At 41.7% G+C, this 576,716-nt stretch overlaps 3 protein-coding genes across 13 annotated transcripts; 1 reads left to right on the top strand and 2 right to left on the bottom strand.

Moving 5' to 3' along the window:
- The first annotated feature begins 12,596 nt into the window (after positions 1-12,596).
- PDE1C (phosphodiesterase 1C) lies at positions 12,597-431,967 on the top strand. Of its 7 annotated transcripts, none has more exons than XM_073332967.2 (19): positions 12,597-12,759; positions 64,153-64,203; positions 73,037-73,208; positions 317,955-318,068; positions 318,756-318,938; positions 320,917-320,983; positions 327,660-327,776; positions 332,449-332,589; positions 343,259-343,359; positions 344,628-344,756; positions 354,959-355,060; positions 356,426-356,546; positions 360,114-360,195; positions 365,393-365,513; positions 367,564-367,739; positions 371,969-372,268; positions 386,543-386,620; positions 416,956-417,021; positions 431,638-431,967. In XM_073332967.2, the coding sequence occupies exons 1-19, from the start codon at positions 12,675-12,677 to the stop codon at positions 431,805-431,807; spliced, it is 2,376 nt and encodes a 791-aa protein (XP_073189068.1). In that variant the 5' UTR covers positions 12,597-12,674; the 3' UTR covers positions 431,808-431,967. The 7 variants fall into 7 exon arrangements, 5 of the variants coding, with proteins under 5 accessions (XP_073189068.1, XP_078707840.1, XP_073189075.1 ...); XR_013635379.1 differs by lacking the exons at positions 12,597-12,759; positions 64,153-64,203; positions 73,037-73,208; positions 431,638-431,967 and adding exons at positions 166,707-167,377; positions 198,747-198,773; positions 417,940-418,090; positions 418,296-418,379; XR_013635380.1 differs by lacking the exons at positions 12,597-12,759; positions 64,153-64,203; positions 73,037-73,208; positions 431,638-431,967 and adding exons at positions 166,708-167,377; positions 198,747-198,773; positions 418,296-418,379; positions 419,560-419,824.
- A 14,174-nt stretch (positions 431,968-446,141) lies between these two features.
- PPP1R17 (protein phosphatase 1 regulatory subunit 17) lies at positions 446,142-468,696 on the bottom strand. Of its 4 annotated transcripts, none has more exons than XM_073329498.2 (5): positions 468,560-468,696; positions 460,041-460,145; positions 458,084-458,236; positions 457,433-457,594; positions 446,142-447,209 (listed from the first exon to the last, which is right to left on the bottom strand). In XM_073329498.2, exons 2-5 carry the CDS (start codon positions 460,120-460,122, stop codon positions 447,130-447,132), a joined length of 477 nt encoding a protein of 158 aa, XP_073185599.1. In that variant the 5' UTR covers positions 460,123-460,145; positions 468,560-468,696; the 3' UTR covers positions 446,142-447,129. The 4 variants fall into 4 exon arrangements, with proteins under 4 accessions (XP_073185599.1, XP_073185598.1, XP_073185597.1 ...); XM_073329497.2 differs by having other exon boundaries at positions 458,084-458,263; XM_073329496.2 differs by lacking the exon at positions 446,142-447,209 and adding an exon at positions 453,927-454,093.
- An 18,205-nt stretch (positions 468,697-486,901) lies between these two features.
- ITPRID1 (ITPR interacting domain containing 1) lies at positions 486,902-572,376 on the bottom strand. 2 transcript variants are annotated; one of them, XM_073329499.2, is made up of 16 exons: positions 572,285-572,376; positions 558,682-558,856; positions 556,921-556,969; positions 555,370-555,413; positions 552,668-552,719; positions 551,680-551,766; positions 550,866-551,068; positions 541,363-541,952; positions 539,788-539,842; positions 522,485-522,567; positions 519,894-521,396; positions 514,496-514,623; positions 513,119-513,230; positions 507,542-507,880; positions 505,013-505,689; positions 486,902-486,985 (listed from the first exon to the last, which is right to left on the bottom strand). In XM_073329499.2, exons 1-15 carry the CDS (start codon positions 572,324-572,326, stop codon positions 505,660-505,662), a joined length of 3,492 nt encoding a protein of 1,163 aa, XP_073185600.2. In that variant the 5' UTR covers positions 572,327-572,376; the 3' UTR covers positions 486,902-486,985; positions 505,013-505,659. The 2 variants fall into 2 exon arrangements, with proteins under 2 accessions (XP_073185600.2, XP_073185602.2); XM_073329501.2 differs by lacking the exon at positions 572,285-572,376 and adding an exon at positions 565,579-565,671.
- Positions 572,377-576,716: the final 4,340 nt, after the last annotated feature.

The raw sequence follows: 576,716 nt of genomic DNA on the forward strand, positions 1-576,716 counted from the left end.
CAGGGAGAACGGATTCACCGCTTGCCTGCTGTGCGTTCTCCTCCTCCTCTTCCTCATCCACAAAATCCTCCACACTGTTGCGTGAGACTCCCCCCTTGGAGGTGTCCACGGACAGTGGTGGGGTAGTGGTAGGGTCCCCTTCTAGAATGCCATGTAGCTGATCATAGAAGTGGCATGTATGGGGCTGTGACCTGGAGCGACCATTTGCCTCCTTTGACTTTTGGTAGGCTTGCTTCAGCTCCTTAAGTTTCACGCGGCACTGCTGTGTGTCACTGGTGTAGCCTCTCTCCACCATGCCCTGTGCGATTTTGGCAAATATATTTGCATTTCTTCTTTTTGATCGGAGCTTGGCCTGCACAGATGCTTCTGCCCATACACCAATCAGATCCATGTCTCCCTTTCGATCCATGCTGGAGCTCGTTTTCGATTCTGGGGGGACTGCATGGTCACCTGTGCTGCTGAGCTCGCCACGCTGACCAAACAGGAAATGAAATTCAAAATTTCCCGGGGCTTTTCCTGTGTACCTGACTAGTGCATCAGAGTTGAAAGCGCTGTCCAGAGCGGTCACATTGGAGCACTCTGGGATAGCTCCTGGAGGCCAATACCGTCAAATTGCATCTGCACTACCCCAAATTTAACCCTCGCTGAGGAGGAGTACAGAAGTCGATTTTAAGAGCCCTTTAGGTTGACTGAACGAGGTTGGTTGTGTAGACGCAGTCATTTTAAAATTGACCTAACGTGGCTAAATTCAACCTAACCCTGTAATGTAGACCAGGGCTTAGTGATATATTTATCTGTCAGTGATCCCACTAGAAGCTGCCTAGAAGGCTAAGGCCCATTTCCCCCAGGATTTTTGGTTTGCTTAAGTTTTTTTTTCTTTCATATTCTTACCCCGTAACCTAGAGGACATGAAATGAGAATATTTTAGATTTAATCTCCTCACCCTCACATCTGCACATACACAAAATAGTGGGGGGAAATGTAATGTGTCTTATCCTCATAAGGTGGCCTCATTTGTTCAGAGTGGGGCTATGCAGACTCTAGAGGGCTTGTTCTGTTCATAAACCTCTTTGCCAAACCTTTTAGTGTGGTTTGGAAACAACGAACCCATGAACATTCACTTAAAGGTCTGAGTATGATGAGTGCATTAAAGAAAGCCCTTCAATCACCACCTCAAAAAGTCCAGTAGGGCTGTTTAATCCCTGGATTTCTATCGGGAGGGTGTATGCATGTGACCTGGCCTCCTAATTCCTTCCAAAATTACTATCGCTGGTCGCAACTTTTTTTTTTTCAATAAAAAAATCAATTTCATTTTGTATTAAATTCTTCACTTTTTCTTTTCAACAAATCATTTTTTTGTTTTATCACCTTTTCTCTCTTTTATTACTCCCTCTCCTTTTATTTCCCCCCAGTGGAAAAAGGGGGAGAAAACTGTCTTATTTTAAGTGGAGTAGTTTTGTTTTTCTCCACCATGTCAAATGATTTTTTTTCAAGTCAGATTTGTCACTTTTCAAAGAAATTAAAAAGAAAAAGGGACAAAAAATGATGCAATGAAATTTTTCCATGAAAAAAGGTTGTTGTTACCATTGAAACTCCAATTTCCAATGGAATTTTTTAGCCCACTTTATAGCTAAACCAAAGAGGCCATATTGGTGTTTCTAATTGAAAATGAATAAATATTATGAGAATCTTTTTGTAACTAATTATGAATTTGATAAAAGGGTGATCAAACTGATTTATCAAATCTGATGCTACACTGTGCTGAGTATAAGCCTAGTGGTGTTTTCTCCTTCCCTGGAGCAGCAGGGAGATCAAGAAGCAGATTGCGACTGAATGACAACCTGTTTCCTGGACTACTCCTGGGGTATCACAAGTGTACACTACCCCTTGCTCAGGGCATATCATAAAGTGATTGTGTCATAATTTTGTTTTTTTTGACATTCTAAGAAAAATGTTATGTTTGTATGGATGTATACTGAGGACTATGTTGGAATTGCAAGCTATCACTTAATGAGCAGGGCATTCCTGGTCCTGCTTGGTGGCTAGGGGGCTCTGTAGTGAAGTACGCGTCAGAGTAATTCAGGATGGAAGAAACCAGCCTAGAAAATGGTGGGATGAGTTGTCCCTTTCCGCCGTAGGGAGCAGCTTGCTTTGCATCTCTCTGTTTTTGAGTTCAAATGTGTTAGTTTTCTGAATTCTAAGAAATAAAGTACTGCTGTTTAGCAATCTTCTAGCAAGAATGTGTGCATATATAATTATCTAATTTACCTCTATTTGTCATGAAAATAAAAGTGTGTACATTCTCCAGCAACTTTTGCTAATTTCCACTCTTTAAATCTTGATCATATCAATAAGAAAAACAGCCAGTACTGCAAATAGATTATAGGCCACATTCAATTTAGCAACAAGGACATTTTGGCCTGGCCAAAACGCCTGGGTTCAGGAGTTGAATGTGGCCTGAGCTGTCTATTTTTGGACTCCTGATCATAAAAGTTGGAACTGGCTGTCTGTTTTACTTGCTCATGCTGGTATGATTTAAGGACTGGCAGCTGACTTGGAAAGGGAGTGATTTGAAATATCTGCAGGCTGATGAATGACCACATTACTTGGGTGGCTCTAACATTTTGAAGGCACTTTGCCTTGTTTGCTAATGTGATCTGGTAGGATATGTGCCTTTTTATTGTGTGGCTTTGTTATATGACGGATTTTTTCTTTGGCAAGTCAAGGAATACCGCTGTCATGAAGTCCTGTATGCTTGTGATCTGAGTAGGGATGTGGGGCACAAGATAGCCAGAAGTAAGGGGGGGTCTGGGAACACAGAGATAACAGCCATGCCTCAGCTGCTAGAGGAGGATGGTTAGCTTTGTGGTACTCCGCAGCAAAACTTAGCTAGTTAATCAAAAGGCCCAGTGGAGCCTGAATGCTGGGCTCCTCATCTGATGTGATGCGGATAGGGTTGTGTGGAGGTTAGTATTTACAGTACCATCTGCTGACAGTGGGGAACCATTTAAACAATGCCCCAAAGGCAGCTTCATTCCTACCTCCTGGCTGGAGAGGTAAGGCCAGGCTGATCTCATTTACTGCAGTGTAAATCCAGAGTAACTCGATTGAAGTCGAGCTCAGTCCAGCTGATTGGAGCTCAGGCAGTGGAGCTACATTGATTTACACCAGCTAAAGATCTTCCCCACTAGGAACATAACAGCATACACTCCACATATATTTGTCACAAATATTGAATACCTCTTCAGCATGCTCTTGAATTTCTTTAGCATAAAATATTTCAAAGCTATCATTCTAAATGGGAAGGGGAGAGGAGAGAAGATGAAAATCCAGCAAGAACTGCAAATGATGTGATGAGTGACTCAGAAAGCACATATTTCCTTTGTATGATTTGATGAGCTGCAGAATGACTTTAGAGAAAATTAGTGACGGCTGAGCAGCCAATCAGGATGCCATAATTTGTATACGTGACCTAACTGGTCATTGTTATTCTTGACCGCCACACTCTTAACTTATGAAGAGAGGTAACGGAAAAGAACTAGACTAAATTCAGCAGTGACATTAATTATGGTTTACAGGACTGACTGACTGTCTAAATTGTCTTTGGACTTGTTTACAGTGTGCCACGTTGTTGACCACGGGTATGTGACCTGCAGAAGGCATTAAAATGTTGCGCTCTAACTTCCCCTTAGTGGATGCTGCTTACACAACCTAAAAGGTACCTAGTTCATGTTAACCTCATCCGGAAGACTAGGTTTAAGTGAACTAGGTACCTGTTAGGTTGCACCAGCAGAGTGCACAAGGAGAGGTTAGAGCACAACACTTTGGTCCATTCTGCAGCTCACATCCCTGTAGTCCACACTGCAACATAGTGTAAACCTAGTCTTAGTTGCATGTTGGACAAAATTCTGCTGTCCATGACACCAATGTAAATTTGGAGTAGTCTACAGAAGTCAGTAGAGCTACTCTGGATTCACACTGGTGTCATGTGGGAGAATTTGGCCTATTAGGTGTAAGTAGCAAAATAATACTGTAATAAAATAATGTAATTTGCACTGATTTGCAATCAGATTTTCTACTGTGTTACACCATTTTTTTAAAGTGTGAAACCAGTGACTTCAGTTGAACTACACAGGTGGAACACTGGTAAAATGGAGAGGAAAATCATGGCCTAGGTGTTCAGTGCCAGTGCAAAATCAGCCTAACTTTCCTCCCATATCTACACTGGTTTAACTCCATTGACTTCACTGGACTTACCTGTGACTTTGTTTTACCATTGTAAGTGAGAGCAGAAGCTGGCCTAATGAGAGTAGCTTACACCAATTTGGTGTTCTGTGGTGACTTCATTCAGCTCTGGCATAAGCAGCAGAACTCCCATTTAAATAAATGGGAATTGCACTTGCTTATGCCAGAGCTGCTATTGGCCTCAGATATATTAGGCATGGTTCAGGTATAAGTTACTCTGTGTGTGTGTGTATACTCACACAGGGATGTGCTTCAGCTTACGCTGTCATGTTTGTATTTCCTACTGCAACCTCTTTTTCCACCATCTGATTTCTAGTGACACTAATTTTGCAACCCCCCTGAATGCTGACATCAGTGCAAGATATTTCTTTGTCACTTATGGCCACTTGGTGACAATTGATATTGGAAGTATATCTTACACCTCAGTTTGGTGAAGTTAGCGATGGAACTGCTTGCACCTGAGTGCATTTGGACCACGAGCTCACTATATGACTCTTTACACTCAACCTGGAGTCAATTTGTTTCTGATCCATAACAAGTCTCCATTTAGATATGGACCTGCATGAAATGGCTCAGATTAAATCCAGACCATTATTAATTTAATCAGTTTTTTCATGTGTCCAGAATTTGGCATGTACATTTGCATTTTTTCTGTGGTATGATGTCATTTTAAATTGCATAAAATGACTACACACAGTGGAAAATATAAAATAGCCTAAGCAAAGAACATTTCAGTGCTTTGGAGGATACGCCATTCGTTTTCATTTGGTAAAGGAGAAAATGGTGAGGTTTGTAACAAGTGAAAAGCAACAAAACAGCTGAGCATTAAACTCCTATGGCTTTCTGGCTGTCCTGACCAAAAATAATTAAAATCTAATGAATATTCTTGACAGTGACAATGTTCAGATAACATCCAGATGGGAGTACTTCTAGGAACAATAAAACCATAGAAGCTTTTAGTCAAGAATATCACCATTTCTGAATCAAATATAAGGCACGTGACCACATTTTACTTCTTGAAAATTAAACACATCCAACATTTACAGGGATTTCAAGTTCCAGTCTTTTAAATGAAACAGGATAACAACTTCCAGGGCTCAGTTCTGCAAAGTGCTGAACATTCTTTTGAGGTGCTGAATGTTTTCAATTGCCCTTTAGATCAGTGGGAGCTGAGAGGTTACAAGACTGGTACTGTACATGAAGAAACATATTTCCCAGCTGTTAATGATGGACTGAATTTAGCCATTCCTGACATTAAGATTTACATTTTTAAAAGTATCTGTAAATTTTGGGTGAGACTCAGTTTCGAGTCTCCAGTTATGGCTACTTTGAGCTGGATTTACAGCCCTGCTGAGCACCCAGAGGTATCACTGAAATCAAATGAGTTGTGGATTCTAGGTGCCGCTGAAAATCAGACTCCAGGTGTTGCAGGCACCCAAAAAGAATGGACACTGGTACAAATGGAGACATAAACTCATTGGGCTTGATTCTAACCTCATTGTACAATTGTACCTCCCATTGTAACCCCACTAACTTCCGTAGTGTTACTATAGATTTAACCTGCTATGTGGTAAGGACCACACGCATTATTGCTATTATAAGACATGAATATGGTAAGTATTGATACAATAGAGGTATATAAAATGTATTAATAGTATAGAGAAGAAAAAGTGGGAGGATGAATCTTGGCCCCATGAAGTTGGTGTGAGTTTTGCCATTGACTCCAGTGGTGCCAAGTTTTCACCTGAGTTCTGATTTTTCCATTTCCCACAATACAAGAAGCAGGGGACCTCCAATGAAAATTAGGCAACACAATTGAACTGTAAAAAGGAAATACCTTTATACACAACAAATTATGAGCTTATGGGACTCACTCACAAGATATTATTAAGGCAAAAAACTTAGCTGGATTCGGAAAAGGATTAGACCTTACTATTACTATGAACAAACGATCTGTTATTGTAGCTAGGACAAAAACATATAATGGATATAAAACCTCAGACTTTAGGACATAAACTAATTGCCTGGGGCTAAGACAAAAGTATTGCCTGATTGTCTGTTATGGGATTTTTACAACTTCCTCTGAAGCAGCTGGTACTGGCTACTGATGCAGGATGATATATTGAATGGATCAAAGGTTTGATGTGAGATTATTTTTAATTTTAATATACTTCATAAATATATATACAACCCCTTCCTCCCTCAAAAAAAAGTAAAGGGCGGGGTGGAGGTGTGTAAGTAATTGCTTTTTTTGTGTTCACAGGTTAAATGTTGCCCTGGATACAATGTGCTGTTTATAGCACTAATAATAAATATTTTACATACACACAATGCTTTTCATGCAAAGTGATTCACAAACTCTATACAGGGAGCATTTCACACAACACTGAATTGCAGCCACAGAAACTGTTTTAAGAGCATATATCAACACTACTCAACAGTTTAGAACAGGGGTTCTCAAACTGGGGGTCGGGACACCTCAGGGGGTCATGAGGTTATTACATGGGGGGTCGTGAGCTGTCAGCCTCCATTCCAAACCTGGCTTTGCCTCCAGCATTTATAATGATGTTAAATATATAAAAAAGTGTTTTTAATGTATAAGGGGGGGTCGCACTCAGTTTAGTATCTTCTGCAAACTTTGCCACCTCACTGTTTACCCCTTTCTCCAGATCATTTATGAATAGGTTGAATAGGATTGGTCCTAGGACTGACCCTTGGGGAACACCACTAGTTACCCTCTCCATTCTGAAAATTTACCATTTATTCCTAACCTTTGTTCCCTGTCTTTTAACCAGTTCTCAATCCATGAAAAGATCTTCCCTCTTATCCCATGACAACTTAATTTACGTTAAGAGCCTTTGGTGAGGGACCTTGTCAAAGGCTTTCTGGAAATCTAAGTACACTATGTCCACTGGATTCCGTTGTCCACATGTTTGTTGATCCCCATCAAAGAACTCAAATAGATTAGTAAGACATGATCTCCCTCTACAGAAGCCATGTTGACTTTTATGCAACAATTTATGTTCTTCTATGTGTCTGACAATTTTATTCTTTACTATTGTTTCAACTAATTTGCCCGGTACTGATGTTAGACTTACCAGTCTGTAATTGCCAGGATCACCTCTAGAGCCCTTCTTAAATATTGGCTTTACTTTAGCTATCTTCCAGTCCTTGGGTACAGTAGCTGATTTAAAGGACAGGTTACAACCCATAGTTCCGCAATTTCACTTTTGAGTTCTTTCAGAACTCTTGGGTGAATGCCATCTGGTCCCGGTGACTTGTTACTGTTAAGTTTCTCAATTAATTCCAAAACCTCCTCTAGTGACACTTCAATCTGTGACAATTTCCTCAGACAATTCCTACAAAAGATGGCTCAGGTTTGGTAATCTCCCTAACATCCTCAGTCGTGAAGACTGAAGCAAAGAATTCATTTAGTTTCTCCGCAATGACTTTATCCTCTTTAAGTGCTCCTTTTGTATCTTGATCGTCCAGGGGCCCCACTGGTTGTTTAGCAGGCTTCCTGCTTCTGAGGTACTTAAAAAACATTTTGTTATTACCTTTTGAGTTTTTGGCTAGCTGTTCTTCAAACTCCTTTTCGCTTTTCTTATTACATTTTTACATTTAATTTGGCAGTGTTTATGCTCCTTTCTATTTAGCTCACTAGGATTTGACTTCCACTTTTTAAAAGATGCCTTTTTATCTCTGTCAAGGTTCCTTCCCCACTCTGAACTCTAGGGTACAGATGTGGGGACCTGCATGAAAACCTCCTAAGCTTACTTTTACCAGCTTAGGTTAAAACTTCCAGAAGGTACAAACTATTTTACCTTTTGTCCTTGGTCTTTCGCTGCCACTACCACCAAACGTCTAACCGGGTTTATTATTGGGAAAGAGTCGTTTGGAAACGTCTTTCCCACCAAAATCCTCACCAAAACCTTGCACCCCGCTTCCTGGGGAAGGTTTGATAAAAATCCTCACCAATTTACAGAGGTGACCACAGATCCAAACCCTTTGATCTTAAGAACAATGAAAAAAGCATTCAGTTTCTTACAAGAAGAATTTAATAGAAGAAAAAGTAAAAATAATCACCTCTGTAAAATCAGGATGGTAAATACCTTACAGGGTAATTAGATTCAAAACATAGAGAATCCCTCTAGGCAAAACCTTAAGTTACAAAAAGACACAAAGACAGGAATATCCATTCCATTCAGCACAGCTTATTTTCTCAGCCATTTAAAGAAGTCGTAATCTAATGCATATCTAGTTAGATTACTTACTAAATTCTAAGACTCCATTCCTGTTCTGTCCCCGGCAAAAGCATCACACAGACAGACCAAGACCCTTTGTTTCTCCCCCCCTCCAGCTTTGAAAGTATCTTGTCTCCTCATTGGTCATTTTGGTCAGGTGCCAGCAAGGTTATCCTAGCTTCTTAACCCTTTACAGGTGAAAGGGCTTTTCCTCTGGCCAGGAGGGATTTTAAAGGTGTTTACCCTTCCCTTTATATTTATGACAATCTCTTACTGCTTCTTTTACATGGTTGTTAAGCTACGGTGGCTCTTTTTTAGTTCTTTTACTGTGTTTTATAATTTGGGGTATACATTTAAGTTGAGCCTCTATTATGGTGTCTTTGAAAAGTGTCCATGCAACTTGCAGGGATTTCACTCTAGTCACTGTACCTTTTAATTTCTGTTTAACTAACCTCCTCATTTTTGCATAGTTTCCCTTTCTGAAATTAAATGCTAGAGTGTTGAGGTGTTCTTCCCACCACAGGAATGTTAAATGTTGTTATATTATGGTCACTATTTCCAAACAGTCCTGTTATAGTTACCTTTTGGACCAGATCCTGCGCTCCATGCAGGACTAGATCGAGAGTTGCCTCTCCCCTTGTGGGTTCCTGTACCAGCTGCTCCAAGAAGCAGTCATTTAAAGTATTGAGAAATTTTGTCTCTGCATTTCATCCTGAGGTGACATGTACCCAGTCGGTATGGGGATAATTGAAATCCCCCACTATTATTGAGTTCTTTATTTTGATAGCCTCCGTAATCTCCCTTAGCATTTCATCATCACTATCACTGTCCTGGTCAGGTGGTCGATAAGAAATCCCTACTGTTATATTCTTATTAGAGCATGGAATTGCTATCCATAGAGATTCTATGGAACATGTGGATTCATTTAAGATTTTTATTTCTTTTGCTTCTACATTTTCTTTCACCTATAGTGCCCTCCCCCATGACCTGTTCTGTCCTTCTGATATATTTTGTACCCCGGAATGATTGTGTCCCACTGATCGTCCTCACTCCACCAGGTTTCTGTGATGCCTATTATATCAATATCCTCCTTTAACACGAGGCATGCTAGCTCACCCATCTTATTATTTAGAATTCTAGCATTTGTGTACAAGTACTTTAAAAACTTGTCACTGTTTATTTGTCTGCCCTTTTCTGATGTGTCAGATTCTTTGTGACTGTTTCTCGTCTGATCTGGCCCATACTTTATCCTCTTCCATCCTCTCCTCCTGCCTAAAACCTAGAGAATCTCTATCAATAGACTCTCCCCTAAGAGAAGTCTCTGTCCGATCCACGTGCGCCTCTGCAGCAATCGGCTTTCCCCCATCTCTTAGTTTAAAAACTGCTCTGCAACCTTTTTAATGTTAAGTGCCAGCAGTCTGGATCCACTTTGGTGAGGTGGAGCCCATCCTTCCTGTATAGGCTCCCCCTATACCAAAAGTTTCCCCAGTTCCTAATAAATCTAAACCCCTCCTCTCTACACCATTGTCTCATTCACGCATGGAGACTCTGAAGCTCTGCCTGCCTACCTGGCCCTGCGCGTGGAACTGGAAGCATTTCTGAGAATGCCACCCTAGAGGTCCTGGATTTCAGTCTCTTTCCTAGCAGCCAAAATTTGGCCTGCAGGATGTCTCTCCTACCCTTCCCTATGTCATTGGTACCTACATGTACCATGACCACCGGCTCCTCCCCAGCACTACACATAAGTCTATCTCAGTGGTTCCCAAACTTGTTCTGCCGCTTGTGCAGGGAAAGCCCCTGGCGGGCCGCACTGGTTTGTTTACCTGCCGTGGAGGCAGGTTCGGCAGATCGCGGCTCCCAGTGGCCGCGGTTCGCTGCTCCAGGCCAATGGGAGCTGCTGGAAGTGGCACGGGCTGAGGGACGTACTGGCTGCCACTTCCAGCAGCTCCCATTGGCCTGGAGCAGCTGGTCTATCTAGATGCCTTGAGAGAGATCTGCAACCTTCGCACCAGGCAGGCAAGTCACCATACAGTTCTCCTAGTCATCACAAACCCAGCTATCTATGTTTCTAATGATTGAATCTCCCATTACTAACACCTGCCTTTTCCTAATGACTCAGTGCGAGAGGATACCCCAACATCATCTGGAAGGAGGGTCCCAACTATGGGAAGGTTTCCCTTTGCTCCCATTGACTGCTTTCCTTCTCTGGGCCTTTCATCCTCCTTAACAGCGCAGGAGCTGTATGACCAGAGGTGGGACAAATCTACAGTGTCCTGGAAAGCCTCATCAACATACCTCTCTGCCTCCCTTAGCTACTCCAGTTTCGCGACCTTGGCCTCCAAAGCCCGTACATGGTCTCTGAGGCCAGGAGCACATATGCCACCCGCCCACAGGGCAGGTAATCCTACATACTACACCGAGTGCAATAAACACATATGCCACCGAATGCACACATATGCCACCCGCCCACAGGGCAGGTAATCCTACATACTACACCGAGTGCAATAAACAGGATAGTCCCCACTCTGCTGCTGGGCTTCTGCCTGCATTCTCTCCTACAGCTACCTAGGTAATGATAGGGTTTTTGTTTTAAATCAAGAAGTTTTGATTATAGTTTAGTTTAAAGGTTTTAAAGAATGGCAAGTGTACCTTGCCCCCTTTCCAACTCCCTCTCGAAACTCCCTGTTAGCGGTCCCTGGTCGCAAAGCTCTCTGGTTGGTTGCTCACTGCTTTATAAAGCCCTGGCCTTCTTGATAGCCCTGCCCCCTGACTAAGGATCAGCCTTCCTGATCTGCCACTAACCTGCTATGCAAACATCATAGGTTTCTTAACTGCTCTGCTCCAGTTTGTCCATTCATAAAAATGGACAAATGACAGTAATGCTTACTTATTTCACCAGTGTATTGCAAAGCTCGGTTAATATTGTCAAAGTGCTTAGAGATCCTTGGACAAAAGTGCTAAATGCAGTGTATTATTTTTGTGGTAGCAACTGCTGAGGAAAGGTAGAGCCTGCAGGCTTTTCAGTTTTTCAGAGGTTTTGCTGGATGCTTCAATGTCACTGATAATTTACTTTTAGTATTGTCTCATAGTTGTATCTGCTCTAATGGTTAAATTACTGCCAATATATGTGTTTTCGGAGATATACAACTATAAGAAACTGTTCATTGATGGTGCATTATAAGCATGTGTCTTCATGTTACCTTGAGTGGGATTAAAACACTAGTGTTGCCCACAAGCACTGGGCTGGAATTTGAGCACTATAATTTGCTGCACATCTGAAGCCTCCATAAACTAGGAGAGTTATAAAGGCAGGGGTTTAAAGCTAATGTTAGAAAATTATATAATACACAGGTTAAGAAAAGAGTGTCTGTAAATCTGGGTATAGTGCTTAAATTATCCACAAATACTTTGTGTTTGTTTTAAAAGTCATAAGATATATATAGTGCATAATCAGCAATAACCCAAATTTAGGTGGATAAATTTAACAATACAGTTTAGCATATTAGCAAAAACAGCGAGGAGTCCTTTTGGCACCTTAGAGACTAACAGATTAAGCTCCATGCATCCGAGGAAGTGGGTTCTAGCCCACGAAAGCTTATGCCCAAATAAATTTGTTAGTCTCTAAGGTGCCACAAGGACTTCTTGTTGTTTTTGCTGATACAGACTAACACGGCTACCACTCTGAAACCTGTCACCAGTTTAGATATTAGCATCCAGGTATTTGGGTACATACTTATTAAAAAATTGTACAGAGAGTTGGTTGTGGAAAGCAAAATATATCCAATACTACATGGAATACAAGGAGTGCCAGTGCTTAGATTCTAGCAAAATTCAACACTTCAGGTTATTTTAATTGTATACTGAACTCCTACCCAGAAATTTGACAATTGACTTGTTGACTCAGGAGTGTTACACTAATTGCCTGTTAAGTTTGGATCCCAGAGCCTCTAACCAGTTGTTAAACTCTGAGTAGGCATGTCGATAACACGCCAGCGGCAGTTTTAGGGGGTGGAGAATACTGCTGGGTTCATGTCTTTCGGATTCAGCTCTCTGCGTTAGGAGATGTGTGAAGTCGGGTGTGAGTGCTGCTACAGGCAGAGATACAAGGACAGCTAATTGCTAGCTCAGAAGCTCTGATTCCACGAGGGGAGAACTACTGCTGCTGGAGTACAAACTGACAGGATCATGACAGAGCCAAGCGGTAGAAAAGAAGGATTTAAAAAATGCCGGAGTGCCACTTTCAGCATTGATGGCTTTAGCTTTACAATTGGTGAGGCTTTTTGTTTTAATTCTTGGTTTTATTTCCCTCCCTCCCTTTTCTTCTAGCTTTCTTTGTATATTAGGCACAGTATGAGGAGACTGTTTATCCACCAACAATGCTTTTTGTAATGCATAGATGTCCTGTAACTTTTTCGCTTTGCTTTGTATCCAGCTGTTTCCTTTATTTTCCTCTGTCGAAGAAATTTGCCTTTGACTAGTAGCTGCTCTAAACCCTTTTATCTGTGTTTTTGGAATAGTTTAATTAAGAGATTTGCACAACTTTTTGTTTTGGAGCCTTATCTCAGGAAAGCCTGTGTTTTAGGATTACATGTTTCTAAGTTGCTTGATGCATTTTCTTCCGACAAGTCCAGTAACATAAGCACTGGGAGCTTGGGGGTTTGTTTTTTATTATTTCTCTGCTCATCTAGTAGGCTTTCAAAAACTTATGACCATGTACTATTTTCTAGTTAAAGTAGAAACATATAATCTCTTTTTTTATATATATATATATATATAAAAAGAAAAAAATTCTAGATTTGTGCTTCAGGAGAGGTTTTAATTTCTAGGGCCATGTTTGTTCCTGGTGCAGTTGTTTACATAAGGAATGGGTTTGCTGCTTGGTGTTCATTGTGCTGGCAGGGGAGAAAAAGTGAGCCTTCTCAAAGCTACAGGTGTCTGCAGATTTTTTTTTTCTTTGTGAGGCTTGCTGTGCAAAGGTTAGGCATGCTGCGTAATCTGAACAGGCTGTTCTTTCAAAATTTTACATCTCACTGGGCTGCATTATGCAAATCCCTGTATATCTCAAAAAGAAAACAAGCCACCATGCCGATTTTATTTTTCTTTGTAATCCAAGTGGGAATTTTGGATAATCTATGAGGAAGAAACCATCACTTTATGTATATCTTTTAGAAATTGACTCAAATTCTGCTCTCTTGCACTAGTGAAGTCAGTGGAGTTTTATTCTGGATTTACATTGGTGTAACTGAGTGCAGAATTTCATTCTCTAATGACGGATGCAAACTTTTTGTTGGATGTGAGAACTTCCTTCTCTCGTCTTCCAAGCCTCTGTCTTGAGTTGTAATGGCTTTTGAACTGTTAAAACCTAAACTTTCTGGGAGAGCTATTTAAAGTTAGAGTATGCACTGCAGGGAAGTATTTTCATATAGCAGTATGTTAATGTTCATACAGCACTTTGAAGAGGAAAACTACAACACAAATATTATGCACTATTTTTATTTTACTTTAACTGTGGAGAGGCAACCACCTCTCCATAATAAAATTTCATCAAGATTCCATTATAAAGCCCTATTTAACACCTTGTATCTTTATGAATAAATAGTTATTTGGCATCACTTTGCATCACTCTGTGGCAGTTTGGGGGACTAGCATTCCCATGGTGCTGTTCTCTTTTGGGCCTCGGAAGGACACATCACTAGCTTAGGCAACAAAGCATTTGTGTGTGTGGTTAATGTTATTAATACATACTTAGAACCAATAAGATTTCTGTTTTGGCTATTTGTCTGTTATTACGAGTTATGCTAGAGAAAACAGAACCAGATTTTGCGTCAAAGGACCTGGATTTACAATTCCTACTTCTTGGGGTTTAAGGTAGTAGTCATGTTATCTCACAGATGTTTTCCTCAAGATTTATGCACAAACGGGTACCCAAGGAAAACAACTAACCATTTTCATGTTATTGTACACTATAGTATGTAGAAATAATAAAATATGATAGGTATATTTCAAAAGGATCTGTGTGGCTTCACAAATGTGCACTGGTTTGACGTATGCATTTGTGATAACTTTGCAAACATGCTTCCTAAGATTACTAGTACACAAAGGATTCTTGAGTAATCAAATATGTGTAAGTTTCTGTACTGAAGAGTGTGAATATTTCTTAGCGATTGCCTGCCAACTAAAAACTATGAGGAATGGTCTTAACTTTAGTGTTTCTTCCTTTTAATTGGAAGAGAATTCTGCCTTGGTATTTAGAACCAGGTTTTCAAAGAGTCTCAGTGATTCCTTGGAAATATGGAGCTCCCACAACTTTTATTGGGGTTAATAGGAATTGTGGGAACTCAGTACTTTTGAGGATTAGGCACTAATACAGTAACCATATCAGGCTGAAAGCAGTCAGCTGAGGTGGAGCTCTGTGTAAAATGACATGCTATGTACATTTTAATCTGTCTATGCATCTAATTGCTGTCTTCCAGCTAGGAGATGACTTACTGTGTGGCTGTTTGCTTAATGATGGTTTACAATTAGACTTATTGTCGCTTTTCTTGGAGAAGGGTTTGAGCCTAATATTGAAGATAAGTTGTGTGGGATTGGGGAAATGCCCTTTTTCCACAACTCTGTTCTTTGGTTCCAGGCATTCATGCAACCCTCATAGCGTCATCATTCTGGTGCTGGTCAGTGTCCTGTTCATGCCATAGTGTTAATTAGAGCAAGTTCAAGGCTGCTGTAATTTTCAGCCCGGTATTGGTGGCCCAAAGAAACAGTTCCGGCAGCTGGGAATATCAGGAAAGCAGAGACTCTGGCTATGCTCCTTTCTCCCAGCGACAGCCGTTATAACTGGGGTTGTGAGGAGTCATGGTGTAGTGCTTTACACCAGGTGGAGACTTCCTGAGTAGCCACTTAAATTGGGTTTATGGTCCTTTTGCACTAGTGGAGTTATTCAAAGGGACCACAGTGGGCCTATGAATCAAGTCTTGTGATTTCTATGGGACCATTCAGGTTAATAAGTCTACCTAGTAGTAAGTGTTTGTTCTGAGATCTTTATTTGACTCCCCGTTCCATCTGGACATTGCACAGTCTGTGAACTTTTTGCCTGGAGTGGGGCTATTAGATTTGAATTCTTCCAGAAAGATAAATTATCTCTGTAGCCAATTTCCCCATTCAGAAATAAACAAATCAGAGTGCAATTGAAAGTTTAAAAGACTAACGATGAAAACACAGTGCCTGTTTCTTGCCTTGCCACCATGTCTTGTCACTCTGGTGCATAGTGAGTGTAGAACACTAGTGTATCAGAATGCCAGTGTTTTGTATCTACTGTTTCATATCTACCTGGTCTAATTGACTAAACTAAACATGCAAGGAAGTGAAGAATCAGACCCACTGTCATTCAGCTTGAGAAGATGGTAAACAAAAATGTCAACAAGATTATATTTCCTTCTTTGTTGTTCATTTTTTCTATGATTAAAAGCTAATTTTAACTCCGTGCTTTTCATATCCAGAAGTGTTTGAATAGCATTTTGTTTTAAGTATCCTAGTCACATGAGTCTAATGAATGTATTGTTATAGAATACAGTTATAACGATTAGAAGTAACTGAATTGATTGGGAATTCTACTGTAACTCAACATTGTTTAGGTACTGGGGGGGAACACTGACCTGAAATAAATGGTTTTATGGGTGTGATTCATAATAATGTTGTCCACCATTTATGAGATCTTGCAGCAAAGATTCTCTGAGCTCCACTGTCATTAAAAAGGACTCCGCCACCATTCTGCGTGCTGAGCTCCAGTTAAAATAAATGGGAGGTTTGTGTCCAGATCAATGGTAGTTCAATCTCTGGTCAATATTTGTTCATAAGCTCTGTTTCCTCTGTGTCTTCAAAGTCTGTGATTTTCTGATTCATTGATTGAACCCCATTTTGATGTTAAATTTCAAGTGGTGACCCAGGGAAGTGTATTTATGAAGTGCATACACACACACACACAATGTTCTTATTAGGTTACTGCAGAAATTTACCTTGGTCATCTATTTTGTGCATTGGTTATATAAATATTGTGACTTGTGAAGATATGTGCACTGTTTATTTAAATCTGTCATATGACTCCAGGCAGGAGTGGGGCTGGAGAACTTTTAAGGAAAGGTTCTACAGTGAAGCAGAGTGTGAGAGTGTAGCTTTATTAGAATAAGGCAAACTGCTTTACCCCTAAAGTTCCTTGTTAGAGGAAAATGATTCTGTGTTTCTCTGACATTTTCACTTGACAGGCTCTTAGCAGAAGTTCCAATATTCAAACTAGCTGACATGTATGGTTCAGATTTTTATTCAAAGAGGGTTGTGGACAATCAAGCATCAAACAAGTGAGAAAGATATGAAGTTTGCACTGTACTTATTTTTCTGTTCAATTGAAAGACTGTCTTTACATTAGCTAGATAATAGTTGCTATTTATGTGTACTGTAACTTTAAATTTTTAGGAGTTCTTCTGATGGCAGCTGCCATTTTGTAATCTGATCAGATCCTATCTGCTACACCCACACTGTACTCTTTTATGGAAGTTTTACTTTTGTTCTGTTTTTATTCTCTTAATGTAAAATAAATGTCAATCTGACTGACCATACATAGTTGTTTTTTATGTACCGGAAATGATAACAAGTATTGCCCACACATTCTTAGGAATAATTTTTTTTCAATCTTTGGGGGAAAAACAAGGGAATTGTAATATCACATTGACACCCCTAAGGGAGGGGGGTAGGGAGCCTAAATTTATCTTTCCTGTAATGAGATTGCATTTTTTTCATGGTCGTCACAATGGGATTCCCTTCAGCTTCTTCAGAAGTGCAGTGCTAACTCCTGGAGCTTGCTTGATCATCTGCAAAAGCTTTTAGAAGAGGTACTTTTGGTGGAAAACATCTTTGCAGTTGAGATGGTATGGGTGCCTCACCCCACATTTGTTCTGTGCTGCTCACATGTACTTCTCTTCTTTAAAGAGCCATGTTAGTGCATTAGGACGGCACCTGGAGTCAGCACTGCACTTCCCAAATACAAGCAGATTACAAACGTCCCACTAACTATGCTATGCGTTAACCTAATTTAGTGGCTTTTCAGATTTTTCCTTCTGTGGATTGCTGTGAAAGAAAATGATCACTCTTTGGTGGCCAAGGTAAAATGCATTTCGTGGGCTGAGTCCATTTTCTAGTGGCGATATGTCCAATGTCAGGAAAAACAACATAATTGGTACCACTGTTGGCAGAGACGTTGAGGAGCCTGAAGTACATTTCCACCTCTGGAACTGGGGCTTCCAAGTCAGGACTGAATTCTAGTTTGGGGGTAGTGTGAAGAGACCTCCACTTGCATATGAATGAGCTGTTTCTGTTCTGCAGATAGAAAACTTCAGTCACTAGAGATTTCAGTCAGCATATTTCACCAGTAGTAAGCTGTTCCATGAATTTTTAAAAAACCCTGTTCCAGTGATGCAACTAAAAGAGTTCTGCTTACCACTGTTTTTAGATAGAGAAGAACTGATATTAGTAATTTTGATGTTTAGGTCAAGTATCTTGCCACCTGAACCAGTAGAACTGGGAATTCTAAGCATGATACTGTGATACTAACCTAGCTATATGATAAAAATGTATGTCTTTATTTTAATTATTTTATTAAATAATTTGTCACAATACTCTGAAACCAATATAGATACAATATGATATAAAGAAAGGAAAAACAATTGTAGAGAAAAGAAAACTGACAACAAATATATTGTATGCAGTGTTGTTGTAGCCATGTTGGTCTCAAGGTATTAGAGACACAAGGTGGATGAGGTAATATCTTTTATTGGACTAACGTCTGTTGGTGAGAAAGACAAGCTTTCAAGCTTACACATAACTTCTCTACAGGTCTGGTTCAGGTTTTTACCAGACCTGAAGAAGAGCTCTGTGTAAGCTCTAAAGCTTGTCTCTCTCACCAACAGAAGTTGGTCCAATAAAAGATATTACCTCACTCACCTTGTCTCTCTAAGAAACTTTTTGTGGAACGAGAATCTACAAAGGTATAAGTTGCTATTAACTCCATTCCCAAATTACAAAGCTGGACTCAAACCTGTCTGATATGTCTGTTTGCTATGCATGAAATTCACTTCACTTCCATGGATGTTCAGATCAGAATTATGTGGGTGAGGTGTAGACTTGTGCTGGCCCTCTACACAGTGGTGAATTGCACCCTGATGCAATAATAAGCAACATGAATTCCTGTTATGATTCGCTCTTTTACGTCTTTGCAGTTGTGGTTCCTACATGGGGAATAAATATTTGATAGTGGGCTCTTCAATCTCACAGAGCACAGTGGAACACCATCCAATGGAGAGAAGGTGTAAATTTTTAAGAGTAGTTGCCTGTTGGAACAATTTTCCAAAGGTCATGGTGGATTCTCCATCATGGGCAATTTTTAAAATAAGATTGGATGTTTTTCTAAAATACAAGCTCTAGGAATTATTTTGGGGAAGCTCTATATACAGGAGGTCAGGCTAGATGATCACAATGGTCCCTTCTGGCCTGGGAATCTCTTAATCTATAAGGGAGAGAGGGATTTCAATGGGAGTAGGGGGCTCAACATTTCATAGGTGTGCTCAGCACTTTATAGGATGGAGCCTACATGAGCTTTTCTAGAAAGTTACTTTACTTCCACTGCAAAGGCCTGGCAATCCTTTAATAGAGTTATGATGATTTACACCAACTGAGGACCTATCTGCTTCTTGTACTAGACCACTTTGCCCCATGGTATATATCTTGGCACACAATTAAAAAGTCTGTGTCCTGGGTTAACCTCTTGTATGTCAAAATAATTCTGAGGTGAAAGATCATTGCTAGTTCTGAGGCCAAACTCAGTGGAGTTGAAACGGGATCAGATTCGTGCTGTGGCACCTTAGTATGGATCACTTCTAAAGTATTTTTTTCCCTGTCAATTTCATTTCTAAGGGAAGCTGTGAAATGTAAAACCTTTGCACTGTGTTTTGACATGTGAGAGCAGGCAGCATTATCCACCATGGTTGGGCCTTGCATGTAGGAAAATAAGCTCATAAGCTTTAGACAAGGAGGAAAGGTGATAGTGGATAAAATCATTATTGTCACTCCTAAGGAGAATTCCTCTGATTACCTTGTATAATTTTTTTGAATTTTGACTGTCTGAGGCAAATCCTGCCCTCAACTTTCTAGATATGTAACATCACCACTGTGATTCAACTGATTTATCTATCTTACAATAGTATCTGAGCATGAGATTGTGTGTACAACCGATACTGGCAGCAAAAGGGTTAATGAGAGCCTGAAGGCTCAATTAGACCACTTCTCTATACCTGGAAGGGGTGTAGACTCAATTTGTTATCAGACCCTGCTGAGGAAGAGCTGATTGTCATCAGAAGGAATTCAGAAGAACAGTGAGGAGAGAGACTCAGGAAGTTGGAGATCTAGGAGAGAAGGGGTCTAGGGCAGTGGCTCTCATCTTGTCCAGACTACTGTACCCATTCCAGGAATCTGATTTGTTTTGCATACCCCCAAGTTTCACCTCACTTAAAAACTATTTGCTTTCAAAATCAAACATAAAAATACAAAAGTCACAGCACACTATTACTGAAAAATGTCTGTCTTTCTAATTTTTACCATATAATTCTAAAATAAATCAATTGGAATATACATACTATACTTAAATTTCAGTGTATAGTGTATATAGAGCAGTATAAAGTAGTCATTTATGACATTTTAGTTTGTACTGACTTCACTAGTGTTTTTTTTGTAGCCTGTTGTAAAATTAGGCAAATATCTAGATATCAGTTGATGTACCCCCCTGGAAGATCTGTGTATACCCCCAAGCGTACATGTATCCCCAGTTGAGAGCCCGCTCCTGCCTTCTGTGGGGGGAAGTATGGGGAAGCTACAGGAAGGAGCTAACTCTGTGGTGGGCCCTAAAACAGGGGCAAGGTTCCAGGTATGTAGCCCTGTGGGTCAAAGAACCCAAGGGACTAAACTCAGGCCCAGGGTGGGTACCAGCAGCTAAAGTTCTTCATGGTTTTGTTCGGGGGTGTTTGAGTTCTGTTGGGGAGAAACCCAGGAACCTGCTACTCTGAAAGAAGAGTGGGATTGAAGAGGAGCCCGGGAGCAGAAGAGTGGGATTGAAGAGGAGCCTGGGAGCGGGGAGAGAGACTGTATGGATGACTACTAGTGTTGCTGGAAACTTTATTTGGGATATTGTTACCCTGGAAGGGTTGAGACTACATGACCTTGGTGGAAGGACAAGTTGCTAGAAGAACAGAATCACCACTGGCCCTGAATGGCTGTCAGAACAAGGCCACTGGGGGAAAGGTCCTGCTGTGCTTTGCCCTGCCATGAGGGAGTATGTCAGCTGGTGAGTCACTCTTCAATAGAGCACCTCACATTCTTTAATGTATTTATCCCCACAACACCCTTGTGAGGTAGGGAAGTGCTATTATCCCCATTTTACAGATGGCGAAATGAGGCACAGGCGAACTGACCAACTAAATGACTTGCCCAAGGTTACACAGGAAGTCTGCAGCAGAGTGAGGAATTGAGCCCATGTCTCCCGAGTCCTAGACTAGCATCCCAACCACTGGATCATGCTACTTCTTTAGGGAGAGGAAGCAGAGAGGGAGCACACGGCTCATAAGTGTATATGAACCACAGAGCAGTGTTCCAATATGGCTGTCTCTGGTAGCAGAGATGGGTTGTTCAGGGGCATAAACAATGGGGTTGTCTCTCTGTCTTTTATGTATGGTGTTGGATGGGGAGCACAGTGAGAGGCTGCACCGATGATTTCCAACCCTGGGGGAGGGAAGATTCCTTCTGCAAGCCCTGTTTACGTAAGCTTTATCCAGGGATCAATGAGACTTTTAGCTGAGTAACAGCTGCAAGTTTCAGCCTGCAGAAGGTGCTAAACTCAATACGAATCAAATAGTGTTTCATGTCTGCCTAACAAAATTATCTTGTTTTCCACTTCACAGTCAGTAGTCTCATTAAATCCATTGACCTGTAAAATAACTAATTAAGATCTGTAGCAGTAAGAGAATATTTGCAGATACTATAAAATTACAAATAAATACTATGTAAACCATTCAAACTGAGTTCCTTTTTTACTTGACAAGACTCAAGTTCAGGTGTTTGTATTTCCCTGATAACACCTAAAGTAGCGTAAGGAATGCAGGGAAATCAGCTCCTTGCATTTGGTGTCAGAGATGTCACATATTGTCGCAGGAGAATCATAGAAGCCTGAACTCCAATCTCACCAGTTTAGGAAAAGCATTTAAATTCACTGCTTAGAACATTTCTATTTAGCTGTCTTAGTCTGGGTTACCTTGTAGGACCACAGAAGTTAGAGGAAGGAAAGACTTTTAGGTAATCTAATCAATATCTCCTCCAGAGTTTGCTATGGCCACTGTAATTTTAAATAATTCACTTTGGATACACTGGTGGCCAAACAAACCTGGTATGAAACAAGCCTGAATTTAGGAAGTTTCCCTCTCTTTCCAAATCTAAATTATGAGAGAAATCAAAGATAGAAAGTGGTTGATTTTTTTTCTGTTAAAGTTTTGTATTTCTGACCAATACAAGAATTGGAGACTGGGAGAGAGAGCTTTCAAATCTAACTGTCTTTTGGGATTTGTTCTGCCACAGAACTATTTTTTAAAAAATTCTTATGCTCTGCTAATTAGCCTGTTTTTCGTATGCAGGGTAGATGCATGTTTATGGTTCTGTAGCTATGTGTAGACAAATAAAAGGCTGACTAACACTGTTCTCATTTACACCAATGTAAATCTGGAGTAACACCACTCAAGTCAAGGGGTATGAAACAGCATAGCTCCACTGAGGTTAAGTAAGCTACAATGATTTACACTAGCTGAGAATCTGGCCTCAAAGATTTACACTAGTGTGGAGCTGGAGTAATTTAGAAAATAATCTGACCTATAATTGAAGCAAATTAAATCACACAGGGTGAAGCCTACCAGCCATATGCATTTTCCATAGCGCATTTCCAAGAATTCATAAACAATTGTGTTGATTTTTCCTAGCTGCTCTCTCCAGTGACATAGATTGTACTTAATAGTTCCACTGAAACCTGACCCTGGATTTCTAATAGCTACCAACTTGAGATTTCCAGGACTCAGAATTTAACCCCTGGTATTACATCAGTATCTGGGGCCTATGATCTCTGGCTGTTTTCAAAGTTGAAAATGTGATGAGTGGAAAGTTGTAGTAATTACTGAACAGATGCACTTAATAAGGTCTCTACTGGATTTCCAGCTGGCAACTAGAGCGGTGTGCTGGGACAATGTGACTGCAGTCACTCGGATCATTATGTGACATCACATCCTCCCCCTTGTTGTCATAGCAGCTGTAATCATTCCACTGAAAACTTCCCCAAAGAAGACTGCAAACATCATCTTTCTCCGTTAAGTGGAAGTTCATGGTGTTTTGTTGTTTGCTGCTACTGTATGATGCCATTTCTTATTCCTATTCATTTAAGACCTTCTTCCCCTACAATTTACACTGATGTGTTAGGCAGTGTTACAGACCATCAAATGTTGTGCAGCTGGGGGATAAACAATTGCTCAGCCAATGCAACTTTAATTTTTACCTACAATTCCTTTACTTTTCCAGCATCAGAGTTCTCCCAAGCAGACCACATTAGCGAGAAGTAAATGTAAGTTGAACCAGCTTTAAGGAATGCTGGGCCTGATTCTTAACTTACATCAGTTTCAAGTCAGTGTAGCCTTTTCATTTTGTAGTCTTTCATTTCTGGTTCTGATTTGCTTGCACAATGCTAATATAACTGGGTTTCCAAAGATGTAGGGAAACGGTGACTGCAATACAACTTCCACTAGAATTTTCTTCCTCCCCTTTGGTATTCACTTTCCATGAAAATTGTTCAATTGAGTTTTTGCTGAGATAAAACAAATGCTAAGCCATCATGCTCCAGTATACATACACAGTGCATTTTTTGATATGCCACAGAGGCAGACATGAAGCAACAGCAGAGAAGTTCCAGTAGCAGAGTTTTAACGTTAGTTAAAATAATGCAAATAATGAGACCTACAGTATATTGAAAATATGAAAATATATATTGAAAATATACTGTAGGAAAAGGATTTATGGGCAAAATATTTCTCTAACCTATAGAGTAATACTAATACCAGTTCTTGGGTATACCACCCGTGTGGATCCTATAGTCAATAATCATAATTTTTTCACTATGGTATTCAGCTTTCTTAACATGTATAGATCACCAACAGGAGAATATTGTCCCCAGGCCATGATCCTGGGATTGAATGTGCACACATGAATCCCCATTGAAGTCAATGGAGCTTTACTTAGGTGCACTCATTCACAGTCCGCTGCAGGAGTGGGGCCTCCTTTAATTGCCTAGCAAAGGTACATTCCACAATCAGTGGAGAATAACTCACTTTTTCTTTAAAAAATGTACATTGAAATTTTAACTGAGCAGAATTGTGCTTTTGGGACACTGAATAGCTGGTGAAGAATAGGCTGTACCCTTGAGATTCATAGGTGGTGAAGCCTGTTGGCCTTATTGCAAGTTGCATTAAGGGCTAGCTCCATCTCCAGTTAAAGTCAATGGGACTCTTACCACTGATTTCCTAGATAAGGAAGCTTCCACTTGGACTCAGTATAACTTTGAATGTATTATTCTTTTCTTTATGCACACATGGTTCATGCCCAAATTAATAAAATTTTTTGAGGAAAATATTAACTAAGAACTACCTCTCCAATTTTTATAAGTGAGATAATGTATATAATGGGCTGTTAATTTTCACTGCTGAGAGTGCTGAATATGTAGAGAACAGATGAAAAATCTTCTCTCAATTTGCAATAGTTTGGGGTTATACTTCCTCCTCCACTCCCAGCAATGGACTTATTAAATATCCAGATGCACATGTACTATAAAGAATCAATGGAATTTGAACTGAAGACTGTCATCATTAAACTGTGGCTTGACTAATCCTTGAAGTGCAGTTCTACCCCCCCCCATGACTCTGTAAAAATATAATCTTTGAGGGTTCTAAGGTTTGTTTTTCTCTCAATGACTCCATATATTTGTGCAACCCTGAAAATTGAGGAGATAATTTGGCCTGCAGGATTGTTAATACTGGTGGTGATGTGCAAGAAGGAAAAAACACAGACTGTGTTTGCAGAGCTGGTGACTTGCGTGCAGGAGAGAAGAGACACCCTATAGCTTTACTTGTAAACTGAGCAAATTTAATATGGAGAGAGTAATTGAGAAATAATAGCATAAAATCCCACAATGCCACTTTTACAATACCTTTTCAGAATCGAAACGTGTTTTAAGTTATAGAACAATCTCATCTAATGGAGAGAACTCTACATAGCAGCAGTTCTGTCCTGCCCCAGTAGATGGCATTGGGACATATACTTTACTCATAAGCTCTCTTAAGACTTTGCAAACTCACTTGTATGAAGTGTTTTAGAGAGACAAGGTGGATAAGGTAATATCTTTCATTGGACCAAATTCTGTTGGTGAGAGAGAGAGAGAAGCTTTCAAGCATACATAGTGCTCTTCTTTAGAAGCGTGGCTTTCTGTGGGCTCTATTTGCTTACTCCTGGGGGCATTCTGTGCCAAAAAAATAAATTCTGCTCACAATATTTTAAAAATTCTGCACATTTTATTTGTCAAAATAACACTACATAGTCATGCCAGTTTTAATTATTTTGGTGATTTGTTTCAAAATACCTGTCAGCAAGTATGTTTGTAACAATACAGACACACACAAAATTTTCCCTAGGAGTAGAGAGTTAAAGAAACCCATATGACAACCCAGTTCCTGTTTTTCTTGCCCCCACTCCCCCGAGCTTAGCTGGGGGGGGCAGACATCCACAACCACCCCAGAGCCCACCTGCGCACCTCCCAGCCAATAAACCCAACCCCCCTCCTTCCCAGAGCCTAACCTTGGGATGTCCCAGCCCAGATACCCACACCCTATCCCTCCCAGAGCCCAGCCAGAAGGCCCCCTGGCCCAGATACCTGCATATATTCCCCAGAGCTCAGGAATCCAGAGGGAGAGACAGCCTGATGCTTGCTGCCAGGCTTGCACAGAGTTTCCTGTGCGTCGCTCTCTCCTTCCCTCAGTGTGTGCTGAGAACTGCAGCTGCCAGGAACCCTGTAGCTCAGTGGTTCTCAACCAGGGTTATGCAGTCTCCAGGGGGTCCGTGAGCCCTTTCAAGGGGTCTGCGGGGCCCTGCGGCTGAAGCCCCAATCCCTGGTGCCCCCCTGAAGGGTTGAAGCTGGGGAAGGCGCAGGGCTGAATACCTGAGACCTGGTGCTCTCTGTGGGGCAGAAGCCCTGACCCCATGGGCAGAGTTGGGGACGTGGAGGGCATTGTACCCCCCCACCCCAATGCAGCACAAGATCATGGCAGTCCTGGGGAGGGGCTTTGGGGGAAGGGACCTGCCCTGCACTCACTGGTGGCAGGAGGTGGAGTGATTTTAAAGTCTTTTTTTAACCTTAAAGTCTTAAATCAGAGTTTCAAAATGCATTTTTAGTTTCATTTAAAAAAATGAAATAGGGAATCAAAATCAGTTTTGGAATGAGACCATATGGAGAGCGTACAAATCTATGATAAACCATGCAACCCTGCTGAGCCAGGACTGGAACCTCAGTCCTGCCAAAAATGAGGTCTTTACCACTAGGTCTGTTAGCTGTCACCTGTAGAAGGGCCATTATGTTCTCTCTAGGTTGTAGCTGGTCAATAGTGGGCCACATGCATGTCATGCCAAATCCTGCTTCCACTGACATCAATGGCAAAAAATCCTCCCATTGACATTCCTCAGGGTAGAAATGGCCCATTACTCCTGTTGATTGCTAAGGGAACTGGATCAGACCCCAAATTATCTATGTCAAAATCATTAAGCTTTATTATAATGTCATCTTCAAACAACAGCCCGCAGATGAGTTTTCAGTTGTACTGAAAGTTTGAAGGGGTGAGAGACAAAGAAATATTAGTTTAAAAGTCAAAATTTTAAATCAATGTAATTTCTAATGACCTGTAACTCAGTTTGACCTATTTCCTTCAAACTTTGCTGTAAGAGTAAATCTGGGAATTGACTTTGGCAAGAAAAATTGGCTTGGCCAGACATAATAGTGCTAAAATAGGACTTTTCCACTAATTTCAGTTATTATCTTAATGATGGAACAATGACTGCCTCTTTATAGTAAGTGTACTGTAGAAAGGTGCAGTACTTGGGCCATGTCTACATTACACAAGTAAGTCGACGTACATTAGGTCGACTTAGAGTCACCTCACTAATTACTGTGGTTTTCACGTCCACACTACACTCCTGTTGGTGGTGTGTGTCCTCACCAGGAGCGCTTGCACTGACCTAAGAAGGGCAGCCTGGGCTCTCAGCTCCCCGTGGGAGGGAGCTCTGTGCAGAGCGGGGAGCTGAGAGACAGGGCAGCAAATGGGAGCTGCGGGGAGTCTACAGCCTGGGTTCTAAGTGCCAGGCAGCGAGTCTCCCACTGTCAGCACTGCTGGGGCTCACAGCTGGAACACTCCCCTCCCCCGCACTCAATTTCAAAACAGGGACCCTACCAGCAGTGAAATTTACATTCTTGTCAATTTCTTGGCTCTGGCTTCAGCCACTCTGACAGCCAACAGGTGATGCAAGTAACAGTGTCTGTACAGACACTGCATTGCCTGAACTATGTCGACCTAAGCCTTATGCCTCTCATCGAGGTGGATTTACTAGGTTGGCATAGCTGGTGAGTTACAGCGTTGGGAGGAACACTGTAGTGTATACGCTTACTTACTTAGGTCAACATAAGCTGCCTTACATCAACTTAACATTGCAATGTAGGCATGCCCCAAATCTAATACATTTATCATTGTCACAGAGAAAGAACAATGAAGAATTGTCTTACTAATAGATAGTGTCTTAGAAGGTGCAGGGAGTCCACTATAATCTACTGAGGAGAGTTGGTATTGCTGTAAAGTCATGTATAGAAAAGAGGTAATTTCTGCTGCTACTAGAAAACACGATAACTCTTAAAATCCATTTACGAAAGCTCATTTTAAGGCAGGTGAAGTAGTCAAGAGGAGAGGGATTTTCAAAAGCACTCAGGGTTGGCCAGCTTTGCTCCCACTGAAATCTATGACTGACTGTAAAGGAAGCAGAATTGGGCTAATACTGAGTGCTTTTGAAAATCCCATCCTAAATAAAGATCGCTAATTGGTATCCTTTGTTTAGAGCAATTTATTTAATAAAATAATTCCAATATAGCCAAGACACATTGGCTCCTGATAATCTTTATAGTTGATGGTTTGGTTTTTCATAAATAGTATAGGACAGGAGTGGGCAAACTACGGCCCATGGGCCAGATCCGGCCTGCCAGCCTTTTTAATCTAGCCCTCAAGCTCCCGCTGGGGAGTGGGATCTGAGGCTTGCCCTGCTCCAGCCAGAGTGCACGGTCGGGGGCTGCTCCATGGAGCTCCCAGAAGCAGCGGCATGGCCCCGCTCAAGCTGGGGAGCAGAGTTGGGGGCTGCTCCACGTGGCTCCTGGAAGCTGCAGCATGGCCCCACTCCGGCTCCTATGTGTGGGGCAGCCAGGGGGCTCTGCTCTGCATGCTGCCCCCTCCCCAAGCGCCACCTCCACTGCTCCCATTGGTGGGAACTGCAGCCAATGGGAGCTGCAGGGGCCGCACCTGCAGATGGGGCAGTGCACAGAGCCGCCTGGCTGCGGCTCCACATAGGAGCTGGGGTGGGGACATGGCCGCTGCTTCTGGGAGCTTCTTAAGGTAAGTGCCACCCGGAGTCTGCACCGCTGCGCCTCTTCCCGCACCCCAATCTCCTGCCCCAGCCCTCATCCCCCTCCCGCCCTCCAAACCCCTTGGTCCCAGCCCGGAGCACCTCCTGCACCCAAACCCCTCATCCCCAGCCCTACCCCAGAGCCTGCACCCCGAGCCAGAGCCTGCACCCCAACCCCCTGCCCCAGCCCTCATCCCCCTCCTTTCCTCCAAACCCCTTGGTCCCAGCCCAGAGCACCCTCCTATACCCCAAACTCCTCATCCCCAGCCCCACCACAGAGCCCACACCCCCAGCCAGAGCCTTCCCTTCTCCTCCCCGCCCCCTGCAACCCACTCTCCAGCCTGGAGCCCCCTCCCGCACCCTGAACTCCTCATTTCTGGCCCTACCCCTGAGCCCGCACCCCCAACCAGAGCCCTCACCCCCTCCCGCACCCCAACCCCAATTTTGTGAGCATTCATGGCCCACCATACAATTTCTATTCCCCGATGTGTCCCTCAGGCCAAAAAGTTTGCCCACTCCTGGTATAACATATTAGGGTGAAATGATACAAAGGGTCTCACTTAAACATGTTTAAACCTATGTTACTCCATTGACTTAAAAGGAGTTATTCTTGATTCTCACAAGTGTAAATGAGAGGAGAATTGGGCCCAAAATGTAGAATGCAATTCAGGCACATCCAGTTTTATTGTGTTTCATTATGGGGGAGGGCGGGATTAGGGGGGAGGGCAGGAGGATCCTAAGATGCATGTTTCACCATTTCCCCTCTTCAGTTTGCTCAGGAGTGATTGGGTCCAATAGCACTATCTAGCAGTGCAAAGACATGTACTCAGTGAGATCATTAGGCCCCAGCAGCTGTTAAGTGTTTTAAGTAGGCTTCACTGAAACTAGCCACAGCCGTAACTTGAATTTGAATCTGTGTCAGATGGTGTTATCCCGTAGCCACACAGACACCTCAACATCTCATTAAGCCTACTGTAGTAACATACTCCAGCTTGTTTCGATCACAGAAGTGCCAACAATTTATTGTCATTCTAGGTGCTTATTGGCATTGTCGTATCTCCATGGCTAAGGCATAGAGTTTAATTGTTCTTGAATCTGCGTGTGTGAGCACTGAGGATGCCAATCACAGCACCACAGAGAGCTAAGATTCACTTACTGCTGTCAGTTTGACAGAATCATCAGAGTAAATGGTCCTTAATGTGAGATTCTGTTTATTCTGTAGTGATGATTTTGCCTTTTGTTTCAGTCTAATGCTTTCTATTAATTAGAATTCATCATGCCATTTAACTGAAGTAGTTTCTTTTTACAGTGAAATTCTGAAAACTGACTTGTCATTTATGTACATGCTCTGTTTGCATGCTTGCCCTTTGAAGCGCAAGCGCTAATTTGAGCCCTTTGCTTTACCAGGCATCACTTTCTTACGCTAACATTTTGTATACATAATTATCTTTTTCCATCTCTGCACTGATGTTTAAATGAAACCTTAGGGATGTATTCCCATCTGATTGTGTGTGTTTACATGTTATGTTCAGTCACTTGTATTTGATGTCTGTCTTATATTATGTTTAATAAATAAGCTTTGTATCTTGACAAAGTTCTTAACTTTTATTATTTCAGTGACGTTAGGTGCCAAACCTGCATAGACCCTTTTGAAAATCCCATCTTTAGGCACCTAAATAAAGTGAGCTGTAGCTCACGAAAGCTCATGCTCAAATAAATTGGTTAGTCTCTAAGGTGCCACAAGTACTCCTTTTCTTTTTGCGAATACAGACTAACACGGCTGTTACTCTGAAACCTAAATACCTTTGAAACTCTGGCCTTTGGACACTTCTGAAACTTGCCCCTGCCCCTAGGTATGATAGATACAAGGGAGCTTTTGAACTAGGAAGATAGGTATTCTATAAATAACTAATTATGGGAGAACAGACCTATCAATCACTGTTTTCATTTTTTTAAAGAAACATAATGGCATCAGATGGATCCTGAAATCAGAAACAGGGATGACTGTTTGAAAATTCATGAAGAATGAGAGAGAGAGAGTGTGTGTCCAGAGACTCCTATTTTAATGAGCAGCTATTAGTCAACTCCAAAGAAGGAGCCAAACTCTGTGTAAACATAAACTGGTTTTGGGCTACGGAACTGTTGCTCAGTTAAATTAAAAATCTGCCTTTCTAATTTGAAGAGCAGCCAGCTGATGCATTTCATAGATTTGTCATCTTATCCCATTAATTGCTGGTAAAGGTGGTGCAGGTCAGATTTGTCTTATTCAGTACAAAATATTTCTGTGTTCATGACTACAGCATGTTGATTGTTAAAGACTTAAAGGCATATTCAAATGACTAGGCCACTGGTGAGGCCATATATTTAGCATCTTTTGGAGCTCAAGAAGAAAGAACTCTAAAAATGGGCAAATCTATGCAGATACAAGAAGAACTGAAATGAGTTTCTACCAGAACTTGAACAGAGGCGAACTCACATGGAATGTGTGCTGAGGTTCAAAAAAGCTGGATTGCTTCATACATCTTAGTTCTATCTAGTTGGGTTTTCCCACTCCTTCCCCACTTTTTTTCTTTTAAACCAGCAAAAGCATCCCTGTGGTGTGTGGTGGGAGAGGGGGTAGTGAGGGTAAGGAAACCCTGATAATTCAAAAATGACATGTCTTGTTTTGTTGAAAAACAAAAACGTGAACAATGTTGAAAGCAACACAACCTGTGTACTCTTTTTTGTAACTTTTCATGGAGGGAAGATAAAAACCTCAAAAATTTGGACCACTCTACTGGAAGGTATTTGAAATTTCAAAGACAAGCCCAATCTCTCTCTCTTTCCCCTGCCCCTCCCATCTTGATACCTTAACCCAAGAATCTCAAATAAGCCTTGGAGAAGTATTCAAAGTTTTGGATGATTAGTGTAAACTTCTGAAGCTTACTCAGCATTAATTTAGGTTTCAGAGTAACAGCCGTGTTAGTCTGTATTCGCAAAAAGAAAAGGAGTACTTGTGGCACCTTAGAGACTAACCAATTTATTAGAGCATAAGCTTTCGTGAGCTACAGCTCACTTCCTCAGATGCATATCGTGGAAACTGCAGCAGGCTTTATATATACACAGAGAATATGAAACAATACCTCCTCCCACCCCACTGTCCTGCTGGTAATAGCTTATCTAAAGTGATCATCAGGTGGGCCATTTCCAGCACAAATCCAGGTTTTCTCACCCTCCACCCCCCCACACAAATTCACTCTCCTGCTGGTGATAGTCCATCCAAAGTGACAACTCTTTACACAATGTGCATGACAATCAAGTTGGGCTATTTCCTGCACAAATCCAGGTTTTCTCACATCCCCCCCACCCCCATACACACACAAACTCACTCTCCTGCTGGTAATAGCTCATCCAAACTGACCACTCTTCAAGTTTAAATCCAAGTTAAACCAGAACATCTGGGGGGGGGGTAGGAAAAAACAAGAGGAAACAGGCTACCTTGCATAATGACTTAGCCACTCCCAGTCTCTATTTAAGCCTAAATTAATAGTATCCAATTTGCAAATGAATTCCAATTCAGCAGTTTCTCACTGGAGTCTGGATTTGAAGTTTTTTTGTTTTAAGATAGCGACCTTCATGTCTGTGATTGCGTGACCAGAGAGATCGAAGTGTTCTCCGACTGGTTTATGAATGTTATAATTCTTGACATCTGATTTGTGTCCATTTATTCTTTTACGTAGAGACTGTCCAGTTTGACCAATGTATATGGCAGAGGGGCATTGGTGGCACATGATGGCATATATCACATTGGTGGATGTGCAGGTGAACGAGCCTCTGATAGTGTGGCTGATGTTATTAGGCCCTGTGATGGTGTCCCCTGAATAGATATGTGGGCACAATTGGCAACGGGCTTTGTTGCAAGGATAAGTTCCTGGGTTAGTGGTTCTGTTGTGTGGTATGTGGTTGTTGGTGAGTATTTGCTTCAGGTTGCGGGGCTGTCTGTAGGCAAGGACTGGCCTGTCTCCCAAGATTTGTGAGAGTGTTGGGTCATCCTTTAGGATAGGTTGTAGATCCTTAATAATGCGTTGGAGGGGTTTTAGTTGGGGGCTGAAGGTGACGGCTAGTGGCGTTCTGTTCTTTTCTTCGTTAGGCCTGTCCTGTAGTAGGTAACTTCTGGGAACTCTTCTGGCTCTATCAATCTGTTTCTTTACTTCTGCAGGTGGGAATTGTAGTTGTAAGAAAGCTTGACAGAGATCTTGTAGGTGTTTGTCTCTGTCTGAGGGGTTGGAGCAAATGCGGTTGTATCGCAGAGCTTGGCTGTAGACGATGGATCGTGTGGTGTGGTCAGGGTGAAAGCTGGAGGCATGCAGGTAGGAATAGCGGTCAGTAGGTTTCCGGTATAGGGTGGTGTTTATGTGACCATTGTTTATTAGCACTGTAGTGTCCAGGAAGTGGATCTCTTGTGTGGACTGGACCAGGCTGAGGTTGGTGGTGGGATGGAAATTGTTGAAATCATGGTGGAATTCCTCAAGGGCTTCTTTTCCATGGGTCCAGATGATGAAGATGTCATCAATATAGCGCAAGTAGAGTAGGGGCTTTAGGGGACGAGAGCTGAGGAAGCGTTGTTCTAAATCAGCCATAAAAATGTTGGCATACTGTGGGGCCATGCGGGTACCCATAGCAGTGCCGCTGATCTGAAGGTATACATTGTCCCCAAATGTGAAGTAGTTATGGGTAAGGACAAAGTCACAAAGTTCAGCTACCAGGTTAGCCGTGACATTATCGGGGATAGTGTTCTTGACGGCTTGTAGTCCATCTTTGTGTGGAATGTTGGTGTAGAGGGCTTCTACATCCATAGTGGCCAGGATGGTGTTATCAGGAAGATCACCGATGGATTGAAGTTTCCTCAGAAAGTCAGTGGTGTCTCGAAGGTAGCTGGGAGTGCTGGTAGCGTAGGGCCTGAGGAGGGAGTCTACATAGCCAGACAATCCTGCTGTCAGGGTGCCAATACCTGAGATCATGGGGCGCCCAGGATTTCCAGGTTTATGGATCTTGGGTAGTAGATAGAATATCCCAGGTCGGGGTTCCAGGGGTGTGTCTGTGCGGATTTGATCTTGTGCTTTTTCAGGAAGTTTCTTGAGCAAATGCTGTAGTTGCTTTTGGTAACTCTCAGTGGGATCAGAGGGTAATGGCTTGTAGAAACTCGTGTTGGAGAGCTGCCGAGCAGCCTCTTGTTCATATTCCGACCTATTCATGATGACAACAGCACCTCCTTTATCAGCCTTTTTGATTATGATGTCAGAGTTGTTTCTGAGGCTGTGGATGGCATTGCGTTCCACGTGGCTGAGGTTATGAGGCAAGTGATGGTGCTTTTCCACAATTTCAGCCCGTGCACGTCGGCGGAAGCATTCTATGTAGAAGTCCAGTCTGCTGTTTCGACCTTCAGGAGGAGTCCACCTAGAATCCCTCTTTCTGTAGTGTTGGTAGGGAGAACTCTGTGGATTAGTATGCTGTTCAGAGGTATTTTGGAAATATTCCTTGAGTCGGAGACGTCGAAAATAGGATTCTAGGTCACCACAGAACTGTATCATGTTCGTGGGGGTGGAGGGGCAGAAGGAGAGGCCCCGAGATAGAACAGCTGCTTCTGCTGGGCTGAGAGTATAGTTGGATAGGTTAACAATATTGCTAGGTGGGTTGAGGGAACCATTGCTGTGGCCCCTTGTAGAATGTAGTAGTTTAGAAAGTTTAGTGTCCTTTTTCTTTTGTAGAGAAGCAAAGTGTGCGTTGTAAATGGCTTGTCTAGTTTTAATAAAATCCAGCCACGAGGAAGCTTGTGTGGAAGGTTGGTTTTTTATGAGAGTATCCATTTTTGAGAGCTCATTCTTAATCTTTCCCTGTTTGCTGTAGAGGATGTTGATCAGGTGATTCCGCAGTTTCTTTGAGAGCTTGTGGCACAAGCTGTCAGCATAGTCTGTGTGGTATGTAGATTGTAATGGATTTTTTACCTTCAGTCCTTTTGGTACAATGTCCATCTGTTTGCATTTGGAAAGGAAGATGATGTCTGTCTGTATCTGTACAAGTTTTTTCATGCAGTTGATAGATTTCCACTCCATACGGCTAAATGCAGTGCCTTGCATAATGACAGGTTTCAGAGTAACAGCCGTGTTAGTCTGTATTCGCAAAAAGAAAAGGAGTACTTGTGGCACCTTAGAGACTAACCAATTTATTTGAGCATGAGCTTTCGTGAGCTACAGCTCACTTCCTCAGATGCATATCGTGGAAACTGCAGCAGGCTTTATATATACACAGAGAATATGAAACAATACCTCCTCCCACCCCACTGTCCTGCTGGTAATAGCTTATCTAAAGTGATCATCAGGTGGGCCATTTCCAGCACAAATCCAGGTTTTCTCACCCTCCACCCCCCCACACAAATTCACTCTCCTGCTGGTGATAGCCCATCCAAAGTGACAACTCTTTACACAATGTGCATGACAATCAAGTTGGGCTATTTCCTGCACAAATCCAGGTTTTCTCACATCCACCCCACCCCCATACACACACAAACTCACTCTCCTGCTGGTAATAGCTCATCCAAACTGACCACTCTTCAAGTTTAAATCCAAGTTAAACCAGAACATCTGGGGCGGGGGGTAGGAAAAAACAAGAGGAAACAGGCTACCTTGCATAATGACTTAGCCACTCCCAGTCTCTATTTAAGCCTAAATTAATAGTATCCAATTTGCAAATGAATTCCAATTCAGCAGTTTCTCGCTGATAACACCATCCTGGCCACTATGGATGTAGAAGCCCTCTACACCAACATTCCACACAAAGATGGACTACAAGCCGTCAAGAACACTATCCCCGATAATGTCACGGCTAACCTGGTAGCTGAATTTTGTGACTTTGTCCTTACCCATAACTACTTCACATTTGGGGACAATGTATACCTTCAGATCAGCGGCACTGCTATGGGTACCCGCATGGCCCCACAGTATGCCAACATTTTTATGGCTGATTTAGAACAACGCTTCCTCAGCTCTCGTCCCCTAAAGCCCCTACTCTACTTGCGCTATATTGATGACATCTTCATCATCTGGACCCATGGAAAAGAAGCCCTTGAGGAATTCCACCATGATTTCAACAATTTCCATCCCACCACCAACCTCAGCCTGGTCCAGTCCACACAAGAGATCCACTTCCTGGACACTACAGTGCTAATAAACAATGGTCACATAAACACCACCCTATACCGGAAACCTACTGACCGCTATTCCTACCTGCATGCCTCCAGCTTTCACCCTGACCACACCACACGATCCATCGTCTACAGCCAAGCTCTGCGATACAACCGCATTTGCTCCAACCCCTCAGACAGAGACAAACACCTACAAGATCTCTGTCAAGCTTTCTTACAACTACAATACCCACCTGCAGAAGTAAAGAAACAGATTGATAGAGCCAGAAGAGTTCCCAGAAGTTACCTACTACAGGACAGGCCTAACAAAGAAAAGAACAGAACGCCACTAGCCGTCACCTTCAGCCCCCAACTAAAACCCCTCCAACGCATTATTAAGGATCTACAACCTATCCTAAAGGATGACCCAACACTCTCACAAATCTTGGGAGACAGGCCAGTCCTTGCCTACAGACAGCCCCGCAACCTGAAGCAAATACTCACCAACAACCACATACCACACAACAGAACCACTAACCCAGGAACTTATCCTTGCAACAAAGCCCGTTGCCAATTGTGCCCACATATCTATTCAGGGGACACCATCACAGGGCCTAATAACATCAGCCACGCTATCAGAGGCTCGTTCACCTGCACATCCACCAATGTGATATATGCCATCATGTGCCACCAATGCCCCTCTGCCATATACATTGGTCAAACTGGACAGTCTCTACGTAAAAGAATAAATGGACACAAATCAGATGTCAAGAATTATAACATTCATAAACCAGTCGGAGAACACTTCAATCTCTCTGGTCACGCAATCACAGACATGAAGGTTGCTATCTTAAAACAAAAAAACTTCAAATCCAGACTCCAGCAAGAAACTGCTGAATTGGAATTCATTTGCAAATTGGATACTATTAATTTAGGCTTAAATAGAGACTGGGAGTGGCTAAGTCATTATGCAAGGTAGCCTGTTTCCTCTTGTTTTTTCCTACCCCCGCCCCAGATGTTCTGGTTTAACTTGGATTTAAACTTGAAGAGTGGTCAGTTTGGATGAGCTATTACCAGCAGGAGAGTGAGTTTGTGTGTGTATGGGGGTGGGGGGGATGTGAGAAAACCTGGATTTGTGCAGGAAATAGCCCAACTTGATTGTCATGCACATTGTGTAAAGAGTTGTCACTTTGGATGGGCTATCACCAGCAGGAGAGTGAATTTGTGTGGGGGGGTGGAGGGTGAGAAAACCTGGATTTGTGCTGGAAATGGCCCACCTGATGATCACTTTAGATAAGCTATTACCAGCAGGACAGTGGGGTGGGAGGAGGTATTGTTTCATATTCTCTGTGTATATATAAAGCCTGCTGCAGTTTCCACGATATGCATCTGAGGAAGTGAGCTGTAGCTCACGAAAGCTTATGCTCTAATAAATTGGTTAGTCTCTAAGGTGCCACAAGTACTCCTTTTCTTTTAGCATTAATTTAGTTTCAGTATTTTAAAAAGTAGTGGCAGATTAATTTTCAAATAACAAATGGTAAAGGGGATACATAATTGCCAACATTTGGAAACACTTTCCAGAGACTGTCTCCCTCGGCTTGAAAGTCTGAGCTCCATCCCAAGCAGCAAGGTCTATACGACTTTTAGCACTGTAGCTGGAGCCCTGCTAGCATGAGTCTCTGGATTCAGGCTGGGAAGCTTGCTCCTAGATCCACTTAAGTTGGACTCAGGTTATGCCATCACAAGGCCTATGCCCTTTGCAGAGGTTCAAATTTCACCCAGTAGAGCATAATATAAAGAGGCAGCAGATCATTTCAGTTATCATATACTGGCTAGCATGTGTTCCACTACCCTTTACAAGATGGAATCTCAAGTACTTATCACCTGCTTTAGCTCCTGGCCCCCAAAGAAGACCTAAATCTTAATATTCCCACAGATAACCAAGATTCTCCTGATCTTGGAGCAGAAGGTCCCAATTATATCTCTGTTTCCAATCATGAAGTCACTGTGGCCACTAAGGATATGTCTGTGCAGAAATCTGGAGTGAGTGGAAGTGAGAGTTCCAGCCTGGGTCAACAGACCCCAGCTAGCTGGGCTCAGGCTAGTGCTCTAAAAATAGCTATATAGAGAGTGCTTTGAAGCTGTGGCTTGGGCTCTGAAGTCTAGGGAAGGGGGTCGGCATCAGAGCCCAAGATCCAGCCCAAGCTGGAACATCCACTGCTATTTTTAGTGTGCTACCATGAGCTCTGCTAGCCCATCTCTCTACTCGGGCTGAGAGGCTTGCTCTCTGCTGCAGTGTAGACATGTAGTTATGCAGCCACAGATTTATTTCAGAGTGTGGTCTGTTCACTCTTTGAGTGCTGGAACAGCACTATTGTTTAGAAAAGGCAAAGAGATGATTTCATACAAAATCAGCAATGTGCCCAGAAAAAAAGTTGTTTGGGTATGGGTATTGTTATGCTTATAAGAAGTACATGGAATCTTTTAAAGGGGATAAGGGAATATGCCCTGTTTATTGAGGGTACAATTTAGGCATTGAAATCAGCATGCTTACCACCCCCTCCCCCACCCACCCCCCAAAAAAGGGTCTGCAGCTGGATCTTATGGATCTTATAGTCCTTAGTGTTGCTCGGTCTATTCCGGTGGCCAGCTGAAACTGCACACGAAGGAGGTGAGCTGGGCCTCTGTCAAACACGTTCGAAGCTCTGATGTTGATGCAGCATGAACCCAAAGTCCCATGGCAATACACCCTTCTGTTTTAGTGATAAGTTCCCATACAAGTCTATGGACTTTGCTGTGACACGCCGCAGCTGTCAATCACGAGGTATTCAAGGTTGCTCTTAATTAGCATTATTTTGAGTTGTTACCGGGAGGATCTGCAGCTGTTTTTTATTTGTCCCTTTGGCTCAACTCCTTATCTCGTCCTTGGGGTGTATGCCTTGCTTTAGAGTCGTCAATCTGCCATCCGTGTGATTGATAATAAAGTTGGTGCCTCCTGACTCCTCCACTCCCTTCTTGACCATCCAGCCCAGTTGTCATTTCTCCGTTCATTACCATACATTCTTCACTCACACCAAACAGTAAATAAGGCATAATTACATAGTAATGGGTATAAATACATTGTTCAATCCATCCCTACTGTATCAATGTAGCTACTGTGTGGTACTGCTAATGAAAAGAGTAGTCACTTGCTTATTTCACAGTAGTTTCATTTAGTACCTTTCAGTAGAACAAAACTGACTGAGACATTTTTCTTTCTCCTAGAATAATGATTTCATTTCAGCAGCCACATGTATTTTTTAAGGTACGGATGATGTGACATATTATCCCGTGTAAGTGTTTGGCTGAGGGATTTCACCAAAGTTGTATAATCAGGCTCAGAGCTATTAAATATTCTCATGCAGTCCTTTTCTTTCCTGTTTCAGTTTGACTCTAGTTGGTTGTAAAGTGTGTCAGGCCTTTTAAAACATTAATTTTCAATATATACTAACACAAGGCATTTTTAATTAAGAAGACACTTTGGGGAAGGAGTGTATGTCATACTGGTTGTGTTTCTTTTACTGGTGAAGATAGTTTATATGAAGTAAAAATATCTTGCATTTTTGTAAAACCCTCAATCTGAAGATTTCAGAGCACTTTACGAGGTTAATCAATTTAGCCTTACAATTTCCCCCCAATGTAGGCAAATATTTTCACCATGTGATGGAGTGCATAGCCTATGCTGACAGAAAAAAAATTAACTGTGGCCAGACAGCAATTAGTGCACCCAATTGCACATGGAGGGTATGCCTGGCTGGAGAGGAGCTGGGTGGCTGAATTAAGGATGAGTCCCAGCTGAGGGGAGGAGGGTGATTAATAAAGAAAGGACTTCAGAATAGCAGAAGGACTTTGGAATAGCAGAAGGGAGGCAGGAGACCCAGGAGAGAATAGGCCTTGAGATCATCTCACAAGATAGGAGCTCTGGCAAAGGGCCAGGAAGGACACTGAGAAGTCACAGGGGTTGAGCAAGATTCTGTGGTGAGTTGACAAAAAGGCAAGACCCCAAGGAGGCAGCTTGCTGATCCTGTTTCCAGAGGAAAGAGACACAGAAAGGCAGACTGGGAGACAGCCCTGGGAGGTGTTCCTTAGTACCAGAGCTGGAAAGACCTCTGCAGAGCCTGGAAAAGGGTGAAGAGTCTGCAGGGGGAAAAAACCTGGAGACAGGCTATGTAGGAAGTAGTCCATGGAGGCGGCAAGCAGTATGAGGAAGCAGACCTTAAGAACTTGCTATAGGGTCTCCAGGCTGGAATTTAGGCTTGGTCTGTACTAGAAAACTAAGCTGCTTTAACTATTTTGGTCAGTGGTGTGAAAAATCCACACTCGTGAGTGGCATGGTTAAACTGACTTAAGTCCCAGTGTAGATAGTGCTAGGTGGATGGAAGAATTAACCCATTGACCTAGCTATCACTTCTCAGGGAGGTGGATTACCTATACTGATGGGAGAATCCTTCCTTTTGGCATAGGTAATGTCTACACTGAATTGCTACAGTGGCGCAGCTGCAGCATTTTAGGTGTAGACAAACCCTGAGAGTAGAGGGAGGGCCTGGGTTTCTTTACTGCCCCCTGAGGAAGGTGGCATGAAAGCCCCCTGATATAAAGTGTTTGAGGACCACTAAGCCCATGGTTGGGCCAAAGACCTGGTGTAAGGTCATTAGATTATTTGATGGGACTCTTATACCCTGGAAGGGATGGGTGGGCCTTTAAATTTGCCAGACTCCTGCTAGCCAGAGGAAGATATGAAGGATTCAAACTTTGCACAGAGTTCAGCACCCTCCCCTTCTCAGTAGCTGGGGGATTTGACTTCTCACCAGGAAACTGTCTATGGACCTTGTTAGCGGTCCATGTTTTGTGTCATGTTTTGGCCACTGGCTGGAGGGTGTCAGATAAAATCTTGAAGCTGAGTGACTGGCTCATTTGAGCTAAAGGGTTTGTTTTTCAGATACAAGCCTCCACTTAGCAATTACTCTTGGCACACTTTGAGGCAGCCACACCTGTGCAAAAAAGGTGTTTTTGCACCCTCTCCTCCCCCCCCCCCCCCAAAAAGTGTTGATAGCTGCAGATACAGGTGTTGGAATTTAAAAATGTACGTGCAGGTGTTTAATGAGAGTGAGGATGGAGAAAGTGAAGGCTGGGATATGAATATGGGACCTAAATCTCCTAAAAATGTATATCACTGAATTATAATAATGTCATAATATTACAATTTCCCCCTATCTTTAGCTCAGCTTAATTATGCTATAATGCTGTAATAGCATTTTAGAGGATTATTTTTTAAGAGATGGACTCTTGTGGTGTATAAAATCTGAAGGTAGATCACCTACTAGATTAGAATAGGTTTCTTCATGACAGATTGCTTGGCTGTTCTATAACTAGGGCTTCTGATTTTTGGTTTTAACCATTAAACACTGATTAAAAAAACCCCTTGACTTAATTCCCCCCCACCATGTTTATCCAATGAACACTGGAAAAACATTGGAGATGTTTACTTGTATCTAAGGGCTCGTCTATACTATGCAGTAATGCAGACTATGTGTGTGTGTGTGTGTGATTTCTAAAGCAGACTAATGTGTTGTGCATCAATTGTTCTGTGTAGACCCTGGTGTGTAATAAATGTAATGTGCTTTAATGTAGTGCTCTTTGAAACAGTACTATGTTAAAGCATACCAGGAAACATTACAAAGATACTCATAACACTGTATATACTGGTATAATGAGTAATATACATTACTTGTTAGAGTATATACAAAGAATCCTGAAAAACTGAGATCTTTCTGACACATACCTGAAACTCAAACCTGCCAGAAAACAGAATCCGTACTTGTAACATGCTAACCATAGCTACCAGGCATGTCAGTCTGCTCTTTTTCTCCTTCCTCCCCTCTCCCGACTCACTTTATTTCAATCGTCTGGGGGAGCCAGGAAGGCAAGCAAGTAGTAGAGGGAAGAGAGAGAGAGGGCGAGAGGGAGAACTTTCACTGCTCAGTAAGGAACTTCTCAACATGGGGAGGAGGAGCTACATCTGATGTTGCAAATTCACCCCTCAGCAAAGGGGAGCTTCACTTATTCATCTTATAAATAGTTCATGGGTTCAACCTAGTTCATCAGTGAGAACTGAGTTCCTAGCCGCATCTTTTATGTGGTTAGCAATGTTTAACGGGTTTGGATTTGGTCATCTTGACTTGAAGCTGAGGTGGAAAAAATGTTACTTTCATTTTAAAAGATCCAATACCTTTGTATTCGTGTCCTTCTGCATCACTGCTAATTGCTCCAAAGGTGAGTCTGAGGAGCATTGTCTGGAGCTGATTGCTGGCAGGCTGCCACCAACAGGAAAAAATGTGCCCCACCACTCTTCTCTATGCGCTAGAACAGGGGTAGGCAACCTATGGCACGCGTGCCAAAGGCGGCACGGGAGCTGATTTTCAGTGGCACTCACACTGCCCAGGTCCTGGCCACTTGTCCGGGGGGCTCTGGATTTTAATTTAATTTTAAATGAAGCTTCTTAAACATTTTAAAAACCTTATTTGCTTTACATGCAACAATAGTTTAGTTATATATTAAAGACTTATAGAAAGAGACCGTCTAAAGAACGTTAAAATGTATTACTGGCACGCAAAAACTTAAATTAGAGTGAATAAATGAAGACTCGGCACACCACTTCTGAAAGGTTGCCGACCCCTGCACTAGAATGATACACAATTCTTTCTTGATTGTCTGTCTGTAGCTCGGTTGCCTGATACTGTTCTCCAAAATTGGATCATATCCATTGTCATCAATCCTAAGCCCTGCACTCCTGTCTGCCAGGTTGCCACAAGTAGAAATAGATTTCTTAAATAGAAAAGGGACTGACATATGGTGACCCTAACATCTGTGGTAGTGGCTTATGAAGTGGTTTAGTGTGCTAGTCATTTATTCGTGGCTGGGTTGCTGAATGGCCTATTAATTAGATGTTTGTTTACCTTTCTTGGAGAACACCATGTGCAAACAGCTATTTGTGAGGAAACCCTTCCTGTGTATGCCACCTGCCAGATGGACTGAAGACATGTTAGCAAAATCTAATTCAAAATCACACTTGATTTCACAAGTTGTGGAAAATTCTCCCCCCACTTCTCATGTATTTATTTGGGAAGCCTCGCACAGTGCAGGAAGCTTAATCAATATAGGAAGGAGTTCTGAAACTTCCTCTAATGGCACAACCGGCCATTCAGAATGGTGCTCCTCAGATGTGTGCTAGAATCCTGTGTCAGATCTTCAAAAGGTAGCATATACTCTGGTGCTGAGGTTTCTGTGTGTGCTTCTGGCACTTCAACAACACCAGTTACAAGATCAGAGGTGAAGAATGCTAATAACTTGCAAATTCCCACCCTCAGACAACTGTTGATTACTTCAGGAGGCCTTATTCAGTGGATGACAACTGTTAAAGGGTGAATGTAAATAATAATAATCTGCAGACTAAAATGGGAGTAAAAAGCAAACAGTAAGTAATTTTCTTTTGTTCTATCTTTTTATGTCTATGTTTCATTAGGGCTTGTCTTTGTTCCCATTGAAGTAAATGGCAAAACTGCCATTGACGTCAATGGGAGGAAAGTCAGGATCTGTATGAACAGACTAACATGAACGTTGCATTAGCACCTTTAGTTTAAAGCTTCTCAAACTGAGATGTGTGACAACTTCCTAGTGGGTGGGCAGGATTTGCAAGGTACGTGAATTTTTTCCCTAGTTCAGGTGTAAAACAAATGACAAGAAGGCTGTGATTAACAGGAAAAGTTACAAAAGGAATCGTCAGAAAGCTTGGGGGAATCCACTGTTCCAGTTCAGCCTAGTGTTCCTAGAGGCATGTCTCCTTGGGGGGGCGGGAGGCACGACGAGGCAGCATCCTGGATGAATTGGGAGGGATTCTTTTGTTTAGAACAGACTTATTGTGAATATGTAGGGATATGTTATGGATAAATCTTCCCACCTAAGGGGTGTGTTGCTTCCTACATCACATCAAATGGGAATTCATTGCTTGTGCTGTAATATCCAGATATAGGGACTATAAGGGATATTGTGCTCTGACCCATATAGAGGATAAGATGCCTGTGTGACAGGTTCGGTCACAGAAACCCCCTTGGGACTGTCATCTGACGTGCTGAAGTTACCTCTGAGCCCGTTTTCCCTGCCAGCTTGGGATTCCAGAACCCTGTCTTGTTGAGCTAGACACGCTACTGTGCTGCAACACAGACCCAGGTCTGGTCCATGCCCCCAAAGCTGCAGACCTTAATCAAAACTGCTCAGTGGGTCACCTATCTCCAGCACCCAGACACCCAGTTCCCAATGGGATCCAAACCCCAAATAAATCTGTTTTACTCTATATAAAGCTTATACAGGGTAAACTCATAAATTGTCCGCCCTCTATAACTGATAGAAAGATATGCACAGCTGTTTGCTCCCCCAGGTATTAATCACTTACTCTGGGTTTACTAATAAACAAAAGTGATTTTACTAAGTATAAAAAGTAGGATTTAAGTGGTTTCAAGTAATAACAGACAGAGCAAAATAAGTCACCAAACAAAATAAAGCAAAAACAAGCAAGTCTAAGCCTAATACATTAAGAAATTGATTACAGGTAAAATCTCACCCTCAGAAATGTTCCAATAAGTTTATTTCACAGACTAGACTCCTTCCTAGTCTGGGCCCAATCCTTTCCCCTGGTACAGTCCTTGTTCGTTCCAGAAGCCATCTTAGGTGGAAAGCAGGGGTTTTCTCATGACTGGCAGCCCCCTTTGTTCTGTTCCACCCTCTTTTATAGCTTTGGCACAAGTCAGGAATCTTTTGTCTCTCTGGGTCCCCACTCCTCCTTCTAAATGGGAAAGCACCAGGTTTAAGATGGATTCCAGTATCAGGTGACATGTTCACATGTCCTGTGAGCTTCAGCCTCCATTCTTCCAGGGCTGGCCCACAGGCATCCAGGAAGGTTTGCAAGTAAACAGACCATTTACAACCAATTGTCCTAGTCAATGGGAGCCATCAAGCTTCCAAACCACAATTAATGGCCCACACTTTGCATAATTACAATAGGACCTCAGAGTAATACTTCATATTTCTAGCTTCAGATACAAGAATGATACATGCATACAAATAGGATGAACACACTCAGTAGATTATAAGCTTTGTAATGATACCTTACAAGAGACCTTTTGCATGAAGCATATTCCAGTTACATTATATTCACACTCATAAGCATATTTCCATAAAACATTATGGAGGGCAACATCACAGCCTGCCACTAATGTGAGCTAATGGAGTACTACTTTCAGCCTCCTGTATAGTGACTGTAGTGTTGGGGAGTTAAGGTTTGTAGGCCCGCTCTCCCGTGTGAGAGAGATGTATGGAATTGTGCACAGATTTTACAGAGACACAAACACAACACAAAATGCATGGCTGTACAGAATTGGGTGCTGAGGAGTTAGAAAAGGGGAAGTGGAAAAGGATAGCCTACCTCTTATGCTCTTCGGTTAGTTTTCTTGCTGCACTCACCTGTTTGATCCCTTACAACATACATTACATTGGCTTACACCCTTTAGACTTTATAGGGCAAATTCCTAACACCTAGAAAATTAGGTTAATATAACCGTCGCTCAGGGGTGTGAAAAACCCACACTCCGGAGTGATGCAGTTAAATTGACCTAACCCCCAGTGTAGACAGTGCTAGGTCGATGGCAGAATTCTCCCATTGACCTAGCTGCTGCCTCTCAGGGAGGTAGAATACCTGTGCCGAGGGAAGAAGCCCTCCTGTCAGTGTAGGTAATGTCTACACTGTAGTGCTATGGCAGCTCACCAGCAGTGTTTAAGTGTTGACCAGCCCTGAGTGATGTATAAGGGATGGGGGTGTGTGTGTGTGTGTGTGTGTGTGTGTGTGTAAATTACATATTAGCATGTGGGTTTAAGAGTTTGTCTACATGGCAAGGTAGTGGAGAACAAGCTAGGGTGTGAATGTAAAGTGCAGCACTAACTCCCCATGTGGACCGTCTTACTCCTCACTAAAAGCGGCTGTGTGCGGTTTAGCTTAGTCCACTTTTAGGCTTTCTGAGTCAAGGAAGCCATTTCATCTACAGAAACAGAAGACCAGCTGGACAGAGAGGAGGCAGGTGAGACTTTGTCTTCTCTAAAGGACTTGGACCAAATCCATGTCTTGCAAGGATAGTGAGATCAGACACGAGGTCTGCAGCTAGGGAGTGCTCCTGGGAGACCCAGAGCTAGGAACAGTGATCAGTCCAGAGGGCTTAGCAGCCCATGGGATTCAGTGGTTGGATCCAGTCACAACAGACATATTTGTTCAGAGGGCAGGACTGGACCATGTTGTGATATGAAGACCTTATCTTTCCAATGTTTCAAACCTCTAAAAACAAAATAGAACTTTTTTTGCAAAGAAATTTCAAGCCATCTTTATGAAGGAGACGAAAAAGGGGGAACTCTCATAAGTGAGTCGCAGTTCACCTTGTCTCAAAAACCAGGAACTTCTCGGGGAGGGGAGACTCACACCTAAAAGGAACACCCTCAGAAGTACTCTTTAAATCCTCAGTGCTAATTCCTTGTGGCCTTAGGGAATCCCAGACAGAAATAGAAGTGCAAAGGAAACAGTATATAGTTGGTTCTCATGAAAACAACTGGTGTAGTACTTAGTAAAACCTGGTTTCATGTCAGTGAAGCTTCAAGAGGTCTGTGCCCGTAAAATTGAACCCCCTGGGAGCTGATGGCCAAGCACAGAGCTGACAGCACAATAACCTCCTGAGAGCTTGGCTTGTTCATGCAACAAGACGACCTAGGAACAATGCAATAAACGTCACCATAGAGGTTACTGAAGACACCCGTTGTAATACATCCAGTTTAAAAATAAAGATAGGCTGCAGTAAATGCAAAAGAGCAAAGCCTGGGTGGAACCTGGAAGTTAGCAAGTGCAACCCTACTTAGAAAGACTCCCTAGAAACTTCCTTCGTCTCTCCTAGATTTTTCTTATTGGGCCTGATACAAAGTCTATTGAAGTGCATAGGAATTTTCCATTGATATCAATGGGCTTTGGATCAGGCCCGCTGAGAAAATTTAGGGTCAAAACTTGAGCGTGGCTAGACTTTTGTAACTCCCGCTGAAGCTTGTGGGAATTATAGCTGCTCAGAGTCCATACCTTCTATGTTCTGAAATACTTTGGAATGACTTGCAGTCAGCCATCACCTACTAACTATAGGTATCTTATAGTCTGGTCCGAGCTACCTGCTTTCAATAATAATTTAAAAAAAAAAAAAAAAAGCCTACCACTTAGCTCCCACTTTCATAGCTGCCCATGCTGATTTTAAAAAACTTCATCCCTGCTTTAGGATTATAAATTGTTAAAGAAAGAAGTAGTTCCTTCCAGCTAGGTAAACCTTTTGCCTCATGACAGGAGTCCTTTTTGCCATGAAATTTAGTAGACCGAAACACTCACCACTATGGACTTCCACAGAGATCAGTCCAATTTCATGCTAGTGTAATGACGTTAGTATTCTTAAATTAACCACAAGGTGATAATGAAGGATGCTGAGCATTCCATGGTATCAGAATTTTCTCCTCACCATTTCTAAAAGACACAATTTAGAATATGATCGTACATTCTGCATACAGAACTACCATTGAAGCTCATTGCACTTTTGAGTGCAGTTTGGTTGTAAAAGCCACATGAGAACACACAATATTTTCCCATGACACACATTGGGCAGTATCAGATGTTTATTGCATGGCAATAGAAAACAACCTATCGCTTCAGAAGCAGAGGAGAAAAGGCAACTGCAGGAAACAATGGCTTGGTTTGTTTCCTTTTGGATTTTCTGTTGTTGATCCTATCTCCCAATCATTGCAAATAGCTAGCGGGCTGAGATACCTGCATCATGGATATTGAAAGCTCTTGGTCTTTATCCTGCTAGAACTTTGTTTAGTGCTTTAATGATATTAGAGATTTTAGGTATGGAGTTGTTTATGGTCTCCATGCTATTGAAAGAGAACATCTTCTATTTTTATAGTGGGTAACCTTTTCAAAAGCACGTAAATGACTTAGGAGGAGCCTATGTTTCACTGACAGTCATTGGGACTTAGGCTCCTAAATCAATTAGATGCTTTTGAAAATTTACCCAGGTGTCCATGAAAGAACGCATTTTTAGCTTTGTATCATGGTGGTGGCTGTATCCATACAGTATTTCGTAGTGACCAGAACAATTGCTTCCAGAGTACCGATTGCACTGATTTTCTGTATTGCACTCAGTTTAATATATTCTACCGTGCGAGTGTAAAGTGATGTGGCACTATTGCATTCCAGAAACAACAGAGAATTGGATGGTCCCACAAAATTGAATGGTATGCAGTTTTACACCTGAGGCTTTTTTGGAGAGCTAATGACTGGTGCTTTGTATTGGCCATCGGTTCAGTTCCCACTTTTCATTCTCCAGTCTGGTTGGCTCAGGCTAGATATCCTATGGAGATGGCAGGCTCAATGCTTGGAGGGTGGAGGCAACAACCCCCAAGACCTATTGAGTGAGAGTTATTAATGGGCTCAGAAGGGAGTTGCACCTAGTGGTACTTCTGAGACAAATATAGAATCACAGGGTTAGAAGGAACCTCAGGGGTCACTTACTCTACCCCCTGCCAAGAAGCAGGATTTGTTGTGGCTAAACCATTCAAGACAGACTATCCAGCCTTCTTTTGAAAACCTCCAGTGAAGGAGCCTTCCACAATCTCCCTAGCCAGTCTGTTCCATTGTCCTACTGTTCTTATAGTTGGGAAGTATATATCACACTCCAGCCTGTGCTGGAGTCTGGTGGTGGCTGTGCTGGTGACAGGGTTGAAAGAAGGAAATTCTTGGGGTTGCAACAAGGAGACAGAGCACCCCTTTTTAAGGAGGGACAGTGATCCCCTTGTTTAATAAGGAATACTTACCTGGCATGAGTTGGGATACCCAATCAAGCAATCTAAGCCATTGGTGCCAGTATGCTGAGCATTTATTTTCTACAGTGCACAGGAAAAACAGAGGTAACCTATGTTAGTTGCTGAGTTGTGGGCTAGCATTTGTTGCATTTCCTTCAGCTCTTCATGGTCACACTAGTGGTTTTTCGTGAACATTTTGAAGGCTGTTGTGCTGCAGCCACACTTTGAACAACAGCATCATTTTTTTCTTTTAAATAATGCTCTGCAGGGGAATAAAGGTGCCCTCAAGAAATTCACATGGGACCTCATTTACTAGCATTGCGAAATTCAAATCCAGGGGGTCACATCCACAGGAGCTTATTGTCAGGCTGTGCTTTACCAACAGAAAAAAAGTTTCCATGGTAACTGTGTAATGAATCTGCTGGAAATTGTTTTCCAAAAGAACCCCCCCCCCCCCGGATTAAACATTTGTGAAGCTACGCAGCTTCGATGCTGTGGCTATAATACCTCATGGCAAAGCCTGAGATTTTTAACATGTCCCATTACTTTCAAAGATATGTACACAAAAGAATCCACACAACCAGGTTAATGGATCCAGTTTTAAAGGAAATAATATTTAATGCTAGAGCATGTGCTCTCCCTTGCACTTTTTCTTTCCTTTTGCCCAGAAACTCAGTGCTGCTGTTCTCTGGCACTTTATAAATTTGTGGTAGCACATTAGTACTGTAACAAATCCAAGTTGTTGATTTTAGCATCACTCAACATATTTGTTTCACTTTCCAATGTACTACAAATTCTAAGCTTTCATTTTCTTTCTGTTGCCAAGATACAAGCATCAAATAATTGTCCTCTATTGTTTCTTAATGGTGTGTGTGTAAAATGTGTGACAAGTTTTTTTTCCTGCTAGTTCTTTACATTAATAAGTCAGGTCTCCTTTTATTTCCTACTTCTCCAAAGATCCTTTGGGCAGCTATAGAGCTTGTATGATCATATTACAAATACCAAGGAAATTTAATTCTGAGGAATTTAGAGGGGAAAGAATTTTTAGACCTGCTGTTGAAAGCCTTTTTTTAGCTTTGCTTTTGTTAATAACTTTATTTAACTCAAATGCCTCACAAATAGTTGGGAAAAGAGATCCGTTGGTTAAACATTCAGCACACCTGTATCTTTAAGGGATGAGAGAGCTTCCTCTCACTTCTCTGGTCCACCAATGGCCAAAACAAGGAAGATACAACTACTTTATGCTGATGTACCTAAGGAAAAAACAGGTAGAAAACACATAGCTATGGATGCTGTCATTATGCATCTTGTATTTTCCACTGAATGCATCTGATGAAGTGAGCTGTAGCTCATGAAAGCTTATGCTCAAATAAATTTGTTAGTCTGTAATGTGCCACAAGTACTCCTTTTCTTTTTATGCATATTGTGTTTTTCTACATCGTCGTGACTTAATGCGGTGTGTCCCTTCTGCAGAATTTGCGGACTTCTCTATCATTGTCAGACACTTTACAGAACACTTGCTCTTGTTGACTAAATTACTAAATGTCAGTGATCAATAATGGGCATCTTTCAATACCTTTGCTAAGAGTGAGGGGTAGACTTAGTCTTCCTGCTCATAAAGCACCCGAAGGCAAATATTGTTGAACTGTTCTAAAATTAGTGCATTTTGCTCTGCATTTGTTTTCATTAGGACAGTGTCTGGAAACAGAGGACATTGTCATTCCATTATTTTCTTAATGCTTTTATACAGTGTGGTGGGGAGTCTGGACCTGCTTCCTGTGGAACTAATAAAAACAAACCAGCTCATTTGTGTGGATTCAATGCCTTTATTTTTCCATGCATCCCTATAAGAGATGCAGTTAGCATTTGGAGTCATCACAATGGCCACTTGCTATTTGCAGAGCAAGCTGTTTGTTAATGGATGCACTGAAAGGAAATTTAGCAATTAAGTGACACGTGTGGATGCTGCTGTTCTGCTTCTTAAAGAGAGCCACATTCTATAGATTTTTAGCCTTTTATTTGCAACTCTGGCTTATTTTTAATAAGGTCTTTTCAGTACTTTGCAGGAGTGTAAGTTGAATGGCATCCAATCATGATAATTTCCGCAGCTTTTTCCATAATTAGGTTCTATCATTTTAGCTGTGAAGATACTTTTATATACATTTTTTTTCAGAAGCAGGTAGGTAAATTTAGAAACATAGAAATGCAAACACCAATGTGATCTGAATCCTCCATTGCTTCCCCTTTTCTTATACCCGATTCAGCTGCCCAGTTTGGCCATAATGCAGAGTGGAGTTTTTTTTTTCTACCCTTTGAAAATACGACGGTGTTGCTCAGAAGTTGGTAACTCTTGCTTTTGGATTGTTGAGCCAAAATGTAGTGTGAATCAGTGTATAAATTTGATTCAAGGTGACATTTCTGAAATCAACCACACTTCCATTGTGCCCACCAACAACCTACGCTGAGCTTGAGTGCTCCAAAATCAGATGGAAAAACACAGACATTCTGTGTTTGTTTCCAATGCCGGGTTGAATAGGAAGCAGTTTCAAAATTGAGCCATTCATATTTGCATCTGGTTACAAAGCACAGCCCGAGATGATAGGCTTAGGAATAGCATGGAGCTTCGAATCATGGCCTCTCCAGTCTAATATAAGAAAGGTGACTCAAACTTCTAATATAACATGCACTCAAATGAACATGCTCAGTGAATCAATTTATTTTTTGACAGTTGGGTGGATGATTGAAACAAAGCAGAAGAACGTCCTTAAAGAAAAACGTACATTGATAGGCTCAAACCAAAATTTGGAGCCAAATCTTGAACTTTGAGAAAGTTCAGATTCTTTGTAACTGGGTTTCTCTCCAGTGGGATCTAAAATCTAGATCCAAGTATTTGAATCCCATAGATCTAGGGGGACGAAGAGTATCTGGGAAATATAGAGGACACAATACAATTCAGAGAGTTGGGCAGGACCATCTATAGATTTACCCCCAGCAGTATTAGAAGCCTCAGACTCTCTTTATACAGGACTGTCCATAGCCCTACTTCTGTCAGCAGAAGGTGGTAATTTCAATAGCGAATAGTTTCTCTTCTGAACCCCTTTATGTTTAGTGTAAACTTCATAATCTGGAACTTCCTCGGTTTTACAGGCTATAAGACTATCATTCTCTGGGATATTTTTCATGCCCCAGAATACAGACTGAGGTTCTAACACACCATATTATGCAAGTGCTTCTGAGAGAGACTGCAATCTGGAACAGGAGATTACCAGAACCTACAGCATCAGGTAGGAGAACCCAGCTGTTACATCCCAGATCTTCTGCGTGGGGGAAATGAAGTGCAAGTAGGGAACTGTTGAAGTTACCCAATTGCCCCCAAATATCAAAAGTTTGGGCTTGGATAGGGGCAGAGGATCCAAAGCTGTTAGTTTAACCTTAGCTTCAAAGACCTTTTTGATTCTTCACCCGTGAATTTGGAGCCACCAGTGGAATTGCAGTAAAAATGGGTTTGTGCAGTTGAATCATGCACCAAACCAAGCTATTGTCCTGCAAATAACCAGCAGGATCCTGGAGTACTGTCTAGCCTGGGATGAGAGCTTCAGCTGCACCAGATATAGGTGCAAGGTTTAGATCTGGAGGCTGGGCTTTTCCAAGGAGCCTCAAAGAGTTGGGCACCTAGCTGTCTCAGGCTTCTTTGACAATCCCACTTAGAAGTCTTAAGTGTTGCTGGTTTTATAAGTGCAGGGTTTTTATTTTATTAGAAATGGTTTACTTATTTTTAGTTCATTTTTGAGTTAAAAATGACAAAAGCACTCTGAGGACTTGTACTGCTGAGTTGTCAGCAATGTAACGCCAGCTTTGTTTTCCACTAACATGTGGGAAACAAAGCACCTGTGTGTATTCTATGCAGGCCAGCCTAATACCATGTTTGCAGCATGCTTCACAGAGGTTCATGATTTCTAATGACTTTGCTTATCCAAAGGTCACCATCTGGAACTAACTCATCTGACTTTTTATTCTGAAGGAACAGATTGAGTATATTTAGAAATGTTAGACTCTCCCTAGCATTCTTTGTGATGCTATGTTACAGCATCACACTGAATTTCAATAAGGCAAAATTCACTTGGATTAATCATAAAATGAGTAATAACCAGAAAATAATAATATGATAGTCTGCAATATCTTCTGACTTGTTAATGGGAAGTCAAGATAGGAAGAGTGACTCAATGTCAGTTATGTGGTTACTTTTCTTGAGTTATTCAGTTTTCTTTGCATCTACTGTAGCTGCTTAAAGTGTGTTTTCAAGAATTAAAATGGTGTAGTGTTAAAATTTTACATGTTATAAACTTTACAGGTGAGGTTTAAAGAACACTAAGTGAATGGCAATTCATATGTAAAAAACATAGTGGAGCAGACGAGTGTTCCATCTAATCCATTAGTCTCTCTGTTACTGTGACTGGTAACAGCTGCATCAGAGGAAAATACCAAAAACCCTTGTGGCCAATTATGGAATATCCTGCTCATTGGGACGTTTCTGTTTAAGCCCCTCAGAGACTTTTAGATTTTATTATTCCCTGCTGCTCAGCCTTGGACTTGACATCCTGGCCTGAGGCAAAGGATGTTGCTCACATCTCAAGCAGGAGTTGTCAGAGGAGAATCAAGGGACAATAAAGTAGAGTCCTATTTTATGGACCTGCCAGAGAGAGTGGTAATGGAGGGTAATTTTTTACCCTGGGGCTAACTCCTTTTAGTAAGAAGCCATCTTGAGGAAGAATGTGGTGGGCCCCCTGAATTCAGTGGTGATTGGAAAAGAGGAGCCTGTCAGTTTCTGAAGGGGGAGCTGGGAGGCTAGGCTAAGGCAGACGAAGGCTGTAGGCACAGGCCACAGTAGTTGCATTTTCACAACTGAGGGGAAGTCCCTGCCCTTTGTCTGATGGTCTATTGGCAAAAGCTGCCGCTGATCAGGGGAGGCACAAGGGGCAGGGACCTTAAAGCGCTGCCATGGTAGTGCTTTAATGTGGGCTGCGTACAGGCTGATACTGGCTCATTTCCACCCCTGCATCCATCTATCATGGTTTTCCATTTGTTTGGACACAGAACTAAAAGATTCTGTTATATATTTTGATAACCTTTGAGTTGTTCAATCAACGTGACCTCAGCAACACAAGGCTTGCCTTTGGGTCAGTACAGGCAAGAAAATGCAAAATTGTAAGCAGTGCAACACAAAGGCTAGTGTAAGATGGTAGAGTGATTTGTATTTGTGTATATGTGTGTGTGTGTGTGTTTATGTACTGTGTGTGCACACATTAATTTAACTTATTACACACACACAGCCATATTATATATTAATGTAAGGAGAAAGTAAACAGAAAAGCTCCCCAGCTTGGGGGTCTTTGACTGCTGGGTGCAGAACTTGATACTCCCCCTTCCCACCTCACAGGAAACTACTGTTTTAGCCCTTTTTCTGAGCTCTCATGCAAGGAGAGGGGAACACTGAAGTTTAACCCTTTATTCACTGAGAACTAGGTAGTGTCCCTCATCATCCTGTCCCAACTATGCATCTCTGCTTTTCATAAAATGTATTGCATGCCCAGCAGTTTTCATTGTTTCAGTGAGAGCTGCTGCATGTTCAACACTTCTGCTGATCAGGCCACTAATTTAGATGCCTAAATATAGACTTAAGCACCAAATTTTAGGCAAGAATTGAAAAATATCTTGGTGATACCTTTTATTTCTCCATTTAATTCTTATTTTGATCAGTTATAATAGGATTATCTCAGTGTTCAACATGGGGGGGGGGATGCTTTTCAGACTAGCACGAGGATATTTCTTTAAAATACCAAATCTGGAAAGAAATAGATATATTGTTTTTTATACTTTGAGTTTCCTGGATGCAGCAAAATTCCTCAGCTGATGACTGAAATCTCACTGTGAAACTGAAAGTTTCCTTTTGTCCACCTTTGTCAGTTGACATCTTCCTTGGGAATGTATTGTTTTCTCTGTTGTATACAGATCTCTGCTATTATCTTGAGAGCCTAAAGGATTAGTTGATGATGAAAACATGCAATTAATTCCTTACTCTCAGACTGCTGGGACCTCCAGCAAATGAAAATGTTTGTTCATTGACTTTAGTTAATGTAGTTCAGTTTTTCATCTCATGTGCAATTGGCTTTCAACCCACACTAGTGACCGCTTTCCTGTTTTTGTCATTGATGCAAATGGACTAAGCCATCTAATTTACAAAATAATCTGTTTTAGTACTAAATTACTCCAGTGTGTGCTAGATACATATTTGTGACACCCTGGGGAACAATTCAGACCAGTGGGGGGGGAGGGGGGGCTGTGTCATTCCTGCCCCGCTACTTGGGTGCCTTACAACAGCTTGCTGAAGTAGCTCCCACCTGGGCCGCTCACAAACAGCTTTTCAGCATTTGCTTATAGTGCAGGGTGACACCAACACACCCTCAGTCCTGGTTTTCCCCCCAGAAAATATGTTCTGTACTGCCCAGTCAGCTCCTCGACAGTACATATATTTTAAGTCCATTATTCCTTTAAGCTTATTATTTTAAATAGACTTACCCAGACAATTCAACTTAAAAACACTGGATTAAATAAAATAGTAGAACAAGTTTATTACAAAAAGAAATTGTAAGTGAGTACAAGTACTGAGGCATAAAAGTTAGAAAAGGTTACAAGAAAAATAAAGATAAAACTCTTACAAATGCCTAACTTAATAAACTATATTAGATTCAACCAAAATTTCTCAGCACATGCTTCCAGCAAGGTTACTGACCAAACTCTTCAGGTCGGGATCTTTTCTCCCAAAAGTTTCAATGGCTGTTTCCTTTTGTCTTCTCAGGCGTAGAGAATGCAATGGGCAGGGAGAGAGAGAGAGAGAGGAATGTCTTGGAGTGTTTGTCTCCCCCCTTTAAAAAACATTTCCAGCTGGAACTAGAGACAGTCAGCGTGGAAGGGTGTTCTCTGCTCTTTCTTTTTCACCTGTTTTGAGGTACCTTTGTTTTTCCTTGCTGCTTGATAACTCTGCTTACGGCTCAAATGCAAATCAAGGCATATATACACTTTTGTTCAAGACAGGCCTGTTAGACCAATTGGGTGCTACATGACTTTTGAACATCATACAGGGAAATCTTGTAACTTCACATACAATGTTGCCACACATTTTATCGGGACAGTACTGATCAGCAAATTGAGTTTTCAAATGATACCGTACAAGGATACCTTGAACAAAGATGAACACAATACTGTAGCGTGTGTAGGGGTGAATACTGGGGTGTATTCTGTCACAATATTGCTACCTGACTTTGCTCTGCTTTTGGGTCTTCCATTTAGTGCTGCAAGAGGTCAGGTCCATTGTCTTCTCTCTGAGTTCTAAAGAAGTCTTGCATTAGTGTATTGCTGCTGTTGGTTGTGGTCGTATTTGCAGTTGCACAAGTTTCCATGGTTTCTGTGCTTCTCCAAGCTTCCTTGTGAATGAGCATGCTCTTCTGCTATATTTTATGTCCATATTTGATGTAACTTCTTCCCCACATTGTCTGCACCGGGCATTGAGGCTTTCTGTTAGGCAGTTTGCTATCTCTGAGTCACCCAATGCTTCATACTGCTTCAGAGGTTTTGGACATTCTTCATCTAAGCAGGGTATATAAGTCTTTTGGATTTAGTGGCTGCTTTGTAGACTGCTTTGTAGATGCAAGTGTAGGCATTTTCTACAAGAGTATTATGTGGCAGGCACACTATATACTTCTCAGGCAGCTCTGAGTATTTTTTCCAGTCTGCTCTTCTGTATTTCCACCTCAGTCTAGGGACAGCGCTTGCTGTGGATCATCATTTCTATCCAAGTAAGAATAGGCAGGGGGTGGGGAGGGTGCTGACTGTGTGGGAGGTTTCGAAGAACTCTGCAGGAGGCTGATAACAGTTGGCTCCCTGCTGAAGTGACCCAACTGAGGTCAGGAGAGTAGCCCTGTTTCCACTGTTTGGAGAGAAAAAGGTGATTGACTGCCTAGAGGGAGGGAGGAGTGGGGGAGATAGATCATTTATAGACGTCTAGGAGAGCCAGTCCATTTTTATCATATTCTCTGTAGCCCAATGAAAAGTGGTGGCTGTTGAAGTCCACAACATGGAGGGATGTTGAAGTATTGGTAAAGGTAGGGCGTTCCAGGGTTCATCAGGAGGTTTTTAAACATTCACAACTTTAAATTGAGTGAGTCTTTTTTATAACGTCCCAGTGAGGCGAAGTACTTGGTAAGGTCTCCATATCATCAGTATCTGATTTCATATAAATGGATCTGTCATATTTCCATGAAGAATGTTGTAGCCTCTTATTGTCAACCAACTGGCAAGGAAAGAATCAATATGCGTTTCTTGGAGACAGATAATGTTGACTCTGTGACAAGCTGCAAAATCCTATATTACTGACTTTTATCAAGCGCTTTTCATCTGACAGCCCCTCAACACTGAGTTGAAAGATGGAAAGCGAAGAACCAGCAAGTACCACTTGAGTACTACTGTAACCAGGATCCAGATTGTCCAGATTTGATCTACTATTTGCTGAGCAAAGGGTACTCATACAATGAGGATGTAGCAGCATTGTGCTTGTATTTATTGAGCATATTTAATCACTTTAATTTTTCAGAGCAGAACTGTACTTTAAGGGCCTTTTTCTCCACTGCCTTGTGTCATCATTTGCACCTGTGAGGGTGTAAAATGCCACCAGCTCATACTATTTCCCCCTCGCTCTTGTGCTCGTGGTAGCATTTTATACTCATAGCACAGGTGTATACTCATAGCACTATGTTCAAGGCTGTAGAGATGCATGCTCTGAAAGTACAAGGTAGTATCCCTCTTTTAGCAAGGATTTTTCTCTCCAAGTGCCTGGAAGTGCTGCTGGCTGATAGAGTGCTGTGAAATTAACTCTACATATAGGCTGACCAGTGGTCAAAATTTTTCATTTTCAGTGTTCTGAGAAAAAAGTTAGAATTTTCCATAGAAAATTTTGACAAACCTTATTTTTTAAGTGGTCCACGGGGGGAAAAATATTCCATTTTCTGGCTAGCTCTACCCACAATGTCAGACTACAAATACACTTTAATTGGAGTCCTATTCCTAAAATTTCTTGCAATCCTTTTTGACAATGTTTTGTTTCATTTTTTGCCAACTGCAGGCATGACAGAGTGGAAAAATCTGCTTTTTTTCCTCTTGCTTTCATTCTTAAGTTAACAGCTGCATCTTGAACCACTTGAAATTCGTTGTCTCATGCAGTGATCATCCAGTGTATGAGGCTGTACAGTGGAAATGTTTCTTATTTACTGATGTCAGATTAGTGCATTCCCAAAGGCACACAAACAGCTGTTAGTGTGCTGTAACCTGATTGTGTTAAATAAATTTGAAGTAAACACCTGAAATTGTGAGGCTGAGCAATTATTTCAGAGCCCTACTCTCCTAGGGCCTGACTCAAATCTCCTGGAAGTGGAATGGAGTATTTCCATTGATTCTAATAAGAGTTGGACTAGGCACATTTACTATGGCAGTAATGCTAGAATGTTAGATAAAATCATCTCTCTTGCTTTCAGTCTCTGTGTGATTTGAGACCTCTTCCTGTTCATCACTACATTGTCCTGAAATGTCAGTAGATTTTTAGAATATTTACTAATAGACTGGTTTCAGAGTAACAGCCGTGTTAGTCTGTATTCGCAAAAAGAAAAGGAGTACTTGTGGCACCTTAGAGACTAACCAATTTATTTGAGCATGAGCTTGAAGTGAGCTGTAGCTCACGAAAGCTCATGCTCAAATAAATCGGTTAGTCTCTAAGGTGCCACAAGTACTCCTTTTCTTTTTACTAATAGACTGACTGTGTTTGGCTGTTATGCAGGTGTGAAGGGTGGGAGGGGGAAACTGTAAAGGACCCTCAACTCCCTGTGTAAAAAAGCCCGCCACACTTGCAGTCCCTATGCTCAGAGAAGCACACTCTGTTCTCTTTGTACTCTCCAAAGGGGCTTATGACACTGGGGATTAAAGAAGTGGAAGTAGTCCCCACCCTATAAAGGGCTGTACCAGTAGCATCTCCTTACGTATGCCTGGAGCTCTGGGAGGCTTTCTGCTCGTAGAATGTCTGTAATAGTCAGAATTGGTTAACACCTACCCCCTTTTTTTCAGGCAAGCCAGTAAATAAAATCTGACTCTGTCTGTGGGGAATGGATAAATTGGTACAAAATAAATTAATTGCTGTTATCCGGTTACACGTATCCTGGACTTGCTTCTCTGCTACTCTTCTATTGTGTGTTCCTAGTCTTTCAGTTCTGAAAACATTTTCATATTTGTCAGTGGAACACAGATGATGTGAAATCTTGTGCTTGTAGAGTCAGTGGATGTGCTTTCAAGGATGCACACTTAAGTTACCTGAGGGAGCAAGGCGTCTTCCACCGCAAATTAACTTTCTTTCAGGAATCTGACTGATCTACAGTTTAATTTCCTTTCATATGGAAACCATTGAATTTGTTAGCATATTTGACAGTTTTCTTCCAATGATTGAGCAGGTATAGCATGTGATGCGCATAAAGGCAGCTAAGCAGAGAGCCTGCACATATTTCCCCAGATACACTTAGAATTGGTTTTGAAAACATGAGACAGACTTTCACCATTTGTACATAGAGATAATAGTTGTCTGTTACAGGAGTATTTTGAAATGGAACCATGTCTACAAAGTGATTTGTGATCTTCAAAAGGAAAGCATTGAGGAAATGCAAAATATTATATAATGATTAAATCTATGAGAAATTAAATTAATGCTGTGCCTTTTCCATTTAAATACCTTAAGTTTTAATAAACTGAGCAGGCTTTTTAGTCCATAGAGGTGTGCATTATTCTGATATACATTTTTTTTAATCAGCAAAAATAACATGTGACATAGTTTCAACACTCACTTCTCCGTAAGTTAGTGGTGTCTCTGCTGACTCCTTTTCCTGTATTACACCACCCGCTTTAATGCTGGCTACAGTAGTGTCCATGCAGCTCATATATTGAATTGCTGAAATTATTGAATGGTACTGTACTCGAGCACAAAAGGAATCCTTGGAGAGCTAACAACGTTGGGTAGAGTTAGGTAGGGAACAAACTATTCTTTGATTCAGAGACCTGCGGGACCAGCTCACTTAGCTTTCCATGGATCATGTGCGTGGAATTTAAGTAGTGATGGGTGAACTTCAAAAGCTTTAGAGGTTCCGTTCAGATAAAGTTTCCATGGTTATCTGAAAGATATCAGCTGCTTTGGTCTCAATACTGGACTGAAAATTGCACAAGGAGCGATTTGTCTCATGAGATTTCATATGCTTCTGGTTGGATCAGAAATTCCACAAGAATAGCTTTTTTTAAAAAAATCATATTGTGGTTCTTCTGCTTATGGTCCTGGTTACTGAAAAATTGGCCAGTATGACCTAAAATAACTACTAATGATTATCTCTGTCTGCAGTATTGCCTTGTATTTTCCCCATACTTATTATTCTAGGAAATAACTTACTTAGTTCCAATACTAACTGTTAAAAGTTATGTAGTTATATCAAGCAGTTGGCAAGCTTTTAAGGAGAGGTGAATGAAAATGAGAAAAAGGGTGTTTTAACTTCAAAGAAAATTCTTTTCAAATTTTGCATGAATTGTGTCCTTATATGTGTATGTGTGAAGAGTTCTTGCTTTATTTAAAGCAGTGTGTCCATTTCTAATATTTTTGTGTTCTTGAAAAAGTGTTTTGTGGCTTTTGTTGGCATCTCATTTGTTAAATGGCAGTGTGGGGAAGATATGCAGTTGTCTTCATCTGTCAGTCTGAGTGAGTTATTACTACAAATTGGTATATTTTTTTTCTTTGAATTGTACTAGAGATTTTTGACAAAGAACTTTTGACAGCTTGATTGATGAGGAGGTATACTGCTGAAATTGCTACCTTTTTAAATAAAAAAAAGGAGATAATACGCTTGTCCAGTGAAGTTAAAAATTTGAGAACTGGCTTAATATTTAAACTGGCATACAATGCACATATATTTGAGTAGTCTATTTTAGTCTGAGAACAAACTATGGATATCATATATTTACTATTGCAATAATAACAAACTGAAAGGGTACAAAAAGAAAAGGAGTACTTGTGGCACCTTAGAGACCAACCAACTTAAATTTAAATAAATTGGTTAGTCTCTAAGGTGCCACAAGTACTCCTTTTCTTTTTGCGAATGCAGACTAACACGGCTGGTACTCTGAAACCTGAAAGGGTACAACTTCTGGACATTGTGATGAGTGGTTGCAAAACATAGTGCATTTGATATGAGGGACTCTGATTGGAACTGATATTTTGCTGCCCATTAAGACAGATGACCATAGATAGCAGGGGAATGTTAGCCCAATTTTCACTGTAATGAGAATAACTTATTGTACATTAACTGTCTATAGCAGCTCTTTGTGTCTTAAGGAAGAACCCAAATTGCTTTATAAACTACACAGGTAATACTAAAGCGAGCACTGATATTTAACCACCTCTGGGTAGAATGCAGACGTTAAGGAACAACTGCATATGTGCACAGCTTAGCACAAAAACTGTTTAGGATTGTAATTGAAGGCCTGCACAAGGGAAATTCTATGCGTGTTTGCACTAACAGTGTAAATACCATCTTGAAAGCCCTCTAATCACATGTCATCCATTAGAGACCAAAACAAGACCATGTGATCGAGGTATCCAGTCACATGGCACAAATACTACTGTGCAATATGAATAGCACTATAATGGAAGTGGTAGTCCCCGTGCCAACTTAATTGCGATCTATCCATAGGCAGTATTACACTGGTATAACCATTTGTTGAACAACAAATAGTTTTGTACAGTCTAAAGCCATGATCCTAAGCAGGTGTAAATTGATGTATTTGTCCTGTAGTCGGTAGGGCTACACTGACTTTCACCAGCTAAAGATCTGGTCCTAAAAGTCTGTTTGATAATTTGTGAATAGAAAAAGCGGCACTATGAATAGTTGGCCCTACACTAGTGTGGACCCATTTAGTGATATCCCCAAATCTTCTCCTCTTCTTCCTCACCTTGTGCAATGGTTCTGCCACTAAAAGACCTCTGCACCTGTTGGGGAGTGAGTAGAATGGATTTGAGATCAATAGAGGCTAAATTACTATAGGTGTATCTATGCTACTAATGTGGCCCTCCCTTACTGCTGTATTTGACATCTCACAATCTCAATGTAGTTATCCTCACAACAACGCTGTGAGGTAGGGAAGTGCTATTATCTCCATTATACAGATGTGGAACTGAGACAAAGAGAGGCTAAATGACTTTCCCAAGGTCATGTAGGAAACCCATGTCAGAACAGGGACTTGAAACCGAGTATCCCAAGTTCTCCGTTAGTGCCCTAACCACTGGACCAACTTTCCTTATAGAAGAAGATAGAAGTAGTAAAAAACAAAGTAGAATAAAAATCTGAGGGTGAAATCCTGGGAGTTTTGCCATTGACTTCAGGGCAAGGATTTCACACTCTAAATTGGAGTCCCTCAGCCATCATTCATAAATGTTACTTTTGTATAATGAAGTAAATATTACCTCATGATTTGCATATTAGGTTCTTGGAGGAGATTATCTGAAAACTACAAACCATTTGTGTGTGCATTACTCTTATTAATGTTAATGGAATAGATCCCAAAATGCCATATTTTCTTTTCTACATGAGCTGTAGCAATTTAGTAGTGTCATTCTGGGACTTTCCCCAGTTTGCTTGGAATTTATTGCTGTAGTGGTAGCATTAACTCTATTTTAAAAGGGTAGTTGGCTTTTTAATTGTAAATCCAGACATCATTCTTAGCTACAGTACGTTATGGTCCAATTTGCAAACATGGAAGCCTCAAATTAGGTGTCCAATTACTTGTTTCTGGTGTTCAAATGAGCATTCAGAATTTAGGGGCTAATTTTCAGAGTTATTGATCACACCATATGAAAATCGGACCCTCATTATGTTGAATTGCATCAGGCTTATGCTTGGTTTTAAAAATCAGCCGAGAGCACAACATAAAAAGGGGTAGGTTGTGGTTGAAGAAATAGACTTAAAGGTGACATGACCTTACATGTTACCACAGAAATACACGCAATCTCCTTGGGTGTGCATGGTGACTTACTTTCTTAGACCTTTAAAAGTCAACTTCTTTCCCACATTTGACTAACAAAGATGTACTTCCTCCTCAAGCATTTGTCAGGTTTTTGAGTTAGTGTTTAGGGCTTGTCTACACTGCCGCTTAGGTCAATGTAACTTACATTGCTCAGGGGTGTGAAAAAACCACCCCTCTGAGCAATGTAAATTACATCGACTTAAAGTGGTGTCTCCATTGCTATGTCAGCAGGAGATGGTCTCCCTCTGACACAGCTTCTGCCTCTCATTGAGGTGGAGTAATTACGTTGATGGGAGAGAGCTGTCCCATCGATGTAGCACGTCTGTTGAAGACGTACTACATCTGGGCTGCTGAATCGATGCACTGGCGCTGATGTCACATGGTAGTGAAGACAAGTCCTTAATAAAACAAACCCCAGAGCACTTCAAACACTCTGGAGAGGGAAATCCCTTCTTAGTTACAAAGGTTTCCTTTTCATAATGTTTCTAATGACACAAAGCTTCCAGTTCTTCAGTTCTCCAGAGTGTCTTTCAGGAAAAAATATGGGAAACAAGACTGGAATTTCCACTGTGAAAAACATGTGAGGGGGAAAACACCTCTGAGAATTTTATACACTATAAAAAACACAAAAAAAGGAGAGAACTCCTCTCCACTCCCTCTCTCCCATCCCTTTCCATTTTTCAGATGCAATCCTAACAAATCTGAGGTTGTTTCTACACACCCCCTCTTGGGCTGCTCTCATGAATGCTCATAAGGAGGAATAATTGATAGGCTTGCCGCAAAGTTCTCATTAAAAATCAGCATCAAGTTCCCCTGTGCTCATCACCTTGCTTTTATACATGTTCCTTTACTGAGAGAGATTGAAAATCAAATGGAAGGGATTATACAGTATAATTCATCATAATAGCACCATCTGCTGGCTAATTTGAGAATTATAGTTGCCCATAAACTCCATTGTAATCTTTCTGAGCATTTAGATAACAGGTGCTATCCCAGTTTTGATAAATGTAAAAAGACTTGAGAATAAGAGGGGAAACCTGAAATGAAACTGGATATTTTTTTGAAAAGATTTTGTTTCAACATACTGTGTCTTCATGGAAGTTTATGAAACCGCTTTCTTGTCACAATTAGTTTTTCTTGCATTTGATGCTGTAAGGGAAAGATTGTTCTCACTGGTATTTCCAGTCCGGCTTGGAAGCAGCATGGACCAGATATCCTCACAAAAGGACACCCTTCCTTGTATACCATCCTCACTTCTGCTCTGGCTCTGGAGGTGGAGTCTGATCTCCCCACTGAGAGCGGCCATTCAGGGGAAGGACATCTCCTGTCCCTCCCTAGCCTGGCCTGGATTAGCAGCTAGGAGCTCCTGGCTGAGGTGCGCTCAGCAGCATGGGGAGATTGGATTTCATGGGAGTCTTATTTCACAGTCAGCGACACGTTTTTCATGGCCGTGAAATTGGTACGGCCCTAGTTATAGGTTTTACATGTGGATATTGTCTAATGCTAATGAAAATACCAGTATGACCCACAAATTTTAATATAATATTTTTCTCTTTTCAGTTGCAAATGAGACAGGCAACAAAAATGCTCGACCACTTTCACGATTTGCTCGTAAGTAACCAATTTTTAACTCATTCACTTCTACACCTACTGTGTTGCATAGAAATGCATCTCTGGTAAATCTCATTAACTTCATATTGCCTGCCAGTCTTGGCACCCCAGCTTACATTACAACATAGAGTTCTGGAGCCTCAAAATTCCTGCAGACCTTGCAGGAAGTGTCTGTTACAAGAATGCAATGATATTGAATGGAATTCCTTCTTCAGAGCAGGGAGAATTTTAAAGCTCTAGGAATACCTTCCTGTTTCAAGTTGCTCTTTTGTTATAAAAACACAGATGTTCAATAATTGCCTGATCCAAAGTCCACTGAAGTCAATGGAAAGTCCTTTTGGCTTCAGCAGGCTTTGGATCAGGCCCTAAAATAGTATTGCAAGGATGCTTTTTAACCAAATCAGTAAATCTTTCAGCACCTCTTGCTATATATACACTCAGTTTGTGATACTAGAGGGAGTGTAAATTAAACAAAAGAAAACTTGAGTCAGATATGAATCCTAAACAGGGGCATCTCTTAGCTGTGGGAATAACTTCCTTGGGCTACGAGGAGAAGTCTAAACACATGGGTCTGACACTGACAGACAGCCAACCTGTGTATGATCCGTAACAATTTAACAAGAGGCACTAAAATGTAATCAAAATAACCTACTTGTATGTGAACTTCAAAGAGATATATTAGACCAGCAATCATTAACCCATTTATTTGTAGTAATAGAAATCAAGGGTGGAAGTCAAGTGTATTTGTCTGTGTTTACCTATATCTTGTTAGGAGTTTAACCATGTAACTGGATTAGCTTGTAGATGCTAATTCCCTTTCATATCTTAATTGCCTTATTATTCATGAGGATGGTTTAGTTAACCTTAAGATCAAAGATGTAAGATCCTGTAGGAAACTAATATTATCTGCATTGTCTTCAGCTTAACTTTCTGTGCTATAATAAAGTACTCTAATTGCCTTATGTGAATGAATGCACTAGTTTACCTGTGTATGTAGGAAATTGAAGATTAGCTTCAAAGCAGTGGTCCACCGTTGCCTGTTCTTCCTCAGGGGAAGGTCTTGCTGTGACAAGAGGCTTGTCAGGTTGCTACAGGGCTATAAAGGAAAGCCCCGGCCTGATCCTGCCATCTCAGTCTGCTTAAACTTTAACAGGGAAGGTTTAAGGCATAAGACTGAGGTCTCCAGGTTTACTCTGGATCACCTGGAATTCTCCTTGAAGAATCTGAACAGACTATATATACACACCTGGACTGTCTATTGGACTATAACCATTTAAATTGATTCCAGAAAGAGTTTTACAAATCAGCAGCCTCACCATCTGTACTATTAAACTGACCTAAGGACTTTACACATATTTGTATGTATATTGATCTTGTAACCAATTGCAACTTTCTTCTTTTTCCTTTTTATTATTAAACCTTTAGTTTTAGTTACTAAAGCATTGGCATCAGCGGGATTATTGTTTATGGTCTGAGACTCCTATTGATCTGGGGATAAGTGTCCAGTCCTTTAGGACTGGTGAACTTCCCGTATGGTGAATCAGGTTTTCAGGAATCCCTCACTATATTAGACTTGGCTGTCTAGATGGGAGTCAAGGGCTGGAATTCTTAAAGGAGACTGTATTTGATGTTTTTTTTTTTAACCCGTGCGGTATTACAGAAGCTGTTTTGTTACTGGCTAGATGAATCTAATTATAGAATAAACCACCAGTTTAGGGGATTGTCTCCCCCATCCCTTGCAGTCTGCTCTGCATATGGCATTCTCAGTGCGGTCCATCCAGGCACCCGGTCACAATGGGCCATTTAAAATTTGATGGGACAAAGCACTAGAAAGTAGGATGGAGATGATTAGATGGCCTAATAGGAATTTTCCATCTCCACTATGTATAATTTTATGATGCTGTGTGATTACTTGGCAGACGAAAGACTGCGGTCACTATTAAGAAGGTTCATTATTTGCCAACATTCAACACACGGTGGCGGGTACAATACTTAGCATAGGTAACACCTTCAGAAAACTGGTGTCTCACTGTGGGCAAAAATTTTTTCTTTTCAATATACAGCACACACACTGAATGTGTCAAACCTGCCTTTGCACCTGCAAATAGGCCCCAGAGAACACAAAGCTTAGGTGCCCATTTAAAAAATAAATACATCTTACTTTTAAGGTCATTCACATGTATGTTGGTTGAAAATTGATTTCCTCTTATTGAGCACATCAAAAGAAAATACATCTGTAGTGCAGTATTCCCACACAGTCACATGATGGCACTCTAAGCATATTGTACACTGTACAGATGAAACATGACTAAATCATATCAGATACAATGATTCAGAGAGACTGACTGCTATGTATGCAGAAAAGCGAACAGGCTAAACTGAAGTAAGAAAATAATAAATTGTACTGGCATGTCAGTTTGATTTAAGGTTTATTTTTCCCAAATTTGTAGGCAGCAGAGCCTTAAGTTAGGGGACTCCATCGATTAATCGTTGTTAGTCCATCGCTAAAATAGCAAATGGTGATGAAACTGCAAAGAAAAGCAGACGAAAAACATGAAAGTTTTTTGAATTTTTTCTCAAACTTCTTTTTTGTTCATTATAGTTGGTAAAAAGTGTGATCTGGGATTGTAGGTTACTATTCAAATATCACCGGAGGCTGAGTTTTTGGGTTGAGGGGATACCATTTACTTATGCTTCAATATTCTTTTATTAGTGGGGCCAGCATAAGTCATGACATGGGGCTGAGCTGGCATTTCAGTACAAAACTAGACCTTAATAATTACATAATTTACGAAGGCAAGGATGGTTGTCTATAAAGCATAGGCCTAAACCTCAGGAAATCTGGGTTCTGTTCCTGGTTCTGTCATAGTTTTGGATCCGTCAGGCCACATTTTTAGAGATGGTGTCCACTGAATTCAATACTGTTAGCCAACTCATGGCCTTCAGGTAAGTGCCATGCATAGGAGCCCCTGCTGCAATCAATGGTTTGCTGACCATGTGAAGTGAGTTAGTTCCCAAGGCCATTTGCTGGCTCGTGGAGAGTGATATTAATAAAACATAGACAGTAACTCAATTTAGTCCTTTTGGATGATAGTCATGGTGACATGAGATGGGGTTCACGTCGGTTAATTAAAGGGGTAAAGACCTTTTTTGGTAGGAGTTTGACCTTGTAACTTGGTAGCCAGGCTGCAGATATAATGACTCAATCAGTTTGGTGGTGATTACCCCTCATTAGGAGTAGTATAAGGCAGTAACTCCTATAAGGATGTGAAAAAAACCTAGAGCTAGAACTGTGTTGGCAAAAATAGAGAGATCCATCAGGCAGCAATTGTGTCAGTTGTTTGTCTGCTGCAGCCGCGGGGGACCCCAAATGTTTTAGGGAGGTAGCAATAACACTATAATTTACTCCACATTTCCTGACTGGTGCCATATTTTAAGTGAACACACACAGCAGTACAATACAAAAACAAATCTTATCTGAATGGTATAAAAAGCAAAGTGTTCAAGGACTGGTAATTGAGGAACACCTAAATGGTGTGGGATTGTTACAGATGGTCTCAAAGCAACAACTTTAGTTATATGTGGATTCAGGTTTTTATAGAGCTAGAGACCAGCTCTGAAGTGTGGACCTGTATCTGAAATTGCTAATATATTTGGGGGACCTAGGCTTTGAGTTCAGGACTGTTGCTATACATAATGGAGGAAAAACAAATAGGGCCATTGGCCACCTGCATCTGGCCAGAAAATTGTGCCCCATCCTGTTTAGACACAGGATCTGGCACTGATGATCTGCCTATTCATGGCCTTCAGAGCTGATTAGTTTGAAATAAAAGAGGAGTTAAATTGTATTTGTTCTACAGGCTCATGTTAGCCAATTTTATGTATTTTTAAATGCCAAGTTTCATTGTATAAAGAGATATTTAGCGATCAGCTACTATTGTGAAAGTTGCTACTACTCTTATCGCTGCAATAGCTGGCATCTCAGCATGCCATCTTTGTTATGAAGTAGTGTTGCACCATCAGGCTTTGAACAGTTGTGCTTGTGGCTATAGGGAGTTAAATCCATAAGGCTTACCGTTCAGTGTTTCAGACAGCTGAAAGATTCTGACAGATGTCTGACCATGAAGAGCCATAGGGGAAAACAATCCTTTGCTGTCTGCAGTTCACTTAAGCCTAATTGTTTATGTATAATGAATAGCCTGAACAGTCAATTAAGACGGGTGGACATGGCATTTCATCTCTCTAGTGAAGTGAATTAGATTTGTCTTAATGGTTGGCTTACTCCAACATGTAGATCTTGAAAGAAATTCATCAGACTTTTGAATTTCTAATCCTAGAGATAAACAGCAAGAGAGAGACTCCTACCATTGGGGGACAGGTTTGGAAATAAAGGAAACAATGTACAAAATGCAGTAAATAATTTTAGCACCTTTTCTTTCTCCTGTTTAAATGTTTCTGGTTTCAATAAGTTTTCTCCCTCATAATTCAGCTTTTCCTTCTTTTTGGAGCCATTGGTTAAACTGTTGTTTTCCATGTTCTACCAGATTACTATAAAAGTGATTTGTGATGAAATAAATCCAACGCTGAAATTTCTGCAGGCTGACGTAGGAGAGAAGGGACTGCAGGCCAAATAATAATATGATCCAAACTTTGTTCATGCAAACAGTTGGATTTTGAGACCTGCTAAACCCGGTACTAGAGATGGGTGATTTAGGGAGAGCACATAGTAGGCTAGGCAGGTTTGTGGGACAGTGTGATCTAGTGGATAGAGCACTGGACTGGGACTCGGGACACCTGGGTTTTATTCCAGGCTCTGCATCTGGCTTGAGGTGACTTTAGGCACAAATGGCAATTAGACACTTAATACCCTTTGAAAATTGAGGTAGTTAGAGGCCTAACCACCCAGGAACTCATTGTGCTAGGCGTTGTACAGGCACAGAACAAAAAGGCAGTCTCTGTCCAAAAGAGCTTATAATAGACGTAATTCTTTTTCCTCTTGAGAGGGTAGCATGGGATGGTCAGGATCTGAGACTTGGCTGAGGAAGAATATTCAGAGAGGAGAGGCCCCAAATTATTTTCTCAGCGGGTGTGTGCCACACATCCCTGATTCTGACTCTCCCTTCTCTCTTCCCTCCTCTCCCCACCCCCGAGCAGCCACGATTGCAGAAGCTGTTGCTCCAGCCTCAGCTAGATTATATTCTGGGAAGTTGTATGGGCTGCTGACTGAGAAACATGTGGGTCAGGGAGCTCTGCTGGGTAAACTGAAAAATCTGAGCCAAAGACTTAGGGGAGAGGGAGGAGGGAGGGTTGTTCTTCCTGTCAGGCTCGTATCTTCTGAATTAGTTGGCCACAGACAAAGCCTGTATATCACTTTTCCTGGGTGAAAACAGCATACATCTTTGATAAGACAAATAACGACAAAGCATAACTGTCAACCTCTGTATACAGGAACAGATGACATTAATATTAATGCTTGTCAAGGTTCCTTCCCCATTCTGAACTCTAGGGTACCAATGTGGGGACCTGCTTGAAAGACCCCCTAAGCTTATTCTTACCAGCTTAGCTTAAAAACTTCCTCAAAACTTTGGTACAAGGTGCAAACTTTGCCTTGTCCTTGAACCCTATGCTGCCACCACCAAGCATGTTAAACAAAGAACAGGGAAAGAGCCCACTTGGAGATGTCTTCCCCCCAAAATATCCCCCCAAGCCCTACACCTCCTTTCCTGGGGAAGGCTTGATAAAAATCCTCACCCATTTGCATAGGTGAACACAGACCCAAACCCTTGGATCTTAAGAACAATGAAAAAGCAATCAGGATCTTAAAAGAAGAATTTTAATTAAAGAAAAAGTAAAAGAATCACCTCTGTAAAATCAGGATGGTAAATACCTTACAGGGTAATCAGATTCAAAACATAGAGAATCCCTCTAGGCAAAACCTTAAGTTACAAAAAGACACAAAAACAGGAATATACATTCCATTCAGCACAGCTTATTTACCAGCCATTTAAACAAAAGGAAATTAATGCATTTCTAGCTAGGTTGCTTACTAACAAGTTCTAATACTCCATTCCTGTTCTGTTCCCGGCAAAAACCTCACAGTGACAGACAGACAGACCCTTTGTTCCCTCCCCCCCAGCTTTGAAAGTAACTTGTCTCCTCATTGGTCATTTTGGTCAGGTGCCAGCGAGGTTATCCTAGCTTCTTAACCCTTTACAGGTGAAAGGGTTTTGCCTCTGGCCAGGAGGGATTTTATAATTCTGTATACAGAAAGGAGATTACCCCTTCCCTTTATATTTATGGCAATGCTATATTTCCCTGTGACATTCTCTCAGGAGGTAGGGTGGCAAGATGTGCTTTATTCAATGTTTTACTGCCCACTTTATATATATTATAGTGACAGACAGTCAGGACTAAGAACTGTTAGTTCTGTCATGTGCTTTTTAGTCAGTGCTACTGGACAATTTGCTTCTGAATGACAGAGGAATGCTTGGAAACTTACAAAAGCATTATAAAAGCTGTATAAAAGTGAGTCGCTAATTTCAGTATGAACCCCATTTCTCCAATTTTAATTTTGCATGAAGTTACAAGCCTCTGGAGCAAGACCAGAAGCAGGCTTGATATTCTGAAGAGGGAGTTATCTTTTTATCCTATGAAATCCAGTAGGGCTAATGCTACATCATTATAGTGTGATGCCTGTTGGCACTACTATAGCTAATTTCAGTTATACACCACTGTTCTTGGGTTTGCTAACTAAACCATCAGCATCCTATGCTGTCTGAAACTTGGCATGTAGCAGGTTTTTGGCATGGTAGTAGAGATAAGATTTTCAAAAGTGCTGAAGTGAGTTAGAAGCACAAGTAATCTGGGCATTTTTGAAGATCTCATCCATAGTTTTGTCCAAGTTTTTTTTATTTTACTGTAATTTTTTTAAGTTGCAAGACCTGACATAGGGAAATGCTGTGCCTTGACGTCTAATTTTTAAAAAAAGAAAAAAAAAGTCTTCATGTGAATTTAATGTTGGTGAAAGACTGGCAAATCTGGAGATGGAAGAGATGATCAAATTATATTGTTTTAAAAAGCAGGTGCTATGTTTAACTAATAGTGCTCATAGAAATTTTTCGTATACAAATTTTTGTTGTTTAAAAAATGGCCTTTTTTTATAATAACTAACCTTTTTGCAAAACACTGTTGCCATTACAGATTTTATTTATTTTTTGTTGAGAGGCGGTGGAATGTCACAATATTTTCACTTTTTAAATTTTTTACCAAAAGGCCTAATTGTAGCATGTTGGGGATCTGAATTTAGGTGCTACGTTCCCTGATTTGGCATTCTGAGCACTGTGGAGAGGGTGTAGGAATGTTGCCATTGGCCATATGTCAATATAAGAGCTGAATGTAAAACTTACATCAAAAAGGAATTTTGACAAAAACGTTTCATGAAACTTTTGTGAAAAAATGTTTTCTGTCCAGCTCTAATCATAATGCATTTACGTGAGAACATTCCTCTAAACGTGTAGCTTAGATGCTTCAGTGTATGCCACATTTTTCTCTTGACATCTGGGGATTTTCACATGTACTTTGGTACTGAGAAGAACTGTAAGGGTGAAACCCTCTCCCATATGCACAGTGAGAGAAAAGTTGCATACCCCCCTAAGCCAAGCATATGGCTTTCTAGGGTTTTAGGTGGCAGTGAAGTAGGTGTATAGCTTACAAATGTGTGTTGAGAATTTTAGGTGATGCCTGTGTTCTCATCTCTGAGATATTCTGGTCACACAAAGATTGATTAGTGATGTATCTAGTAATGTTTTCTTTTTTCCTGAAGATAAACATACATATTAAAAATGCCCCTCAAAGGGCTGGTCAGAATGCTTTTTGACAGAAAATAGGATTTTCAACTTAGCAGATTTTTCGCAAAAAGTGTCTTTTCCTCTGTGGACAATTTCTATTTTTATTGAAAAAACGGAACACTTGGAAACCAAAATATTTTGGCTGAAAACTGTGAAATATTTTGATTTGGAAATACTGCTGCAATGCCTCATAGGAGTTGAAGTTCAGTGGCTACATATCTCCGTTCTCCTCTGTGGGCTGGATTCCCAGGCCAGATGGCATTTTCCATGATTCATCATGGTGAGGGACTGCCACGATGCATTGCTTTCCCCTGCCAAGGTGTGTGTGGGGGGGAGAGACCATAATGCATCATGTGAGATGTAGTCAAACCACAGATCCTTGCGATAGAGAAGTGTGGGATCATGAGGAACCAGACCTACAACTCCCATGAGGCATCACAGCAACTCTTCCAAATTGAATATTTTGATTTTTCACACACACTTTGGTATTTGAATTGCCACTGAAAAAAATCAAAATTTTTCCATTAAAAGAAATCCATTTTTCAACTAGCTCTAGTTCCTCAGACAGACAATTTTTGGTCTGTAATCTAATCTTAATAAATTAGAAACACGATAACTAATTGTACTGAAGATAATAATTAGATGCCAATGTCTTGTGTTGAGCTGACCCTTAACTTAATCATGTTCCATTACATGATCAGTTGTAGTTTGAGTATCTAGTGTGAAGAATAACAGAAGAATACTTTCTACTGACAATTATTTTTGTTTTGTAAATAAATCTTTAATCAAAGAGGACAGTGTAGGTTAGGATTTGAAAATGATATCCTGAATGTTAGTGTTTATTTCCACTTTGGACTTAAGCCTGTAGGTAGAGCTCCAAATTCTAGACACCCAATGGTAAAGACATAATTTGCTATGTTTCTTTCTCCAGACTGCTGAGAAAACAGGTTAGCACTCTGATTAATTAATTTTCTCTCTCTCTCAAGGGTCAAAGTCACAAAACTGCATATGGAACACCATTATTGGTGGGTTTACTGATAATCTCAAAGAAAGGCAGAAGCCAACCATCATTCATGATCCTAGGACTCCGGAGGAAATCTTAGCAGATGAGCTACCGCCTGTGGACAGTCCAGAAGCATTAGTGAAAACATCTTTCAGGTTTGATGGACATGAACACATTTTGCTTTTCCTTAATTAGCTTTCTTTAAAGTTAGGCAACTGTACTGTGGGTTTGATTAAAGAAGTCAATATAATGGAGCCTTCTGCTGTGGTGTGTCTCTGTACTGAGTAGGATTGAAGAAACAGGGTTATAAGTAATGCTGTTCGGATTGCTGACTTTCATTTCTCAGACCTCATTACAAGATTATAGGCTAGACAGATATAATGCAGTAGAGAGTCGGCATTCTGTTGAGAGTTTTACATGAAATCACCTTTGAAGGTTGGTATTGTTTCATGTGAATCTATTGTAACAATAAAGATAAAATCCTGTACTGATATAGGGGCAAACTGAGTCATTTGTCTGGTGATCTGAAGTCTTGAGAACTATATGGTGTTAATATATTTTTGTCAAGGAGGATGATTCCTGGACAGGGGATTGTGTGCAGGTGACTTATGCTGTCATAAATGTGAGATACGCACATTATTGTACTTCCTTCCAACTTGCTTATTCATGTGAGTGTTCATTTGGGAAGCGTTTCTTTGAAGCATCTTTTGTTGACTATAGTTTTCCCAAACAAATGAATTAAAATAGAAAAGCTGTACCTGTCAGGGTAGATATTTGATAGAAATTTCAAAACCTGAGTGCCAAGTGCACAGCAATACCTAGCAGTGTTTGTTTTTTCTTCTGGAGGCTTTGTTTTTAAACTATTCTCTCTTATTACTATTACATATTGCTCCACACCTAAAGCATTTCCTGTTTTTACAAATGTCTCTGTGTCAAAGCCTGTGGTTTTAATTATACTCTAGGGTACAAACTGATATCAATCTTCGTATAGTTACACTATTTTTAGTGTGCCTGTTAAAGCCCTTTGCCCAGGTACTGATCTCAGACACCTTGTGAGCATTGCCTGGTATCTCAAAAACTCTCTTGCTGTGCTTTCATTTCAGTTTTTCTGTGACTGAATTTTGTAGTGAGGCAGTGAGCAGTGCTGCGTGTTTCAGAATCTGGAGCTGCCTTTTATGATGAAGTTGTGATTAAAAAAAAAATTAAACAAAGTTTAGCCTACTTTTGTCTTTCTCTGATATTTAAAAATCAATTGTCAAATCAAGACCCCCAATACAAATCTTTCTCTCACTCAAAATCTTTTCTTAAGAAATCATGGTCACCAAAGCTGGCACCTGGAGCCGGCCCTGTGAAGGGAGCTCTTATGACGTTACTGAGTGTGTCCAGTGTGTCTGGTAGCTGATGGGTACCTGGCAAATATGAAACTCTCTATTCCTCTTGTCTTGTTGCCCACCACACACCAAGTGGAGACCCCTAGGGGAGAAGGCTTCATCCCACCTCTCTTGCCATTTGGGGGAGTAAATGTGCTACAACAGTTGTTCAGTCTAGCTGCACTTGACTAGAAGGTTGATGACGGTAACACAGGTATTTATGGAAGAGGATGTCAGGTTATTATAATATTATTATTATACTATTAACATTCCAATGCCCATTGGAGTCAAAGACAAGATTCCCATTGACTTTGATGAGAGCAGGAGCTGGCCTTTTATTATAAGGTCACTATTATAAACAATAAAATACATGAACTCTCTCACTATTTCTGACTCACCAATGTCAGTGAACTGAGAGCAATACGTGGCCATACCATCCATTTCTAGTGTAGTTAAAAGGAAGTGTCTCTCATGTGTCAGATGAGTCATATTTCCTTATGATTGCTGCTATCTTTCATGTAAATATATGATATTTACATAATATTCCAAGTACACCTCTGACATTTGATCTTGTGTTGTCTCCTGTGCAGTGCTCATTGTTATGTAGCATGGAAAATTAGCAAGTGCTGTAGCTTGATTTTGCTTCACAACTGGCTATGAATATGAAAGTACATGGCTATTTTGGATCTTAATTTTTATATAGTTTTGTACAGTTTGGGTCCAATGATCACCTTCTCCTTGAGTGTGTGTGTGTATAACAGTGTATGAAATGTATTGGACAGTGGTTGCAGCTTGATGCACAGGAACATTGGACAATGGTTATAAGGCTTTTTTCAGGGGCATAACAAGGCCTCAGAGGGCCCTGGTGCAACAATAGGTTAGGGGTCCTTCCCCCAGGGCTGGAGACCTGCTTCCCATCCATCCCTGCAACCCTTCCCCTGGAGCCGCTCAGCTCAACCACAAAGGGACCTGTGTCCTCTGCACCCCCTCCCATCCCAGCCTGTACTCTCTGGAGGAGTTCCTCCCTGTTGAAGCACAGCTGCAGTGAGAGTCCAGGGTCATGGCAGCTCGGGTAGGGCCTGCAAGAGCTGCAGCCCCAAAAGCGCTGGCAGTGCCACGAAGAGCTGTCCCAAGCCACTCAGTGCCTAAGCTTTGTGGCTGCACTCGTACCCACGCCAGGGATGGAGAGCGGCTGGGGATGAGGTGGGAGCGCTTTTCACTCTTCAGAGCTCCTGGAGAGGGGACACACACACTTCCCCTGCAGCCTGGCCAGCTGGGGGCTGCTTCCTGTTCCTCAGGTCCCTGGGGAAGGGGCAGGAGCACTTTGCTGGTAGGCTGGCTGGGGGCAATAGTCTTCCTATAGGTGGGGCAGCCTCTGCTGGGCCCATAATATTGTGGGTCCTGGCACACCTGTACCACTTGCACCATAGTAGCTTTTTTCCAGTGCTGCTGAGATCTTTCTCACTCAAGTACTCGTTGCCTATGTTGGTCATTTTGGTATCTCTAGAAACAGTCATTCCTGGGAGTGACTTGTGAAGCAGTTCTGGGCTGGTGGGAATTCCAGGTCTCACATTCACATCTGGGAATTATCTGCTGTTTTCATTGTGAGCAACCCAACAGTGAAAGAATTAACTATGTTAATGGTAATCATTAGCCATTTGCAATTCTTACTACTACTTCAAGTGCAGCAGGTAGTAACTTGTGATTCACAACATATTTTAGCATACTGTTGCAGGCATAGCTTAATTAAGGGATTACCAAAGCGATCATTTTAGTGATGCAGGACAGGTACTCCACTAGAGAGTGCAAAGAAACAATAGATAACAGCTCTGAATTTTCTTATGCAATATTGCATAAAAGTTGGGGGAATATTTTATGTACAAAGAATTTGCTGCCTCAGTTTCCAAAGTACAGTCTGTAGCAAACTAAGTCACCAAATTGCACTGTTGCTTCATAATGTCACGTAGGAAAACATGGAATGCCAAGCCAACCACTTGAGGATTTTTCTTAAATTAATTTGTTTTTGATGTACTGTAGGGGGTTGCTACCTGGATGAGTAATATTTTAAATTAGCTTAGTCATTGGTTTTTTAAAACATGAAAGCCAAGCATTTTCTCTTAATGTTTTTATATCCTTTTAAAGGAGACCCAGGTCTTACTAAATGTTCATTGAACCAGAATATCCTTAAAAATCATCATGATGGGCATCTCTCTCAACTCTGGCTCATTATGAGGTGTTTTATTTGCACTGCACCTACATTTATCTCTGTTCTACACAAACCCGCTGTTTATTCCTGTTAATTATTGATGTTCACTATGATGAACCAAGAAGGAAAATTTTGTATTCCTTGAGGAAAGACTCCCAAATCATTCTGGCTTCCTTACCTCCTATTTTAATTCTCTTCTGGGTGTGCGTTACACATTTTAAAAACTATGCACGTGCTCCACGGTAAATTGAAGTTTGATGACTCAAAGTGGGAGTGATGAGAGGAGAGGATTTTACAGCAATTACTGTTCAAAGATTGCACTCTAGTTCTTAGCACATGCCCCGAAGTCCATGAGGTGGGTGTTTTTTTTTTTCTTGTTGAAAAAGTGGCTCTCTTCTTTGATGTCATTGTATACTTGTTTTTATATGGTAGATGAATTACTGATAAGGAAATCCCAGTGTTATTGTCACTATATCATACACCTCAAAAGACCTATGTTGATAAATTCAGATGGAGTGGGGGTGTCTCAGACCAAGCTCTCCCTCCCTACTGTATTGAGTAGGCTCACTTCCAAAACAGAAACAAGAGTTTTACTGCTTCTTCCTCCTCCTTGTGGGAGATGAGCAAGGTCCAAACCTTCATAAAAAAAAAAAAAAGCCTCTTCCTGTTTCAGGAGCCAGCCAAAGCCTTTCTCCCAGACTTTCTTCTCTACCCTACTGCTGATCCTCTTCCTCCTTATCACCACAGTCAGCTAGCACCTGGACCAGGGGTGGGCAAACTTTTTGGCCTGAGGGCCACATCGGGGAATAGAAATTGTATGGCGGGCCATGAATGCTCACAAAATTGGGGTTGGACTGCAGAAGGGGGTGTGGGCTCTGTGATGGGGCTGGGGATGAGGAGTTTGGGGTGTAGGAAGGTGCTCTGGGCTGGGACCGAGGGGTTTGGAGGGTGGGAGGGGGATCAGGGCTGGGGCAGGGGGTTGGGGCATGGGGAGAGGCTCAGGGGATGCAGGCTCCAAGCAGCGCTTACCTCAAGCGGCTCCCGGAAGCAGTGGCATGTACCTTCTCTGGCTCCTATGCGGAGGCACGGCCAGGCTGCTCTGCATGCTGCCCCATCCGGAGGCACCACCCCTGCAGCTCCCATTGGAGTGCATAGGAGCTGGACCCTGCAACCTGGCTGGAGTGGGCTGAGCCGCGTGGTGCGGCTCGTAGGCCAGCTTAAAACTGGATCGCAGGCTGGATCCAGTCCACGGGCTGTAGTTTGCCCACCCCTGACCTGGAGGGTAACAAGGCTCAGGCACATTTGTTCCTCAGCCAATTAACCCCTCCTGTTCTGGTTTCATGTCTCTGCAGACTTGACACTTGAAAAGGGGTTTGTGGGCCTTAGTCCTACCTCCAGCCAGGCTGCCTGGATGGGTAGGATATCCTGTCACAGGAAGAAAATTTACCAATGTATCTGGTGGTCAATTGGCAAATGTTTGTCTTGCCCAGGGCTTAATTTGTAAGGAAGGCGGTTCCAGGGCTCAAACAATTGTTTACTTTCATAACTGATGTGGCAAGCCCAGAGGTGCTGGGACTCGGCCCTGGCAAGCCCCAGTGCAAATTAAGCACTGGTACAGGCACACCAAACAGCAGGAGGGCTACTATAACATTATACTTTTAAGTCTGGGCATAGGGTCTTGTACAAATATACAACAGCATTGATCTGCCAATCCCTGCACATCACTCAGCTATTATGCTCTGATGTGGGGCTTGGGAGAACTATATGTGGACACAAACTAGATTAATACCTAGGCACCTCCCCTGAACTCAGTAATATTTCTCAAGACCCTGCATACCCATTCCCTTACTTGCATGTGTAGAGTAAAAAAGTGTGTGTGTTTGTGTCTGTGTGAGTGTGAGGGAAAAACAAAAGAAAAGCTTAAGTGTGATCCTTACCCTTAAGTGTGAAGCTAATGCGGCATTTAGCTACGCACTCTTATTAGTCATCGTCCCTGCTACCAGGCAGTAATAGCTTGGCAGCTTTGTAGCAGCACTCTCACTAATGCAGAATTGGGTTGCCTCACAATCCCTGTTAGCCACATATTTTATGTTGAGCTCATACACACAGCACTCCACGTATACCTTGTTAAGAGGGGAGCCCAGTGTGAGTCACCCCAAACATCAGATTGCAAATAAGGTGTCTGAGGTTACTATGTACAACGGTAGGATACTTTCAATGGCTTGGTGGCTTTTCCGTTTCTGGGCTCATTGTAATATACAGCTACTGAGCCAAACCACTGTGCTCACAGCAAATACAGAAAACTGATATTTTTCTCCTGTGCCAATACAGTGGTATTTTCCTTTTAAGAGGAAGTGAGTTGCAGCGTGCCCAGTGAATAGTGCCCAGGACTGGAACTCAGGCGAGCTGAGTTCTATCCTCAGCTCTGCCACTGGCTGCAGGGTGATCTTGGGCAAGTCACTTCAGCTCCATGCCTCAGTTTCCCCACCTGTTTTTTAAAAGGGGGATAATGATACTGATCTCCCTTCAAAAGTGCTTTGAGATCTATTGATGTAAACAAAAAGCTAAGTATTATTAAAAAACTTATGGAGTTATTTTACTCTATTAAATATTAAGACCTTTGTAACCTTCACTTCACTTTTGAAGCAACTAGGATGTAGGTTTTCTTACACCTTGACAGTAACTAGAGTATCATAGATCAATATTGTAGATTTTTTTTTATTGCTTAGATTTGTGTAACAGAGGAACTCAAAGGAGGCCACAGAAAATGGAAGCCTGTATAAAACCTGTCCATACTCCATATACAGTATACTATTTTAAATGCTTTTAAATATCCAGAGAGTGGTAATGGAAAGTAGACCTCGCATATATATTTTATGCTGTGACTTTTCCCCCCCTAGGAGATGTAGAGAATAACCTAAAATCTAATTTAGTAAAGAATAGATTATGAAATTCCACGAGGCTCAGACAAGAACCAGAAACCTTTCTGTGCGAACAACAAAAATAAGCCCAAAACATTAGCTGAGGGCTGTGCCTATGCTAAACTTGTGCACCATCTCAATAATATTTGGAGTGCTAAAGCACTGAGAAATAGAAGCATTTAGCCTCAACTATTTTACTCTAATAAATTCTAGGGCCTATAGCAAGGCTTATGTAAGAATCATAGAATATCAGGGTTGGAAGGGACCTCAGGAGGTCATCTAGTCCAACCCCCTGCTCAAAGCAGGACCAATCCCCTAAGTAATGCTACTTTGAGTCACCAACACAATGGACCCACATAATTTGATAGTATCTGTACTGGAGCTGGAATGTTCATGTAAACTACCAGCTGGCAATTCCTAGAAACTGTTTTATGGACTACTCATTTAGAAAGCTATCATATTCTGAGAATACAACTCCCATGGATATCTAATATAGTACAGTAAACCACTTTAGTTTGCAGTTGTTCATAGAAACTTGTATTTAGATTTCATTTCCAAACTCTGCACATTCCTGGACTTTGGGTTTTGAATGAATTTAAATGCTCACAGTAAAACTGTTTTAATGGTCATGTTTCACTCTCTTTCCATCTAAAACCCATAAATTGACAGGGTATATCTAAAACCAGGGTCCGATGCCAAACTTCTCTTTTTCTGGAAAAAAAATCATATACTTCATACTTTTAGGTTTGAAGATGGACCTGAGAAGTGGTGGAGTTTAGGTCAGAATTTGGATCCAAATCCCAACTTTTCTAAGGTTATTTGTATCTCTTATAGAATGTAGTACATATATAACCCACACTAGGGAATGTGGGTCTTTATTTCCCCTCCTAGTAGCTGGTCCACATATGAGGAAAAGAGTCTACTTTAGCTGCCACCTAGAGCAGTCAATCCCTTCATTAAAACTATAAAGGATCATGCCTTTAGGTTCTGGGTTCAAACTCTGTCAACCAACTGGGGTTGTTATATGTTTGCTACTAAAGAAAGTCAATATTTTTATTTTAAAACAAAGTTTATTTTCCTCCCTGCTATATGAGTGGATCTCTGTAAGCAGCTGCGATTTCAAAGATAAAGATAACTGAACATTTTATGTTTCTCAAGCACTTTCAAACACAAGGGTAACTTTTTTCATATAGCTGCGTCACCAATAATAGCTGCAGTCTGAGTCTAAAAGATGGGTTTTTTTTATCCTATCCAACTTCTTGTACCAATTATAATTAACTCTGCTCTAATTTCTAATATGGTTGCTAGAGTAATGTTCAAACTCAATCTGAAGATGAAAAGTTGATAAAATTGGATTTTTATTACTGTACATCCCTTTTGAGGCTACTTCATTTCCTGGATTGTTTTAAATGCTGCTAATATGATTATCCAAAATGTCAGCAATACTTTAGTACAATGATTATAGAAAATGTTAATGTAAATACAGTGGCCAGAACCTCAGCTGATTATAAATCAGCTCCAGTGAAGTCTGTTGAGTTATTGCAGTGTTGATTTACCTCAGCTAGGGCTCTGGCCCAATGTTTCTAAGTATAGCTCCTAGACTGAAATGTTTATATTCTTTCTTTAATGTTCTTATTACAAATCTAATAAACCTGCATGAGTGTCTCGCTACATCATTAACGATGTTGGTGACTGTACTATTATTTCATATGTATTGGGTCTTATGCTGCAAGCATTCTAGCTGAGGAGTGCCCATTGACTTTTATGAAAAATCTGTGCTGAGGACTTGTGGAATTGAGTCTATAATTACCCTGTGCTTCAACTATGTGTGTGTTTTTTCACTAACATAATGTTGATCCAACTATAGCTGTAGAGTAGAACCAAAAAGTGCCGTTCTTTTTATAGGCTGGGGTTGGAAAGCAATGTATTGTAATGCAGACTTTGGCTCAGATCCTCAAAGATATTTAGGCTCCTAACTTTCATTGATTTCAGAGTCACTCAAGGTTTGTATAGTTTTGTAAAGTTCCTCCATACCACACAAAGGAGGGAGTTGTGCTTTTCATCATCCTTTCTTGTTTCATGTGGTATATCCTGAGTAGCTGTGTTATCATGACATAACAGGAGAAGGCCAGTGGATTACAGAACTGCTCTCAATGTCATGCGTGGAACTCTCATGGACTTCAGCGTACTAAATGGTCCTTAGTTTCACACCCAAGTGGGTAATGGCTGTACTAGGCATTTTTTTCTAACCTTTGTTTTACTCCCTTGAATTGTTGTAAAAGCCAGTTCAAATTTGTCACACCGTGTATTTAATTCAATTTGTAGCAGTAGCAAAACAAATTGCTAGGTGTTCCTAATAGCTTAAAATGATTGCATGTGATTCTCAAGGGTTCACTTTAAGAATGGTGTGCCATTCTTAACACAACTATCATTGACAGTTATGGGAGTTGTGTAGCTAAGTCGCCACCCTGAGAGCAAACTCCTGGTCTCTGACCTGCACTGCAGTTCTTTATTGCATTGCCTCACTCAAATGCTGTATGGAACTCCCACTGAGGTCAATATGCAGTAGAGGTCTGCAATGCAGATCCAAGAATGGGATTTTTCCCGAGAGAAATTACACATCTGTGTTTCAAAACAACCAGAGAAAAGTTAAATGTGTGATTCTAGGTAAATTGCATATTTTGTGAATTGAATCTTCCATAGAGAAGTCTATTAAAATGCAAGCTTCATCTCCCAGTCATCCAAGGAAAATGGCACTGAGTTCACAGCTCATATTAGGATTGAAAAGTAGAATCTAGTGGAAATAGTGCAATTTATTGAATCTAATTTAAATGTGTCTGAACAAACTATTTCTAGGATGCAAGGGTGAGGAGGGGAATAGCTGCGAACCAGTCCATAAAAAATCGGAAAGAACTTTTTATTGGGGCATGTCCTAAGGTAGATTGTTTGTGAAACTTAAACAAAACAAACAACTTGTGTGTTGGCCTTAGCAAAATCAGTGTAGCCTTACAATCTAGCAGTAATTCTGAGATCACTTCCTGTATCTGTCAGGCACTTTTATCTGCCTTCCAGTGGGGGACAGCAGGCTTCCTGGACAGGCTAGCATTCCTGTGGGGGAAGAGCCCAAGCTATGAGCAGTAAGTCAGACCTGTTCTGTGGTGGATGAAATAAATGTATTTGTACAGCTTAAAAAAATAAAAATAAAAATCAACTTGTTACCTTAGATGACTGCTTGTTGCTTCTGCACAAACCTATTTCCTGAAGACCCACTAAGCTTCATGTCATTTCAAAAAATATATTGTTTAACAAATATTTTCTCAGAAAAAGATTATGGGCCATGTTATGCTGGCAGTTTTTAAGCAAAACTCCCCATTTATGTTGATTTCTATGGAGAATTCTGTTTTTAAAATTATGTCCCACCGCATGGAAAATGATCAAATACACCTTTCTACTGTCGAGTGGTTAAAGTGATAGACAAGATAAGCACGCTTTCTTTTTTAACCTTTGGATGACTCTTTAGAATTTGTCATTTGACCTGATGTTCAAAATGTGATGACACTGTTTCTCACAAATACAATAATTTGATTAATGTGAACTCAGCTGGTGATCTTTTCTCTGGACAGTGTAGAGTCAAATTGCATGGCGCCTCTGTGTATTTGGTGGTTACATTGGTTCCAGGAATCTGTATATATGCCTAGATATAGCCTCATATATGGGGCCAAATTTGCTTTTAGTTTTAACAGTGCAAATTCAGAGTTAGTGGAATAAACTGTTATAAATCCAGAATCACTGAGAGTAATATTTGGCCAGTTATCCTCATAAAACATAACAATTAGAGCAGTGAGAAAAATGAGAATTTTTTTCACAAAATTATATACCATTTTTCTGTTCCATTTTGAGTGATTTCATGCCCTTAGTCTTTCTTTATTCTGAGATTTTTAAGGCAGTTGATCCTAGGATCACATACAATCATCTAAAAGTACAGAAAGCCAGTTTCACTTAATTTCAGATAGGCTAACTTTCAAGTAGAATCAGTAGTTTGACAGCAGCCATCTTCTTTAAAATAGACAATGAGAGAAATGGACAATACATTTATTAGTTTTATGTAAGCACCCTGGGTGAAATCCTGGCCCTATTGAAGTTTATGGCAAAAGTCACATTGACTTAAATGGGGCCAAGATTTCTCACACAATCTCTTTTGTGATGGAAGAGAGGAAACTGTGGATAAAGATAATGGTGGTGGTATTTTGGATGAGGGGTAAGGCTTATGATGGGGTGCTAACTACACTGTGTGAAGGAAGTTCTCTGTGTTCTTGGGCCAGGTAAGACACACATCAATATGGGTGTAGCTCAAGAGCATCAGCAAAGTCGTACACTTAGCCCTGTATCTTGGTTCCCAACACATTTATGGAAACGTGCCAGTGAACATGGGAGCAGGTTCATGCCTCTAGTACAGGGGCAGCGGCAGGAAAGCTAGACAGACCACCTGATGTATCCAACCAAGGTCTCCTGCTGCATTGAATGAGTAGCCAAAGCATTACAAAATGTGATTATTTTTTTTTGCAGACCTGTGCACTGTACACAGATCCAAAATTGAAAATTAGCCATGAAAATGTAATGAAATATTTGGCAGCAGCAGGGTGTCACAGATACCTCAGTGCCACACCATACATGTAATATGTACAGTTAAAATAATAGGAAGCAAAAGGAATAATAAGACATCTCCTAACCTCTCAGGCAAAGGTAAAGTAGCTGCTGAATAGAACTGTTTGTCAACTTCATAACCTCTAGAGTGGAGACAGTGAGGTGGTTTTTTGGTTTTGTATATCTAGCCTAAAAGAAAGTGGAGCATTTTACACTCTTGAAGTCAAGCACTCAGGTTTGTTAAGGAGAGATGGCTAAAACAACAAAACCACCCTCTTCTTTTAAAATAATTGCTGCTCTATATTTCTAGAACTGCAAAGATGATCTCAAATAAAATAACCATGCCAACCCAATCAGAGAGTTAAGAGCATGCATCAAATTTGACTCTTAAAAGAAAAACTAGGTATAAAAGTAGAGCTGGTTAAAGTTAAATAAATACAGTGTGGAAAACCCTGTTAAAAATTTGTAACTTCCATTTTGCAGGGTTTGAAAGACTCCATTTTAGAATTGTTTGTTTCCCCACATTTTTTAAGTAATTTTGAATTAAAACTGATTACGAGGGTTTTGATTTTTTTTTGTGTGTGTGTGAAAAATTTTATATTGGAAGTCCGCAGATATTTGTGAAACTTTTTTTTTCTTCTTCACGGAAAGGTCTTTTTTCAGCTAAAGCTTTTTGTTCAAAATTTGACAGTCTGTGCATACAAGCATGTAATAAACCACTTAGCAGCAATAGGTATAAAATCGACCAGGAAACCAGTCTCAACATTACAAAAAAAGTATAAAGATGCACACTATAAACCAGCCTCAGAATTATAAAAAATACATAGAAAAACAGTAATGCAGAAAGTTCAAAGGTATTAGTTTTTGTGAGAGTATCAAATGTTATCCTAATGTACGGAGGCCACAATCCTCCATTCCTCTTCCGTCTCACCCCCAATACCGCTCTATATTGCAGGCTCTGCAAGAGCCCCTCCTTTCAATAACCCCAATACTTACCTTATCCTTTTGTGGGGAGAGGCCCAGTGGTCCTTTTTGGCAGACTGCAGGCCACTTTTCTCTCTCTCTCTTGTATATTTTGGTTGTCTATCTCCTTGTTCTTTCCACATGGGCCTGAGGTGTTGAAATGGCTTTCACCGACCCTTTTGATTACACAGAAACAGCTGAGTCAATTGGGAATACTGAAAACAGATCATATGGGAAAAACCAAACAATCCAGCCTGAAAGTTGAAAATGCATGAAGGATTTTCATCAATATCTAGACAAGTCAGGAGATAAATGTATTATGCCCAACTTTGACAAAATTTTTGCTGATGCAAAAAAAAAAAAAAAAATCTTGTAGGAAGCACCATATTTCCACAGAAGCTCTGAGGTAGAAAGGAATCAAATTATTTCTAGGGTATTTTTTGTTTCAGTATGAGTATCTCTCCTAGCTCCAGTAAGAATACTTATATTACACTTGTGATTATGGTACCAATGTAGCTTCTGGAGCAAGAGGCAGTGTTTATACCTGCTTACAGGGTCCCTTTGTTAATTGAGCCAGTGGAGGTGCACTGAATTTCAGTGCATTCAGAGCATTTCAGTTTACTGAATGGAAGCCTGTGATTATGGCACTGAAGGTCATGCCCAAGAGCTATTCTCTGTGTCACAAGTTGGAGGCTAACTGATGAGTGACTGTGGTTGTGGTTTGTTTGCAGCTGGAGATAATTACAAACTGTTCTGCCATTGCACTAAAGAAGCTTCAGATAAGAGTACCCAATGATAGGGGAGTGATAGCTGTGATAAACTAGCAGTGTGCACATTTTCTAATTTTAGTAATTATGTGACTACTGAATAACTGGAAGTGTAGCCAAATATTAGATAAAACCTAAGAACCACACACTGTTCATTTTTTGTCATGAGCTGCTGATAGTCACAGGGCTGGGATCTATGAACCTCATTTTTCCTTTCATTTAGCACAAGAGTAAATCCACTGAAGTTACATCCATGTAAATGAGGAGAGAATAGGCCCTAAGGCTCTGACCTTGTCTATACACAGTAGTTGCAATGTTTTAAAAAGTGCATACCTTTTATGTGGACAAACTTAAATGATGTATCCCTGGCTTCAGAAGATTTAGCTTAATTTGGTAATTTTATCTGTGCCATCTCCCCTTATACCACCTTCACATGGCGAAGGTATAATTAAGCACTTACTCCTGTAAGCAGGATCTCAGTGAGCTCTACTCTGACATCTAGTGATGAGCTGTGGGAAGAGACTTCAGGAGCAGACGGTGTTTGCGTAGACACGCCTAGTCTACCTAGGTGAGCAGCATATGGAGCTGCTTTGCCAAAATAATTAATTATGGCTGGTTTGGGTTACTCATCACTCTGGTATTTGAATGCAGGGGTAACGAAATGTTTTAACCTTATTGTACAAGTAAATGGCAGCAGAATGGTGGGGTCATCCTAAGTTGAGCGAGGGGGTCACCCTAAGTTGCCAAGCATGGGGCAGGGATGTCAAATCCCAGTGAAGATGAGTGGTGGGGGGAGGGGCAAGGTAAAATGTTTGGGTTTCACTGAACTAGCACCTGTAAGGTAAGGCTGATAGGGCCACCTTTCAAGGCTTCTGTTTTCTGTTTAAAATCCTTAAGACCAACTACTCCTTATTGCACTGACATTTGCAACCATTAGGAACAATCCAGAGAACAGGGCTTGCCTTTCCCATTAGACTGAGAGTTGTACTTCTGTAACACTATATCCTCTTGCCACCTGAGACTCGAGCTTGGTCTACACTATATACTTTGATATAACTATGTCACTCAGGGGTGTGAAAAATCCACCCCCCTGAGCAGCGTAGTTATACTGACCTTAACCAACCCCCCCCACCCATGTAGACAGCGCTATTTGAGTGGGAGAGCTTCTCCTGCCGATATAGCTACTGCATCTCGTGGATGTGGAGTTAAGCCAACGGGAGAGCTCTCTCCTGTTGGCTTAGAGCATTTTCACCAGACATACTACACCAACATTCTCTAAATCACATAGGCCTCCCCACCCCGCCCTGTCAGATCACTGGGTTCCAGTATAGTTGTCTTACTGACCAATCCACCAGGTTAAGTTGCCTCAGTGTTTGATTAGGTGAAAATTACCACTCTTTCCATTTCTTCAGGCACAGCAAATAGTCAATGTGCTTAGGTAATCCTCTCCAAATCCTATACAGAATTTGTCACAAATATTATTCAATATAGCAAGAAAAAAAAAAGCATGAGCCAACAACACAGACAGAAGTAATTAAGTCGTCATCAGATCATATTTAATGGACTGTACTTTCATACAGAATTAAATTGTCATGCTCTAATTTCAGTTCTTGGAGTCATTCTGCCATTAGGAGCCAAAAACCCCATCTGGACTAGATCACTTTCTGGGTCTGCTCTTGGGGGGGCCACCCCCGGACCCCAACCCAGGGCAGGTGGAAGGTACTGGGCTCCACACAGCAGCCAGGGTACCCTTGGCGGCTCTTACCATGGTTTGGCTCCGACTTCCAACCTGACCAGAGGGCGGGGCCTCGGGAAGAGGAGGATTGAGGGTGGGGCCACAGCGGGGGGGGCTCCTGCATGTGTGCTGCTTTAGCCTTTTGAAAAGGTGGTCACTCTAGAGCCATCTTAGTACCCATGGCTGTTCCCATGATTTAGAAAATGTTGTTGAATGTAAAATTGTTATGGGTGAGAATGAAAAGGATGAGTCTAACGATGTGTTTGGTGTGGATATCTGAGGGTTGTCCATTGTCTTGTAAATATTTGAGGCAGGCAGCTATGCTGCATTGTGAGGTGTATAGGGAAGAGACATCCATGGTGGCAAAGATGGTGTTCTGAAAGAGGCTGTTAATATTGTGGAGTTTGTAGAGGAAGTTGGTTGTGTCTGGAGGAAGCTGGCCCTTTGTGTGGTCAGAGGTTTGAGGACGGTTTTTATGAGTTCTAATATTCCTTTGGTAAGAGTTCTGTGGCTCGATACCACAGGTCTTCCTGGGTTCCCTTGGTTGTGCGCCTTGGGCAGCATGTAGAAAGTCCCTATGGTGGGCTCATAGGGGGGAAGAGTTTGTATAGTTTGTCTAGGAGTTGTTTGGGGAAGGATTTGATATCTTTAAATTCCTGGGTAAATTGTGGCATAAATTCATCTTTGAGTTCTTGATAGTAGGTGGTGTGGGCAAGTTGTTGCTGAGCCTTGTAGTTATCGTGGCTGAGGAGTACGATGGCACCCACTTTGTCTGCTAATTTGATCACTGCCTGGTGGTTAGATTTCAGGGACTGTATATCTGTCCTCTCGGTGGTGGAGAGATTGTGGTGGATGTGATTGTTAAGGATTTCATGGTTAGTTTTTTCTTGAAGCAATTCATGTAATGATCAAGAGTGTGATTTTTGTCTACTCTGGGATGGTGTCCAGTCAAATGTTTCTTTTTTTTTTCTTATGGTTGTTGGTGGGGACCTGGTAATTTTGAGTAGTTTTGTCATTGTTGTGAAATAATTCTTTGAGGTGGAGTCGGCGAAAGAATTCTTTTAGTTCTCCACATATTAGTCTGGTATCAGATTCTGTGTTTGGGCAGAAGTTCAGTCCCTTAGAGCAGTGGTTCTTAACTAGGGGTACTCAGAGATCTTTTGGGGGTACATTAACTCACCTAGATATTTGCCTATTTTTACAACAAGCTACATAAACAGCACTAGCCAAGTCAGTACAAACTAAAATTTCATGCAGACAATGACTTGTTTATACTACTACTCTATATAGTATACACTGAAATGTAAGTACAATATTTTATATTCCAATTGATTTATTTAATTAAATGGTAAAAATGAGAATGTAAGCCATTTTTCAGTAATAGTGTGCTGTGACACTAGTATTTTTTTATGTCTGATTTTTGTAAGCAAGTAGTTTTAAAATGAGGTGAAACTTGGGAGTATGCAAGACAAATCAGACTCCTGAAAGGGGTACAGTAGTCTAGAAAGGTTGAGAGCCACTGCCTTAGAGAGCGTAGATAATTCCGCTCCAGTTAGGGGTGGTCTTGATAAATTGATGATTTCAGATGTTGTGTAGTGTCCATGTAGAGGGTACTGGTACCTTGGTTTCTCCTGGAGATAGTGTTCTATGAGTTGTGGAGTAGTTGTAGTTGGTTCCATTTTTGTGTTGGATGGTTGTCATCAAGTTTTTTGACAGCTGTTTTGGATTTCTTGCATGATTTCTAGATAACTTCCTTGATTTTTTTTTTCTTCCAGTATGTGTCAGCGTGCGATGATTTCTTGTTTGAGGTGGTCCCTTCTGGAGTATATGAGGTGTAGTAAGAGGTTCCTCAGTTTTTCTGAAGACTGTCTAAAGAGCTGTTCAGCATATTTGTAATTGTATGTAGGGTTCAGAGAGTTATAGATGGTGAGACCTCTGCGGGTGGAGATTTATTTCTTGCATGTGCTTAGGAAGTAGATGTTGCTGTGAAGTTTTGCTTCCTTTTTCTTCATGTTGTTGAGTTTCCATTTTAGGCAGAAAAATTTGATATCTTCCATTGCTTGTATATGTGGTGGTGTAGCCATGTTGGTCCCAGGATATTAGAGACACCAGGAGGGTGAAGTAATATCTTTTACAGAACCAACTTCTGTTGGGGTGAGAGAGAAGTTTACACAGAGCTCATGTTCAGGTCTGAGAAACTTACTCAGTGTGTCACAGTTAAATACAAAATGGAAAAGATTGAGCATAAATAGGTAACACATATTTCAAGGGACCACACAAGGTGAAGTAGTCTGACACATTCGGCTTCAACCTCACCCTTCTACTCTTCATGTATCAGAATCTTGGCTCTGCTCGGGAGAGGCAAGTGCAGGCATTCTTCTTTATAAAGAATAGTGTTTGTAATATATCTATAGCTATAAAATTGCCCTCCGCTAACAGTATGAGTTTGCTGCTGAGCTGATCCTCTGTTCTAGTATCTGAAATCAGATAGTTGGAAAAAGTCAACTATCAAACTTCTATGGAAAATATTCAACCAGCTCTGGTTTGGAGGTTCATTCAAAGCTAAAACTCAAAACCACCTGAATCTGTTTACCCTCACATTTGTCCAACGCCTCATCTGTGAACCAAAAATCATAGCTATTTGCAAAACTCTAGTTATACCTTATAACCAAACAGAAAAAAATGGTGACCTCCTTTTCAAGAGCCATAATCTGTTGTTAAGCTGAACATTCAAAACTAAGGCTTTAAAACTTCACAGCAGTAATAGCATAAAATATGATAGAAACCAGCCTTGGACTAATTCTGCACTCCCATTCTGTGAAGAATTCCACTGACTCCAGTGGACTTGCATGGGTGAGCACAAAACCTGGCGCATCTTCATGAAGGCAGCATGGGAAATTAAGCAATGTTGCAGATTATTAAAGCAAAGAGTCCACTGGGTGAGATATGAAGACAGAGTCATACTTTGCTTTCAAGCCAATGTAAATCAGGAGTAACTCCACTGAGACCCATGGATGTGCAACTGGTATAGGGGAGATCAAATCAGGCCCTGTGATGTGGCTGTTCATTATTTTGTAAAACCAGATGTATTTGAAACTCTCTAATTCAAAGCATTTTACTTGGTTTAGACATGGGAATTAAGTATAATCTTAACTTCTATTATTTTCTGGGAGCTGCTCCTGGCTGTGTTGCTTATTTGTCATAACAGGATAAGAAAATCTCTTCCCCTTCCCCCCCAAACAGAGTACCTGATGTTTGCCAAGAGTAGGACTGAGGGGTAAAAAAAATCTTTCTTGTAACATTTTCTGTACAATTTTCAGAGGTATTCTTCAGTGTTGTAGGACTCTGTTCTGGGGCATTTTGACAGTTTATATCCTTCGATAATTTGTCTTTTATTTTGGATGCTCCCCTGTCTTCAGTGCAGCTCCCCAAACCTCATTCCTTATAAGGGGAGCATTTGTTGGAAAAACTATGAAGTAAACATCAAGGAGTTTTCTCAACACTTGGTTCCTGTCCTGTGGATTTTACAATGGGGAGGGGACAATATGGACTAGAACCAGAGAATGTGCATAATTTTCACATAATTTGCATAAAGGTAAATATACATAAATCCTGATTTTCGGAACAGATTAGATGTGCCAAGGCAGATAAAATGCTAATAAACTGTCTCCCTAATTTGTCTTGTTTTTCAACATTAATAGCCCCATTGTTTGTAAAGTATGTACGTAGCTTATGTTGTAGAGTGATAAACCTTTATAGAGCTCTCAAGATGATTTCTTGGGATTGCCACACTTCCCAGTGGATATCCAGAAGTGTTGCAAGAAAAAGAAATAGTACTGAAAAAATAGTATTGAGAAAATGTAGGCCTCCACAAAATCTAGGCTGTAATTAATGCCCGGTGATGACCCCAAAATACAAAGAGCCATGGGAAATTTAAGTGGGTCCTATGTACAGTGGAACTAGTTGTTAAACAGAGGATATACCATTAGTGTTGTCTTTTGTGTTTATGGGGATTTTGGCTCTGATTTCTCTTTTGCTTGCGCTTGTCTTGCTCAGAATTAACTACACTGAAGTAAATGAGATTATACTAGTGTGAGCGCAGAATCAGGCTCATTGTTTCTTCATGCCTCAAAATAAGCTGTGGGATTGCATGACTAGAAAGTTTCTCTTACCAGTCTCATTGTCTTTGCTTATATCTAGGGCCCTACCAAATTCACGGCCATGAAAAACAGGTTACGGACCAGGGAATCTGGTCTCCCCCGTGAAATCTGGTCTTGTGTGCTTTTACCTTGTACTATACAGATTTCACGGGGGAGACCAGCGTTTCTCAAATTGGGGGTCCTGACCAAAAAGGGAGTTACAGAGGGGTCACAAGGTTGTTTTATGGGGGTCGTGGTATTACCACCCTTACTTTTGCACTGCCTTCAGAACGGGCAGCCGGAGAGTGGCAGCTGTTAGCCGGGTGCACAGCTCTGAAGGAAGCACCCTGCCAGCAGCAGCAGAGAAGTAAGGATGGCAATAGCATACCATGCCACCCTTACTTCTGCGCTGCTGTCTGCAGAGCTGGGCTCTCAATCAGCAGCCGCCACCCTCTGGCTGCCCAGCTCTGAAAGCAGCACCGCCGCCAGCAGCAGTGCAGAAGGAGTAAGGGTAGAGGTACCGCAACCCCACCTACAGTAACCTTGTAAGCCTCCCCCCCATAACTCCTTTTTGTGTCAAGACCCCCTACAATTACAACACCGTGACATTTCTGATTTAAATAGCTGAAATCATGACATTTATTTTAAAAATCCTATGTCCGTGAAATTGACCAAAATGGGGTGTGAATTTGGTAGGGCTCTACTTATATCTGTTTCTGTAATGTGAGGCTGATACTATATACTGTGTTGTCAATTACAACCACCAGCATCAGTGAAAGTTTTAAAAAGTGAAAGCGGAAAAAATGTTGATATAATAGCTGACTTTGTCATAGTTTTAGAGTAAAGAATTGTAATTGCAAAATCAAACACTTTAGAACAGATGGAGAAAATAGACTATATGTTTTGCATTCTCTCTAGGCATGTTTGGAGGCTGTGTATATGGCTTTGATTTCCATAAGTTTGCATTCTTTGGCTCATTTCCATTTAGTTGTGAAATCCCACTGAGGATGCACAAGTATAAATGGGAGTAGATTTTGTCTGCAATCTTGTTGTAGCCCTGTTGATCCCAAGATATGAGAGAGAGAAGGTGGGTGGAGTAATACCTGGCAGTGGACTATCTTCCGTTGGTGAAAGACAAACTTTTGAGCTCCACAGCTCCTCTTCAGGACCTGATTTTACCATCTTTAAAATATAAAGAATATTGATCATCTGAGTTACAGAAGCAATAAAAATGATGTTCTTTCAACCAAGTGAAGAATCTTGCCAATAATCTGGTTTATACACCCAAGAGAAGAATCTCACCAAGAATTTGCTTTGTTTAGTGAAAGAGATTCAGAGATAAAAATAAAGCAAGTTGCAGATTAACCTGTTAGCAGATAGTGGCTTGTGTGAAGTAGACAAATCACTGTGAACTACCAAATGTGATTCACATTTCTCAATTATACATAAATATAAATTTACAGTCCCTAGAATGAATAAAAAAGGTGATCAGCCTTTCAAATCATAATCTTTGTATTAATTACAGGGTGATAACTTGAAGTGACAACACTCCTGGAAATGAAAGTAACAATGAAATTTGTTTCTTTTGCCACATGTGTTTTTTCCAGAAACAAACTAAAAATGTAAGGTAGGTTGCAGTCAGACCTGGCTGAGTGAGTAGGTGTATAATTGTTGCTCATACTGAGATATGTTTCCTCATCTATCAAAATAAATAAGCAATAATTTGTGTGACAAAGTTCCTCCTCTGCCTTGGTGGGTCCTGTGCTTTTTGGCAGATTTGCTCACCTCAGAGGTTCATGGCAGCCCTCAGTTTGGCCTCTTCTGCTAGAGGCTCAAACCTGCTGTTCACTCAGCTAACCTCATCACTGGCCAGCATCGGGGAAATGGAGAACAATCTCCACAGTCTCCGTTGTCCCACCTAGTGGGTCGGAGACAGGCCAGATCCCTTTCCAAATTAGACCTTTCCTTCTGGTGTTGCTCACAGACCAGGTCAACTCCTCCTGTGTCTGATCAGGAGTTGGGGAGGATGGGGGGAACCCGGGCCTGCCCTCTACACCAGGTACCAGCCCAGGGCCCTGTGGATAGCAGCTGTCTACATCTACTGTATCAGCTGCGTGACAGCTACAGCTACAACTCTCTGGGCTACTTCCCCATGGCCTCCCAGCCCCTTCTTTATCCTCACCGCAGGATCTTTCTCCTGAAGCCTGATCACGCTTGTACTCAGTCCTGCAGCAGCATGCCTTCTCACTCCCTGCTCCTTGCACGCCCTCCACTAGCTGATGGGAGGTCCTTTTTAAACCAGGTGTCCTGATTAGTCTGCCTGTCATAATTGATTCTAGTATGTTCTTAATTGCTCGAGTACAGCCCCTGCTCTGGTCACTCAGGGGACAGAAAACTATTCATCCAGTGGCCAGTATATTTGCCTTCTACCAGACTCCTGTACTCCACTGGTCTGGGTCTGTCGTATTTGAAATGAATATATATATTTGACATTAATAATTACAGCATGATTACCATGATAGTGAATATCGGTCAAATGATGATATATGGCAGGTTGTTTCAATAACTCAGCTAACAAAATAGTACTAGGAGAATTCATTCCCACTTACCATAATAATATGAAATAAAGAATAAATATAAGTGAAGTGTGAAATATTTTCAGAGCTAAGGTATGTTCCTTTGTATTTCCAATGTTTTAATTATTTCTGAATTCATTTTGCATGAACAATCACTTTAATTTATAATCTAGTGATCCGAGGCCTCAGTTAAACAAGATACTGAAATTTGTGCCTAACTTTAAGAATGTGACTTCCCATTGAATGTGCACTGAGCTTTGTCTACATGCAGGTTGTTTTTGTTTTCCTATTTTGGTAAAGGGTGTGAATTTTCTGTCAAAGTAGTTAAATTGGTACAACCCTAGGGTGGACAAAGTTATAATGGAATAAAGGTTTCTTATAGAAATATAGCTTATTCCCTTTCCCTATAGGTGTATACCAGTATGAACTACTTTTAGTCCTATATAATTTCATCCATGGGGGGTGTGAGAGGGGGGAAAGGATGACTTGTACTACTTTAACTATATTGCTATAGTGAAAGTGGTACAACTTTTGTGTGTAGACAAGGCCATAAGCATGTGCTAATCTACCTTGCTGAACTGAGGCTTGAATGCCTAAAATGTTTAAGTACACTTTATTTGTTGAGTTCACTGGGACTATTCATGCATGTAAAGTTAGGTGTAGGCAAAAGTGTTTTCAGGATTGAGGCCCATTTTAGCAAAATCTTGCTAGAAAAAAATAGCATTGCGTTCTTTGTTTTCTATGGCAGATAACTTACGTTTCCTATTAGACACTCAGTCTAAGAAATCATCTCTTCTTTGTTCTTCCTAAATGTCGGGGAAATTAACACATTCATATGAATATGGTGGAGAAAAAATTGGCATTAATCACGTATGGAAACGTTGATTCTGCTCCCCTTTTCTTCCTCAAACTATCTCTGACTAACTGATAACTATCTTGCCATGGGAACAGTAAGCCATTACTTAGTGTCTCTGATGTCAGGTTTCAGAGTGGTAGCCGTGTTAGTCTGTATCAGCAAAAAGAATGAGGAGTGTTTATGGCACCCCTGGTCTACACTTGTGGGGGAGGGGCGGTGTCGATCTAATTTATGCAACTTCAGCTACGTGAATAACGTAGCTGAAGTTGACGTACTTAGATCTACTTACTGTGGTGTCTTCACCGCAATGAGTCGACTGCTGCCACTCCCTTGTTGACTCTACCTGCGCCTCTCGCTGCGGTGGAGTACAGGAGTCGACGGGACAGCGCTTGGGGATCGATTTATTGTGTCTAGACTAGACGCAATAAATCGATCCCCACTGGATCGATCGCTGCCTGCAGATCCGGTGGATAGTGTAGACATACCCTTAGAGACTAACACATTTATTTGGGCATAAGCTTTTGTGGGCTAAAACCCACTTCATCAGATGCATGCAGTGGAAAATACAGTAGGAAGATATATACAGAGAACATGAAAAAAATGGGGGTTGCCATACCAACTCTAACAAGACTAATCAATTAAGGTGGGCTATTATCAGCAGGAGAAAAAAAAACTTTTGTAGTGATAATCAGGATGGCCCATTTCAAACAGTTGACAAGAAGGTGTGAGTAACAGTAGGGGAAAAACTATTTCCCCATGCTAATTCTTGTCAACTGTTTGAAATGGGCCATGCTGATTATTACTACAAAAGGTTTTTTTTCTCCTGCTGATAATAGCCCACCTTAATTGATTAGTCTTGTTAGAGTTGGTATGGCAACCCCCATTTTTTCATGTTCTCTCTGTGTGTGTGTGTATGTGTATGTGTGTGTGTATATATATATATATTTTCTCCACTGCATGCATATGATGAAGTGGGTTTTAGCCCACGAAAGCTTATGCCCAAATAAATTTGTTAGTCTCTGAGGTGCCATAAGTACTCCTCGTTCTTTTTGTCTCTGACGTGAAGTTTTAATACTGGAATAGTGTAATTCTCAGAAAAGAAATCATAATCTGATGATTCCTCCAGCAGGGAAAGCACAAGGATCATCCATTTCACTTATATATTGCTTGGCCTGTATTAGAATTTTTGTTATCAGGTATCACCCAGGACCAGACTCTAGCTGGTTCTCGTGGATGTGTAAGGCAGGGAGAAGATACAGAAGAGGGAGCAAGGAGCCTTCAATCTCATGTATTCCCAACACAGGAATGCCCAGCCACAATTGCAGTTCCTGTGCTCTCCTGCATGTAGGGATTGCTGCTTGCTAGTGATACATGGGGCCCAACCCTACCCATAAAAGGGGGAAAGTCGATGGATCTGTGGCTCACCTAGTTTCTGCACTGATCAGCAGAGCTGGCAAGTAGGGTTGCCAACTTTCTATTCACACAAAACTGAACACCCTAGCTCTGCCCCTTCCCTGAGGCCCCACCCCCTGCTCACTATATTTCCCCTCCCTTGGTGACTCGCTCGCCCACTCCCTCACTTTCACTGTGCTGGGGGAGGGAGTTGGGGTGCAGGAGTGGGTGAGGGCTCTAACTGGGAGTGCAAGCTCTGGGGTGGGGCCAGAAATAAGAGGTTCAGGGTGTGGGAGGGGCCTCCAGGCTGGGGCAAGGAAGTTGGGGGGCAGGAGGGGGTGAGGGCTCCGGCTGGGGGTGCGGGCTCTGGGCTGGGGATGAGGGGTTTGGAGTGCAGAAGGGGGCTCCAGGCTGGGGGGTGGGGCCAAGGGATTTGGAATGTGGGAAGGGGCTGCAGGTTGAAGCAGGGGGTTGGGGTGTCAGAGAGGGTCTGAGCTCTGGGCTGGGGCTGCAGGCTCTGGTCTGGAGCCGGGGATGAGGGGTTTGGGATGCAGGAGTGGGCTTCAGGCTGTAGGGTGGGGCCAAGATATTCGGAGTGCTGGAGCGGGATGCAGGTTGAGGCAGAGCGTTGGGATGTGGGAGGGGGTGCCACTTCTGGGGTGGGGCCACGGATGAGGGGTTCATGGAGTGGGAGGGGGTTCTGTGTTTGGGCAGGGAGTTGGGGTATGGGCTCTGGGCTGGGGATGAGGGATTTGGGGTGCAGGAGGGGGCTCCAGGTTTGGGGCAGTTCAGGGCTAGGGCAGGGAGTTGGGGCTCGGGGTTGGGGCACAGGCTTACCTCTGGCAGCTCCCAGTCAGCGAGGCTAAGGCAGGGTAGTCCCAGGGGTGAAAGTAAGTCCGAAGACTTACTCGTACGGGGGATGGGGCTGGAGGTCAGTGTCCCCCAGCCAGCCCTTCCAGGCCACCTGGCCTGAGCCGCCCAGGGCTCCAGTAGTGATTTAAAGGGTCCGGGGCTCTGGCTGCCGCAGCAGCAGCAGCCAGAGCCCTTGGCTCTTTTAAATTGCCGGCCCCGGAGCAGCTGCTCCCTTTTTTCCCCCTGCATCAGCGGCCCGGGGGGGGGGACGGGACGACGACGACAAAAGGGACAGGAATGTTAAAGCAGTGCCACGGCAAAGGACTCTCCTTAAACATCCCTGCCCCTTTTGCCTCCCTTGGCGGCGGCCCCTCTGATAGGGTCCATACCGGCAGGGCTGCCGACGGGGAAGGGGCAGCGACGTCAAAGCGCTGCCGCGGCAGTGCTCAAGGATGGTCCTTTGCTGGGGCACTGCTTTAACATTCCTGCCCCTTCCCTGTCGGCGGCCCTGCTGGTACGGACCCTACCCGCAGGGCCACCGACAGGGGAGGCAAAAGGGGCAGGGACTTTGAGCACTTTAATGTGGGCTGCGTATGAGCCAGTACCAGCTTCTTACCAGTACACTGTACCGGCTCACTTTCACCCCCTGGTTAGTCTCTATCTGTCTTGGCACTGTGCTGGCCCCTGGAAGTGGCAAGCAGGTCCGGCTCCTATGTGGGGCGGGTGAGGGTGGGGGCAGGAGGCTCTGTGTGCTGCTCTTGCCTGCATGTACTGCTCCCCCACCTCCCATTGGCTGCAGTTCCTGGCCAATGGGAGTGTGGAGCTGGTGCTTGGGGCAGGGGCAGCGGGCAGAGCCCCATGCCTACTCCTCCCTCCCCCCCAGGAGCTGGACCTGCTGGACACTTCCGGAGCCCAGCATGATGCCAGGACAGGTAGGGACTAGCCTGTCTTAGACCCACAGCACCGTCGACCAAACATTTAATGGCCCAGTCGGCAATGTTGACCAGAGCTTCCAGGGTCCCTTTTCAACCGGCTATTCCAGTTGAAAACCAGACACCTGGCAACCCTACTGGCAAGCTGTGTAGGGAGGTGAAGAGATCATGAGCTCCTGTCGCCTCCCCCTTCCAATATGCTAGGGGTTTCCAAGAAGAATTGTCTGCCAGTGCTCTGGACAGGGTGGTGCATCTGCACAATGACCTCAAGGCAAGGCAAATATTAAATGCAATAGTCTGGCCCTGCTAAACCATCCATGTCTCAGGACCAAATTCTAGCATTTAGCCACCGCCTGAGCAGGAGGTAGTGCAGAATCAAGTGCTTCCGCAAGGATGTACAGAATCCCTTCCCTGGAGGTTTGCTGCACAGGGGGGATTGTGCAAGCTGCACGGCCCTGCCTGCTACCCAGCTGCTTTGAGGAGCAGTAAGGACATTCCCCCGAGTGTAAGGAGTAAAGTTGTGCAAGGCTCTTGGACACACACCTCTCAGTCCTCTTCCCTTCTCATGCCATGATCTGACCCTCTGTATGAGTCAAACACAATGAAGCGGAATTCCTCTTTGCATGTGAGTTTCTGGGCATTGCTCTGCTAGTATCACATACATCGATGATCAAAGTTAAGGAAAATGGAAATTTGCAGCTGAACAAAACTCTTTTCTTGTATGGATTACTAGTTATTGCTTTGCAGCTTGCTATGGTGGTTAAAAATGCTGCTTAGTGTAAAAGACACATTAATCTTGTAGTAGTATAAAGTCTTCTGTGTACCTACTATTTTGTATGCTAATTGTTTTCTTACTTGCTTTCAGAGCTGACTGGGACTGATGTAAACAAAAATTAGAGGTATTCTACATAGTTAGCCATAGTACGTGGCTTGGACTCTATATATTAGGCACAAAATCTATCTTAATGTTAAAGAGAGAGCAAAATTCACAAAAGCCAAAATATCTTGAGTAAAGCCATGACCTAATTCAGTCTTTGGCATGATGGTGCTGAGCTAGGTATGTATCATTGCAATGTATGTGATTTCCCCCATTGAGGAATTTAAAAATGCAGCGGAAAGCCCAAAGAAGTAAGAGTGTGTGTGTGTGTGTGCGCGTGTGTGAACTGAAATCTGAACCCTGACTAACTAGTAGCCAGTGGATTGCTGCTGAGTGGTAGCTATTTTAGCATGAAGGGATAGAGAATAGCAGATTTTCTGTATTTCCCCTCCCCCCTCCCCCCCTCTTCTCCCCTGCCTGAACTCTTGGGACAAGGATTCCTTCTGAGCCATACTCTGACTGATATACCCCAGCATTTCCCAACCCCCCTTATATGTACCTCCTTAGAGATCCACCACAGATCTTTATTTCGTAGCACAAGGCAAAGTGTAGAGTCCTTGCATTGGCCCCTTGTACAACATAAAATAGAGCATTTTTGTGTGTATTTTGGGCTGTGTGTTTCTAAGGAGGGAGAATCAGATAATTTGTTTTGTTCAGAAATGCATGATAATTTATTATGCAAAAGGGTCTGAAAATGAGAACCTTTAAGAATTCAAGAATAAAAGATGAGTCTGGGTACAAAATAAAAAAACAATTTATGGAAGGAAGAATTATCATCCAGATTTAGGAGGTTAGTCAGTCTCTTCTCTCCTCCCTCGCGCCCCCCTCCCCCCATTATCAGTTTACTCTCTATTCTCAGGTTTGCTCCTCTTCTTATTCCTGAGTCTCAGCTTCTGATACAGTGTGGCCAGATATGGGCAACATTCAAATCTGGTATGTCCCAATTAGATTAAGTGTTTTGACATTTTTGGCCTTCAACTATGCAGGAGGTCATCAATGTCAAATTATACATACAGATACTCAGAGCAGTCATTCAATAAAATGGATTAAAATATGCAGACAGTAATTGCAGTTGATATTGACAATAAGGTTTCCAAAGAAGGCTATAATAGAAATAGCCCGAACAAGATAAATCTCCTCCAAATTGACACACACATAGAAATGAACGAGTAATTCTTGATGAGTAATACAAATATGTGAAAGATTGTAACAGGCACATTTTTTTATATATAGAATGCATCACACATGAAAATTATGTACCTCAGGATGCTATATGCTTGATAACTTTACCAGAGTCTATTATTGTTAAACTAGATTGCGTTTTATCAGTCCTTCTAGAAAATTAAGATACGTTGCATGTTGATACAGTGGCCAAGTTTCTGATTAATTTTAGCAGTTATCTATAAATTGCATAGATGACCAAACAAAAGAGGACAAACTTAATCATATGAATATTTACCTTCAGTTACTTTCTACATCAGGTTTTATTGCATCCAATTTAATTATGCCACAGCTGTTAAACTGCATAGCATACTGACTTAAAACCAGTTTTACATCAGCAGGACAACTTTAGGAATACTGATTAAAATACACATTGCACTGTCAACAGTCTGTCACTAAACCATACAAGGAGAGCATACTTTTGAAATGTCACTCAGAAAGGAACAGATTTTGCTACACATGCTCATGCGGAGCCCTTGATTTCCATGGGCCTACTTACTTGCAGAATAAGATATTATTTAACATGAAGTAAATTTTAGCTCCTGGAGTACATTTAGTACCTTGACATAAGTCATAATTATAGGCAGAAGTAAATGTAAATTGTTTTCCCTGGAGGATCATATTTTTTTCAAGGTAGATTTGGCAATGAAATAGTGATGGTTTACAAGTTTTGATGAAGATGATTTGAACTTTAATCAAACCTCTTGAGCATAGGTGCTGGAATTAGGGATGCTTGGGGGTGCTGCCGCATCCCCTGGCTTGACGTGGTTTCTATTATATACAGGGTTTATAGTTTGGTTCAATGGCTCTTAGCACCTCCACTATACAAATTGTTCCACCCCTTCTGCTCTTGAGCCAAAATCATACCTCGTATAACCCCATTGACTATGTATTTGCATTTCTTTTGGTACCAGGAAATGCAGAGACGTGAACAACCGAAACATTCCACAATCAGACATTAATAAAATTATGTAACAAGTTGTTCAAGCCTGAATCTTCAAAATCATTCAGTTTGATTTGGGCAAAGGTTTGGGCCAGTTCTTACTTTTCAGAACTCGTTTGCCAGTCCTCATCTGAAGCGTATTCATCAGTGAATAGAATGTACTGGTATTCTAGTTGCACTTTTATGGTAAGTCGGTAACATTGCAATGGAAAATAAAATACATAATTTATTTATAAGCTTTAGACAAGCAGACATACTGAAGCATAAGAAGGCTGAAAATTAGATTGATGGACTGTGAAGCATTTTATTTATACATTAACTGAACAGCTGCCAAAGGAAAAGCCTTTCCTTAATTTAATCAGATAAAATGGACCAGAATCACCCCTAGTGTAACTTAACCATATTCAGTGGAGCTACACCAACAATAAATTTATTGCAATAACTTTAATTTAGAAGGCTATCTGTTTAGCAGAGCTATTATCACCTTCCTTTAAAAAGATGTTTTTCTATCACTCACAGCCAAGGGCAACATTTCAAGATTTGATAAGTAAGTGACTGTGGATGTGGATGAAAGTACAGTAGCTGTGGAAGTGTTGTGTATCCTATCCATTTCAGAGCTGCAGGCTTCATTTATGGAAGGAGAGTGCTTTTTTCAAATCTGCTTTGGGCCGAATCATACAGAAGTACCCAGATTCTATCCTAATTTTAATAATTTTCCAGAATTGGGCTGTGAAACTGCAGAAAAAATGGGTCCAAGGAGAAAAGTAACTGATAAGATTTGAGAACCCAGTTGGTGGCTTAAGAAATAGATTTTTATCAAGAAATAACCCCAGAGTCAAAATTGGTAACTTCAAACAGCCAAATTGTTTGGTTTTGGAATTTCCCTGTTTTTTTCTTTCTTTGATATCTTTCATTTTTCCTTGTTACATGATGAGCTGTATCCTGATAACCATTGGACATCACAGTTAGCAATAGTGAACATGGCAACCAGTAAGTACCAAATTCAAAGGCCTCTACCATGCAAACTAAAGGAAAACTTCTCTGTCAGTATGTAGAAGGATGAATAACTATAAGGGCCAGCCATGGTAGGGAGACCTGATTACACACTAGGGCAGTTTATCACATGTAGGCAGATTATTTAAAATTTGAAATGAATGTGGGGATCAGTAGGTTATTAAATTAAAGGAATCAACAGCAATGGCCAAGCTATTAATGGCAGGAGACCACGAGACCTGTTCCCTTGGAGTTTGTAATTGTTATAGAAAAGAATTGTCAATCAAAGTTTACCATTTACAAGCAACACAACACCCCAGTATGTTTGTAAAGTTCTGGAAAGTGCTGTATCGCTTCCTTGGAGATAATGAATCAGATTAGGAATCTGGGCATCAGTTTTGACCACACAGTTTTCAGAGGTAAGCATGTTTTGAACACAACTCAGTGCATTTCTTCACTTGTGTAATTTGTGCAAACTATCCCCTCCTTATTTATCATATGGTGACCTCAACAGTCATAACCACAAGGCTCATTTATTGCTTAGATGTTCAGTATGGCTTCTTCCTCACTTTTAGTATGTTGGGAACGCAGTAGCATACTTGTTCGCAGTTCGCACATTGCCAGACCTGCATTCCTGTATTGGCTACCTAAAAGTGTCAAACTGACTTTAAACTGGCATTGTGGAGAACCTTGGGGCATACCCCCTGGATGCACGACTCTCTAGACACTCCAGCCAACCCTCATGTGCCCTGTGAAATGAGGCGGCAACAGCCAGAGAAATTATAGTAGTTCTGTGGCTACAGTAGCAGTGATACACGGAGTATGGAAATACTATGAGTCGTTAGTGCACATGATTTTAATTTAATTTTAATTTGAGCTTTTTGGAGATGGGGGATAAACTCCAGAGGACATTCTGGATGTGATTTGGCAGTATACATTCCTAGCCTTCATAATGCAGTAGAATAAGTTTGCCTACAAAGCACAAGTGTCCCCTTTATTATTCAAGAGTTCCTTTCCCCCATTTAAGCTTCAAGGTCTCTTGGAGAAATTCAAAATCTCATAGTTCCAGGAAATTGTTTCATGGGATATTCATTTTGGGCCTGACTCTTCTACCATTGCTCAGCTTGATTAGGTGATTAGTACTTACATCATGAGTAGTCCCACTGAAGTCAATCGGCTTACTTGCAGAGGAAGATACTACTTCACCTTGGTAAAGAGGGAAGAATTCATCTCTTTGAAAATGAAGTGCATGCCCAACGGTCTCAAAGAAGCATAATCACATTTATTCTTGTTAGTTAATTTCTTCATGAGACTTATTTATTAAAAATTATCTGGAGGCTGCCTTGTAAAAAATAAATTAACATCCATGTGCAAACAAAGGCTCCTGAAATCTGATGGTTTACTGTGTGAATGTGATTGTGTGGTAGCTACTGAATTTTGGCTCAGAAGAACAGGCAAAGGGGAAAGTCATCACTAGATTTAAATAATGAGAGCCAATAAAACTTCAGTAACTTTCTAGCATTATATTTAGCTCCTTGCCATTCCTCAGAATTCATTTTGTATAGGACTGTAATTCATCACCTGTTCTAGCTGAAGAAATGGTCTCATTAAAATAATATGCAAAGAGGTGTAGTGTTTGTAAAATAAAAATTAGAATGTCATATATAAACATCTCTCATCTATAAAATATTAAACACTTTATATAGAGAGCATGTGTGTAGAATATAAAGTATGAACCATTCACCCATTCCTAAATGCAGCAAACTCGGGGGTTTTAAAGGCTCCATCCAAAGTCCACTGACTTCAACAGACATTTATTGGTCCCTAAATATGGCATTTTTATATAAGCACAGGGCAACAATAAGGGACAAAACTTAAAAAAAAACACCAACCCTTATCCAATCAAAATTACCTAATGAATTTTTAAGGTGGGCAGAATGTAGTTACCAAAATTGGAATTTAGCCTGGATGTCAGGGTTAGCATCCCTTCATTTCACTTCCGTGTCACCTGCTGCATTAACAGTAATGTCACTAATTTGTTTTAAAAAAGTAAAGAAGGAAATAAAGGTGGTTTTTGTCTTTGGGAAGTTTGGGTTTTGGAAGCATGGATGGACAAAGTTACAAGTATTAAGCTGTCTGGATCCATTTCTGCACTGACTTTACAAAAGTAGCTACCTCAACAACTCAGTCTTTCCCCATTTTCCAAGCTCTGTGTGTGTGTGTGTGTGTAGGACAGTATAGGCAAGCTTTCTCTGGTGTATTTTCCAGCCAACTGGCTCCCACTGACAGCAGCATATATGGAATGAAGCATCACATGCAGTTTTATTTGTGACTTCTCCAGTACTTACACTCAGTAAAACATGCAAAGGACAGGTTGATGCCCTTAGCTCTGAATGCTGTTGGCTTTGAGAGAGTTGTAATTAAGGCCTACTCAAATTGCAGGATAACTGTCAAATAATTGTGGCTGAGTTGCAGACAAGGCATGGAAAATAGTAGAAAAGTAATAATGGACTTTTATTAATTGAAGCAATTTGGAAAACCCAGAGAAGACATATTTGTTTTTTAAGAAAAATTTGCTGGAACAATATAAACATAGAAGAATTATGTTATGCCTGCACATTTTTTTGATAGCCAGACATTTTGCTGAAACTATATTGTAGTCATTAGTGCGCAGGGCTGACAGCACGAGCCCCAGCCGCCTGGGTCTCACAGCCTAAGCCCCAGCTGCTATCAGCTTGGAAAATGGGGTTCTACTGTACTAATGGGGAAAAAGTATTGCAAACCTCAAAATGTATGCAAAATTGTGCACTGTGCAAAGTAAGCTAATTAAAATCAAAATTGCTGTGGAAGACTAATATTGTGGGATCCGTAATATTGCAAATTAAGTAGGGCCTTAGTTATAATTTTAATATTAATACTAAAGGTTTTTTAATAGACTTCTGTGCCTGAAGGAAAGGTAGTACCACACAAAAATATAACTAAGACTATCTCTACACTGGAGCCAGAGGATATAATTTGCCATTTGGGAAGATATACCTGGGCTAGGTCTGATTGAGCTAGAGTGCTAAAAATAGAAGTATGGCTGGGGAAGGGGCTAGCCACCGAAATACATACCTAGGGTTTCAGATGGGATTGTACTTGGGACAGCTAACCTGTTGTGCCACTTGTGCTGCTATGACTATATGTCTATATTTAGGGAATTAGCTCTCTCACAGTTGGGGGATATGTTTACTTGAGCTGGAAATTGTCCCTTCGAACTCCATTACAGACATACCCTAATATAATAAGTGAGAGGTCTTGAAAGTCAATATATGCAGGTCATTCCTTGGGTTGTGTATATTTGTAGTTGGTTGTATCTTTGCCTGAAAGATCCATTCATGAACTTTTTCATTTCGTTGAACGTGGACTTCACCAAAGGCCTGTGCTTACGGGCACAGACATCTCTATCATTTTATTGTCTGGTTGGAGCACCATGCTTCACATGAATCCCCCTCTTCTTTCTAGAGGCCTGAGGTCACATGCTTTTTTGTCCCCTCACTGTCTGAGCAGAGCTCAATGGAGGATACCAGTGCTTCCCTGCTGACAATTTCTTGTATCACTATCCGCTTTAATTCTTTCTACCCTTGTGCATTACCTCAGTAACATGTCAGATGCCCACCAATTTATGGAGGGAATAGTCTGCAGGTGTTCCCAAACTTTGGAATTGGCACACTGTGTTTTACAGCCTTCTTGCCAAACTGGCTTTTCTTTCTTTAAATTGATTTTAATTGATCTATGGTAATTTACACTAGCTGTGGAGCTGAATATGAATAATCTTCATTCTAAGAATGGTGCTTTTTAAAAGGGCTGACTTGTTCTTCCATTAATTTTAATTGTTGGGGTGCAGCTGTACCAGAGACACAGGGCAAAATGCTTATCAGCTGTTGTCCCATGCCTCAGGTGCTGTCCATTTGAGGAGCTCAAATCAAAGCTGTAGCAGAATGGAGCTTTGGGAGAGTTAAATGGGGTTTTCCTAAATTAGATGTGTGTATGTGAAGCCAATGGGATCTCTGTCATGTCGGAGGCTATTGTAATCCTTGCCCATGTCCTGTGACTGGTGACATGAATTAAAGCTCAGTCTCTTACCAGCATTTCTGTGTATGTCACATCCTTATTTCAGGGTGGGTGCCAGTTTCTTCAGTTCTTTACATATCTTGGAGACTCTGGCCCATCACCCTCCAACCCTGTCCATCTCCCTGTTTTGTGGAACAAAAGCTTTATGGCTGCCTTTCCCAGCCCCAGAGTTTTGGCAGTTGAGGGAGCGCTGCAAAAAAACAACAAATAAAAAACCCAACCCACTCATAACACGGTAATGGACATGATGTAAACTCGTTTATTAGATAGGAATGCCACACATGACCACCTTATTAGCCTGAGCCAGCCCTAGGGATTGGCTATATGGAATCTCATCTGTGTCTGAGAGTGGGGAAAGGCTGAATGGCCGCAGATCCTGGGGAAGAGAAGTTGAGGACTGAAGAAGCTGGAGACTCCAACACCTTACATGGTGTTTGCCCTTCTTCTAACATCTGCTAGAGTGACATAGCATGAAACAGAAGCAGCTCCCCTAGTGTTGCATGGTCTGACCATGCTGCACCTGATTGCATTGTCTTTATTTCACAGTTATGTGTTGATCCAGGAGGTCAGATATTGATAAAATGCAGCTCTGTAATGGTCTTATTTTCAGTATTTTAAGCGCATTATTAAATCCTGTGGTCAGTGGAGGAAGGAAGCGATGTAGTACTTGTACCAAGGCCCCACTGGGAAACTGTCTGCTATCCCATCTATCTTCCCAAATGTTAAGCTCCAGATATGCCCTTATATTGCTGGGACATTATGCTTCATATATATATATTATGCTTCACAATCACAGGAACTCTTAATTAATTGTCTCATTCCTAGATAATGATCTGCTTGGTAATTGGCAGCACTGTGCCAGTTTATTTTGGACAGAATTTTAGGTGAACATTTTCAAAGTTGTGCAACTAAATCCCTATTTAGGCACTTAAATAAGCATTTTGATTTTCAGAGGTTCAGATCCTGTTGAAATTAATTGAACAACCAAAGTGAAAACTTTCGTCTAACTAGCTAAAGCCGAAAGGTTGGGCAGAACTGGAAATACAACCTAGATCTTCTAAGTCAGTCCAAAGCCTTATAACCACAAGACTATCCTTGCCCTTATAATGTAAGTTGTTAAGAAGTCAGGTTGTGTAACTGAAATGCCTGCACAGCTTCAATTATCAAACTTCATATGTGTCCCACGGTAGTAGTTAATGTGCTATTTCTAGAACTGCTTGAAAGATAGGGATTTCCCCCAGAAAATATTGATGAAAATTATTTTTTTCATTTCTGTCTACAGTTTCATCAGAAAATTTTGACCTTGTCCAAAAAAAAAAAATTATCTAAAAACTGCAAATTAAAAACCAAAATATTTTTCATCCAGAAATTGAAAACCTTTTGACCAAATCTCCCTCAAAATTTGGTTTCTGACAAATTAATAAATATTTTTAGGAAAACAGACCCTTTCTGTGAAGATTTTTGTTTCATCAAAAACCCAATTTTCCACTGAGGAAAAACTTTGGATGGAAAACTTTTAAGCAGCCCTAATTTATTTCCATATGAGTAACTTATTCCCCTTAATTCAAATACACAACGACCATATATATGTAAAGTAAAACCTCATTTAATCAGAGTGGCAGGTGCTGAACACTTCACAGGAACAGGTGCTTACTGAACATGAATATAAGATTTGTCCTACTGGATCAGATCATTTGTCTAATATGTATGGTATCCCTGCTTCTGACAGTAGCCAGTGCCTGATGCTTCAGAGGAAGGTGAAATGCCGACTCCATAATGCCCCTAGCCAATTTCACAGCACTTCATATTGGGGAAGAGGAATTCCTTGTTAACTTGTGTGGTGCATAATATGAAATGTGATTAAACTTTAGTATGCATAACTCTGTGTCATGAAATTAGACTGATCTCTTTAATATCCAGCCATTTGACTTGATTACCTGCTATGGTAATGATTTTTTTCATGGGTTATAATGAATAACATTTAGTATTTAGGTTTTTTTATGAAGACAAAATATTTAATTTTTTAACACAGGGCTGAAATCTGATTATTACTATTGATTGAATCTCTCTAATGTAATCTAATCTAATTTATATTGCACTCATCATCATGGTATCCGAGCACTTCATAAATGTAGAATTGTGCTATTATCTATGGTCAAAAGGTGCTTTTTTTCATTTCAGTACTGAAGCTTGTAACTTTTATGTTACTAATAATTTGTTAGAGGGTAGCTGAATAATGTCATGAGATGTTGTTTTTTGTTAAAATTCTACCAATGATAAATACATTTTCTGTTCTTCTTTCAGGAATTCAATACATCTTCTGCAAATTATGTAGCAATATAAAGCTAAGGTGAATTGCATTACTGTCTTGCAGCACTTGCCTGCTTAAAGTACAGATAAATGTATGAAAAGCATTAAGGCACAGTTATTATCATAGAGCAAGTTTTTACAGCCAGATTCTCCTCTGTTATGCTGGTGTAAAAATCTGGAATAAATCCATTTGAATTGGTACTTTAGCTTTGACTATCGATCATAATCTTGCAAAGGGATCCACATGGGTGGAAACTTATAACAAGATGGAGTCCCAATAGTGTCAGTGAATCAGAATCTATCCTATTATGATAACTTCATACTAAGCCTAGATATGCACCACAAATCTACATTTAGAACGTAACACTAACTTAGCACTCTTCATTTATGTCATAAATTAGTTTTTTATTGTAACATTTACTAGTTGCTTTCAGCTGGGTGGGTTATATTTATTTGTGGCATATTTATAATTTAAGAATTTGCAATTGTTTTTTATGGCTGAGGAGTTGGTAGCAGCCAAAGTGAAGCACAATTTCTCCTTTGGGTAAAAGGAGAAAAATCTCCACGAGGAAGATATGATTCTTGATTTCCCTGTGTTTCCTCAAATGTGTACCTACACATCCATGCTATTATACAGTGCAAGTTAGGCTGGTATACATGTGCGCATTATATCACAGTTTCTAATTGTTGCTGCTTAAGAGAGGGTAAACATTTGAAAAGGAGAAAGGGTATAGGAGGGAATGAAGAGGAAGGGAGATATTGGAAAGGAAACATGAACTTAAAAAAAAAAAATTCTATTTGAGAACTGCACTACTGTTAATGTGAATAAGCCTTGTGATGTACCCCAGCAGAGAAGTCAAGGAGTCTTACAGCGGTAACAAAGGTAGTGGTTGCGAGGAAAAAGACAGATCTAGAAATAGAGGCCTGAGACGTTATCATCAGTTCAGTGCATTCACATTCATCAAGCATTGTTGCTCACAAGTGAAGTGGTTTGAAGGACACCATGGTAATAAGACCATAAAGATACACAAATGGAGAGGGAAACAAACTTGACTTCTCTGCAAGAATAAGTGATCTCAAAGGCAGATGCACCATATTTCAAGCTTTTCATCTCCTGCATGTTCCTTCATGACATTTTCAAAGGTTATATGTTGTATATTTTTTATGGGTCATGATCAGCTTGTTTTTCTAGGCAACAACTCAGTCTACATAAAATTAAATGAAAGCTAAAATAGGGTAGTGTTGTATCCATGTGCAGCAAGAAATACATGTAATCTGCAGGAAAGTTAATCAGAGCTTTTGTACAACGTAAATTCCTGTATATTGCAGTAGTAATGTACCAAGTCCCTTTTTTCATTATGGCCTGAAAGACAACAATAGAGGGCTTTGAATTAGTAAATGTTACAGGTCCAAACCAGCTTTAACTGGCATATACTTACATAGTGCCTGAAACCCAGTTCTTGGCCTATTTCCATAATTTACTGTAGAGCCTTTGGAACTGCTTCTCCAACCATGAGCAAAAAGTGAACCTTGTGTTCTGCTGATCTGTGCTGGCCCTTGCTGGGGTCTGGCCATGCCTTTATGAAACGAAGCATTCCCTTGTAGCCCATGGTGCCTCTGAGTATTACATGGGCTATCGGTAACAGGGGTCAGAGTTGATGGGGGAAGAGGTGGCATTCCTTTTCTATTCCCTATTGTACCCAAGTCCCAGCCACAGTTCCTCGAACTGCCTCCAATCTTGGATTGGCTGGAATAATCAGTGATGCAATACTTAATAACATTGACATTTAAATTTCCGTCATTAGATCTGAATTGACATCCCATTGGGATGTCTGAGGACAGTGCACCCCTTTTTTAGACAGCTATCCTATCCAAAGACTCAGACAGCAGCACCTCTGGTCATATTTGGAAGGGTATCTCCACAAACGGAAGAGGTAGAAACTTAATTAAAAATAAAGAGGTTTCATTTTGTAGGTGTCAATAAAGTAGGCACAGGACTGCTGTTTAGAGTATTGGCCCAAACCAATTAATTCTACTCTCTGGTTACAACCCATGCTTGTGAAGCATGTCCAAAAGCACTCTATCGCCTACCACTGAATTGCGTGCAATGCCTTAAGTTCATTTTCGAGTCTTTAGTTTATTAAGAGAAGATGGGAGAAGCTATTTTCGTGCTTATATATAATATGCTTTCTGCCTGCTCCGATTTCCTCAGAGTTGCTAGTCAAAGTCTAGAATAGGGTTGTGTAAAAGGCACTGTCTGACCCTGTGTGGAAGACTATACTATGATACCAGGATGCAGGAGATGATCTAATAGTGCTTTTCTATTTGTTATATTACAGATGATATCAAAGCACATGTACTGAAGACTCCATTTCCAAAGTATCTCCTTGATGTTGATAAAGTAATGGCAGAACAGGGCCTTTTCCCTTTCTGACTTCTTTTCCCATGGTGGATTAGAACAAGTTTAGGACTGCTAAGTAACCAAAAACATTACATGGAGCTTTCAGTTGTGGGTACATCACACCTGTATCAAATCCAAAATCATTATTGCATATTGTATTTGTTGCAAGTGAACTACTTTCTTGCTCTTGCTTCTTTATGACAGAGTGAGAGAGAACAATGGGTCTTACAAGGGCTCTGTTTATTCCATCGCAGAGCTGCGAAGTATTACTAACTCATTTGACAAATAGGGAAACTCAGCAATTTCACAGAAGTCAATGAAATATGACTTGGTGATACCATTAGTCTACTCCTGTGGGAATTCTGTGCCCCTGCGGGGGTGCAGAATTTTACCTTCTGCAGATTTCTTGGGTTCCCCGTAGAAAAACGGGGGAGAAAAGAAATCTGCGAGGAACACACTCCCTTTTTGCGGCAGCCTGGGCGCGTCTTTGTGGAGCAGCGGCAGCAGAGACCAGATCACTGTCGGGGGGAGGGAGGCTGGGTGTGCATGTGTCTGTGGACAGATGTTAAGGGAGTGGGGCTGGGCGCGTGCGTGTGAACGAGTGAGAGACCGTAAGGCTGAATAAGCAAGAGGCAGATGAGGAGAAACATTTGAATTAAGGTGAAAGGCATCTGGTTCACAAAGCATGTCTGTGTTCTTATGCTTAGAAAATAAAAGAATGACATTCCTCTTGAGGTGAATATTTCATTGTTTTCCTTCCTTGCAACCCTCTTCTGCCAAAATGAATCATCTAGTAGCAGGGGAACTTTGAAGGGCAGGCTTTATTCAAAAATCCTTTGGGATTTTGGGGGAGATATTTTTATTCCCTCCCTCTCAAAGGTTTGGGTGACCTCCACTTCTGGCTGAAGATGATGGGCATGCTTTTCTGCCCCGTATATGTCAAAGATGCTTCAGGATGGAACAAAGGAGGTGCTTAAGAGGAAATGTGAGGCATGCATTCAGACCTTGTCTACACTACAGGTTACTTCAGTATAACTTACGTCACTCAGGAGCGTGAATAATCAACACCTCTGGGTGACATAAATTATACCAACCTAAGCGCCAGTTTAGACAGCGCTATGTCAGCAGGAGAGCTTCTCCGCCGACATAGCTACTGCCGCTCGCAGAGGAAGGAGCTATTAACCCCACGGGAGAGCTCTCTCCCATCGCCCTAGAGCGTCTCCACCACAAGTGGTACAGCACTGTAGTGTAGATATAGTCTCAGGGCTTGTCTGTGTAACCCACTGGATTGATTGCTGCCCTAGTCTAAACGCGATAAATCGACCGCTGAGCACTCTCCCGTAGACTCCTGTACGCCACCATGGCGAGAGGCGCAGGTGGAGTCGACGGGAGAGTGTCAGCCATCAATTTACCATAGTGAAGACACTGAAGTTGCGTAACTTAGATCAATTTCCTCCCCCCACCCCCTGTGTAGACCAGGCCTCAGTGACTGAACATGCTGACACTCACTATGTCCCTCTCGCTTGGTGTTGTTGTATCCCAGACTTGGAGGTGTAGGGCTGTGTGAAGCAGGCTCTGTCCCTGAGGCGGTGCAGAAATGTAACAACGAAGCATGCAGGCTGCTAATGTTCCCATTGTTAATTAATTGTTCCCATTCTTAGTCAATTAAGGCTCTTATACCTTGCCAGAGTGGTGCAAAGGAGCCTTATTGTAAATGACAGTTACAGAATCCTCACCTAGGAAGGTCTATGTGCTGTCTCACTTTTTTTCCTGTGCCAGAGAGGCACAATGGGGTTAGATTACAGCTCAAGATCTATTTTACTTATCTATTAAAAAAATGCAGGACAATGATTAGCAAAACTGTATGACTTTCATGTGGGAAAGTCTGAGCAATTTAAAGTGACATTCTACTTTACAGAACACCAAAATAAAGGTAATGTAATTTAAATGAAAATCCAGTATTATAATTGGAATGCAGGGTGTTGGTTACCAAGTATTTGTAAGTTAATTTTCATGTGTTTAGAGAATGATGAACAGTTGTGATTCTTTCCCCTGCCCTCTGCCCCCCCCCCCCGTATGATAGTTTAAATAAATTACCAAAATAAGTGAAACTGGTGTGATTATATTGCATTATTTTGGCAAATAAAATATGCAGAATTTTGGATTTTTTGGCACAGAATTCCACCCAGAATAATTAGTGAAATTATCCATCTGAGTTTTTTTCCCTTGAGGTCTCATGTGGTTTACAAAAGACCACATAGAGACTCAGTGACTGTCCTGAGATTAGATCTCAGGAGTTACTGTTAGAGTCCTGTTTCATTCACTAAACAACACTGCTTCATTATTTCAAAGTATTTTCTTGCTCTATAGCAGAAAGAACAACCCCCTTTTGAATTCTTTTCAAAAGAATGGGGCACTGTTCACTACTAGAAATGGCTGAAGTTTTTCTAGCAAATAAACTATTTGCTAATAAATGCTAATAAATTGGACTGTTGGATAGCTTTGGACAACTTTTTTTTCAGGCTAGATTCCGAAGGGGACATAGGTGCCATTCACAAAACAACTGGAGTTGATGCCCCGTGGTGAATAGCCCAGTGGGTGGGTCATTCACCTGGGATGTGGGAGACCCAGCTTTGAATTGTCATTCTGGAGCAGGGACTTTAATGCAGGTCTCCCCCATCCGAAATTAGAACTCTAACTATCAGACTCTGGGGTATGCTGAAGTGGGGCTCTCTCTCTCTCTCCTGTAGAAGCTATTCTACTCAGCATAACTAATTACATAATCATTGCGGCAGAGACATAAACTTGGGACTTTCACATCACAGGTGAGTGGCCTAACCACTGGGCTATAGAGTCATTCAGTTTCACTGTCTGGCCCAAACATTATTCAAGCATTTTATACAAAGTGAGAGATTAAGTAAAAGCTACTCCACAACACTTCATAGCCAGGGGGTTAGAGCACTCACCTGAGAGTAGGGAAACGTAGGTTCCTGCTGCAGAAAGGGGATTCAAACCTGACCACTGGGCTATTGAGCATGAGGACAATAGCACCTCCTTGTCTGGTTGTTTTGGTGAGTTGAGCCCTTCATTTCCTTTGCTTTTATTTCTTTTTCAATAAGGTTAAAATGCCTGGAAGCGAAATGTTTTTTGTTTTGAGTTGAATGTTCGCAAGAATTCTGGTTCAGTCTGAGCCAATCTGAATTTTTTTTTGGAACTGCCAGCAAACAGAAAAGACAGTGATTTGACCAGCTCTATTCACAACTTGTCTTTGACTAATTTTAATGCTGGTGAAGGTTTTCAGAGAGGAATGGATGCATCTGGATTTTGCAAGTAGCAACCTAATCTTCCAAAATAATGGTTAAAGTGAAGCTGAATAATTCAAACTCAAATACTCTTAGTTCTAGCTGAAACTGGGAGAAAAAATAACTATAATTGTATAGGTCCAAAGAACCTATATCTCTGCTTTAGTTTAAGGATAAAGGGATAACTTGCAGAAATATTAAATTGCTATAGGAAACACATGGATTCTTATTTTTAACATCAGGAGCTAGAGATGTATTGCAGCATCTGTCACCCAAGATTAGCGTACAGCATCAAACTGGACTTGAAATTAATTCAGAGGATGATATGATCATGGTGAGAGCCAAGCCTGGGGGAAGGACACCCAGGGTAGGAGAGCTAACTGGAACTACTACAGTATGCTATGATTTTTGTGATCTACAGAAATACAGATTTTACCAATGTGTTGCGATCAATTCAGATGAAGCTGTTTGACTGTTTTTCTAACTTTCATTGGTGTTAAAGTGGCCTTAAATTCTGTTTTGTTTGTTTGTTTGTTTTTAAAAATAAATGTTGGTGTAAACTGGTGGGTTAATTCATCAGCTTGTGTGTGCACTCCAGTCCCTTTTTCTTCACAAAACTCTTTTTAACACACAACCATTAATTGTCTTTCTCCCTGACTGAAGGTCTTGTGCAGCAGCCCACCCACTCCCTGCAGCTCTTACACATCTTCCTAGCCTGCTCCTTGTAGAATTACTTTCCACAGGCCTCAAATAAATTGGTTAGTCTCTAAGGTGCCACAAGTACTCCTTTTCTTTTTCCACAGACCATTTACCTGGGAGTTGCATGCACACTGGGTTCTTCCCTTGATCCAGGGACTTTTCTAGCTGTTATTAGCAACTGAGCTACTTTCTGGCTCAGATGAAGACCAGGTGATGATCAAGCTATCACCTGAGCCCTGGCCTCACAGTCTCAGGTAGGAGGCAGCTAATTAGTCACAACCTCCTTAAAGGCCTCCACACCCTGTTACGACTGGACTAAGATGTTTTCAAAACCAAACAATTCTGTTTCAAAGCCATGTAACTGTAGATGATGCCTGATGAAAGTTAAACGGAGCGGTGTGGCGGAAGGCAGAGCATAAGATCTTCCATTCATAGGCCTGTTGCAGATAAAACTTGCTGTACTGGAATATGCGTTTCCGTAATGAAATCTTGCCTCTGTTGGTCATCATTAGAAAGTCAACATTTACCCACCATTGCCATTCGCAATATTTAGAAATAACTGCAATGTTCCAGGTACCACTGTGCAGTAACTATGGTTAAACGTGGAGTTTTCATTGATTAACATTTGATGCACCGATCTCGAAACAGGGTGTAAGTGCTGGATGACAAGTCTCATGAATTTTGGGGTGAAATTACTTGCCATTTACAGTAAGAAAAAAAAATCTGTCAAGGTGCTAAAGGACTTTTGTTCTAACTTGGCTCTTGTAGAGATCCTTGGCAATGACTACACCCCATACTACTGGTATAGGAGAGAAAGCAAACTCACTTTTGATCAGTACAATGTGCAAGAGTTTGGGCATGGCCTCTCACATTAAATTAAAAGCATCAGTACCCAGTGATAGGACTGTATCCTATTTTAAATAAGCAGCCATACTGAAAGCGTGTCTTATGGAAATTAATAGTAGGTGTACTGTGGCCTTTGTGCATGTGTGACTTCTGCAGGTATATTTAGGACCCAATTCTGGTTGTATTAACTTCACTGGGACAGGATTTGACCCTTAAAGGCTCTCAGTGACTTGAATGAGAGATTGATTGGGCCTTTAAAATGAAACAATTGTTGTTAGTAATTGTCAAGGTTCCCTCCCCACTCTGAACTCTAGGGTACAGATGTGGGGACCTGCACGAAAATCTCCTAAGCTTACTTTTACCAGCTTAGGTTAAAACTTCCCCAAGGTACAAACTATTTTACCTTTTGCCCTTGGACTTTATCACTGCTACCACCAAACATCTAACAAGTATATAATTGGGAAAGAGCCCGTTTGGAAACGTCCTTCCCCCCAGAATCCTCCCAACCCTTACATCCCCTTTCCTGGGGAAGGCTTGATAAAAATCCTCACCAATTTGCATAGGTGAACACAGACCCAGACTCTTGGATCTTAAGAACAATGAAAAAGCAATCAGATTCTTAAAAGAAGAATTTTAATAGAAGAAAAAGTAAAAAGAATCACCTCTGTAAAATCAGGATGGTAAATACCTTACAGGGTAATTAGATTCAAAACATAGAGAATCCCTCTAGGCAAAACCTTAAGTTACAAAAAGACACAAAAACAGGAATCTACATTCCATTCAGCACAGCTTATTTTCTCAGCCATTTAAAGGAATCAGAATCTAACTCATATCTAGCTAGATTACTTACTAAGTTCTAAGACTCCATTTCTGTTCTGTCCCCGGCAAAAGCCTCACACAGGCAGAGAGAGAGAGGCTTTGTTTCTCCCTCCCCCCAGCTTTTGAAAGTATCTCGTCTCCTCATTGGTCATTTTGGTCAGGTGCCAGCGAAGTTATCCTAGCTTCTTAACCCTTTACAAGTGAAAGGATTTTTCCTTTGGCCAGGAGGGATTTTAAAGGTGTTTACCCTTTCCTTTATATTATGACATGCCCCCCCCCCCCCAAATCACAGATAGGGTGAAACGCTGGCTGGGATTTCTTCCTGGAGCTCTAGGAAAAAACAGAGTTAATAAGACACATGCACCTCTAAATATACTACAAAGTATATAAAGACTAACAATATTTTTCACATCTCAAGGACGATTTTAACCAGTTGATTCTAGGAAACTTTCGCAGGAGAGTGCATCAGCCACTTTGTTAGAAGCTCCTGAGATGTGTTGGATGTCAAAATCAAAATCTTGGAAAGCTAAACTCCACTGAATAAGTTTTTTGTTTTTTCCCGTGGTGGTATGAAGCCACTGTAGCGCAGCATGGTTGGTTTGCAGGTGGAAACGCCATCCCCAAACATATGGGCGTAGCTTTTCCAGAGCGTAGACAATGGCATAACATTCTTTTTCACTGACTGACCAGTTGCTTTCCCTTTCAGACAGCTTCTTGCTGAGAAACACTACAGGGTGGAATTCTTGATCCGGTCCTTTCTGCATTAAAACTGCTCCCACACCATGCTTGGACGCATCTGTGGTTACTAGGAACGGTTTGTCAAAGTCCGGGGCCCTTAGTACAGGGTCAGACATAAGTGTCGCTTTCAGCTGGTTAAAGGCCTTCTGACACTCTTCGGTCCACTGAACGGCATTTGGCTGTTTCTTTTTGGTTAGGTCTGTCAGTGGGGCAGCGATTTGGCTGTATTGCAGTACAAATCGTCTGTAATAACCGGCCAAGCTTAAGAAGGATTGAACCTGTTTCTTTGACTTTGGGACAGGCCACTTTTGGATAGCATACACTTTCGCCTGTAGGGGGTTGATAGTTCCTTGATCCACCTGGTGTCCAAGGTAAGTCGCTCTGTTTAGGCCTATTTGACACTTCTTAGCCTTAACAGTTAGTCCTGCCTCCCTTATGCGCTCGAAGACTTTTTGTAGATGTTCCAGGTGTTCTGCCCAGGAATCCGAAAATATGGCCACATTGTCAAGGTAGGCGACTGCATATTCTCCTAATCCCGCTACGAGACCATCTACAAGTCTTTGGAAGGTGGCGGGTGCATTCCACAGCCTGAAAGGGAGCACATTAAATTCATATAGCCCGACATGGGTGGTGAAGGCTGACCTTTCCTTGGCGGATTCATCTAGTGGTACCTGCCAGTACCCCTTGGTTAAGTCCATGGTAGAGATGAACTGGGCCCATCCCAGTTTCTCTAATAGTTCATCTGTGTGTGGCATTGTATAGTTGTCTGGGCGAGTTACAGCATTTAGCTTACGGTAGTCCACGCAAAAAACGTATCTCCCCATCTGGTTTGGGAACTAGAACCACTGGAGATGCCCATGCACTGCCAGAGGGGCGGATTACACCCATCTGTAACATATCCTGGATCTCCCGTTCTATAGCAGATCTAGCATGAGGCGACACCCGGTAAGGTTGGACTTTAATTGAGTGAGCATTACCTGTGTCAATGGAGTGGTATGCCCGTTCAGTCAGTCCTGGGGTGGCTGAGAATGTCCGCGCGTAGCTAGTGCACAGCTCCTGGATCTGCTGTCACTGCATACGCCCAAGGGTCATGGAGAGGTTCACCTCTTCCACGCCACCAGCACTTTTCCCTTTGTAGTAGACACTTTCAGGCCACTTAGCGTCATCTCCTCCCTGGGCTGTAAACTGACAAACCTTTAATTCTCTGGATTAAAAGGGCTTTAGAGAATTAATATGGTATACCTTAGGCTTTATGACAGTAATGTTTTATCCCCTTATGATGTCTGCTTTTTGGAAATTGTGGGGGGTGATAAAGCATGCACCGGATTTGCTGTTGAGATTAGCATTTGAGTCTCGGCAATCATCCACAGATGAAACATGGCTTCTTAACCTGGCAGGCATGGACAAAAATTAGAGTTAAATTGCCATGGAGACTGCCTTTGCACTGTATAACATGTTCTGCATAATTATAATTTCATATTGCTCATTTGTGCATCAAAATCCCTGCCATAGTTTTCTCCCTGAATATCTTTTTGGGACTCTTAGGCAGTATGTGGTTGATCTTTTATAAAAGTGCCAGTACAATTTGTACTGACACCATGGTTATCAATCTTAAGAACAGAATTAGCACTGAGGCGGAACTACCTTCTTGTCCCTGCCAACTTTCCTAGCACATGCAAAAATCCTTCCAGGGACCCTCAGATGGTGAATTGACATTATACCTCCTTTCACTTTGTCCAGCTCAATGTAACAAATTTTAGATATGGTGTAAGTAGTTATAACGCCAGTGAAATCAGGGAAATTGCAGATGGTTGCATCAGGTCTGAATTTAGCATGAAAGGTTCAACTCGTAAATGTATGATTTAACTTTCAGAATGATAACTTTGAATAGGATTCTTTAAAAGAAAAACTCTTTAAAAGTGACATTTTACTCTTATGTCAAATATTCTATATGCCGTGAAGTGCTGTAATGAACTTAATAACTGAAACTAGTATTATTTAACTGTCCCATATTTCATGGGATGGATGAATTTCATGAAACCAGTTTGGATAAGCATTCCAAAATTCAGATGATAGGCTGAACTAATCAGACTTCTTGGATCAACTGAACCGGACTGGAAATCCCATGAGAATGGGTTGGAGAGATGCAGAATAGCCCACTTCAGATGATCCAGTGTCAGGGTTTAGTGGAATTTGCCTCTTTGGTGTCCCTGACTCTTTGGTGTGCTCTCTGTTTTTGTGTACTTATGAAGTTAAGGGGTGCCTTGTGAGATTCCATGAAATTAACTGTTCATTGATATGTTGACTTACTCTAGGGGACTGGAGCAACAGTAAGCAAAGCCAATTTCCCACAATTAAATGAGACTACAAAGTTAACGTGAAACACACTTCTGTTGTCTTTTGAACTTTGTTGCTGTGGTTCACTGGATGGTATTCTGATCACTTGGGCATTGCATTGCATGCGTTCTCTCCTATACTTCAAATTTTGTCTATTGGCCACCAGTGAATAGCTAGCAAAAGGATGATTTACATACTTTTGAGTGAGGGAATGGTGCAATGTTGGCATTGGCCTACAGTAACAAAAAGGGTTAGTCCCTCATTCAGTGTAGTCATCCAACAAATTCCAACACCAAAGTCACTTTTCTGTTGGAGTGAGTTCAGTGTTGTACTGAGTACCAGCCAAAAGCCAATGAACCCCTTAAAAGTCCCACTTAAGCCCCATATTGAACCCTCTCTATGCGGGTGAATTTCACCTTTACTGATAGAACCTGGTGAATAACCTCCATTTGAAGGTTAGGACCATGTGAATATTTTGCATACTTTTCTTCCAAATTTTGGAAATATTGGGCTGTGGACTAGGCAAGAGTTTTGAAAGAACCTTTCTTTTGTTATGTCTGAGTATCAAATGTAGTTGAAAATATAACTGAAATGTTTTAATATTTGTATATAGTTACTGTAATTTCCCAATCTCAGTCTGAATTATTAAATTAATTGAGTTTTCTCTCTGAACAACGTGGTCTGTGTTTTTCTTAAATTACTTTTCTTGCTTGTGTATAAAAAAATACCCCCCCCCTTTTTTTTATTAATCTTCACTTCATTTTTCTTAACGGGTCAGACATGGGATAGCTAATGTGAGTCAGAGAGAGACTAGAAGCAGTGCTATTGAAACAGATGTGCTGCACGGACCCCCTTTGTGAGCATAACCTGAAAGCATTTGAAAGTGGTATTGAACTACTGAATAATTCACTGCAACTTTCAGACACGTGTGATGAGCCCACAGTGGAGGTGAAATCTTCACTTTTGACCCTTCTTTGCCATGAGTAAAGAAGAGGTATTGTACTTTATTGCATATTGTATAAGATGATTCTAGCAGACTCATAAAGGCTAAAAATAACCATGTTTAGAAATGTACAAAAGGGAAAATATGACTTTGAGCTCCAGTCTCAAAGAGAATCTTTCATATTTTTGTTCTGTGTCTCCAGTTTGAAATGTTTGCTAGTACAATATTTATCTGACTCTGATTTGCAGCAAGCTGCAATCCAGTTTTTTCAGGGGCATGCATTCTGTTTTATGGCTTCCCATAATTTTTTCGCTGGCTCTGTAATAAACTAGTGTCGTGTTCATTCCCTGAATGTTGGCAGGTCAGATGCTGCAGTCTAAACATTTTATAAATGGGGTGCCATATTATTCTAATTTTATTATTCATTCCAGTTTTTATGGTGTTTTTCTTTAAATTTTAGGTGCTCAATAAAAATAAAACTGTCTATGCCAATTTGAAAATGAGACAACTGCAAAACTCCTCAGAAAGTATCACTTAGCTATTTAACAGATTCATCACTAAACAAGCCCACCAGATCATGATGATGATAGTAGCAACCCCAAATCTAATCCACTCTTGCTCCACTTCTCTACAAATTCCAGGGAATCATAGGATGCTCTTGTAGTCAGATTGCCTTTCAGTTTTAAGTAGCTATGGATAAGGAAAGTAGCACTTGCACAGTATTATTACACCCCACTACAGCATGCATTACTATTAAATAATAGTTGGGCTGCTTAAGTTTGCAGCACGAGAATCTAACAGTTTATGATTACTGTGAGTCCCACAAGACCACCTCATCTGGTGTACCTGTATCTGGAGTCTTTCTACCTCTTGTTGCACATTCAAGGTATAATGAAAAAAGAAAGTTGAAATCTAGTTTTAAAAGTTGCATTTTTTTCGCTATGTTTGTTAAGTCCCTTTCAGCCCCTGCATTGCTTTGATTTTTCTCACTTGTGGATGTCAGTAGAGGGCCCATAAAGTCTCACATGTCTAAATATTCCTTGAGAGATCCCTTATTGTTCACAGTGTGTCACTCCTCTGCACCAGTCCCTGATTTGAGGGGAGAGAGCTATTCACAGGTGCATCTCTATGGCAAAAATCTGCCTCCTTTGTTTCATAAAATGGCCTGATTTTTTTTTTTAGTTCATTTGTTGTATGTTCATATGCCCTCCTCCTCTGTTCAAGGGAGTAATCCTTAGTCACACAAGTATCTCCAGTAAATTCCCTGGGGCTGCTCACATGCTTAAGGATTTGCCAGGGGCCTTTTTATTATAAGCTCCTTGAAGGCAGGGCTTACATTTGTTCTGTGTAGCATCAGGCAGACTCTCAGGGCTGAACAATCTCAGGAGGATATTGTTGGTCTTGAGATTAGGCCATCCTTGTCGTCTTTGTGAGCACATTGGTAAAGAAAAATAAAATAAATAGAGCTGTGCTATACAAACAAAATGAAAAGAGCAATTGCAGCCCCTTGTTTATGGACACTGAGGAAATCTTGTCTTCTCTTCTACTTTACCCATTCTAGAGCATAATCGCCAAAGCGGTTGGACTCTGGATTCCTCTTGTTGGTTGGTCTGGCTCTTAGTGATTTCATTCCATGAAGCACAGAGGAGTTTGTCAGTTATCACAAACATAACAGAGACAGCAATGCTGGAGAAGGAAAAATCTTTTAATTGCTATATTTGAGAAGACTTATGTAATGGGGAGAAAAAAGAAATTTTTATTTTACTCAATTTATTGTTTTGGATTTAGACCATGTTTGTATGTACGTTATTCTTGTTGATTGACACTGGAATTTCTTTTTGAAATGCATGTGGCATACAAATTTAGGTGAAACTGTGATCAGTGCTCATATCATGAATGTGAAACCAATTAATAAGAATACTAGTACTTAGCACTTCCCTGTGGATCTCAAAGCAATTTACAAAGCTGGGTAAAGCTTGCTGGGTTCATTTCACAGAGGGATGAAGTGCCTTGCTCAAGGTCATGCACAAGACAGAATAAGGCAAAATGATTTTGTAGCAACTAACAGGGATTGCCGTACATTTACAACTAAAAAGGGCTTCTAAGATAGGGAGGTGGGGTTAGGGGGGAACAGATTCCACTGCATAATGTATGTGAAATGATACAAATATGAATTGCTGTTTTCAGTTTAAAAAATAAAATCATACAAGAGTGTGGTTATCCATTACTTTACATAGACATTTGAAGTCAACCATGGTGCATGACTTAATCTGAGTCAGCACCACTGACAAATTTTCAAGTCGCGTGAAAGTTTCAGGTGGTTAAGCTGATGATAAAATAAGACATGGCATCAAGCTTGTTTTGCTGGAATAACTGGAAATGGGGAAAAGGGTGGGGTGCTGCCTGCAAGCAAACATCATTTGTTATATGCTATTAGCAAAGTACCTTGAGTGAACTATGTGGTATGTTCTCTTCCTGTGAACAAGATACACAAAGAAAGCTCTCCTGAACATTAAAGGGAGAGCAATTCCCTAATCTATAGAACCCTGTTGACCTAATCCCTGTAAACTCTTTAGAAAAGGTGTCAGCATGCCTCAGTGGGTCAAAGCTGAGAATACCCAATTCAGGACAAACTGCTGATAACTGGGGAAGACCCATCCCAAATAGGGTTGCTAACTTGGTAATATTTAAAAACTGGACACTCCAGCAGGAGTGCCGGAACCACCCCTGCCCCACCTCTTCCCTCTGAGGCCTTGCCTCCATGCACTCCTCTTTCCCCTTCTCCCCTGTCACTCTGCTTTTCCCCTCCCATCCCCTTGCCTAGGTCAGGAGGGACTCACCTGTGGAGCCAGGCCTGGGAGCTGCAGCTCCCCGACAGAGGTAGGAGGCGGCCCCAGCTGAATAGGGGCTGGCATGGGTGATGAGCCCACGCCTCCCCATCTGTCCTGCCCACAGTAACCGGACATTGGGTGTCCAGTCAGTAGATCTGACCAGACTTTCCAGTCAAAAACTGGGCACCTGGCCACCCTAACCCCAACTGGTGGTTATTCTTCCATAAGATATACCAAGCCAGTAATAAAAGTAAACTTCTGTCTCACCACACTGGCTAACAAGAAGTCAGAAATGCAGTCTTCTTAGGTCTCCCAGCCCTTGTTACACCACCCAGACACTAAACTTAATGATGAGTGGTTATTTAAAATCAATGTAATCAAATAAAGGGGGGTTCTGATCCTAAGAGATCAGCCACACACCCAGGCCAATACATAAGTCTATAGTCCTGAGATCAAAGCAGGAAAAAGGCAAAATGGAGATGCTTCCAGGTTTTTTTAATACCTTGTCCCATGTGGAGGGACTGCTCCCAGTCTTAGTTTGTGGAAAATTACAGGCACAAGATGGAGTCCAGGGTCATATGAGCAAGTCACATGCCCTTGCATGCTTTGAGTCATAGAAGCAGCCATAACCCATACTCTGGCTAAAAATGTCCCCAGGAAGGCTCATCGGGTAGGGAAAGACTTCTTCCATAGTCTATTGTGTGAGCAAAGTGTTCTTTAATGGGGCATCAACTTGATTAGTCCATTCACAATGTGCTGGCTAGACTGGATGTAAACTACGTGGTGGATGTTACCCCAGGAGCACACCATTTTGAAATACTGGTACATAGTCAATATTCATAACTTCATATACAAAAATGATACATGCGTATTAACAGGATAATAATATTTGATAGATTGTAACTTTTTCATTGATATACTTACTTCATATAAGGTTTGTTGCAATTATATAACAATGTTAGCAACAATGATGTACATGGTCATATTTTAATCACATTGCCTCACACTAGGGATAATTTTTTGTTCTGTATTTGTACAGCACCTAGCACAATGGGATCCTGGTCCATGACTGGGGCTCCTGGGTGCTAACACCATGCAAGTAAATAATAGTACATTCTATAGACATTTCCAAAAGGCTGAGTTTTTATTTTAAAACCCACAATCCACTGTTTTAAAGTACACCATCCTTTCGAACAATGAAAGCTGGTGGCTGCTAACGAAAGCCATTCCTGAAATCTAGAGACTACTAATGGCGAACATTGCATAATTTTATTGTTGTTTTTATTTTTATTGTATTTCAGTAGCACCTGCAGATCCCAACCAGAAAGGAAGCCCAGTTGTTATAAAGTGCATTGTATGTGTGGGGATTAGTCAGGTGATCTATGCCTACTTAAAATTATTAGAATTATGCAAAATTTAATTTTTTACTTCATTCTATGAGATTTTGCATGACTTTATTTTTTTATTTGCTGCATTGCACAATTTCACACACCCCCTCAGAATTCTTTTGTTTAGAGTTTTGACAAAATGGCTATTTTTTGCCTTGGGACAGAGGAAATTATACATTTTTAATGTGAAAGCCATTTTTGCTTGAATTTCTGCAATTGTTGCTAGAAAACTGCATGCACTGTAATGGAACTTTTTATGAAGATAGGCCAAATGGCATATTAATCTTCTCACATTCTGTTCATTTAACATTTATCGTTTATCCTCTGAAGTGAGTCCATACCCTAGACGTTCTGCTCCCCAGTCCTTTGCATCTTCAGATGCCTCTTTGCTCCTTTCCTTCTCCTCCTCACCACCAAAAGAATGTGAATGCCTGTTCAGAATTTTATAGGGTGGTAACTTAATGCAGGAAGCAGCAAATGCCCCAAGCAGCATCTCATTCTTTTACTGTAAAAGCATAATATCAAAGGAAAACAGAAATACCTAACTATTTATAAACATCAGGCTTCAGCCATGAACATCTTGGGACATCTTTGAAACAAGGCTCTGGCCTCCAGAAAGGTGAGAATTCACTCTCTTCCTAGGAATGCCTTTCTCTGTGTTTGCCTGGTCACTCATGAAACTCTTGCATGTTCATCACCTTACTGGAACATTTCCTAACAAATTATAGGTTTTTCTCCCCCAGCATACCTTTCTGGTAGTTGACACGTCAAATTTAGCAGATATGTGGTGTTGCTGAAGCATCCATTTTTCAATTTAATGAAATTCAAGGTATCTCCCTGTCTTCCAGTTGGGTAGGTATTCTTAGGTCTTACTTTGTTTCCCCCTAGCTTTCATTTTGCCTTCTTCCTGGGAAGATTTTAAATTCTCACATAAACAGTGCTTTTTAACATTGTTCCCATCATCTCGCCTCACCACAAAGAAAACTGTTCAGGACGGCCACTCTTTCTTTTCTGTGAAAAATTGTCGAGTCTGAAATGTCATGCAAAAGTTATTTCACGTTTTGGTTTGAATTGGCATGAAAAATATTAACAGCTTATTGGAAAAAAGGAAAAGGCAGGTTTAGGGAGGAAAGATGCATGCATGAAATCACTCCAAAAAGAGTGGAGAAAAAGCTTTACATGTAAACACTTGCCAAAGGGGGTCAGGAGAGCTCTTGTGCACCACTTTAGTCCTGCCCGTACAGCGAGGAAAGTGAAGCATCTTGTGCATCTTCCCAGCCTGATAAAAACACTTGGGAAATGATTTCACGTTATAGACCTAATGGTTCAAAGTGATCCCTGGTGTAACTCCATGGAAGCAAATGGTTTTATACCAGGGATGCTTTTGGAACTCGAGGGAAGGTAATGGAATTACACTTGGGTTGAATTTGGACCAGAGTCTTTAGCAAGCAGCCTATAATTGTGTTGGTAATGGAGATTTGTGAATCCACAATATTGTTTACTAATGTTGACCTCACCCATAAATTGCCAGTGGATAATAGTTACAATACCTGTAACTCTTCCCACTCCCTAAGCTGTACTGCAATAATAAAAGGCATGTTTTTGTTATAGGAAGCAAAGACTTGGTACATTGACAAATCTTCTCTGTCTAGAGGGAAATGGACTAGAATTATGAGGACCTGGCAATGTATGATGTATTGTGATATGAAATCTGTCTGACTGCGAGAGTCATGGTGACCCTCCAATACAATCAGAAGCGAAGAATTTACCAATATTTGTTTTCCAAGTTGTAGCTGATTTTTGTAGATTTATTATCAAATAAATGAAGGGATTATCTGCATAACAGGCAGGATATTTTATTGTATTTAAATAAAGACTGTGGACCAGCTGGTATAAATGCATGTAATTACACTGAAATCAATGGCCAGATCCTCAGCTGATGGCATAGCTCCATTTACATCAGCAAAAGATCTAGCACTGTGTGCCATTTTCAACATTTATTTTTATTTGAGGACAATCAGCCATTCAGCATCTTAAAAAAAAAAAAAGGGTGAGTCACATTTAAGGTGCAAGGGAGGTCTCATTTTTTTAAATAAACAAAAATATGTAAAATAATGAAGTTGTGTATCATTTAATTCAAAGGTGCTGCAACGGGGGAACTGATCTTTAATCATTGTCTTAAACAGACAACTTAATTCGATAGAATGTCACCTGCCAACTGGCAAATTGAGATGAGGATGAATTTGCAGAAATCTAAGGGTGCTTGTCCACTGACTTGCCAGTGACTCCAGAGAATTATAATATAAATTTATCTAGCAAACCAGAGCACTGATGCTTGATAAGGCTAGAAAGGCATAAGTGAACTGCAAGTTTTTAATTTAAGGTGTGCCCCTCTGTCTTCCTCCCTAGTTATTTGCTAGTCAAACCCAGCATTTTACAGTCCAGCTGCCAAATTTGGAAGTCTAGTCATGTCAAATACTGAAACGTTTTTGTGAACTGTTTTTATTAGTTGCACATTTAGTGTTATTAGTTCAAGGTAGTTTTGACACTGGGTTCTTATTTTTTCATTTATTTTTACAATCTGACTATAGCTGATGTTTTCTGAAAAATCTCAACGCTTTATATAGAGGAGAGAGAGAAATCTGTCAAAGATGAAATAGTGGTACATTATCACAGGTTTTTGTGTGGCACAGTATAGTACAATACAGATGTTGTGGACAAAGTAAGTGAAACAAGAACAATGAATCTGAGTCTACTTCAGTGAAGTAAACAGGGTTTTTTCCGCATTTAATTCAATAGAAACAGCATCATGCTTTATTTTTGTTTTGTGTCCCAGTGGTTTACAAAAGCTGAGTTTCCCTTTGATTTCGTGTTTTGTTGTTAAAATGACTTTCAGCTCTACAGAGCATTTAAATGCATTTTCTCCGTTCTAGGCATCCATTTTTAGTTGTGTATTGATTTTATAGAAATTACATGCAGAGCAGAGTTTGAATTGGGACTCAACCTTAGGAGACGCATAAGTGCATTTTATACTATTCCCTTGGTGAGAGCATAAATGAATAAAATGGATTCTAAGATACAAATTCTAGAGGTGGGGGGAGAGGGGTAGAGAGAGAGAGAGGGATGCCTGCCATGAAAAGGAACTTTTCCTGCCTAGAAAAATGGCTTGGAAGAACCTAGCAAGGGTTGAAAAATGTAAAAGTTAGCAGACACAAGACTACTACACAGGGGACCTTCTGAGAGCACGGTGGCTTTCGTGTAACTTTATGGAAGTACAGTATCACTGCTAAAAAAAAAAATTATCCACAAATTGTCACACAGTGCTGTTACCACAATATTTCTCATTGTAAGCATAAAGAAATATTTGCTAAATCAGATATCACAGCAGGTAAAAATTAACTTTATTGTTTTTAGTGATGGTAACTGTATTTCAATAAAAGGGATTTCTTCCATTCCACCAAGAAATGATCACTACTTTGCTATTTTATAACATCATCTGTAACCAGTTAGACATTTGGATGGCCAATGGGTAAAGCAGTCTTTAAAAGTCCTGATCTTCTGCAGTTAACAATGACCCCCTAGCAGTCTCTGAAGATAGATGGGGGAAAGTTTTGAAAGGCACAAATGCTAGTTAGAAATTCAACAGGAGTTGGGCACTCATGGCAATTGGGCACCTAATTGCCATTTGTGCCTTTGAAAATTATCTCCTTGGTGCCTAACGGTAGATTCCTAAATCCATATTTAGTATCTAAATAAGTGGCAGAGGAAAGAAGACACACGCACAAGCAACCATAGTATGGTTGAGATACCAAAGAGGATAAATCATTCCTTATCCCCTTCACTCCAGCATCCAGAGGGAGAGGAGATATTGTGTCAAAAGGAGTCTGAAAGCTCCATAGCACTCATGTGATTGCAGAGCTAAGTATCAGAGCCTCCCTCTCTATCCTGCTTCAGTGAAGTAGTTAGGTGAGGTCAACACTGTACCCTCACCTAGTTTACCTTGCAGTAAAACCTACAGTGCCTTATCTCTAATAGTATTTTACAGTGGGATCGTGTTATGTCCCACTGTAATCTCCCCTTCTTCTCCCCCACACACACCTTTTTTGAAGTGAAGTTAAAACCTCAGATATTTTGTCTTTTCTCCAGAGTCCTTCTGCGGAGTGAAGAGAAGGGAAAGAGCCAGCCGAATAGTTACAGTAAAACCACTGAACAAAAACAGGTCTTTGGATGCAATTGGTGGACCTGCTTGGGGATCACTCAGATGAGTGATGTCTTAGGGTCAGTGTTTGATTTGTGATGAATTGGGAACAATGTACTCTAGCATTTCTTTTGTTTTGCCAGAAGTCCCCTTGTTAATGATTACTGTCAATTTATTGCTGCAATAGTGAGAGGGAACAGTAATATCCGAAGGGCAAACATATTCTCCCTTCAATACACGCACAAACCTCATTCATTCTAAAAATAATAATTTAAAGAGTGAAAAAAGTTGTTCTTACTCTACGGGTTTTTGCAAGCATGATACACTCTATTACTTAATGCATATATTTTATTCTGGGCAATCACACTCCCTCCCCCCCGCCCCCCGCAAATTGCTCGTTAGGAAAATGGGGGACAGGCAGTGTAGAAGTGTAATGTTCAAGGGAAAATAATTTATTTTTTATTGTTGGAGGGTTTAATGGAATTCACAGGAACTTTTTTTAAAAATAATTTGATATGATTTCACCAATAACAGGAAGTGACAAACAAGGAATTTCCGGAGCCTTCCAATTCTGTTGGGTTTTGAGGGCAAGAACAAGCTGCGATTCTTGTAGGGTGACATACATCCCTTATTTTAAAGGAAGTCTCTTATGTGGTGCCTAATGCCCCATTTCCCATATCAAGACACTATTATGCTGCACTGTGTCCTGTATTCTGACATTCTTGTGCAGGATACTGTACACTGTACAATTAAAAACTGATGATTTTTGTATCACAGGAAAAGCTTTATGGAGTGTTGCCTTTTAAAGCAAGCTTTGTCCTTTAAAGTGAAGTTGTATGAAAAATATTTTCTTGAAATTTTGACCTTATCTGCCTGCTTATTATTCTTCGTTTGCTCCATGTGAGATGTGAATCTGTTAGATAAATCTTTGCGTTAATGGGGACTCCATTAGAACTGCCTGGAGACAGGCAATTGCCCTGAAATCTTCCCAATACAGTTCTGCCAATGCCCTTCTAGTCTGACCTTCCACCCCCTTGCTGTTGCAGTCCTGGGTGCCTCTTAAGTGAAGATTGGTAAACATGCCAAAGTGCACGGTAATTTCTATACGCTGTCCTGAGGCAGCCAAACTCCTATTCAATTGTCACCAAAGGCAGGTAGACAGCATTTAAACCCAGGTCTCTGGTGATAGATTGATGCATTAATTAACTTGCTATTTCACCCCTTTGCCTGAGTTAGTGTATTGCTTGCAAAACATGGGCTCAGCCGTTGATAACAGAATAGATGCATATGAAAATCTGAAATGGAAATTGTAACGTTATTGGAAGCCACAGGTAGCACAGGTAAGTGTTAGTGCTGAACGGTGTTATAAATTCTGTTTAAATGAATATAATAGGCAATTTGTCCTTGAAAGAAATGCTCATTTTCATCAGTGATGCATTTCTTTTTAGATGCTGCTGAGCATATCACCAGTGAACTCTGTGGTGCCTGAATATTCTCTGGTTAGGATTCATTTTTTTTCTATACATTATATCCTCCCAGGCAAACAAAACATTGCGTGGTGCCAAAATATTATAGAAATTAAAATTGAGTTATTGGCATCATTTTATTTAATGTAAATGGTATAAATAAAATGGAAATACATGTACCAGCAGATACTTTTTGAAATGAAGGGCATTTCCACTGTGTACACAGAAATGTCCAGATAACATTCTTATACATCACATCTTCTCTTGTCTTTATTATTCCATCTCCTTTCTCTCTAGTACTCCCATTACACAGCCCTTCAGACATGAGGACTAGCAGAATGCTTCTACCTGCCTTTTCATAACTGCAAAGAACCATGATTACATCACCCTCTTTTCAAATTATTCTATCTTCTGATTCATTCCAGTTTCCAGTATAAATTTTCCTTCCTGCTTTTAAAGCTCTCCAGGATCTTGCTGCATCCTGCCTCAGAGAAATAGACCTTGTCACCCATCCTTCATGCTTACCTAACACTAGCTTCCTCTCTCTTCTGCCACATAATTATTATCGTATCTCAGCCTGTTACGATGACCACTGACAGCTCCCCAGAATACAGGACTTACAGAATGGAGGATCCCTAGAGGACGCCATTTTGTAGAACACATCGCCCCTGCTGTGACCTTGCACGCTCGCTGCACAGGAGGTCATGTTGGAGGGGGCAGAGCAGTGCGCTACATCTGCATCTACGATGATACCAGACAAACTCACATCTGGTTATATATGAGTACTGGACAGGAACAAATATTAGAAAAATAGGACTGTCTGGCTTAAAACCAGACAAGTGGCCTGCCAAACTACAGCTGAATGCAGTGTTGTAACTGTGTCTATCCCAGGATATTAGAGAGACAAAGTGAGTGAGGTAATATCTTTTGTTGGACCAACATGTTGGTGAGAGAGACAAGCTTTTGAGCTTACAGAGAACTGAAGAAGAGCTCTGTGTAAGTTCAAAAGCTTTTCTCTCTTGCCAATGGAAACTGATCCAGTAAAAGATATTACCTCTCCCACCTGGTGTCTCTAACCACAGCAGAGCCATTAGTCTCCTATTGGTGAAAAAACCTCCTCCTCTTTAGCTCTTACCAACATCAACAGTTTTGTTACCTTTCTGTGCCTCTAGTCTACAACATTTATTTGCATCTATCTCCTTGGCTACACAAGTAACAGAGCTGGTCAGGAATTTTTCTTCTAAATATTTTTGATGGTAAATATTTCTGCAAAATAAAATTTTTCTATAAGGGAAAATGTAGAAAAATGTAGATTTTTGCCTAGATGTTTTGATTTTCCCAATGGAAATTCAAAACAAAGTATTTTTGTCTTGGATTGGGTTGACCTGAACTGAAACATTTGTCAGAGGGGTAGCTGTGTTAATCTGGATCTGTAAAAGTGGTAAAGAGTTCTGTGGCACCTTATAGACTAACAGACATATTGGAGCATAAGCTTTTGTGGGTGAATACCCACTTCGTCAGATGCATGTCAAACAAATGTGAAACAAATGTGAAGCATTTCTGTTTGTCACACCTAACTGAAATGTGTTTTTTTGGAGTCAGTTTGACATTAATCTGAATCCGCCTATACCGTCACAATGTCTTATAGTTTGGGTGCTTCATGACACCATTCTCCCCATGGGCCAGGCTCCCTGGCTGTTTTACATCTCCTGTGCACCCTGGTCTGTCCTCTGACTGCATTACTGCAGTGCATTATGGGAGTCCCATGATAGTCAATGCCCTGATTCTGCAAACCCTCTTGTATATATGGTTAATGTTGAGCATGTTAATAGTTCCTCTGTAATCAATGGGAGTTCTTGCATACTTAAAATAATGTAATCATATGTGTATGTGTTTGCAGGATCAAATATATATTCATATATTCAATAAATAAATATATTTGCAATAAATATATTCACAATGAATATTACCACCAGCTTTAATTTCTCATCTAATCTCGCTATATTTTTGGTATATACTCTCTCCAGCCACTAAATTAATGGCACTGATTCTCAGGACTGTATTGCTCCCCGCGTTTGAAGTTTATAAATTCTGCAACACTCTCTTGTGAAACAAAGATTAGAAAAATTTAGGGCAATTCTGGGTTTTAACTACACACGATTTTTCTCAAGTTTGCCTTAGATTTAAACCAATGGATGAAAATCTGTGGTCTAATCTCTGCATTTAGGAAGACTTTTTGATATTTATCCTTCCTGTGCCCACATACTAGATCATGTGATAACTGTGAAATCCAAAGAATAGAAGATAGTTTTAGTATTGCTACCTGTGTGAGTGTTAACCTTCAGCTTGTCTGGGACTGGAAACGGCTCTTTGTGATGGAAAATGTGTTTATTTTGACTTGATTTCTATAGCTGGCCTTTTGAGGGCACTGTTATATGTGGGTTAGAAGTTGATGACTGGTTTTTAAAACAAGGATAACATCTAGGGGGGATGCATCTCGATGTAACTTTGAAAATTGAAGACATGCTGATCATGTCCTTTCATATCCAATTGCTTTCAACAATTTGCTGCTTCAAGTGGCTGACTTTTGACCAGGGGTGCATAACAATATTCTCTTCTAAGGCACCAGGATTGTATTGAATGATACTGAAGATTTATGGTAATTTAAAAATCTGTTTAGTGCATGCTTTAAAATCAATTGTTTATATTTTTGTGTTGCTGCAAAGCAGTGAATGATGCTCAGCAATGGTTGCAATCATTTTTTTATTATAAGAGCAGGTGCTGTTTATGACACACATTTGGCATCTTGAAAAGTAAAATGAATTCCCCAATGCATGTTTTTCTTATTAAAGAAACCTCATTTGTTGTTACACAGTCCTATTCTTCAAAGACATCTAAATAATCAAACGTACAGAAAATTTGCTTCTTGGGTTGAGCTTTTAGTTGGATTTTTTTCCACTTCCTTCATTAATAACTTCTGTGTAGGTTCGCATGATGCATCAATCTCCTATTATGTTACTATTATTTCAATTTATCTTTAAAGTATGCAGAAATGTTCTAGGTGCTTCATAGAAATATATAAAAAGACAAATTCCTTGCTTCAAAGATCTAATAATGTGTTATGCATGTGAGTAACTTCACTCTCATGAACAGTCCTATTTAAGTCACAGAGAGTGCACGCTGCACTGAGGAGCATCTTTGATAAGTCTTTGCAGGATCGGGGCCTATTGCAGTGTATATGGAGAATTATAATCTTGGATCTGGAATTATAGTTACATACTGTAGTAGTTAGAACAGAAACAACTACAGTATGTGTCCTGAACGTTTAGAAGATTTGACAGCTCTGCAGTTTCTAGTCCATATAATTTTTTAAATGTTTTAAGGTTTTTTTAAAAAGTAGACCATTTTATTCCTTTCTGTACCAGAAGAGGGCAAAAAGACGCACTCAAGCAACTACACCTTTTAGGTATTTCAGCACTGTGATTTGGAGGTCTAGTCCTGTAAGGTCCTGAGTGTCTCCTAACGCCTGACGATTTCCAAGCATTTTGCAAGAGCTCCTCAGCACCTTCGAAGATGGAACACTAGGGGCTTGTTTTCACTCCAGGGTAAGTCGACCTAAAGTTATGTTACTCCAGCTACATTATTCACATAGCTGGAGTCAAAGTAGCTTAGGTCGACTTACCCCGGTGTCTTCACCGCGCTGCGTTGATGGGAGATGCTCTCTGGTCGACTTCCTTTACTGTTCTTGGAGAGATGGAGTACCGGGGTCGACTGTAGAGTGCTCTACCATCGATTTAGCGGATTTTCACTAGACCTGTTAAATCGACACCCCTGCATCGATTGCAGCAACATCGATTTCCCCCAGAGTGAAGACAAGCCCTGGGTCAGTGGGTAACGAAGCCTCTGCTTTGATGGCCTTGATAGGGTGTGGAATTCATTCCTCAAGATTAGCATGAAGGGCTAGGTTTCAGAGTAGCAGCCGCGTTAGTCTGTATTCGCAAAAAGAAAAGAAGTACTTGTGGCACCTTAGAGACTATCCAATTTATTTGAGCATAAGCTTTTGTGAGCTACAGCTCACTTCAAAGCTTATGCTCAAATAAATTGGTTAGTCTCTAAGGTGCCACAAGTACTCCTTTTCTTTTCATGAAGGGCTAGCAGCCCCAAGTAGATACCCAGCATTTCTGGTGAGTATTTTTAGCATGCTAGCTCAATCAAAGCTAGCACGAATATGTTTCCTGGGAATCAGACCTCTAGCTTGAAGCATAGACATACCTGAGTTCATTGGCTGAAGGGTACTGCAATATTTTGGAGTGAAAATTTACAATAATTTCTGAGACCGGTTGCTTTGGATCATGTATTGCTCTCAGCTGCATGCTTAGCTCTCACTGACATCACAAGGAATCTCTCAGCAGATTGAGAGTAGTCTAGAGTCCGTGGACTGTGTCCACTGCTGGAACCCAGAGAAATTTAGCACAAGAGTGCTAAAATGAGTGAGTGCCACAAAAGCAAGTGTTTTGCAAAGTTGATGGCTGGTATTATGTGTCATTCCTTGGAACAAGTAACTCATGGTTTCAATTCTGTTCTAGCAGGTACTGCCCATTTTATTCCATGCTCAGGCTTCCGCGGACTTGAAAATTATTTTTCCCAGGCCTTAAATATGTGTTTACGGATCCGTGTTTATAAATAAGGCTGCTTTTTCCGCTTCCGCGTAGTCATTATTTTTAGATTTTGTACTGTTTAATCATAGGCCCTATCATCCTGCTTAATTTTGATAAGACTTTCTGGGGTTTTATTCTTTCGTTCTATAAAAGAAGAGGAGAAGATTAGGAGAGTGGGAGGAGATTAAAGGCTGGAGAAATGGCATTTAGGGTTCATTGAAGGAGTCAAGTAGATATTGTGCTACATTTTCCCCTAACTTGTTTGGAAAGTGTACAGAACGTTGTGATGGGAAAACTCAGCCTGTTAAACAGGACCTTTGCAGAGAGAGATCAGGCAGGCTGCTTCTTTACAGGAGTCTTTGCTTGTGTTTTACCCAGAAATCTCAGCTAAATTAATATTTTGTCTTGAATGCTTTGTTGTTGACACCATTATTTGAACTCCAGATGTTCTTAGTCTGGCTACTGTAACTTAATTCTGACGCCTATGAAACCAACTCTTCTCATTTGAAATATTTTAGTTTATATATTTTTAAAACACTTCAAACTAAAATTAAAAACCTTCTAAGGCAGGGCTCGAGTAAGGCAACTGGTGTCTTGAGGACACTGTGACTTGGGGCCCATGTGGCTCCATCCTCACAGCCTCACTCCTACACCGTCCCCCACACCTCCTTCCCCTCCCAAAAAGGCATTTCATGAGGCCTGTACTTATCCCCGGGTGTGTTAACAGGGGCTCCATCTTCCCCCCACTCAGACAGGCAGGGATGGCAACATGGGCTCCACAGCAGCTGAATTTGTCTGCTTGAGTGAATGAGCTGGGTTTGCTGCACTCTTTTCCTCATGCCACACACGGTGTCTTCTGTTTTGATGGTCGGGGTCTCTAGAATGGTGGATCTTGGAGTGAACACATGACTCAGAGTTGGAGCTAAGCCTTAATCTAGCAGCTATGGCTTAGTAGGGTGCTGTTCCAAGGACCTGTATGGGATGAGAGATAACATGCCTTTCACATTCATTTTAAAATGTTGCTTACTTTGGTTAGTTTTCTAGAGTGTGAGAATACATGTTAAGGGCTGGGTCCCACCAAATGCTGACCACCTTCTATGAGGATTGAGCTGGCCATAAATTTAGTGATAAAACAAATATGTGAAGAAATGCGGAAGATAAACACCATTAAAGGTACCACACAGCTTGTAAGACTGGGTTCCTTGCTTTGATTTCAGACCTAATCCTGTAGTCAACTTTTGTATGCAGGGAAAAATAAGAGGCAAAACAAAAATCAAACACATTGCTATGAAAGTGCTAAATCAATTAATTGACCCAATTTTGTGAACAGTTACTGCCAGGTTTAATCCCAGTTGACTTCAATGAGACTATGTCCAGTATTCCGTGTTATACCTGGTATTCATTTTTCCAGGATCAGACACTATGGGGAATAAGTAGAATACAACATACATAGGAAACAAGCACAACAAATTCAGGAACTTAATCTTTTGGTAATAAATTATTTTTGTGCAAATACATTCATGAATGTTTGCATTCTGCCAAACAAACTGAAAGAGAACTCACTCTTCTCTTTTTGCAGAAATCGGAAGTGTGGCAGCTACTAAAATTTATGGTTTTAAGAAATCGCTCTGTATCTGTTCATGTTTACCTAGACACTAATCTCAACAGATTAAATCTGAGCATCACATATAATCAATTGCTTGTATTATTTGTATGCAATCAGTTTTCTTTTGGATTATGTAATCTCTTCTCTGTTGAAAATAGAAAATGTATTCCCTTCCTTTTTCTCCTCATAGCATACTCAGAAGATGAAATGTTGCTGTAAAGTGTTACTTCTCAGCTCCGATTAAAAGTATGAGTCGCAATTTTTCAGGTCGTGTGGGTTATTATTGCTCAGCCAAACCATTTCAGGGCAGATTGTACTGAACTGTGCAGATGCTAAAGTAAAGTCAGAGCTGATAAAAAGTGGGATTTGCCTCTTTTCTCCCCTTCCCTACATCCCTCCCCGCAAAATTAAAAAAATCTGCTTCAAGTTGCCTCTGGATATCTATAAATTGATGCCACAAAACAGTCATTAGAGAGGATATTGATTCAACATGATTGGTTAACCATATCTGACACAAACTGTATGTTTGAGCCACTTCATGTTTCCTGCAGTGTAGTAGTTATACTTCAAGCAGATTAGGGCAGTTTAAATTTGAATTAGGATTTTACATAGTGAGTATGATTGATTCAACTTTTATGCGTAGATGGTGATGTCATGCAGAATGAAATAATGAAGTGCTAAATTGCTACCAAGATACAGAATGCAGTGTTAGCAGCTTGGCTTTTTGTAGTAAGCTCTTATGCATTCCCAATTCTAAACACCTAGTTAATTGGCACACTGGGCCCAAATTATGCTTATGTTTAGAAGGCGTAAATTTTAAATTAAGAGTTCTCAAAGTTTCCTTGTGGCAGCATGTTTATTATTTAATGTATTATTAAAACTCATAATATAGTGGGGTTGATAAACTAGTCAGATTTGTGTAAGTCAATATTCAGCTAAGAGTAGGTTATTAATATATTTTAAAAAGTCAAAGGTGAAAACTTAATTACACGACAAGAATGTGATGCACTTTCATGCTGTTGAGTAAAATGTCTCCAACTGTAAAAAGAGTAGTCAAATGTTTCCTGCTGTATCTCTTTATCAATAACTGTAACTGAGTGGAATACTAAAACTGAGTGTCAGATGAAAAAGAAAAGTTCATCAGTAAGGATCTTTGAAAGTGTGTGTGTGTGTGTGTGTGTTAAAGTTGCCTAACCCTTTCCATTATAAGAAGATCCTATTTTCAATTGCTTATTACTTTGCAAACTTCAACAGTTGAAAAGTTAAACACGCAAATGTGAAGAATATCAGTATAAAGGTTGTCGTTATAACATTTTCCTTGTACTTCTTTCACTGTCAGTAGCCCCTTGTTGTACTTTTTATGCTTTCCAGGGCAAGGACCATCTTTTTGTTCTGTGTTTTTACAGCACTTAGCCCCAGTCCATGACTAGGGCTTCTAGGGGCTATGGTAATACAAGTAATAAATAATAATTATTAATATAGCCACCTTGTTGGGAGGCAGTGTGGCCTAGTAGATAGAGTGCTGGCCTGGGTCTCAGGAGAAGTGGGTTCTATTCCTTGATTTGCCACTGGCCTGCTGGGTGACCTTGGTCAAGTTACTTTACCACCTGTGTCTCAATTTCCTCATCTGTAAAACAGAGGTATACATACCTCTGTAAACCACTTAATCTATGGCTGAAAAGCACTGCAGTAGAACCCCTAGTCCAGAGGTTTTCACAACCAAATTCTTTGGTGGCCTCAGACTGCGGCCACCAACTCTTACTTTTTCCTAAAATAGTTAATTAAGTATCTACAGATACATATCCAAATCATTGCAATTTATACTTGTAGGGTTTTTGGCAGACTCAGTAATAAAAATAATGCTGCCTCCCCCTTCGGGAGTGGTATATTCGGTAATATTAGCGGGACCAGTTGTCCATTTTTTGACCGGAACACCCAGTCGAAAAGGGACCCTGGTGGCTCCGGTCGGCACCGCTGACTGGCCAGTAAAAAGTCCAGCTGGTGGTGCTGTGGAGCTAAAGCAGGCTAGTCCCTACCTGTCCTGGCTCCGCACTGCACCCCGGAAGCAGCCATCAGGTCTGGCTCCTAAGTGGGGAGGACCATGGTGCTCCGTGCTCTGCTCCCCCCTTCCCCGAGCACCGGCTCTGCGCTCCCATTATCAGGGAACTGCAGCCAATGGGAGCTGCGGGGGGCGGTACCTAAGGGCGAGAGCAGTGCACAGAGCTGCCTGCTGCGCCTTGGCCTAGGAGCCGGACCTGCTAGCCACTTCTGGGGCGCAGCGCGGAGTCAGGATAGGTAGGGACTAGCCTGCCTTAGCTCCCTGCTGTGCCATTGACTGGGAGCCGCCGGAGGTAAGCCTGAGCACCAACCCCTGGCAGAGCCCTGAGCCCTCCCCCCCCCAACCTAGAACCCCCTCCTGCACCGCAAACTCCATCCCCATCCCAGAGCCCACACCCCCAGACAGAGTCTTCACCCCCTCCTACACCCCTGCTCCAGCCCAGATCCCCCTCCCACATCCTGAACCCCTCTGCCCCAGCCTGGAGCCTCCTCCTGCACCCCAAACCCCTCATCCCTGGCCCCACCCCAGAGCATGCACCCCTGGTTAGAGCCCTCACCCCCTCCCACATCCCAATCGCCTGCCCCAGCCCAGTGAAAGTGAGTGAAGTTGGGGGAGAGCGAGCCACCGAGGGACAGGGAATGTAGTGAGTGGGGGGCAGGGCCTTGGAAAAGACGGCATGGCCTTGGGGAAGTAGTAGGACTAGGGTATTCGGTTTTGTGTGATTAGAAAGTTGGCAACCCTAGGTAATATCACAGCACACATAGTAGCTACCTGGGAGGCTATGAAAAATGATACGTTATATTAACAAACATACAAGTATCATTTTTCACAGATAGCTAGTAAGTCTGCTGTGAAAAGTGATACTTGCATGTTTAATATCATTTTTCTCAGCAAGCCCCAAGACCCATTAAGCTCTGGATGGTGGTGGTGGTGGGGTGAAAGGGTAGGCAGTGGGGCCTGGGGCAATGGTGCTGGGTGATGAGTCCCTTGGGGGCCTGGGGTGATGGGGCTGGTGTCTGCTGCCATGCGGACAGGGTTGGAGCTCAGTGCCCACAGTCAGAGCCCGGAGCTGGAGACAGGAACTACATGGCCGGAGCCAGGGATTGGAGCCCGCTGCCATGCAGCTGGAGCTGTGGGTCAGCACCCAGGGTAAGTGCCTGCTGCTGCATGGCCAGAGCCTGGAGGTGGGTGCTGGAGCCCGGGACTGAGTGCCTGGAGCCAGGAGTCAGCGTGCACCGCTGCATGGCTGGAGCCAGCGCTCACTGCTGCATGGCCAGGGATGGGGGTCGGCACCTGGGGCCAACACCGGCCACCATGTGACCGGAGCCCAGGAACAGAGCTGTGGGTTGGCACCTGCTGCCATGCAGCTGGGACAGGGTATCAGAGCTAGGGGTTGGGGCCATGCAGCTGGAACCTGGGGGGCCAGAGGCCAACTGAAGCTCCGTGGCCGGTGCAAGGAGTCAGCAGCTGCTGCCCCACGGCCAGAGCCAGGGGTTGGCGTCCAAAGCCCTACGGTTGAAAGCCTGATGCTGTGCAGCTGGGGCTGGGGGTCATCAGTGCCTGTGCCCAGCACCTGCCACTGTGTGGCTGGAGCCCGGGACTGGAGCCAGGAACCAGCATCTGCTGCCACGCAGCTGAAACCAGGCTGAAGCCCCTCAGCTGGAGGCCAAGACTGTGGGGCCAGAGCGGTGGGGTCATTACCTGCTGCCCCATGGTTGGAGCCTGGGGCTGCACAGCCTGTCTCCTGAAGTCCCACCTCTGGAGCCTGCCACCCAAACTCCCTCCCTTCAAGATGGGTCAAGAACTCACCTTGCTCCTGTAGCATTTTGCCCCACCTCTCTCCAGAGGCGGTGCAGGGCAACGCATCCAGGAGCAACGAGGGAGGGGAAAGGGCCGATGCTTCCCGCCCCCCACTGCCCAGGAGGCTGTTGTGGCAGCATTTGAGAAACGTTGCCCTGGTCATTAACTAATTGGGGATTAAAGAGTTCATACCATTGAACATCTCTGAATTCGGTAGGTGTGGTGCACTGCATTGCTTTCTTCTTGTTCTTTGAATCAGTTTAAAGCAATTTCCGATGCACTGAAGGCACTGGAATGTGAAGAGATGTGAACTTTGTTCTTCATTTTAAAAAAACAGAAAAAAGGGATGTCAATTTTTTTTCTGTCTGGGGAAAAATAATCTCTCTAACTGGTCATTTATAAGATTGATGCTTGTAAAATCATCGAGATTCTACACTATATGAGTTAAGTGTTTATTATTATGATGTGTATACATTATGATAGTATGTGATCATGTAATTAAAGACTGTCTTTTCCACTGGACCCTTGTCTCTTCCAGTGCACAGGATGGATGTTGCTCAGGGAATGAATGATGAGAATGTTTTTTGTTTTGTTTTTTTGTTGAGGCCATTGTCTGTAGGGACCGCTCCCTCATTTGTTGCAGATATTGGAAGATGGGAGGTGAATGAAGCAGGAGAGATTGCAGGAAGAGAATGGATGGTCTCCTGGCTACAGAAGCTGACTACCATCTTGGATTCTGTTCCTGTCCCTACCACAGACTTTCTGTGTGATAGGGGAAGTTACTTTAAACAAACTTTCTCAAGTGATCTTTGTGTTCTTTATTTTCTGGGTGCCTGATTTAAGACACGAGGGACCAAATTTTCAGAAGTACTGAGTGCTCACAGCTGCAAGTAAAATCTATTGGTGTTGTGCTTTGAACATAGAAAGTGTTACAGAAATGCTAAGAGCTCTGAAAAATCAGGGCATGGGTATCTCAAGTTTTAACTCCACAATTAACAGACAGTGTTGTCATTAATCTTACTGTGCCCTAGATTCTAATCTATAAAATAGGGATAAATAATTTCATCTTCTCACAGGTAGAGCTGCTTAAATTTTTTGTCTGAAACTTTTTTCTTATGAAAAATGGCCTTTTTGTCAAAATGTAAATTTCAGCAAGAAATAACTGTTTTCTATGATTTTTTTGTGTTTTTGTGTTGAAAAACTAAATTTTTCTGTTTTCAATCTTCAAAAAAACAACTTTCAGCCTAACCCACAAATTTTTCAGTTTGAGTGAATTATTTTTTACTAATTTTTTTTTAAAATTTTGACAGTTTTCATTTTTTGCTTAAAACTCAATTAAAAATATTCTGAAACTGTAAACGTTTTTCATGTTAATTTTTTTGGGAGAACAAAACAGATTTTCCCCAGCCATATCTACTCACGCATGTGTTGTGAATATGAATTCTTTACTATTGGTGAAGCATGCAGGTACTATAGTGATGAGCACCACTAAAGGGCCCATGAGAAAATTTAATAATTCTGCCTTCAGTGGAGGGAAAGGACAGTATGAAAATATTGAATGTGATCTTACAATTAAATCAAAATGCTGTTGCAAAAGAATATAAAGTTGCATGGACCACTTCTATTTCTAGCATTTCCTAATTTTGTAGTGCTTGACTTTTTAACCTTAACATTCTTTTAAAGTCATGGGATTTTTTTTGAGGGGGGGTATGTAATAATCTACATACAAATAGACAATATTAAAATTATATTTGTACAAACACTCATGTAACTTACTGCTCAATGTGTATTGGGTGTCCAGTTCTGTGCCAGATCCACAGAGAATGTGAGTCTCTTAAAGCTCTCAGGTTGACTCTTTAGTTCAACCTGTAGAGAGTTATAATTCTCTATATATTGTGATGGGGCAAGGCCAGATGGTTATAGAAGAATAGTGGGAGATAGATATCTTAGCTCCAGGCTAAACAAATCCCTGGTACCAGGATAAGTGAAATGGAAGCTGCTCCAGGTCAATTAAGACACCTGGGGCCAATTAAGAACTTTCCAGAAGGCAGGGAGAAGGCTAGATTGATTGGGACACCTGAAGCCAATCAGGGGCTGGCTGAAACTAGTTAAAAGCCTCCCAGTCAGTCAGGTGGGTGTGCATGTCAGGAGCTGTGGGAGGAAGTTGCGCTGTTGGAGAGGCTGTGTCGTACACACCACATCAGGCACAAGGAAGGAGGCCCCGAGGTAAGGGTGAAGTGGAGCTTGAGGAAGTGAGGGCTGCTGTGGGGGAAGTAGCCCAGGGAATTGTGCATGTCATGTTTCTAAAAGGTCAGCTACCACAGCTGATACTATTAGGGTCCCTAGGCTGGAGCCCGGAGTAGAGGGTGGGACCGGGCTCCCCCACACCTTTGCTCCCTGATTAATCACAGACTGGGAGACAACAGAGACTGTGCAAGGAAGGATAACTTCTCCTCACCTCCCTCGCTGGCTTATGATGAAAATGGCTCAGTAGACTGTGACCCTTGTCTCTAGAGAGAGAGGGGTTACGTGCAGGGTCACAGTGAGCGTCTGAGGCTAGTGAAATCCGCCAAGAAACACAAGACCAATGGAGGCAAGGACAGAGCTTTGTCACAATATTTATATATAATTTAAATAATTGCACAGATGGGTTCAACTGAAGTGTAGAAAAATGATCATTCCAGATTAGATCAACAGTTAAAGCCATGGTTATTCAAAAGCAATAATAATCCTCAGTACTGAAATATTATGGTGGCAGATGCTGGATAGACTTAAATCAAACATTTACCAAAGGGTCAGCTGATTGCTGCAGGTCATATATTTATAAAATGGAGGCAGTGGGGTGAAGAGAACACTGATTAGAGCACAAGGAGCCCGTGCAACTTTTTTGTTGTTGTTCATATGATCTTGTCAGGGGTGTATTTTTTATTATTACATTTTGCTAGTTGTCTGAGGAAAGGTCATAATCAAGGTCTCTATTAATTGCTGATTCTGTCCTAAAGGACAACAATATATTTGGAAAAGTGTTTTACTTTCCCAATTAGGGCTATTTTAAGAATATATTTTTTTAATTTTCTAGATTATTTTTTGTTGAGTTAAATAAAGTACATTGCCCACATACTTCTCAGGCATGATCTAGATATGTAATTCCATGTGGTACTCATGGAATGTATAGTAAATCATTTCATATCATCATGAAATAATTCTGCAGGAACACTAATGGATTTTTAAATGTGTTACCTCAGTTCTGTATTCCTTATACATCATCTCTCTCCCCTCCCTCCCTAGTCTGAGAATTCTTGTTTACATCAAAGATGGAGCTTTCTGTCAGTTTTTGCTAGGCTATTTATATTTACAGAGCTGACAAATGGTGAAGCCAAAACCAAGATGCTTTTAGGGCACTTGTGTCAAAGTTCACCATCCAATAGTGTATATGTTTGTAAGGGCATGTAGGTTAGTTGAGAAGCTACCACATATTTTCTGTTTGTTGCTTTGCCCCAAACCTGCAATTCACAAGTACATTTCTGTGACTGCATAGAACCCCACTGAAGTCAATGGGGCTATATGTAGGCACAGGAAAATTGCAGGATCAAAGCTATGATATTATTTCCCAGCAATAATAATATTCATCATAATGATGATAACATGGCTCTGTACCTAGGTATCTGTCAAGCACTGCAACATGCTATGAGGTGTAAAATAGCTACTTCTGAAATCCACCAGTTGCAAAATGAGGGACGGTGACATGGATAGGGGAAGACACAAGTGGTGAGACTGAATTGTAGTTGGAGTTGAGAGTTGGAGATGAAGGAGAACTGTACCTGCTGTGCAAGCAGTGATTATAATCCAAATGACAATTTGGGAGCAGCACCTTTTTTACTAGTGCTTGATTTGGTCTGAAGTGTTACTTTGCTGATTTTCAGCTGTTCACAATTTCCAGTCCTGCCAGTAAAATGCCACAAGGCGGTGGCAAACACTAAAGGCGGTATAGCAACTTGTAAATGGTTTGTAATTTTGGTGAAGTTTTGGTGAAATTTTGGAAGGGCAGTTTAGGATATCCTTTGGAAGGGAGAACATCCTGATTTTTAACTATAAAGTAAATACCTTAAAGTATAACACACATTAAATAGTAACACAAGGACGTTATCCTGAAGTCAGTGGGAATTTTACAAGCATGTGGACTGAGGTTTTAGAAGAATGGTAAATAAGAAAATAGGTGTTTGTGAAATCCCTTGTCGAAAGGCAACTTTTTTCTAAGAACTGTAATGTTCAGTTTTAGAGTTTCATTTACATTAATCATCAGTGTGTGATTTTTGATCATGGTTAGACAGGTATGTTTTTTGAACAGAATTCAAATGAAAGGAAAATAACCAGCTGTACACATCTGGGTAGTCTATCCAATTACATGTTCCAGTAAGTGGTGACCTTCCAGTCTAATTACACAAGTCTTCACAGAGAGAAATATTGCTGTAAAACATATTGGTCAATGGAACAGTATTCTCTAATTCTGTTTGTATACATGATTTAATTTCATTGCAGAAGGAGGGAGAGGGAGTTAGTTGCCAACAAAGTCTGTTCCATCAGCTGCTCCTGGTGCTGATACTTACAGTGCCCTAAAAGCTGCTGCTTTAACATTCTGTGGTATTGGTGCTCCCAGGCTGTCTTGAGAAATGGGTCGAATCCTTGGAGATCAAGAGGAGGAAAAGCTATTTCTATGGTGGATAGGTCAGAGCTGCTGAAGCTGGAGGTCACTAGACTGTACTTTTCACTTGACTTCTCAGGCCCATCCCTTCTCCCTATCCCTCTCATCCTTGTCAGATAGTCTCTCTCTCTCTCTTTCTCTCTCTCTGTGTTTGTTTGTTTGTTTATATAGCCCAGGTGTAAAAGATAGCTGCTGTGATATGTGGGGGTAATACTTCACTATGAAATAACCAGTTTTACCTGCATGCATTTTTATCTTGCTTTCAGAGTTAGCCAGTATTTGTCTTATTGCTGATAAGGGTTTCCTGACCTTTCCCCTACCACATATTCGCTTAGATTTTGGGGGATGTCCCTTGCCCCTGGTTTAGTAGGAAAAGCCTTCAGGGCTAGGGGAAGCATGGTCTTTGATGAACAGATTCTGGAGTCCTTATCCCCTCCACACTTGCAGCAGGAGCAGCTGTTATGGAGGAGGAAATAGCAGCTTATGCTGAAGAACTAGAGCTTTGTTGCCATCCTTCCCACACAAATATGGGCTCCCCAGTGGCAAAGATCCAAGTCAGTTGGCTCTGATCCCCTTTAGGTGTCAAGCTGAGTCCCCTTCAAAACAGATAGTAGACCAACTGCTTATTTTTTCCTTCAGGAGGAGTTAGGGGCAGTTCCAGGCTATGGGGGTGTGTTAGGGAAGGAGCCACAGCACTGGATCACTGAAGATTCTTGATGACAGCAGGAGGAAGCTGATGCTGCCTGCTTTGGACAGCAGTGATGATATTTGTTGTTGCCATACGGGTGCTATTACCCATTTGCAAGGGCACTAACTTACTTGGTGTTGGTTTTATGACTTTAGGTGTTCAGAAAAATGCCTTAAAATTGACTAATTTAAGGTCCAGTTCTGGTCCCATGAGCAAAGCTTTGAATCAAAGGGTTTTGTGTGAGAGAAATACTTTATATGAGGCTAACGGAGGGGATTGAATCCCAGCTTTTCCCACCCCTCCACAACTCAGTAATGGGAGATGGTGCATCAGTGCTGCCTGCATTTGGACACCCTACTGCTTCCTTATAGGCCAGGCCTTTCCATGCTGAGGGTCGAACGTACTATTTCAGTCAATAGGGGAGATCTTCTGTTAAGTTCAGCTCCCTTTGCATCATTCAGGCAGGGCACAGGGAGTAGAAACCACTTGCAAGTCCCTTGCACCAGTCTTGGGTAGAAGCTCAAGCTGGTTTAGTTAGCTGTGCTGGCTCCTATGCCTCCCTCCCTGCCACACTTAGTCCTGGGGCTGTGTCGTGGGCAGAGAGAGGGCTTGACACGAGTGTGCTGCTACCAGACCATTTCCTGAGGGCAAAAGATATGGCAGCCTCCTTGGCTGTGTTGGCTTCCCCCCCACCCCTCCTCTCCTGGGATTCCATGGGTGGTGGGCATGAGTCCGGGAAGCAAATGCTTGCAAAGTGCTCTCCTAGGTCATAGAAACAAAACTAGAGCCTACCCTGCTCTTCTTGGGGTTCACACAGCCTGGCAAAAATCACGCAATGGAGCAATCAGAGTTGTTTTCTGACCTCCTCTGCAAAGCAGCAGGTGGCTGGCAAAGAAGCTGCTGAGCAGCTGCCGAGAGTGCTCCTAGCTCCAGTTCTGGGTTTACAATGATACCAGTAGCGCTAGGGTGCCGGGCCCATGCTCAGAAGGGGCCCTGGCCCGCTCTACTTGCACTGTGCTCTGACTCCACTGTCCGTACCCGTAGGCAGGCCACGGGGGTATGCACCTGGCATGGTCCTCACTGCACATGTGCAGAGTGATTCAGGCCAATGAATCAGCAGCACGGGTGGGACATTTTAAAAAAAAAGGGCCTGGCTGGACTAGGGCTCCTCTCCGCCCCCTGGCTGGCCTCCAGTGCAGCTCTGGCTCCGAGCAGTCTCTGCTGCCCGCCAGTTGTGGGGCTTCACCTGCCTCCTCGGAGCCAAGCCACCTGGAACTGGAGTAGAATCCGGACCAGTCTCGGCCAGTTGTGGGAGGTGGGGGGACGACAGTGTGGTGGACTTGGTTGGGCCCCTCCATGCAAGTGGTTCCTGAGGGAGCCTGGCCCGGGCAGGCACTTTTCCTCCTCTGGCCTGGCTGACTGCACCACTCCCAAGGGGCCAGACCAGGGTGATTTCCCCACCCCGGAATCAGCACTGCTGGCTTAGCCCAACAGCCAGCGCTGCTGGCTCCCAGCAGGTCCGATGAGTGCAGCTGGCGGGGCAGGGCATAGGGGAGTGGGTCTCTTGGGTGCCTGCGGGAGAGCTGGGCTGTGAGGGGGTGCTGGGCAGTGGGGAAGGTTTGTGTTTGGGGATGCTAGGCGGAGGGCGAGCTGTGTTGGGGGTGGTGGTGGGGGTGGTGTGTGTTGGGGTGCTGGGCAGTGGCGGGGGGTCTGTGGGGTGCTGTGTAGTTGTGGTGGGGTTGTGGGAAAGGATGCTGGGCAGTGAGGGGTGGGGGAAGATCTGTGTGTTGGGGCGCTAGGGAGTGGGGGTTTTGGGTGGGTGCTGGGCAGTTGTGGTGGGGCTATGGGGAGTGCTGGGTAGTTGTGGTGAGAGTGTGGGCGGAGGGGTGCTGGGCAAGGGTGGTGGTATGCATGGTGCTGGGCATTTGTGGTGGGGTGCTCTCTGGGTGTGGGGGAAGCTGCGCATAGTGGGTCCGGGGAGCGCTGGGCACAGGGGCCTGAGAGAGGAGTCTCTGTGCAGGGGGGCACCGGGCATAGGGGTCTGTGGGGAGGTCTCTAGGCAGGGGACACTGGGCATAGGGAGTCGGCGGCTGTGTGCTGTGGCACAGGCCCGCCTCCAAGTGGAAGGGGCACACTGGCAGCATAGGGCCGGGCGGGTCAGTGTGCATCTGGAGGCTGCCAGTTTGTAAATAGTGCCCTCGCACTGCGCTGGACATAGTGGGGCTGCCCCCGCCATGGCATTCCTCATTGCCCCTGGCCGGCCCCTCGCTCCAGGTTCTGACCTTACCGTGCCATGCTCCATTGCCCCCATGGGGGCCCACAAATATGTTTGGCACTGGGCCCACAAAAGGTTAATCTGCCTCTGCCTAGCTCATATCAGGGCTACTGCAGGAGAAGCAGTGGAAAGCAGTTAGGGAAGTGGTCTGATGGGTCTGATTCAAACACTTCAGTTTAGAAAGCACAGGTGGTTTTTTAATTGATAATAAAATGCAAATTTTCTTCTTAACACGGTTGCCCTCAAAGGCCATAAATTCATCACCATGACTATAGTCTCTGCCAGTCCACAGTGTACTAGTCTTCTCTTCACATGGTTATAATCTGGTGTATCTGAGAGGTTCCTCCATTCATGTTGCCCTTGAGAGAGATTCAGTGCATCATCACTCCTTGGTTGCAGAGGGGTGCCGAGGTATCTCTACTTCCTGTCACCCTGTTCTGTGGCAACATGCCAGCCACTCTTCTTCGTGATGATCCCCATGTGTATTCTGCATGTGGGTATGCATCTGCACCGTGTGCCTGAGTCCAGAAATTTTTAGTAAGCGATGTCCCTTGCTCCACATGTTCAATTGTTCTTCTTATGCTCCAAATCAAGAATATAGAGGGCTGTGCGATTTGAGCTGGAATCCTCTGTCTGTTTTGATCTTCCTTTACTGTGTTCTTATGAATACAATTTGTAAATAGTTTTTAATAGGTTAGTATTTTAGTGTTTTTATAGGTAGCATAGTTGGTTTAGTTCTCCCTGCCCCAGGGAGCTTCTCTCTCCAAATAGGGACTATGCCAAGAGTTCTGGGGTTCAAGAACTATCTCCCCTGCCTCTGTTCCTTTTCCATCAGTGACAACCACCAGCACTCTTTTTTGCCTTGGGGAGTCTCATATCACCACCAAGTGCTGGTCCTTCCCTCCTCAAACTCATGAGGGATGAGCGCTCCATCTTCAGAAGCACCATGAAACTCCATTCAGATTCAGACTGAGGAGACCCCCCTGTACAATGGCCTCAGATGGTGAGTGATGGGGAGACCACCATCTGAGACCCCTCTATACAATGGCCTCAGATGGTGAGTGATGCCCTTCTGAGCATGAGCTATGCAGTGAAAGCAAAAGTTCTTAAGCCTAAGAAACCCTCTCATGAGAGTAGGGGACATGAACATAGGCATTAGGACAGGTCTCCATACAGATATGTCTCTAAAAGAGAGGATCCCCCTTATCTCGGTCAAAGTTGGGTGAGTCCTTGTGTGTGTGTGTCCCAAAGACTAAGCTCTGCATAAGCCTTCTGTCTCAGAAGGAAAGGCATGAAGAAAGAAGGTCCTGACAGAATCATTTTTGGGTCTTCCCAAGAAACCTAATGAGTAGTACCTAGCAGTTCTGTCTGAGAGTTCAGTGCTAGGATCCCATCTGATGGCTCCGACATTCTCCGTGCAGGAGAACACTAGACCTTCAGATGACCCGGATCCACCAGTATCTTCATCTGGAACTTGCCAGACACCAAGGAGGACTGAAGTCTTTACCTCATTGGAGGATATCTTCTCTCTGTCCAACCCACAATCTCCCTTGCTATCAGGTCCCGCTCTTCTTAGGGACATCTCTGCGTCTGGGGAAACCACCTGGCGGGGAAGAGTATCCTTCCCTATTATGTCCACAACCTGGAATATACTCCCACCAGTACCGTTGGCATTGCCAGGAGAACAAGTCTATCATATCATCAAGTGAATCTCATACCCCAGATGAGGCTTCCCCCCAGGAGAAACAAACCCAGTCATAGACCAAGAAAGGTACTGGAACCATCTGCCTCCTTCCAAGTATGGCTACCCAGGGAACTGCTGGTACCCAATACCTTGGGGCCCTCCTCCAGTGGATCCTTACTGGTCTTCCTGGGGTCTGTGGGATCCATACAGCAGGCACCACGGATACATGTGGGAATCACACAGACTCTCCTCTCCCTGCCAAAACCAACTGGCTCTGTCAGGATTTGTGGAGCAGGAGATTGAGCCAGATCCACCCGTTGTCCTGGGTATGTCATCCTCCTCACCGCATGAGGCAATTGCTCCATCATCCCTCTTCACACAATGACCACAAGCAGTTCTAGGAATTGTTGCAGTGGATGGCAACCAAGTTCCAGATACCTGTCAAAGAGCTCCACGACACACAACAGGACCTACTGGACATCTTCCAGCCCTATAGCTCTTTGAGGATAGGCATAACAGTCAACTAAGCCATTTTGGAACCTACCAGACCACTGCCTCTACTCTGAACAGAGCTGAGAAATTATATTTCATGACAGCTAAAGGGGCAGAGTTTTTATTCAATCATCTGGCACGAACTGCTTAGTGGTGCAAGCCGCTACAGAAAGGTCCACAGTGCAGAACTCCAAGACTGCCCCAACTGACAAAAGTGCTAAACACCTCAACCTTTTGGATAGCAAGGTATTCTCATCAGCCAGTCTCCAATTCAGAGTTGCTAACTGCCAGACATTGTTAGCAAAATAAGATTTCCTGAATTATGCCAAATTTGCAGACTTTAAAGACAGAATTCCCCAGGAAGACAAGGCCCAGTTCCAAGCCTTTATTGATGAAGGCAGGCTGGTGGCCAAGACATCACTTTAAGCAGCAGCGCAGACAGCCAAGACTGCCTCTAGAGCCAGAGTTGTAGTCATGAGACATGAGTCATGGCTGCCATCTTGAGGGTTTCCCAGGGAGAATAGCATCAAGGACCTTCCCTTTGATGAGTCTAACATCTTTAATGAGAAAACTGACTAGTCTTTATACAACGTTCACAGTTTAAAAGACTCTAAGACAACCCTCTGCTTCTTGGGGATTTACATCCATGTCCAAAGAGGAAACATCACGAGCAACCCTATAGGCCCAGACCTTCTCCTCAGACATTCTATCATCAATGCCTATATGAACCCCTATGTAAGAAGCAAAGGGTTCAAAGACCCAGATATATGACGACTTCTACCTCCACCCATCTTCTCCAACCATCCAAAGTGCGAGGACCATTTACCAATATTGATGCCATGCCTCATTCCCCGCCCCCCCCAAACCTTTGATGGCTGCCTTACCCACTTTGCTCTCAACTACAGACAAGTGGGTACTAGCCATCATCCCCCAAGGCTATGTAATAGAGTTTCTTACCTCCCCACCACAAACCCCCTTCCCAGCCCCTGCTCAGGGACCACATTCATGAGATTCTTTGTCAAGAGTATGACAGGATCAGGCCAGATGGCTACAGGAGAGTGATAGAAGGATACGTTAGCCCCAGATTAAGCAGGTCCCTTTCCCGTGGGTAAGATAATGGACTGTTCCAGAACAATTATGACATTACTAGAATCAATTAGGGAAGGCAGGCTAATCAGGGCACCTGGTTTAAAAAGGACCTCACTTCAGTTAGTGAGGTGCATGCAAGGAGCTGGGAGCAAGAGGTGCGCAAGGAGCTGAGAGTGAGAAGGCGTACTGCTGAAGGACTGAGGAGTACAAGCGTCATCAAGAGGAAGGTCCTGAGGTGAGGATAAAGAAGGTGTTGGAAGGAGGCATGGGGAAGTAGCCCAGGGAGTTGTAGCTGTCATGCAGCTGTTACAGGAAACACCGTAGTCAGCTGCGATCCACAGGGCCCTGGGCTAGAACCCGGAGTAGAGGGCAGGCCCGGGTTCCCCTCATCCCCCCAACTCCCTATATGATACAAGATGAGTTGAACTGGATTGTGGGTCCCAACAGAGAGGAAGATCCCTAGCCTTTCCCCCGACCCACTAGGTGGGTCAGCAGAGACTGCAGGGATTGTTCTCCTCCCTTTGCCCATACTGGCCAGTGATGAGGTTAGCTGAGTGAACAGCAAGTTTGAGCCACTAGCAAAAGTGGCCAAACTGATGGCTGCCATGAATCTCTGAGTCGAGCAAATCCACCAATAAGCGCAGGACCCACCAAGGCAGAGGAGGAACTTCGTCACAAGAGGTAAATTCTCTTCTCCAGAAAGGCACCATAGAACGAGTGCAGCCTCCAACATCAGAGGAAGGGGCTCTACACCCTATATTTCTTTGTCCCCAAGAAATCTGGTGGATGGAGAAAGACTCTTACCCCATGCTAACTGAAAGTATTCATTCAAAAATTAAAATTCATCACACTGGCATCAATAATTTCGTCTCTGGAAGAGGGCATTTGGTTCATGGTCATCAACATGAAAGATACTTACTTTCATATAGACATTCACCCGCCCAACAGGTTTTTCCTCAGATTCCTCACTGGACAGGACCACTTCCAATTCAGAGTTCTTCTATTCAGGGTATTTACAGCATCCAGGGACTTCACAAAAATCCTTTCAATAGTGGCATCTTGGAAAGACAAAATGGTTTCACCATCTGTCCATATCTTGAGAACCGGCTCTTGACTGACAGATCTAGCAGGGGAAATCCAGTTGGCGACAGCTTTCCTACTCCATCTTCTATCTTCCCTGGGATTCTGCATCAACTGTGAAAAGTCTACTTTGACGCCTACAAAGTCCATAGACTTCATATGAGCAACCCTGGACTCGACTATAGCAACAGACTATCTTTCCACTGAGAGATTCCACATCATGTATGATCTATTGAAACATAGTCACTCTCAGACCACAGTCAGGATTTACCTTATCCTTCTTGGCCACATTGCCTCATGTGCCCATATTACACCATTTACCAAGCTCCATCTCCACTGTCTATAAACCTGGCTTCAGAACATGTACTCACCAGAAAAAAGATAACGTTGGTATCAAAGTAACAATTGCAACCCAGGTTTTGGCCCCTCTCACCTAGTGGACAACTCTGTAGAAAGTTAGGGTGGGAATTCCTTTCTTCAGACTTACACCTGAGGCAACTATAGTCTCAGGCACCTCCTTATGGGGAACTCATGTGAACAATCACACTGCAGAAGGCACCTGGACTCCTTGGGAGGCCAGGATGCACACTCACTTACTGGAATTAAGGGTGGTCCCTCATGCCTGCAACGCATTCCTCCCACTCATCTGACCCCACCAGGTCCAAGTAATGTCGAAAAGTATGACGACTGTCTTCTATACAAACAAGCAGGGGTAGAACAGATCCCTCTCTCTATGTGTAAAGACAATTGACCTCTGGAACTGGTGTATATGATATCACATAACACTCTCAGCCATATACCTTCGAGGCGCATAAAACTCCCTAGCAGCCTGTCTCAGGAGACATTTTTCAACAGACCATGAATGGGAGATTCATGATTCTGTTCTCAATGAGATCTTCAACCAATGTGGAATACAATGTTGGGATCCCTTTGCCTCACAAGGGAACAGGAAAACTTCCCCTTTACTGCTCCAGAATGGCTCTGGGCTGAGGCTTGAAGGGTGATATCCTTTTGTTATCTTGGGCAGACTGCGTCAGATATGCCTTCCCTATCATCCTACTGATACCACAAGTCCTGCAAAAGATCTGCCATGACAAGGCTTGAGTCATCATCATGCACAACTGGTCCAGTCGGCTCTGGTTCTCAGAGCCCCTGAAGATTTAAATCTGTCCATCTCTTGACATCCTACCATTTCCAGATCTGCTGATGCCACATAATGGCATGATTAAGCATCCCAACTCAAGGCCTGGTGTTTGGATGGACATCAGAAGGAGAGTGCTCATGTTCAATCGTGAGTCACTCCATCCTCAACCAGACCAGGAAGGATTCTAGCAGGAAAAGTTTTTCAGCCAAATGGAAGTGTTTCTCCTGTTGATCACCACAGTACCTGTTATCTCCAGAGTCCTCTATTGTCCCTGTTATCCTAGATTGCCTACTTACCCTTAAGACATCTGGTGTCTCTATCAATTTCCTATGGGTCCATCTGGCAGCAAATTCTCCTATCAAGGACTGTACTATCTTCACTCATCCTGTGATTACTAGATTCCTGAAATGACTTATTAGATCTGTGGTGAAGCCAGAACCTCAATGTAACTCAACCTAATTCTTTTGGTTCTTATCAAGCCTCCCTTTGAACCATTAGCCACCTGTACTGTGTCCTGTCTTTTGGTGAAAGTTGCTTTTGTAGTCGCCATTACAGAGATAAGATGGGTGAGGTAATATCTTTCACTGGACTGACTTCTTTTAGTGAGAAACAAGCTTTTGAGCTTACACGGAGCTCTTCTTTTGGTCCTGAGAAGCTTGAAAGCTTGTCTCTCTCACCAACAGAAGTTGGTCCAGTAAAAGAGATTACTTCCCCCGTCTTGTGTCTCTCTAATATCCTGGGACCAACACGGCTATAACAAAATAGTCACCATTACATCAGCCAGGAGGGTGGGCGAGCTTGGAGCAGACCCACCATATGCCACTTTTCATAAAGAGAAGGTCTGTCTTCTCCTCTACCCAAAATCCATCCCTAAAGTAATTTTGGAGTTTCATATTAATCAAACCATCCACTTACCAGTATGTTTTCCAAAACTGCATGCCTCCGATGGGGAGAGAAGGCTCCATTCTCTAGAGATCTGATATGCCGTGGCCTTTTATGTGCCGTGAACAAAAGTAATTAGAAAAATACCTAGACTTTTTATTACCATAACAGAGAGATCGAGAGGTCAGGTTCTGTCCACCCAGAGACTCTCTAAATGTTTCTGAATCTGCATCATCCTTTGCTACCAATTAGCTCATATTTCTCTCCTGCCCCTTCTCCCACTGGAGGAGGTCAGAATCCATTCCACCAGACTACAAGTCACCTCTATGGCATATTTGTGAGATGTACCTTTACTAGAAATATGTAGGATGATCACCTGGAGTGCCTTACACACCTTTGCAAGACACCATGCTTTGCATAGCTGTGGGGACAGCAGTTTTACAGACAACCATGACATCTGCATTCTCGCACCAATCTACGGTGCGACTGCTGCTTACTAATCTCCCACATGTGGAGTATACACAGGGACCATTATTTGAAGAAGAAATGGAGATTACTTGCCTTTAACTGGAGGTTCTTTGCGTTATGTGATCCCTATCTGTATTCCATTACCCAATCTCTATCCCCAGCTGCCAGAGTAAGATAGTAAGATAAAGAACTGGAGAGGCGTCAGTCTGCACTGCCTTTTATACTCTCCGTTTGGAACATGAGGAGAATAACTACATATGTAGTCCAACGGACACTGCTTACTAAGAATTTCTGGACACTGGCTCCTCGTGCTCACATGTACCCATGTATGAATTACAGATGGAGACCACACATCTCAAGGAACCCCCAGTTAGAGACAAGTAACTTCCTTTTTCTGCTTCATTTTGGGCCTTCCACAGCTTCATGGTTAGCTTCTGGGTTTCTTCCTGTATAAAATAGAGCTACTTTATTATAATGAGAAAAAACAATAAAAAGCTATACTGGGAGAAAGTTTAAAGTTGCACAGTTAAAGTTAAAGTTGCACTGTGGTCAGGAAACGGCAGCATGGGATGTTCAGCCTTAATTTTGACTTTGCAAGTGTGTACAATCTTGAATTACGTGACCACATGAAATTTCTCGAGTAATACAAGAAAAAGTATCATATAATTTGGTTTTCCACAGCCTTACTCGATACATATTGTAAGGTGAGCTGGGAATGAGATAGGCCTATGTGGGATGCTGTCTGCTGAACAGGGAATGAGGCAAAGTGAAGATTGAGGTCTGGTTTAGAAATGATTTTCATACTCTCTCTTTTTCTAGCATATACTGATGACTGACAAGTGGTATGTATTAAAATGGATTAAAGCCGGTCAACTGAGAGCTCTCAAAATGTAATTGTAAATGTGAAATCATAATCAAAAAGGTGTGTTTCTTGTAGGGTCTTGCAAGGACTGGTTCTCATCTCTACACTATTTAACATTTTTATTAATGACCTGGAAGAAAACATAAAATCATCACTAAAAAAGTTTGAAGTGGACACAAAAATTGCGGGCATGGTAAATAATGAAGAGGTCAGGTCACTGATTCAGAATGATCAGGATTGCTTGGTAAAACTGGGTGCAAGCAAACAATATGTTTTTTAATGTGGCTGAGTGTAAATGTATACTTCTAGGAGCAAAGAACATAGGCCATACTTTCAGGATGGGGGACTCAATGCTGAGAAGCAGGGACTCAGAAAAAGATTTGGGGGTTATGATGGATAATCAGCTGAGCATGAGCTCCTAGTGTAGTGCTGTGGCCAAAAGAGCTAATGTGATCCTGGGATACATAAACTGGGGAATCTCAAGTACGAGTAAAGAGGTTATTTTAGCTCTGTATTTGGCACTGGTGTGACCACTGCTGGAATACTGTGTCCCATTCTGGTGTCTGCAATTCAAGAAGGATGTTGATAAACTGGAGAGGGGCCAGAGAAGAGCCACAAGGACGATGAAAGGGTCAGAAAACATGCCTCATAGTGATATACTCAAGGGGTCAATCTATTTAGTTTAACAAAGAGAAGGTTAAGTGGTAACTTGATTTCAATCTGTAAGTACCTATATGGGAAACAAATATTTGATAATGGGTTCTTCAATGTGGCAGAGAAAGGTATAACCCAATCCAAAGGCTGGAAGTTGAAGCTAGCTAAGTTCAGGCTCTGAAAATAAGGTGTAAATTTTTAATAGTGAGGGTAATTAACCACTGGAATAATTTACCAAGGTTTGTGGTGAATTCTCCATCAGTGGTAATTTTAAATCAAGATTGGATGCTTTTCTAAAACATTTGCTCTAGGAATTATTTTTGGGAAGTTCTCTGGCCTGTGTTGTATAAGAGGTCAGAATAGATGATAACTGTGGTCCCTTCTGGCCATGGAATCTATGCATCTATAAATCAATATATGTGTATAAATGTGTATGTCATGATATCTATGAATTTAATTTTTAACACCAGTGGAATAAGTAGATATCACCTACCCACTGCTGATATCAAGTATTGGTGTATTTTAATACACAATTTTAATTATTATTGTTTGTTATTTGTATAACAAACATAGGATCAAGCAGAGTACATTTCTGGTGTAGGAGGCAGCATCAGTCTGTGTAATGATGAGTGATTTGGATGTACTGGTAACATGCAAACAGGCAAGGACATCCCCACCCCCACCCTTGAACAGTCTGAGCTGGACTTCATTTTGGGTAAGTTCAGATATTTGTCCAACTCTTTTGTCTGAAAAGTCTGTGAGAACAGTCTGTTTCATGAGACAGAGGATTCCTAGCTCTTTTGCTTCCAGCTGGAAATATTGCAAGAAAGCTATCCAAATATTTCAGAGCCTCAGAAAATAGATTGACTGGAACTTCATAGAGTGTTTGCTTAGGGAAAAAAATAAGCTAAAGCTCAGGGAGTTTTTTATTTAACTCTCCTCTCTAATGACAAGTACGTTCATTTAATTAATTCCATTTGTTTACCCCTTTAAGTTCACCTACTTACTGTAATGATGCTTCATAGCACCGATTCCAACCATCCAGCTTCCCTCATTTTTCATTGTCTGAGGATTTTGTAAAGCTCCCTTTTCCCTAGCCATCAGCTCTCTATTATCTCTCCCTCCTTCCTTCTACTTCCATGAATAGTAAAATAATTTTTAAGCCTCCCTAAATAGGTTTTTCAAAGTGCTCTTCAGATTGTCAGAGCTTTTTGTAATGCATCAAAGTGCCATTGCTGTGAATGACTCTGAATCTTCATTTATGAAGATCCTCATGGAGTTGATGCAGTGATGTGAGCTTATAATAACAGTATAAGTGCCATCTTCTTGGGCATTTTTAGTTTGTGATGAGTATCACAGTAGTTATGGGGATGAAGAAGGAGCTGAACAGAGACTTCTTATGAATCTGGTTTCAATGGTGTTGAGCAGTTTAGACATCAAAGCAGACCAGCCTTGATGAAACTACTACTCAGTGGCATTTGACAGACAACCTGTTGCTAGGGCTGGTTGAAAATGGTCATCAAAACTGACTTTTGACCAAAAATTGAGTTTTTGATTAAACATGATTTTTCATAGGCATCTGCCTCTGCTGAAGATTTGGACTTTTCCTTAAAAAACAAACAAACAAAATCACCAGAACACCTTACAACTGAAAATTTTGATTCAGAAATATTGTAGTTCAGGTTGCTCACGCTCCCATTCCTGTATGCTAGCTTCCCCAGCTGGTTGGCATTTCCCATGGTGGGACTGCACTAGGAACTCTCATGATGCATCACAGTGCCTCAGATAGAGAGGAAACCATGGTGCATCATGGGAGATGTCTAGCCACGGAGCCTAGCTCAGAGAGGAGAATGGAGGCATGAGGCACTCAAACTACAATTCCCAGGAGGCACCAGCGTGGCATTTCTGAATCAACATTTTCAGTTTTAAACCAACAGTTTTTGGACAACATTTTTTTGGTCAAAAATTTTTGGCTTTTGATTTTTTTTGTTGGCTGAAAAGCTGACATTTTCTGCAGTGGGAGAATATGTTTTCAACTAGCTCTACCAGTTACATATTTGTTTTTTGCTTCACATCTTTATAAAGTCTCATGGGCTATGAAAGAGATGGTGGTACTTTAGCTTGAGTATTTTGCTGTCTCCTTACATGACAGAATGGAAATTGACCTTTTCTTAAAGCTCAGCTTTCACAGGGGTTATAATCCCATGGGTTCTGATGTTAGGGCAGGATAGTTAACAGGATAGCTTTTGCATTAGATGCAGGAATGGTTTTGGTAAATTCATCTAGTTTTAATAAACCCTTAGAATTTGGAATTACAATAGAGGTTTGAGACCATAGGCCTGCATTATACCTGTGTAAATCCACTGACGTCAGCTTCCATTCACATTGCTGTAACTGATAACTTTAATCAGGCCTCATTTCATGAGAGATGGTTCATCAGACATATGCTATCCATAATCTTCTTGCTTAAACTGTACCTGAGAGATCCGAACTATCATTTCAATTTTTTACTTTCAACAATGTTTACAATTTCTGTGAAGGTTTTTTTTCTTCTTTTTTTTATTTTTTTTTCTTCCCGTGTTAGAGGTTGAATTGGGTGCAAGTAATTCTGTTCACATGTCAGGTACCTTGTTTGGAGGCAGAAGCAAATGTACTGAATCACTCTGAGTCCTAATGCTGCATGTCACGCTCTCCTGAGTGACTGCATGTGTGTGCACGGGTACAGCGTAGTTGGTTGGAGCCTGTGCAGCACTGCAGCAACCATAGACATACCATGCACACATAACTGCTAGGACCCATAATATGCACCCTCCGAAGCCTTGCTGAAAATTTGGCATGTAGTGTACTTCAGAGTTCACATGAGGTTTTACTTGACTGAGCACTAATCCTTTCTGAAGGTGAATAAGAAACACCAGTAGGTTGATTTTTGCTGCATCTGCCAAATGGTGGTCAGACACTCCATATGAACTTAACCCGTTGGTGTAATTCTCCATCTTGTGGCTGAACTTCCTGTGTTTTTGCAACTTACATGCTGCCATGGACCCTAGCATGGAAATTGGACCCTCTTACGTCTCATGCACCATCTTGCCTCAGCGAGCTAAAGAAAGCTTCCCCTTTACTCAGCCCATAAGCATCATTCAGTTGGACATTACTCCTGCACACTGTAGATCAGTATGAAGATAAAGCAGGTTAGATGGTATGTTAATGTTGGATTTTTTTAGAAAAGGTTCATAATGTTTACATTCATAATCATTGTCTTGGAATTTCCTACAAAGCTAAGCATATGCTATTTATATAGTGCAATTTGACAGGGTAACAGCTTACTTGAGAAAGCGAGCAAGAAGAAACACCAAACTTAAGTGCAAATAGTTGTAATAATATCTTTCAGTTAAGTGCACTCTGAAGTTTCCCCAAGTGATTTATAAACAGACAGATATTTTATATAGTAATTATACGACCCACCACTGAAACGCAGCTTCCCATTTGACACAACAGCGATTTAATTGTGCATAGGAACTCTTTAAAACAGAAGTGAAGAAGATAATTATATCTAAGGGAAAGTGCACGAAGAGTTTAGATAGATTTTGCCCACGACCCCAGCATTGACACCTCTACTCTTGAGGAAAATTGCCATCAGATTTGAATAACCTCAAGAGGTTAATCCTCAGTTTTATGTCTCCTCTGAAAAACAGTGCCTCCAACAGCATATACGTATGTTGGCCAGTACATCTTAGAGAAAAGAGAGCCACCTGCGGAATTATTAACACTACTGCTACCCGCAACACCTACGTTTTCCTTAGGTGTTCCATCTTGATCCCACTTCCTTCTGCCTCCCTTGTGAGACCTCGTGGATCACGGACAGCTCGTTGTTAATATAAGATTGGGGCTTGGACATACACAGTTCAGACCTGAATGAATGCTGAAGTGCAGAAAGATTAGAACTGAAGGTTCCTAATGCTTCACAATCATGCTTGCACCCTGAGAACTGAAACTCTGTAAATAAATAAATATTTTCACATTCCATTTCACTGTTTTTTCTTCTCATGCTAAGAAGTCCAATATAAACCACCCTTTTCTTCTGTTAGCTCTTTAGAAGAGTTTCCTTGCACCCCTTCCTTGCACCAACTGCTGGCTGAGCCTACAGAAGCCTCACAGACGGAAGGTGCTCTTCCATGCACCACAATTACAAGATTACTATTAATAAACGTTCACGCTGCAGGGAAAAATTTTCATGTGGAAGCTGTCCCTCCCATTCACTGTGGCATAACATCCCTGTGGCAACTACAACAGTTGCTGAAGTAGTAATAGGAAAAAAACATTTAATGTATCTTTAGGTGTTGCTGATACAATTTAACATCAGGAAACATGAAGAGCCTGCATAATTTAACCAGCCAGCCTGTTCAGCTCACCAGCAATTGCTCCACAGACCACCAGTTATCTATGGATTGCAATTTGGGAACAACTGCTTTAGATTAATAGTAGAAAAGGTTCCAGCTCCCATCCCCTGGAGCATTTCTGTGGCTAGCAGGAGTTTGTTTTAATTATTTCCTCCTCTGTAAAAAAGATGCAATTATACTTTTTGTGGACAAATGTTTTATCTTGCACAAGCTTTGTATTTAATGGTTAACTCTTATTCATTCCATTATACAGATGTGCAAGCTGAGGCACACAGGTTAAGTGACTTGACCAAGGTTATAGAGGGTCCGATTATGTGAAGTGCTAATCACTTGCTGTGAGATATAAATACCTACATAGATAGAATGCACTGAAACCCTAATGGAATTAGAAGTTTTCCAGAGTAGCTAAGGATTCTGACTACTAGTCCCCTGCTCACTGCAATTCAGTATTGCACTGGATTAGTAACTTTATATTTTCATATTATGGGAGGGAAGAATAAGCTACCATATTATATTTAGGTGATTGTTTTGTTTTTTTAAGGTATGCCCAGAAAAAGTATTCTTTGTTTTATAATCATGTAGGGTCTATTTTTCCTAGGATTCTTCTGTACTTGAACTACTGTACAAAACACTAACCAAGGAGGGATAATACAAACTGATAATGCTAGATTCTCCTCCTAGTAGCTTTATTTACTTTGTTAACTGAGTTGTGCTGCTCTCTACAGTCACACCAGGGGCCTGCTCCCTGATCCCAAGTTACATGCTACTGCACTAAATCAAATGGGGCAGGAAGCCACCTTACCAGCTGCTGCATCTTCAGTGATGCTGCCCTGCTCACCACCTCTGTGTCAAGCAGATAAACTTGTGGCTTTGATCTCAACTTCCTTCAGCTACATGTCTCAAATGCAGAAGTGTTTCTTACTGGCAAGAGCAGCATCCTCGAACAGATTCCCAGCTCCTCTCTGTCTTTTGTCTCAGACCTTCCATTGCTCCCCACAGCTTGTAATGCTGGCATCACTTGTGACACTGTACTTTTCCTCCCCCACCTCCGGTATTTGCATATCACATCTCTGTACCATTGCCTTTAGGTACCTTTGCTTTAATTCTTCCTCTGCTGAAATTCTCATCTCTGCCTTCACTATTTCTTATCATGGTTCTTGCAGTTCCATATCAGTCTAATCCTCAATTCCCTTCATACTGAAAACCTCATTTGACTTCAGTGGGATTTTTGCCTTGGAAAGGATGTCTCATTTGGACCCTACAGCTGCTCCAACTCCTAGCTTTTGTACTCTTAATATTATTATTGCAATAGAACCCAAATGTGTTTGGTGTGATACAGCCATGTAGGAAGACACAGTTCCTACACTAAACAGTTTATAATCTTAAAGATCCCCAAAGATTAAAAATGTACGGAAATAATACCCCATTGGCCCCATTATCCAGCACTCTAGCCACTGAGGTGCAAGGCAGCCGAAAATTCAAAGCAACCCAATCTTACCATTCACAATAGGATCCAATTCAAAATTACCCTAGTTCTTAACCTGCGTGGACATGCCCCAGCCAGCTACATAGGCCTCATTTCTCTTTCTACTCTTCCCTGCTTTCTCTATTTGTCTCACAGGCTGTGGAGCGATTGGGGGCACCACCTGAGCAGTGGTGTGACACCTTGTGCCAGGTTGCAACACCACTCACTCAAATTTGGAGGGGGTGGGTGTAGGAGCTCACAGGCCAGGGGGGTCATTGTGCTGGTGGTGGGGAAGCATCTGAGAGGCAAGGAGGGTTGGCGGGGGGGAGGGGCAAATCTATGGGATCTCCAACTTTAAATGGTACTCTACAGCCTTTGATTTGTCTAGTATCTTCCTTCTGTATGTCTCTCCTCAAAATCATGGCCCTCATGCTTCTGTGCAGCTCTTGCCATCTGGAGCAACATTCCTATACCTCTCTGCTGTATCTCACTCCACATCATCTTAAATCTCAGCTGAGAACAATATTTTTTTGCTTTCTCCCCGACCTACCTCTTTCTCTGTTCCTCTGCTGTTGTTCATATCTCTACTATAATGTGATTTAGGATACCATTTATATGGGAAATAATTAAATGTCAAAGTAGATGCTCTGTAGGTTCCTTTAGAAATTTTTCTGACCTGTCTTGTACCTGAGGTAGATGTATAAGATCCCTTAGCCACACACCTTATCGTACCATGTTATTACTCTTATGATGTAAGTTTTGATGTATATATTATTCCTAAATTGAAGTTGATATTCCTGTTACTTAAAGAAAAATACTTCTCTGTAGGGTGGATGGTTGATGGCACCATGGTAATGCTTCACTGTTCCGGTGATGATACTTTGTAGTAAATGGAACTTAATAGAAAGGGTTCTTCTATAAAGATGAAGTGAGCAAATATAACCCTAAAGGTCTTTCAACAAAATGAAAAGTAATTTTAAAAAAGCTTAAAGTACAGAAAGCTGTGGGGACAGGGACTTTTGGTCTGCCAAGTGTCTTAGGAAACAATACTGTAGACTACATACCCCCACATACTTTTGTCTATGCGAGTTTAAGTCCCTATGCCGGCACTTGTCTTTGTGTCTGTAAAGCCTTAGGAGCCAGCACCTGGGAGACCTGTGCAAATAGGATTCTTATAGCAAAATGTGAATGTGTCTGCTATTTGAGCACCAAAATGTATAAATGGTTGCCTTAAATTATGCACTCTGCACTTTGAAATTAAATCTACAAGGGGCCCAATTTTCAAATGTATAGCACACACACTGGACAGGTGATGGGTAAAAGAAAGTAGTAAGAATATGTACTTCCACCTTTTCATGTTCTCTGTATGTATAAATATCTTCTTACTATATGTTCCATTCTATGCATCCGATGAAGTGGGCTGTAGCCCACGAAAGCTTACGCTCAGATAAATTTGTTAGTCTCTAAGGTGCCACAAGTACTCCTGTTCTTTTTAATGTGTAGCACTGTTTACCAGCAGATCTTAAATTTTACAAAGGAAGCTGGCATCATTAAGCCCATTTTACAGATGGGGAAACTGAAGCATAGGGCGGAGAAGTGACTTGCCCAAGATCACCCATTAGGTCAGAGGCAGAACAGGGAAAAGAACCAAAGTCTGAGTCCCAATCCTGTGCTCTGTCCACTAGATCATAGATTCATAGATATTTAGGTCAGAAGGGACCATTATGATCATCTAGTCTGACCTCCTGCACAATGCAGGCCACAGAATTTCACCCACCACTCCTAAAAAAGACCTCACACCTATATCTGTGCTATTGAAGTCCTCAAATTGTAGTTTGAAGATCTCAAGGAGCAGAGAATCCTCCAGCAAGTGACCCGTGCCCCATGCTACAGAGGAAGGCGAAAAACCTCCAGGGCCTTCCAATCTGCCCTGGAGGAAAATTCCTTCCCGACCCCAAATATGGCGATCAGCTAAACCCTGAGCATATGGGCAAGATTCATCAGCCAGATACTACAGAAAATTCTTTCCCGGGTAACTTGGATCTTACTTGGATCTTACCCCATCTAAAAACCCATCACAGGCCATTGGGCCTATTTACCATGAATATTTAATTACCAAAACCATGTTATCCAATCATACCATCTCCTCCATAAACTTATCGAGTTTAATCTTAAAGCAAGATAGATCTTTTGCCCCCACTACTTCCCTCGGAAGGCTATTCCAAAACTTCACTCCTCTCATGCTGAGTTCATGTAGTTCATGTAGTTAAAACTCAAATAAGACAAATAAGACAAAGGCTTGCAATTAATTTACTTGGATTTATTTCTAGAGAGCAGAGCTCAGTGTTTGGGGAGGAGAGGAAGAATCTCATTGTATTTTAAATTACACTATCATATTTTTGCTATTTTGGCAGAAAGCAAAACATTTTGTGGTTTCATCTCAAACCTTCTTATTTATTTATTTAAACTTGTGAAAAATGCCCTTTACCTGAGTGAATGTTCTACTTCAGTATTCCTAAATATGAAAAGTAGTCTTAAATATATGGATGTGGGGCATGCAATCTGCAAAATTAATAGCAAAACAAATCAAATTCATACCATGAATCATGCACCCTACAGACCCCTACAACTATGCTGAATTCCACTGACTCCACTGAGACTCCATATAAGTGTAAGAATCTGTCCTTTCATATCAGACAACAGGATATGGGCCCAGGAAGGAAAGCCAAATGTTACTCTGCTCAGATGGGGTTTGATGGAAGACAGTGGAACTAGTTGCATGACAAGGAAGGGCTACTCATGTGAATAAGAGTTTTTAGAATTGGGATCATTAGTGAATAGATAATGTTTCATGCCACAAATTACTTAGTGTAAACTGATAGATTTGTACAGCTGTAATAGAGAGGCGTAATGAGCAAACAGATTTTCAGAGGTTGCTTTTTCACCCACTGCAGGGTTTGTTTCTCAAAGGACACCAGATAGCGGCTGCAATATGTGACAGAACATGCTGAATCTGATGGTGCAGTTTTAAAAATAATTTTCACCCCATTCCAGTGTTTTCAGCTGCACATGTCAAATAATCAGAATGAAAAATGCAAACATAGATACATTGGTGGAGACTTCAGAACTGGCTAATATTGCTTCTCTTGGTGAAAGTTAGAATAGTTACTATTTGGATTATGATAAGGTGATTTTGGATCATCCTTGTTCTGAATAGAAACACATGGGGGGCAAACTGCAAAAAGAAATGGGCCAGTTCTGCAATTGAGCAGTGCCAGTGGACCCTTTACACCCACCTGGGGCCAGCCCCAATCTGATTGCGGAATTGGGGCCTTAATCTCTCAGAAATAATCCTCTTAAACTTGACCTGTAGGTTCTGTTCTAGTGCGTAAGTATTAAAAATATTGTTGTTTATGTACAAGTATTATTTATTGTTGCTTACAATACAGGAGGGGAGATGTATTATTTATTGTAGCTTACAATACTGGAGGGGAGATGTATGTTCATTATTAATGTTTGCACTGGACTTGATATATCTTCAGCAAAGGAATTACCTTTTCCTCTGGTTTTGGTGCTTGGTCACTAGCTTTATTTATTTATTTTTCAATTAATTTTTCCCAAGTTGAAGCCCTGCTGCGTATTCTCCCTATTGCTCACTCATGAAAGCCCGCTGGCTGCACTCAGAAGTGAGTTGTGCAATTTACTTCCTTTAATTTTCATTCCCTTTTCATTACAGCCAACCTTTCTCCAGCTGACTGTTCTCTCACTCTGGTGCCTGTATGTGTGTGTGACAGAGAGAGAGAAGCGAGAAACATTGCCTGGGCTATGCTGACAGACGACTTTTTCCTCAGTTGTCAGTTTTCTTGTCTGTCAGCAGAGCTGCTGGTAAGTGGAAGAAAACAAGGGAGGGGACAAGAATGAAATGAAAGAGAAGGAGAGGGAGGACCGGCACTGGAGGGAATGAGGGCTGCCTTTCACAGCACGATGGAGTGAGGACACACAGGGTCCAGCGAATAGGGAAGCAGAGAATCGGGAACTGTACAACTGCCAATACTCCCCAGTCTTTCATCAGACAGCTCAATTGTCAGCAAGGGTTCCTCCGCCCCTCCTTGATAAGATTGTTCAACTGGCATTACTGATTGTATCCTTGGCTTATTGTAAAAAATCTGTGATGGCTTTCAATCTGGAGATCAGCCTCTAATCCCCTCCATCAGACTCAGGACCATGGCATGTTGCCACAGCTACTCTCAGTGTACACCTGGAGTTCTTGCTGTCTACACACACTTCCTCTAATCGAAGGGAGAGGTGTATGTGTGTGGGGGGGGAAGTGTTTGTAAAAATGCTTGCTGCTCCTGGTCAGTGTTAAAGGTGGAGTGTGTGCATGTGTCAGGGGTGGTGTCCATACTCTCTGAGCTTTAACCAAAGTGATAACCTACAGCTATGGAGTCACCAACTAAGGAAATTGAAGAATTTGAGAGTAACTCTCTGAAATATCTACAGCCGGAACAAATCGAGAAAATCTGGCTTCGTCTGCGAGGATTGTAAGTAATACTCTTTCTTATCCCTCTTCCTTCTCTCTATTTCTTTCCATTGTTGTAAAATAATTATTGTAACACTTTATTGTTCGGTTTCAGAGTAGCAGCCGTGTTAGTCTGTATTTGCAAAAAGTAAAGGAGTACTTGTGGCACCTTAGAGACTAATGCATTTATTTGAGCATAAGCTTTCATGATCTACAGCTCACTTCATCGGATGCCATTGAATGCATCCGATGAAGTGAGCTGTAGCTCACGAAAGCTTATGCTCAAATACATTTGTTAATCTCTAAGGTGCCACAAGTACTCCTTTACTTTATTGTTCATTTCTTTTGTGTACTTTTAAAATAACCCAAGAGTTTCCACACCTGCTCTCTGTAAATACAGTGACTTGCACTTACTTATCACAAAAGAGCATTTTGCTTCCTTAAATGCGCTGAACTTGCTTGCTACAGAACTAACGTTTCCCAGTGAGGGTGCTGAAATGTCATTAGAAGAGGCATTGTAACATTAGAACATTATAACAGTTACCAAGGTATAAATTATTTTGCTTGCTATAATAGAACAGCTTCAGTATACACAAAGTGACACTTAATTCACAGCCTAGGTATTTTTAAGGTAGTTGATAGACATAGCTAGATTAAGAAGACATTCTTTTTGCTGTTTGTACACCAGTTCCAGAACTAAAGTGGTTAATATAAACAAAATGGGGAAGTAGGTGCAGTTTGAAAACATTTCTAGTAGCAGTTATAATGGCAGGAAATCCATGTTCTTTTATTAATAGTCATACACGTGGGTCAGATTGTGTTTATTAATTTATACATCTGTGTTAAGCACAACTTTGCCACATAGAGATTAACTAGTGCCTTCTTCACAGAAAAAGTATGTTCGCTAAAGGAAGGTGCTGTGATGGATCAGACGTAAAATTAGACAGTCCAGAGTGGTTATATAGACAGGATCTTTCATCCTTCTTGTATGTTTTAAAGCGCATACCACTTACTTGCTCCTCAGTTTCTGATGAAGCCTAGATAACGGTACTATAATAGGCTGCATCTGTCCAGATGTTCAGAACTGATTTTCTTTTCATCCTCACATGTTGGAATTATAAAATTTCTTCCCTCTGAGGAGAGGGCCAAAGAAACATATATAACATAGGCTAACAACCAAAAACTTAAGAGTCCAAGTTAAATTTGAGTTGCTTTTTAGCAATATTTTATCGGTGCAATGATGTCGTATTTTATAAATAACATCCAGTACTTCTGTAAGAGTTTTAATGGCTTAAAAGTCATACATGAATATGTATTTCTCTGAAGGCTTCACTCAAGAAAGCCTGTTTTATGAAGAAGCTTAATCAAACTAGATGACAGCTGTCTCATAACCATTCCAAATAGAACAGCTATACAGAACCAAACCTCTCATTTTCAAGTCTCTGCACCATGTCGTATAATTACTAGTTCATGAATTTATGGCTAAATGTAATAATAGCTGCATTCTGATTCAGACTACACCTGTTGTTCAAATCTGTGCCTAAATATTCCATAGCATTGTTGTTCAATAGAAGTCTGACAGACAGATTCCAATCTCATTTTACACCCTTGCAAATTGGGTACCTGCACTGACTTCAAAGAAGTTATACCAGATGCACAATGATCAGAATCAGGCTGTGTTATGTACGTTACACGCATTGTGCTAGTATACTTTCCTTATGTGTGCATAAGTACTGTATACTGTGTGTCCACAAAAAAACATTATTATCTTGCGAGTTTCATGATCTCTCTTCCTGTAGGAAACAATGTATTGTAAGATAGCCTTCCTTGATTTTCTGTAAAGTGTCTCCCTGTAGGACAAAACATTTCAGCTTTCCAATTGTGTTACTCTGATTAAGACTTCAGAAGTGTTTCCATTTCCTTTTGTCATGTTCAAGAGTTTAGCATGCGAAAAAAAATTGTCACATACTGTTTCACACCAGAAGTGTTCTCGTTTTTTCCATATGTGTGGGGGTAATTTTCAAAGCAAAGATGTGGCTATTTTATATATTTTACAACTATACAAGGGCTTTCATCTCAAGAGATCGAACAGCACTTTATAAACCATATACTGTGATAAATGTAGGAATCCATTCTTCTACCTCTGGGATGCAGACAGCCTTATAATGCTGGAGCTTTTTCATAGACACAGAAACTCTACAAAACAGAGTAAGGCAGAACGTGAAACAGAATACTGCTGGTTGAAACTGCCCGAGGAATTTTAGGTTGGCACAGTGTAATTACCCAAATTGGGAATTTGATCATGACGCTTCTCATATGAAAAGGGCAATGGGATCACTAATGATCACAGGTGCTCAGGGTTCAGTTTTACATCTCAGTCTCATTGGAAAGACAGCACCTGCAGCAACGCGGTACCCCCTAACACCATATGGAGTATCTACTCAGTAGTGACTCAGTGGGCAGACCAACATACTGAATCACCACCTAGATTTTCCTGGGAAGTCTGACTAAATACTAACCATATCTGAGCCTGCTTAGCTTTGACAAGATCAGAGCCTAAGGTGGCATGGGGCTGGTACACTCTATTTTAAATTAATTGTTTTTAGACCACTGTATCTTAGAATAGTCTCTGCTTAAATAAGGAGCAAATCCTGACCCTGGTGAGGGTCCCTGTGGACCGCATTTAGTGCAGTTCTACTGTGCAAGATAGGGAGGCTTTGTGAGAGTCGTGCACACTGCCAGGGAGGTGTTGAGAACTCTGAGATAGTGTTTAAGGGGCAGGTTAGGAGGGTTTGGGATTAGGGAATTTGCTGCAGTTTGAATTATTTGGTCTTCTGCTCTATGGGCAAAGGGCAGGTAAGAGCCAACCAGCATGCTGAACTCTCCCGTGTGGCATGAGAGACTTGTCCTTGTCCTTATCCCTAAGTATCTGCTGAATGTTCAGCCCAGCTACTAGGCCAAAGCAATGGCATGAGGATTTGGTCTTTAGTCAATGTACAGTCTAAATCCCTTCACCATTAACATTTGAAAACGGGCATATGCAGTAACACTTCTCTCAATGTTATTTAATTGGCATCTACATATTAACATTCTATGGTTCCTCACAGCAGATTTGTGTAATGTGAAGGAATATTGAGTCAATGGAGCCATAATACTCTCTCAGGTAGAAGACTGCAAAAAATTGCCTCACTGAGGCAATAAATTATATCTTGCAAACTGTTAATGTATCTCTGATTAGAGATCTACATTGTAAACAATGGCTGTTTTATAACTTACCTAAATACCTATTCATTTGCTGGATTTATCACAACTGGAAAAGAGGCCTGTGTGCATTGGTTTAATACATGTTTTAAAAAGTCTGGTAATAGGCTATTAGCTGTGATGAGGTACTGTCAGAGCTGTGTGAAATTCAATTTTTGTGTTGCTGGATTTTCACACCTGAAAAGCTTGCCCTTTTACCTTGTTTTCCACCTCCAAAATGTCAGTTCAGAGATTTCAAATTTTCCCCTTTAAAAGCCTGCATCAGCAAAATTGTTATGTTTCTGATGTGACAACAACCATCACTTGAAAATGGGCTCATCTTCACTGGAAACAATTCTTCCAGTTTTGTTTCAAAAATAAACAAAACAAAAAACGTGTGTCCCAGCAAAGTGTGTTTTCACAGAAGTAGACCCATTTTTGAGTCTCTGGCACAATGAAAAAAGGTGAATTGAACTGTGAGCAGCTCTGGATTTCTTTATGAATGGCACTTGCAGTTACTACAGTCCCATTCATCCCAAGATCCACATGTAGAGAATGTCCATTGTATGTGGCTCCTGTCCTTCCCCCATGGAAAAGCAAGTCAGCAACCACTGTGGCATCACCCCTGCAGTTCTTGGACCTACAGAGAGCTCTCCGCAGGTCTGGAGGTCTATGCTTGGGAAAGCATGGAGGATAAGGGGGTGCAGGGGGAGCTTAAGGGAATGTTCTTTTTTTTTTTTTAAAGCATGGGGGAACTGGTGAGGTGAACACAATGAGCCTCTGGGCTAAGTGGAATGCTAGAAACTAGGCTGTGGCCAATGGCATCCTTCTTATGGAGGAACAGTCCACAGAGACTTCAGGTTCCTGCAGGTCCTGCTCTATATTGATATGCATGCCTTTGTGCTCAGATTAAGATAAAGCAATGAATGTACCTTGTCTGTGGGCTGTTCTTCTGTGTTAGTTGTGGGCTGCCTGCCATCATTTCCAATTAATGTAACTTAGGTTACGATGTTAGGTCTTCGGCGAATTGCCAGCTGCAACCCTCAGCTGGGCACACCAGTTGTAGTGTTTTCTTGACTTCTGAAACTCATTGAAATGATGAGGTATTTATTTGGCTATATGTTAGTGTATCACAAGGGCAGGGAATAGATAAGTGCAACAGGGTAGGTCAGGGATGGAATTCTCAGGGCTGAATTTCCTGACTCTTATAAGGTAAAACCAGAAGCCTACCATTATTGCCATGCAGTTTTAGTCTGCCCGATACGTGTGCTCACGCTGCACCATTATCGATATGCACAGGTGGTTAAATAGTAAGCAAGCTGTCTTGCCTTTGCAGTGGGCACCCACATGCAGTTGGCATATGTGTGGCACTTGTCTTGTTGAGCATGTATTTAATAGATGAGCAGTTATCTCTGGTGCCTGTTATTTCTGAAGAGTATTGTCCCATGAAGTTTGACAAGCTTAGAAGGCTTCAGGAAACTATATTTCTGATGATCGTGCTGAGTGTGTATTTATGGCTCCTAACAGCTGCTTGTGACAGAAACAGGACTCCTCATGTTCAAACAGGAGGTTTGTACTCGCCTCTTTGCAGTACATGCCTAATCTACAAGGCTCTTCTTCATTCAAATCTGACTCACCCAGCAAGGGGCTCTAAATCTTTTACTGATAAATTGCTTAGAAGTCGATAAAACTGGCAATCTGTAATTAACTCCATCTCATCTGTGCCCTTCCATGGCCACTTGCTAACAATACTTTGGTTGGTAAATACAGCCTTGTGCTCCTCACAAAGGATGTCCATCGATATTAAACAGGGCTCATAAAGGACAATGGCCATGACAGAACTGAAAACCTGATTTTGAAACATGGCCTCTGATTTTACACTTACACTTTTTCTGTGGGTGTGAATAATTCTGGGTGCATTTTTTAACTTAGATGTCTAATTAGTGGACTATGCACTCAGATCTAGTAATCAGATCTATAATTGCTGTACAGGCTGGCTGCAATTACGTGTGTGGGGAAAATGAGGAGAGGAGTTGAGGTCTTTGACTGTTTTTGATGGTGCTTTGATGGTGCAGATAATCAGCTGATGTAAATCCAGAAGAGTTCCATTAGATTCGGAGTAATTGTGCTGATTTGTACCAGAAGAGGATGGAGTCTGAAGAATTTTTCAATGATGGTTTTTACTGTGAATGTGCAAAAAATAAAACCTTGATTTCTAGCTGACACGGTATTATCAACATCAACACTATCTGCCTCTCAGTACTGCAGAGGAATCGGGAAAAAATGGAGATTAATCTTCTTCCCTGCAGCCAGGATTACAGTGCTAAACTGATGGAGTTAGAGACTTATTATGAATCTATTATAATACTTTCCCATGCTGTTAAAGAGGAAATTATAGAGTAACCATCCCTGAATCAGGACTCTCATGGGATGCTCTACCTTTCCTTCCTCTCATTTCCCTGATCCTCCAATATAATTTAATTTTGAAACTAGACTTAGAATCTGAAGGGAAAATATAAAAATGCATTGTATAGATGTTGGTGATCCTTTAAAACTAACCAATTGCACCTAAGGTACAGATAAGTACTTCCCTCAACTTACTTTAGGAAGTATCTTGAATACTGCAGATATTGAGGTGGTCTTATTGCCTATACTTATTCAAGATCTAATTTTGCTTCTGTTGAAGTAAGTTGTGAAACTGACTTTAGTAAGAGAAGATTCCTTCCATGAGTTAAAGGGCAAGTTTGCAAGTAAGTGCCACCATTCTATGTATCTATTTATTTGTCTTATTTATACAGACAGGTATGTGTTCTACAGTATTTTTAGGTTTTCATCTTTAAAAATGCCACATACAGAAAAGCTGGTTCTCCCATTGACAGTACTCTGGCCTGCCTCGTTTTCATTTATATAGCCCAAGTAAGCGGTAAAACAGAGAGCTCTCTTTAATTCCTAAAATGTTCCTACACAATGGGCTTTGTCCCCAGATATTCTAGCTGGCAGCAGATTGGGGAGATTAAAAAAGCCCCTCAGAAAGCACCACTTTGTTAGCAAATGTGTAAATTAGTCAGTTTGTCAAGTGGAAAATATGAATATGCTAATTCCTTTCCGGAGGTGATAAAGGCACTCCTGCTGTCTTTGGTCCTGGTTTCAATCTTCCTGAATCTCCTGAGAGTCTGGGTTTAAACTAAGGCCCTGTTCACCTTGGGACTGTGCTAGCTCCAAACATATTTAAACACAGTTGTTGCTAACAGGGTTCTAGTATGGCTTAGAATCATAGAATCATAGAATATCAGGGTTGGAAGGGACCTCAGGAGGTCATCTAGTCCAACCCCCTGCTCAAAGCAGGACCAATCCCCAACTAAATCATCCCAGCCAGGGCTTTGTCAAGCCTGACCTTAAAAATATCTAAGGAAGGAGATTCCACCACCTCCCTAGGTAACCCATCCCAGTGTTTCACCATCCTCCTAGTGAAAAAGTTTTTCCTAATATCCAACCTAAACCTCCCCCACTGCAACTTGAGACCATTACTCCTTGTTCTGTCATCAGCTACCACTGAGAACAGTCTAGATCCATCCTCTTTGGAACCCCCTTTCAGGTAGTTGAAAGCAGCTATCAAATCCCCTCTCATTCTTCTCTTCTGCAGACTAAACAATCCCAGTTCCCTCAGCCTCTCCTCGTAAGTCATGTGTTCCAGTCCCCTAATCATTTTTGATGCCCTCCGCTGGACTCTCTCCAATTTTTCCACATCCTTGTAGTGTGGGGCCCAAAACTGGACACAGTACTCCAGATGAGGCCTCACCAATGTCGAATAGAGGGGAATGATCACGTCCCTCGATCTGCTGGCAATGCCTCTACATATACATCCGAAAATGCCTTGGCCTTCTTGGCAATAATGGCACACTGTTGACTCATATCCAGCTTCTCGTCCACTGTAACCCCTAGGTCCTTTTCTGCAGAACTGCTGCTGAGCCATTCGGTCCCTAGTCTGTAGCGGTGCATGGGATTCTTCCATCCTAAGTGCAGGACTCTGCACTTGTCCTTGTTGAACCTCATCAGATTTCTTTTGGCCCAATCCTCTAATTTGTCTAGGTCCCTCTGTATCCTATCCCTACCCTCCAGCGTATCTACCTCTCCTCCCAGTTTAGTGTCATCTGCAAACTTGCTGAAGGTGCAATCCACACCATCCTCCAGATCAGTTATGAAGATATTGAACAAAACTGGGCCGAGGACCGACCCTTGGGGCACTCCACTTGATACCAGCTGCCAACTAGATATGGAGCCATTGATCACTACCCGTTGAGCCCGACAGTCTAGACACCTTATAGTCCATTCATCCAGTCCATACTTCTTTAACTTGCTGGCAAGAATACTGTGGGAGACCGTGTCAAAAGCTTTGCTAAAGTCAAGGAACAACACGTCCACCGCTTTCCCCTCATCCACAGAGCCAGTTATCTCATCATAGAAGGCAATTAACTTAGTCAGGCATGACTTGCCCTTGGTGAATCCATGCTGACTGTTCCTGATCACTTTCCTCTCCTCTAAGTGCTTCAGAATTGATTCCTTGAGGACCTGCTCCATGATTTTTCCAGGGACTGAGATGAGGCTGACTGGCCTGTAATTCCCAGGGTCCTCCTTCTTCCCTTTTTTAAAGATGGGCACTACATTAGCCTTTTTCCAGTCGTCCGGGACTTCCCTGGATCACCATGAGTTTTCAAAGATAATGGCCAATGGCTCTGCAATCACATCCGCCAACTCCTTTAGCACTCTCGGATGCAGCGCATCTGGCCCCATGGACTTGTGCTCGTCCAGCTTTTCTAAATAGTCCCGAATCACTTCTTTCTCCACAGAGGGCTGAGTTACCTCCTCCCCATGCTGTGCTGCCAAGTGCAGTAGTCTGGGAGCTGACCTTGTTTGTGAAGACAGAGGCAAAAAAAGCGTTGAGTACATTAGCTTTGTCCACATCTCTGTCACTAGGTTGCCTCCCTCACTCAGTAAGGGGCCCACACTTTCCTTGACTTTCTTCTTGTTGCTAACATACCTGAAGAAACCCTTCTTGTTACTCTTAACATCTCTTGCTAGCTGCAATTCCAGGTGTGATTTGGCCTTCCTGATTTCACTCCTGCATCTCCGAGCAATATCTTTATACTCTTCCCTGGTCATTTGTCCAATTTTCCACTTCTTGTAAGCTTCTTTTTTGTGTTTAAGATCAGCAAGGATTTCACGGTTAAGCCAAGCTGGTCACCTACCATATTTACTATTCTTTCTACACATTGGGATGGTTTGTCCCTGTAACCTCAATAGGGATTCTTTAAAATGCAGCCAGCTCTCCTGGATTCCTTTCCCCCTCATGTTATTCTCCCAGGGGATCCTGCCCATCAGTTCCCTGAGGGAGTCAAAGTCTGCTTTTCTGAAGTCCAGGGTCCATATTCTGCTGCTCTCATTTCTTCCCTGTGTCAGGATCCTGAACTCAACCATCTCCTGGTCACTGCCTCCCAGGTTCCCATCCACTTTAGCTTCCCCTGCTAATTCTTCCCGGTTTGTGAGCAGCAGGTCAAGAAGAGCTATGCCCCTAGCTGGTTCCTCCAGCACATTAGGCTTCCCTAATGAATATGGACAGGGATTGCCTGTCTGCAGACCTTGTCATGAAACCACACTATAGGCCTCTTATACCTGATCCAGATTTCCTCTGTATCCCAATTTCCCATTGAACACAGGAGTTCGGGGTGCACAGGGAACAGAGGACTGAACCCATATTTGGTTCATCTGTAGGACAGCTTGAGTACCTGTGATTCTCCAAAGAACAAGAAGTCCTTATTGGTTATGGAATGAATGTGTTATATTTGCTAGCAACAACTGTATTGAGACATGATTTGGGGTCTCCTCATGCTGAGCTTTACCTTGGTTGAACTCTCCGTGTGAATAAGGACAACTCACCTGAGTTAAATTTTTCCAGGATTGGGCCCTTTGTTGGCACAGTCCTGTTGGTAGTGTGGACAAGGCCCAAAAGTTTACCACTAGGCCAGTGCACAATGTGAGAGGAAAGAAGTCTACTTCATGCTTTCTGGAATGTTATCTCCGAAGGAACAGAGGAAGTGAGAGACTCTCAGAGCAGTTTTCTCTGATGAATGAAAAAGGGACAGGGGAGGAAATATTTTTAATGAATAAGTAAAAGCACAGCAGCTTTGGGAGAAGTTAATTAAAAAGAAGTGTTTGGAGGCATAGTAGTTCAGTAGAATGTGATAAATTTTGCTTCAACCCTTCAGTCAGTTTTATTCCCTCATGTCTTTTTATATGAATCTTAAATCAATAAATGACCCCTGTAGGTAACAATAAGAGAGGAAGACTGTGTTTCACATGAAAATGTTGACTAAGAAACACTGTAGTTTTTTTTCCATAATCACAAAAAAGCTTTTACTCTTCTGGTAGTGGTGCAAATGAATCATGTCTACACTTTAAGAAGCAATTATTTATTCCCACAGTTTAAAAACAAACACACATAAAACGTAGTGTGGAGTATAAGAAAGGGGCTCCTTTTGTAAACATTAAACTGAATGTTTTTTAAATATCAGTGCTGTATATCTGGGTGGTAAAACTCACAATCTTGCACAGAAAGCAGGGATATGAAAAAGTTATTTTGGGAAGATAAATTTAAACCCCTGGCTCAAGGGGAAATTAAGGATCTCTTTATGGAATGTTCTAAACAAAACAAAACAGAACAAAAAAACCATGCTGAGATGGGAGTCCATACATGCTGAGACCATTGAAATAAAAAGGAGGGAGTGGGACGGAGGGAAGGAGAAGGGAGGAAGTAGGTGAGGGGAGAGCACTGAAAAATTCAGTGGTTTTTTTATTTTTAAAGGCAATGAGGCCAGCTCATCCCCTAATCTGCCAGCTTTTGGTGGATTCAAGCACTGTATTAAAACCAACTCAGCTTCTAAAAGGATTTTAAAGGGTTTTTTCTTCCTGAAATTCATATAGATTATTCCTAGTCAGTTTTCCTGTCTCATTCTGTCAAAAATTTACACCAATCCTGATCTCTGTAATACTAAAACCATTTGGCTTTTTCTGCTGTCTAGTGGGGGATGAATCGAGACCCAACTGCTCACATCAGGACTGACCTAGTAAAACACTAAATTTGTGAAACATGTCTGCTCAGATTTGAATTTCCATCAAAATGTTGGAGATTTGGGTAAATCAGAGGTTTTATAGGGGGGTTGGATTTTTTTTCTTTTGGATTCACAAGGCTGTTCCCAATCTCACAAAGTGCTGCTATAAATACTAGAAGGAGTAACTTCATTGAAGTCTATATAGTTAATAGGGGTAAAATTAATATGAGGCTCACAGTCTCTGGAGTGTATGTGTGTTAAACTATTTTCAAGGTAATTTAGTGTGCGTGAAAGGCCATATATCCTTAGGGCAGAAAAAAGCATGGCCAATGCCAGTGGAGAATTTCCCCCATAATACCCTAGAGATGTGCGTCAACTCCGAAAGTTTCATCCTGGGGTTACTAAAAGCAAGTCTCTGTGCCCACTCTACTCCTGGCCTCAGCAGACACTTGCCCACTAGTCTTTTGCATTCATAAAAGAAAAATGTATGCATGAAAAGTGGATTCATTTGGAATGTGTCTTTGTATTTAAGCAAAATTAAAGCCATGAAGGAGACAGAGGGTGAAATCCTGGCTTTGCTGATGTCAATGACAAAACTCGCATGGACTTCACTGTGACCAGGATTTCACCCAGAATGTAGAAAATCCAAGTTGTGGCTCTCAGAGAATTACCAAGCACTGCAGGTTGCTTGTTACTGCCTTTTTAACTTGCTCCTGGCAAACTCTGGAATTCAGCCGTTGGCCCAGATAAGGGGAAGTTAGGTGGTGCACCTCCTTAGGGGAGCTCTTCCCAACCATCCTACCCCTCTCTTGTCTTTCTCTGGGATGACATATGGTCCTGGGTGGGTGAAGTCCCTGTGTACTCATGAATGCAGGGACTGGCATGCAGGGGGAGAGGGTCCTTGTACCCCATCACTAGTGGACCCATGTTAGAGCTTGTCACACTCCCTCTCAGAGAGAGAGACAGAGCAAAGAATGGGTTTATTAAGGGGTGTGTGTGTGTGTATATATATATATAGAGAGAGAGACCTAAAATGTGATGTGTGCCACGTTTTTCCTATATTGCTGTGTTGTTATGCTGCTATTAATGTGACACCACAAATGGATATTGCTAGGTCTGTGGCATCACATCAGTAGTAAAGTGATTTGTTACACTCATGGGGTCAGGTTTCAGAGTAACAGCCGTGTTAGTCTGTATTCGCAAAAAGAAAAGGAGTACTTGTGGCACTTCATGAGCTGTAGCTCACGAAAGCTTATGCTCAAATAAATTGGTTAGTCTCTAAGATGCCACAAGTCCTCCTTTTCTTCATGGGGTCAGACACTATATATGCACAAAACTCCCATGAGAGTCAGAGAGCTGCCTGGCATATATCCGACGGTTCTGCTTGGCACAATTCTATGGCACAAAATCTTGACTCAAATTTGAATGGCTAAGGCTGTATTGTGGGCTTTAGCCATAGTGCTGGTTTGCAGTGGACCCCACCAGAGTGAGAGGAACATGTCTTGTAGAGTAGCAGGCAGAGCATAGGGAACAGGAGAACAGCATAAACTCTCATGCCTGGCTGACCAATTTAGATGGGTGGTACAAGAGAGGCTCAGATCCTACCTTTTCCTTTACCCCTTCTGGGGTGACTTGTCCCCTAGGGTTCACTAACAGGGAGTGGTCCTTGTTTTTTGGTGAGAACAGATTGCAGTTCTTGCTGGTCCCTCCTGCACAGAGGAACAAATGAGGCAGCCTTTCCTCTACATACCCGCCCGCACTCGGGCTGAACGCAGTGTGGCCCAGAGAACTCAGATTTCTTGGATCGGTTTGAAAAGTGAAAGGAGACTAAGTTGGGAGAGAAGGAATCTGGAGATCACATACAGCAGAGCAAACAGATTCACAGAAGAGGATGAGGAAGGAGATTGAAGTTTATTGTAAAAAAGGAAAAATAGAAGTGTAGCCATTCCTGCTTGTTTTCCCTTATCACCTTATCTAAACATTTCTTAGGTTTGTTTAACCTTAAGCATATGATAAATAAAAGTGTATGACACACACAGCATATTTACACACATGGGGTAAGATTTCCAAAAGTGCTTGAGAGACTTAGGAGCACAAGACCCAGCTGAGTGCTATGCAGTTTGAATCCTCCCTTAAAGGCCATGGCATAGCAGCAGAACTAAAGACAAGAGTAGCTGTCACAGCTCTAACATGGGGAAAGGGCAACAGGAGCTATCTAAGTATTTCTCTTTCTAGCTTAAGTTTTTGAAAGCACCTAGCACTGTGGTGTCTAATAGAGGTAGGCGCAAACCTAAATAAATAAATAAAAAATTGGACAAAACTTTTTTTCACCAAAAAATGCAGATTTGGGTTGACTTGAAACATTTTGTGAGTTCACGTTGAATTTGCCAAATTGTTTCAGTCAAAAACTCCAAGACAAACCCCCCAAATTCTGAAAAAGTTGAAGTCTTTTTTTTTTACTTTCAGTTAATCAGAAAATTCAAATAAAATGTATTGGGGGGGGGGGGTCAATCCAAAATGATTCCCCTTCCCAATTTCTTGGTTCATTGACTGAACCAAAAAATCCGTTGTTTTCAGAGCTCCTGTATGTAAGTGGTTGTAGAACAGTTAATGATAGCACTTAACATGCCTTAAAGTATTGTCACAGTCCTCAGCATGATTGTTGGAAGGCTTTTTTTTCCTGCACTCATTCATCCTTCTCTTTTTCTTTCCTTCTATATTACTCCCCTCCACTCTCCCTAACCTCTCCACCTACGTAGTAGTGGATTCTCAACTCCTCGATGACAGTGTATGGGGAGCCATACTGAGCCAGAAACATGCAATGCAGGAGCGTGGAGATGTGCAGTGCAGCTCCTATCTGGTCTCCTTAACTCTGCCGTCTTCCCCTCCTCAGTGGAACTATTTCTGTACTATTCTAGGAGGGTCATCCAATGAGAAGAGGGCAGAATTTATCCTGTTGCTCTGTGGGGGAAGAAATGATATATAATACAATTGTTTTAATGTTTTAAATGGTGAAGATACATTGACACAGTATCTGTGTTAACAAGCCAGAGGTGTATGTAATTGGTGAGGTCAGAAACATTAGTGGAGCTTCTTTTCCTCTGCCAGGGGCCACTGCTGGGTGTCTTAAAGGCCCAGTCCTCTGCATCCTGCTCACGTACAGTCTCACGCAAAATGGTTGTGAACACACACAGAGAGTAAACACTGTTTATGAGAAATGTGCATGTTGTCTTTTCACGAGCAAGATATTTAATATTTGGTTTGTTAATTAGAAGCACTGCCAGAGCAACACCAGAAAGCTCCTCACTGCACAAAGTAACGGCACTGAAAGCGTTGGATAATGTATTTGTAGCTGTTAGTAAATGCCCTGAGCAGGGGTTTTTGAGCATTGTTTTGGAAAGGGAACACTGCATCTTTGTACAGCAATTTTTTCACTCCAGCTTTAGGTTTGTTGAAAAGTAATCCGAGTGTTTCAGCCTGTAACCCAGAGTCAGGGGAGGGGCTGGCACAAACATGAGATTTAAAATTCTGCGTCATACCAGCTGTCTAGTAGCAGACAGTGGGGGTGGGGATGGGTGTTTGTGTGGGGGGGAACAATAACAAGCAACAGTTTGATAGATTTACTAGAGCTTAGGGCAAGATGCAGATTTGTTTTGTGACTTTGCATATAGTGCTGGACTGGGTTGATGTAATTCCAATCCATGTTTCCTGTCTTGATATTTAATCCAGGTTATGAATGATGACTCTTTCCCTGCCAACATCTTGCATTCTGTAACTAATCGCCAAACCACCCTGACTGAAACAAAACTGGACAGCTGCCTGTTTGCCTCCATGGGATTTTCAAAGTGCTAATGTCACATAGTGGCTTTGATTGAAAAATGTAATCCATACCCTTTCATTTAATTAAAGTATGTTAACCTTGTAGCCCTACTGGCTGGAACAAGATTCCAGCAAAGCATGATTTATTTGCTTTGAACATACATGATACATACATGTTGTCATTGTTTGTTCCACAAAGATGCTTTTCATCTCATTTTCAGCAAAACTATTCCCTCTTACATTGCTTGTCGATATGACATGTTTCCATAACAGTTCTTTTAGTAGGAAAGTAAACAGGATACAACGAACAGGAAAGATTGCGTATATGGTCCCGTTATTTAAAACCTTGTAATAGCAAGGAATCAACCTTACTCTCTGTGTTGCCATGTGAACACAACGTGCAACACATCTATCAGGATCTACACAGAATGCCAGGGAAATGTAGCCCCCCCACATGCTTATTCCACAAAAAGTTTAATAGTCTATTTCAATGGGAGAGGTCGCAGAGTATGCGTGATCGGGTACCACCCATCCTGTATTTTGAGGGTCATCTCTTTTTTGGTGCCAAATGTTCCACAAGTGTATCCAATAGCCAGCTACTAAGAAGCATTTGATCAGATAAAAAGTATGTTTTCAAACAGGAATCATGCAAAGGATCACAAACTGTGGTAAAATGTTATTCCCCCCCCCCCAATGAATAAAACATATAGGGAACTACTTCTTTAAAACTAAGTTCTGTTCCATACTTTTCGTACCCTTGGCCTTTATTTCCTTAAAAGGTAGGTTCCTTTCAGTGTGTATGTACACATACATAGTACGTACATATGTGTACTGTATAAACATACCTTTAGTTCATCCTTTTTGTCTCCAGTGTGAGAGAGAATATTTGCTTATAGTATACCAACATAGGTAAAGATCAATAGACCATATTATTTTCAAAGGGCCAAATCCTAACAAAATAACTCTATTTTGCCTAGGTTTTACTTAATTCTTTTTCAGATAAATCCACACTAATTTAAATGGAAGTTTGCCTATGTAAGGTCTGCGTGAAAACTGAGTGAAAACAGAATAAGGACTTCAGGATTTGGCCCATGCAGGCAGCTGTTGTTATAACAAAATGTTAAGCATAATCGAAAGCAGGCATAGTTCTCAGAGTCCTGATCTGCACAGAATCTACAAAATTTGGGCCAGGTTTTTGAGTAGTCATAAGCACTCACGGCTTCCGTTGTCATCCCATTCAGTTCTTTAAAAAAAAAAAAAAAAAAAAGGTAAATTCAAAAATATCATGCCCATTGTATATTTACTTCAAACTTGCCATGTTTTTGGTTTGGTCTCATGGATAGTTCAGATAACAAAAAAAATGTAGCCCTCATTTTGCTCCTTAAGCCTGCCTGTGTTTCTAGGTTTTTCCTACAGAGACCTCTCTCTCACCAAAAATCCTCTCCCACCTTCCTTACATTCATGGTGGTTAGTGAGCCAAAACTGCCATAGAGAGTCAGCAGGAATAAATCAGTATCTCCCTGCTGGGTGCCAACACCGGCTATGTCAAGGGAGGAACCCTGCTCCAAGACCTTATGTTGTCTTGCTAATACCTCTCTGTTCATGGATACACATAATATCTGATACAGGCTGTAAGGGATGCTTCGCGTTCTCTCTCCATGTTATACAACATAATAACATAATTATTAAAGACACAATTATTTATTGATAAACTAATAGGTAAAGCTGGTAAGAAAATGGAGAAAATTTTCTGTGGAAAGCTTCAAGAATAATGAAAACTTTTTTGTGTGTAGTTTTTTTTAATTTGCAGGAGGTTTTATTAAAAAATTGAACATTTTGTTCATTTCTGAAAGGTGGAAAAACTCTATTTTTGTGTGATTTTCAGTTTTCATTGAAAAACTGGATTTTTTTTAAAATATACACAAAAATGTTTGGAAAAAAGACCTCTGACCAGCTCTCGTAATGAGTGTAGTTTAGTCACTGTGGGGCTGACCCAAATGTCACTGAAGTTAATAGGAGTCTTTACATGAAAGGGGCTTTGAATTAGGCTCATAGGGTTTAATCCTGCTCTCACTGAAATAAATAGTAAAACTCCCTCAGACAGCAAGGGGAACAAAACTGGGCCTATTATTTGCATGCAGAACTGTAGTTGAATGCCCTTCATACCACAATATTTTTTATTTAAAAAGTCTAAATAAATAAGATATGGCTCAAATAGGTATAATAGAAATATAATATTTAGTTAGTTAATAATGGATAAGTTACAGTCAGTCACTGATTTTAACCATATAGATTTTTTTTCCCTTTAAGTGAATTCTGATTGTTTGCTGTTATAACAATACAGGATGGGTTAGAATCATCTGTGATGTAACTCCATAGACTCCAATGAGGGGCTTTAGGAGGTGGTTTAACTTAATAAATTACATGTAGTAATTTTTCATGTTTTTGGTATAAATTGATGTCTGTTATGTTTTTCATCTGCTACTTACATGTGCACATTTTGTAAAAATTAAACTAATCTAAATCAGTACAATCATCATATCAAACCATATTTATGCATGTATGCATATTTATGTCAGTTGAAAATAAAATACCTTTACCTGGTTGATACTAATATTCAATCTACAGTCAGTTTTTCAGATAACATGTTATATTTATATGGGGTCCTAGCCAACGCTCAGTGAAGTGAATTGAAAATCTTTCCGTTGAGTTCAGCGGGCACAGAATCAGGCCCATAATGTCCATCATTCTGAAAGATCCAAAAAGCATTTTGCAAATTGTTTACAATAGGGATCCATGTCCTGCCAGTAGAAATGCAGGTACCTCTGGGATGAACAGTAGAAGCCATTCTGCACAAACAAGGCTTCTGATAATGTGTTTAATACAAGGAGAACAGAAAAAGAACCATTCCAGTTGATACTACAGGTAGAATTTGGGTAAACTGATTATATTCAGAATATCCATGTGGATAGTTGATCATTACACAACAGTTAACACCTCTTCTATCACAAAAGGTTCTAAAAAGGTAGACATAGCCACAAAATGGGCAACTATTAATCATTCAGCCATGCCAGCCACTGTCCGTTTTGGGGCTGAAGTTGAACTGTTCCAAAAGTGCATGTTTTTAAAAGTTGCAAAGAAAACTGAATGACTAAATTGGTGGAAGTTACTGGTCAGCTAAGTGAGATGCAGTTTGTTGAGCTGATAGACATGCTTTTGTTTTCTGCTGATGTAGCGAGAATATTTTCTTAATTTGAACTATTTGAGAACCTGAGCACAAATTTCATCTTCATTCTTGACAGATCTGGTTTCCAATGTATAAAACTTTAGTGTCATCCTTGATCCTACATTTTTCTTATAGATCCTCATGCTCACCATGACTGTTGCACATCCCATCTCTGTTCCCAGCCCACATCCCAACTCCCCAGGCTTCATTGTGTGCCGAACATTGTCCTCAGCATTCTCTCATGTAGTGAGAAATTTGTCCCCATACAACTTCATTAGGCCACCATTCAGTATAAGATCCAATTCAAAATGCCCACTTCTTGTTTTTAAAACTGTACACATACCTGTTTTAGCTGACCTACATCTCATTTCAAATTGCAGCCGATATCTCACCTTATTTCCTTCACCTACCTCTTAATTTCTCTGTCCCTCTGCAGTCACTTATCTCTGGCTGTATTGTTTAACTCAACAGAGAATTCTGGTATACAGCCTGTATGGAAGATACTCTGCATGATAAAGGTATTGTATTATTGACATGAGAGTGGAAAAAACATGAAAGCTAGTCCTGTTTCAATCAATGAATTAAAATAGATGGCAAATTGTGACCCAGGGAGCCTCTCAATGCCAACTGGCAGAGGGCATACCATACCATAACTCACATCAGGCCTGACTTGCTCATTTCCCCAAATTTTTTTCACATTTTTCACATTTCTCACTGTGTCATAATCTATCTAAAACATGTCATGTGAGGTATATGCAAACTAGTAGCATGCCGGTCATTAATAATATTGCGTGGTGTATGTACGGGTGATGTATAAAGAATTATAGATGTGTGCTGGAAATATGTTCTTGAAAGGTGTTTGGCAAGCAGTGTATGAGCACAACCTGTCCTATACAAAGGAATGTTGGTTCATCTGCTTAACTGTGTCTCCAGTGTAAACTGAGCAAGGCAAGACCAGAAATAATGGAAGCACATATACACAGAAGATAGTCATCAAACTAGCAAGTGGGGGAGATGTCCACTTAATGATCATGAAGGGGGATGGAGACTATACTCCCAGGAAGCATTCCTGGCTCTTGAAACAGACAGTGGGCACTGGGAATTATAAGGAGAAACAGAAAGCCATTTTGGTATCCGTCACCTGAGGAAGAAAAGAGGCCAGATATTTCAAAATCTGAGAGAGGTGGTTCCTTCAGCTAAGGGGGTTGAAATCTCTGGGAACTGACTGTAGGTGAGAAACCTGCTCAGACAAAGATTGTAACTTGCTGAAGTTAAGTTTCAGTCACTAGAAAGCAAATCTTTCGCTATTACTTGAAATAACTTAAACTTATGGTCTTTGTTAATAAACTTATTCTTGTTTTATTACACAGCCAACTCAGTGCTGCTACACTGAAGTAAAGTGTAGGTCTTCAGCTGTTCTAACAGGCTGTTCTGTACTTTGTCTCTTTGGAGGCAGCAAACTTAAAAACTTCTGTGAGTGTCTTTAGGAAAAGGGACTGGACACTGCAGAAAGACATCTCCTAGAGAACTCAGGAATTGGGGCGCACTGATTGTTCCCTTCAAGGCAAGATTTGGACTGGCAGAGTCCTGAAGAGTTTGCTGACAAGGCAGACAAGCTGGTATGCTTGGCACACATATAGGTTAGCAGCAGCAAACCTCACTGTTACTGAGGCAGTAACACAGTGGCTTACAATTCTGTGTGATCTGAGCAAGACATCACATGGAGGAAGATAGCTTGTTCTTGGAAAATTTGGTGGCCTCAGTGAATTGTTAAGATAGGTTCAGTGCCCCCAGAAGCGTTAAGCTGAAATTTGAATACTGGTGGCCAAATTATAGTCCAGGTTATATGATTTCATTTTTAAATTTGATGTATACATTTTTATTAATATAGGCTGTAGTACTTTGATGTATATATGTAGTTAATCTTGCTGTGATGACACTTGAATTGATATGCAATTCATTCAGCATATTGAAGTGATTGGGAGAGGAGATTTCAGTTTATTTAAATAATCCTATTGGTTTGTAGTGAGTATGCAGCCATCTATGTCAAGAGATAGACAAATGTAAATTTTAAACAAATATGTCAACCCCCCCTTTTTAAATAACAATGTATTTTTTTATTCACCTTGCACTCTTCTCCTCACAATTTTCTTCTGCTTTTACTACTTCTGAACAATATGTAGTGATCGTTAACTAATGAAAATGCATGTTACACTGACAGTGTAATATCTTCGCTTTCAGGGCTACAACCATCTCCAGCATATGTGTTAACTCCCTTAACTTAATTGGAGTTACATCTGGATTATATTTGGTCCAACAGTCTTCCTCTTTCTTACTCTCTCCCCCTTTGCTTTCGGTATTTCAGAGGATCTGGTAGTAAAGACTGGTATATCCATTACAGCTGGGTGAATAACTGATTATTTGATTCATGGTGGTTCTGAATAAAAAAAAGTCAGGTTTGGGTTGAACCAAATCCATTTTTTTTTTCAGAATTGTTGGTAAATAGTCTGATTTGGGTTGAATTAACATTGTGTCGGGTCTGAAACACTGAGGTACTGGGAATTTTGAAAGGGCTAGATTTACAAAAGAAGAGGGGGAGGAGGTGGCAGTGGCCTCTTGTACTTTTTTAGCCCATGGTTAGGATACTTGGGTTCAATTCCCTTCCTTTGCCTGATAAGAAGCAGGGATTTGAACTTGCCTCCCCTCTCCCCAGAGAGTGCCCGAGGTATTGGGCTATGGGTATTCTGGATTCTCTCTGTCTCTCCTGTTGATGCTGTTCCATTTTATATAAAATGCTTGAATAGTCCATTGGGCCAGAGAGAGAATTTGAGACTGACTCGATAGCCCAGTGGTTAGGGCACTAACCTGGGAGATCTAAGTTCCAGTCCCTGCTCCAATGACCATTCAATTTATATTATACAATGTAGCCCAGCCTTCAACACGAGAAATTGAGATAGACCCATCCTAGAATAGTCTATGGGCTGGTGGTTGGGACAGTCTTGTGGGAGATCCAAGTTCAAATCCCTACTCCACATCAGGCAGAGGACGGAATTGAATCTGGGTTCCCTGCATGGATGAATCCCCTAACCATGGGCTAAAAGTTATAAAGGGGGCTATTCCCTCTCCACTATTTTGTGACTATAGCCTGATTCTTTTTTTGGCTAAAACTATTCTTCAGATTGGCATCAAACTTGAGAATAGTTTGTGTTTGACCAAAACTGCATTTTTTTTGGTGAATAAACTATTTGTCCAAAAATTGTAACCCAGCTCTAGTTTACAATATATTTTAGTAACACATCGTTGGAAGAAGCTGGAGGTGGTGATGTCCCTGACTCTCACCCATCTATTTTGCCAGACATAAATTGCTCTTCTCAATTTCAGCTTGTTAAAATATTAAACCTATTTATAACAACCTTACCATAGGACCTATTGTAACAGTAGAAGCCCAGTTCTGGCAGTGCAGAAAAGCATAGATCCAACAAAGTCTTTCATACTATGTGGTGGAATTTATAATACAGCAGCACCTCATTATCTCTCATGGTTGCTGAACGATCTGTTCAGATGAGCCTATATAGAGAGGCAATGATGAATGGCTGTGTTTTGCCTGAGCTGAGAACACAACAGGGCTCTAATATAAAGACAGACATTATTGGGTGTCTGTTAATGGGTGATTAAGTTCCCACTGTTATCTTAAATGTGTTAATTAAGAGACTTTTAAATATAAAAGGAAAAGGAGCACTCTGACCCATGAAATAACCCATTTAAATTATTTCCATGCAGAAACCAGACATTGGATGGTTGTGTTTCTGCTGGAAAAGTGGCTTTGTAAAAAGGTACCTTCTTAAACAACAGGCATGCTCCTTCTGTGTATTTAGAGCCAGATCTACTGACTCTAGTGACAAAAATAAGTTGTCACTGCCTTCCTTGCTTGCTAGCAATGCAGAACCAGCCCAGTGGAGAGAAGATAATGAATTGGATTATTTTCTGGCTCATGCATCATTATCCAAATTATTATCAAAGGTGCAATTTGCCAAGTCCCCAATTTTAACCTCACTTACTCTGAAGACTATGAGGCTGCACAGGTGTAACTGAGTGCAGGACTGGGACCTGCAAGATTGTTATTACTGGTAATGATACATGAGCAGGAAATAACATTGCTTGACTTTTAGATCCCATGGTGAGTTTGTGGGGCTCACAGTTAGAGAAAAGCAACCTATTAATTGCAAATTTGGTTAGTTTATTTAATCAGTCATTGAGATTCAGTAAATATGGAACCCCACAATGCCAATTTTGGAGTCACTGTTCAGAGTGAAACGTCACCTAAGTGATTCAGATTATTCTTTAGAAACTGTGTAGGAGTGAAGGAGCAATTCGTTTAGCTAACTAAGATTCTGAGTTGTGTGGTTTTGTGGGAAAAAACCTACATGGTTAGCAGAGCTACTTAGCCTTACTTTTCCCCCCACTCAGTCAATTTAACTACTTTTCCCAGCGGGCTAACATATGGAAATGTGGTTATCTGAGATAAACACACTCCTCGTGTGTTGCCAGCATGTGGGCCTGGATGCACAAAAGCAGTTAGGTGTTGTGACACTGATGGTCACAGTGCCTAACTTTTAGGTGCCTAGAAAATCACTGTGATTCATAAAGTCTGAGTTAGGTATCTTAGACCACAGTCCATAAAAGCCAGCATGCTAGGCAGTAGCTGCCTAAACTAGCCAATGGGAGATGCTGACCAGAGGGGTGTGTGCTCAGCTCCACCCAACTTATGGAGATAAGTAGAGCCCTGTGGTTTTTGCAAATGTGAGATAACACAAAATAAAATGGAAAAACAATTAAAACAACAAACTCACCCTGCAGTGGCACCTCTTACTGCTCCTGTCTCCCTTTTGGGTACTGTGATCTGGCACTTGCAGCACCACTCAGGTTTGGCCCAGCTGCCACTCTGTCAAATTTGAGTGAGTGGCATTGTGACCTGGTAATGGTGTGTAAGAGAACAAGACAATCCCGTTGACCCTCGAATGGGTCATTTATTTCTTAGAGAAAGTCCCAGGAAAAGGACAAAGACTTTGCCCAATGTTTTTTTGTCCTTCCTTGAGTTACGGCTCAAGTATATATGTCCCAACTGCTGGGTTACCAGAGGGTTATTAAAGGAAGCTTTCCTACTGCTATGTATGTTTTCTCTAGGAAGCCCCCCCAGTTTTAGTGGCTAGCTGATGGTCAGCATTCTTTCAAAGTGCACAGAGACTAGTAGATCCAGATCTTGCTCCAACTTTTTAAACACTGTTTTATTTGATTTCTGAAAGAAAAGAGAGAATTCAAAATTAAGTTACGTTTATATAGTGTCTTTCATTCAAAGGATTCCAAAGCACCACTGAAATACAGCCATCTCTGGAATGGAAGAGAGAGGAGCGAACCAAACTGTGGACAGTAGTGAGAGAAGGAGAAAATAAAGTAGTGTTGATTAAGTAGCCGTGCTTCGTAATCTCTTTGTGAACCAGAGTCTGGGAATATTATTTTATCTCCAGTAGATCTTTAATTCTACCTAACCAAGTCACTATTACCGCTACCAATATTGATCCATTTATCACTTAGAGGAATCTGTCTTTTATATTTACATTTTTTTCCTTGTTACTAAAAGAGAATTACTATTTGGAACCTTTACTGGTAGTCTTGGTAAAGGTCAACAAATGTATGTACGTGGAGACTGAGCAGTATCACACTTCTAGAATTGTCTTTTCCATGCAAGAGTTGAGCTACATTGACAACTAGTGTGGTGAAATATGTATTGCCACCATCTGTGCTATAACTTTTCTGCTAACAGGGATTTTCAGTTTGCAGAGTTCTTTTCCAGCTCCTTTCACCATCACTAAAACTAAAACTTAAATACTCTTTAAGGATACACATAATAAGGATAAAATTGTTTACAGGTATATATTACAGTCCTGCGGGATTGGTTAATGTAACCACCTACAGAAAAGTTAGACTCAGGAGACCACACGTAGGTAATGTAATGAATGTGGCTGCCTAGGTCTTCACGGTCATCAAGAGGGAATAGAACTGCAGACTTTGTGTTCCCAAAGCACGGCCCCCAAAAACATGAGATAAAGGAAAACTGTCATTAACTACAGCAGTGTTAGGACTTGCACCAATTAGGCCAATCATAAGGGAGCAAAGTGATGAGGCATATTTCAACATCACAGTACTTTACAGTAGGTAGTACCGGTTATTCATGCTGAAAATAATTCATGTTTTTATCTGCAGGAAGAATGTTTTGGGAATCTAGGATCCCAACATATAAACACTGCGATGATTAAAATTTGTCTACTAGTATCTCCTCCTTCAGAACAGTACCAGAGAAACCACCTTGGTGAACTTCATGAAGTTCTCTGCTGAGAGAAAGGCTATACGTGATAACCTTTGTAACCACCAGTGTGAGACTTGACCAGTCAGATTTGTTTGTTACAAAACTTTCTATCAGCTATGCCTGCAGCACACCTTTAAAATGAATGTTCTGTGGATATTAGGGTTCTTACACAGTCTCGTTGCCGTTGAGATACTATTCAATACAGTTTAGGTAGTCATGGATTTTAATTCTGGTCCAAACCTGGAACACTTTGTATGTTCTTAATATAACACACTGTAGGACCCCGCTGATCAATAATGCTTGATGAGATGTACAAGCCAGCGACAGGTATGTTTGTTTTATTATATACCTGTATGGGGAGAGTTACACAGGTGACATAATATATCCATGAAAAGGTGCTGGATTGCCATAGCTGGATACTGAAGTCTCTTTATCTGCAGGAGAGATACAGCATGGACAGTGGCAATGTAGGAATGCTAGCAATGTGCCTAAACCATGATTTGGAATAATAAAAAATAATCACTTATGAGCGGGTAAATCATCTAAAATGCCTGTTCTGTCCTTGGACTCTCATTTTGCAAAGGTCTGTACAGAGCCTTTCATTTTGCTTCTGTGTTGCCTTGGTGTGAAATTTGCCTTATCTGTTCAGAAGTATGGATAGTGAAGCAACTGGCTCAGTTGATACATTGACTTTATTTCATTTGCTTCAGAGGCTTTATTGTAGCCATCCCCCATTTTGTTCTGCTCTGATATAATCTTTTTGCAGATGAATCACCCTTTTCCATTGGCAGCTTCATGTATTATAACTGAGTCTGCCCTTGCACTGCTCTGAGGCTTCTGTAACAACATTGACTTTGGCGGAGTTACTCATGACTTACGCAGATTTAAATAAAAGTAATAGAGGGTCCACTGAGTCTGAGTCTTAATTTCATTCAGTATGAAAAAAAATATCAGCTTCTGCTAGTATGTTCTTTAACATAAGTTAAGAGCAGTTTATTGTAGTAATGCATTCCACAATAGATGGATTTACATTAATAACACTTGCTGAATGGGATCCTTATATCCCTTTGCCAGAGCACCCATGCAAGGAGAAGGGAAGCTGAATTCAAGTCAAATCCTTATTAACCCAGATCTGGCAGAGCCCCTGAACCCTATCATAGGCCATCAGCATGGGATGTACAACAAGAACGAATGCAGCATCAGTCATGATTAAGGCTACATTTATATCATGGCGGTCATGGAAGTCACAGAATCCATGACATCCGATGAAGTGACCTGTAGCTCACGAAAGCTTATGCTCAAATAAATTGGTTAGTCTCTAAGGTGCCACAAGTACTCCTTTTCTTTTTAGAGACCTCCCTGACATTCTCTGCTTTAGCCCCTGGGGCTGCAGGACTCTGGAGCTGGCAGTGACAGGTAACAGTGACAAGTAACAGACTCCTGAGGGGGCCTTCCTCAGGGTCCCAGTGATGGTGGGGAGATACCTCAGGCGAGTGGCTGAGGGTGTCCCATTTTCTCTTTGGGAAATATGGTCACCCTGCAACTCCCAGCCACCATGGTGGCGGGGGAACCCAGGGAGCCTCAACAGCAAAAGTCACAGACAGATCATGGCTTCTGTGAATTTTTGTTTATTGCCCTTGACCTGTCTGTGACTTTTACAAAAAATAAACATGACATAATCTTAGTCATGACTGCCTTCACTAGCCTGCTGTCATTCTGGTTACCTTTGTTTGTAGAAAGAGAGGTTCTTGTGAGTTTCCACTGAACAGCTATCTGTTACAAGGTTTATCCCAATACCAAAATTTATACTCCGGACAGAATTCTCTGCCCCTGGAGGCACAGAATTCATGTGGCCCGCATATTTCTGTGGCCCCCCCTTGTCCCCCGCATAGAAAAATGCAAAAGAAATTTGCAGGGGGACATGCGCTTCTTCCCTGGCATCGCAGACAGTGCATCTGTTCCAGCGTGCCTGGAGCAGCCTCAGAGATGCAAATCACTGTGGGGGGAGGGGGACTGGGTGTGCATGTCTGCGGGGGAAATGTTGATTACCATTAGGAGGGCAGGGCTGGCCAACAAGCAAGACAGACTGTCCCTCTCACTTGCCACTGGGGCTTGCTGGGCATGGAGGGGGGTAGGTCTTTTTATTATGCAGAAGGAAGGCTCTGTCCCCAAGGCAGCAATGTAGCAGCCTGCCTGCCTAGTAACATGTGCGTAACTTCTTGAGAATTGAAAAAACACTTAAATATTAGTGTCATGTTACAAAGTTGTTTGTTTTTAAATTAAAGAAAATAGCTTTTTTAAAAAAAAAAAAACAAAAAAACCCCACATTTTGTTAATGTTGCTGTTAATGGTTAATTGATCTCATTCCCTGAGGCAGAAATGTAGCAGCCTGCCTGTATAGTAACATTGATAATGTTCCTGTTGTTAGTTAACTCTTCCCATTCTCAGTCAATTCCCCTAGGACCATAAAACCTGTAAAAGTTTTAAGGCCCCTACATTGCCAGAGTGATGTAAAGCCCTATAAATGACAGTAAGGGAATCAGCTAAGAAGATCTATGTGCTTTCTCACTTTTTTCCTGTGCCAAAGTGGCAGAATGGGGTTAGATTACAGCTCAGGATTTATTTTACTTACTCCTTTAAAAAAGAGGACTTTGAGGGCAAATAATACATTTACCAAGCAGTCAATAAAATGTCAGGATAATCAAAACCAAGCACTTCCCAAAGTACTCAGTCAGGTCCAGGACAATGATTAGCAAAACTGTATGACTTTCATGTGTGAAAGTCTGAGCAATTTAAAATGACATTCTCCTTTTTTTTTCTTTTTTTTTTTTCTGTTTAGTGTTCTGTAATGTAGTTTAAATGAAAATCTAGGATTATAACTGGATGCAGGTTATTAGTTACCAAATGTTTGTAACTTAACTTTCATGTGTTAAGGAAATGCTGAATAGTTATTGTGACTTTTTTGTGTATTGTAGTTTAAATAACTTGCCAAAAAATTGAAACTGGTGTGATTATATTGCGTTATTTTGACAAAATGTGCAGAATTTTGCAGAATTTTTAATTTTGGGGCACAGAATTTTAAATTTTTTGACACAGAATCCCCCAAGGAGTAAGTTTAATTTAGTTCCAACATTCTCCTTTCAGATCAGATTCCTCCTGTAATGAGATTAATTTGGTAGCCCGTCCCACCCTTCCCTACGTGTAGGCAAATGAGACAACTGCAGAGGGAGCTGCTGTTCATTCCTGACCATTTCTGCTTGTTAACTCAAGGTAGTCTTTCAGTGTGTAAGCTCACATGAATATTGATGATTCTAGTCACTAGTGGATTCTGAGAATGTTTTCAAAGGAGTCTTAAATCAGCCTCTAATTTATGACTTGTGCTATTGTGTGTCCTAACTACCTGATCTTGTGTGGGAGGCAAGTGCAAACAGGTAGATGTCTAAATTCTCTTATTTTTGATTGCATATTAGAGGCTGTTTTTGAAAACTTAACTTTACAGTGTCAATTCCTTCCCCGAGCAGCTTTGATGATCAGCAGCAACAGACTTTGTTTTTGCAACACTGGATGGAAATGCAGGCATACCATAAATTTATTGCTATATGCCTGCAGCTGTTGGTGGCACACAGTTTTTTTTTTCTTTTAAAGACAAGCATGCATGCATTAGTGATACTGAGCCTGTAAACAGCTGTTCCTTTAACTACATTGTTTTCACCCATACCATGCAAATTATATATCTATAAACAAAATCAGTAACTTGGTTTGCATATGTAAAGTGACTGTAATGGGAGTGCAGGTGTGGAAATTATACCACCAATACAGAATAATGCTTTTTGAAAATCAGGCAACCTTCCCTTTCCTAACACTGTTACCTATGATACTGCAAGGTTTTCTAGTGCAGTGGTTTTCAACCTTTTTTAGAATCATAGACTTTAAGGTCAGAGGGGACCATTATGATCGTCCAGTCTGACCTCCTGCACAACGCAGGCCACAGAATCTCTACAGATGTCAAACTAACAGGCCTGTAGTTACCTGGATCACATTTTTTCCTTTCTTAAAAATAGGAACTATGTTAGCAATTCTCCAGTCATACGGTACAATCCCTGAGTTTACAGATTTATTAAAAATTTTTGCTAATGGGCTTGCAATATCATGTCCTAGTTCCTTTAATATTTTTGGATGAAGATTATCTGGACCCCCCAATTTAGTACCATTAAGCTGTTCAAGTTTGGCTTCTACCTCAGATGTGGTAATATCTACCTCCATATCCTCATTCCCATTTGTTGTCCTACCATTATCCGTAAGGTCCTCATTAGCCTCATTAAAGACTGAGGCAAAGTATTTGTTTAGATATTGGGCCATGCCTAGATTATCCTTAACCTCCACCCCATCCTCAGTGTTTAGTGGTCCCACTTCTTCTTTCTTTGTTTTCTTCTTATTTATATGGCTATTATACTATTGGTTTTAATTCCCTTTGCAAGGTCCAACTCTACATGGTTTTTGGCCTTTCTCACTTTATCCCACCATGTTCTGACCTCAATAAGGTCACTTTCCTTGCTAATCCATCCCATCTTCCACTCTTTGTAGGCTTTCTGCTTTTTCTTAATCACCTCTCTGAGATGCTTGCTCATCCAGCTTGGTCTACAACTCCTGCCTATGAATTTTCCCCCCTTTCTTGGGATGCAGGCTTCTGATCGTTTCTGCAACTTTGACATGAAGTAATTCCAGGCCTCCTCCACCTTTATATCCATAAGTTCTTCAGTCCAATCCACTTCCCTAATTAATTTCCTTAATTTTTTAAAGTTAGCCCTTTTGAAATCAAAAGCCCTAGTCACAGATCTATTTTTCAGAGTAGCAGCCGTGTTAGTCTGTATCCGCAAAAAGAAAAGGAGTACTTGTGGCACCTTAGAGACTAACAAATTTATTTGAGCATAAGCTTTCGTGAGCTACAGCTCACTTCATCGGATGCATGTAGCTCGAAAGCTTATGCTCAAATAAATTTGTTAGTCTCTAAGGTGCCACAAGTACTCCTTTTCTTTTTGCAGATCTATTTTTGTTTATCCTTCCGTTTAGTTTGAATTGAATTAGCTCATGATCGCTCGAACTAAGGTTGTCCCCTACAACCATTGCTTCTATGATGTCCTCACTACTCACCAAAACTAAATCTAAAATGGCATCTCCTCTTGTTGGTTCAGCAACTACTTGGTGAAGGAATCCATCAGCTATTGCATCCAGGAAAATCTGAGCCCTATTTATTATTATTACTAGCACTTGTCCTCCAGTCTATATCTGGGAAGTTAAAGTCTCCCATGATCACACAATTCCCATTAGTATTTACTTAATTAAAAACATTAAAGAGGTCTCTGTTCATATCCAGATCGGATCCCGGAGGTCTATAGCACACCCCAAGCACTATCCTAGGGGAGGCTCTAGTTGCTTTCTTCCCCAATGTGATTTTTGCCCTGATAGACTCTCTTATCCATTCCATCACTTCTTATTTCTTTCCAGTCTACCTCATCACTGATATACAGTGCTACTCCACCACCTTTGCCTTTATTTCTGTCTTTCCTAAACAGCACATACTCTTCAATAACTGTAGTCCAGTCATGACTACTATTCCACCATGTTTCTGTTATCCCGATAATATCTTGTTTCACTTCCTGCACCAGTAACTCTAGTTCCTCCATTTTGTTACCGAGGCTCCTTGCATTAGAGTACAAACATCTTAATTTTTGCTGTTTGGCCTCACTCACATTCTTTACCCGATTAGGCACAGACATTCTACAGCCAGTATCACCTATTAGGCTGGTATGTACACTACCCTTCCTCCTTATGTCCATTCCCCTATCCACGGCTGTAGCCTTTCTTACTTAGTTTTCTTTCCTCTCAATGTTAAAATCCAGCGTGGAGATTACCTGGACATCTCCCAACCATCTCCCCCAGATTCCTAGTTTAAAGATCTCTTAATCAGTTGTGCCAGCCTCTATCCTAGAAGTCTATTTCCTTCCTTACTCAGGTGAAGTCCATCCCAAGAGAACAGTCCTCTGTCCATGAATGCTTCGCAACGGCCATATATCCCAAAGCCCTCCTTATAGCACCAGTGCCTGAGCCATCTGTTGAGCATCATAATCTTATCACACCTTTGTTGCCCTCATTTGTGGACCCTGAAAAAATTTCTAATGAAGGTGTAGACCCCTTTGGAAATCTTAGTCATAGTCTGCAGACCCCCCAGGTGTCCGTGGACCACAGGTTGAAAACCACTGTTCTAATGCAATATACTGATCTCAGATGAAAGAGTGCTTTGTGAGTCTTTTTTTAATGATAGAAATCTACAAGTGAGTAGAAGAGTGAAATGTGAGTCAAATGCAAACAGCACCATAATGTAGGTCCATCTCTGTTAAAGAAATTAAAATTAGAGCTGGCTAGAAAACTTGGAAGGAACAGTTTTTGGTTGGAAAATGCAGTTGAAATCAAAATACCTTGTGGAATCATGTAATTTTGTCTAAATGTTGTCGTGAAGTAAAAAGTTCTGATAGTGTTAAAACAGGATGTTTCAACATTTTCTGAACAAATTGTTTTGATGTTTTTCCTTTCTAAATGACTTTTCATTTAGAATTTTAAATTGTCTTAAAATAAATTAAATGTTTCAGTTGATCTGAAATGAATTTTTTAAAAAGTTTCTTTCACAGAAAATTTTGAAACTTTGGGTTTCTGTTCTGAATTGGATTGAAAACAAATTTTGGAATCTCAAAATCCTCCATGAAACAGAAATTCCGTTTTCTGCCCAGCTCTAATTAAAATTAGTGCTCTAGTGTTAGATAACTTCAAGTGACTTTGAGCTTTTCTCTTTGTATATCACGGTTTTGTGAATGTCAGTAGTAGACAATAATCCATTAAGTCTCGATGCTACTGTTTGTGAATGTTTTGTTGTTCTACTCTTGTGTGTGAGGATTCTAACAAATGAATTTTCACACAGGAAAGCCTTAACTAAATATTTTCAAACTTTTAAAACTAAATATCCAGAAGTTTCATTAGTCCAATATTGCTCATTGTCTAAAAACATCTGAGTATGGGACAGAGATTGTTGTACCAAATTTGTACTATCTAAAGATAGTAGAGGGTTTACCATTTGGCAACCATGATACAGGGTCCATGCCTTCAATTAAAAATAAAATGTCATTCCATTCCTTGTGTCCATGCATTTTCTGATTTTTATGGTTTTTAGTTTTAAATAATACCTTTTTTGCTTTGTTGTTCTGGGCCTGTCTCACAAAAAGCAGCAATATGTACAGGGACATTCGCTCGCGCGTGCATGCACACACATACACACACATGCCATGCCTGCTCCTGCTTCAACTGAAGTTAATGGCAAAAGAACCAAACCACCATTGACATCAGTGTAAGTGGGACTGGGCCCTTATCACTCATTGAAATTACAGCTGGATAAGATTTGTTTCAGCAGACCAACACTGGGAAGAAAAAGGGTTATTAGATTTGGAGCTTCCCCATTGCAGAGATTACTGTGCCTTAGCTTCTGATACGTGAATGCTTCTGATTTGGCAGTATTGGTCCATTCTTTCTGTGGGGTTTTCAAAGGCCTGACCTCCTTATCTCACTTTTATTTATGTTTTTCCTGCAGGAGAAAATACAAGAAAACATCACAGAGGTAAGAGTAAGTCACAGAAGACTCTGAAGGTGTTTGTAAGTCGACTGTCCCTTAAAGAGGTTGAAGAAAGAATTTACTTTCATGTATTGGTTTTTACTGTATCTGGCGTATTGGTTTTGTTCATCATGGGAATCAATTTCACAGACAGTTGCCCTCTCTGAGGCACAATCCTGTACTTATTCCTCAAAACTCCCATTGGCGTTAGTGGGAGTTTTGTCTGCGTAAGGGCTGAATGATTTGGTTGTGAGTCCTAAGAAATTTTCTCTCAATTCCTTCGGCAAGATCTGCCAGTTCTTGCTTTTAGCAGTACACATGCAGTAATAAAAAAAAAATTGGATTTGTTCGCTTTTAGTCTTGCTGATGACATGTGCCTTTGCAGGAGACCTAAGGAAGATTGGGATCCCATTGATAAACAGACCCTAGTACTGCCAAAATATCGAGTTATCTTACAGTGTCTTTGCCGTAGGAAAGCTTAATAGTGGTTGTCTGATTCATTGCTCTCTGGGGAGCATGGCTTTTGTTTGCTTTCAGATGGTGTGATTGGCAGTGGTGACTCTAGCTCGAAGTTTTAGCGTGTGACACTGCAATTTGCCGTAATGCTGTATCAGATTATTGATTGGGGGCTCAATCCTGCAAAGTGCTGTGCATTCCCATTGACTTCAGTGGGAGTTGAGGGTATTTTGCACTGTGAAGGATTTAGCCCTGAAGATGCTTCTGAATCTGCCCCTCAGTGCTGTGTTGTGGCTATTCCAGTGAGGTCCTACTTCTGCTGCTTTGGAGATCTCTGTATTGGACTGTGCAATTGTACCCTGCACATTGTGGGACACTGGAACAGCTGCTGTACATGAATTTATCATCTGGGAAAGCTATTGTGTTAAGTAAACAGCATTCAATGTTGTAAAGAATTTGAATGAAGGTAAACGTATGTTTCTGACTGGGTAGGTGCCCCAATAGTAGAACCTGCGCTGTTTGTCTGTGTTTAGCTGAACTCTATTTCTCTCATGTTTCACTTGCTGCTGATTTGATCCGCTAGTTAATTATTTCGTAATAGGTGTGCTTGTAGTGAGAGGTGTTTGGCTGCTGTGAGATGGTTCATAGGGGGCAGAAAATAATTTCCTGGAAGCTGAACGATCACTACGTACATATTTTGTATTGCTTGCATTGACCTGAGTAAACAATCTAATTTGTGTTTTCTATATATGTTACTATGGCAGTGGTGTGAGTGTGTGTGTTCAGGTGGTGGGGTTTTTTGTGTGAGGAGGTACTTAAGCTACCATTGTAAGCATCAGAAGAGAGGTGAATTAGAATATAAGTTCATAGAAGTTAGCCCACTATCCATGTATTTATCAACTTAACTGAGAACTGAAATGTGCGAGAGATGTTTATGGCATATCTGGTTGTGTGTTTTTAATCCATATACAGTTACTCTTCCTTCTCACCACTAATGGGGGTTAAGTTTTATGTCTTTTGGGATTTTTGTTCCATTGCTGATTTATCTCTGCATGTGTAGTGTGTGTAGTTTGTGTCTTGTGCTGGTATCAGTGTCTGTTGGCTGGTGAAATCCACGCTTTCCACAACAGGATATATATGCTTTTTGGCCTTGTGTTATGAGACAATTGGTACTGGCCCCGTGGAGGTAAGAGGTCATTGCAGGAGCCTGTGCACAGCAATTACTTAGCCTCTAGTAATGATAATCTTTTTAGCAAGTGATGGATGTCAGCCAGAATATTGTGTACTGCAGCAAATTAGTCGTTGTGCCTGGAAAAGAGGCTCTGCTTGCCTGAATGGCTGGCTTTGAGCTTCAATCTTGGATTTGCCACCCGCTGTGTGACAAAGGTATCACATTGCAAAGGAAATTATATGTATGACGGTCTGAGGCGGAAGCTTAATGTGCTCCAGTACTTCCAGGAAAGGATGCTGTAGGATGGAAATACAATTAGGTACCACTTTGGGCTGCTATCTTTTGAATGGGGGTTTCCAAAAATATGGAAATGATTTGATTCCAGTCTTTCTTTATTCATTAATCATGTCTTTTTTCTTTCTTTCTTCCACACAAAAGAATCTATGATTTCAAATGTCACCAAACCCAGAAGGGCGACAGCTGTAATGGTCTTTTGTTTGCTTTGGCATCTAGTTTCATATGCTTATCTACTGATGGTAGTATTGTTAATTATTAATTATTTATATAGTGATGTATAGATCGTTGGCAGCAGTTAAAATATTGGAGGGAAATATCCATGCTCTGAGCACCTTACAGTCTTAAGGACTGATTTATATTGAGGCCAGCTCTATCCTATGAACAGAACAGATCATCACGTCATGGAGCAAAATACTGGAGTAACAGAGGGTGGCAGCTTTCTGTTTTGCCCAGGGCAGCCGGATCCTTATAACCTGTCTTGGCTGAGGTGAGACATTGTGGCAGTCTTACAGTGTATGCAAATACATATTCGATTTTATTCTCTTATATCTTTATATATGATGGATTCAAGTAATATTTGCAACTGTTTGGGAATTTTTGATGAGATGTGTTTTCATCAGAAAATGCTGATTTGCTGAAACCTCTCTCTAGTTTTCTGCAAAAAAATTCGAAATGTCTCAGTTTCATCCTGATGCTGAATGACACCAAATGCCAAAACTTCGGCATTTTTCACCAAATGGAATTATTTTTTTCCAGGCAGCCCTAATAACATTCCAGTATGAAAAATTTTCAAGTGTTATTAAATGGTTGCCCTCAAGACTGAAGCTATTATGCATCTGTTATGCATCTGTTCACCCTAATATACACTGTAATTTGTACACAGACTACTTGGATTTACAATTCGTACAAAGTTTTAGGCACTGTCAATACATTTTTTATTCACTGGCCAAGGATGCTTGAGAAGTTCAATCCAGACAAAAGAAACACATTCTTACAAATGAAGGATTGTAATCATCATGATTTTTATTGGTTTTAGATTTTGTGATATATACCTTATGGTTTTATTAGAAAAACAATGCAAAAGATTCTCCTGCAAGTGAAATTTGCTCAACTACCTTAATGACGTTTTCATGTCTCATTCAATGTCATATTTGCCATACAATAAGCAACAGCTTGGATTGGTCTTCTGCACTATTATTTTTTCAAATGTAGATCATCATCTAAAGTACTATCATGGTCTGCTACCTGTATACTTATATGGCCCTCATCACTATATTATCTGAGTTGTACTAAAATTGTAATAGGGTATGGCAAATACAGACTCTTGCAATTATTGCAGTTATTGCAAGAGTAACTCAAATGCTTTAAAAACCACTGTAGATTGATATAATTTTCTTCATAAACTTGGCAGTTCCACAGATATCTAAGCAATCCTAAATTCAATAGTCCCCATTTAGTACCTGAACTAGTGAGCTGTGATGCAAATTAGTCATTGCAGGACCAGAGACACAGGTTATTTTAATCAGTATGTAGGCCATCTGTTATCTTCACATCTAGTTAACCTTGCGTTAGTGACGACTATATATATATATATATATATTTAGATCGTTACCTAAGATATTTTACAGGGTAGATAAACAAATAACTAGCACAGAGGAAGAAACTTGCTAGGACTGTCAGATCCCAAGTTGTTGTCACTTTTCGTATGACAGGACTGTTCTGTTCCATTATTGAGACTGAATTACACTCATATCTCCCAACTGTATGAAGCCTGATCTTGTAAAGTGCTCATTACTTCCTTAGAGCTGCTTAGCACCCTCAATTACTATAGAAGTCTATGGATATTTAGGGCACCCAGCACCTTTCAGGAAGCATTGAGCAGGTATCTGCCTGATTGGATTTATCATCTGTTTAGGTAAAATTCACCCCTATACAGTGAGCCCACCATGAGGGTTGTGCACCACTTAACACCCACTTAAGCTCTGAAAATGAGACTTAAGTGGTGCATAGTCCTTGTATTGGCCCTGTGCATAGGGTACATATTTCTGTAGTTTGGTCTGGCCCATTAGAATATTTGCATTGCTATTTTGATTGTTGCACATTGGCTAATTGTCTAATCTGGCTTTTCTGCATGCAGTATTGAGATGCAAATGCAACTCATGAGTGAACTCATTCTAAAGAACTGAATAGTAGCAAACTCATGAGATTTTATCGATCAGTTTGTTTTTAAAATAGCTGCTAGTATGCACATGAGATACAACATAAGACAGAAAATGTTACTAAGCTATATAAAAATGTGGCTGTGATGTGGAAAAAAGCTTTGTAATAAGACCATGCAAAAACATTAAAGAGGTACTATCAACTTGATTAAAAAAAAACACTTTTGTAAACTTCAGGTTTCTGATAGCGCCCTTTAAGATGTATGACCCGAAAGTTAAAACACACAAACAAAACCCTTAACAAATTTTACAAGGCTTTTTTCCCCCATCCCCCTACTGATGTTTGAGTGGCACTTGATCCTATGCTCCAGGTAGCAATGTCACTCACTGAAATGTGGCCTGGCTGCCCCTCCATCTATGTGCCATTTTTCCTTCCTATTTCCATGAAATTGGGAAAACATACCTCTTTCAGGTTTGTTTAAATTTAAATTGGTTGCGGTCATTCATTCATTGGCTTCATGACTTTGGAGATCATATCACCTACCTTATCTCTCTAATATCCTGGAACTGATACGGCTCCAGCTATATTGCCTGAACACTGCCAGTTAATTAATTCTCCATTAATATAAATATTCTGTACTTAAATGGCCTCTTACATCAGTAATTAGTTTAGCAAGGTCATTCGATTCCAAGTTGGTACATAAAGCATTTAGCCATTTACATAGCAATGATATTAGGAGCTTTGCATTTTGTTAACATATTTGCAAGTATGCATTTCACAAAGGTTAGCCATTTTCATATTTAGAAACAAACAAAAGGTTTAAAACATTTCCAGCTACTCATGTTTTTCCTGGAGTTTTAAACACACACGTAGAAAAGAAAAGGGAGTTAGTATAGGCCTACTTTATTCCTAGATTTATTGCTCTGATAACACAACCCTACGTTCCTTTCCACAATCAGGTCTCTTCCTAAAATATGAATGTTTTACATGGTTTCTGTTCTTGAGATAAGGATTACATTTGTACCAACTGGTATCTTATACAAAGAGAGATGTTCTAGTTTAGATAAAACACTCTTGTGGTTCTCTCATGACTCAACTGCCTTAGAGTTACAATCTGTTTTGCTATTAAATATTTTGTACAAAGCACAAATTTCAATAACCAATACTTATTTTAAATGTAGCACAAAATAAATTAGTGTAACCCTTCTGCCCAGAGTTGGCAGCAACAAGGGCCGGGTTCGGTATCTAGGGGTTCCATTCCAATAACACAATGTAACACCGGCTCGAGCCCCCACCCAGTGACCTGGGACAAATATATACCACCCCCGCTGGGTGCCTCCAAGCGGCAGTACTTTCCCTCTCGCAAGCACAGAGTCTGAGTGTAGCAAAAGCCTTTTAATAACAGAGAGAAACAATGTGGAATTATGTTGGGGAAACACCACCAACAGGATTCATAACATGACCCATGAGCAAAAGCCCACCCCAAGCAAATTGGGGCGTGTCCTTTCCTTTTGGTTCTTGAGTCCAGCAACCCCAAATCACCCAAAGTCCCAAAAGTCCAACAACCCAAAAGTCTCTGTCCCTGGTCAGGGCAGCCCCAGAGTTTGAAAGTTTATCTGCAGAGTTTTACCTCCCAACCTGGGTGGAGATGGGGGGGGAGGTTAAGGGGCACCTTACATGATCCAAAGCTGATTTGCCCCACCTCTCCATGGGGCTCCGCTCCACCAGCCGTCCCACGAATCGCTCCGCTCTGCCAGCCGCCCCCATGAGCCGCTCCAGCCATCCCATGAACTGCTCTGCTCTGCCAGCCGTCCCGCAAACTGCTCCGCACTATATCTTCAGGCTCCCCCACTACTTAACACAACACTCAGTGATTTCAGCTCTTAGTAAGTTTAGCTCTTTTGTGATTTCAGCTTGTAGTAGGGGAGCCTCAGTGCTGTTACACCATTGGCCCAAAGTGAATTCAGCTCAGTAGCCTGTAACTTGACTCCTAATGGAATCAAAATTAGTTCTGATATTCCACAGTGGAGAGAGAGAAGGAAGTGCAATTAGCATGTAAGGCCCTCACCCAAGGGGCCCATACCACCAGGTATTAATATCTGTCCCCAGCCTCTCTCCATTCACTGGGTTTTGGAACCCATGACCCTTGCCTAGCGAGTGCTGCTTAGTTGATGGTGAGTCCCTCCATCATAACAAAAGGCCAGCTACAGTTCCACTGTCCTTGATTCACATAATCAAGGTAATAACAGTTTATTCCTGTCCCAACAACAGAGAAACTGGGGCTCCTACAGCAGCCAAAGTGATCATCTAGGCGGGGTGGGTGTGCCTATGCAAATGAGATCAGCCCCTGAAGTTCTTTTCCACAACCCACCATGACTCACCACCAGATGTCAGGGTAGATCTCATCCTGTCTCTGCTTACACTAGTATAAAGTTAAAGCAAAGTAAAGTTTAAAAATGCAGTTTTTCTGAGTTGGTATAGCACTCTTAGGGATAAGAAACTTGGTTTTATGCTAAGGAGGGGTTGGTTAAATTCCTGACATTTGCTTGTCCTTCGGAGATAGAAGCAGAAGCCTCCTGCAATTTCTTTAACCAGCCTGAACATTTTGCAACACAACTAATTAAATATAAATGGTATTGTTCTATTTCAAGTACCCTGGCTATAACATACTCGTGGTGCATCTTAATATTCAGTAAAGGCACAAACAAGTTTGTAATTACCTAATATTAAAAGATAGAAGTTGAAATAGTTTTACGAATGTTATTTTGCCTCACTATTGAGGTCTGTCCACCACAAGTACAACAGTCACACGAGCCATATACAAAGTCAAATGTCAAAAAAAACAAACCAACTGAATGTTTTTCTTTCTCTCTAATACTTTTTAGTTATAATCTTCAGGGTTACTCATAATAATAAATCTTTTAGATGGACAGATGATATTCAAGTGGATGGTGTCCTAAGGAAGCGTGCAAATATTTAGTTCTTTAAGTGCCTAATTTTGGGTAATTGCTTATTTATGTGCCTATTGAGGTTTTGGTCTAGTATAATGTTCCTTGAATAAATCTTTTCCCTTTATACTTTTAGGATATGGCATTGTTACCATGTGTACTGTTGTCCTGGGAAGATGTGTGGAGTTAATTCTGATCTTTATTCTAGTGAAGCAATGGAAAAAAATGGAAGTTCTATACTTAAGGACGTTGATTATTTAAAGGATGGAACGGGCAGTCAGAGGTGGCAACTGTTATCCGTAATATGCTTTAAAAATATCAGCATGGCATGGAATAAGTCTTGGCATCTGGCATTTTGTTTCATTTGACAATATACTTAGTCCACTATTATTTAGTTCTGACATTTAATTTCTATAGCTTATCTACTGACCTTGCAAAATTATCTTAATTACAAATTTAAAAAAAAATCCTTAATTCCTTAAACTCTGCAAGTAATTAAACTACTGCTCAGCTCAAATTAAGTAATTTTAAAAATATATATTTAATAAGCAGACAAAATTCCAGCAACATATATGATGCATCCATGGTACATTAGAGGATTACAGTTTAATAACTAATAGAAAAAGCATTTATCCTTTTGAGAACCTGATCTTGCAAGGTGCTGGTCATCCTCAACTCCCACTATCTTCAACAGGAGTTAAGAGCACTCAGTACCTCACAGGATCAGGCTCTAAAACTAATATCTGGCTAGTAAGGCTGCAGATCAGGTTATTCATAGTGGCAGTTCATAGTCCTTTATAATGGCAATGGATAATGAATGGGGCAGGGAAAGAGACTAAGAATGACTCTATAGCCTGGTGGTTAGGACACTCACCTAATACGGAATGTGGGAGACCAAGTTCACATCCTTGTCCAATGACTAGTTAGTGAGTTAGAAAATGTGGAACAGCTTCAATATGAGAGATTCTCTCTCTCTCTTCAACGCTTAGCCAGACCGTCGGCCGTAGCGCTCATTCGCCATTTGATCCGTTCCTATGCAACTGCAAAGGCTTGCCAGTCTGAGAGTCCAACATCAAAACAGACTTGATGAATCCATGTAATAGGGGGTCTGCCTCTGGGCCACCTCCACCCCTCAGTTGGTGGAATTTTGTCCTGGAATTTACAAGCCACCTGGAGAACAGCGTTCGCTGGGATGTCTTGTGGCATCCTTGCGACATGTCAGAAAAGCGTAAGGCACTGCCTGCAGACAATGGCCCCAGTAGTCTGTAGACCCAAGCGACCATAAACATCTGCATTACAGATGAAGTCATTCCACTTTATGCTCAATAGACGACGTTGACATTTTGTGTGGAAAACCTCCAGCTTTGTCCAGTCTGAGCAGCATAGTGTCCATTTTTTGCAGCTGTACAACAGTATGGGAAGGATATAGCTCGAATAAATCCTGAACTTGGTTGTCATACTAAGATGATGTTGATTCCATATCTGTTGTAAATGGCCCATGGCAGATGCTGCAATGCCAATCCGATGGAGAACCTCCATGTGAGAATTGGAGGAACTGGTAAGCAGGGGCGGCAGATTTGTATAATTTTTGGTGGTGCCCAGAACAGGTCCAAGTCCCATCCCCCTGCTCCTCCACCTGCCTTGTAAGCTGATATATATTTTTTAAAATAATGTAAAAATGGACTGGAAACAGTAAGCGTTTAACAGTTTCCCTATATTGCACAATATCACTATCATAAGAAACATGTTTTTAACTATGAATATCAACTTTATTAATACTCTTTTGAATACAGAAGAAGCCAAGCACTCTTGGATCAATAACTCTCAAAAGCAAAAGTTCTAATTCGCTATTGTACTCCAACCACGTAAATCTTGATAGCTAAGATTGATGAAAACTCCTTTTCTTATCTTTTAGATTTGCTGCATTTTTCTTTTGTATAACGTCAGTTTGCAAGCAGGGTGTCGAACTCAGGCCATCACTTGCTGAATTATCCTTTTGTTCTTTTTCTCTAGGTAACTTTATTAAGAATTTATCCATTGTTTATTATTATTACACAAAATTCATTTGGTGGTGCCGAGGGGTTTGGAGCGTGGGAGGGGGCTCAGGGTAGGGCAGAAGATTGGGATGTGGAGGTGAGGGCTGCGGGGTGGGGCCGGGGATGAGGGGTTCATGGTGCAGGAGGAGGCTGGGACAGAGGGTTGGGGGGCGATGAGGGCTCTGACTGGGAGTGAGGGCTCTGGGGTGGGGCTGGAGATGAGGAGTTTGGGGTGTAGGAGGGGCTTGGGCAGAGGGTTGGAGTGCGGGGTTGTGGGCTGTGGGATGGGGCCGGGGCTGAGCGGTAAGACATTCCTTTCCTCTCCCAGGCTGGAGAGCAGGCAGAACTGGATTATTGACATGGCTGTGCAGAGCATTACTACTGGGGATGTACACTGATTTAATTGGATTTGTTGTTTTAACTATTATACAAATATTTCAGCCTAGTAACCAAGATGAAAGGAATTTAAAAGGGTAAATCTTCATTAATGTGCACAGGGAGGGAAATGCAAAACTCTATTATTGGGGACATGGCCAGCCTGAAAGCCATATATTGTAAACAAGTATTTCTTTACCTATTTATGACTCTCAGTCTGCACATTGCTTATCTTGGACGATGAAAATCAATTAATATGCTTACAAGTTCTCAGTGTTGTTATGTTTGGGTTGCGAACACTTGATGGAAATTTGTCCTTGCTGTAAAAACAGTGTTTTCAATGGAATTTAAATTTCAATTTAAAAGAATAAAGGGGAACATTTTTCTGTGGGTCTTAAGGGTCTGTTTTTATAAAACTAATTTTTTAGATTAAGTGAAGTTGTCTTTACCTTACATAGGGCTTGTCCACATTTGGGTTTCACACTGAGATAAACTGTGTCGGCACAAGTCATGATTAACTGGGCATGGATTGTCTACACTAGGGGCTTGCACAAATGCAGCTATGTTGGTGTAAAATAACCCAGTGCAGACAAGGTCTACAAGTCAGACAGTCTAGCACCCACAGAAATGTACGCCTAAGAACCACTTATAAAGAATAAAGGAAAGAAATGCCAATTCCTAAGCAAAGAATGGGGCCAGGGATGAGAGGTTCACGGTGCACGAAGGGGCTCAGGGCTGGGGCAGAATCAAATGCAGCCTTAAGATCAACATATGCTACGTGCAAGGGCTTCCTGGACTCGCAGTGTATCTCCGACAACATGCGAAGGGCCAAAATGGCATCTAATGTGGATCTGTTCCTCGTAAAGCCTGACTGTTGGGGAAACTCTTCTGATGTAGCAAAGGCTCCAGGTGTGCCAGCAAAACATGTGCAAATACCTTCCCTGGAATGGAAAGCAAGGTGATCAGCCTGTAGCTCTTACATTCACTGCATGGTCCCTTGCCCTTATAGAGTGAGATCACAATCCTGTCCTTCCAGGCAGTTGGCAGGGTTCCAGTTCTCCACACCCGATGAAAAATGGCCAGAAGTGATTGTGTTACAGGATCAATATCACATTTTAGCAGCTCTGAGGGGATGCCTTCAACACCGGCTGCACGTCTGTTTTTCAGTTTAGAGATGGCACATTTCACTTCATCCAATATTGGTGCATCAGTACAAATGTCTGGATCTGGAACCGCAGTGACTGCCAGATCATCCAGCTCTGAACAAGCGGCAGCTGGAGGGTGATTCATGGCACTGTGATAACGTTCCACCCAGTGTGAGAGAATGTCATCATCCAATTTACATGGATGGCTTTGGCTGTCGTTCAGGATGCCATTTGTAGTGACTACCTCTTGACCGCTGAGGTTGCGAATGGTGCGGAATGCTGGCTTCAAGTCACCCCTGGCTAAGCCGACTTCAACATCATCCGCCATTTGGTTATAATATGCCTCGTGATTGTGGAGTGCTAGGGTGTTAAATTTTCGCTTCAGTTGATTACGAGTGCACTTATCACCACACTGGTGGACTGCAGCCTTCAATTTAATTATCTGGAAAGCATCCTATGATATCCATGGACAGTGTGCTGGATGCCTATAGCCAATCATCTGTTCAACAGATTGGTTGAGGGTAGAAGTTAACAGGGACCAGGCAAACTCCACGTCACTTGGCAGATTAGCTAGAGCCGAGACTCTGTTGCTGACGTCAATACAAAACCTGTTGGCTAAACCTGGCACGTGGAATGCGTCGATGTCAAACTTCTTCATCATCTCAGAAGGCTTACCTGCCTGTTGGCACATCAACACCATACAGGTGACCACTAGACGGTGATCTGTGTTCGCCGCACATTCTATACCACGATATGAGCAACATAAGAGATTCCCAGACCAGAATACCCCATGCCCAAGGCTACTCTCCTCCAATGTGTAACACCCAAGTTCAAATCCCTTCTCCTTATCAGACAGAGAGTGGAACTGAACCCAGGCTTCCCATAACCCCGATGAGTTCTTGAACTACTGAGCTAAAGGTTATATAAGGGAGCTGCTTCTCTCCCTCCTGCCATGTTTTGTGAATCTAGTCCTCCTTTGCCTGCATCAAATGTCTGAAATCTAAATGAAAAATTGCAAGTTAGGTCGGAACAAAACATTTTGTTTCAACATTACTGAAACGTTTTGACTTTTTGGTTTGGTCAAAACTCTGGCAAATTCAGCATGACTTTGCAAATCGTTTTAGGTTAACCAAAAATTGCATTTACAGTGAATAAACAGCTGAAAAAATTTCACCTAGCTCTTTAATGTAAAGTAATCTGAAAAATCAGGTTCTAGGTGCCACAATTTGGGCATCCAAAATTAGTGAGCACTTCTGATTGTAAACACTCTGTGCCTCAGTTCCCTATGTGTAAACCTGGGATAATACCACCACCTCATCTCACACAGGTGTTGTTAAGATAAGTTAATGATTGTGAAGCACTCAAATACGATAGTGATGAGTGCCGTAGAAACACCTGTGAAGAAACTAATAATTCTGTCTTCAGAGCAAAGTTGGAATATTGGGCAGTAAATAAGGCCTCAGGCCACACACACTGAGGACTGATGAGGAAATAAAATATTGAATAGCTTCAGCTTTAGTGAGTGCCATCCATACTATGTACTGAATGAGGCAGGGTCCTGTTGAAAACATGGTGATAATGTAATTAAAGACAGTCTCATAAGTTACAATGCATATGCACAAAGAGGCTGAATTAAGGTTGCACAGGCAACTTCAATTATAGCATTTTCTACCGTCTGAGTTTGCAACCACAATAAGTGTCTTTTAATGTAGGTTTTTGTAGCATAGTAAGATAGCAGAGGCATTGAATAGTTCTGAACTGAGGAATTGTCTATCTAAGCTCTAGGTAAACAAAACTAAATTAAATTTGTCCTTCAGTTCTCTGAGGGGAAATTCTGGTGTACATTGCCTAGCTCAAGATACTTGCCTGAGTTCTGGAGAATTTCACAGGGGGAAGGGTAGGGGAAATTTATTTCTCAGGAAGAGCCATACTGTTAGGCCAAAGCATCTTCCACTGCCCTAAAACACCGTAGTCTATAACATGTCTGGGAGGTGGGGTGAGGTGGGGGTGGGAATGACTGAAGAAAATGCAGAGCTTCAGATGTTCTACCCTCCAGTCTCCATAGTTGCTGGTGCTGGGAGTGCTGCTGCATCCCCTAGCTTGAAGTGGTTTCCATTATATACAGCAGGGGCGGGCAAACTTTTTTTGGCCTGAGGGCTGCATCGGGTTTCGGAAATTGTATGGAGGGCTGGTTAGGGGAGGCTGTGCCTCCCTAAACAGCCAGGCGTGGGCCAGCCTCCGCCCCGCTTCTTGCCCCGATGGCCCCCTCCCGGGACTCCTGCCCCATCCAGCCGCCCCCCCCCCGCCCCGCTCCCTGTCCTCTGACTGCCCCTGGAACACCCACCCCTGACTGCCCCCCACCGCCCCATCCAACCCCTCCTCTCATTCCTGACGGCCCCCCTGGAACCCCTGCCCCATCCAACCACCCCTTCTCCCTGTCTCCTGACTGTCCCCGGAACCCTTGCCCCTGACTGCCCCCTGCCACCCCATCCAACTCCCCCTCTCCTTCCTGACTGCCCCCCCGGGACCCTGCCCCATCCAAACACCCCTTCTTCCTGACCGCCCCTGGAACCCCGGCCCCTGATTGCCCCGCCACCCCTCCAAACCCCCCTCTCCTTCCTGACTGCCCCCCCGGGACCTCTGCCCCCATCCACACCCCCTGTTCCCCGCCCTCTGACCGCCCTGACCCTTATCCACACCCCTGTCCCCTGACCACCACTCTGAACTTTCCTGCCCTCTATCCAGACCCCCCACTCCCTGCCCCCTTACCGCGCTGCCTGGAGCACCGGTGGCTGGCGGTGCTAGAGCCATGCCGCCCGGCTGGAGCAGCCATGCCACTGCGCAGCACAGAGCACCGGGTCAGGCCGGGCTCTGCAGCTGCGCTGCCCCAGGAGCTCGCAGCCCCGCTGCCCAGAGCATCGCGCTGGCGGCCCAGTGAGCTGAAGCTGCAAGGGAGAGAGAAGGAGCTCAGGGGCTGGGCAGGAGGGTCCCGCAGGCCGGATGTGCCCCACGGACCATAGTTTGCCCACCTCTGATATACAGGTTTACAGTTTGGTTCAATGGCTCTCAGCACCCATTCTATATACAAATTGTTCCAGCACCTCTGCCAGTCCCTTTATTAATACCTGCATACCAAGGAGTGTCTGTAAGTTGGGCTCTACACAGGCTGTGTGCACCGTATGCACAGTGCCTGGAATCCTGCCCTACCTTCCCCTGCTAAGGTGGTGCAATCATTCCTGGATAAAATCACTGCTGGTAAAGTCCAGCTGTTAGTAATCAGCAACTGCTGTCTTCAAAAAAAAAATGCAAACTTGAGAAATTAAAATAATCTCTTCAGAGCAATGGGACCTGCACTCTGAATGTGGGGCAAATGGAGAAAGACAGTAGTCTTTTAGAATACTCTGAAGGCCAAAGCAACTACCCAAATGTGATTAAACAGTAACCAGCTACCCTCACTCTTACCTTTATTGCTATTTTCTCCTTTAAAACCCCCCTATCATTTTAATTTCTACATATCATTTGTTCTGCCTGGTGTTATACAGTTCTGAGTACTCATGAATCAGTAAAATACAAGATCCTAAGACTTAAAAAGTATTACAAAATGTTGAATGATCATAAGTATTGTCCAATGTCACTTAAAAATATTTTTCTGTGATTGTGGGGAACTTTATTCTAACAATGAGATATATTACACACAAATGAACTTCAATAGCTTCCTCAAACTTATATAAAATTAGCATAAGTCAGCTTTGACTCTGTGGTGAGGGGCATCAGTATAAAGCCTTACGATAGATAGTTGTAAAATGGAACAAAGCAGTAATTGAGCTTTTTCCATGCTCGCGTTTAGGTGAAGTTCACCTTTGTGTAGAGGGCCACAGAGGTGCTGGAACAATTTTTATAGTGGAGGTGCTGAAAGTGGAAAGCATGTATTTGGTTGTTGTTATTACTTCAAAATGGGATGCTACTGCACTCCCAGCATCCATAGTTCCGGCACCTCTGGAGGGCCAGGGAAAACCTATGTACCATTTCAGTGGAACTTACAAGGTGAAATATCCTTTGTGTTTGTCATCCACTCGGGACAGAATTTCACCCTGTGTGTTTAGAAACATGGCAACACCAATTAGATGCTTAAATTTCAAAGCTTCTGTATTGCAGTTTCAAAAGTTTGGGTCAAATTCTGGCCAGCACCTGGAAACAGGTATAATAACCTTCTCCCCAAATGGGTGCATTTTATGCGGCAGAATCATAGAAGCTGGAAAAGAGAGAGTTCATAAGAAGTTATTTCTGCAGTATGTCCCAGACTCACAGAACCTGATTCTCCTCTGGCTGGTGTGAAATGAAAATCAGGCCTAAGCTTTTGTGATTTGTATAATAATACATATGGATAAAAATATTGTATTCAGTATTTAATTATTAAACTGTTCTTGTGATAGGAGAACTTCAGAAATCAATTAGAGGGTCAGTAAAATATACTTCTAGACGTATGGATGATTCTCTAAAACTCTTGAGTCTGTCAAGTTGGGCTGGAGAAATCTGATAAGGGGGGAATAAGCAGTCTCATGAGACTCCCAGTACAGTCTGCTTCTGTCCTCGTTGTTGAATTGTTGTCTAGAGGTCTGGAAAGAGGCAACTGGAGAGTTGATTTTCACCACTTATATACCATGGTGACTGACACTCTATAAATAGCTGAGTTAGATTAGATGAAGAATAGCCTTTGTTTGTGGTATTTTGGCTCTTCTGCTTCTGCCAGCTGGAGCCAGGAAATGTGGAAGTGTGAAAATGGAAAGCAATGGGGAGAAAAGAAAACTGAACCTTATCATACCTTGAAATAGATTTAGAGTGGCTTCTTTTTGAGTTTTGGGATCAAGTTCCGGTTGGCATTTATTTGATTTTACTGGTTTGCCCTATTCTTGGATTGTGCAGTTTTCGTCCTTTACACGTGTTGAACATATCTCTACCTTAGGTAGAATGCATATTAAGTGTTCCACTCTAATTGTAGCTGTTGCAGATCCTTTATTATAGAATGTATTGAGCATTGGATTATTAGGAGTATGTATGTGTGCGTGTGTGTGTGTGAGAGAGAATCTCTCTCAGTATTTAATGTATACATAATTTCTATGAGATGAATAATGGAAACCTAATAAAGAGATCAGTTAAAAATGTTCTAAACTTTCTGTTATGACCCCAGGATTCTTCAGAGATAATTTTCCTGTTATACAACTCTCAGAAATAGTTTTGTTAGATACAAAGGCAGCAAAATCTATTTGATAAAAATGAGGTAAAATTTGTTGATGGTCACAATTTCTAGAAAAAAAAATGCCAAGAACTGAGCAGATGCAGACACTAACCTACCCCTTGTCACTCTGTAGAGATGTGTCCTCTTGCTCACGTACAAGGTACGTTAGTAGGTTGGTGTGGAGTAAGCTTCCACACTGGGTACCTGTGTTCTGTGGTGAAATAGATGGTTCAGTCTCTGGCGCTGGATGATAACTGCTTGGGACCACAATTCAACAGCCTTATTTCTTATGGCACATGGTACAAATATTAGCAGAGGTAGAGGCTTGGAATAGATCATTTTGCTTCTAAGGCTTACTTTTCTTAATAGTGTATTTTCTTTATATACTGGCACTGTTTGTAGTGTGTGTGCACTGGTCTTGGAAACACAGTGCTGTTCAGAAAACCAATAAAAAAAATAACATTTTAGTGACATTATTTCTTTCTCCATTTATACCTCCAAAATCCCCCCTCACTCAAGCATTGTTTCCTACTCCCTTCACACCAGCAGGTCCCTCTTCCCCCGCCCCCCTTTGCTTCCTGTCTTGCAGGGTGAATCTCAACTGGCCTTTCTTTATTTTACGCCACAAGGAAGACAAACTCTAGTCTTTACTCCCTGAGCCCTCCTCTCCTCCACCCCCCTGCCCAGTCTGCTGAAAGAAAAAAGGCAGCAAAAATAAATGGGAAACTATAGGATCTGGGATCTTAATCAGTAAACTCACTGCTTTTATGTCATGTCACCATGCATTGTTTTTTGAGCATCCTGCTGTCTATGGGGAATAAAATGAAGAAGAAAGACAACAAAAAATAACTTGAGATGGATTTTACAGAATGATAAATTAGATCTGATTCTTAAGCCAATAATCACATGAGCTCTGGACCAACTTCTGGTTCTTACAGCACTGTGTAGTTAGTCCATTGACCTTACCGTTTAGCATTTGTAATGTATGAGCTGTACTAGGCAAGTTCTAGACAAGTTTCGAAGCACTAGGGTAATTACAAAAATTTGGTCATTTAAGTTATCCTAAAATGCAGCAATTCTGTGACTAATTCAAAACCCCAGTGTCTTTGTTTTGTCTCAAATTTTATTTGAATTGGTAATGAGTTGTTTTAATCCCTCTCTAGTTCAGCGGTCAAGCTGAAGGACAGAATTCTTTTGGGGGAGGGGGAGAGAGAGAAAGAGAAAACAAGTTAGTATTTGACATTCATGGGGCTAATGGGTCAATGAACTTTCACTTATGGAACCTTCTCTGTGAATGGAGAAAATAAATGTAACCCTGCTTCCTAGCTTTCAAAATGTGTCTCACTTTCAAGTTGAGTCCCTCTAGCATGTGCTGGAGAGGGCTCTCAAGTGACCCTTGGGATTATTAAAATGCTCCCACCAAATGGAAAGGAAGTGTGGGGTGATTTCCCTGTCTCTGGTTGAGCTCACTCCCTCTTGGGGCAAATTATCCCTCAAGGCACATACAAATATTTGTGACAAGCACATTTTACACTTTTGAGACAAGGTAGATTGGAGCAAATGGCCAGTTTTTGTTAAACAACGTCCTGGAGATGTGAAGAAACTCTCCCCTTTCCCCCACTTCATAGAAGGTGTTCTTCATCCTGTCTCATTTCAGTTTATGTAGACTGAACTCAGTGTTTGTAGTAGCAAAATTCATGGTGTAATGGCTATGAACAAAGTAGAAACCTTTTCTGTAAAGTACATTTTATTTGCCCTGTAGGGCTGCACTTTTCCTCAGTTATAATTAGGATATGGCACTTTACTTTGGATGGGAAGATAAATGAACAGATTCACCACTCCTTCATGCCTTCTATCTGTGAGCATCACACTCTCTGGGGCACAGAACTCTCGCATGTTAAGGAGGAAATACTGCAGCACTCAATTCGCTGATATGGAGAGCATGTGAAGAAGAACGGTACTAGTAACTTTTTTGACAGGTTAGCATTATAGTGCTAACTTTTAAAATGGAAAATAAACTTTAAGAAACCAAGGGGATTGGGCTTTATATGTGCATGCATTGGTTAAAAAAGCTGCCCATGAATATATTTCATGTGCGTTATCCACTTTGTTTCTAGACCATAAATTCATTAAAATTATGCAGTGAATTGCAGCATGAAGAAGATTAAGGTGTAATTTGCTATATTTTATGGCAGGTGCCTCCCCTCTTCCTAATCCCATTCATCTACTAGTAAATCAGAAGAGATAGGATCCTCATTATGGAATATCATATCATACATACTTGGCCAGTTTCTGAATTGATGTTTTATTCCTGGGGCTATTGTAGTCCAACTGATTTACCTGTCTGTTGTGTGGAAGAATGTTTTCTTCTCTGTTTCCGTACAGTTTAAATGTCAGATTTTCAGGTAGGTGTATGCAGTTGCTCGCATGTACCTGCCTGCATGTGCCTGACTTTGCAATTACCCTGTGTAAATATTTGAAGTGTGTGTGTGTGTGTTACTTGCCCACCCACACAGCTAGTAAAATGTGTCTAACTGCCCAGGTGTATGCACAAATACTTGATTATTTGCACTCGCAAGTTAGGCAACTGTACATGTATGTCCACATTATGTGCATCTAATTTAGAAAATCTGGTAGTTAACTTGTTAAAATTTGGCATGATATTTTATAAAGATCTCTTCTGTGTTTTGAATCAAGACTTTGGAAAAACCAAAGTAGATATTACTCCTAATGACTTGGCCTTGGTTTGTCACGACAGCATGTGTGAACAGGACTTTGGGGGTTTTAGGCAGCTCTACTAAATATCAATGTCCAGCCTGAATGAATTTTTTCAATATAGCTACTAGCTGCTTACCTTAATACTGATTCATGGTGTATAATCCCAGACTCACTCTTATCTGGATATAACACTAGCTTCACAGAGAGGAAAGAATAATTGGTTGAACATAATTAAAGTGGTATAGATAAATCAAGATCTCTTTCTGAAGTGATTAGCTCTAACGTGCATAAGTATTTTATCTCTAGGCCCCTGTGCAATGCAGTCAGATTTACTGGTGCATGTAATTAAGGTTCATTGCTTTGGAAAACTCACTGACTAATATTTACATAAATGTCTCTTCAACATGCTTCTAATTACTTCCTTGATTAGTATGTGATAAGTAATAAAGAATTCCACTCTTAAGTTAGCTTCATCTTGTTCATTATCGAGAGCAGTGTACTGTGCAGTACAAGTAATTCTCTGTGGAAGATGCATATTCTGTAAGACAAAGAATTCTTCTAAGCTTGTTGTCCATTAGCTCATCTCACTGCTTTTCAAAGTCTAGACTTGTATTAGCAAAGGTTGGATAAAAGCAGTTTTTGGTTAGGACTGTAAGGTTGCCAGTTGGAAATCTGCATTGCAGATGGCACCTGACCTTGCTGTCTTTTTCTCCAAAAGATGTACATAAACGTCTGTTGTGAGAGTATTCCATACTAAGAATCCTCTTGTACGAATTTCTTTGCTGGTTAAAGGACAGTTTTAAATTCTGGACTTTCTCCAATTCTGATCAAATCAGATAACACCCTAACTGAGCTACACACTGTTCACATATATCATCCCTGTCCATTTCTCACTTCTCAATATTTCAACAAATTCCGACAGCACTGTTTAATCCGATTGCTGATTGGGGATCTGCCTACTTTTGTGACTAATGAGGCGGTGGCTGAAATATTTGTTATCATATAGCAGATTTCAGAATCCTACCCCAGATCAATTGTGAGACAGAGTAATTAGTATCCAATGTTGTTTGGTGCCCTGTGTGAAATGAGTTGGTGGCATCAATTCAGTTTGGAGTAGTTAAGGACCTATATCATGAAGCCACTACATTGATGCCTGTGCTGGGCTCTCCACTGAAGGTTTAAGGTACAGGGAAGATTAAGGCATACTAGTGGTGTAGGGCATTGTTACACTGCTGCTAAGTGTGCTTTATTGGCTCTGTAAATAAATAGATGACTTTGGTCTTCAAAGAAGTCAGTCCTACAACTCTTACCTGCACTAAATTTGCTTAGGAAAGAAATCTAAGGCTATTTTCAAAATATATCATACATTCTCGGAAAAGCAATCAACTTGCTGTTACTTGTCCTTCATTCCTTCATAGTGACTAAGCAGCTGATATGTTTGTACTTCTTACAAATTGGAATTATGTGATTCCTCCCTAAATCTGAGTGTGAAAGTCACAGACTATTGGACGATTAATACTGAAAGAAAATGTGTTGCATGTGTCTGTGAAAGTGAGGAAGGGAAAGAAGGAAGGGTTGGATAGCACCAGCTAAAGCGGGGTGGCCAACCTGAGCCTGAGAAGGAACCAGAATTTACCAATGTTCATTGCCAAAGAGCCACAGTAATAAGTCAGCAGCCCCCCCATCAGCTCCCCTCCCCCCGGCTTCCAGCGCCTCCTGCCCACTGGCAGCCTATCAGTGCCTTCCCCTCTGTCCCCACACCTCCCGATCAACCGTGTTGTGGCATGCAGGAGGCTCTGCTGGGGAGGAGCGAGGGCACGGCAGGCTCAGGGGAGGGGGTGGAAGGGGTGGAGTGGGGGCAGGACCTGTGGCAGAGCCAGGGGTTGAACAGTGAGCACCCCCGGGCACATTGGAAAGTTGGCCCCTCTAGCTCCAGCCGTGGAGTCGGTGCCTATACAAGGAGCCGCATATTAACTTCTGAAGAGTCGCATGTGGCTCCAGAGCCTCAGGTTGGCCACCCCGAGCTAAAGGGAAGGGGCTTATAGGGTCTTTTGGTTTTTAATTTCATTAGTTCAAATCCAGGCCAGGTTGTAGTGAAGGATGCTTAGTGATTTGTATGAAATGAGTTTAGTGACTTAAGTGCTTTTCCCTGTGGACAGATGTTCATATCACAAATATTAGCACAGTTGGCCCTAAATTATCATCTTATGCCCTGTCTGGACTAGAAAAAATGGGTTTAAAATGTTACCTAGCTTGTTTTAACTAACATATTTTAAAATTCTCATGTAGACAGCACGAGGGGGAACCTAGGATTCACCTTGACCAGCTGTCATGTTAAAAACAGCTTGCTCTGTCTACACTAGGGTTTTATAACATGTTTATTAAAATGTGTTAGCTAATGTGCTTTAAAAAAAAAACAAAAACAAAAAAACCCCACACCATTTGTCTATTTCGATATACTGTCAAAGAGCAGTCTCAGATACTTCCAAGACAGGGTCGTGGGAGGTAGTTTCCCCAAGTCAAGATGACTTTTGTGAGATGGTGTGAGGAAACTTGTTCCACAAGCACTAAATTCTCACCAGAAGAATACATGTGAAAAGTAGTTTAACAGCTTAATTAAGCAAGGAGTGATCCACTATTAAAGGCTGCCAGAGCAGTTCACAAAGCCTTCTGCTTACATCACAGACAAGATTCAGAGTAACAGCCGTGTTAGTCTGTATTCGCAAAAAGAAAAGGAGTACTTGTGGCACCTTAGAGACTAACCAATTTATTTGAGCATAAGCTTTCGTGAGCTACAGCTCACTTCATCGGATGCATACTGTGGAAACTGCAGAAGACATTATATACACAGAGACCATGAAACAATACCTCCTCCCACCCCACTCTCCTGCTGGTAATAGCTTATCTAAAGTGATCACTCTCCCTACAATGTGTATGAAAATCAAGTTGGGCCATTTCCAGCACAAATCCAGGTTTTCTCACCCTCCGCCCCCCACCCACAAACTCACTCTCCTGCTGGTAATAGCCCATCCAAAGTGACCACTCTCTTTACAATGTGTATGATAATCAAGGTGGACCATTTCCAGCACAAATCCAGGTTTTCTCACCCCCCCACCCCCATACACACACAAACTCACTCTCCTGCTGGTAATAGTTCATCCAAAGTGACCACTCTCCCTACAATGTGCATGATAATCAAGGTGGGCCATTTCCAGCACAAATCCAGGTTTTCTCACCCCCCCACACCCCCCCACACAGACTCACTCTCCTGCTGGTAATAGCTCATCCAAACTGACCACTCTCCTTACAATGTGCATGATAATCAAGGTGGGCCATTTCCAGCATAAATCCAAGTTTAACCAGAACGTCTGGGGGGGGGGGGGTAGGAAAAACAAGGGGAAATAGGCTACCTTGCATAATGACTTAGCCACTCAGTCTCTATTTAAGCCTAAATTAATAGTATCCAATTTGCAAATGAATTCCAATTCAGCAGTTTCTCGTTGGAGTCTGGATTTGAAGTTTTTTTGTTGTAAGATAGCGACCTTCATGTCTGTAATTGCGTGACCAGAGAGATTGAAGTGTTCTCCGACTGGTTTATGAATGTTATAATTCTTGACATCTGATTTGTGTCCATTTATTCTTTTACGTAGAGACTGTCCAGTTTGACCAATGTACATGGCAGAGGGGCATTGCTGGCACATGATGGCATATATCACATTGGTGGATGTGCAGGTGAACGAGCCTCTGATAGTGTGGCTGATGTTATTAGGCCCTGTGATGGTGTCCCCTGAATAGATATGTGGGCACAGTTGGCAACGGGCTTTGTTGCAAGGATAGGTTCCTGGGTTAGTGGTTCTGTTGTGTGGTATGTGGTTGTTGGTGAGTATTTGCTTCAGGTTGGGGGGCTGTCTGTAGGCAAGGACTGGCCTGTCTCCCAAGATTTGTGAGAGTGTTGGGTCATCCTGGATTTGTGCTGGAAATGGCCCAACTTGATTATCATACACATTGTAAGGAGAGTGATCACTTTAGATAAGCTATTACCAGCAGGAGAGTGGGGTGGGAGGAGGTATTGTTTCATGGTCTCTGTGTATATAATGTCTTCTGCAGTTTCCACAGTATACATCCGATGAAGTGAGCTGTAGCTCACGAAAGCTTATGCTCAAATAAATTGGTTAGTCTCTAAGGTGCCACAATACTCCTTTTCTTATCACAGACAAGACTAACACCACACAAATGGTTAACTGTGCTGAACTGAATGAAGCACTTAGGATACAGTAGCTATTTCTTTTTATAGACTTATCTTGACATGGAAATTGATGCATGATTCCTCACATGTCAAGATGGCAAGCGTCCGTGAAAACCACTGAAAGTTTACTTTATTAGAAATCTTCTCATTACATTTCTTTACAACAGTTAGTGGCACTCGCTATCTATAATAAAGTGAAAACACCTTGAATTGCTTCTAGTCCTCCATTTGGTGCAATACTCTCTTGCTTTGTACTGTCAGTTGCCAAACCCTAGTGAACTGTCCCTTGCAGACAATTTGGGTATACAAGTGAATACACAGCCTGCTTTGAAAGGTGGCCTTATCCCTATGAATACTCAGAAGCACCTAGTTGTTGAAAATTATACTTTATGTGGAGGAATAAGATTGTGCAGAGAGTATATTCTATGTATTAATTTTTCTTCAGTGAACAAATTTCTGTTGCATGTGACTGCAGCACCTCATTCTGTCATTTAGTAATAATAGCAGTGTTATTTGTTGAAGTACAGAGAGATAAAGCAATTGCATTGTGGTGAATTAGCTTGAGTTGTCACTTAGTGTTGCCATTCCTGTGACAATACCTCAGCATCTGTTTATTGCCTGTAACTTATCAGCGCACCAGAAGCCTTTCTGTTTAAAAGCTGAGGTTTGAAGCTTTGGCAGTGCTGTAGAATGGCTCCAGTAATGTTTTTAATACTTGCTTTTAGAGTCTAGAAATAAATTGTCATATGCTGTGGACTTGCTCATGTTCTCGTCAAAATCCACGGAGAGTTTTGCCGGGGACTGCAGTGGAAGCAGGATTTGGTCTCCTTACAAATTACACTGTAATAAAACAACCTATCAAACTGGGTAGATTATCAGTTAAACCAACAACTATTTAGGTCTTCAAAGGATCCAAGAGGCTTGTTAACTTGAATCTAGAGTGTCCTAAATGGAAATAGTTACTTGCTTTGTAACTGCATGCATTTTTTAAATGGGTGTCCTGTAGAATGTCATTGATAATTAATAGTAAAAGTCACTGACCATGTCGAGATGGAGTAATAACAGCTTTGTCTGAAACAGACATCTGCCAAGTAAATATTATTTTTTGGAAAATTGACCCTGCGTATAAATGTAAAAAGCCATGTTTTCCCCATCTGTTTCATTTGATTCATACAGTACATTACAATCCTCTTAGCTGTTAGTTTTGTGTTAACTAGCAAGAAGGTGACTCAGCTTCAGAAATAATGTAAAATTCTCAGTTGCTCATCAGTTTTGGTATTAATTCAGTGAGTGAAGGAATTATCATTTGAACATAAGGTTTACAATTTACTAAATGTGGAGGACATAATTTTTTCAATAAATATTTCCAGTATTGTTATAATTTTTTTCTCATTTTAAATCTCTCCAAAATGAATTAAACTAACTTTGATAAAGGCACTCTTATTCCTTTAATAAGACTGTCCACACACAGAGAATTATTCTGGAATAGTTATTCCGGAATAATTTATGCACAGACAAAAGCCCTTAGTTTGTGTCAGAACATTTCATTATAGACTATCTAGGGTTTATTTTGATAGTTTATTTAAATGTTGGTTGTTTCCAAATACTTGGCCAAACTTTAAAGGGCCTCCTTTACTCACCTGCAGTATTTGTGAGTACATCTGGTGGCATGTGAAAACTCAAGAGGTGCACATAGAAATAGATGTTAGTGCATGAATATGGATGAATGTATCTAACTTTGCTTAACCACGTTTGCATGTTCAGACAAATGTACACACAAATATTGCTGTCTTGGTTAAACTAGCTGTTGAAAAAATTGGCCCACTATATCTGTCGACTGTTTTGAAGTAAGCCTGAATTTGGCAGTGCATGTCTGTCATATGGTTCAAGAGTTCTTTTTCAAATGTTCTCTTCATTTTGTTCTGGAAAATATTAAACATACATAGATAAAAAGCAAAAAACAAAATAAACAACACACAACTGAATCTCTAAAGACCTATTATGATGTGCATACCACAAGCTATTAATAATCAGTCATGCTTGGTTGCCTGTTTGCTATCCTCCCATCTCTCTTTATTACTCTGCTTTATGATTTTTATATTCCAAACTGATAGATATTGTGGGGACAGAGGGATTTATTCTTGTGCCCAAAAGCAGAGATCTAAGCTTTGGATCTCACCCATTGAACTAAATCCTTAAGACCCTGCTTAGACTTTACTCTTTCATTTTTCAGACTTGACCTATTATACCTCTTGCTGCATTTGCTCCCTGCTTTAATTTATTTAGCTGTGGCAACAGATTGTTCTTGTGGCGTTACAGAAATGAACAGATTTTGAAACACTTGCCTATAGATGTGCAGTACTCCCCAACATCTGCCTTATGTACTGATATGCTGAACATGAAGGAGCTGACTGGTTAATAGAACAGATCATGTAGCACCTCTTCCAAATGATGGAAAATCCAGGAGGGAGCACACTGGCCGACCAGTTTTGATTGACACTGGAGTACTGCTTCTGGAAGTATAGCTTATGGGGTGATACAACACTTCCCCTAGTGACTGGAGTGTACTTCCCTTTGAGACAGCATATGCTTATCTCTATTCCTCTTTTGCAAATGGTACTGCTGTCCCTTTGTTATTTGTAAGACGTCTGTGGCTACTTATGACTTTCACAGTTGTCAGTGTGCTGCATCCTATGGCCATTCAGAACACCCCAGAGGCAGCTGGGACAGGTGAGAATCCCCTGTTTCAGAATCTCCTAACATTTGAGCTAAAGGAGCATCTTTTTTCTCTGCTTGTACCATAGGGTCTCGTTGAAAAACTGCCAACTCTCTTGAACTATTTTTCCCTATAGACTTTTTTCCCATGGGATCTTACCTACCAGCTCCCTGAGTTTGCTAAAGTTTGCCTTCTTGAAATCTATTATCTTTATTGTGCTGTTGTCCTCCTACCATTCCTTAAAATCATGAACTTTTATCTCTTCATTATCACTTTCATCCACGCTGCCTTCCACTTTCCAATTCTCAACCAGTTCCTCCTTATTTGTCAAAACCAAATCTAGAACAACCTTTGTCATGTCATGGCAAACCCTTATTAATTACTTCTATCCAGTTTGTCATGTGTCCGTGCAAAGGATATGTTGCTGTGGAGACTTGCCAGGGTGCTGCTTGGTGCTGATGCCAATAAAATTGATGGGAATAAGCCTTTCTGAACTGGCATTTGACATGTCATGAAGATGTGGGTTACCCATAGATTAAAAGGTCTGTTAGTTGATGTTTTATCTTTTGCCTATTTTTGTATGTGGACACCCTGTTTCTTGCCACTATTCCTGAAAGTATAACATTTGAGTGGACAGTGGTGGCCAGAAAATCAAACAGGATAGAAAATAATATTGAAAAAAATCATCATGCCATTGTGTAAATTGATGGTGTATCCTGACCTTAAATATTATATTCATTTAGGGTTACCCCATCTGAAAAAAAAATGTAGTGGAAACAGAAGGGGTCTTGAGAGTGGTGATGCAAATGAATAGAAACATGGAGAGGCTTCCATGTGAGCAGAGGTTGAAAAGGTTAGGACTGGTTTATTTAGAGGTGAGACAAACAAGAGGGGACATATTAGAGGTAAAGAAAATAACAAATGATATAAAGAAAGCTCCTATATGCCCTTTTTCATAATTCAGCAACAATGGGACACCTGATGAGTTAGCTAATTAAATTTGATAAATAGAAATATGTGTTTATATGCTGTACAATGATTGCCAAAAGGTGTAATTCTAGGCAAGGAGTTTAATAGGATTCAGAATAGGTTTAGCTATTCCTGTTAATGAGAACATCCACCTTCATGTTAGATATGAAAAATTATTTAAAAGGGATACACACCTTTATATTTCAGGCCACAAGTCACACTCCTTAATAAGAGCTAGAAAGATACTTCTGCTATGAACAAGATTTTCTATTGCAAGGTATTCTATTGCACCTCTCAAGGTCATTGTCAGGGGGCAAGATACCAGAATAAGCGGACCACTGGCACTTGGTTCCTCTTAAATCTGAGAAGTGGGGTGAGACAGCCAGGTTTTTGGACTAGCGAATAAGAGTTAGCAAGATTGTAATGTATTAATGTTAACATTATAGTAAAGTATCTAGAATTGTAAGAGTTCCATCCTGGGGATCATTAAAGCATTTTGTATAAATAATTGGAGACTCCATTAAGATTCCTGATAATTTTTTCAGAGTAGATGCCATAAAAAAAAGCTATCTCTTTTAACCTGAAAAGAGATTTTGTATGTCTTCTTTTAACCTGCAAGATGATTAAAGAAAATTAACTCCTTTTCAATAAGTGTACAATCTTCCTTTGACATTCAGATGGGAGCTTGATTCAGGTTAGCATTTCATAAAGAGCTTGTGTATGAATTTCAAAATGAAAGATTAGAAATAAATTTCCACAGACTCATTAAATTTTTTTCCTTCTTTTATTGCAACAAGGCAAAGAGGCAATAAAAGTTGGAAGTTGTTGACAGCATGTTGAAAATTACAAGTGAACCCTCATGAGTTGAATTTTGCCCTGGTGCCTCCAAACTCCTTTTTTCATTATAATGTCTATTTAAAAAAGAAATATCTGGCTGCAAGAGCTGAATGTGTTGTGTACTTTGTTAACTAATACTGTGTAGCAAATGCATGAAATATAGAGAGAGAGCAGAAAGGGAAAGAAGAAAAGGTTTCAGGCAAGATGAAGAGAGAAAATGAATGTGTTCTGTTGCTCAATTTATTACTTTTTGATGGACAGTGAGAGTTTCTGGAAGGTTTAGGATGAATTGCCCAGATTTGGGTTGATAGAACTCCATTATAAAATGTTCTGAACAGTCAAAGCTATTCACTCTTCATAGAAAATGACTGGAGTAGTCATTTGTTACCTTTTTAGTTCACTTATCTGGGAGTCAGACTCTGCTCCTCTTTCTCAGGCTGAGCTTTACTCCTCAAGAAGTCCCATTTAAATCTTTGGGACTTCCCATAGAATAAAGTATTCAGCTTCAGCAAGGATGGCAGAACCTGACCCGTAATCTTTCCTTATTAAAACACAGAGTGATGCCCATTAGGGATTTCCAACGGTTTTTCTGGTTTTCATTTAATTTTGGTCTTGCTGTTCCCATCCTGACTGTAGTTGATGCTGCATGTTGATGCCAAACATTATATAATTTAGCAAAGAGCTGTTCAGTCAATTTTAGAAGCAAAGTGCCATTGGATGCAGATATGCAGATCCATCTAACTTCAATGAGAGCCCTCTGAATATAGTTGAAGGAAGAATTTTGCCTAGTAAAATGTGGATTTGGAGTTCTAGACTGTTCCCCAGTTAATTTCCTGCTTTGGGATTTAATTAAATGAGCAGGAGTTACCTGAGAAATAATCCAAAAGAGAAGGAGAGAGATGATCACTAAACTGGAAGTCAAGTCATCAAGTGATGTTTTAGTTCTTCTCCCACAGTGCTTAGTGAGAGCACCATTAGTAACTGATATATGCAGTAGAAAATGATAATTTGAAGAAAATCCTCTCATTTGGCATGCAAATAGTTACTGGATAAAGCAGTAGGGGTTGGGGAGTTGCTGATTAATCTCAACAGCTAACATTAACATTCCAAATGTCATTCTTTATTCATTTCACCCACTTGAGTCTGTCATGTCCTTTTGTGCCTAAGTTTCTTAGAGCACATTTGATATACAGTATATGATAACAGATGGGGACCTAAAGTACTGAGTGTTATAACATTCCAGTCTTTTTTAAGGGGCAGGAATTTTTCAGCCTCAAACATTTCTCTCTGGCTTTCTCTTGTTGTTTGCCCATATGCTGGGGAGTCCATCCAAATTAAACCAGCCAGGAAAGGTTTGTGGAAGGATGGCTGGAATGAACAGAATTCTGAGGTTTTAACCTGGCAGCTTTCTGAAACCTCATTTGACATCTGCTATGGATTCCTCCACTTGACAAGGGACAGCATGGATCCCCGTTCTGTAAACCACATCCATTTTGTGGTATTGTCCTCCATGTGAGTCCAGGAGATAGAGGGACTGGCGACAAACTTCTGGTGTGCCACAGGTGAAGGGCAGCTATGATAGCAATTTAAAGCATTTAATGGCCCAGAGCTGTGAGCATCACATTCACTTTTCCAATCCTTTTGATTCTGGTCAGGCTAAGAAGTAGAGCCGGTCAAAAATTTTCAAATTTTGAAATCTCATCAACATTTCAAAATTTGAAAAAAAATGGGAAAATTTTGATAATATTTAAATGAAAATTTCCCTCCCTCTGTTTTGCAAATCAGCTTGGTCAAAACTTGCTGATTTTTGTTGAAATTTTTAAAAAAATGTTAAGGATACACTCTGAGGGGAAAAACTACTGTCTTTTCCCATTATTTATTTATTTTGCCTGCTGTACCAAGAACTACATCACTGAGCTTCAGATCTGACTTCAGTACCTTATGGCAATATGCTAGGGTTAGCCACAGATGACCTTAACAGCTATTGAATGTTAAATTTTCGTGTTTAACCAGCCACAAAATAATAATAATAGTAATACCAACAACACCACCACATGTATATCCTCCACTGCCATAAACATTTGGTTCCTTGCTACATTTTGCAATATAGTACTTAATGAAAATGATCACAATTTATAATTAAAGGTATCTTAATTTAGTTATTACAGACACATAGGGGTAGATGTGCTAGAGACATATAAAATAATGAATTATATACTTAAAGTTAGTTGTTCAGCCCTGTTTGCGCTTTCTCATAATACAAGAACAAAAAGCCACCCAATGAAATTAATGGGCAACAGATGTAAAACTGTTAAAAATATGTATATATTTTATACCACATATAATTAATCTGTGGAATTCACTGCTGCAAGATGTTATTTAGTCAAAGTCCCTTATAGAATTCAAAAGGGAGTACATTTATATAAATAAGAATGTTGGCCATAATGACACTAGCTAAGATAAAAACTTAAGGAATATCAACCTTTCATTATTATTATTGCATAACAGTCATATTGCACTAGAGCCTAGAAGTCTCACCCAGACTGGGCCCCATTGTGCTAGGTGCTATTTTAAAAATGGTAGTCCCTGCTCCATAGAGCTTGCAATCTAAAAGCGAAGTCCAAACAGGTGCACAAGACACAAGAGGCTGGGCTGGGAAAAGTGGTAGAGACAGATCAACAAAAATAATTGGGTGTATGCAATTCTTAGGCACCTGGCTTGCTGTGATCACTGCTGCTAAATGCCTAACTGTTACCAGGTTGCAGTTTCCTGTAGGCATTATGGCTGAGAGAGTTTTGAGGGTGGACTTGAAGGAGAGTGAGGTGGAGGTTCTTAAATTCTGACAAGATGTAAACTAATCATTAATAGCCTGGGGATACGAAGAAATATCTCCCATATCATATTATCCATTATGGGACTTTTACACCTTTCTTTTGAAGCATCTGGTATTAGGCATCTTTGGAGACAGAGTATACGACAGGTTGGACCATTGTTTTGATCTGCAATGTCAGTTCCTATGTTCCTTTGTGGCAATGGGAAAGACTTAAATATGCAGTAGCTCAGAAGAAAATTGGGCAGGGAGGTCTTGCCATATAGTGATAACTAGAAGAATCCTTGCCTGGCTGCTACTATGGACCCCTCCTGCGTACCTGACTTCTGAGCCGTGCATTCCTTTCTGCTCCTGGTTCCTGCTTCTCTGCCTGCTCCTGGTCCCTGTTCTCCCACCCCAGATTCCTCTCTACTCCCATTTCCTGCTGTCCTGCCCCATTCCAGGTGCCTGCTCCTTTGCCTTACCCCTGATGCTGTCTCTGGCTCTGACCTTTGGCTTGGCACCTGACTCCAGCTCTGGTCTTCAGCTTGGTGCCTGAATGCCCATGCCCCAATCATTGTACCCCTTCCCCGAGATAGAGGCTTGTCTAGTCAAGCCCTTGGGCATACCCCTACCTTGCATACAATTGTACATGCTGCAAGTAGACACAAAATCGTACCGGTAAATCTGATTACTGAAATTGAGGCTTTTAATATCCTTACGGGTAAAACAGAGGTATCGTCTGAAAGAGGGTGACAGAAACGTACAGAGTTATTCTTTAAAAACTAGCCATTTGCCTTGGATAACTGCATAATTTTTTTTTGAACATTCAATATTTAAGGTATTTCCTATTGTAAGTTTAGGGAAGTACAAGGGAATACTGAAGCTACTGATGTAACCATATCATGTTATCTTTTGCAAAATTGGTGAGTTTTATGGAGTTACCAGCTTTATACTTGAATCTGCCTCTAGAGCTTTGAGCCTAGATTTGATCTTGAGGTTTTAGGGATGTATTTCTCTGCAACTTGTATTGCAAAGCCACCCTTTCATGTTTTAGCCTCCTTCCATTATTATTATTTATTTATTTTATTTTATTAATTATTTTATTATTAGGGCTCATCAAAAATTTTCCAGTCGAGCAGTTTTTTGAGGGAAAATTGGGGTGTTCATGGAACAAAATTTTTCACAAGAGGTGTCTGCTGGAAGATTTTGTCTTAAATCTTTTGGTTTTCAAGTTTTCAGTTGAAAATTCAAATTTCTGGGGGAAAAAATTGTGGATCAATTTTAATTATTAATAATATTATTACTACAGTAGTTTGTAAATGTGCCAATTAAGGACATGGCTGTGCTGTGCAAGTAGTTGTAAAAATGAGTACAGAGACATGGTCCCTACTCTAAATTTACAATCTAATTTCATACTACAAAGCCACAGTTCCAGCTTTTTTCCTCCTCCCATTCATAGCACAGGATTTCTTGAGACAAGTTATTTTTAAAAGCCTGAAACTCTGTAAAAGGTAAACAAGAATGTTTCTCACAGGGAGAGTTAAAAAATTAATTTGTATCAGTTTCATATTGCTTACTATATTTTCCCATAATTTCCTTTTGCTTTTATTGCAGGAATAGATGAATGAAACAATACAGGTGTGACTGATAAGCAGCCCAACAATAATGAAGTTATCAGTAACATAAAATAATTACTTTACCAAAAGACTAATTACTTAATGTACTTGACTGGAACTTGCTTCTGTCATAGTAGGAAAGCAACTAGCTCAGTGATGAATGGTACTTATAGTTAAAGTTGATAAAGTGGATAAAGCATGGGGACTGAGGGACCTGAGAGATGGGTTTCGGTCTCACCTGTACTGTTGGTACATTGTGACCTTGAGCCAAGTCAGTAGGACCAATATTTTTAAACATGGATACATTGGGCATCTAAATCCACACTTGTATCTAAATGTTTGATTTTTGTATAGTGTGCAGGTGTAACTAAAGAAAACTAGAATTTTTTTTCTATGTACTGACAAATCTATAGTGACTGTCCTTTTTCGAGTTGAGATTGCTATTTGTGAGTTTTCCCCCTACATAAAGGGAAAGGACTTGCTATAAATAAAGCTAAGAAAAACCCCAGGAAAACAAATAAAAGCACAAGAGGGAACACTGTGTTCTGCCTTTCAAAAAATGGAAATAGCTTATTTAAATAAAAGAAACTATCTTTTCAATATGCCTGCCTTTTTATTGATAAAATACCTGTAAATGGTTTTTAGTGTGGCATGAGAAAAAATAAAACCAGTAATAGCAATATATATCATTTCAACTAGTTACATAATGCCATATTTTAATACCTGAGGGCTTCATCCATACAATTTCTGTTTCTTATATTGAATGTATATACACTTTTACACTGCCTGAATGCCTGGTGCAACTCCTTTAAAGTCAGTTGAAGTCTTTCCATTGACCTCAGAGGGGATTGGAATGGGCCCCATAGTATTTTTCTTAGTGAGAAATTCAGAGAGGAAGGAAATTTAGCTCTCTAGCTCTTTGCTTTACATTTTGATTTTTTTCTCATGATGTATGGCTAATTGATACAGATGGCTTATTGTGATGAAGACTGTAGAGCCCTGGTAATAATTAATATAAAGGAGGTTTTTTATTGTGGCTGCTGGATACAGAGATACCATTTAGTTCTCTCTAGCTCGAAATTGACGACTGTAGCCTGTGTTGTCCAATCTGACTTTATAGTCTTGCCCTAAATCCTGGTTTATCCTCAGCAGTCATGGAATGGAAAGCTGCATACAGTCCCAAGACCAAAAAAGAACGAAGACATAGTAACCCAGGATAATATCTAATGACCAGGATTATCCATGTCATTCGATTTCCTTCCCTTCAAATATGGGCCATAAACATTTACCAGAAAAAAAAGAATATTTTTAAGATCTAAAAATTCTTAGGTTTTTTCAGTCATTAATATAGGTACTTTTAGCCAATGCCATGGTCAAAATACTATGTGACTGGCTGCTGAGAATTTTTTTAACCAAATTTCACTCTAGGAAATCTAATCTCATTGTACTTTAGTTGTGGATTAAGTAATACTTGTACAATTTGTAGAGCTGAATGACTAATTTGTAGTGAATAATTTATTCAGTGGGTTCGTATGATGTAATAGAGATTGTTCACAAGTCACTTATGATTTTCTTAGATTTATTCATTGTTTGAAATAGATGTATATAATGTGAATGTATATAAATAACTCTTGTGTGGATTGTTTGCAAGCTGTTTGTTGCACATATTTGATATTGTCACTGTGTTGCCAACTCTTGTGATTTTTATTGAGAGTCTCGTAATATTTGGCATTCTTCTTATAGCCCCAGCTCCTGGAGTGATGTGACTATGTGAGAATCCCAGCTTTCATTAAAAACTGAGTCTCTAGCCTTCACTTGTGAGGAAAAGCTTGAAAGTGTGAACCCTGAAGACTCAGAACTCAGAAGGCTAATTAAAAATAAATATTTTAAAAGATCTTATGATTTTTATGCCACCCTCATGATTTTGGGGGGCCTGGCTCCTGATATTTGACAATAAATCTATCACTGACTTCACCTTGGGGGTGTTCAAATGACTCTCATGGTTTATTTAAGAGTCCTATGCTGAAGAAATGGCACAGTAACCTTGGCTGTGACCTTCTTCGTTGCTGCTGGCTGTTGCAGGGAGTGTTTCTAAAATTACACTGTTGCTCTGACTTGGTGGTGTTGATTTGGTAAACATGCATTAATGATCAGAGGACATTTGCAATTGCTAGCAAGTTGGTGAGTGTTTTGAATAGTATTTTGTGAAATGAATTTCCTTTTAGCTCCTCCTCTTGCTAAAACAAGCTCAAAGGGTTTCCTCTGGAGGGAAAATGCAGTAACACTAAATATAGTGCTATTAGTTATATCCTAAGTGATGTATACAATGTCTAAATTGAAATTTGTTTACTAGATGCTGGCACTTAAGTAGCAGTGCAGAAGAATGTTACACATGAGTATGAAATTAGCTGCTTGTATGTCCTGTACTGTTAGAACCTCACATGGAACTGCATAGGTCACTCCTGTAACATCAGTAAATGTAATTTTGAATGTAAGAGTACCTGTAGCTTCATGGAATTTGCACATTCATTATGTCTTGATTATAAAATAGTTGCAATATAACTAATTGTACCATAGCTGCCATAAATAGTCATAGCTTTATTTACTACTTCAGTGGACCTTCACTGCTTTGTGACCTGAAAATTATGCCCAGGTATTTTATATGGTATTATTTATGCTTTATGTAATGTCCTGACAACAATCCAGTTGTGTTATGGAAAGAGTTTTATAAATAGTTTAGGCTGTTCTTAGGGCACAAAGCATTGTGGGTGAAGTGGCTATTTTAAACTCCGTTGCTGCCTGTTTTAGCAAAGGCATCAGATATTAATATTATTTTATAGCATCCAAATTGACAGTGTACTTATATATAGCACCCAAATTGTATTACACAGTGTACTTAAATATAGAAAGACCAAGCCTTGGCTCAAAGAGTTTACAATCTATGGATGAAATCCTTGTCCTACTGGAATCAATAACAAAACTCCTATTGACTACAGTGGTGTCAAGATTTCACCCTATAAATTTCAATGTTATCACTTGGATACTGAATTTAATCATGTAAAGTCTAAGAGTTTACTATTAACCCAGTTGTTTGAGTTGTCCGTATTTTAACGGATTCCTGCCTTACACTTTATATAAAGTCACTGTTTAATTACTTGCCTTTTCCTATGCTATGTAATTTATTTTCTGTTTTGCTACACTACTTTATTCCAGTTCTCCACTTTGAAGTTGAGTCATGCACGGGTACAAGCTTGTGATTTACTTCATTTATACTGGTTCAGTAATAATAAAATACAGTACGTATTTACAATGCTACAGCACAGTACTACTTCAGTTACTGTAAGGAACACACCTACCAGAAGTTCTCCACATCCATTGTTCTCCCAGAAGCAAGGGGCACATAACCTTCACAGTCAGATTGAAAAATGTTAGGATGTCTCCCTTATAATAGATACTAAACATGGAAAAAATTAATCAAGCATCTTCAAGCTCTGCAGGAAGCTACTGGATTTATTTAGAATCTCTGTAGGAGCAGCCCTTCCTTGACCAGCAGAGTGTGAAATATCACACTCATTGTGTACTGAAATAGAGAACGGGGCCCATGCTGATGCCATCTGAATTGTGTAACCAAGCATGCTCAGAAAGGACAATGATAAAATTTCAACAGTTCTATATTAAAAGAAAATTACTTCAATCTGGTTGGCTAAACTCTAACGACAGGCATGGTCAGGCCTTGAATAATAGGCATAGTTCATTCAGTCTTAATCACGATCTGATGTGAATGTCTGTCCTTTGGATGCTTATCTCCCACCATCCTCTACAGTTTTTTTTTTATTAAATTAACTAATACAACTTATTTTGCATTCTTATCCTCCATTACACTGTGTCAAAAACCTGGCTAATGGCTAATCATGCTCAGGTGAATGGCAACCTGCTTTTGAGCTCAGCTGTACTCCTTGATTTGTGGTGCAGTTTGTCTCCTTGCGCTTATTGGGTAGGTGAGCTTTCTGTTGTTAAGCTACAGATTACCCACGCTGTATTCAAAGAAGACTGGCCAGTCCCTTGAGGTTTTTACCTACAGCACATGCAGGTTCTTTTTATATGAATCGGTATCCTTTCCCCCTTTCCACTAACTGAGCCCCACACCTTAACCCCCAGAGTAATACGCTCAATCTAGTCAGCATCACTTACATCAGAAAATATTCTATGAATGTACAGAATCATTATCTCCCATTAGGATAAAGGAACAGTCACCCTATTCCTAGCATGCTGAAGCAGCAAAAAAGCTTTAGTGGTGTTAGTTGAGGGAAAATGAGAGCCCATTTAGCTGAATGATCCCTCTGTGCGGTACAATTTGGATGGTGTAAAGAGTTATGTCCTTAGGTCTAGTAGATCCTGATGAATAAAAGCTCACTCTCAAAAGAGATAAGCAAAAACAAATGACAATCTGAATGGTGGGACTCAACTTTGGAGGTGTGGAAAGGCAGTGGCCCTCTGTTATTAGTTGGAGCTACAGAAAGCCTTACAATAAAAATGAGTCTTCCCATCAGATCACAGCTTCTATGGCTGGGACAGCAACAGCTGCTAAAGAAGAAAGCTAGTAAGGAGTGAAGAGGTGACTTCCATCTGCCAAGACAAAGTCATACATGCAAAGGAATAAGCTTCTGTACTGATCTGATGAGAGAGATGGGAGACTGAGGTATGCAGCCAGATTAAAAGGACTAAACCCCAAAGCCTTTCAAAGAACTTGAAAAAATATTTTAAACACACTGTCTCTCTCTCTCTTTCTCTCTGTATGTATATGTGTGTACACACACACACACAGAAAAAAAGATGGAAAAGGCCTATGAGATAATCAAATAATAATTCTTGTCTCTCATCAGCTTTACAAAGATATTCTTTCTGCTATATTATAGATAGGGAAAGTGGGGTACAGAGAGGTGAAGTGACTTGCCCAAGATCCCATAACAGGTCGGTGTCAGATCTTGGGATAGAGCCCAGGTCTCCTGACTTCCATTCTAGTGGACGTACATCTCCCCAGGTGTGCGGTATAAAGCGTCAACAGACATATGGCACTATAGCTCTGGCATAGAGCGGAAACTTTCTGCAGAGCAGATGTCACTTGGATGGTTGTGATTGCTGCCTTCACCCCTCATTCCCTGGCACCAGTGTCTTATGGTAAGGGTCCTTCCATCACATGAGCAGGTAGCATGCCCTTCCAACAGATGGCTATGAGTGCACGCAGGCCAGGAAGCATGAATGAGCATTAAATATGTTTATACAGCGTTACTGGCTGGGAGGCAAAAGTCTCTGTGTTGTGAGCTTCAGCACTGACATTACAGGTATGAGGATGCAGTTGTGCTAATCCTGGGTCCGAGCTAGATTAATTTTCAAAAGTAAAAATAAAAGAAAATGTGTTAGCAGCCACACAGGGCCATTTTCTGATGTGCTAGTAATAGGCAGCGTGTTTGGGCTAACTACCTGGCTGGCTACCTTTCCAGCTACATATCCCCAGCTCTCACGGGACAGGTGCTATTTCTTTTGTTACAACAGTAAAAAGACACAACTAAATTATATACACCTCTAGCCCGATATAACGCGACCCGATGTAATGCAAATTTGGATATAATGCGGGGGTCGGAGCTGCGCGCTCCGGTGGATCAAAGAAAGTTCGATATAACACTGTTTCACCTATAATGCGGTAAGATTTTTTTGGCTGCCAAGGGCAGCGTTATATCGGGGTAGAGATGTATTTGTACGACAGGGTCTTGAGTGAAAATCAAAACTCCCTGCATACTCTTCTATTACCAGTATTATTATTCAGATAATGGGCACACCCAAAATGTGCCAGGCACTTTCCGAACACAGTTCCTGTTCTAAAGACTTAAAAACCTACTAAAACAAGGACAAACACAGGGAAGAAGCGTACAAGCAAAGGGAGACAGGTGATGACAGGCTCACATCATACTAGTTACATTTTTTAAAATTAATTCCTCATCTGTCCACAATTTTCCCTCCACCATTCAACCACCTTCATCTTCAAGTCCTGTGCTCTTACTCCCCTGTCCTCCTCTTCCCTCTCCCACCCCTAAAAGAACAGTTCACCCCTCATAAAATAGGATAAGTAGGTGACATAGTGGCCAGTGGCTTGTTGGCTTTGTAGAACAAGTGGATCTTCAGGAGGGATTTAAATGAGGTGAGAGAATAGCTTTCAAGACCAGCTGATGAAGCACAGTCCTCCTGCATTTTGATTTGTTCTGATTATGTTAGGAACAAATGTTTTGCGAAGAAATTTGCAGGTTCATTCTGCATCTGCTTCTATCACATGTCACTGTTTTCTTGAACTTGATTAAAAACAAAAAAAAACCCAGTCACCTACTACATTCAGAGTATATGTGCTTTACATATTAATCTGAGACTTTCTAGAGCTGGCCAGAGGATGGCCATTCTGTTTCATGGCAACTTGCAAGGATGTTGAAATTTATTTGGGTTCTGTTCTGGAACAAACCCAAAACAAACCCAAAACCATTTGAACATTTTTGCAAAAACTGAGTTGTGTCAAAATGCCCATTTTGTGGTTGAAATCATAGCTTTTTGGTTTGGAAGGAGGTGTATGTGTGTGTATGAGGGCCTGGTGGATAGGACACCACCCTGGGAGACCTGGATTCAAGTTTCTGCTCGGCCTGAACATTGCTACATTTGTGGTTTCAGAATTTAGGAATCCTTTATATGATTCACTTCAAACTTCATAGCACAATTTAACCTCAGCCTCAGATATGACCTCCCAATTATGAGGCCAACCTGTCTTATTTTGTGGATTTTAGAGGGGAGGTCAAATCAGCTTTGTAAGTGAAACTCATAATGGAAAATCTAACAACTTTCACAATAGAGTAAATGCTGTCGATCCATAATCTTGGTGGCTGAGTTGGGTTCTCTTTGTTTCTGCGTTGGATTAATTATTTAAAGTCATGTTGACTTTGCTTTTGTTGAATCTATTTATGTCTACTTACATTTTTAGGTAAATAAAGGCTATGGGGGATAGGGCACCCTATTAATATAGATTTGTGGTTTTGTTGTTGTTATTACAGGTAGCCTTTTTTCCCACAGTCTAGGGAGCCTCTGAGAGCTCTTGAATTCATGCCACTTTTCTATACCTATCATTCATTATTTTGCATTGTAGGTGAATTTTTCAAAGGCAAATACTTCAGATATGCCTCTAAAAATGCACTTGCACACGCTGCATGAGCAGATCTTTACATTTTGCATGCAGATTTTGTCAGGGTGCATAAATAACCTGTTCTGTAGTTTTGAAAATGTAACACTTTGTCGTGTGTGTCTGTGTGTGTGTGCGCGCGTTCGTGTGTATGGCACCAAATAATTGCTGCTACTGATAATCTCCTGCAACCTTGTGCTATTTCCCTTCAGCCCCCTTTTAATGTAACAGTTATAAGTCACATCTCTCTAACGATTGGACATGATATTTTCTGGGATGTGATAGTATTTCACTGAGTGACTACTCTTGAAAGTAAGCAATGTCTATAGAACTATTTTTCTGAGTCAGGTTCAGGTCCATAATTTGAAGATACCATTATTTTATCAGATTTACAAGCAAAAATTAGGTTTGGTGGTTTTTTTTATCCAGAGTTTAAGTCTCTCTCCTCTTTGTATCACTTGACAGGTTTGGATGCACCCATATGGGAAGAAGAGATTATTCTTTTAAATAATTCAGTCTAACCGTTTTTATATATGTCAAGGGAAAGTTTTCTTTTTATAACTTTTAATCTCCTGTTTCCCATTTCCTTAATCATACATTTAGTAAGAGAGCAATACGCTTTACTGCTTGTTCACTTGTAAGGATTTGATTCAGGCTCATCAAGAAATTACTTCAGTGTATATATTTTAACAGAGATGTCAGGCAATACAGTTTAACTGTGGATAAAGGAAGACTTCCCTTATTATAAGATGGTGGGTAGTTTCTAAAGACTTACTTGAGTGGTCCTGTCAGGCCACACCACGGCTGTGAGGTAGGGTGACCAGATAGAAAGTATGAAAAATTGGGAGGGGGGTGGAGGGTAATAGGAAAGAAATATATAATTAAAAGCCCTGAATATCAGGACTGTCCCTATAAAATCAGAATATCTGGTCACCCTACTGTGAAGGCAATTTCAAATTTATAGCAAAGTTTATGGTGCGCGCACATGCACACACACACACACATAAATATATATATTTATTTCTCATCCATCCCATACATGAAAAGCCAGAATTCATTACCTTCCCGTTTGAGACAGGGCTGGTCTTCACTACAGGGAGATTGGTGCTGCTGCAATTGATACAGCAGGGGTTGATTTAGTGGGTCTAGTGAAGACCTGCTAAATTGACCGCAGAGCACTCTCTGATCAACTGGTGCGCCAGCTCCCTGAGAAGATTAAGGTAAATCGATGGGAGAGCATCTCCTGTTGATGCAGCGCAGTGAAGACAGTGGGGTAAAGTTGACCTAAGCTACGTTGACTCCAGCTACATTATTCATGTAGCTGGAGTAGAGTAATTTAGGTTGGCTTACCCTGGTAGTGAAGATAAGCCCTGTGTCTTTCTCTAGTAAATCCAGCATTTACTATTTCCTATGGAGCATGCTCTTCAGAATACATTGTGATAAACAGACATTTCTAAGTCCAAATTGCTGGCCTTCACAGAGTAAACCTTGGCTGGTCATCTAACCATACAGCTGGTTTATGCGAATTTGAGGTTCAAGCTACATTCTAAAAGACCTTTATCTAAGTTTCATAGAAAAGAGATTCACAGTGATCATGTGTATTGTGAGATGAATTCTCATGTAAAGGACCAATTAAAAGATTGAGACAGGATCTCCAAACTCTGCATCTTGCTCAGGGTATGTCTACACTACGAAATTAGGTCGAATTTATAGAAGTTGGTTTTGTAGAAAGCATTTTTATATAGTCGATTGTGTGTGTCCCCACACAAATGCTCTAAGTGCATGTAGTCGGTGGAGTGTGTCCACAGTACTGAGGCAAGCATCAACTTCCAGAGCATTGCACTGTGGGTAACTATCCCACAGTTCCCGCAGTCTCCGCCGCCCATTTGAATTCTGGGTAGAAATCCCAGTGCCTGATGGGGCTAAAACATTGTCGCGGGTGGTTCTGGGTACATATCGTCAGGCCCCCCTTCCCTCCCTCCCTCCGTGAAAGCAAGGGCAGACAATCGTTTTGTGCCTTTTTTCTTGAGTTACCTGTGCAGACGCCATACCACAGCAAGCATGGAGCCCGCTCAGCTAACCGTCACTGTATGTCTCCAGGGTGCTGGCAGACGCGGTACTGCATTGCTACACAGCAACAGTTTATTGCCTTTTGGCAACAGACGGTGCAGTATGACTGGTAGCCATCGTCGACGTAGTCCAGGGTGCTCTTTTAACTGACCTCGATGAGGTCAGGGGCACCTGGGCAAACATGGGAGTGACTCAGCCAAGTCATTTCCCTTTTAAATTTCGTTTCATGGCAATTCAGTCCTACCAGCAATGCACTGTCTTTTAATCTGCAGCTAGCAGAAGACAATGGCCAGCAGTCATACTGCACCGTCTTCTGCCGAGCACCCAGGAGATGACGATGGCTAGCGGTCGTACTGCACAGTCTGCTGCCAGCAAGATGTATAAAGATAGATGAAGTGGATCAAAACAAGAAATAGACTTGATTTGTTTTGTATTCATTTTCTCCTCTCTCCCTCCGTGAAATCAACGGCCTGCTAAACCCAGTTTTTAGTTCTATCCTTGAGGGGGCCATTCTGTTTCTTGCAAAGCCATTCCCTTTGTTGATTTTACTTCCCTGTAAGCCAACCCTGTAAGCCATGTCGTCAGTCGCCCCTCCCTCCGTCAGAGCAACGGCAGACAATCGTTCCGCGCCTTTTTTCTGTGTAGACGGCATACCACGGCAAGCATGGAGCCTGCTCAGATCACTCTGGCAATTAGGAGCACATTAAACACCACATGCATTATCCAGCAGTATATGCAGCACCAGAACCTGGCAAAGCGAAATCTGGTGAGTAGGTGACGTCAGTGCGATGACGAGAGTGATGAGGACATGGACACAGACTTCTCTCAAAGCACAGGCCCTGGCAATGTGGGCATCATGATGCTAATGGGGCAGGTTCATGCAATGAAACGCCGATTCTGGGCTTGGGAAACAAGCACAGACTAGTGGGACCGCATAGTGTTGCAGGTCTGGGACGATTCCCAGTGGCTGCGAAACTTTCACATGCGTAAGGGCACTTTCATGGAACTTTGTGACTTGCTTTCCCCTGCCCTAAGGCACAAGGATACCAAGATGAGAGCAGCCCTCACAGTTGAGAAGCGAGTGACAATAGCCCTGTGGAAGCTTGCAACGCCAGACAGCTACCAGTCAGTTGGGAATCAATTTGGAGTGGGCAAATCTACTGTGGGGGCTGCTGTAATGCAAGTAGCCCATGCAATCAAAGATCTGCTGATATCAGTGGTAGTGACCATGGGAAATGTGCAGGTCATAGTGGATGGCTTTGCTGCAATGGGATTCCCTAACTGTGGTGGGGCCATAGACGGAACCCATATCCCTATCTTGGCACCGGAGCACCAAGCCGGCGAGTACATAAACCGCAAGGGGTACTCTTCAATAGTGCCACAAGCACTAGTGGCTCACAAGGGACATTTCACCAACATCAACATGGGATGGCCGGGAAAGGTTCATGATGCTCGTGTCTTCAGGAACTCTGGTCTGTTTCAAAAGCTGCAGGAAGGGACTTTATTCCCAGACCAGAAAAGAACCGTTGGGGATTTTGAAATGCCTATAGTTATCCTTGGGAACCAGCCTACCCTTAATTCCATGGCTCATGAAGCCATACACAGGCAGCCTGGACAGTAGTCAGGAGCTGTTCAGCTACAGGCTGAGAAAGTGCAGAATGGCGGTAGAATGTGTATTTGGATGTTTAAAAGCACGCTGGTGCAGTTTACTGACTCGCTTAGACCTCAGCGAAACCAATATTCCCACTGTTGTTATTGCTTGCTGTGTGCTCCACAATATCTGTGAGAGTAAGGGGGAGACGTTTATGGTGGGGTGGGAGGTTGAGGCAAATCACCTGGCCCCTGGTTACGCACAGCCAGACACCAGGGCGGTTAGAAGAGCAAAGGAGGGCGCACTGCACATCAGAGAAGCTTTGGAAACCAGTTTCCAAACCATGACTGTTCTATAAAGCCCATACTTCTTTAACTCCACGCATTCGTCTGTGCTCTGTCAGTGTGGGAGGACAGCATGAGCTCAGAGAACATTTCATCATGAGTGTGTTTTTTTTTCTTTCTAATCTTCACTAGCCTCAGGGAAGGAGAAGATCCTGTGATCCTTGAAACACATGCAGCTGGTGGAGAAAAAAAAAGGGACAGTGATATTTAAAAAGACACATTTTATAGAACAATGGGTACACTCTTTCATGGTAAACCTTGCTATTAATATTAGAATCATAGAATATCAGGGTTGGAAGGGACCTCAGGAGGTCATCTAATCCAACCTCCTGCTCAAAGCAGGACCAATCCCCAGCTAAATCATCCCAACCAGGGTTTTGTCAAGCCTGACCTTAAAAATATCTAAGGAAGGAGATTCCACCACCTCCCTAGGTAACGCATTCCAGTGTTTCATCACCCTCCTAGTGAAAAAGTTTTTCCTAATATCCAACCTGAACCTCCCTCACTGCAACTTGAGACCATTACTCCTTGTTCTGTCATCTGCTACCACTGAGAACAGTCTAGATCCATCCTCTTTGGAACCCCTTTCAGGTAGTTGAAAGCAGCTATCAAATCCCCCCTCATTCTTCTCTTCCGCAGACTAAACAATCCCAGTTCCCTCAGCCTCTCCTCATAAGTCATGTGTTCCAGTCCCCTAATAATTTTTGTTGCCCTCCGCTGGACTCTTTCCAATTTTTCCACATCCTTCTTGTAGTGTGGGGCCCAAAACAGGACACAGTACTTCAGATGAGACCTCACCAATGTTGAATAGAGGGGAACGATCACGTCCCTCGATCTGCTGGCAGTGCCTCTACGTATACATCCCAAAATTCCATTGGTCTTCTTGGCAACAAGGGCACACTGTTGAATCATATCCAGCTTCTCTTCTACTGTAACCCCTAGGTCCTTTTCTGCAGAACTGCTGCCGAGCCATTCGGTCCCTAGTCTGTAGCGGTGCATGGGATTCTTCCGTCCTAAGTGCAGGACTCTGCACTTGTCCTTGTTGAACTGCATCAGATTTCTTTTGGCCCAATCCTCCAATTTGTCTAGGTCCCTCTGTATCCTATCCCTACCCTCTAGCGTATCTACCTCTCCTCCCAGATTAGTGTCATCTGCAAACTTGCTGAGGGTGCAATCCACACCATCCTCCAGATCATTTATGAAGATATTGAACAAAACCGGCCCGAGGACCGACCCTTGGGGCACTCCACTTGATACTGGCTGCCAGCTAGACATGGAGCCATTGATCACTACCCGTTGAGCCCGACAATCTAGCGAACTTTCTATCCACCTTATAGTCCATTCATCCAGCCCATACTTCTTTAACTTGCTGGCAAGAATACTGTGGGAGACGGTGTCAAAAGCTTTGCTAAAGTCAAGGAACAACACGTCCACCACTTTCCCTTCATCCACAGAGCCAGTTATCTTGTCATAGAAGGCAATTAGATTAGTCAGGCATGACTTGCCCTTGGTGAATCCATGCTGACTGTTCCTGATCACTTTCCTCTCCTCTAAGTGCTTCAGAATTGATTCCTTGAGGACCTGCTCCATGATTTTTCCAGGGACTGAGGTGAGGCTGACTGGCCTGTAGTTTCCAGGATCCTCCTTCTTCCCTTTTTTAAAGATGGGCACTACATTTGCCTTTTTCCAGTTGTCCAGGACTTACCCCGATTGCCATGAGTTTTCAAAGATAATGGCCAATGGCTCTGCAATCACATCTGCCAACTCCTTTAGCACTCTTGGATACAGCGCATCTGGCCCCATGGACTTGTGCTCGTCCAGCTTTTCTATATAGTCCCGAACCACTTCTTTCTCCACAGAGGGCTGGTCACCTCCCCCCCATGCTGTGCTGCCCAGTGCAGCAGTCTGGGAGCTGACCTTGTTCGTGAAGACAGAGGCAAAAAAAGCATTGAGTCCATTAGCTTTTTCCACATCTATGTCAGTAGGTCGCCTCCCTCATTCAGTAAGAGGCCCACACTTTCTTTGCCTTTCTTCTTGTTGCTAGCATACCTGAAGAAACCCTTCTTGTTACTCTTAACATCTCTTGCTAGCTGCAACTCCAGGTGTGATTTGGCCTTCCTGATTTCACTCCTGCATCCCCGAGCAATATTTTTATACTCTTCTCTGGTCATTCGTCCAATCTTCCACTTCTTGTAAGCTTCTTTTTTGTGTTCAAGATCAGCAAGGATTTCACTGTTAAGCCAACCTGGTCACCTGCCATATTTACTATTCTTTCTACACATCAGGATGGTTTGTCCCTGTAACCTCAGTAAAGATTCTTTAAAATACAGCCAGCTCTCCTGGACTCCTTTCCCCCTCATGTTATTCTCCCAGGGGATCCTGCCCATCAGTTCCCTGAGGGAGTCAAAGTCTGCTTTTCTGAAGTCCAGGGTCCATATTCTGCTGCTCTCCTTTCTTCCCTGTGTCAGGATCCTGAAGTCAACCATCTCCTGGTCACTGCCTCCCAGGTTCCCATCCACTTTAGCTTTCCCTACTAATTCTTCCCGGTTTGTGAGCCGCAGATCAAGAAGAGCTCTGCCCCTAGTTGGTTCCTCCAGAACTTGCAGCAGGAAATTGTCCCCTACCCTTTCCAAAAACTTCTTGGATTGTCTGTGCACCGCTGTATTGCTCTTCCAGCAGATATCAGGGTGATTGAAGTCTCCCATGAGAACCAGGGCCTGCGATTTAGTAACTTCCGTGAGTTGCCGGAAGAAAGCCTCGTCCACTTCATCCCCCTGGTCCGGTGGTCTATACACCACGACATCACCCTTGTTGCTCACACTTCTAAACTTAATCCAGACACACAGGTTTTTCTGCAGTTTCATACTTGAGCTCTGAGCAGTCATACTGCTCCCTTACATACAGTGCAACTCCCCCACCTTTTCTGCCCTGCCTGTCCTTCCTGAACAGTTTATATCCATCCATGACAGTACTCCAGTCATGTGAGTTATCCCACCAAGTCTTTGTTATTCCAATCACATCATAATTCCTTGACTGTGCCAGGACTTCCAGTTCTCCCTGATTGTTTCCCAGGCTTCTTGCATTTGTGTATAGGCACTTGAGATAACTTGCTGATCATTCCTCTTTCTCAGTATGAGGCAGGAGCCCTGCCTCTCGCGCTCTCCTGCTTCCTCCTGGTATCCCACTTCCCCACTTACCTGAGGGCTTTGGTCTCCTTCCCCCGGTGAACCTAGTTTAAAGCCCTCCTCAGTAGGGAGTTAGCCAGCCTGCTTGCAAAGATGTTCTTCCCTCTTTTCGTTAGGTGGAGCCTGTCTCTGCCTAGCACTCCTCCTTCTTGGAACACCATCCCATGATCAAAGAATCCAAAGCCTTCTCTCCGACACCACCTGCGTAGCCATTTGTTGACTTCCACGATCCAGACCTTTTCCTTCCACGGGGAGGATGGACAAGAAGACCACTTGCGCCTCAAACTCCTCAAACATTACATACATAGCACATGTGCTTTCGTTCCAAGGTCACATTTTGCCTCCCCCCACCACGGGACTAGCCCATCATCCCTCCCCCCTCCCTGTGGCTAACAGCGGGGAACATTTCTGTTCAGCCACAGGCAAACAGCCCAGCAGGAATGGGCACCTCTGAATGTCCCCTTAAGAAAAGCACCCTATTTCAACCAGGTGACCATGAATGATATCACTCTCCTGAGGATAACACAGAGAGATAAAGAACGGATGTTGTTTGAATGCCAGCAAACATACACTGCAATGCTTTGTTCTACAGTGATTCCCGAGTACATGCTACTGGCCTGGAGTGGTAAAGTGTCCTACCATGGTGGATGGAACAAGGCTGCCCTCCCCAGAAACCTTTTGCAAAGGCTTTGGGAGCACATCCAGGAGAGGCGCGAATGCCAGGGCAAATTAATCATTAAACATGCTTGCTTTTAAACCATGTATAGTATTTAAAAGGTACACTCACCAGAGGTCCCTTCTCCGCCTGCTGGGTCCGGGAGGCAGCCTTGGGTGGGTTCGGGGGGGGGGTACTGGCTCCAGATCCAGGGTAAGAAACAGTTCCTGGCTGTCGGGAAAACCGGTTTCTCCGCTTGCTTGCTGTGAGCTATCTACAACCTCCTCCTCATCATCTTCCTCGTCCCCAAAACCTGCTTCCATGTTGCCTCCATCTCCATTGAAGGAGTCAAACAACATGGCTGGGGTAGTGGTGGCTGAACCCCCTAAAATGGCATGCAGTTCATCATAGAAGCGGCATGTTTGGGCCTCTGACCCGGAGCGGCCGTTTGCCTCTCTGGTTTTCTGGTAGGCTTGCCTCAGCTCCTTAAATTTCACGTGGCACTGCTTCGGGTCCCTGTTATGGCCTCTGTCCTTCATGCCCTGGAAGATTTTGACAAACGTTTTGGCATTTCGAAAACTGGAATGTAGTTCTGATAGCACGGATTCCTCTCCCCATACAGCGATCAGGTCCCGTACCTCCCGTTTGGTCCATGCTGGAGCTCTTTTGCGATTCTGGGACTCCATCATGGTCACCTCTGCTGATGAGCTCTGCATGGTCACCTCTGCTGATGAGCTCTGCATGGTCACCTCTGCTGATGAGCTCTGCACTCGCCTGTCGCTTGCCACGCTGGCCAAAGAGGAAATTGAAATTCAAAAGTTCGCGGGCCTTTTCCTGACTACCTGGCCAGTGCATCTGAGTTGAGAGTGCTGTCCAGAGCGGTCACAATGGAGCACTCTGGGATAGCTCCCAGAGGCCAATACCGTCTAATTGTGTCCACAGTACCTGAAATTTGACCCGGCAAGGCCGATTTCAGCACTAATCCCTTTGTCAGTGGTGGAGTAAGGAAATCGATTTTAAGAGCCCTTTAAGTCGAAAAAAAGGGCTTTGTCATGTGGATGGGTGCAGCGTTAAATTGATTTAACGCTGCTAAATTCGACCTCAACTCCTAGTGTAGACCAAGGCTCAGAGTCATCTTTATTATTATTATTTGATTTAATTTGCACTCATTCTATGTTATGTGCTTCCGAAGCAGAAGAAAATGCAAATCCTGACCTAATGCACATGATGTATAAGGAGACAAAGGAATACCAAATTCAAACAAGTTTATCCAGGTGATGGTAGGCATAGGTAGATACTAAATGCCTTTTCCCCTTCATCCAGGATTTCTCTCTCTTATCTTCCCCTACTTGCCAATTCCCAGCTTCAGTTGTAGTGTACATATACCACTACCTCCCAATATTCAATCCACTCATTCCATATACAAGAGCAGGTCACTGATAAGCAAAATAAATGAAATGGGTAAGGAGTGAACTTAATCAGCTAGTTTATTCAGAATGTCTCCAAGTGACCCCGATCTTCATTTTATCCGAGCTCCCCCACTTCTTCTTTTTTGGTGGATCTTTTGTGGTTTTTGAAGAGAAGGGGACTGGCCGAAGTGGAATCGGAAGTTTTTCTTCCTTTTCTATTCCCTAGGCTAAGTACAATCAGATAGCTACAGAGCAAGTCTCCCTGTGCTGCATCACCACCCTGATTTGGGATGGATAGTCCTTCTCTCTAGGGGTAGAGGAAGTTCAGTTTTTATTTCGCCTCAGTCCTGGGCAAAGACTGTGCCTATGTGATGGTGTGTGGTTTTTGTGAGGAGAACTCCCGTCCTCTGGGACTAAGCTGAGATCATCAAATTTGTTTTACTTGGGACCTTAAACTGAGCCTGATCCCAGGGTTCCTGAGGTGAGAGATGAGTGCTTTATCCATTAAAGCACCTGCCCCTCACTTTCTTCCCCAAATCATCAGATTGGCCCCATTCCTGCAAACCATTCATATGCTGAAATCCCACCAATGTCAGTGGGAGCTCTGTGCCTGGAGAGCTTGCAGGATTAGGCCCATGATGTGTATACATTTTAGTGGTTGTGCCATTAAACTCTAATATTTTTTCCCATTAAGATGTTTAATTGCCTAAAGTGTTTTTAATATTTTCCTTTCTTGCACTTAGCTGTCTTCCTGTAAGTTATTAGCCAGCATTGCTGCCTAGATGTCTCTTTACAAGAGTGGTGAAAAAATTCATAAATCTTTCTAACATTATGGGGGCTTGTAGTAAAAGTGCCTATAACTCTTAGACAGTTACTGATTTGGTGACCTCTTTTTTTTTTCTTTTTAACCAAGCCATTAGCTGGTTTCTTCCATCACCCTACTCATAAACCTTTTGTTTGGAACCAAATAGTAACATTTCTGTCCTCCTCATTTCATGTTAGTAGCTTGCTAGCAGTTTCTGGGCATCTTTCACATATGTATTGAATTTTCTAATTTAATTATTCCCTTTTTTATTTTTTCCAGCATACTCTCCCTCTTTTTTCAATTTGTTTGAGTAAATTATACGAGGCACTACGGGGCAATTCTTAATGAGTGGTTATGTTCAGAAAAGCAACTATAAAAATTATATCTTGGGTTTTCCATGAGTGTTGTGCTCATCAATGTTTTCCATATCCACAGTGTTCTATATCCATATCCACATTTATCAGACAGAAGAGGATTATTCAGACTGCCTGCTCTGCTAGCGCAGCCTGGTACGTGTAACTCAAGCAATGTTATTTTGGCCCTCTACAGTCTGACCAGCTATCACCAAAAAGTCTGACTAGCTATCACCAAAAATAAAGAAACTGGAACCAGAATTTAGCTGGCAATGTGGCTGATGAGACTTAAAGCATAGTACTATGCAAGCAGCTTTCTTTTTCACAGCTATTTTCCCCCTGGGCTACTGGAAACATTGGAAATGTATGAACTAAAGGCACATAGAATGGATTCATCAAAGGGCTAATGGGTACGTGTTAAGATTGTAACAAATTTCAAGCCATAGTTCAGTTAAAATTAAGCATGTGCTTAAGCCCTTTGCAAAATAAGCATGTGGTTACGTCCATCTCCATTCAGCAAAGCACTTAAACATGTTTAATTTTAAGCATTGGCTTAAGTCCTCTTAAGCATCTGCTGAAATGCTTTGCCATATGTGCTGGAACTAGAGGTGCTGTGGATGCTGCTGTAAATCCACTGGGTCACCTGCATTTTCCCCAAAGCATAGTGTTAATGAAAGTACAAATGTGGTCGGTATCACTGTAGCTAGTACATTAATACAGTGGATGAAGGGTATCAGCAATCCCAATATTAAACAACTTTTGGTTAATAGCAACATTTTTGCTGGGAGCCAATCCCGTCCCATTGACTTAAATGTTAATGGTCTTCAGATACTGGCAACAGCACACTGCTTATTGAGAACTTTCTTTGGACGAAAGGCCCTGGCCGCAGGCAGGATTGCAGGGCTGTAGCCCGGGAAGAAAGTGCCGGGAAGTGCCTGCCCTGGCTGCAGCCCTGCAAACCTGCCTGCAGCCAGGAACCTGCCACCCGCACAGGAGGTAATGGGCTGGGATGCTCACAATCCTGCCCAGCAAGGGGGCTGCCGGAGTTCTGTTGTGGTGGGCAGGGAGGGAAGGCTGCAGACAGAGCAGCCGTGGGGAGCAGGAAGTGGAGGCACTGGGGCCCTGAGGGGCTGCACTGGACCTTTCCCTGTACTCTCCAGGCTGCGCCCTGTGCTGGCACTGAGGGTGTAGGCTCAGCACATCCCAGCCCTGCCTTTCTTGGCTGCAGCCCCACAAACCTGCCTTTAGCAACCTCCAGGTAATAGCAACTTTTTGCTGGGAACCGAGAGGTTGCTAATAAGTGACTTCCAGTGCATATATACAAAATATTTCAAATGGTAAAAAGCTAGAAGGAGCTATATTTCTTAACATTAGAATAGTCTCAAATTTCTACATCCCTCTGATAAATCAGGCCTGTAGGGAGCACATAACAGAAACGAGGTCTCATTTTTATAAAGTCCCACTCCAGGTCTCAAAGATACTTTCACATATTTAAGAATAAAGGATATTTTAAGACAAAGTCTTTAAAAAGTAGGGCTAAGCTGCGGACATGTGGTTTGATGGAAACATGACTTGTGAAAGGAGAAAGAGTAAAAACAGAGTGTTGCCCGTTTTTGGATAAATATAGCAGGGTCCTAGATCCACCAAATTCATGCCCATCACAAAATGACTTTTGATTTTATATCCACCAAAGCTAGTTGGCCTTTATTTGCCTGCTCTGCTATTAGGGTTGCCAATTTTGGTTGGATATATTCCAGGAGGTTTCATCACATGACATAATCTTTAATTCCTGGAGACTCCAGGTCAGGCCTGGAGGGTTGGCAACCCTGTCTGCTATTCCCTTTGTGACTACCATTTCTAATTTTATATTATCATACTGTCTAACAAAGTATTTATAGAATTTCTTCAGTGCGAAAGAACTGAAAGCAGAATCATGACGTTTCTGTGGAAGTTCTGTACCACAAATTTCAACATATCAAAGGAGCAGCCTTGCAAGGGATGTGGAAAGGCTGAGGATTACATTAGCTACACTCATGCACAAATGAGAGGGCTCAATTTGTCCACCCTTGTTTACACTGAGTGATACCTTAGTCAGTGAGTAGTTCCATGGATTGATTTACCTCATTTTGCAGGTATTCTCTTCAGGTATGTTTACACTGCAATTAAAAAGCCGTGGCTGGCCAGTGTCAGCTGACTCAGGCTCAAGGGGCTCGGGCTAAGGGGCGGTTTAATTGTGGTGTAAACATCTGGGCTGGGGCTGGAGCCCAGGCTCAAGGACCCTGTGTGGGAGGAGGGTCCTTGAGGTTGGGCTGTAACCTAAGCCTGAACATCCACACTGCAATTAAACAGAGCCAGAGCCTTAGCCTGAGCTCCGTGAGCCAGAGTCAGCTGGCCCATGCCAGCTGTGGGTGTCTAATTGCGGTGTAGTCATGCCCTTAATTTCACTGCAAATACAGAAGAGAATGGCACTACTCAGTATGCATAAGTGTGGTAGAAGTGGGCCCTGAATTATTAGGTCATTTATACAAGATTAATAATTTTTCTGCAAAGAATGGTTATTCCATCTTGCTGTACGAGTTAATTTGGCTCTGAATGAACATCTATTTGATAATCATTATTTTATTATTATTAAAACCCAGTAGAGACCTCTTTAGAATTAAGAACTAGAGCCTCTGGGTTTAGTTTATAGTTTGGTTTCTCTGATAAGAGCTTAGAAGGAAGAAGTGGCAAGGACAGAAGCCAAACAATTACCTATCCTGGAGCGCAGAATCTGTGGTTTATGAAACAATATATTTCCACTGATCTACTTATCTCCTATCTACCTGTTACTCATTTTAGTACATATAATGCTCATGTCGGTTTTATTATCATCCTTCCTTGCCACTGATACCCAACTGTGCTATCACAGCCATTATTCTTTAAATATAATTTGATGCATAAAGCGTTTGTCATCACAGGGTTTTGTTTGGGTATTGTTGGAGCCTAGAGAAATCAAAAGAGTTTGTGAGTTTGTTAAACAGTTAGAACTTCCTGAAAGCACTTGTGTGTTAAATTATTAACAATGTCCTAATAGTCTGAGCATCCCCATCCCAAATATATTACTAGATTAGGATCAGTTTGTGACTAGCCCTGTGTGGGGGTGTGAGAATGTATGGAATCTCCCCTCTTTGTGCCGGTGAACAGGGAGGCAAGTCACAATTTCAGTCTTTGCGCTCGCTGAGCACAAGGGCTGCTCCACGCTGGTGGTGGTGTTGGTGGTAGCCTACCCAAAGAAGGAGAGGTGAGGTGTGAAGCCCAGTTCCCTCTTCACACCAGCTAGTGAAGCTGTGTGAGACAAAAGTGAGTTGTGTTTGCTGCTCCTTTTCAAAGGATGTAGCAAAGGGTGTTATGGCCTGCTCTCTCCCCAAGTAGCCCTTGGAGGCACTGAGCCTGTATTAGGTATAGGCCTGTCGGAGCCGTTCTTCCTGCTACGGGATTGAGGCTTTACATTCACAGTCTAGCCCATAGTTTTCAATAAAAGTAAGTGCAACTTGCAAAGGATCATTTAGGGTTGTTGTTTTTTTTTTCTGGGGAGTTGAGACCAGTATTGCAATCTGTGTGGCTACTCCACTGTACGAATCTTTGTCCAAAACCAGTGCCTATTTGATTTTTTTTTAAAATCAAAGGCTTTATAAAAATAAGTTTGCTGAAAATAAATGACATTCATCACACTATTAACTCTAAAGAAATATTTTGTGGACATACGATGTTATATAATAAATGATGTGAATATTTAAATGTATTAATCTCCCCACCATATTCCCTTTGTAATTGCAAAAGAGCTATCTACAAATTTGTTTCTTATAATGGAAAATATGATCCAACCCCTTCACTATTTATTATTTAGCAACCATCATAAAAAATCATGCAGTCATTAATAATCTTGGAAGTGCTTGATATACCAAAGTGTGCAGCATTTGAATGCACATTACAGCTACCTTGAAATCTCTGTCACCAGTATCAATCACTGGATGCGCTGTCATTACTTAACACTGCCATAATTTGTATGCTGATTTGTTGATGCCAGAGCATGATTATATGTGGAAAAATATTTTAATTGCATTTTAAGTGTGTGGTAGAGTTGCAGTTACGACTTAGCTGGAGAAAGGAAACCTGTCTAATTTCACAATGAAAACAGCTTTTATTTGTATTCTGTATAATCTAGGAAAGACTGCAGCTCTGCTAGTGGGTTCTGTGGTGATGACTGTATTACTGCTAGAGCTCCTGGTGCACTCAATTGCAGTGTAGACATACCCAAAGTGAAACTACATGTGTTGGGTATTATTAAGGTTCTACCAAAGTTTAAGCCCTAGTGCTCAGCTACTCTGGCGATAAGACCCTATCCTACAAACACTTGAATTCAGGTATAACTTTACTCACATAAGTAGGCTCATGTGAGAAAAGCTATGTATATGTGTAAGTGTTTGCCGGATAATAGTCACAATAGGGTTTTAGATCACAGTACAGGTTGTTGTCTATTTGCCTTCTCTAGTAACAGATTGCTAGTTTGTCTCTTATCCTGTTTTTTGCTTTATGGGACATAAAAGGACTGGCCAAGATTAGCATAACAATGCTACTAGTATTATAGAGGGAATGTACATTAGATTTTCAAAAGTAAGAAAGGGGAGTTGAGTGCCCAGCTCCCATTGACTTGAAAATCTACCTACAATAGTTAAATTTCAGTATTCAGGAGTTTATATCTTCACCAAGGCTATTTACTGTAGGCTGAAACTTGACACACAATGAGCAGTTTTTTTAAATCTATTAATAATATGTATGAGAGATGTTGAAGTGATAACCATTTGATAATCTGCAAACTGTTGACATATATAAAAAAAAGTGTGCACAAAAACACATTAAATAGATATTGCGTAGAAAAATACTATGTTAAAAGAATGTTAACGTTGCAAAAGTAAGCATGCAAAAATTAGGAAATGCCAGAATTAAGGTTGCCTATGCACATCATTGAAATCCTGGGCTGAATACAAAATTATTTACTTCCTCATAGGCTTATCCAAAGGTAACCTTAATTCTGGCATTTCCTAACTTCTGAGTACTTGACATAGTAACCTTAATGTTCTTCTAATGTTGTCTTTTGGATACAATTTCGTAGGTTGTTTTTTGTTTTTGTTTTTTTAAAGCAAACTGAAAAATCAGAAATTCCATCTTGTGGAACCGCATTGGGTCATCAGCAGAGTTAGAACTTTTAGATCCACAGCACAGATCTCAGCCGTTTGAGCTAATGGTGAGCTCGTGGCAATGTGCTGTTATCCACTAGGTGGACCAGCCACTAGAGCAGGATTGGCCTATGGATTTCACAACAGACAGCAGAGGAATGATATAACTCAGGAATCCTGGGTTCAATTCCAGGTTCTGCAGGGTGACTACTCTAGTAGTTATAATCCCTGCTACCCCGTCTTCTCGCAGTCTGACTCTGTCCTCCTCTGCTCCTGTCCATTCACATGCTCCATTGCTTCTGTCCACATCCACTCTCAATTCTTGTCTTTGTTTAATCCATCACCTGTTTTGTATACCAACTTCTGTTTCTGACCCCTTCTGCTCTTATACCTGTCCTTGACTCCTATCATGGGTTTTCCCCCATTCCCATTCTTTATCATCTCCCCACCTCAGCTCCTGTCTCTTTCCCCTCCATTTCTATTTCCCCATCCATTCCTTAATTCTCTGTATTAGAGTCAGATTCCTTGCCCCTCCTCCACATTGCCTGGGCATCAGTGGTGGGGACATTGAGAACACAAGAGAGAGACACTCAGAACTGACAGTGACCACCATCTGTCAGAATGAGCAAAGGCATGGAAAGGCTTACTCTCAGGCCCTGAAACCTATGTAAAAAGTATGTTTACTTGCTTTGTGGGAATGTGGGAATTATGCCTAGTACAGTCAGAATCTTCAGAGAATTTAGCTGCAAGCTTCTGACAGATCCCTCCAGTGCATGTACAAACTGAGACTTTTCACAAAAAGTTTATAACTTGGTCAAATTTGGGTGGATTTTCACCAGAATAACAAAAGGCGCATCCTGACAGCAGTGGTCTCCATGCACCAAGGCATGGCAGTGCTAGAGCTTCTCAATGAAATGGTTTTAAGAATTTGTTTACGTGGGCAAAACAGTTGTAATTTTTCTAATGTTGTTCTTGGAAATGGATGAACTGTTTTGGTTGAAATTTAAACACACAAATTCAGCGTGAGGTGGACACTCATCTGGGAAAATTCCGGTCCCAGCGGTTAAAGTTTAATAAAGTTATAAGCCCTTGAAAATAGGCTCTCATAATGGAAAGTGTTAGGCAGCCATTAACAACATCTGAAGAAGACTGAGATCAATTGTTCTCCATGTCCACTGAAGGTAGGGCAAAAAGGAATGAATTTAATCTGCAGCAAGGGAGATTTAGGTTGGATAGTAGGAAAACCTTTCTAACTATAAGATGTTGCTATCAGCCTGTCCATAGGCATGATTCTTCTCATTCATGCCATTATAAATTGAAAGTAATTCCACTGAAATTGGGGGGAGGGAGGATCACATTAGTGTTGAATTGTTGTGAAATGAGAATCAGGTCTTTATTATGCAGTTTGTGAACGTACTCTGTCTCTTTCTCCCAAAAAGGATCATAAATACAGTTTAGTTTCAATTCTATATCCTCCGGGCCAGTGCTCTCCAAAGTGCACAAATTGATAACTGTCTTGTTGAGCCTCAGAATTGAAAAAGTTTCGTATAAAAATAAATGAAAGCCTCAGAAACAGAATTTTAATACTGTCACCTACACAGTGGGGTGCCCTAAAATAGGAAGTGTATTAGCAAGAGACGGAGTGTGCACACATATTGATGTTTGTAAGAAAAATATTTTCCCAAGCTAGGGATGATTTCATAGTTCACAAGTGGTAGGATGAAGTAAAGCCACAAGTGGGTTTGCATAAAGTCATCTCTCCCTAATGAACTATGAGTGAAAATACTGATGATTAAAGAGAGGGAGAAAATGTTGTTTGACATTTCCTGGTTGATGTAAATATTTTCAGGGATAGGAGGAAAATGAATGATAATGTTTGATGAAGATTATATGCAGTAAGATTGTGATTTGAAACAGCATCTGCCCTGTTTGTTAATGTTTCAGCACCTGGTGGTATAGTGATTTTTGCTTTTGCCATCCCTGTATGAATCTAGTGTGCTACTGCTTCCAGAAACATGTTAAATCCTTCTCCCTCTGACCTCAGGGAGAAGTGTAGGTCCCATCTTAGCCCTAATGCTTTTTGCATATATACATCTTATTGTGAAATGCTAACTTTGATATCTACATGTGATAAGGCCTGTTTCAAAGGGTTATAAGGAATAGCCAGCATGAATTTGTGAAGAACAAATCAGGCCAAACCAACCTCATTTCCCTCTTTATCAGCGTTACTGGTCTCGTGGATAATGGGGAAGAAGTAGATGTGATGTTTTTGGTTTTAGTAAGGCCTTTGACACAGTTGCATATGACATTCTCATAAGCAAATTAGGGAAATATGGTCTAGATGAAATTACTATAAGGTGGGGTGCACAACTGGTTGAAAGACCATACTCAGGCTAGTTGTCGATGGTTCACTGTCAAACTGAGAGGGTGTAGCTAGTGAGGTCCTACAAAGGTCAGTCTTGGGTCTGGTACTATCCAATATTTTTATTAATGACTTGAGTAATGGAGTAGAGAGTATGCTTATAAAACTTGTGGATGACACCAAGCAGGGAGGGGCTGAAAGCACTTTGGGGGATAGGATTAGAATGCAAAATAACCTTGACAAATTGGAGAATTGGTCTGAATCCAACAAGATGAAATTAAATAAAGCAAGTGCTAAGTACTTCACTGAAGAAGGAAAAATCAAAAACACAACTACAAAATGTGGAATAACTGACTAGGGTAGTATTGCTGAAAAGGATCTGGGGATTATAGCGGATCACAAATTGAATATGAGTCAACAATGGGATGCAATTGCAAAAAAAAAAAAGCTAATATCATTCTGGGGTATATTAATAGAAATGTTGTCTGTAAGATACAGGAGGTAATTGTCCCACCCTACTTGGTATGGGTGAGGCCTTGGCTGGAGTATTGTATACAATTCTGGGTGCCATACTTTAAGAAAGAGATGGACAAATTGGAGAGAATCCAGAAGAAAGCAACAAAAATGGTAAAAATCTTAGAATACCTGACCTGTGAGGGATGGTTAAAACAACTGGGTATGTTTAGTCGTGAGAAAAGAAGACAGAGGGGGAGCTGATAAGTCTTCATAAAAGCCCTTAACACACCTGAAGAAGACTGAGATCAATTGTTCTCCTTGTCCACTGAAGGTAGGACAAAAAGGAATGAATTTAATCTGCAGCAAGGGAGATTTAGGTTAGATATTAGTAAAAACTTTCTAACTATAAGGGTAGTTAAGCTCTGGAACAGGCTTCCAAGGAGGGCTGTGAAATCCCCATCATTGGGGATTTTTAAGAACAGGTTGGACAAACACCTGTCAGGGATGGTCTAGGTTTACTTGGTCTTGCCTCAGCTCAGGGGGCTGGACTTGGTGACTTCTCAAGGTCCCTTCCAGCCCCACATTTCTATGGTTCTGTGAAAGCTTCATGACTCTGAAATCTCTTTTACGCACTCAGTAGGGCTGTTTCTGACTGCAGCTGAAAATTCAGTTGTAAAAAGAGCCATAAGTACTTAATAAAAGGTCACACAGTAGAACTCTAAAGAAGACAGGAGAAAAATTGCATATACTTTTCTCAGTGCCTCCCTCCTCCAAGTACACCTAACCAAAGTCAAAATAACCATCACATCTGTAAGGATGATTGATATGAACCTGAGTTTTGAATGGAAGGCCATCTTAGAGTGTAGTGGTTTTAGGATGTGACCCAACACTCCATTTACTTCAATAGGCATTGGATGTGGTCCTTAAGTGGTACTGTCATTTTCAGCAGTTGAAAAGAGTTACTACCACATTAGCAAATTCTACTAGATTACTTTAGGGTGCTTGAAAGCTTGTCTTTCTCACCTACAGAAGTTGATCCAATAAAAGATATTACCTCACTGACCTTGTCTCTTTACTAGGTTACTTTGAAAGACAGGCCACTGAATTTATGGAACCTCCACCCGTTATTTGGCGAGTAATCCCCTTTATTCACAGAAAGTAATAGTTGAAGATGAGCATGAAGTTGACCAAACTACATGCAAGATAGGTGTAGAATAAAGACAAGTTACAAGCAGTCACCAAAACTTATGTATTTTTTCCATGCTGTTTAAAAGTGGAAATTTCATTAGCAAAAACACTAATAGTAGCTAAAATAGTAATAGCTAGCATTTGAATATATTTGATTATGCTGTACAGTAGCTGATTGTACCATACTCATCTAAAACAATTACATGATACAATATTTGCCATATTATTTAAAACATTCAATTTATAAAATTTGAAGACTGTAATGAAGCCATGGGGTAGCTAGTTATTTCTGTAGGTGAGTTTATACAGCAGTCACCATCAGGGTCAACATTTTCCTTCAGTTACTACACAATGGTAACTTAGGTAACTCTGTTATTCCTTTACATTTGGAATAGTACATAACTGGAATCTCAGACACTAATGTGGGGGTTGCCAAGGGGCCGGGACACTACCTGCCCTCCGATGAACAAGGAGTTAACCTCAGTGCCACTTCATTCTCCCACTTCTCAGGAGAAAGACTATTAGAAGAATGTGTTTGAGAGGCAGACTAGAGAAGTGCCCTTGAGAAAACTGAACTTCATACTCAGGGGCCAAAGGACTGGCGTGAACCTTAAGCTGTTTTTTTTCTATTTATTTTATCGTGTGTTAACTTATTTTGCTTTCTGTAATCAACTTTGTCCTTTGAGAAAAGACTAGCTGTGTTTTTTTTTCTGCTGAATGATTCCACTAGATGGTAAATGTTGAATTGTTGAGGGTGCCCTGGAAATGTGTGCGTCATTTGCCCTGAAAGAGAGCTTAATATTTCAGAGGTCCGGAGCTATAATAGAATCTTGCCTCAGGCAAGTGATATATCTTTTGGTTTTAAATGTGATGTCATCATTTTACTGATTTCAGCTTGTGATCAGTGGTGTTTATTGCAAATATGACAAAAAAAAGTAAGTGTATCTCACTAATAACCAGAACGTACATTAGCAGTATAGTACTTTGGAGGGAGGTGCTGTTCTTCTCATGACACGCTGGCATGTTTTGGAAAGAGTTGGTAGAACCTTTGTATCTAGGCCAATGTATTCTCTCTGAGCCAAATAAATTCAAAGTCTCAAGGCTCTATGGACCGCACCCTGTACCCATTCAAGTTAACAGTAAGACTCCCATTGACTTAAATTACAACAGGATTGCACTCTCTTTGAGCTAATTTTGAGCGTATAATAGCTGCCATGCTGGTATTTGCTAAAAGAGTCACACTAGTGGCAATGTTTTACTCCTTCTTTTGAAAAGCTTTTGACGTGCCTTGACTGTAAAACATGCAAAATGCACATCATGCCCTATTCTTTCTTAAATTATACTAGCGCTCCTAAGGAATCACGCATGACAAATTCAGGCAGAATTAAGCATTCAAAAATTTTGTAATACCTAAACTACCTTTCAGGCGTTGAAGCCATCTCATATTTAGTGTTCATAACTTTAAAATTACAGGACTGGGTTACTTTAAATGCAGGTTAAATTTTAGACCTCCTTGTGCTCTATGAAATAAATTGGAGTAAAAATTGCAGATTTCAGGCACTGTTGAGCCATCTGCAGGCAATATGTGTGATCAGAATATATGGAGAGGAGGGCATTTTTTTTCCCCTCATGCCGTCATAATTCAGAAGCAACTCAGCCATTTTTCTTAAACTTTCCAAGCATTCAAATCCACCTAAAGGTACTAGTTTGTATCTAGCAACTGAAATAGAAAGTTATAATGGAAGTTGGAACTCAACCAAATTGCACTACAATATACACACTCAGTATACATAAATACTATTAAAAAGAACACAGTGAGTCATCTGGGGCACAGTTTTGTGAAAAGTTCATCCGACATTTATTTATTTTAGAAGAAAATTCAACAAACTCTAAATTTCCTGAAGTACATATACTCACAAGGTATGTCTAGACATAAAAACCTGTGCAGGAGCTAGCCTGCAGGAGCTAGCCTGAATCCAGCCAGTGAGAGTAACGATAGCAGTGAAGACAGTGTAGTGCGGGCTTTAGAAGGGACTAGTGAGCCAAGTACTTCCCCAGGATTTGGCCCAGGCAGGTGGCCCAGCTGTATTGAAGCCTGCGTAGTGCTCTCTCCACTGCTATTGTTATCAGCACTAGCTGGGTTCAAGCTAGTTCAGATAGATTAGCCCGAGCACAGCTTTTGCTGGGTAAACATACCCACAATGCGATGTTCTGGAATCATTTGAGAGAACTTCAGTAGGAAAGAGACACAGGCATCTTTTGTTAGTGTTTGGCTAAATATGAAAATACTATTGTTTAGCTCTGTGGTTTTAATATAGGTGCCAGTCCTTCAACTGGATCCATGCAGGATCTCTGTGCCCATGCAGAACCCCATTAACTTTGATGGCCCATATGAGTCTATCTGCAAAACTCAGATTATATGCTGACCGTAGCTTTGTCTCCATAATCCTATTACCACAACTGTGGAGTTAAGCCAGTGCATCAAGAAAAAGAATGTATCCTTCAGTTCATCATATTAAAAATACATCAAGTAAGAGTGAATTGTGCAGTGGATAAAGGTCTTTTGGTAATGTACTTTTGTGCTTGGAACTAGTCTCACTTGGTAATGTACAGCTTTTGTAAGCAATGTACATTGCTGATAAATTTTAACAGCCAAAGATGGAGTAAAGACCTGAGGTTGTTCCTGCATGCATGTCACCATCTCTCTGAGGTTACAGATTGATTTCACAGTGATTGAAGATATAAATAACAGGCACTTACAGGCATTATATTTCTTTAAAAAATACTTTGAGTAGGGAACATTAAAACCCAGTTTTTCAAAATTGGAATACTTCCATCTAGTAATCCCTTTGTAATCTCTCTGTCTGGATGCAACAGCATTGCTGTGTGAATGAGGAGGTCTGTTTTATCCTTACAAGAAAATGGAGAAATCTTGATTCTCCTGAAAAGCCAAACCATTTAAAGGAGTGTAGTGATTATAGCAACTCCCTTAGTACTTGTATTTATTTTTACTAGGAGAAATCATTTAATAAAACAGTCACTTCTAATGTAGTTGCTGAGTTCTTGTACAGCTCCATGTGTGGGGGTTACTATAGATGAGGGAGAACCCTGATTTAGCCCCCAGTGGCAGGGGTAGGACATGAAGTGCACGGTGTCTGGGGTGTGCTCAGGTCAGGGGATGCTGGAGAATGTGTGGGGGTGCTGGGATGGATGAATACTTAGGTGCTGGAGGGGGAAGGTGAGTGCTGAGCAGTGAGTTCTAGGAGAGTAGCTGGATGCCTGGGGGTGCTGTCTTGGTTTGTAGGTGAGGAAAATCTGGGTGGGGAGCATCTGAGGAAAGTAGCTGAGAAAGCTAGGGCCAGTATTGGTCTGCTCACAACCTGTCATTACAGCTGCTGTCTCCTGATTGCATCTGAGATCCTGCAGGGGGAGCAATGAAGGGGGTGGCAGAGGAACTGCCTGCGGAGTTGATGCCCCAGCAGTTCTGGTGGTTGGGAGGTGGCACTCCAGTTCATCCTTGTAGCTCAGCTAGACCATTCAAATCCAAATCCAGCTGGGCTCTAGGAATACGACAGGGCTGCTCATCATGTGAGATACATTACACCTGTCAGCCCTGCACTGAAAGATGAGTTTGGTTAGCTCTCTAATCAGTACTGTATATGCAATCTTGCAGGTTGTGACGTTGAAGAAGGGGGGTTATCTACAGTCTGGTGATGAGTTGTTAGCAAATAGGAAAAATACATGTGCCAGATTCTGTCACTCTTATTCCATGGAGTAGTACCTTACTCTCTGAGCAGTCCAGTCTGTCCTAGTCAACACACGAAAAAGAATAGCTGAATCTGGTCCTATATATTATTGTTTGATAGAATTCATTTTTTATTTTTGGAAACAGGCTTTTATTGCATTTAGAACACTTCCTTTTCATCCCCTCTAAGATGAGAAACGACATCATAAACCCCTTCTGATTGTTCCCAGTGTTTACAATATAAATAGTCTCTTGTGATCTCTTTAATGGATTAATTGGATCTCATTTGTGGACCACAGTAATGTCACTCTTGCTCAGATTTCTCAGTACACTAATGGAACACTCTTTTATGCTACTATTTTGGGTTTTCTCATTTTATTTTTTTAACTCACTGCATGCAATGCCTTTGTGCATGTCTCTTTTACACGAGGGCCCCTGCTTTCAACAGGGAGAAACATTGTTGCCAACTTTCATTATTTTATCATGAGTTTCATGATACTCATTTTTTCTTACTTCCTTAGCTCCTAGAGTCCTATGATTACATCAGCATTCCAGCTTTCATTTAAAAATCAGCGTAAGTATTTAGCCCTCATGGTTGTCAAGAAAAGCTTGAAAATGGGAGACCTAAAAGCTCAAAACCCCACAAGCTAATAAAAAGAACCCCACATTTTATTATTATTTTTTTAATTTCCAGGTTTATTTTACCATGTTTCGTGGTTTTGGGGGGGCCTCACTCATGACTTTCAAATGCTTGGGATTAGCTGTATTGAGGAGACCACGCATACAGAGTGTGCCAATAGGGTTGTATGAGCTTTGCTAGACGTTTTATATTGCTCTCATATATTGTGAGACTACACTAGGTAAATGCTTCTATAAAATACACTATAATACTGAATAAAAGAAGACCTCTAAATCCTATGCTTTGGTACGTTTATATAGAAAGACTATATCCTCCATGACAAGTAATCCAAAAATATATTGTCAGTGTCCTGGCAAATAGGCAAGATTTGGCAGATGGTGTGCCTAAACACAGATTTCAGATATGGACAGAGGGAATCCTCTATATCATAGGAATGGGTGAAACAGTTGTTTTAAATAAGTGACCTGAACCAAAACTTTTCAGTTCTAAAAGTTTATCTTCTCTTTTAAATATGCTTTTCATGTTTGCGCACTTTTGCACTGTCTGCTTCTATCTGGAGCAGAAATGGAAAAGGCAAAAGACTATGAGACAGCTTGTTCAGCCTGGGTATTTTTGGCTCATCTGAAATCAGAAACTGAGAAGAAAACCTTTTTTCATTAGATTTCCAGTCCAATATTACAGACTTTACACCTGCCAGTTGTCCCATTTTGGCCATTCCCCCGCACCCCAGATCCAGTGTTAACACTCCTTGCCAAAGTCTTGGCAACACTCTTAACTGACGTTTTCAATTGGTCTCACCAATAAAGGACTGTGTTAATAAAGGAAAACTGAGCCTTTTTTGCAAATGAGTCAACTATGAGTTACTGACCTATGTAATGTGGAGAAAATATTAGTTGGTAGTTCTGAGGTTAATATCATCAAAAGATCAATCTTGGGCTCTCTGATGTTTTTCTATTTGTCAAAATATTTTAATTGTTAATTGTCTGCATTGCTATGCCCTTTAATTTCTTTTTGATTAATGGAATATTAAATAGATGCCTGCATTCCTCACATTAGTTGCTGTCTCTATGGAGACTTCTTTTGAATATCATTTGGGAAAAGGCATCAACAGTGGAGTTTAATGAAAATGAATAAGCAAAAATAATGCTCATTACTTTGAGATATTTAAACAATAACACAGATGTCTTCTCTTTATCACATTTATTCAGTGTAATTACATTGAGTACTTGAGATTTCAGGCTTCTGTTAGGGCTGTATTCATAAAACAAAAACGATCTGATGTATGCAGGTCCTGATTCCCATTATATAATCACACAGCAGAGAGTGTGCAACTTATTCCTGTTTTAACAAAAGAACACTTGGTTTATGTTTTGGGATTAGTCCAATCCCTACCACAGATTTACATGTCAAATGCATGAGTGTTTGACTTTCCAAATAGATACCCATTTAACAAAATATTTCATGTGAGATTCTAATCAGTTCTGAAGATACACATTCTTAATTTTCTTATGTTCATTGGCAATGATGGAAGAAAGCTAGGATGAACAGGATAGATCCAACATTTTCAAACTTGGGCACTTAAAGTTTAGGCACCTGAATTCACAGTTCATAGAATAATAGAATATCAGGGTTGGAAGGGACCTCAGGAGGTCATCTAGTCCAACCCCCTGCTCAAAGCAGGACCGATCCCCGACTAAATCATCCTAGCCAAGGCTTTGTCAAGCCTGACCTTAAAAACTTCTAGGGAATGAGATTCCACCACCTCCCTAGGTAATGCATTCCAGTGTTTCATCACCCTCCTAGTGAAAAAGTTTTTCCTAATATCCAACCTAAATCTCCCCCACTGCAACTTGAGACCATTACTCCTTGTTCTGTCATCTGCTACCACTGAGAACAGTCTAGAGCCATCCTCTTTGGAACCCCCTTTCAGGTAGTTGAAAGCAGCTATCAAATCCCCCCTCATTCTTTTCTTCTGAAGACTAAACATCCCCAGTTCCCTCAGCCTCTCCTCATAAGTCATGTGTTCCAGTCCCCTAATAATTTTTGTTGCCCTCCGCTGGACTCTTTCCAATTTTTCCACATCCTTCTTGTAGTGTGGGGCCCAAAAATGGACATAGTACTCCAGATGAGGCCTCACCAATGTCGAATAAAGGGAAACAATCACGATCACGTCCCTCGATCTGCTGGTAATGCCACTACTTATACATCCCAAAATGCCATTCGCCTTCTTGGCAACAAGGGCACACTGTTGAATCATATCCAGCTTCTCGTCCACTGTAACCCCTAGGTCCTTTTCTGCAGAACTGCTGCCGAGCCATTCGGTCCCCAGTCTGTAGCGGTGCATGGGATTCTTCCATCCTAAGTGCAGGACTCTGCACTTGTCCTTGTTGAACCTCATCAGATTTCTTTTGGCCCAATCCTCCAATTTGTCTAGGTCCCTCTGTATCCTATCCCTACCCTCCAGCGTATCTACCACTCCTCCCAGTTTGGTGTCATCTGCAAACTTGCTGAGGGTGCAATCCACACCATCCTCCAGATCATTTATGAAGATATTGAACAAAACCGGCCCCAGGACCGACCCCTGGGGCACTCCACTTGATACCGGCTGCCAAGTAGACATGGAGCCATTGATCACTACCCTTTGAGCCCGACAATCTAGCCAGCTTTCTATCCACATTATAGTCCATTCATCCAGCCCATACTTCTTTAATTTGCTGGCAAGAATACTGTGGGAGACCGTGTCAAAAGCTTTGCTAAAGTCAAGGAACAACACGTCCACCACTTACCCCTCATCCACAGAGCCAGTTATCTCATCATAGAAGGCAATTGGATTAGTCAGGCATGACTTGCCCTTGGTGAATCCATGCTGACTGTTCCTGATCACTTTCCTCTCTTCTAAGTGCTTCAGAATTGATTCCTTGAGGACCTGCTCCATGATTTTTCCAGGGACTGAGGTGAGGCTGACTGGCCTGTAGTTTCCAGGATCCTCCTTCTTCCCTTTTTTAAAGATGGGCACTACATTAGCCTTTTTCCAGTCATCTGGGACCTCCCCCGATCACCATGAGTTTTCGAAGATAATGGCCAATGGCTCTGCAATCACATCCGCCAACTCCTTTAGCACTCTCGGATGCAACGCATCCGGCCCCATGGACTTGTGCTCGTCCAGTTTTACATGACCAGTTGGACATGTAAATACGTGATCTGGTTTTCATAGATACTGAGCATCTATAGCTCCCATTCAGTTAAAAAAACCCTGCAGTTTTTCAGTGCCTATGAATATGGACCACTTATTTTGGTGCTTGTCCCAAGGCTCCCAGCTTTCAAAGTTTTGGCCTAAATAAAATGTGTATTTTATCATAACACACTAGTATTGGGTTAAATTTAAAAAGAAAAAAAAACCTGTTCTATGTCTCCTTTTTTGGTTTTTGCCTCCCTCTCCTTTCCCTGATGCTGCATACCATGATGTTTGTTTCCTTGTGTCTTTTCAGTATCTATTTCCCAAACATGTTTTTTCTGTATTTTTATTACTTTTTTTTAAAAAGTCATTTTCCTTTTTGTCTAAGACCATTCTCTCTCTCTCTCGCTCTCAAAATCCTTTCTTTATAAGAAACTTGTCTTTATTCTGGTTCCCTCTTCATTTTACCATTCTTCCCCACCCCCCTAGCATACTTCCACCTTCAGTATTTTCTCTCTATTTGCCTGTCCAATCAACCTCTTTCCTCCTTTCCCATCACCTCTTTCCTTCTTCCCCTTCCTTTCAAACTTCTTGCCAAGTATTTCCTTACTCCTGTTGTCCTCACCTATTTGCTCTATTCCCCCAATTATCATTCAGCAACCTGCTCTGTTACTGTCCCGGACTTACTGACCTCCATTTCACGCTTTCCCGCGTACTTTGTCCCATACACGTTCCCCTATGCCGCAGTTCCTTTGACCAATCCAAGTGCTTTATCTCTCCAAAGGTCCTCTTTTCCCTTCCCAAAATCTTCTTCCCCATGGATGCTCTATGACACTTTCCCACTTCCTTCGGATCATTATCACTGTTATTGATAGTTTATTAATTATTTAGTTTGGGTCTTCACTACATGGTCATTTTGCAATAAAATGTCATCTTGGTACCAGTCTGGGTGAGAGAATCCTTTAGCTTTACAGTACTTTGGCTGTTGCTTTTACTTTGTTTCACTGAAGTTGTCCATAAGAAATACTTTAGTATGCAAAGAGGCAAGCACATATAAATATAAAAACCAGATTAATATGATGAAAATAAATGATTAAAGGATATTGTGTGATGTTTGTGCTTCTAGATCAGTGATTCTCAAACTGTCGGTTGGGACCCCAAAGTGGGCTGCGACCCCATTTTAATGGGGTTGCCAGGGCTGGCTTAGACTTGCTGGGGTCTGGGGCTGAAGTCCCAGTACCCGAGGCCAAAGCTAAAGCCTGAGGGCTTCAGCCCTGGGCATCGGGGCTCAGGTTTCAGGCCCCCTGCTTGGGGCTGTATCCCTTGGGCTTAAGCTTTGGCCCCCCTGGCTGGGTCCGTGGGGCTCGGGCTTTGGCCCCACACCCAGGGCGGTGGGGCTCAGGCAAGCTCAGGCTTCGGTCCCCCCTCCTAGGGTCATGTAGTAATTTTTATTGTCCGAAGGGGATCACGGTGCAACGAACTTTGAGAACCGCTGTTCTAGATGAAAATATTTAAATATTTTTTCTAAAGCATGTGTGTGAGTTATGTGTTTACTGTTTCAAGAGAATCTGAGTGATTTCCGTAAATGGAATTAAAGAGCAAAGACCAAAGAAAGAGCTTTTAAAAGTGTGTGGATCTCTGTAAATGTACCATTGGTATCTATGGTACTTACAAGGCATCTGTTACCAAAGTATCTCAATTTTTCACAGTCTTAACTATATTTATCCTTTCAATACTGCTGTGTGAGTAGGTAAGTGCTATTGTCCCCATTTTACAGGTGGGGAATTGAGGCACAGAGAAGCTAACAGTATTTAGGCACCTAAAGATGTAGATAGGTGCTCAGAGGCATTGAAAAGAATTTCTAACTCCCATTGGGAGTTATGTGCCTAGGCACTTTTGTCAATCCTACTAGATATCTATCTGCATCTTTAGGTGTCTAAATACCTTGGAAAATCTGGCCCTAAGAGACTAGCTCAAGGTCACACAGGAAGGCTCTGATAGAGATGGGACTTGAACTCAGGTCTCTGGCTAGTGTCCCAACTACTGGACAATCCTTCTCTCCACTGAGTATAGTTACAGTATGTGCTGTTGGTTGATGAGCTTGTTCAGTCTGTATCCTTTCACTTTACTTTGACCCAAATGAGGTGTATTAGGGATGAAGTTAGGATGTGATTGAGGCACATAGCTAGACTTCTGGAAACACTGTGTGAGCTTGACTTTAAGCTTCTAGGCTGAGTTTGTAAGTCTGGGAGGTAAACAAAATAAAACTTTTTATTTGCAAATTGATCTAACTCACCTTTGCACGAATTGGCTTCAGATTTATTGCTAAATCAGTTATTCTGGAGGACAGAAGGAAGAGAAGAATAATCAAGAATATGAAGTTAGAAAGAGTTATGTATTTTCCAAACTACCAGCAAATTAAGATATATTAATAACTTGAATTATTTATTCATGAAGGACAGTTAATCATAAAGGACAGCAAACTCCAAAGTTTAATGACCGTCTATATAGAATCACTTCAACCACCACTGAAACTATTTAGCTTTCTGAGGAGTGGAGTGAAACAGTTGTTTAGAGTGAAGGAGATATTTTAGGTAGCAGAATTCTTACAAATAATGCTATGGAGTCTTCATGGTTGCATATGATCAGTACTTCAGTTCTCCATCTTGTCTGAAGTACAGTAATTCAAAATGAATCAATAAGAAAGTGGAATCAGTTTATATTGTAGCTTAAAATAACCAGAATCTATCTGTTTAATATGGTGCATTACTCAGTGCATTTCATCTACCACACTGGTACTCGAAACAGAAGAAATGTTTACAATATACAGAAAGAGGAGCAGTGTAATAACCAAACTCATCGAGGGAGACAGAGGTTCAAATCTGAGTCTTACAAAACACCCAAGGTTTTAGTTATATTACTGATTTCAGAGATTCTCCGTGTACTTACAATAAGGAACAATGCCAGAATTATAGTTTAATTTTTGTGTGCCCACTCTACCTAATAGAAAAAATATGAACAAAATACATTTACACAAATATTAATTTAAAAAATTGGAACATTACTGTTGAATACAGCTTAGATATTTTTGTGAGGGAGGACATGGTTGCAGAAAGGGTGTCTGACAAAATAAAATGATGACACAATTTTTTTTTAGAAAGGAAGCTATGACTTGATTTCACTTTCATTGTACTCTTCAGTTGGAAGGATCAGCTCCCTCAGTGTTATCAACACTTTAAAAAATCATACATTTAAAAAGAATTCCATGCTGTCTTTACAGAATGTGGCTGAGTTTATGTTAATTGTCATACGCCAGCATGAGTTCCACATTATCTACCTGACAAGGCCTCTGTGTGTGCGTATGTGTGTATATATAATAAAATACAATAGGTCATATGTCAATGCTCAGTGTTTGGAGTTTATTCATGGCAATTTGTAGCAAGCCATCTATCCCCCAAATATTGAACGGAATATATGTACATTTTTTTCCAACGTAATGAACTCCAACTGAACCCACTTTGCAATGTTCAAATTGACCTCTGAGTAAGGATTAGTGAATGTGGTAACATTATTCAGGCTAACTGTCAGAATGCCAAATAAACTCCCTATCAATCAAGCTAACAGAGTTAAAAGGAAGCAGGGGCAATATGGGCAAGTGCCCATTTAGGAAAGTAATCTAAACTCACACTGTACTGTTTTGTTGGCAGAAGCTATAATAAGAAAAAAACAGCAAACTCATACTTTGAAGTAAAATATCAGGGTCCTTCTTAGCAATGGTACTGTAAGAGAAGCCAACCAAGTAGACTGTTTTGTTAGTTATGCCTGTCAAACTGGGCTACCCAAGACCCATCATTGTAGTATCTGTGTGGAGTAGAGGCTTAAGATGCATTATCTCAGTCTGAACAGAAGCCATCTTCTCTGATTCTCTTTCAGCAGTCCTAGTTCTAGAGATCAGAATAGGTGGGGGAAGTCTAGTGATGAATGAAAGATGCCAGTCCTCCTTGTATTGTTCTTTTAATTGGAAGAAGAGCTTCACAAAATTTTAGATCTGTTCTGTACGTGCCAGCCAGGACTCCAAACACTTCTAAGGTAAAAAGAAAAGGAGTACTTTTGGCACCTTAGAGATTAACAATGCTCAAATAAATTTGTTAGTCTCTAAGGTGCCACAAGTACTCCTTTTCTTTTTGTGGACACAGACTAACACGGCTGCTACTCTGAAACTTTTAAGGTAATTAATTAGATGGATTTCATCCTTTTTCCCTGTTCTTAAATGATCAGTGGACAGGTTTTGATTTTGACCTATATGATCATTATTCATAATTTGTTGAAAGATTTATGTGAATCTGTATTAGTCTATGAATATGCTTGGGAATTACTCACCACAATACAGCTTTGAGTATTTGCTAGTTGTAATTTGCTGTTTGATCCCTGAAGTCACATGTGGTTATTTTTGCTCCCCAGTTGGATGTCTGCCAAATCTGAAAAAAGCTTTCAAGATGGCCACAAAACCCTCTCTGGTTCAATTACTCATACACATACGTATTCACCTCAGTGTCGGCAATCCTTATCCGTTCTGCAGACACCCAAGAGAATAATATTTTTTCTCACCTAAACTAGAAGAGACTAAAAGAGGTCAAAAGGTAATATTTATGTGATCATGAATCCTTTCTAGATTTTGCAGGATTTGCCTAGCTCTAGTAAGCTGTGACAAAATAGCATCTCAGCGGAGAATAAGAAGGTACTTTACAGACAGCTTTTATGCAGGGGATGGGAGAGGGTTTTGGTCCATTTATCAAAACATTTGCAGTTTTCATTTCAAGGCAAAAATAAATAATTGAGAAGAGAAAATAATACATCTGGATCTACTGGGCTATTTAGTTAATAAAAAGGCAAATAAAGGAAATGCTGTGGGCCTGCTGACTTGTGCCCCATCTTGTTAACAAAGATTATTCTGCCTTTGGCAAGTCATTGCTAGACAGATCTATATAATTTCTTGTTGTTTTGAACAAGTGTGTTAAAGTCTAGCACATTTATTTTTTCCCCTGGCTTCTCAGGGAAATTCCTGTGGATTTTCCGAGGAGCCTGTTTCTAATTCAGATTCCTCTATGACTGAAAACAGAGGCAGGTAACTTTTTTTCTTTTTTGCATGTTGCTCAGAGATTATGAAAGGCTCCTCTCATTTTCATCAGTTTTACATACATCAATTAAGTTATTACTGATTCTCACTAAGTGAGAGGAGAGTCAGGCCCTAAGAATATAATGTTTTAAATGTTTTGGAGAGAGGCATGATTTGGTGATTTAAACATAGATCTTGAATCCAAGGACTTTAGTTCTAATAATAGCTTTCATGCTGCCACATTCTATGGCCTGAGGCAAGTCCCTAATCTCTCTACCACCATTTCTCCTTTTGTAAAATGGGACTCAGGATACGAATGTACCTATCTAATTTTCAGAGGTGCTGTGAAGATTAACGTGTCTAAAGCACTTAGAAGAGTTTAAAAAGTAATAAATATTATTATTATTATTATTAAAGTATTATGACCCATGCCCTTCACTTGGGTTGGGTTGTCAATGGGGTTTGAAACTGGGACTTTCCTTGTTAAAAACATGGGTTTCAACCAGTGGAGCATTAAGGGGGTCACTCCTTCTGCTGATAGCTATAGTAGAATCTTATCCTCTTCTGAGAACTCCCCACTAGCGGTTTCCAAAAAGGACCATTTCATTGCTTGCCATAGATCTTTACCTATTGTCATGATGATACTTGTGGCCTGGATCCTCAAAGGTACTTAGGCTACTGACTTCCATTGAAATCAATACCTAAACACCTTTGAGGTAGGGTAACCACCTTTTCAAAAAGCAGAAGCGGGACATGTGCAGGAGCCATGCCACCTTCATGGCCTCGCCCCTACCCCACCTCTCCCCCTTGAGGCCCTGTCCCCTGGCCAGGTCGGAAGATGGGCCCGGGCTGTGGTAAGAGCCACCTGGGGTGCCCCGGACCCTTGACCTGCCCTGGGTGGAGGCCTGGGGGCCCAAGAGCAGTCTCCATCCCCCAGGGAGCACTGCCCAGGGCAGGTGGAAAGTCTGGGCTCCCTGGGCAGGGCCTTGGGGGAGAAGAGGAGCAGGGACTGGGGCCTTGTGGGAAGAGGTTGGTGTCACCTCTGAGCCTCAGGCAGGTATGGAGCGGCTCTGCAGGGAATCTGGGAGAAATGCTGCCCTGGAGTCAGTGAGCCCGGGACTGGGACTTGAACTCTGCATTTTGAAACTGTCCCACACAGTTCAGGATGGGTGGTCACCCTACTTTGAGGGTCTGGGCCACTGTGACTAAAAACAGCCCTCTTGCTAAATCATTCTTAAGAATAAGTGTCTCCAGGGCCAATGGGGGGGGGGGGGGCACAGGAGGGCCATTTGGCCTGGGCCTCAAGCTCAAAGGGGGCCTCAAATTTAGACACTTGTTAATTTTTTGGCATTTGATAAGTTTTGCAACTTGTTTTTATGAGCATCCCTATTGGACCAAAATGTGACAAACTCTCTCAGCTTAGAGCTGCAAATTTAAGAAAATAAGAGATGTGATTTGGTAAAAGACATAATTTTTTTCTTAACTGATATAGATTTTGTCATTTTAAAGAGTTAAAAATGTTTATAAATATTAATAAAGAATTTATCGGTTCTGATGGTACAAGGTTAGACGCTGATGAACGTGTCCTCTGAGATCAGCTGATTATATACACAAACCACTACTAGTGGCTGGTGCTGGATTAAGTGTGTGTTGAAAGGGGCCTCAAAAGCTGGAAATGGCAAGGGTCTCTGGACCTCTGAGAGGGCCTGAGTGTTTCTACTTAGGACTTTAAAAGTGTAAGTAGGAATGAGGAAAGGTGATCATGATGAATAATTTTTTATCAAAGTCTGTATATTTCACAGCCCTTGCTGTATATCCTGTAGATGACTGCTGTGTATGGAAACTATGGAAGCTTCATGAAATGAAGATTTTACTTGTTGACTCTTTTGGGGGTGACTATAAAAATAAAAAGAAAAGGAGTACTTGTGGCACCTTAGAGACTAACCAATTTATTTGAGCATAAGCTTTCGTGAGCTACAGCTCACTTCATCAGATGCATATTGTCTCTAAGGTGCCACAAGTACTCCTTTTCTTTTTGCGAATACAGACTAACACGGCTGTTACTCTGAAACCTATAAAAATAAAGGGAGATGAGCAAAGTTTCTATAAACCGTAGGGCTAATATTTTATGGTATGGCATGGACATTAACATGATGTGTTCATGCTGCACGATATGTCAGTTACAATCATCTCATCCTAGTAGGTGAGCTTTGAAAACAAATGTCTTTTATTTCTGCCCCACTCTGCCAATGCAATTAACCAAGATCTCTGCTGCAGACATTAAATGCTCACTCTTTCAGTTACATTTCTGTGCTTCCCTTTCTTCTCTCTCCCTATTATCCTTCCTGCAGCTCCTAAGGGATGGGTTCTGACGAGAAGCAGAATGAGTCATTGCTCTTTTTGAGTAAAATGTGGCCCCCGGTTCAAGGATTTATTTTCTATCTCGGCAGGTTAGCATCTGTTGAACTTGAGATCTTTTGGTTTCCAGCTTATGCAAATACACAGACAGGCTCCACAGGGAATAACCTGTGTCTGTCGTGTTGCTAGAAAGTGGTCTACATTCACAGGTTGGAGTGAATCTGGTGGAGTTAAAGTGATAAAATTCATGTTTTGAATCTTGCTTGAGCTGCAGCTTTTAGAAAGCGCAGTAAATACCTCTCAACAATTCTCAGGGCATCACTGTGACCGTAACAGCATCCCAATGTAAGTGGACCAGGGGCTTGCTGATATCTGGTCATGCATATCAGCTGTCCTGACCAGTTCAGTATACCCCAACTCATTAATGTCATAACCTATATCTAAAAGGTGTCATGTAAGATATCAATTGGAATGCTATTATCAGACTGATTGTTAATATTATTTATTGTGTGGTGTATGTACAGAGGAGAAATGCAAAATTACAAACATATTGGAAATTATGTTCTTAAAGTGTGTCTGCCAGGTAGGGTTTTAGTTACTCCACCCTAGACAAAGGAATGTGGTTCTGCCACCTTAAAGGTACTTCCAAGATGCATTGAGACAATCAGAATGAATTTACATAAAACTTAAACAAAACATCAAGCTACCAAGGCAAGGAGATGACCACCCAGCATCACAGCAGGGAGAGGAGATTGCAGGAACAGATCCATTTGCATTTTAGCAAACACCAGTGGGAAAATAAACCGGTATGTAACTGATTTGACCACCAGACTCCATGTCCAGGGCTGGCTCTAGGCACCAGCAAAACAAACAGGTGCTTCGGAAGGCATTCCAGTGCCGGCCATGCCGCCCCTAGAAATTGCCGCCACCACCCCAGCTTGCCTCCGCCTGCTCCCCTGAGCACGCTGCCACTGCTCCGCTTCTCCCCCCTCCCTCCCAGACTTGCTGCACGTGAAACAGCTGTTTGACGTGGCAAGCCTGGGAGGGAGGGAGGAGGGAGGGAGGAGAAGCCGAGCGGCGGCGTGTTCAGGGGAGCAGGCGGAGCGGAGGTGAGCTAGAGCAGGGGGTTGCGGGGGGAGCCGCAGGAAGCAATGGGGGGTGGAATGCAGCATGCCTGGGGGAGGAGGCAGGGCCGGGGATTTGGGGAAGGGGTTGGGAAGGGGGTGGAGCCGGGGGGGCATGAAAAAAAAGCGGGGGCTGCCAAAAATTTTTTTGCTTGGGGCGGCAAAAATCCTAGAGCCGGCCCCGTCCATGTCTCCTTCCTCACAGCCTGAAGAAACTTTATTTTGGGCGTGTCCTTAAAAAAAAAAAACATTTCCAAGGTTCACTGGACTATAAAAGATGGGCAAAGAATCCTAAGTGATCCTTTATCTCAGAAGAGAAAGGAACTGAGCACTTTGGATTTTGCGGGAGATCCTGACCAAGGGGGTGGGTCAGGTCAGCCAGATCGCTGGAAGATAGCATGGGACCGTCTTCCTTTGAACCAGTATGTAGCTGTAGTATAACAATCAGGCTGCTGGAGTCAGAGGTGCTGGTCCAAAGCTGCTTATGACACTGACACTAAGTGTATACTGGTATGCTGGCTGAGAGCGCATTTTAAGGCACCCAGAGTTACAAGGGAGGTGATGGCACAAGCTATCACTGATCTGGATTGCACTCCACAGCATGACAATCCCATTCCATTTTTTTATTAGACAGCGAAAAGGGAAAATATGGGGGAATTCAGTTCAAATTCCTGGTCAATCAAAAGGAAGGCTCTTCCTCTCCCAGATTTAGAGGGGTGTCGCTCTTCCAGAATTCCTCTTCTCCCCATTTCCTCACTTTCTTATGAAGTTGAGGACTCACCTGGCAGGGGAATGTGAAGGAAATCTACCAGGAAGAGCTAGTGCCTGGCTGAATTGTTGCTGGGGCCCCTGGCCTTCCTGCTGGCAGGTGGAGCAATGAGACACCCTCTACGTGTGTCTTCTATAGGAAGATCAGCTCCCTTGCTAGCTCTTCTTCCCTAATTGGGGCTAGGGAATAAAGAAAGACACAGCTCCTACTGATTTCTGGGGAAAGACTAGCCTGGACTAATCCTGGGGGCAGTAAAAGAGCCGTATCATGTCCAGCTCCCTTCTTTACTCTCGTTAGTGAGGGGAGGAGGATGTGAATTCAAGAGAGAAAAGGAGATTGGGGGGACAATGGTAGCCAAGTGGGTTGGGGAAGAATAGGAGTTTAGGAGAATGGACACTGGTGCAATTCAGCTGTGGCCAATGCGTTGCAATGGTACCAAGGGAAGGAGAATTGGAAACAGCAGTGATATGCTCCTTAGAAATATAGTACCTAAAATGGATTAATGGGTAGATAAAATTTGGCCCTTCAGCTGAGACAGCCAGGCTTTTTCTGTCCAATAACTGTTACATGATGTGATGAAGATTTTAAAAATACTATAAAAATTAAGTGACTTGAATGCTCATGAAGGTGCTGGGTTCACAGCCCAGTAGCCTGAACTCCTTTACCCACAGGACAGGTATAGCAGGATTAGCTGTCCCATTAAATACTATGACTGCATTGGCAAAAAGACATTGGTACATCAAGGTTGCTATCTTGTGTTAGTTACCAAAGAAAGACATTTCTGACTCAAGGAACCTCCCCTGAAATCCCCTGGCAGAAGCTACCAGATTTTTTAATCTGGGGACCTAGGCCTTGATTCAGAAAAGCACTGTGTATCTGAAAACTTAAAACACATGGATAGTCCCACTGAAGTCAACTATTGCCACATGATTACTCACATGTTTAAAGTTATGTGAATGCTTAAGTACCTTCCTGGATTGGGGCATACAGCATGTCAGCAAACCTCATCTCCTATGGCGGTGCCTAGGGAAAGAGGTAGATAGTCTCTTAGGGAACTACTAAAAAGGTCAGTATCAATCCATTGAATCCTCCCCAGAAATAAATAGGGAGCCAGTAAGTGGGCAATATGCGCTCTATGGCCAGCTATGTTAAGGTGTTGATTTGACATAAAGCTGTACACCCTTCTTATAGCAATGAGCGATATAAATGGCAGTAATTTAAAGTGAGGCTGATTTTGTTCTCATCATGTGGCCCTCGTCTAACAGAGACGACCGTTGAATTTGTCCAACACACAGGGAAGAAGGGACATATGGGGAAAAAAATTGGTATAATAAAACTATTTTTAAAGCCACCCAGCAGCTATAAAAGAAATTTTGAGCCTATTCTGTGCTCTCACTAGTTTTGCACTGGTGATTTCAGTTTGTTCTCCAATGACTTCGTTCTCTAATGACTCGTGGAATATACAGCATTTCATGTTCCAGCTCAGAGGCTGGAAACACTGTTTTGAAGAAAATTCATTTAATCCTTAGAGCCATTTAGCAACTGGAAAGCAACTTGTTAAAAACATAAAGCACATCTAACCCTGTGAGCTGCTCAGAGGCTGTAAGATAAGCTTTTTCTCTGTAGCATGATTTAAAGCTACAATTGGGGAATCTACTGCTGAGACATTTAGGTTGGTGAAGGCAGGCAGGGTTTTGTACCAGGTTGTTAATGCGGAATGAAAAACGGTGATAGCATTGTCTGCAGTTCCCCATCTTAAAATATATATAAAATATACACACACACTGGTGTATTGAATAGAACTATTAATAAAAAAGACACCTCCCTCATTTTGCAGAAATCTGTTTGTAATCTGCAGCTGACTGTATAGTTTAGGATAGCCGAGTCATTTGCTAGCCAGCATGACACTCCTCACTTTCACTGCAGTAAATTGCTGGAGAAATCCAGGCCCTTTAATTTGGCTTTATTAAGCAAACTGAAATGGTGTTTGTCTTGAACAATGCTAATTATTGGTGAAAGGAAACCTCAAGGGATGTTTTGCTAAATTACTGACTCAGATGTATAAATGTGCTATATTGAAACACTAATTGATAGCAACATATGCATGAGATCAAAAAACAAAATAAAACAAAAAATCCAACCCCTCATTTCCTTGTACTGAGCACTGTTTCCATGTAATGTGACCCTTTATGTACGATCAGATAAAAAGGTTAATATAATTTATCCTTAAGGGCCAAATCATAAAAGCTAAAGAAGTACCTATATGACTTTGGAGCCTAAGTTCCACTGAAAGTCGGCGCTTCTTCGTGAATGAGACTTAGGGGCCTGATTTTCCAAGGAATTTAGCACCTAAAGATACAAAGGGTACCTGCTGGGGTTTGGTGAAATAGTTTTTTCTGGAAAAACTTCACCCAGCTCTACTTAGACTCATAGACTTAAATGTCAGAAGGGACCATTGCGATCATCTAATCTGACCTCCTGTACATTGAAGAGCACAGAACCTCACACAACTCCTGTAATAGACCCAAATCTCTGGCTAAGTTACTGAAGTCCTCAAATCATGACTTAAAGGCTTCAAGTTAAGAATTCACTATTTGCACTAGTTTAAACCTGCAAGTGACGAGCCTCATGCTGCAGAGGAAAGTGAAAACGCTCCAGGATCGCTGCCAATCTGGCCAAGGGGAAAATTCCTTCCTGACCCAAAATATGGCTCAGACTCTGAGCATGTGGGCAAGACCCACCAGCCAGACACCTGAGAAAGCAATCTCTGTTGTAACTCAGTGCCAGCCTCATCTAGTTACAATCTAAGCATAACACAAGAGATGATACATGGATACAGAGAGATGGGGGAGTGCAAGGAAACATTGAGACAATATTGATCGGCATCATAGGCAGTGGTAGAAGTGGGCCAGTGGACTAACCTTTGGTTACCACAGAATTAGCGATGTTCTTGTTCACATTTATTATAGGAAATACTTCAGATATTAGGGATTTTCTATCATTGAAAAGAAGAACAGGAAATATTGCAAATTCTGAGGCAGCATTTTCTAATTACCGATACAAAATTTTCAAACTTTTAGCTCCAAAAACTCAGGCCTCTGTTAGCAAAGAACCATCTTGTAGAGAACCTATATGCACTAAGAAGATAACAGTTTCAGATATATGGGTTTATACTGTACTAAAAGTCTCAGGAAGATGATAAACTTTCTGATAACCTGAAGTTCAATTGGCGATGAGCTCTGTTCCTGTGAGCTTTGAAACCTGTGCTCTTGCTCACATAAGCCAACAACAGTGCAGTGATTACAAACTCCTAGCCCTTTTTTTTTTTTTTAACAGCTGGTCCATTCAGAGCATGGAGGCAACATGTGCTAGGTTCAGAGAAGATGGAGCCTAGTGAAAAGGTACAAGCCAGCACAGTACAGGTTCTGGGGACAAAACAGAATCTTGGTTACTTGAACATTTTGGGTAACTGGATTGTGTTCTTACTAGCTATCATTAGAGTCAGATTCAAATTCATTTTCAAGATGTAATAAAACATCTCTTCTCACTTATAAGGATTCTCCCCTGCTTGCTAGCAGCACCTTTGAGGTTATCATATTTTCATCTCTGCTTGCAGTAGTATTGATGGGATTAGAAAGTACATTAATGGCTGTTTCATTAAGCTGTGCAAATAAGATGTTAAACAGTGTGGTCTATTAAACCTAGTTATTATCAAAAGCTTGCTGTGGTACTAATCTAATCAGATCTGTTAGGAATTCATGTCCTCGTTTGTCCAAACAGCCTGAGACAATTTGGTCAGAAAGTCCATTAGTGAGCATTCACGTCATTGGAGAGCTCTTATTCATTTTTTAAAATTAAAATAAATTACTGTCAGATCAGTTTCTGAGGCATGATAGTGACCGTGTTCTCTAGCATTTGGAGCAGAGGACTAATGTAGGTGATTCTTGGATTCTGTTACTGGTTTTGACAACAATGACTTGCTTTGTGACTCTCAGCAAGCCATTTATGGTTGTGTTCTACTGTGTAAAATATCTGTAAAAAGTGGTATTTTAGTCCTCCACATTTGTGTCTCAACGATTTAGATATCATATGGGGTCAGTCTATGAACAAAAAAGGAGCTTTATTTGACAGTGAACCCTGGAAAGTGACCCTGGGCTCTGAAATTCAAGTTGGATCATGGATCATCATCAGTACTAAAGGCTCTGCAGGCTAAATTAATTCCTTCCTTCCTTCCTTCCTCTGTGGTCTTCAAAGACTTGCACAGTGGATAACTGATAGGAATTTCATAGATCATTCTGTAGATGCTGGGGATTGAGAAGGAATAGAACCTAGCTTCTTCTCTCTTAGCTGTGTTGGCTCAAGCCAGAGTTAAAATCAGTAACTATATTTATACTGACAGGTTTCAGAATAGCAGCCGTGTTAGTCTGTATTCGCAAAAAGAAAAGGAGGACTTGTGGCACCTTAGAGACTAACCCATTTATTTAAGCATAAGCTTTCGTGAGCTACATGCATCCGATGAAGTGAGCTGTAGCTCACGAAAGCTTATGCTCAAATAAATTGGTTAGTCTGTAAGGAGCCACAAGTCCTCCTTTTATATTTATACTAAAGTAAAAAGTTACTGGTGAAACCCTGGCCCCAGTGAAGTCAATGGGAATTTTGCCATTGACTTCAGTGGGGCCAGAGCTTTACCCTATGACATTCAACATACAAAAGAGACATAGAACTGCTCAGAAAGAAGATGCTATTTTTATATAGTCCCTCTTTAGAGGAGGAACACACTTTAATCTGACTGTACCTTAGCTTCCCTAGTGGTAAAATGAATCTAAGAATAAGAATACAACAGGATGTTTTCATGCTGAATGTTTGAAAAATGCTTTGTGGACCTGTAATGAACTGTTCTATGATTTATTACATGTAATAAAATAATGTTAATGCAATGTTAAGGGTAAGAAAAGAAATCAAGAGGCCAAGAACTTGGTGGGATCCAAAAAAAGAATTATCCATTCATACAAATAATGGAAACATCCACAGTAATATAAGCAAGAGTTTTTAAAAATGCAGAAGGCATATAAATCATTGTGGTTTGGGAGATACACTCATTGTAAGGAAGTTATTTCCTGTATTACATAGTTGTCAACTAATGTCTGGTCTACACACCGGGTTTTGTACTGGTATAACTATTTTGGGTAGGGGTGTGGGTTTCTTTTAACAATATACTAGTACTGGTCCAAACCCTAGTGTGGATGCAGTTATACCAGTGTAAAGGTGACTTATGGGTGTATAGTTTTATTCCCTTTCCTATGCAAGCTACACCAGTATAAACACCTTCTATACCAGTATAACTGCATCTGTATTAGAAGAATTGTACCACTTTAAATATATCTGTATAATTAAAGCACTACAACTTGTGTGTGTAGACAAGGCCTAAGAGTTTCTTGCACGTCCTCTGAAGCATCTGGCTACTGTTGAGGACTGAGATCCTTTATGGCAATTTCTATATTCCCATAAAAGTCAGAACATTAAAAAGTTGAAATTTCTGTCATACTGTTCAATGGGCCCTACTGCAGTTTGTTTGTTTTATGGTACACATTTAACAACCTACACCAAACTATATCAATACAACAGCACACAGTATAACATAAAATTCAATTATTGCACTTAAAAGAAAAATTGCAGAAATAGCTATAAAAAGTGAACACTGAAATACAGCACCATAATATACACTAGTGGGTACAACACGATTTGCAAAACCTTGTTCCTCTTTTAGTTATTTAACGATAGAATTCACAAACTGCTTTAGGTAGATCACTCTCTGCTGCTGTTCTGCAAGAACTATATCCAGATCCAAGTAACTTGGGGCTAGTTCCTTTTACTCTTTATACCCTGATTTGTCTTTTTATTTATTCTAGAGTAAAGCAGGAGTGTCACGAGGTGGTTGACCTCTGTAACTGAAGTAGGTCCAGCTCCCCTGTGCAGGAGCAGATGCTCCCAGTTGGGCCAGTTAAGGGAGCGGTGCTTCACCTGAAGCTATAAAAGGTGGGAGGAGAGGCAGTGAAAGCCTGAGATGAAGAGTGTGAACTGTTTTTGTTGTGTCTGTGAGTATGGCAGAGAGACCGTGGCAAGCTGGCAGAATGTCCTGCCTTGTGACAGGGAGTACGTCACTTCAGTGGATCCAGTGATATTACGTAAATATAATATAACAGGCGTAAGTGAGAGTAGAATCAGGCCCACTCTCTCTGTGACTTGGTGCAGCTCTTGAAGAGTATTAGACTGACAACATCTGGGGTCAAGAATTGTTTCCTTAATATTTCATAGAGGAATAAAGGAAGCTTTTTATGACTGAATCCCAGAAATTGCATGCAGAAAGACTCTTCCCGCATGTGTATTATAAGGGGAGCTGGTGGTGACCACCAGCATTACAGTAGCCCATGCAACTTTAATTCAGCCTTGTGTGTGTATGAATTATGATCTTTAATTACATGATCAGAGGCCATAGGCCCCTGCCTCATTCTATATGCAGGCTGGACACACAAGGGAACAAAAGAGTTCAAACAGAATGAAAATTGTTCATTTTCTTTCAGTTTTTTGTGTGTGCACTCCCCCATTTTGACCATCTTTGCTCACCTTGGACAATGAAAATAGACTTGTCAGTTTCACTTCGCTGTTCTGATCCATTAGCATAGTGTTAAGGTGTTAGGGTTGCAAACATTGTAAAGGAAGTTTTAATTCCAAATGGAAAACTATTTACAATTACATTGAAATACACAATGATACTTCTTATAACCTTGGATTGTATAAACACCCCCCTCCCAACCATTTAAAAAATAGCCACACAAACTGATGTTAGGGCCTAAAGTACCTGATGGTGTACATTTCACGTGAAACGTCAATGTTGATATAAGTTAGCATATGAGGTTGTCACTCTGTCTGTAGTGGCTCATGACCGTGAGTGCCTGCCTCAGGGAAGACAGTCAAAAAGCAGGGTGGTCCCCCTAAACTGGTGGTATGTTCAAAAATCAGATTTCACTAAGCCAGTAACAAAGGTGAACTCCTGAAACACTATAACAGCCTTATCATGGAGTTAGAGACTGTGTCCTTGGGCCCTCCAGTCTATCTTGCCACTCAGACAAGCTGGACATAGTGATAAATCACAAAATATTCAGTTTGATCCCACTCCCAAGAGACAATTACCCTAGGTCAATTTGTATCTTAGATCTCACACCAAAGACAATGTTTGTAGCTAATCCTATAGTAAACTATCTAAGGATTTATTAACTAGGAAAAAGAAATGAGAGTTATTTACAGGTTAAAGCAGGCAACTGATATGGACAAATGAAAGGGAGTACTTGTGGCACCTTAGAGACTAACCAATTTATTTGAGCATGAGCTTTCGTGAGCTACAGCTCACTTCATTGGATGCATACTGTGGAAACTGCAGAAGACATTATATACACAGAGACCATGAAACAATATCTCCTCCCACCCCACTCTCCTGCTGGTAATAGCTTATCTAAAGTGATCACTCTCCTTACAATGTGTATGATAATCAAGTTGGGCCAATTTTCCACTGTGAAAGTGAAGTCTCAGCAAAAATGGCAAATTAAGCACAGGTTTTTGGCTTACATTTTTAAAAGTGACTAATGATTTTTCAGAAGTGACTAATACTATTTTGTGGGTGCCTATCTTGAGACTGCTTAAAAGGGCCTAATTTTCAGAAATGACTGAGTACCCACCATTTGAAAATCAGCCACTTTTTAGGGAAGTCAGATAGCATGCCCTAAAATTGAGGCATCCCCTAATCACTTTCTATTGTTGCAAGTGAGGTCATCGTTTTGTTCTGTTTTTTAAAAAAAATTAAGAATCTTTTTTTTTAAATGAGTAATTAGCATAGAAGGAATAAAGCCTTTCTAGGGAGGTTAGAGAGCGTATTTCCATCTTACGAGCCCAACCAGTGTAATTTGATTAATTCCAAAGGTAAAGCTTCACCAGAAGCAGGGGAACTTTCTCCTCATCTTCCCCAGTGAATACTGATTTTTCTCCTATACTCTGCCCATATATAGTTTTTAAAAATGAAAACAACAATGGGCTGTGGGTGTATGACAGTGTGTAGCCAAGAGAAATCACTTGGACCAGGATAATGACTTCAGGAAAAACACTGCAGGACTAGCCTGTACAGTTCTGTACAGTGGAAAGTTTGATTTGATACTTAGATCAGTAAGCGGCCACTGTAACATGGAAGCAGCTTTCCATACATCTAGGTTTACAAACATCTAGGCAAAAGGGAAGGCATTGGTCACATCTTAATGTATCAAGCAGAACCCAAAGCAAATACAACAGCAGAGCAGCATTCTAGTCTGTGTCAGCTTGATTAATAGTAAATTCTATAGCCATCTGTGAGATTCCTCCAGAAACTTTGAAAACAACGTAATGTACTCACACTTTATTATAATGATGCATTGTACTAGTAGCTTCTGAATTCTGGGCTTGACTCTCCACAAACTTGCACTGTCTATAGTCACGTATAGCTTTACACAGGTATAATTGGACTAGTAACATTGTACATCCACTGTGCACAGGTGTCAGTGACTGTATCCGCTGCAAACTGCTGTGTGTCTTAATGTTACCACAGTGAAAATTATCCTTTTAAGAACCACCACTTGAGCTTACTTGAAATCTTCATGCTGTTTGGACACTTTTAAATATGCTGCTAAAGGTTTAACATATTCCTTTCTGGTGTTACAGAAGCAAGAGTAATTGGATAAAACTACTCAACATTCTTAAGTGGCCGTATTTTATTATCATTAATTAGGGGCTGAGTGACAATCTATATATAACACGACTCTTATGTGAGGGTTAATTTGTGGAGTGACAGTACACTATCTCAGTGCATCCAATACAAAAGAATAACAGTTTATTTTTGCAATTGTGGCCATAGGCATGTCTCTCATCCTTATTTTTACTCTATATAAGAATGCCTTGTATGGGTTATACTGTGTAGTTATCATACAGCAGAGTAGTCAGACACATTTGGCATTTATTTCCCTGTTCCACTGGCTGGGAAGGTGAAAAAGCAGCTAGTTTAATATCAGGGAAATTCTGTCTTAATGAGATTGATAAGGAAAGAGTGTACTGGGAAAATGTGTGCAAAGATCTCGCACATGTATTCCTTGCTGTGCTGACGCTTATGGATGAAAGATTGACAATAAGTGTTTACTAGAGAGAGCTCTGTAAAAGATTTGGGTATATACAAAAACCGTGGATTGCTCAGAATAACTTTTCCTGTGTGACAGTATCCTTAAGGGAATGTGTAATGTAAAAAGCCAAGAGAAGTCTTATTTTTTCTAGCTTTTAATTTCATTCTATAGGATCAGTCCTCAAGGACCATGACAAACATGGAGATTAAGAGAGGATTTTCCTTGGCATGCAGTCACATTAGATTACCCTGCCTACATAGGTACCTTTCCTGTTGCTCTGCTAGCATACTTTGCCCTCAGAATCCTTACAGTGTTCATTTATGCCAAATGCTTCTGCTTTTGTTCCCCATCAAGAAGTTGCCAGCAAGGATTTTTGAATGGCCCAAAATGACCCTGTTTAATTCAAAACATGGATGAATTCAGCCTAAATCCTACATGATGCAAGAACAATCTCTGTGAGCCCAGCAGCAGTAGTAATATAAAATGCTATACCAATACTTTTTATCATCCAAACACTGTAGAAACTTTAATTGTTTGAATATTTGTAATACAAAGGATCAAATGCCTATAGGCCTTCAGTATGGACAACTAACATGGAATAGCTGAAAAAATATTTGGCCCAGTACATACCAGATCCAAATAGCATTTCATCCAAAATGAAAACCTTTAAAACCCCAAATTCACAAAATAAATGAAACACCCAGCAGCAAGTGTTCCCTGGCGAATTGCAGGTATTCATGTTGCTCCAGTTTAGAGGAGCAGCAGCTTAGGAAAGGAAGGACCATCTCAGTGGATGAGAGACTGGAGTAGGACTCAGGGGACTTGGATTCAATTACCAGCTCAGACACAGATTTCCTGTTCTGCCTTGGGCAAATCGCTCAATCTACTCCTGTGCCTCAATTCTCCATCTGTAAAATGGGGATAATACTTCCTTACCTCACATGGGTATTATGTGAATAAAGTCCACTAATGATTGTGAGACGCTCAGAAACAATGATGTTGAAGGTCCTATCAGATTAGGTACCTGAACAGATAAATGGCAGCCTACTCCCAACAACTACCTGCCTGTCCCTTTCTGGGGCTGGGCCGGGGTGGGACTCCTCTTGCCAGCCGTGGCAGCGCCGGTGGGCCTGGGCCAGAGGAGGGGACCTGCATGGTCCTAAGTAGCTTGCCACGCTGCCGCGCAGTTTACAGGGGACCTAGGTACTGACTCCGGTGTCAGTTTGGTGACATGACTATTTTTGGGGGATGCCAGAAATAGCAAATAATTTCTCATGTGCCGAGTTAGGGACAGGGCTTCAGTGAAGAGCCATTTTAACTTGTTCACTGGGAATTCTGGTCTTTTCACAGGAGAATTTAAATAGCAAAGTCATGTGAAAAGTGCATCCTCATACTGATGGGGGCCTTCAAGATACACCTGGATTAAAAACAGTTTATTGTACTGGACTCTTTCGAAGGTGGTGCTCATGTTTGCCAAGGCCCAAAGATCATTATTTCATCAAATACCTGGTCTGAAGAGCATTGTAAATATACTAAGCATATGTTTAAAGTGGGGGAAGGGTGAATAAATCCCTTTCACCAAATTGTTTTGATTGAATATTTACACAAATGTGTCAGACTTAAAAAAAACCCTGCTCATTAATATAACAAAAATGATGTGCTGTTTTACATTAAGCAATCAAGATATGCTCTAATGGAGTATATTTTGGTTTTTGGTTTTTCTCTCCATAAAAACATTGGAATTATTTTTTAAAACAATACAATTAGGCCTTTAGAGATGTTAGCTGAATATTGATTTTGTCGATCTGAATTCTTAAAAGCATCCTTGTTCCTAAGCATAATTTTTAATGATCTTTGGTGTGCGTTTAATCAGTGTGTTAGCACAGAAGTGTGCACATCCCATGCAATAGTTGCAGCGAAGTTTTAGTAATCGGTAATACCCTGTTAAAACTCTATTTGGCTGACTGTTGTATTGCGTTTGCAAACTTGTATTAAGATTAATAAGATTAATAATAGCTTGCACTAGGCTAAAATGTAGATGAAACACTAAGGACAAAGTTGTAGTAAATTGAGCAAAATCCAACTAAAAGGGGTGTTTTGTTCCATAAGAAGATGTCACAGGATCAAGGACTGGAATTGTCAGCCCCAACCAGACAGCTTGTTGGGAAATCTGGGCTATGAATACTAGTACTAAAAATGGAAGAGGTTAGTGGCTGATAAGCTCTTTCCTTCGTGTGGCTTTGATCCAGTGAGTGTAGGTTGGGTACAGTTCCACTGGTTATGCCCTAGTCCACCTACAATTCCCACTTTACAGTGAGCTGCCCTAAAACTCTTCCCTGTTTCTAGTGCATTTTGGGTCTTGAGTGTTTGCATAGATTGTCCCAGGATTTGGCCTTGGGTGCGTGGGCAAGTCAAGGCAATTGTAGTTTTAGAGTTCTAAGTGAATTTTCTTTAATAAAGTAATAAGTGGTGAGTAAGTAATGCAAAGAACCTGGTGTAATCAATATGCAATAAGCCTTCTGCCAAGTGGTTCTCTTATTTTCCGATTTAGCGTCATTCTTGAGTTTCCCCAGAGAACACCATGGGGATTGTAAAATGTGGATGTAATGGTAAATTGGTACTTATTGGGCAGCTGTTAAGTGGAACTGGTCAGAAAATGGTAAGTATCTTCCACCAAAATAAACAAACAAACCAACCTCAAAAAACATTGAGATTTGTAATTGGAAAAATTTTAAAGTTTTTCACCAAAAAGTTCAACCAGCTCTGCTGTTGAGTTTTTTGTAAGTTTGGGTTTTAGATAAGCATTTTATGGAGACATTAAATCCTACTTCTCCCCCCCATCATATCTTGCCTTTGATATTGTATTCTGTATTCAAGAATTGTAGATATTTTTAACATGTATGCACATACACTCACCCAGCTACTTTTTAAATGGAATCTAGATTACTTACCACGTGTATATATTTCTGATGGGTGCATAGACCTTGTCTGGGTCTGGATCCTGAATTTCCTGCCATTGAAATCACTGGAAGATTTGTGTGGTGAAGAAGTGCAGGATTGAACTTGGGTTAAATGTTGCTCCTAGTGAAGTCAGTGGGAGTTCATCACTGACTTAAGTGAGGCCAGAAATCACCCCCAGGGTTTGTTCACCAGTGATGAATAGGAGAGCTAGAGCATATGCATCTACTGTTGTGGTGGGGACTATGTAGGAAACTAACATTTTTGAATGTTCGGAGAAGGAAGGAAATAATGGCTAGCCTTGGATGAAATCAATTACTCTATCTACTGTGGATCACTGGGAATCAGAATGTTGCTCAGGGTGGACAGACTTGCCCATATACTAGGGCAAGAAGGAGAGGGTTTTGTATCTTGCTTAGGTTTATGCTTTGTTACATGAAATGTGTGTGGTTTGTGATGTGCAAATAGGCTAAGACTTTGCACCGTCCTAGAAAAATGTGGTGGGTTCATGTTCTGGTTCTACTTGTGAACCATCAACCCATGTCCACAAATCTTTAGAGACCTAGCTTTTCCACAGGCCTCCTTCACTTTACTTGACGTGGTTTCTGAGGGAAGATGTGACCTGATTGTTTCAACCCTGCTCCCTTTGAGGAGCCCTATCAGTGGAGGCTGAGCAGGGAGGAGAGGTATGTCCTGTGACAAGAGGCCTCTTCTTTGAAGATTCAGGTTCTGTAGAACCATCAGTGTTTGGTTAGTTTGCCTGCAGCACGCATGAATCAAACCTTACAAAGGTCACCCACTACTAGTTTTATAACCAAATAGTAAAAAGTCCCAAATGAGACACTTAAATCACATGAATGGAGCCAGCTAATACATGATAACTCATTCAAAGATTTTCTTGTCTTAAGTTCCAAAGTACTTCTTTATTTCCTAGACATTTTAAGATTGTTCTTCAGCTAGTTTAGTGAATTGTTAGAACTCTGACACAGGTTTATGGATCTGCTACTTTGATGATAGAAGGTGAGGCTGTAAGCACGTTGCTATTGGTTTCTTACACTGTACCTAATATTCCACTGAATGTATATATTTATATTTATGGAAGAGTGCTATAGGCTTAATAGAGATGTGTTCAGTGAAAATAACTCTAGTAACCTACATAACTGTTTAGATCCTTTCTACAGGTGTTTTGAGCCATCATATATAATTTTATAGCTCTTCTTATAGTACCTTTCTCTTCAGACTGAAGGTAGGGTTGCCAGGCATCCGGTTTTCAACTGGAACATCTAATCAAAAAGGGACCCTGGTGGCTCCGGTCAGCACTGCTGACCAAGCCGCTGAAAGTCTGGTTGGTGGCACAGCATGGATAAGGCAGGCTCCCTGGCTCCACGCGGCTCCTGGAAACGGCCAGCTTGTCTGGTGTCTAGGTGTAGGGACAGCCACAGGGGCTCCGCACACTGCTCCCACCATGAACACCAGCTCCACAGCTCCCATTGGCCGGGAACTGCAGCCAATGGGAGCTGTGGGGGTGGTGTCTGTGGGCATGGGCAACGCACAGGTCCTCTGGCCCCTCCACCTAAGAGCTGGACATGCCGGCTGCTTCCAGGAGCCGCGCGGTGCCAGGGCAGACAGGGAGCCTGACTTAGACCAGATGCGCCGCTGACCAGAAGCCACCTGAGGTAAGTGCTGCCAGGCTGGAGCCTGCACCCCTCACCCCCTCCCACATCCCTACCCCCTGCCCTAGGTCAGAAGCCCCTCCCTTACCCTAACTCCCTCAAAGAGCCTGCACCCCTCACCCCCCCACACACCCAAGCCCCAGCCCTGAGTCCCCTCTTGCACTCAAACTCCCTCTGGGAGCCTGCACCCCCTCCTGCACCGCAACCCGCTACCCCAGCCCTGAGTCCCCTTCTGCACTCCAATGCCCTGCCCCAGCCCTGAGCCCTCTCCCATACTCCGAACCCCTTGGCCCCAGTCTGGAATCCCCTCCTACACCCCAAACCCCTCATCCCCAGCTGGAGCCCTCACCCCTTCCCCCACCCCAACCCCTTGCCCGAGCACGGTGAAAGTGAGTGAGGGTGGGAGAGAGCAAGTGACAGAGAGAGTGGGGATGGAGTGAGTGGAGGGTGGGGCCTCAGATAAAGGGTGGGGTAGGGGCGGGGCCAGGGGCAGGGCAAGAGTGTTCATTTTTGTGCGATTCGAAAGTTAGCAACCCTAGTTTCTGGATAAGCAGAGCAGTTTTTATTGTCCCATCTGGTAGCAACTCTGGGGATCTTGAAACTGTCTTCCATCCACCCTGGTCATCACTGTTCTTTTAGTTTGAATCCTTTCCACTCAAAATCACCAGTATTCTTATCTGAAGTGGGAGAGAAACTGTATCTCCTGGAAAAAGTCAAGTGTTAGTTGAAAGGAGGTTAATTAAAGACCATGTGTTTGTTCCTGCTTTAACTCACAGGCCTTCTCACCAAGACAGAGGGCTGGAGACCAACTCTAATCATAAACATTCCTTGTTACTGGATGTTTCCTGAGGGATAGTTTGGCATATAATTGTTCCTTGCTCACTGTTTCTTGTTAGCAAAAATTAACCATAACCCTGGGCTTCAAATATTATGAAGTCAGACGTAAATGGCCTGGGACCAATTATCTGTGATGATGCTGTGTCCGCCCAAATATTTTTGGACAAATTGGCATCAGTTATGTGCATAGAATCCCATCAGTTTCATGCGGAGCAGGAGTACTAAAGGGACTGAGCAGCACACTTTTACAGCTGTGGGATGTTATTCACTAGAACTGGTCAAAAAGGTCCAAAATTTGCAGTTCTGATAATTTTTTCCAGACAAAATCATTGTATTTTGGTGGGGGAAAATGGTTCATAATTTTTGAGTGAACATTTCTCAGACTTTGTCTCACTATTGACTAGTCTGCTATTTGTCTCCTGACACAGTATGAACAACCTTCAGTGGCCTGGTACAGTGCGTGGGAGAGAAGATTCAGAGCGCCGGAAAGGAGAAATTACACTGGAGAGAGAGGTGCTGGGCAGATGCTGAAACAAAGGCTTGGTGCTTGGGAGAAAATGGTTAAACACAAACCCCCACTACCAACAAAACAAACAGAAAAATAGACAAGGGTTAAAAAACAAACCAGAAAGTAGAAAATAGAAAAAATACTTTAAAAATAAGTATAAAAGAGCCTGGGTAGCTGGGTTAAAATGCCAGAAGGAAATATGGCATAATTAAAAATGGAATTTACCTCTCTGCTGGGTAAGTTTGACACCCCTAAGCTACACCTCTGTCTTTTTGCTGGCATGAGTTGTTTCTGGCTGAGAATTTGTGACTGTTACAACGTAGCCCTTTGTTGTTGATTTACTATGCACTAACAGAACCATCATAATAAAAGAACAAATATTATTTTGTAATGTTTGCTTCCCTCCGTGTACTATACACATTTGGCATCTAAAAATTGCTCTCCTAATTTGTATCTGCTCTGTTTTTATATCGTGGAGAAGAGATACAAAAATCCATTTCATAAGTGTTCTACAGTAACAGGCCTCATTCTGCTTCTGTACATTTTGATAGTGTGTCCTTGCTTTCTTATTCTCTCTGTCTTGTGCTGCTGCTCTCAAAGAGAATCTGCCTTATTTCAGATGATTAAAGATTACTGTTGTTTTAGAACAGTCTCAAAATATGTTTGTCAATACTTTCTTGTCTTTGGGTTCAGTTAACGCATGTATTAGATTCAGAACGGCATTTTAGCACATGCCTACCTGAAACTTAAGCATGCGCTTAAGTACCTGCCTGAATTGGGGCCATAATGCATGCATCTGACAGAATATCTGTTTCCATTCATGCTTGATTGATTGTTTTTCTGTTGTCTCTATCTCTCTTGATGTCTCCAGCACTAGCTTCCTTTAAACGACTTTGTCCACATTGACTTTTACAAACCACTTAAAATTTCTCTTAAAAATAAGCCTGTAGTTTTTCAATGTGTCCTCAAGGCCAAACACACATTGATTCAATGAGTGGGTTTTTTATAGGGGGAAGTTAGCAATGTGAAATTTCAATGAAGTTCATGAGTCACTGAGGGGAAAACATCATAGCTGGAGTCTGAGGACGGGAAACCTTGCTTATGAGGTGCTTTACAGAAGCCATCCTGCCTTTAGCTTACATCAATTTTCATTATCAAAGTCACTTCTGAAATATGTTAAGGCAGGAGTCTATTGATGGCTGCTATACAGCCTAGAGGCACCATTTGGGTCAAAATATTCAAAATGAAAGGTTCTTGTACTCACATTGGCTGGAGTGTAAAGGTAATTAGACTGAAGGAACATTCTTATCAGCTGCTGGCCATTTGAAAGGAATGAGCTAATCCACCATGCATGGACCATGCAGCTGAGCTTTGACTGCTCGTGAGCACTCAGAACCGGCTGTGTTGTTATATTCCAGCTCAGAAATACAATGAGGTATTTTGTGTTTATGTCCTAAATTAAGACATTGGGGTATATTTCATCCAGGAAAAGAAACAATTCTCTTATTTGCTGGCACTTGCAAAATATACACACAGGTTTTTTGCCCACAAAATAAATTGTTGGGCTTAAATCTGCGGAGTTGAGCCCATGGCTACTTGATTTATACCCATGCTCAGGTAGATAGGGACTCGGCTATTGAAATCTCTGCCTGAATTTGAATTTCAAGCAACAATTCTGTAGTTAATTAACCCCTGCTGAAAATATACCCTTTAACATATTACAATAATATTCAACAGATAAGCCTAGAAAGTTGGGCCAGGGTGAAGGGTAAAAGGCAATGCCAGAATGAAGCCATCATTAACTGTCCTTTTAAAGTTGTTCTTCCATTATTTTTATTGTATTCTGTGAATTAATACCTTCCTTGTTACCTTGCATTAGTATTCTTTCCTGACAAATTCAAAGAAAGAAGGAGCTAGCAAATAAGAACTAGCGCACACACCTCAGTCTCTATCTCAGTTCTGAAGTGGAGACTTTTTTTTACTGGGCTTTTGAAGTCAGTCGGTTTCATGGGGATGAACTGATTCAGCCACAGCATAGAAGTTAGTCAGAAGAGATGATATTGTATAGTGAATGCTCCCTGCTTTCCTCTGTGGGCTGTAGGGCAACTAAACATGTTCGGTGGAATTTCCCTATGAGCTCAGCATTAGGCTACATCCGTTCCCATTGATGTGAACGTTAAAAGTCCTGTTGACTTCACTGGGGGAAGAATTTGGCCAGCTCTGAGCACTTCTGAAAATTCCACCCATTTTCGTAACCATAGTCTAAAGGGAAAACTATTCAGTCGGATTTTTAAAGGTACAGTTTTACTCAGTCTTGCCGTGTACACACTCACTTGGAGCTGGGTGAGCACAAATTGGGCTTTTATCTGGTTTGTAATTTTTTTATTTTCTGTTTTCTGTAACAAATGTATGTAAAAAATTATCAAAAGTGATTGATTATCCACATGGTTGAAGCCAATAGTCCAGTATGTTTTGGTGAACCATACAATACTCTAGTATAACTACAGGGTCAATTTTATTCATAGATCATTTTTCTTTAAGCTTTTAATAGGGCACTCAAATAGATAAAATATGTAATGAACTGGAGAGAGTACGTTTTGTAACCCTTTCTATAAAGCATGCTCCTATGCTTTTGTGACTTTTATGCTGAGATAGCATGAGTCAAGCTGTAACCGGTTCATTGTTTTTTAAGATAGCTAAATAGATCTTTGATGCTGTGTGCTAACTACTTTTCAGCAATTTTCCTGTGAGGCCCATTATGGTAAATTTCAAAGTATCCATGCGAGTGATGCTAAATTGTTTTTACAAACATCGTGCTAATGTATATTACACAATTATCATTATCATTATTTTGTCATATTTTTGTAACAAAAAATGTGTGCTAGAAGGTATATGCAGGGTTGGGGGCGGGCACTTTCAGCTCCATAGAAAGACACAGACTCTATCCCAAAGATCTTACCAGCTAAAGTCCTGACCCTGCAAACAGTGGTGTGTGTGCGTGTGGCTTTAATTATGCGAGTAAAGCTGTCCAGTTGCTTAAGTGTTTGCAAGGTCAGGTCCTAATTTAGGCATGATGTGATGAATGGGGTTAACAGGAGGAGGAAGAACAAGGTTGTAGGAGAATATATAATTGAAAGTAATTTTAGTTCAAGTATGTGCACTTTATGAAGAGCACTGTACGGTGCTATTTAATAGTTTGCTAACCCCTGCCCCCAGCTCTTATCACCTTACATTTTAAGACCTGATCCTGTGAGACATTGAGAGCTCCCATCCCCTTGCTGAAGTCCGTGTTGATTGAGGTACCTTACAGGATCAGAGCCTTATAGATTTTCCCTACTAATTTAGCCTCTTTAGTAGCTAATTCCTTAATATCCTCAGAGATATACTGTATTGTCTAGACCGGCTAATTCGTATATATTCATATTTTCCAAGTATTCCCTTCTCTGCTCTTTGTTAAGTAGTTGTTTTTACATTGTCGTCCTGCTTAACTAGTTGTTCAAACTTATTAAAATAGAGCCAACCTATTGGCCATTTTTGTGTCTTTATTAATTTTATTCTGTTCCTCATTTGTTGATGGAACTACTTCATTTGTTCTGTTTGCTCTCCCCACAATATCCTTCTTATTCCTCATGTTTCATTTAGCTAACATTATGACTTTACAGTTTTGTTAGTTAAGTTCTCTCTCTCCTATTTTCACAGGTGCTCAAATTCCACATTTGAGGGTATACATGCAGTGTTGTCAAAGCCGTGTTGGTACCAGGATATTGGAGAGAAGTTGGTCCAGTAAAAGATTTTACCTCACCCACCTTGTCACTTTAGAGGGTGGTATAGACACCTAGAAAGAACCAACAGGTTTCTTTTTACTTCAGCTCTTTGAGCTGCATTTCATGAAGCCACGTTGTCTGGTTCTCATTTCTTGGAATTTTGATTTACAGAGAAGCTGCTGTATAATCTTATGGCCCCTTGTGATAGTCAGAAAAAGCATGCTCTATGGATAGGGCACTGATTTGGGAGTCAAAAGACCTGGTCAATGGTGCCAGGATTTCACGTGGATTTTAATTCCCAGCTTTGCCCTTATGCTCTGTGTGTCCTTAGGAAAATGTCTTCACCTCTCTTTGTCTGTTTTCCCTCCCAGCCTTTGTCTCTCGTTTCTTTAGTATGTAAACTCATCAGGGCAGGGACTATTTTTCTATCTGTTTGTACAGCACCTAGCACAATGGGGCCCCAATCATGATTGGAACCTCTAGAGACTACTGTAATATAAATGATAATAATAAAGTACACGTAATCTAGTGTGCTGACACCATGTAAAGCAGATGTAAAATGCTAACTTTCTTTTTCTGTTATGACTGAACTAAAATTAATAATGCTTATTTCTTTGACTGAGCACTAGCATCGCTGATGGTATCTTCAGGAAGATCCAAAATTTTGGTAATAACTAATTAATGTAATACCAGTACTGGGAATATATTTGTCCTTTTAAAAAAATTCTTTGCTTTTGGGTGTTGAAACTAAAACAAAATATCTTTAAAATTCAGAGACTTTTCCTACCAGATTACCTTTTCTTAAGATAGTTAAGGAAGAACTCAGTTTTGACCTAAGTTTTAAAACATCAGCAAATAATTTTAGTCTCTGTAGAGTTAACCCCCTACAAACTTCTCAATTTTAAGTAAGATAGATAAGTACAGCTTCTGTACATCAGTATTTGCCATATTACCTAGACATCCCTTTACCTGAAAGAGAAAATACATAGAATACTGCAAATATTATATTTAGCTATATAAGACATTATCTGGGGCAACTGACACATTTTTAAGAGTGATCTCTGTATCTGAATGCTCTTTAACTAAGATTTTTTACCTGTAGATTATTTTAGCTCTGGCAACATACCTCCGCAACAAGATGTTTTTTGCTTTAATGAGACTATATTGCTGGTCAATGTAGCAAATCTGGAATATCCTTGTCTAAGATTTCCACCTCATTTTAATGTGGGTTCCTTGAGAAGAAACAGTGGATCCAGTTGATCTCTGATGTAACTTCATAGATTTCAATGGCTATATTTGGCCCAATGGATATCTTAAAGATTGGACCATTAAGTTTGCCTGGTCTTTACTTTCATGCGTCTTCTATTTTAGAAGTTTGAAGGAGAGAAGTGTGACTTACTGAATTCCTTTGGATTTTTTTGCTTCATTTTAATTTAGTTATGAGATCAGAAAATAATGAATTCAAGCATATCCCAAGACAGTGTTCTGTATAATATTCCTTCAGTGGCTTCATTCATAGAGTCAGAACATAACAGTATATTCTAAAAAGCTCCTTTTGTCAGTTAATGTGAAATTTAATGCTTATAGACTCATGGGTCTGACTCACTTACACTTATATTGACATTAATTTGGTTTAGAGAGAGAGAGACCTATCTGTGATTATTGCTTCTCTGCAATGTTGCAGTTTTCCTTTTCAGATAGTTTTTTTCTTGATTAAAAGTTAATTTCTACTGGGCGTGGGTGGGAGGGGAATAATTTATCTGTAACAAGTCAAATAAGCCTTCTTTGTCTTGTGCTTTGACTGTTGACCTTTAAGTAGGAATAATCCAAGACTGATACAGGGTAAAGAAAAAATTAGAGACAAAAGATCAGAATCATATTTTAAAGCCCCAAGGGCTTGATTCAGTGGTGGTGGTGGAAAGTCAACCGGGAGGAAACTTGGAACAGTTTGAGATACCTGCAATCACTGCTCATTTTTGCAGCTCTTAAATAGAGGGGGTGGAAGCAGTTGTGCAGCTGTAAAAAGGAGTGACACAGAAGGGTGTGTGGCTGTGTTTCTACTGATTCAGCAGATCCCATAAGCAGCCATTGCTTGTGTGGCTAAAATCCTGGCTAAAACTGAAAGCTGTTACCCCTGGCACTACCTCCAGGAAAAGACTTCCAGGAAAACAAAGGCATTAATCCTTCAACCCTTACTTATGAGAGTAGTTTAATTAAAGTCAATGACTACTTTCACAGGATTACTCACATGCGCCAGGGTTGCAGGATCAGACCTTCATGATATGACCTACACACACAGGAAGCTAATCATCTTAGAGACTACATATATCATGGCTGTACATTCTCTGAGATACATTCCAACATTCTCGGAGATACAGACTGCCCTACTGAAAGATTTTTCTGGATACAAAATGATCTTTATTTATTTTTATTTATTGGGGATATTGCAATCTAGAGGCTCCAATCAGGATCAAGTTTTCCTTGTGTAGGAGCTGTACAAATACATTATGACGGTTTCCATCCCTACATTTTAAAGACTGTAATGAATAGAGTGAAAAAGATGAACAGATGGAACCATTCAGCCTTACATTTAAGTCTTATCACCCTTTTCAAATACAGTAGTAGTCTAAATAATTTTTGGTCGGTCAGCTTTAAGGACTGAACTTCACTTCTTTCTTCCCCTACAACTCAGTGTCACTTAGCACTGAGGCACAGTATCAACCTCATCCCTCAGTAGAAGTTATAAATGGAAGTACAATAGCTGAGCAGGGAATCTTGTAAGCAAAAGGGAAGAGTTGTTAAGATGACCTCAAGCCCCTGTATGAGAAGAAAAGCAAAACTTCTTCAGGAGAACAGGGAGTAGTGAGAGTTAGTGCGGTTAACTTCATGAGAATGGGCTGCTCCACTTAACTATAAATAGAAGAACTCTTTGGAGATAGTCTTAAAGGAGCAAGGACTCATGCCTAGAAGTTTGTAGCTCTAGAACTGTAACAGTATTTGCCTTGTTACTGTTAAAATTTTCAAGGACCACGTTTCCTAATGTCAGGCTGTCTAAAGTGGCTCATGATTGTGAGTGCCAACCTTGGGCAGTCTGCTCAGAAACAGGGCACAAACCCCAAACTGGTTGTGTGTTCTATACTTAGATTTCACCAACCTAATGTCAAGTATGAATTCCTCAAGCACTACAGCAGCCTTAACATGGAGTCACAAATAGACCAGGGTACCCAAGGCAACTATCTCGCCACCTAGGCAAGGTTACCTTCCTAATAGATGGTCCCTTTCACCAGAAATCGCAACAACATTCAGGTTATTTCCAGTCCCAAAGGACCAGTCACTTACCCCAGGCCAATTGTATCTTAGATCTCTCAACAAAGACAATGCCTGTATCCAGTCCTAATAAACTAACAAAAGATTTACTAAGAAAAAGAAATGAGCGGTATTTAGCAGGTTAAAACAGGTAAACATACACACACAAGTTAGTTTTAGATTTCAAAAGGTGATGGAAGGTGCTGTAATATGCGAACTTTGTATGTCCTTTAGGGCTAACTCAAGCTAAACAGCTTGGGGATCCCCTGCTTAAGCTTAGAAATCTTGTCCTCTCTAAATTCCAAGCAGCATAGTGATACAGTTTCTTTTGGTCAGGAATTTTTATTCCCTTCCCTCAGAGTTCAAACTAATGGAACAAGTGCCGGCACCTGTCTCCTCTTCTTCTGTGTGTGGGCAGTTAACAAAGTCTTTGTCCTTTGATGTTTCACAATGGCTCATTTAGTCTCAATGGGCCTTTTTGTGTGTAGGGCGAGCACTTTACATTAATTAATGCATACCTTTCCTCTTCGGTGAGTTACACAATTTGAGATTTACAATGCAAACGCTCAATATAACTCTATACCATGGGCTACAGATGTTATATTTGAGATCAATACATGCAGCAGCCTTTCATCAAGACTAAACACATTCTTATCAACTTAATAGCTCTTTTAACAATACTAACACACAGCTTAGCCAGACTAGTTTCCAGCTATGCATTTGTCAGTGTACAGTGAGGCCTAGGGCCCTTGGCATGAGCTGGCTCATGGTCTGCCAGCATCACATCTTAACTGATATGGTTAGCTACTTGATAGAATAAGTGTAGCCAGGAGGCAGGTCCCAGGGGGTCATAAGAGAGACTGCCTTCTGTGTCCCTCGACGTGCCGTCCTGCCCCCCTCCCCCAAAAAGAGAGAGAAATTTAACTTTTTATTGTTGACATATCATCCACTTTCCTATAAAATTGTATGAGTTTACTATGCAGTTTCTGTGTGCCAGAACACTCCTGTACCAATCTGGGAGGTTGGTTATGCAGATATATTTGTTTAAATTGAAGTTAATTGATTTGCCCTTGTACATAGGGAGTGTTTTAAAGTCTTATTTATCAATCACTAATGGGATGGTTTTAATAATTTTAAAGCACTGCCTTCCCTGCACACAGCATGTGTGTGTGTGTAACATTATGGAACTGTAAAGGATGGCATAACGGGGTGGTGTTTGCTGTAGTTGTGGGGGAGATAGAGAGGTGGAATATGGAGAAGGTTGTGGTAGGTATATACTGTTGGTAGCCTTAACTTTTTGTTTCCTAGCATTTCTAAGTTTTGTATTTGGTATATATGTATAGAGCAACCTTAACTGACATGACATAAGTGTTTTTGTGAACTAATATAGTCTTAAATCTGGTAAATTATTTTTTAAATCCAGTGTTACCTGAACAACAGTTTACAATTAATCTAATTACTATTCAATCTTAGCAATATCCCGGAGAAAAATAAGTTTTATTATGAGCGCCTTGGCATATCTTTCTTTTTAATCCCCTTTGTATTTTGTTATAGAATTAGGAGATTGGGTGCTGGTTTGAATTTTTTTTTAATTAAATATTAATTGTCAAAGGTGATGCATAAATTCAGCTTTTTAACATTTGGATATAAAATATACTGTATGTTTTAAAACTTTTTATCAAAACAAGAAATATTTCTACTCAAAACCATACATTTCTTCAAAATTTCTTCAGTTGGTTGCAATGGTGTTGTAACTGTGTTGGTACAAGGATATTAGAGAGACAAGGTGGGTGAGGTGATATCTTTTCTTGGACCAACTTCTGTGGATGAGAGAGACAAGCTTTTGAGCTTACACAGAGTTCTTTCACCCACATAAGTTAGTCCAATAAAAGATATTATCTCACCCACCTTGTCTCTTCATACAACTGTACAGTCATGAGTCCATAATGGATAGTTTTGGATTGTTCACTGCTGAGGTGCCTTCAAGCTATATAACAATGTTTTAAAAGGCTGTAGAAATTTTTAATGGGAAGGTTGTTTACATTGCAGAGTTTATAACTTTCCTGCTTAAAAATCATTAAAGTATGATTCAATTGCTTGTTCAATTACTTTTTAGTGTTTTTTGGCTCTTGGGTATTATTTCATGCAGTTCTTGTTCAGTTGTGGGCAAGGTGACTGTTTACTTTTCAAGGATACAAGGGAAAAATAAAGCATAACTCTATGTAAAGATTTTGTTAAGGGACAATGCACCACCCTGGAACAACAGATACACTTGTGTCCACATCAAAATTTATTCCCCAAAATTACCATTGGTCAAGGCCCAAGATGGGCAATTTGCAACTGTACTATGAATGAAAATGGAACCGCGTTAAAATCTGCTTTTTTCATGGCCCCACTGACTTAAAAATGGAATTTTTTTTTGCCATTGGAAGGGGGAGATTCCGAACGTTTAGTGCCCATTACTTATTTCTGACTCTAGAATACCCTGAAATACTGGACTTTAAAACTATGGCATTTCTAGGTGTAGTTATTTTAGGGGTGTTAAAGGTTCCCTTTAAACTCTGCACAATTCATGACAAGGTAATTAAAGCATCTGACTTTACAGAGGAATGTATATGAGAAACGGTCCCAATAAATTGCTTAAAAACTTTCCCATTTGAAACAGCTTTTCAGTAATATATGTCTCTTATGCAAAATACTTGATGGTGTGGCATGCCCTGGTATAAAGAGTTTATCAGCATGATTTTGAGTATGACCTGAATTTGTCACATGAGGCATAACCAGATTCCTTTAATTGCCATAGGTCTGATCCATAGCCCACTGAAGTCAATGGCAAGATCCCAAGGGTGGGAAGTAGGTGACATAACATGTTTTTTTTCTGTCTCTCTTGACTTCTATACTTCCTTTGATAGCCTGTATCCTGAAGCTGCAGATCAAATTCTCAGCCTAGTTTTAGAAAGTCAAGTGGTTCAGACAGCCTTCTGGCAAGCAGCAGAAGTATTGAGGCCTTATCTAAATGTGAACTGGAACTTTTTTGAGATTAATTCACCCATTACTACTAAATTGCCGTCTTTCACTGGCACTAACTGTTGATGGAAAGTGAGTGGAGCGATCCTGGTGACTGCATCCTAATCTAACTAACTGGTTAGCAGAGAAATTGTCTATGCAAACTGTTACTGCTAGTTGAAGCTAGAGACAGAATTAGGGAATAAACCACCAGGTTTAGAAAACACGTGGTCAAACAGATTAGGGTAGAATTTGTAAAAGCTTCAGTTTAATGGAAAGTTTTCATAGAAGGCCTGATCCTGCACGGTGCTGAGCACCCTCAACTCCCATTAAAGTTGATGGGAATTGAAGGCACTCAGCACTTCCTTGTAACTTGCCATATCACAGTCCAGCCTGGCCGTCTCTGTACTACCCAGCTAAAAAATTAATATTACAGTGTATTGAAGGTGATAAGAAGGGGGAGAGGCACAATGCTGAGGGATTTAAAATATCATTGATTAAGGTAATTCCCAACTCACAAACTAAACAATCTGCCTATGAGCACAACGTAGTAAGTGGGAGTTTTCTTTCAGTGGACTCTATGTTATGAGATGCAGGTTTATGGAGAGAAATTTTGGGGTCCCGGTACAACGTGTTTGCTGGGGTCCTATTCCCTCCCATTTCACTTTATTTATGCAGACATTACAGATCTTTTAAGGGCCCTCTTAGCTCAGGGCCTTGGTACAATTGTCCCTTCTTCCCCCTCAACATCCTTGTCAGCCCTGTGATGCTGAGGTCCTTCAACTCCCATTAAAAAATCAGTCGGAGTTGAGGACACCACTGCTTGAGAAGATGAGGCTCAACATGAAATCATGCAGTTAGACTTCAAAGTAACATTCATCTAATGTTGTGAAGGGAATAAAACATGGAGTAGAAAGATTCTGGAGACAACATAATTTCCCAGGCAGATAGGTCAGCTTCTCTCAGCTCTTTAAAACAATAAAAGTAAAGAAGAATGTCCTTGCCATGCAAACATTTCAGGAACATTGTTCCCACATAGGAAGTAATTAGGCACAAATGATGCTGAGTATTTCTAACTTTCATAAATAATGTATGACTTGAAATATGCAGTTGCTATGTCAGCTTGTGGAAAGGGTGTGGTCAAAGATTGGTGGAGATCTTTGTGCTGCTTCCCTTTATAAAGGACCTATAATCTGCAGATAAAGGAAAGGGGAGATGAAGAAATTATGTAAACAGCAGATACGAGTTGGTCTTGGTTTTGTTCACTAACTGAAAGAGTCATATTTATCTTTTCTTTAATTAATACTGCCTGCAGACTTCCATTAAAATGAACTAAACCGTATATTCGTCCTATTAGCATCTCTTCACGCTGAAGCCAAAACTCACTGGCATTGCTATATATTCTTATTACACACAATGCATCACCAAGGCTGTCCCCATACAGGAATATCAGGGAACAAACCGCTGAGGTAGGTCAAATGTCTATTTATTCACTGCTTTTCTTAATACTGGATTTAATTTGTTTGTGGGTTTTTTTTGTTTGTTTTTGGTTTTTTTGGTTTTTAATTCTTAGTAAACCATGTGACTTAAATCCACATTTTGGCAACGGTGTGGAAATGACACAAGCAAAACTATTACTTACACTTTGGGAAGATATTCGCCCTAAAATTCTTAGCTGTTGGTTGAGTATGTTTTTGTATCACAATGGTCTAAAGGTCCTGATCCGAATAAGGGACCCAATGTTCCAGGTGCTGTATAAACACAGTGTAGAAGGACAGATTCTTGACTCTTTTAAGCATGTTTAAAGCAGTAAATCTAGGATCAATAAGATGTTTCTTAAATCTCTTTTCTGACATATCTACAATTTTAAAATATCTGACAGGCTTAATAAATGTTGTTTTTTTAATAACCCAGGACACTGTCACTAAGTTACCCATTAAAAACTACTGCTCACATCAGCAAAATGCAGCCACCTCTCTGACCAGTTATTACTCAGTAATATCCACTTTAGGCCATGTAACATCTGTGTACGCTCTCATTCTTTAACCTTCCCCCTCCTTGACTTAGAACAAAATGTTGGATCTGATATAGTTCAGTATGAGCACCAAATTGAATATTAGGACATTGCACTTTCAAAACTCCATCCTGTCAACCAGGGGTGGGTCATGGCACATCAATGTTCTCCACCAAATGCATGCATTATACCATACAGATGCAACACCTTCCTCATCACAAGGGAGCTGAATGAGTTATGGGAGTTGTATAGCACAATGGAGAATACTGATGCTCTCTGAGACCCAAACCCAAGTTGCCAGTGTTAACTAGTGGAAGTGCAGTCTAGCTCCACAGCCAGCAAAAGGTGCAAGCTCTGTAAAAGTAGTGCACTCTTCCCCAGAAGGCAAGGTGGAGGATGTGCCTCTCATCATTCTCTGAACATCCCTTTAGCCGACTGCTTTGGACAGAACTATATGAAACTCCCACCACACTGAGTCTTTGAGATTGACGGTGAAGTGAAAAGGTTTGGTCGCCATCAGCACTCAGAGGACTCCCTGCAACCTTGTCTTGTGTGTTGTTAACTAACATCTTCTAATGAATACATTCTAAAACTCTAGTATAGACCGGCAGTGTAAACCTTAGCGCATGCTAAGCTAGTGGTGTTGAACCCTAGCTCCCCATTAGGGTCTACCTTGACCAGCTAAATTGAGGTAAAAGGTATTGCCCTGAGTATAGACCAGGAAAAGGATTGAGGTTGATTAAACGCTTAGGCTAACGAGCACCATTTTTTCTTGTCTAGATGTATCCTTGTATACTATGTTGTATTCCAGCTAGGCGACAGCCTGATGAGTTTGTCTTTTTGAAGGCTGAGTTAAGACTACGACTATCCCACTTCCATTAGAAAATATTGTGTTGTCAAAATCTTTACTTGATCAGTTGCTGTATTTGCTGTGGAAGTGTCCTTGTTCCGAAGTCCAAATATGCATCTGATTTTTACATCTCTCTGTCTTCTTTCCTCTTCCCTGCAAACAGACCCCTCTTTTTGGTTTCCAAGTCTTGACTTCCCTCCCTCATATTTCCCAACTCTCTCTCCCAAGAAAACTGGCAATGCTACAAGTTTGAAACACGTAGGTTCTTTGAGTAAAGCTTCCAGTTGACAATAATGGGGAATTCCTTTTTGAACCAGAAAATCATTTATCAGGAAGGCTTTAAATGGAGGATCCTGCTTGTGGTACTGAAAGTGCTATATAAATTCTTTTGGTTTCTTAGGTTCAGCATAGCATATGCAGCTACACACAGAGTGTTGATGGATTGGGAGTTAGACTGCCCTCTAGCTGCTGGATCTCTTTATCATATTTATTTAAGTTTCTGCCGCTCATTTTGCAGAGTGTAGCAGTTGATCTGTGAACACTGTATTGCCTGATGAGTGTTGAAGAAAATGACCTATAAACGTCCCTTGGTCTAGCACCTAGTGACTAGAGAACATTATGTACTCCTGGGAGCATTCTGCTCCAAAAACATTAAAAATTCTGTGCACAATATTTTAAAACTCTGCAAATTTTATTTGTCAAAATCACACTAGATAATCACGCCGTTTTCAATTATATTGGAAATTAATGTGTTTCCCCCCCCTAGCTATCATTACAAACTCAAAAATGAACCCATTACTTGGGAATCCTTTCTTGTTGTTTTTGGATTTACATTTATATGGATTTGGAACCAGAAAATGTATCACTGTCATTCATATATACTTCTTTTACAGAATTTAGAGTAACTTTGCTGAGATGGCCTGTGTAGCTCAGAGTGTAGACCTAAATGTGAGGTCATATCCTCTTTCACTTACACTGCTGGTGAAATTAATCCTATTAAAGTCAATATAGTTCTGGCAATATAAGAGTGCAAAGAATTTGACCCTTAATTTGGGTAGATAAATAACTACTAGAGACACATTTTTAGGTCCTTCCGTGCTGTTTTTTAACCTTTCAGGGAGTCTAAAACAATTTCTGCCGTCTTGGGTGAATCAAAAGAGACAGAAATCAACATGATTACATTTGCTTAGGACTTGAGTAATAATAATTTTTCCTTACTGACGTAACATGGTGCTTAATTAATATTTATTGAGGTTTAGTTCAGATAAGCACCCAAGAGTTCAGATGAAGTGTGGAATTACTGTTCATAGTTATTTTGTATAATAAATGCTTCCTGACTAAGATGAAGTACAGGTGCACACCAGTAGCCTTCTATACAACTTCGAGTTCTAGCTTTGTCTGTGCTCTTTACAACACACCTCTCTGGACATGTAGACTTCCTGGCTAAATTTCGTGGCTAAATCTTGTTATACATACACACATTGTTCTAGATGCTCATCCGAAGCTTTATTCAAACCTCACAGTAACAGTCTTTCTTACAGCATTTTGATACTTTCTGTTCCAGCTGAAATCAGGAAGGGAAGAATTGTATATAAAAAAAGAATAAGTTAACTGAGTTGGATTAGACTGGTTACATGATGAACATTAAAAAGTCTATATTTGCCAGAATAGTTATTTTCTATTCTGCTCTAAATATGGGGGAACTGTGTTGAGTTCTAAGCCACTCTGTGGCAACTGGCAAAAATGTTGAACTTCCAAAAGCAATAGCTGTATCTGAACTTTTTCTTTTGAACTTCAAACAAGGTTCCATAGGAGCTGTGAATGTTACGGTTTTTGGGGGGGACTGACAGGCTGTATGTGTCATGAACAGTTTTGCTCAGTTAGGTGAAAAATTAAAGTGAATTTGATAATTTAATAACCATACAAGTTCTGTATTCACTGTAATTCCCAGCATGGCTGTTTCTGAATGACTCCATCCCGTCACTATACCCCCTTCCTGTTCTTCTGCCACATGCATTCCATATGACCTGTTTCCATTTGGCACAGTATTTGTGAGGTGCAAAGTAAAGCCTCCACATTCTGTTACTGGATACAGGATTCTCAAAAGGTTTTTGTTTGATTTTGTTTATCCGCTATACTTTGTTTTATTTGGGGTGGGGGTAAGCCAGAGCAAAAGCACCTATCTTGGCTACAGTATGTATTTGCTCTCTGTTTTGCATTATTTATGCTGTTATCCACTATTATTGACATAATACAGAAATTAGGCCATAGGAAGGTCAAGCAAAGTAAACGACTGAGATGCTGCTAACAAAATTGCAGCCAGGCATTGGGAGAAGGGGGGAATGGTGCTGGTGCCAGGATTTCAAGCAAATATTTCAAGGATGGCAGCCAGTATTTCAGTGACTTTTATTGTGCTGGCCTGGTAGTATTTGCTTCAGGAAGGAAAACAAAACCAGGAGACTATGAAAGCATTAATCTGCAAAAGGGTCACCTGGGAGTTAATATTCCCTTCAGTTAGGGAATGTGATGGAAGGAAGATATTTGTAGTGTTGAACTGCTTGTGGAGCTGAAGCATTTGTCTAAGTAACAGCAAAGCAATTTGTAATTGGTTTACAAATGTCTGCAACTCATGATACCACTGAATGGCATTTAGAATCTAACTGTGCATGCCGAGAAGGGATAGGGGAGACACATGCCCATGTAAACACAATAATAAACTATGTAAAGAGCAGTTTATTTTAATAAATAATCCTTACAGGTTTCCTCTCATTTCTTGTCATATCTTTTTCTTATTACCAGTGTTCAAAGACATATTTAGTGTTGTTCCTCTGTTTAACTGTGGGTCATTTCAAACAGATGTTTTTGAAGTGCCTTGTTTGTGTTGCCTTGAGTGAGTGTTGGAAATCACAGGCAATTTTTTTCTTACATGAACAACCATAAATGAAAAATGTCTCCCATACTTTACCTTTTGGTTGGATAGCAATGTTCTTTCTCTGGAGATTCTCAGTGTAAAGTCTTCATGTTTTGTAGCTACCTACTGATCTGCTATGTTCTGTGGTAATGACTAGTAATGTAGATGGTAGTTTCTCTGAATTTCAATAGGTTCTTTCCCTTAGAAAACTTATTTTCAGAACCTGTATTCCAATTTTGATTAGCTTAAACCTATTTTTGACCCAATGAGTATCTTAAAGTAAGATTCCTTAGAAATGTTTTTCCATAACAATTTCAATTAATAATCTGAGTCCGGTAAGCTAATCGTTGGGCCAGTGGGAGAGAGGTTGGTCTTGTAATTAAGGCAAAGGAACTGAGGGTTAGGCCTCTGCTACTGGTCTGAATTGCTATATGTTATTGGACAGTTCACTTGATCGCTCCATGCCTCACTTTCCCCATCTATAAAATGGGTGTAATATTATTTCCCTTAATTAGTATTTGTGAAGTGCTGTGAGATGCTATGATGTAAAGAGCTATATAAGTGCAAGAGGATTTTTCTTACTGTAGGCCAAAACCTAAGCACTTGATTCAGTGTTTAGTCAAGCAAACCCCTGCTGGATTCAATGGGATATGGCCCTCTGTGTGTCCACCTATTTGTAACATCATAAATCCAAGGTTACCCGAGCTTTTCAAGCAGTTCTACTAGTTTCCGATCTGATTAAAGATCTGTCTACTCTGAAAATCCTTTCTTCTTTGCTCACATGTTACTGACTTCACAGGGACTAGGATGGTAGACAGTACTTCAATGACTTTTATTGTGCTGGCCTTGTCATATTTGCTTCAGGAATGAAAACAAAAGCTCTAGAATAAGTATAGAGTATTGGGCTAGAGTAGGGCTTTGCAGAGCCAAAGAAATTGGCTGTTCCAGCCGTTGCCCACCAGCTCTCTTTCAGCTGAACTTGCACTAATCATTAGTGAAGCATGGGCTGGATTGTGAGATTGGATTTGGAACAGCTCCAACTCCCACACACATCAAGTATATAAATTTGAATGGTTAGTGGTCAATGGCAGTACAGGGCTTAGTAGTCAGGCTGACAATTAAGTTAGACCAAAGCGCCAGCCAGTAGCAATGCCCAGACCACAAGTTGAAGAACAATTTTGTATATTTATTAGATGTGAAGGCTAAAAAGATGATTAAAACTGTAATCAAACTATATTTGTTGTCATTTTATGGCTTGGCAATTCCCATAATGTATTTTTTTCAATTGCCTGTTGCTGTTGCTTTCCAGAGCATATGATTCTATTGCTAGTTGTCCAGGTAGTCAGAAATTCCTGGCATGATGACTTACCCAGCAAACATGTAACTTCTATGCCTACAGTATGTGCATTTGAGAAGTGGACAGCACCTTGATTTCCAGCCCCTTGCAAAAGTGAAGGTAGAATGTTTGCTGGTGATTTTTAGAATGCATCCCTCCAAAATAAAGATTAAGGACATGGCCAGTAGAGAAACAGAACGGGCCAAGTCACAAGCACCCATTGGGAATGTAGTGCTATTGAACATTAGCACCAATCCTGCAGGTTGCAGGGAGAATTCATATTTAGATATGTTTGTTTGCATTTTAGTACAAAGAGCAAAATTAAAATCATATATTGAAAAGTGCTGCACAAGTGCCTTAGCTAACAAGTGCTCATACTGCGGTTAGCAAATAAGTGTGGTGAGCACCTGTAAACAGTTGGAAGTTGTTCATCAGACTCTAAAAGGTGCTTAGCCAAGCTTAAATGTTATTAACCATATAGAGCACCTTCATAGTTGATTTCTCTCCCAAGTGTTTTATTAGTACTAATTAGTTACTCTTAGAACATTTCTGAGGTATAGATAATTGCTACACAGATTGGAAAACTGAGACAGAAAAATTTTAAGATCTGGGGTGAAATCCAGGCCCCAATGGAATCAGCAGGAGCTTTGCCATTGACTTCAGTGGAGCTGGGATTTCACCCTGGTCCGTACAATATAAACATGAAAAAAGTAATATTGTACTAAAAAAAATTGCCATGGTGCCATACTGGAGTTGACCATTTGGCTGTGTTACTGGTGTAGGATACTCATCTGAATCTGGAGACTGGAGCAGAGGGCCACCTGTGAAGAATGAGATTCCAAAAACCCTCAGTCTCTTGTAGTTGGAGCAAGGAATCAGGGCCCAGGCAGGAAAATGTTCTTGTTTGAATTTCACACTTTGTGTGCACACACTGTTACAATTGCCTCAGCAGCCTGCGGGTTCCAAAAAGCTGGTCTGGAACATAATTGATTTTAGAAACTGGAAAGGAGAAGATAATTACCGACTTTCTGCCAGCGGATATTTTAACGGTAACAGATGGGGGGAAACTAAGGTTACAATGATTTTTTTTTAAATTATCTGTTGGACTTCTTCCTGATCTCTGCAGCAAGCGTTAACTAAAGAACCAGTATGTAGCGCTGACTTTGAGAGCTGCACAAAGCAATTTGCTAGAATCATGCAGATGAATGACCTTACTAAAGGACTCAGAAATGTGATAACTATGGATTCAAAGAAAAGAAAACCAGTCTTTACAAAACAAAAGGTTTAACTTCCTCTGATGCACCTAACCTGAATAAATATGTGCTATTGGGTAAAGTGGACTTAAGCCAAAATTCTCAATTGTGGGTGCCTAAATATGGATTTATATGCTTAGTTTTAGACAATCGTGTGAAATTATTGGTCATCGTGTCTTGGAATCAGTGCTAACCTTTTAACCTAAACAGAGACAGTAGAGACTGACATTTGTAAAAGTGGCTATTTAGTTGGGGAGATCTCAGTTTTGGGGTTCCCAGATTGAGGCACTTTGGTCTTATTTTCAGTGATTCTGAGACGAGCTGGCTGGAAAACAAGAATTTGAAGGCTGTTAAATTTTAGAGACAGAGAGAGACCAAAACTCACCCTATACCAGCTAATGCCCAGTGGCTAGGGCACTTACCTGGGAGGGGGGAGATCCAGGTTCAAGTTCCAGCTCCAAAGCAGGCAGAACTTGACCCAGGATCTTCCACATCCCACATGAGTGTCCTAACTACCAGGCTATTGGCGTGCATGTGTCTCTCTCCCCCCAAAACCTTCCTGATGAATTGGCATTTTTCTGATAAACGTTTTGTTGACAAATCCCGAGCTAGCTTTAATTCTGAGCATTCCACAATTCTTATCTATTTCAGTTGGAGGTGGGAGTGTTGAACACCCCCAGAAACCAGACCTAGAGTGTCTCAAGCCAGGGTCCCATCAATTGAGCCAGCCAAAGTTAACGATCTCATTTGAAAATGTAGGCCAGAATGATTTATTGTTGCAGGCTGTTAGTTTGGTGGTGTCTCCCTTTCCCACAACAAAATCTTGACCTGATCCCACACACATGAAATAGAGAAAGTCTCCTATTGCCTTTAATAGAAATTAGAAAGGATCCATGAGCAGCAGTTGTAATGCTCAGCAACAGATGTTTGTCTCTGTCTATTACATGGTAATTTTCTGCACATTTAACAGATATGAGCCTTTGATTGTTTTTGTCCCTGGTGTTTCTGTTCCTGTGTAACCAAAGTAAACACCAGTGTTTGTTTGCACATGTAAGGAGGGAGGTTAAGACCAAGAGGGAAAAGTTATGGTTGAGAAATTTTCTGCTGAGACCTGTGGGTTCTTTCAGAACAAGTCAGTTAGGACTTACTTGGTCTGTTGTTATGAACTCCACATTCAGCCTAAGCTTATTAGTAATTTCAGGCATAGTCCATCCCTTCCTGCAGGTGTCAGTGAGGGACTTATTGATGTGGCCCGGGGAACGTGAACTCTGGGACAGTGAGTTCGGTTGAGATTTGCATACATGATTCGAGGTTCGGTTGGTTCCGCAGCCAACCAGACTTTGCTGTGGCAAGGCCATTATGTTTATCACAGCTCCACTGTCCTATTTCTCAATAATAAAAATGAATTGTGTACTAAAAAAAAGGTATTTTGAAGATCCACCAGGAAGAAAGGTGTCTTCTTCTTGCATCTTGAAACAAAACAATGCCTGTAATTCCTGCTGATGAATGAACTGTGTTTTTCAGTGACTGCTCCTTGTAAATCGGGTTGCCACCTCTGAGGTACAAAAACCAAGACATTCAAATCATTTCCATGGAAGTATGAAACAGCAAATGAGAGGCGGCAACTACAGCGCCTCCTGTGTATCATCTATCCTTGGCAAAGGGTACAAAGCTTTCCAGATGACTTAATTCAGCTTTCAATATTCTACACTGAATCTAGTGCTGCCATCCTTTTTCTTTACCAATACTATGGGCAAGGCCCAAGGGCTGACTGAGGATCCAGTTATACCTTCCTGTTGCAGTTCTTCAATAACTCTTAAAGCTTCTTCCCTTTTTTCAGCTGGCAACCAATAGGGTGTCTGTTTTAGTGGTCTGGCTTCCCCAGTGTCAATCATGTGTTGCCCTAGCACAGTTTCCCTATATCGTTACTGGACCAGGAAAACAACCCCTGATTTTTCCACAGAAAGTGTTTTAAACTTCCCTGCTGTTCCATCTTTAAATGGACAGCACTGCTCTGGAACTGTTCCAGAAGGAATTCTGGGAACTCTGCTTCATTCTCTCCCTCCCGAGTCCTTTTCTCTGCCAGCTGCTACCAAACTCACTGGCTCACATTGTGCTATTGTAGGGCTCCTTTTGATAACCTGAGGTTTATCTGAGACATTCAGAAATATGACAGAAAAAATCCTGACTCAGATCAAGTAAAACTTTTGCAGTGAGAAACCCCTTTTGACTTTCTTTGCCAAAGCAAGTGTCAATAAATTCACATCTCTTATCTGGTGGGATATCTTATCACATCTCCCACACATTTAGTTTGGCAGAATAATTTCAGTTGCAGGAGTTAATACAACTTTTTTACAGCACACCAACCTCCTGCAAGGCGTCGGTTTAGTCTGGGTTACATTTTCAAAGGAAATTTCCACTGCTCGCATCTTCAGAAAGCCTTGGTTGGCATCAAAAATATATTTATTAGATGTGACAAAGTCTAACCTGAAGATAAACTCATCCTCTATTTCTGCAACCCTGACTTCTTGTTCAAGCTCTAGGGGCCAACTTTTGAGACCAGTGTCCCCCATTTTTGGACTGGTGCTTTGTCCCCAGTTACTGTCTTCAGTTGGCACCAATTAAGCTGTTTATTTTTAGAAACCCCCAGTCCCAGCAAGTCTGGTCTAATAACAGTTAAATTTGAACCACTGTCTACAACCCCCATGCATTTTACATTCCCCAGTTCATGTGCAATTGTCAGACTTTCAGTGTGGTTACTTAATTGCCTAGATTTGCACAAGAACAGTGGGGCTATGCCATTTACCCCAAAGCTTTGCCCCTTTAGCTTGATGGCAGCCCATTTTCCAAACTGCATGAGGGAACCTCTCTAAGCTCCTGTGTGTCTCTCTGCTGGCTTGCTTTATACTTACAGCAATCGGTCTTTCTGTGGCCAGTTTTGCTTTAAGAAAAACACCAAATATCATGAATCTGGTGATAAAGTGGTGAGAGTTGTCAACAACATGAAAGCAAATATGATGGAACTGCCTTATTCCACTAGTCATAGCTGCATAATTTCTACCTTTATAAATCCATTCTTATGCACAGTATTCTTTCCTCTCCATATTGCATATCTCCATTGCTTACTCTGTACTCATTTTGTGCATGTATTTCTATTGATGTCAGTGGATGCTCTGCACAGAATGAGAGGGGGTTTGCAATGCAGGTCAGAAAGACTTTTGCCCTTAGTTCAATAGATCTTCGTATCTTGTAACAGCTCCAGTTTGCTTTCCACTCATCCCCTCTGAAGTTTGCATTCATAAAATAAGGCCCAGTAAGTAATTCTTCAGATTACTATTCTGTTTGTGTTTAAAGGTTATTTTTATAATTACTAAAAAAGCAATTGGGGTTGGGTATCAAAAGATGATGTTCATCACAGATGAGTGGTCTTTGAAATCATTCCATTGAGTTTTCATTACATGAATGTAATTTGACTAATAAAAGCTTCATAAACACAGACTGATAGCAGGAGGTGCCTCTGGTTCATTCCTCCAGAGTTAATGAGTGACAAGGATTTGCCAGAGTCAAGTGCACCATACTGGTGCCTAGTTGGAATGACGTTCTTTTTTGCCCGGAGGAAATTTATGAAGAACCTCACTGTAACCAGGGGTGGGTCTAATTATATGTCTCTTTTACTGATGAATCACTGTGATGAATAAGGCTGCACACAATTGCCCCATATTGGAGTTAATGGTAATAATGTTTAATTGTATTTGTTCTGGAGAAAAAAGGTATTAAATATGTCTTCCTGCAGTGGGTCAACTATGGAAACATTATTAGTAATTAGAATCATATCTTATATTGCTACATCACCTTTTATTGTTATACTGCTGTAAAGGATTTTTATTTGAAGTTTTATTATTATTTATTTTACAAATATATACATCCCCATTGAAATGTGGCCATATGTGGGACAGAAGGATGCACCGACGAGCACAACAGAACATTTCATAAGAGTGGGGAGAGGGGAAACTTGACAAAGGGTATGAGGACAAACCCCATCTCTTACAAAATGAGTTCTAGGATCTCTAACATCCTCAAGGGCAGGTCTTCAGATGGTGTAAATTGGCAAAGTGCTAATTAATTCAAATTCATGTTTGTCAGTTTACACCAGATGAAGATCAGCTCTTGACTTTTAAAAAGTTTCGTCCCAAAGTCCCAATGCTTAATAAACTTCAGAAATATAAAGAGCTGATTTCAGAGTAGCAGCCGTGTTAGTCTGTATCCACAAAAAGAACAAGAGTACTTGTGGCACCTTAAAGACTAACAAATTTATTAGAGCATAAGCTTTCATAGGCTACAGCCCACTTCATCGGATACATAGAATGGAACATATAGTAAGAAGATATATATATATATACACATACAGAAAAGGTGTAAGTTGCCATAAAAACTGTAAGAGACTAATTAATTAAGATGAGCTATTATCAGCAGGAGAAAAAAACTTTTGTAGTGATAATCAAGATGGCCCATTTAGACAGTTGACAAGAAGGGTTGAAGATACTTAACATGGGGAAATAGATTTGGAAAAAGAGCTGAGCCACTCCTGCTGGAATTTGAAACTGTGATTCCAGGGAAAACTTTGCAGCCTGATGTTTTGTTTTCACTCTCACCTTCTTTTGTCAGCCCACTATACCATTCTGTTCTCTAAAACAGTGGTTCACAATCCTTTTTTATACTGTGACCTCATGTTACAACAGAAAAATTGCCATCTAGTCATAAAGAAGGGGAGGGTGGTCATCAGGCATTTGGGGCTTGTTTGCAACTCCCAGCAGAGTTGCAACCTCCAGATCTAGAAACCATGTTCTGAACCACAAATATTAGCTCACCAGAAGAGTTTTTGAGGATTATTTGACAGTATCTGACCAACGGGGGTGCCTTGAAATCATTTCATTTTTTCACTAACAGTATTTTTTGCTTGGGAAGCTATAATGCACATTCCAGACTGAGTCAAGAAACAGCTCAGGGCCTGATGTTAACAATGAGCTACTGCTGTTTCATTCATGTTTAGTTGCAACTCTGGAACCATTTCATGGGGATGAATGGTTTCATAGATTTGCTTATTATCCAACTATACATTTATTTGCAATGAAGGAGGAAATTAATGCATCTCTCTTGGGTTTACTGTGTCTGGAAAGAGACCATTGACCCCTCTGGTTGTGTTATTGGTGTGTTGACATTGTTAGTATCACATTTACATTATAGTACAGTACTAGCTCTTTCAGTTAGGGACTATGACTTCTTGGAAAGTGCAATGCACACCTTTGGCAGAGTATATATAATGATAGCCAGGGAAATTGATGGAGCATGAGACTGGGAATTAGAAGATATTCCCAGCTCTTCTACTGACGTATTGTGCCACCACTCTGCATTTAATTTAGTCCATATTTAAAAATGAGACACTGGTGCTTATCTGCCTTTGTAAAATGCTTGTGAAATTTACATATGAAAAAATCTATATAATTTAATATATTTATTTTGTTAAAAAGAATCAAATGATAAAAATATCAAGGCTGTTGGATCACAGAGTATATATTTTTTGATTTCCCTACATGATGCAGTGTGGCATAGATGACAGAGCACTGGACTTGCAACTTCAGAGATTCATGTTCTATTCCTGGCTCTGCTGCTGGGTGACCTTGGGCAAATCATGTTGCCTCTCTCTGCCTCAGTTTCTCCATCTGTAAAACTGAGATAATAATATTGACCTCCTTTGTAAAGCACTATGAAATCTACATTGAGAAGCACTGAATAAGAGCTAGGCATAATGATAATTATATTTTATAAATAGGAAAACAGACAAATAATATGTGAGCTGTCCACAACTGCTAGGGCTTTGCTGAGAAAAGGGGTGAAACCACAAAAGTTCTTTCTTGTGACTTGTTGAGTTTGAGGACGAGCAAAACAAGGATTAGCAAAAGCAAAGTCAAAAAGAGTCTTTTGTCTTTCCATATGGTGGCGTGAATGGTTGGTGAATAAGCTTATTAGCTGTTGCATATAAATTGTAAAGGGCCATGTCATAAATATAAAGGGAAGGGTAAACACTTTAAAATCCCTCCTGTCCAGAGGAAAAGCCCTTTCACCTGTAAAGGGTTAAGAAGCTAGGATAACCTCGCTGGCACCTGACCAAAATGACCAATCAGGAGACATGATACTTTCAAAGCTGGAGGGGGGGAGAAACAAAGGGTCTGGGTCTGTCTGTGTGATGCTTTTGCCGGGGACAGAACAGTAATGGAGTCTTGGAACTTAGTAAGTAATCTAGCTAGATATGCGTTAGATTATGATTTCTTTAAATGGCTGAGAAAATAAGCTGTGCTGAATGGAATGGATATTCCTGTCTTTGTGTCTTTTTGTAATTTAAGGTTTTGCCTAGAGGGATTCTCTGTGTTTTGAATCTAATTACCCTGTAAGGTATTTACCATCCTGATTTTACAGAGATGATTCTTTTTACTTTTTCTTCTATTAAAATTCTTCTTGTAAGAAACGGAATGCTTTTTTCATTGTTCTTAAGTTCCAAGGGTTTGGGTCTGTGGTCACCTAGGCAAATTGGTGAGGATTTTTATCAAATCTTCCCCAGGAAGGGGGGTGCGAGGATTTTGGGGGGAAAGACGTTTCTAAACGACTCTTTCCCAATAATAAACCGGTTAGATGTTTGGTGGTGGCGGCAGCGAAAGTCCAAGGGCAAAAGGTAAAATAGTTTGTACCTTGGGGAAGTTTTAACCTAAGCTGGTTTAAGTAAGTTTAGGAGGTGTTCATGCAGGTCCCCACATCTGCACCCTAGAGTTCAGAGTGGGGAAGGAACCTTGACAGGCCACATTCTGAGGTTGCTTATGCTGGTATAAATTCAGAATAGCTTTATTTACTTGATAATTTCATTTACTCTTTACAGTTAATACCAAGAGAGGAGTAGGGGGATACACACTGATCAACTCTAATAATTCATGTCTTTGTAGTTCTTAACATGCTTGTCAGAAGGAACATCCCAAATACCAAAATAGATGGATCCCAAATACCAAAATGTCAGATGGAGACATGGTTTTGTATGGCTGGAAACGTGGTGAATTGGAGAAGTTGCATTTAAAATAAAACTGGGGATCAGCAATAGAGCTAAGCAGATTTACACCAGATGAGGAGCTGATCCTGAGTATTCAGGCAATGCTTGTGCTTTGCACATTAATTAAAGTTGACTGGTATCCAGACTCTGGTAGTGTTAATCTGCTCTGCAGTAATATGCAACGCTATTTAAAAAAAAACACCACCGCAGAAACAGGCCCTCTATCTAAGGAGATAAATATTTGTACCCAGCTATCACTTTATTTATAACAATAGGGGGAGGGAATGCTTGGAACACAGTTATTCATAAAGGCTGACTTTTAACAATATATTGAAAACAACTGCACTGTCTGCTACTACCCACACTCTGTTTAAACTGGCAGGCTAGGTTTGTTTCTTAAGCTGTGTCACTTCCATGGTGAATTTAGGTTTTGTCCAGAATTTTTAATCTCCAAGATAATGCACTAATGAAATGTAGACCAGAATAGGAATGATGCTTTGGGGTTTGTGTGAGCCTTTGGTACCATCTGACTTTCCCAGAGCACCAAATCCTGCCAGCCCTACAACATGCTATTAGTCTTATTGAATAGCACCATTCCCATTTAGCTCCAGTGCCCTTTAGAGGTGGTTGGAGTATAGATATTCTTTCCTTGCATTGGAAGGAATATGGGGACAGATCCTACAAGTTGCTGAGCACCTCCTGCAACGTTTTGAGTTTCTTTAGCTCCACTCAATGGGAGCTGAGAATGCTCAGTACTGCATAGGACCGGGCTCTTTGTATATTTTATTATATTATTCTTTGGTCTGAAATGTGAAATAACCCCTTGTGTGGTAATATGCCATTTAGAATGAGGGTCTTCAAGCTTTTCCCACAGGTGCACTGCACCTTAACAGAGAAGTTGCCAACCACAGCATATTCTTCTACAGAAAAGTGTTTAGTAAAATATTTTGTGTGTTTTAGGTGCCTTTTTAATGCAATTTAGCAGGTGGAATAAGGAGGAGGAGCCAGTATCATGTCATCAGCCAACTCTCCGCAGATCACCACCAAGTGTTCTGCAAACAATCATAGTTTGACCTACAATCTGGCTTCAGTTATGATGTCAGAAACTGTGTGTGGCATAGTCATGTGACATGATACTTAGGTGAGATGCTGTTAGAGTTGTCATTACCTACAGGCCAGATTTGATCACCTTACTAACGGTGAGTAGCACCTTCTTCCACAAGTAGCCCTGTTGACTTCAGTGGGACTGTTGTGGTGTCAGGTGCCATTCAGTGAGAGTGAGGGTAGCTCAGTCTGGCACTACATTTATGATTTGTTCAGAACTGTTTCAACCAAATACTGTATAGATGCATTCAGCACATTAAGGATAATGTCACTGGACTCATATTTAGTAAACGTAACAGGCAGCAGCAGCTGCTGCTAGATAAATCAAAAGTATTTGTAGATAATGAATGGTGAGGCAAGACAGTGTAATTTTTTACCTGTGAGAAACATTGATTGTGAGACACCATTCCATCATAGCAATGTTACTTCTGGTTTGCCAGATGATTGATGCGCAGTATACTCCATGTAATCTTCTTGTATGATGGATGTGGGTGCCATAAACTAATAGCTACTCGTTGTACTAGTATTGAGTACAAATTTTTGAAGGTCTTGTGGATTTGAGTTGCTGTGTGCTTCAGCCAATGAAATAAAAGGCAAGAAATGCAAAACTTAATGTCACCATTGCAATGTTAACTCATCCAGCCTACCTACCGGTGGTATTAATGATAACTAGTTAAGGGCCACACCCTGCATGCCAACACAAAGGAGTAAGAGGATGTATGGGAAGGGAAGCTGTAGTTTAGTTTATTAATATAGCATCTTAGCCATAGGCAATTGCACCTAATACAATAAATACAAATTTTAAATTGATGCCACTCCAAGAAAAATACAAATTTTAAAAATACAAATTAACCATGCAAGTTTAGCCCATGTAACTGAAATATTTTCACAACACAGCAAATATTCTAATTTCTGAGGTGATGGGGTTCAAGGCATATGGGCCAGGAATGGAGACAGCCATTTATTTCTGAGATGACAATACTGGTTACCAGACCATAAACAGAGCAGTAAGTCTTCAGCTTGGCCAGACCTGAAAATACAAACACAATTGTCTTTTGTTACTAGAATACTTCCTTTCCAGATAGGCAGTCTGCATAATCTGGAAACAGAGACTTCTAAAAGCCCTCCTTACAGGGTGACCAGCTAGCAATGTGAAAAATCGGGACAGAGGGTGGGGGGTAATAGAAGCCCATATAAAAAAAAGCCCCAAATATCGGGACTGTCCCTATAAAATAGGGACATCTGGTCACCCTGCCTCCTTAACATATTGAGAAGGGAAGCAAACACTGCAGAACCCAAACATTTCTTCCCACCCTCTCTGTTGAGCAAAAAGGGGCAGGAATTGGTGAGGAACTGAGAGGAGGCTTGGGCTTGTCTCCATCCCCATTACACTGAGCAGCATAACTGTGCAGGTGCATCAGTAGACATGTGCTGCACTAGGAAGGAGTTGAGTTGGTGGCGGGGGGGAGGGGAAGAAGTGGTGGCACTCTTCTAAGCTCTGCCCATGTGAGTCGCCGCTCACAGTAGATTGCACAACTGTTCAAAATACAATCCTGTGTGCTGCTTGGCTCCTTGAGCTGGGTTCCTCCTCAGTGGGGCTGTGTAGACTATGCCTAAACGTATAATGATCTCTCAAGAAGGAAAGTATTTTGTGACCTTTACATGGACGGGGTCCTCAGACTATCGAAAGTGTATTTGTTTTCTTGTGAACATAGTACTAAGGAATTTTGCTGTGTCTTCAAAGTTCAAAGGATCTTAATTTGACAATATTTGAGGTTATGTTTTATGTTGGATTGTATTTTGAACTTCTACTCAAACTCAAACCCATTTCTCTCAGTGCTAACCAGGTTCTTGTTTTCCTCTCTTAGGTTGCGGTCTTTGGTAAAGCAGTTAGAGAGAGGAGAGGCTTCGGTTGTAGACCTAAAAAAGAATTTGGAATATGCAGCTACCGTTCTGGAATCAGTGTACATTGATGAAACTAGGTGAGTTAACTACACCTGTGTATTGATATTTTGTACCACTCGAATGAAGTTGTAATTTACATATTAATTGGGAAGCTGGTGGTCTAATGGCATCCAAAATAGGCACAGTTGCTGTCATTCTCAGATGAGAGTCCAAGATCTGAACTATCCTCTTAAGGTAGCCATCCATGTCAGGATTGAGGCAAATTGGTGGGGTGTTGTTCACACTGCTGCTTCTACCCGTTGACATGTGCATAAATAGGTGAGTTAAATTTGCCAAATCTATCACGTCAATCCGTTTCACTAGAACTAAATGTACTTCTACAGAAGTGTTTTGGGCAAACTTTCCAAAACTTAAAAGGAAGTGATTATCTGATTGTTATTTGGAAATGTTATAAATCTCAACCAACTAAAAAGGATGATAAAATGGGGACTGTGAATACTGGAAAGCTGAAGATGAGAAATTATGGGAGAGTAATGGAGTTTCAGTGTGCTGATTCTCATGTTTATCTGCCTGGGAGTGAGCTTCACAATCTGGCATGTGACTTTCCAAGAAAATAAACAATCTGTTATAGATTGTCAAAAATGTGTTCCGTTAGGATTACCAAAAAAAGAGTGAATTTTTAACAACTGCTTTAGAGTGTATATGAGACTTTATAAACCTGTGTTAAGAGCCCTCTATTTACCCATGTTTCCACTCCCCTTCAGGCGTTTATTGGACACAGAAGATGAGCTCAGTGATATTCAGTCAGACTCCGTGCCCTCTGAGGTCCGGGATTGGTTGGCCTCCACCTTCACGCGGCAGATGGGGATGATGCTTAAAAGGACCGAGGAAAAGCCCCGGTTCAGGAGCATCGTCCATGCAGTGCAAGCTGGGATATTCGTGGAGAGGTAAAGGAAGATGTAATTATTCTGCTCCAGTGGCTGGTCAGGCATCACAGATTGTATTTTTAATATTGAATGAAGACTATTTTATTTTGTTTTTATTGTTACATAGAGGTGAGCAAGGACTGGAAAACTGGGACTAAATAATTGATCATAAATGGAAACTTAAAGTATTCATTCGCTATTAGTATAATACAGATCTAATATTAAAATTGGAGCCATTTTGGTTTTTCCTCTTTTTTTTTTATGTATGCTTTCAGGGGCCAAAGGGAGGAAAAAGAATATATGGATTCAAATATTCCTATGATAGGAATAAGAGGTTAACCAAAGGCAGCTAATTCGGTCCCTGGAGTAACTCTACCTCTGTGGTCCAGTAAAACGTATAAAGGGATGGACAGGTGGCTAATGTAAACCAAACCTGTATCTCATCATTCTCGGCTTGAATTACATGAGTCACTGAGAACATGCAGACCAAAATCAGTTTAAAGGTTCAGAACTCAGAGGAGTCCACTAAACCAGTGAAACTCCCTCAGTCTTCTCCACTGTTGATTCCTGCAGCTTGCACCAAATCACACCTCTAGAGCTAGATCAAACCTAATTTCAAACATCTGAACCTTTTAAAACTTCTTGCTGTTTGAATTAGGACTGCCCTGTATCCAACTTTCAGTGTTTCACCTGTCTTTAGAGAGGAATCTCCTTTCCCTGACATTTTGTTTTTTGAAATTTGTATTAAAATATTATTAGTTATTGAAATATTTCATTTACTAAAAGCCTGGGAAATCATGTATGGTATACTTGTCACTGCTAATAACTGTATAAATGTATTTCCATTAGGTCTTATGCTGTTTACGTGTAGGGAAGGGTGCAGTCAGCACCTATGGCCTTATTCAGCAAAGCACTTAAGCATGTGTTTAACTTTGAGCACCTGTACAAACCTATTAAAGTCAATGGCACTTGAGCACACACTTCAAGTTTAACACATGCCCAAGTGCTTTGTTGAATTGGGGCATAGGTGCTAATTACTAGAGCTGGGCAAAATCTTTTGTCCTAAACTTTTTTCAGTGAAAAATGTAGCTTTGACAATACTAAAATTTTTTGTGATTTTGTGTTGGTTTCACCAAGTTGTTTGTTTAGAGAGAAAAAACAACATATTCAGAAGCATTCTGATTTTTTTGATTCAAAATGACTTTTTGCTTCGCAATTCCCTTTAATTTTATTTTTAAAAAATTCAAAAATATTAAATATGCTCAAAACTGACCTGATACACTTAGTTTTCTGTTGAGCAGAGTATTTAATTTGACCCAAATTTACATTTTTTCGATGTTTTAATTCACTGATTTTTTTTTAATTCACTTTTGGTTCAACCCAAAGCAAATATTTATTTTGAGGTTTTGGACTTGCCAACAAGCCAAAAACAAAAATCAAATTATTTACCCAGCTTTTCTGATTACACCCTTTGTGCACACCTACACACACAAACAACACAAAACTGTTTTAAAAAACAAAGTAATCGGCAGGAAAAGCTGTACCATTCAGGAGCTGAATAAGTCCAGTCAACAGACTTGATATGTTTACTGAAGCTCTATCTTGAAATGCATTCTGCCCTGGGCCAGCAAGGACTGAGAGGGTGGAAGACACAGTGTGGTCAGTTGCTGTAGGAGAATGGGAAAGTCTTGCATTGCTGAAGAGCAGCCCCTCTGCTAGATCAAGATGAGGCAGATGCTGAGTGAAATCCAATCTAGTCCTACTTGTCCAGGAAGACTGTGGCCCTAGTATGTGTCATGGACCGGGAAGGATGTAAAATGAGGAAAATTGAGGTCATCCTTAGGACTCTATTAAAGATACGGACGATATGTGCAGGGAAGGATGAAGAAGAATTGCAATCTGTTTTTCTTGAATAAATTATATCTCCTGAAAAGAACTCAAATGAATCCTTGGTTTTCTATTTTGTTTTTCTGTTCATTTACTTATTTTATTTTGGTAGAATGTACAGACGGACATCAAATATGGTTGGCCTGAGCTACCCACCAGCTGTAATTGGAGTGCTAAAGGTAATACTGATGAAAGTGTCTTTTAACAAATGTTGGTAAGGCACTGTGATATTTTGGTGGGAGGTCTTTGTACTCACCCTCTCATCCTCTCTGAAGTTTAATATAGTTCACAAACATTAATCATTTACTGACCTAAGGGAAAATCCTTCCTGTTGAGAAAAAACAGATCAGGGTTCTGGCCATTTTCAAGTGGCAAAGATGACTAGGAGGATGAGGTCATAGCTCTGTGGGAGGTTACAATACTCAGGGCAACTGAGAACTGAGTGGGATGCTGAAATCAACTTGAGACTTTGATAGTAAATAAAGAAAACTACAATGCACGAGTTTAACTGAGGAATAACCTGTTCCCAGTTGTGTGCTTTTAAATGGGAAGATTGAGCTGTTATAGTGGTAATGTGTTACATTTGTGATTCCTGTTCATGTCAACAAGGACCATGGAGATCATGAACCCACTGGCAGTTTATGTGAACTATTGAGAAAAACCAGGCATGATGTCCTAATGGGTAATGCCTTTATACAAGTCTTTGCTATATTAGGGATGAGTGAGTCAGCACTAACCTTTGTCTTTTTCTGTGTTGAACTGAAATATGCTTTGAAGAGATTCTGCCACTTCAGTACTGTAGGTTAGCCTGTCTGTAGATTGGATATCCAGCCCTTTACAATGAGACAGGCACAAACACATAGTTTCACTTCTTACTATAGGCTCAACAAGGTAAGGGCTGAACAGTGGCCTTGTGTTTAAGGCAGCGGATTATGAGTCAGAAGACATGAATTTGTTTTCCAGCTCTACCACAGCCATGAGATATGTGGCATAGGCGCCATGTTCTACTCCAGTTGAAGTTAATAGGATAACTCCCTTTGAAGTAAATGGAGCAGGATCTAACCCAGAATCTTTCTGTGCTTCAACTTCTTTATATGTAAAATAGAGAAACACTATTTCCCTGCATCACAGAAGAGCAGTGAAGCCCAGGCACTTTGAAATCCTCCCTCAATGTAGGGCATTATGGTCCTGTCTTGCTTCTTTGGGTGAAATCCTGCCCCCATGAGACTCAATGCCAAAACTCCCAACTTCAACAAGGCCAGGGTTTCACCCTTAGTGTTCTGAATTATTTTATCATGAAACACTGAACAAGCATGGTTAACCTTCACTTTGGGCTTGTCTACATGAACAGTTAGTTTGCAGCAAGCTGGGGTGTGAATCTACCCGCATTATACTGCCACGGTCTAACTGTTCGTATGCACCCTGCTGATCTGCATTAACAGTTTGAGCTAGTCTCTTTGAACTGGACTAGATCAAAGTGCATTAGCGGACTGTTAATGTGCATCAGCAGGGTATATATGAACAGTTAGACCATGACAGGTTATCACAGGGTAGATTCACACCACAGCTTGCTGGGAACTATGTGTTTGTGTAAACAAGTGCTCAGAGCAACAGAACAGCTCTGAGAGGGTCTACACTCATTTAGCTGTCCTCTTCACTCCCAACACTGTTTGTCATGCTGAACCCTCATTCCATTAGTCTGTTTGTTTCTTGTAAACACAGAGCAAATTCTCTTTGCTGTAATGATACATTTTGAACTATAATTCTGTAGTTATAAAAAAACCCAAAGCCTATGTTTTGATTGCTGACTTTAAAAACTGGGACATTTCAGGTGTTCTCAAAGAAGTTCCTGGGATATAGACCATCATATGAAAAAGTAGGACTGACCGGGTAAAAATGGGACACAAACACTTTACCATTTGAAATCTGTGGCAAAACTCTCATTGTATTCACAATCAAGCCGTATATTATTTTTATTATTATGATTCTTATTTTAATTTTAAAAATTCCAATATTTGTATAAATTATGGATGTCTATACGTACAAATACACATTATTATTATTATTATTATTATTAACTCGTTTGCTTCCCTGACTGGTGTCAGTGACTTATAAAACAAAATAAACACCTAAAACCAGTGAAGCTTTTAAAAGGACTGTGTGGATGCTTTGTGCACTGTTTCCCCCCATCTCTCCTATTCCCCACCCATTCTCTTGAATAGCTCAAAGAGTTTGGACTTAGTCTTTTGCAGGGGGGGTGTTTATTTGCTTCTCTTGCCTAGTCCCACTGATAGTGTTTGAAAACCAAAAGCACAATTTATGATTTCTCTTCTAAGGCTCAGTCCACAACTCACCTCCCTAAGAGCTTGACCCCATCCTCAGTGCTTGTAAAATCAGTTGCTGTGTAGAAGATGATTTACCAAGATATGTGAAAATGACTCTCTGAGAGCAGGACTGAGACCCCAGTGTCCCCTGTTGCTCTCTGACTCTTTCTGGGACCTTCACCAGGCTCTGCGTGGGTTTTTCACTCTGAGGCACAAGCTTGATCCTTGAAGGACTCTATATCCAATGCCATTCACTCCAGGAGGAATTCTGCATGTGGGAGGTTGTGGGGATCAGGCCCAAATTATGGTCAGATGTAATCACAGTACTTTGGTCTTATTTAACTGTCCTGCTAGTTGGATAATGGCTGCATGGTACTTATAGCTTATAAGCCTTGTTTGCATCTTTTCCTTCAGGCCTGATCTTAAGGGGCGGATGCTCAGCTGGTGTAAATTCTCATCTCTCCATGGCTTCAATGTAGTGATGACAGTTTATACCAGCTGAGGATCTGCCTCTACGTCTCTTACACAAGTGAAATTTCCAATGAGATTTTAGTCTTGCTAAAAGTGAAGGAATATTCCACACAGAGTCTGTTGTTTAATAACACTCAGCATAATGTTATGTCTAGCTGATCTCCTTCCTCGTCCCTGGGACGCAGTGCCAAAGCCATCCATACACATGCATAAATAAAATGCAATCATCTTTCTTTTTCGATTAAAGTGCCTTGGGAAATTGGGAGCCAACCTGCAACAGAGATTAAGTGTGGAGGATAACGTCCAATTTAAAGATGTAAATCTTTAATGCACAGTTAAAGGAGTGTAAATCAGCTAGGCATGAATATGCTCAGGCTGGCTGCACCACAAAGTTGTCAGCAATCAGGAATGCTGGTCTCAGGCCAAAGATGGCTGCACTGCTGATCTGTATAGCATTCTCCCAGCTATACCTTCTCTAGCACCTTTTCTTATTTTGCTAGGAAGAGGAGGGCACATGACATTTCAAAAACACCTTCCTCTCGGACAAAACGTAACTATGGGCTATATCCCACATGGTGCTGAGTGCTCTCAGTTCCCACTGACTTCAAAGGTGACGATGGCGCTCAGTGCTTTGCAGGAGTGTTCAGAATCTTGCCGAATTGAGTCTTATAAACTAAGCTTAACGCTTACTCCTACTGTACCCACCATCTCTCCACCCTCAGCTCTGCTATATAATTTATAGTTCAGTAGAAGGCGCAGGGGGAACTGAATGTGGATATCTACCCCTCTTACCAACGTTGGCAGTTAACACTACTGTGATTTTTCTCCTACTCTGTCGTTTTCCGGAGAGCCCGAGGGAATATATTTAGTGTATAAAAAAAAAAGTTGAAGAAAATTAGGGTCATGTTAACTCTTGGATATACAATAGCACGTGTGACGTAGGAGTGATATTAAAACCAGCATGAACTGAACACCACTTGGATCTGGTTTTCAGCATTACTGGAGGGAGAGGGTGTCTAATTGTTTCCCCACTATTCCTTATATTTTTATATTTTTGTATTTATTTTATGTCTTTAAATTGCAATTGAAATAAAAACCCACCCATTTAAAAAGTTGTAGGCTCCCTGATGCTAAACTTATACTAGCATAATGATGGGCATTCAGCATAATTAAATATACAGGTAACAAATCTATTGAGTGTTTGACTTTTGATACAGTTCTCTAATTCGATGAATAAAATATTGAAAAGATAAAGGTACTTTTTTGTTCAGATAGAGACCTCAGTGCTGCATAGAGTCCCCCCAGTTGTATTTGAAATTGGCTATGTAAATAGGTCAATGTTAAATGGCAGGATGGGAAAGGAAGATGTGGGAGAGGTTGCAGGCCTACATATAGCTTAAAGGTCTGCATAAATCCCTTGAAAAATATTCCAGTTGTATTTGGGTATTATACCTGATGAACATGTACAAATTTGTCAGTAAATACTTTGTGCTTTGTGGGCTTGGTCTGTTGTATTAATTTAGATGGAATGTATGGCCCCACAGAGTCAAAGGTGTTAATGTGACAAAGTCACTGTCCAACATGTGCGGTTTGGTACACAGAGACCGCAGCCTGCTTAGTACCAAGGCAAACACACCATTAGAAATTCATTTAACCTTTTATTAAAGATAGAGGGAAAAAAGGAAAAACTGTTAAAACATTTGAAATGTAAAGTATTAAATAAGGTTTTCATTTTAACAGCATCCCTGGTTCCCTTTCCTTTTATCTGTAGAGTCTTTAGAATGAATATTCCCCTGTTTGACAGTCTTTTAGATGGCATTAAATATGGCAATAACTGGCCTTTTTGGGGAAAAGAGATGAAGTTAGTTGAGAGAAGCTGGAACTGTTGTTAAAGTCCGATCCTGTATCTTAAAAAGCAAAACAAGGCAAATATATGAAAGAGGGGAGAGAAAAGAACAGCAAAAATAGAAAATGCAGCTTCCATCGCTGGTATTAACTTTAGTTGCAACCTCGCTGGAGATATACAGGTAGGGTACATGGTCTTATTAGCCACTCTGAGACCTGGTAAACTCGTACCAGCATCGAGTCATTTAGGGCACTGCTTGTATCTGCCACTCTGGTCACAGGTTTACAGGAATGTTGCAAAATGTACAGTCTTGGCCAGCTAAGCCAAACCCTTATTAGACAAGGCAAAAGGCGAGAGATAGGAAAGATAAGAAACAAGGTGTGGAAGGAAAAGGACTCACTCTGTGTGTGTGTGTGTGTGTGTGTGTGAGAGAGAGAGAGAGTCAGACTCACATCCCAGTTGGGATTGAGCTGTTGGAAGTAGCAATATCATCTGACTCCCGCTCTCTGGCCTGGTTAGGACATCTCTCAAGATAAGGATGATGAGGGCCCAGTAGTATTATGGTAGGTCACAGGAGACAGCAGGGGTAGCAGCCATCATGGTAAAACTTGCTCCTTAGGTGTTCTCCTGTCTCTGTCAGTGGTTGTTTGCAATCAGGTTCTGCTAATTTCCCCCAAGTCTTTTTCTTTTTAACAATCCTAAAAAGGAGTAATGGGTGGAATGGCCTATCCCCTCATTTATTTGTTCACTGGTTAGGCCTAATTTCTGACATACTGATTTTGTTCCATTGATTTTCAGTCCCACACTTTTTTTTTTAATTTGGCATGATCTTAACACAGTCCATGAGCTTTACCAATAGGCCTTTTTTGTTTGGATTAATTCAGTCTTTCTGCCTTTCTTTTGCACCTTTTCCCATCAACATTTGTTGTTATAAGTTATTGTGACCTTTTATAAACTTTCAGTTTTACAGACGTGGTCATTCAAAGGTTACTTCTACATCCTTTCCATCCCTTGCCCAGTGGAAATGTAATGATTCCTCTGCCAGGGGTGCCTTTACATCCTCAGAGGTAGGAACCAGAACTGGTCCTGTGTGCTTGGGGTTTGACAGTTTGCCAGTTAAAACAATCTCAGTTTGCACTCAGACTCTCTGGCAAGCTCCTTCAGTGGGTGTTTGCCTAATGAATTAGTAAAAACTGAGTAACAGCCAGTGGAAATTGGACCTCAGGCATCAGATATTTCTTCCGTTATTGTGCCACAAGAGAAACTGCTCTTTCTGTGTTTCTAGGTCAGACTGAAGCATGAAATGTATTTCATGCTTCGGGGAGCCGCCTCTTGTGAGAACTGCAGAGAGAGACTCTGCAGACTTGGGAGGTTCTGACACAACAGGTGCCTTTAAAATCTCAACATTCACCATTCTAAGTTGGCTCAGTACCCACAGTCTTTTCCTAGACTTAGGAGAAAGCACAGAACTGCAACCAATGCAAAGATATAGTAGATGCTGAATATGCAACAGTGCCGACTGTAGACTGTATAGGCATTGTAATGGTGGGGTGCTTACCCAAGCCAGGATTCCAAATCTTTTGACATTCAGCCTTTGCTGATCATAGTTAGATATCATGAGTGACCATAATTTAAAAAAATCATTTTTGAATGCACATTTTTTGTTAAACTCCTGCCAGATCTGCCATGATCATAACACATAACACATTGCAGGGGTTCTCAAACTTCATTGCACTGCGACCCCGTTCTAACAACAAAAATTACTACACGACCCCAGGAGGGGGCGGGGAATGAAGCCTGAGCCTGCCTGAGCCCCGCCGCCCTGGGCAGGGAACCCAAAGCTGAAGCCCAAGGGTGGGGGGCTTTTAACCTGAGCCTCACCAACCACAGGTGAAGAAGCCCTCAGGCTTGGGCTTCGTCCTGGGGCAGTGAGGCTTGGGCTTCGTCCCCAGACTGCAGCAAGTCTAATGCCAGCCCTGGCAACCCATTCAAATGGGGCCATGACCCACTTTGGGGTCCCGATCCACAGTTTGAGAACTGCTGAAATAGAACATGCGCTGATTAAATGAAACTAGAGGAATCCAGAAGCAGTGATGAATTTCTTTCATATTCCGCAAAGTGATGCTTTCCTGATTGTTAAAGTTTTAAAGTGGCAGAAATTATATAATTATAAAATAAATGACTGTATTAACACCTTTTTTCCACACTTTGCAGAATGTAGACAAATGGTCCTTTGATGTATTTGCACTGAATGATGCTAGTGGGGATCATGCACTGAAATTCATTTTCTATGAACTTCTCACACGCTACGATCTGATCAGCCGTTTCAAGGTTAGTAAATCTGAGATGAGACTTTTCTTCCCAACTCCCCAGAAGATCACCGAAGGAAATAAATTCAAACTTTATTCAAACTATATTCCACCCATACTTTTACTGTAACTTTTATTATGTTGGAGCAGTAGTTCCCCGAATATGATTAAAATACTTTCCTACGCGCTACAGATGTCTGCTAAACCATGCATTTAATTGGACTGGGGCTCAAATACGTTCCCTTCAAAGTCATCAAGAAACTTTTTTGGACTTTTGCAGGGCTGCATTACAGTCCTGGAATATAATTCAGTCACATTTCCTCTTCAAGAATGAGCTGTGTTTTCACCATTTCAAGAGATTGCCGTGTTGTACTTGAGTCCCTCATCATGGTAGAAATTATAGCTTAGATGAGTCCATCACTAAATAACTGTAATTTTTAAGAGAGATCCTGGCTAAACTGTACCTGGATCATTGGGAATACCCAACTGTACTCCTGTGTGCTGTGAAATCTGCTGATTTAATCACTGTGCAAACAAGCATTGTTGATGCACTACTGATAGTTGATTGAACAACTTGTTCTGGCTACAGGTTCATGTTTAGTGTTATCGAATTACTGATACAATGAATGCATTTTAGAAGAGTTTTCAATGGGGAATACAGTGGGCTTAAAATCTCAGGATACATTTAATCTTGGCCATTCTTCAGAGCTGCGACTGTGTCATTTTTAGTATGGATGCTGCCACAATTTAAATAGTAACTGTCTTGTCTTCCCTCAAAATTAAATAGTGCTATTTCTCTTGCTTCCTATCAAGCATACCATGTTCATGACTGTGATGGGTTGGACCCCCTTTCTGGGGTGCCACCTGATGTGTTGGGGTCCCACTGAGCCTACCTGTTCCAACAGCCTGGGTTCCCCTTACTCTATGCTGCTCTGACAGGCTCTCTGGCCCCTTTCCAGCACACACACAGGTCGGGACACACCCAGCTGTAGAATCACACAGAGTCTGCAATCAGCTTTCTGTGGGAGGACTGAGCTCGGGGAATTGCCTAGCACTCTGAGGCATACGCCCTCTGGAGTGTAAACCCAAAGTTATTTGGTCTTGCAGTGTATAGAGATCTATACAGCGTAAGCTCATGAAATTTGCTCCCTCCCTCAATGTGGAGGAAGATATGCACAGTTTCCCCCTCCACCCCCCAGTTATGAATTGCACAAACTGGGTTTTGGAATAAACAAAAAACAAGTTTGTTAATTACAAAGGTAAATTTTATGTGATTATAAGGGACAGCAAACAGATCAAAGCAGATTACTGAGCAAATAAAACAAAACACGTAAACTAAGCTTAATACACTAAGGAATACTGGCTACAAATAATTTCTCACCCTAAATGTTGTTTCAAGCAGGTTGCAGAGTTTCTTGAAGGTAAACTGCACCACATGCATCTTAAATCTTCAGGCATTCCTGTCAGGGTTCCTTCCCCACTCTGAACTCTGGGGCACAGATGTGGGGACCCGCATGAAAGATCCCCTAAGCTTATTTTTACCAGCTTAGGTTAAAAACTTTCCCAAGGCACAAACTTTACCTTGTCCTTGAACAGTATGCTGCCACCACCAAGTGATTTAGACGGAGAACAGGGAAAGGACCACTTGGAGTTCCTATTTCCCCAAAATATCCCCCCAAGCCCTTACACTCCCTTTCCTGGGGAGGCTTGAGAATAAACAATATGAGCATGAACCAGCCTTGGATTTTTAAGACCCAAAAAACCCAGTCAGATTCTTAAAAATTAGAACTTTATTAGAAGAACAAAAAATATAAGAGAACAACACTGTAAGATCAGAATGGAAGATAATCTTACAGGCAGTCAGATTCAAAAAATAGAGAATCCCTCTGGGCAAAATCTTAAGTTACAAAAAGACACAAAAACAGAAATACACATTTCCTCCAGCACAGTGAATTTACAAGCCAAAACAAAGAAAACCTAACATATTTTCTAGCTAGATTACTTACTAACTTTACTGGAGTTGGAGGGCTTGCATCCTTGATCTGTTCCCCGCAAAGGTATCACACAGACAGACAAAAACATTCCCCCCACCCCCTCCAGATTTGAAAGTATCTTGTCTCCTCATTGGTCATTTTGGGTCAGGTGCCAGCGAGGTTACCTTAGCTTCTTAACCCTTTACAGGTGAAAGGATTTTGCCTCTGGCCAGGAGGGATTTTATAGCACTGTATACAGAAAGGTGGTTACCCTTCCCTTTATATTTATGACAATTCCTTTACAGGCTGACCTTTCTTGCCTGGTCTCAGCCCCTGCCTCCCCCAGCTCAGTTCCTTTGTTTCTTCCGGTGTTTTCAGCAGTCTTCCTTCTTGGGCGGGGTGGTTGTGGAGAAAAGCCTAGATTAACTCACTCCCCAGCCTCAAATAGGATTTGCATATGGTGGGAATGCTTTGCTTCCTAGTTTGAACCCCATCCCCTTCCCATGGAAAAGTACCAGCATTTCAAGATGCTATCCTGTACCAGGTGAAATGATCACATGACCCTGCAGTGTCAAAGCAACATCTTAGGAAACTTCTCAGGAAGGAGGGAGATTAGTATCTTCACAGTCCTACTATCCTTCCTAATGGCCCATCCAGACTGATTGCATACTGTCTGCTGGGCATTCCCCAAGTACACACACAGTTGTAATTGTTACATGGTCAATATTCCTAACTTCAGATACAGAAATTATGCATGCATGCAAATTGGATAATCACATTCAGTAGATCATAACTGACATAACTTTCCAATGATACCTCACATGGTCCATCTTGCATAAAACATATCTTAGTTATGCCATATTCATATCATATCAATGTTTCTATGAAGAATATGGAGCATAATGTTACAATGATACATGTATTCTGACTAGAATTTGTACTTTTCAGAAAGAAGCTCTATGAATGATTAATCTTTTCTCAATACTTGTTTTTTGTAAGCACTGTGATCAAGTCCTTGAACTAGAACACACAAAACCTTTTATCACTTTCCCCACATAAATTTCATCCACAGAGCCAGCTACTGATGTCTGCTTCATTCAGCCTTTCAGATCTGTACTGTTCAAGTTTCACTTCTGCACAGTTGTGTCTTATTGACCAGAGCTATCAACAGGACAGTAATAGAGATATACTGTACATCTGAGGGCCTACTTAGCAAGCTCTCTCTCTCTTCATTCAGGCAAATACTTTATCCTTATCTTCCTTGACAGATCTTTGCTTGTCCTGCCACCACTCAAGCTTTATATTACTTCTTCAGCTGTATGGAGAGCATGAATCATTTCAAGCCTTCAGTTCTGTTGAGGTCTTGAGGCTGTTGCAAAAATGGAAGTAGTAGATGCACCACTGATACTATTTCTATATGCATCTACCCTTATTTTCTCTCACACTTTTTCGAGGACACCTCATTCCGGTGTGCCATGTACGCTGAATGTTTTCACTGACCTCATTCTCTAGAGTCTTGAGTTTCATAGCTTGGGAAAGGAATTAAACAGTCAAGCGTAAAACAAAATTTGAGATTGGTGACCTAGTGGTGTCCAGTTCCAGATGCTGCCGAAGCTGGGTTTTATATTCCAACCTTGGATAGTATTCTCAATTAAATCTGGAACATGAACAAAAATGGTGGAAACCTCACAAGGAAAAAATAACTGTTCTCATGAGACTTTTCACCCTTTTGCCTTGGCCAAATTCTTTCTCTGACCCGTACTTCCCTGGCACCTGTCTTGCCCTGAGGTTCCCACTAACTATTGTTGTCTTCTAAGAAGAGACCCTCAAGTCTCCCACTCTTTGGGCTTCTTTAGGGACTGCCCCATATCTAAAGAGGATGTTCCCAGGGTGGTCAGATTCTGCCTTCCCCTTCCCCTTCCCCTTCCCCTCCCCCCCTCCCCCGACACACACAGTCCCACCATGCACACACAAGGCAGAGTTGTGTACAGTTTGCTTCTGGCTGGTAATGCCACTGAAAGTACAGATCCAGATAGCCACCACACAAGAACGTCTGAAATTGGTTTGAGCATGTGGTACTAACTTTGGAGAACAGATGTTGCCATTCCCTTGAATGTGTGGTTGGATTAGTGTCACTCTCCTCCCCAGGAAATCGCTTAATTTTGCCCTCACCTATGTGTATAGTATTACTATTGAAGTGAGTGAGTGTTGCAAACCTATCCTGGGTCTGAGGGCAGAATTTGGGAAATAGTTACTAAGCAGAGACTTAGGTAAATAATGCTTCTCTTATGGAATGTTTCAGTCTACCTCTAATATGTACCATTAATAACCTAAGCCATGAATTGTGAAGCAATGATGTATAACAATGGGTCATGAGAGGACAGACAAACACCTTGTGACCTATATTGAGACATTTCTTCAAGGGCAATCAATCAAGGGCTGTCTGTTGTTTTTTATTCTGCATTATGTCTTCAAACAGGCACGTAGTAGTGTACTGTCTTGTTAATGTGTATGTGTGTGTGATTCAGCCCTGACGTGATTAGGAATGGGTAAACTTCTTGATTTACTGTCAGTTTCCGCAGTGTCTGCTAAGCTGTTTTAGGTGATTTATTTATGTATAGACCACATTTTGGGGCACTAGATGAAAGTTACTCATAAAAATGCTAATAATTGAAGATAATTCTGTCCTCAGTGCATTTAACTTCATGTTTCCTTTTTTAGATTCCCATTTCTGCTCTTGTCTCCTTTGTGGAAGCACTGGAAGTTGGATACAGCAAACATAAAAATCCTTATCACAATCTAATGCATGCAGCAGATGTTACACAGACTGTACATTATCTCCTTTTTAAGACAGGTGTAGCGGTAAGTACGTGAATACCAGAATAATGAGACTGCAGCATTTCCACTCATTAAAGAGATTATATACAGTGGAACATATTCCTACTGTAGATGAACTTGGTGTTTCTAAGTGCTATGAAAATGAAAAGTGCTCTGTAGGTGCTCAGTATTATTGGAAAACTTGGATATAGTGAAATTCCTTTTATAGTGATTTTGGATATAGTGAAATTCTGTTTATAATGATCATGGAGTGGAAGGATGGTCTTGTGGTTGGAGTGCTAATCTTGGGAAACCTGCGATCAATTCCCTGCTCAGCCACAGACTCCCTGTGTGATCTTGGGCAAGTCATTTAGTCTCTTTGTGCCTCAGTTCCCCATCTTCAAAATGGGGATAATATTATTTACAAGGGTGTCATGAAGATAAACACATTAAAGACTATGAGAATCTCAGATAGTATGGTGATGGGAGCTATACAGATATCTACGATATATTGGTTATACTGAAACTCTAGTGAAGTAGAATGGCACAATCCCTCCTTGATAGAACTGGTGTAGGCCTTACCTCCTTTTGTCTCCTTTGAGGTGATGCATGCCCCTACGGTAACTGGAGGGGGTGCAGACCCTGCAGTTAAGAATGATTAGAAGTCAGGAAAACCTACAGCAAGAGAGACTAAAGAAGCTCAATCTGTTTAGATTAACAAAGAGAAGGTTAAAAGGTGACTTGATTGTGGCCTATAAATACCTATTCAGGGAAAAGATTTCTGATTACAGAGGGTTCTTTAATGTATCAGACAAAGACATAGCAAAATTAAGTGACTGGAAGCTGAAGCAAGACAAATTCAAACTGAAAGTCAAGTGCAAGTGTATAACAATGTACTTTAGAACAATGTACTTAGTAACGTGGTGAATCCTCCATTGTTTGAAGTCATTAAATCAAGACTGGATATCTTTCTAAAATATCCGATCTAGCTCAACCAGAAGTTACGGGCTTGGTGAAATTCTATGGTTTAGGTTATGCAGAAGGTCAGACTAGATGATCATAATGGTCCCTTCTGGCCTTAAAGTCTATGAGTCTTTGACAAAGAGGTTAATAGAAAATAGCATTAAACACTTTACAACATTTTCCATTGTTATTAGAGCTGGTCAAAAAATTTTCATTGAAACAGTTTTCTGTCAGAACATGTTATTTGGAGGAAACTGAATTTTTTTGTTGTGAAGTTGTACTGATTTTGGTAAAATTTTGTTTCAGAAAAAAATTGGAAAAAAGGGAATTTAAAAAATGTCAAAAATGGGATGTTTTGATATTTTCAGAAAGGAAACTTGATTTTTTTTAATGAGTCTGTTTTAAATTTACTTTTATTTATATGAAAATGCTTGAAATTGAAAGAACATTTCAAATTTATAAAAACAAAGTGCTTCAGTTGACCCAAAACAAAAACACAAATTAAAATTTCTTTCAGCAAAATAGACATTTTGGTTTTTCTTCCCAGTTTGGGATGAAACTGTTTTTTCTGAAAGCTTGACATTTTTCATGGAAGGGAAAAATTCCATTTTCCAACCCACACTAATTGGTATACAATTGAATGAATTGGTTGCTGTTGCTGTGACTAGTATGTTGTTAAATAAAATTGTGCTGTGCTTTATTTTTATTGAAATACGGTTCATTTACTGTAGAAACAGCCTACTTAAGCCCATACAATTGTGTTCTGCATGGACTCCTCCCATTGCAAGTATCCATGTACTACTTTCGAACAGAAACCAAAAAAGCCTTAGATTTCAAATGAAAAGTATCTTTTACATAACATCCTTTGATTCTTCAGAGTTTGTTATTAAACTTGTAATATTAGGACAAAGATAAAGAAACTCCCAGTTGCAAATGACTCAGCATTGTTAGGCCTGTTCTACACTAAAAAGTTAAGTGGACCCAGTTATGTCACTCAGGGGTGTGAAAACTCCACACCCCTGAGCGACATAGATAAGCTGACCTAACTTCCAATGTATACAACAGTAGGTAGGTGGAAGAATTCTTCTGTCAACCATGCTACCACCTCTCAGGAAAAACTCCTCCCATCAGCGTAAGTAGTATTTACACTGAAGCCCTATGGTGGCACAGCTGTCTCTGTTCTGTTGTAGCTTTTCAAGTGTAGACAAGCCCATATTAATGCTTGCATCTTCCTCCTCTCTTGTTGGTAAGACTTTAGTCTTCCTTTTCCCCAGCTGATAAATCTTGGAGATGATGATAGTTTCTGAGACTGCAACAGAGAGACCTAAAGAAATACTAAATCTGCTGTGCTGACTGTTAATAAAAGTTTCAGTACAGACATAATGCCGGATTCCAGTCTCACTCCTACCAGTTACTTCTGATTTCACTAAAGTAAGTGAGATAAGATTCAGACCCACAACTAACTACTACAAACCAGTCTAATATTCTTAACTGTTTCACTGCAGATATTTAGCATGTAGGTTAAAGAAAACCCACTGAAGGGCATAATTACTAAGGATATTAAAGCCATGTGTAATGTGAATTGCATTATGATGGTGAACCAACTGATTCCTTTCCTTTCCTCAAACAGCATAAAGATGGCACTCTTCCTACTTCCTACGGTGCAGTTCTGCTCAGAAAAGTGACTGTGTAAAAATGGCTCCTACTTATTCAACAGACCTACTGCCCGTGTGTTTTCAGGGTCATATTTGTTACTTTATTATTTTTGGCATGTTAGTACTGTAGCACCATCACAGCTGTGGGAGAGTGAGCTGTGTTCTTTTCTAGCTCATGCATCACCAACAGAACGCTGTAAGTTCCATATTCTGCTCTCTGTTACACTTGTTTGACTCCATTGAAGACAGCAGGGCTATGCAGGTGTGGTAAAAGGCAGAATTTGATGGATATGGTATAATCACAGAATCTGACCTGTTGAATCTTCATACAGATTACTTGGACCATCACCTTGTGTGGAGAAGGGGCTTGCGTGTTCCAATGATCCTCAAAGCTAAGTTATTGGGAGCTTCATGTTCCCAGTAGGGTCTCCCAAGGCGAACAGGTCTGAGGAGAGGTCATAGACAAAGCACAGTCCAATCCCCCAAGTCCTCAATGGTGGATCAGGCGTAAGAGGGTCCTCGGATCTCAACGGCTGTGAAAGCGGATGAAGGCTGCAGCAAGTGGAGATCTCCAGTCATCTTGGACTTTCCCTGCCACTGGGCCCCAGACTTCCAACTTGTCATGATCGTGTGGTCGCTGTAGGCACACCAGCTTCCCCACGTTAAAAGAAATCATGCGCAGGCTTCTATCATGGGAAATAACATCTTTCCAACCTTCCAAGCCCTGTGGCAACAGACTAGTGGTGACGGGGACAGGATTAGTGGATCTGGCAGTCCCAAGCCATGAATCTGCACATAGGTGGTGGTAATTAGATGGTCGTCTGGCACCAGGACTGAGACAGGGTTCAATTCGGCAGCTACTATTATGACTGAGCAGTCCTCTTTAGGATCCCCTCTGCTCATCCCACATGGGGAGGTGCCTTAAACCTAGGCTGTCTCATACACTCCTGGCTGGATTACCGCGTCCAGTGGGATCACTGCCTGCAATCAAAGCTATAAAAAGACAGTGACTTTTGCTACATGGAATGTTCGCACCCTGATGGGTAACAAAAATAATGTACAGCTGGAAAGAAGAACTGCTGTCGTTGCCAGGGAACTTGAAAGATATAACATCGACGTCGCTGCCCTGAGTGAGACAAGGTGCCAAGATGAAGGTCAACTGAGAGAAGAAGGTGGTGGTTACATCTTTTTCTGGCAAAAAAAATCTGTAGAGGACAGGCATATTCATGGTGTCAGTTTTGCAATTAGGAATAAGTTTGTCAGTCAGCTTACAGAATTTCTTGTAGGAATCAATGAACGTCTTATGACTTCGTCTTGAGCTCAGCAACAACCAGTCTGCTGCTGTCGTCAGCACGTATGCCCCAATGCTTGATTCTGTTGAGGATATCAAAGAACAATTCTATACAGATCTTGACAAAGTCTTGATCAACATTCTCAAGGAGCATAAGATCATTCTCCTCAGAGATTTTAACGCTAGAGTCGGGTGGGAGTCAGATCTCTGGAATGGCGCTATTGGAAAAGAAGGAGTAGGAAAGGCTAATTCCAATGCCATCCTCCTCCTGAGCAAGTGTGTAGAACATGGCCTGATCATCACGAACACGCTCTTTAGACTAAGTGAGAAGTATCAGACCACCTGGAGACACGCTTACTCCAGGCATCAGCACCTTCTTGACTATGTTATTGTTAGAGGAGAAATGCATTGCCCTTGAAGCTGAAAAGAGAGAGAAGGAAGGAAAAAGAAATAACTTTTTCCCAGCAGGCCACTGGCCTGCCACAAAATGTCTGTACCTACTGCAGGTGGATTTGCGGTTCCAGGATCGGATTCCTGAGTCATCTCAGGACCCATATATAAATCCGTGGCAGAGATCATCCTCGAAAATGAGGGATCACCAGTCACTGATGACGATACATGATACAGCACAACTTGGATTTTAAATCCAAGGATGAGACATGGCAGCTAGAAAAAAGTATCTTTTTATTTTTGAACTGAACAAACTGGATGTGAAGTCCGCTGAGAGAAAATAATCCTGGAACCCCAAAATGACATTTTTTCCAGGGGCAGTTTTCAGAGTGTAATTGCACTTTAACAATTTGTTACTGATACCGTTAAGTTAAAATCCATTCTCCCACATCTTAACTAACAGCTTGATCCCGATTCAGTGGACATCAGTGGGAAAACTTCTGTTGACTTGGATGGAATTAAGATCTGACCTTTTTAGTTCTTGTTCTTGCTTTCCTGAGAGTAGGTCATGAGCCAGCTAATAAAATATTTTTTTATGGGTTTTTATCAGCATGTGATAGTCTGTTAACTTCAGCATTGTTAGCTGGTGCTCCTAGTCATCTTTTGTTTTTAGAAGAAATATTTATGCTACTTATAAGATCAGAGAATGGATTTGGGTTGTCAGTTATTAAACAGAATGGAGCATAGAGATTTATACTGAGCTGGTGAATTTCATCTTCATATTTTTGGTGCCTTTGTTTTTGGCTTAAAGATTTTTGTGTTTGTTTTACAGTAAATTGTTCAATGTCCAGATCAATTTATTTTAAATGTTTTGCTTGAGTAGCCTCAACCGCCATGAGGTTGTTGACTTGCCTTTGACAATAACACTAATAGTAAGGCTGCAAGCCACTCCTTTGGGGGAAGGCAGAGGGGAAACAGACATACATAACAGATGTACAATGACCCAATAAAAATATATATAGGATCTATTTCCTTCCTCACGTTATCATCCAGCTCAGAATCTAAAAATAATTTTCTGAATGAGCTTTAGTGATTACAAATTAGATGATAACAAATTAGTGCCAACTGCTGACCTTGGGAATGTGCACGTGAGCAGTGTTTATTTCAATGGGAGTCCTATGTGTACACCCTAGGGCATTTTGGTATTATTTATTTTGATGGCTGCTAATAATATACAGTGCTGCCAGATCCTGCAATCTTTGCTGAGTTTTTTGTCTTTAGTCAAATTCCCTTGGATTGCAGTGACTATGATTGGTTTCAGTGGAAGTCTTGCGGTGCAAAGGTGGGGCTAGGAGCCGGGGGTGGGGGTTGAGCACCCGCCAGCCAGAGAGGAAGTTGGCGCCTATGTAGGAACTCCAAGTGAAGTCTGTAGGGCTTTCTGGTGAGCAAAGAATACAAGGTCAGGCTTATGCCTCGTGAATAATGACCGGTTTTTCACTAATATAATCCAAATAAAATGATAAGGCCTTAGGAATTGCCATGCTGGGTAGATCAGTAGTCCAGTATCCTGTCTTTGACAGTGGCCGGCTCCAGTTGCCGGACAGGAATGTGAAAATTTCTGTAATAGGCAATTATGCACTGGCATAGTGGAAGCTTGTGCTTAACCCAGGCACTTAGTGGTTGTTATGATAATGTATGCCCCTTAATGTCATTATTCTGTTTAGTTCCTACTGCGAATATTTTTTTTGTTCACATTAGTTTCTAAATATTTTTAAAATCTGGTCATGAACTCACTAATATCCCGCGGAAGTATTATTTATTGCATAAAAAAGTATTATCAGTTTTAATTGTGAGCCTTTAATTTCATCTGGTGACCTCTGTCCTAATATTATGGGGGTAAAGTAAAAAGGAGCCTCTGATTCATCTTCTCTATCCCATTCAGTATTTCAAAGACCTCCATCATGTCCCCCGTTATTTATTTTCTCTTTAAACTATGTAGTCCTAATCTCTTCCATCTCCCCTCAGGCAAAGGTCTTTTCATACCTCTAATCATTCTCCTTGTACTTCTCGAGACCTTTTATATATCTTTATTAGGTGGCGCGACCAGAAACGAACACAATATTCGAGGTGAAGAGCTGCCATCAGTATATATCAAGGCAGTATAATATTTTCAGTATTATCCTAATTTTGATGTACAAAGTTAATACTGGATTTTTTTAATGTTTATATTTCAGAGAATAAATACTCAAGCACACAACTTAGAAATATTTTTAAGAGTTGCACTGCATAGATATCTGTTTTTCTCTCGTTCTTCCTTTCTTTAATTACCTCTGTTGTTCAAGTGTGACTTAATTATTTTTTCCCCTTTATGAATATTATCTGATTAATCTTGATAATTATTGGGAATTACTGTGTGATCTCTTTGTGCAATCACACAGTTATATGCAAACCTTTAAACGATGAGAGCGCTTTCTGTACTTCTGCAATTTTTGATAATGGCACATTTCATAGGGCAGAGCTGTTAAACTGCTGAAGCATAAGATTTCTCTGACACTTGTGTTTGAACCAAATGGGGAGAAAAAACCTGCTGGCTTTTATGGTTAATAAGCCGATCATCATGACTATATGCGATCTGAAACTGATAACTTCTTTGGAATGAATGAACATAAACTCTGAGAAAAGGAATACGCTAATTATCTCCATCCTTCTCTTCTTTGTTTCATTTTCCTGTGTTTCCTGGCAATTCATTCCACTCACTTTTGCATTGGGAAGCTCATCTAGTCTTTTCTTGTTCTCACTCCCTATGCACACAGTGAGTCTTTTGTTTAGACCCTAGTGGCTCTTCTTAGTAGTTGATTCTTCATGTTTATTATGCCTTTGTGAACGACAGCCATGCCTCATTTCCCTTTCTTTGTTCCCCATTTGGGATCCAATGCTCATTCTTTGATTCATTTCTTTCTTTCCATCATCTTTGAAGAGTTTGTTCTGGATCATTTTTTGTCACCCCTTCAGAAATGAAAAACATTCACATTTCCTTGCTCTCTCCCCCGCCCTGTTTTCCCCCCACATGGGCGAGCCCTGCTGCTTTCTCAATCATTCTTAATGGCTTTGTTCTTTAAAGCTAGCCCCATTCTGCAAGATGAAGTCCACAAGTAAAAGGTAATATCTCCACTTGGATGGAGATTGTATCTGTTAAATGCCGGCTGCCTGGCATCATCTTTATTTTCTTTATTATGGTTGTAGTTGAAGTGGGGACTGAAAACTTTTGATCATTTACTAAAGGTTTCATTTTTCCCCTCTATTCACAGAGCTATTTTAACTATACGTTATTTACATTGAATTTTATTTGCCATCCACTGTTCTTCTGTAGTAACCCTAGGCTGTGTTTTCTGTGGGTGTTCTCAATAAATAGCGTTTTACTCCTGTCCTCAGTAACCTTCCTCTCCATTTCAAGACCCTGCATTGCGCTAATCTTGTTTGACCATGGAGGGCCTGATGGGATTTCAAGCCTGTTTAATGACTCTCCACCTACATCAGAGTAGTAACAGAGCTGAGAGAAGGGACTCCAGGAGCTGAGCAAACTGCTTCCATTTGGGAAATGAAAGACCACCTCTGGAGAATTGAAGTGTGGGTCTATTGCATGCTACTTCCTAGAGAACCAGCAGTCTGGCCATCCTGATGTAACTTAAGGTTATCAGAATTATGTTAAGAACATAATTCTGGCCATACTGGGTCACACCAAGGGTCCATCTAGCCCAGTATCCTGTCTTCTGACAGTAGCCAATGCCAGGTGCTTAAGAAGGAATGAACAGAACAGGAAATCATCAAGTGGTCCATCCTCTGTTGTCCATTCCCAGCTTCTGGCAAATAGAGGCTAGGGACACCATCCCTGGCTAATAACCATTGATGGACCTATCCTCCATGTTGCTTGAAGTCATCTTCCTTGTCAATAGTAAATGCTGTTTATCCTCAGGACAGACACAGCAACATACAGACAATGAAACCTTCACAACCCCCAGCATTTTCCAACTCTGTTCTAATTCTGGAGGGAACATGGGGGGGGAGGGGCGGGGAAGGGAATAAGAGAGTAGTTCAATCTCCATGCCTGTTCACACCTTGTCCATCTGAATAAAACTGCCAACAAGAACTACTGGGATGATCAGGGGAACAGATTGTCTATTTTATTAGAGGAGACTGGAAGAGCTTGGAAGACTGGATGAGAAGGCTGAGAAGAGATATGATTGCTCTTTGTAAATACCAGAGAGACTGAAGAGCTATTCAAGCAAAAGGACAATATTGGCATAAGAACTAATGGATATAAACTGGCTATGAACAAATTCAGGCTGGAAAATTAGAATGTTTCTAACCATCATAGGGGTGAAGTTCTGGAACAGCCTCCCAGTAGTTGTGGGGGCAAACAACTTAATTAGCTTTAAGCAGAAGCTGGACACATTTATGAGTATAATTGTATGATGGTATTGCTTGTGATAAAAGGGGGCAGGGCTCAGCAGCCCTGGGACTCACTTCTGGTTTATGTCTTATCTTCCTAAAGCTCATGCTTCAGGGTTTCAGCCAGCCACCTGCAGGAGTCAGGAAAGGATTCCCCACCCCCAAATGTATGCTAGGATTTTGTTTTAAATCTTCTTTCTGTGAAGCATCAGGGATGGCCACAGCTGGAGATGGGACATTGAGTGGGGAGGGCCAGGGCTCTGAAGTGACATCAATATTTTCTCTCTCAAGTGCTTGGCTGGCTGGTTCCTTCTCACAAGCTTGAGGTCTAACTGATTGCCATATGTGGGGTTGGGAAGGAATTTTTTCCCCAGTCAAATTGGCAGTGACCTTGGGTTTTTTTTGCCTTTTTCTGCAGTATGTGGGTACTGGTCACTTGCCAGAATTATCTGGGTGTATCTCATTTAATCATTTCCCTGTCATTGCAGTGGATTTGGGCACTGGTGCACCTCGGTCCCTTCTTGTCTCTGCCTGTGGCATATCATAATCTAATCTCTCATTGGTTATAATACTTTGGTCTAATTTGGGTTGTTGGGTTTCGTGTGCGGGTGCCAGATGGTGCTGGTGGCCAGTGATATACAGGAGAGCAGGCTAGATAATCTGGTGGTCCCTTCCAGCCTTAATCTCTATGAACAAGAGTGCCAGTTCTGATGATGATTTTTAGAGCTGGGCAAAATATTTTACTGCTGACATCTGATATTGTTTTTAGGATGAAATCTGACTTTGTACGCCAGCTTTAGGGCAGTAGAGGCTATAGAACTTCGCCAGTGGGGGAGGGTCAGGATTACCACAGAAGGGGAGTGGTGTTACAGGCACACAGGAGATGGCCAGCGGTGGGGGTGCTGTGAGTATGCAGAGGTTGAGGGATCACCCAACTTGTAGGGCACTCAAAATCTAGGTGATGAAGTGAGCTGTAGCTCACGAAAGCTCATGCTCAAATAAATTGGTTAGTCTCTAAGGTGCCACAAGTACTCCTTTTCTTTTTGCGAATACAGACTAACACGGCTGTTCCTCTGAAACCTGTCAAAATCTAGGGTTATCCTTGCTTCCAAACTGCAGATTTATTTAATTATATTAGTAGTTTTGACAATATCTGGTGTTTTGTTTTCACTATATTATGCAAACATTAACTACTTTCATCCTAATGGCACTCCTGGAGGTAGGTGCATGTTGTTAGGTGGGGAAACTGAGGCACAGAATGATTAATTGATTTAAGCACTTCGAAAAATGGGACTTGGGCTCCTACGTCATTTAGGTGCTTTTGAAAATGTTACCCCATGACTTTCTCAATATTTTTCAATTAATTATAAATAAACAACTAGAATTACATTTTTGTGATGCTATATTCTTGCTTTAATATTGCATGTGTTTGCCTTTTAGTCAATACACATAATTCAGTAATTCGCAAAGGGTCTCTTAGTCATTGGGAATTAGCAAAGTCCTAGTGTATTTGAGGCTTGTAACATCACTATTCTAGGCTAACATAGCAGATTGCATGTGTATTTTATATTGTGTGTATATTTGCACATGCATCATTAGGTTTTGTGTTTCTCTCAGAATAGAAAACGCTCCCTTTCTTGAGCTTGCATCTTTTTTTTTGTTGTTCATATTCCTTTTAAAGAAAGTAAATGTTCTCCTCCCCTTGCTTCAGCCTTTTTAGTGTCAAAAAAATTTAAAATATTTTGCCAGGGTTTAATTTATTTAGATCCACCTTGAGGAAAAACAATGGTTCAGCTTTCATGTAGGAGCTGGAGAAGTTTGCTCTGGAACAGCTGACAGGCTGTAGGGAAAAGTCAATAATATGCCGTGTGTATTGTCAGCAAGAGAAAGCTTGCCTTAACAGATGAAAGCCTTAATGCCTGAGAAAATGACAGCTTATCTGATTGCTCTATAATCTCCATTTCAGCACTGGCTGACAGAGCTGGAGATCTTTGCTATGATCTTCGCAGCTGCCGTCCATGACTATGAACACACTGGAACCACCAACAACTTTCACATTCAGACACGGTGAGGCCTTTGTAAATTACTTAAGGAAGGGAGGGAAGAATGCTAATTTTGTCTATACCCGACTTTTCTGGGACTCTTTTTTGTTTTGTGTTTTCTTTTAATATATACATAGGTAGAATGGTTAAAGAATTATATCTCAGTTTCTTCCACTTATACTATATTTTGTGATCATGAATGTCTTCCATTCATTGGGACAAATTCCTCTGTTACACCAGCATAAAGTTGGAGTAACTCCACTAACTTCAAATAGAGTAACCTCAGATTTACACTGAAGCCACTTAGAAGAGAATTTGGACGAATAACTTATATTTCATAAAGCTGCCAGTTGCTAAATAAATGGTCGGCCATGCTGGAATGGTTTGGAGGTATTTTGGTTATGTTTCTTCTTCTTCTGTTTGTTTCAACTTGAAGAAGCCAACATTTCATTGAATGAATCAAACAGAAAATAGATATTCATAAATAAATCTCAAAGAACTGGAAACTACACATCAGCAGCCTTCGCCAGTCCCTCTCCCTGCCGAGTGCCATGCCTGTAGCAATAGAATGTGTTCATAATGCTTCAACGATTGTTGTGGTAGCCATATTTGAAAACACTGGAGAGCCCTGCAGGACATTTAGGTGGGCAAGAACTTGGATAGACCAGTGCCATTTTGGAAGCAGACAACTCTTTTGGGGGAGATTTTCAAAGGCACAAAAGGTAGTTAGGCATCTTAACTTCCACTGACTTTCAGTAAGAGCTGGGCACCAAACTGCTCTGTGTGCCTTTGGAAATGTTTCCCTTTGTGTCAAAGGTCAGGTGTTCTCAGCAGGAGGTCTGTAGGTGTCAGTGGTTGCGCTATGAATTCCTTGTTTAAAATAATCAGTTCAGAAAATAATACGGGGACCAATCTTGCAATCCCTAACTCACACAAAATAAGAGTTTGACTTTAGTAAGAACTGAGCAAAAGCCTCATTGTTTAACCCAATGACTGATATTTATGAAGTAGTTAGCAGTCAAATGTCTCTCAGCACTCCTTTTAAATCTTTAACACAGTATTTGGGTGGGTCTTAAGCAGTGAATGGGGTTTTTAAAGGCTTTTTCCCTGAGGTGAATTTCAACCATTGGTTTTAATGGTTCCCCCAGCTACATAGCAATGAATAAGCATTACACTTACTTTAAAAATATCAATATATAGTCTGTAATTGTGAATCATAGTAATATTTCTGAATGTGAGACTGACATGTAATGGAAAGAAACATAACTTTTTTGACATTCTTTTAAATTCTAGGTCGGATTCAGCCATTCTGTACAATGACCGATCTGTGCTCGAAAATCACCATGTTAGTGCAGCCTATCGCCTTTTGCAAGATGATGAGGAGATGAACATTTTGTCTAACCTCTCAAAGGATGATTGGAGGTAAGAACAAACAGTAGGGCCATTTGGGGAAGTTTCAGCCAGGCCAATTGTAGTTACTACATTTCTTTGAATAATAGTATCCATCAAAATATAATATACAGCTGTATTTTTATTACTAAGAGAAAGGATATTTAAAAATCTTTATCCTATTTTTACCCCTCTCATTTTCATCTGCTGTACTCTCAAGGACTAAATTCAGAAGTGATGTGTGAAGTTATTTAACTTATAATGGAATCTATTCGTTAGTCTCTCATAGATCTCCCTGCATCCACTTATCACTGTGTAGGTGAATATACTGGTGGCCTGATTTTCATTTACACAAAAACATAAATTACAATTAAGACCACTCCAAGGCCCCTTTATGCTGCCAGAACATTATAAATGAGCTTTAGTGTAAATGAGAATCAGGTCCAGAGCATATAAGTGGGTATAACAGACATGCCAAAAAGCCAAAAGAAGGTCTAATTTAAAACAGGCACTCCTGATGGAAATAAATTATTTGCAAAAATCGGCATTTTAAAATAACAGATTATTCAGACTGAAAGAGGGCTTTTTATCTCGTTTTTAAATGAAATATCTGACACTTTAAAAATAGCAATTATGCATAAAACATATATAGTTACCTGGGTCGGACAGAAGAATCTTAAATGAATTGTATTAATCAGAGTTTTTTTCTCACTGGAGTGAAAGCATCTTATCGTGTGTTATTGCAGACAAACATATACTGGTTCATGTATGCATTCAAACTGAACAAAGTGCTGAGCACATTCAACTCTTAATGACTTCAGTGGAAATTGAGGGCACTCAGCAGTACTTCTCCAGGCCCTGGTAAGCTGGGTCAGGGAGGGTCTGCTTTCCATATTCACCCAGTCTTCCCAGCCCAGAAACCCTCATGACAGGTGGAGCCAGGGATGGTACCCCTGTCTGAGCACCTGGCCTAAACCCCAGAACCACATGTGGTTGGTTTCATTCAAAAGTCAGCACTATGGATCACAGTTGCCAACTTTCACGTGGTAAATAAGCACCCTGACTTTCACAATAAGCCAAAAATCAAGCTAATCCCATTTCAAAACAAGGCCAAAACAAGCCAATCCCGAAGAACCCCAACATCTATGTGACTAGATCTCCCCCAGTATGCAGTTTGGGACTGTGGTGGGCTCGCCGTGCACCCCGACTCTCTCCCCCCCTTGGCCCTGTTTGCTGGGAACTGATAAAAAAAAAATGAAGCAACAAACTACAACAAGCTACAAGCCAAAGAAGCAAAAATCTACAAGCCAAAAACAAGTCAACAAGCAACTCATAAGCAAATTAAGCCAAAAACAAACCCAATTTCTGTTGGTTTTTTTCACGGGTTTGGCATGTCTGCTATGGATGACTGGCTAAGTATGACAAGCCACTCAACATCTTGTGGCTTCATAAACAGACAAACTCTGAGGAAAAAACACATTAACACTCAGAAAGTGTCACAAGAATCTTGAAAAAGGAATAAACCTCATTCTCTGGGTCATGCTATTAAAATCTAATTTACTTTTCTAGGTTGTCTGTTTACTTTTTGCATTTCATTCACCTTGCACAGTGAAAAGGAGCTGAGTGATTTCAGTTAACATCATGAGGCTGTTGTGTTTAAATTCAGTATTCTAAGGGATTTTTAAAAATTTAAATACAACTTGTTTTGACTCAAATTAGATAAATAAGATATCAAGGAAAACAGATTTTTTTAAAATTGTAAACATTCCCCTACAGTATATAAAATATAAACATAATTTCCTACAAACAAATCTGTTCACACTGGGCCTAATTTTTCCTTGGCATAACTCAAGTGGTCATGGCACCTCAGTAGTGTTGGATTCATGCAGGTTGTGAAGTGCTTTGGCATGGAAGTTTCTATACCTATGATGATATTTCAAGGATGAGGGAAATAAAGGTCCCAGTTCAGCAAGGTACTAAAGCATGTATCTACATTGAAGTTAGTGGACTACTTGGTGTTCAGCATTAAGCCTGTGCTTAAGTACCTTGCTGTGAAACTTAATGGGAGCTGATGAGGGAGGAGAAGAGAAAGTGAAAAAAAGTTAAAGGAAGTTGTCTAAGAAGATTGGGGTCAAAATTTAAATTTTGCCCCACCCTCATTTTGGGATGTACAAATCACAATGGAACAAATTCATCCCTGCTGTAACTACATTGTCCTCACACTCAAATATGGGCCTATGGTACATGACAGCTTCCTTGATTCTCTTCATTTCTTCCATTCTCCTCTTTCTCTTACCATCTTAATACCCTCCTTCTTCCTCATAATATAATTTTGGGGACCACATCTTTCATCCCAATGCAGTTTACAACATGCAGTCATTGAAATGCTACAACTTTTTGGATGGAGGCCATCAGCTAACCACACAAACAGAGCAAACTGTACAATATTGTATTTGTGGGGGAGATAGTTTTGTCCAAAGAAGAGTGTCATGGAAAGTCTTATATTAAAGACAAACACAATAGAAAACATGGAAACTGGATTTATCTGTCTTTGAAAGATGAAGCACTGGTGAGACCTCACGTGGAATACTGTGTGCAGTTCTGGTCTCCCATGTTTAAGAAGGATGAATTCAAACTGGAACAGAAGGGCTACTAGGATGATCCGAGGAATGGAAAACCTGTCTTATGAAAGGAGACTCAAGGAGCTTGACTTGTTTAGCCTAACTAAAAGAAGGTTGAGGGGAGATATGATTGCTATCTTTAAATATATCAGAGGGATAAATACCGGAGAGGGAGAGGAATTATTTAAGCTCAGTACCAATGCGGACACAAGAACAAACGGATATAAACTGGTCATTGGGAAGTTTAGACTTGAAATTAGACAAAGGTTTCTAATCATCAGAGGAGTGAAGTTTTGGAATAGCCTTCCAAGGGAATCAGTAGGGGCAAAAGACCTATCTGACTTTAAGATTAAACTCGATAAGTTTATGGAGGAGATGGTATGATGGGATAATATGATTTTGGCAATTAACTGATCTTTAAATATTCATGGTAAATAGGCCCAATGGCCTGTGATGGGATGTTAAATGGGGTGAGATCTTAGTTACTTCAGAGAATTCTTTCCTGGGTATCTGGCTGGTGAATCTTGCCCATATGCTCAGGGTTCAGCTGATCGCCATATTTTGGGTCGGGAAGGAATTTTCCTCCAGGGCAGATTGGAAGAGGCTCTGGAGGTTTTTTGCCTTCCTCTGTAGCATGGGGCACGGGTCACTTGCTGGAGGATTCTCTGCTCCTTGAAGTCTTTAAACTACGATTTGAGGACTTCAGTAGCACAGATATAGGTGTGAGGTTTTTCGCAGGAGTGGGTGGGTGAGGTTCTGTGGCCTGCATTGTGCAGGAGGTCAGACTGGATGATCATAATGGTCCCTTCTGACGTGAATATCTATGAATCACTGAATCAACACTGGGAAATAATTCAATCTCTAAACTGTTTGTGATAATAAATAAAAATTCTACCTAGAGAACAAAATTAAATAAAGAGTACTGTGATGCCCCTACCACCACTCCCTACACTCTTAATTTTGATGGGGAACTGTGCATTGCTTTGTCCATTAAATGAAAAGCAGTAATTCATTCTGGGCTACAGTAAAAGGTCATGTGTCATTGGCTACAAGCAGATTTTTAGCAGCTGCTTTTGACCATATTCTTGGTAGTTTGAGCACAATCTTCCTAAAAATAGTCTGAGTCTTGAAACTTTAAAACATTGTTGATTGAGGAAAAATCTACCCCCTCCTCTTCATAGTGTCAGAACTAGAACAGGGCAAAAAACATCGGGTGAACAGTTTATTCACTGGAAAACAGCTATTTTGGTTGACCTGAAACTATTGATACATTTGGTAGAAATTTGCCTAATCACTGGGCTAAACGTTATAAGAAGGGCACGAACCTAGGCCTTTAAAAACACTTGGAAACAAAACATTTCAGGTCAAACACATTTTGTTTGTCCCAATGTGAATGCTCCCCCAGAGTACCCACGGTTATAAGGCACCTCACCACCACCTGCTTTTATTGTAAAGGAGTCTTGTCTCTGCTTGCTGTGGATCAGCTCCCTGAAACCAACAGCCTCTGGCAGCACAAGCACTTCCTTCCAGGCAGGTCTGCAGGCCACATGCTTTGTACAGCTAGCAAAAGGCATGTACCCACCCCCGAGTCCTTGGAGCATTTCCTGCAGGGTCCAGTTCCTTCTCCACTGAACACTCACAGAGTTACCAAAGGACCAATACACACCAACTTGTAAGATTCAACTCTGGAGCATCACTTTGGTTAACACCACAGCACTTAGATGTATTTATGGTGAAAGCAAGAATATGTTTACTGTCAAAGAACAGAAATTCTAGTGACAGTGAGTAAGAATACTGGAAACAAATGGTTACATATAAAACAAAATCATAACAAGCTTTCTAGAGACTAAACTTGACTAACAGGTTAACCTCCTGTCAAAAGAAAATGATTCCATCCAAAGTTATCCAGCGTGTTCAACCAAGCCTGGCTGAGACCCCTTTTTAATGAAGCAAAATCGCAGTACTTTTTCTTCCTCAGTGAAAAGTGACGGGGCATCATCTTTGCCTCCCAAATACAGTGGAGCAAACCTTTGATATACACCTCCAGATAGGGTTTCTCTCTCCCCTCTTCCCCTTCCCACACCACTCCTTTTCTTTTCCTGTTAATTTCTTTCTGAAGTCCCTGCAATCCTTCATTTGCATTTGGTGATAGGAGACCCATTGTGAATGAGACAGTATAAACATCCTAGGATGTATCAGGCAAGATATTTCCAGTAGAGACAGGGAAGCGTTAGTACCATTGTACAAGGCACTACTCATTTGGAATATAGGGTCTCCCATGTTTAAGAAAGATGAATTCAAACTGGAACACGTGCAGAGAAGGGCTATGAGGATGATCTGAGGAATGGAATACCTACCTTATGATAAGAGACTCAAAGAGCTTGGCTTGTTTAGCCTAACCAAAAGAAGGCTGAGAGGAGATAGGATTGCTCTCTATAAATACATCAGTGGGATAAATACCAAAGCAGGGAGAGGAATTATTTGAGTTAAGCCCCAAGGTTGACCCAAGAACAAATGGATATAAACTGGCCATCAACAATTTTAGGCTTGAAATCAGAGGAAGGTTTTTAACTATCAGAGGAATGAAGTTCTGGAACAGCCTTCCCAGGGGAGCAGTGGGGGCAAAAAACCTAACTTGTTTCAAGAATAAGCTTGATAAGTTTATGGAGGGGATGGTATGATGAAACTGCCTACAATGGCATGTAGTCCATCTGCGACTGCTAGTAACAAATATCTCCAACAGCTGGCAATGGGACAGTAGATAGGGAGGGCTCTCAGTTACTACAGAGAATTCTTTCCCAGGTGTCTGGCTGGTGGGGCTTGCCCCCATGCTCAGGATCTAACTGATCTCCATAGTTGGGGTCGGGTAGGAATTTCCCGCCAGGTCAGATTGGCAGAGATGCTGGGGGGGTTTTCATCTTCTTCTGCAGCATGGGGTACTGGTCACTTGCAGGTTTAAACTAATGTAAATGGTGGATTGATTCTCTGTAACTTGAAGTCTTTAAATCATGATTTGAAGTCTTCTATAACTTAGCCAGAGGTTTAGGTCTATTACAGGAATTGGGTGGGTGAGGTTTTGTGGCCTGCAATGTGCAGGAGGTCAGACTAGATGATCATGATGGCCCATCTGCCTTTAGAGTCTGACTGTAAGAACACATTTTCAGTATATATACATAGCTCTCTACATAGTATCCATATATATATTTCACAGAGATATTCATGACCAAAGTGACACAGGCTTCAAGACATCACGTGACACTCTTTGGTAAACTAAAATGTACATGCCACACCCAAGAGATTCCTTGTAACCCCTCTGCACTCCCTTGCCAGTTGGTATTGAGAAGTTCCAAGGTGTTACCCAAACCAGACTTTGATTCACCAAATATGTTTGGAATTCTTTTGAATTTGGTTTGACCTGAATTGAATTTTTATTTATTTTTCAGAACTGCCAGTGAACTGAAAAAATCAGTTATTTGCCCAGCTCTAGGCAGAATGCATGTTCCTTGGTATACTCATTTATGTGTGAAGACTCTAAGAGTAACACATCTCCTTTAAGAAACACATTAACTGGTTGAACTAAAATGTTTAGTTAGGTTTGAATCTTTTCCAGATTGCTTAATTTTCCTTCGTCTTAGTTAGGGCCTTATTTTGTAGCTGCTGCACATGAAGCTGCTGCAGAATAATGGACATTGTTCGGATGTACAATAAGGCCCACATTTTGAAATGCAGCTTCAGATTTTGGGTGCCTGCATCTTCGAGTGTCTAACGTAATATACCCTGGGCCTGTTCCAGAGGTGCTGAGAACTCACAACCCTAGATGGGGTCAACAGGAATTTAAGCTACTCGGGAAAAAAAAAAAATCAGGCCCTAAGTATCTTAATCTGGGCAATAAAAATCCAAGGCCCTTTAGATCAGAAGGTATTCTTGAAAATTTTAGCCTAACCAGTTTTAAAGCTTTATCATGCCCGAATTTGAGTTTATTTATTCATTTTGAGCTATTTGATCATTTGAATGTCCCCCCAGGAATAGGCCCGGGCTCTGATTCTGGACAAGACTCAGGCATTCGCTAAAGTGCCTTTTCTGAACGGAGGTCACATTAAGATTTAAGACTGCAATAGAAAAAGTGAAGATAGACTTGGGAAATGTGTCTGTCTGTGCATATGGGTTTTATCAGTTTTATGGTGTTCAGTCTTTCTAGTCTGGGAATGTGTTTTCAGGGAAGGTTCTTCTATCCAATCAGCACAGCAGACCTCTTTGTGGCATTTGCATATGCAGGGAGAGCAGATATGCCCAGAAGAGGTCTGCTGCGGGGATCAGGGAGAAAAGAGCCTAGTCCTTAATTTAATTTTCTGGACTTTTCTCTTTTACATTAAAGAACTCTGCTGCTTGTTAAATATTTGAAAAGTTGATAGGTTGCTTCATCAGACAAATCCCATTTGCTAAAGTAGTCAACAGGTAAATTATAAAACTGAAACTAAAACAGATCACACTGAATTAAGACAATAAATTGCAAAGAGAACAGATGCTTTCCAAGATACTGTTATGGACTGGCATTGTATTTCTGTGCTAATCATTTCCACGCAGTTTACTGAAATAGAGTGTATTTAGTACAAGCCCTTACTGGCAAGTACAGGATAAAAAAGGCATCTGGAAAATGTTGAGCTCTTCAGCTCCTATCAGTGTACAGCTCAGGAAATAGTGTCTAATGAAAGTTTTCATAAACCATTGTTAGTAGAGGTGGAGTTGTGATCCAACAGTTGTGTATATGATCTCTCATACCATATAATGCTGTGTGTGTTGTTTTGTTATTGAAGGTCAGTGATGCCTTTTGTAGGCTGGTTGAAACTTCTAGGGATGCATTTGCGAAGGTTCAGGATGAAAAATTTGCCTACATATAATCTTCATTTGTGCATGTAATATACAGGCATTTGCACAAGCAATTATATATTTTTCTTGTCCAAATCGGGTATTTGTATGTGTGCATGCATGCACATTTTTCTGAGTAATGCCAGCCTTTGAAAATGTTGCCTTTAAGGCAGTGTTGTTCCTTCCTTTATTATTTTCCATGAGAATAAAAAAGTGAGACCCACTATCCATGGTTTATACATAATTTTCTGCTATGCACAAAAATGCATGCATTTGACTGAAGTGGAATGGACAAGGCACTATGCTGTTGGCAACAATCCTGCTGTTGGGCCCTAGGGTATGGACTAGATGACCTTAATAGGCCTTTTCCACTCCAATTTGTGTGACTTTATGGGGATTTAATTCTTTCAGTAGGACACAGCATAAATTGGGGTGGGGCTAAGGAGAAAAACTGCATGGAAAAAAACATCAATAGTTATTATGAAACATTTCATGAAGTGAACGTCCTCAGGTCAGTTGTCCGAAAGAGCAAGTTAAAGTGGTCTTCAGCTGGAACAATGCAAGAGATTTTAAAGAATTTATGTGTGTAAATTAAAGCAGACTAGAGATCAATGACCCCAGCCTACTGATAAAGCTACAGTACATATGTGACTCATGCATGCATAATTTATTACTCCAGGTGCAGTAATCAGTGGTAAAGATAGCATAGAAGTATTACTGTATTACTTACAAAAATGTATAGAATTTTTGTCCCCTGGTGGAAACATTGCAGCTTTGATTCTGCCCTACATGCATATACCAAAATATGCATATATAGTCCCCTGCTGGTGGAAAGTCCATAAGGTACTTTTATGGCCCTCACTACCATAGTAGTCAAGCATCTCAATCTTTAAGCAGGGAATTTCATTAAAAATTGGTAAACAAACTTGAGGACATACTTGCAGAACACCTCCACTGAAAATAGACCAGAGAGTTTTGATTGTTTAAAGTTCTGAAAAAATCCACATTGACTTCCAAGGGATTTCAATCTGATCCTTCCCAAGTAGGATTTTTTTTTAACTTTCATTCATTTATTCATTGTGGAATAGTTTGAGTAGCAATATGAGGAACACCGTGTGATACACTTGAACAGGAAAGTTCTTTTGAAAAAAAAAAGTGCAATGGGGTGGCTAGGGTTAGAGTTAAACACGCACAACTTAATGACATTTCTCAGCCTGTCTAATTGCACTGCATGCAATCCCAAAATTTCAGAGAATGTTCATTGCATCGAAGGGCCAGAACCCTACTGATTTCTGGGGGAAATCTGAAAACCAAAAGGCGGAAATGAGGAACACATGAACCTCCCGCCAGCTCTTTAGTACAGCTACAGCCTCAAGCACCTCTGCAATTGTCTGTTGATCCAACCAATGCTTAATTTGTAATGAAAGAGGTGCCAGGACTCAAGCTAGATGGCCAGAGAGAGGCAGCTGTTGGCCCGGTGCCCAGCTCTGAAGGCAGCGCTGCTGCCAGCAGCGGCACAGAAGTAAGGATGGCATGGTATGGTGATGTCTCTGCTCATCCTGCCTATGGAATTTAATGTGTTGACTCTCAGAATGACTTATCTCCCAGATAGAAAGAAGGGGGTGTAAAGGCACAGGGGTGGGGAGAATGGGGTGCATGAATCCCTGGCAGCGGGGAGAGTGGGGGACCCAGGTATGGGGCGTGGGAAGAAGGGGGGCACACAGAACCCTAGCATGGAGGACAAAGTGGGAATTGATGGAAGGAAATAATGAGGATTCCCACCAATCCCATGGCATGGGGAGTAGGGGCATGGGCACGCAGAACTCCTGGGCATGGAGAGAATGAGAGACCCTACTGTGGGGGAGGGGCAATGAGGGGGGCACGGAGCTCCTGCCTTGGGCAGGAATGGGGATCCTGCAATGGAGGGCTGGGTGAATGGGGGAGCACACAGAGCCCCTGCCATGGAGGAAAATGAAAGGTGTGGGAGAAGTGGGAATGGGGTTGCTCAGAGCTGTTGTATGGAGGGGAAAATGGAGGAGTCTGAAATGGGGATGGGAGAATGGGCGATACACAGAGACCCTGACAAGGAAGAGTTTTAGGGGGAGGGTGTTCAGGAAGTCCAGGAAAAGAGGGGGATGGGAGGGTGTCACACAGAAAAGGAGCAGGGGTTGGGGCGGGAGAGGGATGCAAGGAGCCCCAGTGTGTGCAATAAGTTCAATTTGCACAAGCTATGAAGTTAACATACATGAACTTTCCATACAAATATTAAGACATCGACACAAGCCATTTAGTTTTTTTTAACTAATCTATTTTAAAACTGATTTAAAAGGTAAGTCAATACACAGTTGTGTTTCAAAATTCTCTTACTCCTACCCAGGGCATGCACACTATTTGAACAGCCTGCTTGCTTCCTTTTAAGAGCCTCCTATAGAAGAAATCGATTTGGGAGCTTTGTGTTTAATTGAAAAGAGCAGACCGTAATGGACTTGTCAGAAACCTCTGGGATTTCTCTTAGCAAGAGTTAATCATCTGACTAAATTGCTCTCTCTGTGGCTGGGATTTACAACATGAGATCCTCCTTCCTCTCCCCTTTTGCCCTGATAACGTGAAGAGTTCAGTGACGCAAGTGGAGGAGAGTGGAAATGTCAGAAGTGATTTGCAGCTACCCAACAAAAGAAACAGCGGTGTTATTTAACTTGTTTCTCTTTCTCTTTCCTCCCTTCTCTTGGCTCGATATCCACTCAAAAGGGAATTCAGGGCCTTGGTGATAGAGATGGTGTTGGCCACTGATATGTCCTGTCACTTCCAGCAAATCAAAGCCATGAAGAATGCTTTGCAGCAGCCAGAAGGGTGAGTCACCTCCTGATTCTGTGTGCAGTGAAGGGCTGCATTTCAGCTGGTACTTTGCAATTGTATTAAACTTCAAAAGTCTCTCTCTGGAGGACGCTTTGATGTCCACATCTGTTTCTGTTGTTGGATTTTGAATGAATTCACACGTGAGCACTCAGGCACGTGCCCGTATGATATTCTGGCAGGCCACAGCATCTAAATAGCAAAGCTTTGGGATAAATCAGCCCATTCATTTTCCTTTTCTTAACAATACAGGATAAAGGGCATGTGTGATCGAGCTAAGGGTATGACTGAAAGAGCTTGATTATGGCCTCAAGTCACAGGTGCTGGGAGCAACACCGGCTGCACAGAGTATAGCTTGTGCCTCCACTGCAGGGAGCCGGCTCTGTAATCGGAGACAATAGGGAAGCAATCTCAGAGCCACAGAGAGCAAGTGTGTGCTATAGAACAGGTAAAACAGTATGAGGAAGGCCTTCTCCTCTCCAAAGATCATCTGTGAGCCACTTAGAGCCCGGAGTATCTTCTCTACTCTCTCTGCCCCCCTCCACACACCATTTTATCCGAACCCTCAGAACTCTGAATTGTGGGTAGTATTCTTCCAGCCAAGGAGAGCTTGGCGCACATCTTCCCAGAGCCAGCCAAAACTGTACCTAAATCAGGCATGGATGATACTAGCTGCTATCTCCTCTCAGGAGCTATGTGTATTGCTTCTGCAGCACTCCTGCCAGTTTGGGGCAGCGAGAGATTGGGATTACTGCATGGCAGTATCGATAATAATTCACTAGGCTCCTGGGCTAGCCCCTCAGTGGCATGGCTTTAAGATGATTTCAGCCTTCTATGATCTGTAGTGTCTCCGAAGAGTTTGAGTTTCTTTTCTGATCTCTTACCTGCACCAGCTTTTTACCGGTAGAATTCACATGGTTTAAATGGAATTATTTTTCATGCTTATCACAGTGAGACCAGAATCAGGCCTTAATTGTTTAACCAAGTCAACAGACTAAAATAATCTAGAACTATTTACTGACTGGAGTTTCATGGACTGTAACCCAGCCCAAACTGAGAATATCGGGAATGTTCAAAACTCACTCATTTGCACACAAAAACTCTGCAAAGAAAATAAGCGAGGCTAATGCTTCCAGTTTCCCATTATGCTTTTGAATGACTCCATTACCAAAGGAAAGGTTTATGTTGGGGAAGTTAGATTAATCTTTCATAGTTGTCAAGTTTTATAAACACACAAATAAATCTATAAGTAGCCCAGCCAAAGGTTATGAAGGCCTCATTTACTTGCTTAGCTGGGTTTTTGTTCTTTCTCTTTCAATACTGGTGCAGACAATTAACTTGTTCAGTCATTTGGGTTTGCAGAATCGACAAGCCGAAAGCCTTATCACTGTTGTTGCATACAGCAGACATCAGTCATCCAGCCAAGGCTTGGGACCTTCATCATCGCTGGACCATGTCCTTGCTAGAGGAGTTCTTCAGACAGGTAGCCTGGGACTTTACAAAATTATTTTGTAGTTTTGCTGACAGAATGAGAGATGGAGTTGGCGGGCTTGGGATGGGAGAGGGAGAATGAATCCTATAGGTCAACATCTTCTTTCACTTATATTTTTCATAGGGAAGATGCCCACTATAGCAGCAAAGTAGATACAATTTTTCTTTCGTCTGACTTCAGTGAAATTCCACTTTGTCTGATTGTAAGCTAGTGTCTGATATGCTGTCCTTATCAACATATTGGAAATTCTCAGTCTTTCAGATATCCAGCAAAACTATACCCAGCACCCCTGAATGAATTTCTAATGACCAAAAGGCAGAATGTCTAACATAGTACCCAGCTTGCCAACCATTGAAGATCTTCAGGAATTGGGTACACCTAAGTAAAAGTACTCAGCATTAGGTCCAGACTGTCATTTCTTTCAATAATGAGTCTTCCTATTTCTCTTTGACCGAACTCTGCTGCCACTTTTATGCCAGTTTAAACTCCATTTTGATTTTGACTTTGCTATGAAGTCATGGAAACCAATAAAGCTCAGTAAATTGTAGATTACAGAGCTGGACATATATCATTACAAATGGCAAAAATTATGTTGCTCTTTCTGTAGACATATGGACTGGTCTAACCTATAGTTCTCGCAGGGCCCCCTTTTGCCAGAGCCACAAATCCAGACACATGATTGATTCCTGTGTGATACTCATAAGATCCTCCATCTGATCCTAAGAAGGGTTGGTTTTTTTGTTTTAAGTACAATAAAAGTTCTTTTTTTAAATTTATTTTTAATAGCAAAAAAACTTTTTAAAAGGTAGTCCTGATCAAAAAAAGTAGAAAAATCATAAACATTTTATTGACCTTTTTCCCCTCTCCAACTTGAAAATTTTGTAATATTTCCAAATGTTGACTAGCTCCATAGATGGTTGAAACATAGGGAGAAAAAATTAGTGAAAATGCCATTGAAGTTTATTTTTATTTCAAAATATGGACAACATTTTGCAATTTAAAAACTTTCTACCATAAGAATATAAGAATGTCCATACTGGGTCAAACCAATGGTCCATATAGTCCAGTATGTCTCTGACAGTGTCCAGTGTCAGATGCTTCTGGCAGTTGGAGGTTTAGAGACCCCTGAACATGGGGTTGTGTCTCTGTCTATCCTGGCTAATAGCCATTGATGGACCTATCCTCCATGAACTTATCTAATTTGTTTTTGAAGCCAGTTATAGTTTTGGCCATCACAACATCCCCTGGCAATGAGTTCCACAGGTTGACTGTGCATTGTTTGAAGAAGTACTTCCTTTAATTTATTTTTAAACCTGCTGCCTATTAATTTGATTGAGTGACCCCTTGGTTGTGTGTTATGAGAAGGGGTAAAAAACACTTCCCTAATCATTTTCTCTACATCACTCATGATTTTACAGACCACTGTCATATTTCCCCTTAGTCGTCTCTTTACTAAACTGAAGAGTTACAGACTTTTAAATCTCTCCTCGTATGGAAGCTGTTCTATATCCCTAATCATTTCTGTTGCCCTTCTCTACACCTTTTCCAATTCTAATATATCTTTTTTGAGATGGGGCAACCAGAACTGCACACAGTATTCAAGATGTGGGCATTCCATGGATTTATATAGCAGCATTATGATATTTTCTGTTTTATTTTCTATTCCTTTTCTAATGGTTCCTAATATTCTGTTAGCTTTTTTGACTGCTATTGCGCATTAAGTGGATGTTTTCAGAGAACTAGCCACGATGACTCCAAGATCTCTTACTGAGTCGTAACAGCTAATTTAGACCCCATCATTTTGTATGTATAATTGGGATTATTTTTTCCAAGGTCTATTACTTTGCAGTTATCAACACTGAATTTCATCTGCCATTTTGTTGCTTAGTCATCCACTTTAGTGAGATCCCTTTGTAGCTCTTTTCAGTCAGCTTTATGAAAAGCCTTAAATGTAAAGATATTGCGGTAGTCCCAATTTAACAAGGACACTACCAACCTTGGTCTGGAACCATTAAAGTGATTTACTTTTCAAGAAGTGGTGACATACGTGCTAAGAAAAATCTCACCTCACATCATCTTTATGCTTTTCCAAGTCAGAAGGGCAGTACACTTTGCAGAATAGTCACCTACTGAGTACATATAAGCTCACCGAAGAACTGGTGACTACGCAGACCAAAGAATACGCAGGGGCCAAAGGGAATACGATAAAGGAAGAGTGTTGCTACTTATTTATTATTGCACCCAAAGACCCCAGTCGTGACTGAGGCACCATTTAACCTGGCTGGCTGTGTACCACCACAGAAAAGAAACATCCAGGACTTCTCATGCTCACCGTTGATTTCTATGGTAGTTTGAAATTGCTGTGGTATATTTTGGCTCCCAGTCACAACCACGTGGAACATGGTCACCGTGCTCAACAAAGTTAGAGTGGGATGTTGATTTAAAGCATTGATACTAGCATATTTCACAAGTTATTTTAAATCTGAGTGGTCAGCGGGGAGTACTGGCAGATGTATGTTATCTCATGTAAATTATTGTCCTCTCTGCTCGCAGTTTTCTGAGTGAAACAAATTAAAGGGTGTTTTGAGCAAATGTATTTTGAATGCACACAATGAAAAGGGTTGGCACAGAAGGGATATTAACACTCCATCTCCTGCATAATTGTGTGATGACAGGGGTGGGCATGCAGTTCTGGTAGCTGGAAAATGTGTCCAGGTATCTGAGTTTCAGCATTTATTTTGAGCAACAACCCTACCAGCTGTAGCACGCTGAGGGTCTCAGTATTTTATTGAGGGGGAAAATCTGAAGTGGTGAGATCCACCCTGTGGAGATACAAATGTATATAAAGAAATACAAATAGAACTCAAACCATGGAGAAGGAGTCCTGACAGATACTTTCTCTTGGTGGACTTACTCTAATAATAGAGTTCCATTACCTGTTGGTTTCACATGAGAAGTGCTGTATAGAATCCTCTTGGGTTTTCAAGGTGTTCCATAGAAACACCCAAAAGGCAAAGAGTGCTGTGTAATCAACATTTACCTGTAGCATAGTGATACACAGTCAAATGTTAGGATTCAATCTCTGATGGCTTCAATCTCTAGATCTCCTTCAAAGTGATTTATCTGTTTAAAAAATATTAAAAGTGTGAGGTCCCTGGAGTAGATGTTTTAGAAATAGGATTCTGGTTTATATTTAGTAATAGTTCTGAATATTTATTTTTGTTAATAGTGATGTAAACTGTATAAGAGAAACAGGAGCTGCCCCCTTCAGAATAGGGTGAGGGAGCATGCAGAATAGAGTGGGCACAGTTGCTGCAAGAGGAGGGTGGCTTGTAGGTGGACAGTGAGGTGATACCTGTCCACAAGAAGCTCTTAAAGAAAAGGATTTGGATGCCCAGAATAAACAAAGTTATCCGTTAAAAAGCTGAGTCTTGCAATTAAGGGTGTAACAAGAGCTTCAATTAAAAAATGAGAGAGGCCTTTCCAGTGTCCAGAGCTGTTACAGATGTTAAGTGACTCTTCTTGTATTCTAATATGTTCTCAATTTTGTTTCTCCAGGGTGACAAAGAAGCAGAACTAGGGCTTCCTTTCTCCCCACTGTGTGACCGCAAGTCTACTATGGTAGCTCAGTCTCAGATAGGTATGTCATTCCAACGTACTTCACTTAGGACTCAAAGCAGCAGTTTAAAGGGAAAAAATTATTCTCCCCCAATGGGAGTAAGATCACTCTGGGCACTCATCACTTTGAATTAGTTTAGAGAGGGGGGAAAAGATAAAAAAAAATTCCACTGACGCTATTGCCCCGAAATGGATGAGTCTGAGCTGAATAGCTACCACGTTGAGTTGATTTATGAGAGTTGTACTAAAGGGGAACTTAGTTCACAAATGCTGCTGCTGGACCAGCCACTATGCCTGGCTGTATGGTGGCTGTTCCTTGGGTCCTGAGCAGCACAGAAGCCACTTGCACTATGAAGCGGGGATCCTGGCTTCAATACAGGTTACTTTAGTTTTTGACTAAAGTCATTGTTTTGCTCATTTAATTGATTCGCTAGTCTTCTAACCCACCTGCAGTGTTTCAACTTCTCCAGTCAGCAAGCTCCACCCCCAACCTTATACTGGGTCCAACCACTGCTTCTTGACCTCATCTCCCCACTCCCCATCCAGCAAGGGAGGTGGGAGCCTGCAGTGACCCAAAACAGTGCTTCCTTTTCCACTCCTACTCCTGCAGGAGAAACTGTGAATGAGGTCTGGGGAGAATGTTCAGTAGGGGAGTGGTGAAAGAGACCTGAAGTTGTTGAGAAGCATGGAAATGGGGAGGGGGCAATAAATCTGTAACTATGGAGGGGCAAGGAAGAGGGGAGAAGCGGCCTAGAGATGTGCAGGAGTCTGGGGCCAAGAGAAGATACTGGGAGTTGTGGAAACGGGTTTCTGAGGCTGAATGGGGGAAATGAAGGAACAAGAGGAACAAGGGGCAGGGGAAATGGAAAGAGAAAGGGACTGGTGGGTGGAAGGGACAGCAAGAGTAACTGAGAAAACACTGGGTATGTTTACATTACAATGTAAGCCCAGGGTTTGAACTCAGGCTCAAGCCTAAACCTGCTTCCATCTACACACAGATCCCACTAACCCAGGGCTTAGATCCACGTCCCAGGAACTTACAGAGGTGGAGGGTCTAAGCCTGAGTCAAGCCAGGACCCAGAGTTCTAGCTCTATGGATTTGCAGTGTAGATGCAGCCCCACTGGACTCGTGCTCTGGGAGTCCACCAGAAGTATCCCAAAATTCCACAGGCTGACTTTCTTTGAGCTCTGGACAGTCAATTTTTGTGTACTGTCAAGTTTTCCCTCACTGCACCATGAGCAAAGGACTAGAGCAACCACATTTTGGGCAGGTGTTAGGAAGTCTGGGATATGGGTGGTTTGACTCTGGCCCATGTAATGCAGTGTACAATGTACATGCTAGAGCCCCAGGTTGGGACCCAAGGTTCAACAATTCCTAATCTGGGGTTGCAGATGAGCGAAGACACTCAAGCCATAGGTTGACAAACTCAGGGTTTGCTAACTTGCGTTCTACTAACCCTGGGCTTACACTGCGGTGTAGACACACCCCTGACACTAAACATGTGACAGAGGGAGAAAGTTTTAAAGAAAGGTGTTGCGGGGGGGGAAGGGGGTCTTTGTTTTTCCCTCCAAACATTTTATAACCAAGCTGAAAAATGTGTAAAAGGTTGAAATTTCACAGCTGTCCCCAGCACTGTCATGGGATAAATGGAAACCTAAATCCAAACATCCCTGAACTTTGAGAAGTTCAGATCCATATCTGTGTGGATACACACAGGTGAATACACTTGATCTCAGCTCCGAGGAGCCCTACTACTAAGGGCAAAATGGCTCCATAGGCACCTCAGACATGCTGGAGGGGGACCAGACAGGGACTGGAAAATACAGGGGAACTGCAGCTCAACTAGAATCCCTGTTGGGGACTCCCAGGCAGTGCGTGGCTGCTGCGCTGCTCTGGAAGGGGGTACAACAATGTTCCCCACTCCCAGCTCTCCTGGCTGGTGTGAAGGGAAAGGTGTGTGGAGCTAAGGCCTCACCTTCCACACACCCCGTTTCAGGCCCTTCACTTTTGCAGAGGCCCTAGGAGGGAGCAGGGGCCATGCTCCGAGGAATTCTTCCCAGCTTCTGTGCAGGGCACAAGCCTGTGTGGAGAAGCTGCTTTTACCTTCCTCCTCTTTTGTATTCCATGCACAGGTCGGCCAGAATTTGTCTCTAAATAAAAAGACCCTTATGACCGCCTCCAGTGTGCAAATCATTGCAGAATTAATGGTGAATTAAACCATTATCCAAACAATTACAGCTTGAGAAACAGGCACTCAATCAATAAGCGGAGAGAGATTTATTTAGTTCTGTGCTATTTATTATTATATTTAATTTGTGCAGTTAACTGTGTCCAATTGGCATTAACAGGCACAATCTCTCTAGAAATCTTGCCCTCTAACATTATAAAGTTTTCATTCCAGTCTGCTCAACATATGGGCAATAGCTTGATATCTTTAGTGTCTCCTTCATTAAATCAAAAACTCTTTATCTTTCCCCAATATGTGTTGAGGGTAAGATTCCTCTCAAAGTCGGAGGCCAGGTTCTTAAGGAAATATTCAGCTCCTATTCATTTGCTTATCTGATTGGTAGCTTTTAACAAATAGTGCCAGTGAATGGTAATTACTAAGTTTCTTTGTAGAAGTACCTCATGAATTCCAAATTGTACTATTATCTACAGCATGCAGCCCTCATTTTCAACTAATGAAAGGAATGTCATTTGTGAGATAAGTGTGTGTTCTCAGTCCACTCTCTAGTGGGGACATAGAGTTTCTGGCCTATCGCAACAGCTTGTTTACAGTATCAGGGGAGATGGAACTAAATCACATCTCGAGGTTCCCTCCTGCTCAGAGTTAAGGTTCTGTTATATTTTGCTGCTTTACAAAAGGTCGTCATTAGAGCTGGGCAGAAAAGATAATTCCTTTTCGCAAAGGATATCAATATTTCAAAATCTGGTTTTGTTCCAATTTGGAATAAAATCCAAAATTTTTGAAATTCTCTGCAAAGGGGATGAAGCTCCAACTTACTGACAATCTGCTTGTTGGATTGTCCCAGAATTACAAATCCCAGAAGCCCTGAGGTCCCTGATTCTGGGGCAGTCTGTACGGTGAGCTGCTGAGGAGCCAAATGGGTGGAAACCAGGTAAAATTCCATCAGAACATTGTTAAAATCAGGACCATCACTGTGAAATGTTTTGATTTTGACAAATTGGCAGATTCCGATGAGAAAATGTTTTGTCAGAAGTTTTTCAGCCAGCTCTAGTTGTTGTTATGGATGCACAGAGCATAGCAGGGGAACGCGCTTGATGACCAGAAATGCAAAGAGAGGGTTTTTTAGCATGTGTCGTTTCTACAGAAATTAAACAATGTAACAAGAACCATTTATTTAAAAGGAAGAGAAGAAAAGAGACATTCTTTCACCTGCCACTTCATTTTGTAAAGAAAATGTTGGGAACGAGTCCAGTCAGAGATGATTCACATCTTAAAGTCAGGCCTTTGGTCAAGTGGAGGTGAGGGGAGGGGGGAACCCAGCAAATTGCAAAAAATTACCAGGCCAACGTTTTTATTTCTCAGCAGGAGAGTTAAACTATTTAAAGCCCCTTTCTTTCTATCCAAGGCAGCAGGAAGCTTTATTTGACTGGAGATCAGCCTTTGTTGTCATCACTGTCTCTTGTAGCTGATTAATGTAGCAAGAGCCTTTTATTTTTGTCCTTTGGCTTGCTGGAAAGAAAATCGTGGCTTCAGAAGATATAGGACAAAAGCTGATGATCAAATGAGGTTGTTCCTGAATGGCAGTCTCTCAAGAAATTATTCGCTAACTAGCATAATCTAGGTGTCCTTTTTAACGTGGAATGAAAATAAACACTAGGCTAGCGGTTTTCAACCTTTTTTTTCATTTGCAGACCCCTAAAAATTTCAAATAGAGGTGCAGACGCCTTTGGAAATCTTAGACACAGTCTGCAGATCTGCGGACCACAGATCAAAAACCACTGTTCTATGGTGGTGATAACCTTTTGTGGATCCCTTTGACATAGTCTGTGGACCTCTTGGGGTCCACAGATCACAAGTGGAAAACCCCTGCTCTAGGCAGTTGGCCTTGGGACCCTCATCTAAGAGTGTAAAGATGAGGGATAAGATAATCCTCAGAAAAAAATTATGTTAAGGTGGAGAGTATACATCAGTAATTTAGAGTAAAATACATTAGAGGGTGTTGTAAAGTATCCCCAGACCAGGCATTGTAAACCCAAGAAATCCGGAGTTCAGGTTAAATTTAAAAATAAATACAAATATGTTACAGTATGGAAATGTACAGTTAGGGCTCCCAAACAACCTTAACTCTACTGAACAGTGACAATATGAAGGGAAAATAAAGTTGAAAAATCTGTCTTTAAAAATCAGTGTGTCTAATCTGTGACTACAAACACTAAAGTGCCTTACTGACCCTATGGTTATTTGTATCGTGTCACTACAGGGCACGGCTATGGATGGCTGAAAGCTGATGTATAAGCGTGCATATTAGCAGACCCAAAACTTAGTGCTTTCCTAAACACTCTGGGTGGATCCCAGGGTGGATCCATCCCTGTTGCTTGCACAAAGAGCTGACTTGCAGGAAGACGTACTGTGCTGTTTCCTCCCAGCCCTATCCCTTGTACACAAGCCAATAGAGGGAAAGATTTAGCTCTGTATTTTTCCCTTCTTCTTCTGATTTAAAAATAATATATGAATTTGTTAAAAATTAAATGAATAGAATCTGAATACGTTTGACCCTCAATGAGTACAAGCGGGGCAAACCTTCAAATGAGAATATTCACAAAAACCCACTGATATTTGATAGCTCCACGACACTTGGAATAGATACCCAGAGAAGTCTGTCATTATTACTATTCTTTTATTTTTCTGTTTCCAGAAATTTCATTCTTCAAGTTTGGTCTCATCCAACTGTCCCGAGAATTTGGCTTAGATACTCAAAAAAACTCATGCAGAACAAGTTCTATTGCATCTGTTTATATTCTGAATTTCCACACTTTCTTTCCAACATTTAAGGAGCTACCATTGCATGCAAAATATCAGCTTGTGGGTCAAGATTAATGCATAATATCATTCTTCTTTGTCCTTTTTTCAATTCCTCTTTCAATATGTAATTCTTTTCATCCACTCTGCTACTACACTAGATAATTCACAGGCAATGGCAAAACATAAAAACTTACCTCTTCTGTTTACGTCCACTGTGTTTTGATTCAGGTTTTATTGATTTCATTGTGGAGCCCACTTTTACGGTGCTGACAGATATGACAGAGAAGATTGTAACACCACTCATTGATGAAGCCTCCCGCTCTGGCATGACTGGATTTAGACGTTCCAGGTGAGTACCTATGGTTGCTTTGGTGCATAAGTGTTGTCTCTCATTTTAGGCTCACTTTCCTGTTTTGGACTCACTGGGTATTAGCAAAGACCTCCCATTGGTTCCGTCTGTCCTGGTTTCTACCTGAAGAGAAATATGGTTGGGAAGTGTAGTAGAAATGGATTGATCATGAAGTACAATCAGACCTGGTTAATTATTGCTCGATGTATGCATATATCCACATCAGAATTCATTGGAATTTGGATGTAAAGAGTCTCACTTTCATTTAACCTGACCTTCCACCATAAGAGCTATCAAGGAACCGTCTTGAGTTATTAGGTTTTTTTTATTATTATTATTGGGTTTCTCCTGTGCAGGTTCTGGGATAATTCCAGCACTATTATAGGGTGAATATTCAAAAGGCTTGAATGGGGACTAATCTGGTAGCCTGTATGCTATTCACCATTATCTGAATAGTCAGAATAATACAAATTAGAGAGAGGAAAGACTTATTTGGTCACTTAGCCCCTCCCTTTGTCAGTGCAGGATTGTTCCAGACATTTTAGATTCTCCATTGATTTGTACATGTCTCCAGCAATGGAGTTTCAACCTCTTCCCTTGGGAGTTGATTCAGAAGTCTAATTGATCTCACCATTAAGAAGTATATCCTGATTATCAAACTGAATTTTCCTTTTCTTCCTTTCCTCCTACTTATTATCCCTTATGCCACACTCAATAATTTGTTTCCATCCTTGGTGTTTTACACTAAACAGATATTTAAAGACATTGGATCAAACCAACATTCCATATTTGAATGCCTCTTAAATCCAGGACAGTTCAGAAGCTGGATTCCATGGCCTGTGTTTCTATAATCTAAACCACCAGAACCTAAATCCTAAATGTCCTTGAACTTTGGGGAAGGGGGTTGGAACTGAAACTAAAATTTTGCAGCTCAACTACCTCTCTACTTTTAGACAAACTATAAAGCCCTCTACCAGTCAGTCATTCCCTTCCACCCCCAGCCCTTAGTCATTGGTGTCAACAATTGCTTAGGCGCTTAATTTTTCCACATACATTAGTCCTTCTGGATCCTTAATTGTATTTGTAGCTCTTTGGGTTCCTTCCAAATTTGTTTGCATCTGAATTTGATTTTAAACATACATAAAATTCACCGAAGCAGCAGACAGTGCCAGAAGCTACAAGAGGTTCTAATTCAGTGCTCTAGAACTAAGAGCCAATTCAGACTACTGTCCAGAGACGATGAGGTGGGACAGTCCTCTAGCCCACCATTGAGTCAGGGGCCTTTAGAAAGGTGAGATAGGGCATAAGTAGTGCCTCAGGCACTTCAGAGAAAGTTCAAGAGACATTTAGTAATTTTTCAGGTGCTGGCATAAAAAGGTTATAGAGCCAGCATCTTCTATAGTATTTCTATCTATCCAGGAAGGGAACAGAGTTGCAGGGCACTAATTCCTATTTATGTAAGGGCAAAATGGGTCACATTTTTAGTGACTGGAATTTAGTTATGCAAGACATTTTTGGTGAGCAGTTTCACACAAATTTCCATTTTAATAATGAAAACTTTGCAAAGTGAGAATGGGAACTTTCACACAACTCTAATAGCATTAGGCAACATATATGGGTATTAACGGTATTGAGCTCAGGACTAGATGATCTCCCGAGGTCCCTTCCAACCCTGGGAGTCTATGAAATTCACAGTGTTGGATATCAATAGACTCAGAGCCGACTTCACATCTCACACTGGTGTCAATTGGGAACAACTTCACTGTATTGACAGAGTTGCACTAGTGTAAATCATATTGGAATTAGACTCTCTGTTCCTTACAATGGTCCAGATTATCTCATCAGTTCTAAAATAGATCTCCCCAATGGTCTCATGATATGGTTCTTCCAACACAAGCATAGGAACAAAGGGAGGAAGTTTAAGTTTTGGATATTGGCTTTTTCTGATTGACGGTATAGTACTTTATGGCTAGGGTCTGTTTCACTCCTTAGCTGTATTTAAGTGTATGAAGTGCTGATTCCTATCACATTTTGTGATCTTGTCTCCCAGTTTGAATAGCATTAGCCCCTCAGAAGTTAAAAGATCAAGTGTCAAGAGCACTGGGTCAGAAGGAAGTGCCTCACTCAACTGTTCAATACTCACTGTGGACTTCAAATGTTTTAAAGCCACCTGGACCGAGGTGGTGCAGCAGAACCGGGAGAAATGGAAAGCAAAAGCAACCAAAGGTAACAGACAAGCCTCATAATAAAAGGCTGAAAGCTCTTTTACCTTCTCCTCTTCAGGCTTTTTTTCTGCCCAGTTAGCCCTGAAGTAAGCTCTGACTTCTCAAACCATCTGCCTCTAGAGGCCAGCAACACTCACCACAGTTGGAGCCAGGAATACCATGTAACTCAGCTGAAAGCCTTATACCTTTTTGTATACTGTGCACGCAGGTGTTGGAAATGTGTATGTGTTGGGGGGGAAGAGAACAGTAGAGAAGGTGATTGAAAGGGAATGGAAAGGGAAGTCAGTGGGCTTTGGATCAGGCCTCAAATGAGAAGAAGGATCTGATTTTGACAGCTTGTGAAATCTCTTCAGAGCTGCATGCCTGTTGCTCAGATCCTTGATTAACTGCGACACTATATTTTATATTGTTTGATTTAGACAGTTTGATTTTATTACCTTATTTTTTTCTTGAATGGCAGTAGTATTGTACAGTACTGTATATGGGCCCTATCCTACAAACACTTACTTGCCAGCCATGGGGCTTAATACCATAAAGACTCCCATTCACTAGAGCTCAGAACTACTCATACACCCAGCAGTAAATGTTTGCAAGATCAAACTGTGTCACTGTAGGGCAAGATACGTTTCTCTGTGGCAGGGACTCCTTTCTTCTTCTGTGTTTGTATAGTGCCCAGCACAGTGAGGCCTCAATCTTGACTGTGACCTTTAGGAGCTACTTTGATATCCATTATTATTAATAATAATCTCTTAGAAGTTAGGAATAGAGATGGGTGAAAGTTCTTTAACCAAACTGATTTGGACTTGGCTTGAGGCATAGTGGAAGATTTGGCTCAGTTTTTATATTAACTGAAGCAGATTGTTCATCCTCAATTATAAACCCTCTTTAGGAGGTAGAAGGGGACAAGTTTATTAACCAAATAAAATTTTCCTTGAGGTTAAAACATATCATACAAAGTATCAACCCCTTTTAAGCTTCTCTTGCCAACAAAAAACAAAGTCCATTTATTTGCCAATTGATTTCAGATAGCTCTTACTTTTTAAAATGGTGTTTACGTGTTTCATCTGTTCTTTTTGGATCAAAAAGATCTGATGAAAACAAATGAAAGTTTACCAAATGAGTCTAGTCATTAGTATGGCCAGATGGTTTTTGGTATATGACTGTTGAATGAATGTGACCAATCTATTTCACTTTAACACGTGACTGCTCTTCATGAGATTGCCATCATTATAGTATATACTGCTAGTTTATCAAAAGTGCACACCGACATTATCTAAATCCTGTATGCAGGGGAGACCATCAGGGAACTTAATAATATATACTTTACAAATTGCCTACAAACAAATGCATTAGATAGACCCCAATGGGTCCTGGGGATTTAACTTTGTTTTCTACCCATTTGCAGTGAGTGCTTTGAGTGAGGATTTTTACTGAAACATGCATAAGAAGTCACATGATTCAAATGGACACGTGCACCATTAGTTAGGTTCTGGTTTGTCTCTGCTCATCAGTTTTTAAATTTTCATACATTTCTGGGTGTGCTTAGTAATAGCCACATTTATACAAAACTTTTCATTCTAAAGACCTTTACAAACACAGGACTTGTCATCGGATTGGCTCAGCAATGGGATCTAGAAAGTGAGGCACTGGACTGGGAATTAGGAGTCCTGGCTTCTATTCCTGGTTCTGCCACTGGCCTGTTTTGTGACCTTGGGCACATCAGTTCACCTCTGTGTGCCTCTGTTTCCTGACACTTTGTCCTACCTATTTATCTGATAAGCTCTTTGGACGGAGACTGTCGCTCAGTGTGTTTGTAGAGGGCCTAGCACAATGGAACATCGGTCTCTGTTGAGGCCTCTAGACATAATTTCACTGCAAATACATAATAATATTAACAACAATAATAATACATTAATTAATTGGAATGCAGTCACAGTCTATTGTAGCACATAATAGCTATTTATTAGTGCACAGCAACATTACACAACAATTTAGGATCAGAAGCAAAGAAGAAATTGATTTGTACTGTTTCTGTAGAACACTGTAGTGTCTTTTGTAAGGATATTATCAACAGAAATATGTTGTGGTGTTTTTATACTGAGTATAGTATTTTTGGAAAATGTCTTGGACTGTGTGGGCAAAATAAGTGAGTTTGTTGTTCAGCTCTTCCTACTTAAAAGATCATTATTAAATAATTATAAATTAAGAACCAGAATAAACATCTGCCCCAAGGTATAAAAGCACTGTACAGAGTAAGCATGTTGTGACACTAATTTTAATAGCAGGCAAATTTCTAGCAGTATCATAATAAATCTTTATATGAATTAATGTTCCCTGCAGTTTTTAACCGAGTTTTGTCTGTTTCCTGTGATTAGGTTGCAAAGTGTTAGCAAACTTTTCAGAGAGTCCAAAACCAGGGGAGGTATCTGGGAAGCCTTCACTGTATCATACTTCCTAAGGCATAAGATCAATGTGCATAGTGAGCCATCTATGGAAACTAGATTATTGAAGAAATGATTAATAAAGTGTGGGAGGCTCATATCTAATTTAATTATATTTTCATGTGATCCATAATTTCTTAATTTAAAAATTAATTAACTTTTGTCAGCTGCTGGCAAGGAAATACAGACTGATGCTTCTTACAAAAATGACATTTCTTCCCCTTCTGTTTTGTTCCTCTTTCTGGTAGATTTTCCGGAGAAAATTGCTCTGATTCAGTTGTCAAAAGAATTTTTGTTACATGTGAGAAGATGTTTAATAAACACTTTATAATTCTTACTCCCTTGCTTAGGGTCTGATCCTGCAAGATACAGAGCGCCTTCTGCATAGATGTAGCGACTCTTCAACTCCCATTGACTGCAATTGGATTTAAATTGAGAGTGCTCAGCACTTTGTGGGCATTGTTCAGCAGTCCAAAGGAGGCAGAGTTCTGTATTTGTGTGGTACTACTCAGAATTAGAGTAGTCTGAGAACTGCCTAAGAGACAGGATACCTATATCACTGGTTCTAAGTATTTGCTGTCACAGCAGAACCCAAAATTCAGTTTGCTGGACGTGAACACAGACTACTTTTAAAAGGGGAAGTTACTGCTCTTTATTAACTTTATTTTACATGCGTAATCTGAAACGCTATTATTGCTCAGGGCTGATTGTTTCCATGCTTAACAGCCCTTCCTGTACTTCCATTGTTTTAAAACTCATAAACAAGTCCCTATGGCCAAAACAGGTGGCCCAATGATAGAGGTACTCAAGGTACTCAAGTCCTAAAGGTACTCAATTCTGCTGACAGGCATCCTGTCCCTGGAAAAGAAAAGGCCAATAGTGGAGATGGCTGACTTAGTGGGCAGCTGAGGTGGGAAGGGGCCAGCTGAATTACATGACCATGTTTCTGATGTGACACGCCCCCAATGGCAGATTTAGGGGAGAGGGGATAAAGGGCCTGCATTTATCTGCCTTTCATTTTCGCTTGGCTCCGCTGTTCTCTTTCTGACCTGAACTAGTTTGTGGTGTTCCAAGGCAAATTCCACCCCAGAGGTGGCTGCACATCTGTGGTGCAAGTGTAGACTGTATATCCTTGCATTTTTGTGAAGCAATTTACGATCATTCAGGATGGAAGGGCACTGTGTACATGTAAAATATTAGTAGCCAGAACATTAGACCACAAGGAAAGGAAGGAAAATGTGGGGAAGAGTGAGAGGAAAAGAAGGGTGTAAGAAGCCAGCAGAGAAAGACTGAAATGAGGGAAGCATGCTGCACTGTTTGAAGGGCCATGGTTTTCCAGATGAGGCTGGTTTTGAATATAGCATGAGACAAACCGGATTTTTTTGATTTTCACATGCTTATGCCATGGGTGAAACTAGCCTCTCGCCCTCCCTTTACACAGCTGGCTGAACTGTTCTTCCCTTAATTTGCTTTTTAAAATACATAGATATAAAATATTTGGGGTCCATATTTGCAATTGCATTAGTGGTGGGGTTTTCAAATGTGATAACAAATATTATTTTAACGGGAATACAGCTAGGCCAATGCTGAGCGCTTTGCAGATTTTGCCCTAAATGTTTTGGTTTTGTGTCTTTTTTTCGTTAATTTCCACATTTATCTTAGTTAAGATCATTTGAGAGGACATGGCTGAAATTGAATTAAAAGTGGATACGGTATCACTCTGGCAAATCTGCTGATGGTCTTGATTTTTCCCCCCTTCATTTTGGTTCTCCCTTTGCTGAGGATACAGAAGAAAAAGCTAAGAAAGAAGCAGAGGAAAATGCTCATCAGGGAACAGACGAAAAGAAAACAGAAGAAAAAGAGGAGAAAAAGCCAGCCGAGGATACCATGACAGCCAAGTCAGAAAACAGCAAAGAACCAAATCCTGGGGAAAGTAAGAGCACAGAATCTAGCAAGGGTCATGTAAATGGGACTCAGCAAAGTGGTGTGAACAAACTTGAAGCCTCTCCAGGGAAAAACGAGTCTAGAGCGGACAAGGACAGTGAGTCTCACCAAGCGACAGGAGAGGAGAAACAGCATGTCCAAAATGGTAAGTCCTTTCATTGTTTCATTAAGGGGTGAATCCAGTCCTAAGCCCAAATATCTCAGCAAAGTATTGGGGAGATGTGTGAAGGAAGCAAAAAGGTCCTGGAGCAGTTCCATGCAGCCTACTCTAGTTTAACAGTTGGAGTAGTCTCCATTGCCCTAGATTGCTCCCTTCACAGGTGGGAAGTTTTCTTGGAACTCCTTGGAGCTGGACTCTACAGATTACCCACTCCCTTGTATGCTCTAGCTCAGTGGTTCTCAACCAGGGGTCCAGGCCCCGCTGGGGTGCCACAAGCAGGTTTCAGGGGATCTGCCAAGCAGGGCCAATGTTAGACTTTCTGGGACCCAGGGCAGAAAGCCGAAGCCCCACCACCTGGAGCTGAAGCCTGGGGTCATGAGCCCCGCTATCCTGGGCTGAAGCCAAAGCCTGAGCAACTTAGCTTTGTGCGGGCCCCTATGGCATGGGGCCCCAGACAATTGTCTTGCTTGCTGCCCCCTAACGCGCTGGCCCTGGCGTTTATATGCAGAAAACCAGCCGTTGTGGCACAGGGGTAGCTGGGGAGTTTATATAACATGTTGGGGGGGCCTCAGAAAGAAAAAGGTGGAGAACCCCTGCTCAAGCTGCACCTTCCTGCACCATTGGATGTACAGGTGAGGTTTGCCTCCACATGAACATGCAACTATCAGGTACACTGTGCGCTCTGGAAGTTGAAACAGATGGTCTGGGAGAAATCCTCAGTTTCACTGCGTGCATGCTTATTGTACTGAGGACGAGGGAATCCAAGATAGCTCATGAACTGCTGCTGCAGGGCTGGTTTAAGGTCCCTTTCCGCTGCTCCAGTGATGCAGACAGACTTCAGGAGAAGCAGAGGATCTGGGCCTTTAATTTTTGAGCTTTTAACTTACATGTGACTTGTTTCCTTTGTTATGCTATTCTTTATGACAAATACAGGCCTTGTTTCCTGTATCCCCTCATTGAATCAGTGCTAGGCACTGTACAAGCAGGAAGGAAGGCATGGATCCTGCTCAAGAACTTACAACATAGAAAGACAAATATAGAAAGAGTAGGAAAAAGAAAAGGAACATAAAATGGGAAAAAGGTAATGATTGGCCATATCATGATAACAGCTACAACTTGTCAATATTCTCTGAAATTCAATCTTTTGGCAACATTTTTTGGTAGAAATATTGAATTGCATTTTTAAAAATAGTACTTTTTTGGGACGTTTCATCCCATTTTTTAAACCAGCTATAGACCTGGTAAAAAAAATAAAATGTTGACCATCTCCCCCCCCACCCCCACCCTCAAGATGAGAAAGGTTTTGTTACATTTTTTTTTTTTTTAATTATTAGCTACATCATCAGGCTATTCTCAGTTGGCCCTGAGCCATGCTATTTCTCTTAAAGGGAGATTTTCCAGAGCAAGAATTGCAGAGGGGGACAGGTCTTGAGCATGAATATGAGAAAATATATTCAGCAAGTTAGTTTGAAGTAAGGGACAAACAAATCCCTGAATTGATATAACCTAAAATATAGTGTGTGAAACTGGTGGAGATCTTAAAAGTGTTCAAAGCATATTACCTTCTCATTTTATAAATATATGCCTGTTAACAAGGCAGAAATACAGAAAGTGACAATAAAGCCATGTACCACCACTCACCAACTGAGTGAATGTCAGCTAGCTAACTACTCCCAAACCACTCTCAATAACCCTCTCAGGAAAACCCCAAGGATATGTTTATATTGCAGCTGGGAGCAGGCCTGGGTCTGAACACAGGTGGCGAGCCCATACTAATGCCCATGTCACAATGTCCACACTGCTATTTTTAGCACACTTGCTCAAGCAGAGCTAGCGCCTGTCCATCTGCCCAAGCCGGAAGGTGCGTTCCCAGCTGCAGTGTCGACATGCCCTGAGTGAATAGATAGGCTTGCAGTGTGCTTTAAAATGGAATCAAAAGTCAGGCCAGAATGAGTAAACAAATTCTAGCTAAGGGCCTTCCACTGAGAAAGCCCAGCCTGAGAATTACAAACCTAGGGACTGGCAGCTCAGCAGATCTCAACTTCCAGGACAGAGCACAAATAGAACTTCAATGGACAGCTAGTGATGTTGTCTCTCCCCCTCCTTCCTCCCCATCCTCCCCTTAAAGCAGGGGTTCTCAAACTGGGGGTTGGGACTCCTCAGGGAGTTGCGAGGTTCTTACATGGGGGTTCGTGAGCTGTCAGCCTCAACCCCAAACCCCGCTTGCCTCCAGCATTTATAATGGTGTTAAATATATAAAAAACTGTTTTTAATTTATAAGGGGAGGGTCATACTCAGAAGCTTGCTATGGGAAAGGGGTCACCACTACTAAAGTTTGAGAATTACTGCCTTAGAGAGATCAGGAGCTGTTGATTAGCTAGAGCATACCACATGCACAAGGTGTGTACATCTCACTTGGCAACCCACTCCACCTACAACTAGATATTTCTTTTACATATTTAGCTGTTATCCTTGGGAGAAGTATTGGGAGCAGAGTTGGAGCGTTCTACAATGCATAGGATTTCTCCTATGTTGTGGTAGAAAGCCCCAACATTATCTGAATGCATGGGAATGAGCGCAGAACGGACAAACCAGCCCTGCGCTGCCAGCGTGCCCTGCCACACTGCCCCCCTGCCCTGTACCTCCCACCCCCTTATGCCCAGCAACCCCCATGCCCAGTGGCCCCTCACCCAGAGATCTCCACCACAGATCCCTATGCCCAGCGATCTCCCACCCACAGACACACACACACCCCGCTGCCCAGCGCCCCTCTCACAGCCCCCCTCAACTGCCCAGCACCTCATATTCCTGAGAGAATTCAGCACCAAAAAATTAAATTCTGTGCACAGTATTTTAAAATTCTGCAAAATTTTGTCAAATAAAAGTGGAGGCTCCAGCGTGTGAAATCCCATTAATGTAAAATCCCATTAAACTGCACCAGATAAAGACACTTTACTGAAGCCTTCTGTTTTATATACTTCTCTAATGATATGGGGATGACGTGCATTTCATTGCTTTTGGTAACTTCCTTTTGCTGCTCTCTTCCCCCATTGGGTCAATTCTGTAAGTGTCAAAAAATACTTTAAAAGGATTATTTCTGAAAATTAATATGTTGCTCAAGAAAAGAAATTGTGCTCTAATTTATTGGAAAACACTTTTGAGTTATAATTACTGTAGGGCCTTTCAGACTCATGAAACATAACATTCACCTCCTTAGGTTCAATACTGCTTCCTTTATGCTATGCCTATATGGCAATATCTTATTGTAAAATATTCTCCTGATGATCTCATTTGTTTGGTAATTCCTTTCAAGAAGATAATTATCATTACCATTCTGCAGTGATATGGTAGGCCAGCTATTATAATATTCATATCTTTCCCTTTTCATAATAAATTATATTCAGTGAAAGTTCAAAAAATGTCTCCTCACATTAGTTTGAAATCTGTGTCAGTCAGACCCTTGGTGGCTTCTCAGAGGGAGCGCACGATGAAAGAATATTAATTTGGGCATTCATCATCCTTGCGTACACACAGTTGGGGCAACTCATTTTTATTTTTCAGTGGGCAAGTAAAGTGTCATTAGTTTCTCATCCTCAATCATGATAAAGGGCATGTGAGTAGACATTTATGTTTTAACTGGTAAATTTTCATGCCAATTTTGCGAGGGTGATGCACATATCCATTGGAACCTGGGCATTCTTCTTTGATGACAGATCCCAGTCTTGCAATGAGAAGGTCCCAGCCCTTCAGTGAGCTCCACATAGGCAGACCCTCTCTTTCTCTCTCTACTTCCCTTTCTCCTCCCCTCATGGCTATTATTTATAAAACTTGGAAAGATTCATCTCTGGTGCTTCGATTCAGCCATCTATCCCTCTTAATCAAAGTGCTCAACTTTAGGCATGAGCTTAGATCCTATTGACTTTAATGTGACTGAAACATATGTTTTAGTGCTTTGCTGAATAGGGATGGACTTAAGCACATGCTTAAATGCTTTGTTGAACTGAGGCCTTAAGGAGGCAAAGAGAGAAAGATTAAAGGGTTTAATATTCAAGTATGCAATGAACTGAGAAATCAAAAGTGATACTGGGGTGTGGGGGAGAAACCTCAGGGCGTGATCCTTCAGTCACCGAGCAGTTGTGAGGGCATGCAACATATTACAAGAAGAGCCCTCATATTATTGGGGGTTTCTGAAAGTAATGGAGATGGGGAACATGATTTTCAGAAGTACTGGAGACGGATGATTTTCAGATTCTCCCTCTACATTGCCCAAACAAGTAATGCCCGCCTGTTCTTTAGTACAGTGTACAGTAGATGCTGTTAAAATCTTTTTGATATTTAATGTAGGAGTTAATTGTGTCATGGCCTCACTGCTGGGGTGCCTCCTCATGTCCGTGTGTGTCATAGCATCTCTATCCCCATCTGGCACCTGCTGCCAATGGCTGTTTTGGTCCTCCAGTGGTCCACTTTTTCCTGTGAGTTGACCTTCTGGCCATGTCTCCATTTAAGTCTAGCCCTTCTAGGTTAACAAGAAGTCCAACAAACAAATGTCCAAGACCTTGTATCAAACCTTCAGTCCCAACTCTGGGCGTGTGATTCTCAGGGCTCTTTGACATCCTTGTGCCCTTTTCTGGTCTCGCACCACTATACCAGTAGCTGGTAGGGGAACCTGGGGCCACTCAGTACACCAGGTGCCAGGCCAGGGACCATATAACTAGAAGCCAAGGTCTGCTCAGTCCAACTGCTTGCTGCTGCTTCTCTGGGCTTCTTCCTACCATGGCCTTTCTCACACCTTCTCCCCCACAGCCTCCCTAAGCTCACCTTTATTTCGGGGGCAGGTGTCCCAGGGCTCTCCCCAAGAATCTCCCAACAAAATCCCAAACTGAAAGTACTAACTTCTCAGGCTTGACTTTTCCTTTCTTTGTACACCTCCAGTTCCCCTGCTTTGTTCCTTAACTGAACACAACCCCGGGTTCTCCCCCTAGACATCCAAATCCTGCCCTTCTTTCAGTGTGCACCTCCAGAGCCTGCACTACACTTCCTCTTCCTTGCCAGCCTTCTCTACTGGGGCTAGGATCCCCAGGTTTACTCTCCCCCTCCCCCTGGACTTTCTCCTCACAACCTCTCTAGTCCCAAAGAGAGGAACTGCAGAGTTCCTTCCCCTCCTCCTAGCAGCCACCTCCTGCTCTCAACTTCCTCTGACTATAGTCCTCTCCCCAGCTGGGCTTCATCCACAATTAAGGGTTTCATCCGCCCTTCCCCCAACGCAGCCAAGCCTGGTATGTTAATTTTCCTCTCCAGCCATATTAACCCATTCAGAGCCTGTGTGGGGTACTCACCCTGTCAGGGCCGTCCTTAGGATTTATGGGGCCCTACACAGTATTATTAAACTGGCGCCCTTATGCCCGACTTACTCTAAGCAACACAAACATAAGCTTACAGTATTGGAAAACTTGCCACCTGCACTTTATTAAAAACAGTTTAATTGTGCTGCCTTCACCCCAAACCCCTGCACTTCCTTCCCACCTGTAACCCAAACCAGCCCTGCGCTGCCAGTGTGCCCCGCCACACCGCCCCCCTGCCCTGTACCTCCCACCCTCTTATGCCCAGCAACCCCCATGCCCAGTGGCCCCTCACCCAGAGATCTCCACCACAGATCCCTATGCCCAGAGATCTCCCACCCACAGACACACACCTACCCTGCTGCCCAGCACCCCTCTCACAGCGCCCCTCAACTGCCCAGCACCTCATATTCCTGAGGGAATTCAGCACCAAAAAATTAAATTCTGTGCACAATATTTTAAAATTCTGCAAAATTTTGTCAATAAATAAATGTGGAGGCTCCAGCATGGCAGTGGCAAGCATAGGCCACTGGCTGCACGAGATGGGAGATCACCTTGCAGCCTTCCCTCACCCCGCCCCTCCTAGGATAGGAACTTGGCAGTGAGATACCTCTGTGTGCATTTCAAAAGGCCACAGGGAAGCATTTTACATGATGGCTGGGATGTCAGCCATGACCCAAAACTATGTGAATGACAAAAAAGAAATATGACAGGTTTCAGAGTAACAGCCGTGTTAGTCTGTATTCGCAAAAAGAAAAGGAGTACTTGTGGCACCTTAGAGACTAACCAATTTATTTGAGCATGAGCTTTCGTTAGCTACAGCTATGTCTGAGTCTAGCCCGCATCCAGGCCCTTGCCTGCCACTGCTCTGGACCGTCTACTCCCAAGTGGCCTTTCATTCTCCCTAAAATAGAGCATTTCCCTCTAATCCTGAAATCCTGAAAAGAAAAGAGGTACTTGGAATGTGCAGCTTAACAAGAAAAGGAATTATATTTAGGCACCAGTCTTTCTTTCTCCCCTGATTTATACACCTGGTTGCAACACACGGCTGAGTGGGATTGTACTGGGTATAACTCAGCACGCAGTTTCAACAATACTTCAACAGTGGGGTTGGAGCCATAACCAGCCAAGTCTCATTTGAACAGTGGCTCTCATTTTGGATTATTTAAGGCCGTTTTTAAAGGTCTTTCCCACAGGTGAGGAAGAAGGTGCTGCATTCTTGGAGGAACCTTTAAAATCCCACTCAACTCTGCACTGTTTAGAACTCTCCCTCTTCAAAATGCTACCAGCTTAAGAGACAGCCCTGGAGATACTTGGATCCACAAGAAAAAAATCATTTCCCTTTTTCCTAAATAAAAGTTTTTTCAGCTACTCCAGCCTTGTCAAGGGCAAGTCCATCTTCCTCCCCAGCTAAGAAGTCGCTCCCTCCCTTGCATTCTGCAGTCCTGATTGCTGCTTTTCTGCTCCAGGTACATCCCCCTCTTCCCACTGTTCTAGTGTCAGTTTCCTCCTGTTGACACTAGAATATTGTGAATGGGCAGGAAAAGCAAACACCACCTTCTTTTATTTTCCTTCAACTTTCCCTCCTCCCCAGCCTGGTTATGTGTGTGCCTCTCCTGCCTCCCAGCCTGTGTCTGCTGCTGATCCCTGCTGGGGAAGGGAGGAGAGGAAAGGTGACGGTCCAAAGGGGATCCCGGAGTCTGGTCTTAGACTTCAGAGAAGAGGGAGGTGGAGTGAAAAGGAGACTAGGAGAGAGATTGCAGGGAGTTGCTGGCGGGGCAGGGCATGTGGGCAGAAGAGGGGAGAGGTGCAGGTATAATGTGGGGCTGCTCGGAACAGCTGCTCTCCCCTGGGGCCACCAGTCTGCTCCCCAGGAGGCCCTAGCGCGTTCCCTGCTTGCTCACTAAGCCAGACAAAGAACCCACCCCTACTCTTTTCCTTTCCCAGCGTGACTGCCCCGAGCCATCTCTAGCCTGGTTCCTCCTCCGCTCCCTGAAGTCCTGTGCCCGACTTTGCCCACTTGCCTCCCGCTTCTCTTCTCAGCCTCCAGGTATCCCCCCAGCTCTGTTCCCAGCCTTGCCTGACACCTTTCCGGCCCGGCTCCCCCTGCTCACTCACATGCAAACGCCCACTCCTGGCCCCATGACGCCCCAGCTGAGGAGTGAGTGGACAGAGGGGAGGGGCCAGGGTGGAGGGGAGGGGAGAAGCCTGCCGGCCCAGCGCAGGGGAGGGGCCGGAAAGGAGAGGAGTCCGCACTGCAGCCAGCAAGGGAAATGGTGCCCCAAATTTTTGGATGCCCTACGAAGCCATGTACGCTACGTATGCCTAAGCATGGCCATGCACCCTGTCACACATGGTATTTGTGGTATCTGCCATTCTAAGTACAGTTAATATTGCACTACAGTAAATCTACATGGTGTAAATATCAAGATTTTAACTGCAACCACTGTGGACCAGATTGTGATTGGCCTTTCAGTGGTTTGGCAAAGAGGAACTAGAAGATAAAGTGCCCTGCTCTGTTCCCCCATCATACTGGTACCATCAACAGTTGCAATCCTAGCATTCACTTTGGCTCTTCCCCACTGGCTCCAATAAGACACAGTTGAGCCCTGTGAGCCTGATCTAAAGCACATTGAAATCAGGGGAGGTATATTTGTCTTTTTGTTGATTTCATTGGAATGAGGATCGCAGCTTGATATAGCTGTATAATATGAGTCTCCATTTCACAGTTCAAGAATTTTTTTTAACCTACTCTTTATCAGCACAGAGAAAGGTGCTTGTGACTTAAATAAAAAAATGAGGGTCTTTTGGCCTGGAATTAGTGCCAGACTGAGTGTTGATTGTGGAAGCTGAGAATATTTTTATTTTCTTTCTTCCACTGTTGCATCAGGATAATTTGCTTAATTTGATCATCTGCAATGGGTTTCCCAGTCATTAATGTGATTTAGTGAGGTTCTGCTTTGCTGTCATTGTATTACTCTTGCAATAAGGATCGGTGGTTAATCCTGCTTTGACTGGGCTCCTGCGGGAGGTTTTGTTTGCTTGTTTTTGTTTTTAAACCCATTTTTAACCAAGGCTGGGCTCAGTTCACTTCTTGCACCAGCAGATTATTCTGCAGTACCCATGATTCACCTCCTGTGGGAGGATAGCTAGTGTTTGCATGTCTTCTCTCCCATAGAGGTTCCATCATGAGGGGACAGCTCTAAATCATAGCTCCTTCCATTGGGGTCTTGCTGATGGAGGCTACTTGCGATGCAGGGCTGGCACAGCATGACCATGGCTGGTGCCCCAAGAGATTGTATGATGTGATGCTTTCATCACTTTAAAGAGCCTGCAGCCTGAGGCCATCTAAATTAGGTCTAACAGACTGCCAGAGAAAGTCCCACCTTTCCATAAGTAGTATTGTCAGCAGGGTGAAACCTTGTTATGGGTTCAAGTAAAACCCTACTGTGATTGATAGGTGTGAACTCACCCTTCAATTAACATAACTGTAAGGATAGGTTCCCACCTAAGACCAAAGGACTATGTGAATCCACCCAGGATCTTTTGCTAAATAATGTTTTGTGTAGGAAGGAGGGAGAACAGACAAAATACTTGAGACACAGCTGGTGGGAGCAGCTGAAAGCAGAGTGACTCTGGCTCTGGAAGAAATTTGGGGAGAGGTATATGGGCTAGTGGTGCAGGCTGAAAGGAGTGTTCTTAGCGCTTTCTAAGAAAGAAGCAGTTTCCTGCTATTTGCATTCAGAGATGCAGGACTTTGCAGATTCTTTAAATTGTAAACAAACAAATCTGCATCAAAGAAATATCTGACTATCACCAGTTTCTACTCCCATGTGGGACATCCCCAGGGCCTCAAGCTTTGACTAGTTACTCAGGTTGGAAAGGGGCAACACTGGTGTGAGAAGTGGGATCCAGTTTCCAAGAAGAGAGATTCAGAGCCTGGTGTTCACTTGGTGAACCAAGATGAAACAAATAATGGAGGTACTTGCCAAAAGCAAAAACAGAAAGCAGGAATTAAAACAAGACCTAAAGAACAGGAGCTGGAGACTTTGCAACAGAAGTTAAGAGAAGACTTAAAGCAAGTTATAAATCAGGAAGACTTAAAACAAGTTATAAATCAGAAAATGCCCAGCGAGAAGTTGCATTCTGAGATAAGACCCTTGTGGGAACAGCAACTACAAAGTGCCTGGACAGATTGGGAAGCTCAGCTGCAACACACCCAGGCTGGCATGATAAAACAGATTGGTGAGGTGACCCACAGTCGGACTGCCATATACCAGAAGTTTGTCCATGAATTAGTGGAGACAAACAGGCTTTGGTGGGTTTGGAACTGCTAACTGAGATGAATTGCAGCAAGGATTCAAAAAGCTGAGAATAAATCAAAGGGTCACTGACCACAGTTGAAGGCAGCTGTCTGGATGAGGAATTGAGGCAGTCAGAGCTTGGGTGAGATATCTATCAGCATTTCCTACCCCATTTGTAACTCACAGAGGCCCAGAGGGGAAAGCTTTTGCTGTCCCAGCTCAAATAATGCAAAAGCCCACTATTTCTGAGCAGAAAACTCCCTGGGAAGCTTATTTGATTCAATTCAACATTATAGCTCAAATGAATGGCTGGGATGGTGGACAGAAAGGGGCGGTTCTAGTAGCCAGCTTGAGTGGCCCAGCTCTTAGGGTACTGCACAACCTATCCCAGAAAACAGATGGAATTATCCAGACCTGTACAAGCCTTTGACATGCAGTTTGGAGCTAGCCATCAATCTGAGCTGGCCCGGGGACAACTAAGAGTTAGAAGGAAAGAGAAAGAAGAAACCTCACCTGAACTGGCAGAGGACCTGCGGACCCTTGTGTTCCTGGCATACCCAGGATAAATTGGCAATGGACCAGTTTATAGATGCTCAGCTGGGCTTGGACTCGCAGATCAAAAGCAGCAGAAAGAGGCCAAAGACACTCAAGAGGCCATGGAATTTGCCACAGAACTCGAATCTTTCCTTGAGCAGTGCACCAGAAGAGGAAGCAACCACTAGTTGAGGAGGATGGAAGCTGATCTCCATGAGGCCTGTAAGTAGAGATCTGTGTCTAATGTCTGATGGAAGAGGGGATCCTAATCTGGTTCATGACCTTATTGAATGATTAGAACAAATGATAAATTCTCTTTGTAAAAGAAGGGAAACTGGCAATAATGCAAAAATTAAAGAAAACAGTCAAGTTTGTACTGTAACAAAACTAGCCACAAAAAGGAGGATTGTAATACATTTAAGGCAGGCCAAGACAGATTGTTGCAAGCATCTAGTGAAAGCCTCTCTCCCAGTTCAGAAAATGAAGGAATGTCCAACCCGAAGGGGCAAAGTTTGGCAATATACTGATCAGCCACATCGTTTTTGTTTAGCTCTGGGCAGTTATACAACAATAGTGGGGGTCTAAAGGAGTAATAGGCTCTGTGATGTGTCCAGGAATAATTCACGTGGTCTCAAACATAACCGTTATTAAACCAGACACAAGACGAGGCAAGCAGGGATCCAAAACTGAACTGCCTAACTGGTCTCAAATGGAGACAGTGGCTGGGGCAAGGGCACCCAGCTGAAAATTGGGTTTGAAGATTAGAACTCTGGCATTTGAGCAAGAAGTCTGTGTGGCTGAAATAGTGGATGAGCTATTAATTGGCTTGGATTTCATTTATGGCTAGTAACTGCGTAATAAATGCCCAGAAAGGTGTCTTGCAAATTCAGTCCATGTAAGTTCCCTTTAAAGATATGGCCTAGGTGAGACAAATAGTTTGTAAGTAATCAGTATTCCTGTTACGTCCAAACCTTGAATACTGCGTGCAATTTTGATGACACCTTCTCAAAAAAGATATATTAGAAATGGAAAAGGTATGGAGAAGGGCAATAAATATGATTGATTGGAGTATGGAACAGCTTCCACATGAGGAAAGATTGAAAAGGCTGGGACTATTCAGCTTGCAAAAAAAATGACTGGGGGGGATGGGATAGAGATCTATTAAATCATGAATGGTGTGGAGAAAGTGAATAGGGAAGTGTTATTTACCCGTTCACATAACACAAGAACCAGGGATTATCCAATGAATCAACAAAAGGAAGTATTTCGTCACACAATGCACAGTCAGACTGTGGAACTCATTGCCAGGGGCTATTGTGAGGGCCAAAACTATAAGTGGGTTTAAAGGAGAATTAGATAAGTTCATGAAGGATAGGTACATCAGTGGCTATTAGCCAAGATGGTCAGGGACTCAACCCTATGCTTGTAGTGTCCCTAAGTGTCTTACTACCAGATACTGGGACTGAACAACGGGGGATGGATCACTTGATAATTTCCCTGTCCTGTTCATTGCCTTTGAAGAATCTGGCATTGGCCACTGTCAGAAGACAGGATACTGGGCTAGATGGACTATTGATCTGACCCAATATGGCCATTCTGATGTTCTATTGTTCTTACATTTTCAATGAATGAACTGTCCTACCTCCGGGCAGAAAGTATTATAACCAATACATGCTGTGGTGGCTTTCCGGCAAGGGAAAGATGGCAAGTGATTGAAACCTGTTTGCAGATGCAGGGTCTTGGGGGGAATCTTAGCTGCCAAATCTCTTGCAGGTCTGAAACAAGAACTGATCCCTGTTTGTGTGCTGAATGTTTCTGACAAGCAGTAAATCGTAAGAAAGGGAAACTATTTCAGTGGTCAACAGGGTGTGATTTAGCATTTCAGAGTAGAAAAAGGCTTTTGGGGCTGCTTCTGTCTTGGTCTATCCATGTTTCAAAACCCTCTTCATATTGGATACAGATGCTAGTACTTGTGGTTTGAAGGACAGAATCTCGGGTTGGCTGCCCCCGGCTCTGAGAATATAGCGGTGGAAATTGCAACTGAAAAAGTTGTAACAGGGATGAATTCCCCATTTTAAAGCAGAATGGGCAGGGGTTATTAGACACTGATCGGAAATCCAGAGAAAAGCCCCAAAGAGATTTGGATGAGAATAAAATTGTTTTATGTAGGTGATGGTAAAACTGTCCTGACAGAAAGACACTGTGTATATGTAAATAGTTAACTATAGTTGTTTCACTTGTAATTTGTTAAAGTATTTATTTTCTTTGTGTTTGGGATAAGTTTTTGGGTGTCACCATGTTAGGCCTCATTGGGATGATGTGCAAATTTGTGTTGTAGGGTGTTACGATGAACTGGGTGAAACCTTGTTGTGGGTTGAGTTAAAACTTTCTTGAGATTGATAAGAGTGAACACAACCTTCAGTTCACATAAGGGCAAGGATGGGCCTCCACCAAAGAGAAAAAGGAGTATGTAAACCCTCCCAGGAGCTTTTGCTGAGTTGTGTGTGTGTGTGCATGTGCGTGTGTGCGCACGCACACAGAACAGGCAAAAAACAGAGACTCAGACAGCTGGCAGCTGAAAGCCCTGTGTCTGACCCCAGAATGGGTTGGGGTGCAAGCTGAAAAGAGTGTTCCTAGTTCTGGGAGGAAAAGAAGCTGTTTTGTGCTAGTTGATTCCTTTTGCATTCAGAGACAGGACTTTGCACATTTTTCGTAAATGAACAAAACTGCATCAAAGAAATACCTGACTATCACCAATTTATACTCCCAGCTGGAACATCCCCAGGGACCTAAATTTGGATGCTACTCGGGTTTGAAAAGGGAAACAATATTCTTTTGCGTAGAGACTGTCCGGTTTGGGCAATGTACACGGCAGAGGGGCATTTCTGGAACATGATGGCATATATCACATTGGTAGATGTGCAGGTGAACGAGCCCCTGATGGTGCGGGTAATGTGATTAGGTCCTATGATGGTGTCACTTGAATAAATATGTAGACAGATTTGGCATCGGGCTTTGTTGCAAGGATAGGTTCCTGGGTTAGTGTTTTTGTTGTGTGATGTGTGGTTGCTGGAGAGTATTTGCTTCAGGTTGGGGGGCTGTCTGTAAGCGAGGACTGGTCCGTCTCCCAAGATCTGTGAGAGTGAGGGATCATTTTTCAGGATAGGTTGTAAATCTTTGATGATACACTGGAGAGGTTTTAGTTGGGGGCTGAAGGTGACAGCTAGTGGCGTTCTGTTATTTTCTTTGTTGGGCCTGTCCTGTAGTAGATGACTTCTGGGTACTCTCCTGGCTCTGTCAATCTGTTCTCTTCAGTTTGTGATTGAAGTACCTAATAAATGGCAATGAAGATTGAGGATGATCCCCATGCACATTCCCAGGCTTCATAAAGTAGGAATGTACCTCAAGGGTCCAATTGCTGTTTTCAGTGTACGTCACCTAAGGCTTTGCTTCCTTGGACTGTTAGAGAGAGTCCAGGACTAGAGCTACCTAGGGGACCCAGCCACTTACCGCTATGAAACTTAAGCATCATCCAGTAAAAACAGGTCTACAAGTAGATGTGATTAGTAACTAAAAGTCAAATAACATTTTTTTGTATAGTTTGGGATATTTTAAGGTGGCACCTTTAGACGGGGATTTGCCTGTGGGAGGATGTCATGTATAAACAGTGTCCCGTGGCCATTCTCAAAACTACTGCCCTTTAAAAGTGCACATTTTAGAGGTCTTGATTTTGGAACAAGAACAAGGCTACATTTTATTGTGAGACACAGCTGTTATTGCCAAAAGGGGTTATGCACATAAATTTGCATTTGTACTTCCTTTCTGTACTTAAAGAGATACCCACAATTATTTGAAATCTACAAGATATTTGTGAAGTTTGATTTTTCTGTTAAGAGTTGTGTAAATCTTATCTGGTGACTTATCACAATAGTGTGCTAATCCGAAATATCAACTAATTCCTATATGTGCTATTTCCCATGAAGACAAATCTTTCTCAAATACTTTAATTTGATTGGATTAGAGGCAGTACCGAGCTACAGCCTATATTAAAGATGCTTATATGTTTCACTTCTTATTTCCAGGTGAATTGAAGGATGATGATAACAAGTCAGACAAGAAAGATCAGTCTAGTATGGGAAATGAATCAAAGAAATCAGATGGTAAGGACCTAATTTCTATCACTTTTTCCCCCCACCACTGTATGTGGTGCAGTGCATTCTAGACAGCCAATAGTTTGTCCTAAAATTATAGTGTAAGAAATCCAGGGAAAAAATACTCTGCAACATTTGGCAAAACTCTTTGGGGCATCTTCAGATAAAATTGTCTCTTTCCTAAATAGTGTCTAGCAGTACTTAATTGTTGTGTTGGTATACCATGTTCCTTACACATGAACTCTCAAAATTTCTGCAAGAAAAATCCTGGATAATTTAAGCTTCTCAAAAGAGAACATGGTTACATTTAGCTCCATCTTTTTTACTTTAATTTGGTCAAACTCTGCTCTGAGTTACATCACTGTAAATGCAGAGTAACTTCGTTGACTTCAAAATTTAGCCTATAGTTTATAATCATATATCACACTATGCCAATATAGAAATAAGATTTTCCTGGTTTAACTGGTTATGTGAGAATTCCTTTGGAGTAGTGGAATCCTAAGTGAGATACAACAAGTATAGATGACCTTGTGTATCCCCTTCCCCATCTGGTGTAGTGTGCATGTTAAGGACATCCTAGAGAAGAGATATGGCTGGAATACTGCTGCATTCCAACAGGCCACAGCTGTGGAACAGCTTATTGGGTGTCATTGCAACTGGAAACAATTTAGAGCCGCCCTGAGGCTGCTCTAAATTATGCCAGAAGTCAAACGGATTCCCAGGAATCAAGGAAGTATAAAAGCGAACGTAAGCCACCTTTACTCCTCTCCCTTTCCTCAGGTGTGCCAAATGGAGTTGCAATATAGCTGAGGATCTGGGCCTATTGCTATAGGAATGATTTAATAAACGTTAATTTACATTTATAAATGGATACATAACTTGCTGTTACCTTTTACTCGTCTGTATATCTCAGTTAAATCCACTGAGAAAATGCAGTTTTCACCTTTATAGACACAATATGGTATCTTGTTTTGACTCTCAAGAATAATAATCCTATTGTAACTACTACAGCAAAAGTTAAGAATGACAATAATTATATCTTCTATTTCACTGAAATAAAATATATTCCCTTAATTGGATATATGTGAATGAATTACTCAATAAGTACATTGTCCTGCTAATTTTATAATTCAAAAGAAAAGGTGACTAACAACATAAATAATATAACACAGTGGATGCAAGAACATATATTAATTCTACATACATGAATATGTATTTTATAAAATTATCTTTTAAAAAAGGAATGTCTGTCAGGAGTTGCTTATTTTGTTAGAAAGCCATATTCTTTACACACTTGAGATAAATATCTACCAGCAAAAAACCCTTGGTCAAATAATGAAAAAAACAGAAAGGCAGCTATATTAATGACTAAATGATTCAGGTTCAGTTCACTACTGTTTGCAGACCCATGTTATTAATTAATCATGAATATTCAGATGACCTCTGTATGGTCATGAAAGTATTTGCAAATCCCCAAATCTTCGTGAATCTGTTATTGACGTTTTATTATCTACTATTTCTTGTGCACTGTTGAGAATAACTATTTGTTACTCTCCTGTTAAAAAGTGCGAGACATCCATTTAGAGAGCAGAACCAGTACCAGGTGATCAATCACATAGTAAATAGTCAAATGAAACAATGCAAGGACAACCCAGAGGCTGAGTATTGTTCATTCAGACACTTCAGACAGCTCTTACTTCATTGTCAGAAAGCAGAAAACGTTTGTGAATGATTTTCAAACCAAAGAAAAGATGTACACGTGTCACTCTCTTGTTTTGACAAATACTGTTCAATCATCTTTATCTGTTACTTGCTGTGGAACAAAGCACTTTACTAGCAGAGTGGGGGATCTAGAAAAAGAAGTGCTAGTTTGAGACACATGGTTACATGCAGAATAATGAAATATTTACACAGCCAACTTCAGGTAAGCTGGAGAGAGAGAGAGAGAGACTGTAGGGAAATAGAGTCACACCTGCATGTAATAGAACAGGGATTCTCAAACTTCATTGCACCGCGACCCCCTCTGACAACAAAATTACTACATGACCCCAGGAGGGGGGACTGAAGCCTGAGCCCAAGCCTCACTGCCCCAGGATGGGGGGGCCAAAGCCTGAGACCTGTCACCCAGGGCTGAAACCCTCAGGCTTCATCCCCGGGTGGTGGGGCTCAGGCTTCAGCCCCAGGCGGTGGGGTTCGGGCTTCAGCCCCAGGCGGTGGGGTTCGGGCTTCAGCCCTGGGCCCCAGCAAGTTGAACACCAGCCCTGGTGACCCCATTACAATGGGGTCGCGATCCACTTTGGGGGCCTGACCCACAGTTTGAGAACTGCTATAATAGAGTATAAGACCCTGATCTTGCAAAAGCTTACCCGTGCTTGACTTTATGCACTATCAGTAATCAGAATGAGTTCACAATATGTAAAGTTAAGCATGTGCATAAGTCTTTGAAAGTGCAGGGGCTAAGTCACTTAGGGCTTGTCTACACTGGCACTTTACAACTGTCTCACTCAAGGGTGTGAAAAAACACCCCTCCCTGAGCGCAGCAAGTGTCAGCGCTGTAAAACGCCAGTGTAGAGACTGCACCAGCGCGGGGAGCCGCACCCCCCATGGAGGTGGGTTTTGTTAGAGCGATGGGAGAGCTCTCTCCCAGCGCTCGGCCGGGACCACACAAGCCACGTTAAAGCACTGCTGCGGCACCGCTTTAGTGTTGCCAGTGTAGACTAGTCCTTACAGAATAAGGTATTCTGTAGACAGAGAGTCTGGGGAACTTAGCATAATCTTCTCCTTCTCCATAAAAGAGAAACTTTGCCGTAGCTGAGTAGGAACCAGCTTTTTGGAAGCTCCACATTGCATATTATAGAAACTGCTATACCTGTACATTAGAAGCCAAATCCTGAGGTCTTTAGTCAGGGATAATTCCAACTGCTTTCAAAGGGAGTCACTCCTGAGTAAGAAGCTGAGAATGTGATTGAAGAGCGTGAATTGTTAGCAGAATTTGGGTATTTCTGTTGTTCCCATTACTGTAGTATCGGAGTGCCTTGCAATCTTTAATGTAGCACATGACAACACCCTGTGAGGTAAGGAAGTATTTCCCCTATTTTACAGATGGGGAACTGACACATACGGGGGCTAAATAAGTTGTCCAAGATCACAGAAGAAGTCTGTGGTGGAGAAAAGACATGAACCCAGGTCTCCCAAGTCCTAAGCTAGCCCCTTTACAGTGGATCATCTTTCCTCTCCCTTCACTCTGTCAAACTTATTCTGGTTGATTTCAGCCAGACACTCATTGCTTTATTATAGTTCTTTACTTGTGAATATCCTTGCTTATGGAGCAGGCCCCCTGTTCAATAATGTATACTTTATCTTTAGTACTGAGAAAGGAAATATAGAATGGCAGCAACACAGTCTTATCAGAAACATCATCAGCATGAATAGCATGTCAAATGTTTCCATTTGGATAGAATATTATTAGAGAAGGTTGGAAAACCTATTTTTTACTTACTGAATAATTGCCTTGCTAAGGATGCAAAAGAAACAGCAGAACGGCAGACAGTAAGCAAAAAAAGTAGGGAGAGGATCCCTGTTAGGGATTCCACTGATCTACGCAGAGGCCACGTTGTTATCGTTGTTACTGGAATTTGTTGTTCTTGGGATCAAAGCACAGTTTGTTCTATTATTTCTATTAAACTAGGAATAATAGACAATTAGAAGGATTTTATTATGCTTCTAAGCATGTGAGCTTATCATTCTAGTAATAAACACTCCAGTTTCACATCTGTACTCTCTTGGCTGGAGGAACTGCCACTCTGAAAGAGGAAAACATGCCAAAGATAAGTGTGTAATAAGCAATGCTCCCATCTAGTGGCTAAATTGTAACCCCATGTTTTACCAGGTAGAAATTTCAAAAATATCACATTCCTCCTATTGAACATATTTGTCCTAGAATATGGAGAGAATATAGGTATGTTTTATTATTTTTATAAACCTAATCTACATTTCTGTGCATACCAGACTTAACAAGAAATCAGGAGTTGGTTTTCTGACATGAGCAGGCGAATATTGTTAACATAGCCTGTTCAGTTATGTTGTTATATGCTGCACTTGCAAACACCTACTTGCAGTCATTTGCTGCTGATTCTATTTGGCAATCACTCCCTAGTCACCCAATATACTGTAGCTATGGGCCAACGATTCCTTTTATTACTGTGCCCAAGTATCCTTCAAGAGGATTTTAAAATACCTGTGGTGGCAGATTAGTTAGTGTGATTACCTTAACTTCTGATATAATGCATTGTTGGTGAATAGAATGCTCTCTTCTATAGCATTAATTCATTTTAATGGCGATAGTTCCGTGTTTCTATAGGGCATTTTACTACTTGTGTTAACAGATGTCCTTTCCTGGTGTCACTCTGAACAGTGGAGCTGTTATTAAAACATATCAGCTGCATCAAAGAGTCCACCTCTCTTTGCAGCCTCCTTCTGAAGTGAGCACTGGCATTAGGGTTGCCAACTTTCTAATTGCACAAAACCAAACACCCCTGCCCCGCCCCTTCCCTGAGGTCCCTCCCCTGCCCCGCCCCTTCTCCGAGGCCCAGTCCCCGCTCGCTCCATTCCCCTCCCTGTGTCGCTCACTCTCTCCCACCCTCACTCACTTTCATTGGGCTGGGGCAGTGGGTTGGGATGCAGGAGGTGGGTGAGGGCTCTGGGCTGGGGGTGTGACCTCTGGGCTGGGGCGAGAATGAGGGGTTCAGGGTGCGGGAGAGGGCTTTGGGATGGCGCAGGGGTTAGGGTGCGTGGGGGGGGTGTGAGGGCTCCGGCTGGAGGTATGGGCTCTGGGTGGGGCCAGGGATGAGGGGTTTGGGGTGCAGGAGGGTGCTCTGGGCTGGAGCTGAGGGGTTTGGAGTATGGGAGGGGGTGCAGGCTCCGGCTGGGGGTGTGGGCTCTGGCTGGGGGTGTGGGCTCTGAGTAGGGCTGGGATGAGGGGTTTGTGGTGCAGGAGGGGGCTCAGGGCTGGGGAGGGGGTGTAGGCTCTGGAAGAGAGTTGGGGTGTTGGGGGGTGCAGAGTCCTGGCGGTGGTTACCCCAGCTCCCAGGAAGTGGCCGCCAGGTCCCTTCAGCCCCTCGGTGCATGGGCAGCCAGGGAGGCTCTGCGCGCTGCCTTTGTGCCCACAAGCTTCTCCCCCACAACTCCCATTCATCACGGTTCCTGGCCAATGGGAGCTGCAGAACCGGCACTTGGGGCGGGGGCAGCGCGCAGAGCCTCCCTGGCCCCCCCATGCACTTTGGGGTTGCAAGGACCTGGCAACCACTTCCAGGAGCTGTGTGTTAGCTCTGGGCCCCTGCTGCGCTGTTGACTGGACTTTTAATGGCCCAGTCAGCGGTGCCGACCAGAGCCACGAGGGTCCCTTTTCAACTGGGCATTCCAGTCGAAAACTGCATGCCTGGCAACCCTGACTGGCATGATTTTCAGTGTTGCAGTGCAGAGTTATATGTCTATCCAGCCAAAATCAATATCCAACAGTGAAGGTAGGCTGCTGCACTAAGGAATCTCTATCTTGTGGCAAAGTCCTGCTCACCTTACTCACATAAGTAGGCTTGTTGTCAATGGGACTGCTCAAATGGGTAAATGAGCAAGATTTGTCCTTACTTCCTAGAAGTATGGCAATGGTAATGAAGGTAAATTTGAGACCATATAAGTAGAGGTGTCCAAAGCTCCATAAATATTAGGCTGATTTCTTCCATGTTGACAGAAGCATAATTCTGTTCAGCTTTCAGCAGGGTTCATGAGGCAGATATGATAGCTATCCCCTTTCCTCTGGTCCTCACAGTTTCTATGCTACCTGGGACACATCACAATCCAACTTCAAAGGAAAATTGGGATCTCAGTGGGACTCGCTGGATATAAATTATTCCCTTCCTTCCTTCCTTCCTTCCTTCCTTTATTTGTTATTTCTATTGCTAATCTAGGAATTGGGGCTGATTATGCTAGACTCTATGCACATATTATAAAGACAGTCCCTGACCCAAAAACTGCCCTGGAAGGCATGGTAACATGGTGCTGTCCAAACACACCTTTGCTTGTTACTACACAAATGCTTAATTGCTGTCCAAACATCTAATTATAGTTCACTAGCTGGATAACTATGCAAATAAATAAATAAATAAATAGTTATTATTCTCTAGTCTGGGCTGGGGCATAGCTATGGCTTATTTAACAAAAGGTGATACCAAAGGCAAGTTTTAATTTGAAAAGACAAAGGTATGTACTATATCTGTTTATTATTTTTACTCTCCTTTAATGTCGACTAGGTAATAAACAGAATGTAAATGTGATCACGGAAGTTAGTTACAGAAACCCAGCCTTAGTGTTCAACCCTGATCTCAGGTATATTGTTTAATCGTGCCATGCATTAGATGACGAGAGCAAGAAAATGTTTGGATAAGTAACTGAAACCTATCATACTTCTTCATACTTCTTTTTGGTGGAAATCTCATGAAAACAAAGGATTGGGGTGTATGTGCCCAATTTCCAGCAATCCCTTCTGGAAGAACAGAAAGCACAGACTTTCTTATGGTTCTTGGTTATTTCTACTTCCAATCTCAGTTGAAGCCAGGGTGCAAAACTTGGCATTAGGAAATGCAGTGTGTCTTGATTTCAGCTTTGGGGTGAAGATCTAGCACAGTTCTTATTGTACTTTAACTGGTTCACTCATCCCAGTTGCATGTCTTGAGAAATCAGCTGTCAGTGCTTGTGTGTGCTGTGTGTCTAGGTAACTTTAAAAGATGCATACTCAGGTTAGATGTTGGCATTTGGCCATAGTTCTACTTTGGAGGCGATGTAGTGCTGCAATACAAAAGAAGTGCTCAGGAGTCACAATGCTTCCCCCCATCTCCTTGAAATATAAGGGGAATGTGAACCTGCAAAATCCCTTGTGACAATTCCTCCCACCCCCTGCAGAGCCTCCAACTTTGCACACTGCCTAGAGAGGTGGGGCTATGGTCCCACTGCTAGTCTACCCATTTTAGGGCAGTTTGTACCCCTGTGCATAGACAGAGTACTTCCTGCTTTCCACCAAGGAGGGAAAGTGCTCCTTGTATCTTCCCTCCACTAAGTCCAGGGACAATCAAGTCTACTCTGACATGTCCACACGGTCATATTCTGGAGCAAGATTGTGCCCTTAGAGTGAAACCAGATCACAGCCGAGGTAAATAACTGAAATAGAAAGCAGACAGAAAAGCTTCTCAAGATGGAAGGAAGAATATGGGATAGCTGCTGAAGAGATATTAGTAACGAGAAGCAACACATCTTATCTTCCCCACCCCACCAGTAGTCAGTCTCAAGTTTGCACATCCCCTCAGATCATGGCTATTCTAAAAGATATGGAAGATCACAGGATGACTATGAGCTGCCAACATGATGCAGCTGTGAAAAAAGCTAATGCGATCCTAGGATGCATTAGGCGAGATATATCCAGTAGTGATAGGGGAGTGTTATTGCCATTATACAAGGCACTGGTGAGATGTCATCTGGAATTCTGGTCTCCCATGTTTAAGAAAGTTGAATTCAAACTGGGACAGGTGCAGAGAAGGACTACTAGGATGATCAGAGGAATGGAAAACCTACCTTATGAGAGAAGACTTAAGCAGCTAAGCTTATTTAGACACAAGAAGGCTGAGGGGAGATACAATTGTTCTCTATGAAAACATCAGAGAAATAAATACCAGGGAGCGAGAGGAGTTATTTAAGTTAAGCACCAATGCTGACACAAGAACAAATGGATATAAACTGGCCATCAATGAGTTAAGGCTTGAAATTAGATGACTGTTTCAAACCATCAGAGGAAGGAATTTCTGGAACAGCCTTCCAAGGGGCTCTGTGTGGGTAAAAAAACCTAACTTGTTTCAAGACTGAGCTCGATAAGTTCATGGAAGGGATGCTATGATGAGACTGCCTACAATGGCATGTAAGTGATCTACAACTGTTGTTTGCTAGCAGCAAATATCTCCAATGGCTGGCGATGGGACACTAGATGGGGAGGGCCCTGAGTTACTACAGAGAATTCTTTCCCAAGTGTCTGGCTGGTGGGTCTTGCCCACATGTCAGGGTCTAACTGATCGCCAAATTTGGAGTTGGGAAGGAATTTTCCCCTGGGTCAGATTGGCAGAGACTCTGGGGGTGGGGGAAGGGAAAGGGGATCACCTTCCTCTGCAGCATGGGGCACAGGTCACTTGCTGGTTTAAACTAGTGTAAACAGTGGATTCCCTGTAACTTGGAGTCTTTAAATCATGATTTGAGGACTTCAGTAACTCAGCCAAAGGTTATAGGTCTATTCCAGGAGTGGCTGAGTGAGGTTCTGTGGCCTGTGATGTGCAGGAGGTCAGACTAGATGAACAAGGTGGTCCCTTCTGGCCTTAAATTCTATGAGACTCTGGGCCCTAATCCTCAAAGGTGGTTTTTTTCACCTAATTCCCATTGATTTCATTGGGAGTTAGGAGTCTAAATACCTTTGAGGATCTGGGCCTCTGACTGCAGCATTGATATGTCTAAGTGAAAATGTGAAACCTAGAAAGAAGAAACACTGTAACTAGGAAGCATACCGTAGTCCAATTTTAAAGGGATACTGTCCAGATTGTCAGTTGTGTTTTGCTTTGTCAGTACATACATCATCCACTGTGCTGCCGGATGGTTCTGTTCTTGTGGGCAAACATAAAGATGTTTCAGCTTATTTGGCTTGTTCAAACCAGGACTAGCTTCAACAGAGTCAATGAATGGTAGACAGTCTTTCTACAAGTTAGCTTTTTGTGCCTGGTGCTTTAATACTGCATTTAGAAGGGAGGCTCTTGTTCCACCCAAACCGAATGGGGGAAGTAAGGGAGGAATTGACTGAATCACAGTTCATTCTTCGCTTTACTCTTAGAGTGCTGCAGCTGTGTGCCATACCTTAGTCAGCACAGACTGTAAAGTCATAGTCTAGGCTCAAGAGACTATTATGTGCCATCTCCTATTCAAGGGATCCAGCTCCAGAATCTTTTGCTGACCCTTGGTTAGCCTTGGCTGTACTGGTGCATCAAACTGATGCTATTTCAAATCAGATACCAAAAAATTATTCACCCTCCTTGTGCACAGACAGCACCAGCATTCTAGCTGCCACCTGTAAAGAGCAACTCTTGAAATGCACTTTATCACATCTTTATTAACAACAGCATATTCATAAGTTATTTATTTGATCATGAAACGTACAGTAAGTTTCTGCACTGGTTTTGGTAGATTGCTGAGCAAAGTACAGGAGCTTAGGAATATGACGGTGCATTCACTGTACATTGCAATGTCAGACATTTTTGACATACTCGTTATTTTTCTCCTGTGCTATGAATTTCCAAAATGTGCTTGTAATCATGGGGGAAATATATATATATATAATATAAACTAATCTCCCCCTCAAAAAAATGATTTTAGGTCGAATGTAATAGAAGCTGTCAGACAAATACAAGTCTCAAGATCAATGTGAACAGGACATCAAATTATCTGAAGTCATGAATGATTTAAGGATAATTATGTGCCAAAACCAGAAATTCAGAATCTCTTCTATGCTAATACCATTTTTCCCCCTAGCAAAATCAATGTTAAAGACTTCGGTCATCAGCTAAATCAAACAGATGTTATTTAAAATCAGATACCAAATAAGTATTCAATAATTTTTCCCTCAGTGTTCATTCTCAGTTTTTCTGGCTAAACAGGACTCTGTCACTTTGAAGTTATGTTCTGTTTTCTTTAGCAAGAATTATCACTCTAAAATTTCAGATCCTTTAAAAATAAATAATGGAGATGAATTAAAACATAATATGTTGCGTTTCCTCTTTGTCTGGTTGATTTACTGTGCTGTATCTCTTGGGCCTCTTCCTTACTGTCTTTCCTGACACAACAGAAACAAGAGAGACTCACAAATGTGCAAGTTGTTCATTCGTGGTCTAAATGTTCTTTAAAAAGGCTTTCCCAATCTAACTAAAGCTGCTAAAAGAAATCTGTGAGTGTTAAAACTCCAAAGAGTCATCTAGTGGTTGGAGTACGACACTGGGTCGTTTTATTCCTAGCTGCGAAACTTTAACCAAGTAAATATAGCTAAAATTTTCAAACTAGGGTGCCTAAAGCCAGGACCCATGTGTAAATGCATATTTAGGCACCCAATGGGGACAGATACTTCAGCACCTTTTAAAATCAGGCCACTTATTTAGGGGCTCAGTCCTGCCAGGTGTTGAGCAGTCTGGTCCTGCTCTAGTAGAGAAGTTAAATATTTGCATTAGATGAGTGTCACAACAGTATATATGAAACAGGAATATTTCATTCAAATAATAGAATAAAATTCAAATTGCCAACACAGTGGAAAATTTGGTGATGTTCCTAAATCATTGAAATGAAAGATGAGGAAAAGTTCAAATAAGTCATGTAGTCCATCACCTGGCCGTAGTTGTATTGTCCCTCTAATGCATTTTATTGCCCGGTGTAATTTTAAATGTCAATGCAATAGGAATTCCACCAGGGGGACAATTCCACAGCTTAATAGATCAGGAAGTTTGATAAACAGCCTAAATGATCTATTTTTTAATGTCATCCCATTAACACTAATTACATCTGTTAGGATATAAGTATTCAGGCCTGTCCGCAAAGGCCTATACTTCAAGAATGTATGTATATGTTTATCACTTAGCAAGTTATAGAGGTACAAAACAATAATCAAAATCAGTCTGCCTGTTTATAGGCCTTCTCTCACTATGATTGTCTAAGGCCTTGTTCTTAGGCTAAGGCCTTTGGCTAAACAGCAGGGGCAGCCATAAGCTGGGAAGCGAACAGCCACATCCTCACCAGTTACACTGAAATAAGGCAGTTTTGGGCTATTAAAAAGGTGATCTAATCTATCACCTCCAGAGAAAGGGAAGAGCCTAGAAGATGTAAAGAAAACTTAGTTTGATCACATCCTGTCTGGCAAGAACTCACTTATCAATAGCTGGGGTGTGAAATCCTCATTTCTTCGTTGTTCTATTATTGTAGTCCCCATTTCCCTATTGTTTGTCTGTGTAATCTCTGTCTGGTTCTGTGATTGTTTCTGTCTGCTGTATCATTAATTTTGTTGGGTGTAAACCAATTAAGGTGGTGGGATATAATTGGTTAGATAATCATGTTACAATATGTTAGGATTGGTTAGTTAAATTTCAGTAAAATGATTGGTTAAGGTATAGCTAAGCAGAACTCAAGTTTTACTACATAGTCTGCAGTCAATCAGGAAGTGTGGGGGGGGCGGAATTGGAATAATGTTTTGCTAAGGTGGGGGGAACGGGAACAGGGACACAGGCAAGGCTCTGTGGCGTCAGAGCTGGGAAAGGGGACACTGAGGAAGGAAATTGGAATCATTACTTGCTGGAAGTTCACCCCAATAAACATTGAATTGTTTGCACCTTTGGACTTTGGGTATTGTTGCTCTCTGTTCATGCGAGAAGCACCAGGGAAGTGAGAGGGTGAAGGAATAAACCCTCTAACATCTTGGTGCCGTGACTCGGATGCATCGCTTCGGACAGGGGGGTGGAAATTGTTTCTTTTGTTTTTCAGACACTCTACAAGCAAGCTGCCACCAGCAGAAGACTAACCCAGAATACCATGGATATATGTTTTGTGGTGTTCGTCTGTGGTGTTTGTCTTGTTGCTAGCATTGTTGTGTTTCAGTGAACAGAAAAACCTCATGACGTGGGTGGGGGATGGCTTCGAAAGGCTAACCTGGGGGGGAGATGTGTATGGGAATGCAAAATGCTCAACTAGGAGGCCAGCACCTGTGTAATAGCTACTGTGGTACCTGGAATGGCAACTAAGGTGGTCTCCACAAGCCCTGTGGGAATAATGAGAAGGGGAGAAGCTCACTGTGAATCAGTACAGAGGTGTGTGAAATGGTGTAAATCCAGAGAAGATATTTGGATGTGCCCCTCCTTGATGGCCAGGGAGGAGCATATCCAATGGCCTATGGCAAGGGCTGGACAATTGGGTGTACTGTGTATGAGGTGTTTTGCTGGGAATGTACATATTACTAGGGAGCACAATTACACCAGCCCATAACCAAACTACACACTGTTATCTGGACATTGGTGCACAAATGGATCTGTGAATTTTATTGCTGTGAATAATCAAACTAGGGCATACTGCCTGATTCCATATCAAGTGGTTAAGTTGGTTTGGACAATAACCCATTTCTCTGTGGACATTCAGTGGACTTATAATATGAACAAAAGCACGCAAAACCTGCAGGGGCAGCTTGTTGCAACTGCCAGCAACTGGACACATTAAGATCTTGGCCCTGTCGAAGGAGAAGAGGCAGAGTTTTGGTGGTGGCTCGGATGTTGGACCATACTGCAGTGGTCAGGACTCTCGGTGTTCCTGTGGATTATTTTAGCGGCTGCTGTATTGTTAAGTATACTTCTGTTACATTGCATATGAAGATAACCTATAAGTAATGTAGTAAGCACTCCCCCACCCACAGTGTACTAGACAACCCGGACCCAACCTTCTCGGGCCCACTATAATGGGAAGTCTGGAACACTAATTGGAATAGGTGTGGTATGCCTGTATGAGAGAAGGTGCAGGGCACGGTATTATCCAAGGGGCAGTGGGACAAATGGAATATCGACACCTTCCACCTTGATGCCTGGCCCTATCAGGAAATGTGTTGCCATATGTCCTATGCTTTTCCACAGATATCTGGGCAGGAGGATCCCAAAAGAAAAAGGGGAAAAAAAGGAGTGGAGTGTTTGGCTATAGATATTCAGGCCTGTCTGCAAAGATCTATACTTTAAGAATTTAGGTATATGTTTATCACTTAGCAAGTTATAGAGGTACAAAACAAGAATCAAAATCAGTCTGCCTGTTTATAGGCCTTCTCTCACTATGATCATCTAAGGCCCTGGTCTTAGGCTAAGGCTTTTGGCTAAACAGCAGGGGCAGCCATAAGCTGGGAAGCGAACGGTCACATCCTCACCAGTCATACTGAAATAAGGCAGTTTTGGGCTGTTAAAAAGGTGATCCAATCTATCACCTCCAGAGAAAGCGAAGAGCCTAGAAGATGTAAAGAAAACTTAGTTTGATAGCATCCTGTCTGGCAAGAACTCATTTATCAATAGCTGGGGTGTGAAATCCTCATTTCTTCGTTGTTCTATTATTGTAGTCCCCATTTCCCTATTGTTTGTCTGTATAATCTCTGTCTGGTTCTGTGATTGTTTCTGTCTGCTGTATCATTAATTTTGTTGGGTGTAAACCAATTAAGGTGGTGGGATATAATTGGTTAGATAATCATGTTACAATATGTTAGTATTGGTTAGTTAAATTTCAGTAAAATGATTGGTTAAGGTATAGCTAAACAGAACTCAAGTTTTACGATATAGTCTGCAGTCAATCAGAAAGTAAGGGGGGGAATTGGAATAATGTTTTGCTAAGGTGGAGGGAACGGGAATAGGGACACAGGCAAGGCTCTATGGTGTCAGAGCTGGGAAAGGGGACACTGAGGAAGGAAATTGGAATCATTGCTTGCTGGAAGTTCACCCCAATAAACATTGACTTGTTTGCACCTTCAGACTTCGGGTATTGTTGCTCTCTGTTCATGCGAGAAGGACCAGGGAAGTAAAAGGGTGAAGGAATAAGCCCTCTAAGAACATCCTCCAAACCACCCTAAATAATTCCTCTCTTTCCTTGATGTTTATACCCTTCAAATATATTGCAAATGCTACAACCTCAGATCAGACCTGTCTGATATGCAGGTGTCCAAGGGAAGACAGGACATGAGAACTCCAGACAACACAGTTCCCGCTTTAACGACAGGGTTGTACAAGACCTCAGTTTCTAAGCTGCTTTTGAGGCACTTAATTTCATCCCCTCCTAATGTATCAAAAGGCCAACTTTCTCTCCAGCTGCTTCCTCTTCCTTTGATGCGTCTCTTTGAATTCCCCAGGTCTCTTTGATCCTTTTGGATAGCAGTAGCACATTACTAGAGCTGGTCAAATAGCATCTGTCAGATCAAAAATTCAACAAACTTGAGGACTTTTGTGGGGCAGGATGTTGTGATTCGTTCCCAGGGGTCGGCAACCTTCGGCACACAGCCCATCAGGGTAATCCATGAGACATTTTGTTTACGTTGACCGTCCACAGGCACGGCTCCCCGCAGCTCCCAGTGGCCGCAGGAAGGCTGCCAACCCCTGCACTAACCAGTCCTGTTAATTGCAAATGTTTCCCCTGTGTGTAAATAGTCACAAAATGTTTTGGATGAATAATTTTCAGATTATGGCTTATTCAGAACCTGTGTCTTTAGGTTATTTGCCATTGTGTGTGTTGCCAGAGGAGTTGTGGATGCTTAGCATTATTCCCTAGCACCCTTAGCTGGCACAAGAAAAAGCAGTGCAGTGCTCTGGAGATAGTCGTGGCTATTCTGCTGTAGGGAGGGTTTCTGTAATGTGAGTACTTAGGGAGACAGGAGAGAGAAAAGGTATATGTCAGGGGATGAGGTGCTCTGGTGCTCCAGGTACACTTGGATAGTGAATGCAGAATATGTTGGAGATGCAGCATAGAAACGACTTCCATGTCTTTAACTTTTGTAGTTGTTTTCATATAATTGACACAAAATGTTATATAGATAGCATAGCAAATACTTCTCTCTCTCATGGTGACATAATGCTCTTCAGAAGCATTACATGGCATGATAGCGAGGGGACTATATTTGTACATTGTAAGTATTTTTTTCCAGAACTGAACTGAACTAGAAGACAGCCACAATCTCGTTAAAAGGAAAATCTTGGTGCAACCTTAACCACAAAGTCCCTTTTTAATCCCAATATGTCTGTAAGTCTATAAGGTGCCACAGGACTCTTTGACGCTTGTAAAGTCCCTTTATGTTTCTCATAATTATTAAGAAATTTTTATAGTTGTAATGGAATATAGGAGTGATGAAATAATCAAATATATGGAATGGGATTTTATATATAAAATCACACAGAAAGGAAAGAGCACATGATGGTGTGATGAAGTGTATGGATTTTATCAAAAGGGATGGCCACATTACTCACCCAAGACAGCCAAGTAGGTCATCCCAAAAACTGCCTGTGATGAGGTATATCAGACCCTCTGAGGTCCCCTGCTGGAGGCCTCGAGGACCTGCCACACCCTGCCCCAGAAAAGGGCAGTGGAGAGGGTCCTCCAAGCTGCCTAGAGTGGCTGTGTGGGACACAGCCAATCATGGCCCAGAAGGTCAGTATAAGAAGAGCTGCAGGGCCAGAGTAAGTTTCAGTTCTTTGCTGGAGCTATAGGAGTGTAGATGGCTGAGGGAGCTGCAGGACCTTGGCTAAGGTAGTGCTGCCAGAAGCCGGGGAGAGCGAGAAGTAGCCCTGAGCTGGTTGCAGGGACTCCATCAGGACAAGGCCCTGAGGTAAGGGTGATGATGGCAATGGGGAAGTGGCCCAGGGAATTAGAGCAGCAGCACGACTTAGATAAAGGGACACAGCAGACAGCTGCTATCTTGGGGAGGGAGAAGACTTTGTCACCAAGGAGAGAGCCCTGGGGCACTGCTCTATCCTGGACCAGGGACAACTTGAGGAAGACATTACACAGGACACTAGGAGAGACCCCTGTTGGACTTGTACACAGGAAGAGGCTTTGCTTTCATTACACAAACTGACTGTGTGTGACTCGGCCAGAGGGTTGAGTCACCAAAGACACACCAGTGAGAGAGAGAAGGCATGTGCACTTGGGCAAGGGTGGGGGATGGGGAGCGGAGCACTGGCAAGAGGTGAGTTTGCCCTGTTACACTGCCAATAAAATATTTGTGCCACACTGCGTTATCATGTGTTCTGTATTTGTAGGGGGAAAATGTTAAAAATATTTTAGATTTTAAAATGTCAGGCCCAACTGTGTCATGTAGACACAGCACTGCTTTGGGAGGAGGTGTGGAGTTGCATCAACCAAGTACAGTAGTCGCTCTGGGAGGTACTGTTCCTGGAATAAGCGTAATACTTTCCAAAGTTCTGGGGGGCAGGCACCCAGCTGGTAGAGAGAGAGTCAGAGCTGTCAGATCTTCAGACATTAATTACTATTGGTTGGATCCTTGGATGGTGTAAATTGGCGTAGTTCCATTGACTTCAGTTGGGCTACTCCGACTTATCCCAGCTGAGGATCTGGCTTAATGAGTCACACATAGCAGGCTTAGGTTTTCAATCAGTTTAAACTCTCACCCCAACTCTGAATGACTGAGATTCTGTTCCTGTGCCTTACTGGGTAGCAGATTGCTAGAGTTTCAATTAGACAGGCATAATTACTACCAACTGCTTCAAGTTCTAATTCTTGTAAGCTCAAGGACTTGTAGACATTTGTTTTGTCAAAAAGAGGGAGGCGAATAGGGAAGATTAATCACTGGTTTTCTATGATCAGCAACCAGCCTCATAGTTGTAAAGATATATTTATATATTGCACAGTAGTGCGTAAGGCAGTGAGATTGATGTATCATAGTATATGTGGATTTCAATATGTTATCCAAAACAGTCACATAAGAAACTGGTAAATAACCAGTTAAATGCACACTAGTTGAAAATACTATAGTATAAATTATTAATAATTGTATGTTCTGTACCAATTTGCAATCTAAGACCTGCAAGGGGTACTGTTATAAAGTGGAGTACAACAGGAGTCCCTGTTAAGAGCCATGCATTTGAATATTTGTGGTAGTGATCACGAGACAGGTCTAAAGTCAGCATTGACAAAATATAAATTTGACAGCAACCCTGGAGGGGTACACATATACACATACATACTTGAGATCATTACATGAAATACATGCCTAGACATTACTTAAAGCCTTCCCAGATATAGAATGGTATATATTTCTTTTTCACTTATCTGCAGTAATATGTGCTAATTTTGTGGTGAACCCAGTTTGGGTATACGTTAGTGAAATGAAAATGAGCCTTAATCCTACTCGGGGCTAAAGTTGTGTTAAAATTCCACATTATGGTAAGGAACCCTTTTTGTACCCAAAGAGAAATCCAGCTAGAAGGCAAACACATTTTCTGCACCAAAGAGCATCCTTCTGAAAGCAAAACAATTAAACGATTAGAGTTTTATACTGCATTTTAGGCAAGTACAGACCTAGAATTTTCTTGATGGTAAAGCTGGTAATGTGGTGGATGGGAGTGAAAGGCAATCTGTGCTCCATTTGCCCATAGAGAACTTTCAAAGTCTGGGGAAAATGTATTTCTTTCCTTTCCATTAGCAGGAAAGGAAGGATGCTCTTGTGATTAAGGTATGGCATAGGAATGGGAGATGGGACACTTAGTTTTACTTGCAGCTCTGCTATAGAAGTCGCTATGTGACCATAGCCAAATAATTTAGGGCCTGATATTGAGACATGCTGAGCACCCACAGCTGTCATTTACTTGCAGTTAGGAGTGCTCAGGATTTCTGCAAAAGGATACCATTAACCACTGGTGCTTCAGTATCTCCTCTTTAATATTGGGCTAATGATATGACCTCACAACAGCCCTGTGAGAACTGTTAATGTTTGCAAATCAGCTGAGCTCCTTAGATGGGAGGCATAAGAAAAGTATAAATTACTTGACGTTGTTAGATTTTCTACTTATTAGAGCTGAGAATGTTTAATGAAATTAAAATAAAACCAGTGAAATCCAGTGAGTCTAACTCTCAATGTTATAATCATCTTGGCAGATAGGATACCATGTGCAGATTTTTTGAATCATTGCAGCAATTTACAGATGAGCATTATATAACACAAAATCCCTCTGCTGAGTGTACAATAAAAGAGGCAAATCTGTGGGCAGACAATGCTGTACAATCACTGCTGTGTTTTATGTATTCAGCAGATACAATATTATTCATCTTAGATGTAGTTAAGAAATCAGACCTATGCTGCAAATCCCACGCTCCTTGCCCAAAGGAAAAGCTGTCGTCTTTATGGAGACAGACCAGACTGGCTTCAGAAAGTGGCAGAAAGAGATTTGTGACATAGTCACTTCTGAGGCATACAAAGGATTATAAATCAATTCATTGTTACTTGAGATGGGTTGGGTAGCATGAACTATCCAACCCCTCAGCAGCAACTAGTTGATATGAGTGGGTGATAGAACATGGGTGGCTAAGCAGAGGTGCCAAAGATATTCACAAGAACCTAATGGTTTCAGAACTGGTTTGACCCCTTTCTAATCAAAGTACAGTTTTCAAGTTTATAAATTTTCAGGAGGACGGGGGGCGGGGGGGGAGGAAGGAATTGTTTGCTCTGAATACAGTGATTTCTTTTTCCTGAAAATAATGAAAAATGCCTCTTGATTTAGCAGAGCATCTTCCTTGTGGAGATCTATTCAGTGTGAAGATTTGACAATGGAGTTAGTGTCATGGATTAATGTAGTCCAATATACTTTACTTTTGAATCTTGGAGATATTATTTGCCAAGCTAGCTATTGTCGCTTTTAACTGATCATCTGGGATCTCTGAGATAGTAAAATCTGTGGCTTTGTCTGTTATCACTATTGAAGACAAATATAAAATTCAAATTTTAAATGGATCTTAGCTTATAGCTGAAGTACCAATGTCTTTGCCTTGAAAGAACAAGTCTTAAAGGACTTGTTCGTGTGCATTTTGCTTGCCATAAATTCACAGCACAATAGGTACTGCTGCTATTGTGTCATGAATGAAGTCTATGTTAACTAGATCCTGATACTGGAAGGTTTTATTTCTCTTCCATTTGCAAACTAGTGATTTCAGTAACATCTCCTTTGGATTTATCTTAATTTGGGCATAAATGTCATGCTGATTGTTTTGACCTTACTCACCCTATAATTGGGTCAATCTTAAACACCCAGCTCTGCTTACACCCCATAATCTTTGTCCATTGCCTTTGCTTTTCCTGATCTGTGTATCTTGACCAGAGACTGCACATATACTGTATTATGTGGTGCTGTGAGCAAATATCTCCTAGAGATTTGAACATGACCACCAAAGTCTCTCACTTGTGATCTGATCTGAGCTAGTACTTCAAATTCGCTATGTCGGACTGGTGTTCCATTTACTGTGAATTCAACAAGTACATGAACTTTGTGGTTGTGCACTGAGCTGCCTTACCACTAGCCATTGTTTCTTTGTGACAGAGCCATTTAGAAGAGAGGATCTGTTTTTTCGTTTGGAGTGTGCTTTTCTTTACCCAAAATACAAGTACAGGGTTGCCCATTTTTAGTGTCAAAGAGATGCTGAAAGGCTGGGAAGCAAGGGTGGTTGAGTGCCCTGTACCAAAGACTAATACAACCTGCCTGTCAAAACACGCCAAGCTCTTGAGCTGATCCCACTAAAATCAGTGTTTAAATTTCCATTGGCTAAGGCGGGAAGACAATTGGGTCTGTGTAGGAAAGAGTTACTTTCAAACCAAGTGCACAAGAGGGTTTAGCTATTGAGCATTTTATGGTCTTTGTGAGATCAAACAAAGCCATGATATTTGGCAGGAATGAGCATGTCTAAACTGATACCTTTTTTTCCCCCTCCTTTCCCAGCTTTCCCACTCCTTTGACACTTGGGGGAAAAGGCAGCATTGACACGTTTCTTTTTCTTTTTTTTCCAGATACAGAAGAGTAAAAAAATATATATATTAAAAAAGAGACTGCAAATTTTTCATCATTTTAGCTGAGCTTCTTCATTCCTCTCCTCCTCCTCCTTCCGCAAAGACCAGTTTCTGGGGAAGGCGTTACACAGCTTTCAAAACAATCCTCCTCCCACTGGCTACTTCACAGTTAATGACTCTGGGGTTTGGGTGTGTGTGTTCACTTTTTTCCCTGTGTGTGTAGTTTCTTTTTTTAAAATTCTCTGGGGTTTTTTTGTTAACAAAAGTCCACTTTCTGGACAGGCAAAGCAAATAAATGAGGATTCTCCTCAGAAGCCATTGCTTCCCTAGGCTAAAGCCCTAGCTTGTGAAAGACATGCTAGGGTGGTGAAACAGAAAATTGGAATGTGTGGAAAGGGGCTTCAAATTACTCTGCTTTTGTACTATTGTTTCCATCTGCTAGGCAGAGAATTTGATACCAGTTTTAGCATCAATTCACAGGATTTTGTTCATGAAGGTGGTGAACTGTTAAATTCATAAACTTCTCACTAGGACTTAGTACTGTTACACAGCTTTTCCTGCACTCTATGATGATGGATTTTTTTGTTTATCCTGTGGGCAAATTCATTTAATCTTCAATTTATTTTGTGTACTTTCCTTATTTTGTTTTAGTAGTGACTCACAAATAGGGTGTTTGCTCAGGGCTGTTGCCCACTAAAACTCTGAGGAATGTACTCTTTGTTTTGTCTTCCATAACTAGTCATTACAATTAATGATCTGTTTCTCACATCTGTTTCTTAGATACCTGTAACCACTGTTTACGTGACCTAGAAGTACTGAGAGAAGGCAGGCATTAGGAAGTCAGATGGATCAATTCCTCCTTTCATCTTAGTGTGACATTTCTTTAATCAATGATTGAATGGATGGGTCAAAGGAAAAGAAAAATATAGTTGGAAAAGGATACACCACTGGAGTGAAGTAGGCCCATAAACTTTAAAGGTGACATGTTCAAAACTAACTCAGGCCCTGATTCAGGAAAGTGTTGCTGTTCATGAAAGCATTAAACATGTGCTTAAATGCTGTCCTGGATTAGGGCCCCAAGATGGATCCAGTTCAATATAACTTGATTTCACCTGTCCATGTGAAATTCAACATACAAACACACACACATAGAGTTGGTTTTTCATTGTTTTAGTCAGTGTATAGTTTTGCCCTGTTCACATGCATATTTTACTATGAGTTAGACTCCTTTCATGCTACTTTAGAGAATGTGGAAAACACTGGCCTCAGGAGGAAAATAAACCCATCTGTATTCCATTTCCATGTTCAAAGCACAAAACTTTGTTCTACCGCCAGCCTATATTAGATAAAAGACCCACAGCCCCTGTTCAAAATGCATATGAACAGGGATGAGCATGTTTAAGATGGCAGTAGGAAATATTGCCATACCTGTATTGGCCTCACCTGCCACTAGCAGCAGTTTGGGGCTAATCCATGTTCAGATTTTGAACATGAACATCCCATAGCTCAGGAATGTTTGTATCCAGGATTTTGGTTCAACCCACTCCGCAAAATTCAGATTCCCATCTGAGTTTTTACTTCAGACACCAACCTTTGAGTTTGTTCAGATATAGGGGTTTAGTTGGGGTCCATCTCATGCTTAGTAAAATATTTTCCCTTGGGAGAAATATAAAAGTAACTGCTGTTAGCATACAGTATATTGTAAATTCTCCAGCTGTCTTCTCTATATTGGTTCCTTTAAAGAAAGTAAAGGAACACACAATATTCTAATTCCTTAGAACTGCTTCTGTAACTGCTCCATACCCAGAACCCCCATCAGCTTCAATGGAAGTTCCACACACATAGGACCTGTAGAATTTGGCCCATAGGCCCAGATACACAAAGGTACTAAAGCTCCTAACTTTCATTAAAATCAGTGGACGTTAGCAGCCTAAATACCTTTTGTGGATCGGTGTCTTGGTCTTTACTGGGACATTGACAAGATATAAATAATACTGCATTGCTGACCCAGTTCAGTCCTTACTCCCACTGGGGTTTAACTTGAATACGGTCTGAGCCAGCACATATTTTAAAAAAAAAATTATCCCTACCTAGTTTACAGTGACTAGAAATTCTTTAGACTATTAAAACTGAAATAATTTTAAAAATAAAATTGATCTTCAGCTCTTTGTGTTTTTGACAACACACTGTTTGGACAGTAAAACAAAACTACGGTCAGCCATTTCTTGGTTCTCACGCAAGAGCACTTTAGCGCAACTTCAGGCTGGAGGTTTAATGGTGAGAGTGACAAACTACCCAGGGAAGTGATAGATTCTCCATTTCTTGAGGTTTTGAGATGAAAACTGGATGCCTTTCTGAAAGATATGCTTTAGTCATACACCAGTTATTGGGCTCAATGTACAGATAACTGGGTGAAACCAAATGGCCTGTGATAAACAGGAGGTCAGAACAGATGTTCTAATGGTCCCTTCTGGCCTTAGAATTCTACTAATATAGAGCAGCAGTATGTTAACATTTAAAAATATTTTTGACATTTTAAAAAAGTCATTAAATCACTTCTAGACGACTCCAGGGCCTTTTTTAAAAAACAAAAAACCCTGAAATGTAGATGTTGAAAGACTGCAAAGAGTGGTGTAGATGGAAGAATCTACCCCTGTGGTTCTCTTTGCAGGTTCAGGTCCTAAACTACCACAGGAACTCCTCACTTAAAGTCGTCCCAGTTAACGTTGTTACGTTGCTGATCAATTAGGGAACGTGCTCGTTTAAAGTTGTGCAATGCTCCCTTCTAACCTCTTTTGGCAGCTGCCAGCTTTGTCCACTGCTTGCAGGAAGAGCAACCCATTGCAGCTAGCTGGTGGGTGGCTGGAACCAGGGTGGACTGTCAGCTCCCCGCTCCCCTAAGTTCCCTGTGCAGCAGCTGCTCAGCAGGCTACCAATTGCCAGCAGTTCAGCTGTCCCTCCCACCACTGCTGTCTGCTGCTCCTGCTCTCTGCCTTTGAGCTGCTGCCCAAGACTCCTGCTTGCTGGGGGCAGGGGAGAAGAGGGGGGCTAATGTCAGGGTGTCCCCCTTCCCGCTGCTCCTGCATCCCACTTTCCCCATCTTCTATAGAGCAGTGGGGGACACAGACAGAGGGAGCTGCAGTCAGATCTCGGCTTGCTGATCTAATTAACAAGGCAGTGTACTTCTGACCCCATTCTTCATACTTAAAGGGGAAATGTGTATCTCTGACTCTCAAACACACATACACACAGGGTGTCTCTCTGTCTGCCCTCCCTCCTTTCCTGCTGCCTTGTAGAGTGAGAGTTAACCCTTGAGTTAATTGGGCTCAGCCAATTGCTAGTTCATCATTTAGCAGTAAGGCATTCCCTGGGAAATATCCCACCCTCTGACTCCTCCACCTCAACCAAGCTTCACAATCATCATCACTGTGTACCAGTATTAAATTGTTTGTTTAAAACTTATAGCTAGTGTGTATATATATGCTATATATGCTCATTTAGTATATATAGTGTGTATATATATGCATAGGTATGTGTATAAATGTGTGTGTGTGTGTGTGTGTGTGTGTGTGTGTATATATATATATATATATATATATATGTATATGTATATATGTATATGTATATATGTATATGTATATATATATATGTATATATATATATATGTATATATATATATATATGTATATATATATATATATGTATATAATGTCTTTTGTCTGGTGAAAAAAATTTCCCTGGAACCTAACCCCCTCATTTGCATGATTTCTTATGGGGAAATTGGATTCGCTTGACATTGTTTCGCTTAAAGTCGCATTTTTCAGGAACATAACGACAACGTTAAGTGAGGCGTTCCTGTACACTTGATGGTATCTCTCAAATTAACCATCTCCCTGAAGTGCTTCATAGTAGTGTTGTACTAGCACTTTGAGAACCAAGAAATGATGTCTCTAAACATCTCCCAGGGGAACGAGAGAGCCGTTACGGTGTGCTTATATAACAAATTTGCAGAACTGTCTCCTATTCTGTTTCACAAAAGTTGTCTGCGAGTGCATGAAACTGAATGAATGGCTCTTAACACAATTCAGTTCAATTAAATGCATGTCCTCAGTGGGTAAAACATGATGATAAATATCTGTTCTTAATTCGTTATCTTCCATTCAGCTTCTCCCTTTGTGTGAGGGAAACAAAGCTGTAGATGCCTTATTTCTGCTTGTCTGTTAAAAGAGACAAAGACGAAGCTACAAATATTGAAAATACAAGGCCCGTGCTGCAGGCCTGAGTCACTTCTGTGGGAGTCACATGCATGTAAGCACAACCATGGGGGATGGATGGGGAGGTTATGGCTTGAGACCTGGATTTGGAAGTCAACCTGTGCACTAAAATGACCCACTTCAACCTTTCCGATGAGAGTGCTGGTCAGATCTCTCACAGAGTACCACCTTGCTGGATGACCAGACCAAAAACTGTCTCTGAATCTGTGAAAGCAAATCTAGGCAGCTTACATCCGATAAGTAGGGAGAGATTTCCTTGGGGGCCCCTGCTAGCTTGTCCATATGTAGACTTTTCGAAGGGACTGGGTCTTCAGCAAACCGGCGTAACTCGGTCCACATAATTACATGCTGCGTGCGCTTCTGCCTACCAAAGGCCCGAGCTGCCCCTTGAGGAACGTCAGCAGATTTTATTTTCAAGTCACAATTTACTTACTTTTTTTTTTTTTAAGTGTAAATGTTCCCAATTCTGTTCTCGAGCCATGATTTAGTTGATGAGGAAACTGGACCTGTCTCTGACAATGTGCACAGATAATTTGGAGTAGGCAGGGTCAGCTGTCAAAACAAACAATTTTGGTGCAGCATTTAAAAGCACATGGTCAAATGCTTATATCCACTACTTGACCAGCTTTAAACATGAACTGCACAGCTTTTCATTAAGGACATGAGCTCCGGTTTTTCTGCTTTTTCCTTATAAATAATGCCATTTGGTGTTAATGATGTTATCCACAGTCGCAAGAGAAACCGAGATGCCTGGCTCCGGGGCTTGGTGCTTAAAACCTCTTGCAATTTCAGATTTTAAAATATTTTAGACTAGTCACAATTTCAACACTGTCTCTTTAAATAAAGAGGCATCAGTTTACGTTTAGGTGCTAGTGCTGTTCTGTCCTGTAGCAGGGGAAACCCAAGACATGATTTTTAATTGTTCTGTTTTCAATACCCATTGATTTGTAGCTGGGAGTGAATTTTCAAAGGGGTCTCAGTGCAGCCTCTTCTGTGCTTGTGAGGAAAAAAACTGACATGCAATTTTTGAAAAAGGCCACCTGAACATACAAACACTAGAATTTACACATGCAAAGCTTGTTTGTGCTCAGCTTGTGTGCAAATGAGGTTTGGAATGAGTAGGTTTTATTATTTGTGCGTACAGTTGATCATGGTCAAATTCTGTATGAAGAAAGTTGCATGAAAATCGTTTGCAAAGACTTTAAATTTTAGCTCATGCAGTGTACACGCAAATTCTACAACTGATTTCAGATCTGCTTTTTAATTAAAAAAAAAAATCGGTATACCTTTAAACATTGATAGAAACTGAATGAGAAAGTTCCTGCCCGGCTAAGGGCCATAGCCTCAACTGGGGAAAATCAGTGCATCTTCATGGAGTTTCCCTAAATATCTAATTATTTGGCCCTGTTCTCATCACACTTGCATGAGTTTCATACTGGTGTAACTCCTACGACTTCAGTGGTGTTTCTCCTGATTATCACCAATGTCTGAACAACAGGAGTGTCAGGTCCATTTATTTATTTTATTTTTATCCACCACTTCATCATCAAATAAGCAAACACAAAACAATAGCCCTCTATTTTCCATCTGCATACCCAATACCAGTCTTCAGCTGTGCATGTGAGATTTTTGAATAATGAAGCGTGGGAGAGGGGGCCCAAATGAGAGAACTTGAAAGGAAAAGCATACTTTACTTTCAGACTTCTAAGGCTCCAATCCTGCTCCCAGTGAAGTCAATGATACTTTGTCCATTTATTTCAATTAATATTCCCCACCATGGGCTCAGATCAAGTGCAGTGTCAATTTAATATCTGAAACATCTTCTCTCAGGGGATGATTATCCTGCTCTTGCAGGTAGGGGGGTTTGGTGATTAGGTCTTTTCCATCTCTGATCACGGTGGTCCAAGCTATAAGCAAATCATTTGATCATGTTATTTGCCATTAAAACAGCAAAGCAGGCACTTTTGTTTCTGGTTTCTCAGATTTTTTACTCCTCCTTCCCTGCATGTTGTTTTTTTTCTTTTTCTCACAGCAAATATAGTGTGAGATTTCTCACTGGCAACAAAGCAGAACTGTGACTCTTCATCCTCTGTCTCACATACAAGTACACAAACACATGACAGTACACACGTACAGGCTCCACAATACACTGCTGGCACTTTGTATTCCTTTTATTTCATTAGCGTGCGTATATAAGGCCTGTTGTGTACTCATCTTTGCCCGGTTCTAGAAGCCATCCTGTGGTAGGAGGATGTGTATATATAATCTCATCATCTTTGCTGGGTGATTGTAGGAGTGCATATATAAAACAATCAATTATGGCCATAGGTGTTGGGCAGTGATAAATCCTAGTGGCAGAGTGACCATTTTCCTTTTCTTCTGGCTTGGATGATATTTTTATACAATTTTATATACACTTTTTTTAAATATTTGCTATTTTTATTTGTAGGGTTCTGATTGGGTTTTACCAGAACTTCTGGTTGTCTGCAGGCCCAGATTCTCTCATTAAGATTTCTCGCTCTTCCCTTTTCCCCCTCCGTAGACAAAAGCCATTGCATTTGCAACATCAGCTTAGAGCAAAAAAAAATAAAATAAAACAACACATTGGGCCCAAACATGTCATCGGTTGCACTGAAACTGATGGAAGTTGCGCACAAGCTCTGTTCAGTTCCACTAGCATCCCCATTGGGAACTGGCATTAACGTGTAAATGAGAACATATATACAGCATGCTAATTGCCGGTGATTCAATCTGAAGCCCCCATATATAATGGTAGTGGTGCCCTCCTTCAGTGTGGTGGGCATTGCTTTCTCCACAATGGATTTAAATAATAAGGAAAAAATCAGTCTGTCTTTCTATGATGCTACTTGTGAAGCAGCTTAGAGCAGGAGGAAGTTACAGCAGACGCACAAAGTAGTACACTGACTACCTTCTGCAGGAAGGAAGTCTGTAAGTTACCAGTTTACATGTAAGACTATATTTCATTGCTCTCACATTACATTTGTAGCAATGGGTCCTGATGAATCTAGAGAACGTTCAACCTGTTTTTTTTTGGGGGGTGGTGGAAATTAACCAAAATGCAAGGATTCATTTCATAATCTTTTCTCAGCTGACGTTGTGCAGGGAGTCCTATATATAAAGCTGAACATACACTTTAGACTATCTTTATATTAGCAGAAATTATAATGGAGATGTCTTGTTGAACGGAAGTAATATAAGTAGTATACACCTGTAATCCAGAGCCTTTTTCAGGCAGGCAGGAGTCAGGTTGCTATATGTGTTTTGCATCAAGCAATTAGAAAACAAATCAAAATCCATTTTAAAGCAACAGTTAAACACAAGTTTGTTGGAGAAAAACCTCTTTGCTTTGTTCAGACTTTACAATAAATATTGTTTTAAATTCTTCTCAGCAGAGTTGAGAACACTTACCATTACATGGGCACAATTCCTTTCAGTTTTGCATTTTTTGTTAAGCTCCCTATTTGAAAGAGGCTTGTAGTCTCTAAATGTATAAACACTTCTCCAGCATTCCAGTTTTTCTGTAAATGAGTACATGTATGTCCATCCTATTACCAAATAAAGTCAATGAGGTCTCCACTTCATTTGAATTTGAATGGGGGAAGGGTTGGTTTGTTCAGTCACTTTTTATATCTGCCGCACACATGGAGCTCTGCACTGTCTCTTTGCAGAATAACAAAACTCAACACTGGTGTTCTACTTTTCATGTTGAAAGCACTATCTGGACATTAATTACTCATCAGAACCCCTATGAAAAAGATGGGTAGGTGGTACAGGCCCCATTTTACAGCTAGGGAAACAGACAGAATGTAGAGGTAATTTGCCCAAGGCCGCATACGTGAGTTGGTGTTGGATTTGGGATTAGAATTTAGGACTTCTTGACAGCTAAACCCGTCCCATTCCACCAGGCAACACTGTCAGAAGTGTGTGTGTGTGGGGGGGGTGTCTTTCTCTGCATTTAAACAATATTTTGTGTCTAAAGGTCAGAACTATATATTTGTATGTGCATGTATTTAGTGTGAGTTTCTATTTTATATATACTATGTGAGAGATGGGCCTGAACTCTGGATTATTACACATTTTTGGGACATTTGGATCATATTCTAGAGCCAGATTTTTATGACGGGGCTTAAACCAAAAAGCAGGCTTAGGGGAAATCCAGATTTAGATCCCAGGTTTCCAAACACACCTACCTGCCAGTTTGTCTCTACTCATGTCTGTCTTCCAATAACAAAACCTTTTGTTTCAAATAACAATTCTGTTCACTGAGTGACATCCAAATGCCGTCTTCATCCTCGATTATATGTAGGGTTGCCAGGTGTCCTGTTTTTTACCGGAATGCCTGGTCAAAAAGGGACCCTGGTGGCTCCAGTCAGCACTGCTGGTTGGGGTCGCTAAAAGGCAAGTCAGCAGCGCAGCGGGGCTAAGGCAGGCTCCCTGCCTGCTCTGGCTCCTAGGCGCAGGGGTGGCCACGTGGAGTTTGCGCGCTGTCCCCACCCTCCCTCCTAAACCCCTCCTGAACCCCTCATTTCTGGCACCACCCCAGAGCACGCACCCTGAGCCGAGCTCTCACTGCATCCCAACCCCTTGCCCCAACCCAGTGAAAGTGAGTGAGGGTGGGGAGCATAAGTGACAGAAGGAGGGGGGATGGAGTGAGTGGGGGTGGGGCCTTGGAGAAGGAGCAAGCAGGGCAGTGGGTGGGGCAAGTATGTTCGGTTTTGTGCGATTAGACAGTTGGCAACCCTAGTTACACACGCCTTATGTTTAAATGGGAATGTAAATGAATAGATTTCACAGTAATTCACTCCCCTCTCTGCAAGCAGATAAATCCCTTGTTCATGAGGTTTATTGAAGATTAAGGGGAAACTTTTGTGAGATCCCCTTGTTACAATGTTAGAGCACATCATAGCATTACATATGCACATTTTGTTTATTTAAGTTTGAACACATAAAACACCTATTCCAAGGGTTTAATCTGTTTTGACAGATTATTTAAATTACAGTCTCTAAAGAAACAGCACAGCAGAACCCACCAAAATGTCACACCCCCACATAATGACCGGCTACTCTCAAAAGCCTGCTTAAAGAGAGAATTTTGAAATATATCTTGAAAGTCCTCAAAATCAGGCTCTTTCAGACCAATGGGGTGTGAATGCCAAAGTCAAGGGGCTCTCACAGAGAAAGCACTGCGAGTAGTTCACTGTCTACGAAAGCAATCAAGCTCAGCTGTGTCCGTTGACCACAGTTGCCTCAATGCTGTACTGGGAAAGAAGCAATCGCTCAGACAGGCAGACCCCAAGCCCTTTAAAGCTTTTTAGCTTAAAACCAACCCTTTTCACTCCACCTGGAAATCCAGTGCCAATCTCCGCGCACTGGACTACTCTGTTCATATCGTGCTTACACATCCATAAACTCCAGCTATGAATACAACTACATTTACTCACCATGGGCCAGGTTCTGATACCCTTACTGCTGTTAAATGTTATCCACATGTAGTCACCAGGACTATTTGTGACACGAGTAAGGAGCAGAGGCTTGCTCTGAGAATGTGGCTACCTTTTTTTTTCTTTCTTTTAGTCCCCTTTCTAAAGATCTTGTCAGCCTTTCTCTTTTTAATACAATGAGACTTGTGATCATCAGTGCTGGAGAGAGACTTCCGCCATTTCTCCTTAATGGAGGATATACAGTTCATGACTGCCCACTAAGAGGTTGTGGGGCTTTTCTTTTCTTATTTTTAATAAGGTCAACATGTCTCTCAAGCACATGGCCATTTTTATTGATTTTCATGAGGGCACAATAGGTATCAATTGATCTTGTTAAATTCTGGTTGTCTGTTGCTTTTATCAGACTCTCAGCACTTTGCCTAAACTCCTTCAGGTAGAGAGGAAGCCAGCCCACAAGTTTCAGTACCTATTGTCGTCCAGGCCTTTGGCTGACCCATTATAGAGGCCAGCTGTGAAGTTCAGATCCAAATACAAAGTTTCCGGGTGTTTTGGGGGCTGATCTCCACTTGCAATATTTTAGATTCCCTTCTTTGGAATAAATGTATAATGGAATGACTATTCAAAAACAGGTCAAAAATACGGAGGAGGATGCCATCAACAAAAATCATTTATCTGCCCCCCCCTCCCCCCGATGTCCTGCCAAAAAAGTTGAACAGAAGCACGTGAAGAGGTGTTCGCTGTTGGCTCCTCTAAGATCAAAAGAGCCAAAGAAGGCTGCTCAAACAAAGGAAAGTAGCCTAGTTTTGTAAGGAAGTTAGCTCCCCCCACATTACTAAAGCTGCCAAGGACCAGCTGAGAAGACATGACAGAAAGAAGCTGACATAATCGAGTGGAGGTGGTAGTATAAAAAGCATTTGCGCAAAGGCAGGCCTGCAGCTCGCTCATCGCTTCTGTGACAATTCTTTCTTTTTAAAGGTTCAAAGCGACATGCAAATGAGGCACCAGGCACAGGTTCCATGACAAGCCGCCTTACGTTGCCAGGTCAGTAGGTACCTCCATGCCCAAATGTGTTTGTATCATGCATAGCCACACAAATAGGTAATCAGGAGGGTTTTTGTCTTTTCAAATGGTAATTCCTCCAAGAATTAACTGTGACCCTAGTGGGTAGGACTTAACTCAAAAATTCACTTCTGTCCTGAGATTTCGATTGAATGGACCATGTGTGAACTTAAAAAAATAGTTTGTTTTGTGGATTGCTTTGCACAAATTATTTTAGTCTGCTGAATGTGGTAAGAAAAACGGGCTTCGTTCTTGTCACCCACATAGAGGAGTAGAAGAGAAGTCATACATTTGTTCGGTGAATCACAGGGCAGCTGTTTTTCAGTTCTCTCTCCCCCCAAGTCCCTGCTGTCTTTGATATGTTCAAGATACCATCCTCCACAGGCCCTTTATCTCTGTGTCTCACAATTTCACACAGAAGGAAGGAGGGCAATAAGGGAAAGCAATATGAAATGGTGACTCAGAATGACTCAGCATGGTGGGGTAGTAAGGACATACACCTTTGGACAACATTGGATGACCGCACAGGTAAATTCATATTGAATCACCTGGAGCGTGGCTCCAAAAAAAAAAAAAAAGAGAGGCCAAGGAAAGCCGTTCACGTCTGATTTGGAAAGGCATTGAAGAATTAGTGATGATGTTCATTTTTTGAGGCCTACCTGGGGTGGAAATGGAGGTATTCAAGGTACAATACAGCTCTGCATATGGACATCAATATGCAATAGTACATCACTGTGTGACTGACATCTTCATGCTGGCCATGGCATGACATAATTTCACCTGTTAAAATAGCAGCCCAGTCAGATGACTTTTCTTCGAGTACCACCCAGTGTAAGCTGTACAGATCACTGTACCTCAGTAACACGATGGAGAGAGACTGGAAAATGTTAATTTTCTCAGATGAAGCAGCACACGCTTTGAAGCCCCATGCGCAACTGTGACCTCTAACAAATATGGACCATCACTGAAAGTAAAACATAAGAAACTGGTCACACCACTCCTCTGAAGACCTTTGTCACGTACGTTGCCTGAAGTGATTCCTAAATAGAAGGTACGGTACAGTAGACACCATACAATCATTGTCTTAATGTATTGAATGCCTCATTATTGGCTGAAGTAGTTAATAGGCATTGTAGCATTAGCTGTAGATTTTGCCTGCTCCCATTTCTTTAACACCCATGCACAGGTTGCGATTCTTTTTTGAAAAATGTGTGTACATTTATATTGACATTGTTATATGTATGCTCCTCTTTCAGGTGACTTTGGATAGGACTGCCTTGAAGATTACTATCATCATAAAAACCAACTAGCCCCAAAATTTGGAGACTTTTTTTGGAAAGGCATGTCATTTATTTAATTAATTAATTTATTTTTTTAAAAGGGTGGTTAATGTATAAGTTAAACTTTTATGGACAGCAGAGGAGGAATTTGGTCCTAGATTGCTTGTTGTTTGCACTGTTGCACCATTCCCCTGATGATACACTTGTTTTAACAAGCAGTGTTTACAGACTGATTTTCAGCCATGTTGTCCATGACTTTTGTTGCTGTAATCAGCTAGTGAGCACTTGCACATAATAGGTATTGCCTGCCTACTTGCATATAATATTTGCTCTCTAAATGTAGGTAACTAAAGTAGTTAAAAAGAGGAGGAAGCACGGTCCACAGAATCAGGCTCTGGAGAGCGTTACACAAGATATAAATTCTGTTTCCTTCTCTGCTATCAATTCTCTGGGTGACCTCGGGCAAGTCACTTCACCACTCTGTGCCTCAGTTTCCCTCTCTGTACAATGGGGGATAATGCTTACTCGAGGTCAATTGCTTTGAGAGCTATGAAAAGGGCTATTTTAAACAGAAGTGGTAGAATTCAAATACATAAATACTTGAGGGAATATGTTAATATACTTCTACTATAGCACATACTGCTGTATTTGTGACTTATACTCAGGGGTGAAAATAAAATTGAAAACTTACCAGTACAGGGGCCGGCTCCAGCCACCCCAGAAGGGGCGGGGCCTCTGGCAGAAGGGGTGGGACTGGAGGTCAGCATCCCCAGCCAGCCCTTCCACTCTGCCTGGCCCATGCCGCCCGGAGCTTCAGCAGCGATTTAAAGGGCCCGGGGCTCCAGCTGCTGCTATAGCAGCAGCGGCCGGAGCCTTGGGCCCTTTTAAATTGCTGGCCCCAGGGCAGCTGCTCCTTCCCTCCCCTCCCCTCCCCCCACCCGCTGTCAGCAGCCTGAGGGGGGCAAGGTCCTTAAAGTAAGGCGGTACGGGCCAGTACCGGCAGCCACATTTTATCGGTATGCCGTACCGGCTCATACTGCCTTACTTTCACCCCTGCTTATACTGTTGATACATAAAGGTAGTATACATAGCAGCAAAAATGTGCGTATTGCAGCAGCTGTCCATCCCCCTGTGCACCCCCCTTACCCCCCACACCCGCAGTGCTAATGGAGCAGATTTTCAGGCTGTTACTTTGAGTGTACTGCCTAATTAACATTTCCATTGTTTTCACTATGGTTAGGTCACCTGACTTGAACACCAGCAATCCTGAACATCCCCCTTTAGGAGTGAGGGCAGCGATGGCTCTATCTATGTATCTTGCAGCAGGAGAACACGTCAGACTGTCTTACTGTAGTTTAGCTGATCCATACACTGTAAACCTGGTGCCTATTCAGTCTTTGCTCTGTCACATTGTGTATTGATAATCTCATAATGGATTGTACAAAGAAGCCTTCTGAGCGGCACTTAAATAACTGCCTGTGTTTTCTCTCTCTTTATTAAAGCTTTCCCACATCAGTGTATGTTTTGGCATTGACTTAATAGATTTTCTGAATGTGCATGTATAATAATGTACCATTGTACACTCCATTGTGGAGTTCACATAGAAATGTTTATAGTTTTGTGCAGGGCATGAATCAGTTATTCATACCCACAAACTTGTGATATATTGGTGGGAAAAGTTAAGTGTAATATTTATGTAGCCCTGTGGGGCATATAGCTTTGTGACAATTCTGATTTGCTATTTATGTACTGCACCATTAAGTTTCAAGGCATCTGCTCTTTGTTGGAGGCAGCTGTGCTCCATGAAGAAACAGGAGGGGACACCCCTATTTCCACATACATGCATCGTGTTCTCTGCTGGAGAACTTTAGTTTTGTTGTTTGTTTTATTTAACCAGGAGAACTCCTCACTTTCTCTGAGCTTTGTCATTGTACAATTCTCACAGTCACCACTTTTCTTTTCTTTTCCATACGCAAAGAGCAACTGTCCACTTTCATTTCAAACGATTTTATTGCAGATTAAGGGAAAACAGCAAAGCAAGAAAGAACAAATGTAAAGTCTCCATGAGAGAGCACAGTATATGCATCTCCTCTGTGGCAGGATGCATGTGAATTAAATTTGAAGGGTGTGTTTGTCAGTAATGCTCAGAGCTGACCTCTTTCTGACAAATCTTTCATTGACTTCAGTAGGAGTAGAGTGTCACGAATGCTGATTGCTTTTCAAAATCCCACACACCATGTCAGCTGATTTCAGCAAAGAGAGGACTCAGAAATTTAAAGGTGGTAGTTCTCAGAAACTAAAACTTTAAATTACAAAGCTATGTATACTGCAGCACCTCTCACTTGGAAGGATGCCGAAGTTCCTTACAGATTCTATTCCTAGCATTCTGCAGGTGTACAGCACATTGTATGCAAATCTATACTAACAAAGTTATGGGTGAATTTTGACCAGTCTGGATAGTCAGTCCAGATAAACACTCTGGATTACTAGCCAAAACTTATTGGATCTATCTGCCCCACTTTGGGTCTTACAAAAATGGCCTCTCTTGCTAGATTTCCCGTATTTCCTGCTTCTAGCCATGCTGTTTTTATGCTACTTCCAGTCTTTCTTGTGGAATGATTGGATTTATGCCTTTGGTCTGAGCCAGAACCAGAAATGCAAAGGTGAGTGAAAATGAAAAATAACTTACAAATAAAGAAGTTAACTGGATCCTTTGAACTTTTGAAATTTTGGGCAAAGGTTTGGGTCAGTTGTCCAGCAACAAAAGAGACACCAAAATAAAAAAGGTGGCTTTATTATCATTCCTTATTAAGTGCCAGCAATCTACTCTGGGCTGGATAAGATCCAGCATGAAGACAGTCTGTTCTAAAGACCTTACCATCTAAAAGATAAAATAGAGAGGACAAGATACGCTCTTTACTGGCCTATATAGAAACGTTTCTATTCACTTGAAGAAATCCACAGACTCCCTTAGACATTACATACAGTCTACTGAAAAACAATGGGAAGCTGTAGTTAGTTGTGTTTTTTCCTAAGCATCTGTCATGGGGTCACTCGCCACACTGGCACCTGCTGTTGGGCGTTTTGGGAATTAGTCCCAGTAGGCATGCGCTCAGATGGTGGTGGCTCTCCTGTCCTCATCTCCACCTGCAGACCCATTAAGGCTCCTTTCTCTCGGCATCTGCTTCGTGGTATAGCCCTCCAGCCGTGTCACCATCCAGTTTCTCCCCCTTCCAGGAGACTCCTCCAATAAGAGTCCAGCCACCCCTCACAGCGGCTTAGCAGTCCACAGCTGGGCTGCACCTTCAGAGGTTAGTGGCGGGGCGGGGTGGAGGGAGAGAGGAGGGAAGGTCCACCCACTACTCCCGGCCCAGGAACCCTGCAAACAGAAGCTTCCTGCTGCCTCTTCCTTCCAGCTGACTGTCTCTATTCCCGGGCCATTTCCCTGCAGCCTCAGTTCCTTCTACTCCTGCCTCCAGCTCCTTTGTCCTCTTCCCAGGGCCTCAAGCCTGTGAGTCCTGGCAGCCCGTCAGGAGCTCTCCCTAGCTCCCCCAGTCCCTGCTAGCACCTGCCCTTCCCCAGGTGCTGGTCTCTCTGTAGCCCTCTTGGAAGCCAGTCTTCTCCCTCGGGTTCCCTGCAACAAACCAGCTTGCTCTGGTCTTCAGCTTCCTTTTATATGGGCCGGCTGGGCCCTGATTGGCTGGTCCAGCGGCCGCCCTAATTGACTGTTTCCCCTGCAGCCACTCCTTTGGCTGCCTGCCGCCCAGCTTCGCTAGGCAGGCTTTAACCTTCTTGGGGGCAGGCGCCCCGTCACAGCAACTGTGTGCCCACATCTGTTCTATGCACAGAGAATGATATTGTTCATGCCCTAGGGAGTTTACAATTTAAATAGCCAGGAAGCAGAAGTCCACTGGTAGAACCCAAAGGTTGTATTTTCACTTCTATTGATGTGACTTAGTTTGTGAGCTTCCCAGGAGAGGTCAACAATATCTAATCTTGCATACAGTGCTGTATATTGCAGCAGCATAATAATGGTAATAATTAGGTGTCTATTATTTGAGTACAACATCCCTTTGTCAAAGGGACATTTCTTCTGCTTCATGGCTAGAACTACTGACATTTTAAGGTTGACTCTTTCCCCCTCCTCCCTACAATCCTTCCCAAACAAACTTTCACATATTTCATATCTTCTCCAGGACTGTAGATTTTAAAAAGATCTTTGTTAGGATAGAGGCAAAACCTAGGCAGAAGAAAAATCATTGTTAATTGACTCTAATGAATTCATGTTGCTATAGAGGTGGAGAAAACTCCTTTAAGCATTTGATGTATTACAGAACTCACCTTCAGGGTAAAGGTAGGAGCGCAGGTTGGTGATTATTCTGTGTAACTTTCTAGTAGGAAGAATGACTTGTCAATGTTATTTTTTCCCCTCAGTTTTCCTGCACCGAAGAGGAAATGAAGTTTTATGCTTTGGGGTTTTTTGATTTTGTAGCTTAGCTATAACTTTTGATTCTCAGGCCCAGATTTTTAAAGGTATTTAGGCTTAGGTCTGTTCAAAAAGAAACGTACGTTCCTAGATCAGTTGAGCATCGCATCCACTAAATAATTGTTAAAATCTGGGCCTTCGTCCCATAGATTGTAAGAACCTTAGAAATGGATGGCAGGATAGATAGACACACAAGGGAAAGAAAGAGATACGGTTAATAAATTACCAGTTGTATTTCTTGGGTTCATTGCTGTTATACATTTTCAGAGGCTTGGAAACAAAAATAGATTTTCCAACCAGTTTTGCCAATTTCCACTTTACAAATAGTGGGCCAAATTGTGGCTACTTTTCTGAGAAGAGGAGAAGACTCAAGGACCATTCCCTGGAAGCTGCTCTGTTCAGCTGGCAGCCAAAACCCCTCTGTTGAATGCAGAAAGACGGTGATAGCAGCTAGTAGCACCCAACACCTCAAATTGTGTATTTTGGGATATGGCCAGGGGTGCACACACCCTGTGTGGGGACATATTGGTCCTGGGGGGGGTGCATGTGTGATATCCACCCTCGTGGCTGATGCACCAGTGGTTGAACTGGTGACCTCCAGAGCTGAAAGCCTCTCTCACCACAGCATGAGCTAAAGAGCCAAGCTCTCAAACTGCTAGCACATGACAGCATAGAGAGCAATGTAACACATTAGCCAGTGAGCTGTATACAGGAATCTCATACCTAGCAACTGAGGCCCACAGCAGTTTGAATCCTGGATGAACTGGTGACCCCAGCGCAGTCCTCATGCTGTTTTGGGAGGTGCTATTTTTCTCTTTCCCTCATGTGAGTTTTTCTACTGAAGGGTTTTGTACAAACACATAGATGTTTTTAAAACTACTTGGAGACTAATTCCTCTCTCCTCCCCCAGCATGGGACATTTCTTGAGCGTTTCAATATTCTTAATGAATGAACAATCTTGATTCTCCTCCTCCACTGTCCTTGAGGTGCTGCTCTAATTACTGCGTGAGATCCGTTCAGTGGCAAAGGAAGAGAAAGTAAGAGAAAAGCTGCTGAATGCTCTCACTTCATGTAACAGCTAAATACCAGCTTAGAAAATGACGGCATCTGTAACTTTCCCAAGTAGTCATCCATGAAAATGGACTAATGAAGGCTTATACTTATGGAACATAGTCTGTGTTTAGTTCATTTTATGTACCTTTGAAATTATATAACCTTATACTGCTCACAGAAGGTGAGATTCTTGCATCCTTCATAAAGCCCAGTTACTAGAGCTCTGTTTGCCTATTCTGCATAGCAGTTGAACATGAAAGTTAGCACATAAACATGGGGGCTGGCTGAAGAACTTCTCCTTCATTGCGGGATTCCTGGATGCTGGAAGTGTATGTGCCATGGATGGTTCACTCAGGGATGGCATCGCCAGGGAGAAATGTTCCCACTGCGCTGGCCCTCTGAAAGGCACAGCGTGTATGTTGTATCATATTGTGTGCTGATTATCTGTAAAAAGTACTTTTGTCAAGAATGAAATCCAGCTCTGCATCTGTGCTGCACGGGCTATTTCAGCCCAAAGGCATCCTGTGACACCAGTGTACCCCATCGCAAGGTAAGGAGCCATGCAGCTTCCGATTCTCACTCCTTCTCCAGCCCATGGGCCTCCTTTCCGCTGTTGTATATGGTGCCGTCCTGGAGCTGGACATCTTGTAACTCCAGTCTCACCCTGTCCCCAGAGAGGAACCACACTAGTGCCACTGCCAGGGAACCTCCATGTCAGCAGAGATGTTGGGCTGTGTTTGCCTCATTATAAATAACAACAATAAAAAGAGCAAGTGCATTCAAATGGAAGTGTGATAACCCAGTGCCCACCCAAAGCTGAACTGTAGGGAGGATTCTGTCTGTGGGAGGCTGCGTGTCTCACAAAAGGGGGGTGGGGGTTTTGTTTTTTTACACTAAGTACATGAAGAGTCTGATTTTCAGGGATTCTGAACCCACTAATTTCAATTTCAGATTTTTCAGCATCTCTGAAATCAGGTCTTTAAGATCCTGCTGTATTTCTGTGAAAATCCAAACTGCTGTTACAACAGAAATTCCTGTCGTAAACGTGGGCTATTGAGTCAGCTGCTGCAGCAGCAGTGGCCTTACATTCATTCAATCTTTTAAAACGAATACAACCTGTCAACACCCAGTTGATCAGTTACATTTGCTCCAGGTCATTTTAACAGTCCCACTGGAAGCTAAGACTTTTTTCCTTATGGGACTGGATTACTCTGTAACACCAACAGCTCATTTTCAAACATTTTCAGGAGCTTTGGTGGTTATAATATTTAGTATTTTGAAGTATTACAAGTGACTACATCTAACTTTAGTACCATGCTGTTAGTAATAGCGTCCTTTTCTTTGAAGCAGGCCAGATCCTAAGCGGGTGTAAATCGGTGTAGTTTCATGGAAGTCAATGGAGCTATGCAGATTTATACCATCAAGATGTACAACAATTCACCTTGCATTTGCAAATTCAGTATTGCATTTCTAGATTTCAAGCTGAGATGCAGAATGTCCACGATGCTTTAATTAAATTTAATGCTTTAATTAAACTGTTGTATTCTGTTCTTATATCAAACCCATCAACACTGGATCTGAGCACCTGATGTTGACTATATTATTTTCTATAAGGACTCATTTCCCATGTCTATTGTGGTATTTTAAATCATCACTTTCACATCACACAATTACCATCAATGCACAATATTTTTGTCTTGTTGAATGCCAGTAAGACTTACACACATGTACCGAGGAGAGAATCTAATCCTGCCTACTTGATCCTTGATCACATCAGGGCTTACAAAACATTCGCTGTCAAAACCACGCTTTGTCAAATGGGCATGCAAAGTACTTAGAAATGTCTTCACTTTTATTTAGATGACACACAGGTGGGTAAAGCTCAACCAGGCAGGAGTGAAGTCATATTTGTGGAAAAGGGGAAGTGTTCTGAAGAGCTTGTTGCCAGTTTGTGCATGACTGTTTAGTTAAGGAGTAGAAAACGCCATTAGAGCTTGTGGAGGGAAACCTTACCTGCTCTTTTTACTTGCAGGCCTATGTCAGTAAAAGGATCAAGAGGCATGATTGCCCTCTCTGCCTTAGCTGGATACTCTCCCTGTTTTGCTCACCAAGGTCATCCATTTATGCTGTATCCAGATAAAGTCACTGTTGTGTGCTTCTAATTAGGCCTCCTTAGAAGCTGATGCAAATGCTCCAATGTGGAATGCAGCTTCTGCCTTGTTCTTTATAATAGGAGTTGGCTGGCTTACACGCTTCCTTCTGCCATCTACACTAGCTGCCAGTGCACCATGCAATACAGTTTAAGGGCCCCCTCATGCATGGTGGAAAGAGCCCTCAATTCAGTGGGACATGAAAATGCTCAGTACATCACAGGATCAGGCCCTATGTACTTGAATGAATGCCTCTTGTTGTGTGTCCTTGCTTGTCAATTACTAACTGGTGTCAGAGCTGGTTTGCTCTAAGGGTCTGATGCAATGGCCATTGAATTCAATGGGAAGACTCCCACTGTCTTTAAGGGACTTTGGATCTGGCCCTAAGTTCCCTGATTCAATATGGGAGGAGAAGTCTTTCCTAGTCAAGAGCTTTTAGTTGTGTAAACTGCTTCAAGAGGCTCACCACTGGATTCTCTCACTGGCCATCTTTAGGAAATTGGGCAATTCTTGTTTATTTCAGTAGTCCTTGTTTTGACAGTTTTTTGCCCCTGACATGATTTGTATCTGTTGACCTTTTACGTTCTATTTAGAGTTGATTTCTCTGAGAACAGGGAGGTTTGCTTGATGGCTGTTGGTTTTATTCTTGTGTCAGATTTTTTTTTTTTTACTCTGTATTATTTTTGGCTGGTTCATTCTGTACTGCTTTATATCATTTATATCATGCATCTCAATAGACAGCCTACAAGGGGTTACATAAAATAAGTGTGTGAATCATGCCCTTATCCTGGTTTGAATCTCCAGTTCACATGGTAGTATGCTAATGTGGCAAGATGACATATCACAGCGGAAATAAACCTTCCCAGTTCATGGAGAGTCAGATTTCCCTGCCCTCTGTACTTCCCCCATGCTTCGTCCACGTTATACATTACTCTGAATATCCAATTTTAAAATATAGGCACTCTCGTCACTTCCATAAAATTTCAGCAAAGGTTTTACCATCTAGCATTCTGGAAAATATGCAGATTTATATATATGGCTTTGATAGGAATTCTTCCAAAGTGAAATCTTCTAGCTGGATAAGGCGGTGATCCTGCAAGAGGCACGTCTCAGAGAGTAATGGGTGCTCAGCACTTCTCAGGCCTCGGCCCAAAGTCTGCACTTGTGGCAGTAATGGACTCTCCTCCATTTTGTTGATTCACTTATGAATGAAATAACTATGGCAAACACCAGACTCAAGGTTTGTACATCACCCCTCCTGTAGCTCTCATATTTAGCACAGGGTTAGGTATGATTGATACTCATAAGGAGTGGTTTGTATAAGTATCCTGTGATCTCCCCACTTTAACTTCTGCTAGAGTTTGTGGCTCAGTCTATTCCTCTTTACTAGAACTATCTGAAGTTGAGTGGGTTTGGCAGGAGGTGGCTCAGATGAACAACATTTCCCCCTTTATTTTTTCACATGGTTTCCAACCTAAACCTGGTTTACTATAAATTTGCCTGAGACACTGTCCAGGTATCCCTAAAGCCACTACCCCGGGTTTGCTCAAAACTCAGTCACTCTTAGGCGAATCTGGCCGAAGTTTTAGGTTTTTACCAAAAACTTAGAAGCAAGTAGGTGAAAAGTTGCACAATACACTACTCATGACTGCTGGTTTGAGAACATAGATAAGTATCAGAACTCTTAGCCCTATTCCACTGAAAACCAGGTAAAAGGTGGTGACTTATCCCAGTCCCTGACTGTGATGCTGAAAATAGAACATGCATATTAGATCTGGGCAAACTGGTCACAGCAAACAATTTGATAAATTTAGTTCCTTTTTGTTTGGAATGATCTGCAAGCAGGCCCTCACAAAGTGTTTTTTTTTTTCAAAATTATTCAAGAAATGGTTTGTGCAAAAACATCTCTGTTTAGAGATGGTTCACAAACGGTTTCCTGCAGCTATTGCTTTGAGTCATTGCTATTTGTGTTTGTAGATGTGAGCTGTCGGCTAATGCGAGAGGGGAAGGTTGGCCTTATGGTTAAAGCAGTCAACTGAGATACTGAAGATCTACGTTTGATACCCAGCTCTACTCATGACTTCTTATGTGACCTTAATCTCTTTGTGCCATCCTTCATGGAGATACTAATACCTCATTTTTTCAACTCTTAGTCTATCTGCTTAGATAATACGCTACTCAAAGAAGAGACTGTCTCTTGTTATGTTTATGTACAGTGTTTAGCACAGTGGAACCCTGATCTCGGCTTGGACTTCTGAATGCCACATTAATTCATATAAATCATACTTTTTTCTTTATTTGCCCAAAGCACATTTTCCTTTTCCAGATGGCTGTGTGAACTCTTCCATAGTCACAAGAGTATTCACAACTCTCTCTCTCTTGTGAACAAAATTTCACTCTCACGAATGTATGGAAGTGAATAAAAGGATCTTGAAGTTAAAGCTTTTAATCAAATGATTTTTCATGAATAGTTTTTTTTTTCCTTCTGTACTTTTTCAGCTTTGTTGAATATTTGTTATGAGTCGTTACATGACCCTAATGCAAGGCTCAAAACCACACAATATTCTTACAGGCTCAGGGAATGATGTTCTTGTTTTTTATCTGTATCAGTAATGGGGGGAATTATAATCAGAGTCCAGTTTTATTCACTAGGTCTCAGGATTTATTTTTGTAAAAATGGCCCCAGCATTGCTTTCATCTCAGTAGTGCATAGATTTGACATTTTCAATTATTACAGTCATAGTCACGGGCATCAGCTGAGAACACGAGAAATTGTAACACTCTCTATTTCCACTGGCTCTTGGTTAACTGCAGTAATTTTTGTTTAGTCTTCCTCACTTCCTTTGCATTTGTTTGCATGTATTGTGATGGTGCACCCCCTGCAGATGTACATTCGGATTTCAATTCTCAGCTGTGCCCATCATCCATGCCATGCAGCTGAGGGTGAGGCAATCCATTTTCAACTCCTTGTTCCTTGGGCCATTCAGGGGCTAGTGTGACTCTCAGCATACTTTAGAGCAGACATAGGGCTGCTCTACTCTATGCTCAGTTTCCTAAGGCCCACACAGTGTATTCTGGCCATATCCTCTCCCCAACGTGGAAGTTTTGTCAGTGGTGGCTCTGCTTTCTGGACAGATGGAACACTGCCCTGCTCAGAAAAATGACTAAGTAAAATCAGAATGCAATAAATTTTGTTTTCACCCTGATTCTGTGCACTATTCTTAACTTTTTATTTAACACCATGGCTTTTTTTTTTGTCAGATGAAGCTTCCATGTAGCACATTTTCTCCACTCCACAGCATGGGGCTTCAAAACAGCAGCACTGGCTTTCATAAAGGCCCTTTCATTAATGATGAATGTGCATCCCAAACCAGGAACAATGTGCCATGTAATATTGTCTTAGAGGTGCTTCCTATTTCTCCAAAAAAACTATAAGATCACGGCTCACAAGCATGAAGCCTAGACAACAATAATGCTACTCATATAGCATCATTCACCTAATCACCTTTACAAACAATAATTATTTAAGCCTCTCAAAAACTCTGAGTTAAGTAGTTATAATGATCCCTGTTTTACAGATGGGGGAACTAAAGCCTAGAAAGGGTAAGTGGCTTGCTCAAGGTCAAGTCAGTGACAAAGTTGGGAATTGAAGCCAGAGGTCGTAACTCCCAGTCTTCTGACATAGCCCTCCTCCCCGCATAGTGGGAGTCAATAATGATTAAGGAAATTGAACTAATCATGTTCCCTTTACTCAGCTATTGAATTAGGATGAAAAACAGCCTGTCATTATTCTGGATATACCCCATATACTTATCAGCCAACTCATCTCCTTTGGCAGTGACTCTGGTAGAAATTCCAGTTAGCAATACACTTTTCTCCATGCTGAGCAGTGGCAAATCCAACAACAGTTTGGCCGAGTCAATGCTGAGTAATGAAAACGGAATGAATATGAAGAGTGTATGCCTCTTGAAGAGCAGTAAATCACTGAGGGGACACACTGCAGACTTTAATTCTACCTGCCTGATTGACAGTCTCCTGGAAAACAGGAAAGAATCAGAATATTTATTATTGGAGATGGAACATAAGAAGTACTTTGTTTACTAGAACATTTTATAGTACATTTTATTACTCCTGGGATTTATTAACATGAGAAAGCGAACTGTGCATCAGAAATTAATGTTAAGTAGTTCACATTTGGGCATCTCTTTAGCTTTTTTGATGCTATAAGTAATAATTTCCCATAGAATATTAATCTGATGCTACTATTTCACTGATCACTTCATTTACATTTGATAACCAAACCCAAATCACACCCATAGCTGGTTATCTCATGCTTCATTTTTGGCGTTCGGTGTGTAAAAATGGACGCAAAGGAAACCCTGGATTCAAACACTCACAATTTAAAAGTTTAGAAGATTCAGAGCCAGGTATGGATCCAGGCATGAATTTCACAGCTGACCACTATCTCATTAATGAGTCTGGCCAAAAATCCCAGATCCAACCATCCTTGAATTCTGGGGAAGTTTGGATCTGAATCCGAGCATAGCGCCTCAAACTCATCTTTGGTTCAGTGTGACAGTAATTACTGTATATTTAGAAAGGAGACCTGGTGCTCAGATACCTAGATAGGTAGGTAAATACAGACTTGATCTTTACGTTTAGGCCCCCTTTCACTAATCTGACAATACATTTTCTCTTTCTTCTATACAGACAGACGTATTGGTTGGTGTGGATGGGTTGTTCTCCACCAATCTGACAACAGCTTTGTGAATGAGTGACTGTCATAAATATAAAGGGAAGGGTAAACACCTTTAAATCCCTCCTGGCCAGAGGAAAAACCCTTTCACCTGTAAAGGGATAAGAATCTAAGACAACCTCGCTGGCACCTGACCAAAATGACCAATGAGGAGACAAGATACTTTCAAAGCCGGAGGCGGGGGCGGGGGTGGGGAAACAAAGGGTCTCTCTGTCTGTGTGTGTCTTTTGCTGGGACCAGAGCAGGAAAGCAGGTCAGAACTCCTGTAGAGAGTTAATAAGTAATCTAGTTAGACATGCGTTAGATTCTGTTTTGTTTAAATGGCTGATAAAATAAGGTGTGCTGAATGGAATGTATATTCCTGTCTTTGTGTCTTTTTGTAACTTAAGGTTTTGCCTAGAGGGATTCTCTATGTTTTGAATCTGATTACCCTGTAAAGTATTTACCATCCTGATTTTACAGAGGTGATTCTTTTACTTTTTCTTCAATTAAAATTCTTCTTTAAAGAACCTGATTGCTTTTTCATTGTTCTTAAGATCCAAGGGTTTGGATCTGTGTTCACCTATGCGAACTGGTGAGGATTTTTATGAAGCCTTCCCTAGGAAAGGGGGTGTAGGGCTTGGGGGGATTTTCGGGGGAAAGACGTTTCCAAGTGGGCTCTTTCCTGGTTATATTTGTTAGACGCTTGGTGGTGGCAGCAATAAAGCCCAGGGACAAAAGGTAAAATAGTTTGTACCTTGGGGAAGTTTTAACCTAAGCTGGTAAAAATAAGCTTAGAGGGTTTTTCATGCAGGTCCCCACATCTGTACCATAGAGTTCAGAGTGGGGAAGGAACCTTGACAGTGACCTTTGTTTTTGTTTTATAACCTCTAGCCATCAAACCTCAACTGTGCCATTTCAAGAGACCCAGTTACCACTCAGGAACCCACTTCCCACCCTTTCACAAGAAATCCGAGGAACATCTGGTGAGATACAAGCTGCTCGACCAGAGAGGCAGGATGAAAAAGATTCAACATATTTCTCAGAACTGGAATAGGAAATAGGAGAAGAAAGGAAGTTCACACTGCTCTTTGCAAGCTGATGAAGGACATTGTGTAATAATCATGGATCATTTTAATTCTGCACCAAGTGGGGAATAATCCAAGATGCAAGCAAGTATATGATTTAGCCAAATAATTCCATGGAAGCTTCCAGTAGAACCATTCTTAATAGCCTGCCTCATTGCTGGAATATTCTCACATTCTCACAAAATATTGGGCTGTTACTTTAAATTTTCAAAAGTAAATCTGTATACATAGAGTTACTATCAAATTAAGAATGGTATAGATTCTGAGATTTTAAGAGACCATTATGACCATCTAGTCTGATCTTCTGCATTACACAGGGCATATATAACTTCACTCAGTAATTTCTGCATTGAACCCAATATCATGAGGTCCTGCCTAGCCTAGCTTTGGACTGATCGTGTTGTGAATAAAGACACCTGATATTTATACTACAATAAGGATTGAGAATCACATAAGTGCAAGGAATGAGAGATGAACACCTCCCCCCTAATTTCACACATGAGGGAAAAAAAGAAGGCATAACATCACATTAAAATGCATGAGGCTTATTTAGCTTTGTGCAGCTACTAATAGATGTTTCTGGCTTTTGGCCCATTGATCAATATGGAAAGTGAAATCCAAATCTAGGAGGCCATACTCCTCCAAAGCGTTGTATGGAGGAAGGAACCCCTAGTTTTAGAGAAGCTGGGTAGATCTAATACCTAATACAGAAGCAAAGTGGTAGGAAGAGGAGAGGGCCGCAGTCTCATCACACGTGTACTCAACTTCAGTCTCTCTGTAAAGAGCACTAAACAGGACCATATCCATCTTTAGTGCTCTAAGAATTGTCATTCCTGGAAATGCTGTCTCTGAAAGGCATTGCTACAAATGATGTTAGGTAGTGAAAACTAATTGGTTGGAGCTGTGACATTATCCCCATTTCAATAATACATGAAGTTGTGAAGTTCCATTGTCAACATCACAAGGTGACAGGTCTCTTTGGTCCCACAGGCATGCAGGTGTGATGGCAGAGTTACCCATCTAGCCTCCTGTCCCATTTGGCTACCAATGTGTAAGTCTGCCTGACATCAGAACGTCTACATTTGATGTGCATAACATTCTGGTGCCACATAGAGTATAATAAGGGCTGAGTATTGTGGGGAAAATTGCTGGGGAACGTTATAGGCACTGCAATTCTTCATTAGAAATTACGTTACAGTTCTTTGCACAATATCCTAGGTCCTGTAGCATTTCACAGATGGCTGCTGTCAGTGAGCTCTACAAAATAGGTGACCTCAGCATATTGCTCCTACTTGCAATTACTTTGTTCTCTTCCTCTTAAGTAGCACATCAGCTGCACAACTGACGTCATTGCCTGTCAATTAACTCCATCCTATTGGCTTTGTCTTCTCTCTATGTATTTGGTTTCTATGTTCTATTTTCCTCAAACACTATCAGAATTCTTATCTGATAGAGTCTCCAGTTACTGTGCTCCCCAGCCACCTAAATGTCATGAAATATAGTATATATTTTGAAGTCTTCTGTTACTAAGATGTTGAAAACCTGATTTTTATCTGGGAATTCTCGGCCTGATGAGGAGCAGATATTTTTACTATATATATTGCTTATAAAGTGCCCTGAAATGTTTTACCTGACTGGGTTGTAGAGAAAAGCAATTTATTGTTATTCCAAATGAGTTTTCTGTGTCTGTACCATTTCCTTCTCTCAAACAGCCCTTGACTTACCACATTTTCTCTGAGACCTTTCCCCCTACCTGTCTAAACCCTTGGCATTCAAATGACACCAGTTTAGATTTACTGGGCCAGATACACTTTCCAGTTCCCCTGGGTTCAGTTTAATTTGCACCTCCTTTTTATTATTTACATTGTGTCACTTTAGACTCTGAGCACTTCACAGACAAAATGGATGTAGCCTCACAATGTATCCTCCTCCTGCAATGTAGAGATGTATGGTCATCTCATTCATATGGATGGGGAATTAGGCACAGGGAAACTAAATGATTTGCCTGAGGTCACGCAGGAAGTATATGGGAAAGCCAAGAATTGAATCTAGTTCTACCAAGTCCCAATCCATTATCCTTATCACAAGACATTTCCTGCACCAGCCTGGCTCCTTCTGATGAAAGGGAATTTACCTGAAGAGAAAGCATATTGGACTGATGCTGCCTGACCTCCCTTGGCATTTATGGCAGATGGGAACTGCTTTAAAATCCATTGGGTGCTCTATAGGAGCCTAGCCGTTGTAGGCTGCAAAGGGGATGTGCTGAATTAGTGCATCATCTTCCACCTACCCAGGCCATTCCCCAGCCAGCACCATCCTCTTTTCAAGCTCTCCTGGCCCCCCTCTCTGTCCCTGTGATGGGATATGCTCCCCCAAACTGGGGCTGAGAGAGTTGAATTAGGCCAGGTGGGCCCAATCAGCCAATTAAGCTGCACAGGGGGGAGATTTAGGCTGTGGGGAGGCTTCTAACTGAAAGAAAGCTCACCTGTGAGGGAACAGGCATGGCTTCTATAAAGCCAGGAGGCTGGCAACCGAAGGAAGCCTGAGATAAAGAAGATGGAAGTGGGGGATTGGAATCCCCTGAGAAAGGGTTTATCTAGGAGGCCTAAGAGAGAGGGGGGATTGAAGGCTGGGGTTAGTAGGAAATAGTGCAGAGAAGAGAGCAGTAGGGTTGGTGAAGTCCCAGACCTTAACTGCTTGCTGTAGGTCCCTGGACTGGAACCCAGAGTAGAGGATGGGCCTAGGTTTCCCTACCATCATCCACTGCAGAGTGGTCTTGCTAGGGGCAGTGATTGGGAAGATTGCCTGAGGCACTGCGGGACTGACATAGCCAGGGCAGTGGGCATGAGGACTGCTTGACGCTGCTGGCATGGAAGGATTTTGAAAGACCTCCCCTGGATGGGGAGATCACAATGTGATCTGGCCGAAGGGCTGAGTCACGAAGCCGCTGGACTGTGAGTGGGATGAGAGTGCAATGGTACAAGAGAAGAAAGAGGGTGGTGAACAGGGCAGAGCTAATGGCCAGAAGGAGGTACCCGCCAGCAGTGAGTCGAACACACCCTGGTACTCCCCACACCTCTGGAAGACAGTCCAGTCCCCTGAGCTTTTTTCTGGGGATGGGGAAGTAGATGGGGTCAGCCTGAGGTGGAGGCTGGGCTGGGAGTTATTTTGGGCCGAAAAGATACAGGAGATTTCCCCCCCTTTATAATCGGTGAGTCTGATTTAAATGTCTTAATTTTGTTTTTTAATAACTCTTTTAATGTGTCTAGATGGGGGCGGGGAAGTGCAGTAATCAAATCTGAATAAATAAAAACTGTCAGTTTATCCCAAAATATATATTTGATATTGCACTATTAGTGTGAAAAAGGGGCCAATGATTTGGCTTCTGTCCTATACTTAGGACTACAGATTGTAAATACCCACCCAAGGTTCTTGGTTGAGAGTCCCTGCAAATTATAACAATAATTAGCTCATATATATTTTTCATCTATAGGACTTAAAGCATTTTACAACTGAGGTAAGTAATTATCCCTATTTTTACGGGGGGGGGGGGGGTAAGGAGGAGGAAGGGGAAGTGAGGCACAAAGAAGCAAAGTGACTTGCCCAAGGTTACCCAGCAGGCCAGGGAATAGATTCCACCTCTCACGAGTCCCAGCCCAGTGTTGTATTCACTGGACTACACTGCTTTATCTAAGAGTGAGTGATGTCACCAAATGCCCCATTTAACAATATGTTGCTTGCAGTGGTGGTGTAGCTGTGCTGTTCCCAGGATATTAGAGAGACAAGGTGGGTGAGGTCATATCTCTTATTGGACCAACTTCTGTTGGTGAAAGAGAAGTTTTCTTGATGCACGCCATGTAGCTTGAAACCCTGTCTTTTACCAAAACAAGATGGTCCAGTAAAAGATATTACCTCACCCACCTTGTCTCTTCATAGAACAATATGTAATTTAGAAATGTATAAGGGTAATCTTCTATTGTTGCCAAGTATCGGGGGTAGCCGTGTTAGTCTATATCCACAAAAACAACGAGGAGTCCAATGACACCTTACAGACTAACAGATTTATTTGGGCATAAGCTTTTGTGGGTTAAAAACCCCACTTCTTCAGATGCATGGAGTGAAAATTACAGAAATAAATATATATATTTATGCCTGTTTCTCTAATTTTCACTCCATGCATCTGAAGAAGTGGGGTTTTTAACCCATGAAAGCTTATGCCCAAATAAATCCCTTAGTCTTTAAGGTGCCACTGGACTCCTCGTTGCTTCTATTGTTGTGATTCTCTAACTTTATATAGTGATGCACTGCTAATATTAGCCCTCTAAAAACTTTTGAGGCTTGTGTGGACTATACCGTGTACTACTGGATACTGGAGCAAATTGTTTTTTGGGGAAAAACTACTAGAGTTAAATCAAATAATTCAAGGCAGCCCAACTCCTCAGGGCTGAACATGTTGTCACCCTACCAATTCAACACTGCCATCTAGTGTACCTATTGAAGAATTTTTCCAAGCAATGTGTTTAAGAATGACATACACTGTTTAAGGGAGACCTGGCATTGCAGTGAACTTTGCGTTTTGCTAAGATGCTGCAAGTATAGAAATGGTGAATAAAATATCACTCTCAGGAATTCTGAGTCAGGAAACTTTGATGCCATTTAGACCTGATTGAATTATTTGTTGCAACTCTTAGTTGTAAATGTAGCCTTTCTTCCATTTGACAGGTTTCAGAGTAGCAGGCGTGTTAGTCTATATCCGCAAAAAGAAAAGGAGTACTTGTGGCACCTTAGAGACAAACACATTTATTTGAGCATAAGCTTTTGTGAGCTACAGCCCACTTCATTGGATGCATGCAGTGGAAAATACAGTGGGGGGATTTTATATACACAGAACATGAAACAATGGGTGTTCCCATACACACTGTAAGGAGAGTGATCAGGTAAGGTGAGCTACTACCAGCAGGAGAGAAAAAAACCCTTTTGTAGTGTCAACTGCTGAAAGTGGCCCACCTTGATTATCACTACAAAAGGTTTTTTCCTCTCCTGCTGGTAATAGCTCACTTTACCTGATCACTCTCATTACAGTGTGTATGGTAAGCTATTACCAGCTTACCTGAGTGATCAGGTAACACCCATTGTTTCATGTTCTGTGTATATAAAATCCCCCCACTGTATTTTCCACTGCATGCATCGGATGAAGTGAGCTGTAGCTCACGAAAGCTTATGCTCAAATAAATGTGTTTGTCTCTAAGGTGCCACAAGTACTCCTTTTCTTTCTTCCATTTGTGGTTCATTTGTGAACTCATCCATTGTTCTAATCACCAGAGACATTTCCTCTGGCAAGGCAATGGATTTTCTTTAAAGAATCTGTTTAAAATCTGAATTTTAAAATCTTACGTTCTCTATGACTTAATTATAGAGTAGAGAGAGGGATTCTTTAGGGTTTATTCCATACATATTGTGTGTGCATGTATCTATATCTAAATAATTGTGTGTGGCTTCCATATCCTCTAGGAAGCTGACTCAGCAGCAGGGAGAGGAGCTAGCTAAACTAGGGGACAGCAGGGGACTTGGGGAGACGGAGAGAGCTGAGAGTCAATTGGATGTGGGTATACAACAAAGCAAGGGAGTCAGGTGGGCAGTGGGGCTGGTAAGGCAAGCTAGGCAGTGGAGAGCCTTGTTCCCCAATCCCTACACAACCTGTCTCTCCAGCTCCATTCCTTCCCAAGATCATCTGCTCAGCTGTGCAGCCAGCTTGCCATTCTGCCTTCATGCCTGTCTCATTGAACCTCAGCCAGCCTCTCCATCCATTGCCCTTCTTCTCCCAGCCTCCCATAGACCCAGTAAACTTCACCAGGGGAGTCCTGGTGCAACAAATCTACTGCCCACAACTGCTCTCTTGTAACTCTAGGAGAGTTGCCAGATGGAGAAGGTGTAAATCAGTGTTAGTATATTGCACTCAATGAGATTATGCAGATTTACACCAGTTGAGGATCCAGCCCAGAGCTCCCCAGTATTTGGAGAAGCAGGCAACACCTGGAAGAAAAGTTCTGGCCCCACGCTTCCATTTAACTCATCCTGGTTAGTCTAGTTAGTTTGTCTTTGTAAAGTAAGATTTCAAGATAGGAAAAACATAAAAGAGCAGCTGGCAATATAGAGTATTGCAGAGATGGTATTTGTTCCAAAAATAAATAGAGAATTCCAATAGGAAACACAGGAAGAGGAGTAAAAATGGAGACAATTTTGAGAAGAATGCAATATTAAACAAATGAGCTGTCTTCCCTTTTAATATGTTAGGGGCCTGATCCAAAGCCCATTGCCGTCATTGGAAGTCTTTCGTAGAATCATAAAGATTAGGGTTGGAAGAGACCTCAGGAGGTCATCTAGTCCAACTCCCTGCTCAAAGCAGGACCAACCCCAACTAAATCATCCCAGCCAGGGCTTTGTCAAGCCGGACTTTAAAAACCTCTAAGGATGGAGATTCTACCACCTCTCTAGGGAACCCATTCTAGTGCTTCACCACCCTCCTAGTGAAATAGTTTTTCCCAATATCCAACCTAGACCCCCCACTGCAACTTGAGACCCTTGCTCTCATCTGCCACCATTGAGAACAGCCTCGCTCCATTCTCTTTGGAACCCCCCTTCAGATAGTTGAAGGCTGCTATCAAATCTCCCCCCTCACTCTCTTGTCTTCTGCAGACTAAATAAGCCCAGTTCTCTCAGCCTCTCCTTGTAAGTCATATGCCCCAGCCTCCTAATCATTTTCATTGCCCTCTGCTGGACTCTCTCCAGTTTGTCCACATCCTTTCTGTAGTGGGGGACCTAAAACTGGATGCAATATTCTAGATATGGCCTCACCAGTGCCAAACAGGGGAATAATCACTTCCCTCGATCTGATGGCAATGCTCCTACTAATGCAGCCCAATACACTGTTAGTCTGCTTGGCAATAAGCGCACACTGCTGACTCATATCCAGCTTCTCATCCACTGTAATCCCCAGGTCCTTTCCTACAGAACTGCCTCTTAGCTAGCCAGTCAGTCCCCAGCCTGTAGCAGTGCATGGGATTCTCCAATTTGCCTAGGTCACTCTGGACCATATCCCTACCCTCCAGCGCATCATCTCTCCCATCACCTGAGTGTCATCCGTGAACTTGTTAAGGGTGAGATCCATCCCATCATCCAGATCATTATTGAAGATGTTGAACAAAATCGTCCGCAGGACCGACCCCTGGGGCATTCTGCTTGACACTGGCTGCAAACTAGACATCAAGCTGTTGATCACCAAGCTGTTGATCACCCACCTATTGAGCCTGATGATCTAGCCTGCTTTCTATCCACCTTACAGTCTATTCATCCAATTCATCCTACTTTAACTTGCTGGCAAGAATACTGTAGGAGACAGCATCTAAAGCTTTGCTAAAGTCAAGGTATATCATGGCCACTGGTTTCTCTCATATCCACAGAGTCAATTAACTCATCATAGGTGGCAATGAGGTTGGTCAGGCATGACTTGCCCTTCGTGAATCCATGTTGACTGTTCCTGATCACCTTTCCATTGACATCTGTCAATTTTGGATCAGACCCTAAGGCTCCTAAATGATTTGCAGGACACAAATGAATGGACAGCTTGGTAGATTCCAACGTTTGTGCCAGGGTCTACCTATGGTGGCCATAGAGTCTAGGACCAGAAGGGAGCACCAGATTATCTAGTCTGACCTCCTGTGTACTGCAGTTAGTCAGCTTTTACCATTCTCTTGCTTATCGCACCTAAAAGAATAAACATGGACAACGGAGCCCATTGCTGGGACATTTACATTCCCAGAGAATGTTTCCCAGGTTTATCTTCTTTCCCCAGCTTCTATCTCATTTTTGTCTTCTCAAGGTCTTTGTTTCAATCAAAAAGATGGGTGAAAGATCCCTTTCGTGGCTTAGAGCACTGCCCTAGCTAAGCACACTGACAGAGTGAATGCAGGACACCAATTTCCCTGCAGGGAAGTTAAGATCAAGGAAACATTTACATGGAATGAAAATTGATTTTAACGGTCACTTCCTGCATTCATTTGACCAGAAGTATTACATTTCCAAAATCTCATTTCGATTGGTGCTGGTGGGTTTAACCTCATTTAAAACAATCCATGAGGCTTGGCATTGTCAGGATCAGAATGAAAGGAGTCATGAATCTGGTTAAGTACACCTTGGCTCCGGTTAAACAAACCACATTTTTCTAAAGGGCCTCAGCCTAATGTCTCTTTCTTATTTTCACTTGCAGGTGCAATTTTTGTGCACTCTCATTTGCAAGTATAGGTGCTAGAAGGCCACATTTTCGAAATATGACCTTTATAAGCATGTGGCCATTTGCATGTGTACATTTTGCATTTGGGTGAGGGAAGAGGACCAACTATGGGCATTTACGTGCTGCTTTAGATGGTCAAAGCACAATGCAAACATCAATTAAGCCATAACTATTAATTTTACTTAAATGATTGGGCAAAGTTTCAGCCTGCAATGGTGCCTGAGTTCCTAAACTTGACACCTGCAATGTCTGCTTTAATCTATGGCAGTAAAGCGTGTTAGCTGGGTGGGTAGAGCAGAAGGAATCATGGCTTCTGTCTCTACCACTGATAAGTTGTGTTCGCTTCAGCGGTGCAAGTAGAAATAATTTCTTGCCGGTATGCTGCACTCATGAGGGACACACGAGGGTTTTGTGTGTGCGAACGTGATCTCCCCATGTGACCCCCCCCATGACTCCTCCCCATGATACACATCCATCTCACATTGTGGGAGGGATAGCTCAGTGGTTTGAGCATTGGCCTGCTAAACCCAGGGTTGTGAGTTCAATCCTTGAGGGGGCCATTTAGGGATCTGGGGCAAAAATTGGGGATTGGTCCTGCTTTGAGCAGGGGGTTGGACTAGATGACCTCCTGAGGTCCCTTCCAACCCTGATATTCTATGATTACCTGGTGGGGAGGGGCAGCTGTGTCCTCTTCCCGCTGGGCCAGAGATTTCTGCTGTACGGACCCCAGGCAGGAGGACTTGAGAGACACAGCTGTGTGGAAGGGCTGGTGGTACAGCAGCTGCACCAGAGGAGCTGCTAGCATGGAGCTGCCCGGCAGGGAAAGGAGCAGAACATCGGGCCGCCAGGCAGCCCCATGCCAGCAGCTCCTCCGGTGTGGCTGCTGTACTGGCCCTAGCCCTGTCCTCTGGCAGGGCTGCTGTAGAGACCCCAGGCAGGAGGACTCAGGAAATGTGGCTGTGTGGAAGGGCTGGGGGTGGGGCTGGGGAGTGGCTCCTCCTGTGTCTTCCAGATATGCCATACCAGCTATAAATATCTTACCGGTACAGCATACTGGGTCATACCACCATACCTGCACCACTGGTTAGCTGAGGCAAATCACTTAACACTTTGGCCTCTATGTCCCCATCAGTAAAATGGGGCTAATAATACTTTACTTGTAGGCGTAATAGGCTTTTGTGAGCTTGGGTTGAAAGTTGCTTGCTAAAGCACAATGTTGTGGGGATAGCTACCTCTCAAGTAGTTAAGTACATTCTCCTCCCCCCCCCAACACCCCCTTTCCTTTACATGGAAAACCTTTTTACAGCTTTTGGGGAGGTAGAAATTCACCCACAAATCACTCCAGCTCCTTTTCGCAGTAAACAAAAAAACCCCTATAAGCAACACTCCCCTTTATCAGCAAACAAATTGTCCCTCAGCCTCTTTACTATCAGTCTCTTAGTAATGGATCAGAGCACCTCTTTCCCTTTGGGTTCTGACTGATTATCGTCCTGATTAGAGTGACCTAGGCCCATAGTGTCTATACAGACAAGCTGTTCCCTGGGTTCAAACTCCCAGCCTGCTGCATTCTTGCAGCAACACATGCAGCTCGCACAGTTCCTTCTCAAACGGTGGCATCCTCCTATTTAGAAGGGCTGGATTTTCCTCCTGCTCCTGGGACTATTAGGACTCCGGGGTCAGTGTTCCTTTCACACTGCTGATGTGTAGAATGGGAGCGCCACAACAGAAACATTGTCTAGTTCCACAGAGGTATTTAGGTGCCGACCTCCTATTGTATGGAGAGATGGGCCCTGAAATACCTTGTAGGGTTTGGGCCTTTGCGGCTGTCTCAAAACCTTATATTGTCTCTGCACGGTGTGCCATGGCGACTTGGCACTTCCCGGGGAGAATGTGGGGCAAAAAGACACTTCTGCTCAAAAAGGACAACCCGCTGCCACTTGAGTTAGAGAGCAACCCATGCAGCTCTAGCAGCCTCCAGCCCTCTGTGGCAAGGGAGAGGTACAGATTCGGAGTCCATTTGGAAGGAGACAGTGCTTCATACATACACGCACGGTTTGTAGCACTGTGATGCTTTTGCCAGGCCTAAAAGGTTTTAAGATTTCTTTATGATCAGCACCCATTGAAGTGCCTTCTCTTCATGTAATGGAGCAGCTGAAAGCAGTGAGAAATTATACATGTAAGCAGGGTCTGAATGAGCTTTCCCCTAACATCTAATGATGAACCGGAGGGAAAGACTTCAAGAGCAGAAAGTATTTGCATAGACACACCCGGTCTTCCTAGGTGTTCAGCAGACAGACCAGCTTTGCCAAAGTGATCAATTTTGGCTGGTTTTGGGTTACAATTCACTTTACTACTGAATGCAGGGGTAATGAAATGTTATCCTTATTGTACGAGTAAACAGCAGCAGGACTGTACTTAGCACACCCTGACTGAGGGGGTCACCCTGCTCTGAATCTCACTTGCTAAGCAGGGGGCAGGGATGCCAACTCCCAGTGAAAGAGAGGGTGGGAACTCTGCTTGTAGAGTCTTTGATGCCATTTGACCCTCCCTTCTCGAGTGTTTAAAGACTGAGCTGATTAGACTTAATTGAAAGGCCTTGTTTCTGTTCGGTGGTTACCAGAGCCAAAATTACTGACGAGCAGGTTTAGGGGCTAAGCCTTACGCCTGGTGTGGGGACAGTGCTGCAGGGAAAAACAACAGACTGCGCTAGCAGTGAGGTTCCCCCACTACTCAGTGAAATTGCTACGAGCTGGAATCACTAAGACGTGGGCTAATTTGTGGGAACCTGAGAATGCAGCATCATAGAAGTGGCAGCGAGTGGCCAGCGATGGCAGAGACAACGGCACACCCGTGGCCAACGACAGAGGCAGTGGCAACGATGACAGCAGCAGCTGAGGCATTGCTTGTCCCTTCCTCCACCCTTTTCAGCGGTGGGAGGTGAACCTACACGAATGCAGCTCTGAATTCTGAACCCCCAAATGAATGCTGGGCTCCCTTTCCCTTTTGTATGAAAGTTTTATTTTGTTCTACACAGACTCAGTGTTTGCGAGAGGGGAAGCAGAGCCTCTTTGAGGAGCCCAGGCGTTGTGGTGAATTTTCCCAAATTATCAGGTGAGGGCTTGAGCCAGCTAAAAGGAACCCCTAGATATTTAACCTGGCCCTTGTTGTTGCTGACACCACCTGGCAAAGGGGTTACATACACATTGGTCCTGCCAGTGAACCTACTGTTCACCAATTTCCCAAATGGAAAATGACTTTCCAGTTGCTCAAATAGATTTGTAGGTGGAAAATAGTAAATGCACATTTGACAACTTATGAATTTGCATATTTTAAAATGAACTACACCTAGAAGTTTATTCAGTGGCTTATTATTGCTGGCTTTTGCATTGGGCTACACGGGGATGATAAATTAAGAGGTGTCACTGGGGATGTAACTCCTGCTTAAATGTACAGTGCTTTAAGTGTAAATGTCTTGTTGAACTAACAAACTAGGTCAACATTTCTGAGCTTTTGAAACTTTTCAGAAAAATGAAGCCAGTTTCTCCCCATTTGCACCCCTGCCCTGTGGTGTTAAAGGCTTACCTATCTAAATGTCTACATCTTCCTCGGCGCCATGGCAGCTCCATTGCAGACACAGATTTCAGTCGGTGCCCACTCCACACATCAGGAAAGGCTGCATTATTGGATGAAAATGTTCCTCCAGTATTTCACAGGAGAGTCAGGTCTGAGTCTCATTGAAGGGCTCTTGCACTTTTGAAGCCATGCTGAGGAGACACTGTTGAAGCAGGTTTATTTTCAGTTGGATGAGATGCCTTGGGATCCTCCCTGCTACCCCTGTACTTGATCCAGCAGCCTGGCAAGAGCACATGTGGGTTCGGAACTGAGATCAGAACTTTCACTGTCCTGGAGACACAGGGCTCAGGTCTTCAGTGCTGCAGCTGAGGGTTGAGACAGCAGCTCTGAGTTACCCCTCAGCTGCTAAGCAACTCTTTTGACTCATGATGTAAATTGAGAAGAGCAAGTGCTGGAGGGTCAGCACTGTGCCCAGCAATTGCCATGTGGCATTCAGTGGCTGGCTGGGAGAAATGCTGTTTTCAGAGAATCCCTAGATGTTTTTCTCTGTGAGCGGCTGTCCTTTTATGGCTGCTCTGAAGTGCACTCAAGTCAGGAAGTACTCTGACTGGCAACAGGAGGAACTGAAAAACTTTAGCAGTGCTATTACAGATGCCATTTGTATTCACATTAAAGTTCCTCTGACCTGGCCACATACTGCCTCTACCTCTCAATACTCACTTTTCCCCCTACTCAGCAGTGCTCATGTCAGTGTGGAAACAGAGCTACTTTGTACGAAGGCTGTGGCTCTCTGCACATCCCTAGGCAGTGCTCAACAGCCTCTAGGCTCCAAGATAATCAATCAGCAGCCTACAGGACCATTAGCAATACAGCAATCTTAGCAGCTCTGCTGCATCTCTGTTGACATCAACAGACTTAAACCAGGAATGAGTTTAGTCTGGAGCCTATAAGTTTCTTGGAGGTAGGTAAATGCATGACACACACAACCCTTATACGGGCAAGAAAAGTGTGGAGAGTCCATATAGGTGGCTGGAGCTCCTGCATGCTGCTGGGTTGTACTTCACAGGACCTCCCTTTACTCCAAGGCATGGGGAGAAGAAATGGCCTAGCTGATGGCTATCCATCCATCTTGATTCACCATGTGAATCCCACAATTTGTAGGCCTGAACTACCAGAGCTGGCCATGTAGTAGCTCTGCTTCTACTCCATGTCATGGGGAGAATTTAATCCTCCTCCCACTGCTGATAGTAGCTAGCTCTTATCTGGTGCTTTTCACCAACAGATCTCAAAGTGATTTAAAAGGAGATATTGCTGTCCCCATTTTACAGATGGGAACTTAAGTCACATTACCTCCCTGTGACTCGCCCAAGGGTCACCCAGCAGGGTAGTAGCAGAGCCAGGAATAGAACACAGTCCCAGTCCAGTTCTCTATCCACTGGGCCATGCCACCTCGTCCAGACACCCTGCTCGGGCTACTTGAACTGTGATGTTCTAGGATCAAATACACAATTTCCCCACTGATTGTGACCATTGGAATAGGGTGTGGGAAATTCTTCCAGTGGAAAAGGCGTGTTACATTAAGAAAGAGGACAGGTGCAGATATTGACCAGAGCTTGCTGTCCCTCATTGACCACTTAAAAGAAAACTGTGAATAAAGAACCACAACCATGGCCTACATAATAATAGCTCAAAAACAATTAGTGCATTGGTTGTGTAGACAGACCATACCAGGAAATGAATTGTAACTTGAATGGCAAAGCATTACCTGTAACATACACTCACTGCTCACCATACATTAATATTGTTATTTGATATGTGGGTTTCTGTTAATATTTTATCTACTCTATACATTAATATTCAGTTAAAAAAATCTATCAAATAGGCAGTTGGTAACTTCTAGTCCACTGTACAAGTTTTGCCATGTAATTTTTATGGTATTGTCATTGATTTACCATACAAGGTATACATTGCCTCTAAATATTTATTAATGAATTGAATGCTTGTGAATGGTGCTGGATCAATAGCTTTGGAAACTGAAGTTTCAGATACAGCAGAAGTAGCTACGTTGTAAGTTTCCTTGCAGCCAGTGTTCCTCAGCCCTCTTAAAGAGGTAAGCATGTTGGACATTAAAAGGATAATTGAATTCAGTCTGCCAGGCTACACAGTCATTGACCTCTCTGCTGAAGGACTCAATAAAGGACAGATTGATGTTAGTAGCGTTGGAGCTTTTTACGGGTGGGTACCTGACTAGTAGGAACAACCATGAGAACACCCAGTTTTTACACTGACCATCTGTTTTGTGTCACATTCTTTAGGTACTTAGTTCTATTTGTTTGAACTATATCGAACGTAATTGTCTGTGATGCACTATGAGACATTTTGTATGAATTAAGTTGTAAATAACTGTTACCACATAATATAGCGAAAACATTATTGTGTACGATTATCTCATTCTCCAACAAGGATTTTTAATCTTAACAGCACCTCCGAACAGGCTAGGTTTGAATTAAAAGCACTTACCAAAAGAAAACATGCAGATTAAAAGATCAGCTACCCCAACTAGTTCATATTCTACCAACTTTGGAAAAGGAACGTTGACACTAAAAATTCAATAATACATACCAGTCTAAATTACAAATGTTGCACTTTTAGGAAACTTCTTTGCTGATAGCAGTGTGCTTTGTAATAGTTAAGGTTTCAAAGTTGATGGCTCTTATGAGGTTCTAATTTTTGGTATTAGAGCAAACTCACAGGTTATAACAAAGGAGAAAATTACAAATATGGGTACTGAACTTATACTGTACATGCAAGAGCCGTTTGGATTCAATTTTAGGATCTATGGAATCGATTGTTCACTTTTATGCTCGTGTAACTTCACCTCAGTCACTGATATTCCACCAGAGTAAAGCTGGGGTAATGAAATACAGAATCAGGACACAAGCACACACTAAAATCTTTAGCCAAATTTTCACAACCATGGGGAAAAATGGGGGTGGTGTAGAAGCTGGCCTACTTCTGTCTGGTGCTGTCCTTCTGTGGGGTAGACCTATAGGAGCTCTCTTCTTACAAGAGAAGCCTGTCATTAGTTAGTGGGTATCCCACACTGTCCCACCCTGTTATGTGGTGTTAGCTATAATGGCTAGCTGGCATCCCTTGTGGCCACTGTTAGAGATGGCCAAAAAAATGTGTCTTCAATGGGATCTGCATGGTAGGTCTAGATAATACAAGATATTTCTTCCAACCCTAACCACAAGTCTATTTACTTTCATCTTTTCCAATGCTAGCCATGACCTCCATGAGTTACAGATAAGCATTTGGTACTAGCTTAAATGCTGTGCATGCTTTCAAAAATTATTTATAAAAACAAATGGGCTTTGTTATACCATTTTGAATGATCTGGAATTATTTACAAAAGTTTTGGAGATCTCAATAATCTTAAATAAGGGTTTTTTCTCCATCCTTTTCATCATCTTCCACAATCACTGTCTGCTTTTCTTCTTTAAGCATGTTAGTACCTTAAACAGGAAAAAAATATTAAAACAAAACAAAACAAACAATACTAGTCATGTTAACATATTCATTGTTTACAAGGGCCTAATTTTCTATCCTTTCCAATTGTTTTGACACTAGCATAGCTCTGCTGATTTCAGTGGAGTTGCTTCTGATTAAATTTGGATAATCAGGCCCCTAATATTTAGTAAACCTGAAACTCATGTCTGTATTTGCACTTCGTAATTAAAATTATTGGACATTCTCACACACTGCTGATACCTGCTCAAATAACTAGCACATTGTGGTTTATTCTCAGAAATCTACTGGACTGTTTATTACTTAGATTTTGCAAATGCAGGTTCCAGAATGGGCAAATGTTGAAAGACTTAACAGCGAGCTCCCACACATCCAATATCATCCCCACTGAAACAAATCTAATGGCAACATGTTGCAAATGTAAATACAAATATGAACTTGGATCAATGCTGAACAGGCTCCCATGCATTACTAAAGACATTGTATCAGCACAAGCAATACTGAACTTCGTGAATTGAACATGCATCAAAGAAGATCTGTCTAAATAATACTAAGGATAATTAAGAAAACCAAACACCTATTGCCAAGGCCCTGGAGAACTGTACAGCATAATACAGAGAGGAAGGATGATCTTGTGGTTAAAGCACAGGACTGGGATTCAAGAGATTTGGGTTCAATGAGCCACAGAACTCCTATGTGACCTATCATTTAATGTGTCTGCCCCTGTTTGTGAGCTCCCACCTTTTGTCTGTCTAGTGTGTTTCGAATGTAAGAACCTAGTGCCTAGAACAAGGAAGCCCCACTACTGACTGGGGCCTCTATGCACTACAGTGATGCAAATAAGTAAAAAAATATAATTAAAAAATGATGCCCCTAAAATGAAATGTTAAAATCAACCAATGGGATCCAACAGGCAAAGGTTCTACTCAATCCTTATTTGAGCTGAACTGGTTTGTTTTGCCCGTTCCTATTAAAAAAAACAATTAACAGCCTCCGCAGTATGTTTTATTTCTACTGTCTTTAGCATGGTGGCTAAAATATTCCATGAACAGGGTGAGGGAAACCCGGACTTGAAGCCAAGCAAATCGCTTTAAGTCAGTCGCCTCCTGTTTTGCTGTCAGTGCACTCCAACGTGCCAAGTTGTTCTGTCAAACCAACACATCTTCTTTCTTTCTGTGTTGAAAGTCCTCTCATAATGAAGCAGTTCATGAAGTCTGAAAATAGAGCAAAGGAAGCCATGTCCCACACAGGAAGGCTTTCTTCAATTCTGGACTCTCTTCTAGAGGTGAGGAATTAAGGACAGAGATGACTGACCTAAATTACTATTTTGAATTCAGGTCTGGTTTTCTTTGTATGGGGTTTTTTACCAATTAGCTGATTTTACTGGGGGAGGGAAACCATTTCAAAGGCTTGGATGACACTTCAAAGGTAAGTCTGAAACACAATGGTGTGTCCTTCAAACAGCCATTGAGTGGCTGTTACTGGAAACTGGTAACAGGGATGCTATTTTAAGGTGATGGAGCCAGAGAAATGTTCCACACCCAGGTTTCAACTCAGCCCCCTAGCAAACAAATTTCCACAGAGCAAAAATACAGACATTGATTTTTATCCCTTTATCTCTGCATCTTTTCCAAAATGCTCCATGCCTGCAATGGAGGCTTATAATGTATAGCAAACAAAACTAAAGTTTAGAGCTATGATCTATAATCCTATCTCCAATGCTTCTTGGTTCTTATCTGAGTTACCAAATAATGAGGAAAAAGCAAATGGGCTCCTAGCCAGACTCTAGGAGCATCAAAATTACCCCCTGCTTGAAGTAATTCCACCTGCCACAGCTAATTTTAGCAGAAATTGTCTTCAAGGACCAGGGAGCTAGGCACAGCTGGAGGGCAGCAACAGAAATCAGCAGCCCAGCTATAAGGGGGAGTTGTCATTCAATAATAGTAAATCACATGCTCATCAGAATAGAGTGTAGTGGCGACTGAGAGTGGTCACAAGATATAATCCTGGCAGGATTCCTGAAGCTGGTGCAGTGTGGTATGTAGATCAAAAGCAAAAGCTAGTGTGGTCTAGATTGAATGTGCAGAGCAGTGGGATTAGTAACACCTGTGTGCTAATCTTGGCTCTGCTTACTGATTTAGTGTCTGGGCAGTTCACTGAGCCTCTCTGCCTCAGCTTTCCCATCTGTAAAATGGGCATCATAACATTCAGCATAGCTTCATAGAGATGTTTTAAGAATTAATAGATTATCTATCATTAATGTCTGCCAGCAGCTTTGAATTATAAAGCAGTGTCTAAATAAATAAAGTAGGAGTAGTAGTTTGCAATAGAACCTAGTGCTGATGAGAAATCTGTAGCCCAACACTAGGCTATCAAAGGCTTCAGACTCTAAGGTCCATGTCAGAGCTGTGCTGAGTACAGTTTAGCAAGGGCAGGTAGAGGATCTGTTGCCAGTGTGGTCCTTGGTGCCCCTTAGAGCTTCCTCTGGGTGACTCTAGGTTATATTTAACTGTCTATCAATCACAGGGCAATTCCTGTCATACTGAGGCTGGAGAGGGGATGGTGTAGAGCTGCTTTGCTGGTGCTACAACATGCAGAGACTTCCTCGGTGTAAGGGAAATCCTGAGGGAGTCAGTTAAACTGGCTTAGCAAAGGAGAGGAAGAGGGCTTGAAAGTGTGGTTTTCTAATGATCTCAGATATCCACTTGTCAGGAACAGCTTTGCCATGTTCTCCCAAATAGTTACATTCTTGTCAAACCCTACATTTGCAGAGGGCTCTTCAGAAATTAAGTTATTTGAATATGCTGCTAAGTGAGGCTAGTAATAAAAGGTGTTTCAAATCTGATGCTGATCATTTACAGTCAGGGCGGAGGAGGAAGCTATATTAGAATTGTGGTTACATTGGCCCAGATCCTTGAAGGTACTGAGGTGTCAAACTCCCACTGATGGAGATCGGGGCCATTTCCCCTCCTTTATTCCATCAGAAGTCCAAGATGTGGGATGATTTGATTTTTTTGCCATTCAAATAGCTTTTGTTTTTCTAAAGTGATCTGTCTATAGATGTCACATGCTTGCATTTGAAAAACAACAACTAATGGGGCAAGTTTTGTACCTGTTAATTATTTTTTAATGTCACTTACTAATGATGAACTTACATTTATCCATAGCATACTGGGGAAAAGAGAGATTTTTAAATGCAAGCATTGCTCCAGTAAGATTTGCATCTTGAATGCCACCGTAATTTATCAAATACTTTGGGTTACTTATTGCAACACACATGATCCCCTATCCATGAGTAGATTGGCTGCACATGTATCTCTAACTAGAAGGTTAAGATAAAATGAGGCAGGAATGGCAAATTTACTGGGACTCAGAATCCCTTTGAATGCATCTCCTATTCTGGAGAGGAAGGGTGATCTTCTGCTTTAGGGCACGAGACTGGGACTCAGGAGACTGGGTTGAATTTCCAGCTCTGCCAGTGACTTCCTATGTGACCTCAGGCAAGTCATTTAATCTCTCTCTGACTCAGTTCCTCATCTGTAACATGGAGGTAAGAATATTTCCTTTCCCCCTTTCCTCTTCACGTTTACCAGTCTTGTTCATGTAGCTTATAAAGTCCTTGAGGCAGGGACTCTCTCACAGTACATAGGACAATTGGCCCCTGATCTTCATTGGGATGTTTTGATGTATTAGAAGTAATAATTCTGGACATTATTGTGTTTTTGCATAGCTTGCTGGTATTGATAGTTGTGCTCTAGACTGAGCACTGGAGAGAGAACCAGGAGTCCTATTCTGTCTTTGGGGACTCGCTGTAGCCTTGGGCAAGACTCTTACCCTCTGTGTGCCTCGGTTTCCAATCTGTAAATACTTGTGTACCTCATGGAGTGTTCTGAAGATTAGTCCATGTTTGTTAAGTGTTTGGAAGATGTAAAGTAGTATGGACTTGATTCTGTCTCCCTCATTCCAGGAGCAATCCCATTGATTTCAGGGAGAGGTCATGCCTGACTAATCTAATCGCCTTTTATGATGAGATTACTGGTTCTGTGGATGAAGGGAAAGCAGTGGATGTATTGTTTCTTGACTTTAGCAAAGCTTTTGACACGGTCTCCCACAGTATCCTTGTCAGCAAGTTAAGGAAGTATGGGCTGGATGAATGCACTATAAGGTGGGTAGAAAGCTGGCTAGATTGTCGGGCTCAACGGGTAGTGATCAATGGCTCCATGTCTAGTTGGCAGCCGGTATCAAGTGGAGTGCCCCAAGGGTCGGTCCTGGGGCCGGTTTTGTTCAATATCTTCATAAATGATCTGGAGGATGGTGTGGATTGCACTCTCAGCAAATTTGCGGATGATACTAAACTGGGAGGAGTGGTAGATACGCTGGAGGGGAGGGATAGGATACAGAAGGACCTAGACAAATTGGAGGATTGGGCCAAAAGAAATCGGATGAGGTTCAATAAGGATACGTGCAGGGTCCTGCACTTAGGACGGAAGAACCCAATGCACAGCTACAGACTAGGGACCGAATGGCTAGGCAGCAGTTCTGTGGAAAAGGACCTAGGGGTGACAGTGGACGAGAAGCTGGATATGAGTCAGCAGTGTGCCCTTGTTGCCAAGAAGGCCAATGGCATTTTGGGATGTATAAGTAGGGGCATAGCGAGCAGATCGAGGGACGTGATCGTTCCCCTCTATTCGACATTGGTGAGGCCTCATCTGGAGTACTCTGTCCAGTTTTGGGCCCCACACTACAAGAAGGATGTGGATAAATTGGAGAGAGTCCAGCGAAGGGCAACAAAAATGATTAGGGGTCTGGAACACATGACTTATGAGGAGAGGCTGAGGGAGCTGGGATTGTTTAGCCTGCAGAAGAGAAGAATGAGGGGGGATTTGATAGCTGCTTTCAACTACCTGAAAGGGGGTTCCAAAGGGGATGGCTCTAGACTGTTCTCAATGGTAGCAGATGACAGAATGAGGAGTAATGGTCTCAAGTTGCAGTGGGGGAGGTTTAGGTTGGATATTAGGAAAAACTTTTTCACTAAGAGGGTGGTGAAACACTGGAATGTGTTACCTAGGGAGGTGGTAGAATCTCCTTCCTTAGAGGTTTTTAAGGTCAGGCTTGACAAAGCCCTGGCTGGGATGATTTAACTGGGAATTGGTCCTGCTTCAAGCAGGGGGTTGGACTAGATGACCTTCTGGGGTCCCTTCCAGCCCTGATATTCTATGATTCTATGATTAAGTGTGACGGAGACAGTCCCTGGAGAGTCTCTGGCCACCCAAAAGTGGATAGGTCTGATCTCGAGTGATCAAGGACAGCTAATCAAAAATGGAGGGAGGCGCCAAGGGGCGACATTTTCAGCTCTGTCTATGGGAGAAATGTTTGTGAAGACAGCTTTTAAAATATTGGTTAATTAAGCTAAAATAGGTAGTGTTGGTTTGTAGTTTTGGTAATGCTTGAAGCGTTGGCCTTTAGTAGCAACTAGGGAGGAAAATAAAAACTCAAACTGGAACACCCAACAGTGCAAGTTATTGAGAGAGCACTGAACATGGAGTGTGCTACATAGGCCGCACATCCAGCAACTGCAATAATAGAGGAGTAGGGACAGAAAGGCCCTTTTATGTTTATTTGCTGCAAATAACCCTGCTGGGGCATCTCGGGTTTGAGCCTATAATTGAGATTTTGGTTTGCTCAGCTGTTCTACAAGACCTCATTTTATTTATTCTCTCCTTGCTGCCTTACCCTAAAAGTAAATAAATTGTAAATACTGGACTAGTCCACAGCAAGTCACTCTCTTCCTGCAAGCCATGCACCACTGCAGCCTACGTCTAAATATCAGCTTTCTGTCCTCCAGTATCCAGCCTGAAAAGAAAATATGATTCTTTGAAAGGGGAGACATTCAAACCCAGGCACACAAGCCACTCCACCCGTGTCACACGCACAGAATATGCCATAGGGATGATAAGATGGGACATGAGGAGAACTGTACGCATAGAGAGGCAGCTGGGATGGTAATGCTGTATCTAGGGAGAGGCAGTAATGAGCAGGCCACTGGGATTGAATTCATAGGGGATTAAGGTGGCCTGCTCATTCACCACTTTGTTAGTCCAGTTTCATGAAATGAAAATCAGCTGAGTCCTGCTGACGTAAAACGTCAGTACTAAATCAAGCCTGAGGTGTGTGTCATTTTTTATCAGCGGCCACATTCCTTAGAAATTGGACACATGCACTGATTTTTGTTACAGAGCTTAAAGCCACTGCATTTTTCTTTGTTTTACTTTATTCCCTTTTGGTGTTTCTTGGCTGGCAAATCCTCTGGAGATTATAATAAAATAAAATCCTCTACTACTCTAACTTCCATTAACTTCCTCTATCCTTTGCAAAGTCTATCAGAATGAAAAAAGTACTGGGGGTAGAAACGGTAAAGATCTTTGAACAGCCACTAGGGGCCCTCTTTCTCACTTAAATGCTCGCTAGAGATTGTGAATGCTAGAGAGGTACATGTTAAACTAAATGAATTTGGATGACAAATGTTAAGTCAGCCGTAGCTGCATCCTGCTATAGCAGAGATTATATTTAATATAGTGCTCATAAAAAGAAGTACATTGCTGTTTACTAAAAACAGGAACAAAATATTTTCAGTTTCACTTTAACGCCTTCATCTCTGCCATGCTCTGTGGATTCCTGCCACCAAATACCTGCCACTTACATAGCAATTTATGGGGGGAGGTTTCTGCTGCCCCATACATAGAGGGGATTCAAAGGTACTGCAAGTGGTCAGGGGAGATATCCACAGCATAGGAACAGTGTAGAGCTGACAAAATTGGTTCCACACGATCCGCCTTCCAAGGCATGGCTGAGAGGGTGAGTCGGGGTGGAGCTAAAGGTACAGGACAGAGTCAGATTCTATATTTTCAAGCTAGGATAGAGACAGGTTAATAATTTATTACAAATGGTTTGACAAGCTGTACCTCTGTTTCTGCTCTCAAAATGACTGCGAAGAGACGGCTTTTTCTTCAGATTTGTTGTTGTTTGAAATTTTTTGCCAAATAATTTGTCCCAGTAATTTTTGGTCTGTATCTCTTGCTTATGAATAGTTCATTTCAAGTGCTTGACAGTCAACATTTGAAAATGAAACAGCTGCAATTGGAGAGATCACCTGGGCCCAGGTCCTCAAAGATGCCTCTAATGATTCCAATATTTACTTAAAATTGATTTCCCCTACCTCCCAGGCACGTTCACTAGAGTATTTGAATGAAACGAACAAAAAAAAGTGCAAGCAAATTTGTTTGAAAATTCAGTTTAGGCCTTGATCCTGCAAGTCAGTCAACACTAGATTTTAATGGGGTGGCACAAGTGCTAAGGTCTGATTGTGCAGAGCCCTGTTTACAAGTAAGGACAATTAACTTTTGGGGGTATAACAAAGGGATGCGGAGATGTACCCTCATTCCAGCAGGAGAGTGAGTTTGTGTGTGTGTGTGGGGGGAGGGTGAGAAAACCTGGATTTGTGCTGGAAATGGCCCAACTTGATTATCATACACATTGTAAGGAGAGTGATCACTTTAGATAAGCTATTACCAGCAGGAGAGTGGGGTGGAAGGAGGTATTGTTTCATGGTCTCTGTGTATATAATGTCTTCTGCAGTTTCCAGAGTATGCATCCGATGAAGTGAGCTGTAGCTCACGAAAGCTCATGCTCAAATAAATTGGTTAGTCTCTAAGGTGCCACAAGTACTCCTTTTCTTTTTGCGAATACAGACTAACACGGCTGTTACTCTGAAACCCTCATTCCTTCAACCTGTGAGGACAATATGCCAGTGGGCTTGATCTGATGAGAAGAAGTCTTAGCCAAACTGGAGAAAACCCTGGAGAAAGAACTTTGGGTAAGCTATCTTTAGGAGGTGGAGGAATACTTAGTTAGTTAAGCTTAGTCGCTAGAATGCGTGTTATGATTTTGTTTTATCTGTAACCATTTGTTTCCCTTATTCTCACTCTCTATCACTTGAATCTCTGTTCTTTGATAATAAATTTATTCTTGTTCCCACTAATCTAATCTATCTAAATGCTGTCTGTTAAGTAAAGCAGGGACTCTGAGCTGATGCTTACAAGATGCTGTGTGCTATTCCTTTGGGAACAGCAGATCTAGTTCTGTGCGTGTTCAAAGGAATAGGGCATGCTTGCAGGACTCGGGGATTGGTGTGTGCCTGTCACTGCTTCTACAGATAGTGAGGCCTGGAAAGCAGCGGTTGTGCTGCCAGAGGCTGGTGGTTTCAGGGAGCTGACCCAGAGCAGGCACAGACAAGACTTCCTCACGCAAAGGGCTGGTGCCTCCTAACCTTGGGTGCCCCGGGAAGCATCACACATTTAGGTGCCTAACTTGTTTAGACAATTCTGTAAATTCCAGGTGATGCCTATCTATAACTTTAGGCATTGAGATACCATTGGAAATCTGGCCCAAAGGGCTTATATTTCCTCAGGTCTATTTTTAGTTTTTTTGGGTTTTTTCCCCATCTGTCTGGTAGGAATATTTCTAAGGTGCTTCTTATCATTGTTTCCCTCTATAATTTTCTTTCCTTTACTTTTTTCTGTCTCTCTCTCTGTGTGCCAAGTGTTTCTAAATGTAAGCATGCACTGAAATGCTTTGCTGAATCAGGTCCTTAGGCCTTTTCTTTTCTAGTGCTCCTTACTATCTAGTAAGTGTCCCGCTCCAGTGGTATCTTACTTTATGAACCATTTAACACTAGTTTTGGAGCTGTCCCTCCCTCCCCAGTGATTTGGAAACAGCTGAGACATTGCTTCTTCTGACTGGCAATAGCTCATTCCTCCCTGAACAGTAGTAATATTTGACGCTGATATGATGCTTTACATCTTCAAAGCACTGTGCAAAATTAGCTAATTAAGGCTAACAATGCCTTTGTGGTGCAGGGAGAGTAAGGAGCAGTATCTTTTTTGCAGATCAGGAAACTAAGAAACAAAGACATTAAGGCCACAATGTTCAAATTTGGGTGGCGGAGTCCTTCTGGATGCCTAAGCTAGTTAACTGCTCCATGGCCTCTCCGGCTGCACCACTGCTACAGAAAGGCCCTGAAGCCATTGTTGTCTGGATGGTCACCACTGTCAGATCACCTCAGTGTATGTCATGATCTTCCAGTGAGATAGTCTCATATGCTCGCTTTGCCCCTGCAGCTGGATAAGGGGGCGTCGCTGGGGCCTTCTGACAGTCTCTCACTGTTGTTACAGATGCTTGGAACCACCGGGGGCTGACTATAATTCGAACCCCTTTTTTCCCACCCCCAATCCTGCAGCCTGGCAGCAGAGGGGCCACAAGAGCACTTACAGCCACCTCGACATCCCCTTCCTGAAATGTGCTTGGCCACAGTGAGGGATCAGGGCCTAAAAGTCACCCAGGACTGTAGGTGCTCAGCACAACCGATAATCATACCATGCTTAAATTAGATGCCTAGAGATGGATTCAAGTGCCTATATTTAGGCACCCAAATTTTGAAAATTTTGGTCTAAGTGACTTTCTCAAGGCCACATAGTAAGTCAATGGCAGAGCCAGGATAACAAGCCAGGTGTTCTTGCCTCTTAGTCCTGTGCTTTACCTATTAAATCATGCTCCTTTCTGCTTTCACCATTCTCTACATGGGTGAGAGGTGAGGAGAGGACTGATAACAAAATTCTGGTCCCAACAAAAACTGGAAGACTAGATTATTGATAAATGACCCACAAGGGGCTTGGATGAGTTCACATGAGTACTCACCTTTACCCGTTATGTTTGGAGCTGTACAAACACAGAACAAAGAAACTGCTCCTGCCCCCCAAAGAGCTTACAATCTAAGTGGTCAAAATTCAAACCAAATGGTGGGCAAAGATTTGGGTCTGTTCTTTTTTTAATTTGAACTCTGAACTCATTCTTTGTTCTCATCAGGGGTAAGTCAAAAGAGATCTCCCTTTCTCCATTTCTTTCAGATTGTAAGCTCTTCAGAACACGGACTGAGTCCTATCTTTGTACAGAACCTAGCACGTTTTGATCACTACTGCAACACAAATAATAACAATAATTCCAATTGGGAATAAGAAAAATAAGTAGATCAAACTAGGTCTGATTAGATAAGTTAAGCAGAGTGGGCAGATCAGTGATGTCCCTTACACCAGAGGGTGTTCCCAGCTAACTGCCCTTTATTTTTTACCTTTGAAAGCTGTGCTAATGCTCTTACCTGGTATAAGGGGTGGGATGTGTATTGCAGGTGTATCTTTTCTCCTGGGTTTTTTCTGTTCCTGATCAGTAAGCTGAGAGACTGAACTCACTTTGCCCGTCTGTGGTTTTTTTGCGATGTCACACCTTTTAATTAAATGTTCTGAAAAGTCTGAGAGCATGCCTGCAGGGAACCATACACAATAAATATTACTTAAGCCTCATCTACACTGATAAAAATTGCACTCATCTAACTTAATATACTCAGGGTATGCTTACAGTACAGTGGCACAACTATGGTGCTGGAGTGGGCCACTGTAGTGCCGTAGTGTAGACACTTGCTACAGTGAGGGAAGAGCTTTTTCCATCTATGTAGTTAATCCATCTCCTTAAGAGGCGGTAGCTAGGTTGACGGAAGAATTCTTCTGTCAACCTAGTTGGGTCCACAGGGGGTTCTAGTTGGCTTAACTACATGTCTCAGGGGTGTGAATTTTTCATACATTTCAACACTGAGTGCTTTTGAGAATCCTATTCTCCCTCCCTGCCATAGGTAGGCACACAAAGATGTAGGAGAATTGAGGGCAGAAATATTTTTATTCAATTCCTAGTGAATACAAGTAAACCAGGAAACAACAGAGGTTTGTCAGATTTCAGTATTACTAAGCTGTGTTACCTGGTATAGGTGGTGGGGTGTGTAATGCAGGTGTATCTTTTCTCCTCGGCTTTTTCTGTTCCAGCTCGCTGTTCTGGGAAGCCTGGATATTTTTACCCTTTCTTGGTTTCTTTTTGAGGTCACAATTCTTAATCAACTGTTCTGAAAGGTCATCTGCGTGGGGGGGAAAAAAATACCTAGCTGATAGAAAATTATGAATCTCAGAATTAAACGAAGGGCTCGCTTTAATAACAATACTTCCACCCTAGTTGGTTAAAACACAAAGTATATTCACCTCTGTACAGAAGGCCATCACAAAGGCCTTAATACCACTAAAAACAGGGCATAAGTGAGATTTAAGTGCCTTATGCTGGCCTTAGAGAATTAAACCTCACAGTGAAGAAGGGAAGAATTATACCCATATTATAGAGTGACACAGATGTTAAAGCTAATATTTTCATTCTTAGATGCCATATTTAGACACCTAAATAATAGGACTAATTTTAAGAGGTCCTCTGAAACCACAGCTCCCATTGACTTTGGTGGAGTTACTCTGGATTTGCACCAGTGTATATTGAAGCAGGACTTGACTCATCAGGTAGTCTAGGTACATTCTAGACAGTTATCCAAATTTCTGGATGCGTAGTCAAGCTCAACAAATTGAGTCTTTTGAGGTTGACCCATCACTAATAATATCACACAAACCAGAGATTTGGTTTTTAAATTTGGCTTTGGTTGGGTTTGTCAGCTTTGCTTTTCATTTGGAAACTTTGCTTAACAAAAGGGGCCTGATTCTGATTTCACTTCCTAGATTTCACACCATCGTACTTCCATGGACTAGTGAAAGGAAGGATGAATGACTTTATGATTAAGGCACTGCACTGGTACTCAGAAGTTTTGGATTCAATGCACAGCTGTGCCACAGACTTCCCATGTGATCTTGAGTAAAATAATTTATTCCTGTGTGCCTCAGTTCCACACCAGTAAAATGGGGATAATAATGCTTCCTTTCTCCCATCTTTTGTCTGTTTTGTCTATTTAGATGGTAAGTTCTTCAGAAGAGAGACATTTTTTATTTTGTGTTTATAAAGCCCCTACCATAAAAGAACCCTGAACTGGGTTGGGAACTCAGGTGCGTCCAGTGTGAAATCACACTCAAGACTCAGATATCTTGGTTGTGTGTGAGTAAAGCAGGCTTGCAAAATTATCCTTGCCTGGGACAAATAAAATATCATTTGTATTTCATTATTATCACCAGTGTATGGGTAGGCAAGTAGATTTTTGTGCCTGGGTTAGCAAATCTTCATGACAATTTTGGAAGGCTGGAATAAAGTAATGACATGTGAAGCAAAGGCGAATATGCAAAATACAAAAATATGCAAAAGGCACATCTATCAAAGTCTTGAAAGCCTCATATTTAGAAGCATGTATGAGCAGAGATGCCTCTGGTACTCCAAGAGCAAAAGTTATATAAAAAGTCAGCTCTAGAAAGGACATGGATTGACAATAAAGGGAAAAAAAATAAAATTCTGTGCAAATATAGGCAAAAGGAAAATTTAAAATCTTTTACTGAAATTGCACATAGAAAGTGGGTGTAGTAAAGGCTCAGATATATCTTAGCTTCCAGTTTATTATTGTATAATGGATAAAAGCACTTCTCTTTCTCTGTCTCGAAAAGGAACAATGACTCTTTCTCCTTTCCACTCTTTAATTAATTTCCTTCTCGAGCTTCAGCTAATATTATGTGCAGGAAAGACACCCTTTGCCTGTCCATCTGGCAACAGATGTGTTACCAGAAGGCACAGTCTATCGGGTTTCACGAGGGCTCAGTTGTATCTCTTGGAAAGAAAAAGCCAATGGACAGTACTTAATGATGTAAAGAAGACACCTCTCCAATTACAAGTCACTGATATCACCATAAAAAGAAAGGGAGTACTTGTGGCACCTTAGAGACTAACATCACCATAATAACACTTACCTAAACGGTTGCAGTGTGAGTCTCGCTTGTCCAATCTGTCTTCTGGGATATCAAGTGGTTGCACATATTCAGTTGACATCATTGAAAAGTTTTTCTTTCTTGAAGCTACAACAACAAAAAGCAGCACATAATAAAACAGATATATTTATATTCTGTCCAATCAGTTCCTTCCAACCAGCCCTGGGAAGTTCCTGTTTTCAAAATGATTTTTGCCATACAGCCACTGCTGGCCTGGTTGTTCTTGGAGTGCTTGTGAGCTGTATGGGCTAACTGCCTTCTGACCCCGACTCCCCACTCCCACTGATGAATGCAAAGCTGCAGATTCTAAAGCAACATCTGCCAGCCTAAAAAGGAGCAGGCCAGATGGGAGGGTTTTTAACAATTAGTTTTGAAGGAATCTATTTAAAAGGGCACAGTGAACTTGAAATCTAATTGTAAGTTAAAAATAGTTCCAGGTTCTATACCAGTCTCTGAGTCCCCCTGCTATTTGTTTTTGGTGTTAATGCTATTTATTCAGAGCAGTGGTTCTCAACCAGGGGTACGTGTACCAGTGTTCCCTCTCATTCTGCACATGGATGAGAAAAATTAATTTTGTTATGTGCACCAATATGGAGGTGATGTGTGGTGGGGGTGGGGCTGAGGGGTTTGGAGTGTGGGAGGGGACTCAGGGCTGGGGCAGAGGGTTGGGGTGCAGGGGGGTGAGGGTTCTGACTGGGGGTGCTGACTCTGGGGTGGGGCTGGGGATGAGAGCTTTGGGGTGCAGGCTGCCCAGGGCTGCGGCAGGGAGAGAGAACTCCCCACAGCCCTCTCTCCCCACAACAGCATCTGGGCTGGGGGAGAGGCGTCTTGCCCCACCGCAGCCCCAGGCTGAGGGTGAAAGGCCTCTCTCCTCACTGCGCCACAGCCCCAGGGCTGGGGAGTTGCCGCAGCCCTGCATGCCCCAAGCTTCCCCATCACCACTCCCCACTTCACCCCCTACCTCACCCCATGCCCAAGTGCAGTGTGCATGCCTGCACGGCCGTTGGTGGACGGACCCTAGATGTGTACCCCTGGGGGTAAGCAGGGGTCTTCCAGGGGGTACATCAACTCGTCTAGATATTTGCCTAGTTTTACAACAGGCTACATAAAAAGCACTAGCAAAGTCAGTACAAACTAAAATTTCATACAGACAATGACTTGTTTATACTGCTCTATATACTATACACTGAAATGTAAGTACAATATTTCTATTCAAATTCATTTATTTTATAATTATATGGTAAAAATGAGAATGTAAGCCATTTTTCAGTAATACTATGCTGTGACCCTTTTTGTATTTTTATGTCTGATTTTGTTAGCAAGCAGTTTTTAAGTGAGGTGTAAGTGGGGGTACAGAAGACAAATCAGACTCCTTAAAGGGATACAGTAGTCTGGAAAGGTTGAGAGCCATTAATTTAAAGCACTCATGCAAGGACCCGAGCACCACTGTGGTAGGCACTGTAAATACTTATTATTTTGTGTGGGAGGAAGGTTGGTGGTTTTACAACAACATTTTCCTGTTTCTACAAATGATTTTCTCATTCACGTTGCTGCAACAGATCCACACTGACAGGGAAAACTGACTAACAAACAGCCTGTACAGGGGAAACAGTAACACTGACCATAGAGCAGGAAGCGCTGTCAAATGCACAAATTAAGCACAGTGGAAAAATAAACGAAAAACTGTGTGGTGTTTTGTTTTTTTTGTTTTTGTTGCTTCTCTAATCCCTTTCAGCTATAGCCATCTTAGGTGGTGTTTGTAACCACAATAAAAATGTAGAAAGAAGTGTGACCGTTTCAAATCAATGGGGGGCCATTAACTTTTGGCAGGACAGAACTGGAAAACTGGAAACCATACATAATGATTACTATGTGACCCATTCAAACTTCGCACTTCTGGAGAGCCCCCGTGTGGCTACTAGTGATGAGGTTGACCCTTCAACCTTTTGAGGTTCGCCCATAGCTAGTCTCAATTTTAGAAAGCTGTAAAATCTTCGCAGGCGGCTTTGTGGTATCACAGACCAATAGGTTACTCTAAAAGAGATGAAGTGTAAATTTTTTCAAAGCATCTAGGTGCAATGATACTTAGAACGGAAAGCCATGCACAGTTTATCTGCACATAACTGAAGAATTCTAAATGTGCTTTCACAAAGCAATAACATAAAATTCACCCAAGAAGTGAATTATTGAATAATGTTCAAAAATTCTAGACAAGAAAGATGTGAGGATAATTAATTTCCTTTTTGAAATGGAAGCACATATTTTCTGGAGCTCATATTTTAGCATCTTGAATGCAGCTCTTTTTCAGCTGGCCAACATGCTATGACATTCTGCATTCTCTGCTTGATATCAGTCATCTTTTAAGGAAATTATTGTACATGATGGATTAAGATAGATATGTATGTAGAGATAATGGGCCACATTCATTCTTTGTGCAACTTTAGTGATTTCAGCAGAGTTGTAGGAGGGATTAATCTGGCCCAGTGTGAGACGTTTTCTGCATGAATGCAGAGTTTTGCATAAGAATTAGGTTTGTGCAAGAATTTAGACTGACACTTCTGGGCCGGAAGGGTTACCTAGATTCTCATTCCTTGGGTTAGCAAAGGCTGAAACCGGGCAGGGCTGAGGTGGGTGGGGAGTGGGGCATTCACAGTGCTCTCTTTTAGCTATTAATGAGTTCCAGTTTTGGAGCAGGTTGGCTATTTGTTGCTAATTGTGAAAGCACATGGCATAACATTTTAATGGCTGTCCTTATGGATGGGAAGGATTGGGGAATGGCCGGAGAGACTGAAAAAAACAGTGACTCTGGGTAGATTACTAAAGGCCATCCAGTTCCTCTCGGGATTAGCTCACCAGCTGAGTCACGGCCATGTGATAGTTCAAATCCTTTTGGCCTTCATATGTCCAGGGGATGGAAAGGCAGATGAAGAATACCTGGAACGTCTCACCCGCTAACAGCTTCTTTGGCATCAGTAAATTGCTAAACAGTCCAAGGCGAACACAGCAAAAATGAGGCAATCCTTTTGACCAGGAATTTGACTCACTGGATGACTTTATTAAAACACCTTAAAGTACATATACAGATGTTCCAGATGCATTCTTTTACCACAAAGAAAACATCTACACTTTCTACAAAAAAAAGACAACAAAACCCCCCCACCCTCTTGGCAGTAACTGATTAATTGCCAAAATTGAAAGGTTTTAATGTTATACAGGAACTCCTCACTTAATGTTGTCCCAGTTAACATGGTTTTGTTGTTACGTTGCTGATCAATTAGGGAACATGCTCGTTTAAAGTTGTGCAATGCTCCCTTATAATGTTGTTTGGCAGCCACCTGCTTTCTCCACTGCTTGCAGAAAGAGCAGCCCATTGCAGCTAGCTGGTGGGGGCTTGGAACCAGGGTGGACTGGCAGCCCCCCAGCAGCTCCCCATGTAGCAGCCGCCCAGCAGGCTATCAATTGCCCGGCAGTTCAGCTGTCCCACCCCCCACTACCATGTGCTGCTCCTGCCCTCTGCCTTGGAGCTGCTCCCGGGAGCCTCCTGCTTGCTGTGCTAATGTCAGGGTTGCCCCCCACTTCTGCCCCCCACTCCTTTACCCTATCTCCATAGAGCGTGGGGGGAGGGGAATATGACAGGGCTCAGGACAGAGGGAGCTTGCTGGCAGCAGCTGCTGTCTCAGCTTGCTGATCTACTTAAAAAGGCAATGTACTTAGACTGGGGTCAGCTACTTAAAGGGGCAATGCGCATCTCTCTCTCTCTCTCTCACACTCACACACACTCGGTGTGTGTCTTTGTCTCTCTCTGCCATGCTGTCTCCCCTCCCTCCATTCGTGCTGTCTTCTAGAGTGTGAGGCTACATTAACAACAATGTGTTAACCCTGGGGGGGCTCAGCCGAGTGCGAGTTCATCATTTAGCAGTAAGGCATCCCTGGGAAATATTCCACCCTCTGACTTCACCACCTCAACCAAGCTTCACAATCATCATTGCTGTATACGGTATTAAATTGTTTGTTTAAAACTTATACTGTATATGTGTATGTGTATATATATATATATATATACACAATATAGTCTTTTGTCTGGTGAAAAAAATTTCCGTGGAACCTAACCCCCCCCCCCACATTTACATTAATTCTGATGGGGAAATTGGATTAGCTTAACATTGTTTCGCTTAAAGTAGCATTTTTCAGGAACATAACTACAACGTTAAGCGAGAAGTTACTGTATTGAAAATCATCTTCCATTGAAGTTTAGTTCAGTTTTCAATTAGATAAGAGTATTTTACATAGATGGGGCAAAGAAAGCAGTTTTTTAAAATCTAGATTTGGTTTAGCTCAGGTTTTAAGTTTAGGTCATAGGCAGGCTAGGGTTTTGGGTTAGATTCAAGAGAGCTGTTCTCACAGATTTCTGCCTAAATTGATGGGAATCTTGTGAAATTAACACTCCTGGACTAAAATCTCATGAGGAAAACCTGTCTGTTTGAGATTTTTACCACATCTGAAACGAAATGAAAAAAAATAGGCCTTGGTCACATTTTGATTCTGATGTAGGACTAAAACTGTAGAGGTAGCTTTGGATTCATGAAGGAGGGGATGGTGGGTTGTGTGTCAAATATGAAGGCCTCTTTAAATGAAATTTGAAGGTTTGGGGATTTGAGGTTTTATTACTAGCCTATTGCTGCTTTTATTAACGTTATAAAACGTCTTACCGCATAAAGAAAGCTAAAAGTACACCTGTACCTCTTAATAACTGATTAGCAGCAGTTACCTTACAAAATAAGTAATAACTAGGTCATTTGGGGCCGAGCTTTTAAAGACAGTCATGCATGATTGCATATGCCCAATTGCCTTGCCATCTGCCTGAGTGTACAAACAAAATAATGTTTGTGCACAGAGTTGTCTAAGTGGACAACGTGCATATTGAATTCTGCTATTTTCATGCTTAATTGCACAGGCCCACCTTTCAAAATCATGCCCTTAAGTTCCATCACAATTACATATGCTTAAAACTGGTTGAGACTTTCTTTTACTATAACTGCATGAAGATTAAAAAGTTGCATAAGTAATAAATGACTGTTTAGTTGTCAGATGATACACCAGCAGGGCTATTCTTCGCTACGTGACTACAGCTGCAATTGCTATTAATGTTAACAGAAGCTAACCCCTGCTGAAATTGTAGATGACAATAGACCTTAGTGTTTCACATTAAGGGGACGTGATTTATTACAAATTTCTATTGCAAGCTTTCCATGCATAGGGTAGATTTACAAAATATATGTTGAAGCCTTGCAAGCTTTACCAAGGTGCGCCTTCTAATGGCTCAGTAGCGCACACATCTGTCACACAAGCCCCTGGATGGTCTATTCACCCAGAAGATGGTCTGAGCCCATAAGTAGTGTGGTCAGCAAGAAAAATAAGAGCAACACCCCCGCATGCAGTCGTTGAAGAGACCTTTGAAAAGTTGGCATGGATGGTGCATAAATAATAGCTGTTGAGAAGACTCTTTTGTTATATGGTGGTAAGTAATGCAGGTTAAATATGAATATTTATGCTGCTAGTTAATAAAAATGTTACCATAGAAATAGTTATAATGCACGGTACTTACATTTCCCCTGGACCCAGTGCACTTAATTAAAAATATACACATGCCAATAATTAATGTGAACTTTTGTATAGTATTTTAAAAGGAAAATGCTATTGACTTATAACCCCAAATATTCTTCTTCCAGTTTTAATTATAATGTTCTGAGGCAAGGACCGGGACTGCTTGTTTAGAGGACTGTGTGCCTGTTATTTTCTTAAAAAGAAAAGGAGGACTTGTGGCACCTTAGAGACTAACCAATTTATTTGAGCATGAGCTTTCGTGAGCTACAGCTCACTTCATCGGATGCATTCAGTGGAAAACCCACTGAATGCATCCGATGAAGTGAGCTGTAGCTCACGAAAGCTCATGCTCAAATAAATTGGTTAGTCTCTAAGGTGCCACAAGTCCTCCTTTTCTTTTTGAGAATACAGACTAACACAGCTGTTACTCTGAAACCTGTTATTTTCTTGTTTATTTTTTCCCTTCTTAGCAATCAAATTTCAATAAAAAGAAAAACAGGGTATGAGAGATTAAAGATCTGGCCCCCTCCTCAGGGGAATAGTGCCTTGGGCCCAATCCTGCTTCCACTGAAGCCAATGGAAAAATCTTCACTGACTTTAATGGGAGCAGAATCAGATCCTCTTATTTTGAGAGGACTGTTTGTGTGAGTAAGGGCCGCCAGCTACAGCCTTATATTTAGAGGTGGGATTGCAAGTGTGCACGAATGTGTTTGTGTGCATGCAAGTGAGCAGTGCTTTTCTAGCTGCTCTTGATGCACTACAGAGCTGCACGTGGTAACTATGAATATTTGATAGGGTGTTGCCCAACGGACATAGCAGTGAAGGGCTGCGCTACTTCAGTGGCAGGACGTGAATCGGACTGTGGGCAGGTCTGCACTTAAAAGGCTGCACGGGTGCGGCTGTGCTGTGCTGCTTAAGTGAAGATGCTCCAACGCTGACGGGAGAGCTTCTCCTGTTGGCGTACTTAGGGCTATTCCACACCGGAATCGCTGCAGCGGCGCAGCTGTACCAACGTAGCCGTAGCGCTGCGAATGCCGACGCTCTCTCCTCTTGGAGAGTACTCTCCCATGGGCAAAATTACTCCCCAAGTGGCAGTAGCTATGTCAGCGAGGGAGCTTCTCCCACCGACCTAGCGCTGTCCACACTACCGCTTACTTCGGTGTAACTTAAGTTGCTCAGGGATGTGAAAAAGCCACCCTCCTGAGTGACGTAAGTTACACTGAAGTAAACGCTTGTGTGTGCAAACCCTATTCCACCTCCCTGAGAGGTGGTAGCTATGTCAATGGGAGACGCCTTCCCACTGTCACTTGGGGGTGTGGATTTTTCTGTAGTGTAGACCTGGCCTGTGACTTCAAGAATCACAAGCTGGTGCTTCTTCACACCAAGGGGGAAATAAGCTGTGCCAGCCTTTTTGCTCGTGCTTCCCCTTCTCTGTCGACTCTGAGGTGGGGTAGGCAGAATTCTAACCCCTGCCTGCCTGTTGGCAGCTTCTCTCCCCTGCCCCCAATCCTTTGGAGGCTCTTACAATGTGGATTGCGCACCTGGGAGAGTGGGGAATCGCCTTAGTCCCCTCTATGGGAAAGCAAGAGGCCTTACGATTGAGCCCTAAAAAAGAGCCAGAGGCTCAGTTCATTCCTGTTTTGCACCTAGTGCAGCCATTTACATTTGTGCAAAGTGGGTGTAAAATGCTACCATTCTGGTACAATAGTGTTTTACACCTACTACGCACTCACTTAGCACAGCTGAAAATGACTATTCCAGGAGCAAGACAGTGGAGAATGGTCCATTCTCCTCTGATCAGAAGTCAAGAGTTGATTTCATTACTAGAGAGTGGGCTCTTTCTTCTATACCCCGATTATATTCTGCCACCTGCACAAGTAAGTCCTCTGGTAGGTTTTTGAATTAAGCACATTAAGATTAGAAAATGTATGCCACACACAAGGAGACTGACAGGTTTTTTTCAAGTGGTCTCAAAGTGAAATTCTTCACTGGCAGTTTGATCACTGTAGTTTTATACCACCTCATCAGAGTAACTTGCCTTTACTTGAGCCCTGATGGCATTATACAAAGTTTCTACTCCAGAGTTATAAGTCTCATTTAACCCTAGGTGGTTGTTTCCAAAAATTCCCACCAGGGTAGTCTGTATTTGTTTTTATAAAGCAAAGCCTCAAAATGTACCATGTCTATGATACATAATACCGCATGTGTTTAAAACCCGGACTGTGCATTCTTTGTCCACCCAGACCTCTGACAAATAACTCTGTGTGTTGCACTGAGCTCACAAAATTGATTTTGAATAGTCTGCCAAATCCATGGAGAGACTCACACACGGGGATTTGGATCAGGCCCTGTAGTAGCAGAAGCTAAACTTGAATTAATGGCTCAAAAGCAGAATAAAATGTCTGAGTTTCTGTTCAAAAAAGTTGCTGTACTTAGAGATTACCGAACATGCCTGATTAATTCCCCGAGGAGCAAGACATACCCGACACATGCCATTTCTTTTTAGTTGGATAAAATCCTAATCTTTCATATTCTGACAATTTGTTCATGAAATAATGCAATTAAAATAAACTGACACATTTGTCTCCATAGCACTTAATCCGCCATTCCAGCTTTCCCGTTCACCACTCAGTCTACCTCCAACTTTCCCCATATGGTATCCTATGTTTACTTCTTCTAAATCGATCCTGTGGAGTACTTGGAGTCCTGAACTTCACTGCGAGCTCAGCATCGGTATAGATAATACAGTCTACAGAAGTGCAACTAGAAAATATCAAATGACTGTAACTAACTTGATCCTGGTGACTACAGACTAACACGGCTGCTGCTCTGAAACCTGGCAAGAAAAAAATGGTTACTCAAGCAAAGGTAAAGTGCATGTGTGCAGACGTACTTACCGACCGGTGAAAGGCTCTGGGATGGGTGTGATACAGGGTCAGCACTCACTGAAGAAGGAACTTTCTTCACTGCGGCTGCTGTGTGCTCCTGCCCTCCTTATCTAGGGAGCAGCCGGGGCTGTTGCTATGGTAATGCTTTGTTTCAAGGGTACTCTGGGGAGAAAGGAAAAAAAAGAATAACCTTTAGCCTGTGCACTTAACAGATTTTTGATGATGTGATGGTTGCTGCTGTTTTTTTTTTAATTGGAACGAAGGGAAAAATAATTATGCAGAAATTAAAAAAAATACATTTACGGTTAAACAACCTTTTATACCAGAGATCAAAGAAAATGATCCAAACATTTTGATGGAGGAATGAAAGGAATGAAACAGGGGATGGTAAATCTTAAAGTGTACCAACTGGAAACAAAATCAGAGAGACAGCAGCAGTGGCAAGAGTCACTGAGGAAGCAGACGAGAGAGCGCTAGACTGTTGTTTGGTGTCATACAGAGCTGTGCAGTGGATGAAAAAGGAGCGAGGAGGCAGGCCCATAAACATTAAGCCTCCAGCAGTGAGGTTTAGCTGAGGACTGCGGTGTTTGTGTGCATATGTGGCCTTGACTCATTACACAAGCTTGACACACTGATGTCATTTAGGGGGTCAGGCAGGGAGTCTTCTGTGGCTGCTGTATCCTTGCCAGCAGTGCCCAGTCTCTGCTATTTTAGCCCATTGCGTTAGATGGGACTGTTATTTGGAAGGAGGAAAAATATATAAACATGCCTGATCTTTGGAAAATCAAGACGAAGCACTCTGTTCAGTTGACGGTATTATGAATTGCACCCTTTTTAGCATTCATCCCCATATGAAAAAGTCTTCCCCCAGCTCCTTTCATTAAAACGTTCTATAAAACTGGGACTGGTGACAGTTGGTTTGTCACACTTGGACTGTCATTCCCATGCTGTCACTATGGCATTGCAACATATGGTTTAAATTAGTCTTGTTTCCTTTCATACAATAGAAAGCGAGTGTGCCAAGGGCCCAAATATGTTCGGTGCTAGCTCCCAGTCCCGGGATTTGCTGAGCACCCTCATCGTCTGTGAAATTCAAGTCCAGTCCCTCAAGGTGTTGAACACTTTTGATTCTCTAAGGGCCTCTTTCTGTACCCATTGAGATGAGATTTCCTAGTGACTTCACTGGGAGAGATGGGCATTTATCCCAGGACTATGGAGGGTGAACATTTTCAAAAGCGCCTAAGTGACTTAGGATCCCTAAGTCTCATTTTTCAGAAGTGGGTTAGGCACTCGGGATCCCAAGTCTCACGGAAAGTTAATGGGACTTAAATGCCCAAGTCACTTCTGAAAACGGGACTTAAATTCTCAAGTAGAGCTTGTTGGGGATTTTTCAACTAAACATTTTTTGTTGAAAAATGCCAATTGGTCCAATCCAAAACTGTGTGCAGCAAGGGGCCAGTTTTGATGAATTTCCCATTTCAAATTAAAAAAAAAGTTTCAACATTTTTGAAACGTCCTATTTTGACATTTTCTAAATGAAAACAATTTCTGTTTGTCATGTCAGAATGACATCATTTAGGTACATTTTTAGTTGTGTGTTTTAAAGGGCATAGGTAAAAAGGAACATTTTAATTGACCTAAACTGACATTTTATGGATTTGAGATTTTTTTTCAAGATTTCAACTTTTTGTCTCAATTCAGGACAGGAAAATAGTTGGATAGCAATTCTTCCTGCCCAGGTCTACGTCTAATTCATTTAAATGCTTTTGAAAATGTTATCCAAAGCCCTTAACCAAGAGTTGTGGGTGTAAGAGAGGGCATCAAAGCCTATTAGCTTACTCACATTTGGTTAGAGCCTCAGCTGCTGTAAACCGGCATAGATGACATTACACCTGCTGAGAATCTGGCTTATTGTCAACCGAGAAACTTTTACATGAGCAGGGTGTGATGGCTGATATTATGCGGTTATGATGAAGGTATTATGAAGTTGCTGTATCATGAATGCTCCTCTGCATGTGTAGCTACCCTGAACAGGCATGGCTTGTGGCACATCTCTGCCAGATCAAGTCAATTATGAAGGATTATCAGCACATGAGTAAGTCTTACCTGGGGAGAACAAAAGAGTAACTGCATCTTAGGGGAAACTAGTTTTACTTAACCTCTCTGAGGAGAGGGGGAAAGAGGAGAGCAGCAATTTACCAGGAACAGAACAAAAGATGCTAGGTGACAAATTAGGTGTTAAATAAGGATTCACAGGGCGAAAGAAGTGAGATGTTCAGAGAAAGTTTGGGAAGGAAGAAGGAAGGGCATAGATCAACCAAGAACAGAGGAGGTGAGCTGTGGGAAGAGACTATAGGTTTTGGAACTCCAGGCAAGCTCTGCAGCAGAAGGACCTGGACGGCCCCAGAGGACACTGACCCCTGCCCAAAGAATGCCCTGCAGTAGTGAGGAAATGAAGGTGGGGAAATGTGTATAGAGTTGGGTTTTTTTATATAGATCATGTGATTAAGTAAAGAGCAACAGCATGGTAGAATTCTATGCAGAATGTCTGTGTGCGGTATATGTTACACCTACCATGTTCCCCCTTGAAGAGGAAAACCAGAAGGCTCATACCTTTGGTGGGATTCTCAGAGAGGGTCCATTCAAGCTAACAGGGAGTCTTGGTTCCAGGGCCTGGGCAGGGGAACATGAGATTTCAGCTCTCAGGAGGGAGTGTCAGACAAGGGATCTACACTCCAAAGGTGTGCCCAGGGACCCCAAGATTGGGACAATGCCTGTACAGACTCTGGAGGCTTCAGACATTCAGGGATCCAGAGGCTGGGGATACCACTTCCGCAATCTGGTGGGCTGCCTCCATGGGGATCCTGACCAGATCAGTAGCACAGTGGGAGCAGGATTTGGCACCCCCAGATGCTACTCTCCTAAATGCCTCTATGTTTCTTGTTACCTGTTTGGAGAGCCATAAAGAGATTGAACTTTTCCAGTTCCGGAGAATTGTCTGTTTGATTATTCTGCAGGGAAAGATGGCCTGATACATTTGCTGAATAAATGGTAAATCTGTGCTTTGAACCTCCCCTTAATTAGCATGTGAGCACTCCCATTAATTTCTGTGGAACTACTCACGTGCTTAAAGTTAAGCGTGTGCTTAACTATTTGTAATGGTGAGGCCTAAAAAAACAAGCAACCTATGAGGAAAAAGGGAATATGTAATAAACATTTATAATATATTTGCTATTTGGTTTTGGCTTGACTTGTAATTAAGGGTGAGATTTTCTAAGGCATAAAGGGTAGTTAGGATTCTGACTCCCATTTACTTTCCAAGGGAATTGGGCACCTATCTGCTCTTTGTCCTTTTAAAATCTCCTTCTTTACAAAAAAAAAAAAAAAAAAAAAAATCACTTCCTGCAACTGCTCCCAAAGCCAAACAATAATACATTGGCTGATTTATTGAAGGCATCCTGGTACCAGTGGAACTGCTTGTCTTCTTCGTAGTAGACATATACTCTGGTTTTGTAATGTAAGTTCACCTATCCATCGAACAGTGCTGTCATATGTAAGGAATGGCATGTTAATATGTTGCCATTGACAGCAACTTGTAAAAACTTTCCTGAATATAACTTTGTTTGCAGTGAACTCATTTTGCCTAATTTTGAATCTGCTCCAGCTCAGGGCCAGATTCTGATCTCATTTACACCTGTGTTAATCCAGAGTAACTCCTCTGAAGTCACTGGATATATACAGGTGGAACAAGAATCGGCTTTCTAAAGACTTGTAGGCTCATGTTTGTTAAAGAGAGATTTGGAATAAAGAAACCAGGAGAATGTGGAGAAGAAAGAATACGTATAATGAAAAAAATAGAGAAGTGATCCAAAATGTGCAGTCATACTTGATTTAAACGGGTTTGTGCTGGTGTGAATGATAGCAGAATTTGGGCCAGCTGATACATGTGATATATATGGCACCCACTTGTGCCAATGTAGTTATATATGGTAGAATATATATGGGAAGGAGTGCATGGGGGGGAGGGGTATGCTTGTTTTTGGCTAGAATCACCCTTGCATTAAATTGAATTACCTCTCAGGTGGGCAAAATGCTTTGGATTAACACGTAAATGAGATTCATCAACTCAGCCCAGAGATGTGAGCCCTGCAAATGCAAGAAATAGCTTGTGAGGGCAGCAAAAACCTCAGACTCCAGGAGCCCTTGTAAAATGTGGTGGTCTGTGTTTTCTTATCCTCCACCCTTCTCCCCACACCATGGGTCCCAAATTAATTCCTGAAAAAGTTTTACTGAGGCCGGATTGCTGAGTTAATTCATTTTAAAATATGACGTCTCTTTTATGGACATTGTGGTCTGGAAAGAATGTCATGAATGCAGAGCTGGCTATGGAGCTTGCTCATGAGGAATGAACAGTGAACATGAGCATAGGCGAGAGGACAGTATGCGTGGGAAACATGAGGAGTTGTGGAGAAGGTATGCATGGGGATGAGGGGACAAGAGTTAAAGATAAGTTTCATACCATGGCGTATCTATCCACAGAAATCATAACTGTGGAATGCCCTCTCCAAAGAGAGGAGGATAATCGAGAACATCACTGCTGTGATGCACAAAATAAGACCTATTTTTAAAATAATGTTCTAACAGTTACTCCATAATTCCTCAGATCTACTGCAGAAGATTATGAAGGGGATTTGAAAAACAACAACAACAACAACAAAAAGCAGTTTAAGTTACGTTGCAGAAAGAAGGAAGAAAAATGTTTCAATATGTCTGTCTGGGACTATAATTAGTTTCCTGATTTGAATATGTGCTCAGATATCATGGGGAGAGGAGGGTGGTACTTGTGATGCTGGCAGGCCAAATGCCAGCTCTTGGCCAGGCTACAGGCGTTAGCTAAGAACTGACAAACTCATAGCTGGAGGCCAAATCTATTCGCCTTTGTGTTAATTTTGCTCAAAATAGGTATCAGTCTGATAAGAATGTATTTAGTGTTCAGACTCTATGAAATGCTTGTAAATTGCTGCGTGCATTAATCTCACTTGTAATGTCCATATTCCCTGCTATAAGAAAATATGTATGTTTTGCTTTATAACTTTGAAAATGTTTGCTCTGAACTTGTGAAACCAGGCATTGGAATCTCTTCCCCCTCCTCGCTGGCATAGGTGCTGGAAGTAGGGGTGCGGGAGGTGCTGCCGTACCCCGTCTTGAAGTGGATTCCAGCATATACAGGGTTTACAGTTTGGTTCAATGGCTCTCAGCACTCCTGCTATAAAAATTATTCCAGCACCTCTGCTCTCCCACCCATCAAAATTAGATGAGCCATCAAGAAATATAGCAATACGAAAGATTGGTTAATGGCCCTATTGCACCTGGGAAATGCTACATGCAAGGAAATTCATCCTGTGGACTTGGAAGTTGAATGAAGGAAATAAAACAAAGCCACAGGAAAATTTTCCATCTCTCTCTGCTGTTCGAACTCTGACAGGGCCAGAGACTCTAAACTGAAACCAGAGATTTCAATGGGTCGGCCCTGAAGGACACTTTGAATTGACAGATCACAGAACTCTGTCACTGTTAGGATTTAGATGATAACTAATTTGTGTACATATGTTTGCTTGCTTTAACTTGTAAATAGCTCATTTATTTTTCCTAGTTAATAAACCTGTAGATAGTTTCTTACAGGATTGGCTACAGGGGTTGTAGCCTGGTGTAAGATCTGGGTATCAATTGATCTGGAGTAAGTGACTGGTCTCTTGGGAGTGGAAGCAACATGAATATTGTGCGATGCTTGGTGTAAGTGACAATTTACACTAAGTCCAGTTTGTCTGGGTGACAGCATAGACTGGAGAGCCTAAGGGGCTTGTCTGTGACTCCATGGTAAGACTGTTACAGTGATCCAGGAGTTCATGGTCATTTGGCTTGGTGAAATCTAATGATAGAACGCACTACCAGTTTGTGGTGTCTGCCCTGTTTTTGACAGTCTGCCCTGAGGTAGGTACTCAGTCATGAGCCACTCCAAACAGTGTGACAGTGTTAACACATTAGATAGTTCAGAAGATGAGTGGTGATAGAGTTGTCTGTTCCATTTTATTCTGATTGTGGACATGTGAGTAGTGTAAAATAAAAAAAAAAACCTCTTTATCCTCAGAAACAATGTTTTCCATCATGGTCTTCCATCCAAATGGTGACATTCTGCTGAAATATGATCAGAGGTTATGGTAGTACAAGTTTGATTGCAGACAGAAATCTTATCAATTTATAGCATCGGGCAAAATTTTCAAAAGTGCCTGTGTGACTCAGGAGTGACTTAGGCATTGAGAAGTTTAAATCCATTAACTTTAGTGAAAGGTAGGCTCCTAAGTCACTTAGACACTTTTGAAAATTTTCTCTAGGTAATAAACTGTGATTTATCTTATAGTTTAGGTGACTGCTGTCAGGATGGTTTGATGTGGTAGTAAAAGGCAATCAGCACCTAGTAGATCAATGAATATAATAAGGCCTTTCATCAAATAGAAGTGATGTATTTAGTTTTTGCCTTGTGTTAAACTTCATAGCTTCTTTGTTATTCATATACATTCAGGATGTGATAGGCGTATTGGGCACGGAATCTAGTCTAACTGTCACAGAAATTATGATATTTCTCTATTTTCCTTTGCATTTCTATAAGACTATCCATTGACTTTATCACTGCAGCAAGGCATATAGGTCCAGATCTTCAAAAACAGGAGCCTGACTTTAGGAAAATCTTTGCCATGTTCTGAAATAAAATGTACTTGCCCAGCAGACAGACCACCTATGTCTGTTATAAAGCTGAGTGAAACCACTGAGGCCTGAGCAGTCTCTGGGTACGTCTACACTGCAATTAAAAACCCACGGCTGGCTCATGCCTGCTGACTCAGGCTCCTAGGGCTTGGGCTAAGGGGCTATTTAATTGCAGTGTAGACATTTTGGGCTCTGGTTGGAGCCTGGGCTGTAGGACCCTGTGAGGTGGGAGGATCCCAGAGCTTGGGTTGCAGCACGAGCCCAAATGTCTATCCCACAGTTAAACAGCTCCTTAGCCTGAGCCCCACAAGCTCAAATCAGCTGGCACAGGCCAGCAATGGGTGTCTAATTGCAGTGTAGACAAACCTCTGAGCTCCCCACTGCCCCGACAAATGTTAGCAGGACCATAGGAGAGACTTGAAAGACTGGCAGAGCACAACTCAATCTGGAGGGGCAAATGGAGTTTCTAAGTCAGCTCTTCATGACAGCCTTACTGTATGGTGTTGAGGCTGAAAAGAATCACAGTGAGCTGCCATTAGCCAGGTTATGGTAAGCCCTGTGGAGGCACTACTGCCTGAAAGTAAAATCTACATTATAGGTGGAGGGCCTTAAATAACTGCAAACCATTGCAGTCAATTACATATGACAGAGCTCCTCAGTAATTGAGGGGAAGACATTAACTCCTGGTGGATTCTTTTCTTATTTTAAAAGTGAATCCATGGTTATCTGACTGATGCATAGGTTGTGAGGCCAGATAGTGTAGTCTGATCTACATAATACAGGGCATAGAATTCCATGCACTTACTTCTGTAGAGAGCCCAAATGATGGTATTTATTCCATATATCACTGCACAGACCATAGGCGCCGACTCCATGGATGCTCCAGGGCTGGAGCACCCACGGAAAAAAATTAGCGGGTGCTCAGCACCGACTGGCAGCCAAGTTGCCCACCCCTCCCCCCATGCCTCCCGCCCGCCAGCGGCCCTGCCAATCAACTTCTGAAAGGCAGCAAGAGTTGATGTAAGCCACACAGTGCCTACGCTGATACTGTGTCGACCTAACTACGTCAACTTAATTGCTACGCCTCTCATGGAGGTGGAGTTAAGTGGTGTAATGGGCAAGTTACATCAGTGGGAGCTACATCTGAGTGTAGACACTCACAGCATTAGATCGACATAAGCTGCCTTATGTCGATCTAACTCTGTAGTGTGGACCAGGGCTAAGCCATTGCAGGGGATGCTATAATTTGCTTTTGGCACAGGCCAGCAGCAAAACTATCATTCCCTCCTGCCTCCCAGAGCAAAGAGGAAGCAGGGAGGGAATTGTGTCTCAGAGGTGTGTTTTGGGGGCATGCTGCCTTCTGGAGCCACTTCTAGGGTGATGCACAATCTAGCCCCATGAAAAAAGAAATGGACGGGGGAAAGAAAAATCCCAAGGCAAATATAAATAGAGTGGGCCTAAGTCTACTGTTTTACACCTGGGCACCCCAGTTGAAGTCAATGGGGATGAAAAGGTGTCATTGAGAAGAATTTTGTCCACTACATATATAGTGTGCAAGACATGCATTTGTGCCAGCCTCAGATTTTGAGGGATTTCTCCCATCCCTGACACGAAGCACAGGCTTCCCTGAAACTCCCAGAGCAATCACCCTTGAAAAATACATAACTCCAAATTACAGGAAAAGGTTCTCAAATGAGTTGGTATTCCTAAAGCCTTGAACTCTATGATTTCCATCCAGCCCCATTTATATTTCTTTGGGTCAGTTTTTATTCTGCCTGCATTTAGGGAAAGACAGATGTAAAAATCCACTAAACGGCAGATGGTAATGGAAATCTATTCTCCAGAGAGATCAGGATAATGACTCTTTGCAAAGCAGGAGCAGAAGACCTCTGACCCCTGCAGCTCATCTTCTACCTCAAATGCAAAGGCCCTATATGACATGGAGTCAAAGGGGTGTTCTAATCTGGTCTAGGCCCCTTTGCTGCCTTCCTTGTTTCCTTGCCTTTCTCTGTCTTCCTGGAGCAACTTCCCTGACATCCTTTTTCTGTCTTCACCTCCTCTTTCATTCCTGCCCCCTCTCCCTAATAAATTACTGCAGTGGGATTAGGCATTGAATTGTTGTTTTCCCCCCCTTTATTTCAGCACACTGGGTTCTTCTTGTAAAACGTTCCAAATGAGCTTTATTGCAGGGTTTTCTGGTTATGCGCATTGAATTCTATATTTTAAAATAAAATTATAGACTTTATTTATTTTTAGTTAAAAATAAGCTTATAAAACTCCTCTGATATTTTTCTTCTAATATAATATGTACTGTCTGCTTTGTTTTACCGGAGTGCAAGCCTAGGAAGAATACTGCTCACTGAGCTACCTGGATGAAAATTACATGCATGAAAGTAAGAAACCACACTGAACACCAAATGTGCTTCTCTCTCAAGCTAGAAGCAAAGCTTCATTCGCGAACTCCAGCCTTTCCCTGGGTATGTCTTTGCCTAAAACCAAGAAAATAAAAAGAGAGGGAATGGTTGTAGCTCATGCATCTGTGAAGAATCACAGCAAAGAGTACTTGAACATATGTGTTATACAGAAAATGTTATACTGAAAGTATCAGTGAAACTAGAATGGACTGACGCTGGACCACAATGCTTTAAGCCTAAGGCATGCAACCAATAGAAGGAACAGGATGGGATTTTCAAAGGAGCTTAAGCCAGGGAATTGGGAACTAACTCCCACTGAAATTCAATGGGAATTTTTTTCATTTTGTGAGTAGGCTTCTTTGAAAATCCCCAGTCCTCACTAGGTATGTGTATTATGGTAGTACCCAAAGGCCCCAGCTGAAATCAGTACCCCATTGTGCGAGGTACTGCAGAACACCTAGTAAGAGATCATCTCTGTGCTGAAGATGGTTCAATCTAAATAGACAAGACAAAATTGTTATTCCCATTTTACAGGTGGGGAACTGAAGCACAGGGTACATCTACACAATGATAAAAAGCCCATGGCTGGCCCAGGTCAGCTGACTCAGGCTTGCAGTGCTCAGACTGTGGGCTCAAAAATTGCTGTGTGGTCATTTGGGCTCAGGCTGGAGCCTGAGCTCTGGGACCCTGTGAGGGTCCCAAAGCTTGGGCTCCAGCCTGAGTCCAAACATCTACATAGCAATTTCTCAGCCAGGAGCCCAAGCTCTGAGAGCCTGAGTCAGTAACCTGCGTAATGGTTGCTTATCCATATGTAGATGTACCCACAGAGAAACTGACTGGCCTAAGGTTACGCAGTCTGTGGCAGGCAGAGCTGGGTATTGAACCCCAGTGTCCTGAATCCCTGTTCAGTTGCCTTCCAAGATCATCCTTCCTTTCTGGAGGAAGAGATAACAGTCTTATATTTTGCATAACCCAAGAAGTGGAGGAGATATTTCTAAAAATATCTGCCTTTGCAAAGCAATAAAAATATTTGCAAAGCAATAAAAGCTCTGATTCAGAAGGGTTCCAGCACCACAAACTAGCCAGGATTTCTTGCAGTGACTGCAATCCCACAAAGTTAGGTAGGTTATAGTAAGAAACTGCAATAGATTAATGGATCCTGGAAAAGTTTGAGAAGCACTGATCTAGAGAGAGTGCAGTTGCACATGCCATCTTCATACTACTTTTTTTGTTATCTTTATTCACTAACTTCTAGCTTCAGACCTTGTTCTGTGAGTTGGTCTGCAGGGCAGAACCCTGTGTGTGGGCAGAGTGCCAGTGACTTAACTGGTGATCTGTGCATAGGGGAGTGTTCATGGGTGGGAGGAGCAACTTTCAAGATCAAGGCCTTAGATTGTAAGCTCATGAGGGTAATGACCTCAGACCAAAGTCATCTTACTCCACTGAAGCTAATGTAGTTACACCGGGGATTAATTTGGCCCCTGGTCCTCCAATTTTGATGCAAAGTGCAAATCCTATGGTGCTGTAGAAAAAAATAATAAAAATGGTAATGTAAAGATGGGGCAAAACCCCCCCCCTTTTTTTTTTTTTTTTTAAATTCCACCTTCACTAACTTTGGTGGTTATGCCGGGGGAGGGGGACCTAAAGGATTCTGGAACCAACTCACCTCTGATTCTGGTTTAGCAAACCTGGATTATACATTTTTTGCAAATTAAAAATACAACTTTCTTGGCCCAGTGTATGCTAGTTTGAATAATTGTACTGTTTTCCTTGATACTTAGGCTATTTACTCTTGCTGTCATTTCATTGCCATTTTTACTCCTGGTTTCCATTTTGCCTGGCCTAGGGGTTACAGAATTGGGAGTTTTGCCATTGACTTCAATGGGAGGAGGATCAGCGCTATAGTTTCTATTCTGATCTGTTTAGGTTCTTAGGGAAGGCTTTTCATAAAAAAACTACTGCCCTGGTGTTATTTTCTGTTTAGTCATGCTGGTTTTAGGCCCTCTATGAGGACCAACAGAACATAGCTCTCTTTAAACTGGACTACAGAGTAGAAGTATAAGCCACGCAGTCAGCTGTGGACGAAAGTTAATTTTTTAGCATTAGGGATCTTTAACAGAGGCATTTCAATTGCTCAATTAAGTAGGTATAATAAGGTGGAAAATGGACCTAAAATGTGCTAACTAATGCACCTGTAGTCAAGTCAGACATCTTCCAATCCCACTTCTTGAGGCACATTTAAATGGATGGGATTTGCCTTTTTGCTTGATTCTCTGCTCAGACTGCTGAGCGCTCCTTGGGAAGTTAAAGGAATGATTCTGTCCCCTCCTGTGGCCTTCTTATATTGCCCTGGCTGAAAGAAGGTGCCATAAAGGGTGCAGAATGGCCCTCTGGGAATACCTGTTGAGTAAAGGTATTCCTTTGCTGTTAAGGCTGGCAAAGAGTCCTATGCTACTCTCCTGCACAGTGAGAGGGAAGGGATGTTGCTGGAGCACACTGCTTCAGCTCTCGTAGGCTGCAGAGCGGCCCATCGGCAACCTTGCAAGGTCACTGTTATTTAGAGCAACTCTTGGGGAAAAAGCCTGAGTAAAGGGATTGTCTGGCTATAATAGGGTTGGCAGAGCCACACTTTGCCAACATCTGGCATAGCAGCATACTAGGAGTGTGTCCAAGAGTGGAAGGGGCAGTCTCAGAGTAAGATCGAAGTAGCTACATGTCACCAGAACACTGCACCCCTGGAGCTTTAAACTGCAGTAGGGTCTGGGTAGCACCCTGGCCTGGCCCCGAATTTGGAAGCTGCAAAGATGGTATAAGGCCATCTATGCCCTCCTGCTCCCTGGCCCACATCTCACCTCCTCTGAGGCACAGCACAGAAACTGACTGTCAACCTTAAAATGGACTTCCAAAATTTTTAAAAGTCATGAGGCAAACCACAGAGTATGGAATGGGTGGGGAGGATGAAATGTCACACCTGATCCTCAATAGTCCTGTCAAGTTGTACCACAAACATAAAGAAAACAATCTCTGTCTGAGAATTCCCTTAGGGGAACAGATGCTGTATGCCAGATTATGCTAAATGCTGACTGATACATTCTCTGTGGCAGGTTTTAATGTTGGACCAAATATTATTTTAGGTGAAATACAGAATTTTAAGGCATTTACAGTATGTTGCATGCTACCAAAAGGCAAGCAATGGCCAAAAGGCATATATTATTTTTTGCACTGCTTTTATCCCACAGTCTCACTAGTTCTCTTGAATTTCAGATCTGATGATCTCCACAAGCCTGCTCTAAGTGTGACCTGAAGGGACATTTGATTGGGGAAGGAACTGTTGTAAGAGCTCTTGCATAATCCCTGGTCTAAGCAAATTGTTTCCTGGTAATAGGCTCAGAAGCCTGAACTCCTCTGGAGATCATCTCTCCATCACTGCTGGCTGTACAGAGGCGTTAAACAAATGACATGGCATAAGAGATTTAAAAGATAAAAACCTACAGCATGAGATTTTTCTAAAGCAACAAACACTAGCCTAGCTCGGGTCCCACTGAACTTAACAGTAAAACATTTCAGTGGGTGCAGTTAGGCAAACACTGAATGCTTCTGAAAATTCTACCACAGACCACACCTTTCTTTAACTTTTCCAGGCTTATCAGCATCAGTATAATTTCAATTCAGCTCATCCCAGTTTGAAGGCAACCCACTAGACACCTGTCCCAATGCAAGTGCATTACAGTTTATTATCACCCCTCCCTAGAGCTATACAATATTCAATGCTTTGCTTCACAAGAGAAATGTGGATGAAGAACCAAAGAAAAGATTTGCATATGGGCTCACACCCACTGAGCTGCTGACCTCACTATCAGTAGTGGCAAATAGAATTACCATATGGAATCTGTGGTTTCCAGTACAATTGCCATGTAGTGGGTGTGACATAATACATCCCTGTATTCACACTCTATAGCCTCTTGTAATAATCTTTGTACTAGGTATACATTGTAAGGTATCATTTGAAAACTCATAATCTGCTGGTCAGTATTGTCCTGATAAACTATGTGGGGCAACATTGTATGTGAAGTTATATGAGTCCCTTGTATGATGTTATTAGCACATGTTCCAAACCCCACAGCCCTGCCAAGCTGAAGTCAGGAAACAGGTCTGGCCTAAACAAAGGAATGTGTGCTTGCCTTAATTTGCTTAATAAGCAGTAAACGGAGTCATCAAGCAGAAAGGGGAAACAAAAGAAGCTCAAACGGGTAGAACCCCCCCCCCCCCAGTGGGGAACATTCTTCCACACAGACTCTTTGTCTCCTGGTTCTCAGCTGGAAATGTTTTTCAAGGGGGGACTGAAACTATAAAAGGAGGAGCAGATACCCCAAAGCACCTCTCCCTCCTCATCACATTCTCAGCACCTGAGAAGACGAAAGGAAACAACCCTTGGATTTGGAGGGAGGCGTCCTGACCTGAAGAGTTTGGGCAGTAATCTTGCTGGAAGCATACGGTTAGAAATTTTGCTTGAATCTAACATAATTTGTTAAGTTAGGCACTTGTGTTTTTCTTTCTTTTTCTTGTAACCATTTCTGACTTTTATGCTTCATTACTTGTACTCACTTAAAACCTCTCTCTTTGTAGTTAATAAACTTGATTTACTGTTTTATCTAATCCACTGTGTTTAAGTTAAAGTGTCTGGTAACTTCATTTATCATGATAAGCTGGTGCATGTTATTCCCCTAAAGGAATAGTGAACTTAATATTTCTGGACTGTCTGCGAGAGGGCTGGACAGTGAAGGAGATACATTTCTGGGGAAAAGTCCGGGCCTGGGACTGTGTTGGGGTCACTCTGCAGTATAGCCAAGGCTGGTGAGAGCCAGGGTGTGACTGGCAGCTGCAGTTACACAAATGCATCTGGGAGTGACCTGTATACTGGTGGCTATTTGTGAGCAGTCCTGGTTGAAGGCTATAGCAGCAAGTCATTGCTAGGCACCCCAGGACACAGGGCAGGGATGACACAGCCCCCACTGGTCTGGATTGTACCCTGGTATGTCACCGTAGATGAAATCCTTCCCCCACTGAAGCCAATGATAAAATTCCCATTGAGCATGTATTGGCTTTGCTGTGGGTATCCCCGCATTTTAAGCAGCCCTGCTAGAACGGCATCTCTGAGGAAGTGACGTTCATTAGAATGAGAGCTTTGCCGGAGTACACAAATTGCTCATGCTCAATATAACTAACACGATCTCTTCACATTTCAAGTATGTGTGTAGGGTCAAATAAAACATTGATTTTTTTTTTTACCTTTATAACAATGATTCAGATGTTCTCTGAGAGGGTTACACAACTGTTTCTTGCTAAATAACTCTGCCCTTTGTAGGGAAAGGCCACGTTTTAAAGTAAGAGCCATACCGTGAAAGGTAACAGCGTAGGGCATGTGAAACAGACAATGCTCGAATAAAATGTATGGAGGGAAAAAGTGCTTGTGGACCTGAAATTCAATGATAAATTCCTGTTGAATTTCCATGACAATGGCTGTTCCATTTCAAGCAGTCTCCTAACACGTGGCTGCATGAAGTAGCTCCTTTGCCTGAAGTTAATTAAGTGCTCATTCATTGCTATATTTTCTGTTCATCAATAATGAAACTGCAGAACAATGAATGTTAATACCAGGACATTTTGCAGATACAGGTGAAAGCAACCTTTCTTTTGTAATATTAAACACCAAAAAAGACTATAGCGTTCCCTTTTTATCCCTCAGTGCCATAAAATTAACATCAAAGATTAGAAAATGCAATTCAGTCCTTCTGGCAAGTGGCTATTGAGAAATGAGTTGAATAGAACTCTGTTCTCATTACATAAATTATAATCTAACAAAGCCAAGCACGTTTTATTTAGTCTCGCCCTCCCATTTCGAGAACTACGATGGAAGGAAACCCTTTGCAAATCCAAAGAGAATGTCCATGCTGCAAATTTAGTCACAAGGCCAAATCCTGTTTGTCTTACTCATGTAAAAAAATTGCCAACAGTATGCGGCATGTGGCCCACTTTGTATGTGTGCTTTCATGATGATTCTAATTGAAGCTGTCAAAGTACAGGTCTAGGCTGGAAAGTGACTCTGTAAAAATGGCATTGCAGGGTTCCCGATTTAAAGTATGCTGTTAAAATATAAAGTTAATATTCCTAACTGCCAGCACTGCAAATTCAACCTGGGGTCTGAAAGAAAAGGTGGGATTTTCCATCCCATTCGTCATGAGCAGTAATAAAGATTCTGCAGGCCAAATTATGACTTTGGTGTCCGATTCAGACCCCTCTAAAGTCAATGAGGTCTTTCCAAATCCTTTGAGGATATGGGCCTCAGTGTCACCTGTGGAGTCCTGTTGCCTTCAGTGACTTTGCACATGTATAACTAACTGGAGTTTTGCCAACAGTGCTGTTGCTGATGGACAAGAAGGACTGGAAACTGACTCATCCTCTCCTAGCTGGTTTGGTTTTACTGTGCTAATAGGAGTAAAAGGGATTACAATTTATTTTAGATATTAAAGTCAGCTGATCTGACTCTACACTCACACAAGGAGCAGGTTTATTGACTCAGATTGTGCTATTTTTACAGTGACATTTAAGATGTCAAATGCATGTTAAATCCTCTTGAGAGGTTTGTAAATTCACCTATGCTGTTCCTATATCTACATTGTAATTAAAAACCCATGCCTGGCGCATGCCAGCTGACTTGAGCTTGTGGGGCTTGGACTAAGGGGCTGTTTAATTGTGGCAGGGTCCCAAAGCCCAGTCTGCAGCCTGAGCCCAAAGGTCTACACCATAATTAAACAGCTCCTTAGCCTGAGCCCTTTGAGCATGGGTCAGCTTCCACAGACCAGCCGTGGGTTTTTAATTGCAATGTAGACCAACCCTAAGTTGTTTGCACTTAGTTATCTATCCGGTGGCTCCGAGCTGAGAAAGATGCTGCCCAATAATTTCACTTACAGGCCTTTATTTCACATAAGAGATGAATAGTTCATCATTCTGACAATGTTCCATTTTAGTCACTTTTGGGAATTGTGACAGGGTCAGGCCAGATGGCTACAGGAGAGTGATAGAAGGTAGATATATTAGCCCCAGATTAAGCAGGTCCTTTTTCTCTGAGTAAAATAATGGGCTATTCCAGAACAATCAGGAAATTGCTGGAACCAATTAAGGCGGGCTAATTAGGACACATGGAGCCGATCAAGAAGCTACCAGAATCAATTAGGACAGGCAGGCTAATCAGGGCACCTGGTTTTAAAAAGGACCTCACTTCAGTTGGTGAGGCGTTGTGTGAGGAGCTCAGAGCAAGAGGTGTGCATGAAGCTGAGAGTGAGAAGGCGTACTACTGGAGGACTGAGAAGTACAAGCGTTATCAGACACCAGAAGGAAGGTCCTGTGGGGAGGAGGCCATGGGGAAGTAGCCCAGTTGTAGCTGTCACGCAGCTGTTACAACAGACACTGTAGACAGTTGCAATTTACAGGGCCCTGGGCTGGAACCTGGAGTAGAGGGTGGGCCCGGGTTCCCCCCATCCCCCACAACTCCCTATTTGATATAAGAGGTGTTGATCTGGACTGTGGGTCCCACCAAGGGGAAGGTCTCCGGCTTGTTCCCCGACCCATTAGATGGGCCAGCAGAGACTGCGGGCATTGTTCTCCTCCTTTTCCCTATGCTGGCCAGTGATGAGGTTAGCCAAGTGAATGGCAGGTTTGTGCCACTAACAAAAGGAGCCAAACTGAGGTCTGCTATGAACCTCTGAGGTAAGCAAATCCGCCAGTAAGCGCAGAATCCACCAGAGCAGAGGAGGAACTTTATCATAGAATCCACTAGCCTTAATGTGAAAGGGGTACTGAACCAGCATAAACCATGATTTGTAATTTGGGAGGTCCTGTAGAACACATTTTACACATTTCATCTTCTTGAATCTGATAAAAGAGTTTGACTGTGTGTTCACACCAACCTGAAAAACTCCAGCTGTTGGCTCCTGCATAAAACATAAAATTATGGGAAGATTTAGTAATGAAAATCTGTAAATTTCATCTCAGTAGGGGATAAATAATAGTGTCAGGATGCACTCTGAGGGCAAACTTGACATTTTATACTTCATATCTTTGGTGATGGGGAACAGCATTTTATGATTCTTGATTTCCTTGCTCTTAATTGGTGCTTTCAATATCTCGCCCTGAAAATAGGCATCTATCAGCATGTGCATTTCATCCCCTGCAATGTTTAATGTAATCAACTGTTACAATCCTGTCTTCATTTTCTGAAAACAAACATCCTCTCCAGCATAACAAATATGAAGAAATATTAAAATTTAGCCCTTCTCATGTGTACCATGTCTTTTGAAATTGCCTAATTAAAATGCAAACTGAAAATATTAAGCTTACCCTTTGAAATGATCAGAGGTGTGCATGTGACCCTACTTGGAACAGCGCATGCAGCTCCGGACTCAGCTGCACAGAAGAGAAAAGGTGGATGATCAGATGGCTTCTAGGAAGAATGATAACAGACCTCTATCTTAGAGGTCTCCCTCTATTACTGAATGCTGATATGGGAGGGGCCAGGAAGTTACCTCCTCAAATATTTTACCCCCACTCACCCCCTGTCCTGTTTTTTCACAGTTGCTATCTTGTCGCCCTAAGAGGCACCTATGTTGGTGTTGCTTTCATTGGCCCAGCTCCTCCAAGGTAATTTATTTAATAATCTCACCGTTGTGTTTGTTTGTTTTTTAAGCCACGCCACTGATTTTTGAGGCCTGGCTCATGGTTTTTGAACATTTGGTGATGGCAATGCTGAGAGATGTTGCTGTAATATGGGGACTTTTGGAACTTTTCCCCACCTCTGAGATGTGACACATCACTCCTGGCTCCATAATGGAAGTGGGAGTATTTAGCTTTGTTTCACAAGTGAAACAGCAGAGAAGCCAAGGTAACTCTTAAGAGTGGGAAACAAACCCCAGGAGGTGGCCCTTTTACAGACATACAGAAACCATATTCCTTCCCTTCCCTGGCACCTTCCATTCAAGAAACTCAATCACTACCCACCTGTTATTGGATTCACAGCTATTTCACACTATAACTGCATAGCAGGAGGGGATAACCATAGCACCTTGGCCTGTAATTCAATTAGAGACTCTCTAGGCTCTAACTGAGCTCAGGAGCTTCAGCCTGTGTGTGATTGGCAATGCAGGGCACAGAAGGGAGTGCTTAGAGCAGGACCGGGGGATGTAAAGCCAGTGGATCCAGAATCCTGGGGAAACAAAAGAAAGACAATAGGTGCAGAAAAGTGACTACAAAGGAATTCAGCACATTAGGAAGCCACTGACCCATGCCCAGGCCTCTACCAAGCACTGTAACCTCCTTGGGTATGACTACACTGCAATAAAACACCTGTGGGGATTTGTGGGGCTGTAAGACTGCAGTGTAGATATGCAGGCTGAGCCCGAACATCTACACTGCAATTTCATAGCCCTGCAGTCAGCTGACATGGGCCAGCCATGTGTGTTTTATTGCAGTGTAGACATACCCATTCTGACCAGGGTGTTTCACCAGGAGCCATTGTGGAACTCTTCTTTCAAAGTATCAAGTGCTTTGTGGAGTGCTCGTGCCTTTCCAGCAGCAGTGGCAGATAGTCTGCCAGGGCAGGGAAAGAACAGGGGATTAACTCTTAGGAAAGACAGAAAACCCCAATCAGATCACTACTATTGGACACAAATAATGCCCCAAACACAGCAAGTCCCAACTCCAGCTTCACCTGTCTCCTGCCAGCAGTTGTTCTCCCTCACCATACTTTCTTTCTCATTTTTCTGTCCTACCTCTGTTCTTGGTGCATGAGTCTCATCATCTCTGCTTGTCACACCTCAGTCATCCTTTGCACCCTTTCACTGATCCTTTTGTCTATGTGTAAGCCCTACTGCCAGAGACAAAAAATCTTTCCACATGCTTTGATGGTGAAAAGGGAAAAGTGTTGCCATAAAGAGTTTCATTTGTATAGGCTACCTACCCACAATTCCTCTAGTGGCACTTCTAGAGTCACCATAACCATACATGAAATTGGATTCTGGCAGATTGTGGGTTCCCAGACAACTAGTGAAGAATTTGTTTCCAAGGATTTTGGATCTTTCCTAGAAGGAATTCCAATTGTTCTCAGTTATCTCCTATGGTGACTTTGTAGTAATATTGCTGTGAGAATCATCACAGAGAACAGCAGCAGATTTAAGGGGGTTCTAATGAGGTTTGCCTCCCCTGTGCATCAATAAACTTGAAGTAATAAACTGAGTTAAATGGTGGCACGTTCAACTGGCACCAGAAAAGTGGCTCCCATGAGATACTTGGACTATTGCTGATTCAAACCGTGAGTGAGTAGGTGAGGCTAGTGGCTAGGTGAGGTAGTGCAGGTAAGAGACTCAACAGTGGGACAGTCTCACTGGCAGGTGGAAAGGGAGTTAGGCATACTGCTGCCAAAATTACTGGAAGAGGTTTGCATTTTGCTCTCTTTTTTCATATAAATTCTGTTGCTGTGTTTTCTCAAATTTACGGTTGTGTTCCCTTTCCCTTAATACAGATGTTCTTGATTTTACTCATTCCTACAGTGCCTGTGAGTGGGGAAGTTCTACCTACTAAGGGTATCCAGGGAGGGTGAGTTCAGGTTTCTGGTTGGGGGGAGGCTCAAGCTGGTTTAATTATTTGTCACAAGGGACCTGAGATATACTGTAGTCAGCCCTTCTTGCTGCTATTAACCACCTGGCAGAAGGGTATTACATGTGTTCACATCTCCCTTGTCCATCTTACCTCTAGTCTTATAGCTCCTCTCTGATTGTCACTATCCTTATCTTGGTCTTCATTGTGCCTCCTTTCCCTTGTTGCTCCTCTTCCACCTCTTATTACTCCTTTAGCTTTCTGTATTTTCCACACCCTTCCTCACCCATTCCTAGGTCTCTGACTTCCTTTCTCTGCTGTTTCTAATCACTCATCTTTGCGCCTGCAGATCCCAATCCGATTGCTGAGTGCAGTCATGGCAGCTTTCCTAGGCTCTCTGGGGACAGAATGTTATGCAACTGCTAAGGCAGCAACTGGACATGAGCTGCTGACATCACAGCATTGTGACATCATCTCCTGTGATGAGCTTACTCAGGGCTAGATTGGTCCTGGCTGCTTTGGATTTCCCCAGGCAACTCTGTTTGGTGTCCCAGGCCCCTTCACAGATTATTGATTTCAGAACAAGAAACAGAAGACTCAGAGGAGGCAGTGTTGTCTAGAGGGTAAAGCAGGGAATCTGGGGATCAGGACTCCTGGATTTTCCTGGCTCTGCATGGTCTTGGATGAGTCAGTCTGTGTCTCCACTTATAAACTGGAAGCTAATAATATGGAAACCCCCTCATGCACCGCTGCCTACCTGAGCCCCAAAAAAACAACTTGATCTGCTGTGAAATGATGTGGCTTGGTAGTAACTAGCACAGCGCCCACCTCACCATGTGCGGATATTCCCCAGTTTTTGCTGCTTCTTCTAGACCAGCAAGGCAGTGAAATGTCACTGGGTCCCATGAACCTTATGGTAGCATTACTTTTGCACGGAATCCCAATTTTCAGCCAAAACAAGTTGCTTTAAAAATATTGTAATTGTCTGAAGTGTCTCCTCCCTGTTCAAAGGACGCAGGGGGAATTCCAGGCAACTTTATAAGAGGTGTTGGATTAATTGGATTAATTAATTAAACATTTGGATTAATCTTGGGTAAAATAATGTCATTGTCTATATGTCTCTTTGAAGTTTGTAATAGACTGCCTAATGGATAAATTGCCCTAGTTAATTTGTGTAAATAACTACTGGTGGTGTTTAGAAAGCAAAAGGTTACATCAAAAGCCTATTGTTTAACCAGGACTGTGTGGTCAAGTGGATGCTAGGACACTGTATAAAAAGACCCTTGGGTCCTGATCCTGTTCATCTCAGATCTGCTTAAGCTTCATTAGGGGAAGTTTGAGTTGCAGTACTGAGGTCTGAGTTATGCTGATACGTCCTGAATATGATATTTGGACATTGGATTATAACCTGTGAACTCAATTCTAAAGGAACTCTTTGCAACTATAAAGCTCACAATCTCTGCTACGAATCTGGACCTCAATGGATTGAACTCATGTCTATATGTATATTGATCTTTTAACCACACGCTCTCTCTCTTTTGTTTTTTAATAAAATTTAGTTTCGTTAATAAGAATTGGCTGTAGCGTGTATTTGGGTAAAATCTAAAACATTCATTAATCTGGGAGGTAATGTGCCCCATCCTTTGGGACTGGTAGACAGTTTTCTTTTATATGATGATATAAGATTTTTGGAAATCATCATATTTGACTTAGGTACCTGGATGGAGGCCTGAGGCTGGATCACTTTAAGGTAACTGTTATTTGGACTTCTGAGTAACTAGTAAGGTAATAAAGAAGCTGTTTTATGCTGGTTTGATAAATCTAAGTATTGGAATATTCACCAGCTTTTGGGGGTTTGTCTGCTCATTCTTTACAGTTCACCCTAATTGAGTGACCATAGCTGGTCCCCACTGGGATCCCGATCATAATGCTGCTCATATCTTCTTGGCTGCACTGTGTGAATAGGTCTTGGTTTGAGATTGTTCTGGGCCAAAAGATATGGAGAATTTTTCTGAGATATGAGAATTTGTATGGAATGAAGACAGTTTGGACATGTCATACTTTGACATTCCCCAGCATTTTGCACTTTAAAGTAGAGTTGAAAGTACGCAGCTCTGATAAATCCTGAATTTAGTTTTGGTGCTGTATTTTGATGATTTCCAGGCTGTATTTAAGCTCCTGAAGGTGTTCCTGGCTTTATTGATTCTGTTCCGGATATCCTGCCTTGTTCCACCATCCTGGCTGATGGTGCTGCCCAAATATGTGACTGTTTCTACATTGGTGAGAACATGATCCTCTATCCATACTGGTGATGGGGAAGCAATTTTAAGGGTTATGATAGCTCTCTTATTGCGGTTGATTTTCAGTCTGATTTGCTGGCTGAATGTGTTGAGTCAGGTTGTTGTTTTTTTTCTTCACAATCTGCTTGTCATGAAGGACAAAAAACAACTTTTGACAGCCTACAATCCTGTATGAGAAGAGAATTAGCTAGGAAAAGGAAATTGGCTAAACTGTGATAATATGGTAATGAGAGAATGGAAGATGCATTTAGACATATTGTCTGATGGAGACTGAAGAGTCCTATTTACCTCCAGCTGAGATAATATGGAGCTGTTCAGGCTGCAGGACAGCTGGCACTCTTCCATTTCATTAAGCCCTGAAAAAAAATAGTGATGTGTAGGCAGGTGAAGTTCCTCTCCTGCTTGTACACAGTGTTTAGAGGCCATGCTTACCTCCTTGCCAGCTCTTGGTCTTTATTACTAACATAAATAATAAGAACTGTAGCTTTCATTCTAAGCTTCCTCTTGAGATAGCTTGCTCTTCGGGTTTTTTCCCTCCAAAACCTTTCCCTGCCTCTAGTTACTTCTGTGATGGTGTGTATGAGAAGGGTGACCATTTATATCACAGTTGTTACCACTGTGACAAAGTTACCATGAATCCTGTACAAAGTATGTCATGTGAGGTATCGATAGAAAAGTTCTGAATTGTTAAGTATGTTTATCTTGCTTAGATGCATCTATCAGATTTGTATCTGAAGTTATGGATATTGGCTATGTGCTTGTATCTTAAGCATGTATTGTATTCCTGGATGACCCTTCCTCCCCCGATATATTTATATCAGGGATAGACATCTATGTGTTGGTGACCCATTTAAAGACACTCCACTCTCACAATGGGCCACTGAAGGAACCCATCCTGCCCAGAAGGTCTGGCTGTGGATGCCTCAGACAGCAAGGAGCTAATGGCCACCACCTGTGATTCAGCAAAACATGTAAGGGCATGTGATGTGGATATGTGATCCCAGACTCCATCTTGGGCAGTAACTTTCCATACACAGGGGGTGTGGGATTTGTTTGGCACAGTAAATTTCCATGCACATAGCGGAGGATATAAAAGACACCGAGACACCTCCATTTTGCCTTTTTCCTGCTCCAACTCTCTGAACTGTGGATTTACAACTAATAGGAGTATTTTGAACTATGAACTGAGGACCTACCAAGCTTTGGAAAATACCAGAGAGACTTTTGCAAGCCAGCCGTCTATTTCATCATTGCTACAAACCGGATATAAGGAATTTGCAGTCATTTGTATGTATACGATCTATTAACCATTTTAACTCTGTTTTTTATTCACAAATCTTTATTTAGTTTACTGAGGATTGGCGGACAGTGTGATATTTGGGTAAGAGCTGAGATACATATTGACTTGGGGGTAAATGTCTCATCCTGTGGGTTTGGTGTAACCTCACATATGATGAACTGGGTTTTCAGTAACCTCTCACTATATTAGCCCTATTTGTCTGGATAGGTGCCAAAGGCTGGCATGCCTATAGGGGACTGTGTTTGGTTCCTGGTTAACCACTGCGGTACTGCAGAAGTAGTATTTTTATTGGCTTGATTAATCTAATTATAGAATAAACCACAGGTTTGGGGGAAAGCCTGCCCTGTTTTTTTGCAGTCTGCCCTGAATGTGGCATTCTCAGTGTGGTCCATCCTGGGCACCCGGTCACAACTTCTACAGATAGACATTCAAACCCTTTTATACTGTATTCTTATCCGAATGTGGTGCCCTAAACTCTAGGAGGGCTCTACTGTTGTGTGCTGCTAAATAGCTGCTCTGTTCTACCACAAAGGTGTTGACATTTCAGGGACAGATGTTATGATTCCTGTGTTTGTGGTTTCTCTCTGTCCGTCTCCGCTTCAAGTGTACATGTGGTCTTTTCCAGCTGGGGCCCATTTCTAAGCATATTTCTGCTGAAGGCACAACCACATCCATCATAATGTTGCACTACCTAAAATCCTGAACTCAGCTCAGGGTTTCCACTGAAAAGTAATTATAGGATGATGGAAGAACACTGTTACAATAATTGGTTAGGGATACGAAAAGAGGAGGGTTAAAAACAGATCATGAGAATGCTGGCCATCTAAGCTCTGATCCCATCCATTTGTTAACAAATAATAGAAATTAGAACTGTAAAATACAATATCCATTCCTTGCCAATGCAGGAATATTCACTTTATCACAGCAAGAGGATATGTGCAACTCAAATCTAACTCATGCAGGGCTCAATACCTAATTGCACTGTATTCACACTGAAACAGGCCTGCTCTAACTTGCGACAGTAAGGCTGGGGATCAATGGAGAGTTTCTCATTGATGCTCCACTCCATCTGGCCTCCATCATACCCACTTCCTCTCTTGACATGCCTCCTCCTGCATTTGAGGAGTGGGCTGTAGAGCTAGTGCTGGGAGAATATTCAGCTGTCCCCTTTCAGGTCACTTTGTGCTGGTCTGGCAGTATAAATTGCCTATAGTGGGGCCCAGTGCAACTGTACGCATGTGAGGCCAGAATTTGCTGCTGTGAATTCCCTTGAGGTTTTGCTTCACCTGTCAAACGGACTTTTAGCCATTTAGCTATTGCAGCCATTTACACCAGCAAAGAACTTTGTACTGGGCTTTTATGGTGACACCCCTGAATAAAATAGCTGGCATTTGTAGGGTAAGTCTCCCACTGCAAATGAATGTGCGATTTATCTGTTGTAGTGAACTTCTCCACAAGTGAGAACATAAACTGGTGGATAAGATACAAACTGAGTGTCAGGACTCGGGAGGTTCATGTCCTTGGTGTGCCACAGACCTTCTGTGTAAACTTGTGTAAGCTGCTTCACAGTTTTGTCCCTCTGTTCCCCATATATAAGAACTATTACCCCATAGAAATGTTTGCAAGGTTGTTGTTGCCATGTTAGACCCATGATATTAGAGAGACACAGTGACATCTGTTGGTGAGAGACAAGCTTTAGTGCTTACACAGAGCTCTTCTTCAGGTCTGGGAAAGGTTCTCAGAGTGTCACAGCTAAACACAAAGTGGAACAGATTGTTTAGCATAAGGAGTTAACACATGTTGCAAGAGAACATTCAAGGTGAAGTGGGTAGTTAACACATTTGCAGTTGTAAGACAAAGGAGTGTTAATGGGTTACAGGTTGTTGTAATGAGCCATAACTCCAGTTAATGAGTCCATGATTTTTAGTATTTAGCAAAGTTGTGAATTTAAGCTCCCAGGCTCATCTTTTGTAAGCGTTATGCAGATTTCCTTTGAATATAAGGACTCAGAGGTCTGATGCGGAGTGATTATTTTGTGAAAAGTGTTCGCCCACATGTAATATGGTAGGGTTTTTTTTCCTTTCATTTTTTCTGTGTGAGTTCATTCGAGAGCATAGTGATTGTCAGGTTCCAATAAAAGATATGACCTCGCCCATATTGTCTTTTTGAGGAGTGTTATGAGACTCAGTTCACTAATGTTTGCAAAGTGCTCGGAAATCATGAGGTGGAAGGTTCTGTTGAGGTATCATACACCAACACGATTCTACTTTCCAGAGCATGGCATTTTGTATATGATCCACCTGAAAAGGAGAATTCGCATTGGCTTATGCATGACAAGAATTTGATTAAAAACTGAGCTGTTGCACCATAAATAAATCAATGAGACCCTTTTTTGTGGCAGCACTTGCATAGTCTGGATTGAAGATACAGTGAAAATAGCCTATCAGGTTCCAGCCTTAATGTATGTGCTACTGTTTTATAAAATATAATAGCTTGCAAAAACACTGATTCTGGGATGGTTGCTCATCTGCCATCAAAGACTATTTAACAATATGTTCACCTTCTGTTGTGCATACTATAGGTTCTAGTAGTGGCTTATTTTGTGAGCAGCAGTATATATAGCAGCATGCAAGTATCTTTTGCAAGTAATATTTATAATTTTAATTCAATAATATTTCTAACCTTTTGGTCACTGTGTTTCTTATAACATTCTTCCCGCTTAAGCAAATTTGCACTTTGCTGCAATGACACACGTGGCTTATTTTGCTGCCAGGGAATAGGAGGAGTGTAGGAATAACCTGGCCATGCTCCTACCTGCCCTCTGACATGGGGCGCGCATGTGGAGGAGGGGGGATGGGTATGGCATATGCTTTGCCAACTCTGTGCTTCCTAGGGATATTCCCATGCACAGTTGTTCCCTGAAAATTGTCAAACTGCTTTATGACCACTTTATACCAGTGATGAATCTGGTGTAAAGTGGCAATCAGAAAAGTGTAAATTCCAACTCCAGCACTATGAGTCCAAGCCTCCTTCTCCTCAAGTCAATGACAAAACTACCATTGACTTCAGAGGGAGTAGGATCAACCCCCAAGATGCCTCCTTCTTGGATTCTGTAGGAGGCACTCAGTCACGCAGTACATACATTAATGTGTCAGAGAAGCACTGATGTTTAACCATCCATTACTCTCCAGGGTGTATTGAATAGATACTTGGAGACCCTAGCATGGTACCAAAGCATCTACAAAGCAACTCAGCAGGGCTACAGGAGCGCTACTAAATTGGGAAGTTCGGACCAATGGATTCATGTACCCATGAACCTGAAGTGACAGAAATATGGTTGGGAGCACTTTTTGTTTAGATTATCACTAGATTCAATCAGAACTGGGATCCACAATCTATCATCATCCAATCTTTAAGGTCTCAACCATTTTTGACTTTATGCATTACCCTGTATGACAGCACAGTAAGGTGTGTGTGTGTGTGTGTGTGTGCCATACCAAGACCACTGTGATATCAGAGGTAACACAATCAATCATCACTCTTACTCTACAGCTAATCTGCATGCAACAATTTCATTGGCTGTATAACAGGAACTGCATAGATGGTGGATTACTTGACCCAGCTGCCATGCTCATGTGACAGCGTGGGGTTTTTAGCTACTAGTGATATTTGTAAATTGCTCTGAGTTGCATTTTAGAACGAAGTATGATCATTATTATTGTACATTAGAAAGAGCTGACAACTTTTCTATTTCTTGTTGCTCAGAATACTTTTATTGCTGAAATAATCCATCTTTACTGTTAAAATAATCCAATTGCTGGTCTAGCCCTAAACACACAAAAGTTCTGTACAGTTTCAGTAGTGATATATTTGTTACTGTTTGGAATTCTAGGCATCGTGTGAGAAACTATTTTGTATGATATTCCTCTGTTAAATTTAAATGATGAATGGTATTGAGCACCATGAATTGGCCATAACATGCAAAGACTGCTAAAATGGGAACATGTATTCACTAGTAATGAAATTCACCCCTTAGATTAGGATTTAACTAGTGCATAGGCCATGTGTGCCCTCTTTACTCAGGGATAAAGTTCACCTATTGTATCAAAGCTGGAGGTCTTTACTCATACCTTGAGATTTGGGTGTAGCTCAGTAACACAGTATACATGTTCTCATGGAGCTTGACTTGTCTGTGGAACTATTTTTCCATTCTGCTGAAAAGGAGCTAGTTATAGTTCTGTGGGAGGATCCACATCCACTGTATGTGCTAGATAAAGAAACTTTGCAAAGCAGACTTCTCTTTCTGTGGCCCAAGCAGTCATTGGTCAGATGTTCCTTATCCATTTTTCCTGTGCATCTTCTATACACAGAGATACAGTACTTATGTGTACAACCTTCAGTCTTATTGCAGCTGTGCTTTCACTCTCTTGCATTAGAGAGCTTGGGGAAAATGCTGAGCCAAATTCACCCCTGGTGTCAGAGGAGTTATACCAGATACTAATTTGGCCCAGTGTACACTCCAAGTATTGTTTCATGGATTAGGCTCTGTAACACTCTATACCTCGAAGGAGTGCCCTGTAACTCCCATATTCATCATTTGTATATAATTGTGATATTTCATATAAAGCATGTTATGTAAGGTATCATGGGAATGGCTATGATCTGCTGAAAGCCATTGTTCTATCTAAATATGTATATCATTAATGCATATGAAGTTATGAGATTGTGTTGTATGGTTGTCACTAAACTATGTTGTGAGTTGGGGAATTGCCAAAATATTAGCTCCCCAGAAACAACAGCAAGGGAGCTAAGCAGCACTGGGGGGGGGGTGTCGAACAACTATCAGGAGCCATTGTCTAGCAAGGGAGTTACAATTCGATGACTCCCTTACACAAGGCCACACCAGGGGAATTGTTCAACCTTGTCTGGTGATTCATCAGTGCCCACCAGACATGCTTGGACTTGTGTTCCTCAAGCACATGGAATAAGGATATAATATAGGGAACAGAGGCCGTATGGTTTAGCCTGTCTCTTCTCCCACCTGCACTGAAGGCAATGAGAACACTGGAGCGGAGGAGACTGGTCCCCAGGCTAACAGGAAGAACTTGCATATGAAAGACTGTAACCAAACTGCAGTATCCAATGGCGTGAGAAAAACTACTTAATCCACATATTGCCTAGTCCAGGGGTCAGCAGCCTTTGTGAGGCGGCCCATCAGGGTAATCAGCTGGCAGGCCGCAAGACATTTTTTTATGTTGACTGTCCGCAGCTTCCAGTGGCCACGCTTCGCTGTTCCCCGCCAATGGGAGCTGCGGGAAGCTGCAGGGCCTTTTGCCTATCACTTAAAATCCATCTTTTTAAATCAATAAACTTATTCTAATGTTTATCTTTAGCAGGGCATTTGACTGAAGTGCTTGGTAAATCTGCTCAGGTTAGAAAGGCTGGTGTATGGCCACTTTCCATTGATGAAGTGCTGAACCAATTAATAATCTTACATTGCTCAAGAGGGAATATTCCTGAGGTACAAGACCGGGAGCAGGGAGGATTTGGCTGGTGCCTTTCTCTGTGTGATTGGTGAGTGGTTCTGGGAGCATTCATGCAATCTAGATGGGTGTGGGACGCCACATGCAGTTGTACTGAGTGGCAACAGCACCTGGAAGGGTTGCTGCTTGTCACCAGTAAGGCATTGTGAGAGACAACCCAGCTTAGTGAGGTAAGGGGGCACAGCAGTCCCAGGTTGTACCCCTAGGTTCCTGTCACAGGCTCACACACTTTAAAGGAGCCCACCGTGAGTACTGAAGAGGGTGATTTTTAAAGGAAGAATAATTCAATGTAAGTGCTCTTTTGAGTTGTAATTGAAAAGGTCAAGAAGTTCATGTATCAACCATGAATGGATAAAAGGGGCTCGGAGTACAGGCAGGGGTGTGAGCTCTGGCTGGGGTTGTGGGCTTTGGGAAGGGGCCAGAGATGAGGGGCTAGAACAGGGGGTTAGGGTGCGGGGTGGGGGTGTGAGGGCTCTGGACTGGGGGCGGGGGTGCAGGCTCTGGGGTGGGGCCAGGGATGCGGGCTTTGGGAGGAATTTGGGTACAGGAGGGGACAGCAGTCTGGGGCAGGGTGTTGGGGTGTGGGAGGGTGTTCAGGGTTACCCCAGCTCTCAGGAAGCGGCCACCAGGTCCCTTCAGCACCTAGAAGCATGGGCATCCAGGGAGGCTCCATGCACTGCGCTTGCACCCACAGGTGCTGCCTGTGCAGTTCCCATTGGTTGTGGTTTCCAGCCAATGGGAGCTGCGGAGCCAGCACTAGGGGTAGGGGCAGGGGCAGCGCCCAGCGCCATCCTCACCACGCATGTGCCTAGGAGCCGCAAGGACCTGGTGGCTGCCCACTTCCGGGAGCTGCACAGAGCTAGGGTAGGCAGGGAACCTGCTTTAGCCCTGGGCCCCCAAACCTGGACTTTTAATGGCTTGGTTGGTGGTGCCAACCGGAGCCGCCAGCGTCCCTTTTCGACCAGGCTTTCCAGTCAAAAACTGGATGCCTGGCAACCCAAGGGGTCGGGGCAGGCATGGCTTGGGCGAGCATTGACCCTAGCCTCACGTAGGGGTGGGAAGGGGCTTGAACGATCTGTGACACTAGCCTTGAGCTGGGATGGGGAGCAGGGGCAGGCCTGACTGAGGTGAGCAGTGACCCCCCCCCAGCCTCATGGGGGGGTTGCGGTTGACAGGCAGGGCTCTGGTGAGCAGTGACCCGTGTCACACGGGGCGGGGGGAGAGGCCAGGGCCAGGCAAGGCTTGGGAGAGCAGCCACTCCAGGTTCATGCAGGGGGAGGGCACGCAGGGTTTGGGTGATCAGCAACCTCCAACCAAACATGGGGGGTGGTGGTTTGCAGGCACGGCTCAGGCAAGCAGTGACCCCAGCCTCACATGGGGCGGGGCACAAAGGGCTCAGATAAGCAGTGACCCCCAGTGTCACGGGGGAGAGGGGCAGGTATGGCTTGGACAAGCAGCAACCCCAGGCGCTCGCAGGGGAGAGGAGGATTGGCCTGGCTCAGGCAAGCAGTCACCGCAACCTCACATGGGGTGGGGCAGAAAGGGCACAGACAAGCAGTGACCCCAGCCTCACGCTGGGAGCTTCAGGCAGGGCTTGGGTGAGCAGTGACTCCAGCATCACGTGTGGATGGGTGTCTAGTAGGGCTTGGCCCAGCAGTGATCCCAACTTCACTTCGGGGGGGGGGGGGGGTGGAAGGAAGGGCTTGAGTCAGCAGCTGTCCCAGCCTTGTGCAGGGGGCTGCAGACAGTGCTCAGGCAAGCAGCAACCCCAACCGTGCATAGGGGAGGCAGGGCTCAGGCCAGCCTCACACAGGGAGCTGCAGGCAGGGCTCAGGGGGGAAACGACCCCAGCCTCGCACGGAAGGGAGGGAGGCAGTTCTTGGGTGAGCAGCAACCGGAGTCACGCAGGGGCTGCGGTGGGGAAGCAGGTAGGGCTCAGGCATGCAGCAACCTCATCTTCGTGCTGGGGGAGGGGCAGGCAGGGCTCAGGCCAACCCCACGGTGGGGGAGAAGGGCTCAGGCCCCACCCAGTTTTCCCTTCAGAAGTATGGTCACCCTACACCCTCTAAACATGGACTAGACAGGATCAAACTCTTGTTAGTAGAACTTCTAGCCTGATACCACCTCTGGCCCGATCATGCTTGCCTTAGTGACGCAAACGCCTAATGACTGCAGTGGGAGTTTTATGTGACTAAGGCAACAAGATTTGTCTCACTCTGGCCCATATTTCCTCCTTGAAAAATCTCTTGATGCAAAAGCTGTTTTTAAATAACAGAATCCACAGCACCGGAGCCAGAGAACTTTGTTTACAAAAACTGTTGCTTCCATGTAAATGTTTTCTGAAAAACTAACAGGCAGGTGCAGACATATGTCTCTGTAACAGGATAGATTAAAAATTAATTTTATTAAGGAAACTAGCAATGCATCCCAAACCTCTCATCCCTGGCCCCAATTCTCTGCCCCAGCACGGAGCCCACTGCTCCCCATCCTGAACCCCTGATTTCTGGCCAAAGCACCAGCCAGAGACCACATCCGCTCACCCGCCCCCCCCTCCCGCACCCCAACTGCCTGCCCCAGCCTGGTGAAAGTGCATGAGGGTGGGGGAGAATGAGCAACAGCGAGAGGGGAATAGAGCCAGTGGGGGCAGGAGCTTGGAGAAGGGGTGGGGCCTTGGGGTGGGCCAGGGGTGTTCAGTTTTGTGCGACTAGAAAGTTGGCAACCCTACCTGCCCTCTCCCCTGCGCAAGGCTAGGGGAGTCACTGCTTGTCTGAGCCCTTGCTGCCCCCTCCTGTGTGAAGCGGGGGGGGGGTCACTGCTAGCCTGAGCCCTGCCTGCATGCGAGACTGGGGGGGGTTGCTGTTTGCCCAAGCCCTGCCTGCCCCGTCCCCGTCCCCTACATGACACTGGGATCACGTCTCCCCCAGCCCTTCCTGCTGCTGCCCCCTCTGCCACTCGAGGCTGGGGTCACGGCTCACTCGAACCCTTCCCTCCCCCAAGCGGAACTGGGGGGGTCGCTATTCACTAGATCCCTGCGTGCGAGGCTGGGGTGGCTGCTCTCTTTGGCCCTTCCTACCCCTTCCTCCCTATGTGAGACTGTGGGGGGGTGTCGCTGCTTCCCTCAGTTCTGCCTGCCCCGTTCCCCCCCTCCACCTCAGGCTGGGGTCGCTGCTCATCCAACCCCTGCCTGACCCCCTGGCCCCTGCATGGGGTGGGGGTCGCTGCTCACTCAAGCTCTGCCCCTTCTCTCCCCCTGCCCCCCATGGAAGGCTGGCATTGCTGCTTGCCCAAGCTCTGCCTACGTCCCCCCCGTGAGACCTGAGAAGCGACTCTCCTGAACCCTGCCTGTCTGCCGCTCCCGCGCAAGGCTGGGGGTGACAGCTCGCCCGAGCCGTGCCTCTCCCACCCTGTGAGACTGGGGGTTGCAGCTCACCTAAGCCCTACCTGCTCCATCCCCCTCCCCGACACGGGGCTGGGTTCACGTATCCTCACAGCTCTGCCCCCCCCCTGCATGGTGCTGGCACCACCACTCCCCCCGCTGCACCTCGCTTTTTTGACAAAAATGGGCATTTGGCCTGTTTGCTTTTGTCAGCTGATGAAGTCAGCAAGAGCAAATGGGACAACTGTTGCCTTTGCCCAAAAAGTTGGGACAACCGGGACAGGGCTTAAAAAAGGGACTGTCCTGGCCGAAACGGGACATATCCTCACCCTCAGAGGGTGGAACATATAAGTGCAAAGTAGAAAGTGATGAGTGAGGGGAGCACACACAGACATTTTAAAGGGGGTTGCTGTGACAGGTTACTCCTGCCTACTAACTGGCAGGTGAAATTCACCCCTGTGCCGAGGGCTAACAAGTCCCTCTTACGCTTTCAAACAGGGTGTAAGTGGTGCACAGGTCCCATGCTGGCCATCTGCAGAGGGGTGCATTTCACCCTACAACAGTAGTGCTTAAATAAACACCCCATTAACTTGTTGAGGCTTTTGCTTAAGCCAATGACAGCCTTGCCCTGCTTGCTTGTTACCCTGTGCACTGTAAGTGGACAGAAATGGATCTTTACTACCATTCAGCACTTAATTTTACTGCTGAGCAAGTGATGCCTTCACTTGCACTTCCACTTTCACACTGGGGAAAGACTTGAAAGATGAAGGCCTAAATGACACAAACACACCTTCACAGCATTAAACAAATGGTTAGATGTCTGGCAATCCTTGTAGATGTAAAGCGGTAAGCTAAAAAGCAGTCATACAAAATACCAGGTTTCAGAGTAACAGCCGTGTTAGTCTGTATTCTCAAAAAGAAAAGGAGTACTTGTTGCACCTTAGAGACTAACCAATTTATTTGAGCATAAGCTTTCGTGAGCTACAGCTCACTTCCTCAGATGCATATCGTGGAAACTGCAGCAGACTTTATATATACACAGAGAATATGAAACAAAACCTCCTCCCACCCCACTGTCCTGCTGGTAATAGCTTATCTAAAGTGATCATTAGGTGGGCCATTTCCAGCACAAATCCAGGTTTTCTCACCCTCCACCCCCCCACACAAATTCACTCTCTTGCTGGTGATAGCCCATCCAAAGTGACAACTCTTTACACAATGTGCATGACAATCAAGTTGGGCTATTTCCTGCACAAATCCAGGTTTTCTCACATCCCCCCCACCCCCATACACACACAAACTCACTCTCCTGCTGGTAATAGCTCATCCAAACTGACCACTCTTCAAGTTTAAATCCAAGTTAAACCAGAACATCTGGGGGGGGGGGGTAGGAAAAAACAAGAGGAAACAGGCTACCTTGCATAATGACTTAGCCACTCCCAGTCTCTATTTAAGCCTAAATTAATAGTATCCAATTTGCAAATGAATTCCAATTCAGCAGTTTCTCGCTGGAGTCTGGATTTGAAGTTTTTTTGTTTTAAGATAGCGACCTTCATGTCTGTGATTGCGTGACCAGAGAGATTGAAGTTCTCCGACTGGTTTATGAATGTTATAATTCTTGACATCTGATTTGTGTCCATTTATTCTTTTACGTAGAGACTGTCCAGTTTGACCAATGTACATGGCAGAGGGGCATTGCTGGCACATGATGGCATATATCACATTGGTGGATGTGCAGGTGAACGAGCCTCTGATAGTGTGGCTGATGTTATTAGGCCCTGTGATGGTGTCCCCTGAATAGATATGTGGGCACAATTGGCAACGGGCTTTGTTGCAAGGATAAGTTCCTGGGTTAGTGGTTCTGTTGTGTGGTATGTGGTTGTTGGTGAGTATTTGCTTCAGGTTGCGGGGCTGTCTGTAGGCAAGGACTGGCCTGTCTCCCAAGATTTGTGAGAGTGTTGGGTCATCCTTTAGGATAGGTTGTAGATCCTTAATAATGCGTTGGAGGGGTTTTAGTTGGGGGCTGAAGGTGACGGCTAGTGGCGTTCTGTTATTTTCTTTGTTAGGCCTGTCCAGTAGTAGGTAACTTCTGGGAACTCTTCTGGCTCTATCAATCTGTTTCTTTACTTCTGCAGGTGGGTATTGTAGTTGTAAGAAAGCTTGACAGAGATCTTGTAGGTGTTTGTCTCTGTCTGAGGGGTTGGAGCAAATGCGGTTGTATCGCAGAGCTTGGCTGTAGACGATGGATCGTGTGGTGTGGTCAGAGTGAAAGCTGGAGGCATGCAGGTAGGAATAGCGGTCAGTAGGTTTCCGGTATAGGGTGGTGTTTATGTGACCATTGTTTATTAGCACTGTAGTGTCCAGGAAGTGGATCTCTTGTGTGGACTGGACCAGGCTGAGGTTGGTGGTGGGATGGAAATTGTTGAAATCATGGTGGAATTCCTCAAGGGCTTCTTTTCCATGGGTCCAGATGATGAAGATGTCATCAATATAGTGCAAGTAGAGTAGGGGCTTTAGGGGACGAGAGCTGAGGAAGCGTTGTTCTAAATCAGCCATAAAAATGTTGGCATACTGTGGGGCCATGCGGGTACCCATAGCAGTGCTGCTGATCTGAAGGTATACATTGTCCCCAAATGTGAAATAGTTATGGGTAAGGACAAAGTCACAAAGAAAATAACAGAACGCCACTAGCCGTCACCTTCAGCCCCCAACTAAAACCCCTCCAACGCATTATTAAGGATCTACAACCTATCCTAAAGGATGACCCAACACTCTCACAAATCTTGGGAGACAGGCCAGTCCTTGCCTACAGACAGCCCCGCAACCTGAAGCAAATACTCACCAACAACCACATACCACACAACAGAACCACTAACCCAGGAACTTATCCTTGCAACAAAGCCTGTTGCCAACTGTGCCCATATATCTATTCAGGGGACACCATCACAGGGCCTAATAACATCAGCCACACTATCAGAGGCTCGTTCACCTGCACATCCACCAATGTGATATATGCCATCATGTGCCAGCAATGCCCCTCTGCCATGTACATTGGTCAAACTGGACAGTCTCTACGTAAAAGAATAAATGGACACAAATCAGATGTCAAGAATTATAACATTCATAAACCAGTCGGAGAACACTTCAATCTCTCTGGTCACGCAGTCACAGACATGAAGGTCGCTATCTTAAAACAAAAAAACTTCAAATCCAGACTCCAGCGAGAAACTGCTGAATTGGAATTCATTTGCAAATTGGATACTATTAATTTAGGCTTAAATAGAGACTGGGAGTGGCTAAGTCATTATGCAAGGTAGCCTGTTTCCTCTTGTTTTTTCCTACCCCCCCCCCCCCAGATGTTCTGGTTTAACTTGGATTTAAACTTGAAGAGTGGTCAGTTTGGATGAGCTATTACCAGCAGGAGAGTGAGTTTGTGTGTGTATGGGGGTCGGGGGGGGGGATGTGAGAAAACCTGGATTTGTGCAGGAAATAGCCCAACTTGATTGTCATGCACATTGTGTAAAGAGTTGTCACTTTGGATGGGCTATCACCAGCAGGAGAGTGAATTTGTGTGGGGGGGTGGAGGGTGAGAAAACCTGGATTTGTGCTGGAAATGGCCCACCTGATGATCACTTTAGATAAGCTATTACCAGCAGGACAGTGGGGTGGGAGGAGGTTTTGTTTCATATTCTCTGTGTATATATAAAGTCTGCTGCAGTTTCCACGATATGCATCTGATGAAGTGAGCTGTAGCTCACGAAAGCTTATGCTCAAATAAATTGGTTAGTCTCTAAGGTGCCACAAGTCCTCCTTTTCTTTATACAAAATACCATGTCTCTAATATTGAACACTTTATGTATTGCCATCCCATACGCAGCTGGTAGAACCAGAGGTGCCTGTGAGGTTATACATGCTTTCCAAGCTAATAGATTATGTGTCTAGATCAAAGCCCTATGTACTCCACAGCAAACTGGACCAGAATGCTGAGGCAATGGCCGTGGATCCTGCAGCCTTCTTGGGTTCCGCCGGTTTTTTTGCAGTGGTTTCAGTTATATTATTTTAAAACTGGTTTCTATGAATTAAATATGAAAATGACTAATACAATCAGTACAATACTCACTGTGTTATATATTTTGGTAATCAATTCAATCTACATTGTATGCTGTCCACATATTGCTGCAGATTTCTATGGCGACGATAGATACATCCATCATAGAAGTTGTCGGGAGAAGATGGAGGTTTTACTGGCTGGATAGGAAAAGCGTGGGAGGAAGTTTGGAGTGGAGGATTAATGTTAGCTAGATGCTTCAAGTCCAATGACCAGCAGTTAATACCTTTCCAAGTTATTTTCTCAGGCTGGGTGCAGGTACAGGAAGACAGTGCAGGATCAGTTTACTTGGTTCACTTTTCCAGGATTTTCTTCACAACTATGAGGGCTCAACCGTTTTTTGAAATGACAGCTTACAATCTGGCGTCTAATACTGTGCCAAATGATAGGCAAAAGGCGTGTAGTAAATTCTATGACCACAGAACAGCACAATACATGGCCCACTCATCAAGATAATTCCTTAAAATGGTTTCCTTTCAGGGCAGGCCTCCACTGCAAAAATATATAGAATGCCCTGCTGCAAATGACAGCTGTTTCATTCTGTTTTTGTAAAGCCTCAGATAGTTTAAAGTGTTTGTTGTAGGAAGAAGTCATAACTATTTTTTAAAAAAAGTCCACAGTTGTCAGTCTTCCATCAATCTCTTTGTTCTGCTATGTCATTACTGAAAATTTCGGAATGATTTCTTAAGCTGGCAAAAAGAAAAATAAGTCTTAGTCTTTAAATAACTAAAAACTAGTAATCAACTAAAAACTAGTTTCTAAATAACTAAACAGTCTTAGTCTTTAAATATCTGGTATAAAGGAACACTATACATTAAATGAAATCTTTAATTGCTTGTTTGGTTCTGTAAGCCAGGGGCTTCATTCTTGGAAATGATTAGATAATTCTGCTGTACCACTATAAATCAGGGCCAACTCCTGTGTGTAAAACTGGTAAGAGAGTAGGGTTGCCAACTTTCTAATTGCACAAAACCGAACACCCTTGCCCCGCCCCGTTCTCTGAGGCCCCACCCCTGCTCATTCCATTTCCCCACCCTCTGTCACTTACTCTTCCCCACACTCACTCACTAGCTCATTTTTACTGGGCTGAGGTAGGTGATTGGGGTACAGGAGGTGGGGTGAAGGCTCTGGCTGGTGGTGGAGGCTCCGGGTGGGGCCAGAAATGCGGGGTTCAGGGTACAAGAGAATGGGGGGTGAGGTCTTCGGCTGGGGGGTGCAGGCACTGGGGTGGGGCTGGGAATGAGGCGTTTGAGGTGTGGGAGAGGGCTCTGGACTGGGACAGGGGATTGGAATGTGGGGCAGTGAGGTCTCCCGCCGGGGGTGTGGGCTCTCGGGTGGGGCTGAGGATGAGGTGTTTGGGGTGCAGGAGGAGCGCATGCTGCCTTCACGCACTGGCGCTGTCCAATTCCCAGCCAATAGGAACTGCAGAGCTGGCGCATGGGGTAGTGGCAATGCATGGAGCCTCCCTGGCCGCCCCTGCGCTTTGGAGCCAGTGGGACGTGTCACTGCTACCAGGAGCCACGCAGAGCCAGGTAGGGAGCCTGCCAGCCCCGCCAACTGGACTTTTAATGGCCCGGTCAGTGGTGCTGACCAGAGCCGCCAGGGTCCCTTTTTGACAGATGTTCTGGTCGAAAACCAGACTCCTGGCAACCCTAAAAGTGAGAAGAATGAAATCCATTGACTTCACTGAGGCTTACATGAAGAATTTGGTTCCAGCTATTTGCTTAAGAGAGGGTCCAGCCCTAAAACTTTGGTTCCATACTCTTAAGTGAAAAAGTAATAGACCATGATGATTACCCATCTGACTTTTTAGCTAGACCACTTTCTAGTTAATCTCTTTTACTAAGCTTTTGTATCTTGAACAATAAAGAAAAAAATCTGTTTCTTATTGACGGTGAAACTGTAAGAGCAGATCAGTCAAAAAGGTGATCATTTTCACTTTTACACAAAACCAGTGAAACCCTAAATTCACTAATTTATTTGGGCATAAGCTTTCATGGGTTAAAAAAAAACCCCCCACTTCTTCAGATGCAGCATGATGCTTATGCCCAATTAAATCTGTTAGTCTTTAAGGTGCCACTGGACTCCTAGTTGTTTTTGTGGATATAGTCTAACACAACTACCCCTCTGATACCTAAATTCACTACCTTTGCTGTCCATGTAAAATAGTTCAAGCTGTTTTGAAGGCTAATGCTACCTGTTAATTTCACACAGTTTGGTATAGATCTCAACCAATCACACTTGGAGTTCTAGACTGACAAGGCATTGCTGATGCCACATGATAATATTGCCCTCATTACCATGAGTAACCAGTGCAGTTAACTTTGAGAATGCTTCCCTGCCCATTGTCTGTCCTGGCTATTTAGATTATAAGCTATTTAGAGCAGAAACTATAGCTTGGTAGGGGTACGTACAACACCTAGCACAAAGGGGCCCTTGGCTGGGCCTCTAGCCACTGCTGTAATAAATACAATTGTAATCTCGTGTCAGCATGTTCTGACATTAGAATACGCAAGCAACCAGAATAAAATGAATTCTTACACTCCGTAGAAAAGCTTTAAAGTCAATTTTTGGCTGGGGAGGACCTTTTATTTCCTTTTTACTGGTGGGGAGTTCCCATGGGTCTAGCTCTGCTGTTGCCACAGCAGGAAACTGCATCTCTGGTGTTCCTGGCATTGAGGCTGATGAAGTTGATGGGAATGTTTCACTTCTGCTCAGGCGTCTTGGAACTACTGTTTCTGAGCACCCAGCTCTAGGATGCATAGTGTCAGCAGCATCTGGAACACCTTGTTTATTCTGGGCATTTCTTTCTTCCCACCTATCAGGGAGTCCAAGCTCTGAAAACAGATGGGATTGTTCTCCTAGTAATTGGTCCAGCTGCTGCAGAGAAAATAGGGAAGACATGCATATTGTAGTAATAAAGAATTATAAAAGGTATCAGACAGTGATACACAGGAGAGGTTATGAAGCATGTCCATTTCTTATTCTTGGTCAAAAAAACTAAGTATAATTTGGCAGCTGAGATGCTGCTGTGAAAAGGATTCAGTAATAAATTTCAATCCCATGTTCATGTTTCAGTAACATAAATTTCAATCCTATTTTACTGTGACTGACTGACATATTTGCCTTAGTACAACCCCCCCCTCCCCCGCTCCACCCAACAGACCTCTGTGGCTGTGTATGGCAGCCCTGGATTGAAAAGGGTGTATCTTAACAAATTGTGGCCCAGATTCACCAGTGTGTGCCATGCAGGCACTGCAAAGTGAATGGACTCAATCTGGAAATGGCTAATGGACAATTCCCATTGTGGAGGAGAAAGCTGGTGGACATGTTGGGGCAGGCACAGAGTGCTGCTTTGTCAATTCAACTGTTCTTCCTCAGCTACTGTAAGTGACACTAAAACCAGGTAGAGCAGTCCTGGGGAGATACAACTCTGGTGGCCGTCTCTCTACTCTGCACTAAATGAAGATGGGGCTTCCTTCTCCCCTGACCCCAATTTGAGTTGTGTTTTAGGGCTTGTCCACACAGGGGAAAATGGCAAGCACAGCTAAAGCACAACAAGTAATCCTCTACAGCAGGGATTCCCAAACTGGTGGTCGGGACCCCTGAGGGGTTATTACATGCGGGGTTGTGAGCTGTCAGCTTCCATCCCAAACCCTGCTTTGCCTCCAGCATTTATAATGGTGTTAAACACACTTAAAGGCCTTTTTAACTTATAAGGGGGGGGTGGTCACACTCAGAGGCTTGCTATGTGAAAGGGATCACCAGTACAAAAGTTTGAGAACCACTGCTGTACAGTAACTCCCCACGTGAACACTCTATTCCACCATAAAAGTGACTTTATCAGAGTAAATATTCCAAAATAAAGTCATTTTTATCATTACTGGGCTCTAGTCAATTTCCCTGCATAGATAAGTCCTTAGGGAGGCAACATAGGCGAGGAAAAAAGGATGGTTCAGTGATTAGGGCATTAGCTATAGACTTGGGAGAATCAAGTTCAGTTCCCAGGTCTGTCAGACTTCTTGTGTTATCTTGGGCAAATCACTTGTGAAGAAATTCATAAAGGTATTTAAGTGCCAACTCCCATTGAAATCAATGGCATTAGATGCCTAATACCTTTGTGAATTTTACCCCTAGTCTCTCTGTGCCTCAGTTTCCCATAGAGTCAATAGATTGGCATAGGAACGGAACTGGTAGTGGGGAATTCCCAGATGAAACTCAGAATCATCCATGCCTGAAAAGCTATTGGACTATGTGGTCTGAGCCAAGTGGTAGACAGGGAACCCAGATACGGAAACTGCCAGGAACTTGGAAAAGGTCTGAACTTATTCAAGGAGTGGTGCCAAATAAGGAGGTGCTGGGGATTGTGGGGGTGTGTGGGGCTTGAAAAGAAATGGGAAGTAAACCCAGAGTTCCAATGGTCTCTACCCAGGCCGGACACTGAATGAAAGAATGGTGTTGGCTATCCTGGGACCTTTGTCCATTACACCCCAAGGGAATAAATATGTACTTGTAGTGACTGACTGTTTTTCAAAGTGTGCAGCAGCATATCCCCTTCCTGATCAGGAAGCTCAGATGGTAGCATTTGTCAAGAGGTTTGTATGCTACCATAGACACATGCCTCAGCCCCTGCATGCTGATCAAGGAAGAAATGTTGAATTCCCTTTGTTCAAAGATGTGTGTGACCTTTGGGAGATCCACAGAAAATGAACTACACCTCATCACCCCCAATCTGAGAGGTTAGTTCAATGATTCAATCACACGTGTGTTGGTATGCTGCCCTCTCTGATTGAAAACAATCAAAGAGAGTGGGATGAGCTTTCCTCCTATGTTAGGATGGCCTAGTGAAGCAGTGTCCAGGCAGCTACAGGATATACACCCTATATGATGTTATTTGGTGGAAGATCTGCCTGCTTGTTGAACACATATTGGGGGTAGATGTATTGGAAGAGTTAGAACATTAGCATACTAAGTCAAACCAATGGTCCACCTAGCCCTGTAACCTGTCTCCAACAGAAGCCACTACCATAGGTTCAGGGGAAGTGTACACAACAGGACAATTCTGGAGACATCCAGCTGGCTTCCCCTCCAGGTTTTTGGCAGTCTGAGGTTTTGGGTCACCTCAAGTATGGGGTTACAGCCCTGACCATCTTGGCTAATAGCCATTGATGGACATACCCTCCACTACCTATCTAGTTCTTTTTTAACCCAGTTATACTTTTGGCCATCACAAAATCCTATGGCAATGAGTTCTGTGGGCCAATTGTGCATTTCCTCTTGTTTGTATTATATCTGCTGCCTATTAATTTAATCAGGTGACCCCTGGTTTTTGTATTGTGGGAAAGGGTGAATAACACTTCTCTGTTCACTTTTTCCATACCATTCATGATTGTATAGACTTTTATCATATCCCCCACTCCCTTAGTCATCTCTTTTCTAAGCTGAACAGCCCTAATCTTTTTAGTCTCTCCTTGTACGAAAGCTGTCCCATATCCTTGATCATCTTTGTTGCCCTTCTCTAAATCTTTTCCAGTTCCACTATATCCTTTTTTGAGATGGGGAGATCAGAGCTGAGCACAGTATTCAGGGTGTGGGAGCACCATGGATTTATATAGAGAGATTATGATACTTTCTGTCTTATTTTCTCTCTCTTTCTTCATAGTTCCTAACATGGTTAGCCTTTTTGACTGCTGTTACACACTGAGCTGAAGTTTTTGGAGAAAACAAGTTTAGCAATCCATCCAAGTATGTCACACAGGTAGCAGGATACTTGAGTTCTGTGAGCCAGGCTGTGAAGAGGATTCAGGCTATGGCCACACAAAGACAGAAAGAATACTACAATGCCCGAGTCATCAGAGAGGTGTAAGAGCTAAGAGACTCAGTGTGGGTATGAGACCAGACTAGAAGGAAGGGGCAGGGTCCAAAATTACTCAGAAAGCTTAATGGTCCCTTTTACAGGCATCAGGAAATTGTCTGGGATGCTACGTGAGCTGTCCGGGGAGCCAGGTCAATAAACTTTTGTGGCACATTACAACCAGTTGAAGCCCTCTGTGAATTCAGGGCAGGGACACTGAGCCCACACAGGAGCCCTGGGTGACCACCCAACCTCAGGCAAAATACTCTCAGGACTGCTGTATTGCAGATCCCCTGCAGTTCCTACACACAAGGAATGTTCCTGAGTCAGAAAGCCTAGAGTGGGTACCTCGGCCTGATGAAGATGGGGATCGTGAGTGTGAGCAAACCCCCGAGGTGGTGTCATGGTAGGGCTCAGCAGGGGGGCATTCCCAAGACTCACCCCAGCCACCAGTCTCAAAATCCCAGGGCAGACCGGAGCAGGTGCACAGACTGGCTTAAGGACTATTTGAAGTAGCTTCAGCAGGATGCGGAGGCACATCATTTTAGAAGGTGGGAGTGAGGGATAATGTAATAAGCCAGCAGGTGGCACCTAAATCATGGGAGTCAATGGCCTAGAGGGGCAAGCCACTGGAGGATTCCATGACAGTGGGGAGAAGCTGGAGGGATTTGCCATCCTGATAGTAGTGTGTGTTTTGGGGGTGAGGGAGAGAGTTCTGTGGGAGGAGGAAGGACTGTGTTGCTCTGGGCAGGGGTGTGAATGAGCCCAAGAACAGGACTGTCAGAGATGGCTAGACTGGAACTGGTGATGAGCACTGGGGACTCAGGGTTGCATATATCCTGAGGATGGGGGAAGCATGAGTAGCCATGGAGCAGCAAATCCCACCAGGCCAGAGGCCCAGACTGAGCAGCCACTTCTCCAGGCTAGTGCATCCCAGCTCTACGGGCATCCCTGGTGGGAGTGGAGGGCTCAAGTGTGTGGGTGTGGGATCAAGGTTTTGGGCACCTGCGGAGGTAGGGGAAGGGATGGTGCTATTATCTCACTTGTTGAATTGACTTCAGTCCCCCATTCCCTTTCAGCCCATGGGTCTGTACTCATCCCCTGGCCTAATTAAATGATCTCAGAACTCTGTGTGCACATGGGTGTTTTTGTGGCAGGCGTTTCCAGATCCATGTAAGCAAAGCAGGTCTATGCCTGACCTGAAGAGAAACAGGTGCAGACATGCTACCTTTGGACATCTACCAGATCCTGTGTCCAGCACCCAGAAGGGGGTAGGTGGGTTGGTACAATGCTTTATAGCAGCAACTGTTACTTAATGGGGCTGACAATTATGCTTAATGGGGATACCCTTCAAATAATTTAGGAGCACTTAAAATTTTTTGGGGTTTTAATCTCATGCTGGCTCTAGTTACTGCTCAAACAACAGCTTTCAGTCGCTCCATAGCTACGATATGTTTTCTGTGTACATCAACTGTGACTGCTCCTGGCAGTTGTTTTACTTCTTTCATATTAACTGCAGATGATGGGTATCCATGCCAGGTGAATCCTTACTGCACCTACCAGCCATGTTAATTTTTGCAGGCTCTTATCAGCCTTCAGTAATTGAAAATTTCTGCACCGTGAAGTTAGTGTCGAAATGGTTGTTTTGTCTGTACACGTACATGACTGCAAGTCATGCAGCAATTCTATAACTGCAGAGGTTGATTTGGAGGGAAGTTGATGACATTTTTGGTTGTAAAATCACAAATGGCAAGAAACAAGTGATTAGTTGGAGAGCTGACAAAATATAAAGTTCTCTCTTTCCAAAGAGAAAACTTCTGCTTTGCATCTGACAGCAGTTTATTAATAAAATACCTGATGGATTTAACATTTTTTAGACTTTGAAAGAACAACAGTGTGGCCAACACCACTAGTGATTTTGAGTGTATCCAGGGTTTGAAGCACCTTGAGGGTCTGGTTTTCAGAAGGTTGGACCTCAGCATTTTCTGAAAATCAAAGCCCTTTAAGGAGTCATAAGTTGGACACCTAAGAACTGAAGCACCTGGAAGCACTAGTCCCTTTTTGAAAATCTTGGCCCAAGGTTGATGACACAATTTAACCTTGTTGGTTTGGTCACATGTTCAACTCTCAGCAAATGCATGTGGAAGCCACAGAAAGCAACCACTCACTGTGACATTGCACCAGTAAAGGCAATAGGATTAAGAGTCTTTAAACTAGATTCCTTTTTCCTATGTTTCACAAGAATAGCTGCTTTTACAACGTACCATCAGCATTCCCTCCCTAACCTGGCGAGCGCGATCATTCAGCTGGAATTCCAGTTCAGAAACCTCATGACGAACAGCTTGACGTAATACCTGCAGTTGTCTTTTTTCCTCCCTGTAGTAGACAGCAGAAGAAAAACAATCAGGTAAATAGTGATGCTCCACAAAACATCCATTTCTTATTCACGCAATTAATACAGTGTTGTTTCATACACAGTACCACAAAACATTCTGCAGTCTAAGTAATAACCTAACAATACTAGCGTCCGATAGTTCCTTTTCTGCATTGCAGTATGCAGGCCACAGAACTCTGAATAAAACTGAATACAGGCCCAACTGTAAAGTCTTTCCTTTCTCTTCTAACCTTTCTGTATAGTAATTCATGGGGAATAACCATTCAGTCGTACAAAAACAGTCCAGGGCACTAGTTCTCACTGCAGACAACCCAACTAAACAGATTTGTAGTTTGAGTTACGACAGTACAAAAAAACAAAAACAAAACAACCGAACAAAAAAAGACATACCTTCCGGCCTCCACCCCTCACTTCAAAGTGCTCTTCATTCAAAAATGCCTTGTTTGATTAACTGCTATCTTCCCCAAACTACCCTCCTCTGCCAAGCGACTGCACATGAAAAATTTCAGCCAGAAACAAGTTTTATTAGAAGGAAAGACTTATTTTTTAAAATTAGGTGGATAATGGAGACTGTTTTACAATCTTGATGATGTTGTTACTACTATGATTCGAATACAGTGCTTCCTTTTGTTATGGCCCAATCTGTATAACGTCCTCATCATCAATCCCTGCCCTGCCCCCCACAAATGTTCATCTGGAAAGCTGAGGTCAAAATAAATGAGATCTATTGCAAATTATGCCTGTATTTCCATTGTATTTTAAGTCATTTTAAACTAAAATAGACCATATTTTTAATTGTAATGTTTCTGAACATTGAAATTAATGGAGACAAGTCATACTTTTCGATGGACACAATTACATAAAAAGTCTTTTTCATTTGCAGGGTGGGCACAATACATGCACAATACCCATGATGGCAACTTCATGACTGGGGATGTCATACTCATGAGGAATCCCAGCCACTGAGTCTGAGAAGTATCAAAGAGAGTGTACGTTCGTTGGTACATATTATAAATCCCTTCTGTAAACCTAACATTAAAGCAGCACTATGGGTTGGATAAATGGATAGTAATAAAGTAATAAAGAACAATTGAACACTGACTTCTGTGTTATACAGTAAAAATGTTAAGTCTGAGAGTTGGCACATACAGCAAGATGCTCTGCACACACACTCAGGGTATAGCTTGTCCAAAATGTTGCTTTTTTAATGACCATAATGTGTGTGTTGCTGTAGTGATGTAATTACCTTCCTTCAGCTGACATAGCACTGGGAAAAAGATCCTGTTGCTCTATCAGGTGCTGCTCAATCTCATCTAGCTTCTCCCGGAAACTCTGGCAAGAACTCTTCATAGCTTCTATTTCATTAATTGTGCACTACGAAGAAGAACAAGAAGAGGGACTACTTCATTACCTTCCTTTTAATATTTATCATACTGACAGCCCAGGAGGAAGCAGTCCTATTCTCATCCACAGAACAGGTACATCATAAGCAGGCTTGTCAGACATTCATAGGTACAAGCTCCCAGATAACAAGTGAGATGACTTCTGAAGAATATAAATGATCAGCTCTTCTTTCTTAAGTCACGTAGGCCTCCCCTTGAAGTCAATGGAAATTTTGCCCTTGTCTTCAAGGGAGACAGGATGTTGCCCATAGTTTTGATACAATGGGTCAAATTCTGAGCTTAGTTATACTTATGTAAATCATTAGCACTGACTAGAGTTGCCCTGGATTTACATCAGCATCATCAAATGAAGGAGTTTGCTCCATGTGTCTGATTTGAAAGACAGGTTGAGCACTGTACGTCTGGAACCATCGTCACGTTTTCTTGACCCACCATTTGTAGACGTTAACGTTGAGCTGACTTTTATATCACTAGTGGAGGCAAAAGGATGAGTAAAGTTGAAAAAAGAGGATCAGATATTGATAAGAATAAAAATAGTAACTGCAATCGCACTAGCTAGGATAAAATTCCAAAGGCTATACAAGTCTTTTGGGATTCAAGCTGGCATTATGACATATATAGCTCAGTTCTCTCTGTGCCAAAAGTCTGCAAACATCACAATTCCCACAGATTTGGTCATTTGCTCAAAGCTGTTCAAATAATGTGTCATACAAATATATTTCAGCCAATACATTGCTCATCAACTGTCCTTGGCAAATATTGCTTCGAGTATCCATTATTAACTATTTGACATTTGAACCGTTTTGACAGGACACACGATTTCTGTCCACAGACTGGATGAGAGTAACTCTTGGAATCAGGTTTCCAAGACAAATTCAAAGTTTGCTTTTTGCAGAGAGTTTGCAATATTTGTTCACAAGTCAATGTTTTGGGGAACATTCCTGCCAGTAACATTGCTTGATAGAATATACAAACACGGCCAAAGCACATTTGTTTATAAAGAATATGAACTCTCCTACTTCATGGCAAAAAAGTCAATCACTAACTGACAGGATCTAGAAAAAAATTTCTACGGGCAGATTACTCCATAATCGTCCACTCCAGGTTCTCTCTTGCACAAGGTATTGGTTTGAATGAACTGTCTTTCTCTAATATGGCAATTTGTATGTTTGTATCTTTAAAAATTCAAATAAATATTTGGAAATAATGTCTACAGTGTTTCATGTCTAACTGTGGTCATTGATGGGTATTGGGAAGTAATTTCCCCATAGCACAGTATTTCTCTGGGGACATTACATTTTTCCATTAAAACTCTAGCATGGGCCTCAGTTAGAAACGGGATTCAAGACTAATTGTTTAGATCAGTTATACATTTGAGTAAATAATCAATGGATCACTGGTATGTTCTGCTTTGGCGGTTCCTGCGCATCAAGATGTTATGGAACAGTCTATCCACAAGGGTAAAGCTTGTCTGTGCATGAGACGGAGCTTTCTCAGGGCCTGGTTCAAAGGTGTGGAACCAACTCCCATGGGATCTGCAAACTACCCCAAACCTCACAACTTTCCATGACAAGATCAAGCTGTATTTCTTCTACCTGGACTTTGCTAATATAAAGACTTAGCATGTCATATGTTAAAAAATGTAATTTCCCCTCCTAGGGAGAGGATGAGAGAAAGAAAGAAAGAAAGAAAGAATAAGACATCAAAAATGTCGGTCATGTCACCTAATTCACTGCTGTAGATCACTCAAGTACCTCAGTGATGGATATGGTATAAGAACATAAATAGACTAGAATGATGTTATGACCACTTTGGAAAACCTAACCAAAACAATTTTTTTAAAGTTGTGTTAATCAGCAACTAAGCCTCCAAAAGGTATGGAAATAAAGTGTTTCTGTTGGGAAATAATTTCCTTGTACAAGAAAATGTCATACCCAGACAAATAAAATCTAAACATGCAAATTCAATATAATCTGATGGCTATTTGCAGTTAATATAGATTTTGATTACTTTTGTGGGGATGACATTGATGACATTTGATTAACACTGACTTCTGTCAAGAACGATGTTGCAGTTACTATAGATTTTGATTACTTTCAGGAGTTTCTCTTGTTCTAGCAAATGTTTGATGATTAAATCCCTTGACAGGCTGGGCTAAAGATTACGGACCAAATCCTGTCGTGTAGAATAAAGCCCACATACACAGGATTTTCTCCATATGAAGAAGCGAGGAGCAGAATCTTCGACTTTGTGCAGTGGAGCAGTACCCGCAATTCTAAGACACAGGATGTAGCCGCTGATGCAACCTGCTGCTACTCTCCCTGCAACTCCCCAAGATTTTAGGCCAGTAAAGCCTCAGACCCACTGACTACACACCAGCATACCTAATGCTTTCCAATTTACATGGGTATGGAGTTCCACTGTACATCAAGCTAGGAATGTTTTCTGACCCCCCCCACATGGGTTTTCCTACATGTCCCTTACACACAACTCACATAATCCCAGCTTTCCCAGTCGTTTGGGTCCTTCCTTGATGCAGGGGCTGGATTTCACATGATTAACCTCAGACAAGTGCCAGATTTAACACATCTTTGCTTAAACAACAGAGCTTGAACAATAGTGTAGTGTGCAGTCAATGCCCGCAGTATCCTCAGTCTCAGATTACTGAAAAAGCATCACTGTTAATCCTTCACCACCATCACAGGAGTGATAAAATAAATTGGACAATGTAAATTCAGCTGTAATGTACTAAAACACTGACATCTTGTGGCAATTGAGAGACATCTCACAAAATTCATAGCCCTCCAGCAAACAGTTTAAAGAAAAGCCCCCACAGTAGTGATATAGTCAATAACATGAAATTCATCAATTTCAATTCATAGGGGTTAATCTGTTTTCTGTACTTTTGACCCACTTGTGGTTATAATATCCCACGTTTCACTTTGAGTTTCAGGTTCAAAGGAAGAAACTCATTTGAAACCGCCAAGTTTGCATAGTTTCAACACAAAACCAGGAGAAACATTCACATTTCTCATGGTGCAGAAATATCCATCGGCCCAGCTTTTCTCAGAAACGTTGTGAGCTTTCCAACAATTCTAGCTGGGCTGGTTCATGGGGGCTTAGGGCAAAATCTGAAATGGAGGCCCCTAACCCTTCTAAAAAGCCTGACAACCACCCCCCGGCACATAACCACCTACACCCAGCCCTCCCCCAGGAGCCTCAGCCCTCAAGGGAGCTCTCCTGCCTCCCCATCCCACTCCTTACCTTACCCCTCGGGTGTTGGGTCCATCCTGCGTCCCAGCCAGTCCCCGAGAGAGCCACCATGGTTTTGGTAGCGAGCAGGTGAACACCTGGCACGTGGCACACTGCATGCAGGGGCTGCTTTACCCATAGGGGCACTGCAAGCCTGAGCACCAGATCTCAGCAACACACACTAAGTTTTGGCTCAGCTGTCCCCCACCCTCTGTCATGACCAACGGGCGGCTGGGCCAAACCTGAGCAGTGCTGCAACCCTGAGTGCCCTGTTGAAATGCCACTCACTACAGTTTACCTCAGCTGCCCTGCATCATATTGTTCCATGGATTTCGGGTGCCTCTCAAACAAGTGAGGCCCTCCATCCCTCAGGTGGCCCTGAATCCTCAGTTTTGAGTTTGTAAAAAAGTGACAACCTGGTGACTTTTTGTAGTTTCAGTTCTTTTTGCAAACATTTCACATGGTTCTGATGGCAAGTACAGCTTTAGGTTGGCTAAGGGTATGCCTATGCAATTAAACACCTGCAGCTGACCATGTCAGCTGACTTGGGCTTGTGGGGCTCACGCTACCAGGCTGTTTAATTATGGTATAGACATTTAGACTTGGGCTCTGGGACCCTGTGAGTCAGCTGACCTGGGTCAGCCGCAGATGTTTAATTGTAGTGTAGACATACCCTAAAATGCTCCCTATTTTACCTGGGTCAGATTTGCTGAGATACTGGGCACTCACCATCCACTGCTCAGCCCCTCTGAAAATCAGGGCTCAAAAGTATCATATCAATTTTATTGAAATCAATGAGTCTATTCATGGGATGATTGGGTCATATGGGATTTCACCCTTATTTACTCAGTATATAGCAGCATGTATAAATACCAAAAGGAGGGCATTCTGCATCTTCAGACATAAAGTGGTTAAGCTGCATAAGTTCACAGAAAACCATAAAGTTTCTCTTTGGTTTCAAAACGCTGGCTGACCTAGTATTACTATATAAATTTGACTTGTTTTTCTACAAACCGTTCCCTCCCTTTAGCCATTTCTAAATTATTTTTTGCCATGGGTAAGGGCCCTGATAAAATAAAGCTACAGGGCCAAAGAGAGGTGAGTCTGAATTAGTGTAACTTACTCTATCTGCTGGCCCCTTCAGTGTGGAAATCACAACTACTTAGGTTCTTTTTTGGGACTCAAACTCACTTGGCCAAATTCAGAGTGGTGCATAATGGTATATATATTGATAGGTAGATATGAGTTTAAGGAAGGCTGACTGGGTTTGAGAGAGTGTAAGACCTGATTTGCAGTGCACACCATTTTTGTACTGGTATAACTATTTCATTTAGGGGTGTGACTTCCCCCCCTCCTGCCCCACTGAAATAGTTATTCTGGTACAGCTCCTAGTGTGGATGCAGTTATATTGGTACAAAATTGCCTTATACCAGTGCAGTTTATTCCCTTGTCTGGCTGGGAATAAAGCCGTATCAGTAAAGGCACTGGGTATCAACTTTACTGCAGCCATATTGGGGAGGGGGAGGTTGTACTGCTTTATATATACTGGTATAGTTTAAAGCAAAACAACTTTTTATGTAGAGAAGCTCTCAGGGAACCCAGATTGGTAGAATTTATACACTGAAGAGAGTGGAAGCAGCAGCAAGTAACAGCAGCTCAGACTCATCTCTGAATTTGATCTGTGTAAACCTTATTCCTCCAGCTCATCTTGGTCAGTTGTTAACCTAGCAGGTACGATTTAAATACTCTCAACATTAAGAGAAGTAGTCGAACACAACTTAATTTGGGTCAAAGTATATTTCTGACATTCCCCCAATTTGTCCAGGATGGACTGTCCCTTCTTCCCATCTGTTTCCTAAGCTACATTCCTGACACTTTCTCTACAACACTGAACAGAGTGGACAGTGGACCTTGAAATAACTTACACCGCAGGCGTTTACTCTCCATGCGCCAGATTCTATGTATTATTTCATCAAGAAACATACTTACTGGAGAAATACTCCTCACTGCTGTATCCTGCAGGAGCTCTAATGTTTTCAAAAGCTGCAACTCTATGGTCATGTGATTTGAACAACAGGCTCCAGGATGTTTGGAGGAAGCAGTGAAGGGAAAGGCCCACTGAAAGCAGCAATGATGGCAGCAGACACAATGACAGCTGTGACCGCACTGGGCAGGCTGGGCACCCAATGTTTGATGATAGGATGATCTGTATTTCCCATAAAGCCCAGTGTCTAGGGAGACTGATTTTGTGAGATGACCATGTCTACAGAATGGAGGGAGAAGATTTGGGTCAGACCACTGATTTCGTGTTTTTATTCCAATTGTGTCAGTTTGAATTGAAGCTTCCCTTGTCTCCTTTAGACTTTCCTTCAAAGTAGCCAGTTGTGAAGTAATTACTAGCTCACTCTCAGAGCACTGGGACTCTATGGATTTAATTTCTAAAGACTGGCCTTTGCCAAGGCCTTCACTCAGGGAAACTTTTTGCACAGTGGACACCAGCCTTGAAGCCATCTGAACAGTAACTGACTTAGAGGGGTTAGTGCGTATTTCAACATTTTGGACAGAATCATCCTTCTCCAATTTGGTGGCTCCTGATATTTCACCCAAACAGCAAGTCTCTGTGCTTTCCTGGGAACTAAATTCAGATATGCACTCTGGGCAGTAAGCAGAAAAGTTAGACACTTGTAAAAAACTGCTTGAAATAACCTTGCTTTCATTTTGTACTTGTGAGACCTGCCATTGGGTCTCTGGTGTCCCTGTTTCACAAGAGCAGCTTATACTGTTTATATCAGTGTCCAGTTTGCAAAACTGCTGACCACTTGTGGCCTTGGTGATTGGAACCAGGGTATCAACTTTACTGAAAATCTCCTTATCACATTGCTTTCCTTTTACATGTCCTGTAATACCTTCCTGGATATTTTCCTTAAATACTTTCCCAGCATCCTCCTCAGTCAAAGGTCTCTCTCTTGTCTCTTGTTTAGCGCAGGCTCCACTGCCAGTGAAGTCAATGGGAGTTGTGCCATTCTCTTCAGTGTGAGCTGGAGCTGGACTTTTGGGTACTGAACTGAAGTATAAATGACAGTCAAGTTCTGGGGTAACAATATCTCCTAAATCCTGACTACCAGCAGTTTGCTGTTGTATGCAGCTCTCCTCTTTCTCCAGTTGCCCTCTTCCAATTTTAGTCTCCTGCTTATTCGGATCGTACACCATTTCTTTGACAAAACCCTCTGATTGATCACTGAAGGCTTGATGTAGACCATCTTCCACAATTAGTGAGAGGGTGGTCTCTTCCCTCTGGTCCTTGTGTTCTCTGTCTGGACTAGACACCCTTGAAATGTTCTTGCAATCTGCAGTGGAGGCGTTAGCAACAGGGCCCTTTGACTTTTGATGAAAATCCTGGTGTGGCACAGCGAGAGCTGTTCTATGTGGCAGAGCTCCTTTTCGGTCATGGGTATCACAGCTAAGGTTCAGCTGTCCTGGAAAAGGTGGATTCTGCAAGGAAAAGGAGAAGACACTAAGCATATAATATTGCAATGCCATGGAGTAGTTTGATGAGATGGATAATGGGACTTTATCTTGAAGAATTTTTAAATACAAAAAGAACTCTTTTGCTTGGTATATGGTTAAGGGCTCATTGAAGTAAATAAAAAGGCTCTTGTTGACTTCACTGAGCTTTGGCTCAGGGAGTAATGTCACATTCCAGCCCTCTATTTTGAATTCTCATTAAAAGTTCTAGTTACATCTTACTGCACGTATTTGAATATAGGGGATTTGGAAACCTCAATTTGTGCTTCTGCCTAGACAACGTTATGCTGAGAGATGCCAATGGCTGCCATTAAGGAGCTCTTTGATCCAAAAAGAAACTTGTTAAAGACAGGTGTGCCAACAAGCACCCATTTTCAGGCTCAGTGGCTCCTTTATCTGAAAGCAATGGAGGCTACTGTTCAGTACACTACGCCACACGGTAGGTCAGAGCTAAGCTGTATGGACAGTGGGGCTTCCTTGGATACAAACAGAGGAGCTAGAATATTGATTGCAGCTGAGTGTGGGCTGGAGACAGAAAGCAAGAGAAGCTGTTGCAAATGTGGCCCTAAAGGGATGCAGAGAGACAGAGCTTCATCCGCTCAGAGCTTGAGTTTTCACATTGGGCTATTTCTGAGTGAGGAGACAGCCTGTTGTTTCTACTGTGTGCAGGGAAGGCTTTCTGTAAATCTTTTGTAAATAACCTAGATTACACCAAATAATATACCTGACTCACATCATCTCTTCCTAACAGATACAACCCAGCAAAGCCCTAAATGTTGGCTGACCACTTGAGCCAAAGGGGCAACAATACAATACAGTAAGATAGGATATAGGGTAGCCAAGGTGGAATAGTTCTACAAGGTATAATTTTGGACCTTACACATAGTAGTCCATTGGGGTAGAAAGTTTTTTTGTTTATGAAAATCTCCTTGTTTTCCCCACAGGAAATCTCAGGGAAATTCCATCCCCCTGTATTGCTTTATTTTTCATGAACCTGATAATTTTTGGGTATTAGTTTTAACTAATCTTATTGAAGAATATCACCAGCTCTTTACTTGTAAAGATAAAGGCTCCACTGGTTCTTCTAGAAATCCACTGCTGTCAGACTGGCAGCTGTTTGTTCTTGTCACCAGTACTTCTGCAGGGAGAAAAGTAGGGGAGAAAAGAAAGAGATTCAAACAGCAAGCCAGGATAAAAATCAGTAAATGCTTCTCAGTGGGTGAACTTTAAATGTTCATTCCTGTGCTAAGTATATTCCTGGTCCTAGTAGTATTGCTCTAAATCCAGTTATATGTCTACAATTAGAATGAACTATAAAGTGTGCCCAGCATAGCTGAAAATACCAGGGCAGGCATTTATTTAACAACAGGTATAAACACCACCTGCAGGTTCCATTTTACACATCTGTAAAACAAAGGTCATCATCAGCTGAACACTCGACATAAACTAATGTAAATCGTCAATAAACCACTTTTCCTATTGCTTCGTTATTTCACTTGCTAAAATTGTTGACTTTTGGCAATTTCTTGATTATAAGCACTTTGGGTCAAATTCTACTCATCCTACTCACATGAACAGTTCCAATGATTTCAAGGCACAACTCGCATGAGTAAGGTGAGAGGGAGTTGACATGTAAGACTATAAACCACATAAGTCTAGACTGAGATACCTTAAAATTTGTTATTTGTTACCGTGCCAGCACAATTTTGTTTCTCAGTGAATCCGAAGGAGATTAAAGCACCATTCATTCTCCATTTCCGTGCATACAGAATGAGGCCAAAATTTTAAAAGCAGTGAGTGATTTGGGTTCCTCACTTGTCAATGGCTCATCTTACAGGTGCCAACTTGGGCACCCACAAAATGGAAGCAATCAAAATCAGTGGCCACTTTTTGAAAATTAAGGCACTAAGGACAACTGTTTTCTCAGATATTTTGCTCTCCTCACTTGGGCAGAAGCCCTGACTCCCCCAACATTTACTCCCTCACTGGCCTGGAAACACTTCCTTGTCAGGTATGAGTAGATCAAATGTTAACACTCCCTACCCTTTCCTCCAATGAAACGTGCTGCCAAATGCCTAACAGGATGTAGAGAACTACCCATTCTTTGCCTGTCCCCACTGCATGGCCTGTGACACTTCCCTGCAAGGAGCTACTCTGTTTTTCCTGTCAATTCATCTCCATCCTGATCTCAGCTTCTGATGTAACCTGCTTCTTCCTTATTGGCTCCTGATCTGAGGGAGCAGTCAGGAAACCACAATAACGGATAGAGGTCAACTTAGGATTGCACGCCAAGGCAGAATGGGGTTCCCAGGAGTGGAGTCATTCTGGACTTACTCCAGGCAACAGTTCTGATCCAGCCCAGCCTCCCAACAGCTACATAACCCTCCCTTCTGTCGAACACAACACTTCCCACAACCTGTGGAAATCAACCATTTTCATCCCATTGTATGTGAAGTTAGTTACCTAAGGGTTAATTCACTGTTCTAAAAGCCATTGTAATTCCAGGGCAAGAACAATTAATACTCATTTTTGTGCATTAAGAAACACAAAACGCAGGAACACAAAAAGATGTCTTCACCCCATAGCCTATAATGAAATGTTTAATATATTCCATTTTGATGCTTGAACTAAAAAAGAGTGGACAATATTTGTAAGTGAAGGCAATTATAAAATCAAGACCAGACCATTGGTTAAATATTACAAATTCATAAACTATGGTATCTGTCTTCTTGTCACCAGCAGATAAACTGTCAGTTTAGCAGTTGTTGCCTGATTTCAAATGGGAATTGCCTGCATGTATCCTCCACAGTTAATAATTTGCATCAAGATTGCTCCAAAATTTCTGCTTTATGGGTGGTCTCCAAATCACAGTTCAACTTCTCCCATGAGAAAAATATTCCACCACTTCTCTCAACTTTTTTTAACAAGCTGTTTCAATTACCTTTTACACCTTAGCCAGCTGCTGCTGCTGATGTATCCTGCTGTCCTACATCCATTCACATTTATCAATAAAGAAACAAGGCTAAATAAAGAAAAAGGCTAATGTAGTGCCAATCTTTAAAAAAGGGAAGAAGGAAGATCCTGGGAACTACAGGCCAGTCAGCCTCACCTCAGTCCCTGGAAAAATCATGGAGCAGGTCCTCAAAGAATCAATCCTGAAGCACTTGCATGAGAGGAAAGTGATCAGGAACAGCCAGCATGGATTCACCAAGGGAAGGTCATGCCTGACTAATCTAATCGCCTTTTATGATGAGATTACTGGTTCTGTGGATGAAGGGAAAGCAGTGGATGTATTGTTTCTTGACTTTAGCAAAGCTTTTGACACGGTCTCCCATAGTATTCTTGTCAGCAAGTTAAGGAAGTATGGGCTGGATGAATGCACTATAAGGTGGGTAGAAAGCTGGCTAAATTGTCGGGCTCAACGGGTAGTGATCAATGGCTCCATGTCTAGTTGGCAGCCGGTATCAAGTGGAGTGCCCCAAGAGTCGGTCCTGGGGCCGGTTTTATTCAATATCTTCATAAATGATCTGGAGGATGGTGTGGATTGCACTCTCAGCAAATTTGCGGATGATACTAAACTGGGAGGAGTGGTAGATACGCTGGAGGGGAGGGATAGGATACAGAAGGACCTAGACCAATTGGAGGATTGGGCCAAAAGGAATCTGATGAGGTTCAATAAGGATAAGTGCAGGGTCCTGCACTTAGGACGGAAGAACCCAATGCACAGCTACAGACTAGGGACCGAATGGCTAGGCAGCAGTTCTGCAGAAAAGGACCTAGGGGTGACAGTGGACGAGAAGCTGGATATGAGTCAGCAGTGTGCCCTTGTTGCCAAGAAGGCCAATGGCATTTTGGGATGTATAAGTAGGGGCATAGCGAGCAGATCGAGGGACGTGATCGTTCCCCTCTATTCGACATTGGTGAGGCCTCATCTGGAGTACTGTGTCCAGTTTTGGGCCCCACACTACAAGAAGGATGTGGATAAATTGGAGAGAGTCCAGCGAAGGGCAACAAAAATGATTAGGGGACTGGAACACATGAGTTATGAGGAGAGGCTGAGGGAGCTGGGATTGTTTAGCCTGCAGAAGAGAAGAATGAGGGGGGATTTGATAGCTGCTTTCAACTACCTGAAAGGGGGTTCCAAAGAGGATGGCTCTAGACTGTTCTCAATGGTAGCAGATGACAGAACGAGGAGTAATGGTCTCAAGTTGCAGTGGGGGAGGTTTAGATTGGATATTAGGAAAAACTTTTTCACTAAGAGGGTGGTGAAACACTGGAATGCGTTACCTAGGGAGGTAGTAGAATCTCCTTCCTTAGAGGTTTTTAAGGTCAGGCTTGACAAAGCCCTGGCTGGGATGATTTAACTGGGAATTGGTCCTGCTTTGAGCAGGGGGTTGGACTAGATGACCTTCTGGGGTCCCTTCCAACCCTGATATTCTATGATTCTATGAAACAAAAGCAGAGCATCATTTTTAAATGCAATAATTTTTCAGTTGCTGTATTCCCAGTCTGAATTAGACTCAAACTGATGTCCTATATGAAAAAGACTCCTCATCCCAGATAGGGTCAGTCCACTGTAAGTCTGGAAATTCACACTGCTGTTGAAGAACATATTATTTCATGTTACCTGTATTTGTTTGGGAGTGGTGATTATTAAGATGTTTATTCTTCTGCTGTTGTATGCGGGTTTTATAGGCAACTCATTGCTATTGGGAATTACATGGAGGAATCTTCTTAAAATTAATAGAAGGCTCAACCTTTTAGGCCCCCCATCTACCAAGTTTGTTGTAACCATGTCATCACACTCTTGTATGACCCAATTTATAACAAATTGCATTGAATTGCATCCCCATAGAACTTTTCCCCCAACACAGCCATCAAATACTCAGTCATGTTTGCACATCACCACTTATTATGCTACCTACCCCTGTTTGTAGCCATAAAAAAATCTAAGAGTCCCTGAAAGGCGTGCACACAAGATGCACGAGCCAGATGGGAAGCAATGCACTGTGTGATAACCTTAATGCACGGGAGGAGGATAGAAGACTGACTGAGCTGACTACAGGTCAAAGTACAGCATTACAACCTAGCTATATAGGAAGACAACCATGTGCCTGCCTAGCCTGTTGGCAAGGATTACACATGCCTAGGTGCCATGATTTCCAACAATATATTAACTATGTTGAGTGTGGAGACAGAGCCAACCACGTCACTAAGGGGTTACAAACTGTGATATAGACGAAGGCTTAATGTCCATTTTGTGTCCAAATTCTGTCTTCTACTGTTTTGTAGTTTATTTAAATAAAAACTCTTTAGGACTGTGGTCTGAAAGCACCCATGGCTTGTTTAGGACAGAATGGGGGGCAGGGAGGAAAGAACTGCATGTTCAGGTCAGAACATGTTCAGGTTGCATGTTACATCAAATCACTGAAGTGACAGACTTATTGCAGGAGTTCTATAAGTGAAGACATAAAATTTTGCAAAGATGAGACTTTCTCTCTTGTTGGCCAGCTACTCAGGTTTTTCCTTTGCTTTTATTCAGGCCAATATCTCTTTTTCTTCAGTGAGAGTCTGCCTATGACAAGACTATGTAAAATTTGAATATGAAACTCAGGGTATGGGCTCAAGGTGAGAATGGATTTTTTTTAAGAGATTACTGAACCATTTCCAAACCATTTTAACTTACACATCATTCATTTGGGAGAACTGGGACACATTATTGTTTTCGGGAAGAGGGGTTGCTTTGTAGTCTGTGGTCTTGTCAAAATTGGAAAAAAAAGTTAGAACATAGAACCATAGGGCTAGAAGGGACTGCAAGGGTCATCTAGTCTAACCCTCTGCCAAGATGCAGGATTTGTTGTGTCTAAAAACCATCCAAGACAGATAGCTATACAGCCTCTTTTTGAAAACTTCCAGTGAAGGAACTTCCATGACTTCCCTAGGCAGTCTGTTCCATTATTCTACTGTTTTTACAGTTAGGAAGTTTTACCTGAGATTTAATCTAAATTTGCCGTGCTGTAGTTTGAACCCATTGCCTCTTGTCCCGCCCTCTGTGGTAAGAGAACAAACTTTTCTCCATCTTTCTTATGGCAGCCTTTCAAGTATTTGAAGACCACTATCATGTCACCCCCTCAATCTCCTCTTTTCCAAACTAAACATACCCAGTTCCTTCAGCCTTTGCTCATTCATTTCATCCCTTTGATCATCTTTGTCACTTACCTGTGGATCCTTTCCTGTTTCTCTACATCCTTTCTATACCTTGGTGACCAAAACTGGATACAGTACTCCCGCTGAGGCCTAACCAGCATCGAGTAGAGCAGTACTATCACTTCCTGTGACTTGCATGCTATGCCTCTGTTAATGTAATCTAAAATTGCATTTGCTTTAAGTAGCTATTATGAGGTAGCTGACTCTGTGTGAAACATCACTTAGCACTTAATGTAGACAAGGTTTAATGTCTTTACACTTGAGTGAGCAGTTGGAGGCATCCTTTGGTCCCTGTGTTGTGGGTCAACTCTAGGCCTATGCACCACTTCATTTCAATTCAACCTTCAAAACAGGGCTGATGAATGAGCCCTCAGTTGAGGATATGCCTTATGCTGGCTCTTTGCACAGCAGTGGATTTTACTTCCTATGAATACTGTGGTAACTAACTTTCTTGCCAATGATAACTGTAAATTATTTAATGGCTACCACTGTAAGCAGGCTGTTAGTATTTCAATAAATTCCCCTGTATCATATATAATAATGCTGGCCTACACTAGGACACTGACACTTTCATAGCCCCTTAAATCAGAAGTACTCAGTACACCAGGTTTCTATCGAGCATACAGATTGAGTATTCAAGATAGTTTGGCCCACTCCACATGAGCAGCTAAACTTTCTCAACAATGGTTGAAGGTCACCCAAAGGGGCACAAATTGTTGCCAGCAATGGTCATTCTCCTAGGGCTGGTCTACACTAAAGCTGTAAGTCGACCTACATTATGCTACTTCAGTTACGCAAGTTACGTACCTGAAGTCAATGTAACTTAGGTTGACTTACAGTGGTGTCGACACCGCACTGTGCTGACAGGAGACGCTCTCGCACCGACTTACCTTACGCTTCTCAGGGAGCTAGAGTACAGACATCGATGAGAGATTGCTCTGCCATTGACTTAGCTTGTCTTCACCAGACCCACTAAAATCGACACCGCTGCATCAATCGCAGCAGTGACCTCAAATGGGTGTTGTGTTTAATAATGCAAATAATGCTGGGTGAATGCAGCAAAGAAGTATCCAATACCATTCACATGAATTTTAAAATAAATTCACTTGGGCCATGATCACACCTCGTTTGTCTTTCATGAGCATTTGAATACTTAAGATTTATTGGCACAAATATTCATAATTTTTGAAGTTGAATGAATATTTGAAGAAACTGAATTTTAAATTCACACATATGAAAATGCACATCAAAGTGCTCACCTGCCCATCCAGTCACAGAAGAGAAAAAATACGAGGTGACTTATCTGCCCAACAGCAAGCAAGTAATGTGGCTCAAATTGTAAATATGTGTGATTAACCCACACAGTGTACATTTTTCTAAAAAATATCCAGCACATATATTTGACTAATAAATACATTCCAAGAAACAGAGATCAGGGATATTTTGTAAGGGGGAAAAAAAGGCTGAAGGAGTTCTTCTGTATTATTCAGTCAGCTGTATTTGTAAAGCACTTTGCAGTCTTTCACACAACGCTCTCAAGGTATTTGCATAATAATAAATCATGAGTTTCTCCTCATCTAACCCGATTCAGCAGGATACGTAAGCATATACCTAACTCTAAGCAGTGAGTAGTCCCAGTGTAACTATGGTAAGCTACCACTGTGATGAAATTCAGGTCTCCTGCAGCTATTACATGGTGGTGGTGGATCTTGAATGGCAACATTTGATTACAGATTGGATGTTCTCATTTCTAAAAACGTATATATAAAAAATCAAACAAGCATGAAAACAAATTAGAGTGACTTGTAAAAAATTAAAGCTCAGGTTTTAAACTGACTTTAGATGCCTAACTTAGGCACCTAAATCCATATATAGGTCACTTTTATATAGAAGCCTATCTTCAAAGGTGCCAAATACCAAAACTCTAACAGAAGAAACTGGGCATAGGCTCCGTGGGTGCTCTGGGGCTGGAGCACCCATGGGGAAAAAATGTTGGGTGCTGAGTACCCCCTGGCAGCCCCCCCGATCAGCTCCTCCCATCCCCACAGCACCTCCCACCCGCCACGATTCACCGCGTTCAGGAGGCTTTGGGGGGAGGGGGAGGAGTGAGGACATGGGGCAGTCGGGGGAGGGGGCAAACTGTGTGCGAAGAAGCGGGGCAGGGGTGGAGCGGGGAGAGGCAGGGTGGGGGTGAGGCCTTGGGTGACGGGGTGGAGTGGGGGCAGGGCTTCAGGGGGTCATGCACCCCCTAGCACTTTGGAAAGTCGGTGCCTGTGAAATTGGGAGTTTGGCACCTTTGGAGATCAGGTCTCTTTTAGTACCCCCCACCTCCATAACTTACTTAAAGCAGGACACTTTAGGTGCCTCACTTTAGGTACAAAGTTTGCAAATGTGAGTCTTAATATTTACCTGCAGGAGTGCACTTCATGATGTCAAGATAAAACATTGTGGTACTTAACATGCTGGTTTTTGTCTTGAAGGATGGACAAAAGAAATAGTCTACTAAAATTAGAGCTGTATTAACTTTGGAATAGGTACTGACTATGCCTCGTTTATACCCCCCAACCCTATTGGTGGCAGTTGTTGCAGATTCCTGTGGCGTCTCTGCCCCATCTATGTACTGTAATACCACTAGCTAGGTTCGTATGCCATCTTTCACCACAATAAAACCTTACCTACAGCATCTATCAACAGGAAATTCCTACCCAGTTATGTCCCACTATCTCCAAACCAACTGGCTATATCAGGGCTGAGTCGATCCGATTATTCTTATTAGTTGTTTGTATTGCCATAGTGCCAGTCATAGACCAGGAGCCTATTGGGCTAGGCACCGTACAAAGAACAAAAACACTGTCCCTGCCCCAAAGAGTTTGCAATCTAAGTGTGAGATAAGAGATAACAGATGGATACAGACAGACCAATGGGGAGACTACAAGGAAACAATGAGACAATATTGCTCAGCATGATAGGCAGGGAGCTCAGTGCAATCTAATTGCTATCATTCGGAGAAGGTTAAAGTAACTAGAATAAAGGATAAAGAATCATCTGTATCCGGACTGATTGATACTCCACACTCTTCTGTTCCCCGAACTGCTACAACCAAATCTAGTAAAACTTCCTCTGGAATAGTTATTTGTTGTCAGATATACAGTGGGCTTACAACTATTATCTGAGCCGAGGCCTCTTCGCAGTCCATTGGAGTTTTGCACAGTACAAGAAAATATTTCATCTAGGCATCTGGATGCAAAAACAAAAAGATAAACAGCTTACAAATGAGCATGTGGGCCCCTCAGGTATGTGACCAAAATGTCTTTTGCTAACCTGGGCTGCACATCTGCAGGGCAGCTCCACATCACTGCCAAAATGGGGGAGTGCAAAACTGCCACAAGTGCACATTCTGCCTACTCTAAAGGGCTGTGTTTCAGCTGTTCTGAGTACTAATATCCATGCCATGCACACTTAGTGTCACTGAAATACAAAACAGCAAGTTTATGATTCAAACATATTTTCTGAAGCATTTAAAAACTTTTATTTTCGCCACTGCAGAAGTAAAAATGTACAGATTGGATGGTGCTAGCAAATCTTTGTTTATATTTACTTTTTCAATAGAAACAATATGAGACCCAATTCTACAACCCTCTCTCATGTTTATAGTCTGTCGCCTTCTAGGAATGCCCATTTCAATGGGATTTATCACCGGAGTAAGGGCTGCCCAACTAAACGCATCGCCATGTGACTAGACCTGACAACAGAACAACATGCATCAGCATAGGAAAATGATCACCAGGTGGCAGCAGCAGACAAACCAAAACTTCAGTTTTCAGTGCTGGAATAAATGACAGTTTTTATTAATGCTCTTCCACTGATCTTTGTTTTAAACAAAACTACAGTAGAAGTTAGATAAATCCTCTTATCTGAAACCCACATTATAGGAAACTGGGTTATGTGCCCCATGATGCATCAGTTACATCCTATTCAAAATGCAGGTTAGCTAGATAAATTCATGTCCCCTGTCCCATTTGGATTAAGTGAGATTCTTGTTTAAATTAGCATACACAGTATTACAGAATCCTAGGGTTAGAAGGGACCACAAGGGTCATCTAGTCTAACTCCCTGCCAAGATGCAGGATTTGTTGTGTCTAAAAACCATCCAAGACAGATGGCAACCCAGCCTCCTTCTGAAAACCTCCAGGGAAGGAGCTTCCACTCCCTAGGCAGTCTGTTCCATTGTCCTACTATTCTTAAAATTAGGAAGTTTTTCCCGAGATTTAATCTAAATCTGCTATGCTGTAGTTTGAACCCACTGCCTCTTGTCCTGCCCTTTGTGGCAAGAGAGAACAACTTGTCTCCATCTTTTTCATGGCAGCCTTTCAAGTATTTGAAGACCGCTATCATGTTCCCCCATCAATTTCCTCTTTTCCAAACTACCCAGTTCCTTCAGCCTTTGCTCATATGGGTTGCAATGCATCCCTTTTATCATCTTTGTCACTTGCCTCTGGATCCTTCCCATTTTCTCTACATCCTTTCTATGCATTGGTGACCAAAATTGGACACAGTGCTCCAGCTGAGGTCTAACCAGCTCTGGACAGAGCTGTACTATCACCTGCTATGACTTGCATGCTATGCCTCTGTTAATGCAACTTAAAATTGCATTTGCTTTTTTTGCAACAGCATCACACTGTTAACTCATGTTGAGTTTGTGATCCACCACATATTATCAGTATCATACAAAATCCTGTACCAAACACAATTATTAATTTGTATTTTGGTATTGCGTAGGAGCCCCAGTCATAGATAAGAACTCTGTTTGTGCTGTACAAACACAAAGCAAAGAGACAAGTTCCTGCCCCCCAGAGAGCTTATAACAAGAATAAAAAACTTCAAGGCACCCCAGAGATCTTGCTGTATAATTATTCTACTTTTACTAAAGAACCCTCTTACCCTCCTTCTCAAACAGTCTGGCCTGTTATTCTTTCTGTTATCACAGATAACACTGATACATCTAAGATGTCATGTACATTTTCAGTTATATGGTGGCTATATTGTAGATAATTGTGCAATTTTCTCTCCTGTTTTCTTCCTCCCACTGTACACACTATTATTTATTATCACATGTTTTTATAAGACACCCATCACCGTGGTATAGCGGCACGCTTCACATAACTTGAAAGGGAACTATATTTTCCACATATTAGGAGCAAAATGTATTTAGTTATTTTGATTTAAAAGTGATTATCCCAAGCTCTAAGCATTTCATAAGATTAAATCACGCAGAATAAAAATAAATGTACACAACATCCTGTAAACTAGCCATATAACAACCACAGAATAACTAGCACATCACCATAGCCCTCAGCTTTCAACCTATTCCCACCCAAAACACCTGAGGAATTAGGCGCTTTGCATCATGTTCCTCATGAGCCCTATGCTTTAGAAAATAGTGAAATGGCTAGGGCTCTCTCTCTCTCTCTCTCTCTCTCTCTCTCTCTCTCTAAAAGCATATGCTTTCATAGCTCACATTTAGTAGAAAGCCTTGATGAGGAGTGGAACTGGTTGAAAAGTTTCTCTAGAACAACTTTGTAAATGAAGAAAATTCTGTTTTTCTATAAAAAATAAATGAGCATATGCCTTGTGTGTTTTCCAACCCCCCCAGAATTGCAGAAGGAAAATTTAGATGAAAATGGAAAAAATGTTGTTTAATTAAAATTTTTATGGGGAAAAAATATTTCCCAACAATCTCGAGTGAACAAAATGTTGCAACTTACTAGAAAGGCCAGAATTGAGTTCTGCAAACTTCAGAAGCGGGGGTTCCTTACTGAAAATGCCTCATCTTTGGCTCCAGCAACCACACCCTTAGGGCAATTGGGTCAGAGTGAGAGCGAGAGAGTATTGTCTTTAAGGTATCGGGGGTGGGGTCATTTTAGGTTTGATGATACTGCTCAACACATTGAATTTCACACATTTTCACTGGGAATAGTCCAGGGCACAGGTGTGATATGCTCTGACAACCGACTTCACTCAGAGGGTAGGCAGCTGCTTTCTGCACTAGTCAGAGCTTCTGAGGGGCTTTCTTGCTTAGTCATAAACAGACTGCATTGGCAAGTCTAGAAATAATGAAGGTGTGAATGAGCAATGTGAGATCTGCCTTTTAGAGGAAAGGTTTTAGGTAGTGATGCATGATCAGAATTATTTCTAGCCCTTGATACAATTTGGGAGTCTAAGAGAAGTGATTAATCTAGCTAAACCCTGAGATTACAGCCCACTTTGGCAATGGTCTTTTATCCTCCTTCAATTGATGGAACAGCTTTAGACTTTGCCAGGTCCTCCCTGTATTTTTCCTTGCCAGCCAGCATCACCTCCATCTTATTAGTAATTGAGCATCAGCCAATTGGCTTTAATCCATCTTCCAATCCCTGCCAAACTTCGGGAGAGCCTGGTGATGGCTATGTCTGGTTCTGATGAAAATGAGATGTAGAACTAAGTGTCATCAGCATACAGATGACATTGCAGATATTATTTCACAATCTCCCCAAGTGGCAACTGCAGAGAGATATGAATAAAAAGAAATGACAGGACTGAACTCCTGTGGGATTCAACAGCCGAGTGCCCTGATGAAGGAGGAGGAGTCACTCGAAACCAGCCTATAGAATCACCCCAAACAGAATGAACATTCCCCCCTTCCCTGCCAGGTCCAGTAACACTCTCTGCTAAATGGTATCAAAAACCTCTGAAAGGTCAGCATGGATGACTTGATATGAAGCTCATCAGTGAATGCTATTAGCTCTGTTTCTATGCTATTGTGCAGCCAGAAGCCTGACTAGAAGGGGATTTAAGGACTTCAGGATATCAGATTTCGGGTTAGACCCATCATGGCCCTCTCAATGATCTCAAACAGAAAGAAAAGGCTCAGCAGCAGCCCGCAGTGGACAAAGCGATGTTAATTCTTTGGGGCTGGGAGCATTTTTTGTTCTGTTTGTATGGCATCTAGCGCAACGGGGGCCTAGGACATGAATGGGGCTCATAAGCATTACCACAGCACATATAAGTTACAATATTGGTGTCCATTTTTTTAAGTATGTTTGACCACAATTTGTTCGCAACTTCCCTGCAGCTTTCCCTCTCTGAGGGAGGGATTAGATCCAAATCACAATAGCTTACAATCACTTAAATACCTCTTACTAGAATACTACATAAGACTCATTTGGAGGGTGGGGCTGGGGCAGCACAGCAAATCCTTGTTCTTTGACCCAGTATCCACTTTGACCCTAGCTCCACAGAGGTCATTCTGAATCTGTTGGAACTTCTCTGTGAAGAACTCAAGTTCCTCAGTGCAGAAAGAAGCCACCCAGAAGAGTTCCACTGTTCAGCGTGTCCACTGTGGTCATCACAGAGGACAGGAAAGCCCACCTATCTCCCACAACAGCTATAGCAAAGTAACAGTCGTATAGAAAATATTTGGGACCGAGCCACTCCATTACACCATGCTTACGCAGAAATAATTCCACTGAAGTTAAGGGAATTACATCAGTGTAAAACCCATGTAACAGAGTGGAAAATCAGCCCCCTTTATGTCACAGGCAACAAGATCCATCACTGGATTTCCACCAGCAATGCTCTCATTTCCTTCTCTCTCACCCCATCTGTAGGAGGTCATTATTACACTAAGGTCACTTGTCAGGACTGTTCAGAAAGTGGGGACATTTAAGGACCATAGTGTAAATAGTCACATTGTGACAGTTCTAGTGGTAACCAGGACTGTGAATTACCTTGTTACCCCTTCCGCTGGCGAGAAGGAATCTTTCTTATGGTAGCTGGCTCTTTGTTGTTACTATTTTGCTAAATATTAAAAATGATGAGAGGCAACAGGAAAATCCGGATGTAGCAGAAACATGGAAATAAATGTGGATTCCTTTCCCATACTCCTGGTGGCATGGAGCAATCAATGCCATGCACGTTACAATAAAGAAGAAACAGGATTCACGTGGTTGGAACACAGTCAATTAAGAAAAATACTGATTGCATTCTGGAAATATTCCCATGGTGCCACACTGTATGTGGAGTTGGTGGGTAGGAGGAGTGAAGGTGTGATAATTAAAAGAATTGCTACTTGATAAGTCACAAGAGCTAATGTGTTAGCTTAGCATCCTGGGAAGCTAGAATGTTCCCAGCTGCTGCGAAGACGGAGTATAGTTTGATCCCTGGCACCATTCGTTGGGACAAGATGAATCACAAATGCTCTAATAGTGAGTTTCCATGTCACAATGTGCCAGATGGAGGTGGTTACTTCCCTGATTGATTGCCTTTTGGGCTACAAAGAGGTTTTCCAGCAGGCTAATGCCTTTATGTTGGCACACAACCTTCAGGGATCGGCAGGTCCTTCTTTGGTCAATACCACATTGGAATCCCTGCATAGCAATAGTGTGGCTCCCCTAATGGGGAAAGGCATTGAGGAGTAAAGAAGAAAGAAGTGGGAGTGAACGAATACAATATTGTACAAAAATAAACCTCAGATCCCTTGCATCCCTAATAGACATTGCTGCAAATGAATCTTCAGACACGTGCTGAGTTAACGGGCATGAACAACAACAAAACATCCTTTAGTTAAACCCAATACTTTACAAAGGCTAATTGAAAACGGAAGGAACGATGGGGGGTAGAGAGAGAGAGAACAGCTCTATTGTCAAGTATCGAATATGAAATCCCTGCAACAGATGAGTTTACATGCAAGCCTGCACCCCGTCAGGGCAAAGATACAGTGGAGTTATTTCCCTCAGAACACAACAGCACCAGTCCCTTGCACTGCCCAGCTAGCTTTCTCGACTGTGAGCTTTAGAATATAAACAGCCAATAAGTAAGAGCAATAACTATAGCTTCCTGCTGGGAGCTAACTCTGCCTGTCATGCATTTGCTGGGTCCTAATACAGGACAGTGAATAAAGCTTCATTACAGAACAATGGAGTTAGCTGCCAGAGCCTACAGATTTGAATAAACAACAAATAAGCAACATCTGCTCCAGCATATGTGTATGGTAAAAAAAAAAAAAGTCACAAAATAAAAGAATTTGTAAATGCCAAAAGCAACACTAAACTGCCAGTGCTACTGTAGAGTGAATTTTTAATTGCACATGCATACAGGCAGGCTGTGGGTATTAGTCTCACATATGTCTGGTTGCTGCCAACCTGGGAGTATAGATGAATTTAATTAAATAAGGATTATCCCTGTTCCCCAGTACAATTACTTATTTATAACAATGATAAAATTGCCTAATAAAAAATTGTAATATTTTTTTTAAAACAGAGCTAGAAAACACTGTTTTCCTTGTAAGTCATTCAGGGATGTTTGGGGGGTTGAGTGTCTTTTAAAATTAAGTCTCAGCATTCTGCCAAGAGAGAAAAGAAGAAGAAGAAAAAAGCCTTATCATAAAGCCTGCTGCACTTAAACAGCCAAAATCTACATGATGGAGAAATATAAAGAAGACACACAGGAGACAGGGAATTGGCTTTCATGGGGAGTGTAGAAAATTAAGCAATTGGACTAAAATTGAGGCCAGGCTACAGAGCCCAGGGAAGACCATTAGGGCAAGTACTTCAATAAGTCACCCATTTCTAATATGCTCCCTTTATGCAAAATACTCTGTTGCTAGTTAGCCCTACTTCTTCATCACCTAGCACTACTTCCAGAGGTAATGGAGTGGAACAGCTTCCATTCCATCCCTGTTTTCAGAGGCTTGTAACTTATGTTTCTTACAATAGATCCTTCTGGCCAACCGAGAAAGGGGTCCCATTGTGCTAGTTACTGTACAAACACAGTAACAGACAGTCCCTGCCCCCAAAGAGATTACAATCTACATTTAAATTTGGTAACATTCACTTTTGGGGCTGTTTTCCATAATTAGGGTCCTATTCGGCAAAGCACTTCAGCATGTGGCTTTAACCATGTGCTTAAGTCTATCCCTGTCCTGGAATGCACTTAAGGACATACTTAACTTTAAATACATGTTTAAGTTCATCAGTATTCAATTTAAGTTAAGCATATGCTTACGTGCTTTGGTGAATTGGGGCCTTAGGGTTAGATCCACAGAGAGGACTTAGACTCAGTGGTGCAACATTCTAGATACCTGGCCCCCAACGGAATCCACAGTTCTGAGTTAGGTACCTAAATACATTAGAGGATCTGGCCCCATATTGTCTTCGTTGAAATTAAGACAAGTATCAATAATACCATAACAACAGAGAAAGATCAGAATTTAAATCACATGCTGAAATAACATTTTGGAACTACACCTTGTGTCACAGACATTAATATAATACTTGTACTATTTACTTATATGATATTGGTTGGCTATTTAATTGGATGACAAAGCACTGCCGTCAGTAGAGGCAAAGTAATCACATTCTACATACTGTACCATGAAATCACAACTAAGCACATGATTATTTCTGTGTTTTAGACCAGAATGCATGGTACCTAGTTATTCCTTTACTTATGGTGAGAACAGTATAATTATGCAATCTGGAGCAATTAATACCATTTGTCATTACATGGTACAGTAATTCACTGGAGCTGGACAAATAGTAGGAAGCTCTATTTGTGAGCATTTTAGCAAATCCTGAAATGGGTTGACTGCATTCATTCTCTGTGAATACTTGTGCAAATGAGGTTTTCTTTGCACAAATGTTGGGGAATGACTGTTCTTTGTGTGAATACCAGTATGAAGATTATTTATGCATTGGTGTGGGAGCTTGTCTCTATTTATAAAGATTCAGTTGTCATTCAGGAAGCAGAAACAAAACAATACCATGTAACTGAGGTGATTAACACACCATGAATAGCAAACAAGGGGACCTTATCCAAAGCCCAGTGACGTCAATGAGGGTATGTCTACACTGCAATAAAAACACCAGTGGCTGGCCTGTGTCAGGTGACTAGGGCTCACAGGCCTTGGCCTGCGGGGTTGTTTAATTAGCGGGTAAATATTTAGGCTCAGGCTGGCCACTGGAGAGTCCCAGAGTCCAGGCTCCATCCCGAACCTGAACGTCTACACTGCAATTTTTTAGTCCCACAAGCTCTGGTCAGGTGACAAGGGACATTGAAGGTGTTTTATTGCCGTGTCGACATACCCTTGAGAGTCTTTCCATTGATATCAGTGGTCTTTGGATCAGGCCCATAGTGAGCAGCCAAAGACAGGACCAAAATAAACAATCCATAAGCAGAAATACATAATCGTTCAATAAACGCAGTATGTGGGTGTATCACTAACACACTCATTCAAACAAAAACCTGCTCACAGATCATTTGGAAAGAGAAAGAAAGAAAGGCTGTCAGATAAATTATTCACTGCAAATAGTTTGATCAGCTCTAGCATTTACTAAGTGAAGCTTATGCACTTGGGGTGAATTCCTGGCCTTACTGCAGTCAACGGGATTTGTGCCATTGACTACACTGCCACCAAGATGTCACCCTTGAAGATGACAACTCTTGGGTAAATTAATGGGATGTATGGATGATTAGCATCTATGGATATCAGGCCACTTATTTATGTGACTAAATATGGATTTGCATTTAAATAATCAATATCATTCTGTGAGGCCCACCAAGGTGTCTCCCTTTATTCCTGGCTGTCTGTTCCTTGCCACTCTCAAGCTCAATTACATAACGACTCTCCCCTGCTCTGGAGTTTGTCACTGCTGCTTTGAACACAGCTAGAGGGAGGAACTTGAGAATGCTGCTAGACATTCTCCTGCCTGCTTCTCCAGCACTCCCCATCCATCTCTCTAGCAGAAAGAGCTCAGGACTCAAACTCAGGTCCTCCCACAGGATGTCAAGACACACTTCCACTTTACTGTCAGTCCAGTTTGCACTTTAAGCCTTTAAGCACTTAATGCAGACCCAGCCTGGCAATGAGTTGTGTATGAACAGACCTCTAAGCATACACACATATAGCCCCTTTGACTTGGTGTGCATACTTGTAAGCCACATTATTTTATTAATGCTCGTTTGGTTGGCACATTTATAGTTGTGCATCCAAACTGCATAGATGGTAGGAGCAGCTAGAGAATGCACTCTGCAAGAGATGAGAAATTAGAAAAAATACATAGCAAAATTAAGTTTTGTTTTTTTTTAAAGCTACATTTTATTTGTTAATACCCACCTGAAGTGCTGCCATGAAGATTTCCCCCTGGAGTTTCATCCTCAAAGCTCTGGATCTGAGACAGAAAAAAAAAAACCACAAAAGCAAAAACAGCTTATTTATTATTACAAGTGTATTTCCCCTTTTAGAATTAAGAATTTCCAACTGAAATATTGTTAAATCTTCTTTCAGTGGCTCTTGTTTTTATTACTGTTTAGTATTTTAAGCCAGGATCTAGTCCTGGTCACCCTCCAACTCCCATATTTAAGTGTCAATGGACAAAGGCCCCCTACCCCTGTACTATACATTCAAGTTCTTGCCACTGAACTGGCTCAAACAAATGCCCCTCAGAAAATGTGCCTTTATTAGCATAAATCAGACCTATGGGGCCAAATTCTTGCAATAAGGTGTAAAGAAGGGAAGGATTTTGCTCAGAGAATGTATTTAGAGAAGCACCCCAACCTCCTATATAGGGATTGGTGCCTCCATTGTGCTAGATGCTCTTCAAAACTCATGCGGCTAGTTCGGACCTTTTAATCCACTGTGCTGAACCACACTGTCTCAGAGAGGTGCAATAGTGTTTCATGTGTTTCTCTGCAAGCTGGGATGAGGGAGGTCAGCACCATGACCCCAACCTTGCAGTCAGGGCTTAGCATTTTTCTTAGCCACTGTAGGTGAATGTAGGCTGGGACAAAACTCTTAGAGCAAAAGAAAAAACTTGAAACAGGACTCAGCTGAACGAGCCTCTTCTCCATGGATCCAGAATCCCACCTCCCCAAGATGACCCTTGAAAGTGGAAACCTTCCTGAATCTGCTGCCATCTTCTACGGAGGAGGCATGCCACCTCTCTCTTTCTCTCTCAAGTTCCAATTGTCTGTAGTGGATTGCTGGCTGTATCCTCTCCCCATTTCCTTGGTTCTTCAGGGAGACCCTAATTGTTGGCCTCCTTCCCCTATCTTTAGTCTTTGGGTGGCTGGAAAGATAAGCCTGCTCCTCTGTGCATCCTATTAGAATGGCCAGTATAGGGTAGTAGCCTTCCTGGACCTCTTTCTGCAGCAATGGGACCAGACACACTCCAGATGATCCCACTGTTGCAACTGCACACTGATCTTATATAAGACTAGGATTGACAAACACTCCAGGTTATGCTGCACCACACTGACCCTGATCCACCTCCCATTGCTCCTAAAATGTATTGACAGCAGAACATCAGGGTCTAGAGCCATTCCATGGAATGTGGATCAGAGGACAAGCCATTTCTTTGAATGAGCTTGTTTTTAGGACACAGAGCTTAAGGAACAACTGCTGGAAAGCATATTGGCATTTTATCCGATAGTACTTGTTGACACAATCATGGCTTTTTGAGTAACACCTGTGCCAAATTTTTTGACAGTAGTTTATACCTAAATTGAAAACCTTAAACAGTCTATAACACACAGAGAAAGGGGTCTGGCTTCTCTCCCTGGTGCAGGGATATGATGTTTGAAAACATTCTACTTTAGCTCTCATCTTGGAGGAGAGAAGCCAGATCTATACTTGTATTTACCATCTGTATATGCACATTGTCATTATACGGTACATAGAAATCTGCCTTACCTCTTCCATTTCAAATGAATCTGGAGGCTTGTCCTTTGTACCAGACACCCTTCTGAGCGTGTGAGTCAAGAGCAAATTGGACTCCTTCCTTGGTCTGTCTTTGACAGCCATCTCCGATGCAGAAGGAATCTGGGGCTGCTTTATAGGTATATATGACAAAACCTGAGATTTCCCTGTTGGAGCCTGTGGCAGCCGGGATAATGTCAGTGCATCATCCTCAGTGGAAGACTGTTCCTCTCTCAGACCCACCAAGGTATTATTTTCAGAAAAGCCAGTCCTGATTGCTATGCATTGGTCCATCTCAGCATAGATGGGAGACTGTTCTTCTCTATCCTTGAATGACTCTGAATTTCCAGAAGCCTGAGCACTCCTTTGCAGTACTATTGCCTGTCTAGAAGCTTTTCTCAGGAAATGACCTAGCCTTCTCCGCTTCACTCGTGTGGCCTCAGCTTTGTTCCTCTGAATGTCCATCATGCTCTTTTCTTCCCCATTACTCTCCTCTGATTTCTGTTGCTGGGTGTTAACACCATTCAGCAAAGAGGAGAAGGCACTAGTCACATGATCCAGGACTTCCAGTTGTCGAAAACGCCCTTGAGTTTGATAGAAAGGGATGAAAAGGTCCATTGTTAAAACAGAAAAGAATGATGCAGTCATGACCTAAACTAACGCTATCAGGTTACACACAGTTGTCAAGGCAGTTCATCCTTTCCCCTCGGCTTTCTTCAGAGAGACTGGGAATTCTTCAAATAACAGGCTGCTTTGGGAAAGAAATGCTAGGGCTTTTCCAGATCCCTTTATTATGGATTCTTTTTTATCCATATTTTAAAGGCCAAATTTTGAAGAGTGGTTTCCAAAGTTCTGCAACCAAAATTTGCACGGCATACAGAGAGAGGTGCATGAATATGGCTTTGGGAGCCTAACTTGAGACTCAAAGACTCAGCAAAGAATATAAACATGTGCTTAAACTGAACTTTAAAGAGCGTGAGCTACACTATGGGCCCTATAATCCATGCTGGCAGTTAACACGGGATTTAAAGGGCCCTTAGTGTAAATGAGAATCACTCCCTAACTGCTTTATTGAATAGGGATGGATTTAGGTGCTTAAAAATAAACATGTGCTTAAGTGCTTTGCTAAATTGGGGCCATGCATGTTACATGTATGTGAATTAAGATGAACTGTATATTTGAAACAATTGACTACCTTCTGGAGCATAATTAATTTTAAAACTTTTCACTGTTAATGAACACATTAAGGGCCTGATCCAGAGTCCACTGAAGTCAACCAGAGTCTTTCCATTGACTTCAAATGGGTTTAGGATCAGGGTTATAATGGCTTGATTGTGCAAGTCTTAAATCGGGTAGTACTTATAGAAGCAGTTTCATTGAGCTCATTGGGTCTTCTTGTGTTAATACTACTCAGCATAAGTAAGGGCTGGAGAATCAAGCCTCAATTTCCCAAATACCATAAGCCAGATCTGATTCCAGTTATTAAGACTGAATAGCGATTTGTACTATGAGTCACCCCACTGAGCTCAGTTGGTCTACCCAGAGTACGGTGCTACTCACTGTGTATCAGAATCAGTTCTCAAATACTTACAGTTGGCTATCATCCAAGACTCCTATAAATGTATAAACCCTTTAACTGGTAGCGATTAAGTACTGTAATTTATGTCAATAAATAGTTCACTGAATTAACCAATACAACCCCTAAAGGCTCTGTTCTTGCAAGAAGTGCATTGTCCTCCACAGACAGAGCAGAATGCACACACACAGAAGTTTCATAAGGTTCCCACAGCTTGTTAAGCTTATTAAGTCTCTGTAATTTGCTGGCAAATATTATTCCACAGCATAACAGCTCAAGGGAAATGATTTAATTTTTCATCTGTTTTATTAAAAAAAAAAAAAAAAAAAACCCCAAAGAATTTTGGAGATTTCCATCATTGTAAAATGTTGTCAGGTTATTGATAAAAGGAGCTACAACACATCTGCCTGTATATTGTGTCCCAAACCCTTCCTGAGGCAATGAAAATGTCAGAAGGGCTCCTGATTCCTTGAGAAATTCACTGAGGGGAATAGATGGCAAAGTTCTAACATTCTTGGCTTCTGTGTCTCCTAGTGAGCAGCCAAATTTATTGCATGTATTCTGCATGCAAACTGTTAAAGCCGCTTCACTGATGATTAGACAACAAGGGGATATTTAACATGGATCTGAGCTGGGTCTGTGCATGAGGGACCAATATCATGACATATAATTCCTGACTGTTACCATTTCTCTCTGAGACTCATGTTTTTCCAAACACTGGGATGGCAAAATCCGCTGAAGTTAAAAATCAGGCAAAGTCTTTTTAAGGACAATGACAAAGCTTTCACTAGCTCTGGTTAAAAACTAGTCATTGGATCTATCAGTATACAGAGTACACAGTGGTATTTTGGGATATAAAGATTTTATTGGCATGAGTTTGGGATGATGGTATGACTCACTCATGGCTTTGCATATCAATGATGCCATCACATATTCTCCAAATAAAACATATATCCTCAGTATTGTACATTGTTAGGCTGTTAACTGTGTCAGGATGTAAAAATGCCAATTTCTAATCTCTTCTGAATTATTAGTGACAGAATTGTCTAACGTTTCTGATTTAAATCAGAACCACCTTTTATAGTTTGAAATAGATTGCAAAAGCAAAACAACATGTCAAAAACTATCTCAGTTTCTGACAGCTAATGAATGAATCAAATGATGAGGAAAAAGAGAAGCAAGCAATAATTCACTAATTGTGAATGTAATCAATGCACAGGGTCAAATCCATCCTTTGTGTAACTACACTGACTTCAACCAAGTCACTGGAGGAACCACATCAGGCTAACATTGCTTCATTGCTTAATCCTCCCCTTGCAGGCAGCCCCATTGATTTCAATGGGATCTCTCCAAGGAGTAATGTTTAAACATGTGAGCAAGATGAGCAGGTCTGAATTTAGCCCACATTACTTACCGAGCTTTTAGCTCTTTTCCTAAACACTAAGGACCCAACCGTGCCAATCCTTACTCACTCAAGTAATCCTTGCCCATGCATGCAATCCCACTGAAGACAATTAGACTACTCATGTGAATCAGGGCCTATTCACATTATAGCTGTGAGATCCTGATAACAGTACAGTTATCCCCACAGCCATTTACAACACAGCTGAAATCTGTAGTGTAGATGAGACTAAGTCAGGGGTAGTCATTAGGCAGACTGCGGGCCAAATCTAGATCGCCAGATGCTTTTTGAATGAACCCCGAAATCTTTTTATTGACTACTTATCATTATTGTTATTACTTTTTTTATTATTTTCTCTGGAGCCTGGACCTTGACCATCCCTTGACCAAGAAATTTGGACCTTGACAAAAAAATAATGGCCTACCCCTGCCTTAAGGAATAGAGATGAGACACTAGAATTTGCAGTTGTGTTGTAATTGTCTCAGGATAATTATGTTGTAAACAAGCCCACTGACTCAGTTATACAGCATGTGTAATTTGGTCAGTGTCTAAGAATTTGTAAGGTCAGGTCTCAAATAGCTGAGGAAAAAACACACATTTTAGTTTATCTTTACCTAAATCCCAAGGTAAATTGTCTAGAAGACTACTATAAGGATTTAGAATCTCATAAGAGGCCATCACTGAAATGAATGAGGGGCCTTTTGAGTTTCTAGTGGTGACTGGAAATTTTCCAACAAAATGTTTTTTAAATGGAAAATGCAGTTTCTGCAAAAATATTTCCATTAAAAAAGATTAAGCAAAATTGAAATGTTTATTTACCAGTTTGAAAATCAAAATGAAATATTTAATTTTGGTTCATGTCATCTTGGTTTGTCGAACTGAAATGCTTCATGTCAGATCAGCTCTACAATGATGCATTGCAGTCTCCCCTCTGATTGAACTGCTGTGCTGGATCATGGGAGTCATAAGACCACAGTATATCTGAGAGATGTAGTCTGGCTGGGGACTCCAGCCCATAAAGAAGAATGAGTGCATGAGGCACCCAAACTACAACTCAGATGAAGCACCATGGAAGCTCAGGAGTACACAAATGAGTGTTAAAATGAAAGGAAATTTTTTAGATTTGTGAATGTTGAAATGTTTTCTTTGGATCAAATTAAGGCTGATGATTAATCACAGTTAACTCATGCGATTAACTCAAAAAATGAATTGCGATTAAAAAAATTAATCGCCATTAATCGCAGTTTTAATTGCACTGTTAAACAATAGAATACCAACTGAAATTTATTAAATATTTTGTATGTTTTTCTACATTTTCATATATATTGTATTCTGTGTTGTAATTGAAATCAAAGTGTATATTATTTTTATGACAAATATTTGCACTGCAAAAATGATTAACAAAATAAATAGTATTTTTCAATTCACCTCATACAAGTACTGTAATGTAATCTCTGTCCTGAAAATGCAACATACAATTGTAGATTTTTTTGTTACATAACTGCACTCAAAAACAAAACAATGTAAAACTTCAGAGCCTACAAGTCCACTCAGTCCTACTTCTTGTTCAGCCAATCACTAAGACAAACAAGTTTGTTTATATTTACAGGAGATAATGCTGCCCGCTTCTTATTTTCAATGTCACCTGAAAGTGAGAACAGACATTCACATTGCACTTTTGTAGCTGGCATTGCAAGGTATTTACATGCCAGATATGCTAAACATTTGTATGCCCCTTCATGCTTTGGCCACCATTCCAGAGGACATGTTTCCATGCCGATGATGCTCATTAAAAAAAAATAATGCATTAATTAAATTTGTGACTGAACTCTTTGGGGCGAGAATTTGTATGTCCCCTGCTCCGTTTTACCCACATTCTGCAGTATATTTCATGTAAGAGCAGTCTTGGATGATGACCAAGTGCATGTTGTTCATTTTAAGAACACTTTCACTGCAGATTTGACAAAACACAAAGAAGGTACCAATGTGAGATTTCTAAAGATAGCTACAGCGCTTGACCCCAGGTTTACGAATCTGAAGTGCTTTCCAAAATCTGAGAGGGACAAGGTGTGGAACTTGCTTTCAGAAGTCTTAGAAGAGCAACACTCTGATGCGGAAACTACAGGACCCGAACCACCAAAAAAGAAAATCAACCTTCCGCTTGTGGCATCTGACTCAGATAATGAAAGTGAACATGCGTCCGTCCGCATCATCAGCATGGACATATGTCCCCTGGAATGGTGGTTGAAGCATGAAGGGACATATGAATCTTTTAGCGCTTCTGGCATATAAATATCTTGCGACACCGGCTACAACAGTGCCATGAGAACACCTATCCTCACTTTTAGGTGACATTGTAAGCAAGAAGTGGGCAGCATTACCTCCTGCAAATGTAAACAAACTTGTTTGTCTGAGCGATTGGCTGAACAAGAAGTAGGACTGAGTGGACTTGCAGGCTCTAAAATTGTACATTGTTTTATTTTGAATGCAGGTTTTTTTGTATATAATTCTACATTTGTAAGTCCAACTTTCATGATTTGCACTACAGTACTTGTGTTAGGTGAATTAAAATACTATTCTTTTATTTTTTTACAGTTCAAATATTTGTAATCAAAAATAATTATAAAGTGAGCACTGTACACTTTGTATTCTGTGTTGTAATTGAAATCAATATATTTGAAAATGTAGAAAACATCCAAAAATTTTAAAATAAATGGTATTCTATTATTGTTTAACAGTGCGATTAATCACAGGATTAATTGTGATTAATTTTTTTAATCACTTGACAGCCCTAGATTAAATATGTTGAAATGAAATGTTTCAACCTTTCTGAATCATAATTTTTTGAACTTTCCATCTCACAAAAAATATTGACATTAACAAATTTTGGTGTATTGTGATTTTCCATGGGGCATAAATTCCAATATTTGAACAGCTCTAGGAACTTAACACAAAATAGGAACTGATGCTGGATCTTCACATATATGCCCTCCTCCTCTTTAAGCAATATTTCCTCTGTTCCAGTGAGTCACACAATAAATATTGCACTCTGGATTTTATAGTCAAAATATTAAACTGTCTTTCAGGGATGTTTAGAAGAGCTTCAAAAATGCAGTATTTAACATATGCAGAATATGATATAGAATAACTTGGGGAACCTCCATATTGATGATCCATAAGTACAAACTATAAAGTTTCTCAAATCAGACATGCACAGAAAATCAAAAAGGAGGAGGAGGAGGAAGACAGAAGGGGAATGGAGTGAGTGAGAAAGGAGAGAAATTTGACTGACATGTTTTTCTTCTTCTAAAGACTTGTGTTTTCTGGCTATTCATTCCCAGCAAAGTCCTTTCCCATCTGAGGATGACATGAGCTAGCTAGATTTTCTAAAGAGTTCAGCTCCTATTTAGACACCACAATAAGTAGCTCGATTTTCAAAATAGCTCAGCATTTTGGGTGCTTAGCTCTTATAAAAATCTGGCCATCTGTATCACAATGGGAGCTGCTGGCTGCTGAGCTCTTCTGAAAAATCCGAGCTGAAACCTTGGCTCCATTGAAGCGAATGGGAGTTTGGCCATTGATTTAGATGGAGCCAGGATTTCACCTCTGGCTTTTATTTAGGTGCCCAAAGGATTGCTGAGCTCTTGAAAATCTGGCTCAGTGACTATACAGAAGAATCAATTACCACCAATCAAATAGAAGCATCAACAAATAATACACCAACTGAGCAGCAAATGCATTTGAAAAGGTCAGATCAGCAATTAAACAGCTCTAGAAACTCAGGAAAATAATAAATCTGACTTTACTGTGGAAGCCAATCCCGCAGTTTATTCTCCCACCACAGCCACCAACAGGCAAACCCAAACAGAAAAGACTTCACTGGGAAATTAATAGCTGGGAGATTTCAAAAACCAACAACCCTAGGTTTCAGAGTAGCAGCCGTGTTAGTCTGTATTCGCAAAAAGAAAAGGAGTACTTGTGGCACCTTAGAGACTAACCAATTTATTTGAGCATAACAACAACCCTTGAGAGACCATGTCGCCTAGCCAGACAGACAAATCTCTTCCTCCTCTGTCATCCACTCCTTTCCTCTCTCCCAGGCTAGATCTTAATCCTTTGCTCTTTCATTCTGTCCTTTTTTTCTCTTCTCCGTCACTCTTTTGTTTTTCTTTTCCTCCTTTAATCTGTCCTTCCTCCTCACTCCCTCCTTTCGCTCTCATTGATTTTCTTCTTTCCCTCTCCTCCATCTGGGGAGTTCTCTCACTCACACACCAATCCCGTTGATGTGTGGGTTTGCTGTAAACATTTAGATGGGCACATGGGTCTATGAAACATTTTCTGTAAGGGTGGACATTTCTGTTGCATTTCTCATTTGATAATGTAAGGCTTACTTGATGAAGTTTCTGAATAGGAAGGCAGCCAGTATGTATGAGATCCTGCCTTGATGAGCATCTCAGGAGCAAACTGACAGGTTTCAGAGTAACAGCCGTGTTAGTCTGTATTCGCAAAAAGAAAAGGAGTACTTGTGGCACCTTAGAGACTAACCAATTTATTTGAGCATAAGCTTTCGTGAGCTACAGCTCACTTCATCGGATGCATACTGTGGAAAGTACAGAAGATCTTTTTATACACACAAAGCATGAAAAAATGGGTGTTTACCACTACAAAAGGTTTTCTCTCCCCCCACCCCACTCTCCTGCTGGTAATAGCTTATCTAAAGTGATCACTCTCCTTACAATGTGTATGATAATGAAGTTGGGCCATTTCCAGCACAAATCCAGGTTTTCTCCCCCCACCCCACCACAAACCCACTCTCCTGTTGTAGCTCTTGAGGGTCATCTGGCTATCATTGTGCAGTGGACAGGCGTGGAAGCTGTGCAAGAATAAGAATTGCAGACTTGGGAAGTACAGTCCAGATTTTTTAAAAAAAGGAAGGTGAGTCTGAGCAACAGGAGGAGGAAGGGAATGGTGTGATCAGCTGTGTGTGGCATATGTGCTGAACAAAGCTGGTAGAAAAAAGGAGCGCAGTATGAAAAAAATCTCCCTTTCCTTTGAAAAAATCAAAATCTGTAATTTCAAAAATTTGAAAAATGTCAACCAGTTTTAATGCTGAGGCTGAAGAACAGATTCTCACTACTCTGCTGGTGGCAGGGTGTAGTACTGAGAGGGTGTTGGAAGAAGATGGATTGCAGCATCTTGACACCACAGAGCATGCATGAGAAAGGGCAGCAAGACAAGAATGAGTAAAGATAAGTGATGTAGTGAAGTGATCTATTTATCTTCGGTATTTATGGGGCACAAAATACCAGTTACTTGGATTATACTAAGAAACATGGATCCAGATTTTGGTAGGTTTACTCATGGTAGATACTTTAACACTTCTTCATATGCAGCTCCATTGGCTTCAGTGGAACTATTAGCTGAGTTAGGTAGTCTTCAGCATAAATATGGGGTAATTTGTATTAGAAATTGGACTATAGAGATTACAAGGTGTGGTCATAATCCTAAAATCCTGGCTATACTAAAGAGTAATCGATTGTAAGGCCAGAAGGGAACATTATGATCATCTAGTCTGAATTCCTGCAAAATGCAAGCCTGCGAATTTCATCAAGTAATTTCTGCATCAAGACCATAACTTCAGTTTGAGCTAGAACATATCTTTTAGAAAGACCCTTCAATCTTCATTTAAAATACCACAAAATACCACATCAGTAGGTAGATTGTTGAAATCTTCTCTTCCACATCGTATCTTCCACATATGTACCTTTAGACTGTGATCAAGCCACCTCTTAACCTGCTCTTTGATTAGTTACATGGATTGATCTTCTTAAGTTAATCTCCCCACTGTATTTTCCACTGCATGCATCTGACGAAGTGAGCTGTAGCTCACAAAAGCTTATGCTCAAATAAATTTGTTAGTCTCTAAGGTGCCACAAGTACTCCTTTTCTTTTCACTCTAAACCAGGTTTTCCAATCCTCAAATTATTCTTATTGCTCTTTTCTGAATCCTTTCACATTTTCAATATCCTTGGAAGACAGAACAACACTAGGTGCAAATATGTTAAAACACTGATTGTCCAAACATGTGTCTCCCAGACCTAAGCTTAAAAACAAAAAAACCCTCTAACATGGCTGTATCATTGTTCTCCCTTGGTGTAAAGACCTTGTCTGTGAAGTGCACGGTGCATTGCGGTTTCTATATAAGCAATAAATGAAATTTAAAAAATAACAGCCCAGACAGCAAATTTTAGCATAGTTGTAGGTGATATTACAACTGAGGGCCCGTTTACCCTATAAAAACAGTTATGTTAGAAGTCCTGGTTAGATACAGTTAAAAAATCATAATTGTATTTACCATGTCAGGAAGAAGTTATGCTGTAAGTTTGCAGAACTGTGTTTATGTTTCCTGAATATGGTCCCAGGTCTCATTCATTTTCCCTCTCAAGGTCCTCTCCCTGCCTCCACAACCCCCACTTTATTTTCTGTTGTTGCATCTCTGACAAAACACTCTCAACTTACCATATAAATTGGGATTCTCAAGGTCCATACGCTGCTTTTGAGCTTCCAGAAAGACTCGGATGTTGATTCCTTTTGCTACGGAAGCATTATTGATAAATCGAGAAGGGATTTTAGTGCAAATGTCAGGTTCTTCTGTCCCAAACCCCAAATCCAGTAGAATCTCAACTGGATCATTTTCCCAGAGCTCCAGCCATTCAGTGATGCTGTGGATAAAACAAAGACAATTCATATCACTGTCCTGACATCACCCTTCTTTTTGTTTAGCTCTTACATGGTTTTGCCTTTGCTCAGAAATTCTATTTCCTTCCCCCATCTCACTTTCCCAGCACTCCTCCACGAGGTGGCAGTTATATTCTTCCAGTTCAGAGGCCCATGATTTTTTCTCCCAGGGATGCATTAGCCTGGAAAGATAAGGCGGATCTAGAGTACGTAGCAAGAGGAACATTTGTAGAAGTTGATGTTCCTATGGATTGAAATCCTCTTTCTATCTACATCATAGATAAGGCACATGCTACAGCAATTCAGCCTTCCTCACATTGCCTCACAAACATGCCTCAATACTCACCTCTGATGTCAATGGAAAGCTTATCAATGGGCTTTGTATCAGGTACCTACTAATCAGCGGAGGGCCATTTTGTTCTCATTGAAGTAAATGAGAGAACTCCCATTAACTTCAATGGGAGCAGGATTGGGTCTCATGTATCTTTATTCTTTACACTCCATTTACTGGGTTTTTAATCCTCATGTATTTGTCAGTCTCTAAACAGGACTAATCTCTACCGCTTTGGATTGAAAATATCTGGAAACTACTAACCTTTTCGGTGCACTAGCAAGAGAATGGGACGAGTTGAAACTGTTCCATCTTGACATAACAGGAGTTTCTGAAAACTGATGCAGAGATCTACAGGAGTTGGAAAAAGTAACCATGAAGTCTTGGGGTCCTTTGGGATGTCATTATGATGTTTTTTCCAGAGTAAACATTTGCATTTTGTTTTGGTTTATAATGATACACAATGTCAAGGCCTTAGAAGAAGAGCATGTATGATACTGTGGCAATACACTTATTCTCAAGAACAGTATGTTACAGTAGGTGTTAAAATGTAGGTGTTAGGTACCAGTAAATGCTAATTATAAAGGTGGCAGAATGTCTCGCTTTTGACAGATGGTGAATCTTTGGGGAACCTTTAAGGAGCACAGTTTCTCTAGCCACCTACTTCTAAAGGATATAATTGCTGTTAACAAAGTTTCAGATAGAACAGGCTCACTAAGTAGCAACAGCAGGAACTACATTTCAGATTACATCTCAGTTCTTTGTATAGTTAGGGTTTCTGACTGTATTTGTAATAAATAATCTGGATCATAATGCCTGTTTTTAAGGAGCCAATCATTGTAGAATGAACATTCTGTAATCTGGTACTCTTTTTCTAAGGTACACATTTAATGCTTCTGTAATAGATGGACTTCACTTTACTCACATGTACCTACGGTGATTAGGGTCATTAATATAGTTATGGATGAAAAGTTGGTCCATTCTCTATCCTTCCAAGCTGCCCCACAAGATACAGCTTAAACAAGATTTAAATTTTGCTTAGGTCTTGTACTAAGGTACTAATGTTAAAAAAAAAAATAAAAAAACTATCTACTAGATATCTATCTATATCTAGTATCTATAGATATCTATAACTATCAACTATCTACTAAAAAAACTATCTACAGAAAAAACTTTGTGGTGTCTTTGAAAATATTAAATATAAAGTTTCTTCCTTTGTATCTAATATAGCCACGCATTGTCTGAAACCTACCTCATATAGCTTTGCACAGTCATTTGCACCATTTCTGGGTTAGCCAAGGAAACTGCAAGTAAGAAAATACATTTATATTTGCACTCCTAATGCCTCTCAGGACAGAAATGTTGTCACACTAGAACAGACGTAAGATTTATTTTATTGCATGACCATGTTATTATAGCAAAAGCAGCAAATATCACTTTCCAGCGTAGACAAGCCCTTAACATCAGCTTGAACGCCCAGTGGAGTCAATGGAAGTCTTTCCATTGACTCCACTAGGTTTTGGATTAAATCTTTAATGTGTTTGGGAAGGAGTTAAAACAGTCACAGAGCAGCTGAAACAGGTTTTGCGGGAGAAATAGTCTGGCTAGGAACCGGAAGCATTGAACACTGGTTCCTGGAGTTCTAGGGTGCCACAGTTAGGGGGAATAAGCTACACTTTGTTTAGACCATCTAATGAACTTGCTCACTACTGTAAAGAAGTGAGATTAGGATACAGTGTGCGGTGGCAGTATAATTCGTTGCTCCTTGCAACAATGAAATAACACACTCATGGATTCGGAATCTTCCTTGCTGCTTGGAAGTTGGGGCAGAATATTTTCCTGTGGCTAACAATCGATGCTGTTCTGTGGCACATGCCAATATCTTTTTACCTCTTTTCTTGAGATTCAAATATTTGCTTTCTATTAATAAAGCTTTGTCGACAAAGAAAGGGAAAAGCATCGTCTCTTGTTCTCTACTGGATTACTTTCCTGCTCATAAATCCTAACACAAATTCTTGTGGTTTACTCGCTGCAAGGATAACCATCAAAACTATGAACAAAAAAGGATGTCGGCATTCTGTAATTGCTATGGCAACATAAACCAGAACCTCTAATAGCAAACGCTGTGCTCAACTTGCACACGAATCTGCTACTTGTCTCAGGACACAACGTGTCTTCTTTTCCTGTACACAGCATTGGATCACCTTGCAATATTAAATTTATTTATTCTCACAGCACCCCTGTGAGCTAAGGAACTATTATCTCCATTTTACAGATGGGGCATTGAGGCACAGAGAGACTAAATGACCTGCCCAGGGTCATCCAGGAAGCCTGTGGCAGAGAAGGGAGTTGAGCCACAGCCCAGGCAAGCACCCTAACGCCCTAGCCCTGGAGATGCGCTATAAAAATGCTGGGTGCCTGTCAAAGGCAAAAGAAAAAAATGGTGGGAAGTTTAATTAGAGTTCTTCCTTGATAGGGCTCGCCAAGCCTTGCCTTCCAAAAGAACTTGATGCCCTGCCAACAGAAATTTTACCTTATAGTAAACTCCTCAACAGCGTATGTTACTGGGATCGAAACGAACACATGCACCACCCCTGTAAAAGTACAGGCAGCACTGTGGAAGTTGCTACTGCATGGTCATTTGAAATGATCGTAGCTTTCGGGTGTTTTGAGTAGCCATGGAACATAACTAGTCTCTCAGTAACAGGCTGAGACACAACATAGAACCATTTATCTTTGCATCTGAGGGTACCTGCTGAGTAGACTTTCATCCACATGTGAGCTCTCCACTTCCCTTTCCTGTCTTGAGCCTTAATTAGAAGATCCCCAAACTGGCAAAGAGTGGGATTGTAACGGGATATAAAGAAAGAGGACCTATACATTCTCAAACTAAGAGGCCATAAAGGTAGTGTGATGGCACAGTAGGTATGCTTCCTGATCTCTAAAAATGCATTTATTCTAGACTCTGAAAACATTTCATCTGATTACTGAGCTGGAATATACTTTTGGGAAAATAATGCCCTTTAGAAATCAGTCAGAGAAAGTTTATGACAACAAAACAAAACAAAAAGGATTTTCTAAGCCAACAGCAGCGCTAATTGGTGCTGTGTTCACAGGCAAAAATGTACTTACATATGTGCAGTAAAGAATCCATTTTGCAGGGTTAAATGTAGTATCTAATACTTGAGAGGGACTAGGACATTTTAGCAGCACAGAAGATGCTGGATATTAAGAGAAGATAGGAGGAAATTTCATTTTGAAATTCTATACCTCTTAATTTTGAATAGGAAGTTGAGAATACCATGTTAGAATGTGAGCAGCATTATTAAGCAGTAATTTGGATCCACAGCAGGTACTCGAGATTTGAAAGCTTTGGTGGACTTACATATCTGAGAGGAAACAAGGGGTTGGGTTTTTTGGCTCCCCTTCACGTTCCCCCATCACTGACATAACCCGCAGATCTGTTACCGTCAGTTAACAAGTACATTAGGAGAGATGTCACAATCAAAGCAAGAATTAAAGCAGTTCAAATCAAACACCACAAAAGTTCGGTGGGCCAGATCATCCACTGGTAGAAATCTGCATACGTATCTCCATTGACTTGAGTGGAGATACACCAATTTATATCCACTTAGGATCTGGAGATTAAAGAGGTCTCTGCTGAGTGCTAGTTTGGGGGTCTTCTGATTGAGACTCCAGACGGAGAAGGAACGGAGAGTTTACCTATGGATGAAAGGCTCAACACAACAGATGCAAAGACAAATGGAGAGCTGTGCCTTTTAGTAGTGTACAAATGAACAACTCTTCAGAGGAACAAGACAAACGGTGAAACGTCTACTGATTATTTATTAATCATGGATGCGCTATCTGATGCATCCAGAATATCTACCATTACTGACAAATGTTAATCCTTTGCCCAGAGAGGCAGATCTCCCAGATTTTTTACTGTTTTACCTGCGTTTTCTCTGTCTTGTTGTAAATCTTCACTTGTAGACAAGCTGTAAATATAAGATGTGCTTTTTAAAAAGAAGGAATTAAATCGCTATAAAAAGCATGACACTCAGCTGCTTTTTCATTAAATAGATATGGTAGGGGGATGCAGTTTCATAGAAAAGTACAGCACTAGGCATTCAATGTATGTTAGAGCTGCCATGTATGTATGGTGTTGAGGAAAATGCTCCCTGTGCCCAACTTAATTCCTACTAGTACTTGCCCCCTCCCCTGCTCCCCAACATACAGAGACCTTAATTAAGCACTAAGGGTCCAATCTTGCAGTCCTTGCCACAGACAAAGCCTCTGTTTATGTCCATGAAAATTTTGCCTAAGGAAAACATGCAGTTTATGGTCCTAAATCTATCAAGGGCTAAAATTATGGCTTCCCCTGTCCACACGGACTAGCGAGGGAAGAGGTTGAACAACGTCTTACCCTTTTGAGGAGGCACCCACACAGGAGGCAGCCATAATCTGGTTCCCACTAGATCCAATATGTGTGGTGGGGTGGTCACTAGCTTGCAATACTGTACTAAATGACCAAGTGGGGCATGGCTGGGTGGGACAGGCCATGGTGACGGTCCTGCCCACGCTAAGCCTAAAAGGTGCTGGCATGACTATATAGGATGAATGCTTCTTACATCCTTTTATACTCATCACCATGTCCCCAGACACTGTTCCTAAGTCTGTGCCATTCCTTCTCCTCCCCGGTGCAATTCTGCCTATGAAGAGGTGGAATGTAGTTCTAGTTACTGAAACACCGTATCCACAGGGCTATTGGCTACAACTGAGCAAAATTCAGAATTTATGTCCCATGGGAAATTCCAATATTTGTTTTCCTCACAAACTGGATAAAACAGCAAAATCTTATTTTTCCTCATGGAACAAAATATTCTGAAAAATGTTGATTTGGAAACGTTGAAACATTTCACTTTGCCATTTTCTATAGAAACAAAACATTTCAATAGTCCCGAAATGGAAATGTTTAGTTTGGGATTGTTGAACTGATCCAAAGAGCTTCATTTTAAGTCAATTCAACATTGCACCCATTGTGGTGCATTGTCTCATGAGAGCTGTAATTTGGAAGTCTGATGCCCCTATTCTTTTCTATAAACCAGACTCCCTCGGCAGAGAACAACTCCCATGATCCAACTAAGTCACATGACTCCCATGATGCATCATACAGCATTTTTGGAGGTGTAGCCCCCCAACCCATATGAGAGAATGGGAAACTGCACTACAACTCCCATGAGGCAATGCACCGTGATAGGGAAATATAGTTGAATGTTGAATTGATTCAAAACAAAACATTTTGAACACACCCAAAGATCAGATATTTTGTTCTGATTTTTCCAATGGCAAAATTTCAATTTTCCTGCAGAAAATTTCAATTTTCCAGAAACCGCATTGTCCATCAGAAAATCCCTGGCCAGCTCTACTGTTGCTATCAGTAAGTGCAGAGGCATAATTTGATGATGCAGCAAATACTTATTCAATAACATGACCAAAACTTACAAGAACCCAGAATCCAGCCAGTGGCGAATATTTTCTTCTTTAGAATCTTCTGAAAATAACAATAAACAAGATACAGGATCACTGGCTCCAGTTGCGGATTGGTTTATAGCCATTTACCACATGACTGAACTGCTTCATTTCCCAGTGCCATTAATCCCAGAATTTGTAAACGCTATTAGGGGAAAGACTGCCAGTAAATTCATTTCAATAACCTGAGTTCTTTCTAAACGGAGTTCCATTGTGCGAGGCACTATACAAAATCATAGTAAGAGACAGTCCCTGCCCCAAAGATGGTACACTCTAAATGGAAAAGATGAATAAAAGGTAGGTGGAAGGAAGGATTATTATCCCCATTTTACATATGGGGAAACTGAGGCACAGAGACCATTATTTAATCACTAAAAATGCTACAACAAAAATCTGATATGTATTAATGCTTTTTTTTTTTTGCTTCTTGATGTTCAGATAAAGCATCAGTTTAAAAGATAACCTAGCCACTGAGTCTTTAATTAATTAGAGGATTAGGATTAAAGTTCACTGGAAGAGTATTCTCTAGAAGTTCGTGCACTGTCAGATGTTAGACACTACATTCACCAAAACATAAATAAAAGAGGGTCAGAAAAATACAACAAAAATAAAATTTTAACAAAACCAAAAATTGGGGTGTGGATTTTTCACTCCCCTGAGAAACACAGTTATATTGACCTAATTTCCTAGTGTAGACCAGGCCTAAAATCAGTTTAAAGCCTACTCAAATTAAACCAGTGCAACATGAATGTAAAGAAGGCCTAGGTTTGTTTTGCATCTTTTCCCACTGTGCGGGTACACTAACAGATCAGGGCCTAAAATGGAAACAAAATACAAAAAAACCCAACCCCCCCCCAACGGATTCAGAGAAACTAATGTTTAATACACCTTACAAATCTTGGTTGTTTCACAATATATCAACCTATAGACAGAGCTCATCCTTTAGCTCAAGTGGGAGAGGTCTGCATTTCCACAGTGTATGGATTGGGGTTAACAAAATAGTAGATAAGACACTGATACCTCTTTTAGCCAATAAACATCAACCAACCAATTAATACCCTGAAACAAATCAGCCTTAAAAAGTAAACCAATAAAATCTAAAAAAGCCACAAAACAAAAACTTACTGCAAGCAGAGTTTACATCCTGAAAAAGAAGAAGTGCCAGGGACTCCATGAAGCCCACTAAGGACTTTGCTATTCCTCTCAGTTTTATGTGGAAGGGGTTCAAATCCTATGGGGATAGGTGGCAGTATAAAACATTAAAATAACTAGAAATGAAATATAGAATAGACAAGGGACAAGACTGGGGACTGATCTAATGGAAGCAACTGGCAAATGTAGCAGTCAGGCAAACTCAACAAAAATAAAAGGACTGCTTTTATTGGACATTCATATACTCCCCACTTAAGACTCTTTGGTACAGAAAAACTGTGTGACATGCTTGTTTATAACTTGTATCACCAGAGTTATTAGGAGATAATGCAATGGTATTAATGCTTATTACTGTGTAATTGTTTCACTGGAGTTTGCATATTGTCTACCATGGAATTATTGTAAAATGACACAATTATTTCAAGGTAGCCATGTGACTATAAGCCTGATCTTACTGCTAGTGCAGCCTGTGCCTTAGTACTCATGTCATTAGTGCAGTCACTACACTGCAAGTAAAAATGCTATTATCCTCTGTCATAACAGGCTTTTAAGAATCCCAGGAATGCCATTCCCAGGTCTCACCAAGCTGTGAAAGAGGAAGAGGGTTGTCTACTACAGCTGGAGTCAGAGAATCGTCATCCAGTTGAGTCCATGATGCTTTGGCAGATAACAGGATACCCCTCTTGTTCATTTCACAGGTACTGCTAGTCCCATGGCAGTAAGACTCTGAAGCCATCCCACGGTGCAAGTTTGTGAGCTAAGAAAACAGATACAAAGAAAATCATGTTTAATACATTTTACAAATCCTGGCTCTTTTACAGTATAAGCAACCTACAGACGGAGCTCATCCTTTAGCTCAAGTGGGAGAGGCCTGCATTTCCACAGTGAATGGTTTGAGGGTTAAGGCACTGGACTGGAGTTCAGGGTACCTGGATTCAATGCCTGACTCTACCACAGACTCCCTATATGAACTTGGGCAAGTCACTTCACCTCTCTGCATCTCAGCTCCCTGTCTGCAATGTGGTTATGTTTGAATTGTAAGGTTTTTGGGACAGGGTTTGTTCCTTACTATGTGTGCATACAGTGTCCTGTACAATGTGTCCCTGGTCTCCGATGGTCCTGTAGGGTGCTACTGTAATACAAATTTAAAATATCTCTGCAAGGGGCATTGCAGGCACATCTCACTCTCTACCAAGCTTAGCATGGTTCAGCTGTTAACCTTCCCCATTTCAGTCAGCAAATCACCCACTAAGTCTGCAGTAAAAAAAAAGTGGCCCTGATATCATGCCACTGACTGAACCTTCCAAGTGCTGCCGTTCAATCTGCCCACAGACCGCCAATGCAGCAACGTTCTAACAAAGATCACTGTAGTCATGAATCACATTTTCAACAAGATTGTTTTTTCGGTGTGTGTGTGATGACAGATGGAGGCCAGACTGCATGAAAGATTTTAAGAGAGGAGAGAGGATTAAGCCCCATAAGAGCAGCTTTTAAGAGCTTTTTTTATCATAAGAGACAGAGAGGAAAGGAGAGGAAGGGGAACATTGGTTAGGTTCTCTCTCTAATTTTATAAATTAATCTGGAGATTTTTTTTCTCTGTCAATGACAACACTGGCTTGAGAAAGGCACAGTTTAGCAGGCATTGGGAAAGTCTCCCCTCCTCGCTTTGCTAAGGCACTTCATTTCTATCCACAGTCTCCTCCGGGAAATTCAACCTCTTCTCATGCAGAGAATCTCCCCTCAAGTGGGATTGTAGCCAACAGTGGGGCAGTTTTGTGATGCTTATAGTTTCAAAGCCTAAAGATCCCTTTCAAAGTTTGTTCTGTTAGAGCTACACACAATAAGCCTGGAACTGAACGTAACTGAAAAGGCAGGAGCCTACCAAGCAAAGTGTCTGTAACGGGGGTGTAAAAAAATCCCTCTGTTGTCTGTCTTTTGTGGATGCTGTCAAGGTAAATGAACTGGGATTCTTAACATCCTTTGAAACAACTTTTTTGTTGTTGGCTGAAGCTCATTCATGGAACATTGGCTTACATGACCTGGTCTACCCATTGAGTTCTTTCCTTTCTAAGGTGACCTGGGCACTTCCGAAAGAACTAGAGAGTGAAGTTCTCTATTTATGCAGAGAACAGGCCTACTACAGACAATGCCAGCGTGAGCTACCCCATGCTGTGCTGCCAGTGTGCTCCTACCCGTTCTTGGAGGGAGTCTAGTCCATTCAAACTCCTTTTGTCCAGATTATGGCAGGCAATGGAGAGGGACATGGGGAGAGGGGGAGGGGATGGAGAGAGGGAAGAAGAGAAAAAGGAAGCATTTCTCCCACACACTCACACCTTGTGCACAGTCCTAGTCCTGGCACTCTGCGAGGGAAGTAAATTAAACATTCCTCACAGCAAAAAACATTTGGCTCCGTTTCCAAGTGAAGCTATTCTGGATACAGAGTGACCTCCCTCTCTCTCTCCTTGGAAACACAGCAGTGTCTGGGGGTATACATGTGAGGTCTTCTCTGTGTGAGCGGTTTTGGCCAACACATTGCAGGGAGACAGGGGTGAAGGACAGAGCTATACCTTTCCATCTCTGCTTACCTGCTAGGCCGGGGGAGGCAGAAAAGCGGGCATGCAGTGCCCCCTTAGCCCTGTGCCTACAGGCCCAACCTCAGTAGAGGCTGTGCCAGCATATAAGGCAGGGAGATCTAACTTCTCCTTACACTCATGCAAGGCTACACAGCCTGCCTCGCTAATGGGCGCATAGTGAGGATATGGGACGACAGGAACTACTGCCTGCAAGAAAGTGGAGCCTTATGCCTGTCAGAAAAAAAAAGTGCTGTGAAAAATGCTTTGAAAGTGGGACACACAAAGGATGTAAATCCACACCTTTTACAATGTGGAGACGGGAATCTCCTTTTTCTCACCATGACCATTTCCAGCAGAAACAGAAGGTGAGATGCTGTGACACAGATTGCCTGAGGGTAAAGGACAAAAATTCAGATATAGCTTAGTTCAATGTGCTTATTTTCAAGTTTTGTATCTGGGTGGGGGGCAGGGGGAAGGGGACTGATTCTCCTGCACCTTGTGTTGGCTTTTATACCTGGACAAAATGGGTGTAAAATACTACCAAATCCAAACTGGAGTGTATTTTACCCATTTTCCCCTTGTGTAAATAACTACACAAGGTGCAGGGCAATAGAGAATCAAGCCCTGTATCTGGAGATGTATACAGGTAACTCCTATTAGCCTTAATTATTGTTAGCAACATTAACTTCTTTTCCATGGATAGTGGAAGAGTTCCTTTTGATTTCATATTAATTATAATACATTATGATTAATCTGACAAGGTACATCTTTTCAGACAAGAATGTCCTCTTGATCACAGTTTGGGTGCCAGAGCCACTCATCATCTACATGTTTTAATTTAACCTATCTCCAGAAGCAAATTTAGCTCTGCAAATCTGTTGATGAAATGAATGACTGGCTAGTTTCCATGTTCTGTGTATTTTATTCATTTGATAAACACATTGGGAACATCTTGGAGGCTCTGTTCACAAAGAAGGCAACAAGGTAGAAGTTAAAGACTCTTGTAAATGAGCTATGTACACAGGTTCTTAACTACACAAAGCAAATAAATAAACAAATAAATACAGCTGAAATAACATGTAGACAATTTATGGCAAGTTTTCAGGATGATCAGTCTCACTTAAAGTTGCCAGCACTTAGCAACCCCATTCTCCTTGCCACTGACAATATTTAAATGATTATTTCACAAAAACAAGTTACTCTGGAACTCCTTTCATCACACCACATTCATCATGGTACATGTTGACAAACATTTAAAGGAATTAGATAAATACTTGCCAGGTATGAAAACTAGAAATTAGTTGACAAACAGAGACTAATTATTAATGTAAAGATCTCCAAATGGAAAAGTAATGTGCCAGAAGGGTCACTCTCTGGAATGGATATCATTTAATGTTTTTATTGACCATCCAGAGACAGGATATAATTCCACAATCATCAAATCAACTGATAACAGTAAAATGGAGAGGTTTGCATAAAACAGAGGAGGATGAAAACAAACTACAAGACAAGAGCAACACAGTGGCTTGCATGTAATGAAAATCAGTACTGATAAATGTAAAGCTAAGCTCCGAGGAAAGTGACATACATCACACAGATATGGATTAGTAGACAGCAGCAAGTCACAGGCACTCCAGTTCAGCTAAGCACTTAAGGACAGGATTAACTTTAAACACATTAGTAATTCCATCTCCATTCAGCAAAGCACTCAAGCACATTCTTGGGGCCAGAATGATTTACGCATTATAGGAGCAAACTAAGCATACTGTTGCACTCCAACACCATTGTGAAAAAAGCCAATGCTATTTTCAGACATATGTGTTGGGATCATAACAAGTTATGTATAGCCTGGGATGTGTAAGTGGAATACTACATATAGTTCTAAATTGATCACCTCCATTTAGGAAGGATTAAAAAATGAGAGCCTCCCCCCCCTCCCCAAAAATGGCCTATTATTACTTTGAAAGTATTTATAGAATAGACTCATGTTCATCACCCTGAGTCTTCTCTCTTCTCTATATACCAATATATAGCTCCATCAGGTGAATGGAGCACAATGTACCTAACCTAGTAAAAAAAAGAAAGAAGACACAGGATGCACAATGGCAGGCGCAGAAGGGGAGCGACATAGGTTGTAGCATGCACTTTCCTCTAACAAAGCCCCGCCAGCTCCAGGGAGGTGAGCACCAGCAGTGACCAGTCCCAGGGGAAAAAGGGGGAAGATTTCTTGCACCCTCTTTCCCCTCCCTCCAGGCACCTGTGCAGAACTGGTCACAATCTAGCCCTAGAGACCGGATCACACTGGAATCTCAAATTCAAGCCTCCCTCTGCCAAATCTGAAGTGGAAGAGGGTTTCAGCTTCAAATTCCTGGATTTGAATCCACCATTACAGTTTTGGTTCAGATCTAAAACTGGAAGGGACTAATTTTCTGGAGCCTGTTTCCTGCTTGGAGGTGGACCAAGATGGTGGAAATCTTGTGACAACAGCCAATCTAGCAAAATTTCCACATTCTAGGCAGGGAATTCTAGACCTGAACTCTAATTCCAGCTCTGTCCCAGACTTCCGGTATGATTCTGGATACCCGCCTGGGTGCTGGACTTACAAATAAACTTTGGTGTGGTGACAGTGCCTAGAAAATCACTGAGAGTCACAAAGCCTGATTTGGGTGTGCAGGCTCCCTATAAAATGAATGGAGGGAGATAGGCACCTTAGAATGGGATTCATAAAAGCCAGCCTGGTAGGCGGCTCCTCACTTAAACTAACCAATGGGAGATGTCAAGCCAAGGGGCAAGTGCAAAGCTGCACACCACCCTTCTCTCAGAGATGGGCATCTAACTCCAGGCTGAAGGGAGGTGCCTCCCTCTGCCTGGGATTCTTAACTGCAAAAGCTGCCTTGGCATTAGGTCCCTATGCTGATTTTGTAAGCAACAGCTCCCTCACAACTTTTTAACCCAGTAATTCAGGAACTAAGCTGAGAGGGGAGACCCTGGTTCAAGTCCCCCTCCACCTGAGGGGGAGAAGGGATTTGACTAGGGGTCTCCCACCTTTCAGGAGAGTGTGCTTACCACCAGGCTATGGGATATTCTGATGTGAGGGCTCCCTCAATCTCTCCTGTTCAAGATGTTCCACTGTGGAGAAATAACAGGGAAAAATCTTTGGGTGTGAGAGAAAAAGCAACTGTGAAAATGACTTTGTAGCCTGGTGGTTAGAGCACTCCCCTGGGAGATCCAGGATCCAATCTGCCTGCACCAATGACCTTTTAAAAGTATATACACACAGTGGAACAACTTTAAGAGGAGAGGCTAAGGGAGCCCCACATCAGAATATCCCTGAGAGGTGGCAGATCCTATTCAAATCTATTCTCTCCCTCTGGCAGAGAGGATATTTGAACCTGGGATCTCCCACATCCCAGGTGAGTACCCTAACCACTGGGCTAAAAGTTATGAGGGAGGACTCCTCCTTGTTTCCCACAACCTCCAGCCCATTTTGTGTAAGCTCACCTACAGGAGCCTGATTCAGTAGGTAAACTCAGAGCACAGGGATCATGTTCCTCCCACAAGTGAGTTAGGCATAGGGACACCTATCTTCCCCCACTTTGTGCATCGCTCTGGGATTCAGGTGTCTGGATACCTGGTGTGGTCTGCAGTGCACATGCTCAGAGGCAGAAAAGTAGGTGTCTAAGGACTGTTTACTACAAAAATTTAGTCTCAGTGATTTTAGATGCCTACAAGATTCGGGTGCAGCTGAGCAGCTGCGATGAGATTCCCAGTGGGGGCCTGATTCTGTGATTTAGGCAGCTAAAGCAGCAGTTAGGTAATAAGTCATTTTGTGGATCTAGCCCTCTGTGCCTCAATTTCCCCATGTATACCAAACTATTTTACAGAGACATTGTGATGCTAAATTAATTATTTGTTAAGCAGATTGAAATCCCTATATGACGCTGCTGTAGAAGTGTAAAATATATACTGGGAGCTGAAATAATAATAATATGAAATAATTCCATGGTATGAAATAGATAGGGTGACCAGATGTCCCGTTTTTATCGGGACAGTCCCAATTTTGGGGATTTTTTCTTATATAGGTGCCTATTACTCCGCCCCCCATCCCCGTCCTGTTTTTTCATAGTTGCTATCTGGTCACCCTAGAAAGAGAAAACTTTAAAAAAATACAGCAGTTACTCAAAATGGAAAAAAAAATAAAAAAATGCCTAATTTTTATCATGATTTTGTAGCTAAAAATCTGGGGTGAATTACAGGTCACAGTGAAGTCCATGTGAAAACTTCCATTGTCTTTAGTAGGGCCAGGATTTCACTCCTGTTCTTATTAAAGTAGAAGTAGGAGTGCAATGTAGGAAAATTAATGCAGCTCTTTGTGAATCAATTCTGTGTTGGCAGCTGAATCATACCATAATGTTACATTTTAATCATAATGATTTAGCTCTTAATTGAGAAGACAGAGCAGAGCAGATGATAAGAACCAACAGCACGTCCCCCCCCCCATTTTTTTTTCCATTTGAAACACACTGTAAAACTGTACAGAGAAGAGAGAAATAGTTGATTTTTAAACCTCTTTAATATTGTCATGACAGGGAAAGTCTGAAAATTTAGCACAGAGCTCATGAAACTTGCTACAACCTGTTCACTAGAACAACTAATAAAAAAGCAACAATCTCAAAGGTCTAGCAATTCATTCCATTTGACCAGATTCCATTGCCTTCATTAATAACATTTCTTGGTCAAACAAATACAATCTGCAAGGCTGGGAAAAAGCCAAAGAAATCAAGGCTACAGTTCTTTTAACTGGAACGTAAACCAGAAAAATAAAAACAAAACAGCATTTTTCCATTAAATGGGAAGGACAGAAGGCATTTTGTAGTATAATAAAAACACTTAGCTGCGATCTAACCTGTATTTCTTGCTCCAGCTGTTAATAAAAAGGAACTGGTGTCTGGGTGCGTCTACATCTGTGCTGTGCTACACATTCAAAGACTGAAAAACCATGATACGGGAACTTGTGCTCATGGGTCGGCTCTCCAGCCCCCACTAAACTAAAAAAAACAAAACAAACAAACAAACAAAAACCCAACACGAAGGGCCAAGAAAGCTGTTTGCCAACAAGTGGTGTTTGAGTTGACAGTTAAGATGGATGATTGTTTGCTTACCCTCCCTGCCAAAGGAAAGTAGAACCTAGACTAGACATTGTTCCTAATGATGAGAAGACTTAAAAAAAAAAAAAAAAAATCAGAGTGAAGGGGGTGTGTGAGAGAGAACCGAGACAAATAAAAAAGCAGAAACTGCTTTATTTGCAAGAAATGTATTCCTATCCCTTTAACACAGTGTGACCCTTTGGCACATGCACAAGGGGAAGGATTACACTTCACTAAGGAAGTAATGCAAACTTGTCTTCATTTGGTTACCATGGATATGGTTCTCTTTGATACAAACCCTCCTATTTGCATTGCAAACAATCACAAGCAATGAAGGACACAGAACTTGATATTCAGGCTGCACAGCACCTGATCGTCCATGTAAAAGCTCACAAATAAAAAGCCAGACCTACAGACCAGCACTAGTACTTACAAAGCAAAAGTTGAAATAAAGGATTTAGGTTTCAGATTCTTAAGTAACAGATACATTCGTTCGTGCTTGAGAATTTGTAACCAGCAAACGACATCTCTACTGATATCTAGTTTTGAACTGTAGTTTCAGTTTGTTTTTTTTCCAATTTAGTAGCTACTTGGCACCATGGTTGTATAAATCATTTGATATCTTCGAAGTACTAGATTTCTATCAATACTGGAATGGAAATGAAAGTGGCAAAGTTGTATTTTTATTGTTGTTATTTGTTACCGGTATTACCATCATGCCTAGCAGCCCTAGACATAGACCAAGACCCCAGTGTGCAAGATGCTGTACGAGCTAAAAGAATAAAATGAAAAATCCCTTAAACAGAGGTACAGGGATCCAGTCTGAATGCATTGTAGCAAATAGCACAGTGAAAAACTGTCATTTGCCCCCAAAAGGAATGGCACATAATTGATTACTAGTAATTCTGTTTATTAACTAAAATTTAGCTATCATTATAGTCATTAAGTCCAGCACATCATTTTTATTCCATGTCATACCAGATACAAAGGGTCCAATCCTGCTCCCATTGATGTAAATACCCAAATTCCCATAGCTTTCAGCCGGAGCAGAACTGGGCCCCAAATTTGTCAGTCCATGTCAGTTATTACAAGAACCTACTAAGGGTTTCTCATTTCAAAGGATCTGATACAGTTTAAAAAGGAATTTTATACAGACATTTGGCTAAAAATGCTGTTTAGTCACTTGGGGTTGGATTGTGCCAGTCAGATCACCCCAAAGAAAGCAGAAAGAGAGGGGCCTCCCTGAATCCCCCCAATGTATAGGGGAGCACACAAACTGCTGCATCACTAATGGTTGCAGCATGGTCTCCTTTGTGTGGCCAGCCAGCTTTGCCAATGTAGGTGGAGCGAGGAGGGCAGAGCCATGGCTGCCTAATCTCCACCCCTTCTCTGCACCATCTGAGGTACTGTCTTCCCCCAGAGGAGTAAATTAGGGCTGCAATTCTGCCCAAGCCTTACATGTGCCATGCAAGGCAAAGGAGGCGCATTCCTCCCTTCCGTCTCAGATACACCATTGGAGCCTCAGAAGAGCTATGCAGAATCTAGCCCTGGGAAAAGAACAGCTGATTCAGAATGTAAAGCAAGACATCACAATTATTTACTCCTTAGGGCGTTCTGTGCCAAAAAGTTAAAAATTCTGCACCAAAAAAATAAAAATTCTGTGCACAATATTTTAGAATTCTGCAAGTTTTATTTGTCAAATACATGTGGAGGATCTAGCTTAGCATTGAGGAGCACAGGCCACTGACAGTACAGAGGTTGGAGATCACTGTGCAGCTCCCCCCTGGGACATGGACTCAGCGGTGAGTCTGCACCCAACCCTGACACAGTACAAGGACCGGGCCTGTCCCAGAAACACCCCAGGGCCCTGCCCCTCCATGCCAGGTGCACCAAGTGTGGGCAGGCAGGCTAAGCAAGGCAGGATCCAAATGTGGAGGGCTTAATGTGGGGGGATCCAGGTGTGGGTTGAGAGGGTTCTGTGTGGGGCAATCCGGGTGTGGGCAGCTCAGTGGAGGATGTGGGTATGAGGGGATCTGGATGCACAGGGGCTTGTTTGGGGGTTTTGGGTGCAACAGTAATGGGACTCGGCGGGGGGGTCCAGGTGAAGGTGATTGGGGCTCAGCTGTGGGGTCTGGGAATCAGAGGGATAGAGCTTGGCAGCGGGGTCTGGGTGTGGGGGGCTCAGTGGGAGGGTCCAGATGAGGGAGTAGGGCTTAGTAGGGTGGGGATCCAGATGCAGCTGGTTGGGGCTCAGTGTGCGTGTGTGTGTGTGGGGAATCCAGGTGGTTCATCAGGGTGATCCAGGTGCTTGGGGAGTGGGGCTTATCAGGGGAGCTCTGAGTGTGGGGGCGTGAGGCTCAGTGGGAGGGTCTGTGTATGAGGAGGTCTGGATGCATGCAAGTTGGGTGGATGGGGGAGCAGCTCCCTGTACAAGGATTCCTCCCCCTGCCTCTGAGAAGTGATGGGTGCAGGAAGCAGGGTGAGGAGGCGTTGGTTGCAGAGCTTCCTGAAGTTGGGGAGAAATCTGGGGGTGGGTCTGACCCAGCCCTGGATGCCGTGCAGGGGAAGAGGAGTCCTGTCCTCCCCAGTCCAGCTGGGACTAGTAGCTGAGCCCAGTGCAGGATAGGAGCCACTGCCAGGTCTTTCCCAGTCCCGTCCTCTACTCCACAGTGATTTACCTCTCTGCCAGCTGCCCTGGGCACCCAAAACATACTGTAGGGGAGGGTCACATGACCGCTGTTGTGGCTTCCCTTTGCTTCCCAATCAGAAACTCATTTTTCTGTGGGGAAGCAAAGAAATCTGCAGGCGACATAAATTCTGTGCATGCACAGTGGCACAGAATTCCCCCAGGAGTAACAATTTAGGACAGATAATGAGGACCTGGGAAACTCCAGGGGAGATTCAGGGAGGTAAAATGTAATTACCAGAATTGTAAATTGACCAGGACAACAGGCATAGACACCCTGACTTGAATGAAATGTGTCATTGGATCTTCAGAGAGCAGAATTTCAGTTTGTTGAACATTCCAAGAGCGAACAGGACCCCTAATGCCTGCTAGGGCATTAATTCCATACTGACTTGGGGCAGAGTGCCACTTACTGTATGATGTTCTGTCTGGGAAGCTTAGCCCTCAAAGGCACAGTCCCCACTACCACAACTGAATCCAGATCATCACTATCTGCAACAATTGGGTTTTCTCATCCAGCCCAGCAGGTCTGCTGAGATTTGACATGGAAGAAGCTAGAAAGGGGAGAGGAGAGAATTGCTTGGTATATAAAGAGTGGGTCCAATTCTCCTCTCACAGAAACCAGTTTTACACCAGTGTAGCTCCCGTGACTTCCATGGATTTGCTCCCTGTTTATACTGGTGCAAGTGAGAGGAGAATCAGACCCAATATGTTTCTTCCTCCTCCCCATCCACACGTGTTTTGCTTTTCATTTTCTTCTAAACCTGGGAGCTGGCACCATGCCTAGTCCAGCATGTGTTTTTACAACTATATTCGCAGAAAGCTAAAGTCAACTGCTATTGCATTACTGAGCAAATACGGCAAGAAAATAAAGAGCGAGAAGCTTTGCAAAAGGGTTGGGGTTTTATTGTTTGTTTTTTAGCTGACCTCTTACTTTACATTGGGGGACCAGTTCTCAGATGTGAGCATCTACCTGGTTGCTGAAACATTCACTTTAGGGCCTGATCCAGTGAGGCTTTGAATGTCCCTCATGAGATGCTCAGTGCCATTTTCAGGAGGTGCTTGGCACCTAGCAGGACCAAGACTTTGAGATACTCCAGTGCACATTTTAGGCACCTCCCACGGCCTTAGTGATAACTTCCCCTCAGTAGGACTTTCCCTCTGCTAACCCCTCCAGGTGAGCACACAGTGTGGGGAAGAATGGGGAAAGGAACAGACCCAAAGACCCTTCCTCTACCCTTGCATGGCCTAAGAAAAGCCTGCACAATTAGACACTGCATTCAGGGGAGTTACTCTCTTGCTACTCTTCCAGGGCACACAGCATTGCAAAGAGGACATGGCCCCTCCTTTCCCTTCACACTGGCCCATAAATCAGGACAAGACAGCAGAGGAAGGTAGGCTGGACTCTATAAAGGGGTACAGCAGCAGGACAAGAGCTCCCCCTGCCTATCAAGGAGTTCCCTATTGCACAACACATCCCCGTTCTCCCCCAAAGCAGTGCAGCAGAGCTTCCACCCCCAATTCACAGCTGGGCCTGGCAGGCATGTCTAGTCCAGTGTTTTCAGCATTGCAGGTATTCCCTATAGCAAGGGCAGGGAAGTATAGCAAATACTGAGGTAAACTTTTCCATGTCCCTCAGGCAAAATTGGCAAGTGTTGACTGTCCTCTGCAAAGGCAGAACCTGGCCCTCTAACATAGGTGCTTGAAAATTATTGGGCTCATACTTTAAACTTTTCAGTTCCAATACTTCGGTCCCGTAGCAGAGTCCTTTCCTTCCACCCCATTTTCCACTGCTATGAAATTAATTTTGAAATGCTCCTGCAGGCATCTTTTTGTTTGGTTTTTTGAATGGCAAATTTACCAGCCGGTAACACAAACTTTTAAAACTCTAGTAGCATGGCAAATTAATTAAATGAAATAGTCAGTCTGAGTGGATAATCCATTGAGAAAAGGTGTTACCCCAACACCTCTGAAATAACTTTGGTCTAGATCCTTCATCCAGTAGATCAGTTCCCTGTGACTATTCAGAGATACTTACTTGAGTGACAAAAAATGTGTGGTTCTTTTTAATTCTGTTAGTCCTGCAGAGGCATCACCTCTATGGGAAGGCTGTATTCTTGTCTCTCTGAAATTGACGCACTTGCTAAATTCTATATGCAGTGAGCCATGTTCCCAACTAGTATAAATCACTGTAGTTTCATGGACTTCATTGGAGCTAAACACATTTACACCAGCTGAAGATTTGGCCTGTTATTTTTATTTTTAGTACTGTCAGAGACAGAAAGAACCCAATTTAACTCTCAGAACTGAAAAACAAGATTTAATCCAGAAAATACTCTGAGATAAACGTAGAACCCTGCAATGTCATTTTTATAGGGCTGCTTTTCAAAGTAGAACTTAACTTTAAAATATTTTTGCACTCATTAATATTTATAATAATAAACTTTTGGAAACTATTCTATTTCCTTGCCAATGTCTATTCCCACTTCCCTGTTACATGCAAACACTGGCTTATATCTCCAGTACAAAATCAGCATTGGCTATGTGAATATAACTATTTTTGATTGGTGTCCAAAATAAATAAGGCAGGAAATGTACACTCAGACTCTGCCTTCCTTACTCATATCGGGTCTGATTCTGACAATCTTACCCATGCACCCTAGTCCACAAGCAGCTCCACTGGCTTCGATGAGAGTATGTGGAACAAGATACTTTTCAGTCTAAATAAGGCTATCAGAATTCAGTCTATGGATTAATCCCCTACTCCATGTGAGTAAGAGTGGCAGAATCAGATGTTAAATACTACAGTTATGTGGTAGATTTGTTCTCGTGAATATTTAACAAGCACCTTCCCTCTTCCCCCTCAGGGGTCAAACTTCTGCTCATCTTACATATGCAAAAGTCCTTTTGAATTTAAGTGAGGAAGTAGATAGGATTTTTTCCTAAATCGTTCCCAGTTTATCTGAGAGACTACAGGCCTGATCCAAAGCCTATTGAAGTCAATGGAAAGATGCCCACTGCAGTAAATGTCACTGCATCAGGCCCCGCATGTGAAAATGACTCTATAGAACTTTGCTGTCTGTGAATTTATATTGCAAATTCTTAGGGCAAGGATTTTATTCTGTTTTCATATGTATAGTCTAATCAACTTTGCTTACATCTTCCATATTATGGGCATCCCTCACTCAGTCAAATGTCCATTGATGTCAATGAGAATTTGCTTGAGTGAGGACTGAATGGAAACTGAGAAAAAATAGTACAATAGATAGGTTTGATTTAGGATTTGTCCTTATATATAAAAAAGTAATAATGCATTGCTGGAGAGTCAAAAAATCTCTGTGTTTGACTACTAGCATCACTAGTTAATCACTAGGTGATGCAGTTTTCTCAGTCAAAGCGATCTGAGCTAGAAACAATAAACAATTTCCCATAGACACAACTAATTGACAGCATATGAGATTACTAGTGAATCAGTCATTCCCATCACTCGTGAGTTGGTCGCACCATTCATACTGCGCTAGATGCATAACACACTTTAGTGTACAAAGGATTTGGTCCTTCAAAAGTTATTTTCCTTGGCATCACCTTTCTGCCAGCTGTGGAATAGCTATAATATATTTATAAGACAAACATGGCTTTAACAGAGGTTAGGGAAAGTAGTAAAACATTACTGTGAGGCTCACTCATTTTTATAGCCCTACACCAGAAGGTTATAATAGTTAAATAATATATATACAGAGAGAGAGAGAGAGAGAGAGAGAGAGAGGAAATAGCCTTACCTGTGTAAGCATGAAACCCAGAAACCACTTTCTAAAGCTCATCTAGAAGCAGAAAACTAACAGATAAAGCTCTCCGGTGGAATTTCCCATTTTAGCTCAACACCTTTCATGCTTTAAAAATCTTTGACACAGCTTTAACAGTTCCCAGTGGAAGAAAGGAGAAAGGACAAACATTTGCCTAATCATTGACATTTTCATAATCCCCACCCATTCATTCTAAAGAGAAACCTGTTTTTCAGATACACCTTATCTGCTCCCATTATCACACCAGTGTTCTCAGGAAGGGATGGTGTGTTCAGTGAGCTAAGTAAACTGTTCAACATGCAAACTGGAGAGGGAAAAAAAAAAACACCCACAACCTGTTGTGACCTATCAATCCCTGTTCAGAATTGTCTTGGACAGGGGGGCAGATTGAAAACAAGGAGGAATAAAGAAGGAGGTATGCCTAGAGAGTGACTTCTGTGAGTGTGTTCTCTCAGGTGATGATGACAAGATTTTGTATAAAAGCACTGGAGTAAAGGAAGGAAAAAGTAAAAACTGGTTTTGCAGATTTTTTAAAACCCATTCTTCTGTCCAACTAGACCCTGGCAGTATCTTCCAGTTAATCTACCTCTTGGCCTTTTGGCTAAGATCAAATATAGTAGCCCTTTATTATCCAATACATCCTCTCACTGGGGTCTATCCTGTACTTGTGGGAGGGGGAGCAGTTTAGTACACCTTTTCCCCCTCTAATTTCAGTTACACTATAATCATTTATGTAGCATGTGATTATTATGAAGTATAAGAGAAGGACATATTTTATATTCCCTGACAAAGCTGTGTCAAGATGGAGTTAAGTTTGATGCCATTATCAGTAATTTTGGGTAACATACAATTATGGGGATGTTGCAATTATCTTTCCCCTCTTTTCCTCTCCCTCCAACCCACAAAAATATCCAGAGTTAAGGTTAAACTTGAAAGAAATCCAGACATATTGAGTAATGGCATGGGTAGCATTTCCATTCACACTGCCCTCTTATGACACCCTGCAATAAACATATGGTTACTATTAAGGCATTGTAGAGTTTGTGGTCCCAAATTACATTAAACTGATTTTTAAAGGCCCATTAGGGTATTGTTGTTTTCTCTCCCTTCCTGGTCAGCAAAGTTAAAATTGTTAGGGTGACCTAACTTAAGGCCCTACTTAATTTGTGATCTTGCAGAAATTGCGGGTTCTGCAATATTAGGTTTCCATCACAATTTTGACAGAGGGAGCCCCTGCTCTCAGCCCCATGCAGCCGACAGTGGAAAATGGCAGAAAAGTAATAATGGACTTTACTATCACAAATAATAAAGGTCCATTGTTACTTTTCCACAATTTTCCATGGCTTGTCTGCAACTAAGCCACAATTTTTTGACAATCATCCCGCAAGTCAAGTAGGGCCCTCTGCATAACATATTTACATGTCTATAAAGTCTATGGCTGAAAAACTTAATTTAAAATTATTTTATTATACTTAACTCCTCAAGGGAAATCAGGATATTTATAATATCAAGATCTTATCATAACCCTTGTCAGTATAATGACACATACACTATCTTGTCCTGTAAGTCCAAGAGTTTGTCTTTGAAAAATCAACACCATCTCCTAGAGGTACAAAGATCTGCATGCTCCCCAAAAGACAGTAAGCTCCTGGGGAATGGTCAGCCAAGCGCCGGAGAAAGTTAATCAAGGAACAATAAATCCTGATGCCTTCATGACACATGTAAATTACACAGGGCTCTCTCAAACATCAATCAGAAGAACAAACAAGACTTTTAAAACAAACAGACAAGCTCACAAAAACAGACCCAGCCCTTGAAAACAAATGAAAATAACAATAAAGCCAAAGCATACAAAGCTGCTCTCATCAGACTTAAAAAAGCCAAACAGCCAAACAACAAAACCAGAACACACAAACCTACTCTCAGTAATACAATATTATCAAATACATATGTGCTAACAGATATGCCATTCAAGGGAGAGTGTTCAGCTATTCTCAGTAGTCCTTACACTTGGCCTACACTATTATCTGAGGGTTCACCAATATATAGGATACTAGTCAACATGGATGCTTCATGGGGCAGGTTGCCAACAATTCCTATATTGATGTGGATACAGAGGCAAACTGGGGAGAGACACATGCATGGAGTTAAGTGACAGGCCGCAACTTTTATTAAACTTTCAGCACAAGGGAGGGGCCCTACCTGCCCATCACCCATACAACCTTACACCAGGAATTTAATTGGTTCTAGTGCAGGGGGTTACAGGGCTCCGTACCATATAACCCACAATGCAGGGTAAGCTCTCCTCAGTCTACTCCCCAGGACTCAGCTTTCTCTGAGTCCTAGCACACACACATACCCCATGAGGAGGACAGAGGATACAGCAAGGCAGGGATCTCAGCCCACGTGGGCCACAAGGTCTGACCTCGGCCAGCAAAGGCCACATAAGCACAAGGCCCATCACCAAAATCCCACATCTTTTACCTCTGGGAACCATTCATTTTATTTTCTTAACCGCAGTGGAAACCAGCCGTGAGTTGTGACATGTAAGCAATACCACCCCAGTGCCTCAGTTAGGCACCATGCGGATTTCTCCTTAGCTCACTGCAGCTTGCAGGTGCTGCAAGAAAGGCAAAATACTCCCTGCTCCTCTGCCAATTTGGTCTTGAGGAGAAAAAATTCCTTCCTGACCCCCCTAAACAGGCTGCGCCTGGTTGGGTTCTCATTCCTAGTTCAGGTGGGTAGGGTGGGCTGCTCGAACGGAGCCGAAAGAGTCTCCACATGGCTCTGGCACTGGGCTAAATCCTGGGAGCTGGGGATTGCACACCCCTCCCGCAGCTAACCAGTGGGCGACAGAGACTCCCATGGGAGGAGCTACCTATTGTCCCTTGGCAAGTGTCTCCCTCCCTTGCTATGGGGACTGTCTCCTCTTTCACCACCAGCCCCATCAATTTCCCCCACCTGCCGATGTGCGTGGGTGGCATTTCTAAACCTGGCTCTGCTGCTGATTCCCTCTGTGGGCTGGGCAAACACTTGACTTCTCCGTGTCTCCATTTCACCACCTGTAAAAATAGAGTCTATAATACTTTACTTTTCTCAAAGGGGTGTTTTGAGGATTGATTTGTTAATGTATTTGTAGCACTTGAAAGTGGCAATACATTATGTAAATTGTTACCTGTACCCCTTTAAACTCAGTTCTTGTGTGTGGTGAGGCATTTTCTCCACAACCAGAGGCCGAGAGCCCTGTGCACAACGCACCTGTGAAAAGCCACTTCTTATGCCAGCCTTTCTGACCCAGACTCCTAAATAGAGCAGGCTCCAGCCTCTCTTCCTTTTCTACTTTGTCTTAAAGGCTGAAGGCTGTTGCAACCTCTCCAGGAGGGTCTGTGTGAAATTCCCAAACCACACGCTAAGGCTCCAGGGTCTAATTAAAAACACTATTAAGAATAGCAAGAGAAGAAGATTAGATGCAAACAAAAGAACCTAGTCTGACAGTCTGTAAAAGCTTATGCAGATAGGTTCACCTTAAGTCTAGTTACAATGAATTTTAGGGGAAAAAACCCACATAAAAGGTGCTTTTGTTGTGAGTAATTTATCTTTTTCCCCTCTCTGACTCCCAGTCTTTCAAAGTATATCCCTTTGACCCTCTTCCTCAAGTAGCAGCTCACAAACACAGCCTCTGGTTTTGGAGGTCCTAAGTTCCTCTGCCACTCCAATTCCAGCTCCTGTCTGTCACAATTTTTGTGTTTCAAAATCCCGTTAGCCTCCTAAGCCTCTAAGATGGCCAGGATGAGTTCACCAAGTAAATTATAGTGTTATGGTACAGGCAATCTCACCCCCAAGGTGGCAGGCACAGGGGGGATTTAGGAGCTGCAATGCAAAGTGTTCCTGTGCCTAATTTTTAGATGCCCTGTCACTCACTGGAATTCACAGCCAAGTTAGGTGCCCAGGCCCCTATACAATGGATGGGGAGAGTTGGCAGCAGGCTGAGCAAGGAGGCAGCTAAACTAATGAGTCAGCAATACCAAGGACTGAGGTGTGGCCCAAGCTCCTGCCCCCAAAGGAAATTAGGTGCCTAGTTCCATGCTCCCTCTGCTCAGGATTCACAGCCATGAATCCTCTTCTGGAGTTAGATGCTTAAGTCAGGTTAGTGGTTTTTCATGAGAAATAGTAAGGAGATGCCCTCCCCCCATAAACTTTATCTGAGGGACTAGAGCACTCACCCTGGATGTGGGAAATGTGGGTTCAAATCCCCACTCTGCCTGATGTGGAGTGAGGACTTGAACCTGGGTCTCCCACCAGTGTGCTCTAGCTGCTGGTCTACAGAATATTCCAGGGCAGGGTTCTCTCAAGCTCTCCTATAGGAGCTGGTGCCCTGTGTATAAATGATTGGATATTCATTAGAGCA

This window comes from Lepidochelys kempii, chromosome 2 (assembly GCF_965140285.1).
Source record: "Lepidochelys kempii isolate rLepKem1 chromosome 2, rLepKem1.hap1, whole genome shotgun sequence".
NCBI classification, from domain to species: Eukaryota; Metazoa; Chordata; order Testudines; family Cheloniidae; genus Lepidochelys; species Lepidochelys kempii.

Coding starts and splice junctions, on each gene's coding strand:
- PDE1C (XM_073332967.2), top strand. CDS start 12,675: ATGACAGAGCCAAGCGGTAGAAAAGAAGGATTTAAAAAATGCCGGAGT. Junction 320,984..327,659: donor CTGTAATTGGAGTGCTAAAG/GTAATACTGATG, acceptor CACACTTTGCAG/AATGTAGACAAATGGTCCTT. Junction 344,757..354,958: donor CTCTCAAAGGATGATTGGAG/GTAAGAACAAAC, acceptor TCCACTCAAAAG/GGAATTCAGGGCCTTGGTGA.
- PPP1R17 (XM_073329494.2), bottom strand. CDS start 460,122: ATGATGTCAACTGAATATGTGCAACCACTTGATATCCCAGAAGACAGA. Junction 457,595..458,083: donor CACCCCACCACCTATACCAG/GTAACACAGCTT, acceptor GGTTCCCTGCAG/GCATGCTCTCAGACTTTTCA. Junction 454,094..457,432: donor CATCCCACCCCTTATACCAG/GTAAGAGCATTA, acceptor CTGTACCTTTAG/CTCCACCCCGACTCACCCTC.
- ITPRID1 (XM_073329499.2), bottom strand. CDS start 572,326: ATGAGCTTTAGAAAGTGGTTTCTGGGTTTCATGCTTACACAG. Junction 552,720..555,369: donor ACAAGACAGAGAAAACGCAG/GTAAAACAGTAA, acceptor TCTTACTTGCAG/TTTCCTTGGCTAACCCAGAA. Junction 507,881..513,118: donor TTAGGGAGGGAATGCTGATG/GTACGTTGTAAA, acceptor TTTTCTCTGCAG/CAGCTGGACCAATTACTAGG.